Source organism: Dendropsophus ebraccatus, chromosome 9 (assembly GCF_027789765.1).
Source record: "Dendropsophus ebraccatus isolate aDenEbr1 chromosome 9, aDenEbr1.pat, whole genome shotgun sequence".
NCBI lineage: Eukaryota > Metazoa > Chordata > Amphibia > Anura > Hylidae > Dendropsophus > Dendropsophus ebraccatus.
This window is the reverse complement of record NC_091462.1, coordinates 80,346,303-80,898,772: the sequence shown is the minus strand read 5'-3', so window position 1 is coordinate 80,898,772 and position 552,470 is coordinate 80,346,303. Positions and strand designations below refer to the sequence as shown.

Below are 552,470 nucleotides of genomic sequence, written 5' to 3'. Positions count from 1 at the left end.
CGGCTGGAGCGTATACTTTGGGTATGCGCTCCGGCCAGGATTTCATTCAAATACAATGTATGTTTAGCATAAATCACGACCGTTGTTGCAAATTGAAGCCCCATTCCAAGTTGGTATTACATCAGTAACCCCATTCACACTAGGCAGGGGCACGTTGCCATGGCTGAAATTGCTAACACACAAATACACAGAGAAATGCAACAGCTTACCGCAATGGCAAGATACATACCCAACATAGACACGAAAATCACCAAAAGAAGCCCCCCAACTGCCATAAAATATCTCCATAAAAACAATGAGGCTCCTGGCCACCACCTGCACAGTACTTTAGCCTCTCCATGGCATATAATAGGCCTATGCTCTGGGCATGCAGAATCCATCTAATACTGGCAAAAATAATAGCAACCTGGGTGGGATGGGTGGAGTGCACGACCAAGTAGAGGCAGCCACTCCTCCCATCTGGAACACAGAAAAAAGACAAATTTAGTCAGCTCTCCTAGAACACCATTCATACTAGGCAGGAGCATGTTGCGTTGGCTAAAGTACAGTGTAGGTCCATCCCGGCATGGGGCCACCTTGTTGTTGGTGGGATGGTTTGCACTGTTTACAGGTGGTGGCCAGGACCGTCATTGCTTTTATGGAGCTTATTTTGGCAGTTGGGAAGCTGCTGTTGGTGATTTTCATGTCTGTGTTGGGTCTGTGCTTTGCCATTGCGGTGAGCTGTTGCATTTCTCTGTGTTTTGGGGTATTACTTCTATGGTTTCTCTGAAACGCTGCAGGGATATAGAGTGAATCATTACTGTACAGACGGAACCTGCCAATGTTTCTTGTTGCCCAAACCAGGGGCAGCATGAAACAATGACAGGTTCCCTCTGATAACAGGTTCCCTTTAAGGCACATATGTGTTGTATAACATAGATAAAAATATGATATTTGTGTATAAATGTTTGAAAAATAAAAACCTGTATATTCAGTGTTTCGGACCACTTGCCTCTTTTTGCTTGGTGTTGCGGTCCAACAACTGTTTATTCTCTTAGGGCGTAATTGTGAAATGTTCAGCTTGCAGCCCAGTGGAATTCAGAAATCAATGCATGGTATGTTCATTGGAATTCCTGCTCTGATTAACACGTCTATACTTCATTGACTAGCAGGTTCTACTTACAGGATTTAGTTGGATGCACCTTAGCGATGCTTGGCAAAATCAAATGGTATCCCTACCATCTGCTGCAAAACAATCCCATCTGTTTCCCAGAAAATTGCTATTGAACACTATGTGAAAGTTAGATAAATATAGTATTATATGTGAATTTCCAGTAAAACTATGCTTTATAGACAGCTAATGTGCCGAGTGAAGTTTTCTTATGTAGAGTGCATCTTACAGTGATGCCTACTTGTTTTTCCTCTACCTTCCCTAATCTCAGGCTGCATGTTTCTGCAGAACCTATTAGCTCTCCGGACATGTCTGTTCTCAGAAATACTTATAATCCCCAATGAAATAAATTTGAAGCATCATTTCTTATAACCCTGCTTTGTGCAATTCCCTGTTATTCTTTATGGATATGTATGAATTAGGCCAGGCCTTCACAGCGACTGCGGCCTTCACTGCACTGCCTGCATCTCAGCTAATAAAAGTGAGTGTTGTTTTATTGTCGCACATAAGTTGTCTCAGTGCCACAGTGTCTATACATCCATCCAGGATGGATTCCTGGTCGAGGATGCAGCACCTTGCCTGTCACAACTTGACAATATTCACTTTCATACCCCTTAATGCAGACACACAACACTGTAAAGTTAAAGAGTCACTGTCGTTAATTTTTTTTTTGCAGAAATCAATAGTCCAGGCGATTTTAAGAAACTTTGTAATTAGGTTTATTAGACAAATAGGCCATTATCTGCATGTAAAAAGCCTTTTCCCAGGTCCCCCCCCCTCCTCTCCTTTCTGTCATCCACTGCTCATTATCAGGAAATCTTGACTGTTTTTTCATCAGTCGGATCTGTCTGTTCTATGAAGAGGGGGAAGGAGCGAGATTAGGGGGCAGCAGAGAGCCGAGAACAAAGGATTGCTCGGGGGGGGGAGCTATTCAGAGCCCTATTCAGAGGTCAGAGAGGTCAGTGGTGACTGCAGAGGAGAGAACCTGTGATGTGAATGTAAATTACCTCTTTGTTGTCCTGTTTTGCTGCCTTTACTTTCTCTCTCCATAGGAAAACCATAAAGACAGGGGGAGAGCTTCAAACTGCTTTTTCATGATAAAAATTCATTATATGGCTAATAAACCCAATTACAAAGTTTCTTAAGCCTTTCCCGCACGAGGACGTAACTGTACGTCCTCGCGTGGGTGCGGGCGTTCAGAGCGGGGCCGCGCGGCGACCCCGCTCTGAACCGCGCCGGTCCCGGGTGCCGCTTTTAGCCTGGGACCGCCGGTATCGGACCGTGCCCACTAATACAGTAATCAGATGCAGCTGTCAAACATGACAGCTGCATCCGATTACAGGCTGCAGCACTTCCCTGGTGTCTAGTGGTGGAGATCGCTCCTCCGGGACGTTGTCCTGGAGGAGCAATCTCCCTGTCTGATGCCGGCCGGGGACTTTTCCAAGATGGCGCCGTCCCCGGCTCGGCACTTGTTTGTATTCGGCTGCAGCAGCCGAAAGCAAACAAGTGCCGATCTCATTGATCTTTGCTGTATATCTATACAGCAAAGATCTCAATGAGAGATCAAAGTATATATACTAGAAGTCCCCCAGGGGGGCCTCTAGTATATGTGTAAAAAAAAAAAAAGTATTGTTATTAGTAAAAAGCCCCCTCCACTAATAAAAGTCTGAAATACCCCCCTTTTCCCAGGTTATAAATAAAAGTAAACAAATAAATAAATAAACATGTTTGCTATCGCCGCGTGCGTAATCGCCCGAACTATTAATTTATCACATTCCTGATCTCGCACGGTAAACGGCGTCAGCGCAAAAAAATTCCAAAGTGCAAAATTGCGCATTTTTGGTCGCATCAAATCCAGAAAAAATGTAATAAAAAGCGATTAAAAATTCGTATATGTGCAATCAAGGTATCGATAGAAAGTAAACATCATGGCGCAAAAAATGACACCTGACACAGCCCCATAGACCAAAGGATAAAAGTGCTATAAGCCTGGGAATAGAGCGATTTTAAGGAACGTATATTTGTTAACAATGGTTTGAATTTTTTACAGGCCATCAGATACAAGAAAAGTTATACATGTTATATATCCTTTTAATCGTAACGACTTGAGGAACATGCATAACAAGTCAGTTTTACCCCAGGGCGAATGGCGTAAAAACACATTCCCCCCAAATAAAAGAAATGCATTTTTTTTTCAATTTCACCACACTTTGAATTTTTTCTGGTTTTGTAGTATACTTTATGCAAAATTTCAGCCTGTCATTGGAAAGTACAATTAGTGACGCAAAAAATAAGGGCTCATGTGGGTCTGTAGATGTAAAAATGCAAGTGCTATGGCCTTTTAAGCACAAGGAGGAAAAAACGAAAACGCAAAAACAAAAATTAGCCTGGTCCCGAAGGGGTTAAAATTGCCTGTACTATTGATTTCTGCAATAAAAATTATGGTGGAGCACTTGGCACAATAGTCATTTTTTTAATACATCAGTTTTAAATAAGTCACCAGATGTTTCCTAACGTCCGTCCTCCCCGCCCCCTGATGCACGTAAGTGTGTGTAAGTATTGTTTTTCAATAGCGTCTGTCTCCAGCACAAGATTTAGCTCCATGTAATTATATGTTGCTGGGTCCCACACTGGAGACCGAGCTGGAACCTACATCCCCTAAAGTATAGTTACGGGCAATGGGGAGGATAGGCGCTCAGAAACATTTTCTGGCACCAAATTTAAACAATTAAAAAAAAAATAAGAGAGCAAACTTTACATCGGATGAAATCATAAATAAGCATAATTAAAGAGGGGGGCACAGATGTTCCTCATAGAGGCTCAGGAGGGGAGTTTTGGAACACTCCTCTCCACCTCCAGGTTCTCGTTCAGAAAGATCTCAGCAGGCATCCATATAAGTCTCTGATTCCTGTAACTACCTTTCAGAATCTGGAGAGAAGCACTTTGCTTCTCCCCCTCATGACCTCAAACTGAAAACATTTTACAATCAAAAAACACAATGATAAAAAGTTATAAATATGTAAAAACAATAAAAAATCTCTATTCTTATCAATGTGGTTACACTCTTTCCAACATTTCATTTAAACCATTTGGTGTTAGTGTGATTAACCTGAAAATCCAATAACCCTCTCGTTTTCATAACTTTCCAACTCTATGTTCAAACAATGTTTTTTCAGCTTCGTTTAAAATGAAATCCGTTATTTGGAGTCTAAAATAACGGACGTTATTTAGCAGCCTGGCCTCCCCTTAGTGCAATGGTGTTTGTACATTATTTTAGTTTGTGATTACTCATTGAACTTTGGGTCTTAATTGAAAAGTCCATTAAATTTAATAGTAAAGACAGAGAAAGAACGATGAGAAAAGAAAAACTGTGTGTGAACAACTAACAAAAAACGTCCGCTGTTTTTAAAAGACGTCCGAAAATAATGATTATGTTCATTGTTTTGACGTTTGCGGCAAAAACGTCCGTTATTTAATACACTGTGTGCATTGAACATCCGTCATTGACTTCAATGCATTGCCATTGTAGTCAGTTAAATCGTGGCAAAAACAGACGTTTTTTTTTTAAATGAAAATTGTCCGCCTTTTTAATATTTTTAAAGTTGCGTGAACATAGCCATACACTATGCTTGGCAAATTTGTGTACTATGTTAAATCTGTGAGTATTTACTTGCTTCCTCAGAGTCTGACAAGTTCTTCCTACGTACTGGAGGCCAAAAGGGCACTCCAGCACGTATATAACAAAGTCACTGCTACATGACAAGAACTGTGAAATTGCTACTTCCTCTCGACACCTTACTTTTTTAAAAAATTTTATTTGTTTGCAATAATCAGACAGGTTTTGCACACTGTTTTTCCACATTTGTAGATCCCTGATTTTTTTTTTTTTTTTAACTCCCATTTCTAGCTTTTTGGGGTTTTGAATTGGGATAAGATGGGGCTATCAATTGTCCTAAAGTTTGAGAGAGGAAAAAAAAATCACTAAATAAAATTTTCCATTTTTTTTTCAGAATTTTTCTAATACTTCTATGATTACTATGATAAATTACTTCTTTTTCATATATCTCTCTTGCAGTTTCTTTTTCCTGCTTTTTCCTTCCTGTATTTATTATCTGTAGCTTTCTATCCAAACCTTCTGCTCTTTTCTTTGCTCCTTTAATCATTTTTTTAGGATCGTTTTTTGTTTGAATCTTTCTTCCGGTACTTTGGTTTGTTCCTCAAATACTTCCTTTTCTGCGCAGTTGCGCTTTATCCTTCACATATGACCGAACGGAATATTAGTTTTCCAGTCCTGTTCCCTGGGGGACTTCTAGTATATATACTTTGATCTCTCATTGAGATCTTTGCTGTATAGTTATACAGTAAAGATCAATGAGATCGGTACTCGTTTGCTTTCGGCTGCTGCAGCCGTTTGACAGCTGCATCTGATTACTGTATTAGCGGGCACGGCGATTGGACCGTGCCCGCTAATACCCGCGGTCCCGGGCTACAAGGGGCACCCAGAACCACAGCGGTTCAGAGCGGGGTCGCCGCGAACACCTCTTACGGGCGCATGACGTACGGGTGCGTCATGCATCCTTAAAGGGAACCAATCACACTAAAATTGGGCATAAAGCTAAGGAAACGTGCTGGTACATCAGCCAGCACGCTTCCTTACCATCCCCCTGTCCCCTCCGTCCCATGAACATTCAGCCCGCAAAGTTAGTTTAATCGTGTCCCGCGCTCTATACAAATTACCATACAAGTAGTCACGGTGGGCAGGACGGCTGTTCGAGTAGTCACGGTGGGCGGGGTCTTCGTCAAGTAGTCACTGGGTCCTGGGCCGGCTCCTGCGCTGTAATCACGCCGACGTCTTTACTAAGCTGCGCATGTGCAGTGCAGCCTGAGAAGACGCCGCTGTACTGCGCTTGCGCGGCGTAGTACAGCAGCGGCTTCACCCACTGTACTGCGCATGCGCAGTTTAGTAAAGACGTCGGCATGGCCGACGTGCAATGCCGCCCCCCGAGTGACGTCACCAGGCGCCGCTTTACAACACGCCCGGAGGGGCGTGATTACAGCGCAGGAGCCAGCCCAGGACCCAGTGACTACTTGACGAAGACCCCGCCCACCGTGACTACTTGAATGGTAAATTGCATAGAGCGCGGGACACGATTAAACTAACTTTGCGGGCTGAATGTTCATGGGACGGGGGGACTGGGGGATGGTTAGGAAGCGTGCTGGCTGATGTACCAGCACGTTTCCTTACCTTTATGCCCAATTTTTGTGTGATTGGTTCCCTTTAAGAGGTTAAAGCAACTCTTTCTTTCCTATTTAAATTAGACTCTTTCATTCTTTCTTTCTTACTTTCCAATGTTTGGTTTGAACACTACAAATGTCTAAGATCTGCTAGCACCATCTCATAAAAGAATTCTATATAGTGACCTTTACTCTGAATGAGATAAAAGGTAGACTTCTTTTTGAAACCTGAGGCAATAGGGGTATTTAACAAAAAATCTGCAGTTTGTTCTGGATTCCCATTCTCTACAATGCTTTATGCCTTATTCTGTGCAAAGATCGGGACTTTTTCCTTTTTTCTATTCATTGCAAAAAATCTCTTAAGCGGTAATTTTTTTCACAAAACCATTTAGATCAATAAAAACTTCAAATAAATCCAAATTAGTGGATGGACAGAATGAAGGTCCTTTCTTTAACACTTCCAACTCATCCTAACTGACCTGATGGGAAGAAAAATTAAAAACTCCTCGTCTCCTTAGATCACTTACTTCTGGGAAGACCTCCTCTCTTCTTTTCTCTTTTGCTTTGTGGACTCGCTTACCTCCTTTTTTCCTTTTTCTTCTTCTCCTTCTTCTAATTCCGGTTCCAATCTCTTCCTCTTCCTTAAGCTTCCCACTGGGGTAGTTTCTTTGGGCTCCCCCCAAAAAACTGCATTTTTGTCCTTCTTTTACATTACTTTAACGGTAGGCATATCATTCGTTATTTCTTCCTTTCCTGCTGGCACTTATAAATCTCCTTCTTCTTTTTTTTTTTTTTTTTTTTATAAATTCTTTATTTAGCAAAACCACATTTTCTGTGAACATCAACTGGATATGGGAACCCACCCCCAGTCTTGTAGAATAACAACAGGGTATATCAGGTGAGTAAACACAGGCACAGATAGCCATCATAGAGAACTGAAAGAACATCAGTGCGATTGAAAAATGGCAGAACAAATACATATAATAAAATCTCCTTCTAAGATATCTTTCCTTATCTCTTTTGTTTTAATAGGTACTTCCATTACACTACTTTCAGTTTGTGGGGAATGGGTTAAAACTCTGATTTTCTATTCTGAGAGGGTTAAAGTCAGCCCTAAAAAAGATAATGAAGAAGTATTATGGAATGATGTTTATGATAGTTCTCCTGGGGAGGTGGTGATTACCTTTATTTCTTGAGATTCAGTGGGGCTATTATCTCCATTTTCTCTTCATCCCTTAGTTGATTTTAGAATGTTGCCACCTCTCACTGTATTGTGTATTATAGAAAGTTCTTGAATAAATTGCATTAGCATAGCATAATTTCTATACCTAAATTTTCTGATGGTCTGAACAGGGCGCTTATAAGCAATGCAGTTTTCTTGGGAGTGTCCTTATTTTTCCATTCCCTTCAATTTTAATATTCCTTAAACTTTCTAACGTCTCTTTCCTTTTACTTTTATTGCTCTTTCCTATTTACTTCTTTGTACTTCTGTCTTCCATCCAAAATTCCTACTAATTTTATTCATCTTTTTATCAATACATTTCCTTTCTATATTCTTAATTTTCGCTTTTCCTTCATTACTAAGGGAGACCGCTATTCTCATTTTAATAATTTCTAAAAGCAGATTATTACATAATGCTAACCTTTTTGCCAATAATAAACACATGGGATTCTCAGATGAAAACCTAAACTGGGTGTGCCACTAATAGGAGAAAAAAAGCATCATTTTCAAAGCTTGGTTTCACATTAAACTGCAATCCTTTCCGGACTTTGTTATGGGTTACATAAAATTCTAAATAACAAACATCAATTTTATGTCGGAAATAATCTTACTAGAGATGGCCCGAACCTTCCGAGGTTCGGGTTCGTAAGAACCTGAACTCTCGGCAATGATTCCCACTGTCTGCCGGCTTCTCCGTGGAGAGGGTGGATACAGCGGGAGGACCGCCTGGAAAACTGGGATACAGCCATAGCCATAGGCTGTATCCCAGTTTTCTAGGCGGTCCCCCCGCTGTATCCACTCGCTGCACGGAGCGGCCAGACAGCGGGAATCTGATGCCGAGCGTTCGGGTTCATACGAACCCGAACCTCGGCAGGTTCGGACCATCCTTAAATCTTCCATATTTCATCCCTTTCTACTAGTATACATGTATTTTTCATTTGTCCACACACAGCATCCTTAATCCTTTTGGTTGTGCTGTGTCTTCACAATCAGTTCTTTCCCTTCCTTGTGCTGTTAGTACAAAATGATTTCTCACATTTAATAATTTCTGTAAAGTTTCCATATTTCTTTTAAATCTACAGTCTTAGGAACAAAACTGCTTCAACCAGGTAATCCAACAATTCAAATGAATTTGCAAATGGTAATAAAAATAGAAAAGAAAGAAAAAAACTTTGGGATTAGTAACGCCTTCTGTGGGAACTAGTCCTTAGAAATGGTAAACTTTCACTTGGTGAGTGGTGAAGATTTTACCACTCCTAAATGCAACACGCCCAACATGCATGGCTTGCTGCGATCCTCTGGTCTCTGAAACACCAAACAATAAAAAAAAATAGGAGAGTGAACTTTACATCAGATGAATCCATAAAGAAGTATCATTAAAGAAGGGAGCACTGATGTTATACCCAGGGGAGTTTTGGAACGCTCCCCTCCACCTCCAGGTTCTCAATCAGAAAGATCTCAGTAGCGCAGCGAGCCGTGCATAATTATCTTTGGGCATGTTGCATTTAGGAGTGGTGAAATCCTCACCACTCACCAAGTGTAAGTTTACCATTTCCAAGGAGTAGTTCACACAGAAGACGTTACCGCTCCCCCCAAATTTTTTTTCCTATTTCTGGCACCGAATTCGAAACTGATGTATATTAGAAAAATTGTTATTGTAAATAATAAAAAACGGACCCACGACTGGAGGTACTCCATACTTCACAAAACCTGCACTGTGGACACAGTCACCATTAAACCCTTGTCGAAATTGACAACAGGGTGTTACATTTCCCGATTCCAGCGTTTCCTCTTATAGGCCAAAGATGTGCATCATTGTGTCATTAAAGAATTAAAGAGCTTGTCCAGCTATAGACAACTTTTAATATACTGATGCTGTATAAAAAACAAAAGAGTCTCTGCACTTTCCCAGTGTCCTCCTAGGGGTCTCCCGTGTCCCCCGCTGATCGCAACCACCTTCTGAGGTTGGTTTTGGAAATGTGAGGAGCCTTAGATATTTGGCAGATTCCGCAGAGACTGAAGTTATGGCTAGAAGAAGTTATCATAGTGTTCTCGGCCAGATGGAGATAAAGGGAAATTGAAAGACTCCAATTAAAAGAGACACCCCCTGTGAGTCACTGGATGTAACTACTGTAATCACTTTTACTGCCTGCAGAGTCTAAGCAGAGCTGGTTTCTACTGCTTCATGATCCGTGTATAATGTTTTTTAGTCCGTAACAGTATGGCAGTATTATTCAGTCACTCTTTGTGGTAATATGTGGTTGTGTTATGGAAGCATTTTTGTCAGGTTTTTAGTGGCATTATTGGTGTTCTGGGATTTGTTCGGTAACACTATTATATGTGTCTTCATGGCAATATTGTTTGGTAACTGGTTGACTATTACCTCTTAGGTCTTTTATACCCCTGTGCTTAACCCCTAGCTTAAAGTGAATGTACCACTGCACATTGCTTTTCGTTTTTACCATGAATAGAACGGCTCCGACACTGGGATGAATCAATGAAGCTGCATCAAAGAGGGGGTTTCCTCTAACTGGGGGCGGGCCGGCCAACCTCCAGTGCTTCAGGTTGGGCCTTGGTAACAGACTGTGTGCGGGAACCACGCTGCTCTTGAAAAAAAGGGATGCGGCGCAGGTCTATCATGGTAAAAACAGAAAGCGATGTACAGCTGGTACATTTGCTTTAACCCCTTATAGTAATGATTATAAGGGGCTCTGTAATTATTCAGCAAACAGCATGCAGTATATTTATATGGTTTCTTTTGTTAAGGGGTATACCCGTCTCATAACATATGTCATCACTATGATCAGTGGAGATCTGCCCTCTAAGATTCCCTTAGATCAAAAGATAGAATCTACTGCAGCACTTATTCATTCAGCGGTCCCATGGTCATTCCATGTACAACTGTGCAGGGGAACGGCACCATTCAATGTATAGGGCCCACTGCAGCTCCCTGCCCAGCTGTACGCCAACAACGCTGCACTGTAGGGAAATCAGTAGAGGCCCAAATGGTCAGACAGCCACTTATCCTAGCAAAATGCCATCATTTTTATGAGAGGGGAATACTCCTCTAAGTGTAACGCAATAAACCACACCTAACCACTCACACAAGGCTGAAAACACAGGATGAAGAATAATAAAACAAATGACAGTGACTAAGCAGTTAGCAACTTTGCATATTAATTAAAACAAAATTATGCAAAGGCTGAGAGCTATTTAAAGTTTTAAAGTAAGCTTCACTCAAATCTCCATTGGGTTAACTTAACATACAATTAAACTTGTAAATCTGAATTCCTTCCCCGACTAATCAGTTTTCTACTGAGGCGTGATTGGAGTGCTTTGTTGTTAGGAAGACACCGCTGCTCAGTAATTTAATTTTTGCTCTCAATGGCATCTCCCTTGCAGTATGGATTTTTACTTACTTCACAATGATTCCTGCTTTAACACCATTCTGTAAAGTCTCTCAGCTATTGTCATTTATGTGCACTTTAAGTGTGGCGCCGAATTCCGCACAACAAATTTAGAAACTTTTACGACCCATCTAGAGCTGCACTGATAGAAGATGCAAACCATTAGGTTCCTTCAAGCTGCTGGTATCACATGAATGATGTGCTCAGCCAACATGGCAGTCACATGATGTAGGCTCCACATGAGCGTATTTATACGTGGGTGTAATATGATCAGCAGTGCCTTTGTATTATAGATCATATTGCGGCCAATAATATTGCACAATGACGGACGTTATTATTAAAGACGACCGTCATTTTTACATAGTGTGAACTCTAGGTCTAGCATAGGCTGTATCTATGTTTTTCTGGCAGCCCTAGGGTGGCATCCAACTCATGCAGCTACCGAAATCTCCATATTAAGTAAGCCTATTGTCATTATATTGACTAATAGGGACCCTAATATGGTGGTTTCCCTACAGGAGCCACCCCTTGGCTGTGCCTTTCCCGGAGGGATATCTAGCTAATCCTGTGTTTCAAGACTACGGGTTCTTTTTTTTTGTGTGTATTCATGTTTCCCAGGGGTCAATGCACTATGGATTTCACTGCATTGAGCGCTTTAGCCAGCAGCCGACAGTGTTATCTTTGGCTGCTCTCCCTGAGATCAGTGATCTGTTTCCCTTTTTGGATGAACGTCTTTTTGTTACCAAAACTCAGCCATTTTATGCAAGGCATCAAAATGATGGCCTTCAAAAAACAGCCACAAAATGGGCAATAAAGACTTTTGTGGGAGCATAGCCTTTGGGTGGAATTTGTTGTTGGAACCCACTAATATCAGTAATTTTCCTCCATTGACATTTCATTGTGGATCTGTTGCAAGTTTGTTCAATAGGAAAAATCTACAATAACTCCACTAGGTGACATGCTGTGGATTCTTTGTTTCTGACCTCTAGATTTTTTTCCTGGAAGAGTTCTACAAATCCAGTCCACTTTGCTGCTACTGTAATAGACTGCAAGTCTGCAGCAGAACAACAGCGGTGTATCCGCCCCATGTGAACATATCCTTATATATCCTTATAATACATGTAAAGCAGATCAGACTAATCATATGCCTGTTCCTACAGCATTATGCAGCCCCAGCAGCTATACTCATAAATCTCGGCTATCTGTGAGTGAGGGGCCCAGTAACATGCAGCTAACGTGGATTTCCTAGAAAGCAGTAAATTACTGGACAGCTCATGCTTGTCACCAGCTCTATATAAGCTGAGATTTGTCTTGTATATTCAGGTTTTCTTCTCCTTTTACAGAGTTGATTGATAGGATTTGTACTGTACTTCTCAATGGTGTAACCTGCATGCAGTATCATCCTCTTATACAGACAATATGAGCCGGGGGGGTTAGTATTTATTATTTGTGTAAGTAGAATCATATGTGTATTGTATATTTGATTAATCTAAAAATCTAAATCTCTTTTGTACAATGCATTTCAGTGTTGTTCTGACAGATAAAAGGGCTGCATCTCAAAGCATATTACACAGAGAATTAAAGGGGTTTTTACATGATCACAACATACAGCCTATCCTTAGGAGATAGCCAAGCACTGCACTTGGCTATGTCTCAGTCCTATAGGCTTATAATGGAGTGACAGGGTGCATAATTGACTTCCACTCCATTTTTTATATCAGTGAACAGGGCCAGCGTCAGCATCCGGCTCACTCAGCCAAGTGTCGGGGCCCCGTTTTCATTGTTCACTCAGCAATGATCCATTATAGATCCTTGCTGAGTGAGGACCGAGGGGGGCCACCGTCTAGGCCCATCTCGGGAATCCGGGACACGCTTGTGAGTAATTTTTTTTTTTTATCTGGTTTGCACATAAGGGTCATCGGTAAGAGGGACTACACAGAGGGGGCCATCAATAAAGGGGTAAACACATAGGAGGCCCATCTATAAGGACCTATACAAACCTGGAGCCGGCCCTGTCACTGAAGGTTCCAGTGCATGGACCAGAGTGGGTCCAAAAGAATATCTTAGTTTTTTCATCATAGTTTTTGTTGGTTTCACTCCTGGGTTTGGCTAAGAATACTGACCAAAATGACAACCAAATATTAACCATAAAACTAAGTTAATACTAAGTGTAAACCCAGCCTAATACAATATTGCAGAGCATAATTGAAGGATTCCATGGTCCAGTGCCTAAACAATGCACTAGGTGGTTTATTCTTTCCCGTATAAAAAATTTTTGTAGTAAAATCACCATACATAATTGGTAAGGCTATGTTTACACAACGTCAAAAATATTAAAAAGGCGGCCTATTTTCATATTTAAAATACCATCCGTTTTTGCCGAGATTTAACTGACTGCAATGCAATACACTGAAGTCAATGAGAAGACTGACGTCCAATGCGCACAGCGTATTAAATAACAGACATTTTTTCCACGGGCATCAAAATAATGAACATGATCATTATTTTCGGACGTCTTTTGCAAACAACTGACTTTTTTTTCTATTTGTAGTTCACACACAGTTTTCCTGTGTGGACTTTTTAATTAAGCTACATCCAAAGTCCAATTAGTAACCCCAAACTAGAATAATGTACAAACACCCGTCATTGCACTAAGGGGAGGCCAGGCTGCTAAATAACGTCCGTTATGTTAGACTCAAAATGACGGACGTCATTGTAAACGGAGATGAATAAACGTTGTGTGAACATAGCCAAACACTGCAACCATGTTCTTATTATACAACAGTACTAAAACAAAAAGCTAATTACATTTGGTATCACTGTAGCCCACTACCAGTGAGTTAACCCATTATTTATACCATACAGTGAGCACCCTAGAAACACAATAGAAAGTTTTAGTTAATTTTTTTAACCAACCCCCCCCCCCCCACACACACACACACACACAGAAAAAAAAAAGTTTCAGTGCATGAGCATATGGCTACATCAACAACATAAAAACAGCTATTATCTTCAGAAAGTGCGGGGAAAAATGCTTATTTAAGGCCCAAACTATGCTGGTAACTTTTTAAATGTTTTTATATGAAAGGATGAGACAGGGTCCTTTTACACTGTCAGACAGCAGCCCAATATGAGTGATGATCATTGGAAAGGGTATATGAATGAGTCTGAGGGGTGGGAATCAGGTTTGGGGGGGGGGGGGGATTTATAAAACTCTAAAAGGGGTTATCCAGCATTAGAAAAATATGTCCACTTTCGTTTAGAGACAGCACCACTCTTGTTTCCAGTTAGTTTGGGTGTAGGTTTTGCAACTCAGTTCCATTGAAGTGAATGGAGCCTTATTGCAAACCACACCTGAACTGAAGACAAGAGTCGTGTTATCTCTGGAAGAAAGTGGTCATTCTAACGCCTTTAAACCTAGCATTCACATCCCGTTTTGAAATAAATTTCCTGCCCAAAGGTCCTCTTTAAGGGTCAACAAGGGGATTTTTGTGTTAGAGTGCAGGGGAGGCTGAAAGAAATAATATGCCCTCACCTCCCCGACTCCAGCGCTGAGGCCGTGTACTGCCGCTCTGGTCCCCAGCCGCTCCCTGATTAGAGAGGGGACGCGGGTCGTGACATGTCAGGGACGCTAAGCCAGTCAACATCCTATTCGAGACTGTGTTACCCTGGCTGGTTGGCCCTGGCATGTCACGACCCGTGTCCACCACTCATCAAGGAAGCGTCCGGGGACCAGAGCGGCGGTACGTAGCATCAGCGCTGGAGTCAGGGAGGTGGGAGCACGTTATTTCTTTCAGACTCCAATTGCCCGGCACTTAGACAAAAAAATCGCCCTGTCCGGAGTTGTCCTTTAAGATAGGAAGATAGCTTTATGGCCAAAGAGGTACAAAGACGTTCTATCAGCTGCTTCTTTAATAAAAGTGTCTCCAAAGATGAAGCCTCATTCTGTAGCTGAGGTTGTGAGCTCCCCTTTCTGCCTGCTAAGCTCCACATTGCAGTAATGTATCTTAGTTTCTCAGTATCAGGTTGTTTACTGTAAAGAACAAACTTCACAGCTAGAAAGCTGGCAGCGCTGATGTGTCAACAAGGATTTTTTCCCGAGTTTGTATGAGCCGTGGTCAAAGTGTTAGCAGAAAATGTCTAAATTCTTATTCTATGGAAATGAGGCAAAGAACAGACCTTGTATCTCAGCTGGCGCAGCTGCTGCTCTTTAGTGGGTTTTATCATCGCCTTCATTGCATTTCATTTCTGCAAAATATATAACCCTATCTTTGTTCAGTATTACTTTCTGCCTTGTCACATTGTTAAGTAGTTCAGCAACATTGTCTCTATGGTTTATTATTAGAGGGGATCAACAATGTCAGGTGGAATTGCTGAAAAATTCTATTACAATGAATGGGATGGATTTTTCTTTCTTTAAATGTCCCTATTAGACTTTTACATAAAATTTAGGGTTAAGAAGTAAATTAGAAAAGGTAATATAAGATGGGTATATTTCAGACCATTAGCATTTGATTTAGGCGATTATATAAATCTAACTAATAGCCAATTGGGCTTATTCTGCCAGGCTCTAGGCCCACTCTGCTGTATTGTGTCATGCCATGTATTGTTAGGTACTTTCCACACATATTAATCAATAATTTTCAAGAAAAGAGGTATTGTACACTAAAGTGACGATGGCAGGTGGAGAGAACTGAATCACTTTTCAAGCATGAGGCTATGTTCACACAACGTAAATTTTCTATTAATCACAGCTGTTGTTGCCGATTTGCAACCATGGCCATGATTAATAGAAAAGTTATGTTGCACTGCAGTCAGTGGAATCCTGGCCATGCAGTCAGTGGAATCCTGGCCAGAGTGTATACACATAGTATAAACTCCAGCTGGGATTTCGGAGCGGCCGCACGAAAAACTGACATGTCAGTTTTTTGCTGCGCTATTCATTGAATAGTGGCCGCACAACCCTGACAGCTTACACAATGTAAAGTGCGGCTCCGATCGCACTTTCCATTGTGTGCCTTGTTGAATCCAGCACAATTGTGCACAAATGAAGTTCATCCGGCAGGTACTGCAGTACCGTCTGTGATGATCTTCACTGACACTGGCTGTTCTGTGACACGGCCAGATCACAGAATGGCCAGTGTCTTAGGGCCCTATTACACGGGACGATTATTGGGTGAAAAATCGTTATATTGTTCAAATTTGAATGATAATTTTTCTGTGTAATTGCAGGCAACGATCGAAAAATAGTTCGTATGTCATTGATCGTTGATTTATATTTGAACCTAAAGTCATCGTTAATCATTCGCTAATCGTTCTCTGTAATTCCACATTGGTTCGCTCAAGTTCCGCATTTTTTCACTAATCGTTCAGTGTAATTGCACATGGTTCATTGTTTTGCTGGGATCAGAAGGAATAAACGATCATTGGAACTATTGCAATAACGATTGAAGTAATGATCGTAACTAATGACCATCGTTCTGTGTAAGGGCCCTTTTACACAGAAAGATTATCTGCCAAAGATTTGAAGCCAAAACCAGGAACAGACTATAAACAGAGATCAGGTCATACAGGAAAGCCTGAGATTTCTCCTCTTTTCAAATCCAGTCCTGGCCTTGGCTTCAAATCTTTGGCTGATAATCCCCGCCTAAAGGTGTATTCCCATCTTTACCAACATAGTTAAACTTGTAGGATTCGTCAAGTTAAATATTTTTGCAAATACATTTATTTAGCAAACTTGTCTCCTGATATACAACACTTTCCCTCCCATTGATGACAGCTCGTTGTCTAAGGGCCCTTTTACACAGAAAGATTATCTGCCAAAGATTTGAAGCCAAAGCCAGGAATGGATTTGAAAAGAGGAGAAATCCCAGGCTTTCCTATATGACCTGATCTCTGTTTATAGTCTGTTTCTGGCTTTGGCTTCAAATCTTTGGCAGATAATCTGTCAGATAATCTTTCTGTGTAAAAGGGCCCTTAGTTACAGAACACCTCTCTGCTCTAAAATCAGGGGTCTGGCTGACATATATATATTATACATATATATATATATATATATATATATATATACATATATATACATATATATATATATATACACACACACACATATACAGTATACATGTTTATAGAAATTATACAATATATATACACTATTTCTATCTCTATACATCTAAATTAGAGCCATATATACACCAGCCAGACCACTGCTTTTAGAGCAAAGAGGTGGTCTGTAACCCAGAGAACAAGCTGTAATCAATGGGAGGGAAAGGGCTGTATATCAGGAGAGGGAGGTAGTCTACTGAATAAATGTATTTGCAAGAATATTTAACTTGACAAATCCTACAAGTTTAACTATATTACATCTTTAAAGCCGTAGGCCTCTTTCACATGGTCTGTAGGCTGTCCACAATTGCAGACAACACTACAGGGCCGTTAGTATCAATGGTCCCATTCACATGTCAAAAAAACCGGACCCAACATACAGCTACTATATGTCAAAAGATTTGATTGGTCAGAGTCTCTCTCTCTCTCTCTCTCTCTCTCCTCTCTCTCTCTCTCTATATATATATATCCAGGAGAAGTGAGCTTCACTCCACAACTTATTTCATCTCATTGCAGAAGACGACTCCATTATAAGTCTAGGGAAGCCTTCAGCTGCAATGAGGTGGAAGGAATCAGGGAGTGAAGCTCACTTCTTCTGGCTATATATATATATATATATATATATATATATATATATATATATATATAAAGAATTGTTTGGATTCGTTACGAACTTTGCAAAAAGTTCGGTTCGGTACTGAACCGAACTTTGAGAAAGTTCGTAACGAATCAAATAAAAATGGGTAAGAACAAAAATTGAGATGTAGCCTGTCCGATATGGATAAATGTTTGTGGACAGTATGAATGGATGAAATACACACTAATTAAGTGTAAACGATAATTGAATATTACCGGTAGTTCAGTGTGGAAGTAATTCATAAGATTACATTCAGCGGAGCACACACTGAAGCAGCGAGGTGATCTTCTTATGTACCCGATGTTAGCCCTGCTTCAGTGAGTGCTGCGCTGCACTTAAAGGACAACTCCCGCGGGACCCCCCCCCAAAAAAAAAAAACACAGACACCATACTCACCATCCCTCCGGTGACGATCGCCACTCCATTCGCCCGCCGTCCGCCTCACCGTCACCTGCGTCCACCTTCCAGCGATGTCTCTTACTTCCGGGTCCATGGGAGAGAAAAGGCTGCCAGTGCGCCAATCAGGGCTGAGCAAGCTGGAAGCCATGTGATGCGCTTTTCCAATGAAAAGGCTGCTGGTGCGCATGTGCACCAGCAGCCTTTTCTCTCCCATTCATTTTCAATGAAGACGCCGAGGGAGAAGAAGACCCGGACCCAGGGGCGGTCTTGGCATTTCTGGGGCCCCAAGCGAAGTTATGTCTGGCCCCCCCCCCCCCCTCGACACGTGTTCCAAAACAATAGACCGCTGTGTGTTGCCCCCAGTAGTATATACCCCTTGTGCGGTACCGCCAGTAATATATACTCCTTGTGTGCTGCCCCCAGTAGTATATACCCCTTGTTTGCTTCCCCCAGTAGTATATAGACCCCTGTGTGTTCCCCCAGTTATATATAGCCCCCCATGTGCTCCTCCAGAAGTATATAGACCTCCTGTGTGCTGCCCCAGTTGTATATAGACGCCCTGTGTGCTGCCCCCAGTTGTATATACCCCCTGTGTGCTCCCCCACAAGTATATAGGCCCCCTGTGTGCTCCCTCAGGGGTATTTACCCCCCCCCCCTGTGTGCTCCCCCACTTATATATAGACCTCTCGTGTGCTCCCCCACTTGGATATAGACCCCTGAGAGAGATAAACTGATTAACTCTTTTAGCACTAATAATTTAAGTAATGCAGAAAATGAGTAAACTTGGTAACACACTTACTTTTAAGAAGTTGTATTTTACACCACAGACTTCAGCACACAGGGATAAATGGCCATTGATCCTGTGTACAGTTCACCTTTAAGCTTTCAGTCACTATATGTACAGTATACATGATTGATTTGTACATTGAAGAATTACTACCAGAGTGTCTTTGTACTTGGATTAAACGCTTCTTCCTGCCGATCTGCTGTTGATATATGAGACTGTTCCCGGTGACACCTGTATTTTTACTTCTGTTACATTCCCATCATTCATGTCACAATCAGGAGAGAAGGCTTTCTTATTTTTTATATCTTATCTGACAAAGCCTTTTTCTTTCTGATATGAAATTGGGGGGGCTATCCTTGTCAGGATTATCATCTATTAAGCGGAGCAGGGTGCTACTAAAAAGACTGGTTTGGGCTCTAGAGCATACAGCATGTCTGCGCATTAAACAGTCATCCATTGTAATACTTAATGTCATGTGTGGTCATGTCCCCCACCGTCACCCCCCAGCTCAGCAGCTTGTCCCTATTCATCAGATTATCCTTCTTAGGCAAGTCTCTCACACTAGTGTAAGGTTACGGCTAAATGGCAACTTTGGTGGCACCACACAAGGATCGTGTGTCAGCACACCTAATGTCAGTGAATGGGGTCACATTGCGACTGCAACACAGCAAGACTGGGACATGGCAGTCACGAGATCCATCTTGGATGGATTATTGGTCACACATTGCATGTCAGACACGACTTTGCTATTATAGACCTCAGTCTCATCTGTAATACCACAAAACAGACAGTGTCACTAAGTATATTGGTTGTACGGCTTGGACTTGCTGTCACACAACCTTCAGGTCATGCTGAAAGAGAACACAATGTCGGCTGATCGCTGTCTTTCAGCAAATTGAATGAGAACGACAAGAATAGCGATAGCAGTGGTCTGCTGGTCATTGCTCCTTGTAATAGGAGTGGCTGTGGCTACAGACCACCACTATCTACTATGGGCCACCCAGACAATCTTAAGATTGTGTGGACAGCCTCTCCCACAGCTACCCATGCCCCCCCCTACTTGCTTAAAGGAATAATACCGTTTTCCCTAATGGGAGTTGCGCAAATAGTCTTACTCGCCCACTTTGGCTGTTTTTACTTCCCAACCACCTCTAGCAACTGCAAGCAGGCCATAGGGACCAGGAAGCCATTGGGGGAGATGAGAATACCCCTATAAGGGTATATTCACATCAGCAGATGTTTGCTGTGTTTCTGCCACTGTCTGATTGATCTGATTGGGGCTTGCAGAAATCCGTTTACTTCCAGCTAAAATAACACTATTCAAATAAATGGAACACATTTTCAATCAATATTAACAAAATATCAGAATTTCTGCAATAGAACTGCCTCATGTGACTATACCCTTATTCTTCCAAATTTTATTTCGTATTATACAGTAAATCCTTTAATAAAAGTAAATCTGTCAGCCCACCTGCATGCTATGAGCTGACACATGGGCTGATTCAATAACATGAATGTTACCTTGTTGTAAGCTGAGGGGCATTGCAAAAGGTTTTTTTTTTTTATTTCAGGCTTAAAGGGGTTGTTTACCAATTTTTGTATCTTTCAAATCAACTGGTGCCAGAAATTACTTCTATTTAAAAATCTCAAGTCTTCCAGTACCTATCAGCTGCTGTATGTCCTGCAGGAAGTTTTATTCTTTACAGTCTGGAGAGCAGAAGAGGTTTTCTATGGGGATTTGCTACTGCTCTGGACAGTTCCTGACATGGACAGAGGTGGCAACAGAGAGCAATGTGTCAGACTGGAGAGAATATACCACTTCCTGCAAGACATACAGCAACTTAAAAGTACTGGAAGACTTGAGATTTTTCAATAGAATTTAATTATTACAAATCTCCATCACTTTCTGGCACCAGTTGATTTGAAAGGCAAAAAAACCTTTGGTGAGCAATCCCTTTATTCCAGGCTAAAGGAGGCTTAAGACTGACAGTAAAGACCGTACATATGGAGGTAAGGTCAAGCTACTGAAATGCTGTAGCATTTCAGCCCCACCTCCCTGACACTTTAGCCTGGATCAAAACCTTATTTTTTTCCTTTTCAATTTTTCTCTTTATTTGAATGTGTGTACATAAATACATGAATGATAAAAACAATGAAGATCGCATGATACATCGCATTTACAGACTGAAGCTTTAATCTTATTAACATTAAGATCAAATTAAAATCCTCATCCTAAAGGGGTATTCCAGCGAAAAGTTTTTTTCCCAGTAATTGAAACACATTACAAAGTTATATAACTTTGTAATATGCTTCAATCACCTATCTGCCCCCTTCCCTATCTTTTCCCCCCTCAACCCCCCCACCAGGAAGTGAAGTAAACTCCTTCTTACCTAATGACTGTTGGCCCCAGGCTGCTCTGTGGCAGCCATTTTGTGACAATGACATCATCAAGGGGGAGGCGGGTCTAAGCCCTGTTAGGCCAGCCTCCCTTTGTCAGATACTGTAGAAATCTGTAGAAGACGGCACTTCCGTGGCGGTGGTGCTCGAGGTGAGAAAAATGTTCAGATATTAGGAAGAGCCCGGCACTCACCAAGTAGATTATGCTTCTTTATTTTAGTGTAGCAAACATATGGTACAAGGACGCGTTTTGGCAAAATTGTGCATTTTTGGTCGCATCAAATCCAGAAAAAATGTAATAAAAAGCGATCAAAAAGTTGCATATGCGCAATCAAGGTACCAATAGAAAGAACACATCATGGCGCAAAAAATTACACCTCATACAGCCCCATAGACCAAAGGATAAAAGCGCTATAAGCCTGGGAATGGAGCAATTTTAAGGAACGTATATTTTACAGGCCATCAGATACAATATAAATTATACATGTTATATATCGTTTTAATCGTAACGACTTGAGGAACATGCATAACAAGTCAGTTTTACCCCAGGGCGAATGGCATAAAAACACAGTTCCCCCAAATAAAAGAAATGCGTTTTTTTCAATTTTACCACACATTGAATTTTTTTCTGGTTTCGTAGTATACTTTATGCAAAAATTCAGCCTGTCATTGCAAAGTACAATTAGTGACGCAAAAAATAAGGGCTCATGTGGGTTTCTAGGTGGAAAAATGCAAGTGCATGGGCCCCATCCTTAAAGGGTTAAGTGTCAAAAGGGCAAGGTCAAGCTACTAAAATGCTGCAGCATTAGCACTCAGCCCCGCCTCCTTGACCCCTCAGCCTGGAATAAAATTTTCAGCGTATGACTTCTACAAGGCCCTCAGCATAAGACAAGGTAACATTCATTGTATTGAACCATTATATGTCATCCATTGTGTGAAGACAGGCTAACATATTCACTTCAGATATTTTTTTTTTACACTGTAACTTAAGATTCTTGTAGATTATATTATGTCTTTGCAAGTAACATAACGGGTTTTAAACCTCTTATCCAGTTCACTTATGCAGCAATTCACCTGTAATATCCAGCTTCATAATGTCATGGTGTTCTTCAAACTTCATTCAGCAGTGAGAAAAGGTGACATTTCATCGTGTTTATAACTGGTTAGCAAAGAAAACCTATAACCAGGCTATTTCTAGGGTCTGAGACGTTGTTTACTCAAATGGCCCTTAATAGAAATAGTTTCAGTGGATCATGTCGCTTCTTTAGTGCTGCTATGCCTGTTATTTCACTTTCAGGTGTGCAGTTAAAGAGATTTTCAAAAAATCCAATTGACCAAGTTAGCTGAAAACTGTTTGTTATAGGACATGCTGCAAAAACTATAGCATTATCCTAGGAATGTCACCATGGAAAAAGAGGACGGGGCTCATACAGTGTCCAGTGGCAGGGCCTGTGATTGGGTTTAGTAGGTTATATACGTATATGTGCCGTGTATGATACTTATGAAGTTTGTAAATTGATTTGTGCTATGATTATATAGTGTTTCAGGTTGGTCATATTGTAGGTGTTTAATATCAGGAGAGGCTGACAGCACTAAAGAATAGGCCAAACACACCACTATCAACCTTCAAAGGGTCACTGTCGTGAAATTTTCTTTTGCAGAAATCAATAGTCCAGGCGATTTTAAGAAACTTTGTAATTGGTTTTATTAGCCGAAAAATGCATTTTTATCATGAAAAAGCAGTTTGAATCTCTCCCCCTGTCTTCATTGTTCTCCTATGGAGAGAGCTAAATAAAAGACCAAAACAGGACAACAAAGAGTTAATCTACAAAGACTTCACCCTTTATCTCCTTTGACAGTCACCACTGACCTCTCTGAGCCCTGATTACAGTGTTCACCCAGCTCAGTGCCTGTAATCCTCTGTTATCTGCTTTCTGCTGTCAGCTAACTCCCTCCTTCCTCCTCCCCCCTCCCCTCTCCCTAGAACAGACAGGGTTGTGTCTGATGCAACAAGTCACAATTTCCAGATTTTTTGCAGTGGATGGAAAAGAGGAGGGAGGGGGGGGGGGGCCTGGAAAAAGGCTTTTTTTTAAATGCAGATAATGGCATATTTGGCTAATAAACCCAATTACAACGTTTCTTAAAATGGACTTTCGATTTCTGCAAAAAAAAAACAAAACGACAGTGACTCACTAAGGAAGAAGGGAGGAGAGAATGGAGGCAGTCTTTAGAGAGAAGTCAAATAAGGGCCTCATATTCACATACTAGGACTAAAGTGGGCTTCCAGTCAGGCCGAGTTTAGTATGTCTTCCAAGTCACAAACCTTGAGGATCTGCACTCATTAAATTACTAAGACAAGTAAGGCAGGAGGGTGTGGTGTCTCCCCTCTGAGTCCTGCCGTGGTCAAATACCTATTAAAGAAACGAGACTGGAGGATAGGTCATAAAGAATTGATTCTTAAATTGAAGAATTGCTTTTTGCTCTGGATTGCTAAACACTTTCATCAGACAAATAAGAAATCACATGTGATAATGACAAAGTGAACACAGAATGGTAGAAATTGTCGCAAATTTCTTGGAAATGAAAAATGAATAAATTGCATTGACATAAGTATTTTTATGCTACGTTTACACGGAACGATAATTCGCCCGATTGTACGATTAACAATGTCGGAGTAACGCTTTTTTTCATAACGATCAGCGTTTAGACGGTACGATATATCGTACAGAAAATAAGTTATGCGTTCGTTTTGCAATCGTTTAAGCCCATCTCACACATTGGTTAAATCGGTGAACGACTGTTCACACGGAACGTTCTGCGAATTTTTTGCAAACAAGCAACGACGATTTGAGAAGTTGTTGAAAGATCAAAATGAACAATTTCTCGCTCGCCATTTGATCGTTCGCTGCATTTACACGTACGATTATCTTTTGAATTCGATCGTTATCGTGCGAATTCGCATAATAATCGTTCCGAGTAAACACAGCATAACCCTTTCCTCTTTGCTTAGTTGAAGCCCCTTTGGATTCCAGCCTCTAGTCCTCTTGGTTATGAGTAGTGTTGTTCGAGAAAAGTTAAGTGCGAGTCGAACGTCTCGATTTTCTCAAACTCGAACCGAGTTTAAGTTCAAGTGCCTTTTTGCCAGCCAATCAGTGCAGAGCACATAGAAGTGTCAGAGACGTCATTGCTGAGGTGTAGGGGTCTCATTGGCTGCTAAAATCACATGACCATCTCATATATATGTGATGTGTTCCGGGCGCCAATTTCTGCTCACTCACTGTGCTGTACAAACTGCTCTCTCTCTCTGTCTGTCTGTCTGTCTATCTGCTTGCATGCTGCTATTTAGCTTAGTTAGTTAGTGGGGTATTTAGCAAGCTTAGGGACTAATGCTGCGTTTACACAGAGCGATTATCGTGCGAATTTGCACGATAACGATCGAATTTGAATGATAATCATACGTGTGAACGATCGAACGACGAGAGAGAAATTATTCATTTTGATCTTTGAACATGTTCTTAAATAGTCATTCGCCATTCGCAAAAAAATCGCAGATCGTTCCGTGTAAACAGTCGTTCACCTATTCTACCTATGTGCGAGATAGGCTTAAGTAATCGCAAAACAAATTTTCCGTACGATATATCGTTCAGTCTAAACGCTGATCGTTATTAAAAAAAAAATCGTTACTTCGAAGTCGTTAATCGTACGATCGGGCAAATTATTGTTCTGTGTAAACGTAGCATTAGGGAGAAGCGTAGAATTTGTTAGATAGCATTTCCCTCTCCATAGACAGCAATACTTAGGTTTGGTAAAGCTGGGTGACCTCCATTATTTTTTTTTTCACACTCAGTGCCCAAAAGTCCATTTTTGTCAGTTTTTAGGGGTGAAATACCATTCAAATATACCGTGTGGTATTGCCATATAGATATATATACTGTGTATTATTGTGATATAGATAGATAGATGTATATGTATATACACCTTGTGTTTTTGTCATACAGATATATATATATATATATATATATATATATATATATATATATATCCAGGAAATAGAGTTCTCTCTGTTGCTAAATCTTTCTCAATGGCAAAAAGTGTCATTTTCACAGGGGTACCCCCCCCCCCAAATCATTTTTTGCATTAATCAATAGCCCACCCATAGCTTTCCATCTTTCCAATATCAAAGCTGGGTGACCTCCCTTATACTGACTACTATACAAGATGCTAGGAAAGCTGGGTGACCACCATTATACTGCATACTATATAAGATGCTAGGAAAGCTGGGTGACCACCATTATTTTCTTACTCACACTCAGTGCCCAAAAGTCCACTTTTGTCGGTTTTTATTGCTGTATAATATTATAAAAAAGTTTTTCCCATCTGTCATATGCATCAATCAATCATACATAGGAGATGTTTAGTTAAAAGTTCATTTTTGTCAGTTTTGGGGGTGAAATACCGTTTAAATATGTTGTGTGTTATTGCCACACAGATATATACACGTCCAAAATTAGGGTATCGGCACTCCAGATAAAGAATAAGTGTTTTATTTCAGCTCACAGGAACAAACTAGCTAGTTTGTTCCTGTGAGCTGAAATAAAACACTTAGGGGGGCATTTATTAAGTCCGGCGTTTTTTACGCCGGACTTAAAAATGCCCCCGCAGCTCCGGCGCTACGGAGATTTATGTAGAGGCGGACTGCCTCTACATAAATCCCGTGCGCGCCGGTGCGCACCGCCGAAAACCTACGCCAGCTGAGGACTGGAGTAGGTTTTCGGCGTATATTTGAGCGGAACGGATGGTAAATCACGCGGACTCTGAGTCCGCACCCTCCGTTCCGCCCACTACACGCCCCCTTTCCGCCCCCCTGGTGTACTCGGCGGAAAGTGCCGATTTGCGAATATTTTATTCGCAAATCGGCCATTTGCGTATAAAAAAATACGCAAATCGGCACTTTCCGCCGAAAATCATCCGTTCGCAGGATGATACATGTGGCCCTTATTCTTTATCTGGAGTGCCGGTACCCTAATTTTGGACGTGTATATTCTGCACTTAAGGATCCACAGTGCAGGGGTGGCACCCACTCTCCTTATTTACTGCCCGGGTGCCGTGGACTTTTGTTGTTTGTATATATATATATATATATATATATATATATATATATATATATATATATATATATATATATATATGTAGTTGAGATGAGCAGCACTCCCAAGAGTTCTTGTTAGGTGCCTGCAGACGGGTCCCAGACCAAGGAGCAGTTCACATAGAGTAAGAAACTCTGCAGCACACTGATGGTGTAAAAAAAACGTGCAATACGTGGATTTATTCCATAAGGGTATAAACCCACACACCGTATAAGCAGCGTATTTACTGCTGCGATACGCAGCAAATACGCAGCAAACACGCAGCAAATTAGATCTAAATAACTGAACACAGCATCAAATCTGTACCAACAAATCTGCTGCGTATCTGCTGCGTATTTGTTGCGTATCTGCTGTGAATACGGTGTGTGGGTTTGTACCCTAAAGCTATAAACAGCAACAACACAAGTGGTACACGACGTTTCGGCGTCTCCTACGCCATTTTCAAGTGCAAGTACAACAGCAATTTCACTCAGGTTAAATGCATCATAGTTAATTATTACAAAACAGTGATTGGTGCAACAAAATTTAGACATTAAAGTGTTAACGGACAGTTACTCCGCCCCACCAAGGTCCATTGGTGTAATGAAGTGTCTCTCAAACTTTTACGAGCCCCCAGGCAGTTCCGTGTATATTCCCAACACAGGTTCATTCATATTGTTAAGTGTCCTTAAATATAGTCCACACACTCCCAGTGTCAGAGTGCACAATATAGTGAAAAAAAAAAAAAAACTTGAATCGGCGTAATTCGAACACATTATATGTGCATAAAGATCTTCACAACAAGGCATCCCCACCGTATATGGTTTGATTCAAGTCCGATGCTGATCTCGGTGGTTCCGTATTTGTGAGTAAACAGGTGCATAGTGCGTCATCCCATTGAACGACAGGAACACCCACTGGAGCCGCCGGCGATCCTCCTCCCTCCGGACGAGTAATCACCAGCAGGAGCCCGACAGATCCACGGAATGCGGAGCTGCCCCCATGGATATCGTGATCCATCCCCTGGGGTTACCTCTCCAGGTACGACTAAATCGCATAGAAGACGCTGCATCTGAACATGTACCAGGATACGATCACATAGTATATTGTAATTCATGCATCGGCTTGTTTTGTAATCTTTCGGTGGAGTTGCCGTCTGTGTCGCAATCACAATCTTTATATAGATCTGCAAGAAAAAATTGTATCATTAGTAAAAGTATATACCCGTATATTAATTATGTTTATACCAATATTTATATCTAATATGCGTGAGTTGTTCTTGTTCACATGTGAACAGAGACAGCTTACTAAAATCCAAACAGATGGTGAACAAAAGTGAACGCATACCGTTTGTCAGTACGTACTCACATGTGTCTAAAAAAATTAATCAGATTATCATGAAACACTGGTATATTGTGCAACAACAACATGCCAATATACCTGAGTTTCAAGTACCTCCACTTTTTTCCTACAGGAGAACGGGAAACATTCGGGATAAAATTGTTTCTACTGATGTGAACAAGACAGAAGGATATAGACAGCGTACACTGGCCCCAGGTGGTAAGGGCTCTTACCCCTGTAGGGTATGTGTAAACTGTAAATACATGATTAAAACTAGTACATTTATACATCCAACAACACAAAAAGAATACACAATTCCACAATACTTTACGTGCAATACGGACTGGGTTATCTATGTACTGAAATGCCCATGTGATAAGCTTTATATGGGAGAAACTACATTAGACGTAAAAACACGGATTACCCAACACAGGTATAGCATTAGAAAGTGTAAGATGGACCTACCTGTGTCAAAGCATTTTGTTGAGGCTGGACATGGGGAGAGAGATCTGAAGTTCTTTGTGTTGGATCGAGTTACTGTACCTAAGAGAGGTGGAAATAGAAAAATGTTATTATTACGTAAAGAATTATTTTGGATCCATGAGCTACAGTCCCTGGCCCCACAGGGCTGAATGTGGAATATAAAGTGAATAATCTTATGTTTAAGTAGTTTCTCACAACTAGAATGTATCAGAGCCTCTTGTTTGGAAAGACAGAAGTGTCAGTGTGAACAAAAACAACTCACGCATATTGGATATAAATATTGGTATAAACATAATTAATATACGGGTATATACTTTTACTAATGATACAATTTTTTCTTGCAGATCTATATAAAGATTGTGATTGTGACACAGAAGGCAACTCCACCGAAAGATTACAAAACAAGCCGATGCATGAATTACAATATACTATGTGATCGTATCCTGGTACATGTTCAGATGTAGCGTCTTCTATGCGATTTAGTCGTACCTGGAGAGGTAACCCCGGGGGGTGGATCCCGATATCCATGGGGGCAGCTCCGCATTCCGTGGATCTGTCGTTCAATGGGATGACGCACTATGCACCTGTTTACTCACAAATACGGAACCACCGAGATCAGCATCGGACTTGAATCAAACCATATACGGTGGGGATGCCTTGTTGTGAAGATCTTTATGCACATATAATGTGTTCGAATTACGCCGATTCAAGTTTTTTTATTTTTTCACTATATTGTGCACTCTGACACTGGGAGTGTGTGGACTATATTTAAGGACACTTAACAATATGAATGAACCTGTGTTGGGAATATACACGGAACTGCCTGGGGGCTCGTAAAAGTTTGAGAGACACTTCATTACACCAATGGACCTTGGTGGGGCGGAGTAACTGTCTGTTAACACTTTAATGTCTAAATTTTGTTGCACCAATCACTGTTTTGTAATAATTAACTATGATGCATTTAACCTGAGTGAGTTTGCTGTTGTACTTGCACTTGAAAATGGCGTAGGAGACGCCGAAACGTCGTGTACCACTTGTGTTGTTGCTGTTTATAGCTTTATGGAATAAATCCACGTATTGCACGTTTTTTTTACACTATCAGTGTGCTGCAGAGTTTCTTACTATATATATATATATATATATATATATACTGTGTATTATTGTCACATAGAAATATATATATATATATATATATATACACAAGATGTTAGGAAAGCTGGGTGACCGCCATTATACTGCATACTATACAAGATGCTAGGAAAGCTGGGTGACTGCCATTATAAAAGATGCTAGGAAAGCTGGGTGATTGCCATTATACTGACTACTATACAAGATGCTAGGAAAGCTGGGTGACTGCCATTATGCTGACTAATATACAAGATGTTGGGAAAGCTGGGTGACCTCCATTATACAAGATGCTGGGAAAGCTGAGAGACCTCCATTATACTGCCTACTTTACAAGATGCTAGGAAAGCTGGGTGACCTCCATTATACTGACTACTATACAAGAGGCTAGCAAAGCTGGGTGACCGCCATTATACAAGATGCTAGGAAAGTTGGGTGACACCCACTATACTGACTAATATACAAGATGCTAGGAAAGCTTGGTGACCTTCATTATACTGACTACTATACAAGATGTTGGGAAAGCTGGGTGACCTCCATTATACAAGATGTTGGGAAAGCTGAGAGACTTCCATTATACTGACTACTATACAAGATACTAGGAAAGCTGGGAGACCGCCAATATACTTACTACTATACAACATGCTAGGAAAGCTGAGTGACCTACAACTGGCGTCACTGCTGCCTCAACTCTGCTACACCACTGCCCCCTTAACTCTGCTACGTCACTGCCGACTCAACTCTGCTACATCACTAGCTTACTACCTCAACTCTGCTATGTCACTCTCTCAACTCTGCTACTTCAGTTATCTATTGAAAGGAATGAAGTATTTTACCCTCTTAATTTTTTTCTGTCATTCTTAGAGCCAAATTTTCTGCACTAACTTGTTCCATGTATCCAGTTTACTCTTCTGGATTGTAATTCCAGCTTTTCCTCACCTGTATAGGTAAAAAAAAGGAACCCGAACATCTCCCATTGACTTTAATAGGGTTTGAGTTCGAACCGAACACCACTACTGTTCAAAGTTCGACTCAACCATTTTACTGGTCAATCATCACTAGTGTTGGAGTGCTGGCCATTTTGGTCTAAAGTTCTTTTTAGTCACAGTGCCCATGTAGGATTTTCTACCATTCTTCACTGCAGATCCTCTCAAGTAGAGTTTGCATTGGGCTCAGGTCAGGGCTGTGGCTGGTCATCTCAAGGACATTTACAAAGCTATTTCTGTGGTGGCTCGACTGTGTGTTTAGGGTCGTTGTCTTGTTGGAAGCTAAAGCTTCACCCCGGGTCCAGAAAATTGATGGCTATAATTTTGTCTTGTCAGTGTATTCTGCTATTTGGTGCAGTTTGTAGTAGACCATATAATAAATAATTTGGCCACTGTCATAGAATTCAAGTTATCTGCAAAAGAACACTGTTATTCTCGCTTACAGTTTATTGGGGTTTGCTGAAAGGTAAAGAACATTCTCACAGTTAAGTTGCGCCAAAGGCAGCTTCTTATTGTATCATTACAATTTGGCTGCCATAAAAAGGAAACTTCAAAGATGAACAGAGTACAAGCAGAATTCACTTTGATAAACCTTGGGATGATAATTTCTCTTTCAGTGTCTTTGGGAATCTAGACCAAGGTCTGTCTGCATAGAGAGTGGCCTGACCTACAGGAGTGTGGAATATAATAAGAGGACTTTTGATGTTGGCATCAAGTAAGTCCTAAAATAAGAATCATGATAAATGTAGTTTCCCGGCCTACTGTGTGTAAGAAAACAGCAGATAAATATTTATTCGTATGACTGTGGCCTTAAAAGGGAGCTCAGCTTTGAAGCCACTTTTATGTGAATGTTAAAAGACTTGATAAAATAGAAGTTCCCTGATATAATGTTACACTAGTGGTACTAAAGGCTCTTTGATTTTTAGGGATTTTACAGTTTTGTGCATGTTTTAGTAAAAAAAATAATGTCATCCAAATTTCTCCTATGGAATTAAAAAAAAGAAAGTAAAAGAAGTACAATACAGTAACACAGATGTAACCTTAAATACATGGTAAAAAAAAAAAAATAGTGCATTTGTTTTACAATAAGTAAAATTTTACCAAGGTGCAAAACATTTTTTAGAGTATTGTGATTTTTTTTATCCCTGCTTTTAAAAAAACATAACCTTTCTTTATTTTTCTATCTACAGTTGTATGTATGGGGGCTTGTTTTTTGTGGGCACAGTTGTACATACGGTATACAACAATTATACATATATTGTATAATTTATTGTACCATATAATGTATTATATTGTGTGTTTTTACAGAGTTTATCATGTATTATAAAGTTCACAATAGCTTCTAGCCATTTATAGTTCTGCTCTTTTATAAAAGCAAAACAACAACAACAAAAGACCATATCCATTGCACAATAGACTCCAGCTATGCCTGACAGACCTCATTCACTTTAATAGCAGCTGTCGGGTTTCCTCTCACGGTTTTTCTGCATTTCACCTGCATCTAACATTCAAAACTGTATTGGACAGTGTGAGACACAGAGCTTGAAAGTCAAAAGTTCAAAACATTGTTACCCTTTTCCTTGTCAGTGGAAATAGTCACTAAACTTTTAATAAACTTTCTACCATGAGGACTGACACTTTTCTGACCACTATAACTTATAAAACATGAAATTTAAATATTTTTTTTTTAGCCCCTCTGCCGGCTCCATCAGTAATCAATCAGTTATCCCTGAGTGTGTATGCAGACTAGCTTCTAGGATTTCTCTCATGGAAAACCACCTGTTTGCAATATCTCAATAATACACCCACAGAAGTAGCAACAGTAAAATCCAGCACTGGGGTCAGATAGAACACCTACTAGGGTCTCTCTCTCTTCCCCCTTTCTTTCCATTTCCTTGTCTCACTCTGCACTCGCCCTTCAATCACTTTTTGATCAAGACCCCCGTGACTGTGAGGGTCCTGATTGTTTTCCATGTCTGACGAAGGTCTACTACTTACCTCCATGCAGTCAGCCTCAGGCAGACTCTATAAGAAGATCACAAATAAAACTTGTCAATGTTATGCAATGGAATGGCATTGACCAGTGTTAGCAATCTAATGGTTGCATGTAATGGTCCCTTAGGGGGACGTAAAAAATGTTTTGAAAAATATATTTTTTTTAGATATCACATGGCCTCTTCCTCTATAAAAGTTTAAATCACACCCTTTCCCAATTTACAAACAAAACATGAAAAAATTAATAAACACATATGTAGTTGCGTGTCCGATTTATTAAGAACAGTGTAAAAGAAAATAGAAAACAAGTACCAGGATTGTGGATTTTTTGTCACATTATCTATAAAAATATATATATTACATATTAATAAAAATATTAGCAATGATATCATATTAATTAGAGATTGTGTCCTTAAAAAAATTACACCCCCAACAAGCCCTGTAGGAAAAATAAAAGGTGAGGAGAAAAAAAAAAAGCAGAAATTAAAAATAGCCTGGACATTAAGGGCAGCATTTAACTTGACCCCTCAGTGATGAAGCCATATTTTACCAGTTTTTTTTCCCCTTCAGAGTGAATGATGAGTTAGTGGCAGATTGAGCAGAAAAGTTGAAAATGAGATGTTGTGAGGTGTAGTGTAAAGTTTCTTATGTGTGCTTGTACTATTGACTTGCAATGTTTACTGAAAGGTTAGTGACCTGTCAAATTACCATGGGGAAGGAATAACATGAACTTTTGTTCAATTGTCGGTCAGCCCACTTGCTTTTATTTTTCCAGAAAAATACTAAGAGCATGAGAGGTGAGTTGTTGCTGATTTGTTTTCCCTCCTCGTCTAATTAATCCACAACATGGATGTTTATCAGCATCTAGATCTTGCTGTGAAATTAGTTGCCCTATGCATACAACACACACAACCAGGAAGGTTTATTCATTTTACAATATCCCTGTCGTGTCTACATTTAACCCTTAGACGATTTTCACACATATGGGGACATTTACTAAGGAGTCTATGTGACTATCCTAATGGAGGTTGGTGTTTATTTTGTTCCAATATAAAAGCAAAAAGTTGCAAAAAAAAAAAACAAAAAAACAAACACCAAGCACCTATTTTTGCAACTTTTTAAAAAGACGCAAATGATAAATCCCGGATTATTGTTGGTTTTGTGGGTGAATACTCAAAACAGGCCGATTAAAAAAAAGTTGTGCCTGCTGCACTCCGTTTCATAAATAAAACTTAGACAAAAAATGAGTAAAAAAAACAAGCAAGCTAGAAAAAAACTAGCTAACAACCTGGAATTAGAATGGATTTTTTTTAAGTCAGTTAGAGACACCCTTTACATTAGTTACAGCTGTAAGTCACTTTGGATAAGTCTCTATGAGCTTGCCACATCTTGCCACATGGATTCACGCTCATTGCTCAAGACAAAACTGCTTCAGCTCCTTCATGTTAGATGGTTTTCAGCAATCTTCAAGTCTGATCACAGGTTCTCTATTGGTTTAAGGTTTGGGCTTTGACTAGGCCATTCCACGTTTCCCCTTACTCCACTAGACTGTTGCCTTGGGTCATTGTCCTCTGTCCCAGTCACAAATCACCGACAGTGAGTTGGGTTTGAGCCAAACATAGCGTTTTTCTTGGTGATGGAAAAGTTATATTTTGGTCTCATCTGACCAGAGCCCCCTGCTCCATACATTTGAGGAGTCTCCCACAGGCCTTTTGGCAAACTTAAAATTTCTGACTCTTCCATAAGGTCCAGTTCTTTGGAGTGTACAAGTTATTGTGGTTTTATGGACAGATATTCCAGTCTCTGCTTGGAACTCTGCAGCTCCTTCAGGGTTACCATTGGTCTCTGTGCTGCCTGTTTGATTAATGCCCTCCTTGCCTGGTCTGAAATTTTTCGTGGGTGACCCTCTCTTGGCAGGTTTGTTATAGTACCATGTTCTTCCTATTTGATAATAATGGGTTTGATGGTGCTCCAGGGACTTGGTTAGTGGTGCCTCTTGCTTAATGGTCTTGGAGCCTCTGTGGCCTTTCAGGAAAGGTGTGTATATACTGACAGATCATGTGACACTTAGATTGCACACAGGGGGACTTGATTTCACTCATGAAGCATGTGACTTCTGAAGTAAATTGGTTGCACGAGACTCTTTTAAGGGCTTCATACTAAAGGGGTGAATACATACAGGATGCACAAGCCAATTTTCAGTTTATTTTATTTCCTATTTTTTTCTCTTTTCACCTTACCAACGTAGACTATTTTGTGCATATGCATCACACACAATTCAGATAGAAAAAAAAAAAAAGGAAACACAGGGTGAAAGGGTACTATTCCAGAAAGCGATTTTTCAACAATTAACGATAAACGATCTCAAACGACCGCTATGGCGAACGACCTGAAATCGCTCACCCAATTACACCAAACGATGATCGTTACTTATGATCGTTCTTGCAGTCGTCCTGTTGTCACTACTTTGTTCATCGCTACTGCGAACGACTAAACAATCTCTTATAACATGTGAACGATTTGCAAACGATTAACAATAAAAATAGGTCCAAATTCTATCAAACAACCAACGATTTCTCGATAGTCGTTTAATAGTTGTCTGCTATTACACTAAACGATAATCGCTCAAATCCAAACGATCTAACAATTTTTTGAATAATAATCGTCCCAAGTACCACCCTAATGTAACAAAATAATTAAAAGCTAAGGTAGAGGGGATGAGCATACTTTTGCAAGCCACTGTATGTATGATTTATCTGCATCCTTCTCGGTTTCTGCTTGGTTCAGATTTACATAAATTTTCTATTAACAATTGCACTATGACATAAAATTACATGAAGGTGTCTGTATATACAATAGGCATATAGTCAATATGCCATGTGTATACTTTTAGAAAAATATTTGTATGAGGGCTTGGTATAAATTTTTGACTTTACAATTTAGGTTTTGTTTAAACTACTTTTCACACGCCTATCATAAAGAGTTAGGACCATATTAGACAGCCCGATATTTCAGAGCAAGCAAGCGCCTAGCTGTCAGGTCAGCACTCGCTTACTCCTCGTTCCCCGCCCACTGTTGAAGCTATAACAGGCAGCGACATCCAGCGGGAAGGGGGAGGCCACGGGGAGTAGCGAGAGGAGCTGTCCGGATGACAGCTGCCGGTTTGCTGTCACCGTTCCTTTTACGTGGAGCAACGGCCAGAAGACCTCCACTATTGTTATCAGGATTTTAGGTCATGCTTTAAATCAACGATCAGCCGACATCATGCATTACACAAAACGATTATCAGCTCAAATGGAATGGCCGGTAGTGGCCACATATAGTTGGTAATCGTTTTGTGTAATGGTACCCTGAGATGGGCTAAGATGACCTCACCTCCTTCTGCAAAGCTCCACCACTTTTTAGAAAAGTGCTGTGAGTAGTGCAAAATTGAAAATATTCACAAGTTGCAAAGCAGACCGGCACTTAACTGTGACTTTTTTGTCCATCAGAAAACTGGCGCAGAGACCTTAATAAATTCTCGTTTTTCTCCCTATGCCATACCAGTTCTCATATAAAGATTCAGTCTTCAGATATCCAGTAGAATGCACAGCAATATTTCAATTAGAATGAGTGTGATTACCCCACAGTCTGAATATAGATGCATTTTCTAATTAGTCGAGGCATTATCCCTTATGGACACAACGTCTCATGTTGCTTATATGTGTCAAACAAGAAAGATCATACTGGGCCAGATTATTAAATAATGCCCCCCTAGGTGAAATTCAATCATTACTTAGGAAAATGTGCCTTTGATGTTATGACAATGTATCTGCTCTATCCCACAGAGAGGAGAATGTGTGCACATTCTGGAGGATTGCTGCTCAGAGCTGGGGCTTCCCCTTTCATTTTGTATAAAAGCAATAATAAAATAAAAATATACTATTGGTTATTAGTAGAGATGAGCGAACCTCGAGCATGCTCGAGTCCATCCGAACCTGAACTTTCGGCAATTGATTAGCGGTGGCTGCTGAAGTTGGATAAAGCCCTAAGGCTATGTGGAAATCATGGATATAGTCATTGGCTGTATCCATGTTTTCCAGACAACCTTAGAGCTTTATCCAAGTTCTGCAGCCCCCCGCTAATCAAATACCGAATGTTCGGGTTCGGATGGACTCGAACCCAAACCCAGTTCGCTCATCTCTAGTTATTAGTATTACATAAAGTAGTGAGTAACCTGGTGCTGGTTTGCTGACGCAATACACAGGTGCTGTTGTTTTATTCATAAAGACAATATGAAGTCAGTCATGTTTGGTTAAAATGAGAGATGAGCGAACCTCGAGCATGCTCGAGTCCATCCGAACCCGATCGTTGTACCATAAAGCTCTAAGGTTGTCTGGAAAACATGGATACAGCCAATGACTATATCCATGATTTCCACATAGCCTTAGGTCTTTATGCAACTTCAGCAGCCACCGCTAATCAAATCCCGATCGGGTTCGGATGGACTCAAGCATGCTCGAGGTTTGCTCATCTCTAGTTAAAATAGGTCCTCTAGTCTACTAGTTCCATTTACCTCAGTACCTTGACTAGTGACCTGAATGGACAGATAGAGAGCGCTACTTCTTCAGCCCCCAGTATTGAAATGCCAAATGATTGGACTCGAGCATGCTTGCATTGTGCTAACCTCTAGTAGCTATCCTTTTTATGAATATTAGGAAAGAATAGAGATGAGCAAACCTCGAACATGCTCGAGTAGCTCCGTACCCGGGCGTTCGGCATTTAATTAGCGGTGGCTGCTGAACTTGGATAAAGCCCTAAGGCTATGTGTAAAACATGGATATAGTCATTGGCTGTATCCATGTTTTCCAGACAACCTTAGAGCTTTATCCAACTTCAGCAGCCCCCGCTAATCAAATGCGAACGTTCGGGTTCAGATGGACTCGAACCCGAACCCGGTTCGCTCATCTCTAGTCTTAACCCAAACGCTTGCCATTTGACTCCGAATGCTCGGGGTACAGAGGAACTCGAGCATGTTCGAGGTTCTCTCATCTCTAGTAAAGACCACAAAATAATTTCCAGTGAGGTTATGGGGCCCCTATTTCATTGGTTTGTGCCACCTCTTCTTGGGAAAAGAGGACCCTATGTTTGTTTGACCTAACCCCTGGTCATTCACTCATACACACACGTAAACATTCACTTACATACATACAGTACATGCACATACTATACATACATATACACAAAAACACATCCATACATACATGCGCGCACACACACACGTACACATACACTTACATACATACACATACTGTACATATACATGCTCATATATGTATGAATACATACATACACAAACTCTTGTTTGACTTTATGTGGAATGTAGTAATTTGTGAGCATGGGATGGAACACCAGCATATTTCCTGCTGTGGAAAATCCCCATCATATTCATAATCCAAAATGCAGACTTTGATGTCACTGCTGATTTTGAAATGCATTGTGTAAATTAAACAGCAAAATGGACTGATTGATTGATGTTGGGTAAAATCGATAATTGATTGATGGGTAAAATCGATAATAAATCTGTAGCACTTGCCCAATGTAGGTAACTTGTAATGGATTTATTATCTATACCACAGGTAAGTTTCTATATGGAGTCTATGCAAATGTTTTGTTAAATTGCATTCCCCTTTTTTGCTACTGCAACATGCTGCAGGTTATTTTCACACAAATCCACTAAGAATAATCTGCAGCATATCTACCCAGTGTAATAATAACTGGGTGCCATCACGTGGTGGTAAACAAAATGTCAATGGGTTATGGGATATTCAGTCACTATAGGTGTTGTATACAGTATACTTCAAATATGGGAGTTAAGTTACAGAACTAAACTAACCTGACTAACTAACTAACCTAACTTACTAAAATCTATGTAGGGATTTCCACCCAAGAGGGGGATCCGCATGATTTTAGTTAAGTGTTGTCCAGCGAAAATCTTTTTTTTTTCAATTCAACTGATATCAGAAAGTTATAAAGATTTGTAATTTACTTCTATTAAAAAAATCTCAAGCCTTCCCAAACTTATTAGCTACTATATATCCTGCAGGAAATGTTGTTTTATTTTCAGTCTGACACAGTGCTCTCTGCTGACATCTCTGGCCGAGACAGGAACTCTGTTCTCCGTTTTGTATGAATCTCCATAGAAAGCCTCTCTTGCTCTGGACAGTTCCTGTCTCGGCCAGAGATGTCAGCAGAGAGCACTGTGTCAGACTGAAAATAAAACAACATTTCCTGCATGACATTTAGGAGCTTATAAGTATGGGAAGACTTGAGATTTTTTAATAGAAGTAAATTACGAATCTATATAACTTACTGACACCAGTTGATTTAAAAGAAAAACATTTTCGCTGGACAACCCCTTTAAATATTTGTGCAAGTAGACATGGGGGGGGGCACTACTTGTGCCTTTAATATTTGGAGGTGTGCATCTAAGAATCTGCTTGGGTCAGACTTGTAGGGTGGCTTAACAAAGAGCTTTTGTATGTACAGCCAAGTATGTATAGAATATCACAAAATGCCATTGACTCACAGCTAACATCTGGCCACAGGCATTTTTATTGGTGTTACATGGTGGGTTTTTTTAAGGTTTTATTTGGGCAATTTTGCTAAAATTTAAGATTGTGTGAAACCAGCCATAGATACAAAAATACATCTATATACAATTTTCTTTACAATTTTACTTTAAAATAAAATTAAATGTAGATGCCCTCGAGTAGATACCCAAACAAGAAGAGATCCATCAATTAAGGCTGGTGGGGCAGGAAGAAGCCGCCAGGGGCTGACCTAATGACTTGTGGTTCAGGCAGCATGGAAGTGATGTCAGGTTCCCTCTAAAAACTCTTTAATCGCTCTAATAATTTTTTGTCACTCTGACTAATATGTTTTTATTGTAAACTTGGTAGAGTAACTACTTAGTCTTTGCCAAATATTTTGTTGGCCTGGCACACCTCGGGGGCACAGATGTCACATGAATATTAACCTAAGGTCCACATTAACAAATAGTCCATCAGAAATGTCAGCCTGACCCTCACCATTCTTCAAGTATCATTCTGCTCCTGAACCAGCAGCTGATTCTGACTGCCGTGACCCGAGCTCCATTAATGAAATCATATAATGAAAGCCTTTTACAGTGAATGAATTAGCTTGGTCCCAGACTGGTGCTGGCTGCAAGACAATAAGATATGTATTCAGAAAAAAAAATACTAATATAGCAAACTTATCAGGAAACAAGTGAAGATTTTACATTTGTTTATTTGTTAGTGTAACAATTAAATTGGATCTAAGTAAAGGGTTAAAAGTATGTGCTATCTGACTGAATCAAATCCCTAATACGGAAAAATAATTCATGGAAGGAAACAGGAAACTTGTTATAATTTTATTTAAAAAATTCTATTTACAGAATATCACTTTGTCATTTATTGTTTGTATTTTTGTTCAGAGTCAAAAAAGTGTGGTGTGGAATTTTTTCTCGGACTCTATTTCATCTGTACTTGTTTTTCCTATGCAATAGTAGAACTTTTTTGAAATATATAGGAGGGTTTATAAGACTTGTGAATATAGCATATATATTTTTGTTTGTTTGTTTTTGCACAACCACAACGGTGCAGGGCTTTAAAAAAAAATTTTTAAAAAAAATATACATATAAAATGGTTTGATTATATTATACGAAGAGTCAAAGAGACTTTCCTGAGCTCATGAAGGGTAGCAAGCTGTACCAACTCCTCCCTCCCCCTCCTATACCTGACCCTGCTAGGGACTCAGCTTCCAGGTGTCAATCAAGCAGGGAGGGATGAGAAAGGAGGCATTCCAGCTTGCAGCAATTCAGGAGCTCAGGAAGCTTTTTAAATCCTAAATAACCCCTTTAAAAATATTTAACAGGATTTCCCATCCCAGAAAGTTTTGATCTATAAGGTCCAAATGCTGCAATCCCCACCAATCCTAAAAATGAAGGGGCCCCAGTGTTGGTTTACTACATTAAGCTCCCTAAAAAATGTTCCCTGAAAATGGTGCTTCATGGGCTGGCAGGGGTCCTAGTAGTTGATATATCCTGGGGAAATCTATTTCCTATTAGGGAATGCCTAATTTATTTTTATTTATTTTTTTACACATTAAGGCTGGGTTCACACTACGTATATTTCAGTCAGTATTGTGGTCCTCATATTGCAACCAAAACCAGGAGTGGATTAAAAACACAGAAAGGCTATGTCCACACAATGGTGTGCAAAAGAGGAGTCCGTGGAGCCTCATTGAAGAGTCTCAAAACACAGGACTAGCCAGATATCCCTCCGGGAAGGACCCAGCCAAGTGGTCCACACAAGGATCCACACAATGGTGAAATTGAGTGGATGGCCGCCATATAACAGTAAATAACTGCCATTATTTCAATATAACAGCCGTTGTTTTAAAATAACAGCAAATATTTGCCATTATATGGCGGCCATCCACTCAACTTCTACATTGTGTGAACAGATCCTTTATGTGTTTTTAATCCACTCCTGGTTTTGGTTGCAATATGAGGACCAAAATACTGACTGAAATATACGTAGTGTGAACCCAGCCTTAGGGTACATGCACACTACGGAATTGCGACGGAAAACACACCTCGAATTCCGCAGCTCGCAACCGCTCGCGGACTCATTCTTTAGATGAACGGCAGAATCCGCCCGTGCATAGGCTGGAGTCTATGACACGGGCGGTCAGGGCCGGATTAAGGTTGGTGGAGGCCCCGGGCAACAATCCCCCCCCCCCCCCAAAAAAAAAAAGAAAAAAAAAAACTATACTGCGATCTATACAGATGGCTGCTTAGTGTAGGTGACTTAGCACAGACCCCTTCTCGCTCCTGGCTTTATGGCTCAGCATCCTCCTCTGTAATGCATGTGGTCACTAGAGGCTGCAGCGCAGGTGAAGATGCCAGGCCGTAGAGACAGGTGCGGGGACTAAATATCAGAGTGTATTCCCACATTGTGTTTGTGTTAATAATGAAATGTGAGAACACAGCACTTTGTGTGCGCTGTTGCCCACTGTCTTAGGGCCCTATTACATGGCCTGATATCCTAAGTAAGCAGCACTGTTCTGCTAGGGTTCGGGCTGGTGGGGGCCCTTAAGTAGTGGAGGCCCCGGGGCATGTGCCCCGGGTGCCCTCCCTTTAATCTGGCCTTGCGGGCGGTGATGAGCCACATACTGAAAGATTTTTTTTTTTCTAATTTGTTTCTATTTTCTTTTTTACACACTTTATGTCAATGTCATCTTTAGTCTTGTCTATAGTTTAATGCAATGCATCCTCCGCCTTATCATCCCAGACAGAACAGGTTTCCGCTTAGTTTTCTAGCTTATCAGCAAGAATGAAAAGTGCGGCATGCTGGGGTCCTACTATAAGGAACCACAGGCTCTACAATAAGGGAGGTCTCTGAGTGCTCATTGTAAATAGAACTGACACACAGCAGAATGGTATCTCTGTTGGTCCCATACTAGTATGTGGTAGAAGTGGTTTTTCAGTCATTTCTCTTGAAGTCTCAGAGCTACTGTATGCTGATGTATATGTTCTTTTAGAGTATACAGTGACTTTTGTCACACTATGGCATAGATGATGCAATACTACTGCAAAGGAAAAGTGGGATAGGTGCTATTGGCAGCTTCCTAATTTTCATTTGTAAAAGGTCAGCTGAATAACAATGGATTGTGATGTATGGTTTGTACTGCTCTACTCAGGGGCGCCGCAATCATGAGGCGACTTGAATCGTCTGCCTCAGGCGGCGCCACCAGCTGTCTTCGTGGGGGCGGCATTCAGTGGCAGATTATAATATGGGCGGTTCGGGCGGCCGCCCACATTATAATCCGCCACTGACTGTACCATGTACCGGAGCCCCCCCGCCCCCCGGCAGTATCTGTAATGAGATGCTGTGAGCGGCAGAGACTGTATTCAGAAGCGCCGCCCTGTAATGAATCAGCCGCGCGGTGCTGTTACTACAGCGCGGCGCTTATGAATACAGTCCCCCCGCTCACAGCATCTCATTACAGATACTGCCCGGGGGCGGGGGGGCTCCAGTACATGCATTCCACGTCCGTGATCCGTCAGGATCACGGAACGTGGGAATGCAGCCTTAGTCCCCCGGCTGATGTGCGGCTGCCCGGGGTGTCCCGTCCTGTCCCCGGCAGCGCGCGCATCAGAGAGCTCCCCGTGCGCCGGAAGTCACAGGCACAGGCGCACGGGGAGCTCTGTGATGCGCGCGCTGCCGGGGACAGGACGGGACACCCCGGGCAGCCGCACATCAGCCGGGACCAGACCAGAGAGGCTCGACGGGGGAACGGAGGGCAGGTGAGTTGTGTGCTGTTTTTTGTTTTATCTGCTGTGCAGGGGGGGGGGGGGGGACCATCTATAAGGGAGGGGGGAAAGAGGGGGACCATCTATAAGGGAGGGACCATCTATAAGGGAGGGGGGAGAGGGGGACCATCTATAAGGGAGGGGGGAAGAGGGGGACCATCTATAAGGGAGGGGGGGGGGGAAGGGGACCATCTATAAGGGAGGGGGGAAAGAGGGGGACCATCTATAAGGGAGGGGGGAAAGAGGGGGACCATCTATAAGGGGGGGGCCATCTATAAGGGAGGGGGGAGAGGGGGACCATCTATAAGGGAGGGGGGAAGAGGGGGACCATCTCCTAAAAGATCAGCACCCTCCTCTCCTGACATCCTCTGTGCTGCTGTGACCTCTCCTAAAAGATCAGCACCCTCCTCTCCTGACATCCTCTGTGCTGCTGGGACTTCTCCTATAGGATTAGCACCCTCCTCTCCTGACATCCTCTGTGCTGCTGGGACCTCTCCTATAGGATTAGCACCCTCCTCTCCTGACATCCTCTGTGCTGCTGGGACCTCTCCTATAGGATTAGCACCCTCATCTCCTGACATCCTCTGTGCTGCTGGGACCTCTCCTATAGGATTAGCACCCTCCTCTCCTGACATCCTCTGTGCTGCTGGGACCTCTCCTATAGGATTAGCACCCTCCTCTCCTGACATCCTCTGTGCTGCTGGGACCTCTCCTATAGGATTAGCCCCCTCCTCTCCTGACATCCTCTGTGCTGCTGGGACCTCTCCTATAGGATTAGCCCCCTCCTCTCCTGACATCCTCTGTGCTGCTGGGACCTCTCCTATAGGATTAGCCCCCTCCTCTCCTGACATCCTCTGTGCTGCTGGGACCTCTCCTATAGGATTAGCACCCTCCTCTCCTGACATCCTCTGTGCTGCTGGGACCTCTCCTATAGGATTAGCCCCCTCCTCTCCTGACATCCTCTGTGCTGCTGGGACCTCTCCTATAGGATTAGCACCCTCATCTCCTGACATCCTCTGTGCTGCTGGGACCTCTCCTATAGGATTAGCCCCCTCCTCTCCTGACATCCTCTGTGCTGCTGGGACCTCTCCTATAAAGTCAGCCCCCTCCTCTCCTGACATCCTCTGTGCAGCAAGGGACCAAACATTATGTTTATTGGGGACAGCAGTGGGGGGGGGGGGGGCAGTAGTGGATTATAATGTGGGCGGATTGACGGGGGGGGGGGGGGGGGCGTCATTCTATAGTTCGCCTCGGGCAGCAGAGAGGCTAGAATCACCCCTGGCTCTACTTCTGCTTTGCAGTTATGTATATAGGAGTGTACTAGGTGTATAGGCTTTCTAGAGGTACACATTAGTGTAGTGTGAACAGCGTCTATGCCTAGAGTGCCTTATACTTAACATTGTTTTTCCAACTTAGAGAAAGACGAAACAATGTTTTGCTCAGAATAAAATATTTTCTACCCTGCAGAAATAAATGAGCAGCAATGGGATTTTAAAGCAACATAATCCCAAGCAGCCTTTACCATGTAGTATTCTTAGAAATTGGCATTGAACAAAGTCAAATCACATGATCTATGTTAACAAACTGTCCTGCTGACTTTACTGCTGTGTAAAACAATGTCCTCAGCATATGTGCTGGACTTGTATTATTCTGTGCTCTAAGGGACCACAGGAATATTAGAGACCCAATAACCTGAGACCCAGTGACCAGGAAATGTGCTAACTAATGTATCCTGGTACAATCCATTCTCCAGCACTGCTGAATAGGAACAACCTGCAGGCATGAAGTTTTATGCTGCACCAGCCATATTCCTAGTTTACTTTTCCGTCTTTCTCATCAGTATATATATAGTAATTCAGACCTTAGTGTTTTGAGAGGGAAAATAACTTCCATTTGTATATCATATAGTAACCCTTTGGCTATGTGCACACAACGTCAAAATTAATGAAAAGGCGGCCAATTTTCATATTTAAAATAACGGCCGTTTTTGCCGCGATTTAAAAGACTGCAATGGCAATGCATTGAAGTCAATGGGAAGACAGACGTCCAATACACACACAGTGTATTGAATAGCGGATGTTTTTGCCGTGGACATCAAAATAATGAACATGATCATTATTTTCGGACGTTTTTATTAGTTGTTCACACACAGTTTTCCTTTTTTCCACGGTTCTTTCTCTGTCTTTACTATTAAATTCAATGGACTTTTCAATTAAGCCACACCCAAAGGCCAATTAGTAACCCCAAACTAGAATAATGTACAAACACCAGTCGTTGCACTAAGGGGAGGCCAGAATGCTAAATAACGTTCGTTATTTTAGCCTCAAAATAACGAACGTCATTTTAAACTGAGCTGAAAAATGACCCAAAATATACGTAAAGGACAACTCCGGCGGGACCCCCCCCCCCAAAAAAAAAAACACAGACACACACAGACACCATACTCACCATCCCTCCGGTGACGATCGCCACTCCATTCGCCCGCCGTCCGCCTCACCGTCACCTGCCTCCGCCGTCCAGCGATGTCTCTTGCTTCCGGGTCCATGAGAGAGAAAAGGCTGCCAGTGCGCTTGCGCACCAGCAGCCTTTTCATTGGCTGGAGCGCATCACATGGCTTCCAGCAAGCTCAGCCAATCAGGGCTGAGCAAGCTGGAAGCCATGTGATGCGCTCCAGCCAATGAAAAGGCTGCTGGTGCGCATGTGCACCAGCAGCCTTTTCTCTCCCATTCACTCTCAATGAAGACGCCGAGGAGGAAGAAGACCCGGACCGCCCCCAGCTCTGACGTCACCCGACACCAGAGAAGAGGACCGTGACGACCGTAATAGGTAATGTATACATTCTTTAACTTCCGGGGTGGGGGGTCGGGGGTCGGAAAGTGGGGGAAGAGGGCCAGACCGGGTATTTAACCACATTACAAAGTTATATAACTTTGTAATGTGTGTTAAATAAGCCAGTACTTATTCGCTGCTGTATGTCTTGCAGAAAGTGGAGTTTTCTTTCCAGGCTGACATAGTGCTCTCTGCTGCCACCTCTGTCCATGTCGGGAGCTGTCCAGGACTGTAGCAAATCCCCATAGAAGACTTCTCCTGCTCTGGACAGTTCCTGTCATAGACAAAGGTGGCAGCAGAGAGCACTGTGTCAGACTGGAAAGTATACACCACTTTCTGCAGGACATACAGCAACTGATAAGTACTGGAAGACTTGAGATTTTTGAATAGAAGTAAATTATAAATCTATATAACTTTCTGGCACCAGTTAATTTAAAAGATTTTAACAGCGTAGCCCTTTAAAGTGTTGTGAATTTTTTTTATATCATACAGTAATTGAAAAAGCTGATCAGTCAGGGTCTCAGTGCTAAGACTCCACATGCCCAATCTCCTCATCTGTTAGAGGGGGAGTAGAGAGGCCCCAATTTAAATAGTCGGTTTTCAGTGATCATTAACTGCAATACCAGATGGTATGACACCTGCTTATAGTTCCCCTTTAAAATCTTTAAGATACAATGTACCCCAAAAATCTTATTGCCCTGACTTAAAATAATCTGTCAATGATGACATTCAATCCTCAATTGCAAAATATATATAATCCTTTCATGTGAACCTCTTAAGAAAGGTTAAATAGCTCTTCTACCTTGCAGTGCTCTTCAGGTTTGCCACTCCCTGCATTTACCATTTATTCCTATCGGCAGCTAATGCGGCAGAAATCGGATGTAAAAGGCATTTAATATATGTGTTCGGGCTAATAAAATTTCAATTACAGCTTCCACTTTAACAGCGTTCAATCATGCCTGGAGGATTCCCGTAAAGCTCTGCTCATATGAATTCTACCTGGAGCTGTTTTTTAACACTTACACACAGATCAGTTATTAACCTTTACGAAAATATGCAAACGTTAATTACATAATGAAGCGCTGGCGTTCAGCCCCATTACATCTTTTATTGAGTTATCCTTATGCCAATGGCCTGATCATATTTATTTGCTCTCTCATCCTCATTTCTTAAGCGATATTCATCTCACACGCTTGTGTTTGTTTTATTATGGCACCCTATAATATTTATTTTTATGTTTATATCAAGCGTTCCTGCTATTGTGTCGTGACGGACATCTTGTGTTATGATCTTCATGGATGAAAATGACACATACAGTAATTCTTTTACAAAGTCCCACCGCCTTTTTGAGGATGGAAGATTATCATGGGAGTAGGTGTGTTTCTCATAATATGATAGATCAAAGGGAGAAAGGGAATGGAAATGGTTAAAACTACTACATGACGTAAATCATTTGTAACCCTGACGTGGATTGTCCTCTGATATTTTATTCTGCACTTTATAGAAAGAGCAGCACTCAGGGCTTCAATCAAGTCTGAGAGGCTGGGGGGCGGATGGGGACGGCACGGCTACAGGCCTCTGCGGCTCCACCACTGTGCTTATTAGGGGCCTCTGGGGCCACTGATAAAGAGTGTCATTAAAGGGAAATTATAGGTACTGGGAAGGGCTTATAGGGGTCATGGAGACTTTACAGGTTTCTAAAGAAAAGGATAAGGAAACTTCAGATTGTTAGTACTCATTTAAACTATTAAAAGCATAGTCAAGTAGTTTAACCCACTGCATTAAAATTCAAATGCCTCTTTGTTCGCCCCTCACGTCTACCACTCTTGCTTCCCTCTTGCAGGTTACCACCAGCTCAATCGTCCTTTTCTTAAGCAGGAATATTTTTGCCCTCTTTTATTCTCATTGAATCCGCAGCCTCGAAGCGACCTCCGTCTCTCCTTGTTCCTACTTGTCCTTTTTCTTTTCTTTCGCTCCTTTCTTTCCTTGGCCCTCTGTCTGTCCTGTATTGATTGCACTATGTTCTTGCCATAGTATTATTATGTAAATGTATGGCACAGATAATTCTTGGTCACTGTTACCTGATTCTTTTTAATCACAATATTATTTTAGATGGTTACTGTCAAACATGGCCCTTTTGGGCTACTACATCTGTCAGTCTCACCCTCTAAATGAGGCCTCTCATATCCATGTGTATTCTGTTTTTGCTTTGCCTTTATTCTGTCTGTACTTTCTACATGGAATTGTTCTCTCTTTTAGAATCCAATAAAACATTAATTGGGGGGAAAAAATCCAAAAGTCCCTTTAATTGAAGCAGTTTATTCATGAATAATACTAATATTTTATGTCCTTGAAAAAGCATGACACATCAAAAAAGTGCAAGGAACCAACTAATCGAAAAATTCTCAGGCAAGGAATGTGAGGGTATTGGCATCTGGACTAATAAGGTTGAGGCCAGTAAGTACAACACATGACTACGGAGGCCATTGATTGGCTGTACATCATTAATGACACCCGATAAATAACACAACAGAGTACATGTGTGCTAAGTGGGACTGAACAGGTACTGTGTTGTTGTTGTTGTTGTTATTTTATTATCATTTGCTGGTCCCTTTTCTTTCAAACTCTTTAATGGTTTGATGAATACTTTGTAGAAAACACACTTCTGAAAAACGTTTTTCTTCTCAGGTCAATGGGGAATTATCTGTAACAAAACCCCCTTCAATACCCCATTGATAAAATGTGCTTTTATGAAACATCTGCTAAGCTTACTGTCTTCCTTTGTAACATTTTGAGGCTCTGCTATCAGATGTGTAATGTCTGCTGGGGGAAGGCTTTTAATTCTTTCGGTAGGAGAGCAGCAAAGTGATAGTTCATGGAGAACATTAAAGTAATTAGCCTATGATCAAAGCCGAGTCAGAGGGAAGCTTTCCTCTCTCCCCCACCGAGCCACAAATGGTCCCACAGTATGAAGCCGCTGACATTTAGCTGGGTAATACAACCTAGAGAAAGGCCCAAATCTCATTTGCACCTTCCTTGCTTACTTGAAGCGCCTCTACAGTATAAAGCATTTGACAATAACTATCCTACTGATTCAGGTTCTTGAACTTTATTATGTGTCTATCCCCTTCAGACAGACTTACATTTTGCTCTCTGAAGAATGATACAGATCTTGACATGGCAATCACTGGCTTTGCCACTTCAGGATGCTGCTCTGATTGTAGGATTAGCATAGGAGAAGTGATTATAGGAGCTGTGGACGTGCCATTCCCCGCTTGTCCTCATAACACTGCTGTGTGCTTGTAAGAGTTTACAGTAAAATGCTGGAAAACCATAATACGCTGCATAAATTCATTAATAATTCATGAAAAAAATCAATATACAATATATAGAAACTATACATTTATATTCTGCTTCAAGAAATGCACTTAGGGGAGGAACTGGTGCTTACATCGGTGATGGAGAGGACATGGGCCGTGCAGTCCAGCATGACACATTGAAAAAACACAGTTCTTCACTTTTCATGCAAAATCAGCTTAAAGGGAACCTGTCACCAAGGCAATGCTATCTAATCTATCGCCATCATGTTATAGAGCAGGAAGAACTGAGCAGATTGATATATAACTTTGTAGGAAAAGATTCAGTATAACTTGTTACATGTTGATTGAAATCCCTGCTCATTCTGAGATAAGGAGTCCAGTGGGCGGTTTCACTCTATAGACTGGACTCTTTAGCATGGAAACATCAGAGATTTCAATCAATAAGTTACAAGTTATACCGACTCTTTTCCCACAAAGTTATATATCAATCTGCTCAGTTCTTCCTTCTCTATAACATGATGCTGATAACTTAAGTAGCATTTTTATGGTGACAGTTCCCTTTAAGCACTGATGTACAATCAGTGGCCTCCAACTTTGTCCATCTGGAAGCTAAATACTGATAGGCTTTAGAACGCACACTGTAGCTATAAATATAAAAGACTGTATAGGTGGCCAGATGCTTGCCAGAATAAAATTACTTGCCAGTCCAGCTAAGTTCCTTATATAGAAGTGCCAGGCTCAGTTATACATAATGTTCTCCCTGAAGTGATATTACAAAGATTTCATATTGGCTTTGTGCCGCCATTGTTATATCATAACTGAGTAGAGATGAGCAAGTACCAAAAGGCATTGAATCGCAATACATTGCGCAGTCCTGATGTTCTCTGATTATGTGCTTCTTATAAAGTAGAATGTTTTTTATTTTTGTCGAAACCTTAAATAAAAACAGTTGGGGTCTCTTTTTCACATTAAACTATGGGGATACTAACATAAAAATTCTAGATTTAGAGTTTATACACATACAGTCTAATAGTATTAGTACTCTGACTTAAATCCATTAAATGTGAACACACACTAAACAGTGATTTTATCACTTAGGCTGACAATTTACATGAACATTTTCACTATAAAGGATACCCTGAAAAAATACTAAAGCAAGCTTTAAATAATAAAAATAAAATACTATTAATATTTTAAACATTATGCAAATTAACAGTAACAAAAGTATTACAGAAAAACAAAGTGGCCCAAATTATAAAAATAAAACGACTAGTAAATAGTTATTAGTCATAATAAATATGGCTTTAATTTATTTACAGAATATGACTGCAGAGCCAAGGATATAAAGATCTTACAGAAACATTGGCCAATTATTCTGAGCAATGTGTTGTTAAAAATAATTGTCCCAGAAAGATCTCTGTTCTGCCCATTCATATATTTGTACATTGTGATCAGATTTCCAATAAGACATTTTTTTTCTAAACTAAATAACCCCAAGCTTGATAATTTGTCTTGGTCCTGTAAACCACCCATTCCCTTTATGACCTTTGTCGCCTTCCTCTGCACCCACTCTAGTTCAACTGTGTCCTTCTTACATACTGGTGTCCAGAACTGTACACAGTATTCCATATGTGGTCTGACCAGTGATTTATAAAGAGGCAAAACTATGTTCTCATCTTTAGCCTCTACACTCACCGGCCACTTTATTAGGTACACCATGCTAGTAACAGGTTGGACCCCCTTTTGCCTTCAGAACTGCCTCAATTCTTCGTGGCAAAGATACAACAAGGTGCTGGAAGCATTCCTCAGAGATTTTGGTCCATATTGACATGATGGCATCACACAGTTGCCGCAGATTTGTCGGCTGCACATCCATGATGCGAATCTCCCGTTTCACCACATCCCTAAGATGCTCTATTGGATTGAGATCTGGTGACTGTGGAGGCCATTTGAGTACAGTGAACTCATTGTCATGTTCAAGAAACCAGTCTGAGATGATTCTAGCTTTATGACATGGCGCATTATTCTGCTGAAAGTAGCCATCAGATGTTGGGTATATTGTGGTCATAAAGGGATGGACATGGTCAGCAACAATACTCAGGTAGGCTGTGGCGTTGCAACGATGCTCAATTGGTACCAAGGGGCCCAAAGAGTGCCAAGAAAATATTCCCCACACTATGACACCACCACCACCAGCCTGAACCGTTGATACAAGGCAGGATGGATCCATGCTTTCATGTTGTTGACGCCAAATTCTGACCCTACCATCCGAAAGTCGCAGCAGAAATCGAGACTCATCAGACCAGGCAACGTTTTTCCAATCTTCTACTGTCCAATTTCGATGAGCTTGTGCAAATTGTAGCCTCAGTTTCCTGTTCTTAGCTGAAAGGAGTGGCACCCGGTGTGGTCTTCTGCTGCTGTAGCCCATCTGCCTCAAAGTTCGACGTACTGTGCGTTCAGAGGTGCTCTTCTGCCTACCTTGGTTGTAACGGTTGGCTATTTGAGTCACTGTTGCCTTTCTATCAGCTCGAACCAGTCTGCCCATTCTCCTCTGACCTCTGGCATCAACAAGGCATTTCCGCCCACAGAACTGCCTCTCACTGGATGTTTTTTCTTTTTCGGACCATTCTCTGTAAACCCTAGAGATGGTTGTGCGTGAAAATCCCAGTAGATCAGCAGTTTCTGAAATACTCAGACCAGCCCTTCTGGCACCAACAACCATGCCACGTTCAAAGGCACTCAAATCACCTTTCTTTCCCATACTGATGCTCGGTTTGAACTGCAGGAGATTGTCTTGACCATGTCTACATGCCTAAATGCACTGAGTTGCCGCCATGTGATTGGCTGATTAGAAATTAAGTGGTAACGTGCAGTTGGACAGGTGTACCTAATAAAGTGGCCGGTGAGTGTATGTCTCTATTGATATAACATTGGCATCTGCTGCCTGGAACTGATCACTAGAGTTGAGTTCCCTGTCCACTAGTACCTCAAGGTCCTTTTCAGAAGCAGTTTTACCCAGCATTTTATTATTTAGCACATAACTGTACTTATTATTTCTATGGCCCAAGTACATAACTTTACATTTATCTACATTAAACTTTTTTTGCCATTTCTCTGCTCAAGCCTCCAGCTTCTCCAAATCCCTTTGTAATATTATATTATGCTCCTCTATGGGGATTACTTTAACCAGTTTAGTGTCATTTGCAAATAGAGAAATTCTACTCTATAGCCCCTTTACAAGGTTATTAATAAACACATTAAAAAGAGGTGGACCCATTACAGACCCCTGCGGTCAGGCCCGCTTCTGCCATGAGGCGGAATGAGCCTTCTGCCTCAGGCGGCAGATTTTGCGGTCCGGCAGGGGGCGGCATTATGTCCCCCCTGCTGTCATTTTTGTTAAGTATCACTTAACAAAAATGACACCGGCCGCTCACCTGTCCCGTCGCCTGCGCTCTCCACATCCCTTCAGGTCCCGCGATGTCACCCTGCAGCTGTCACGGACCTCCAGGCTGTGGTGAGTGCCCGGGGTCGGTGGGGGACGCGCTGGGGTGATCGGGTCGCACGGGGCCGCCCTGCGCGACCCGATCACCCCACTCACTCACCACAGCCTGGAGGTCCGTGACAGCTGCAGGGTGACATCGCGGGACCTGACGGGATGTGGAGACAGCGGAGAGCGCGGGCCGGCTGCGGCGTGGGACAGGTGAGCGGCTGGCTGCGGGGGGGATGCCGGACATCACTCGGGGCGGCCGCCTGAGGTTTGCCTCAGGCGGCAGAAACCCCAGAATCGGCCCTACCTGCGGTACCCCACTAGTAACTGTGACCCATCAGTGACCACCCTCTGTTCCCTATCACTCAGCCAGTTACTTAACCATTTACATATGTTTTCCCATAGTCCCAGCATCCTCATTTTATAAACCAACCTTTGATGCGGCACAAATAAATTTGAAAAGTTCAGATACACAACGGCCTCCCCCAGATCCAACCTATAACTGACCTCCTCATAAAGGCTGATCAAACCGATCCCACATAAACCCATGCTGGTGTTGTGTTAGAAGATTATTATGAGTTGACAGCCCAGGGCACATTTAATCCGCCACTGACTCAGCTGAGAATTGACAGGCTTAACACCTCCCCCCCCCCCCGTGAAATCAGCGGTGCCATAAGACAGCACCCCTTTTCCTAGCATTTGCCAACAGTATGTGCATGGGGGAGGGACCAGGACAGGTTTTTGCCATGATTCCCCATGGATCTTAGCTAGAGATGAGCAAACTGCTCGGACTTTTGGTCCGAAAGCAGTTCGCTCTCTCATCATGCCTTTGATCCCGGCCGCATACTTGCGCTCACGGGAATATGCGGCCAGGATATTCCAGGGAATCCCTGTTGAATTCCCTGGAATATCCTGGCTGCATATTCACGGGAGCGCAAGTATGTGGCCGGGATCAAAGGCATGATGAGAGAGCGCCGATGCTGTCAGACCAAAAGTCCGACGGTCCGCTCATCTCTAATCTTAGCTATGACCCCGAGTGGTGGAAAAATGTCTCTAAAGTGTCTAAAGCACATAACAAATGTGGAGAAAAGACTTTTCTTTTTGGACAGTGTACAGGGGCAGACACATAAGTTCATCTGGCCCATTGTTTTTAAAGAAGAAGTCCAGCGTTTGCTAAAAGCCGGCAGCCTGAAGGGAGAGGGGGAAATAGATTTCAAGTACGCACTTACCTCTCCCTGTGCCAGGGGTCCCGCGGCTGTTCTCGCTGCTCACCGCAGGTCCAAATAGAGGTAAGTTGTTACTTGAAATCAATTTCCCCCCTCCCCCTGCAGGCTGCCGACTTTTAGCAAATGCTGGACTTCTCTTTTAATATAGTTACTAAATGCTATGTCTGAGGTGTTATTTCTAAAACGAGTAAATTGCTAGGCCCTATTTACATTGTGGACTGATTTTATTTGTATGAATAAAAAAAAAGAAAAGGATTTTTTGTGGAGAGACACTTTAGTTCTGGATTTCCCTATTTCTTTTATTCAGCTCCACTGAGGTTAATCCAAATCCAAAACGATCTGTGCTAACAATAAGAAAAAAATGTGGCTGACAGCCAAAGCTACCGTCAGAATTCCTAGATGGAAGGTTTTTGGTTTGATTAACTCATAGATAAGTTCTCTCTGAGAACCCCGGGTCAAGTATTATATCTACTGTGTATAATATCTGGTACCACAGGACTAGGCAGGAAAAAGACAATTCAGGGAAAAGGTGCACAGTGTTGTGTCGCAAGTAGCTGTACAGTACTTGCTGGTGTCAGACAGGTTTGCATTACCAGCTACTTGTACATTGTAAGTGCAGTATGTTCAATTATTCAAAACTTTCAGTATTTTCTTCACGCTAAATTAAATTTATCAAATGATGAATCTATGGAAACAAACAGGTGATGCAATAGGCCATGATCCCTGTTGGAACCTTTATATAAAAATGCTGTTAACCAGAAATTTTGAACTGGGGCAACTATTATTAATAGGTGACTATGAGAAATAACTACTGTACTTGTAGGCTGGTCAAGGCCTGCAGATGCCAAACTGGTCTGGATATGTGATATATCCATCCAGTTCAGCCCAGTTTTTCCTATTTAGTATGTAATCCCAGTGTCAGGATATATAGGACCAACAAGACAAAGGACAGGTGCAGTCCTAACACTGGCACCCGCCCCGCTGTCCCTGACTACTTGTCACAGCAGTCCTAGTGACAGCGGACAATTTGTCAACAGTCCCTACCCATATAGTGTGAACACAAAACAACACACAAGACAAACACAACACAATAGAGAAAGATCAGAGGCCCAAGTCAGCAACAGGAGGGCAGCGCAGTACAAAATGTAGTCCAGAAGAATAGTCAAGTCCAAAAGCCAAATGTCAGATAACCGAATACACAATGCCGGGAAGATTGCTAGGTCAAGAAACGCAGGCAAGGTACATGACACAAGTGAGGATACTTATGGAGCCTGGAGTTCCAGCCCCCAGGCGTGATTGGGGCTGAGGCACCAGGTCCTGCCCAGATACCAACAGCTGAGTGGTGAGTCAGCTGTCATTCAACAATCAATGAACTCGCTACACCTATGTTGATAAGCCAGGGAGTGAAACTGGCAACTGCTACTACCAGGAATAGCAGAGCAGAGCAAAACCTAAGAAACAGTCTGGCTGCTATGGACGCCAAGCTGAACGCATGGCCCGAGTCCTAACACCCAGCAAAGATTTTTCCTCCCTATATGTACAGCTGTATTGTATGTTTATTAGTGTTAAACCTCATCTACCACGTCTCAGCTCAGGTCTCCAACCAATAGACTTGATCGAACAGTGGAAAAAGCTAGGTTCGATCAAACTCAAACCTAGCCGGACTTTCCGCAATTAATTGCTGATGCCTTCCGGGTCCGTGCGGAAGGAGGTGACAGCCCGGGGACCGCCTGGAATTCCGGGATACAGCCTATTACCTAGGCTGATTCCCGGAATTCCAGGTGGTCCCGGGATGTCTCCTCCTTCCGCACGGACCGGGAAGGCATCAGGAATCAAATTCGGAAGGTCCAGCTAGGCGCGAGTTCGATAGAACCTAGCTTTTTCAGCTGTTTGATCAAGTCTACCAACCAATCCAGATCCAAACGTAAGCTGTGTTAGGTTCTCTCATTTAGTTTAATAATCTGAAAAAGAATTACGCTTGACTTTGTAATAAATCATTAATATATATTAAAAAGAATAGGGCCCAAAACTGACCCCTTGTAACAGTGATCCCTCCTATACTGCCCTTTGTCGCACCCCACCAGTAACAGTAATCCCTCTAAAACTGGCCTCTGTGTTACCCCACTAGTAATAGTTACCCCTCCAATACTGACCCTTGTAGCACCCCACTTTGAAATTTAACAGCTGATCGGCGGGGGTGCTGGTAGTTGGCACCCTACCAGTTACTGATGACCTATCCTCAGGATACTTAATCAGTCTAGAAAAAAACCTTTAAATGACTGCTTAATATGTTTGATTTCCTTTAATCATAAACTCTGATTGTTTTTGGAATTAAACAGCCGCGCTATGCAATGGTTACATTATGCTCATACTTACACTATGGTTTTGTGATAAAGTGTTGGATTGATCAAGCCTTTAATGGATTGACTGATTCTATTTTTGTACTTACTGGAACTTGTGACAGCCTTTAAATTTCTCTTTACAAACACAAAAATGTTTTTCTGATAACACCAAAGGGAAAAAAAACACACAGAACACAAAATAAATGGCATAGACCTAAAACCCAAGTATTACAGCATAAAAGAGAAATAATTTGAAAAACCAAAAAAAGTGTAGGTTTTAAAAGCAAATAAACAAAGCTGCCCAGTATTTAGGGTAAAATGACCTGGTCTTTGCCTAACGTAGGGGTGACTTTGCAACAGAGAAATGGGCTGTTTCATCACAGAGCATTACTATGATTGTGCGGGCACCACTAGAGGGAGCTCAGGAACAAATTTAGTACTGTTTGTATATTGAGCTCAGTAATTAAACTTTATGCACAAAACTGCCAGAAGAAGCCAGAATTCTAACACCATCCTCTATACAGAGTATTTCCAGCTCAGTAGTAAATCAAAAAGGCTTTAACTACTGGTAAGTTTTATTACACAGTTTATGGGTGGGTATATAGGACTATCCATTCTCAGTTCCTCTGCATTCCTAGAATCTTTGTCCCAAGGTATGTATCCACCAGCCAGACCACCGCTTTTAGAGCAGAGAGGTGGTTGGTAATTTAGACAATGAGATGTTCACAATGTGAGAGAAAGAGCAGCATATGTTATTTGTAGTCCTACCACTAGTCACCCCTTCCCCTTATCTAGCCTTAGGGTCAATTTACACAGAAAGATTATCTGACAGATTATCTGCCAAAGATTTGAAGCCAAAGCCAGGAACGGACTTTAAACAGAGATCAGGTCATAAAGGTAAGAATGAGATTTCTCCTCTTTTCAAATCCATTCCTGGCTTTGGCTTCAAATCTTTGGCAGATAATCTGTCACATAATTTTTCTGTGTAAATGGACCCTGACTCTCTCTCTACTCTATTTCTTCCTTGTTTTAACACCTCCATACTGTAGCAAGATGCAATCCCTAAACTTTGGCTTTCCACATAAATAACCAATATACAATATTGGATAACCAAAATTTACCAAATATACCATTTGGAGGAAATTTAACACTGGGTTTCTCATCCTAAAGGATCTTGTGGCGGCTGTGGAGATTTGACTAATAAAAAACGGCCCCTTTCAGACCCTTGATACTGTCTTTTATTTATGATATTTTCTCATATCTACTATTATAACACAACTTTTGCTTACTGATGTCTGCTATTATATATATTTTTCATATACTTCCCTTTGTACCTGACAAGGAAGTTATCTTTCTTTTGAATGTAACCTCAGAATGTATCATCTATATGTTACATCTCTCACGTTAGTATTTCCTTGTATTTCTACATCGGGCTCTGTTCTGGTGACCCCATGTTTCTCTTTGTTCTAACTTTATTAAATCATCAATATGAAAAAAAAAGAGAATAAATAAATGGGCACAGAACCCTGGACCTAAACCGAGAATAGGTTTCTGCAGTGAATATAGGTATTAAGGCACACACATTTATTATTAGATATAGAGTAGATGTACCAGTGAGGTTTTGTATTCCCTAAACTGGTTGTCTCTATGTTTCTGAAAGCATAAACCCATGACATGACTTCTAGCAGAATCCTCTTATCCCTTTCTTCTATTTGTCTCTCTCTCTTTCTCTCTGTAACCAGCTAAAAAAAATAAAGGTGACCCCTGTCTTTGTATTGGTTGAATTTATAAAAGGGTGTAGACCTCTTGGTTTTTCTCACTGGGACTGGGGATCAGGGGTCTTATGCATTTTCTTCCTAAATCAGCATGTGTCTTAATAATGTTGTAGTCGTTTACCCTGCAGCCTGTTCATATCTGCGATTCTTTGAATCTAGGACAATTACAACCTACAGTAAAATTGCTGAAGGTTTAACCTTCAAAATGGAATAAGCACAAAAAGACCTTTTGAAATTAAAGTATTACCATTCATACAGGCTGGATCTCCCTATCACAATTACTTTCATTGTACGCAATGTAATGTAAGCAAAAGTATAATGATAGGAGCATCTGAAAAAAAAAGTTTGGATAACAGCTTATTAAAAAGTTAGAGGTAGAAAACATATATAGATTAACAAAGTGCTGAAAACCATTGGAAGCAGTCATATGTATCATTTCATTTAGATATACTTTGGAGATAGACTTGGGTATACTTCACAGCTTCTTGCTGGTGGATAAAGTCTTGGCTTTAGCGACAGTGAGCTACTGTATTTGAGGGAAGGGGACCTATCCAGACCCTTTGGTTCTTAACTAGAGAGGCTCTGACCACCTTGTTTGTGTGGTGATGATAACAGTACCTGCATCCATGAGTATGACCTTCTGCCTTCTGTTGTCTGTGGGGACTGAGTGACACAAGCTCAGGAACACAGGCCCCACTTCTGGGTAAGCTAGCCATTGGGGAGACCCCTTAGGAATGCTAGCACTTGCAGAAGAGTTCTTTGCTATATCTGCACTTATCTGACTGCTGACTACTTCCTGCACCCTTCTGGCAGGGTTTTAAAGACAACAAACAGATAGCCCCTCAGTGTTGAATAGGTGTCCCCTATCTCATCGTAGCCTTACTAAGTGTTTCCTAGCCAGACATGGCTGGATCTGGTACTATTTACATGTAATAACTAGCTATCTCACTTTCTGGAAGCTGGCTAGCCTACGTTCTAGTGGCTAGCTTGCTGGTTTTACCTCACTACTTAGTGAGCTCTGTGATTGAAGGAAACACACCCTGTGACACAAAATAAGGCCTCCACAAAATAAGGCTGGGAGCTGGAGTAGGGTTTTGCATGAGGTACCCTTGACAGGGGTTGGTCTCAGCTTACAACCTATGATTGGATAAAACAAACAGTCTATCAAAGAAACACAAAATATAAGTAAAGAGATTCAGCTCACCTAGGCGTTTTCCTTTTTGTGCAGTAACTTATAGGGTGGAGAGTGCACTGGAGTCCGGTGCTGGCCAGGCAGTGATCACATAGGAGTCAAAGTAGAAAAGAGGAAGTGGATCCTGGCACCTCAGACGTGGAAGTAAAACTTAACTTTTAATAAATATACATTAAAACATGGTATCCAAAAAATGTTTTTTGGATACGATGTTTTAATGTATATTTATTAAAAGTTAAGTTTTACTTCCACGTCTGAGGTGCCAGGATCCAATTCCTCTTTTCTACTTTGAATCAAAGAAACCGTTAACCCTTTGTAAAGAATCTCCTACTGTATATGCCATACAGTACATAAGATATAGTGAGACATCTACTGGTGGGAGTGCAGAATACACCTTTACAATCTACAGAACACTTAAATAACAAATACCTCTGTACCGTACTACATATAACAGAACAGCAATGGCACAACTGTTCTGGGACATTGCACAAGTTACTCTATCCTCATACAGAGGATGTGCAGAAATGTTAACCCTCGGCACTGCACATTCACTTCAGTGTATACAAGTATTAGAAATGTATTTTAGGGCAGTAAAAAAAAAAAATGAGCAGTAACTTATAGTATCCAAATAGAGTTATACAACCACCCAACAATTCTTCATCACATGGCTGGTGCTGTGGCTCTGGAACCCTCATTTTCTTATATTGTAATGTAATAAGAGCATAGGAGAGATGTGGTTTAGAACATCATCAATAATCTAGAATATTTGTGACACGTATTTACAGTAAGGACGCAAAATGACTGAATACCACTAAATAATATTTTTTTTTCATACATTTTCACTAAATGCTGGAGTGCTCATTAGTCCGTGTGTACACAGAATTCTATGCCAGACATGAAGGTGTTAAAACTGAATGTCAGGGCCTGTAACACTCAAAGCTAAAAATTGCAAGTTTGCTGGAGGGAAACATATTCCTCGAGATACATTAACTGGTACAGTGTTATTTTTATGGTCTAATTACTTTATTGAAGGTACTTGCACTAGACAGTAACTCACAAAGTCATTGCTGAACTGTAATAAAGATAATTTTTCTCCCTTTTGTTAATATTCATCCATCAGTGCAAAATGAATCCATCATTTTCTTACAGAATTATCCATACTAAATGCAAGCACATGAATATTTGATAATGTACAGTATATATATATACCATGAATACATACACCTGTCTTATGTCCTCCTTGTGCCACCGAAACAGCTTTGACCTATTAAGGCATGGACTCCTCAAGACTTCTGGTGATCTGTGGTATCTGGCAGCAAGGTCCTTTAAGTCCTGTAAGTCATGGGGTGCGGTGTCCATGGATCAGACTTTTTTCCAGCTTGGTAAGGGTCAATTTCTGGGGTATTTGGAGGTCAACTTCATGTTCCTCAAACCATCCATGAACAATTTTTGTAGTAAGGCTGGGGTATTATCCTGATGAACGGGGAATATATAGGGAATATATTGGCATAAGCAACATAAATTGATGAAACTTTCCTCTCAGGTGCAGCAGTTTACGTTGGTGGCATGATTGGTAAGAATGTTTTATTGGGTCCTCAGATACCTTTGGATGGATGTTTGGACAGTGGGGCTTCCCTAAGAATTGTGGCCAGTGCTTTACCCTACGGCAGAAGGACACTCACAGCAGGACACAAAGGTTGTACTTTCACAGTCCCCACATTTTGTCCTATGGTGCATCTTCGGGATAAAGAATGAGTTGTTTTGATGATATTGGCACCTCTATATAATGTGTGGAAATTACAAAAAGTTATCCTGTCTACGTGGGCCAGAACAATTTCAACACCTAGTGATATATATGCCATGAAGAATTTCTCCATTCCTTAAGGTCAAACAAGTTTTCACACTACTAGATGGGGAAGGGGGGGCTCCAATAAAGTGGCCATTCAGTGTATATTTTGCTATATGCCAGTTCTGCATAGAACGTGTGGGCAAATGGTACAGGACACTATTTAATTATACAGCATATCATTCTGTGTCAGAGATCTACCAGTTCTTTCAGCATGAGCCCCGGGCTTGACCAACTGGGCTTAGAGCCCCCTACATGGGACCTGGCTCGAGGCCAGGCCCTGGAACAAACATCTGCAGGAACAATTTTTTTTATATTCTTTCTCACGGAAAACTGAATCTCTCCCCTCTCCCACCTAAGGACCTTAATGAAGCATTAAAGGAGTGGACAAGACTTGTCTGCGATGCCCTGACCCGTGAGGGCCCCTCCACAGTGCAGGTGTTACTAGCAGGCAGGAAGCGGGGCAGCTGCAGGGTATAGAGTTGTCACGGTACTGGCACGAGGGTGGCACAGCTGTAGTCCGGTCTGCGGTTCTATGCAGGATACTGGGCATGCGATTCTTCGCTGTACCTAGTCGGGGCACCAGATAAGGGACACCAATGCCAGGGTTCAGTAACAGCGGTGGTTACAAGTTTATTGTAACTGAGGTAACTGGTAGCAACAGTCTCTTCCGGATGCAACCGGGTATATAGCAGGTTTAAACAGACAGAGCAAAGGTGGGGCTGCATAGGCTGAGGTGAAGTGTGCCGGATGATGGGAGTAGTAGTGATAGAGGAATAGAGATGCTGGGTTTATTAGAGTACTTGCGGTGAATATCTTGAGTTGATGAGGAGATAGAGAGCAGGAACTAAACCCAGATGAGAGGATACTCCAGACACTTGAGCAGGCGGACAGCCAGGAACTGTTACAGCAAAGCACCAAGTCCACTCTTCTGAAAGTGAAGAGGGACACACACACACGACCTCCTTGCTTGGGAGGAGGGGCCGGAACTGAACAGCAAAGGGAAGTCACATGGTACCCCTGGCCAAGGCTAGATGGCCATTGGAGGAATCATGGTTAGGGGGCACGGTCACGTGATCACCAGCCTTTGCATACCACTGCACATAGTTATGCACACAAGATACACATGAACCTGATAGTAATAGGGACTACACAGTAAACAGTTGCAGTGCATATAGTTTCCAGGACAGGCATGGCTATAGTAATAAAAGTAAACTTAAAGTGAGAAACAGACAGCCTGTTCTGGGACACTGCATGTCTCCCATTGATGGGAAAGCTTATGGAACAAACTAAACCTGAGTGTGTGATACCCTGAGGTTGTAGAGCTATGTGGTACCCAGCTCTTTGATTGGTGAAACAGTGAACAGAAATAAGTGCATAGTTAACACTTCTAATACCATTAGCTGTGCAAGATACATAGAAACAGTGAGAGACCTAGTGATAGAAAAGTAAAGGGCAAACTTTCAGTGCAGAGCATAGGAACACATTTAAAATACCTGACAACAGGTTGTACTAGGAATTAGTGGCACACCAGCTCTAGGACACTACACTACTATCTGTATAATGTAATTTTGTGACAGTTTAATTTAATTTTGCTTGTAAAAAGTTACAGATCTGTACTATATGCAATAAATTGATCATAACATTAAAACAACTGAAAGGTGAAGTGATAATATTAACACATGACATAACACCTGACATGGAGTGGAATATATAAGGCAGCAAATGAATGACTGAATGACCTAGTTTATCCATAAGATGCCAATTCCGATCCCTGCTGAATTCCAATATGACTAGCTGAATTATACAGTGATTGCTTTGCGGACAGGAAGTCACTTTATCTATATCAGTGCTTCTCAATTCCAGTCCTCAGGTCTCACCAACAGGTCATGTTTTGAGGATATCCCATACAAAGGTCACCTGTGATAATACCTGGTGGACTAATTATAATTATATCACCTGTGAAATACTAAGCAAAAAACTCAAAACATGACCTGTTGGTGAGGCCCAAGGACTGGAATTGAGAAGCACTGATCTATATAACTCATGTTGACCATCTTATAAAGTTGAATAAAGAAAGGGACTTCAAGTTTACACAGAATCGGCGAATCACACTGGACTGTGAACTGGATGAGAACTGGCATCTTATAAAGGAAGAGAGGGAAGCAGGCAGATGTCTCGTCTCACAATAGTAATGCCAAGGAATGAAAAGGGTTGTCTCCAGAGTGTCCCTTTAAAATCTAAAACAAGAGACTGAACATGGCTAATATGCCTAGCAATGATTACACCACCCAAAATCTCATATGGCTCTTACTGACTATACATGTAGATCTCATCTGTTGGTAGATAAATATACCACTTGCACAGAGAATTCCATTGCATTACCGAATCTAAGGTCCAGAGTCAGAACCATTTTACAGCCACTTGACATTGTTGCATTGAAGGTGGGTCAGGAACATACACACCAAAAAATTTTAAAATTCCCTACATTTTTCTAGTTAATGTAATACATAACACTGAATTCAGAATTTAACTAATAATAATAATAATAATAATAATAATATGTATAGCGCATCAACAGATTTCACAGCACTTGACCTAAGCAAAGGACAGTCATTCTGCAGTGCAGAAAGCAAATTATGGTTTGAAATTGGCCACTTACTATTCCTACAGGTGTCTCAAATTTTGGGGAATACTCTAAAGCTCTCTGATTCTATAAAACAAAGCTATAGCTTTGACTGCCCAGGAGTAGTTTTGCAACTGATGGAGGGCTGAAGGAACCCCATCTCTGCTATAAAACCAGCGTTGGAACAGGCAACATTATACCACCTTTTTGGGCACTATTTAGATGGTTTTGCTCTTCAGGACAAAAAACATCACTATCATACCAGGAAGAAAAAGCTATTTACCAAAGACACAGACAATTATAACACTTAGAGGTGTAGGTCTATTAGTACAGTTCTCTATAGAATTGAAAAGCACTTGGAAGCTGAATGAAACTCTGACAGGAAGAGGTCTGGGAGGCCAAAAGGCCAATACAAAATCAAAAGAAAAGTTTTGGAGAGTCAATAGTTTGCCCAAATGGCGTCTCACATCACAAAAACTTCAAGTGCAGCTTTGAAATAAATAACTTTTCATTTCAATATTTTTTGTTTTAGGCCGAATATGAGTAAGTAAGCCACTGCTAAGAATGCAACATAAAAAGACTTGCCTAGGCCAAGCAGCCCATCCAGGTACTAAGGAAGGCCCCATTCCCACTGAGCAAAACTAGCGGAATTCTGTGGCGGAATTGTCCGCCGCGGAATGCCGTTAGCCTCCTGCTCATAATGGGAGTCTATGGGAGGCGAGCGCTCCTGCCCTGTCCGCGCTGAAGAATGAACATGTTCATTCTTCAGCGCGGACAGGGCAGGAGCGCGCACCTCCCATAGAATCCCATTATTAACGGGAGGCTAACGGCATTCCGCGGCTGACAATTCCGCCGTGGAATTCCGCTAGTTTTGCTCAGTGGGAACGGGGACGAAGATTGGAAAAAGATCTTATGGACTGATAAATCAAAATTTTACATCTTTGGTACATCATGCAGGTTTTTTTTTATACACCATCAAGTAGGTGAAAGGATGGTTCCTCAGTGGGTGGAAATAACATGGACGAGGAAGTGATGATCTGAGGCTTTTTTGCCAGATCCGGTGTGTGCAACTTGCTCAGGGTGATTGGCACCACTGGACGAAAAGGGCGACCACAGCATTTTGATGTGCCATGCAATACCCTCTGGTGTACTGTACATGTAGTTGGTTAGGGATTCATTTTACCACAAGAAAAGGATCCAAAACATAATTCTAAGTTACATCAGCACTACCTAAAAAGACCAGAGGCTGGTAGGCATCAAAGTATGGAATTGCCTGCACAGTCTCCAGGCCTAAGCACCACTGAGCTTGAAATGAACTACATAGAAGGGTGAAGGCAAAGCAACCTACTAGTGCAGCTTATTTGTGCAAACATCAGTAACAATGTTGGTAGGAAATTTGTGAACAATATCTGAATGTAACAATATATAGAAATAAAGCTAGCCCGTTATTCTTATTTATCTTAACTTGCTTACTTCTTCCTTTGATTTGTGTTAAACTGTCTAATTATCATAATAACAGAAACTGAGGTGTTCTAGAATGTTTGAATTAGTGTAACAGGGACCTGGTACTCTATCAGCTCATCAACTTGCATTACATTAGAACAGGTTGAGGACCTTTGGTGTAAAATACTTGTAGCCACTGTCCATGGTCCTGAAACTCAGCAAATGTGAAAAGAAAATTTAGAGCAACAATGTAATTAGAGTTACAGGGAATGTGTCCTCAGAAAATGACCCATTGTTTAAATCATGTTTTTTGTTTGGTAAAAATATTGTTAGCAAATTTTTTTTCTAATTTTCCATTTTAAAATACTCTTGAAATCTTTTCATTATGGTCAATATGCCTTATAATAAGCTAAAAAGAGAGCATGTGGAGCCTCATTTAAGAGTCTCGAAACACAGGACTAGCCAGATATCCCTCCGGGAAGGACCCAGCCAAGGGGTGGCTCCTGTAGGGAAAACACTAAAACCACCATAATAAGTGGCCCTATAAGTCAATGTAATGACAAGGCAAAAACCAAGGCCAGGTATCCATCCACAGACAGCTGTTTCGGGGTGTTGCCCCTCATCAGTGTAGAGCAGGATTCTGTAAAGCAATAGTAGAGCCTAGTAGAGCCATAATGTACCATATGGAAACTCTGTCAGAACCAGAACAGAGGTAACAATCTCCTCCTTGTGGATGGCGCAGGTGAACCAAAATAGAGTTATAAAAAACACACTAAAATACATGCAATAGCTTGCAGAGAGAATGATGTAATGATGTAATGATGTCACATGTAATGATTCCATAAATTTAATTGTGGCAACGTGTTTCTACCCTCTAATCCTGGAGGGCCTTTCTCAAGCCAAGAAGGTGAGTACCCGTGGACATCCAGTCTTGGGGATTACTCCACCTATCCACTTCTACTTGAAGTTATTGCACCAGGAAGCGCCCTTCTTTCTTTTTCTTAGACCCATAAGAGAAACAGATCTCTAATGTCAGGGAGACCAGCCAGGGATAACACTGTCAGCTGCTGGTTAAAGCGTTCAATGCAGTGAAATCCTAGGTGCATTGCTCCTTGGGAAACATGACTATGCAAAAAAGAGCCTGTAAAGCCTAATTTAAGAGTCTTAAAACACAGGACTAGCCAGATAACCCTCCGGGAAGGACCCAGCCAAGTGGGGGCTACTGCAGGGAAAACACCAAAACTACCATATTAAATGGCCCTATAAGTCAATGTAATGACAAGGGAAAACACTAGGCCATGTAACCATCCACTGATAGCTGACACTTCCTGTTATGTAAAAATCAGTTTCCAGCAGTGTCCTCCTTATCATCGCAGACAGGATTACAATGAAAGGTGACGACAATATATAGATAACACAGAATCACAGGGCCAGTCACATTCAGAGCTCCTCCCCTGAACAATGCCCTCAAAACACAGGTTACAGAACATGCCTAGACTCTCCAATAGAAATCAATGGGTCAGCTCCTCAGTGTTTCAGTTTCCAATACCCATGGAATTGCTGTAAAGCAGAGATGTGAACAGGGAGCCTGAATAGATGTGCAAACAATTGGTGCAACTCCACAGTCCAGAGTCAGTGTGGCACAATGTAGACGGCCATCTTTTGACGCTTAAATGATAGCCGCCCAGAAAGAGAGGGGTCATTTTCCCATCATAGGAACAAAGACTTAAAATACTAAAAAAAAAAACTGGACCAATTTATCAAATTAAAACAATGTAGATAACTGAATTATGTTTGCACGATTATAAAACATTAACAATGTTAAAAACTTGATAAATTGCTTAACAATCCATCAGCTACATAACACAGAGGCTGAAAAAAGATCATGTACCCTACAGATCAATGTAAACATGCAGCTCATCACTTACTGCTGCCAACCACACATTGTGCGTATAGACAATGTCCTATTGTAGCAGAGGTGCATTGACGCTGATCATACTGACGTACTGAATGATCACTTTTGCATTTGGTTTATAAAAGGCAATTTCCTTGAGGAAATTTCCAAGAGGAAGTGTCTAGGTTCTAGCTTGTCTCCCTTAACCCACCACTGACCGGTGAATACTTTACTGGTCCATGCGTTCGCTTGCTTCTGGGGCTCCCCACTCCCTGACGTCCCACTCAGCCGATCACTGGCCACGGCAGAACAGTGCACTGATTGGCTGAGCGGGACGTCAGGGAGCCCCAAAAGCAAGCCGGAGTGCAGAAGGGTGTGTGTGTGTGGGGGGGGGGGGGGGGGGGGTCCTGGAGGTTTATACCCATCCCACTGGCCTTGATTGACATTCCACTGTCCCATGTCTCATCTCCCTGAGATCTATCAAAGCTGTGAGATCAGGCTGTAGATATCAGGGACCTCCCAGATGACTCTTGGTCAGACAGCGTGAAAGTGATGACAGGTTCCCTTTAAGGGAGTAGGACTGAACTTCAGTACTAGGTGCAGCCACAAGCAAATGCATGGAGAGGTTATATTTTATCAGTATCTCCTTAGCAATTCCTAGGACTTTTTGCTTTGTAAGCTTTGTTGCTATATAGTGGATAAATTAAAACTCAGGGCAGCAGAAGTTCTTCACTTTGGAAAGTTGTGTACCTTTATTTTCCTGTGTATCCTACCATGTGCTTCTACCAATGATATTCATGACCCTCTAATTTTTGAGCCTTATGTTTCACAGTTAAATGGACTTCTAACCCAATTTGCGTTAGTGTAGTGAGTGCGCAGCAGCCGTGTGTTCATCTGACTTTTCTGCTTTTGTCAAGTAAATCAGCCTGAAAATTAGGTCAAAGAACAGGAAAGATTTCAATTTGTGTAAAAATTATTTGAAATGAGTCCTTGGTTGGTAAATCCTTCTCATCATCTCTTCCTGCCATCAATTTTCTGCATCTGCGCTGACATTAAGATGATGAAGTACAATACACATTGAAGACTCTCTGCTAGATCAATTGCAGGTCTCATTTACATATGTTATATAAGAAAGCAGAAAAACGGCTTTTTCCATGTAATGCAGAGCTGTGAAGAACAACAGCTCCAGTCACTGTGTGAAGAGCGAGATCTAACCATTATGACTGAGTGTGAACCCGGAATCTTCGCTAGCTGACATATACAGGGGCTTCTAAATAGCTAGACCCATCAGAATGCAGAACCTTGGAAGTGTTTATTGCGCCACTCCAGAAGGCCACAGGGATGACACAACATTCCTTCTTCCCATTACTTTTTCTCCTGATCAGTCTCCTGGTGCATGGATGTAGATCATGTAAACTATAGACTTATACAACATCATATACAACATAATATAATAACATAACATAATAAGACTACAATATTAACTGCCATTAATAGTTCTATGAAATAGGATATTCCCACTGTTCACACAAGGATTTACACTTTTTTCCAGTTTTCTACACAAAATTCTAGTTCAAACTTTAGGCCATCTTCACACATGCACACAGTACATTAAAACAGTAAATTACAACAGTAAAACAGGTATAAAACATGGCCTTATGTTGAATCTAGTATTGTAGCACGTTAAAATCTATGGAAAAACAATGTCTGTCGTAATTTGCATAAATTGGACGCAAAAACAATGGACGCAAAATGGCTAAAAAAGACATTGTGTGAACATAGCCTGATACTGGAGTCTGTCTACAAGAACATCCCTTAATTCATTTCTTAGGCTATGTCCCAGCAATGTAATTTTTTGGCCGTATTATGCATATTATGACTGTAATTTGCATAAGCCGGTCACATTTTGGCACCAAAATAAGGCAGTCAAAAAAAAGGGCACAAGACAGCTAAAAACAAAAAAAGACGTTTGATCAAAGCCTCGTAATGCAGCGTAGTCATATGAGTTATTCTATCCTGATTATGAAATTGCGTCCGACGTATATTTGGTATACTCAGTAAGGCCAGGTTCATACACAGTATGACAGTGGCCATTCTGTGAGTTGGCCGTGCCACAGAATGACCGGTGTCAGTGAAATTTATCCCAGCCAGTACTATGCCAGCCAGCACATAATGGAAAGTGGGGCCAGAGCCGGACTTTTCATTGTGTGAACTGACAGTGTTTTTTTGAAATGTCAGTTTTTCTCGCAGCCGCTAGGGATCCTGTTCGGAGTGCATACTATGGGGGACATTTATTAAGTCCAACCGTTTTCTGCGCCGGACTAAAAAATGTCCCCACAGCTCCAACACTATGGAGATTTATGTCAAGGCGTACTGCCTCTACATAAATCCTGTGTGCACCAGTGCGCACACCAGGAAACCTATGACAGCTCAGAGCTGGAGTAGGTTTCCTGACTATTTTAGTGCGAAAAAAATTATGAATTGAGCGGACTCTGAGTCCCCGCACCCCCCATTCCGCCCCCCCTGGCGTACCGGGTGAAAAATGGCCAGATGCGAATATTTATTTGCAAAACGGCCATTTGCAAATAAATTTATTGCAAATCGCAACAAACGGCCATGATTAATTCAAAATACATGTTGTGTGAACGTGGCCTAAACAAGTAAGTTTGCCTTAAGGATGTAAGCTTAGCCCCCTGCACAAATTGTAGATACACATTAGGTATAGTCCAATGATTAACTCAGGATGAGTACAAGAAAAGTAATGATATGTATATTATGTTAGAAAAAAAAAATAAGACTTGATTCACCTACCATTGTAACAGTACTTTGCCAGTATATCCCACACTTGTCAAAAAGGTATGATAATGTATTCTGACTGGCACCAATTTAGTTATTGGGTTAATGCAGTCAAATAGTAACTATATTTGGTCCATTTCTCGCTCCTTTACATACATTGTTTGGGACTCTATAGTACAGTACACTGTGCCTAATTCTCACCAACTAAATGTATAGGTACAAGAACTAGGCCGAATGTAGCTACTAGTTGACTATGGCGCATTAAATTCAATAAGCTGTCAGTGTGCCGCACTATACACCGGCATACCAATTTAGACAGGTTTCTGATATACACTAACAGCATACTGTTGTAATGTGATTGCAGATTTTTAATGGACATAAATCAGATCATTAATATGGTGAAAATATTTAATAAATGTCATAACTTCCTAATGGTCTCTTACAAAAAAAAACAAAACAAAAAACTTTTTGACATCAAAAACGTTGATAGGTTGGGGTTCGGGTGTTCAGACAACATTCAGACAACCATCAGTCATTGGATAGAGTCGGGAGCAGCACCTCATTGTCTGTTCTGTTTTGCTACAGGAGACATTATAGGTCTATGGTGCCCATCCACTGCAGTGAAACAGAGATTGCAGTTATCCAGGTAGTGAAGTGCTCAGCTGCCCTCTTATGCCAGTAGTATCTAATGGTTGGTAGTAATCTAAACACCTAGACTTCGATTGGTTAAAACTATTGACATGTCTGTATGACATGCCCCAAGGGCACAATAGTCTGGAGGAGACCCTATTCCCCCCCCCACCCCCGCGCACACACACATACTAACCCAGTCCGCCGCAGTCCCCCAGTGTTACTTTGTTCTCTCTGCTCCCCAGGGCACAATTGAGGATGCAGGTGTCGCCGTCCTGGGGTGGAGGTTGCTTGCTGTCAGTGCCGTAGCTAGTACCATGGAGGCAGACCACGCTTTGCTGAGGTGGCCCCCATCTAAACATACATGTTTATGATAAAAACATGATTTAGACAATTTTTTAATGCTACTTTCTCTAAAAGAACCTTCATTCTGCATCTGCCATGGGACTCACTAGTGTACCTAAAGTGACTGTACCACCAGGCCCAGGCTGAAGCACTTAGTGGGAAGAAACTCCAGCCCCTCCATGACGTGACTTCATTAGAATCAATGGAACCCTATCATAGAGGGGCTAGGGTTTCCTCCCACTAAGGGTGGTTCAGCCTGCCTCCAGTGCTTCAGCCTGGGCCTGGTGGTACAGTCACTTTAAATTTAGTATTTTGCATTTTTAGTAGCACTCTATAAATTTGCACAGAATAGGATATGCATAGTAACATACTTCTCTGTATACCAATATATCTATTTATTTCTAGATATATTTGTATATATACACAGGCATCCATTGTGAAATTTGTAGCCCGGCTCTTCGAAGACCTTCATAGGAGACAAAACATAAATTCACTTGACCTGTTTCGGCAAATACTGATTTTTTAAATGTCCCCCGGGGTATGCAAATCACTTCCAGCCAAGAGGGATGTTTCACTGCAGTCGTGAGACCCCGGCACATCAGTCATTCAGGTCGCTTTTTTTCTCTTTCTTACCTATTAACCTTTTCTAACCCTATTCAGGGCTGGATGCTTCAGACTGTTAGCCCTTGAGGGATTTATTGTATTGCTGTCATTAATGCATCCTGGGATCAGATCCTTGCATGCTTTTAAAAACCACTTAAGTCTGCAAAGTTATTCCTTAAGAAGGTAAATTCTAGGAACTTCACCTCATTTAGCATAATGAGTGATGCAGTGCTTGAATAGGAACTGAGAAGATGGATATTTCTGGCAGTTTTATGGTCATATCATGGACATTTTACATGACACATGACCAAAATACTGTGTGTGACCATTGCATTAGGCTGCAGACTGGTGACTCAATGTGAATAAATTAGAGTTTGTGTGTGACTTTTTGCTGGCTACACCCGGCATGCAGCATGGTAAATCCTGCCAGTGTCCTCCATATATTGTTGTCATTGCACAATACTCATTTTGAAACTTCTTGCTGTCTGTGTCGCTCATGCCAGGGGGCTGGAGTGGTCGGCATGGCTGCATGTAGAGGTGCCATGGCCTTTGCTTACATAGTTATCACAATTTACACCTGCTTGCAGCTGGCAAAGATTTTCGCTCTACTGAAATCTATGTAGAGATGTATGAATCCAAACTGCCCTTGTGCCGGTCAGGGAATATTTAAAGTGGTTATCCAGCCTTCATTCATGTCGGATGATCGTTGCCTTCTAATACATGGAATAATTATCGGCCATAACAGCTGATAATCGTTCCGTGTAATAGGGCCTTTAGGGACAGCCATGTTTTTCTAAGGCTGGATAACCACTTTAAATGCAGTCGTTTGTCTTTCAACATGTTGAAAGACAAACGACTCATACAGCAACGACCTGCTGCCATCGATCTGTGGACCAGGAGTGGTGGCAGCAGACCCCCGCTATATGCTATGGGCTGCCTGGACAATCTAGTGATCACCCGGGCAGCCCCCTTGCAGCCCCCCCTGTACTCACCCACTCGCTGCCACCACTTTTACACGAGGGGCAGGGATCACGGGGCTTAGGTACAGGGGTGGTGCTGTTTTTGCAAGAAAATAGCTGTGCTTTTTGTAATACTGGGTAACCCCCTTTTTTTTTTTTTCTTTTACAATTACCATTCGCTTCATCGTAAAGTACGGCCACCACTGCACATTACATTGTGTGAACAGCTATTATTTCTGGACGCTGTTCAGGGGATGTACATTAGCACGGACGTTAAAATAACTATGTGTGCATACAGCGCACGGCATTGCACTGACTTCAATGCAATCCCGCCCCTGCAGTAAAAAATGGACACTGATTCCATTGCAATCAGCGTCCATTCTTCACTGAAATATGACCACATGTGAACAAAGCCTAACTCAGAATTGATGACTTGGAACTATGGGTCTTCTCAAGAACACCTAATTCTTTTGGCAGGTACAGAGAGGGAAGAGAAGAGCTATGTACCTCTGATGACTTCTCCCTCATCCCAGATGCTTACTTTAGTCCTTGTGGTAAGATAGATCTTCGGCAGGTGCAATAGCATTTCCTTTCAGTCTGGTTTCAAAAATTTTTTAAGTGGCTTGAAATAACTTATGGGGTAGTCAGTTACAGAGACAGTTGTTTCTTTCTGGAGACAACTATTTTGCAGACAAGTTGGGTTGACAGTAGTAAAATGAAATCCTTTGTTAATCCTCTGTCGTTATTTTTATTTCTTTAATTTGCTACTGAACCTGCCTCTATGTAGAATAGATAACTGAGGAAAGTGTTCCTATTTCCTGCCTAAATCCAAAGGCAATGACATGCTTAGATTCTCTGCATTCGGCAGAAGCCTCGGAGCAGAGGCTCCTAAGCAGTTTCTAAGTTTTAGATGACATAGTAATGAGATGAGAATAAACGCTGCTGCAGTAAGAGCCAATTACTGCGGAGATGCAGAAAATAAATGTGAATGTGGCTCTAAAAAACCAAGGATTCAATATTTAGGAACACAAATGTAAATGGCGCTAGTGTTTATTGTCCACTATAACATGGTTAATATTCATATCATCCTGACACCGAGAAGAGTGACATCATAAGGGACGGACAGGAGACACTTGGTTTGCTGAGGACTTTTCCATGTTCTCCAAATCACTGTCTTGCTGACTTGATTAAAGGGGTGATCCAGCGCTACAAAAACATGGTCACTTTCTTCCAGAGACAGCCCCACTCTTGTCTCCAGCTTGGGCGGGGTTTAGCTGCTCAGTTCCATTGAAGTGAATATTGAAGTGAATGGAGCTTAATTGCAAACCGCACCTGATCTGGAGACAAGAGTCTTGTTGTCTCTGAAAGAAACTGGCCATGTTTTTGTAGCACTGGATAACCCCGACTCTGTACCCACAATCTGACCCCCACAAACCACTTGCACCTTCGGATAGCTGCTTTTAATCGAAAATCTGTCCTGCGGTCCGTTCGGCAGGTGATGCAGTTATTGTCCTAAAAAAAAATACTTTTAAACTTGAAGCCTGTGCCAAACAGGAGTATCTGTGCCCTAACTTTGCACAATCCCTCCGTCCCTCCTCCCCACCCTCCTCATCATTAGGAATGCTCCAGGTAGATTGCCTCCTATTCCCCACTTGTTGCAGCCCGGCACATGGGCTGGATTGTTAAGGACCTGTGCAATGTTCAGCATGGAGAAAATGTTTCAGTGGCATTCCTAATGATGAAGAGGGTGGGGAGGAGGGACGAAGGGGTGGTGCAAAGTTAGGGCACAGATACTCCCGTTTGGCACGGGCTGCAAGTTTAAAAGTATTTTTTTTAGGACAATAACTGCATCACCTGCCGAACAGACCCCAGGACAGATCTTGGATTAGAAGCAGCTATCTGAAGGTACAAGTGGTTTCGGGGGGTCAGATTGTGGGTACAGAGTCTCTTTACGAAAGGAATATACAACGAATATACTTTACTGTGGTCCAAGAGGTAAGGCACCCGAGACAGCCTGTATGCAGTGCGCAAGGGCTATGGGATTCGAGACTAGGGAGCCATCTTCTGTACTCTGCCATACAGATTTGTCCATGAGACTTTTCTTTAGGTTTACTTAGCCCAAATCTAACCACAAATTTGGGTTGTTATTGTCGATCTATTGAACCAAACAGATGTTCTACTACACTTACATCTCCATACAACTCTTTGATGTGAAACCACCCAAAAGCCATGTGGGCTTTGGGGTCCAAGCTAATCTATCTTTTTTATAAAGGGCCTAGCTGATCTAACTACAAATACTCTGTGCTGCTGTGGTGGAGTATAAAAAGCTGCTGGTTCATCACCATTAACCCCTGTGAGAGGATGTGAACTTGTGTGGCAGGTTTCTACCCTAAGGAAGCTCATCACTGGCAGCTCCTGATGTAGATATAGTGCAGTACAGACGGATGCAGCAGGCCATAGCTGTTAAGGCGCTGTCTCTGGAAGAAAGCAGCTTGTTTTTTTTTTTCCCTCTCCTCTGGATAACCCCTTTACATCTACAAGGGCATGCATGCCAAGACCCATCTACAGAGCAGGAGCAGCAGGAAGCCCATCACTGCCCAGAGAGCAAAGAGGCTGGTCAGTGTGTGGAATGAGGGAGAGGTTAGGAAGCCATGCAGCCAACAGGAACCAGCAAACCTTTATAAACTATTACAGATTGGGGTAGATTTTTTGGGAGAATCTGTATTTCGGTGTTTACAAGAACTTTACTCACTTTAGGAAAGAAAATGTTAATGCGATCCATATGATAATTTGAGAGGGTAAGGCGGAACAACTACAGACCTAGCCGTCTCCTTGCTGCCATCTCTCCGCAGGACTTTTCTGCAGTTTCCTTCATTATGTCACAATTAGCGATACATCAGCCTTGCCTAATGACAGTAATAGCCTCCAATGCCTCACTCCTCTACCTCTGTGAATAGGAGAGCCCTCGAAGCTAATTGCACAGGGCTCCTGTTACCAGCAGAGCAGACACAAGAACCCAGTCACATGAACCTTCCCAGCTTTGCATCTTGTTAGATATTTTCTTCCTTGTCAATGTCTTAAAGGATAAATATTTTATATGCAAGTACAAAAGTTTCTCCAGCGGCAAAGATGGGGAAACATAATTATGTATATCACATGGCGGAGGACGGCAGCCAAATGGAGTCTGAAGTGAAATTAGCAATGGCCTCCAGATGCTGCTGAGGAGTCACTTTACATTTTTTGCTATTAAGAACAAGGCTTAAGTGTTGTATTTAACTACCGTAGTCATGAACAATCAGCAATTATTTCAGCAAGGAGCAAAGGAATGACGCTTAGGATGTCGGCATACTAAACCTTAGAAAACACATGAGTAAATCAGATACCAAGTGTAGGTTATACGCTTCCCACAGACATCTGATCAGTGGGCATAGATGAACGCCGCTATAATGTGACTCCATGTACGCACCGGACACACAATAATTTGCTTCTGCATTCCTGCTGGGTAGGGTTAGCGCTGCCAAACTTAAGTGCATAAGCCATTGGCAAGAGGTCCTAATGTTGCGTCTGAACATTTACCTACACTAATTTACCCCCTTTACCTCAACAATTAATCATAGTTGCCATATAGACAAAGAGCGGGGGCTCCTTTGTTCCTGACACTGAACCCTGGCATTGCAATTGGCAGAGTCCACCTTCCGTAGCAGCTTTCCAGGCTTTGTAGAGTTGCCTCGGCTACTGGACTCCTGGCTGCCTCTACCGCTGTCTGGCAGGAGACGTGGTCAGCAGGATAACTGGCCGCATCTTTGAAAAGATTAAATATGATGGGAACAGGCCATGTCATTAAACCGTGCCAGTATCCTCCTTCCTTGACCCCAAGGAAATGCTAAAAAACAAACAAACCAAAAAAAAAAAAAGAATTCATACAGTGATTTACAACCCCTGGCAAAAAAAGATTCTCCCGACAATTACACAATTGCATCTCTCAAAACAATGTACTGTATGGTTAATAGAGGAACATTGTGACCTAATGAAATATAGCTCAAACCAATGAAAGGAAACGCTTAGTCAGTTACTAAATATGTTTTCCAGATCAAGTAGAAGAAAAGACTATGGTATCATAAGCAAACCAAATAAATCCCAGTTTTGTTCCTTCTCTGTTTGATCCATTTATGACTGGCTTTGTTGTGTGGCGCAATGCCTTATCCTTAAAAAACTATCATCAAAACCTATTTTCTATGAACAGAATGAGTAAACACTATAGGGGACATTTACTAAGGGGTCTAATCTGTGTGACTAGTCTAATGAGGATTGGCGTATATTTTGTTCCAGGATCTTGTGACTGATTCATTCAAATATAGAACTTCCATAGTGAATGTATCTAACTAAAAAGTTGCAGAAAAAGTCACAAAATTGCACAAGCATATTGAACTGGTACAGACCAGATGTAGGCCTGCACCTGTTTGTGTGACTTTTTAAAGTTGCAAATGATAAATTGGGCGCTAATCCTGGTTTATGCAAACTTTTGGGTGAATACTCAACACAGGCAGATTAAATAAAAGTCGCACTGAATATTCAAATATTTTTAGGTGCGACTTTTTAAAATCTGCCTGTTTTGAGTATTTACCCAAAATTTCGGATAATCTGGGATCAGTGCCCAATTTATCATTTGCAACTTTTTAAAAAGTCGCACAAACAGGTGCAAGCTTACGCCTGGTCAGTACCAGGTGAATATGCTTGCACAATTTTTGCATTTTTTGCGCCTTTTTCTGCGGCTTTTTAGTTAGATACATTCACTAAGGCAGGGTTAAATTTTAATAAATCAGTCACAAAATATTGGACCAAAATATACACCAATCCTCATTAGAATTAGGGATGTACTCCCCGAGCACTGAGATTTCCATCACAACATTAGAGTCTAGAACTAGTCAGGTTTGGATTGGTTGGGGGTGACCCTTGAGAGCTAGGGGGGGTCTCTGATCCTGATCCAAGCCCCTGAAGCGAGCTCGTCGATCTGAGGGTTTGGTCTCACCTGAGAGGGGTAACTAAAAGAGAGATTATTAGACGAATAAGAAGGAATTAGTAGTTTAACATGAGAAAGTGCGAAATACAAAAGACGACTGTTTCTCCTGGATGGATGGATGCTGGGGTGAGACAGCGAAAATATGGTATATGGATGCTGTAGTTTCTAGTCTACCCCAGGAAAATGTTCTTGGATTGCATAATAAATGTGGCCCAGAGCATTAGAGTGAATGAGGAAGAATCTGCAAGAGGGAGGGAGGCCTGTAAATGGTCTGACTCGCTCAATGGATTCAGTATGCTAAAAATCTGCAGTCTCCTAGAAACTTTATACATAATGTTATTGGTAATTGTAAGGGTGTAATGGTAAAGATTTCCTTTCCAGGTGAGTACTGACTCTAGGTGATCATGAGTATTGGTCTGGGGACGGGCGTGAATGGATTGGTGGGGCCGACACCGTGGGTCTACCAGGGCCCTCTATTCCAATCCAATTGAAGGATGGTTATTAGTGTAAGAAATGACAAATATAGAACAGGGGGTAAAAGATAGAAGTACACAGTCTAGAGCTGGGTGGAGATACATCCCATGGATAGTAAAGTACTGTAAAATGCAATATTGATGGAAATAAGTGAATTAAGCTATACCTAATTTAAGTAACCTTGGAGGGGTTGGGCATCACAAGCCTCTATCTAATAATTTTATGTGGATTTTTGTATGTATAAGCAATTTATTAATAAATAGTAGTAAAAAAAAATCTGGGATTAGCGCCCAATTTATCATTTGCAACTTTTAAAAAAGTCGCACAAACAGGTGCAAGCTTACGCCTGGTCAGTACCAGTTGAATATGCTTGCACAATTTTTGCATTTTTTGCGCCTTTTTCTGTGGCTTTTTACTTAGATACATTCACTAAGGCAGGGCTACATTTTAATAAATCAGTCACAAAATATTGGACCAAAATATACACCAATCCTCATTAGAATAGTTGAACACATTAGACTCGTTACTAAATGTCCCCCAATGTCCGTGCTGTGCTGCTCCGCTACCTGCCACTCCTCCCAGGATGTCGGGAAAAGCTGGATCCAATCCTGGGAATCTTCTCCCAGTTTGCCAGCATTGGACCCAGCTTTTCCCTGGCACTCGGGTTGGAGTGACAGGTGGAGCGATCAAATGAAGCACTTCGCTCATCTTTACTCCCTACCTGTTTAAGTAATGGATTCCATTTTCCTTGGTCTTATACTTGTATGTATGTTACTATTAAATGGAGGGGGATACACAGTTGTCTTTTATTGACTACCCTTGGTTTTTATTAAGTAACACTGGGGTAACCTGTCATACATACTAAAATAAGGTGACCCACATATGGTCACTAATGAAGAAGTATTCATAACTGTGGTAAATGATAAATATAAACCCAAGGCTTTACCCACAGGAAAGCGTTAGTCTTAGGGATGGTCCAAACCGAGTTTGGTTCGGGTTTGTACGAACCCGAACTCTCGGTAATGATTCCCGCTGTCTGGCCGCTCCGTGGAGAGGGTGGATACAGCGGGAGGACCCCCTTGAAAACTGGGATACAGCCATAGCCATAGGCTGTATCCCAGTTTTCCAGGCGGTCCTCCCGCTGTATCCACCCGCTCCACGGAGCGGCCAGACAGCGGGAATCTGATGCCGAGCATTCGGGTTCATACATACCCAAACCTCAGCAGTTTCGGACCATCCCTAGATAGTCTCACTCATTATATACAGTGCATCTTGAGTGGATTTTTTTGTTTATAACACTTTCTGCTGAATTCATGTATTTTTTTTCTCTTACAGTTCTCTAATTCCCGGGCACAGACAAAGGTAAATGATCACATTCTGGAGGCCTGCAGCTACCTCTAGGGGGAGCTTTGGAGCTTACTTAATATTTCTCAGTGTATTGTATTGTAAAGTATTTTCAATGTATAAATAGAACAAAATATGCTTATTGGACTGCAGGAGGTCAGCAATTTATCCAGTAAAGTGTATTCCAGCTCTGAAAACAATTTTTAAAAGGCAATCAGGATGCATTAAAAAGTAACAAATAAACTCACCTGCTGCATTCTCCCACCATTGCCAGTCTGATGGAACCCAGTCCCTGCTATGCCCTGCTGCATTCCCCCACCATTGCCAGTCTGATGGAACCCAGTCCCTGCTATGCCCTGCTGCATTCCCCCACCACTGCTGGTCTGATGGAACCCAGTCTCTGCTATGCCCTGCTGCATTCCTCCACCACTGCCGGTCTGATGGAACCCAGTCCCTGCTATGCCCTGCTGCATTCCCCCACCACTGCCGGTCTGATGGAACCCAGTCTCTGCTATGCCCTGCTGCATTCCTCCACCACTGCCGGTCTGATGAAACCCAGTCCCTGCTTTGCCCTGTTGCATTCCTTCACCATTGCCGGTCTGATGAAACCCAGTCCCTGCTTTGCCCTGCTGCATTCCCCCACCACTGCCGGTCTGATGGAACCCAGTCCCTGCTTTGCCCTGCTGCATTCCCCCACCACTGCCGGTCTGATGGAACTCAGTCTCTGCTATGCCCTGCTGCATTCCCCCCACCACTGCCGGTCTGATGGAACCCAGTCTCTGCTATGCCCTGCTGCATTCCTCCACCACTGCCGGTCTGATGAAACCCAGTCCCTGCTTTGCCCTGTTGCATTCCTCCACCATTGCCAGTCTGATGGAACCCAGTCCCTGCTATGCCCTGCTGCATTCCCCCATCATTGCCAGTCTGATGGAACCCAGTCCCTGCTTTGCCCTGTTGCATTCCTCCACCATTGCCAGTCTGATGGAACCCAGTCCCTGCTATGCCCTGCTGCTTTCTCTGCTGTGTTGACCCTACAGGGAGCACCCACTCTGTTTAAACAGAAGATCTGGTGTTGTCTCTCAGAAAACGAAAGCCCTGACGGCTATAAAGAATTCATCAGCACAGAAAACTGGGCCTATTTAGATTCATAAAAGAAGGAAATGTTTCTACCCGACAATTGTGAACAGAGCCTAAATCTTTTGTAGTGATTATCACACAAGAATTTGCCAGTCTCTGTCGTCAATGTAATTGTCACTGACAGATGACATTACAAAGCAAAACTCTCCATCACAGTCCTTCACGAACTATAACAAAAAAGTAGCTGTGACAAAGAAATCCACTACAGCATAACACAATTAACTCCCTCCAATATTTTATGCCGCATGCAAAATTAAACATTTTATAAGTGAAGGAAAAGAATCATGAATAATACATCATGGCAGCTACTTTATGTTGTAGATAAGTTAAAATAAAGCATCTTTTATAGCACGAGATAAAACTAAAAAATGTCTGCTATCTGTATCTCCCTCTGGTGAATTTAGGTCTGTATTAAATATTCATGCTCTTACCCAAATCTGACTGTATTTTTGGCCTGTGCAAAGCGCATTTTGGATGATTATATTCTCAGAAATGTAAAGGGCAAAGATTGTTGCTTGTTATATTCCCATTTTTTCCACTATAGCAAAATGACCTAGATTGAAATGTGAGCGGCATATTATGAAGCAAACTAGTCTGGATACATTAGTGACGCTGACATTCTTCGAAGGATTTCTGCCACTGCCTCATACCAGGCCTGATGAAACTGAATATAATAGACATATAGTTCCACCTGATACTAAATGTATAGATTTCTATAAAATAATGTTCTTCATGAACAATATTGTAATGGGTTTGTTGTTTTAGAGACCACTAAAGGGAACACAACACAATCCCCCATATCAAACTCTACACTTTGTTTATAGATTCTGCATGGTTCACATCTGATCCTTTCGACTAGCTCACCCACTGTATGGGAAAGTACTATGTACTGAGCTTTCCTATACAACAGGGCCTATACGTTCACCAACAGGTATCCCCCCCCCCACCGCAACCCCCCCACCCCCCTGCGGTTTGGGTGGAGGTACTGGGTTAGATATAGGTGATGGATTCCCAGGATAAAATTAAGCAGGAGTTTTATAAGACACAATGGGAAAAGATGCAGTTGCTGTGGGCAAGGACAAAAGAAAAACACATTACGGTTTTTGCAGCCATCATTGTCTGCGACCGTCAAAAAGACGTCCGATATTTGCCATGGATGGCAGTCTATAACGATCATGATTAGAGATGTGCGAAATCGCTTCGGGGAACTGGGAGAAGTTTCCCAGGATTGGATCCAGCTCTTCCCGGCATCCTAGGAGGAGTGGTGGGGAGCGAAGCTGCTGAAAGGGAGTCAGCTTGATGAGCGGAGCGCTGATCAAACAAAGCGCTTTGCTTCGTTAAGGTGAGCGATTTACTCATCTCTAATCACGATCATTACAGAAGACCATATCCAGCAAATACCGGACGTCCTTTTGAGGGCCACCAGCAATGAGGGCCGCAAAATCCTGTTGTGTGAACATAGCCTAAATATGTAAAGGAGGGTAGGACAGTGTTTGGTTACAGGGTCTGTATGCAGAATTATTGAAAGGTATGTGTGATCTCAGAAGAGCAAAGGATTGGCTAACACAGATCAGACAAAACTAGGACCAGGGAGAAGACATGGGTAATACTAACATGGTGGAGAATAAGTGAGTACCATCAGGCGAGGAAGGGTTTAGATACAGGATATCATGCAGAATGGAAGAGACCAGGTAAAGAACAGGATGTGCCTCATTATTAAGCGCAGTCTAGCTTAGTGAAAATAGGAATGCAATTTACTGTTTTCTTCCCCATCCGCCCACTGCTATCTCAAACAATTTTTGTAGAAATGTCAAAGATTCTTTTTAGCAGAACTTAACTATGTTGACAACTGAATTAATGATCATTTCCATATATCATTGTATTTGTGTCTCAATAGTTTAGTTTTGCTCATTGCACATTTCAGTTCGAGTCTCAGTAATGCATCTAAAAGCTGATGTGAATATTAAAAGTCAAGTTAGCTTGTGTCACAGTTACATTTGCCTGAATAGAGATGAACTGCAATACCAGACATGAACTATGGACAAGAGTGGTGCTGTTTCTTGAATAAATTTTTTTTTAAAAAAAGAATCATTTTTACTAATCCTGCACAACCCCTTTAATGAATACCTCAGACCTGTAAGACCGAACAGCATTAAAAGAACTGGTTAAATTATACTTCATATTCTAAGCCCCTAAACAGCACCATAAGCCAGTTGTAACAGTGGGCATGTATTATTCATAAAAATGTGATATTCAAAGGATTCCAAAGAGCAGAACCCTTATAACTGTAAAATGTCACATAACAAGTAGGTGGATTAAATTTTATATTCAACCAGCAGAATTAGTCGACTTCACACAGGTCTATGTCGTTTAACTGTTCTTTGTGTGTGGTCAAAACGTTTGTTTGCAACATCCAACATCCAATACAGTAACTGTTTTACTACACAAACCTGGCCTCTAGTCTGCCAGGGAGTTTCAGCAGCTCACTGAAGGCTTTAAAGCGTTTAGTTGGCAAGCCACAAGCTGACGGCCTCCAGAAGTTAGTTCTTGGTTGGAAACCGGGTACGTCACGCAACCGCCTCTTCCTGCTGCAAAATCACAGCCTGGCTGAGCAATTAACTGGGCCGGCATCCCACCCCACCCCAGTCCGACCCACAGCAGCAGGTGACTGTTAACGGGACCTGAGAGCGGTGCTACAGGGCACAAGGATGGGTGAAGTTTGGTTGTTTATTTTCGCACCCCCCCCCCCTGGCTTTCTGAATTTGTTTAAATTAGGTGGGGGCTTCTCGGTTAAAATTTAAAAAAATGCTCAAATTCCCTAAAGGTAAAGCCTAGGTAAGGAAAAGTGCAAAAGTACGCTGGTTGACCTCAGGGAGATCAACCAAAACACCCCAGAGACACCATCACATGTCTTGACGTCAGTGAACTAGCCAGACCTTCCTCCGGGAAGGAACAACCAAGCCAAGGAATGTCTCCAATCAAGGAAACCACCCAAGCAAGGTATCCATCCACAGACAGCTGTTTCGGGGTATTTGCCCCTCATCAGTGTGGAGTAGGTTTCTGGCTAGTGGAAGCAATGACTAGTAAGTGCATGCAAAAGGATGCTGGTTGACCTCAGGGAGATAAACCAAAACACCACAGGGACACCATCACGTGTCTCAATGTCAGTGTATTCTAGAACATTGCCCCCTGAGAAATCAAATATGCAAAAGAACACTGCAGAGACACCATCACATGTCTCAACGTCAGTGAACTAGCCAGACCTTTCCACCGGGAAGGAACAACCAAACCAAGAAATGTCTCCAATCAAGGAATTGGAGACATTCCTTGGCTTGGTTGTTCCTTCCCGGAGGAAAGTCTGGCTAGTTAACTGACGTTGAGTTAACTGACACTGTGATGGTGTCTCTGCAGTGTTCTTTTGCATATTGGGTAAATAAAAGTGGCTGGCTGGGCGGTTATGTGCAGAAATTTAACACCTCGCCAGTGGCAGCTGAAAAATTTTTAATTTGCTTTTGTATTGTTAGTTTTTTCCCCAAATATCTTATGAATGCTTGACCCCCACCAATCTGATATGGATGGCCTAATGTGAGGACAGGCCATCAACAGAAAAGTCATGAATAATCCATAATAATAATGTTAAGTCATTAGAGATAAGCGAACCTCGAGCATGCCAGAGTCCATCCGAACCCGAACTTTCGGCATTTGATTAGCGGTGGCTGCTGAACTTGGATAAAGCCCTAAGGCTATGTGGAAAACATGGATATAGTCATTGGCTGTATCCATGTTTTCCAGACAACCTTAGAGCTTTATCCAACTTCAGCAGCCACCGCTAATCATATGCCGAACGATTGGGTTAGGATGGACTCGAGCATGATCGAGGTTCGCTCATCTCTAATAGTCATGGATAAAGACTAATACTTACACAGGAAATGCAGGAGGAAGGTGGAAACATGGTGGACATGGTGAACATGTGGACTTTCTGTTATTCATGCTCTTCGGGAAACTGAATGACACCTCCATGACCTCTGTAATGTCTTAACATCCTCACTTACAGTAGACAACTTACAGACTTTAAGTAGGTTACTTCTGGATTTCAGAAGACAGAATACTTGCTAGTCACTAACAAAGTGTTAGGCTACAACACAATAGTATATTTTTAAATGTGCATAAACGCTTATTTATTACAATAGGTTTCCAATAATAGCTGGAACTCTAATCTTTCTATAAAACGCATTAGATCCTGCTGCCATTAAAGAGAATGCTGCATCTGTTTCATCATGTCAGCGATTTACCCAGATTAGAACTTCTCTGTATTCACATGTAAATGAGACCATTTCTGTTAAGGCTGTGAATGCAGTATATTCCAGTAAGGGCCAACGGAAGACAATGACTCCCTGATATTCTAACTTTACAAAATGGGGCATATTACTAAGTAACTGAACAGATTATCTACAGAAAGTGAATATATAACACAGAGGAGTTACTGCTTTATCCTCTGAGGTGTGTTTTTTCATTTAGCCTTTGCATTGGTTGCTGTACTTTCTTTTAGTGGGCACATATGAGTGTTTAGGTTGATTTTTTTAAATACTTTTATTAATATGTTTTGATTTTAATCCCAGTGGGGATATCTGGTCTTTATTTCTGTTAGAATATAACAGCATACATCCTTATGTCACTAAATTAGCTTATATTGGCCTTCAGGTAAGTAGCCTGGCAAGTATAGACTGCTTGTTGTCTGGAAACTGACAGCACAAATATATACATGTCTGTGCTGTCAGTTTCCCTGGCTGCAAGAACAATACAAGGATCGCTCATGCAGCCCAGGTCCCTCAATTTATCATGCAGTTTTTCCGTTCCTCAGCCTGCCTCTAGAAGATGATAGCGCTGTCTGAAATGTACAGTGCACTGGATCCCTTCCTACTCCACCATTATCCACCACATTTAGCTGATCAGACTCCCAGACTATGAGGGGCTTCTGTAGTAAAATGCATCATGTACAATCCTGTAATATAATCTTATACATGTTAGAATTGGCAACGCATTGCTTCTTTATATAGGAGCATTCCCTTTCCTGAATAAATCATCAGTCAGTGAATATTTTTTTCAAATTCCATGTATTTCTGACATTAGTAAATAATAGGCACATTAAACATTACATCAGTGTTATTTGTACAAGCACCTACATCCTTTACAGATGCACTTTTGTCAATGTATATGCTTTTATATTTCATTACACATTATATATATACAGGTTCCAACCTCCACTGAATTCATTAACGTCATCTCTGCAGCTCAGACTGCATTACATTGGATATGTGATGACTTTTGGGACAACTAAAAGTACAATAATACTGAAGGATGTGAGACTGTACATAGGACATTATTGCTAATGCTGAATCCATTCAAAGGAACGGGTTGTGTTAGAACAGAGGTCCTTTCTTCTATGCAGATTGCACATGGTGTTTATATGATTGACCTTTAACCCAGGCAGGACTGTGAGTGGCTTACCAGTGGCTTACAGCTTTACTCTGCCCCACGCAGAACAATACCAGGTAAGTAGTAGGACTCTGCACATGGCCACTTTCATTATTTATTCATTGTAACAATAAAAAACAATTGTTGCAATAGTCGACGTAGACTTTAAATCTCCTATTCCGGTCAGAAATGAAAAGGTTAAAAAACATTTCATTACGGACAAGTACGCCTGGCCTTATACACGAGCCTCTCTGTATTTGTAAACCGGTGTACTGAACTAGAGTAGACCATGGATATTTTACCAGGGTATGTTATATCTAGCAAGCAGTGATCTGATTGGACTACTGCTCCATTTTTTTGCCAGAACACTATAATGTCACCATTTACTAAAACAGAGAGGCCAAGAAGGCTGTCAGCTCCTCTTCAAGTGAAGGGTCCAGAGTGCACCACAGCCCTTTCTGTCTTTTCAAAGAGGGTCTTAGAAGTGGGACCTCTACTGATAGTACATTCATGCCCTAATATAAGCATAAGCCCATCTACTGAAAAATTCAGACTTAGGCTATGTCCAGACCTCGTAAGAGACCGACCAACTGCAGTACCGGCCGGATGATCTTTAACGCCGCAGAGTTCTGATCTGTGTGTGCCCGCATCAGAACTCCCCACAGCACACAATGGACAGTGTGCACAGACAGGGTTTTCTGCGGCCGCTATTCAATGAATAGCGGCCGCAGAAAACTGACATGTCAGTTGCTTGTGGCGCCGCAAGAGGTCCCGGCCGGAGCGTATACAATGTGTATACGCTCCGTCCGGGATTCTATAGACGGCAAGGTAACATATATTTTCGGAATAATCACAGCCATTGTTGCAATCTGCAACAACGGCCGTACTTTCACAAAAATATACGTAGTGTGAACATGGCCTTAAGCTCGAAAGTAATTTAAAGTCACCTGTCCCTATGCTTCATTCCACACAAGCTCTATTAATAAGGAAAGGGATTTTGCGGTGAACTTGCTGGATCTGGAACTTTTCCAGGACCACCTGGTCTTCTGGCATCTGCATACCAGACTGTGGTACCATTAAAAAACATTAACATTTTTCCAGCGCATTTACGATCGTTGGCCTATTTACAGGACAGGCCATTAATGTCTGATTGGCATGGTGGCAATATCTTGTGCCCCTTCAAATCAGCCATTTAACAGAGTCTTGGCTCTAGCGCATACACAATGAATGGTTGGAAGCAGTTGACTACATTCATTGTATAGTGGTGGCACCGAGTTACTGCAGCTTGACTTCCATTGACGTGTTAAAGGGCTATCCTGAAAGAAGAAAAGGCCATACCTCTTCTCCTCGCCAGTGCTCCACTTCTTCCTTCTGACTTTCTCTGCTGATCACTTCCGCAAATGGGAGGGGGATGGGAGCATGTACGGACAATAATCGTTAACTGCCTGTAATAGCGACATTGGGCAGCAACATGCTCCCGCCTGTCTCTCTGCAGAAGTTATCAGTAGAGATGGTCAGAGGAAAGAAGTGGAGGACTGGAGAGGAGAAGAGACAGGACCTTTAATGCTCTCCAGATAACCTCTTTAAAGGCCTAGAAAATTGCCTTAGTGTGTCTGACCTAAGACCGATGCCAGAAGTAATGTAAAAAAAAAATCACCATTTAAAACTCAATTACAATAAATTAATTTTTTATGCAAACAGCCGAGTGTTTTAGGACTTTGTTTGCTACATACTAAATGCTTACTAGCCCTGCGATGAGAGCGACACTTCTTAATCAAACTGTAATAGGTGGGATCACAGCTTTATGTATCTGGATTCATGTGTGAAAATCCTGTTAAAGCGTACGGTGAAGGAAATTTAGAACTTTTTTTTTTTTTTTTTAATTAGTGAAGAAGAAGAAGAAGTTTACCTTCAAAATGTTGCAAAACTCTTAGTTTACCATTAATGGAGATACTGGAAGAATAAGTATAAAGATGCTACATCTAAACAACCAAAAAGGCACATTTCATAGAAATTATGGACTATACCATCTTAATAATAGAATGTTCTAAGCAGACAATTATACCTTGAGGCTGAGAGGCAGTGTATCCAATAACTAGGTAAAATACAGGTGGATAGCTATAACCTTATGGACTGAGAACAGATGTACACAGTTGCTGTATGAGGTGGCCGTAAATGAGCACCGATCAGAGAGAACAGCAGTGCTTGTTTGCAGTGCCTTTACACAGCACGACAAATCGAAGGGCCCAGGCTGCGTGAACGATTCTTGTATCACTAGCAGCAATCTATACTTACATCTGCGCCTGCTGTATGTTCAGCCCCACCTCCTCTGGCAGTAAAGCATTCTGGAGGAGGTGGGGCCTGAAGATTCAGCCAAAGGCCAGACTGGAGGAGACATGCCGAATCACAAGCAGCGCGGATGTAAGTATAGACCCTTGTTTACACAGGGTGATGTGTGCCTGACAATGGTACATTTAAAAGCCTTCTCTGAAGACATAATCAGCTGAGGATCGGGCATTTCCCGGCCTCAGCTGATCGTGTCACTTTTACATGGGCCGATTATCGTCAAAAGGAGTGTTTCTAGTATCACTCTTTGGTAATAATCAGACCCTGTGAAGGCCCTTTAGATAGCTGTTAGGGTAAGGAGACACTGTACCTTTCCTAAATCCAGCTGTGCTTCCATGACATAGAAACAGCAAAGAGGCTTTCCTGAGCTTCCAGTGAGAAGCCCTGCTTCCAAAGTTCCTGAACTGTGCATTCAAATCGTCTGTGGGTGCGAGATTTGGAAAAACAGGAGAACAAGGAGGCGTTACAGCCTTCAGCTCCACAGAGGCTTGGAAAGGCCTACTTCACACTTTGTAGCATTTTTCCTATGTTATGGAAGCACAGACAGATATATGAAAGGTGCGACATGGAGAGAAGGGAGCTACTGCACATCACACCTATGGCTGATACTGCCGTTCGGCTAATTTTAAAAACCAACGCCAGGATGTTGGTATATAATTTGATCAAACCATACTGCCCCGTGTACCACGTGCAGGTCTCCTGGTTCACACGGGTCCCTACGCTAACTCCACACTGTGTCGGTCAGCGAATGCCAACCCCGCAAAGCATGCACATGCATATTCATACTTGTGTTGTTCGGGGGCAGCCTTCTCCGCCGGTGGTGCCAGCTGGGTATTGGTGGGGCATTTTGGGTTTGGTCCTGTGACATTGGGGTTGCAGGGCCACTCCATGGCCTCCCTTCCCTGCATGTGCACGCTTTGCGGGGTTGGCAGTCGATGATCTACACAGTGTGGAATTAGCGTAGGGAACTGTGTGAACCAGGAGACCTGCACGTGGTACACGGGGCAGTATGGTTTGATCAAATTATATACCAACATCCTGGCATTGGTTTTTAAAATTGGCCGAGCGGCATTAGTATCAGCCATAGGTGTGATGTGCAGTAGCTCCCTTCTCTCCATGTCGCATTTTATGTTTTTCTCCCTTTTCTGAGCGGCTGGCACTCCATTTCATAAGACCCATGTGACCCAAATTAGCAGGATATACCTGTGCTCACATGTCAGTACCTCCATGTTTTTCCCATTCTGTCTGCAGAAGTGGTGGTGAGTGTAATACCATATTCATAATTGTGTTGTTTGGGGGCAGCCTTCTCCGCCGGTGGTGCCGGCTGGGTATTGATGGGGCACTTTGGGTTTGGTCCTGTGACATTGGGGTTGCAGGACCATTCCATGACCTCCCTTTCCTGCATGTGCACGCTTTTCGGGGTTGGCAGTCTCTGACCGACACAGTGTGGAGTTAGCGTAGGGACCTTTGTGAACCAGGAGACCTGCACGTGGTACACGGGGCAAATTCCTAAAAAAACGGCTACTGATGTTTAATAAATATAATTCTCTTTATTGTCACAAAAATATATATCAATAAAATCACAACATGAAGTAAAAATCATGCACACAAGAGGTACCGTCTAAGCAAAATGATACAAATAGACACAACAATGTGTCACTAGGTATAAAGGTATCCACTACTGTGTGGATCCTGCCAACAACATGGTATAAGCTCTGATGCTCAATGTTGCACTATTGCTATTGCACTAAACCCAGGTGAAAGAGAGTATGAACACAGTAATGAGAAAGTTCTCCCACAATAAACACACTAACTGGGACAAATAGACAGTACCTGATGTAATTGTGTGCTACCACCTCCTTTGGAGGTGGTAGCACACAATTACATCAGGTACTGTCTATTTGTCCCAGTTAGTGTGTTTATTGTGGGAGAACTTTCTCATTACTGTGTTCATACTCTCTTTCACCTGGGTTTAGTGCAATAGCAATAGTGCAACATTGAGCATCAGAGCTTATACCATGTTGTTGGCAGGATCCACACAGTAGTGGATACCTTTATACCTAGTGACACATTGTTGTGTCTATTTGTATCATTTTGCTTAGACGGTACCTCTTGTGTGCATGATTTTTACTTCATGTTGTGATTTTATTGATATATATTTTTGTGACAATAAAGAGAATTATATTTATTAAACATCAGTAGCCGTTTTTTTAGGAATTTGTTTATAGAGACCCGGGCAGGTCTGGTGGTCGTTGTAGGATATAGTGGTACACGGGGCAGTATGGTTTGATCAAATTATATACCGACATTTTGGCGTTGTTTTTTAAAATAAGCGGAGCGGCATTAGTATCAGCCATAGGTGTGATGTGCAGTAGCTCCCTTCTCTCCATGTCGCAAGATATATGAAAGGTACCATGTATCTCCTTGACCTTGAGAGCTATTTAACAGTTTTTGTATGCCTAAAAATTTTTTTTGCTTTTCTGTTTCTCCATTAAGTTACGTAAAATGATTCCACTGTAATGTGGGTGCCCTGCCAGATGGCAACAGTTCACATACTGTATGCCAACAGTGAAAAAGCAAGAAGAATAACAATGCAACCAATGTGGCCCGAAAAGATTTCATTACACTATATAGAAAAGATCCAGAGATTAAAGGGGTTCTCTGGAACATTTGATTGGTTCTCAGTGTTTGATTGGTGGGGTCTGGATGAGCTGCTTCACCAATGTAAACAATAAGGAGTATAACTGCGCTGATCAGAGGGGTCCTAGAATTTGGAACTCAGAAGACCAAACATAGATTTCCTATTTTTAAGATATTTTTTTTTAAGTATTTTGAATTTGTGAATTCCCTTTAAGATAGAAGTAATGATTGCGTTTGTTATGTATGAAGTCCTTTGCTATCGTACTGAGACAACTGACATTACATATGTGGCATCATATGACCTATGTCTACCGGACCCCAGTGGCCACATGTCAGTGGTGTCTGTACAGGGAGACATAATGCTCATATGGCTGATATCAATGCAATTGTGATATTTTACCTTTATAAACCAGCAACTCCAAAATGTTCCTGCTTCATGGCTTAGAGAACCAAAAATCATCTACAAGATCCACACGTGCTTTTTTCTCCTTTTATATGTGTTTGCTCACGGTGAGCTATAGAAAACCATTATCTTACTATAGTAACAATGCTATCAGTGATTTTACCCAGTAAAAGGCAGAATCATGAAACATGGCAGTTATCATAAGACTTGCATGTCTGTTCATAGGATGGTATAATCATCAAAATAATTTACTAATACCTATCAGGCTAAAAGAATGCTTAACACTGGCCCTTTAGTACAGACCATTCGTCGTCGGTGTGTCCATCATGATGTAAAGACCTTAAAAAAAGAAACTGATTATACTTAGCATGCTCCAGGAGACCCTGTGACATTAGTCTGTAATGTGCAAGATAAAGAGGAACCTAGAAGTAATGGTCATTGTATGCGTAACAGAAAGAATCTGATGATTTGTTCCTTTAAGAGGTGCAGCTCCTCTTCTAGAAGGTTCCGGACGTGATGACATGACCTATTTCGAGTCAGGAGCTGATTTAGTTTAGTTCTTATTTGCCCATTTATTGTTAGGACTGAGCAAGGAACATCGCGGTCAGAGGTCTCCACTCTGCGGTTCAGGGTTCCTTGACTCTCTCTGATGACTTCGAGATAATTTCGGAAATCGAGAAGCCACTTTGGATCTACTGCCTTTGCCACCTTGTTCTCCACCACTGCCTTGAATATCCCTGAAAAATAGAATAAGGTAGATAAATAGATAATAGCTACAAATTACCCATAAAATGACAGCGGGAAAACATAAGCACAGATTCCACTATGAACATTATTAACCTTGGAGAACGCTATTCACAGCAATTACCTTAACAATGTATCTGTCAGCAGAGTGTGCATGTAAACACCATATACGTGGAAGATATGAAGGCTCAACATTTACAGCACTGCCTGATACAATACATAAATATCACTTACTATTCTGAAGTATACCTTCATGTGCACTTTCGTTCTCCTTCTTGAAAACAATAGGTGAAAGAGTGAACCCCCTGCTCGACCCCCAAACTATTACTAGTTCTCAGCAGTGGTGTAGCGGAGACACACACCAATACTGAACCAATAGGGAAGCTCAGTGGCGTAGCTACCATAGAGGCAGGGTAGGCAGTTGCTATGGGGCCCGTGTAGGAGGGGGGGGCCTGGAGGAAAAGGTAAGAGCATGTGTCCTTCTGCTTAACCCCTTATGTACTGCAGTGTGTAAGTGGCCCAATGTTTACTTACATGCTGCAACACAAAAAAGGGTTAACAAGCAGAAGACAGAGATCTTTGCTTCACTGCACTGATAACTTCTGACCTCACTTCTCCAGCTGGCAATCAAGTGGGAAATGAAAATGTGCAGAGCTCCTTGCAGAGGTCAAGGGTTATTAGTGCACCAGCAGTAAAGCATATTATATATATATATATATATATATATATATATATACACACACACTCACCGGCCACTTTATTCGGTACACCTGTCCAACTGCAGGTTACCACTTAATTTCTAATCAGCCAATCACATGGCGGCAACTCCATTTAGGCATGTAGACATGGTCAAGACAATCTCCTGCAGTTCAAACCGAGCATCAGTATGGGGAAGAAAGGTGATTTGAGTGCCTTTAAACGTGGCATGGTTGTTGGTGCCAGAAGGGCTGGTCTGAGTATTTCAGAAACTGCTGATCTACTGGGATTTTAACGCACAACCATCTCTAGGGTTTACAGAGAATGGTCCGAAAAAGAAAAAACATCCAGTGAGCGTCAGTTCTGTGGGCGGAAATGCCTTGTTGATGCCAGAGGTCAGAGGAGAATGGGCAGACTAATTCGAGCTGATAGAAAGGCAACAGTGACTCAAATAGCCAACCGTTACAACCAAGGTAGGCAGAAGAGCATCTGTGAACGCACAGTACGTCCAACTTTGAGGCAGATGGGCTACAGCAGCAGAAGACCACACCGGGTGCCACTCCTTTCAGCTAAGAACAGGAAACTGAGGCTACAATTTGCACAAGCTCATCGAAATTGGACAGTAGAAGATTGGAAAAACGTTGCCTGATTATTCTCGATTTCTGCTGCGACTTTCGGATGGTAGGGTCAGAATTTGGCGTCAACAACATGAATCCATCCTGCTTTGTATCAACGGTTCAGGCTGGTGGTGGTGGTGTCATGGTGTGGGGAATATTTTCTTGGCACTCTTTGGGCCCCTTGGTACTAATTGAGCATCGTTGCAATGCCACAGCCTACCTGAGTATTGTTGCTGACCATGTCCATCCCTTTATGACCACAATGTACCCAACATCTGATGGCTACTTTCAGCAGGATAATGCGCCATGTCATAAAGCTAGAATCATCTCAGACTGGTTTCTTGAACATGACAATGAGTTCACTGTAATCTTTGGGATGTGGTGGAACGGGAGATTCGCATCATGGATGTGCAGCCGACAAATCTGCGGCAACTGTGTGATGCCATCATGTCAATATGGACCAAAATCTCTGAGGAATGCTTCCAGCACCTTGTTGTATCTATGCCACGAAGAATTGAGGCAGTTCTGAAGGCAAAAGAGGGTCCAACCCGTTACTAGCATGGTGTACCTAATAAAGTGGCCGGTGATATATATATATGCGCAGTGCTTTGTGTTGTGCGTAGGCAAGGGAGGCCCCTTAAAAAAAATTTCTATGGGGCCCTGTGAATCCTAGCTACGCCCCTGGGGAAGCTTCATGCAGCCAGCAGAGTGGGGTAACATGGTAGCCATTTGTGTGAATAGTGAATAGAGACTCAAGTGAGCGTCACTTCTCATGGACCCAAATATTTTCTAGAAAGGAGCTGTTGGGATCCAACAAACACTACCTGTTCCATTGTCATATAATAACACTATAAGGTTAGGGACACTACAATAAAGTTAAAGGTCAAGGTTAGACATAAAACTATATTTACCGTAATATCCTGAGAACAAACTAATACTGAAATATGCAATCCAAGGAAGAAGAGCGTGGATCCAGCACATCCAAAAAAATCAAAAATCTGTTAAAATGTTAGACTTTATTCCCTATTCTAGTTAAAAACGTGAGCTCCTATGGCAGGAGAGTGATGGCTAGATGACGCATTTCACGCATGCGCGCTTAATCATGTCTAAAGCCGTCATTGTGGGTGTTGATTAAAAGACCAATCATGGCCATGTAAAGTTGCTCCATGTAAAGCCCCTATTACACGGGGCGATATTAAGGAGCAAACGAGCGCTGTCCACGCTCACTTGCTTCTCATTCCCTGTTCCCTGCCGGCGCTATTAGTAGGTGTTGGCAGCGAACAGGTGAGTACAGCGGGGGCCATGGGTAGCTCCCTGGGTGATTGCTAGATCGTCCGGGCAGCCCATAGCAGATAGCAGCGACTGCAGCAGATCGTTGCTGTATTAGTCATTTGTCGTTCAACTTGATGAAAGACAAACTACAGCAATGATCAGCCGACATCGTACATGTTCCTCCTCCTCGCTTGCAGTCAGCATGTGTAACAGTGAGAGGGAACGTGGAGCAAGCGAGCACTGACATGTTGGCCCTCGCTTGCTCCTCCAGACCGGGCCCTGTAATACGGCCTTAACAGGTGACTAACTCAAACTGTGAAATGGTCACCAACATCAGCATTATGGTAGACTATAATTATAATTAGATTTAATGCAAGCGTAAAAGAAGACTACATATTATTGGGGTTGTATGTAAATTCTTTATCCAGGCACCCCTCTATACAATGCATAGCTGTTAACGCATTGGCGGCATCTACACCTGGTGAGTGTCTTCTTACTGTATTTAGTCCCGTAACATATGGGCTTCTTCCCAGGCCCTGTCCACTCCTGTACCTTCATTCAAAGAAATGCAACATTCAACATGGCAGAAGCAAGCCAAAGAAAGGAAAAGAGCTGGTGGTGTATGCCATGGGTTATTTAGACTGCTCACCCAGCATAGAGAGAATGGATTAGCAAATATTATGTCATGTCACCTACTAGCAAGATCAGTACTGGAGCCTTGCTCTACTAAAACAACATCTTAGATATACATGTTAGGGATAAATGTAAAAAAAAAAAATATATATATATATATATATATATGCATTTGAGTTAATATTGTCTTTTACTATTAATCTGAAGGAGTTCCAACCCTGTTGCTTTATACGAGTAGGGTTAAATAACCCCGTCTGATGTAGCTTCCAGCAATAGCCTACAAAACAAAGTGAAATCCATGCTGGGGATTTGTATGAGGAGCGCAGAGAGAGGGAGCGGCAATGATGCTCTACTTAGCTGTCTCCTAATTAAGGAGGTTTCATTAAATGATGAAGTACATTAGCGATCCATCCCTGCTGGGCACTTTTAGCTTGTTCTGACTCTGATCCTACATGAATGATTTTGTATATATCTGCTAGAAAACAAGATCATCATTCACTGTGCAAAAAAAAATGTTCTCTTTTATTATAGAAGTGTAGAGGGAGGATCTAGGAAATGACAGGGTGGGGAGGGCAGATACAGTAAGTAGCCTGCAACAGCTAGCTCTACCATAACCCCCGCCGTAGCCTGCACAATCCTGAATTAATGGGTCATCCATACAATACATCAACCACAGTGGATATATAATGTCAGCCATTAGCTGCAGTGCAGACACCAGGGGGTGCTGATAAGTCCTCCGCTTTGCTATCTTCATTATTATTTTTTTTTTACACTAAGAGACAAAAAGCACAATAGAATAATTTGGTGCACACCACTATTTATAAACCTAAGAAAGGAATAAGTCTAACAAAAGGCATCACACATTATGGAAAAACACCTACAATTGCTGAGAAACATAAGTGAGCCAAGCAAAGGAAGCCCTGCAATAAGGGCAACCCCCAGGGATCAAAAACTAGAAAAATATTACCGCTCTAAGCTATCACATAAAGCGAAAAAAAATCCTGTATAACACAATGCAACCCTATGCTGAATACAGAAGTGCCAAAGCTATACGAGAATACGAGAGACTATATACATACGTACTGAAGTGAAGGGGAGGTGATACATGAACCACTACAAATAAAAGCAAATACAAGATATTCAATCCAAATAGATTCCACTACAAATGGAAGCAAATGAAACATGTAAATAACCTGAATAGAGCAAAGCATTTTGTCCCGGAGTTACTCTTTTTTTTAAACTTTTGCTGGAATAATAAGCACTGCTTTTTCATAAAATTTGTCTATGGTTGCAGATGAACTTTCTTCTGGCAGTGGTGAGGCCTCTGTGTCTGAAAGATTTTGGCCAAAGGAATTTATAGTCATGTAACGCAAACATTAGGCAAAAATTGGTCTTATACTCCACAGTGAAAAATTGGGCTGTTAAATTTACAAAAGCAGCCAATTCAACACCAATGATTGAGACTGTTCCTGAAGTGGTGGCAACTGTTGCAAAAAGCATAAAAGCCATACATAGCATGATTTTGTAAAAATGAGCAAAATTCAGCTTTGAACATTTCCAGAGGAAGAGCTCCTGAAGGTCCATTAATCTGGACATGAGTAAGGTGTCAAGCAAGTGGATCACAGAATGTTTGTCAGAACTTTGTCACACAGTGGCCATCACCCAGGACAAACTGTCTGACCTGACCTCTGAGGAGCTGAATCATCTTCCTTATTCACCTGATCTGGCACCCTTGGGCTAATCTATTTTCTAATTTAAGAAACACTTCAATAGAACCAAATTTGACTAGTTTTCTGGCGCAATTACAGTGTCTGGCTCCAGAGTTGCCATCTAACCAAAGGAATTCTATCTGGATGGGATAATGGTATATGTGGCCACAGCCAAGGTCTTATAAGCACTTACTTGTATAAAACCAACTAAAGTGCATGTATACAGAATGTCACCCATATTGCACGTACAGTATAAGATTAAAAACACTGCGTGTACAGTGGACCAACAAGTTACCTTTCCTGGACCACTGTAACTTGGCACCACACTGTATTTATCCTACAATGCTATAAACCATTACATTCTGTACCTGTGGAATATGTGAATGGCTAGACGATCCATTTATTGCCATTAAACTAGTGCAGTGCTTCTCAAACTTTTCTACTGGAGCCTCACCCAACAGACCAATGCAATGCCTGGGCCTCACCAGACTGACCAAGAGGGTGCCTGGGCCTGTGGTTAAAGTCTATTTAAAATCGGAGAATAATGCTAGGACTACCTTTCAGCCGTCTCCCAAGCTCTATATACTAATGAATTAAGTACAAAATAAACTATTAATAATGGCTAAAATGGAGATTTTTGCCAACAGCAAAAGGACTGTGCAAATTATAGTTACTTTGTGAAAACCGGCTCCCCAGCTGGGCCTCACCAACAACTAGGGGGCGCCTCAAAGTTTGAGAAGCACTGCACTAGTGGGTGTCTAGTAGCGCCTCTCTACAGTATGGTAAGTGTACCACATGTTTAAGGCCATGTTCACACACAGTTTTTTAGCATTAAATAACAGCTGTTGTTTAATGACAGCATTTGATTGCATTACAGAGTATGGAACAACGGCCATAGTGTATGCACACTGTATACAGCAGTTGCTCTCTGCAGACACACAAAATAACTGACAGGTCTATTTTGTACGTCCGCTATTCAGTAAACAGTGGCCGTACAAAACACCCTGTGCTCACAGTGTAAAGTACGGCTCCTGGCGGTCTGAGGCAAACGGGAGTGCGGGCACACCCAAATGTACCTGCATTTCAATTAAAATAAAGTGATGTTCATCAGGCCAAAACTGCAGTATCTGCTGGGTGAATATCTCAAACATGGCCGATGTTCACACATTGTGTGAACATGGCCTAATACTGCTTATTACTTTCACCAGAATAAGCTTCTCCTTTGGACACCAGGTGAGGGCGGCTCCATTTTGTATGTTTTCTGATATGCTATATATTTTATACAGGACCTTGAAGAAGCTTTTACCCTCTATATAAAGAGAGTGTAGCTTCCGGCAGCAGATTTGAAAAAAAAAATGTTATGAATTAGTTTTCTCTTCTTTTGGGTTGACATTTTGGGGCCGTCTAACAAGTGACTAGTTTTCCATAACAATTGCTATGACAATAGTCTTCCTAGAACCAATTCATATGGTAATTTGTAGGGCCACTGTATAGAAATAGACTAAACTGCATATATCGTAACATTGGCCACAGGGATGAGCTAGCAGTTCCTGCCTATATGAAACATCATAGGAACCAGGAAGAACAAGACAGCAACAGGGATTTAGACACTTCAGAGCGGTGGCGATGAGGAAGCAGAGGAGATGAGCATAGCTTTATTAAATAATATTTCAACCTGAATAATCCCTTTGGTTAAAAACACTCCCAAGCTGTGTATCTTCTCCGAATATGCAGATGTATGCCCCATTAGCTTTCCTTAAATTTAAGAAAGAATTCCTTACTTGCCTCGCGGTACAAATTCAATACAATAATACAATATGCAAGCAAAACTCTCAACAGGCTGCAACACACATCACAACCAGTGGGTGGCGACACCATGACACATATGTATAGCATAACCATCTCCTAACACAGTACCTCAATATTATGTCTTTTTTCTAAGCTAGTCATGTGACACACATAACATACATAAATCTATGAGGAAAGGTAAGGACCGATACATCTAGCTACATTGCTATTGGGAAGTAGCTCAATAACTCTACATGGAAAGATCATCCTCCAAGTCTTTAGGCCTCAGTTTTATAAATAATAATAACTGGACTGGAGCTTACACCTTCAGCTGTAAATATATACTACTTATAAATGAATCGCAACCATGTTCAGTAGTTGAGACTGATAGTGGTAATGTTTATGTAAGAGTGCCTTCTTGAGTACACTTAAAGGAGTATTCTCATCTACAAATGCTTTTAATTAAGTTACTTGTTTAATTGTTTACTTTTGCATTTGTGTCCTTTACCCTACCCTATTGTATACTGCTTATTGCTTAAAGGAGAAGTCTGGCAAGGGAGAATTTGATATGGAGTATGAACTTGCCTCTCCCTGTGCCAGCGGTGAGCCGTGGGACCGACCTTGGGACTTTCACCAAAGGTATCATCACAACTCAGGGGAAAATGCCTGTTTCAGCTGATGGACTGACCGCTTAGCCAATCGGTGCCTCGAGCGCCGTCCCGCCCCAGTCACTGACTGGCTGACTAGCCAGTCCATAAGCCAGGTCGTGACGTGTGCAGCGCCGGAGATCCCAGAGCCAGGCGGGGGTCCCGAGGCCCATCCGGCCACTCACTGCAGGCACTGGGAGAGGTAAGTTCGTACTTGTCATCAAATTCCCCCCTGTCCCTCCCGGCTGCTGGATTTTAAAAATGGCTGGACTTCTCCTTTAAGTTACCGACCACTGCTCTGAGTGCTGGCTGGGCTGTGATATCCTCCGTGGCCGGGACCTGGGGGAGCATGCTTCGGCTGGTTAGTAGACTCAGCCAGCTTTTGTGTCGTCCACTCAGATCAAAGAGAGCTCCAGTGCTTGTGGTTTGTCCCTGGATCCAACTGTGATCTCAGTGGAAGATGCAAAGAGCTTGTCCTCAAGTCCCACCCTCAATGCACACATGTACTTCTCTACATATATGTATGTGATATACATCTTGACCAGTTTTACCTAATAGCACAATCCCTTTAAGTTTTTGTTTTCCTGCATGTTTACATCACGTATCCATCTGCAAATGATGCCCACCCCATTCCAAGCCTGTCCATTCCCTGTGCTTTACATATACGTACAACATGAGATTCTATATATAGTGCTGTAAGGGAAGAGGTAAATACTCTGCACTTGCCATCAGGCACATGTGTCATTTTCTTGAATATTGATTAGAATTAAGATATCTATATTCCACTTGAAGGCTGAGAGAGCTTGCACTGTGTCACTGCAGATACTTACCTATGTACAATGCCTTGCTCCTCCAGCTGCATATACTGTACACTAATAATACTGCACCACTTGAACTAGATGATTAACCTCTGTCTCTTCTTTTTCCTGACATGAAAGAGGCCTTTAACCAGCTCTACTGGGCTTCCTGCACATGTCGGGAAAATGCGGAGTCCATGCTGTGAGATGGCCTGTTCTTAGAGTAATTGTTATTTTGATTTCCAAGAATTTCTGTCCGGATGTACAATTCTGAATACAAATTCATGTAAATTGATTTTCCCATAATGTGTGTTTTTTGTAGTTAATCTTTAGAATACAATTTCACTCCCTTTCACTGTTGACTTCCCCAACTGGCGTTTTGTGTACTTTTAAGGCTGAGCCTGTATAATTACCTCTATAATTGCAGACATTAGACTTTTTTTCTATCATGTCTCTGCAGACAGTGCTCATTTTATACAATCTTATGGATGTTAGAAATACTCTGCTGGTAAATAAAGACTCAATAACTAAAAAAGCGAGGGCTGTGTATTGTAAAGATACAAGGGAAAAGGGGAATAGAACCGCTTTAAGACCATGTTTTACAATGTAAGAACTGTCAAGGATACACCGTAGGTGGTTTCTATTCTAATTGCTTAAAGGGGTTCCACAAGAGAGCAAATATACATCTCAATTAACGGACCACAAAGTGCCCTTATTTCCTAATATATTCACTATTTTAATTTGGCCCCAAACGCTTCATCTGAGAGGGCCCAGTTATTGGCCTTAAGGGAGAAGGGAATTTTATATATTAAAAGTAATACAGTTCAGACTTAAACCATAGCTAAGCCTAAATTGCTTTGCCCTCAAGATATACTTAGGTAAGAAATCATAAATGTCATGTTCTTTCACATATGCTTTAAGTCAGTATGCTGTGCTTTAGATTTAGGACTGTGTATTGTTAATTATTTATAGTTATGCTATTATGGGCAGCGGTTGTAATGTTTATATACCACATATGTGTTTGCAATCTTGTCCTGCATACACTCACACACATATACATATATTAGAGATGAGCGCAACTTGAGCATGCTTAAGTCCAATCTTGCGGCATTTGAATACCAGTGGCTGAACAGGTTGGATGCAGCCTTAGAGAGTACTGGAAAACATGGATACAGACATAAGCTAGTGAGAGATTATGATATACACATTTTGAGATGCCTAAACCAGACATTTAGATTATTTGTGTCTACACCAGCGATGGGGAACCTTTGGCCCTCCAGCTGTTGCAAAACTACAATTCCCATCATTCCTGGTCAAGGAATTGTAGTTCTGAAACAAGTGGAGGGCCAAAGGTTCCCTATCCCTGTTCTAGATAATCCTCTGATGTTCTCCTGTGGTGTCCTTGGGTCCCCACTAACTGCAGCTGCTGCCACTTCTGTAGACTAACTCATCTCGGTAGTTACTGCCTGCTCAAGCACTCCCTGACTGAGACAGGACAGCGCAGTGGCCAGTGGTTGGCTGAGAGGGCTGTCACTGCCGAAACGAGTTTGTCTGCAGAAGTTGTGGCAGCTGCAGTCACTGGGGCAGTGGGGGACCCATAGACACTGCAGGAGAACACCGGAGGAGTGTGTAGAGGTAAGGATATAGGGGGAGATTTATCAAACATGGTGTAAAGTGAAACTGGCTCAGTTGCCCCTAGCAACCAGATTCCACCTTTCATTTTCCAAAGAGTCTGTGAGGAATGAAAGTGGAATCTGATTGGTTGCTAGGGGCAACTGAGCCAGTTTCACTTTACACCATGTTTGATGAATCTCCCCCATAATGTTTATTAGGGCAGCAACACATATAAAGTCTTCACATGTCTGATAATTTAATCCACCACTATATGGTCCCCTATAGAGCACTTGGCAGAGACATGAAAAGTTGTGTGCTCCGTACTTTTTACGGATATATACTATATCATAGATGGGCACCTGAAGCAGAACTATAGTAACCAATTTTCTTTATTGCTAAAAATCTAGTAAATATAATACATTTCTGAGCTGCATTTTCCTCTGAGCTTGCAAATATGAGAGTTGTGAAAGCCAATTGTACGAAAGCACAGAGCAGCCAATGATCCATGTCACACTCACTGGGAGTCACTGCTGTCCACAGATTGGTAGGAGAATGTGTTTTCCCATCAGCATCTGTCAGCACAGGAATACCTAAGGGGGTACACGGCGTATCGAAAGCCAGGAATGAAGGTTACCTGCTAACAGGGTTATATTACAGCACTAGCAGCAATCTATCCACCATATACTATATCATCCTTTCCTGTGGCCCCCTAAATTATACGTTGGCAAATCTACAAAAATATAATATAATATAATAGAAGACTGCATAAGTGGTGGTTCCCTAACACAGCGTTATATAGCAGAAGAAATTTTGTGACCTAGGGCCGCACAGGTCATGTAACATAGATATTGTACACAAAGAGACTGCACTGCAAGGAGAATGACTGCAGTCATGTCACAGTCCAGAGATAGTGACCGCAGTTATGTCACAGTACAGAGATAGTGACGGCAGTGATGTCACAGTACAGAGATAGTGACCACAGTGATGTCACAGTACAGAGATAGTGACTGCAGTGATGTCACAGTACAGAGATAGTGACGGCAGTGATGTCACAGTACAGAGATAGTGACCGCAGTCATGTCACAGTACAGAGATAGTGACTGCAGTCATGTCACAGTACAGAGATAGTGACCGCAGTGATGTCACAGTACAGAGATAGTGACCGCAGTGATGTCACAGTACAGAGATAGTGACCGCAGTCAAGTCACAGTACAGAGATAGTGACTGCAGTCATGTCACAGTACAGAGATAGTGACTGCAGTCATGTCACAGTACAGAGATAGTGACCACAGTGATGTCACTGTATAGAGATAGTGACCGCAGTGATGCTACAGTACAGAGATAATGATGGCAGTGATGTCACAGTACAGAGATAATGGTGGCAGTGATGTCACAGTACAGAGATAATGGTGGCAGTGATGTCACAGTACAGAGATAATGATGGCAGTGATGTCACAGTACAGAGGTAATGATGGCAGTGATGTCACAGTACAGAGATAATGATGGCAGTGATGACCACAGTGATGTCACAGTATTGGAAACATCTGCACAGTAATGTCACAGAACAAAAAATACACATCAGTTCTGATATTAATATGTTCAAGTATCACAGTGACATCATAGCACGGAGATAGCAAAAAGGGTATCACTAGAATAGAGTGGTTGACAACCCAGACACAACTGCAATATCAACACCCCACCATGTTATGCCCTCAGGTCAAAGGAAGATGACAAATGACAGATAATGTATTTCCTGACAGACGCACGGGCATTTGGTTTCCATGTCATTGCTCTCTCCATACTGATCTGTCTTTTTTTTTCTGGCTCTGATAACTTTAAGGCTATGTTCCCAACAACATCATGATCATTCATTCTGACTGTTGTTTTACAGCAACAGCCGTCGTTTGTGATCTTTAGTACATTATGGGAACATACTGTAGCCCACTATAGAAGATATATACCCTGAAAAACAACAAACTGCCATGTGTCATATCATATACTATTCATGTTCTGCCATAATCTATGCGAATATTCCTTCTATACGGGCAGAGCCCCCATGTTTTCCCATTGTTTTCTCATTCCACAGGTTGGGACAGACTTGGTAAAGGATCATTAATGTTTATCAATCCAGTAGGATGTATGCCTCTTCTGGAAGACACCAGTAAACCCAGTATTCAGCACTGGAACATCCACTAAGCTATTTCAAGAATATGAAGGATTAGTAAGGGATCATGGCACAAACAAGCGTTTGTCTTAGACAAAAACCCTTTAGAAACTGCAAGTGACAATAATTGCACTGAGCTAAATTACAGCCTGGAAGACGGAGGATCGGAAGCTAATTGCCAAACACAGGCTGTAATCACCTTTAATAAATTGGTCTGGCCAGAAATAAAGAGTGTGACTTGGCAAAGTTGTGAAGATCAAGTCTGTGAATTAACGAATCCTGTCGATAAAATGATGGGGTAGTAAGTTAGTACCGAGAACACCTGACATAATACCGTAGTGACAACTGTGAAACACCTGCACAAACATGGAAGAACTTAAGTCCATGCTGCTTCGGCACTGAATTAACAAGATGTGTGTTCTTCCATACGGAGATCAGGGAGAGAGGGTTATTTTCATCCCCCCCCAAACCACTTGTACCTTCTGATAGCTGCTTTTATTCCAAGATCTGTCCTGGGGTCCATTTGGCACGTGATGCAGTTATTGTCCTAAAAAACAAACTTGCAGTCCCGTGCCCAAAGGCCGGGGCTTAGTGTATCTGTGCCCTAACTTTGCACCACCCCTCCGTCCCCTCTCCCCACCCTCTTCATCATTAGGAATGCCACTGAAACATTTTCTCCTGTGCGAACATTGCACAGGTGCCTTAACGATCCAGGAACAGGAGGCAATCTGCCTGGAGCATTCCTAATGATGAGGATGGCGGGGAGGAGGGAAAGAGAGGTTGTGCCAGCCTAATGCATACACAATCTAGGCCACGGCCGTTGGGCATGGGGCTGCCAGGTTAAAAGTTGTTTTTTAGGACAATAACTGCATCACCTGCCAAAAGGACCGCAGGACAGATCTTGGATTAAAGTAGTCAAAGAAGGTACAAGTGGTTTGGGGGGGGGGGTCAGATTGTGGGTACAGAGTCGCTTTAAGTGTTCTGTCCTGCCTGTGCAACCTTTTCAAGACAGAGAATGCAGGCACTGTCAAAAAACAGTCTGCTTTATCATATTTAAAGAGACTCTGTCAGTAGGTTTATGCTGTCCTCCTGAATAACATGGACAATAAGTAGTCCTCTCCATTATGTGCATGAGCCCAGTAGTCCTCATTATTCATGAGAAGCAGAAAACTCCACCCACGAGCTGCTGATTGACAGTTATCTATCCATGCTGTGTATAATCAACTGTCAATCAGCAGGTAGAGGGGGGGGATTAGGGTGGCAAGAATCCTATTCTTTTGCACATTAGGAGAATGGTAGAACAAAATGATGTAAGAAATACACCAATCTGTTCAGTGTTTCTGTCACTAATTTATGCTGGTCTCATTTAAGGCAGTATAAACCTAGGTAACAGATTCCCCCCTTTAATACTTTAATATGCATTCCTAAAAATACATAAAAGAGGAAGCTGCATTAAGGGTGCACCGTGAAGGCATCATAAATTGCAGTACTGACCACACCACTAACTTACCTTCAATACTATCATTCTTCAAAGAAAAAATATATAACTGCCAAGTGAGTGTAAAAACAGAATTGCTTCCTTCTGTACTCACAAGGCTGCCCGCTATCTGTTCAAGACTATGGAAAAGCAATCAACAGCAGAGTAAGCACAGGATCACAGGATAACACTTCCTATACAGGTCTATAGAGGAAGGTGGAAAGCTTGGGGGGGGGGGGGGGGTGGAAGTGCTGGGAAGTAAACAGAGGATGCAGGGCTACTGAAAATCAGACTGTTTTTTGCTTATCTGGGAATTCCTCAGAGCTGTGGAGTTGGAGTTAGTTTTGGCTGGAGTCCCATAGTTGCCAACAGTCCAGGGAAGCCTTGCCCCCTTCCAGCGCGAGTGGTGTCACTCATGTAGAGCAGGGAGAAGAGTCCCTGGGGGACATGAGGAACCAAACTGGTGAGGTAAGTATAGCTTTTTTTGTTTTAAATTCAGATGAAGAGACAAGAGGATGCTAAAGGGGGGTACTGGTATGATGATGAATGGACAGGAGGAGGATGAAGGGGGAAGTAGTATGATAATGGAAGGGCAGGAGGATGAGAGGGGTAGTACTATGATGATGGAAGGGCAGGAGGATGAAGGGGGAAGTAGTATGATAATGAGGGGCAGGAGGATGAGAGGGGTAGTACTATGATGATGGAAGGGCAGGAGGATGAAGGGGGTAGTAGTATGATGATGGAGGAGGATTAGAGGGGTAGTTCTATGATAATGGAAGGGCAGGAGGATGAAGGGGGTAGCAGTATGATGATGGAGAGGGCAGGAGGATGATGAAGGGGTAGTAATATGATGATGGAAGGGCAGGAGGATGAAGGGGGTAGTAGTATGATAATATAAGGTGCAGCTGCATCATATGGGTACAAACTACCAGTATGTACAGCATTCTACTGACTGACTATCTCTGAGTCTCAGCCTGCTCTGAGTGGGGTGTGTAATATACTGGGGACCTAATACTGGGGTGTGTAATATACTGGGGACCTAATACTGGGGTGTGTAATGCTCCTTTTGTGCTGTTCTAAATGTAAATTTTAACTGGAAAAGTTTGAACCCACACCCATGATAGGCCACACCCCTTTTTAATGCTAAAGTGTCCCTGGAAAATATGTTCAAATGTTGGCAACTATGGAGTCAGAGTCTGAAAAAATGTACAGACTCAGACTCCAGCTTGAAAAAAAAATCTTTTATGTGGCAGAGTGCTGACAGGTGTTAATTATGAGAGCAGTCTCTAGGTATCATAGTAAGGGTATACAGCCTGCATAGTATTAGAAGACTAACAAGATGGTGATGGCTCAAGAGAGAGTGCAAAGTGTAAACAGAAGAAGAACCTTTAGCAGTGGCAGAGTACAGCCATCTCTGAATAGGTAGGGGACCCATCAATTGGATCACTACCATTCTGTGATGTCAGGCATGCCCCATCAACATTTTTTTATAAGCCATTTGTTGTGAGCGATGTTGGACTATGTATCTGAGAACTCTGCTTTACCCTGACCTGCAATGTTAACTAAATGTGTGGCATGGACCCAGTGGGAGCATTAGCCCTTATACATCTGGCCACATAGACCCTTCAGCTACCTTATTCTGTACACTGACCAGTATTTACATGCTGGCTATGTCTGGGTATTGCAAACAGTATAAACACTGAATCCTTGTCACATTAGATGAGATGCACAGCAAGCAAGATTCACATTGTGTATCTACTATGACATGACATGAGTATATTCTGCTTGCTTTACAGAGAGATAGTTACCCTGCAGCAGCAATACATACAAAGGCTACAGAAGGACACAGTGGCGTTTCATTGACTTAAAAAAAAAAAAGTAATTCTACGATTAACAATTTCACCAGAAACGTATCCTCCCATGGTTGACATACATTGACTATAAAAACTGCAGTCTGTCTGCTTCTGTGTCTCTCCAGCTACTCTCTCCCATCTATTGGCAGCATGTAACTCTGATAGTCCATTTTCAAAGTAGCAACAGAAGATTTTTACCAATCATTAGGTGAATGTCATCCAAATCCATGAGCCCATAAGGAAGAGTAATAACTAAAACATGTAAAAGCAGCAACAGGTTTGATGTATAAATAGAGTGCAATATGGGACATTGTGCAATGGATATGTAAAAAAAAACATTAAAAGAAATCATAAAAGTGCTATAAATGTACTTGTGGACATTGCGGAAAAATTGTAAAATTGGCTCCAAAATAACGAAGACTTTAATTTACAGGGGTCCAATGTACAGTGCAGTATATGAATATATGTATATGGGACTTTTTTCTTAAAAATAAGTGAGGATTTGATCTAAATTTTTAATGTTAATTAATTAAATTATATATATATATATATATATATATATATATATATATAAACCTTTACAGTTTTCAACTGTAATGAAAGGTGAGGCGGCTCCACTTTTAATGTACAGATTGGCTTCTTTGTCTCAGAGTTCTTAAGGAATCTCTTATTAGTCGCCATCATATGGGCCATCAGTCACAAATTATACGGCCGTATTCATCAGAGCTGAGTGCAGCCACTACTGGAGCAGTAATATGGGCCATTTTCCCAATACATTACTGGATTATGTGTATATGTGGCATACAAGGTTAAAAGATCAGACTGTAATGCTTTCTCTTACAACTTTGGTGAAACTAACATTCACAGGTTTCAGTCTAAAACAATTATATTAACAAGCCCATTGGGTTTCCTTGTGCGGCAGTGTTGTGATTGTAATTGGCTGCCTGCAGGTAAATGCCTCTAGTTTTGTTAAGGAAAACTGACTGCTGCCAAGAAGAATTTTGTGAAGCCTTTGTACAGGGAAAAGAAGCAGATGTCCTTTTTACCAAACAGTTAAGAAATGTAAAAGATAAGGAGAAAAAAAAAACAATAAAAATAATGCCCAGGTTGTGAACCGCATCCATCATACATCCAGTGCCTAACAGCTCTAAATAAAAGACAGCGTCACACCATCCAGGCTCCTTAACAGATATCTAGTTATATAGAAAGATACTGAAGCAGGTAATGTTCACATAGAGTGAGACAGAGATTCTACTTGTTATCTGCAAGGGTCATGGCCCATAGAGACAATATGTTTCTCTATGATAAAAAGTTTTTATCTTTGTATTTTACATTGTAATCAGTCTATTGAACAAAGGTGCCAGAGAGAAGCAAAGTTACAGTAAGTTCTGTATTTGACTCCCGGTGACTGGAGAAGATGGATGAAGCCTAAGAACTGCCTGGAAGACATGTTTTGTATTCATATCTTCCAGGCAACCCTAGGGCTGCATTCATCATCTACAGACACCAGGAGTAAAAATTTAGGGGGAGATTTATCAAACTGGTGCAAAGTAGAATTGTCCCCTTTTCATTCCTCACAGACTCTCTGGAAAATGAAAGGTGGAATTTGATTGGTTGCTAGGGGCAACTGAGCAAGTTTCACTTTACACCATGTTTGATAACTCTCCCCCTTAGGCTACGTGCACACAGAGCAAAAGTGGCGGAATTCTGCGGCGGAGAATGCCGCCAGCCTCCCTGTCATAATGACAGTCTATGGGAGGCTTGCACGTCTCCTCTCTTCACGCTGAAGTATGAACATGTTCATTCTTCAGTGTGGAGAGAGAAGGTGTGCGAGCCTCCCATAGACTGTCATTATGACAGGGAGGCTGGCGGCATTCTCTGCCGCAGAATTCCGCCACTTTTGCTCTGTGTGCACATAACCTTACTGTAAGTTCACCCATCTCTAGTTCCCAACAATCAAAACGTTATGGCATATCCCAGCATTTGTAACATAAGAATACCCGGTAACCATCAATATGTCTTTGTGTAAGATCCTGATGTGTACAGCTAGGCCTACATGTAGCATGTGTCTGGTGCAGTAGGTGACAGCAAATGGAAAGCTATGCTACTGAATAACAATATATGACATTTTATAGCTATCATCTACACAAAAGGGGCAGATTCATCAACTGCACCTTTTCCGGGCTGCTCATCTTATGGGTGGGCAGGGGGACACGGCAAGGCAGGGAGGAGTACTGTCCTCCCATGCCTGATTCACCAGGTGTAAATCCGAATACTTCACGTGTAAACATGATGGTTATGGACCAATCTTCTTGTTTGGGACAACTGATTTTTTTAGCGTCTACTATTTGTGTTGTCCCACAGTCCCTTCAAGCAGTTGTTTGCCAGGGGTTGGTGTCTGCCCCCCCCTCTGCCCCCACCTATCTAATATCGATAGCCTATCCTAAGGAAAGGCTGGATAACCTGATCATTGACTAGGATAAAAGACTGCAAACTAATATAAGACAAGCTGACTTTTAAAGCTAATAGACCCCAATGCACAGTAATATAAATTTTTGGTCATGAGCGGTAATAATGACTTCAGCGGAGTGAAAAATAAAAAAGGGACCCACTTTATTAAGACCGTCAAATGAAGATAAAAGGGTTCAGATTGAGAAGAGACCAAGCGGGACAGATTATTAAGGCATGTCTTCTAGAAGTAATGGGACACAAAGAGCGGGGAGACGCCAACTAGAACAACTTCATTAAAAATGTGTTAAATGTTAATTTTTTGTAAATGAGCAGTAATAATGAGTTGGGCACAGTGAAGAATAAGAAGGCTTTGTTTAGTGAACAGGTGTATGGTGACTTTTAGGCTCACGAATGTAGAATAATAAGAGATCTCAGACTTCAATAACTCATAGGTGCCGCAGCTCTAATTGTAATGGGAAATAGAGGGCATTATTAGCCAGTCACACAGCAAAGAAAAATTCTCATTCAATGTGAACATCCCTGAAAAGTGTAATATACACTTGGGTCAAAGACTTTACAGAGATAGAAACTTAATGACTGGTTGTAATAGAAAAAGACACCCCACATGTATGAGCAGACGTAAGCTAGAACATGTACTTTTCTATACATCTCACTTAGTAAAGGACTCAATAATTTAGACGTCTAAGCTCCTAACAGTATGTATATTACACTTTGTGCCTACCCATTCTGTGCTAATTCATTTGCCAAAGAGTTCATTTCTCCCTTAGGTTATTATCTTAGCCATAGCCAAATCTTTACATCTCAACTGTACAGATTTTCATATTTACATGTCCAAAAATATGTGGTCATTAGAGATGAGCACAACTCGAGCATGCCAATTGTCTGGCATTTAAATACTGGTGGCCAAAGAAGTTGGATGCAGCCCTTGGGAGTCTTGTATCCATGTTTTCCCAGACTCCCTAGGCCTGTATCCAACTTTTTCAGACACCGGTATTCAAATACAGAATGATCGGTCTCTAGCATGCTTAAGTTGCGCTCATCTCTGGTGGTCATTTAAAGTGTACCTGTCGTTATAACTTTCAAAATCTAAACCAAAAGTAGATGATATGTAAAGCAAGTTTGCAATTTACATTCTTTTTTTTTAAGTTATCATGGAAAACACAGCACTTCCTGTTTTCTGACTCCTTTTTTCTAAAAGAGTCAGAAAACAGGAAGTCCTGTGTATCCCAGGCCATCTAGAGAGTTACAAGACCTGCAGCTTTGACTGTCCAGACATGGTTGGAACTTGTAGTTTTTCACCAGTAGGAATGCATCCAAGCAATCGGGCTTAGGGCCCTATTCCACCGGAAGATTATCGTTCAGATTATTGTTAAATCGTTCGCATCAAATAAGACGTCGTTCGGTCGTTCGCAGTAGATACGAACGCAATAGCAGAGAAATAGCGAAGAAATACGATCGTAAGTAACGATTATCGTTCCATGGAAATGAGTGAACGTTTTCAGGTATTTCGCAATAGCGGTCGTTTGAGATCGTTAATCGTTAACGATTATGCGAACGATAATCGTCCGATGGAATAGGGCCCTTAGCTTTTATTTCTCATATTACTCTGGCTGGTTACTATTGCAATAAAGAGAATGTTACTATAAAACACCTATGCCACTAATGCTTAGGAGATATATATATATATATATATATATATATATATACACACTGTATATCAGCAATATATATATATATATATATATATACACTGTATATCAGCAATTCAACAATGTCTACAGTATTGCCAAGCATACCTGCAAAATATATTCTAGAAGAAATAAAATCCAGTCTTCCCAAAGGGCCACATAAAAGAGAAAACAATACAATGTATTTTTATGTACTGTATTAAAGTACAGAAATTCAACAAACAGACAAACAATATTCCCCCTATGATGACATACCCTATAACCCTGAGAAGACCTTGCTGCAGGTACACATAAACCAGAGGGGAGACATTGGCAGTTACGGCTATAGCCGTAGAGCATGATGGTTTTTACAGCAGCTGAACATCCGACACTTTGCTGTTGTCTCATTATTGAAAGATAAAGGCTGCTCTTTACTTCTCGGCTTGATATCGCACCTTTTCTTTAAGGCAATAAAAAAAGATTGAGGCTGCAAAGGTAATTCAAGTGATCAGACTCCTGCTGGAGGAAGGAATGAATGACCGGCCAAGATTTCTATATAAGACTGCAGATTGCATGTCAGCTTTCCATTGCAAGGATGTAATGACCTAAAACTCGGCACGATTAGAGTGGGGAACACATTTCAACTTTGTATCATTTTACTATTTTCTCCAAAGGAAATAAAAACATGCTGTAAGCTTCCACATCTCCCTGGCTGAAGAGATTTTTCATTAAAGCAAAGTACGGTGATTAAATAATATAAAACTGAAGAATCCGGGATAAGGAGGAAGAAAACAGATTATATGAATATCAATGTAAAAACATCAAAGTGAGTTGCTTTTATTGTTACTCATATCATAAAATAATAATATTGCGCATAAGACAAAACTAATCAATGCGGGCTATTCTATTGTGTTATACTCTCAATTTATCCCCATTTATTGCACTTCCTGTAAAGCGGGCCTATTGGCGATGACAATCTAGCGGTAATGGGGATTTATAAAGGACTCTGTAAATCTGTAAATGTATGAATGTATTCCCATCAAATATCGCTTCTGCGTCATTGCTCTAATGCTCCTAGAGATATTATTCTAAATAATAAGATTCAGAAATGTAAAAATGGGGCAGAGGTTGCACAGGGAACGGGAATATATCTGCATAGATCCTATTTATATGGATATTTATTGCTGCACAGATGATTGGGTTAGGTGAGCTGGTTCTGTTCAGACTGTCACATACACCCATACAGTAGAGCATACAGTATCTGAACACAGACAAATAAGGTACAATTACTGTGTGCAACAACCAATGGATCTGGAATTGGTGAAGTAAATCGCTGTAATGATTTTTAAAGCAGGTATAAATTGTGCCCCTTAGGCCTCAGAAGCGTAGCAGAGACTCATGTAAGAAGAGGCTGCACCGCCATGGTCCCTGTGCCTAGTATGTCCACCATGCAGTGCGATATTACAGGGTATTCTCCACAAGGAGCAATTCTTCTAAAGGGGTTGTCCAGCGAAAATCTTTTTCTTTCAAATCAACTGGTGTCGGAAAGTTATATAGATTTGTAATTTACTTCTATTAAAAAATCTCAGGTCTTTCCATACTTATTAACTACTATATATCCTGCAGGAAGTGTTTGTTGTATTTTCAGTCTGACACAGTGCTCTCTGCTGACACCTCTGGCCGAGATAGGAACTGTCCAGAGCAGGAGAGGTTTTCTATGGAGATCCATAGAAAACCGAGACAGAGTTCCTGTCTTGGACAGAGATGTCAGCAGAGAGCACTGTGTCAGACTGAATATAAAACAATATTTCCTGCATGACATATAGTAGCTTATAAGTACTGGAAGACTTGAGATTTTTTAATAGAAGTAAATTACAAATCTATATAACTTTATGCTTTCAGTTAATATGAAGGAAAAAGATTTTCGCTGGACAACCCCTTTAAACCTTCAAAGCTCCATATCACTTTGGAGGCTGTACAGAAGCATACTATGTTTGCATAAACAGGTGTTATGTCATTAAACAGTACTGTATAATAAATATTTATAGTGTTTATAAAATACTTTCTATTGATAAGTGCTTCTAAATATATGAGGACTGGCTACAAAGGTGTAAATTACCTACAGTACCAAGGTAGATATAGACGTGACTGTGGAATGAGGAAGACTGTGTAGGATTAGATGTAAGCACTTTGCATGTCTATCAATATACAGACATGACATGAGGCAGACATGTACACATAAATAAATCAGTTTCTGCAGCAGGAACAGTACATTGAGTTCATAAAAATCTATGTAGATGCACATCATCCAAACTGAAAAAGACTAACACGTAGAGGTCTGCTAAGAGTCTTAGGGCCCTATTCCACAGTAACGATAATCGACCGGATCGGCCCCATTTGGCCTGATTCGGCCGATCATCGTTCGGTGAAATAGAGAGAACGATCAGCCGATGAATGGCCGGTCAGCTGACGGAGCACTCACCCAATCACAGGCTGTTAGCTGACCGGCCATTCTGAAGATAGAGCACGCGGGACCCGGGGGAGAAGACAGCGCGGAGAAGAAGCCTGGACAGGTAATGTATGATGCTGCAAGGGCTGCAAGGACATCGGTAACAATGTCCTTGCAGCCCTCGCTCAACGGGCCGAGGAATAGGCCCAGTAAACGAGCGGCGATCGTTTGACGGGGTTCTCAGTACCTGGACCCAGAAATATACAAACCTCTGACATGATGACATGATGGGTAAATGATAGGTGGTCTTCAAGTTGTAAGTCTGATTCCCAATAAGAACATAGGTGTTGCAGTTGAATAATTGAAGGGGTAATCCCGCAAATGTAAGAACTTTATATGTTGCTGCAGGCGGCTGACAAAAAAACAAAAACAAAAAACATACTCACCTACTTCTGGGTTTCTGCTGTGAGGTCATCCGGTCCCCCACAGCTTAGGATACTTGATACTGAGACAAGGTCTTGACATGTCTCAGAAGTAGGCATAGCTGTACAGGAGTGGGTGACATCACAGCAGGAGCCCTGGGGGACTGAGGGAAATGAGTATGTTTTTTCCCCTCTGCATAATACCTTTAACTGAACAGAATTGAACTATGGTTAAGTGGTTCTTACATTGGTCCAGGGACCTTGCTAACAGTCCTACTAAAATGGGTTGCAACAAAGAGGATGTCAACTCTCAGTTCATTCTACTGTGCTGTTTTTGGTCTTTAAGGGACTGTTCTCTACCATAAACAGTTTTATGCAACCTGCTGGTTATCACCAGACTCTTAGGGCCCTATTCCACCAGACGATTATCGTTCAGATTATCGTTAAATCGTTCGAATCTAAACGATAATCGTTCGGTTGAAATGCAGTTAACGATTAACGACCGAAAGAGAAATCGTTGATCGCTTTATAAGACCTGGACCTATTTTTATCGTTGCTCGTTCGCAAATCGTTCGCATTGATTAAGACATCGATCGGTCGTTAGCAATAGATACGAACGCAATAGCGAATAAATAGCAAAGAAAAAACGATCGCAATTACGATCATAAGTAACGATTATCGTTCCATGGAAATGACTGAACGTTTTCAGGTCTTTCACAATAGCGGTCGTTTGAGATCGTTAATTGTTAACGATTATGCAAACGAAAATCGTCCGGTGGAATAGGGCCCTTAGTATGGGACATTGTCTGCCTTCTGTGGGTCCTCATGGTTGCTACATTACTACCTAGGATAGTGTCAAAGAGGAGTGACCTAGGGTGCCCTGTGCCCTAGGACTACAGCGCCTTTATACTTTGTATCCCCCTCCTCAGCCCACCCCCAGCATAATGAGCTACATACGGCGTTCTAAATATTTTGCAGATCACATATCCTGTGCCAGCGCTGTATTGGGCACTGGGGACACAGGTTCACTGAGCTCATAATAAGGCGGCATGCATGTGATATACAGTTTGCATGCCAACTGTTTACCACGGACTGCCCTCTTGAAATCTTATGGAAACAGCTAAAGTTCTATGCTGCTGAACTGACACTGTTTTGGAACTCACTGGATCATAATAAATTATGATTATGATGCAAAGAGTTCCATAAGAGGTCAAGAGTGCAGTCTGTGGTGTACAGTGGGCATGTGGACCGGATATCACAGACATGTGCATGCCGCCTTAACTCTCTGCTGTCATTCTTGGGCAGCAGGTGGTGTAAGTTTATGGACTGAGGCCACAGTCTCAGTAATTGTGCCTGCACTGCTAGAGGGTTCATACGTTATCAAAGTTACATTTATCTCACCCTGATGAGACTTCATAAGTTGGGTAATTACCCCTCTATTGAATGTAATAGGTATAGGTCAGAGGTGTAACTACCACTGTAGCAGCCATAGCGGTTGCTATGGGGCCCAACACACCAGGGGGCCCATGGCCTGCTTCTGCAATACACTGGGCCCCCTGATCCGTCACCATTTGCAGCACCAAGTGGCCAAGCAGGCCTCCTGGGATCTGCAAATGTCCCTTTAACTTAAGGCACTTCTGACAAGCACTTGCAGTTATGTAGTTATGACTACACTTGATGACTTAGTGGTCAGTCGGGAAGGGGAGGGGCCCAATCAAAAATTTGCTATGGGGCCCAGCCATTTTTAGTCACGCCCCTGGTATAGGTTTCATAAATCCAATTTTTTGCTCATGATACAGTCATGTTCTGCTGAGAAGAGATTATTGCTCCATGAGCCGAGCACAAGGGTGATCTATACATCTAAAATATGAATGTTTTGTGTTTTGGACAATGAGGCCTGGACTACTAAAAAAAAGTAGAAAAATGAAATGTTAAACGTGTACAGATCACTGTAGAGTAATAACACCATATATCACCTTCACCAAAAAAACTTGTTCTTTCCTTAATAAACTAAATTCTTACAGTCTAAGAAAACAGAAGGAATATTCACCATCTCCACTACTACAGAAGATACACTTCCATCACTCCCAGCTCAGCCACTTTCTTTATCATTAATGTACTTTATTATCCAATGAAGCCCAAGCAAGGAAATCCTGGCATCATTTATACTGCAAATTACAAGCACGGACAATGATGCTATCTCATTATCCACCGCCCCAGGCTCTTGGAAGTGTTTCTGGACTGAAGCGCGCAGTGGGAAAGGAAGCAGCCTTCCTCGGACATGAGCAGGCAGACTGCAGGGAGCTAGGAGGGTTTCACAGACCCAGAGTGCGGCATGGGCTGGAACAGGAGAATTTGGCACCGACTTAATGATGACTATAAATACTAAGCGAAAGCTTCTCACTGCCCTAATCAGTCTCTACATTGACCACTTTATGGCGTCATTAGCAGCCAGGGATTCAGGTCAAGGAATAAATCTATTCCATCCAATAAGTTCTTTTATATACAAGCAAAGAGACGTTTTAATTTTATTTTATTTTTTCCATTTTAATACATTTAATTCTACAGAATCAATATGTATTTTTTTAAATCTAGCTATTTTTATTTTTAAATTATTACTGAAACACGCATCCTTCTGTAGTGTCTGGTATTTGCAGAGTGCAAAGAACTAATGGTGCGTTTACACAGGCAGATTTATCTGACAGATTTTGGAAGCCAAAGCCAGGAATGAATTTGAAAAGAGAAGAAACCTCAGTCTTTCCTTCATGACCCATTACCTGTTTATGGTCCTTTCCTGGCTTTGGCTTCAAAAATCTGTCAGATAAATCTGCCTGTGTAAACGCACCATAAGCTTGTTTTATTATGGAAAAAAAAAAAACCTTAAAATAATAATAATAATAATAATAATAAAAAAAAAAAAGAACTAAGCTTGGACCCACCACATACTTACTAGGGAGGAGAGAATTTACAGTAGGAACAAAGTGAAGCGCTTCGTTCCTATCTGTATTTCACTCATTAGGCTGCTGGGCTTTGAAGTCTGCTCCGCTCCCTGCTGCTTCTCCCCAGGTGCTGGAAAAAGATGGATGCAGTCCTGAGAAACTTTTCCCAGCACCTGGAGAGGAGCGGTACAGAGCAAAGCACATTACAAAGCATGCAGCTCGATGAGCAGAATGTGGGTAGGAATAAGAGCTTTGCTTCATTTCTACTGTAAATTCATCTCTAATACTTACCAATGATATCATATGACTCCTTATCATGCAAAATCATACAACATCATGCTATCTAGGCTTTATACAGAGAAGTAGGAGAGATGACTTTGTCATTTACCACAACTTAGACTATGTTCACCCTATGTTTATGTACTCTGTTTACAGGGGTTGTTCAGGAAAAATGATGCATACTTAGCCTTGCTGCTAGGGCTGTGGAAATGTCAGTAATGTATACTTACCTGCCCCACTCTGCAGCAGCTGCCAGTTTCCGGGCCGCTCACTCTGCGCCACTGTCAGCTTTTTGAAAACATCTGATGACATCCCATTTCCATATGAAATGAACAGTCACCATAGACCACATCCAACCACTTGTACCTTCGGATAGCTGTTTTTAATTCAAGATCTGTCCTGGGGTTCATTCGGTAGGTGATGCAGTTATTGTCCTAAAAACAACTTTTAACACTGCACGGGTACCTTAACGATCCAGCCCATGTGCAGTGTTCAGACAAGTGATTAGAAGAAATCCTGCCAGGGGCATTCCTAATGATGAAGAGGGTGGGGAGGAGGCATGGAGGGGTGGTTCAAACCTAGGGCACAGACACTCTAGGCCATGCCAAACTGACACAGGGCTGCAAGTTTAAAAGTTGTTTTTTAGGACAATAACTGCATCCCCTGCCAAACGGACCGCAGGACAGATCTTGGATTAAAAGCAGCTATCCGAAGGTACAAGTGGTTTAGGGGGGGACAGATTGTGGGTAGAGAGTCACTTTCAAATCTATCCAATAACACATGCACCAGTTTTTGAGGCAAATGTCACCAACATTCTGGTGCATATACTTTTGGTAATCAATATGTCATTGTATATTGACTCCTGGGCCTTCCACTGAACAAGTGTGCTCCATCCCTACTATTCCTGTCTGTAGCAGGGAGGTAAGTGTGCTTTATTATTTTTACACAATCCACCCCTGGGCATATCCAAAATAAATAAATAAAAGTCCATTGCCTGGAGTATCCCTTTAACATTTACAGACTTAAAGGGATATGGTAAAAACCATGACATGTAAGCAAAATTCCCTCTGAAAAATATATTAGTCCACATTCACCAGAGGTTACCCTATTCTTTAAACTATATTCTCTAGAATTTTCTAGCCATGTATTTCATACAGTGATTGCTTAATTGTCCACTAAAGTGTAATTTCCGATATAAGCTATAAATCTCTTCAGAGCTGACGGCACAGAGGTGAGGATGTCAGAGCCGTTACTGAAAATTCCGTCTGCTATGAGGTGGGAATGAGAGTCTAAGACAATCTAATGAGCAGCGGATGGGTCCTTAGAGAACAATTGGAAGAAGAGTATTGGAGATGATTGAATGTGCATGGCCTTCAATGCTATAAGTGGAAAGTAAATGGAAACATTTATGATGCAGTGGCACATGAGGAAGATACTTACTTTTATAACATTTTACAAAAAATAAAATCCCTGTCAGTGAGAGAACATGGTCCCAATTCAGTCTTCCCTAATCCCCTTTAAAGTTGCAATGATTACTCCTCTAACTCAACATTTCCAATCACCTATACTCATCTATAAAGTGTCACATATTAGAAAACTACATATTAGCTCATGTGACCAAATACCGACAGTTTTCCCTAAAATAAGCCAGGATCTTCTATTATTTTTTGCGCTGAAAGATGGGTTAAGGCTTAGGCTAGGTTCACACTACGTTTTTGCCATCCGTTTTTTTTCATCCATTTTTTGTAAAAAACGGATGCATTTGTGTTTTTCCATTGACTTCCATTGTAACAAAAAAAGGGATCAAAATGGATCCTTTTTTTAACGTACACAAACACGTAGTCGACCTCATTTTTTCAGTCTGTTAAAAAAAAAGAGATCTGTTTTGATCCTTACTTTTATAAAGTCAATGAAAAATGGATCAAAACGGATGTGGAAACACGTTGTGCACAAGACTGAAAAGAAGTGATTTTAGACTATAGTCATTTAAGAGTTAACAGAATGTTTGTGAAAGCTTCTAGCAGTGGTTGGGACGCGTTCTCGCTACCCTGTTTCTCTATGGCTAGGAAGAATTAGCAGAATAATTAGGACTTCCGAATGACTGTAATTAGGACTTCATTCTATTGAAATGCCAATAAATATTGCGTACTATTAAGTGTCTTCGGACGTCAATAGCAGAACATGTAGATCAATAGAGACTTCATTAATTGAGCACAGGGCGCTAATGGAAAAGTACAAATGAAAACTAATAGGCATGTTTGTGAGAAATAGTACATTTTAGGACAAAACCCAAAAAGCTGACAAAAAAAGGACTAAATACATTGCTGAAAGATCCGCGCGGCATTTTCTTGTCTGGCTGAGACTTCTGACGGACAGAGGAATCAAACTAGCGTGTCCATGCAGGGTTGTGAATATAAATAGGACAATATGACAACCCTATTCTATGTGTCTCTATAGGGCATCCAGATGTAATATTAGGAAGGCAGACAACAACATATATGGACAAAGAGGGGCGCTAATATAGTGTAGCATGGACAATATCAGTGGGAAAATTACTTGAAAGTGGACCCAACTAACCTAGTGATGTTGTGCAAACCTTAGAAGTAGTGCAAAACACTAGAAGGTGTTTTTGTTAAATCAGTCAATGTCAACTCATCTTACACAAATATTTTGGCACCGCAAGGCCTCTGTGACATGGTATAATGGCTAAAAAAAAAGGCCCCAAAATTCACTAGGTCTCTGTCATGTCTGCGGCCTGTGGTTGAGTCAGGTGACGCACTGCGGCCACATATGGGGGATTTTTAGATACATTGGAATAAGGGGAATAAATAGTGAGTGGAATTTCACAGTTAGTATTTGATATGTTCACACTGAGCAAGAATGTCGGAAAGGCCGCCGTGCTCAGTGTCCTGCTTTGAGTAAATGAAAGGGCGCATGCGCGTCCGCTTTCCCCCCTCTCCGCTTAAAGAAATGACATGTCACTTCTTAGAGGGGAAAGCGGTGGCAGCGGAGGAGCGCACACCCTTTCATTCACTCAAAGCAGGGCACTGAGCACGGTGGCATTCCGCGGCGGAGAGCTCCACAGCGGAATTCCGCCGTTCTTGCTCAGTGTGAACGGGGCCTTAGAGGAAAAAATTGATTAAAATAGAATACCTGCCCAAAAAATGAAAATTTTAAATTTCCCCTCAATGTTGCTTAAATTTCTGCGAAAGAGTTAATAAACTTATGAAATGTTACTTTGAATACTTTGAGGGGTGCAGTTATTACAATGTAGGGATTTATGGGGATAACTAACATACAGGCCCCATAAATCCACTTCAGAACTGAACTGGTCCCTAATAAAATCAGAATTTGACATTTTCATGAAAATTTGATAAATTGCTGCAAAATTTCGAAGCCCTCTAACATCCTAACAAGTAAAAGAAAGTTCACCAAATGACGTCACCATAAAGAAGACATGTTGTAGATGTTGCAGTAATAGTTTATTATCTTTCTGAGGAAAAGAGAATTTTGAATATAAAGAAATGGAAATTTTTTTAATTTTAGTTTTTTACGAAAAACTATAGAGTGTATCAACGAAAGTATATCACAAATATAAAGAGGAATATGTCACGAAAAAACAATCTCAGAATAAACGCGATAGTTAAAAGCACTGCAGTGTTATCACTACATAAAGAGAGACAGGTCAGATTAGAAAAACAGGCTAGACAGGTTAACGTGTCGCTGTCGTTATAACTTTCAAAATCTAAATTAACAGCAGATGTGATATAAAGCAAGTATGCAATTTACAATCATCATTTTTAGTTATCATGGAAAACACGGCACTTCCTGTTTTCTGACTTTTTTTCGCAAAAAAAACAGGAAACCGTCAGAAAACAGGAAGTCTTGTGTATCCCAGGCCATCTGAGCGCTCACAGAGAGAAGGCAGTCATGTGATTGATGGAAACATTGAGCCGTGACTCTCTGTGCTGGCCGGAATTCCTGTGTTTAGTCTGTTTTTTACAACCAGCACAAGTCAGAAAATCTGCCTTCAGGAAACTGGACCTGGATTTCTGGTAAGTACAGCTTTTTTTTTTTTTACAGCATGATAACGAAAAAAGAATGTATATTGCAGACTTGCTTTATATCACATCTACTGTTGTTTTAGATTTTGAAAGTTATAACAACAGGTACACTTTAATATGTTTAGTGCCAGCTGTACCCTCACCTGAAGCCTAATTTGCTTTCTTTTGCACTTTTTGTATACTCCCCCTTTTTTTTATTGCTTTAAAGAATTCCAGATTCAAAGGAGTAAAGGGCTGACAAAGGTATGCACCCCTCCCCCATCCAGTATCTACTACTGTAACTTATTATACATAACTGGTCCTGATCCTTCAACAAAAATGTAACGCTCGACAAATTGAATCTGAGCAAACACATACTGTACCACGCTATTTTCTGAATTGCTGAACCTGAATATCATTGTTCTGCCATCCTATTTTGCATTTGTCACCATATACATATCATAAACCCTCTTAAACATGTGTCTATTACTACCACCCCAGCTCCACACACAGCAGTCCCATTATTCCACAAGCAATGAAGCAGAATGTCTACTGTACAGGGGGATCTAGGGACCGGCACGCAATTTGGTTTCAATCAATAAGACGCTACCTGACAACCAGCTGCTAGTGGAACACTTTAAGAACTATCAGTTTTCTCACACATGAAGACAAATGTCATTTTAAGTCGAAGTCATCATGAATTCTCATTTTCAGCCTGAAAGAAAACCAGAACAGTAACGTTGTTGAACTTTAACCAATCTTTGTGTTGGGTGAAGGAAGGAGGATGATTATTAGTCATCTTAAGCAGGGAATCTTTTTTTTTTTCCCAATGCGATAACAAAAAAACAAAAACAAAAAAAAGACGGCAATTTCTTTGAAGCTGCGGTAATCACACACAGACAAGGCCTTCAGAATATCAGCTGAATAGATTTACCACCCGCTGGGCACACACATTCCTTTTAAACACAAATAGCTATTTTTTGTGTGTTGATGTAATGACTATAAAACCCCATGGAATTCATCGTTCTCTGCACTCCCCTATGTGGACGTCAGCTTCGCAGCCTTCTCGTGCCAACTCCGTCTGTGGCATTCTGTAATGATGTATTTACTTGAATAGCAATGTGTTTGATGGTATACATAATGAATGGTACTGTCTATAGGAACATCATAGTGATCTAGCTGTTTATTATATTTTATCATGCAGAACAGTAGGGAGCACAAAACACAGAAATCAATATATAATGATTCACTTTTCAATGGGCAGAATACATAGCAAAAGCATTTGAAGCCATAGCAGAGTTTTTTTTTGTTTAATCCCATTGTGATAATTTAAAGGTGTACTCTGGCCATGGAAACTATTTTTATATTGCTATTGTTCCATAAGACATAATAAAAAAACAAACAAACTATTCATACCTCACCATGCTCCCCTGCAGTGTCTTCAGGTCTCTCTCTGAACAATCCCATTGCAACTTCCAAGACGGACTCATCTCGGCCGTAGCAGCCCGCTCAGCCAATCACGGCAGCGGCAGTAGCAGCCTGCTCAGCCAATCACGGCAGCGGCAGTAGCAGCCTGCTCAGCCAATCACGGCAGCGGCAGTAGCAGCCTGCTCAGCCAATCACGGCAGCGGCAGTAGCAGCCCGCTCAGATCATTGATTGAGATAGGACAGAGTCACAGCCAATCACTGTCTCGACGAGTCTGTTTTGGGAGTAGTGGTGGTGGGGGTATTCTGCAGGAGGACCCCAGGGGAGCATGGTAATAACATCACCATTTTTATGTTCTATGTAAGGGCAGTAGTATATAAAAAGTGTGCACAAGCCAAAAAGACAGAAATGGCTGCACATCGCACCCATGGCTGACACGAAAGCTTATTCAGCTACATTTAAAACCAACATCAGAAGTTAGTATAAAATTTGGCCAAACCATATTGCCTCATGTACCACGTGCAGGTCTTCTGATACACATGAGTCCCTAACCAAAAAACATCACTGTGCCGGTCAGCGACCACAATCCCCGCAAAGCGTGCGCAAGCAGAGAAGGGGGGCCACGGAATGGCCCTGCAACCCCATTGTCACAGAACCAGACCCAAAAGGGCCCCCCCGAACCCCGCAGGCGCCACGGCGGAAAAAGTGGACGCCAAGCAACACAAGTGTGAACAAGCTCTTACCTCTCTCCATTCCTCTGCAGGTATAATGGGAGAATACTAGGAGATCCTCCCCTTATGTACACAGGTGCTTCCTGCTAATTTGGATCACATGGGTCTTACACAGCACGAGTGCTAGCCACAATGAAAAAAGGGACAGAATACATAAAATATGCACAAGCCAAAAAGACAGAAATGGCTGCACATCGCACCCATGGCTGACACGAAAGCTTATTCAGCTACATTTAAAACCAACATCAGAAGTTAGTATAAAATTTGGCCAAACCATATTGCCTCATGTACCACGTGCAGGTCTTCTGATACACATGAGTCCCTAACCAAAAAACATCACTGTGCCGGTCAGCGACCACAATCCCCGCAAAGCGTGCGCAAGCAGAGAAGGGGGGCCACGGAATGGCCCTGCAACCCCATTGTCACAGAACCAGACCCAAAAGGGCCCCCCCGAACCCCGCAGGCGCCACCGGCGGAAAAAGTGGACGCCAAGCAACACAAGTGTGAACAAGCTCTTACCTCTCTCCATTCCTCTGCAGGTAGAATGGGAGAATACTAGGAGATCCTCCCCTTATGTACACAGGTGCTTCCTGCTAATTTGGATCACATGGGTCTTACACAGCACGAGTGCTAGCCACAATGAAAAAAGGGACAGAATACATAAAATATGCACAAGCCAAAAAGACAGAAATGGCTGCACATCGCACCCATGGCTGACACGAAAGCTTATTCAGCTACATTTAAAACCAACATCAGAATTTAGTATAAAATTTGGCCAAACCATATTGCCTCATGTACCAGAGTACTCCTTTAGGATATGTTCACGCAGTGTATTTTTTTAATTTTTTTTTCATAACGCTCATCGTTGCCAATTATAACAACGGCTGTTCTTGTAAAAAAAAAAGAACTGAAAAGAGCGGCCCTTGTTAATGAAATAATATGTTGTGTGAACATAGCCTTAAGCAGTTTGTCAGCACACTAAGGTGATAATATATTTGGTGATAATATTCTTCCTTGTATACTGATATTATTAGTAATAAGTACAGTATGGCCGTAATATGTTTAGTGATCATTTCAGTCCCTACATTGGCTTGCATTGCAGTGATTTCACATTCTAGGTCTAATCTCATGGTGGGCTTTATTGCTCAGGTTAAAGGGGCACTCTGGAAGAAAAAAAAATATTCAGATCAACTGGTGTCAGAAAGTTATACAGATTTGTAAATTACTTCTATTTAAAAATTTCCAGTCCTCCAGTACTTAGCAGCTGCTGCATGCCCTGCAGGAAGTGGTGTATACTTTTCAGCCTGACACAGTGCTTTCATGTCATGTCATCTTGCAGTTGGCCGGTTGATACGGAGAAGACCTTTAGCTGCTGTGAGAAGTGATCTGTATTCACAGTCTATGAATCATTCCCTACATATGAAGCTCCTATCTAGGGATGGTCCAAACCTGCCGAGGTTCGGGTTCGTACAAACCTGAACTCTCGGCAATGATTCCCGCTGTCTGCTCGCTCCATGGAGAGGGTGGATACATCCGGAGGACCGCATGGAAAACTGGGATACAGCCTATGGTTATGGCTGTATCCCAGTTTTCCAGGCAGTCCTCCGGCTGTATCCACCCTCTCCATGGAGCGAGCAGACAGCGGGAATCATTACCGAGAGTTCAGGTTCGTACAAACCCGAACCTCGGCAGGTTCGGACCATCCCTACTCCCATCCACAAAGCCCAGGTGGCTGCGCTGTACATATATGACATGTGTCCCCAAAGGGTAAAATGGGTAAAAAAAAAATGTATGTTAGACAGATGTTATAGATTCTGCTATATCTGTTTTCCATTGAATTAAATTACAGAGATTAACAGAATGCAACCTATATCCCATATGTTACCATGAGATGTCAGGGTGTCAGGACTCCAGAGATAATGGACTCCACCATCAGGCCTCATTTATGAAAGCTTTTATATTGGGAATCCTGCTGCCTGTAGCAACCAATCATAGTGCAGCCAGAGCGGGGATTGGTTGCTATGGTAACCAGTATTTCTGACAGTTTGGATAAATTACACCATCAACATACAACATCTTTGGTCCATTACATCCATAGACAATGGAGGCAAAAAAATTGTCTCAGTTGCCCATAGCAACCAATGACAGCTCAGCTTTTATTTTTCTATAGCGCTATTGGAAAATGATGTTGTCATTGGTTTGTATGGGCAACTAAGACAATTCTTTATTACAGTGAAAAGTCTCAGAGGGACTTTTATTGTGACAAAGTTGCGTTTACTATGACATCACAATACAGTGATGTCATCAGTGTTCTATGACATACACACAGCTATAAAAATCCACTGCGCAGCCATTTTGGTGTCATTTCTTTAGTGGAGGTTTTACCAAAGCTAGTCCTGACTACCAGAGAAGCCAATTTATTTTGCTTATCTGGTTTTTTGTGCGAGAAAGATGAGTGGTCGTCAGCGGGATGACCGCAATGCAGGAGGTGGTAGAAGGAGACAGTCTGCTACTAGAGGTAAGTGGTATCTTACAGCTGTCACCGTGGGGTGGGGGGGATCTGTACTGAATTTATTATAACATTTCATATATTGTTACAGCAACTACTGATGGAAGGAGGAGGAGGAGGCGCAGCCGGGGGACATCGGGGAGGAGCCGCTCACCACATCAGAGCAGGCAGAGGAGCCGGTCACCATCACAACAAAGGGCTCGCCGTATAACATCGAGGCAGAGGAGAAGCCGGTCCCCCCAAAGGCAGAGGAGCCAGCCGCCATCACGCCGCCGGAGACCAAGGCGTAGGAGGAGGGAAATCATCAGGGCCCAGCTGATACAGAATCTTCCATCTAGGGTTATAGAACAAGAGGAGAATCTGTCCTGTACCATCTGCATTACAGATTTAGAGGCTGGAGAGCAGGTGACCGTCCTCCCATGCAGCCATGTATACCACCCAGCCTGTATATCCCACTGGCTCCAGCATAATACAGAGTGCCCCATCTGCCGTGCCAACAGCTTCTCATAGCCGCTCCTCTGCTTCCTCCTGGGCGTGAGCATAAACATCGCTCAACAACAAAAAATCAGCATAACATCTTCCCTGATTTACTGTAGAGGCCACAATTTCCATCTAACCCATCCCAGTATTTACTGCCATCTCTGCATGCTGGGATTTGTAGTGCGCCTCACAGTCTAACTACAATAGCTGATTACAACAAACCCATTCAACATCAAAAGACTAAAGCAAAAATCTAATGTGGTCACATGATTTGCTCCTGAGACTTTACCAATAAAGTGATTTTTACTGTCAAAATAAGTGTTGTGTATTTAGTTACTGGGAGAGGGATATTTATTTCCCATTGTGCCTAGTAGTAATATTGCAGCATTTGGGAGATTGCAGGTTTGACAACTGTGGGATAGACCTCAAAATGCATTGGGTGGGGGTGGGAGTCAAACCATGAGACCCCTACTGATCAGCAGAATAGTCTCACTATTCTCTGCTGCTACTTCCCCTTTAACCCCTTAAGGATGGAAACAATTTTTATTTTTTGTGCTTTCTTTTTTGTTCCTCGTCTTTAAAAGGCCATAGGGCTTGTATTTTTTCAGCTACAGACCCACATGAGCCCTTATTTTTTGTGCCACTCATTGTACTTTGCAATGGCAGATTAATTCTTCTCTAAAATATGCTGCGAAACTAGAAAAAAATTATAAACGCAATTAAATAAAATGTGATTTGTTTTTTTATTTTGGGGGGGGCTTTGTGTTTACACCGTTCAACCTATGGTAAAATGGACATGTTATCTATGTTCCTCGTCAGTAAAATTACAATGATAGGCAACTTACATGACTTTTTTTTTTTATTTCACAGCTTTTAAAAAATTAAAACCTTTTAAAAAAAATAAATGTTCCTTAACCCCTTCAAGACAGAGCCCTTTGATGCACAAAAGTCTGGGTCAAATTAATGTATGTTCCTCCCCGCCTTCTAAGAGCCATAGTGCTTTTATTTTTTCACCTACAGGGCTGGTCGGGGTGTCATTTTTTGCGCCATCTCTAGTTTTTATTAATATCATATTGGTGTAACAGAAAATTTTTGATTGCTTTTTATTATTTTTTGTGATATATAATTTAATAAAATCAGCAATCCTGGTGCGTTTTTTTTTTATTTCTGTTTACACTGTTCCCCGTGCGGGAACAATGTTATATTTTAATAGATTGAACAATTCCACATGCTACCATATGTAATATATTTATTTTTATAATGGGCAAGCGGGTCTTTTAAACTTTTATTTTGGGGGGGGGGTTTATAAGGTATCTTTTATACTGAGAGCAGACTCTATACATGGATCGCCGAACCGACAGGACGGAGGTAAGGAGCTGCGGGGGTCCCGATCACTCAGTGACAGATGCTTAATTCTGTAGATTACGGTGTTTAAGAGGGTAATGAGACGCAGCTGTGGGATCGCAGCTGCCTCTTATAACCTCTGGCCCCAGACACTGATGTAAGCGGTATCGCTCTCACCGCAGCGCTCCCGCTCACATCAGTAACCCTGTCAGTACAGGCATGTATATATACATTCCTACTGCACAGGGTATGTGCAGTAGGAACATTGATATACATGTTACTGACCGGAAGGGGTTAAAATTGCTCTATTACAATCCTTATACTGCTTTTAATTTTTGGTCTATGGGGCTGTGTGAGGTGTCATTTTTGCGCCATGATCTTTACTTTCTATCGATACCTTGGTTGCATATATGCAACTTTTTGATAACTTTTTATCAGCAATTTTGCGCTTTGGCATTTTTTTTGTACTTCACCGTGCGAGATCAGGAATGTGATAATTTAAAAGTTCAGGCACTCGGCCATACCAAATATGTTTGTTTATTCATTTATTTTTATTTATAAATGGCAAAAGGGGAGACATTCAAACTTTTATTAGGGGAAGGGTCATCTTAAACAAAAAAAAAAAAAAAAATTCTTCACATACATTAATTAGAAGTCAACCTGGGGACTTCTAATACAACTACACTGATCTCTCATGGAGATCACTGCAGTATACATTAGACAGCACTGATCAATTAGATCAGTGCAGTATTGCTCTGGGCTACAGCAGCCCAGATCTATGGATTGCAGTTCATTCTTTGGATGGATGAAGAAATGCTCCCGTGCATAGAATGGAGCCTATGACATAGGCGGAGACGCGTGCGCCCGCATCAGTCCACTGGCGTGTGTGAGCTGCGTAATAAGTGACAGGTTTCCTATCACCATTCCGTAGTGTGCACGCACCCTAACAGGTTTATTTTTACTGTTTGTAATTACCAAACTTGAACCCGTGATGGTAATTACTGTAAAAGAATGTGCACTACCCTTATGTTCTGCAGAGACTCCCACCGATCGGACATTTGTGGCACTTCCTTGTCTTAGGCTTTTTGAGCACAAGTTTTGTTTTTTTCTTCCAAAAAGCTGTGTTGTGCTTGGTTTTTATGGGCAATAAAGACAATTCTCTACATATCATAGAGAAATGTCTCAGAGGGATATTTTTTGAATTTTTCTCTACATGCCCCACCATTACCCTTTATGCCTTACCTAGTGAGGATAAATCGATGTGCATCCATAGCTGTCACAAATGGAAAAAAATTTTGGGTCATTTTACATCCCCCAAAAAGTAAATAAAAGAAAAACAAAAAAAAAACTTGTGTGGACATAACCTAAGACAAGCAAGTGCCACAAATGTCAGATTGGTGGAAGTCAGACTCAGCAGAACATAGAGGCATGGCTGCTAGAAAAGTAATGCATCCCTTTGGCACATAAATTTACGGTAATTGCCGTAATGGGTTTAGGTTACAGTAATTACAAATAGTAAAAATAAAGCTGTAAATCTGTTTTCCGGACAATTTTTAGATATCAATCATCCGAGGTTCTGGATTTGGAGTTATACAGTACATCATGCAGTTGAGGTTGGGTCAGATCACAGAACAAATGACAGCGACGTGGTCATAACCACCTGTTGCAGATGACTAGCAATACTGTAAGAGCTGCTTCTTGGAGGGGGAAACAGAGGTACAACCAGCCAGGCAGCTGGCCCTTTAAAAGTGGAGGAGGAACAATAGCTTCCTAAGAGTGAACCAATTGTGGTGGGTGTGGACGACCATTTATTGTCTATGGGGGATCCAGACTGTCGCTCTGATGGCAAATATCAGGGGAGAGAATGGTTGGGTGTGTTGTATTTTAAGAAGTAACTATCTTCCTTCTCCCCATTTAGAAATCATGCACACTTGGGAAGTTCACCCATGCACAGTGATTGATACAAAGATGTGTGCTTCAACTCATACCAGTGGCGTAACTAGAAATGCTTGACCCCATAGTAAACTTTTGAATGCCACCCCCCCCCCCCCCCCCTCCCCTAAATGTCCAACTCTTGCCAGGGGAAGGCTTAGCGTAAAATCACAGCAGAAATCTTCACCTGTTCCTGAGCACCAAGCGCAGGGTCGGTAGTTTTATTGAGTCGTCCGTCTCCTAGTAAATCGGTCTGGGAAACTGGGAGCGGGGCTTTACATAAAACTGGCGAACTTGTATGCCAATTTTTGATGACCCCCTTTCTGTCCAGACCCTAATTAAGTGAAGGAGTGGGTAAAAGATGCATGCTGCTGCACCCTCCGCTGGCTGTATCTCGGGATCAGCTCTTAGCAGTGAGATGATCAGTGTAATCACCACGTGCTCCTGCCCTGACGCATGTTCGCTTTCTGCCTTTATCAAACCCTTGACAAAGGCAAATGACGAAATGTGCATCAGGGCAGTATGTGGCGATCCAGGACATACTGGCATATATCACTGTTTGAGACATCATCCATCTTTCTGTGTATTTTTTCAGAAACTCAATGGTTTGCATAGTGCACTGGTCACTTTATACATACTTGGGATTTACATGTAAATACATTCTACACGGTATTACACAATTATTTAATTAAAGATTAAAACCTAGCATCAATAGCAGCTGCTACAGTACATCTTTAGATGTAACATGAAGGGACAATATGGTGCTTTCAATCCCAGCTCTGGCTGCACTATGATTGGTTGCTACAGGCAGCAGGATTTCTTTCTTTGTTTCCATCGGCCAACTGCAAGATTTTGTCGGTAACAGCATGACATGAAACCACTGTGTCAGGGCCTGTTCACACAGAGAAAGAGAGGTGAACGCTGCTTGAAATGACGCCTTTCCTATTGATTTATTGGATGTCTTGCACGCCTCCGCTCTGCCATCAAAGAATTGACATGAACTGACATGACATGTCATACTGAAAAGAATACACAACTTCCTACAGCACATACAGCAACTGATAAGTACTGGAAGACTGGAGATTTTTAAAAAGAAGTAATTAGCAAATCTGCATAACCAGATGATTAGAAAATCCTTTTTTTCCTCTGGAGTACCACTGTTTGCCGCTAACTACAGCGGCTGTAGTCATCTATGGCCGCTTTATTACAGTGTGTGAACATAGCCTACTACTGAGACCAATAATACCAGTATACAAGCATATTACCATACATATTAATGCCATACTGTTACTGACCAAATCTGCACATGTCAAATCTGCAGCCCCTCAATTGTTACAAAATTCCCACCAAATTTCTACCAGGTCTTCATTGTCTGCTATAATATGAGATGGGGGGCTTTCTATTGGTGCTTCCCCTGAGTGGTCTCCTCTGCACATGTTCTCTGCTGCTGGCGGCTGTGGAAGCGTCTGCTCAGTGCTTGGGCCCAGTGTTGGTTGTTCCAGAACAGGCTCGGACTGGGATACTGCTGTAGATCTCCCTTCAGCAGCATTGTACAGTGGGTCCTTGCCGTCTTGTAAAGCAGCTTTTTGGTGTTTTCACCGGTTGCTGTGATGGTGACTGGTTCCTCTACCTACGCCTTGGTGGTGCCTCTCCCTGATGACTCTCTGCTGTGCCTCCTCCTTCTATCAACAGTATATGTAACAATATATGAAGAGAGGTTTTGCTCAGTATGCTGAGAAACTGGAGCTACAAATTACAGATTATTATTATTATTATTAGATATGTATAAAGCGCCCTTTATTCCAGAGCACTATGCAATAGATAGGGGTAACAAACAGGAACATTACAATATCAGGACACATTACATGAAGGCAAATGGCACATGGGGGAAGAGGACCCTGCCCGCGAGGGATTACAATATTTAAAATAATGCCAAATATGTTCCATTCACCCTATGTAGAACCACAAACCACATGGTGGTACTTGATATGTGTTCGGCCATAATGTGGGAAAAACAGCACAAATAGCAATACCATAGCATCTTGTTCTTCAATCAGTTGTTCCTTGGCAAGGAGAGACCTTCCCTTATCCGCACCAGTGCATGGTTCTTTAAGACGCCGCCTGGTTCCTGCTCTGTGCAGTGGCCTGCTCTATGCACTGGAGGCAGGCCCGGCGCTCCCGGCGTAATGATATCCCCTTCCCTCTGTGACATGCCTCCATTAGAATCAAGCCTGGACGCTTTACCGAGGGGAAGGGATCTTACAGTCAAGCTTGATTCTAGTGGAGGTGCGGAGGGAGGGGCGCCGGATCCGCCTACACTGCATAGAATGGGCCGATGCACAGGAAGAATACCGGTGTGGGAACCGGGCGGCGTTTTGAAAAATGTTCTGCACCACCAGGATCCCTATGTCAGCGTAGACAAGGGAGTGGAAAAAAAAAAAATCAGTTAGCAAATGTTACATTGGCTTTAAGGAGCACCCATTACTTGGGAGCATTTAGGCAGGTATGCAGTCTATCCAATCAATGTTCAGATATATATATATAAAAAAAGAGGCACTGCAATGGTAGGAAACCATGATAAGTATTTCCTCATTATTTTCATCTACTGGTTGCTGTCTTTTTACATGAATGATGAAGGTAAAGCTATTGGCCTAGTCTAATATTTGACTGTATACATGGTAATGTTTCTAGGTATAAGATAACCTACCCCCCCCCCCCCCCCCCAGTTTATGACTGTTCCCTAGTCAGTTGATCTGGATTGGAGAACCTCTGTAAACTCCATCTGAACAGGCGGTCCATTACTTGAATGTGCCTCCTGCAACTTGTATAAATTACATCACTTTATCTTCCAGGATGCAATCTGTTTAAGCAGTTTAATGTTATACCATGCCGAGATGTATCCAAGGGCAAGGAAGATAACACAGATGTGCGGTGCACTCAGTACTGCATGCATCTGCACATACAAAGCACTTTTGGGTGATCCCCTGGAGCAACACAACTAACAAATCACTCCACGTACATGCATGCATCAATGTACATATATACGAGATGCTAAAATAGTGTGTTCAGCCAAAGTTGCAGGACAGTGTACATAAGACTTCTTGCCTTATTAATATCCTATCTGTAATCCTAGCTTTGCCATATGAAAATATGATGATGCTGCATAGATTAATGATTCCCCTTTGATGTTCAATAGCCATCATACATAAAATATACTGTATAATTCCTCCTGAAGTTCACAGCTTCCCCTTTGAATATTATTTATACACAGTAAATGTTGCCTGTTTTCTAAAATATGATCCCTAATGTAGCCCATCACATTACAGTGACCCAGTACAACTATCCATATACACAGTGCTATGTAAGGGTCCAGGCTGCATACATCATGTAGTAGAACTTGTGCAATTCACACAAACCTTTAAGGTAATGAATGGCCTAGAGTTTCCTATTACTGACTAGAGACAGATACTGGAACGTGTTCTTTTTTTCTAATCTGTTTCTATATTCCGACTGTATTTTTTAACTATATTTTTTGTATATTGTTTTGAAGGGCTGCCCTCTTGCCTGAGCTGTTTTTAAAGCGACTCGGTACCCACAATGTGTCCCCCCAAACCGCTTGTACCGTCAGATTGCTGCTTTTAATCCAAAATCTGTCCTGGGGTCGGTTCGGCAGGTGATGCAGTTATAGTCCTAAAAAACTACACTTAAACTTGCAGCCCTGTGTCAAACTGCCGTGGCCTAGGGTATCTGTGCCCTTTCACCAGCCCTCCGTCCCTCCTCCCCACCCTCTTCATCATTAGGAATGCCACTGCCAGGATTTTTTCTATTCCTCTGCACAGGTGCAGTGTTCACACAGCTGATGAATAGGAGAATACCTGCCTGGAGCATTCCTAATGATGAAGAGGGTGGGGAGGAGGGACAGAGAGCTTGTGCCAGCCTAATGCACAGACATTCTAGGCCACGCCAGTTTGACACAGGGCTGCAAGTTTAAAAGTTGTTTTTTATGACAATAACTGCATCACCTGCCGAACGGACCCCAGGATAGATCTTGGATTAAAAGCAGCTATCTGAAGGTACAAGCGGTTTGGGGGGGGTCAGATTGTGGTTACAGAGTCGCTTTAAAAGCATTTAGCGACATGCTTTACAGCAAGCCTCATGAAAAGGGGCGTAGCTAAAGGCTGATGGGCCCTGGTGCAAAATGTTAGCTTGGGGCCCCCCATCTCACCCGATCAGGCAAAGTCATATCTAACGTTATATCCAATTACTCTAATGTGCCACCATGTTCTAATGCACTGTCACTGCCTCCACCTCATGTACTGCATTACTGCCCCCTATAATTAATGGACTGCACTGTATCATTGTCTATTCATTGTATTCCAATCTTTGACTCTCCAGGGGGAAAACTACAACTCTCATCATAAACTGCCAGTTGGAAATGATGGGGGTTGTAGTGCTGCAACCTGAAGAGCCACATGCTGCAAAACTACAACTCCCATAATAAACTGTCAGCAGGGCACGATGAAGTTTGAACTTCTGCAACCTGGAGAAGTCACCTGATGTCACCTGCAGTCCTATGTAACACCACAGATAACACAGCGGTATCTCTGAGTACAGATAATGTAGATGTCACCTGCAGTCCTATGTAACAGCACAGATAACACAGTGGTATCTCTGAGTACAGATAATGTAGATGTCACCTGCAGTCCACTTCTCCTCTCCTCCGTGGTGTAAGCGGCTCCCGCAGGGTTGAGGCCCCTCCCCCACTGGATCACAACATTGCTGTACTCTCTGATGTTACTTGCCAGCTGTACAGTGATGTCATCTCACCTGGGGGAGGGGCCTCAACGCTGAGGAGAGATGGATTGCAGCACAAGCTGGAGCTCAACGCGGTAAAGGTACGGCCATAGGACACAGCTTGGGCCGCCAATGCAGATGTCTGGAGGAGGGGGTGCTGGTACTTGCTGTCATCTGATTAGGTAAGAGGCCCAATCAGATGACAGCATGTGCCAGCGGGCGCAGCGGGACAGATTAGTGCAGAGCTTCCCAACCTTTTCCACCTCGGGGCACCCCTTGGAAAAAAAAATTAGCTCGGGGCACCCCTACTAAATAATGTTCTACAAAATAAGAATACTGTCACACAGTGACTCACAGGTGACGTCTTCTTTGATCTGAGGCGTCACTTTCCTTTTTCCTCTCCATCCAGTCCAGTCCTCCATGATGATTCCTTCCAGATACGTTTCATCTCTTCAGAACCTGCGAGACAAACAATTTAGGCTCCGCACATTTCTAGCAACTTCCTTTCCTTTCTCCTTCCTGTAGGCTCCCAAAGTAATTGTGCTGTTTGGTGCAGGAAAGCGAGTAGGAATGTGGGATGCCCTCTGTATATAGAATCCCCTGCTGTGCCCCCATGAACTAATGCCCCCAGAGCTGTCCCCATGAGCTAATAATGCCCCCAGAGGTGGCCACCATGAGCTAATAATGCCCCCAGAGGTGCCCCCATGAGCTAATAATGCCCCCAGAGGTTCCCTTATGAACTAATAATGCCCCCAGAGGTTCCCCCATGAACTAATAATGCCCCCAGAGGTTCCCCCATGAACTAATAATGCCCCCAGAGGTGCCCCCATGAACTAATAATGCCCCAAGAGGTACCCCCTATGAACTAATAATGCCCCCAGAGGTGCCCCTAAAAAAACAAACATCATACTCACCTAATCCACGCTGTGCAGGCAGCAGCTCTTTTCCTCTTCTGGCTCCATCTTGCGAGCCACAGGGACGGGACCTCCGGCAGGTGTGAGGTCACATTCCGGCGTCACGTAGGCTGCAGGTATGAAGTGCCGGCAGCCTATGGGAGGGAATGCAGGAGGAGGATGCTGACAGGTCCTGCTCCTGCATTCTGTGCATCCTGAGAAGCTGCGCGGCCGCAGCTTCTCGGGATGCTTAAAGAGTCAAGTGGCAAGGGAGGGCCGTGCGGGCCCCCCTAGCGTAGGGGCCCGGTCACCATGGCGACCGCTGCGACCTTTATAGCTACGCCACTGCTCATGAACATAGAAGACAACACAATGTGACATTTGAAGAGGTCATTCCACAGGGAGTTGCTATTGTCTTGTACTGGTGCTATCTAATGCAAGGCTATGTTCACAAACAGTAAAATAATTCCAAAGTACAGCCATAATTTTCAGTGAAAATAAAACATGTGTGAACAGGTGGAAAAAGTAATTTTTTTTGCAAACAACAGTCGTAAATGATAAGCATGTTCATTATTTTTACATCCCTACTCATTTCAGCAGTTTTTATCTACTGTGATAATATATATATATATATATATACATACACACACCATTCCTTTACCATTCCCTTCCACTTTTTAAGCCAATTTGCACAAAAAAATGACCTGTTTTTGGATCCTGTACATTATCACTGCTCAAAATCATGAAATAGTAATGCTATAGTCATATCAATTATTCTGAATACATGCTTTAGAGATCCAGCTCTTAAACGTATATTTTAGTCAGTACTATAGGTAATGCTGACCTACATGTGTACAGTGCAGTCAGTCCATACACCGCCCCCTCCTTCCTCTCTTTCTTTTACTCTGTGTAATGTATTGTACAGCATTACGCTCCATAAAGAGTTTCCCTGACACAGTAGCATCCTTATGTGTCAATACATTACACAGCCACAGCAGGACAACATTTCTATACAACATAAATCAGCTTATAAATTCAATCAGAAGAGTGATAAGGGTTGGAGACTAAGCCCTCAGACGCAGACTGACACATTGTACAGGACACTGCAGGAGGGTGTAGAAGAGAATCTAGGCACTATTTTTTAATGAAGACCTATGGAGAAACTGTAGAAGAGAAGAATAAAAATGCATTGCAAAAAGTGTCCATGCCTTTTAACTTGTTGAACATACAACGGACAATTGCTCTTGCAAAAAATAAGCCCTGATATGATTCTGTACATAGAAAAATAAAATAGTTATGGCTTTTCAAAGATAAAGAACAGAAAACAAAATCCCAACAAACTGTCTATATCCTTAAGGGGTTAAACAGTGTATTCTCACAACACCTCAAAGACAAAGGGCTTATTCACCTGTTCCGTGAAACACGGACAGCGTGGGCGCATGGCTGTGTCATTGCGGCGACGTGGATATTCCAACTCCTGGCATGATACTGATACATCATGCTGGGTGAGGAAAGAACCCACTGCAGGGCTTACACGTCCATGCCGTCAGTGTTTCACGGGATGTATGAATAAGCCCATATGTGTAGTATATACCTCCTATTATTTACTCCAGTGTTGACTGCATGGTTGCTTTTTCAATATCTTTCCATTAGTACACAGCTGAGATCATTGTCTGTTGCTTAGACCTCTTTCACACATTCAGCGGTTTTTTTCTGGCCCGCTAAAACTCCCGCTATTTTTTCTCTGTGACCTGTGGAAAATCATCCATATTTACATCCGTAATTCCATCCATTTACATATCCATAAAATGTGAACAGTACTAGTTTGCTTAGATTTGATCCATGTTTTTATTTTTTACAGACGTCACATACGTTACAATCGGTGAAAAAAAAACACGGATCCATAGACTTCTATTGGTAATCCATACCACAATCACAATCCGCACTTGGACATGTCTTTTTTTTTCTTTTTAGAAGTTTCATCATTTTTACTTATACTTAGGTTGATTTATAAAACAAAATAAAATCTGAAGGTCCAGTTATATTCTTGGCTTATTAGCCATTCACATTATTATCACCTATCTCTGTGTTAGGAGAGGTCTGAATAAGATGATGGATAAAGTGCCAGGTAGGGCTAATGCTAATGTCTGTGCATTAATCTTGTCATGGCAGAAGTACATTTGGTCACATCCCTGTGGTGAGCCCCTTTTTGGAGTCACTTTTTCTTTTTCTAACACAGCAGCAGCTGACACGGTTACTTTGTAAAGGTGAGAATAGAAAACTTCTGAGAGAAGATAAACGTGCGGGATGTTCTTTGGAGTGATAACGGCTAGAGTATTAAGGGTGCTTTCACACAGCATGGCTCCACTGGAAATCTGCTGCATAAGGGTATGACCTGGTCTTACAGTAGGTCTTGTTGGTTCATTAATAACAGTATAACCTGAATTAACCCCTTCCTGACTTCCAAGTTTTTGGCCTAACTTTTCTTCCTTCTTACCATCCAAGACCAAATTTTTTCTTTATTTTTCCACTGACGCTTGTTATTTTTTGCAGGACAAAATGTACTTTTTATTCGTTTCAACATATAATCAGTTAACTGATTTGCCGAGTTTATTCTACAAGTCAGCCTGAATCCAATGATACAGAGTTTATTATACTAACTTATTTTTAGAAAACAAATCTGTGCAATGGCATGTTTTGACTCCTATACCTTTTTTCAGTTTCCCCCCTATGGAGCACTGCTCATTTTTTATGCCATGATCTGTAGTTTTTATCATTACCAATTGGTGTAGATGTGCTTTTTTTGTTCACTTTCTACTTATTCAATTTTCTCTGACGTGACCAAAAATCCCATCTAATTGGTGCTCTGTTGGTACAGCCTACAAGCAACTGGTCTCCCCCTCCCCCATATATATATATATATATATATATATATATATATATATATATATATATATATATATATATATATATATATACACACACTCTACCGTTCAAAAGTTTGGGGTCACATTGAGATGTCCTTATTTTTGAAGGAAAAGCACTGTACTTTTCAATGAAGATAACTTTAAACTAGTCCTAACCTTAAACAAATACACTCTATACATTGCTAATGTGGTAAATGACTATTCTTTCTAGCTGCAAATGTCTGGTTTTTGGTGCAATATCTACATAGGTGTATAGAGGCCCATTTCCAGCAACTATCACTCCAGTGTTCTAATGGTACAATGTGTTTGCTCATTGGCTCAGAAGGCTATTTGATGATTAGAAAACCCTTGTGCAATCATGTTCACACATCTGAAAACAGTCTAGCTCGTTACAGAAGCTACAAAACTGACCTTCCTTTGAGCAGATTGAGTTTCTGGAGCATCACATTTGTGGGGTCAATTAAATGCTCAAAATGGCCAGAAAAAGAGAACTTTCATCTGAAACTCGACAGGCTATTCTTGTTCTTAGAAATGAAGGCTATTCCATGCGAGAAATTGCTAAGAAATTGAAGATTTCCTACAACGGTGTGTACTACTCCCTTCAGAGGACAGCACAAACAGGCTCTAACCAGAGTAGAAAAAGAAGTGGGAGGCCGTGTTGCACAACTAAGCAAGAAGATAAGCACATTAGAGTCTCTAGTTTGAGAAACAGACGCCTCACAGGTCCCCAACTGGCATCTTCATTAAATAGTACCTGCAAAACACCAGTGTCAACATCTACAGTGAAAAAGGCGGCTGCGGGATTTTGGGCTTCAGGGCAGAGTGGCAAAGAAAAAGCCATACCTGAGACTGGCCAATAAAAGAAAAAGATTAAGATGGGCAAAAGAACACAGACATTGGACAGAGGAAGACTGGAAAAAAGTGTTGTGGACGGATGAATCCAAGTTTGAGGTGTTTGGATCACAAAGAAGAACGTTTGTGAGACGCAGAACAAATGAAAAGATGCTGGAAGAATGCCTGACACCATCTGTTAAGCATGGTGGAGGTAATGTGATGGTCTGGGGTTGCTTTGGTGCTGGTAAGGTGGGAGATTTGTACAGGGTAAAAGGGATTCTGAATAAGGAAGGCTATCACTTAATTTTGCAACGCCATGCCATACCCAGTGGACAGCGCTTGATTGGAGCCAATTTCATCCTACAACAGGACAATGACCCTAAACACACCTCCAAATTGTGCAAGAACTATTTACAGCAGAAGCAGCAGCTGGTATTCTATCGGTAATGGAGTGGCCAGCGCAGTCACCAGATCTGAACCCCATTGAGCTGTTGTGGGAGCAGCTTGACCGTATGGTACGCCAGAAGTGCCCATCCAACCAATCCAACTTGTGGGAGCTGCTTCTAGAAGCGTGGGGTGCAATTTCTCCAGCTTACCTCAACAGATTAATAGCTAGAATGGCAAAGGTGTGCAATGCTGTAATTGCTGCAAAAGGAGGATTCTTTGACGAAAGCAAAGTTTGATGTAAAAACAATGTTATTTCAAATATAAATCATTATTTCTAATCTTGTCAATGTCTTGACTCTATTTTCTATTCATTTCACAACGTATGGTGGTGAATAAGTGTGACTTTTCATGGAAAACACAAAATTGTTCGGGTGACCCCAAACTTATGAACGGTAGTGTATATATATATATATATATATATATATATATATTATTTTTTTTTTAACACACACTTTTCTAAAAGGGGGGGGGGATATCTATCTATCTATCTATCTATCTATCTGTCTATCTATATATCTATATCTTTCTTGCTCCTCCACAGTCCCAAGCCCTGATGTAGCTCCAATATCCTGGACAGCCTAGACAACCTACATCAGGGCTGGTGAAGGCAATGAATATGAAAGAGGGGGCATCCCAGAAGCAGCTGCTAGAAGGACATTACATTGCACTCAGGGACTACGGTAATTAGAATTTTTTTGTTTTTAGTGGATTTTTCATTACTGTTAAATGTTATATTTAAATTCCTTTACTTATATAGTACCAACCTATTGGTACTATAGTTTCAAAGCTCTGTATTTCCTAAAGACGTGATGAATGTTATACTGGTGCCTACATCATCAAAGCATCTACTGCTTGCAGTGGTGTAAGGTGGCACAGGTCAGAATGAAAGTAATTAAACTGAAATGGAATTTGTAGCATACTAACTTTTACAGATATTACTTGTCATCTAGCACAGTAAGGCTACATGACATGGGATAGCAAGGCAAGAGAAAGCAATGACACCTACTTATTAGCTTTGTAGCACTGTAACTGTGATTATAACATAGCATATGGTTTATTGTTATTTTTTAATGTTAATATAATTAACAAGGGTAATAAAAAGGCAGGTTACATACATCAGGCAGTAAGAGGGCTAGTATCAACAAACTTAAGAAACAAGATGGACTATTTAGTAAAGTTTCTATACTAACAGGTAGTATAATTGATACGGCGCTTAGTTCTATGGCTAAATGTAGCTCGCAGCTAGCGGATACGGTCTGGAGAAGGACCCGTTCTCTCCAGGTAGTAGAGTTTGTAAATAGTTAAACATACTGTATGTACCCAGCGCCACTACTCTCACTCTGGTATCCAAATGACAAATAAGAGCAATACGGTAAATGAAACTTACTCAGTCCCGATGTAGAAGCTAGTACGGTATCCTCTGTGTGATTATCCTCAGTTGGCTTGTTTTAGTAGCAATTGTGGCAGATGCGTGTAGCGATTCAGTCTATGGAAAGGGACCATCCAACGTTTCAGCGTGACTTACGCCTTCATGAAGGCGTAAGTCACGCTGAAACGTTGGATGGTCCCTTTGAGACTCCGTAGTGAGTTATTGTGACGTCACACTCTACACACACGGAACGCTGAAGCCGGTTGAGATTGCGCTACCGGCCGGAGCGCGCTCCCGGCATAGAATCCATAGATTGAATCGCTACATGCATCTGCCACAATTGCTACTAAAACAAGCCAACTGAGGATAATCACACAGAGGATACCGTACTAGCTTCTACATCGGGACTGAGTAAGTTTCATTTACCGTATTGCTCTTATTTGTCATTTGGATACCAGAGTGAGAGTAGTGGCGCTGGGTACATACGTTTAACTATTTACAAAATGGACTATTTGTTCAGTGAAGGATCAAGTTACACATTGATCATAGATGTCTATAGAGAGGGGGGAAGGATAAACTGCTGGAGAAAGAGAGAGAGACTTAGGGTCCCATTACACGGAGTGATTTTTAACGATTAACAACTAACGATAAACAATCGCAAACTATATTGTTTATCGGTAACCTGAAATCGTTCACCATATTACACAGAACGATGGTCGTTAGATGCAATCGTTATTGCGATCGTTACTGTGATCATTTATTCCTTTTGATCCCAACAAAACAATGGACATTGTGCAATTACACTGAACGATTAGTGAAAAAAGTTTACTGTTAGATATCTGGACATATTCTAGTTGTTGTAAAATATAATTGTTATGCAGTCGACCTGTATACGTTTTATGAAAAAAAAAAAAACGATGCAATTGTATGCCATCCATTCGAATCGATTTTTTTCGTTGAATTCCATTATAAAAAAAAAGAATCGAAACGGATGTGTTTTTATTAACGTACACAAATATAGGGTTGACTAAATTTTTTTGTCCGTTAAAAGTAACCAAATAAAAACGGATACATTAAACGTATAGGAAAAACATAGTGTGAACCTAGCCTAAGTTATTGGGTCTTGAGAATTTAAACAAATTTATTACTTCGATAACACTAAACTATTCTTTGTCCTCTTAAAATCACCCATCAGTGTGCAATGTTTCAATCCCACAATGGGATCTTTCCCAAGCTCCCACTGTGGGATTGAAACGTTGCACACTGATAGGTGAATAAAGAAGAACCTTGTATTTTATTTCCGAGGGCCACCTGTTCACTTTTTGCATAATGTCATTGGGAAACTTGGACTTGGGCTCCTTGGAGCTGTGCACCCAACTTGGGCTACAAGCCATTTTCCAGTGTCATTCTGCTTTCATGCTATTTGGTCTTCTATTACTGACATAGGGACATCTGCATTGAATGGTCATTTTCATGGACTATATTATTTCCGAGTTACTACCATTCCTTAAATAAGATTGACGAAGAAATGAAATACCCGGCCAATGTGAGCCGCAATAATAATAATAATAATAATAATAATAATAATAATAATAATAATCATACAGTACATACATCTGAAGGCAATAACATCACACAGAGGCTCTGATCTATATAGATTACCTTCTTAGTAATTCAATACTTTTTATGGGCGAGAGAAGCAGTAATTTCTAGTAATATTAGACTCATTTAAAAAAAAATAGTACATACGCTCCACTCGGCCTCAGCAGCCATTGATTTCTGCACAGTGCACTTAAATAACCCATGTTTCATCATGTCGATAGTGGAATCACTCAGTGTTTTGCTAGTTAAACTATATTCCCATAAACTGAAAGCAGAACCGGTGGAACTGTTAATCATTTATCTAGTAACCAGACTGAAGATTTATAATTAAAATGTTTACAAGGAAAGGTCACAAGGCCACAATAATCAATAGACAATACACTGGCCTTTATGTATCAATGCGTCCTTACTAGAAAATTGCCACGCAAGGGCCTTGAGAACTGTAATAGGAGGTCACAATGTGATTGAAGTGCACTGGACACATGTATAGCCTTTATATGTATGTTCTGTATTTGAATAGCAGCTGTTTTTGACAATATTTGTTAGAAAACGATATGCTAACTATAGCTTGCAATGGCCCATGGCAGACTGATCTACTAAATATAATGTCATATTAGATTTTTTTTTGCCTGTGACTGTCCAAAACTACATTTTTGTAGTTAATCTGACTTTAGTCGATCATTTGCCACTTTGTGTCAGCTGAAAATTTATGCCAGTTTAGTCTCATTAATATTCGGATCATTTAGAAGAAGGATCCCACAGACAATGTTTCAGCCACATTCTGCCTAATGTTAATTTTGTGTATAGCCACCATGGCACAAGCTATATAAAACATCTATATTTTTAACCGCCAGCCATCTAACACCAGGTCACACACAAAGCTGCAATGCTTACTATATCTAAGCAGAAAAGGCATAAGTATCTCTCTTTCTGTGCACTGATCCATCCCTTGTTCCTTCAAGCAGCTTTTGTGACTGTTGGATCCTTCTATGCACCCAAGCATAGCAGTTTTATTCACTTGAAATTTCTCTACGCTAAGCTTTTTCCAATAGGAAATATTGGATCATGCTGCTTTGTTCTATCCTATAAAAAAGGAATAGAAATGGGGGAAAACAACAGAGCATCTGTCAGGCTGCTCCATCTATCCATTATGGATCCAACTAAGACGCTAAATGGGATACTTACGGACACTTTCACATGTTTTTTGATGTCCTCCTATAGGACACTGTTAAAATAAAGAGTTAGGCTAGGTTCATATGTCTTTTTAACACACACACATATATATATATATATATATATATATATATATATATATATATATATATATATATACATATATGCCTCTAACAACTGCACGTTGCCTCTAACCACCGCACGTTGCCTCTAACCACCGCACGTTGCCTCTAACAAACACAAATTACCAATGACACCCTCCAGATTGCCCGTAACCGAGCCAGATTACAGGTACCCACCTCAGACTACCTATAAGGACTTCAGTATATCCGTAACCACCCCAGATTGTCCGTAACCACCCCACATTGCCCGTAACCACCCCATGTTTCCCGTAACCACAGCAGGTTGCCTGTAACCACCCTAGATTGTCTGTAACCACAGCTGGTTGCCCGTAACCACCCCACGTTGCCTATAACCACCCCAGGTTGCCGTAACCAAAGCAGGTTGCCCATGACCACCCCAGATTATCCGTAACCACCCCTGGTTGTCCGTATACACTCCAGATTACCCGTCACCACCCCAGATTGTCGGTATCCACCCCAGATTACCCGTAACCACCCCAGGTTGCCCGTAACCACCTCCAGATTACCCGGAACCACCCCAGACTGTCCGTAACCACCCCGCATTACCTGTAATCTCATTTTTTTATTGTATTTTAGTAACTGTGCTATTCTAATAACTATTACTAGCTGCGGTTTTGCTCCAGCAAATAGGCGCTCCTTCCCTTCTGAGCCCCGTTGTGTGCCCAAGCAGTGGTTTACGCCCACATATCGGGTACCGTTGTACTCAAGAGAACCTATGTTACAAATTATGGGGTGCTTTTTCTCTCATGTTCCTTTTGAAAATGAGAAACTTTAATCTAAATGTACACTCACCGGCCACTTTATTAGGTACATGCTAGTAACGGGTTGGACCCCCTTTTGCCTTCAGAACTGCCTCAATTCTTCATGGCATAGATTCAACAAGGTGCTGGAAGCATTCCTCAGAGATTTTGGTCCATATTGACATGATGGCATCACACAGTTGCCGCAGATTTGTCGGCTGCACATCCATGATGCGAATCTCCTGTTCCACCACATCCCAAAGATGCTCTATTGGATCGAGATCTGGTGACTGTGGAGGCCATTTGAGTACAGTAAACTCATTGTCATGTTCAAGCAGAAATCGAGACTCATCAGACCAGGCAACGTTTTTCCAATCTTCTACTGTCCAATTTCGCTGAACTTGTGCAAATTGTAGCCTCAGTTTCCTGTTCTTAGCTGAAATTAGTGGCACCCGGTGTGGTCTTCTGCTGATGTAGCCCATCTGCCTCAAAGTTCGACGTACTATGTGTTCAGAGATGCTCTTCTGCCTACCTTGGTTGTAACGGTTGGCTATTTGAGTCACTGTTGCCTTTCTATCAGCTCGAACTAGTCTGCCCATTCTCCTCTGACCTCTGGCATCAACAAGGCATGTCCGCCCACAGAACTGCCGCTCACTGGATGTTTTTTCTTTTTCGGACCATTCTCTGTAAACCCTAGAGATGGTTGTGCGTGAAAATCCCAGTAGATCAGCAGTTTCTGAAATACTCAGACCATCCCTTCTGGCACCAACAACCATGCCACGAAGGCACTCAAATCACCTTTCTTCCCCATACTGATGCTCGGTTTGAACTGCAGGAGATTGTCTTGACCATGTCTACATGCCTAAATGCACTGAGTTGCCGCCATGTGATTGGCTGATTAGAAATTAAGTGGTAACGTGCAGTTGGACAGGTGTACCTAATAAAGTGGCCGGTGAGTGTATATATTATTGGAAAATTTTAATTTTCCATTTTTTATGGCCTAATGGCGAATACTTTCCTCCAGCCCCTGTAGGGTTAAAATGCTCATTATACCCCTAGATTTATTCTTTAAGGTGTCTAGTTTTCAAAATGGGGTCACTTATGGGGGTTTCCAGTATGCAAGCCTCCTAAATCAACTTAAAAAAGAACTGGTCCCTTTTAGAAACTGTCACGAAAATGTGATAATTTGCTGATAAATTTCTAAGCCCCGAAACACCCTAAAAAAGTCAAATATGTTTATGAAATAAAGCCAGAATAAAGAGGACATATTGATAATGTGACTTAGTAACTAATTAATGTGATACGACTTTCTTTTTTAGAAGCAGAGAATTTGAAAGTTCATAAAATGCTAATTTTTTTAATTTTTCATGTTATTTTGATCTTTTTCACAAAAAACACACAAAGTAGTGACCAAATTTTGCCACTAATATAAAGTGCCATATATGATGAAAAAACAATCTCAGAATCGCTAGCATACGTTAAAGCATCACTGAGCTATAAGCGCATAAAGTGATACAGGTCAGATTTTGAAAAATGAGCCTGGTCATTAAGGCCCAACAGGCTTAGTCTTGAAGGGGTTAATTGGGATGCGGGCGCATTCGGGTGTGCCTGCATTCCAATTAACCATAGCCGACCATTTGAAGTGCGTCTGGAGCCACACTTTATATGGTGTGCTCTGTCAGTCTTGTGCGGCTGTTATTCAAGGAACAGCGGCCACAAAAAACTGACATGTCATTTGCATGTCATCTGCAAGGAATCCCGGCTAAAGTGTATACAGAGTGTATGTACACAGTTTTTTTTGTTTTTTTTTACACAATTGACAGCCATTGGTGTGGTGTAATAAAACATCTTTTTCTCCTACGTAAAGACACTGCTGCAGCTGCTGCTGGTATGCTCGGTGAGCTGCACAGTAGATCTATACTGTGCTGCCGGGAACCATATCATACCACAATCATGCAGACTGGTTCCCTTTAAAATTTCTGGACATTTTGTGTTAAGGACAATTAAAGCAACTCTGTACCCACAATCTGACCCCCCTAAACAGCTTGTACCATCAGATAGCTGCTTTTGATCCAAGATCTGTTCTGGGGTCCATTCGGCAGGTGATGCAGTTATTGTCCTAAAAAACTACTTCTAAACTTGCAACCCCATGCCTAACGGCCGGGGCTTAGATTTTGTATGCATTACCCCTCCGCACCACCCTCTTCATTTTTAGGAATACCACTGGAACATTTTCTCCATGCTGAACATTGCACAGGTGCCTTAACGATCCAGCCTATGTTTAGTATTCACACAGCTGATGAATAGGAGGCAATCTGCCTGGAGAGGTTGTGCCAGCCTAATGCATAGACATTCTAGGCCACAGCTGTTGGGCACAGGGCTGCCAGTTTAAAGAGGATGTACCACCTCTCGCCACCGGCTTCCCCGTGCCGGCGCTGTTCGATCAGTGGGTTTAGGTTAAAGAGGATGTACCAGGTGGTACATCCTCTTTAAAAGTTGTTTTTTAGAACAATAACTGCATCACCTACCGAACGGACACCAGGACAGATCTTGGATTAAAAGCAGCTATCCAAAGGTACAAGTGGTTTGGGGGGATAGATTGTGAGTACAGAGTCGCTTTAAACGGTGATACCATAAAACTCTTTTAACCTATACATTTTTATTATTTTTTTTTTTTCCAAAGCATAACATACATGATCCAAATACAAAATATAAAAAAGAAGAAACAACACCATTTCAATATAACCGTAAAGTATTACATTTTCTTTATCCCCAAAATCCATCCTCCCTACCCCCCCCCCCTATCTATAAACCACCCACCTAACCCCCGAGAAAGCGGAGACCTAGAGCAGATAAGATCAGCAAGAAAAAACAAAAAAAAAAACGAAAGTACAATTAACTTAATCATCCAACTAACCAATTAACCATCCTATTATAGGTTATTCACTCCTCCATTCACCATTCCACACACCCCACAACCTCTCATCTCTTTCCCTTCCCTTGGCATCATTAGTCATGCCAATAAGCTCACACTTGCTGACCTTTCCGACTATACTCTCCCATGCTCTTATATGTGGTGTTTCTGAGGATAACCATGATCTTAACCCTTTAAGGACATGGCCCATTTTCGTTTTTACGTTTTCGTTTTTTTCTCCTTGTGTTTAAAAGGTCATAGCACTTGCATTTTTCCACCTAGAAACCCACATGACCCCTTATTTTTTGCGTCACTAATTGTACTTTGCAATTACAGGCTGAATTTTTGCATAAAGTACACTGCGAAACCAGAAAAAAATTCAAAGTGTGGTGAAATTGAAAAAAAAAACGCATTTCTTTTATTTGGGGGAAATGTGTTTTTACGCCATTCGCCCTGGGGTAAAACTGACTTGTTATGCATGTTCCTCAAGTCGTTACGATTAAAACGATATATAACATGTATAACTTATATTGTATCTGATGGCCTGTAAAAAATTCAAACCGTTGTTAACCAATATACGTTCCTTAAAATCGCTCCATTCCCAGGCTTATAGCGCTTTTATCCTTTGGTCTATGGGGCTGTGCGAGGTGTCATTTTTTTGCGCCATGATGTGATCTTTCTATCGGTACCTTGATTGCGCATATACGACTTTTTGATCGCTTTATATTACATTTTTTCTGGATTTGATGCGACCAAAAATGCGCAATTTTGCACTTTGGGATTTTTTTGCGCTGACGCCGTTTACCGTACGAGATCAGGAATGTGATTAATTAATAGTTCGGGCGATTACGCACGCGGCGATAGCAAACATGTTTATTTATTTATTTATTTGTTTACTTTTATTTAAAACCTGGGAAAAGGGGGGTGATTCAGACTTTTATTAGGGGAGGGGGCTTTTTACTATTAACAACACTTTTTTTTTACACATATACTAGAAGCCCCCCTGGGGGACTTCTAGTATATACACTTGGATCTCTCATTGAGATCTCTGCAGCATAGATATGCTGCAGAGATCCATGAGATCGGCACTCGTTTGCTTTCGGCTGCTGCAGCCGAAAACGAACGAGTGCCGAGCCGAGGACGGCGCCATCTTGGACGCGTCCCCGGCCGGCATCAGTAACGGAGATCGCTCCTCCGGGACAAGGTCCCGGAGGAGCGATCTCCCCCACTAGACCCCAGGGAAACGTTGCCTCCGGTAATCGGAGGCAGCTATCAACTTTGACAGCTACCTCCGATTAGCTAATTAGCGGGCACGGCGATCAGACCGTGCCCGCTAATAGCAGCGGTCCCGGGCTACTCGCGGCACCCGGGATCGCGGCACTTCAAAGCGGGGCCGCCGCGCGGCCCCGCTTTGAAGTGCAAGTGAGGACATATGACGTACGCATACGTCCTATGTCCTTAAGAGGTTAATATTAGAACTTTAGCAAGCATGATCAGCTTAAGCGAGATCTTAAAATGATTATCTATACCCGATGTCAATCCCAAAATCACCACCTTTGGATCCCTTAGAACTCTATTACTTAGCTTACTTTCTATTTTATTTAATACCTCTTCCCAGAATTCCCGAACATTGGGGCAACTCCATAGTAGATGCCAGCTAGTTACCTCTTCACATTTACATTTGGGGCACTCCGAATGCAGCCTAATTCCCATTCTTTGTAATCTATACACTTTAAGATATGAAGTTTATTAGAATTCTATAAGTGAAAAGACACATGTCATTTTGAAGATCTATATCTAGCTTCTCACACTGACCATCAGTGACGTAAAGATTTATCATCAATCAATGACATATCATTAAACTATCGTTAAGCTATCATTTGATTCATGAATGTTTACTGACATATCATGGACACATTACCAAACCCGTTCTGGACCATTTGGTTTGTTGATGAAGCAAATATAACATTATAATATATATATATATATATATATATATATATATATATATATATATATATATATATAGTATTTCTATGACCACTAACTGACTTTAGCTTTGTAGTAAAAGTCATCTGTTGCTACTTTCTGTACATTAGGTATTTATGAATTACTAATATGTTCTTTGATCTAGACTCATTGCAGCGAGGATATAGCAATAGGGAAACACAGGGGAAGGCAAGGCTTGGCTTCCCATATGCAACTTTCTCACAAGAACGAGACACCCAAGAAAAAAACATACATCCTATGGCCGGGGAGGTAGATGGGGGTAATGACGTCCCCTTACCTCCCCGGTTCAGCGCAGTGTACCGGATTGCTCCGCTCCCAGTCCTGGTCTCTGCAGGGGCTTGAGACGTGACGTTTCAAGTCCGCTCAGCCCATCCCGCCTCTGCCACTGACTGGCTGAGCAGACTTGAAACGTCACGTCTAAAGCCCCTGCAGAGACCAGGATCGGGAGCGGCGCGATCCGGGACACGGCGCTGGAACCGGGGATGTAAGAGGACGTCATTGCCTTCATACACCTCCTCCCCGGCCCTAGGCAAAAAGCCCCCCAGCCCGGAGTACCCCTTTAAGTGCTGCAGGGATTCAAACAGGTTCCCTGCTCCTAGCATGATATTAATTCATCATGACGGGCAGGGAAACTCTCCACTACAGGGCTTTCCCGTCCGTTAAATACAGCACATGCGAATAAGCCCTAAGTGCCCCTACTAAAAATACTCTCTGAAGTCCGTAACCGTCCGATGCTGAACACATACCACAAAACCTAGGTTCTTAGATATCTCTCTCCTTAAGACTTAGGAAATGCATCGGAGGGTGATGTGGAAGGGCATTTTATTCATAGGGATGCATGGCTCCTGTGTCTTTGTGTTTAGAGTTATGCTCATTTAGGTACAAGAAGTGAGAATTTAGCCATCCATTTGGGCCAATACATTTGCATTGACCTTTATTCATGCTTTACACTTGCCCTTTAACCCTTTAAGGCTGGGTTCACACTATGTATATTTGAGGCTGTATTTGTGAGGCTGTATAGCAACCAAAACCAGGAGTGGATTGAAAACACAGAAAGGCTCTGTTCACATAATGTTGTAATTGAGTGGATGGCCGCCATTTAATGGCAAATATTTGCTGTTATTTTAAAACAACGGCTGTGGTATTGAAATAATGGCCGTTATTTACTGTTATATGGCGGCCATCCACTCAATTTCAACATTGTGTGAACAGATCCTTTCTGTGTTTTCAATCCACTCCTGGTTTTGGTTGCTATGAGGACCTGACATGAGGACCAAATACAGCCTCAAATATACATAGTGTGAACCCAGCCTAAGGATGGATCCAGTTTACATTTTTGTGCTTTCATTTTTTTCCTCCTTTAAAAGGCCACTGCGTTTGCATATTTCCCCCTACAGACCCACATGAGCCCTAATTTTTGGCGACACCAATTATACTTTGCAAATACAAAGTTAATTTTTCTACAAAATATGCTGAAAAAAATGAAAAATTATATGTGCAGTGAAATTTTAAAAAGGTGCAATTCCTTTTATTTCGAGGGTTTTTGTATAACCCTTTCGCCCTATGGTAAAACTGACATGTTATCTATGTTCCTCAAGTCAGTACGATTACATCGATATGTGACTTGTATAACTTTCATATTATTTGATGGCTTTTAAAAAATGTAAACCTTTTAAGAAAAACTAAATGTGTTTAAAATCACTTTTTGATCACTTTTTATAACATTTTTTTCAGGATTTAATGTAAACAAAAATGCACAATTTTGCACTTTGGTGGGGTTTTGCGCTTACGCAGTTTACCGTGCGAGATCAGGAATGTAATCATTTAATAGTTTGGGCGATTACGCACGCGGCGATACCAAATATATTTATTTATTTATATATTTTTATTTATAAAATGGGAAAAGGGGGGTGTTTCAAACTTTTATTAGGGAACAGGTATTTTTTTTTTAATTAATAAAAACACTTTATTTTTTTTCACTGACAGTATTTAGAAGCCCCCTGGGGGACTTCTATATACACAGCACTGATGTCCCATTGAGATCAATCCTGTGTATATAATAAAGCAATGATCCATTAGATCGGTGCTCTATTATAATGGTCTGCTGCAGACCATCTACATGGATTGCCGAGCCGGGATCAGCGTCATTCCGACGCTGAGCCCTGGCTGGCTCATTACAATGGATCTTACAACAGATCCCCCACTAGAAACCAGGGACAGGTGGCACAGTCACTATTCAAATGCATTTGAATAGTTAATTAGCTGGCCGCGGCGGCTAATACCTGCGGTCCCTGGCTACACATAGCAACCGGGGACAGCGGGCTGCAGAGAGGGCTCACGCCCTACATGTTTAGTCCCACATTGTAGCAATATTGGGTTCCTTCCCCTCCACCTTGTTTTTAAGTGTCTTTTGTGTACATGTTTTACAGAATAATTTGGGAATTTGTGACATTCAATAAAATTTAGTTTTAGGGTCATTTATAGTTGTCATTTGAGAAACAAAAGGGTTATATTTCGTATTTTGCGTAAAACTTTTAGTTAAAATTGTAATACTAAATATCTAGCTCCTAGTTTCCACTTATACTGTAGTTATAAAACAGTCCCTAATGCAGCGTAGCCTTTACAACATGCTTTCTGGAAAAGTTTACAGAGAGGGAGAGATAAACAGGAGCCTATCTAAAATACAAGGAGATCTTCTTTTTCTTGTTCAAATGGAAATTTCAAAAGTAATAAGGACATTGCCGCTTTTTTTTTGTTCTTCAGACTCTCTCTTGTAAACCAAAGGGACTGCGAACTTCCAAGAGAATTCAATGAAGGTAACAAATGGATTTACTCCCGAGTCAGTTTGTTCAGTGGAAAAAAATGCGAATAATTCTGTCTGACCCGCATGAAAGCAAAAGATGAGCTGCTAAACCTACGCCATTAATGTTATTTTTAACCGGTTCACCTTGACGATAAAATATTGATTTATGTTTCAATAAAATCTTTGACTTGAACTTTTTATTCGATTTAATTAAAGTTAAGAGTAATCCCGGCAGGCCTGCACCCCCCTATGCCGAGCCCTCTAATGTATTTTCCTACAGACAAAACTAGGCGTCTTTGATTCATGCTTACACATCTGACACAAGATAGCAAAGTTACATTAATATTCATTACTAATTATCCGGCTTCCTCTTTTCAAAGAGCAAGGATCTGCCTCTGCCCTTTGCTGCTTCACTGCTATCCACTGACAAAGGTTTTCTTCTTGGAAACTTTAGAAAAGTTTCTCAAACTCATACGGCATATGGCTAGGTGAGAGGGATAGGGAATGTATACAGCATGTACTATATGCCTCAGGTTTCAAATATTCAAAAGTTACTAAATATTTAAGGAAAGCATTCATTGCACAGTCATTTGCTGCGTACGATTTCGAAGTAACGTGTTTTTTTTAATAACGATCAGTGTTTAGACGGAACGATATATCGTGTGGAAAAATCGTTTTACGATCGCTTAAGCCTATCTCGCACATAGGTTTAATCGGTGAACGACTGTTTACACGGAACTATCTGCGAATTTTTTGCAAACGACCAACGACGAATTAAGAACATGGTATAACATCAAAATGAACAATTTCTCGCTTGTCGTTTGATTGCTCACTGTGTTTACACGTACGATGTTCGAATTTGATCGTTATCGTGCAAACTCGAGCGATAATCGTTCCGTGTAAACGCGGCAATTGCCTCACCAATTACAGATATGTGGTCAATAAATGGAAGCATTGGCAAAGTCTGACAACCAAAAGCAAATCCATCAGTGCTTAGCAGTGTTCGCTCTGTATTGTTTTAGCGTCTAGATGTAAATGTTTCTATCGCTAATAGTCTATATTGAAAAAAATATTATAAGTTGTATTTGGAAAATGCTAACAGGTTTTTTTTTTTAAAGCTTTTATAATGTTCTGGATGTGCTGGGGAGCTTAAAGAGCAGGTTACTGGTAGGGTAAGGATAGCATAAACTAGTGACAGAGAAGCTGAACAGAATGGTGTATCACTTACATTGTTTTGTGCAGCTCATTCAGAGAAATCAGTGTGTGCTCAGTAGGCCTGGATATTCATGTGCGCCAGCACCCTCTGCCAGTTGGCGACTGTCTATCTTTACTGTGTATATATACTGTGGATATTCAAACTGTCAATTAGCAAATCAGCAGTGTGTGTGTGTGTGTGTGTGTGTGTGTGTGTTGTGTTAGTGGTGCAGCCTAAAGTTCTTTGTTCTGCAGATTTGGAGAAAGGCTGAAGGGAATGATGTAAGTAATAAATTGTTTTGTTCAACATAATATTTTGCAAAAGAGGTATTATATGGTCACCATTCATTTGAATTGTCACCACATTATAATACATTTCAACCAATGGAACCTTTCTCAGATGTATAACTCGTTTGTCAGTGGTTTCAGGAGCTACAATATAAAGAATTGCTTAATTTATCCAATGTCATACAGTTTTTAGGCTATGTTTTCACTGTGTAATAATATCAGCGGAACACGGCCATCTTTCCCAGACATAGCCATAATGTATAATTTATAGCCAGTTTTATCTTAAAGTTTGCCCCTGATTCCCCCCCCCCCAATACACACACACACACACACACACACACACACACACACACACACACCCTGTGACCAAAATAGATGTTGCAATATGAATTGGAAGAGTTTATACAGGTAAAGTTTTACTTTTAATCCCTATGAGGAAAATTTTCCAGATTTTTGGCACAAAAGTTTGGACCATACCTGGACATAAAATGCAAAACAAACAAATAATGCCACTCATTTGCCTTCTCCTATTGCGGCGTGTTAATTGACTGCTCAAGACTGTGCAGTGAGCAGTAATAGTAGCATTGATCTCTGTGTGAAAGACCATGCAGAAAACCCTGCTCCAAATGACTTCAATGGGAGGACAGGAAGTGCCTGAAAAAGTAGTGACATATCAGTTCTTTTCCATGACCTTACACTGGCAAGCCCCCCAGTGCTGAACACCGCTTGGAGAAAGTCATAGTGCTTCACAGGGGCATTGATCTTTGTAAAGACATTTAAAACAATTATTTATGTATTTTTCATTTTTGATTTTGATCGATCGGTTAAATTAAAAGGAAAAAAAAAATTTTTTTGTTTAGGTTTTTTTGTCTATAATATTTTGTTTATATATTATACACAAACAAAATGTAAAAAAAAAAAAGACCAGACAAAGCATACAGCATCCAATATATTGGACTACAGTTTTTCCCAACCACTATGACCAACATGGTAAAATAAGGTGAGGTTGATGGGATACGACTGTTCGTATCTTACAGAAAGTAATTAGAACTTGTGCCTTATCAACTGTGTCCAATAACCACTCTGGAAATTAGAGAGCTGACATTTCAGGGCACTACTTAATGTTCTGATCGCCTGCCAAACATATCGACAATCCTGTCAATGTAAAACGAGCAGAGACAGCTGACCCTGTCAACCTTCATTCTGTCACAGGCAACCTTTCATCAAGTGATAGTAATCAATTACTGAACCTCATTAGCTATGGAATGTAATCGGGGGTCCGGGGGATCATTGTTATATGGCGACATTATATAATATACTATGTGGTCACATTTTAACAGCATAGTAATATCTAAACTATCTTGGACAGCTTTTACGACTATAATTTCCTGAGCTGTAGAAGGATCCGATCTGATCAGCACTATGGTGGATTTAACAACTTCACTTCAAATTATAACAGCATGTGTAGATAGCAACATGAGCACATCCTACAGGGACGTGTAATATAACAGCTGCACTGTAAAAAAAATATTCTCAATGCACATTGATTCTTACATTTCTATAGTTCTTCTGGTAGTAAGGCTCATCACACAGACATTATATGGCTCAGTATGAGTGCCATATAAAGTGCCATATAATTAGTGCCAGGGAAGAGTTTTTGTTCAGAAAGGTTTAAAAAGATGCAAATAAACAGCATTTGCACAACGCCCAACAGATAGAAGAAGACCCAAACAATCCCCACCACATATATATATAGCCAATTTTTGAGGCGGACTTGCACATAGGCATGTACAGAATGGATGGTCAACATAATTGAAAAGACTTTGATTGTCATCCAGGATTATTAAAGCAGAGATGCTCTTTTCCAAAAATAGCGCCACACGTTGTGTGTGGTATTCCAGGTTGGCTCCATTCACTTTAATGGAACTGAGCAGCATTACCATACAAAAAAACACAAGAGGTGACCCTTTTTTAAAAAAATCAGGGCATGTGTTTTCAATCCTAGATAACCCCTTTAATGTTAATGCCCCCCATTAGGTATTTAGCTGTGAAATATTTTCATGATAAACGTGTACAGGACAGATCAGTTTTTCAGCCTTGATTATTGATAACATAGGGTATATATGCATCCACCAAGTTCAATTCAGGCTGAATGCAGGTAGTGTTGAATAGTGCTCTATACATCTATATACAATGAGGTTAGTGGTAGCTCTATGCTTTTTAATTCAGCTAAACATACAATAACATACAATAGCCAAACATGGACACTCTTAGCAAATGGTTGGCTATTACTGTTGAAAGTATGTTGGCTGAAAGTACACCACAAGTGATGTTAAAGGGGTTTTTCAAGAAAAATTGATTCATGGTCTATCAAGACATCAATGGCAGTGTGAAAACTCTTGGCACCTCTGCCAATCAGCAGCTCAGGCAAACTATGGCACCCAAATGGTGTACAGTGCTGGAATCATTTACTTCCAGCATCCTGATCAGCCATTGATGGTCTATCCTAATGGTGCCTTTACACAGAGAGATTTATCTGACAGATTTTTGAAGCCAAAGCCAAGAACAGACTATAAACAGAGAACAGGTCATAAAGGAAAGACTGAGATTTCTCCTGTTTTTAAATCCATTCCTGGCTCTGGCTTCCAAAATCTGTCAAATAAATGTCTCTGTGTAAACACCATCAGGATAGGTCATCAATAGAGATGAGCGAACCGCGTTCAGGTTCGAGTCCATCCGAACCCGAACTATTGGCATTTGATTAGCGGGGGCTGCTGAAGTCGGATAAAGCTTTAAGGTTGTCTGGAGAACATGGATACAGCCAATAACTATATCCATGTTTTCCACGTAGCCTTAGGGCTTTATCTAAGTTCAGCAGCCACCGCTAATCAAATGCCGAACGTTTGGGTTCGGATGGACTCGAGCATGATCGAGGTTCGCTCATCTCTAATCATCAATATATATATATATTTTTTTGTATTTAAACAGTTGTGAATTTTTACTGAGGGTAATGACCATGACCACCTAACAATAAAGAGTTTAACATTCGTTTTCACATTTATTGCTGAGCAAACGTGACTATGACTGGTTACAGCTTGCACCAAAACAAGTATACAGGATCAGAAACCCACTGTGCACATGAGCATAAGCACGTCTTACAAAGTCTCCACACTCACTTTACATACTGTAGAAGCACAAGTTTAAGGCAATTAAAAAACAGAAGCAGCTTACGTAAAAAAGGGCATTCGCTGTATTAGGCTCTCCTTATTAGGTTTGGCAGCAAACTCTGGCACGGTCTGTATGACTTTGTTCATGACATTTCTTAAGTAAATTTGGAGCTGCTTCCGTCGTTCTTCAACAAACTTTGCATCCTGGAGAAATGTAAAAGACGATAAAAATATGGATATTAAAAGAATTTCAAAGACAAAACCGAGTCATATGCAGCCAAGGAGACATACATCAAATGACCTCTGACTAAATGCAATGCACATTCTCAGCCCTTGCGGACTGAGAGCAGAGAGACGGCTGATCACCAGGAGGAAGGTGACTATTTCAACAATGTCAGGGTAAAAAAAAAAAAAAAGGAGATAAATGCTTGTAATATTCCACCTGTTACCAGTGTCCAGGATAGCTGTCTGTAGTGTGTCGGACATTTTCATGGTAGGTTCACAAGCAGCATTGTTACAAAAGGGTAAAATCACAGTAATAGTACCAGCATAGGAAACCTGCATTTTCAAACTAATCAATCATTTTGGACTATTCCTTTGGCATAAATTATCAGTATTCTTAAAAAAAAAAAATAACTTTTCAGGCTAAAGGTTTCCATAAACTTTTCACAACTGATTGCTGAGAGATCAGTCAGTTATCTCTCCTGCCCACCGCCTGTCCTCCCCATACACAAGAACCTTCAACACAGCCAAGTGTTCCTGTATTTTTTTATGAGGAGGGGAGGGATAAGCTGCAGCGAAATACAAAGGGGTCACCCGTGATGTTCCAGCACACCCTACCCCTGTCTCCACCCACATCCTCTGTCTGTGGCTGTTCGGGTGAGCCCCATACACCTTAGATTGACGTCCAAATCTGTTGCGAGTAGAGAATTCAGCCATCTAAAGTGTAAGGTGTATGGGAACCTTAAAGGGGTATTCTGGGAAAAATGAACTTTTCCCCTATCCACAGGATAAGGGAAAAGTAGGAGATTGTCGCAGGGTTGTCACCCCAGAACCCCCAGCGATCTCGGTATTGGACCCCGCGGCTCTATTTATTCCTATGGTGCAACGGAAAGAGCTGAGTCGCATGCTGACCCAGGGCCCTATTCATAATAGAGCTGTTGCGCTCCAATACGGAGATTGCAGGGGGTTTAGGGGTCGGACCCCTCCGCTATCTCCAAATTTTCTCCTATCCTTTGGATAGGGGAAAAGTTAATTTTGTCCAGAATACCCCTTTAAGTTGGTGTGTGTACACTGAGGAGCAGTACTATTCCTGCCATATGGCAGTTTTCTCCTATGCATGCTTCATCTCTAATTCTCAGTCCCTAAGCAAGTGGAAGGACACTGCAAGCTACTATTTAACAAATAAGCTTTTATTTTTCACATACTAGTTACCAAGATGGCGCTCCATACTGGTTAAATATTATGGGTCACATTGATATCGCTATTATCTGTCGTTTACTTTAGTCTTAGATATGAACTGTGTTAAACAAAGCATTCACTGCAGACATTGGTGGTCAACTTTCTAAAACAGGGAAGACAAATGACCACAATAATGAAGCGCAGTATACATATACATAACTAATATATTTCACACCTCTGCCATCAACCATTCAGTCCTAACCATAACAGTCCTAAGTGCTGTTCTATTAGACAGCTGCCATTTGTATGACCAACAGAAAATACGTCTCTAGCACCAGGCATCGTCACCGGCATCGACAATACAAGACTGTGATGTACTGTCAATGAGTCTATGAGATTTATACATCCAACACTCTGTATCTATGGAAAGATCGATACCAGGATGGTTCTAATCATGTAGCATCATTAAATTTACTACTTGCCAATGCTTGTAAGAAGGGATATTGAAAAAGCCATAAAAACACAACACTACAACAAACAGAACATTGAGTTACTGGCCAGAGAAAAATCCAGTGCTCAGTGTGAAAGTGGTGTAAACTGTGTATTATGTGGGTGTCTGGAGAAAAGGGAAAAAAACACTCCTGCTTGCAGGGGATCTGGCTGACTTTAGTATGTTTAGTAATTACGTTGTCATCAATTAATTAGTGACATGGGATCAATCCAATGACAGCTGGTAGGACAAACAGTCGCTTCCCGATCCAGCCGAAACAACGTACCAAGCAATAAATTGGTAAATTTGCCCTCCCACAATAACTGATCTTTTGTAGCTTTAAGCAATGATGAACAATCACACACTTTATAATCTGCTTTATTAATCCTCTTCCAACCTTATTGAGCTTAACTTGCCTAGGTACATTCTGGCTACCAGAATGTAATACATCCAGTACAGTCAATGTAAGGGAGTTCAAGGGGTAATGCACCACAGTTCTGGGGTACCTATACTACTGTTTCACAGAATAGATGCAACACTTTACATGGACTAGAAATTTAATGAACATGTCTATGATATGTTTACTGCACTCTTCCTTTTCTTTTAGGAGAATGATAACGAATAGGTGGCAAAGACGTTTTCGCAATTAAACAATTCCCATCCCTGTCTGGACCTATAGAATTCATATAGGGGGTTTCTATACTTAGGATATTCCAAAGGCACTAACCAAGAGCATGTTTGACCACTGAGATAAAATACTACATTTCCTCTGCACCGGCTACTGTATGTACTGTATAGCCAGACACAGCTTGTGGCATTTGTGATCTAAAGGGTTACTTCATACTGTCATAGTGACGTCAGACGTTTTCGTTGGTGGGAGGTCCAGGTACTGAGACCCCCACAGTTCTCTAAAACAGGCAAGAACACTCAGCTCAGTGATATGCCTGTTTCTTTCTTTCTACACTGCTTGTCTACAGGTGCCAGACACTTCATTTTAAAAACTATTGATGTCACTAGCTGATTATGTTCGCGCCATAGAAGTAAATGCGGTCCATGCCTGGTATGGGCACGGACATCTCAGCACCAGATATGACAGGGCACTGGCATATCTGTGCCTCATAAAGCAAAATCATAATGTGAACCCTACCCAAACCTGCTGTATACCGATAATACCAAGTGGACATTACTATAATATTTGAAAACATTACCACCTTACTGTAAAAGAGCATGGAAATGTTGTTGCTGAAAGAGGACCTGTCACCCCCGGTGCCGAGGTGACAGGCTCCCGACCCCCGATAGAGCTTCTCATACTTACTTCTTCGGCCAGTACCAGGACGGAGATATCCCCGCGGGAAGCCTGCCGCACGCGCCGCTGAGATGAGTCCGACACTCAAAGAGAGCCTGTCACACCAGCACCAGGGGTGACAGGACCTCTTGAAAACTGGTAAATTAGAGTAATTTTATATCCGTATATTCAGTATATGGCTAAGTTCACATAATGTAAATTTTCAAAAAGCAACGACCGTTGCAACAACTGCTGCTACTTTTTGAAAATTAAAATAAAATTGTGTCCTTTGGAATCCCGACCAGAGTGTATACACTCTCTATACTATCCGTCCGGGATTGAATGCGGCCGTATAGAAAATTGACATGTCAGTTTTGTGCCGCCACTATTCATTGAATAGCGACTGCACAAAACTGACAGTGCAGACAATTCAAGTGTGGCTGTGGCTGCACTTTACATTGTCTGCTATGGTAATTTGGAATGTGGGCACATCCGAATGCGCCTGCATTCCAAATCAAAAGAAGTGAAGTTCATCCGGTCGCTGTCTTACACTGTGTGAACCTGGCCTATAGCTGTAAAAAGGAATCAATTTAATTGATGGGGCTCTGGCATCCTAGTGTGAAATGGCATTAAAGGGGTGTTCACACAAAAAAATTCTTTCAAGTCAACAGATGCCAGAGATTTGTAATTTACTTTCATTAATAAATTGTAAGTCTTCCAGTACTTATCAACTGCGGTATGTCCTGCAAGCATGTTTTCTATGGGGTTTTGCTACTGCTCTGGACAGTTCCTGACATGGACAGAGGAGGCAGCAGAGAGCTCTGTGTCAGGACACACAGCAGCTGATAAGTACTAGAAGACAAGTTTTTTTAATAGAAGTACATTTTTTAATTCAGCAGGTTTGGACACTTAGATTGAGTAAAACCAACTTCGAATTTAAGTAAGGAGATGTTATTATCAAAAATGTGAAATCAGATCTAATCTATCCATCTATCAATGTTGATGAGTAGTATAGAAGTGTACTCAAAGCCACCGAGGAAATAACTCAAAGAAAATAAAAGATATGAGGTTTCTGTATGTATACATGTATAACAAGTCACCAAAGGAACTCCCCGGTACTGATATGCACTTTGATCCTTCTTGAGTACATTGCCATGAGAATTAGTGCTGCACTATAGACCTGTACTGGTGATCATCTTCATTTTCTTTTCATCTTTATCAAAACCAGGATCTGTCATCAATCTTTCCCATGACCACGAGCCTCATCACAAGGAAAGACCAAAGGAAAAGCATATATGAAACCATAAGCAGCCATAAACACATCTAGTATGAGAATATAGATAGAAGTGGGGGAACTGTCACAGAAAGAGATAGAACGCCTGGTTTACTGCTGAAAAGGCTAAGCTGCACCCAGAAACACTACAGCCACTGACTATCCGAAAAGATAAATGTACACAGACATAAATTAGGCTTTGGAAAAAATTAAGCTTTAAAAGGTGAAGGCGATTTAAAAAAAATTGTCAGCTGGCAGGAGCAGCAGGGAGGAACATAATAAAGAATCATTGCTTACCTCTCCCTGTGCCAGCGAAGCACTGCATCACAGGCTCGGGGACCCCGCCAGAAGTCATTTTCCCTGAGTTCCAATGACGTCATGAGTAAAATGTCTGCCAATAGAGATTATCGAACATCGCTGATGTTCCGGATCGTACGAACCCGAACCATTGGCATTTGACTCCTGCTGCCTTCCCGTTCCGTGGGGAAGGTGGAGACAGCCCAAGTACCGCCTGGAAAACAGGGATACAGCCACGGAGTGGGAAGGCAGCGGGAGTCAAATACCGATGGTTCGGGTTCGTACGAACCTGAACCTCGGCCCTGTTCGATCATCTCTATTCACCAACAGGGTCGTGTAGTTGGCTGTGAAGGAAATTCAGGAGCCTGGCAGGGGTTCCAGCACTGCACAGGGACAGGTGAGCAGAGATTGTTTATTATGTCCCCCCAGCTCATGCTGTTTAATTATTTCTTCAAATTGCCGGACTTCTCCTTTAGGCTGGGTTCACACTACGTATATTTCAGTCAGTATTGTGGTCCTCATATTGCAACCAAAACCAGGAGTGGATTAAAAACACAGAAAGGATCTGTTCACACAATGTTGAAATTGAGTGGATGGCCGCTATTTAATGGCAAATATTTGCTGTTATTTTAGAACAACGGCTGTTATATTGAAATAATGGCAGTTATTTACTGTTATATGGCGGCCATCCACTCAATTTCAAAATTGTGTGAACAGATCCTTTCTGTGTTTTTAACCCACTCCTGGTTTTGGTTGCAATATGAGGACCACAATACTGACTGAAATATACGTAGTGTGAACCCAGCCTTAAAGCGTAACTGTCATTTAAATGTAATTTTTCAGAAATCAATACATATCAATAGTACAAGCGATTTTAAGAAACCCTGAAATAGGTTTTATTAAGCAAAAGAGTTTTCTTTGGTACTCAGAAAGCTATTTTACTACCTTCCCCCCTTCACTTCAGAAAAAGTATCCATTATGCTCTATTGAGAAGGGAGGGGTCGAGGAGTAGAAAAGGCAGCCCTACACAGCATAACATCCTGCCATCTTATCTCACCAAGATCCTAAACTAGCAGTGACCTATCTGAACTGTAAATCCAGCGTTTTATGTTCCCAAACTTTCTCCAAACTGCTGGGCTGCTTCTCTGCTCTCCCTGCTCACTTATCCCTCTGACCCCTCCCCCTCCATAAGTTTTAATGGACTCAAGAAACCTGTAAGAAGTGTGTGTGGGGGGGGGGGCTGCAAAACAGCTTTTTAAGTACAGAAAGAGGCTTTTTTGCCTAATAAAACCTATTACATAGATTATTAAAATGGATTGATTGTACTATTGATTTCTGCAAAAAAAATTAGATGTCAGTTACACTTTAAGATAGTTCAAAGGAAGCTGGTTGCTTATATGAGGGCGGCATACTGTATACTATCGATAGAGAACATAACCCTCCTGTGATCTCAATAACAGGGTCCAGAGTCTCCCATCATGTGGCCGTTCATGTGCGCTGCCATCCCAGTTATTGCCTATGGGAACTGCTGAAGACAGTCGAGTACAATGTTTGGCTATATCAGGCAGATCAGTGGTTGGACATGTCGTCTCAGCTGGAGGCTCTGGACCTCAGAAGACATTGTGTAGACTTCACAGCACTCTTATCACCCACTATGATACTTTTTTATCCCCTAATCAGTGGATAAGCAAAAAATTATAATGGTGGGACAACCCCTGTAAGGCTTGGCTAAGTACGCCTGCATGTGCTACCACAGTATTTTCCTATGTATGCCGTACGAATCTGTGCAATGCTGTGTTCCTATGAACATTCAGGTTTGACAGCATGGGATTGTTCTATGGAAGATATGAAGAGATCCGGAAAGACTGTTGCTAGGTGGCAAGCTTCACAAGCAAATGAACAATTAGCAATGGATTTAATAGAACCTGATGCAAGGAAAACGCATGCTATCAGCTCATCTAAGACGTCTTAATGCAGAGAGAACGGAGTAAGTCTGATTAGTCATTGTTGTCACAGAATTTCCCACAGACGCTCTTGTGCATGATGTGAGGCTGCGTGACAGTCATTACTGTTAGGAAAATAAGGCTTCTACAGAGGAGAATGTTTTGGCACACAATATTCTTTTTCATATACAATAATTCTCATAACTTCCCACATAAATGGAAAGTAATCTCTTTTTTAATGGATGAAGCCCTCAGGCATTGCAGCTTTAGTGAAACTGATTTGCCTTTAAATACATGAATTTTAGCTTACGCCAGGGCAATTTCACCTCTTAAAACCTACACCTTAAAGTTGCCAGTTTACTGCTCGCACATTAAGGGAACGTGAAAAGATGGGATTAGGACATGAAGGTTTAAGGAGAGCACAGCAGCAGAATATATTATTAATATTTGATTGTTCAACAGTAAAGAATCATTGTTAATATGACACAGGTGGTGACAGCAATAGCAGTGAGTTAAAACTTAAAGGGGTAGTCCGGCGGGGGGGGGGGGCATATTTTCCTGACACCGGGGAGTAGGTGGTTGAGGGAAACGACGTCCACTCACCTCCCCAGTTCCAGCGGCAGGTCCCGCACCGCGGCGCTCTGATCCCCTCAGCCAATCAGTGACGGAGGCGGGATCTGTTTCAAGTCCACTCAGATCCCGCCTCTGTCACTGACTGGCTGAGCGGACCCGAGACGTGTCGTCTCGGGCACGCGTCAGACACCAAGAAGCGCCTGGGAACCGGAGCGCCGCGATGCGGGACCCGCCGCTGGAACCGGGGAGGTGAGTGGACGTCGTTTCCCTCAGCCCCCTCCTCCCCGGTGTCAGGAAAAAAATGCCCCCTGCCGAAATACCCCTTTAAAGGGGTAGTGCGGCGGTAAACAATTATTCACAGAATAACACACATTACAAAGTTATACAACTTTGTAATGTATGTTATGTCTGTGAATGGCCCCCTTCCCCGTGTCCCACCACCCCCACCTGTGTACCCGGAAGTGTGGTGCGCTATACATACCTGTCACGTGCCAACTCGTCTCCGATCTTCAGTCTGCGATGTCGTCTTCGGACGGCCAGGCCGAATCCCTCCGAGCGTCCTGAGTGCCGGCCGCCCTCTGAGCGGCCGCGTCATCGGCTGCCCAGTCGCTATTGGCTGAGCACAGTTATGCTCAGCCAATCGCGGCTGAGCAGCCGATGACGCGGCAGAGGGCGGCCGGCACTCAGGACGGACGGAGGGATTCGGCCGAAGACGACATCGCTGACTGAAGATCGGAGAGGAGTCAGCACGTGACAGGTATGTATAGCGCACCACACTTCCGGGTACGCGGGTGGGGGTGGTGGGAAGGGGTCATTCACAGACATAACATACATTACAAAGTTGTATAACTTTGTAATGTGTGTTATTCTGTGAATAATTGTTTACCGCCGCACTACCCCTTTAATAAGACAACAAGGACTTTCCATTTATGGTGCGTTTACACACAGATTTATCTGACAGATTTCTGAAGCCAAAGCCAGGAATGGTTTGGAAAAGAGGAGAAATCTTAGTCTTTCCTTTATGACTTGTTCCCTGTTTATAGTCTGTTCCTGGCCTTGGCTTCAAAAATCTGTCAGATAAATCTGTCTGTGTAAATGCACCATAACTCTCCGATATGGCCTTTATCAATGAGGTTGTTAAGGGCTGAATCCAAACCGGCCAGTCTAAATTTATACACAGTACTTTACTCTGATCAAGTTTTACAAAATGTTTACTTATTGTTCTAACTGCTGTTGGAGAGGTTGTGGGAATGTTGGAAACTTAATACATACACCATGGTCCTGCCCTTGCATATCTCCTTTCTGGAATGATATATTTCAATTACTATTGGAAATAGACAACCTCCCAGGTAGTCCTCTTGATGATAGACTTGTCGCTAGTCCTAATAGTCGACCCCCCCCCAACTGAACACAGTGAACTAAGCAATGTAGGACTGGTGTCACACATAGCATTTTTTAAGCCAGAGGTGAATCAGGCAAGAAGAAGTAAGAAGTTCTTGAGCCAAAACCAGAAGTGGATCCAAATTGGATGGAAAATATAAAGGGATGACTTCTCTGTCCTGTTGGATCCACAAAATGGCACAAAATGCCATTTATGAAACCCACATTAGGGTGAGTTTTCACTACATTTTTGCAATCTGTATTTTCATCTGTTTTTGCAAAAAACAAATGCATTTGTGTGCATCCGCTTTGATTGTTTTTCATTGACTATCATTATAAAAAAAAAATTAAACATACACATTTTTTTTTAAACATACACAATAATGTAATCAACTTAATTTTTGTGTCCCTTAAAAAAATGATCCATTTTGATCCCTTTTTTTATAATGGAAGTCAATGGAAAAAAACGGATCAAAATGGATGCACACAAATTTATCTTTTTTTTCATCCAACGAATGAAAAAAAAAAAAAAAAAAAAACGGATTACAAAAACGTAGTGCGAACCCAGCCTTACACAGTTTGATAAATCTAAGCCAGTGTCTGTCAGTACCCACTTCCACCCTGAGAACAGATACAAAAAATAAATTTAAGATTGTAAAACTATGGTGGTAGTTTATCACTTTATCACCATCTGACTGCCGACATTTCACTGAATGTAGCCTATATTTATTTCCTGAGAATGGAATCATACATAAAGAGAAGGAGAAATACAACTGCCAAGACCCCCACTGATCCAAAGAATGGGGCGGACCCCAAGTGATGGAAAAAAACACTTTAAGGAAAACTAGATTGGAGGTTAAATCTTCAATTGGTTAAACATTTTGCTGTACTTTATAAATTATCTTTCATACTGGGAAACTTTTATATTTAAAATAAATTTAAATTACATGTTCTGTTTTGTTAGAGAACAATCATTTTAATATTCCAATATGCAAGAACAGTGAAATACATTTTTGTCAGGAAGGTGGTAACTGCACCGCATGCACCGCTCGGGGTAGTAAATAATGGATTTAAACATGCAGTCCCTGATGAGTTGATGGATTTCTCAAAAATGTGGTCTGTACAGATATATAAATAAATTATTGGGGGTTCTCTGTCATCTGCCACTGTGTCACAGCGACATAAGAAGCCTCTGGCTACTGCACTGCTTGTTAATGTACTTTCTGTGTATTTCCACACAATACAAAGTGGCTCCAATAAAATCTGAGATTTTTTCATGTGTTTCATGCAGGCGCTCTGTTCTTGACACAGCACAATTAAAGCAAGTATAGGACGACACCTTTACAGTTGTTCGCATTTGTCACGAGGTCCAGGACACGCAGAATCCAGAAAAGCTGACTTCTGATTCGTGCTTGCATCGTATTGTTTTTTTCTTGCTTTAGGGTAAATTTTTTTGGTCAGATCAAATAAGTTAATTGTGTTATGCTTCTATATAATCCATGATGATACAACCCAACTAGACAGCTGGTGCCGCCAACATTTATCTTGAAATAATTCACCATAGTATCCACCAGTCCAAGAAGTCTCCTGGGAAGGTCACGGTTACTAGACAGATACACAGTCAACGCCTGCTTTGGAGAGGACTTGTTACCCATCAGTTACCTCTGACTAATTTGTTTACAAAAGCCATGAAGATGAAGCATTCACAATCCACGCTTAAAATGAACATAACCAAACCCAATTTATGTGACTTCATGGTTCAGTTTTCACTAAATTGAGTTGGACCGTCTTACCCATATCTTTGTACAAACGTAGTCACCCAAATAAGCACAGTGCTTCTCTGTGCGAGTAACAGAATGCTAAGCAAGCGTAACTTATTTGGAAGTCTTTAGCTCCGCTCTCAGGGCCCCTCAAACACAGAATGAGAAGTTACAAGTCTGGATCGGATCCCGGTCTGTAGAAGCTGCCAAAACTGCTTTGCTACTCACTTAATGAGATCCAACAGCTTGTGATACCACTGTTTCTCAGCTACAGCATCCCACCGCACCACAGTTGCCATAAATGTATGAAACAAAGAATATACTAAGAGATATTTCCCTGTTAAAAAGAACATTCAGGTTTATTGGATGGATGAGCTTGATGTTAAACGTACATAAAAAATGAATGTTCTACCAGCGTAACAGAACTGTACGTCCATCTTCCGAAAGTCTTGTGTGTTTATAAGGTTTGCGGATGCTGAGTATAGATGCAACTATTTCACAACATTTTTTGAATACTTAACTGAACATATCAAAGATCAATCTGAACATCAAAGTTAAAGGCTGAGTCCACACGGAGTCAAACTGGCGGAATCCCGCCAGCCTCTATGTCATAATAAATGTCTATGGGAGGCTCATGCGCCTCCTCTCTCTGCGCCTCTCCGCTTAGAAGAATGGACATGTCCATTTTTCCGAGCCTCCCATAGACTGCCAGTATGACACGGAGGCTGGCAGGATTCCGCGGCGGAGAATTCCACCAGTTTTACTCCGTGTGAACTGGCCCAAATATTAACTTAGCAATTCTATATACAGCTTAAAACAGAAACCAGATCATGTTTCCAATATCATATAAGCCACCAGAAATTAGAATTACAAACATCCATTTTCTTAAATTTAAGCCTGACAATCACATAGTACAGTTATCATGACTCTATTGTACCAAGCCCTTGACCTGTGTGATCATTTTGTGACTAGGGCAGATTCATATCCTTTGAAAATGAAAAGGTTTCTATTAAGTTACAATAATCAGGGATTAAAATTAGAGATGAGCAAATTTACAGTAATAATGAAGGAAATCTCCGGCAATCCGCTCATCAGCCGCCTGCCTTTTAAATCACTACTGCATCTATATTTAAAATGAAACAGCTTCCTCAATAACATGCAATGTACCAATACCCTACCATTTAGCTGCTGCTAAGAGAGAGATAAGTCTGTCAGATAGACAGTGATACCAGCCGGAAAGGGAAAAGCATAGCGCACAGCAACTCAAAGTATGGACAGGGCGGAGAGCATACATGGAGGGTAAGCTCACGTAGGATACAGATAAGGCGCAAAGGACACAAAAGGTAGTTTCCTGGGAACATTCACATCGGTTGTGTAAAGCGCAGAAAGAAAGCGAACACACACCTCTAAAAATATAGCCACCCTTCTTTTTACCAGTCATAAGCCTTCCATCCTTGGAGTCTGTCAGTTTCTTAATCTGTTGACTCTGTCAACCAACCAGTTCTCAATAGGGTTTAGGTCAGGGGAAGAAGGGAGCCATGTGATTATTCTTTCATCTTGAAGCCTTTACTGGCTAGCCATGCAGTGATGTATTTTGATGCTTGCAATGGAGCATTGTCCTGCATAAGGGCCCTTGCACACCGATTTAAAGAGGCGGAATTTACCGGCAGCTTCCGTTTGTCATTCTGCCTGTTCTATTGCTTCAATGGAATTTCTTGTGCGCCTCTGCTCTCTGCTCAAAGAATGAACATGTTCCCCGCTAAAAGAATGAAGGTCAGCGCCATATTGTAATGACGTCATTAAATATACAAAATATATATATATACATATTTTTATTTTGCCGTTAAAGGGGTAGTGCGGCGGAAAAGAATTATTCACAGAATAACATACATTACAAAGTTATACAACTTTGTAATGTATGTTATGTCTGTGAATGGCCCCCTTCCCCGTGTCCCACCACCCCCACCCGTGTACCCGGAAGTGTGGTGCGCTATACTCGCCCGTCACGTGCCGACACCCGTCTCCGATCTTCATTCAGTGACGTCTTCTTCGGCCGGCCGGCGAACAGCTCCGTCTGTTTCGAATGCCGGCCGCCCTTTGCAGCTTCATGCGATGCTCAGCTGCCCCGTCATCAGTCGCTCAGCCGCGATTGGCTGAGCATAACTGAGTTGTGACGCGGCGGAGGGGGGACGGGCGGCAGCAACTCGGCCGTCCGTCCGAAGATGACGTTTGGCACAAAATGGCGGACGGCCCTCGACACGGATCAGGTAATGTATAATGCACCACACACTTCCGGGTACACGGGTGGGGGTGGTGGGACACGGGGAAGGGGGCTATTCACAGACATAACATATATTACAAAGTTGTATAACTTTGTAATGTGTGTTATTCTGTGAATAATTTTTTAGCGCCGCACTACCCCTTTAAATGGTGGTTGTTCAAAAAAAAAAAAAAACACAGCCAACATTATGACAGTGTGTGAACACAGCCTCAAATTCTTTTATTCTGCATTAAGATTACAGTGGACCAAAATAGGCCATTTTTTCACATAAATAGAGATGAGCGAACCGGGTTCGGGTTCGAGTCGATCCGAACCCGATCATTTGGTATTTGATTAGCGGTGGCTGCTGAACTTGGATAAAGCTCTAAGGTTGTCTGGAAAACATGGATACAGCCAATGACTATATCCATGATTTCCACATAGCCTTAGGGCTTTATCCAAGTTCAACAGCCACCGCTAATCAAATGCCGAAAGTTCGGGTTCGGATCGACTCGAGCATGCTCCAGGTTCACCCATCTCTAATCATTAACCATGCAGGGCCAAAAATTTTATTACTAAATATTTCGGACAATATTGCACATGAAGATACCAAACATATATATGGTATAAATGAAAAATGGGAAAAGAGGGGGGATTTGCCTCCCGCAACCATAGCAACTGATCAGCACACTGCGATTACATTGCAGAGGACCCAGAAGGTTGACAAATTAGTAAGGCATTTAAATGCTGTGATCCCTATTGATCATTAAATTTAAATGGTTAAATGACTGATATGGTATGATCACCATTGTCAGTCCTATTCTGCTGAAAGCAACCAGTGCTCAACGGCTCACCGACGCAAATTTAGCTCTTGAGCTTTATACCACTCCCTTATTCCTGCACCGTACAGTTAAGGGCATTAAGGGGTTAAAGTCACTTATATCTCATCAGCCCATAAAACCTTTGGAAATCTTCAGATATTTCTTGGCCCAGCCGTGACATTTGAACTGATGTATCTAGTTTTGTGATGGTTGTGTTTTAGGCTTCCTTACCCCGGCTATGTCTCTGAACACCTGTTACTTCTGGGAACTCCAAGGAGGGTGTAGTTGTAGAATATGACAGCATAGAACAGCTTACTTGTCATTTCAGGTTGGATTCTTCTCAAATCTTTAGTAGCTAATTTGAATCTTGGCGATTTCAGGAGTGCTCTATTCCTTTCAAAGACTAAAAGCTCATTTTTTCACCCATTATGCCCAAGCAATATAAGCTTCCTAATAATCATGCACACCTTGATAAAAGTATATATACAAAATTAGTGGGCACCGCTATAATTAAGGAGTGCTAAACCAATGCATATAAATAACACATGTCCCCCCAATAAGACAAAAGCATATGCACAAAAAGGTAGCACATCACAAAAATACTTTATTATAACATTATCGAAAATACAAATGCAGTGTCCCAGAACAGCCCTTCTTATGCTCACACTTTCATTATAAACAGTTCTGTTCTGGAAAGCTATGGTCCATTGCAAACTGCGTGTATTGTGTCACCCCTGCAGTATTCAGGTCTGTCATTTCAGTCATTTATTGCATGTATATTCAGGTATCAGTGTCTAAAGGTATTATGTCGCCTCCTAGTGTTCAAGGATGGTACTTCTCATGTATATTCCTCTGTGTATGCCTAATGGTGTGATGATGCAATGGCTGGATGTCACGTGACTGTGCCCTGCTTCCATGGTAACACCAATGGTCATCGAGCTTTTGGCTGGGTTACCATGTGACTTCCTGTGCTACCTCAGTCTATTCCCTACCATCAAGGGGATAGGTTGTGTTAGTCCTCTCTCTCCCTGCAAAAGAGAGAGGCCTCTGTGTGCTCTGCTGCTCCAGTCCACTGGCTGTGTTCCTGTCTCAAGTCTCAAGATTCTCATCTGGGTGTCGATTCTTCAGTCATTCTTCAGTTCCTCTCATCATCATCTTCTCAATTCATCAACAGCAAGTATTCAATTCAAGTCTCATTCCACCCAGCATCTCTGCTTCAGTATCACTACTACTCCCATTATTCAGCACGCTAATCTCACAGCCTATTGCAGCATCACCCATTATTCTGCTTTATTCAAGTCTGCCTTATTCCCGGTTGCATCCGGAGAGACTGTTACTACTAGTTACCACCGTTTTTTTTTATACATAAAGAACCATATTGAGGCTAGTTTAACAATCTAAAACCACATACTTTATTATAAAATTACAACATACAAAAAAACAGTTTGCAATAAATAGAAAAGACCAGCAGATGGCAGTATACAAGCGCACAAATAAATATATAAATTTTTATAATTTTTTATAGTCTATAGGTTGGTGCAAAATGTACTTCCTTACTCCCTATATGCAGGCTAGTATGTATACTCTCACCGTCGTCCACACTGGGACAAATCGTACCGGCTAACTAACCCCACAATAAATTGCATACATATGTTCCTAAGCACTTACCCATTACTGCCGCTATGTATCTGCCAACCGTGTACCCCTCAGTTACCACCGTTACAATAAATATACAACTACCGTTGTTTCTGAACCTTGGCATTGGTGTGATCATTGGTGCCCTGACTAAGGACAACGAAGAATCGCATGCCCAGTATTCCCGCATGGTCAGGAGCCTGGTTTCCAGCTGTAGCCCCTCGTGCCTACACCGTGACAATATTCTCCTACAGCTGCCCCGATTCCTGCACCCCTCACAACATCTGTATTGCAGAGTGGCCCCTAGGGGCCAGGGCATCGCACAAAGAATGCAAAAAATGCCATCCAATAAATTATGCAGGAGTAAAGCAATAAGGGAGACAAACCCCAAACACTACCCTACATTAAAAACACTTAAAATGTCAACATGAGACCTTCCGGTGTTCCAGCAAGGTCTAATCCACCACACTGACCCTGGATTGTATGAACAATGTTAAAGTCTAGCAAAACTGCCTAAGCAGGATCCCTATGACATATGACATCACCATAATGGTATATACATGAAATGAGAAAATGAAAACGATCAACATGTACAGTCCTAAAAGATATGGAAAGTAGGTCAGATAGGCAAGATTCACCCCACAAGCTTCCTAATAATCATGCACACCTTGATAAAAGGTCTTGGGCCAACTCATTCTTCATTACACAAACATACAAAGGCTATGTTCACACAACGTTAAAAATATAGAGAATTTGATATTTGTCTGAATTTGATATTTTAAAAAACGCTGTGATTTAACTGACTGCAATGGCAATGCACTTAAGTCAATGGGAAGACGGACGTCCAATGCACATAATGCATTGAATAACGGATGTTTTTACCTCGGACATCAAAATAATGAATATGATTATTATTTTCAGACGATTTTTGCAGACAGCGGGCGCTTTTATTAGTTGATCACACACAGCTTCTCTTTTCTTAATGTTCTTTCTCCATTTTTACTATTAAATTCAATGGACTTTTCAATTAAGCCACACCCAAAGTCCAATTAGTAACCCCAAACTAGAATAATGTGCCAACAGCCGTCATTGCACTAAGGGGAGGCCAGACAGCTAAATGACATCCGTTATTTTAGACTCAAAATAACGGACGTAATTTTAAACGGAGATGAAAAAACGTTGTGTGAACATAGCCATAATGTGATATACTCCAATCCTATAAGCATTTAAGGTTATACAGTTTGGATGTGATCAAAATCCTAATAATTGTACACACAGTGTAGAAGGAATAAAAAGTGGGTATTGTCCATTGGTTTTGGCTGACAAGAGGTCATTGTATGCTCCGATCTATAGAGATTCAGTAGACACAGTCTTAGCCTGTTATTTCTCCTAGCTCTCTGACTACATTTTCAGTTTATCATTTGATGTCTGTACTTTTACTCTCTCTCGCTCTCTCAGTAAGGTTTCCCAAGGTTCAGAGTTTGGCCCCCTCCTCATTTCTCTCTGCACAATCCTAGTTACGTGAACTATCAGATTTGTTTTTCAGTATTACATTTATGCTGATGACACCCAACTATACATATCCTCCAGGGTAATCTTTCTGCTTTCCTAAACAACACTGTCAATCTGACAAATCCTGCCGTCTTTACCTTAAAAAAAATTATAATTGTATATTCGTCTCCACCTCTTCACTAGGCTAAAAGACTGCAAGGCCTATTTGTCACCTCAGCTACTTTACCTTCTTACTAACTCACGTTCCAGTTACCCAGCTTAGCTTTGGCCCAGGTATACTCACACAGTCTTAATACCAAAAAATGTATGTCTTTTAAGTTAATAAAATGGATATGCTAATATACATACTATATTTTCCGGCATATAACCCTGTAAAATCTTCTTAGAAGTCAGGGGTTGTCTTATACGACGGGTATGGTCGCCCCATACGGTGGGGGAGTTCAAAAATGGCCCCATCCCCACTGTATGTGGCAACCACTACAAAAAATACAAACAGTTAACTCACATGGGGCAAGTTCCCGGCGCTTGCGCGCCTCGTGCCAGAGATCCCTGAAGCTCTCCAGAGCAGCCGAGCATCTCATTGGAGAAGCTCGGAGACGCTCGGCTGCCGGGAGAGCTTCGGAAGAATTACAGAGGCTCCGGAAGTACCCAAAGCCTTTGTCATTCTTCCGAAGCTCTCCTGGCAGCTGAGCATCTCATCAGGGAAGCTTGGAGATGCTCGGGAGAGCTTCGGGGATCCCCGGCGCAGTCAGTGTACGTCACTCTGCCTGCACCGGGAGCGGGACAGGAGGCGCCCGAAGGCAGGGCATGGGCCCCAGATGAGTTAACTGTTTTTTTTTTTTTTATTAAGCTGCAGTTAACCCCTGCCTGACTGCAGGGCTGCGGCCAGGCAGGGGTTAACATTTTCTGGCATATAAGGCGAACCCCTGACAATCTTCTTGAAAGTCCGGGGCCATCTTATACGCCGGTAAATAAGGTATATCTATTACCTCTAATATATGTCTATTTATTGGAAATTCATAGCTGATCAATTTCACTTGTACTGTTCATCAAGATGAAAGAGTAACATTTAATTTCTCTATTTGTCGCCAGACTTATGTATAATTGCTAACTGCAAACTGAAAATTGGCTCTCTTTATTGTCAATTTAATGCTGTCAAAGGAAGTATCAACATGAAATGAAAAGCTAGTCACTTTTGTGCAATCTAAAGGCTTCAAAACATTACTAAACAGTTAAAATCATACATGTCTATAACCTAAACTTGTGTACAGAGAAGTGAAGTGTTCAGATTGTATCTCTATCTATACGCGATTAAATCACATTAATTGAGATAGAAATTGATCCTCGTAAAGAAGCTGCACTTTCAAAGCCACAAAACTTTGATCATAATTTCTTAGCAATCTCTCTTCTTTGGCTGTAAATCTGAGAAACTGTGATTATCTTTTGTGAGATGTACCGTATTGGTGAATACATTACTGGAGACATCAAGGAGACAATTTGTCTATATAATAACCCGAGCAATAAAAACTCTCATATATATCAATAGCAAACAGCCTAAAAAGTTGTGTGCAGGAAAAAAAAAATCACATTCGTTGACCGATTCATGGATTTCTTCAGTCCTTATGATGATTATATACAGTACGTACATATAAGTTGATCGTCGTTGTAGTAGATTCACCACTATCAAAAACCCACATGTGGTGAAAAAAAAAGGAGTCAAAACTCTATAGCAATGCAAAAAGTACTCTGCACGTTGAACAAAAAATGTGAAATTTAATGTACTGGTACTAGTTTACTAAGATACTGTAGGCAAGGAGCAACCCTCACCACCACTGCCTGTAACTCTCTCTGCTTCTTATTACTGCTGCAATCACAGTCTAAAAAAGGTTCTTTCGTGACCAAAACATCACGTGTGTGATCACAAAAAACTTCACATTTTTCATTCAACATAAACTAAATGCAGGGTACTTCTTCTGTATAAGTTGACCATTGTGTTACTGGTGTAGTAATATGGCCACTGTTGGCAATTAGTATTTAAAGGGTTTTTTTAGGGAATTTGATATTGATGGTCCACCCTTAAAGGGAACCTGGCTGCCGAGGCAGAGCCCGCCCAATCCCCCGGTGGAGCTCCGCGTACTTTATCCATCCAGGAAGTCCCGCTCCTTGACCTGGTTTCGGGGCGGAGAATCGCTGCCCGAAGCTATGTGCGCGCTATATGCAAATCAATAGAGATGAGTCTGACATCCATAGAAAATGACTGGAGTGTTGCTAGTTTCCCAGGCTAAAGGATTGCCCTTGTCCTAACAGGGTCTTTCTCTGACAGACTTAACACATTCACATATTACCCTGTTGCCCATTTATCTGAATGGGCACCATGTAGCACTACATTATTCCCCTGCTGCTGATGTAGGGGAATAAGTGGAGTTTCCCTAACAGCCAAATGCAGGGGGTTGGAGAAGAGAAGATTCAGTCTGTGCATGAATTATACAGATAAGACAACTCTATTAAATGCCTGGTCCTAGTATGATATAACACCAACTTAACATTGGTGAGGACACAGATCAGGATCATGTGGCATTAGCAAGTATAGTTTTGACCTTAGTTACAAAACCTCAGACACACAGCAAGAGAGTTATGGGTCAAAAAAGGAATCAAAACTATGTTGCATCCAATATAAAATCTTACTGTAGAATCCAGGGATTTCAGCTGAGATCTAACAGACATTGACAGTATATAGCAACGTCAATCTCAACATCAATGCAATGACTGTCTAACACCTACTGCAGTGACTTCTTTGTCCCTTAAAGGAATACGACTGTTTATCACGGTTCAGTTTTTTGTGCTTTGACATCACTATTTCACCTGCACAGTGTCATCACTATGTTTATTATATCTGATGAAATTGCTGTGGTAACTTTTCCTTTTATTGCGTACTCACAGTACTATAGTATAAATTGGATGCAAGGTCATAGTGATAAATGTGTGTAGGGGGGTCGACAGGCAGGAATCTCTGTTAGTCACACAGTAATGAATGGAGCGGTGCCCACGCTCCTCTTTATTCACAAGAGGCACTTGGGCATTCGTTCTCAAGATCGTTTGGGGTCCCAGTGATCACACATTAATCACCAACCTGTGGATAGGTGAAAATGCTATTAGTAGAAAACCCCTTTAAGGACTGTTAGAGTTATGTTTTTCTATAAGTGATAACTATAACACCCAACACAGAGATGGGATAGTGGAGTAGACTAAAAACTAAAAAAAAAACAAAAAAAAAAAACACTGAATCAGTAATGTTACAGATGAAGCAACACAAAATAATTTGCACATTTACAGATACCTGGAGCTTTTTGAAATGGTTCTCTGATGAATAAAAATCATAAGGGGATTTTAATAGTCTATAGTTATTTCTAAAATGCTTTACTATGTTTTTTAACTATGCTATTAAAAGTATGGCCCTTCTGTGACCCAGCTGCATTTCTAAAAGGCCATTTCCATCTTCCTGCCCTCTCAGAAATAAATTGCTTCATCTAAAACAGAAAAGCACACTTTACAACATTGGATAACCTTGCGTTGTTTTGGAAGAAATATAAGTGCTGTACAACATGTTCTGATGAGTACAAACAGGGAGACTTTCCTGGATCAATTCAGAAGGACAGTGATCATTAAAGGGGTTGTCTGACTTTTCTTAAAAGGGTCACCCAATGATAAGCTGATTTGCTACTGCTGAGACCCCCAGTGATTAAAGGGGTAGTGCGGCGCTAAAAAAGTATTCACAGAATAACACACATTACAAAGTTATACAACTTTGTAATGTATGTTATGTCTGTGAATCGCCCCCTTCCCTGTGTCCCACCACCCCCACCCGTGTACCCGGAAGTGTGTGGTGCATTATACATTACCTGATCCGTGTCGAGGCCGTCCGCCATCTTGTGCCAAACATCATCTTCGGACGCACGGCCGAATTGCTGCCGCCGCCCCCCCTCCGCCGCGTCATCAGCTGCTCAGCCGCGATTGGCTGAGCATAACTGTGCTCAGCCAATCGCAGCTGTGCACAGTTACGACGAGGCGGAGGGGGGACGGCGGCAGCAATTCGGCCGTGCGTCCGAAGATGACGTTTGGCACAAGATGGCGGACGGCCTCGACACAGATCAGGTAATGTATAATGCACCACACACTTCCGGGTACACGGGCGGGGGGGGGGGGGGTGGAACACGGGGAAGGGGGCGATTCACAGACATAACATACATTACAAAGTTGTATAACTTTGTAATGTGTGTTATTCTGTGAATAATTTTTTAGCACTACCCCTTTAACTAAGCATTATATCGCCTGCCTCCCCCCCATTGAAATCCGCTATATGTCCAAGGGATGCACATATAAGCTGGATCCTCTAGAGAAGACGACACTCAATCTAATTGCTCTCAGGTTTATTGATCCCAAGGTCCCAAATTCTACAATTGTAACATCTGGAGTCATGGATCCGCTGTACCACCACTAGCGATGACGTAAGCCACGCCAGGAAGCTGAGCCTAAGGGTCCTATTCCACGGGCCGAGCAGGGCTCGATCAACGATGTGCGATCTGCTAGATCGCCGCTCGTTTACTGGGCCTATTCCACGGCCGGATGATCGTTGAGCGAGGGCTGCAAGGACATCGTTACCGATGTCCTTGCAGCATCATACATTACCTGTCCAGGCTTCCTCTCTGAGCATGCTATCTTCATCCCCGGGTCCCGCGCTCTATCTTCAGAATGGCCGGTCAGCTGACAGGCCACACTCAGCCAACCACAGGCCGCGGCGGTCCCGGACTGTGATTGGCTGAGCATTGCGTCAGCTGAGCGGCCATTCTGAAGATAGAGCGCGCGGGACCCGGGGATGAAGACAGCGTGGAGAAGAAGCCTGGACAGGTAATGTATGATGCTGCTGCTTGTCAAATCGTCGGTCGCCCGCCGTGCACCGCTATTCAACCGTAGCGATGCGTGGTGGGGGAACGATGATTTTAGGTCTGGCCCTAAATGAACGATCATCGGCTGATCGTTCTCTCTATTTCACCTAACGATAATCGGCCGAATTGGGCCAAATGGGGCCGATCTGGCCGATTATCATTACTGTGGAATAGGGCCATAGGTGACTGCTGGTCTTCACCAAGACTCGCCGCAAGGCCAGACGGACTTGCTGCGGCAGGCGACCCCCAGGCCGCTACCCCTGGCTTGGGCAAGGAGGAGCAGTAGGGGGACAGGTAGGCTGGAGCTCAGCAGAATTCTCGGCTAGAACCAGGACAACAGACAGATAGCTGGAACCAGGAATGTCTAGGACCAAAGAGCAGGATACACAGGCAGGAAACATGGTGAGCTGTGACCACACAGTATGGGAAGCATGTAGAGGGTTCAACAGGGAATGTGAGGACAGGTGCAGCTTTATAAGGAGGTGATTAGGTGCACAACCAATTAGGGACGCACTGTCCCTTTAAGTTTAAGCAGACCATGCAGGAGGAAGAGAAGACTGGGGACGTCCGGGACCATGTGCAGCTGGGGGAACGAGCCCTGCGGCCGCAAGATGAGGTACATACCGTGGCTGTTACAACAATGGCCTAAAAGGGTGCTTGAAAGTTTTTTAAACTCGAAAATCCCTTTAAATTCTTTTCTGGTTTGCACCTCGACTGAATGGGGCTTTTAGAAAAAAAATATGATGTGGTTTGTAATGACAATATTACTGGTGTAGTACATGAGTGACCTGAACAACAGTCTAGACCTGAAATACTTAAAAAAAAGGAGGGTGGAATACATGTGAGAGAGCATTTTATCGATTTGGTGGTGGGATTTCATTAAACTTGTTTTCAGCACAAAAAGTATGTCTAGACATCCGGAGAGATTTAGAGTTATCTATCTGGTGCTCAAAGGCGGAAAGCTCAAAAGTGCCACTTCCAAATGATTCTATACATACTTCAGAGTAACCACTGAGGACTCTCGGTAATGTGAACACAAGTGATAGAGAAAGTCCACAAATGACTAAAACTTTGCAACAAAATAAATCTAGGAGAAATATATTTAATAAATCAATAATTAATATTATTTCTATTAAATAGCATAGTGATATTACAGTTTCACCAAATAGATGGTATTATTTAACGCCTAATCTAAACTGTTCACCGTTTTTAAGATCTCTGTTTCAAGTCACTGAATGGGAGCGTTTTTAAACTAGTCATATGGTCATATAAGACACAAAAAGATGCAGAATTGATAATAAAGCAGAAATGATCATAAGAGAGGGCTAATTTCTGCACAATCCCTTAAACTGGTTATCCAGGCTTAGAAAAATATGTCCATTTGCTTCCAGAAACAGCACCTCTCTTGTCCTTAGTTCCTGTGGTTTTGCAGCTCAGTTCCATTGAAGTGAATAGAGCTTAAAGGACAACTCCAGCCAAAAGTATTTTTTAATATGTTATTACTTATGGAAAGTTAGACAAATTCCTAATGTACATTAATTATGAAAAATGCACATATAGGGCTATTTCCCTTAAAGGGGTTATTCAGCGCTATAAAAACATGGCCACTTTTCCCCCTACTCTTGTCTCCAGTTCAGGTGCGGTTTGCAATTAAGCTCTATTTACTTCAATGGAATTTCAAAACCCCACCCAAACTGCAGACAAGAGAGGGGGAAAATTGGCCATGTTTTTGTAGCGCTGGATAATTCCTTTAATTTAGTAGATCATGAAGGCTTCAAATTCTATCACAAACCATAACATCACAAACCAGGGTGTAACTCCTATGGAGTGTCCAGCAGGGGGCGCAGTATATGTAGAAGCCTATGGACTGTATAGAAGTCTATGTCATGTGTCACCCCACACACCGGCCGCACAGCCGCCGCCGGTAACCTCCCAGCTCCCAACCCCCCCTATCACCAACCCTGCAATCCTGGACTGCCAGATCACTGCCGCACCCGCGTCCTGCCGACTCTGTCCCTGATGAGGAGAGCTGCTGGGGGTGGCTGGGGGCCAAATGTGTAAGGTAACCGGCAGCTGTAAGGCGGGGGTGTGGGGTGGCTGTGAACTTACTGGCGGCGGCAGCTGTGCAGCAGTTGTGGGGTCAGTGGTGAGGGCTTGGTGCTGGGGATCTCCCTGGTACTACTCCTCCCATCATCTGTGATGGGAGGAGTAGTAGCGTCTATCTGTCCCACTACACCAAGCAGAGAGGGAGGGAGGAGGTAAATGCACCGGCTCCTCTATCCCTTACTGCTCAGTGCCCTCCCTTTGGGGAGCAAGTGTCCTTGCTTCCCAAATTATTCCATAAACATAGTCTACCAATAAAGTGTAGTTTACATTACATTGCACATTACATCTCCCATAGACTTCAATACAGTCCAAAGGCTTCTACATATACTGCGCCCCCTGCTGGACACTCCATAGGAATTACACCCTGATTCGTGACGTCACGGTTTTTGATAGAATTTGAAGTCTCCATGATTTACTAAATTAAGGGTAATAGTCCTATATGTGCATTTCCCATAATTAATGTACATTAGGAATTTGTCTAACTTTCCAGAAGAAATAACATATTAAAAAAATACTTTTGGCCGAACTTCTCCTTTAATTGTAATACAACACACAACCTGAAGAGAGGTTTACAAGAAAGTGGCTGTGCTTTTCCTTATCCTGGATAACTACTTTAATATCAGGTGATCTTTTGACATCTAAAATTCTAATATTATGTATCATGCAGAGCCGCTTCTGCCAAGAGGTGAAATGAGTTTTAATGCTCAGGGCGGCAGCTATGCAGAGCCTCTGAAGGGCAGCAGATTTTATGGAGTGGTCATAAATTATATTGCCTGCTACATACCACTGACTTCACAGACCCTATGACCTGCAGATGATAGCTGGTATTGTTATATGCTTCACACATCACTACACCACAAGTGATCACTGCCCCTTTATATGTAGCACAAGGGGTAATGGTAGTATGGTCATGCATAAGACCACCATAAGTAGTCACAAAGCATTGACTCTTGTATATGTCAGGTGCTTTTATTCTTGAAGAAGCAATAAAGATTGAAAAATTGGTTACACACTGGTGGAATTGGTAACTTAAAAACCTTTTCTGTCTTGTTCTCACCAAAGATGAAAGGTAGTGCTGGGACAGAGTGATTTATGGTGGAGCTGAATTGTGTGTATACATGTATTATTATAAGCTGCAGGTTTTCTGCACACACGCCTTTCAATAGGCTTGGGGATGGGGGGGATGGGGCAGTGTGGGCACAGGAAGAAATGCATAGAGGATCCTTTTTTTTTTTTTTTTTTTTTTTTCCTACAAACTTGTGAGATGACCCAGCTAATATTTAGGGTTGAAATGAATTCATCTGAGATAATTATTAATATCCTGAACGATTCCTCTATAAGGGCCCTTTCACACTAGCAGAGGCACAAAGCTTACCATTGAAAGACATAGCAGGCGTGATTTGGCGCAGGGTCTACGGGCAGGGGTTCCGATCAGAATCTCTGCCCCGATTCCATAGTATGAATGGGCCCTAAGGAATCAGGAATCTGCAGCAACTACTCTGAAGTCATTCCAATATTTTTTTTAAATCAATAGTCTTTTAACACCAGGTAATTTTTAAATCGACTCTGTACCCACAATCTGTCCCCCCCAAACCACTTGTACCTTCAGATAGCTGCTTTTAATCAAAGATCTATCCTGGGGTCCGTTCAGCAGGGGATGCAGTTATTGTAATAAAAACAACTTTTAATCCTCCAGCGCTATGTCTAACGGCCGGGGCTTACATTTGTATATGCATTAGGCTGGCACAACCTCTCTGTCCTTCCTTCCAACCCTCCTCAACATTTACTGCTGTTTGAGCTTTGCACAGGTGTATTATCGATCCAGCCCATGTTCATTATACAGGTGGGGAATAGGGAGCAATCTGCCTGGAGCATTCCTAATGCTGAGGGGGGTGGGGAGGAAGGACGGAGAGGGTGTGCCAGCCTAATGCATATACAAATGTAAGCCCCGGCCGTTAGACACAGCGCTGCTGGATTAAAAGTCATTTTTATGACAATAACTGCATCACCTGCCGAACGGACCCCAGGACAGATCTTGGATTAAAAGCAGCTATCCGAAGGTACAAGTGGTTTGGAGGGGTCAGATTGTGGGTACAGAGTCGCTTTAAACTCTAAATTCTGGTTGGATAGCTTGTTCACATGGATAAAAAAACATTTGGATACTGATGCATAAAACATAAAATTCACAAAAAAACATGGTTTTCAAAAACTGAACTGCACGTTTTCCACATGAAAAAATAAGTGACATGACACTTTTCTGCAGTTTTTCTCTAATGGTCCTGTTAAAATTAAATGTAAGCTTTAAATTGGCACTGTCATCATAAAAAAATAAGGAGAAATAATGGAAGAAGTCTGCACGTTCTCTCCCAGTTCTGTGTCATGTGACCTAGGTGGACTACTCAATATAAGTCTTTTCTCCTTGCTCATTCTACTGATCAGTCAGGGTCTGAACCCCAATTAAAACTTCAGACATATCCAAAGCACACATGTTAAGTTCTAAAGGTACACTAAAGGTTTTCTATACCCACCCTCTAGACGGAATTTAGCACCTTGATGCATACGACTTATTATGAGGTTCAAAGCATAAGTAGTATGCAGTAGGCTCCCCCTAGTGGTGGAAGGAAAAATGGAACTTCAGCCACTATAAGGACATATTAAAGGGATTCTCTGAGAGCTTAAAGAATTAAACCAACACTTGGATATAATAATATCTAGAGGCAATGTCATGACGTACACATGTGACTACCACAACAAACTAAGACATGCAGGGACCACTGGAGCAACAGAATGGGAATATCAGGGGATTCAACATTTTCAAACATGCCCTTTAAGAAAAAAAAGGCACAATATTAGACCAATGTAGATAAAAAATGGTGGGTACTCACTATGATGTTTAAAGAATGTAAAAACTTTAATGTATAAGAATTATTTCACAGCAGTCTGACATTCTCATTATCTCACTGTCATTGTAGAGTTCTCTCCATATGACAAAAATACTGATTATTTGAATTTCTGGACAGACAGTAAAATTACTGGCAAACTTCATCACGGCAAGGCTTTTCTGCTAGCTGACATGCTGGAGTTCAAGCACATCTACATAGTAGTCCTTAAAAAAGCATTTAACTTCACGGCTATCACCGGCTGAAACAAGAGGAGTTGTATTATATATATAAGAAGTTTTAGCTGAAACAAAGTTGGCCCACATTTATCAAAGGGTGTAAACTGCCCACAGCAACCAATCACAGCTCAGCTCTCAGGACTGCTAAGATAAACACTGTGCTGTGATTGGTTGTTATAGGCAGATTTCACCAGTTTCTAATCTGATAATTCTGAATATGTCTGAAAGGGTTTAAAATGTTCAACATTTTCAAACATGCCCTTTAAGAAAAAAAAGGCACAATATTAGACCAATGTAGATAAAAAATGGTGGGTACTCACTATGATGTTTAAAGAATGTAAAAACTTTAATGTATAAGAATTATTTCACAGCAGTCTGACATTCTCATTATCTCACTGTCATTGTAGAGTTCTCTCCATATGACAAAAATACTGATTATTTGAATTTCTGGACAGACAGTAAAATTACTGGCAAACTTCATCACGGCAAGGCTTTTCTGCTAGCTGACATGCTGGAGTTCAAGCACATCTACATAGTAGTCCTTAAAAAAGCATTTAACTTCACGGCTATCACCGGCTGAAACAAGAGGAGTTGTATTATATATATAAGAAGTTTTAGCTGAAACAAAGTTGGCCCACATTTATCAAAGGGTGTAAACTGCCCACAGCAACCAATCACAGCTCAGCTCTCAGGACTGCTAAGATAAACACTGTGCTGTGATTGGTTGTTATAGGCAGATTTCACCAGTTTCTAATCTGATAATTCTGAATATGTCTGAAAGGGTTTAAAATGTTATGTTGGTATATAATTATCTATATGAATTTAAAGGGGGTTTTCCATCCTAAAAGTGGTCAATCAAAATGCATTAAATTTTGTTTATTTAAATTTTTTTTATTGTTTCCCCCTATACTTCTGGCATTATTAAAGCAAATGTACCATTAGGAGTAGTGAAATTGTTTTCACTACCTTGTCAGTGATGGCGTGGGGATCCTGAAGGCACGGTCCTTTTTTTAAAAAGCCACCTGGTTCCCATGCTGGTTTCTTCATGTGCACCAGCCTGCTCTATGCACTGGTGGCAGGCCTGGTGCCCCCGGCGTAACAATATCCACTACCCTCTGTGATGCGGCCCTGCTTGGTTCTAATGTAAGCATATCACCAAGGGAAGGAGATATTGTTACACTAGGGATGCTAGGCCTATTTTCAGTGCATAGAGCGGGTTGGTGCACAGGAAAAAAACAGTGACCATCACAGGAACCAGACAGCATTTTCAGAAAAGGACTGCGCCATCGGGATCCCTGTGCCAGCGTCAAAAAGGTGTAAAAAAAAAAAAAAAAAAAAAACTACTCCTAATGGTACATTTGCTTTAAGTCCAACATAAATTTACATAAAAAAAGAAAATAATTAAATAATAAAAAAAAATTGCTGTCTGTCCCTATATCATAGTTAATGGACATGAGCTACATAAATATCTTTTGCTCTAAGGAAACCTTACAGTCTTTTGTACTACTAGAGTTATAGCGCTATGAAGGTCTTTATTAAGTAGCACACAGTGAAATACAGAGATTACATATCGTGTACTGATGACAGCTAAGCATAAAGTAAAAAGCTGTGTACAAGTTGTCTCTGTGTTGCAGTTTTGCAGAAGGATGGGGGAAATTTAATAGCTAGACAGTCTACCAATGCACCCAATTTATACAATTCATGGTCACTTAGGCTGTTCGCTAAATCTTTTTAGACTTTAAGACTTTTTAGTCTAATGATTCTTTTTACATGGAGCGATTATCGATGATTGATTCAAAATCGTTAAACCATCGATTGAGAGATTTTTCGCTCAGTGTAAAAGGACCATGAGTTTGCAATGTCTAGACCAGGGGCGTCAAACTCAGGCCTCCAGCTGTTGTAAAACTACAAGTCTTAACATGCCTGGAGATCCAAAGCTTTAGCTGTCCAGGCATGATAGGAATTGTAATTTTGTAACAGCTGGAGGCCTGAGTTTGAGGCCGGTGGTCCCGAATAAGTTTAAATTAACTATTCGTTTACTTACTACTAAAAATGTGGACCAAAATGCTGGTGCCTGGTGTCACATTGTAGGCCAAATTCCTTTCTGGCCAAGCCAAACCGATTTCCAATTAGCCTTCTCACACGCGGTGCATTTTCCTATTCTTTCTGGTGCACTAAATCATAATTGTTTTGAGATTGCGCTGTCCCATAATTGTGGTGCATTTGTAGTCAAAGTTGTGGAACAGCAGCAATAGTAAATCTTGGCCACTGTGACCACCTACTGTATTATGTTTTATTTATATATAATGTTATAAGTATATTATATTAAAATCTTCAATTGTGATGATGGCCTAACAAGTATATAAAGTAAAACATGTAAGGTAGTCACAATAGAGAGAGACATTTCTTTCTGAAATATTTTCAGTCTTTCTTCTAGTTAATTGAAATCGTTCTAGTAGCATATTACTTTGGAGAGCAATTACCAGGAATTTACATCTATATGTATTCTTAGCGACCTTGCAGTGCACTTGTGGAGCAGCCAATCTAAAAAGGACACCTGCAGTGTAAAATATGAACAAAGCCTGCGCTCTGGGGAAAACGGCAAGATTGTAGACTTCAAGAAACTTCAAATATGTATGGGGTTTTCTGATGCTGGTACTATAGCTCAGCTTGGTATGTTTCCCCTACCATATATGTGGAGTCTCCTTTATTGTTCCCACAGATTTCTTTTTACATGGGCATAAACCTTGTTAAAAAAAAAACCTTCCATTTGTTTCCATGGTGAATGTTTATTAAGGAGAAAAAAAAACATTTTAGTGTGGTTCTGTGATGAAGCTCCTGTTGAAATTAATGGAAGCTGTAAAGGGGTCATCCACCTATGAGCTAAAAAATTAAATGCTCCCAAACCTAGTTGGTCTTACTCAACAAGCCCCCCCTGTGTATTTTGAGCCATCTTCTGTCTTTATAGCTGCCGCCATTCCTGGGTTACAGGTTTTTCTAAAAGCCGGTCTGTATCCAAGAGGGCACTGGCCAGGAAACTACATTTCCCATCATGCATCTCCCCGATTGCTCCATTTGCTTACCCCACCCCTTAGCTTTCTTTCCTAAAGACTACTGTCATTACTATTGCATAGTAAACCCTTTAAATAGACCACATAAACCCCCCCATAGCACATTCCACTCTGAGTTTGAGACTGTCCCCCCAAAGACACTCCACCCCACCTCAAGTGGGGTTTGCCCTTGTAAACATACACTTTTCCTCTGCTGATCATTGTGAGCCTCAGTGGTAGTCAAATTCTTGGCTTATGGCAAATTCATGGCTTATAAAAGATATAAAGATGCTCCAAACCAATTACATGGCTACATAGCTATGTAAGCAGTGGAACTATCTATACCTTTACTGTAGTTCTGTGAGGCTGTAATCAACCAAAAAAAGGTGTTTTAGAGGCGTGGCCAGGAAAATTAAGTGCATTGAAGTGCCCTAGCCGTGCCTCTATGATACTTTAGGGCAGAAATAAAAAAGACTTTACTTTAGAAGACTGCAGCTTTGGTCAACTAAATTAAAAGTATGGCTAGTCTTACTGCTTCCATAACTTTATAGCCATGTACAGAGATTGGGATGTCTTTTCTGCTGTAGCTGACAGTTTCCCTGCAATCAACCTTCTAGTAGTGAGAAAGAATTTTTATTACATTTGGGAAACAGTGAGCTTGCAATATGAGGCTGGGTTCACACTACGTATATTTCAGTCAGTATTGTGGTCCTCATATTGCAACCAAAACCAGGAGTGGATTAAAAACACAGAAAGGATCTGTTCACACAATGTTGAAATTGAGTGGATGGCCGTCATTTAGGGTATAAACCCACACACCGTATATGCAGCAGATATGCAACAAATACGCAGCAGATTTGTTGGTACAGATTTGATGCTGTGTTCAGTTATTTAGATCTAATCTGCTGCGATTTTGCTGCGAGTTTGCTGCGAGTTTGCTGCGTATCGCAGCAGTAAATACGCTGCATATACGGTGTGTGGGTTTATACCCTTAATGGCAAATATTTGCTGTTATTTTAAAACAACGACTGTGATATTGAAATAATGGCAGTTATTTACTGTTATATGGCGGCCATCCATTCAATTTCAACATTGTGTGGACAGAGCCTTTCTGTGTTTTCAATCCACTCCTGGTTTTGGTTGCAATATGAGGAACACAATACTGACTGAAATATATGTAGTGTGAACCCAGCCTTAAACTGCGCGTTACTTAATAAAAATAAAAAAAACGTAGTTACCTGTCACACGGTACATCACAAATGTTTCGTGTTTAGACACCTACCAATTGCTAGATACAGTCAGAAGAAGTGCCGGCTAGGCTCTTAACTTCCTGGGTTACTATAATGTAGATGGTCTCAAGGCAGCGAGTGCAGTGACAGGGCCAATTTAAGCTTCCACATTCCACATCTGAGGCCTGGCGATTATTTTGGTGCACACAATTAAATAAAGGCTACATTCCCACATATGCCTTTACAAATGCAGAAAAAAACACCTCCTTATTGTGTCACCAATAGCAGTGCCATGTCGCTGGGATTATCGGCAAGATCGCACATTGGTGACCGTATGAGGTTACAGTTTTGGCCGCATTTGTGATCGTAAATGACAACTTGCAAACTAAGGAAAGGGAGCCAAGTGATTATCATATACCTCCAGCACACTTAACCCTTTAAGGAAGGGGCCAATTTTCGTTTTTGCGTTTTCGGTTTTTCCTCCTTGTGTTTAAAAGGCCATAGCACTTGCATTTTTCCACCTAGAAACCCACATGAGCCCTTATTTTTTGCGTCAGTAATTGTACTTTGCAATGACAGGCTGAATTTTTGCATAAAGTACACTGCGAAACCAGAAAAAAATTCAAGGTGTGGTGAAATTGAAAAAAAAAACAAAAAAACCTCATTTATTTTATTTGGGGGGAATGTGTTTTTACGCCATTCACCCAGGGGTAAAACTGACTTGTTATGCATGTTCCTTAAGTTGTAACGATTAAAATGATATATAACATGTATAGCTTTTCTTTTATCTGATGGCCGGTAAAAAATTCAAACCATTGTTAACAAATATACGTTCCTTAAAATCGCTCCATTCCCAGGCTTATAGCGCTTTTATCCTTTGGTCTATGGGGCTGTGTGAGGTGTCATTTTTTGCGCCATGATGTTTACTTTCTATCAGTACTTTGATTTTGCATATACGACTTTTTGATTGCTTTTTATTACATTTTTTCTGGATTTGATGCGACCAAAAATGCGCAATTTTGCACTTTGGAATTTTTTGGCGCTGACGCCGTTTACCGTGCGAGATCAGGAATGTGATTAATTAATAGTTCGGGCGATTACGCACGCGGCGATACCAAACATGTTTATTTATTTATTTACTTTTATTTAAAACCTGGGAAAAGGTTTTTTTGTTTTTTTTTACACATATACTAGAAGCCCCCCTGGAGGATTTCTAGTATATACATTTTGATCTCTCATTGAGATATTTGCTGTATAGTTATACAGCAAAGATCAATGAGATCGGCACTCGTTTGCTTTCGGCTGCTGCAGCTGAAAGCAAACGAGTGCCGAGACGGGGACGGCGCCATCTTGGAGAGGTCCCCGGCCGGCAGCAGTAATGGAGATCGCTCCTCCGGGACAACGTCCCGGAGGAGCAATCTTCTCCACTAGACACCAGGGATAAGCTGCGTCCGGTAATCGGATGCAGCTGTCACGGGCTACAAGGGGCACCCGGAACCACGGCGGTTCAGAGCGGGGTCGCCGCGCGGCCCCGCTCTGAACACCTCTTACGGGCGCATGATGTACAGGTACGTCATGCGTCCTTAAGAGGTTAAAGTGTACCTGTCGGTTTACTTTTTTTGCAGAAATCAATAGTACAGGCGATTTTAAGAAACTTTGTATTTGGGTTTATTAGGCAAATATGCCATTATCTGCATTCAAAAAGACTTTCCCCAGGTCCCCCCCCCCCCCTAACTCTCCTTCACTGCTCATAATCAGGAAATGTCGACTTGTTTACATCAGTCGAGCTCTGTGTAACCTATGGAGAGGGGAGGAGGGAGATTAGTCGGCAGCAGAGAGCAGAGAACAAAGGATTACACAGTGGAAGCTGTGTGAACGCCAATATTTAGAGGTCAGAGAGTTCAGTGCTGACTTCAGAGGAAATAGCCTGGCAAAATGGAGTTGTAAATGAACTCTTTGTTTTCCTGTTTTGGTGCCTCATCTTCCTACACCCTTCCTCTCTCCATAGACAACCATGAAGACAGGGGGGAGAGCTTCAAACTGCTTTTTCATGATAAAAATGCTTTTTTCTGCTAATAAACCCAATTAAAACGTTTCTTTAAATCGCCTGTACTATTGATTTCAGAAGAAAAAAAAATGAAACAAAAAGTACACTTTAATTCATATATAGATAATAATGCGATCCAGCGTTTTTATTTTTAGTTAGTTTTTTGTAGTATGTAACCATAATTTCCTCCATTATCTATATTGAAATAATAAAAAAAGGTTTGCAGCTCTACTTTATTAGGGCCCATTCCCACTGAGCAAAAGAGGCTGAATTTACGAGCGAACGTCGGATTCCGCTTAGGATTCTGCCGGTCCTATTGCTTCAATGGGATTTCTCGTGCACCTCTGCTCTCCGCTCAAAGAATGAACCCTTAAATTGAATAGGATTAACCCCAATACCAGAATCAACCCATGTCTCAAAGTGGTGCTGTCCATGGAAGAAAAAAGCCAAGTATTTCTAATTATGTGCAACCCCTTTTAATAGCCCATAAAGGGCTTTAAAGGTAGAAAAATAAGGTTGTTGAGCATATTTATACACATTTATTATTTGTAGATACTTCAGCTGACCCCGGGAGTCCTGCCTTTTAACACACTAAATGGAATTCTATGTTAAACCAATGGCTGATATATTCTTGAATATGAAAATCACAAGAAGGGATTATACTGTACATACAAAGATAGAAAGAGAGTAGAGAGATTACACTATGTACATGAATGATGTTATGCATGACAAGAAAGGTAAGTACAATAGGTTTCATGTTTGTGCTCCAACTATGATGAATACATTAACCAGAGACCCGGCATCATGCCCTCACTAACCACACCGACGGCTCCTGAGAGTGTGTGCCGGCATACAGTACAGTAATGTCAGGCAGCCAGGTACTTTGATTTCCCATATAATTAAGCAGGCATTGTAATGACAGGTCTTTTCCACTCTGTGGGAGGCTGCAAAATGTTTAGTGCACAAGTAAAACATTGATTCCTTTAATAATGTAAAAGACACGCGCTGAAGGTACAAGTAACTCATACTGCTGTTCTGCAGGTTAAGTGACAAATCAGTCTAATATGATTTCCTGAATACGGCAAATACATATATCGGCCATTACTATCTCTACCAATGGAAGTAATCATTTCCCTGTACTTTAGTACATATATTCACCCTGTCTTCCACATTTAGCTGTGAACTTCACATCCATTTCCAATGTGACAATAATAATTTCTCATCACAGACAATATGAGATGTGCCACAGGGATATACTGATCATCACTGCCCCAGATCCAACAGTCCCCAGAAAATGTTGTCTTAAAGGCAGTCGGGACTCAAGCCTTTCACAGGAGTCCCTGCTCCTGTACATACTGTGCATATGCAATGATAGGGCATTTCTAATTTCAAAACCAATCAGACTTTGATATATGCTCCTCTCTGGTAGGATAGCATAAACCCTAAACCCCAAACTGGATGCTACACCCCCTGTATACTGGAAACAGGCTAGGTTCACATGAAGTATTTTGGTCAGTATTTGGTCCTTATTTTGCTTAATATTGCTACTTTTTCTGTGTTTTGCACCCACGCATGATTTTAGCTAAAAAATAGTGACCAAAATAAGCTTCACGATGAGGACTAAATACTGACCAAAATACTATGTGAACCCAGGCTTAGATCTCATCTGATTCTTTCTCCATATTGAGGTACATTCCTCTGTACATTATGCTAAATAATACCTTACTTTTACATAATCAGATGCAGAAATTAGTAGTACAAGCAATTTTTTTTAAAACCCTCTGTAATAGGTTTTATTAGGCGAATTAGTTTCTTTCTGTACTCAAAAAGCTTTTTTTCTAACCCCTTCCTCCTCATTTTTTATCTGTGCATTATCAGGCAGAGTTACCTACATTACGATGAAGAGTCCACTATAACCTATAGAGGAGGGAGGGGCAGAGGGGGATGAGTGAGCAGGAAGAGGAGAGGACCAGCCCTGCAAATTGGAGATTGGGGCACAAAAAATGCTGGATTCACAGGTCAGACTGCTCAGTGCTGGTCTGGGAACTTAGTGAGGTAAGATTGCAGGATGCGGTTCTGTGCAGGGCTGCCTTTTCTCCTCTCTGTGCTTACTCATTCCCCTCAGGACCTCCCCCCTCCATAGACCATAATGGACACAGAAAACCTGTCTTTACTTTTCTTGAGCCGCAGGAGGATGGAAAACTGCTTTTTGAGTAAAGAAATAATAAAACCTATTACAGAGTTTCTTAAAATCGCATGTACTATTGATTTCAGCAAAGCTGTTTCTAAATTACAGTTCCACATTAAAGAGGCATTACAAAAGTCCACATCATCATTCTTCTAGATAGGGATGTTCACTGTGACTGTGATCACTGGCTATTCTACAATGGGCTGAAATGGTGATGTGATGTGACCTCAGTACCAGGAGGACCAGTGTCAGGGGAGGCAGCAAGGTTCAGATTTTTGTCCCCAACATTTAGCACATTAAAATGGTTCAACAAATCTTATTACATGAATATGAAGTTATAAAGCAAAGCAAAACATGCTATGCAAGACCAGCAATTTATGAACCATGATTGAAGACGAAATGATATGGTTTTTGCAATTATGAGAAAGAAATACCTTGTTCCCAATTGCTTTCTTTGGTGGAAAGTGGAAGGACCTCACATGCGGATATTTGCTTTGCAGTTCATGATGTAAACTCCGAAACTCAGCATATCTTCTATAAATGTTCCATTCATCATCCTTAATTCTGACATAAACCTTTATAGAAACAATAATACGGTTAACTATTTTGTTCTACAGAGAGGACTTTACTAAAAAAAAGGATGTAACGCTTAAAAAAAATGTTAACGGTTAACAAAGGATACAAAGGCAAAATTGCACTTTTCAAACTCTAAAACAAATTAACTTATACATCTAGTATTTAAAGGGGTTGTCCACTTTATAGTAAAATTGTTCAGTGTACAGTATTTATAAGTGTATTCACATTACTTAATGACAGCAGCTCCCTGTGTACCTCATAGAGCTAAAATCAGTCTCCTCCAGGCTGCGCTGTCCTGCTCTGTGGTGACTCTGTTCATAAGATGGCTGACATGGAGGAGCATGTGACCATGCCCCGCCCCCCAATATCCACCATTGAGCCTTTATATGTCTATGGAGGACACTGAACAATTTTACTATTAAGTGGTCAACCCCTTTAATAATGCAAATGGAGGCACACTCATTTTGGTGCAGGAATTCATATACAGATAGAAGTATCATGTCACTGTGTTATGTAGCCAGGGTGTGAATTAGCCAGTGAAAGGGCCTGAACCGAATTTAGTATGCCTTGGATCTCTCCAGTAGATGCACAAATTATTTTTTTCAGAAGAAAAATCTACTATATGACTATGTCCTTAATATTAATTCCACTAGATCTCATAGTGAATAATGCTTCCCATTTGGCCCATAAATAACTATGTACATGCTAAGCTCCTATGCTTCCCCTAGAGTAACTATTAACAGCCAGAACTTATCATAAAAACGTACCAGAAAAACTAGACTCTGACCCCTGCAAATCTACATTATGAAATTAATGAAAACAAAATTTTGCATGAAAAAAATGGAGTTATGCCAAAGGGAGAATATTCCTGTTAATGCTTCATTATGTAAATATATGGCATTACTGTAAACAGCGAAAGTCAATGAGTAAAATGTGAAAATAATTTCAACTTCATTACAATGTGCTTGATATGTATAAATTATCCGACACAGCATTCTACAGCATCTGCATTCAGCATAGCCTAGTCAATCAGAAAGCAGGGCAATGCAGCAAACATTATACAGGATAATGGCTGCTAAGGCCACTACAAGGGTAATGTAAAGGATAATGAGCATCTCAAAGCAGTTGAGACCTTGAATGAAGCACCACATGGGACGTAAGTTTCCAACCTTTTTTTGTTAAAATTAACAGAAGTAGGTAATATGTCCATAAAATTTGACTATTGATATATTGTCTTTAATGGTAAATAGAGAGAGCATAATTATTGTATAAAGATATAAAGGTGTATTTCCATATGCATATCCATGCATTACTGATTACTGTAAGTCATAGGCTTCCATATGGATTCTTCACACTCCATACTGCCTAGTGCATACTGCACAGTGAAATAGGGGCTACACTAGGGATTATGTTACTTGTAGTTCATGTAGGTGTTGTGGCTGGTGGTATTTCAGGGTGCACTTGATGGTCACGTATAATAACTCAGTAACTTGTAGCATGTTTTGTTTGCTTTTTAACAAACATCCGCAAGACCATCCAATAACTGAAGGTACATGTTAGGAACTTACCTCACCTCGATCCAGTGGCGTCTGCCTCCAGCTCGGCTCTGGGCTCCTGGTCCAGTATATAGTAAAGTGTTAGCCAGTGTAATATCGCTGGCTATTAGGTAACCCCTGGTCCCAGCTCTCCCCAGTCTATTCCTGCGTTTCCCGTCCTAATTCCCTTCTGCTTACTCGTGTTCCTGACCTCCCGCCTGACCTGTGACTATTCTTTGTGTGCCGATTTTGTGCCGCGTTGCCCGTGTGGTTTGACCTAGCTTTGTTCTCTACTCTCTATTGTGTTTGTCTGTCTGTCGTGTTTTGTGTCCGACGTACTCAGTGCAGGGAACGTCTTCGTGGTTGTCCGCGACCGCCTAGGGTCGACTGAGGCAATGAGGCAGGGACAGTGGGTGGGTTTAGATCAGGACCCACTGTCTGGTTGTGTTTGTCTGTCCCTGACAGTACAGTTCATGAGTATCAAGGTTAGGCAGGCTTTAGGTGTAAGCAGGGTAACCCAAGGTGCTAGTGTCTCTAGGGTCCATGAAGTTCCTCTTGATGCTAACCCTTTTAGTCACTAGTTCTATGTCTCTTTTGCTGGATTAGGGGCTGGAGAAAAATGATCCACTTGTTTCTGTGATGCTGTACTTTGCAACAACAGGGTGTGAATCGGAAAACTCCTCATTTCTTTACAGCCCACTTAGAGATCAGGACTAGATAGAAAGATACCTTTGAGGAAAATGTTAGCAGGAACAAGTTTCGACCATAAGCTAACTTAAACAGGATTCTTAGAAGGTGCTGGAATCATCCAAGCTGTCCTTAGCTATTCTCCTACAACAACAGAGCGACTGTTCAATACTTCCTCTCACTACATTGGATAATTCTCACAAGGAGAGACTACACTAAATTCCATTTCTCCTCTCTCACTACAGAGGCCGGATCAGAATAAGCCCCTGCCCCCCCCCCATCCCCCGTTATGGACGCACCTGAAGAGTGCTGTCATAGTGACTGTCTGCTCCAAATTACAAGTTATAAGTTTATAGTGCGCACTGAGAATCAAACACCCTGACGCATTGATGGTTAAGGTGGATCTCCTTTATTCAAAGATGGCAGCCAGTTTATGTACCCTGGGGGAGGGTGTTCTGCTGCTAAGGCTCGTGTTAGTACTGCATTGGCTGAGGTACAGAAGAAGTTAGTTACATAGCACTAGTGTTAACTAACGTAAACTGTAAGGAATACAAAAATCTCTACTTGTTTAGAAGGTCAGCGCCATATTGTAATGGCTTTTTAAAATATCCCATCCTTAACACCCTTGAAGGGACAGTGTTACAACAGTATAATGGGTGCTATAGTGATTGCCAGCTTCTCCCCCCCCCCCTCCCCCCCAGGTGGGGATAACTTCTGTTCTTTGGGCACCGAAGCTTATGAGCAGCAGTTTCCTAGGAAAAGGCTGTATTTTCCAAAATCTGCAAACCTTAGGTTCAGCATAAGCTAATCCCACATTATACAACACCTATATTAGTGATGAGGCCCAAAACAAATCTTCAGGCTGTATTAACACATTGCAATACTGGGTCAAGGTACCACCATGCTTTTGCTGGGAATAAGTGTGACATGTTTTTTTTTTACAGTGACTGTGCAAATCGTGGTAAAAACAAACAAACAAAACCATCCTGCTTTAATCAGCATTTTGGAAAATTATGGCAAAAAAGGCAACGTTATTGTGACATAGTAACAGGGCTTGTAAACACAGCCTTAGAGCCCGTTCACACTATGGAATTGGTGCAGAGATTCCACTCAGAACCCCCTCGCCCGCGGACATGTCAATTCTTTGAGTGGAGAGGATCGGAGAGCGGAGGCGCGCAAGACCTCCCATTGAAAGACATAGCAGGTGGGATTCGGCACAGACTTCGCGGGCATGGGTTCCTGAGTGGAATCTCCATGCCGATTCGGTAGTGTGAACGTGCCCTTATACAGCAACCTTGATCCAGGCATGGGAAATTACTGACTTCCCTTCCAAGATCACAGTACAGCGATGCACCTACTTTGCTTTCTTGTGTACTTGGCGCTAAATTAATAGCTGGAAAGTTTGCAATCAACATATAGTAAGGATGTTAAATGAACCGGTAACTGCAAAACTGCAAATTTTATACATCTACTTCATCAATGTTAAGGTAATTTAAAACATGTTTGGCTAGGTAAGAGACAAAACTTGCAACCAAGTCAAATAAAATTTCAAGAGAACTCATCATTAAATATCATATTGAACCTTGTGATAACGCGAGCACCTAGCACAGTCAATGTGAACTGATCAATATAGTGAATTCACATTATATTATCTGCTGATTGATACTGGTTATTGCACACTAACCAATGTTTGCTAGTGACAGGGTTTTGCATAGAACGGGACAGGTTATGTTTTTACTAATATGCGGTACATTTTATGCCCATTAAATTCTATAATTTGCCTTACGATCACAGCAATAACGTTGGAGGTTTTTAGTTTCAGCGCTCATTCTTTACAATGACTGAAGACTGAAATCAATATTTTCCAAAACTATCCTAAAATGGAGCTTTCAAAGAAAAAAGGAGATATTTAGTAGAAGGAATACATAAAACTCCTTCATGTAGAGATTTGCAACTGAATAAAAAGTGGAATTCAGCAGCAGAAATCTGATTATGCAAAACCCATATGCCGGGAAAAGTTTAAGTGTTTTGCTTTATCAGAAGTCAGTATAGGAAACAGTATAGGAAAAAGATTAACAGTGTGGTTCATATAGAGTTTTTCAGAAAAAAAAATACTATTCTACTATATCTAGTACTGTTTTTCATGGTATTTAACTGTAGTAAAATATGTAACATACTAAAGAAAAAAAGCTGTTGTTTTTCTCCCTTTGTGTCAGTTTGATGTGTGATGTTTTTTTCTTCCCTACAAGAATAAAAAAAAAAATGCAATTTAAAGCAAACATAGCACCTTATGGCCAGCAATAAGATTTACATACCACCCTGTTGGCACCGCTGTGGTCAATCAACTGACGTGGAGTTTTCTTGAGCTTGCCACCTGGTTACTGTCATATATGCCTGTAATCCGATATGCCAATGAGGACTGTTGTGCACTGGAGGTCGGTTCGGCAATTCAAAGTAGCTCCCCCGCCCCCCACATGTGGCTCCGCTTATCATTTAGATATGCCTCCAGTCTCTCTGAAAGGCCAACCTGTCATTGTGCCGGGATCTCGAGCACTGTCATCAGAGCAGGGATACCCGCTCTGATGGTGGCACTGGAAATCTGATCACAAATTACAGCGGTAACCCAATGGACCGGACAGGAGGCGGGGCTGTGGGGCAGACTGGAGGCATACCTGAATAAGAAGAAGAGGTGCCCATCACTGGTGGTGGGGGACGTTGGTGGAGATATTCTTGAAGTGGTCACTTCAGGCCAACCTCCAGTGCGCTCATTAGCATATTGGATTAAAGCGCCACGCCAGCTGACTGACCAAGAGAGTCAGTTAGCCCCGGGACCTAACAGCTGCTGGACATAGCTTTTCAATGCCGCACCCCAGCTGCTTTACACAATACCACTCTGTTAGAATATAACAGGGTGATAACTTTACCAAAAGAAGGGATTCTCAAGGTTCATGTCCCAGATATATACTACCCATCCACACAGTAACCATGCTAAACAACCATTTATGCTCACAAATTCTGCCATTGCTCATAGGAGTAGATTTATTAATCCAAGCGCCATGTACACTGTTGTGATACTTTCAGGAAGCCAAGTTGTTCCAAAAAAAAAAAAAAGCCATCAATGAGCAATAATTCTGGCAAACTCGTAAATCTCGTGGGATAATGACAACCATGTGAAAGGAGCCTAAGATTATAGAGGCTTTACTCCATGCTAGGGCTATTTTACAATACCTTCTGATGAGGCAATTGACAATGAATCACTGTCAGTGTTATAGCTGGCAGGTTGTGCGTCTGCACCTGTTAATAAATAAACGTAATACCTAAAAGCCAAAGTCAGTGACTTTAACTCCGCTTTGGAGAAAGGCTAGCAGGATTTTGTTTATTCCAAAAGAGCTTCACTTTCAGAGTACAACTAATTGATCATATTACATCCACCCACTCTCTGCACTGTGGTTACACCTGCAAAGCAGCAATGACAATTTCATGGACAAAAGGGCAGAGTCTGACAAAAGACTTTTTTTTACAATTTACTCTGGCATTTGAGGAGAACATCCTCGGCCAAACAAAATGGGAAAACATGTTAAAAGTTAGAATACACGCTATAATCACTGTGAACTGCACATAGAACATTTATACAAGGTAATCCTTTGGAATATTGTACACACATAAGATATATATATATATATATGGATATATATATATATATATATATATATACATACATACATACATATATATATCACACAATAATGCATCAATGTAAAAAATTAGAGCATAGTTGGGACTTGAGCACCTGACTAAACTTCCTATTGTGGCACAGGGACCCCTTTCAGCATAGTTACAGGGATTCTATTGTACTATATGTGTTGTAGTACACTGACCTTTCATGCTGCCAACAAATACCAAAGCAACATCTGAATTCAGGCACAAAATAATGGAGGTCATAATCATAACAACCTGCATCAACATCTTTTTTGCATGACTTGAACCACATTTTCAATGTGTTTTGGACACTTCTGCTACATGTTTGGCAAGGGGGCGTACTTTACCGGAAAGATGACCTACCTTCACTAAAAAAAGAAGTATGGCTTTAATGTAACAAATAATGAGCTACTTTTGGGGGCAAATTTTAGCAGTAGAAGTTAGCCAGCTAACAGATGGAGAAAACTAAAGACCATTTCACATGAGCCAATTATTGTTTCTAGGAACGCTTCCTCACCTGACAATCAGCCTGTGTACATAAGCCAGCAATCAGTCTAAGATACAGTACCGTTCAAATGTTTGGGGTCACATTGAAATGAAGATAACTTTAAACTAGTCCTAACTTTAAACAAATACACTCTATACATTGCTAATGTGGTAAATGACTATTCTAGCTGAAATGAATGTTTTTTGGTGCAATATCTACATACAGTAGGTGTATAGAGGCCTATTTCCAGCAACTATCACTCCAGTGTTCTAATGGTACAATGTGTTTGCTCATTGGCTTAGAAGGCTAATTGATGATTAGAAAACCCTTGTGCAATCATGTTCACACATCTGAAAACAGTCTGGCTCGTTACAGAAGCTACAAAACTGACCTTCCTTTGAGCAGATTGTGTTTCTGGAGCATCACATTTGTGGGGTCAAGTAAAAGCTCAAAATGGCCAGAAAAAGAGAACTTTCACCTGAAACTCGACAGTCTATTCTTGTTCTTAGAAATGAAGGCTATTCCATGCGAGAAATTGCTAAGAAATTGAAGATTTCCTACAACGGTGTGTACTACTCCCTTCAGAGGACAGCACAAACAGGCTCTAACCAGAGTAGAAAAAGAAGTGGGAGGCCGCGTTGCACAACTAAGCAAGAAGATAAGCACATTAAAGTCTCTAGTTTGAGAAACAGATGCCTCACAGGTCCCTAACTGGCATCTTCATTAAATAGTACCCGCAAAACACCAGTGTCAACATGATGAGGCGGCTGCGGGATTTTGGCCTTCAGGGCAGAGTGGCAAAGAAAAAGCCATATCTGAGACTGGCCAATGAAAGAAAAAGATTAAGCAAAAGAACACAGACATTGGACAGAGGAAGACAAAAAGTATTGTGGACGGATGAATCCAAGTTTGAGGTGTTTGGATCACAAAGAAGAACGTTTGTGAGATGCAGAACAAATAAAAAGATGCTGGAAGAATGCATGACGCCATCTGTTAAATATGGTGGAGGTAATGTGATGGTCTGGGGTTGCTTTGGTGCTGGTAAGGTGGGAGATTTGTACAGGGTAAAAGGGATTCTGAATAAGAAAGGCTATCACTCAATTTTGCAACGCCATGCCATACCCAGTGGACAGCGCTTGATTGGAGCCAATTTCATCCTACAACAGGACAATGACCCTAAACACACCTCCAAATTGTGCAAGAACTATTTACAGCAGAAGCAGCAGCTGGTATTCTATCGGTAATGGAGTGGCCAGCGCAGTCACCAGATCACCACCCCATTGAGCTGTTGTGGGAGCAGCTTGACCGTATGGTACGCCAGAAGTGCCAATCCAACCAATACAACTTGTGGGAGCTGCTTCTTGAAGCGTGGGGTGCAATTTCTCCAGCTTACCTCAACAGATTAACAGCTAGAATGCCAAAGGTGTGCAATGCTGTAATTGCTGCAAAAGGTGGATTCTTTGACGAAAGCAAAGTTTGATGTAAAAACAATGTTATTTCAAATATAAATCATTATTTCTAACCTTGTCAATGTCTTGACTATTTTCTATTCATTTCACAACGTATGGTGGTGAATAAGTGTGACTTTTCATGGAAAACACAAAATTGTTTGGGTGACCCCAAACTTTTGAACAGTAGTGTATATAACTTACTAATATATTTATATCACCAATAGTACTGGCTTCAGTGTGATTTTGCATAATTCACCCGAAAGGAAGTTGAAAATAGAAGAACTTTAAAATGGAGGGCTTCTCCCTCTCTCTGTAGACAACGCATAATTCTCTCATGTTATGGGATGCTTGGTTGGATCTGATCTCTGGACCCACCACCACCACCTACCCAGTGATGACACCATTTCTGACCAGTCTCTCCAGCCTACATCACCATCTCCATGTCATATACTGTACATATATATTTATTGATTTGGGAGATTGGGGTGTGTTTACAGCCAGTTAGTGCATGACTGGGGTAGGACACCACTGCAGTCACTGACTGGTTGAGTGGGTACTTCCCACCGGGGTTCTTACAATGCAGGAAGCTGGAAGAAACTGTAGACCAGAGGCTAGAAACAGAGAGTTGGTGATGCTGTTCTATGGGCTCCATAGCCCCCATAGCCTCCACAGTAAACATAGTGCCATCCTCTAATGCAGATCCACACGACAAATGTTTTAAGCTATGAAGGAACAGAGTTTTAACCTTATAAGTGGCAGTCCCTACTCTGTGGTATTATTTTTGGATACCTACTAAAGCTGTCATTCATACAGAGATGTCTCTAATCTCTTTACAGCCCTGGGCTTTCCATGCAATGCACCGTCGGTCCCTGCGGCAGAATAGGAGATAACTTATTTCCGAGAGCACCCAATTTGACTTTCTAAGTGTTCTCCATATCAACTGATGAAGCACAATTCACTGCTCTAAAGGAGGCTTTGCATAAACATGTGATGCTCCTCTATCATTAATACAGGGTCCAGTGTCAATTCCAAATACACAATGAGGAGGAATTTAAACGGTATATTACGTGTCAGTTACCATCTGAAATGTTCTCATGCAGTAAACAGATCAGAACAGTAATGTGCACAGAGCCAGCGCTCCACAATCACATCACTGTCTCTATTTTCAGACATGCCCTAGTATGTCGTTGTTTATTTCAGTATTACTTCTATGCACCATGGTTAAATTCTCTATATTAAAGGATTGTCCTTGTAGGACAACCTCTTTCAACATGCCTGGATAAGGTATAACCTAGTAAGATATATGATTGTAAGAGTATAATCTAATAAGGTATATGAATGGAAGAACTTTGTTCAGAAGGACCTCTCAATAAACTACTGCAAACAGCTGCTTCCAATCTGGAGGACTGAATTTGACCATGTTTTCACAGTTCCCCATTTAATTAAATGGTCGTCTTGTAATGCTACATAATAAAAGGCTTTTAGATTATTTTTACCTGTCACTAAAATATTTCAAATCCATGCAAATTTCGCATTACTGGTGGTACAGACAAGGCCGGGGCTTTGGTGCCCTAGGCAGATGAGGCAAATAACACCTAGACGCACCTCCCACAAGTAAAAAAAAAACTGAAAGAAAAAGAAAAACTCTTGTCTGTCTTTCAAGCTTTCATGCAGGGTTGGCTCCAGGTTTCAGGGCCCATGGGTGACAGAGCCTTAATAGGTCCCTTTACAGTAAAACTCACTGGTAGTAGAAAAGAAAAAAAACACAGACACCTATTGCAAGCCTTTGCACCTTTGCAAAAGGTTAAAAGAAATGGGTAAAGAGCAACTGCCATTGGGGGTTATAGTATTGCAGGGATGCTCACTTTGTCCTGTGGGTTTTAGTTGCAGTATGTGGATGAACTTTGTAAAACTTTAAAAGCTTCACTGTCACTTCAGAAAACTTTTGACATGTAAGACCTGTACCAGACCTGTACCAGACCTGTACCGATCGGGAGATAAGAGCCAGGAGAAGACGCACTGCAGCTCGTACCGGTTCTAAGTCACGTGATCAGTCAGACTGATCAGTCAAGCTCCATAGAACTTCATTGTAAGTTCGACTGATCATGTCACTCAGAGTGACTCTATCTTCGGGTGTGAACACTCAGACTCGGACCAATCAAAACTTTTGACCTGTCTCTATGACATGTCAAAAGTTCCTGAAGTGACAGTGACGCTTTAACCATTGCGCTGTACTATGCTACTTAGATTACAGGAGGTTAGCTGCTTGCAAATTTAGTACACCAAGACCAGTATTCTCAATAATACAAGTATAAAAGCCACAAATAATACCTCCATACCATGACCACTGCCATGACAACCATACTGTTATTGAATAAAATCATATACTATAGTAAGACCCGCATACCCATAAAGTCGCCATATACTGGTAGATACTAGCTCTATAGAGGCTTTGCAGACTGCACAAATAATGACTCAAAGGTGATTGGAGTTTACTTTTCTTTTTCTTTCCCATTAGGTCCCTCTGTGCCCCATATAGTAGTTAGGTCCCCCTCAGTGTATCCATATAGTAGTTATCCCTTCTGAAGATAACCCCCTCCCAATTGTTAGACCGTCCAATAGGTAGTATCTTCCATGTACACATCCCCCTGTAGGTAGTCCCTCTAGTAGTTAGTCCCCTGCTGTATATATCCTCCATGCAGGTAAACCCCTGTAGGAAATTACCATGGTAATAAGCTCCTCCATGTAGGCATTCCCGCTCTACTTTGTAATACAAAAACAGAAAAGACACCAAAACTCTCTCTGCAAGTGACGGTTGAGTGACATCACTCGGGTGCCAAGGCACTAGGGGGAAAAAGGGCATTTTGTGACGCCACTGCAGGCCTAATGCAGCTAAAAGCCACAAGAGTCATTTGCTTTGTCAAGCAAAGTACCACATTTAACTATGAGTGTTCATCAGAAGGAGGCGGTCCCGGTACCTGTAAGTCAAACACTTTGGCTGGAGTCTTGGTTCCCCTTCCCTTTTAAATTCCTAGATACAGCTGGCAGAAGCTCAGGGCTGTGCGCTTCACTCCCCTCCTCTCTGCTCGATCCATCTTGTTGCAGAAAACAACTTCAAAGAATTACAAGGAATCTCCTACAATAAGCTGGTTCAAGCAGCGAGTAAGAAAGTGAAGCACACAGTGATTGTCCCAACTATATCTAACAATCAATAGGGGTCTCAATGCCAAAACTCTGATCAATTAAAGTGTTTGCTATATCTGTGTGTCACGTCAAAAGATTTTTCAAGTGACAGCAGCAGATACAGACATATCAAAAGTCTGAACTCGACCAGTGAGGAGAATGAGTCTGTGCTTGGCGTGTCCTGTCTTAGCCAGAGTCGGCCACCTAATGTTAACCTGTGGTGCCATCTTGCCCACACAGTCACAAAGTGAAGAAAGAGGCATAAAAATCTCTCCCCGCTTGTTCTCCTGATCAGTCATGGTCTAAACACTAAGATTCCGACAGATAACAACTTTTCTCATGTGTATGTGACATAAACAGAAAAGTGTAACAGCAACCTGCAAGTGCCAGGATTCAATATATATATATATATATATATATATATATATATATATATATATATATATATATATTCTCACCATAGTAGTTTCTATTGCGCATAATATGACATGACCCCTCAGAATAGACATTTCACCTTGTCAACTTTATTTTTTAAATGAATTATATGAGATAGATAAAACTTTCTGGACTCTTGACAGTTTTACGATGAAATGAACAAAACTGAGCTAACAGTAATGCATGGTGATAAAGCTTTATATAGAAAATTAATGGTGATGTTCTGTAATATGCCATAGACCATTAAATGTAAAATTGCTGTCATAGGTAGCTGTTCCCAATATAGCTCATGTTACTTAGTAATACTTCAATTTGCAATGCCAGAGCAAGTGACAGCAGAGCTCTGTGCACATAAATGCCATGTGCTTTATACCCCTATATCAGTACATCAACTACTAATGAGTGGGAAGCTAAAGCTGTTTCTGATCTTAAACAGGTTAAAAATATAACATTTGTGAACCTTTACAAAATGCTTACATATGGTGTTGCACTGGGCACAATGATAGCGACCTCTATGCTGTATGAAAGTCTATATAACATCACAGCTCTGTCATAACATGCACTGATCAAAGTACACCGGTCATCGCCATGCAAAGCAGTATGTGGACACAAAGTAATGGTGTGTTCACACACAGGGTTTGGGGCATTTTCGGAGCCATTTACAGCTCATAAACATCCCGAAAAATGTTCCTTTTTGTGCATGAAGAATGGCCATATAGTATTTTGAGCTGACGTCTGGCATCAGTGATCAGTCTAAGGCCACATTTACAATTTTGTAGAGCTGTCTGCAGCTGTTTACCCACAGCCACGGACAGCATTAGCACAGACTAATTTATTCAAAATAGGGGGTCTGTGGCAGTAGTTTGTGCACCGCAAACACCTAACACATATGGATGTATGTATAAGGCCATAGAAATGCATGGGTCCTGTTCTCATTCATGGTTCTGCAAAACAGAAGAGGAGGATGTGTGAAAGGGGCCTAATGCAGTACAGTTAATGGCTTAGATGTTGTGATAGCTATTGACTGCAGCATCTATACAGTTATATTATATGTTAATCCGCATGGTGCTGATTGGTTGTCATAGCAGACAGACACCTTTGCAAGGCCTTCATGGCTGCTGTGACATATCTGGTAAAAAAAAAAAGAAAAAATCCCTATAAGAAAATTTTTAATTGTCCACTTTTCCTATTCTTAAAAAAAATAAATTATAATCTCCAAAGATACTAACTAATAATATTATTGATACCGTAAATAAATAAATAAATAAATAAATAAATAAATAAATAAGCCAGGTTGGGAAAAGACTAAAACATATAGAACTCAAACTGGTTTTCCAGCTTCATATACCTGAAAAGTTATCAAGTTTCTAACATACTTTGTGTCCTCTTCATTTTCAAATTACCAGTAATAGTTTGCTGTCCTTGAATGTGAACATGTTTTACAAATATAGTCTTTATGTCTGTTATAAGATTTAGCAGTCGCACATAACTGTCCTGTGGAGAAAGAAAGCAACCACCAATTGTGGGCAGTATCCTAGATATTGGTAACATCAGTTTTGTTGCTTAACATGCTAATTATGGTCTAGACTTTACATGGGCACTACAAGTCCGTTATCAACCTGAACAGCAGTACATTTTCCACTCCAGTGACAAGTGAACAGTGGTGGCACTGCTGCAGTCTATGGACCGCCCATGAAGGGCTCTATTATAGGCAGTGATTATTTGCCCAATCAGGACGATTCAGGCCTGTGTAATTAAGACAACAATCAGCCAAGGAGCCATGCATTGGTTGATCATAGTTTTTTGAACATGTTTTAAAATCATCTGCCGCTGACAGCGCGTTGCTCCATGTTATAGGACAGTGATGGCTAACCTTGACACTCCAGCTGTTGCAAAACTACAATTCCCATCATGCCTGGGCAGCCAAAGATATGGCTTTGGCTGTCCAGGTATGATGGGAATTGTAGTTGTGCAACAGCTGGAGTGTCAAGGTTAGCCATCACTGTTATAGGAAGTGCACAGTCCGTGGCTGATGAAAGTGTATAGAAAATAATAAAGTTATATACTTACCTCTTAACACTCCCTGATGTTCTCCTGTCTGTAATCAGTCATTGGAGCCACTGCTGACACTTCCTAACCCATCTGTGCAGTGACAGGCTGCACAGCCAATCACTGGCCATGGTGCTGTCCCGTCTCAGCCAGTGATTAGCTGAGCGGCCTGTCACTCCAGAGAATACTTGGAACATGCAAGAGGACACCAGAGGAACCTAGAGAGGTAAGTATAACATTTATTATTTTAATTATACACTTTCATCAGCTAGGTCATGTCATGACACTTGGCTGGCCCGTTAAACATTTTAGTAAAATAAAGATTTGGACACTAATTACAAAGGTATGGAATGTATAATTTATTATGAATAGTGCCCCAGTTCATTGGAGAATTTGTGTATGACAAATACGCTTTAACCAGGAATAGAAAAAAAGGCTTTCTTTTTTTTTTTTGTACAACTTTTCATAGGTTATGAAAGGCCACATTTACGCATCCAACAATAGCCATAGGCTACCAACTGCAGACATGACTACAGATGTGCACCAGTAGCCATCCGCAACCTGTCCTCGACACCACAGACCCCTTTACTCAGAAGGGGGAGCCGTGCTGCGATTGCAGGCGGTTTAATGGCTCGCCAGCGTTTTTTGTGGCACAGATCTTGGTCCCAACACTAATCCGTAACATGTGTGAATATGGGGCCATAGAAATTAATGGGTCATTATTCTGTTCATAAACACAAACAGAATAAGCTCATATGTGAAAGGGGCCTAAACCTCCTACACCTTGTGCCTTATTCCTCAAAAATGTTGAAAGATACCTAAAGAATATGACGCATACTATGGAATGATCTTCTGTGAGTAACAAAAGAAAGAGGCAGGCCACGACATGAAGGATTGCCTAACTACAGGCATAACATACAGGGCAAAGACAGCAACAGACCAATCCCCTGTACACACATAAGCCTGTCCCACATGGTATTCACTACAATTGTTCAAACCCTACCTACAGGGCAAGAGAGGATTAAGAACGATCACATGCAGCTATCCACAAGGTATAAACAATGCAAATATACAAATTTAAAGGAATATATATATATATATATATATATACATACACACATACTGTATATATACACACACGCACACACACACACACACCCCCCTGGAGACTTCAGGCATACTGCTTCTTTAACACCAATAAATTTCACAAACAAATATCTTCATGGGAGATTAATGAAAACCTGATGCAATTCAGCAGCTTATTTGCACATTGTAAAATTTGCAAAAGTAAAGTGTAAATGATGTGTTATTGCTTTTTTCTTTTATTCACAAAATAACCGGAACAGGACATTAAAATATTCAGCAATGAATGTGGAAAAAGTCCAGTGTTATGTAGATGGAAGCGATACTGTTCTGTGAATATACAACTCCCCCTTCAAAGCTGCATTAGGCCATGTTCTTCTGGAAGACTGCCCACAAGCACTTTCTGAATTAGAGTTCAGATCATTGTAATGATACAGTTGCAGCTGGATTCTTGAGAGTAACTGCACATTTCACTGTCAGTCAGCTTCTCAACTAGCTGGAAATGAACCATGAATGGAAAGATGTTCTCAAAATAAACTGTAATGATGGACGCTAATCGGTAATTGTAATTGGCCACCAGTCCTTATTCATTTGGCTCAGTTATGTCAGTGCTTCATGTGCCTGGACCTAAAATGAACAACTTATATATGGAGCAAGAAAGATCACTGAGTCGGACAGATTCAATTATACAGTGACAGAACTGGATAATAAAAAAATTAAAAAAAATCTGAGTTCACAGAAAATCAGTATAAGGCTAGGTTCACATACAGTAAAATAAAAGCAAAATGTGCAAACAGGTGGGGGAAAAAAACACTCCATTTTTTTTTTTTGCAAAAACAGGTGGTTAATAATAAGCATGTTTTTTTTTAATGGTCGTAATTAATTTCGGCCAGTATTCTATACAGTGTGTACACCGCTGGCCAATTTTCCATTGATTTCAATGAGCACACTATTAGGCCATGTTCACATGGCATAAGACACCGGTTGTTTAGTGACCCAGCTGGGTTATGGAACGGCCAGTGTCAGGGAAGATCAGTACTGGCCGGATGATCTTCACTGCTGCTGAATTCAGATGTGGGCGTGCACTGAATTCCCCGCCGCACGCTCCATTGTGTGAACTGACAGGTTCTCTGCGGCCGCTATTCAATGAATAGCGGCCGCAGAAAACTGACATGTCAATTTTTTGTGGCACCGCTAGCGATCTAGGCCAGAGTGTATACTATGTGTATACACTTCAGCCGGGATTCGATAGAGGGCAGCACAAAGTAAGTGTCAAATTAAACTGTTGTAAATGGGCAACAACGGCCATGATTAATATGACACATTGTGTGAACAAAGCCTTACACTCAGAATACAGCTGTATTTTTACCTCAAAAGAACAGTCAGATTTTTTTTTTTATTTTTTTTTAACTGTGTGTGAACATAGACTAAAACTAAAAAATGTACATATATATATATAAAATAATGCTATGAATACAATGTCCTATGCAAAGGTGCCCCCAAATGAGCTAATAGGGTAGCAGATACCAGCTTACATTTTCTCTAACTCTATGCTAGAAGCATCATCATGGAATTCTACCTAATAACAAGTTAATCCGCTACTAACAGCTATATTGGAAATGTAAAATATCGATATATTTTGCCATATAAAGCAGGTGAGAGGTGTGCACCACCTAATCCACTCTTGGCCACCAATGAAGTACGTTGTTGATGGAAGCCAGACTGATGGACAATCAACACGGTCCCTAGGTTTTCACCTTTAAAGGGGTACTCCAGCGTGGGGGCACTTTTGCGGTGGGATCGGGGATGAGGTGGCCGAGGGAAAAGACATCCCTGGTCCCAGCCCAAAAGTGTCCCCACGCTGGAGTACCCCTTTAACCCCCATAAGGATGCGTGGATGTTTCCACAAGCAAATACGCAGGTCACAGTTCCCTGAATAGTGGCTTATATTCGCCATTGGCCACAAATAAAAATAAAGTATGTTCTTATGTTTTTGTTACTAATGTTTAAGGCAACTATTATACTTATTATTTACACTTGATAAGGCAAAAATATACATAAAAATGTATGGTAAAAAGAATGCTTCTGTATGCCATAAATCAAAACTATACGTTTTGTAACAGAAACAATGAAAGGGAGACAAAAAGGTGGTGTATACCCAGCCTTAGAAAGAATAGCCTGTTATTCTGTATCATACAGTTAAAAAAAAAAAAAAGAAGCAGACACATATCCCAACACCTAAAAAGATACTCTTTTGGTCAATTTAAGGTGAATGAGAGCTAATGGCGTATGTGCCAAGAAATCTTCTAGTGCATAAGTTGAACAGTACAACTAAAAGCAGTGTGAACACAGCCTCAGCCTAGTAAATGCAAGGAGGAGTATAAGAGGAGGAAAAAAAAAAATCTGTGTACTCCCATAGTGTGTTTTATCCTTATCCAATGCTATATAATACATCTTATCATTAGATTAATGCTTGGCTTTTGCTTCCATAACAGTAGAGAACAAATAAGAGCGTAACTATATTGAGCTGAACAAGGGACGCTGGCTGCGCTGAGCACTTAATAAGCTGACTGACAGCGTGTAAGGATATCCTCAGCAATGACCCGTATGTTAATGGCCTTGCTGCATCAGTCACAGCTCTTTAGTTCGTTGTTTAAAATTGCCAAATATCACTTTTTTTTCTAGTAATAATCCCAAGGAAATGAAACCGAAACACAGGCATAAAAATATGCAGCTCTAATATAATTAGGTTTAACGGTCTCTGTTCAGCAGAGGTACCATAACAATTATAGGGGACAGTCTGGTAACAGAGAACAAAGCTCATATTAACGTTTGCTGAGACCATAAATATAGAAATGGTCGCCTTGTATTTATGAAATCAAATTACAAAGGACTGCACGAGCTATTAAACATTCAGGATATGTCTGGGGGGAAAAGTCACACTAGAAAGGGTTTATTCTTACTGTTATGCTTTTAAAACAACGGACATGGGTAGAGTAATATCCATTGGCCCACATTTACTAAGACTGTCCATGTGCAAAATTAAGACTAGACAATCTTTAAATTTGCCAGATTTATCAGGCTGCTTGATAAATCTGTAGCACTTGACTTGCAGTGGGCCAGAATTTTCAGCCAGATTCAGGAGCATTTTTGCACCCCATTTTGCATAACCCCAGCTCCTTTTTAGAACAGGCAGAAAAGTGTCTGAAAATGTTGAAAAAGTGTCTGAAATGCATAATAAATGCGGAGAAAAGTCCTTATGCTACTTTTTCAGCCAAAATTCTGGTGGAGACACATTAGTAAATCTGGACCAATGTGTTTTCCTGTAACTAACAATGGCCTACAGTACTCAGATACCTCCAGGACTTATGATAGAACAAAATGGGATGGCCAGCAAGGAATTGCAACAAGTCATACAAGCACATATCAATATTCAAGGTAACAAGAACAAACTTGCAATGAAATTTAAGATGATGGAAAAAATGATTATTCCATTAGATAACTTATGTCAGCTAGGAATGGAACAGAACAAGACAAAACTTAAAGGACTTAAAGTGTTTGTCCAGGCAAAACTAAGTTGTCCTCATCCACAGAAAGGGGGACAAGTAAGACATTTCCGACCGCTGTACCCAGAATCTTTGTATTGGCCTCTGACTGCTTTGTCATGAATACAGTCTCAGATACAGAACGTGACCTGCGGCTCTATTCATTCCTATGGAGCTGCAGGAAAAAGTTTTGCCTGGCCTACCTCTTTAAGTAATGTAAGTTTCTCTATCTTTCAAGATGAAAACTAAGTTAGCTCTCCCTGCAGTTAGCTAAACAAAACTATGCAAAAAAACATTTTTTTAAAATAGATAGATAAAAATTTGACCCATAAAAATGCCATTGAGGCAAAACAATGAAAACTGCCAGAAATAAAACATTAAAGTGAAGTTCAATAACTTTCAAATAACTAAGTTAGGATTATATGAACAGAGAATAACAAATACGCAAAGAACTCAAGACAGGAACATGGAATAATAGAGAAGAACCAACCCCTGGACAGGTTGAGGTAAGTACTGTATGTGGCGAGTGCTAGGCCCTGATTCCTGTTAACAGGCTAACAAAAATAATTACATCCAAATATTCAGACCTGAGCAATAAGGCTGCATTCACACGTTTCAGGAAGTTGTCCGTGCTCACGGATCCGTGCGCAAAGACAATTTTACAGCCTATTGCTTTCTATTGGGCTATTCAGACGTTCCGTGATTTCAAGGATCCTTGATCTGTTGCTTTTAAAAATAGGACATGTCAATACTCGGAACAGAAGCACGGAACGGATTCCCGATAAAAATCTATGAGATCCGTGATTTTCACGGATGTACACGGATGTGACATCCGTGTTCATCCGTGAAAAACACGGATGTGATGTAATCAAGATAGTTTAAAATGCTTTAAAACAGATCCGTGAAAAAAACAGACACCGGATGCAAAACAGACTGTTTTGCACAAATCACGGAGGTAGCTACCGGACCACAATCCCGGACCGGGAAAATGACTGAACGTGTGAATGCAGCCTTAAGATACCGGATCCATTACTCTGGAATTAAGACTATTGCCTAGCAACTGCCTTAGGGTTTAGAACCCAGGAGAAAAAGGAATGGCAGGAGGATTTCTGCTATACAACACAGTAATGTAAAGTATATAACACAGTAATCCATTTATCATTCTGCCTCAAATGGCTTATATACAATCTAACAAATTTAGGCTTCGCCACATCTTTGGTTAAAATAGATGAACAGCTGTCTTTTTTTCAACCGTATTAACTATGTAACAAAGTATAAGTTTTGTATCTTAAAGGGACTCTTTCCCAGTATATTAACTGGCATGTCAGTAATACATATCATAATGGGATATGTGGGAGTTCAGCACCTGGGGCCATCCTTCTGTAGGAAATTTTCCACTAAAATAAGGAGTAAAATAGAAACCTATCTTTTTACTCCTATTGATTTCAGTAGTGACAGATAACACAATGGTGGCCCCAACTACCTGTCTGTTTATTGATGTGCCTTATATATGTGTCTTAGTATATGCAATGCTCACTGGTTGGAGCATTTTTATTTTTTTTTATTTGAAGACTAATCTTTAAAGCGTTACTTTCAAATAAGTTTCAAATAAGTTTTGATCAACTGGGGTCTCACATAGAGATGAACGGAACTTTCTGACTTTCGGTCCGAAAGCCGCTTACTCCAGTTCGGTGCCTGCGATCCTGGGTGCGTAGTTGCGCTCCCGGGAATCTGCGGGCAGGATCTTCCAGGGAATTCAAGATACATTCCCTGGAAATCCAGGGAATGTATCTTGAATTCCCTGGAAGATCCTGCCCGCAGATTCCCGGGAGCACAACTACGCACCCGGGATCGCAGGCATCGCAGGCATTGTTATAGAGCGAAGATGCCGTCGGACCAAAAGTTCGACTGTTCGCTCATCTCTAGTCTCACACAGCTTTGTGCTTCACCCCCAGGTTATTTGTTTGCTCTGAATCATTGCCCAACACCCAATAAGGATGCCACTATTATTATTCATTTGTTTAGAAATCAACAGAAAAAGGCCTCCATATGAAATCATACAAAATCATAAAAAAGTACAAATGAGGCCTTATGCAACCCTTTGACAAAACAAAAAAAAATTGTTGACAAGAGCCCTAAGATCACAAGAACTGTTTAGGTTCGGCAACGTTCTTTGAACCAGATCACTTGGCATTGGACTCCCGACGGCTCGAGAAGTTGGATGCCGCCCTAGGGAGTCTTGGAAAACACGTATACACGTATCCATGTTTTCTGGACAGCCCCTTGCTGTGCCTTACCAACAAATAGGGGGCACCTTACTGGTCTCTTTATGCTAAAACTAGTTCTTAATGACAATGGCTGTATGTTTTGGTTGCTGCAGCCCTAAACTTGCAAGGAACCGCCACCATGCTTCAATGTTGCCTGCAGACATTCACTACTGTGCAGCTCCTGAGCCCTTTGGTGAACAAACTGCTGTCTGTCACACCCAAATATTTGGCAGAGCACTTGCTATTTTTTTGCATCAAGTTGATTTGCTTACGATTTGCAACTTACGATTTCACTGGAGAACAAATTTTTTTTAAAGTTTAGTTTCCTTGAGAATTTGATGTGATTATGATAAGAGGTTAGCGGAAATATAATTTCGGTTAGTCTGTATTCCGTAAAAATTTTGAGAAACATAAAAGTTTTACTGATTAAAAACGTTTTAAATGTTACCCACGCAGCATTTGTTTGATTGAAACAAAAGTTTTTTGCTTCTGATTTTTAATTGTACTAAACGTTGGGTGCATCCCGTATTAGTGTCCAGCAATAGTAATCTATAGGTAGAATATCATGAACAGATTACACTCTGCACAGGCCGTATAGGTGCAGTAACTTTAATGGGTCCAATAATATTGATGACTGGACTATGGACTGCGCATAGGGTAATCTGTTCATGATACTGTACCTACTGCTTGACCTCACTATTGATTGGTGCATAGTATCGACCCTGGAGCTGCAGCGTTCACAGTATATAGTGAACATATGCAATTAGGCTGGTTGTGGCTATACACAACCAGGCCAGGTGAGTTTTGATTCTTTTAATTCCTTCTTCTTGTTTTCTATCGTAGCAATAGTAAGCTTACATTGATAGATTCCAGGGAGGAATTCCAAATGTGAATGCAGAAAATGAATTTTCAATGACATGTTGCTCTTTATCAATTTGTATGCTTCAAGAAGGTTGTCAACCAATCAATGTAGTTTGGTGCTCAATAGTTGCAAATTCTCACAAGCATCCTGGAATGATTTCTAAGCAATTTTCTCTGGCCCCAGTTGTCAACCTGTTCATAATTACTGTGTTAAGTAAACTTGGTGGCTTTGAAAGATAGAAACTTTTGTACCTGGTGACAGCAGATGCCATTTAAGCCAGTTACTATGCATCTGTTTTTGCCAAACGGAAGTCCTGGACGAAGATCAAGTTCTGGCTGTGTTATAAGATGAGGCTCACCAGACATACATGGCTTAAGGTCTGAATCAGTCTCTTTTCCCATGGACTGCAACATCTTCACTGGCTGCCTCTTCTAGGCTCCATTTCTCTGGTGGCTTTGGTACTTGAACAGTGTCATCATGTGAAACTGGTCTCATAGCTGAAGGCAGGGTCTGCAGGCGGTGTTCAGACATGTCTAGGTGTGCCTAGTCTGTAACTATTTCACTAAAATTTTGCAACTTCAATGAAATGCAAAGAACTCATGCCTTTGCTTACCTGTTATGTATAAATCACATAACAGCGCATATACTGTGGACAATATATTGACAATCTAAAAATATGAAACAAAAACATTAAAACTGAAGGTTTCAGAAAATTAGTATGTGGAAAATGTCAAGGTGATTTTGGCGAACAGCAGTTTCTGGAAAAGTTTTCGCTGTCCAGTGTTTCTTAGGGAAGTGAACATGATGTATCTTTGATCTGCTACACTGAATTATCTTGGCCAACTACTGCATTTATGGTCTTTAAAAGAGCAGCATATTCTGAAGCCCCAGTCTGCTTTGAAATCTTTGCCTGGGAGACACATTGCAGATGCAACATAATTACCCAGTGTCTTGCTGCTGTGTTCAGTTTTGTCATGGTTTATTACCTGAACGTGAAATGGTCATTCAAAACCCCACCTCTGGAGTATGGCTGTTCCTTGCCTGCCTATTTTTAAGCCTGCTCCACAGTTGTTTCTGTTTCTGTTAATAACTTAATTTTCACGTGAAAATAACGACCATTATCACGTATATGGTATATTTAGTTGATCGTATATCCAACTGTGCAAGTGCACCTAGAAGAGATGATAATGTTTTAAAGGCAAGTCTGTCTGAGATTACATGAAGACATGGAACGATTTGGGCAAGCCAACATACACACAAGATCTGTGGGTAGTTCCCCAAGATATCTGACACAACGTCCATTCCAAGTTCTTTTATACACTGTGTGCAAGTGTATCTAAAGGAATTGATGCAGCGCTCAAATATTGATGGTAGTTGATAAAAAGAAACTATTAACACCTCTATTTTTGAAAGCATCGATCAGAAACACACATGTACTATGCATGAAGTAGGACTTCCAAACCAGTCCTGTAATAAGGAAAATCATTGACTGCATTCTTGATAATTGACTGTTAAAGATTAAACCTGAGAATCCAATGACTATATAGGTGCTATCAGAGCGCTTGAGGGTAAATGTCTCAGAATGGCTGTTAGTGGCTTAACAATGTAGCTCTCGTCTTACAGTACACAGCACGGTAAGTCTTTCTTCTGCCTAATGACTAAGGTAGGAGAAGCAATCAATATTGTTCTGCCTCCATTTTGCTGCCTGTCTGTGGCTGAGAAAAGGCAGTCTAATTCTTTTTACTTTCATAGATTCGGCATTGAAGTGGGAAATTGATTTATTGATGTGCTCATCTGCAATGAGCGAAAATGTATAGAGCTTTTCTCTACCGGCAAGAGGCATTTGTGGCAACCACAAGCATTGTCACCACATTCAGCTGTAAGTTAATGCTGTCACATACAATTTGGTTTAATGTGATGTGACTGTGGAATTAAGAAAATCTGCCAAGAGATTGGAGCCATACACACTATAGAATAGTTGAGATTTAAAGAGGAAAAAGACAATACTTTCATATAAGAAAAAAGTTGCTTGTGGATCAGTTTGCATGATCTAAACTGGAAATGTGCCTCAAATTATTGTTAGCCAAGCACTTGTCCATCCCACTTGTTCAGTGATATTTCTTCAGAATCAACTGTAAACAGGCAAATTTAGCTAAGCGTGCATGTTTATGTCAATAGAAAGGGGATAATAAGCCTGTCTATGATCAAAACAAAGGGTCAGGGGCACATTAAAATTTTTGTCACCCTTGATCTACTGTCGAGGAAGATTTGGATGTCTCCAACACACAACAACTAGTATGGTCCCAAAGAAATAAGGTTTGGCAGCGTTCTGTACCTTCACCATTTACGGTACTAAGTTGTTAGGAAAATGTAGCTGAAATGAACTCAAGACCCTTATAAACCTTATTAATAGCAAGCACGTTAACCCAGGCTGTGCCCCCATAACCACATCCTTTGCAGCAATAGGGCAAATGGTTATTATGCTAGATGGAGCTGTCATGTCATGTTATTTAAGCTCTGTCTGCAGGGTAATTTTTTGCTGATTTGATACCAACTTGTATTGGTTTCTTGTGTGACTGCTGATTGGTGCTACAATTTTGCACTACTAAATCCTGGTAGTATCTCAGTACTGGTAGCTATTGTTAGGACCCAGGAAAGGAGACTACTGAAGGTGAAACCTGGTCCTTTATCAGTATTATTACAATATGTCAAGTTATCTATAATTATGCGGATTATATTATTCTACTCACATGTTCTTAAAGGGGTTGGCCACTTTATAGTAAAATATTTCAGTATAAATTATTAGTAACTGCACCATTATCTATTTTATGTACTTTAAAGTATATAATTGGACAAGACATATCTAAATACATTCATACAGTATTGAAGGACAGGGCCATTGTGGTTGGTTTTTTTTAGGTAAGCAACATCACCTCCTCTGCTATAGCATGCCCTGTTATCTGACAACAACTAACCACGGCTAAATAGCCATGCTCTGCATCTGTCTGTTTACATTAATATATAAATAGGTCAAGTGTATATTTATATTTTTTTGTCCATTAGGCATGAGAGACCTTTCCTGGGAAATGGGCACAGGTCCTCCTTGTTAGGTCTATATTATGGTAAAATGAGATTTGGGTGGGCAGAGGCTATGCGATACAGGCACAGACAGTGTCACAGGTTCACCTCTGTCGGCCCAGTGATAAAGATTGTTTTTCAGGAACAGGCCGGTTTAAAGAGTGGGAAGTAAAGTATGCACTGCTCGTGTGATCAGCAATGGGAAACTGGCAGCACAGATAGATGCATATGCGTGTTGTCAGTTTTCCTTTAAATCAACCTTCAATCTTCCACTGGAGAAGATATTGGTAACACCAGCAGTAGTGCATTATTCTTTTTTCATTGTGCTATCGTGACTGGTTCTGCTGGGCATTGAGGATTTTCACGGCAAAACAGCCTTCTCCACTCCAACACTACTCTAAATATATGGGTGACGGACACATTTTCAATTTCAGAAGGGGAGATCCAATCCCTATTAAGGGGAATTTACCAGGTAAGAATCCCGGTTTACCAGCAGTAATACACAAGGTACCACTCTGTATTTTTTCTCTCCTTTCTATTCCATTTAAGTAGTGTACTTGTGATGCTCATCTATGATCTACAATACACTCAGAGTACACTATTGATCTGTACTGTACAGTATCTATCCAGTGCTGATAAAAGTTGTTCCCCACCTGACTACCTTTGCAAAAAAAGAATTTAGGATAGGATCCTCATAGGATAGTACCGTTGCCCATTTCAGAAAGCAAATAAGACTAGATTTGCATTTCCAGGGAAACACATAGTGCTTGAAAAGAGCGCCCCTTTACCAGTGACTTCCTTTTAACTTTAATCCTGGGTGCCCTCCCTTTAAGAGCGACTTGGGTCCCATCCCTTTAAGAGCAACTTTGCTCCCGTCACTTTAAGAGCGACATGGGTCCCTTTAGTAGTGACCTGGGTTGCTTTAAGAGCGACGTGGGTCCCTTCGCTCTTAAAGATACCCAGGTCGCTCTTAAAGAGACCCAGGGATATTTCGCTCTTAAAGAGCCCCAGGTCGCTCTTAAAGGGCCCCAGGTCGCTTTTAAAGGGACCCATTTCACTCTTAAAGGGACCTATTTAGCTCTTAAAGGGACCCAGGTCGCACATAAAGGGACCCATTTCGCTCTTAAAGGGACCCATTTATACTTGCTCTTAAAGGGACCCATTTCGCTCTTAAAGGGACCCATTTCACTCTTACAGGGACCCAGGTTGCTCCTAAAGGGACCCATTTTGTTCTTAAAGGGACCCAGGTCGCTATTAAAGAAACCAATTTCACTCTTAAAGGGACCTATTTCGCTCTTAAAGGGACCCAGGTTGCTCTTAAAGGGACCCAGGTCGCTCTTAAAAGGACCCATTTTGCTCTTAAATGGACCAATTTCACGCTAAAAGGGACACAGGTCGCTCTTAAATGGACCCAGTTCGCTCTTAAAGGGACCCAGGATGCTTTTAAAGGGACCCAGGTCGCTTTTAAAGGGACCGATTTTGCTCTTAAATGGACCCATTTTGCTCTTAAAGGGACATATTTCGCTCTTAAAGGGACATATTTCGCTCTTAAAGAGACCCAGGTTGCTCTTAAAGGGACCCATTTCGCTCTTAAAGGGACCCATTTCACTCTTAAAGGGACACAGGCCGCTCTTAAAGGGACCAATTTCACGCTTAAAGGGACCCATTTCGCTCTTAAAGGGACCCAGGTCGCTCTTAAAAGGACCCATTTTGCTCTTAAAGGGACACATTTCGCTCTTAAAGGGACCCAGGTCGCTATTAAAGAGACCAATTTCACTCTTAAAGGGACCTATTTTGCTCTTAAAGGGACCCAGGTTGCTCTTAAAGGGACCCAGGTCGCTCTTAAAGGGACCCATTTTGCTCTTAAATGGACCAATTTCACGCTAAAACCCAGGTCACTCTTACAGGGACCAATTTCACTCTTAAAGGGACCAATTTCGCTCTTAAAGGGACCCATTTCGCTCTTAAAGGGACCCAGGTCGCTCTTAAAGGGACCCAGATCGCTCTTAAAAAGACCCAGGATGCTTTTAAAGGGACCCAGGTCGCTTTTAAAGGGACCGATTTTTCTCTTAAAGGGACCCATTTTGCTCTTAAAGGGACATATTTCGCTCTTAAAGGGACCCAGGTTGCTCTTAAAGGGACCCATTTCGCTCTTAAAGGGACCAATTTCACGCTTAAAGGGACCCATTTCGCTCTTAAAGGGACCCATTTCGCTCTTAAAGGGACCCAGGTCGCTCTTAAAAGGACCCATTTTGCTCTTAAAGGGACACATTTCGCTCTTAAAGGGACCAATTTCACTCTTAAAGGGACGAATTTCACACTTAAAAGAACCCATTTCGCTCTTAAAGGGACCCAGGTCGCTCTTAAAGGGACCCAGGTCGCTCTTAAAAGGACCCAGGTCGCTCTTAAAGGGACCCAGGTCGCTCTTAAAGGGACCCAGGTTGCTCTTAAAGGGACCAATTTCACGCTTAAAAGGACCCATTTCTCTCTTAAAGGGACCCAGGTCGCTCTTAAAAGGACCCATTTTGCTCTTAAAGGGACCAATTTCACGCTCAAAGGGACCCATTTTACTCTTTAAAGGACCCAGATCGCTCTTAAAGGGACCCAGGTCGCTCTTAAAGGGACCCAGGTTGCTCTTAAAGGGACCCATTTCGCTCTTAAAGGGACCCATTTCGCTCTTAAAGGGACCCATTTCGCTCTTAAAGGGACCCAGGTCGCTCTTAAAGGGACCAATTTCATGCTTAAAAAGGGACCCATTTCGCTCTTAAAGGGACTCAGATCGCTCTTAAAGGAACCCAGATCGCTCTTAAAGGGACCCAGGTCGCTCTTAAAGGGACCTAGGTCGCTCTTATAGGGACCAATTTCACTCTTAAAGGGACCCATTTCTCTCTTAAAGGGACCCAGGTCGCTCTTAAAAGGACCCATTTTTCTCTTAAACGAACATATTTTGCTCTTAAAGGGACCCAGGTCGCTCTTAAAGGGACCCAGGTCGCTCTTAAAGGGACATATTTCGCTCTTAAAAGGACCCAGGTCGCTCTTAAAAGGACCCGGGTCGCTCTTAAAAGGACCCGGGTCGCTCTTAAAGGGACATATTTCGCTCATAAAGGGACCCAGGTCGCTCTTAAAAGGACCCGGGTCGCTCTTAAAAGGACCCGGGTCGCTCTTAAAAGGACCCGGGTCGCTCTTAAAAGGACCCGGGTCGCTCTTAAAAGGACCCGGGTCGCTCTAGCGACATTCGTCTCTTTAAGAGCAACATGCTTTCCGTCTGTTTAAGAGCAACTTGGGTCCCGTCACTTTAAGAGTGACTTTGATCCCTTTAAGAGCTACATGGGACCCTTTAAGAGCAACTTGGGTCCTGTCCCTTTAAGAGCGAATCGGGTCCCATCCCTTTAAGAGCGACTTGGGTCCCTTTAAGAATAACTTGGGTCCCTTTTAAAAACGACTTGGGTCCCTTTAACAGCGACATGGCTCCCGTCCCTTTAAGAGCGACTTGGGTCCCTTTAAGAGCGACTTGCGTTCCTTTAAGGGCGACCTGGGTCCCTTTAAGAGCGATCTGGGTACTTATAATGGTAAAGATCATTGCTCGGTTACCATGACAATCTTACTCATGTCAGTGAGACAAAATCATTAAGGACCTTCCATATATTACATCTTCTATTGGCCAATAGTGGACATGTGACTGTGGATGGTGTGATACATGCCTGACAAGACCTTAGAATTCCTATTGGCTGCTATATCTCAGCTATTTGCATATGTGCTGTGATTGGCTGTTAGCGGTTAGAGTGTGGCCATTATTTGCAATGGGCCATTATTTTCTATGGGAAATTTGGGGTCTTTAAACGTAAATTTCTTAAAAACAACAAATCTGATCGAAACGAAAAATAGATAGCACACCACACACCGGCGAGGGCTTTGAAACGCAGTTTGAACGGAGTCTGTGTGTAAAGCGGTTCGGGCTGTATTACGCGCAGAAAAATAGCTGGAAGAAGAAGAAGAAGAAGAAACGGAAGAAGAAGAAGAAGAAGAATACGGATTACAATATAGTGCTTTTCAAGCACTATAAATATGCCTAACCAGTAATTAATAGGCTTTTCCAAGTACAGGCAATGCAATTCTATATGACAATATGCTTCTACAGTTCAGTGGGATGTACAAGAAAGAACCTATGTTTTACTACATTTCAGGCATGCAAAAAGGTGAACGTCTCAAGAGTAGAGATGAGCGAACCTGGAGCATGCTCGAGTCCATCCGAACCCAAACTTTCACCATTTGATTAGTGGTGGCTGCTGAAGTTGGATAAAGCCCTAAGGCTATGTGGAAATCATGGATATAGTCATTGGCTGTATCCATGTTTTCCAGACAACCTTAGAGCTTTATCCAACTTCAGCAGCCCCAGATAATCAAATGCCGACCGTTCGGGTTCGGATGGACTCAAACCCGAACCCAATTCGCTCATCTCTACTCAAGAGCAGTGAAACGTTTTATAATTAAAAATGGTACATTTTTTAATGCATTTTGGGTTTTTTTGGTACAGAAAGTATATAGTCCTTCTGATACTGCATCTTGAAACTATGTACCTTAAAGGCATGAACTTCAGGAGAACTCTTACTTACGTAGCATCCAATATGATGTTCAATATACTGAAGGTTTGCGATTGCACTCCTATATACATGTATACATATCTATTGCTCTACAATCAATGGAGTGTATTTCTGTAAAATAATACTGGATGCCGATTGTTCCTTAGATCTTTAAATTGCACAATCTCCCTTTTGGAGGAGAAGCCAGTTTGGCTAGTATGAAATAATTGATTTCCTTCTGAAGGAGAGCAAATTTGCATACTTTTTTTCCATGGAGCACTGCAATAAATCAATAAGGGTCAGTGCCTTCCTGACCTTTTATCAGCTAGCGAACCACCAAGAGTGCAGATACAAGTGGACCTACCATGGCATGTTTTAATTATAGCACTTGGAACAATGAAAGCACCTTGTTGTCTGAGCAACATTGCACTAATGTTGATTGTAGATGCTGTTCATGCATATGTCCAGATGTGCACAAACACAAAAGCTTCAAGAAGCAACAAATCTCGTCTTTTGAAAACTTTCCTGCTAAGTGCATAATGGGAATTGGGGAGAATCAATGTGTAGGTACTATATAGGCGAAACAACATAATACTTTGTAGATTAAGCACTTAATGATTTCAAGTGTAAAGAATTGTATACCATCTAACAATCAGCTATTCCCTGCCGTGTGACGCTTTCCACACCCAGTAACTGCAATCTTCTCTTTATATGCAGCGCAATGCCTGCCTGGGTATTCAGGATAGATTTTGTTTGCTTAGAATCGCTGGCCTTTCTTTGCTCCTCCATTATTGATGTACAGTATGCACTGTTTGCCGAGTAGATATGGATTATCTAATACATCCTACAGCACATTTCATGATTAGAATCTTAAATGCACTTAACCTTATGTTTGCTAGGAAGGACCATATTATTTAAAAGGGGTGCTGGTCTTCTGATCTTGCAAATCTGAAGTGGATTATGTAAGCGCATATTTTTACCTCGCTGATGGTCAACAACAGATTCAGACTTATACTGCTGGGTCCTAAATACAATTCTAACCGCATGAAGGTAGCCAATAAATGTATTTGTTAAACTAATTTAAAGAGGACCTGTCACCCCCCGTGCCGGGGTGACAGGCTCCCGACCCCCCGTTAGATCCCCCTATACTCACCTCATCGCGCCGGGTCCTGCTTCCTGATCCGGTCGGGTCATGGAGATATGAGCACCCGAAGCCCGGCGCGCGCTCACAGGAGAGTCCGATGCCCATAGAGAATCACGGAGCATCGGACTCCCCATTCATTCTCTATGAGCGTCGGACTCTCCTGTGAGCGCGCGCCTGGCTTCGGGCACTCATATCTCTGTGACCCGACCGGATCAGGAAGCGGGACCCGGCGGGATCAGGTGAGTATAGGGGTTTGTAACGGGGGCTTGGGAGCCTGTCACTCCGGCACGGGGGGTGACAGGTCTCCTTTAAAGCTAGTACATCTGCATGTCACTTAATACTGCAGAAACTCCTGCGTGTGCCATCATTGATCCTGGGTTGTGACACTGTATGGAGTCTATGAAGATTCCATATGGGGGGTAATTAATAAAAAAAAATGAAGGTGTTTTTCACTCACACTAAATTTTTGACATGTTGCTGTCCTTGGGGAGAACATAACAAACAGGCAAGTCTTACTTTTCCACGCTTTCCAGGTGTCCTCTCATCCCACCTCCACTTCCAAGATGGACTCATCTTGGCAGTGAAAGCCCACTGAGCCAATCACGGACCGAGACAGGACAGCCAGTATTTGGCTGAGCGGGCTGTCTCTTCTGAGACAAGTCCGTCTTAGAAGTGGAGGCGGGATCGTTCAGCCAGGACCTGAAGATGACATCGACAGGAAAGTGAGGAAAGGTACGAATGGGTTGTTTATTATGTTCTCCCCAGAGGCAGCATTATAGCAGAGGTTTAGATTGAATGGAATACCCCTTTAAAGCCTTGTTCAAACTTCTCCAAATAATTTCTCGCATACTGTAAAAAATAATTTTAGTGTAATAGTGGTGAGCCCACTAGATAATTTGTTGTGAAGTTTCTCATTGATCAGCCAACCTTTAAATATCTATGCTTGTGCAGTAGTAGGCGGATTATACTGTAAGAGCTGTGCATACTCTGACCAAGTTGCTGTAGCAAATTTTAGGTGCTGTTATGATTTTGATTCTATTCTCCCTTACTTTTGTCTCTGGGTCCTTGTGCCTGCTTTAATTTCCTAGCACAAAGAGTCCAGGGTTTTCATAGGGATACTTAAGAGCAGGGACAGTGAGGCTTAGTGGTGCTTGGTGTTAAAATTCAGGTAAAAATTAGGGACAGTAATTTGTATTTGCTATTATTCATCTTCTGCTCCATTCCTAACTGCCACTATCGTCATTCTTTCATACATTCCACTATCTCTAGTTCCTGCTGTTGACTTATGAAATATTATTCCCATTCTTCCTACTTGCCAGTATTGATAGATGAACTGGGTGTTTTTTTTTTACTTATGACCATCTGCTTGTCATACTATTTACCCCTATGGCAAGTCCTGGGGGTATTTGAGTATTGCGAGCATTAGTAAACACCTCGAAACTGTGACTGCTACAGTTAAAATCTAGTTCTGTTGTCGAGTGACCAGCCAGCATAGTTACAAATCAATACACCATTATGTGTGATTATACCAGGAGATAAGCATTTCTTGACATTCTCAGACAACTCTGTCTGGCCCCAATAATCACTTTATGGTCAAAGTCATTCAGAATACATTTCTTTTCTTATATTAACAAAACTGAAAACGTTGACTGCATGTAAATGTAGTTCTGCACTGAGCTGCTGCCACATGTTTTTCTGATCACATGTATGTGATACCAAGCTATCATCCAGGAATATGTCCCCTGGGAACATATGTATACATTTAGTGCTGACTAGAGAGAAGCAAATTTCAAGCATACTTGGGATCGTCTAAACCCTCTGCATTTGATTACCGGTGACTAAAGAAGGTGGATGCAGCTCTGGGGAGAGTCTTGGATATCGTGGATATGTTTCCACGATATCTATGTTTCCTAGGCAACCTTTGGCTACAATCACACGTCAGTAGTTTTTATCCGTTTCCACGGATCTGGAAATACTGAATCTGTCACAACCTATTAATTTTAATGGGTCTATACATGCATCCAGTAAATTTGCGGATCCGCAATGCGTGCCGTAAAAAAAAAAAATAGGGCATGTTGTAATAAGGTCTGTGATTACGGATTGGACATCCCCATAGAAGTCTATGGAGAGTGCAAAATTTGAGGAAAGTAAATTTTAATCCGCAAAACCATCCGCATCACGGATCCGTTTTTTATGACATCACCAACTCCTCCTGCCAGAAACATCCTGCCTGATAGAAATGACTGTAAAATGGCCCCCAGACGACCATGTGACCTTTATGGGCGGTTGGGACAGCCTAATGACATCATTTTTGCCATCTCCCTTTTTTTTTTTTCTTCACTACACCTTTATTTGCGGATCTGTAAAAAAACGGATTACAATGTGGATGACACAACAGAGGCAATACGTAAGATTTTTTGCAGATTGTGGATAAAAATGAGAAGATCCAGATTTTCATCCTTGAAACCAAACCGATGTGTGAATGTAGCCTTAGGGCTACCGGTAATGAAATGCAGGAGTTTTGGAGGATGCCAAGTGTGCTTGAGATTCACTTGTCTCTTGTGCTAATAACCCACAGCCTGTTTTCCAGTAGGGTGCGTTCACACCAACAGGATCTGTAGCAGATCTGCAGCAGATTTGATACTGTGTTCAGTTATTTAAATGAAATCTGCTGCAGAAAATCGGCTGCAGATCCTGTAGGTGTGAACGCACCATAAGACAAAACTTTAGTGAGGTACAGAAAGTGTAAATGGTTTGCCAACTCTATTGGTCTTGTGACATATAACACAATTGGGAGAGAAAGCTAGCTTATGTTTCACAAAGTCTCCTCTACATGGCTATGGGTTGATTTCATACACAAAGAAAAATGCTTAGATGATCCCTTTAAATAATAGGATGACCAGTTTTCCTTGGCTTGGCAAGCTCCTTCAAGACATCTACACCAGCATTTGCTGCACGTAAATATCAGTACACCTCCAAACTTAAAGACTGTACAAGTTTATAGAGTGGAGTCATCAGCATTTAATGAAACATGACAGAAGAACTTTCACTAAAGAGAGGGAATGGGACAAGGTGCCAAAGTCTCAGTATACACTTCAGCAAGCACAAAACATATCTCACATCCTGAAATGGCAGGCGGAAGACTCGCTCATAGCTGTCAACGTTGCTTACTATTTCAGTGGATCATTTCAGGGGGAAAAAAAAGCATTACATTTATGTAATTTTCTAGCCATTCCCAGGAATAAAAAAAAGACTCTTAATATAGCAAATTGGCCTGTAATGCAGTTATTCTACAAGTAAATCACCTATGTAATGCTTTGCTCAACAAGATTACCAATGTAGATTTTTAACTTGTAAGTATGAAGAGGAATGGAATAAAGTCGTACAACAGATAATGTCTAGAATATTCTACGAGTATCTTGGGGAACCTGCAAATTAATGTATCTTATACAACAATGAACGGTGTTCAATTCAATGTTAATCAGTGTGGAGTAACAAAGATAGTGCTTTACACCAGACAGTACAAAGCAGATAAATAGCCAACGACTTCCGCTCTTTTACAAATCTATAAGAGTTCTATATTAAAAATAGAAAATGAAATAATAAAAATAATTAGGATAGATGACCATAAAGATTATTCTTTTTTTTTTTTTAATATATATATACCTGCTCGTTTTTGGTTAACGTATATTTAAAAAAAGGCCACTGTTAAATTACTACAGACATAACCCATCCTAACACACTGCAGGATGGGTTTGAGAATGACGTAGGCCATCCTCGCAGCTCTGTCTGTTCTAATCCCAAGGACATTAATTTAATATTAGCTCAAATATTGTGAGAAAAAAAATACATTGCCGGATACTACCTATAACTATCCCAATATCATACTATATAAGCGCCGAAATTGTGTCTCTGTGACGTCTGTGTGCCTCCAGGCTGAGCAGGAACAGAGTTACGGAAATACTTCATGCGGCACATGCGGTTTGTGGACAGCCCCGGAGGCACATTTTCCTGCAGAATCCTGCTGAGGGCTTTCTGCCACATATAGGGGATGCTCACTCTTATGGTCTGTAAATGGCTGGGTGGGTATTTAGAGATGTAAGCAGTAAGAGTTCAGTGCCAGGGCCCAGCATTGCTTCAACGCCTGGAACATTTCTAGGCATTGACACCTTGTGTAGTTCCTACACCAGTTATGTAAATTTAGTGGGGGTTTTTTTTTATAGCTTTCTCTCCGATACCCCCTACCCTGGATCCCCCTGCCTAGGGGATTATTTAAAATGTCACATGACTAGAGATGAGACGCATGCTTGGGCAACTTCTTCATCCCCCATAATTCAAATGTTAAATGAGCTTGCTCGAGTTGTGCTCATCTCTAGACATGACCAACAATACTAAGTCTTGGCATAGATAGACAAGAGCGGACGGGAAAAGCGGGAAGGTGCCAAAGGGGTTAGTGTCCTTCTCCGCAATCCAGATTATGAATAGCAGCCTCAGATGTGCTGGGTTTATTAAGAAGATTGTGCCTCTCAATGAATCTAATGCATTAGAGGGGTGGGGATTCAGTTAAGACCAGCGTAAAGATACAACGGTCATAAACAAAACCCCTCCCCCCCATGGTCATTTTTACTGCAGGTTTTTCGGACACAGGAAATCAGAGAATGGTATATTGGTGCCAATTATAAATATTTTATATACATGTTTGGTATGGGTGCATTGGGGAAAATATGAGTGGAAACCTGGGGGGTAGATAATTCTTTTACGGAATTATTATGAAACATTATGACAAAGTGTGAATGTGCCCTTATGGTGCATTTACACAGACAGATTTTTAAAGCCAAAACCATGAACAGACTATAAACAGGGAACAGACCCTAAAGGAAAGATTGAGTTTTCTCCTCTTTTCAAATCCATTCCTGGCTTAGGCTTCAGAAATCTGTCAGATAAATCTCTGTTTATACACACCATTAGACAGTTTGGGTATGAATGTAATGAGCCAGCCTCAGGTCACCTGACTAGAAGGAGGAGTGGAAGTAGGTGTGGCTCAGACTGTTAAAAAAATAGGTATGATGAATCGACAATAGTCAGTCTTTGGGGGAACCATACTACACTTGGAAGGGCGGCCCATATTTCTCTACCATACCCCACAGCCAGGATATCACTTCTGTTCACTGCTAAGGCTTATTAAGTTTTTTTTTTAATTTATATTAACTGTACGCATTGCATGTATGTCACTTTTTTTATTGTTTTATCTGACAATGACTTTTTGTATTGTACTGCACTATTGTGTATAAAATGTAAAAATGAATCAGTTGCTTCCCTGTAGTCTTATAGAACTTATACTTCCGAAGAGAGAAAACATTACCATTGTGTATTGTGAGATTAGTTAGAGTGTTTGGATATAGTAAGATACCCACAATAGGCCTCTATTGCTTGATAGCTGGTGACAGCGTATAGTTGAATAAGAAAATTGGGTGTGGGAAACCTATGTGAGTAATGTAGCATAATTCTACGATCCATAGGGGACTCTATATGAGTTTCTGTGGTAGATGAGCATCTTAGTTATGAGGAGAGATTAAAAGAATTAAACTTGTTAAGTCTTGAGAAGAGACGTTTAAGGGGAGATATGATTAATTTATTTAAATATATAAATGGCCCCTACAAGAGATATGGGGAAAAGATGTTCCAGGTAAAACCCCCTCAAAGGACAAGGGGGCACTGCCTCCGCCTGGAGAAAAAAAGGTTCAATCTCCGGAGGCGACAAGCCTTCTTTACCATGAGAACTGTGAATCTGTGGAACAGTCTACCACAGGATCTGGTCACAGCAAAAACAGTAGAGGGCTTCAAAACCGGCCTAGACAAGTTCTTAGACCAAAATAATATAAATGCATATGTATAGAGCCTATCACCCCTCCCCCTTCCCTGTATCCATCCCCTCCTTGGTTGAACTTGATGGACATGTGTCTTTTTTCAACCGTATTAACTATGTAACTATATGTAAGATTTATAGGCTCAACAGTGTAAGTCACCGCAGTGACGTCACCTGAGAGTAGCGTTCACCACAAATGAATTTTTAAAAATTAAAATAAACGTAAATGTTTGCAATAGAAAGGTAAAAATATGGTTAACACGGGTGGGATAATTTGGGTTATCAATTCACCTAAAACTTAGTGTAAAAAAATTAGACTGACCTAGACCAGCTTGAACACAGACTAAGGCGACATGGGTGCCCTGGGCAACACTAGGCTTAAATGATTATGCTTAGTACTTATAATCTTATCATCCAAGGCCTGCACTCGCAGCAAGAGATGTGTTTTCAGCGTAACTTATGCTCCTGACCTATAGCCTGGAATCTTTGTAAAGACATTACCTGGTCTAAGAAACTCAGAGAGAACGCCCCGAGCCTGATTTGTACATCATTTCTTTTTATTTTCGCATTGTTAAAGCAAAGACTTGCCAGTGAATTTCGGATTAACAAGACTGAAGATTTCCACCGACAAATGATGCATGAAAGACAATTTTATCTTAAAGACATTTCACTGATTTCCCCACAATGACTGCCTTTTTTAACTACATATTTAGTATATGTCATGCTACATTATTTACTTTATGTTCTAACAAAAGCATAGATTTAATTTTAATGAATCTTCAAGGGAGGTCAGATGGTTCATTACCATAAGTATTTGATTCTTTGAGAAGTCAGTGAAATGTGAAATATAAATTCACTTGTCTCTTATAGTCGGGTTCAGGTCTTGAATAAAAATGATGTCTTTAATTTTCAATGGAATAGTATTAATATGTAAAATACAATATATATAATTATAACAAATTACTGTAAAAGACCACATGCAAAATTAAACGTTATGTAGATATTATGTTAATGTCTTCCATTGTCCAAAAGCGATACACTTTTGTCTGACTGTAATTCAGGCACAAGAGAATCAAGTAGCCAAGTAACTGTGCAAAAATGATAAAGACTATAACTATTTCCCTCATAATAAATATGGATGAAATGTATGTCAGAGCTTCATGTTGTAAATTGTAAATGTAATGGAATTTGGCCAACGGGTGACAGAAATAAATTGCATACAACGCTGACTTAAAAATGACTTAATGCTTAAATTAAGTTTTTATGTTAAATATATGTTGTAAGAATTTTTGGTGATTTTTTTTTTGTTTTCTATTATAATATCTATATTATAAAATACTCATGAAATCTTGAAACTAAGATGAGACTTCCTGTTCTGTCTGGTCATAAGAGGAGGCTGCTGTGAAATGATCTCTACAGCATTACAGGGACATGTGACATCGATAGAGGAGATAGCAGCTCCCTGTGGGGAATGTCTATTGTAGTCTATGTCCATGAGGTTTGTACAATGTACAAAAAGTGAAATAAAAAAAAAGTTAGTCAGAAAATAGAAACAGATTAGAGAAAAAGAAAAAGAGCAAAGTTTTAGTATCTGACTAATCAGTAAAAGAAAATGTAGATGACACATGCCCTTTAATAAAAAAGCACTGTACCTAGTACTATCACCAATTTTATCTATGCCTTCCATTTAAAAAATTGCAAACTGCCCAAAGTTTAAACTTCACAGTTCAGCTTTCTATTTACCAGAGTTGTGCTGTTGGCTATGGTCAGTGTACACCTGTTTCTACTTTACAACCTTTGATAATAAAAAAAAGGGGCAAATGTGTTAAAATTAATGTTAGTATAACTATGCATATACCGGGCTGATATAAAATATTCCTCATATTTGTCAGTGCCTTATTGCCCTAGATGTTTTTATGTCTGAACCAATCTTAATCTTAATTTGAGAGCATTCGAGATATATATTTAGGATACAACTAATATATATATATATATATATATATATATATATATATATATATATATATATACACACACACACATACATGTATATAAAACAAATATATATACACACACACTATATGTACAATAACTATATATTAGGACTCCTCCCCAACACAGTAAGTGATGGTAATAACTGTAATGAAATAAGTCTTCTAGCAAGTTATCAATAGGATAGTATACACCTAGTGTAACCTTACATAACATTCTTCATATAGCTTCTGCAAATATTCCGCAATCTTTAAGCAGAAAGCAGTTGCCTATGAGGAAAATAAAGAGAAAAAAAACACCAGAGCAATGCTGCCTATACATATAGTGGCACTTTTCTTTCCAGTATCATCTCACTTGTATCTGGTCTTTTATGAACAAACTAAACTCTCTCTATAACAGCTTTCCTTCATAACTAGCAGGATTGTATGATGTACATTCATTGGAAATTCAAAGCAGAACCACCGTATGCACATGAGTCACTCAGCACGTTCCCCCCAAATATAACTCCACAAACCATCTCCCACTCTGCAGTCATTTATGTTTTTGGAAAGTGGCTCTTAATAGCGATATTTTTAGAAGTAACAGTTGCTGCTGGCAAAGAACACATTATGATAAGATAAATCATACTGAGCTTAAAAGCAACAAGCACTTCGTTACCTGAAATGATAGATGATTTTTAAGGACAAATACGTTAAATCAATATTACTTGCCTGTGAGGAGAACCAGATGAATATTGAATGGGTTCTGCTCATTTACTGCAGTCACTATTTACACTAAGGATTAAATGAATTGAGAAATATGTATTCACACACATATATATATATATATATATATATATATATATATATATATATATTAACTCAAAAAGAAATGTCATAGTAATCACTTGTGCCCATAAGAGTAAAAGAAATAAAAGGCTTTAGAGCCTGATAAATTACAACAATGCAGGTGAATTGGTACAATGTCTGTAAATACAGTAGTAACAAGTGTCTCGTTCATTGGGGTTTAATGTTGTGTAATGGGATTGGGCCACCTTCTGGCCAACCCTCTGAGTTAAAAAATAAATAAATAAAAAATCTAAGACTGTGTGGACTGGGATTTCTAAGTCCAAAGAACCACCCTGCCATCTGTATAAGGAAGTCCATTACTCACTACTCCTTATTTCTGCAAACCAGAGATAAAGAGCGTAACTTTAACATAATCTCCTCTGGCAGAGAGAGGAATATGTTCAATTTTATTGAGGAAGTAAAACAATATATCCATAATAAGCCACATATTAAGCCATCTATGCTGTTCAGTTTCTATTCTTTAAGGGGTCGCACAAGCGATACAAAGATCGTTTGTAAGGCCCAGCGTCTCAATTACTGTGGCATGTAACAGCACTGCAGACAAGCTCCAGTCTCTTTGACCAGTGCTCATTTGCTGCCACGTGCATCTTAGAATCTGAGTAGGCACTTTTTTGGCTTCATCTTCGTTTACATTTGTGTCAGTTTGTTCTGTGTGTGTGAATTTGTCTGAAATAACCAGCAGACCCCCCCCCCCCCCCTCTCTCTCTCTTACTCTCTCTCTCTGACCTTAGTCACACTCTGCTACCTGGCAGCCAACACTCAGCTTCATGCTTTCTCCTGATTCCTCTTCTCTGGTGCTCATTGGGTTTAGCTTTCAGGTGTTGCTATCTGGCTCCTAAGGCTTGATCTACTCAGAGCACAGAGGAGGGCTCCCTGGCTGCTATTGGTCTCTAGCTCTGCTGTCGCACTCCTTGTCCCTATCAGGGGCTTGGGTGGGAGTTCTGGCAGCAATTAGTCTGGTCAGTTACACCCAGTAGTTATCAGTGTATGTTTGGTCTCCAGCTACACTGCTTGTGATTCGACTCTGCTATGCTTGATCTTGGACGGGACTCTGTTGACCCTTTGCTTGCAGATTTAGATTTGACTTCCTGCTTCGTGCTGCCGACTCGGACTGTCCCACCTGATTTGTTGTTGTATACCTGTCTGTGTATGTTTTGATTTCAGCCCCACATCCCTAGTTAGGCTAAAGAACAGTCATCAAATTATCTCCCTAGGAGATTGCCTAGGGTAGCAAGTTGGCAGGGACAGGGGTTGCAGGTTGAAAAAAGGGACTGCCATCTTCCCATACCTAAGGACTCCCTGACAATTTGTCTCTTTAATAAATAGCAGGTTGGTTAGTTTTTTTTTCTCTGTAATGAACTGTGGCCATAACGAATGAGGCTAAAATAAGCACAGTACAAAAACAAAACATAATACAATAAATCACTGAGGTCATATGCATTCATCAACACATGGCACAATGATGCCAACACATGGAGCAATGTGCCACAACAAATTAGCAAATTAATGAATATTTTTAATATAACAATATAGTAATAAAAAGTAAAGAAAGCACAGAAGAGGTTTAAGGAAGGAGTTTGTGAACATTATAAATGACCCAGGAAAAAGAGTTGGTAGAGGGGGCTGGGACGATAAAATAAATGGAGGATTGTGGTGACCACTTAGTGGACATACAGACACCATAGCTGATTTATTGTGGAGTTCAGAACATATGATGCTACATTGAAGATTGCATCAACTTCCAATGCCATATGGCAAGATTATTTTATTTACAAGGAGAAAATATTCCAGCAAAAAAAAAAATTCAACAGTGTGTGAACATAACCTTTCCATTCCACTCCTGGTTTTGGTTGCAAAATACTGACCAAAATACTGTGTGGGAACATAGCCTAAAGGATAATTCTAGGCAGGGACATTTTTTTTAAAAACTGCCAGGAAGGGAGTGAAAAAAAAACAACATGCAGTCACCAGTCCTCTGCTCTGGTTCCTGGTCCCCGACCACTTTTAGGTCTGAATGGGGACATGGGATGGGACATAGCAGGCCCCCTCAGCAACTCATGGAACATCATTTCCCAAAACCCCTCTCTAGACCAGGAAGTGGAAGGATGCGGGAGACCGGAGAGGAATACAGCGGACACCAGTACTGAAGCCGTAGCTACAGACAGCCCTATTGATGTGTATCCGTAGCTGTCGGCAATGCACTGACCCATGTATTAGTGAATCACGGCCCCATAAACCATACTGGCGTGTGAATTAATGGGTCCTTAGTCTTTCCACAATGTAACCAGGGTTGCCCAGGATCATCACGCTAAGTACTGACAGATAAACAACTAATTAAACTTAAAAGCTGTGAGGATCCAAAATTTTTTAAAACTTAACTTTTAATATTACTATTGTAAAATAGTGCAAACAAAAGTGAGTTTAAAATAAGGTGTAGGGAACCAGTATGAGGCCCGGAAGTTAATTAAATCGTTATTATTACAATATAAGGAGATTACCCCTTTAGCAGAGATCACTAAATGATACACTAGCCAAGTTTGCGATATTTGTGTACGCAGTATGCAGTAAAGGTTTCTGATCACCCCCTGAGTGGCAACAGAGATCAAGATGCAAGTTCACACTGAGCGGTAAACACCCAAATAACACTAGTTTTTAGCAAGCTCTGTGTCTATACCTCAGTGGTGAATGGCTAATATGTCAGTATGGACCTGTGGCAGCTGAATTAGCCTTGGTGTACAACCGACAAGTATTCAGCGAACTTGGAGTATATACAATATTGTCTTACTTTGTAGCCAGTAGTTGATGAACGGTGCAACTGCCTTGTAACAGGTGCCACTGGGTACATCTGTATGGCGTATCTGTTTACAAGTACAGCAAGTTCACTGGCCAGTATTCACGTAGCTCTGCACGAGGTATACACTGTCTAACTCCTATGTAGTTATACTCATGGTAGTAGCAAGAGCGGCGGTATCCTGCTCAGCAGAGCCGCCAACTGCCGAGCTACCGCTTAGTAAGACAACCGGACCACGATGAGTATTATTGTAATCTGTTCCCTAAGTAAACACCTCAATCAGTTGAAATACACCAACATCCCACCACCCCTCATTTTAAACTCACTTTTGTTCACACTAATAGTAATATTAAAAGTTACGTTTAAAAAAATATTGGATGCTCACAGCATTTAAGTTTATTTAGTCGTTTATTAGTCTGTCCACAATGGCGGACAGATTGTACAGACAAGTGAATGCAGTCTGAATATAATAATGAATATAAACTAAATACATCAGACATTCTCTATGAAGCCAAACTCAGTAACAGACCATTATCAATGTATAACATACTATTTACTATTTCTTAAGAGACTGCACAGAACATCTGCAGGTATTCTAGATGAATCAGACAGACACGATAAACGCTACGCTTTATTTACTTTAAAACTGACAACTTTGAAATGACGGCCCAGTTCAGTCAATATTCCCAGCATCCTGTATGCTGAAGGCAGATAAAGAAGTATACAAGGCAGCAGCAGTATCACTGCTATGTGTGCGCCTGACTTCTATACTCGTATACTGTTATCGAGAGGAAAGATTTCAGCTTGTTTTTCTGAGATTGCAAATAATAACAAAAACAGAAATACAAAGCGATCATCAAAGCCGTCCTACAAAGAAAGTTAATTAAATTATTAATTTTTCTAAAAAGAAATCAAGAACTCCTTTGATATTCCACATTGGGTAATATTCTCCCATTCAGGACTAATCACCTTTGATTTTAAATAAATTCCTATTTTTTTAATGAGCCCATTGACATCAAACACACACTTTTTCTTGAAAAATCCCTAAATAAATAAATAATAAGTGCCAGCTTGATGTGCCAGTAAATAGAAACCATTCCCATAGGTCTCCTGGAAGTTTGTGAGCCAAAGCAGTTTCACAGAATGTGTTATTATAGCAACTGCCATGTTTTAGCACACCAGATAGAGAGCACATATTCTGAGAAATGTCAAATGTATATTTAAATCCCCAACAAAGAATTCGTGAGCAGAAGGCAGGGGAGCGGATTAAGAAGTTTGACACTAACTTTTCATAAATCCTGTGCAGGTGTGGTATGGTCTGTATACAGCCCAATATTGTGTGGAGAATGCAGGCTACCCAGAGGCTACAACATTGGATATGGCAAGCTATTTAATAAGGCTGGGTTAACATTGGTGTTGGAGGCTCCATTAGGTGCCTCAATAGCGGGTCCCATCAAAAATACCGGGCACCATACACTACGCTCTAGCTTTATATTTGTCATAATGGATTCCCCAATGTATCTCTAGCCATCCACTAAATCCTTACTGCTCTTCTCACCATAACCTCATTTTCTACTTGCATCAATAGGCCATTTCACATGGTGGAAGACACCGGCCGTTCCGGTGTGGAGTACTGGCTGGTTGATCTTAACTTCTACTGAATTTGGAAGTGGGCGCACACATCCGAATTCCTGATCTGCACCTTCCTAGCCCAGGGATCAAGTTGCAAGCAAGGCAAGTCTATGTAGAGGGAAGGGGTGGGGGATTCCATGCTGATGATGCTTTTTACACTATAAAAAAGCCTACCAGCTCTAGGAGAACTTCACAGATTTTGTTTTCAAAGCAGAAATCTGCAGAAAAATGCCATATATATGATGTTCAAATATAGTAATAATCCTTATCTACACACAAGAAAGCTTATCCTGAAAAGCCAGGAGGCCATACTATTAAAGGTACGCTTTCAACAGTATGGCTGCATGTCATAGGTGGTTCAGAGTTCAGATTGGTTACTAAAGGCCTTGGGGCCTACTCATACAGTCCTCCTATGGCAATGGCAGTGCACTGAATTCACTAAGCAATTGTATAATTCCTTATTGAAGTACTCTGGGGATGTAAAAAGTATATAATAAAATAGTATAAAATAATATAAAATAAAACACACATATTTAGTATTGCCATGTGTTGAAATGTTCAAAATATTAAAATTTTAACATTTATTAAGCCCCACAGTGAACAGTGAGCATATAAAAATGTACCCAGTGGCAGAATTCTTGGTGTTTTTGATCACATCACAATAAAACATGACAGTAACTATACAAATTGAGCATCACTGTAATCATACCAACCTATGGAATACAGACAACATACTAATTTTATTACACACTGAATGGCATAAAAACAAACCTTCCAAATCAGCAAATGTGCACTTTTTTATTTCCCCCATACTAATAATTTTGCTTCTTCTTTTGTAGCACATCTGGAGACTAACAAACTTTATTTCCTGCTAGGGACAGGCCGACAGATTAAAAAACACATACTCACCTGCCTCAGTCCCCTAAAGCTCCAACTACTTTGAACTTCTAAGATGAGCTCTTCACTGCAGGGACAGCCCACCCAAACAATCTATAAGTGAGGAAGGTTACTGCTGAAGACAGTGATCATATGAGAGGGCCATCATTGCAGTGAAGAGCTCATCTTGGACAAGCAGACAGAGCTGCAGAGGATAAGATGATGTCATACTGAGAGCCCTGATGAACTAAGGTAGGTGAGTAAGTGTTTATTTTTAAGCCTATCCTCAACAACATTTAAAGTTTATTTTAATCCCTTTAACTGTATTTGTGAAAGATAACTCTATAAGTAATATGTTATACAAAAAATTTCAAAACTTCATACGGTCTCTTGTATCATAACTGCCACAGGTTCTTAAATATGTTGACTATAAAAAGTTCAAGTAAGGACATGATATTCAGAACCATTTTTATAAGATGGATTGTTATGCTTCAAAGAAACAACATTTTGGCAGTAAGTTTCACTATCCCATGAAGACAACCTTTGCATATATTCCATTTTAGGGCACATGTGCATTAATGTCATAGAGTTAATACCACCCTCAAGACTGCCCTTGATGAACGAGAGACCTGCTCTGGTGTCTTGAGTTTGGTGTCTGTGTAATACATGGAAAGCCCCTCATCAGTCTGATAAGACTATGCCTTTAATTTAAAGTGTCACTGTCGCTATATAATATAAATTTTACTTAAACTAAAAGACCTTATACATCTCACAATAAGATCAATAAAAAAGAAGGCAAAATGGTATGAACTGACCTCAGAGCACAGAATATGAGACCAATTTTTTTTTTTTTAACTTATTATTCTTGGTTATTTTAAATGGAACAATAGTATTAGTAAGTAAACTAATTACACAGACATATTCATATTGTCAGAATTGAAAATATTTCCAAAAATATTAATAATAACAGTCTATTAATATTCAATCGAGGAAGGAAAGAAACAATTACAGGGCTAAAATTTCTTGTAATAATATTCTGGCTTGCAGCCATTCATCATCTGCTTTAGGAAAACAGCTTGTAGGTAATTGTATACTATTGAGAAGTCCATGGAAAATGGACTTAATGGTAATATGGATATTTTTGTGCTCTATTTCCAAATGCTTGTTCTCTAAGGCCACATTTATACGTTCAGTGATTTTGCAGGTCTGCATATAGGTCCGATATTTTTACTCTGTGATCAGTGAAAAATGGTCCGTATTTGCATCTGTAGTGTATCTGCACCGCTAAAAATTGTAGTTTTAGTTAATAAAGTTGAACTGGTAAAACCAAAAATTTAACAGGATTGCCCATATTTGATTCACGTTTTGCATGGATGTCAGGGATGTGACATCTGCTCATGTCGCAAAAACAAGGATCCCATAAACTTCTTTTGGCTAATCCAGACCGCAATCACAATCCACACTAGGACATGTCCTATTTTTTCAAGGAACAGATTGCCTATCCGTGTATAAGAACGAAAAAAATTAACAGGCACTAAGTGGATCCGTAATTGCAGATCTGCAATCACGGACAACTTTGAGGGACGTGTGAATCAGGCCTAAAGATATTGAGCACAAAATACCCCCTTGCTCCATAAGAAAAGCAATGCGGTTTTAAAAAAAAAACATTTTCACATGTAATACCCTTTTGTGGGAGGGTGGGGAGGAGGCATGGCCTTCTACCATGCTAGCAGGTGTAAATCATGATGAAAATTGATGTTGGCTCCGGAGCAGGCATCCCTTTTGCATATGTAAATCCAGCGCAGTGCATGAGGGTAGGGATTTATGCTAGACTGGTGTACTCATGCATATTCCCCCCACCCCCTACTATCCCCAGTGCTTTTTTGAACATCTCTCATAGATATCAATAGAAGCTGAAATCTGTCTTTTATAGGGCATTTTAACAGGTTCTTCTGCCAGTGTGAACATACTCTATTTTACTATTGGTGATACATGGTAACAAACTATTAGTACAAGGCTAGATATTTGTTGGAATTGTATATTTTATTGGTTCCATAGGTAGGAGGCTTTATCCAGATATGTAATTACTACCCACTCATTAAAAGGGTACTCCAGCAGGGGGGCACTTTTGTGCTGGGATCGGGGAGGAGGTGGCCTAAGGAAAAGATGTCCACTCACCGCCCCAGTACCAGCGGCGGGTCCCGCATGGCGGCACTTCGGTGCCCGGTTCCCGGCCGCTTCTGGGTGTCTGACGCGGGCCCGAGACGTGACGTCTCAGGTCCGCTCAGCCACTCAGTGAAGGAGGCGGGATCTGAACAGACTTGAAACGGATCCCGCCTCCTTCACTGAGTGGCCGAGCGGACCTGAGACGTCATGTCTTGGGCCCAAGTAAGACACCCGGAAGGGGCCGGGAACCGGGCACCGGAGCGCCGCGATGCGGGACCCGCCGCTGGGATCGGGGAAAGGGGGGGGGGGGTGAGTGGACGTCTTTTCCCTAGGCCACCTCCTCCCCGGTCCCAGCACAAAAGTGCCTCCCCACTGGAGTACCCCTTTAAAGCTTGTGTGACCTAGTCTTTCTGACATTGCTTGCTGCTCAGCAGATACTGATGACATTCTGACACAAGGAAGTGCCCACATAGCCTAATGATTGGCCACCACATTGACCCACCTATGCCGGTGATTGGCTGAGCAGGCACTTCTTTGTTTTAAGAGAAGATCAAGAATTGGTGAACAGTGGGGACTGGGCAATGTTAAAAACAGCAGAAAAAGAAGAAGGTGACAGAGGGTACAGCATTTTTTTTTTACCAGCCTGGCCACTATTTAAAGAAGCAGTTCACTTTTTATTTTTTTCGCCCCCCCGGGTAGCCGCTGTCATGTATACTTACAGAAGATGATCGGTGTCCGGTTCCCGTCGGTCAGTTCCGTCCCGCGGTGCCGTTCACATCGGGCGCGCGCTCACTTCCGCCGGCTGCTGCGAGTCCTCTTCTCTGCCCAGTGATTATACGCCGGAAGTCACTCGCTTCCATGCATTCTCTATGAAAGCGCGTGACTTCCGACGTTCAAATGACAAGGGAGAGAAGAGGAGTCACAGCGCCGGCGGAAGTGAGCACGCGCCCGATGTGAACAGCACCGCGGGACGGAACTGACCGACGGGAACGGGACACCGATCATCTTCTGTAAGTATACTTGACAGCGGCTACCCGGGGGGGAGAAAAAAATAAAAAGTGAACTGCTTCTTTAAGAATAGCACCATTAAGCCTTCACTGCCATGGCTCGTCTTTAGATCTAAAGCACTGAAGCAAAATCACAACTGCTACAGAAGCTCAGTAATAGAAAATGCTAAATAGACCTAGTTAAGATCTAGTACTCATCACAATGTTAATATTCTTTTGCAAGATGCAACTATATGAATAACATCAAACACGCACATTACACAATATACTACAACAACAGAAACACATAAAACATCAAATGCTTCTACAGCAAGGAAAGACATTAATAATATATTGGATCCCTCAAGCTATTTAGCAGCTTCAAATATAAAAGTTGATCAGCTGTCTATTCGCACAACCAAAACCCACACATATAACAAATACTTTCACTGGCATCAAACAAAACTTCTCGCCCATGTAGAATATACAACATTCATTAATTTTCTTTGAAACTTTGAATTAAAACTGTGCTGTGCATTAGAAAAGCACTTCAGCAATTTTTTTTTGGACGTGCTAATTTACAGACAATGTAACTTGCTTCATTCCGGCTCAGTTGCAGCCATACATTTGAGTCTTTCCATTACTGCAGGTGGGTTAAGTGATTCCAGTCTGACCACCAGATAAGTAAATGCCTAACTGTGATCAGTGCTCCCTGTGTGTGGTCTATTTCCTGAGAACTATGGGATTACATTACCATCCACAAAGTTCTCTTGGCAGCTGTATATGTTTATCTGTATTCCCCTCCATGCATGGTTCATTTCTACCATATCCAAGAAACTAGAAGTGCAATGAAATAGTAAATACCTTCCTACAATAATTAGATCCCCTTCACATGTCCCTGTCAGTTTTTACTGTCAGGAAATCCTCATCAGGAAACCTTCATAATGCTTCGGGAAACCATCAGGATTTCCTGACAGTAATCAGTAGTTACATTCAGTAACCATCAGGATTTCCTAATCAGGGGAAAACATGTACTGTAGCATTTATAATTTTGGATGTGCATCAGGAAAGCGTCCTGAATTCAGGAAGCTCCCATAGACTTCTAAGGGGGAATCTGTGAAGGAATTTCAGACATAGGACAGGTTCTCTAATTACCTAAACTATTTTCCGGAACGGACACCTTTCAGGAAACATCCTGAAGGGTGTCCATGCCCAATTGAACCCTATAGGTCATGAAATCCAAAAGAACTTTTCTGACATGTGAAGGGGGGGGGGGGTCTAAAACTGCCCGTTCTTAAATAAAGACCCTACCGCTTTTTGGTGTCCAGATTTAGTAAGGGGCACAAGCCTTTTAGTAAACCCGGTTGGCACTGTGCCAGCAGGTTTAGATTTGTATCATGATTTATGCCTACGAGTCTGGGAGGTGGCCATGCCTACTCTCTCCACCTTGGCGCAACCCTCCTGCCTGCCTATCCGGCAAACAGGAGATATGGCAGTTGTACGCCAGGAAGAAGGGGTGAATCTCCGCCTTCTCCCTGGCATACACCTTGTCCTCAACCTTCATAAATGTCTCCCCTTAGTCTTCATTCACAGGTTCAGTAGTTCTTTAGGAATGTATTTGATGTTGCCAGCAATGGACGTTTCTTCCTTAAGTAATTGTCAGTAATTTTTGCAACAGCAATTCGTGCGGATTACAGATCTGTAAAACTATAGACAGTGTGAACAGCCCAACTGAAATCATTGGGCCCATAATTAAGCCCATAATGTGGATTCGCAATTATGGACAAAACTACAGAACATGTGAATACCCCATAATAACATACAAGTAATTTAATTTAAAAAAAATAAAAGCAATTAGAAAAAATGAGAATGTTTTAGTACCTCGCGCTAATTGGTAAGAGCCTTTCACAAGAAAACAGACTGGAGATGCATCTCATAGTGTACACTCTATAATGTGATATAGAATGTACTCTTATGAGCTCTGCCTGGTTAGTCTCTAAACAGCCTGAGGCATCATGGGAAATGTAGGCTGTATTAGGTGTGGCATATCAAAGGGGAAAAAGGAATCATGGTAGCAAACACCTCATAAAAGGCACACCAACTACAAAAAAAAATATGCACAAGGCATACACAAGAGCATTGACGCTATTCTCGTATAATTTACAATGCTGCACTACCGTACGGAATGCCAAAAACCACTAGCAAGGTGAAACCGATGAATACACAACATGGGGGGAACTTGGAGGAACACCAAAGATCACATCCAAATAATATTACATTTATTTATTAAATAATATTAAATTTATTTAAAATATTTAAATTCAGGAGCTATAAGAGAGAAATTTATCCATGGTACCTGTATTGATATAACTGTAATAAACCTACCCCAAGGGCACACAGCAGTAATGCAACGGGTTAGTTACACATCATTTTCATGCACAGTGTAATATATTTTTTAGTGTTATTTTTATGGCTTTTATAGCTATACGGTGACATTTATCATAACACTGATCTTTTACCATTTATGTATTATTATTCATGGGAGGTTTTTTTTGAATACATAAAGAAAAATGGAAATATTTTTTTTCTGAAGTATATTTCCCATATTTATGTGCTCTATGAGATTTCTGTGTATTATGCTCTATAGAAGTCTATGGGGCATTGACCATCATTGCACACACAGTGGAAAAATAGTGTAAAAATAAAGAACATGCCATTTTTTGTGAACTGTTTTTGCACTTTTTTTTCACCTGTTTACACATTGCTTTTATTTTACTGTATGTGAACATAGCCTGAGGCAACCTTATTTGGACATTGTATGGCGGTAATACTTTAAATACCTTTACATTAAATACCTTTAGTATACCTTTACATTAAACAGTGGGATTATTTTGATTTTGAGCAGAAGAAAGACGTTAAATGGATAGTTCACAAAAAAAAAAATTTTCAAATCAACTGGTGCCAGAGATTTGTAATTTAATTCTATAAAAAAAAAAATCTCAAGTCTTCTAGTACTTATCAGCTGCTGTATTTTCTGCAGGAAGTGGTGTACTATTTCCAGTCTGGAGAGAAAAGGTTGGATATGGGGATCTGCTAACGCTCTGGACAGTTCCTGACATGGACAGAGGTGGCAGCAGAGAGACCTGTGTCAGACCGGAAATAATACACTCGAGTGCTCGAGTCGATTCGAACCCGAACTTTCGGCATTTGATTAGCGCTAGCTGCTGAACTTGGAAAAAGCCCTAAGGCTATGTGGAAATCCTGGATATAGTCATTGGCTGTATCCATGCTTTCCAGACAACCTTAGAGCTTTATCCAAGTTCAGCAGCCCCAGCTAATCAAATAACGAAAGTTTCGGTTCCGATCGACTCGAACCTGAACCCGGTTCGCTCATCTCTATAATACACCACTTCCTGCAGGACATACCACAGCTGATAAGAACTGAAAATTTAAGATTTTTTAATAAAAATAAATTACAAATTTCTGCCACTTTCTGAAATGAGATGATTTAAAAGAAAACATTTTTTTTTTTTGTGAACTAACCCTTTAAATAATAAAGGTTAACAGGTATCTGACACCAGTAAAGGGCATTGTTGTAACCTGGAATTCTGAGCAGACATAGTGTGGTGATGCCAAGAACAGCCTGGTGGCCTAAAATTCAGAGCTAATGGTACAAGCGCTAAGGTCTACAAGTATATTGTGGTCTGCTTTTTGGCCACCACTGGCCTAACCACTATACCTTTTCAAATTGAGTAGCTAGACATTGTGCCCCTAAGTCACCAGCTTGTCCTAGAATTGGCAGAGGGCTGCGTTTAATAAAGCTTGTTAGGCAATTTTCTATCACATATGTTCACCTTTGGGGAACCTACACAAACTATTATGGTCCACCATAAAGAGTCATTACCTAAATCCCTACATTTAGCTTTAGATATTTTCTGATGAAAAGTACAGCAGTAACATTCCAAGTGTAATGGCAAGGAATTTAAGATCCTGCATGAGATTACAGGATTGTTACTGCTTCTGTTCGAGACTGAGAACACAATAGGGTTTTTTTTTTTTTGTATGCAATTTCCTAAAATATTTGAGCAATTTCACACCGGGTAGATATACAATAATAAGCCAACTGTATGCATTCAGTAACCTGCAAAAATCCAACAATTTTACTGATGGGTAAAAAATAGCATTAAAAGGTATAGGTATAAAACAATGAGAATGAGAAAAATAGCAGACAGATGGCAGAGGCTTTAAAACAAGTGGCTGTTAGAATGTAATGTTTAACCTGCTATACAGCCACCAAAAGAAAAGTGCTGAAATCTGCCTGAACTCGCAGCGTTCCTATTTGAGAACATGATCCCTTGTCCTGGGCTCACAATTTAAAATGTTCACAGGGAGAAAAATTCACATTACAGATTGTACTAAAAGCACGGAAGAGGGATTGTGTTATTTCTATAGCGCTGGGATCTGCTCAAACAGAATATATTTCTTTATAAGCTGAAAACATAGCAGGTAGGAAAAACAAGAAAAAAAACGACATTACACAGGCAGAAGACAAAAAAAAAAATGAAGACTTTAACTGATGTATTACAAAGCTTTACAAATGGCCACTCAGTATAGTGCTGTCTAATCTTAGCAGCCATCAGCGGATGTTGTCGAAACGATGACCATGGCGGAGAGTAGCAGCTTTAGCGGAGCGGGACAGGTAAGTATACCGCACTGTTGTGTCCCATGCAGACCCGCCAGTATCGTAGATTTTCAGTTTATGCCCCTAAAAATTTAATTGTCGTTATAACTTTCAAAATCTAAATCAACAGTAGATGTAATATGAAGGAAGTTTGCAATATACATTTATTATTTTTTGTTGTTGTTATGCTGTAGAACAAAGCTATACTTACCAGAAATCCAGGTCCAGTCTCCTGGAGGCAGATTTTCTGACTTGTGCTGGTTGAAAACAGACTAAACCCAGTACAGAGTGTCACAGCTCAATATGTCTGTTAGTCAAAAGACTGCCTTTTCTCTGTGAGTGCTCAGATGGCCTGGGATACACAGGACTTCCTGTTTTCTGACTGCTGTTTTTTTGTTTTTTTTTAAATTAGAAAAAAAGTCAGAAAACAGGAAGTGTCATGTTTTCCATAACTAAAAAAAAATAAAAAATGTAAATTGCAAACTTGCTTTATAACACATCTACTGTTGATTTAGATTTTGAAAGTTATAACGACATTGACACTTTAAGTTTTAAAACCGACTCTGTACCCACAATCTGACCCCCCCAAACCACTTGTACCTGCGGATAGCTGCTTTTAATCCAAGATCTGACCTGGAGTCCGTTCGGCAGGTGATGCAGTTATTGTCCTAATAAAACAACTTTTAAACTTGCAGCCCCGTGCCCAACGGCCGGGGCTTAGAATGTCTATGCATTAGGCTGGCACACCCTCTCTGTCCCTCCTCCCAGCTCTCCTCATCATTAGGAATGTTTCAGGCAGATTGTCTCCTATTCTCCACCTGTGTCAGCACGGCACACGGGCTGGATCGTTAAGGCACCTGTGCAATGTTCAGACAGGAGAAAAAGTTCTAGTGGCATTCCTAATGATGAAGAGGGTGGGGAGGAGGGACAGAGGGGTGGTGCAAAGTTAGGGCACAGATACTGTAAGCCACGGCCGTTTGACACAGGGCTACAAGTGTAAAAGCTGTTTTTTAGGACAATAACTGCATCACCTGCCAAACGAACCCCAGGACAGATCTTGGATTAAAAGCGCTATCCGAAGGTACAAGTGGTTTGGGGGGTCAGATAGTAGGTACAGAGTCGCTTTAACCCCTTAGTGACCGCCATGCTGCCTTTTCACGGCGGCCACTAATGGGCTTTATTCCGATGCGTACGCCTTTTAACGGCGGGCGCATCGGAATAAATTACCGCCCGCCGGCGGCTGCAGGACGGGTGATCAGCGGTCAGTGTGACCGCTGACACCCTCCTGTAACTGCCCGGAGCGGAGGATTCTCCGCTCCGGGCAGTTTAACCCGTTAAATGCCGCTGTCAAACCATGACAGCGGCATCTAACGGGTCCCGGTGGATCCCGGACGGCGCCGTGGTTCACTTACATGATCGCGATGTCCCGTGGCGCCGTCCGGGGTCCCGATGTCTCCATGGTGATTCCGGGGTCCTAATGAAGGTCCCCGGGGTCACCATGGAGATGCCTCATGATGACAGGGGTGGCCGCGGCTATTGCCTGTCAGCATGAGGCATGATACAATGGTACATCAGGTACTGCAGTGTATTGTATCAGTGATCTAAGTATTTTACACTAGTGTACAGTAATGTACACTAGTGTAAAAGTAAAAAAAAGTGAAAAAAAGTGTGCACCAAACACAACACAGCCCCCCCCAGCCCCCCCCAATAATAAAGATGCATTACATTCCCCATACACTATAAAACATTACATAAAAGTGATCAAAAACACAAATCCTATACATATTTGGTATCGTTACGTCCGTAACAACCCAATCTATAAAACTATATCAATAATTATATCGCACGACACACGCTGTAAAAAAATAATAAAAAAAACAGTACTAGAATAGCTGTATTTTATCAATCCACTTTAGAAAATACGTCATAAAAGAGATCAAAAAGTCATATACATATAAAACTTGGTATCAATAGAAACTACAGATCTTCCCGCAAAAAATAAGCCCAAAACCAGCTCTGTCGCGCAAAAGATGAGAACGCTATGGATCTTGCAATGCAGGGACAGTTTTTGTGGGTTTTGGCTAGGAAGATAGTTTCTATTGCGCCAAAGCGGTAATAGTTAAAAAAAACTATACAAATGTGGTATCGCCGTAACCGTAGCGACCCAGAGAATACATGTATTATGTTATTAGTGACCGCCGATACGGATTTTTACGGCGATCACTAATGGGGTCTATTCTGCTGCCATCAGCTCTTTATGGCGATGGTGCAGAATAGTGCAGCGGCGCCGGTAATGCCCGCAGCCTCCTCCTCTCAGCTATCGGAGGTAGCTGAAGGGTTGGGGGAGAGTGTGGGGTCAGTCCCGGCCAGTCCCCTCACCGGTGATCGCCGTTATTATCAGTATAAAGGCGGCTACCGGTAACGGGCATTGCCAGCGCAGCTGAACGCTTTCATCTCTTCTCACCGTGAATCCACAGTGAGAGGAGATGAAAACATGTCCCCCCATCCCCAGAATTAACCCTAGTGACCTGGCCACTGACCCTCCCCTCCCAGGGCGGCCATCTGATCCAAGATGGCCGCCGTCATCACTGTGAACAGACTCTGTTCACAGTGATGGATTCCTAAAAATGATCCAAGCTTCATTCTCTCCACCACCGGAGGTGGCGGAGAGCATGGGGCAATGATCGGTGACCACCCGGTGTGGTCCTAGTACAAGTGATCAGCGGTATATACTATATACCACTGATCGCTTGTTCCAAATGGTGCCGGCACTTTTTTACGCCTGTCACCAAAGTCAAGTGCCCTGGATTACCCGTAACCACCCTAGATTACTTGTAACCACCCCAGATTACCTGTAACCACCCCAAATTACCCATCACCACCCCAGATTACCCGTAACCACCCCAGATTACCCGTAACCACCCCAGATTACCCGTAACCACCCCAGATTACCCGTAACCACCCCAGATTACCCGTAACCACCCCAGATTGCCCGTAACCACCCTAGATTGCCTGTAACCTCCTCAGATTGTCTGTAACCTCCCCAGATTGTCCGTATCCACCCCAGACAGCCCATAACCATCCCAGACAGCCCATAACCATCCCAGACAGCCCATAACCATCCCAGACAGCCCATAACCATCCCAGACAGCCCATAACCACCCCAGACTGCCTGTCACCACCCCAGAATGCCCGTAATCTCCCCAGATTGCCCGTAATCTCCCCAGATTGCCCGTATCCCCCCCATAGCCCATAACCATTCCAGACAGCCCGTAACCACCCCAGATTGCCACAGACTGCCTGTAACTACCCCAAATTGCCTGTAACCACCACAGATTGCTCGCAACCACCCCAGATTTCCCGTCACCACCCCAGATTTTCCGTCACCACCCCAGATTGCCCGTTGCATCCCCAGATAGTCAGTGAACACCCCCAGATTGCCCGTCACCTCCCCAGATAGCCAGTAACCACCCCTAGATAGCCAGTAAACACCCCAAGATTGCCCATAACCACCCCATACAGCCAGTAACCACCCCAGATTGCCCGTAACCACCCCAGATTGCCTGTGACCACCCCAGATTGCCTGTGACCACCCCAGATTGCCTGTGACCACCCCAGATTGACCGTAACCACCCCAGATTGACCGTAACCACCCCAGATTGACCGTAACCACCCCAGATTGACCGTAACCACCCCAGATTGGCACAGACTGCTCGTAACCACCCCAGATTGCCCATAACCCCAACAGATTGCCTGCTGCCACCTCAGATAGCCAGTAAACACCCTGAGATTGTCTATTACCACCCCAGATAACCAGTAAACACCCACATATTGCCTGTAACTAAAATGACACTCCTTCTCTTCTGAGCCCTGCTGTGTGCCCATACAGTGGTTTATGCCCACATATGGGGTACCATTGTACTCAGGAGAACCTCCGTTACAAGTTTTGGGGTGCTTTTTCTCCCTTGTTCCTAGTGAAATTGAGAAATTTCTAACTAAACAAACATGTTATTGAAAAAATTCAATTTTTTTCATTTTTACGGTCTAGTTTTGAATACTTTCCTCCAATACCTGTGGGGTCAAAATGGTCACCACACCCCAAGATAAATTCCTTGAGGGGTGTACTTTCCAAAATGGGGTGATTTTGGGGGGGAGGGTTCTATTCTGTAGACATTACAGGGGCACTGCAAACGCACCTGGCGCTCAGAAACTTCTTCAGGAAAATCATGCACTGAAAATGCTTGGCGCTCCCTCCCTACTGAGCCCTGCTGTGTGCCCACACAGTGGTTTATGCCCACATATGGGGTACCGTTGTACTCAGGAGAACCTGCTTAACATATATTGGGGTGAGTTTTCTCCCCTGTTTCTCGTGAAATTGAGAAATTTCAAACTAAACAAACATGTTATTGGAAAAATTCTATTTTTTCATTTTTACTGTCTTCTTTTGAATACTTTCCTCTAATACCTGTGGGGTCAAAATGGTCACCACACCCCAAGATGTATTCTTTGATGGGTGTACTTTCCAAAATGGGGTGACTTTTGGGGGGGTTCTATTCTGCTGACACTACAGGGGCTCTGCAAACGCACCTGGCGCTCAGAAATTTCTTCAGCAAAATCTGAACTGGAAATGCTAATTGGCGCTCCTTCCCTTCTGAGCCCCGCTGTGTGCCCACACAGTGGTTTATGCCCACATATGGGGTATCGTTCTACTCAGGAGTACCTGCCTTACATATATTGGGGTGAGTTTTCTCCCCTGTTCCTCGTGAAATTGAGAAATTTCAAACTAAACAAACATATTATTGGAAAAATTCTATTTTTTCATTTTTACTGTCTTCTTTTAAATACTTTCCTCTAATACCTGTGGGGTCAAAATGGTCACCAAACCCCAAGATGTATTCTTTGATGGGTGTACTTTCCAAAATGGGGTGACTTTTGGGGGGGTTCTATTCTGCTGACACTACAGGGGCTCTGCAAACGCACCTGGCGCTCAGAAATTTCTTCAGCAAAATCTGAACTGGAAATGCTAATAGGTGCTCCCTTCCTTCTGAGGCCTGCTGTGTGCCCATACAGTGGTTTACGCCCACATATGGGGTACCGTTCTACTCAGGAGAACCTGCATTACAAAATTTGGGGTGCATTTTCTCTCATGTTTATTATGAAAATGAGATACTTTAATCTTAACAAATATATTATTGGAAAATTTCTATTTTCCATTTTTTTCCGGCCTAATTGTGAATACTTTCCTCCAGCCCCTGTAGGGTTAAAATGCTCATTATACCCCTAGATTAATTCTTTAAGGTGTCTAGTTTCCAAAATGGGGTCACTTATGGGGGTTTCCAGTATACAAGCCTCCTAAATCAACTTAAAAAAAGAACTGGTCCCTAAAAAAATCAGTTTTGGAAATTTCATGAAAATTTGATAATTTGCTGATACATTTCTAAGCCCCGTAACACCCTAAAAAAGTGAAATATGTTTACGAAATGAAGCCAGAATAAAGAAGACATATTGGTAATGTGACTTACTAACTCATTTTTGTCATGTGCCTTTTTTTTTTAGAAGCAAAGAATTTCAAAGTTCGTAAAGTGCAAAATTTTCAAATTTTTCATTATATTTTGATGTTTTTCACAAAAAACACACAAGACAGTGACCAAATTTTGCCACTAACATAAAGTACCATATGTTACGAAAAAACAATCTCAGAATCGCTAGCATACGTTAAAGCATCACTGAGCTATAAGCGCATAAAGTGAGACAGGTCAGATTTGAAAAATGAGCCTGGTCATTAAGGCCCAAACAGGCTTGGTCCCTAAGGGGTTAAATTAAAGAGCAATTACAGAAAAAAGTCAATCATTTATACTTTTTCTTTCTTTAGGATCTACTCCTTTTTGGTTTAGGACTTTTCCATAGCTTTTTCTCTACATATTTCTATGTAGAGGTATGAACAGCCATTAATATTCTCACCTACCTGAAAACCGACTGTAAAAATGTGATATAAAAAAACCTTCAGCCTAAAGTAAACAATTCTGAAGTAACCCAAATAAATTTCAGAGCGATTTCCATCAATTTCTGGGACTCGGATAGATAAAATGGCTTTATTCCTGCCTGGAGAAAATGCCATATATACTACCAGGGACTTGTAAAGCTTCCTGATGCAACATCCGTGTGTGCCAAGATAAACTGCACAAATAAGTATTTTTCTTAAATGTGTTTTATCATGGCAGGACACAAGTCACAGCTGGATGCCATTCAACAGCTCAGTCCCCAGGTCCAGCGGTTAAACAAATATGCAGCTGGCTTTACACAACTGCAAAGTTAAGAGCAGCAGAGCAAGCATTTGATGGTATATAAAGTGGGCACAGCTTCCTCAAAGAATGGTTTTATCAGGATTTTATTCCTAATTCTTTCACACTGCCAGCTTTTACTTGAATTTATCAACAGAATATATTTACATTTATTTCACTGGCATAGTAGTGGCACAACACATCCTCCTCCTTTTCATTTCTAGAACCCAGCTTTCAGGTGATAGTACTAGTCAGTGCTATGCAAAGTGCTGGGATAATTATTCTGCACTTTAAAAGGGTATGTGTTGTCACATGCAAGTCCGTCTCAGACAATTGAATACTAACAAGTAGCTCATTGTAGTGCAGGAATGGGGAATCCTCTGTCCTCCAGCTGTTGCAAAAGTACAACTCCCATTATGCCTGAACAGCAAAACAATGAGAACTGCAGTTTTGCAAAATCTGGAGGACCAAAGGTTCCCCAACTCTGTTCTAGTGTGTCAATTTTTCTTGGCTGCCCGACATATAGCAGGAATTCCTCTATCGTTTGTGTACAATCTGGGCAGTTGGGCTGAGCTACTGAGCATGTGCGTCCATCAGCATAAGTGGTCGTTTTACAAGAGGATGAAATAATTCCACCCCTGTATGACTGCACATAAGTACTCTGCACAGTTATTGGTACCAATGTACAAGAAAGATAATGGAGCTGGAGTGAATACAAAGACGAGACCCCAGAGTAATAAATGGAATGGAAGGACTACAAAAAGATTATTGAAAAATAATAATGTATAAATGTATCTAGGATTATACTCGAGACTGTAATAAGGAGGCACCCTCTACACCTAGAGGGGGGGGGGGGAAGAGCAATGTGACTATGGAACTCTCTGTGGAAGTGGTCATGGTAAACTTGCTGGAAAGAGTGGAGTGTAACTCCGGAATGGAACTTTTCTCCCTAAAATGAGTCTTTTTGGCTTCTACATCATGGGAGTGTTTTGCCTTTTTTTGGATCTATTCTGTTTTGGCTGAACAGGATAGAACTCATATCGAGTATTGATCTATAGATGTTTTTACAAACTATGTTACACTGGTACAGGTGCCTTAACAGTCCAGTCCATGTGCAGTGTTCACACAGGTGAGGAATAGAAGAAATTGTTCTTGGGGTGTTCCTAATGATGAAGAGGGTGTGGAGGAGGCCACAGGGGCGTTGCAAGCCTAGGGCACGGGTATTTTAGGCTACGGCAATTTGACACAGGGCTGGAAGTTTAAAAGTTGTTTTTTAGGACAATAACTGCATCACCTGCCGACCGGACCCCAGGACAGATCTTGGATTAAAAGCAGCTATCAAAAGGTACAACAAAGGTTTGAGGGGGGGGGGGGGGGTCAGATTGTGGGTGGATGGTCGCTTTATCAAAACCTAAAAGCAATCTATGGAAAGCAACAGAAAGAATGAAAATGTGTCCAGTATGGATGAGCGAATCTCGAACCTGAACGTGCGGCATTTGATTACCAGTAACTGCAAAGGACAGAATATCAGACGGGGAGGAGGCTTTTAAAGCACATACCTGGACACAACAAACTTGGTTACAAGAGAAGCCCTGCTATGCTGGCAGAGTGTAAAGTGGTGGCAAGGAGATGGGCAGAGGAATGAGTCACCTTTAAAATGAGGAAGCCATTAAAATAACTCCTCTTATTATCTGTAATATTTCCAATAATAACCATATGTTATATAGGTAGGGTGGGCACATAAATTATGCATAAAGGGTAGATATGACCAATTATGAGTCATGCCCACAAGGTATGGTACAATGCAGTTAATACTAAAATAAATTAGTACCAGTTAGGAAAATTGTCTTCACCTTCTTCAATCCAGTTGATATGGACTATTAAATTCCTAATAAAGTACATGATCATTTTTGTTGAAAACATTTGAGAAAAAAAAACATATCCCAGTATTATTCCATCTATTTACTAGACTGCAGATGGAAGCTTTAGCCTTTCCTTACAGATGACCTTATACTGTATCCCCTGCACAACTTCTTACCTGATAGACGTGAAAGGCATGGGTAGATTTACCTCGTAGGAAAACAGAGGGGATCCAAACATTTACAAGGGCACGGTGTGATCTGTAACAGAGACGAGGAGGTCAGACTCGCTGACATTTACAGAAATGGAAAAGGAGTGAACCTGATATTTTGTCCACAGGAGCAATAAAAATGGGACGATCATAAACTAGAAATATTGTGCAGATATGAGGCAAGAAAGAGTTACAAGGAGTTACAGAAAAAACAGAAAATGACAACAAGCCCTTCCTGTGTCACTTAATATAAGCAGTCTATGACGAGGGGCCTCTTCTAATGTGAAGTGCTCTTTTCTCAGCCAAACTGAGGTTTTTACACCAGAAAAGAACTTCATGTTTGATAATCAAGTGAAAAATACTTGAAGCACAATCTGCCGGTAAAGGGCGGTCTACCCTCCCCATTTCCTGCACTAGTAAAAAACACTCAAGTGTGTGCAAGTGCCAGGTGGAAGAAAATGAAATTCTCAGCTGACAATTATAACACCACATTTCCCACAATACTTTGTTCATATATACTATCTAGACCTACAGCCAACCTGCAGATCAGTCTGATTTCAACCATTGTCCTTCATTACTTTGATGACCTGACAACTGCTTGGACGTGTTTGTGATGTTGAGTACACGGTTCTCCCTAAGGGTACCCATCAATCCCTGACCCTTGCAGGTGCTTCCTGGCTTGGAGAATTAGGGAAGGTTTGTTGGGTTGTGATAGATGGCATCCTTTGGCACGTTTTATGTGGTGCACCACATACTATACCTCAATGACAGATATTACATACTAAGCTTAAAAAATCATGACTAAATGAATAAAGGTAGAAACATGGCTTTTCACAATTCATCTAGTGATCTGTATATCAGTTATTGTCTTGTTATCCTAGATACACTTAAAAGATGTTTGAATGTTCTTTTGGTGAATTTATGCTTGTATACTAGGAAAATGTATAATGAGTGTTAAGCGGGGAGGCCGAACTGATCCTCTTCTGAGAATGTTGCGCAAACCTGAACAATTCAGCCTCACCGCTCAACACTACTCATAATCAAAAATTTGCTAAAGTGCTTCTATTGGCTGAATCAGACTCTTTACAGGTGGGGGCAATATGGGCAATATGAGAATAGAGAAACTGAAAATAACAATGGAGATTCTGGATATTGCCACAATGGCACCAGATGAAATCTGATCTTATACAAGCTGCTTCTCTTTGTTATCCAAATTGGTATCCTAAAGGAAACTTTTTTGGTGTATGAGGTTGTATGGGGTCCCTGAAATGCATAGACTGAAGGCCTAGACCTGTCAGTGGTGCCTGCATTCCACAGTAGTTTATAGGGGTTACACAGTCACTCTCCAGTATAGTGTATGGGAGATATGGAAATACTTGACTGGTTACATAGTTCTCTTTTCCTACCTAACTTTCGGAACAAATAAGGAACTTATTCGTTCATATGCAGTTTAGAGGTTTTCCACTGAAATTCTATCACTGATCTTTGCACATATAAAGTAATTGTTATAGTATGAGATACATACTAGTCCTGTTGTGCCTTCTTTTCAGCAGAAAACATAAAATGAAAGTTGGTATTTAGACATCCTCTGAGGCAAGAGCTGCATTGCATGCACATTAAGGTACCAATGAAGTCAATGAGAAAATTTAGGTAATAGACTTATCAGAAAACAAAGCTATTATAGCTGCCAGTAAGGATCCTGAGGCACAGAAACCCTACAATGACAATGTCATTGTACGGTCGATTGTTCCTTTATTCTCTATGGGGAAAGAAGGAGTAAGCCACAGCGAGAGTGCTGTTGCTGCAGTTCATCTCTCCCGAAACTAAGTGGTTGGTCGTGATTTTCCATTACGGTTGACCATCATCTGTTGGTGGTTGTTCGGGTTGGCCCCATACACTTCAGATTACAGTGGCGGCCTTGGCAATCTAAGGTCTAATATGTATGAGGCCCTTTAGAGACCATTTAGTCAGACATAACAGAGTCTGGACTGGAACTGTGCTGATAAAGGAGAAATGAGAGAGAAGCTCAGCAGAAGTAAAGCCCTGCAAGGTTACATATTATTAAAAAGATTTGAGTACTTTAATTTGTATGCAAGATGTAACTTTGTCTTTGTGTTTATAACTTCACTTTGTGTTGTAAACGCTTTCATGTGTACCTGTCACATATATAATGACGGATACATAGTATACTTGATTTATGAGCTAATTCTCAGAAAATTTAGAAATGTGCAGGCTTTTGGTGGCTTCATAGGAGTTTTTAAACTTACATTTCAAAGTCTGACAAACTCTGGTCTTCAGATGTTTGACTCAAATCTCCAGGGACCTAGAATGACAAAACTGAATACATTATAATGCGCATTAGATAACATTTCTTTGAAGTCAATTGTCTAGAACAAAAATCTGTTTTTATGAATATAAGCACAATAATGAAAATCCCTATTAAACATTGGTTCCATAAAACTCAGGGGTTGTTAGTTCAACGTGGAGAGATTACAGATAGTTGTTGTGGTAAAACTTGGTAAAACCATGCTGATCAGCTCGCCACAGGGAGTGCTACATAACGAAAGGTTAAAAAAAAAATGGTTAACTATTTGGTGTATTAATTTTTAATCATGGCCTGGCTAGACTAGAAAACAAAAGGAGATGTGCTTTATTCTTCCTCCATTACTAATGTTTTGACAGCAGTCCCTGCTGCTCACTACAAGAAAGTGCCTGTACCCGCAGTTTACTGTGTTGTTTTACTGCCGTGGCCACTGATTGGCAGATTAAACACTTCCTTGCGTCGTGCAGAAACCCAGCAGCATCAAGGGATCAGGGCAGGTGAGTACACCTTTTTTTTTTTTTTTTTTTTTTTTTTTTTTTACTTTTTTTTTTAGCCCAGCTGGGCTACTTCTAAGGCTACTTCTAAAAATCATGAATGCTGCTTTAGATGAAGGCTGGATGGGAAAGGGCGATTGTATTATTTTTTTTTTGGTAATGTACCCATCTGGTACAGTTCTAATAAAGCATCTCCAAAATGCCAACACTTACACTAAGTAAAACCTGCTTCTGCTGAACAAAGACAGTAAATTCTCTGTCACATTTCTATAAGAGCTAATGAAGTTTTCACACCAATGTAACCACAGCCTTAAACTGTTTATTGAAGGGTTTCATTCAGGTAAATATGATTGATGGCCTATCATCGCAGGTTATCAATCATAATTGCCTGGAAAACCCCTTTAACTTATAGTGGTATTAGATTTGGTTTCAGGTAACAATCTATCTGTGATTGACATTGGCTAAATTGTTTTTCAAATAGTAATGAAATCTAATATATTTGCTATATGCCTTCATTAGATATTTGAGGTTTCTGTGCAAGTTAAGTAAAGAGGTTGATGATAGAAACATGCAGTATTTAATCAGCAGTATGCAGACTACCCTCCCACGGATATGTTGTGCGTTCCACTGTGGACCACACGTCATATCCTGCGTTGGCCTCATATTGTGGGCAGGTACGCAGATTGGTGTGCGTTCCATGGCGGAGCACATCTAACTCTACATCGGGAATCATGTGAGGGCTCAATGTGCGCTCCAGGCTCGAGCATACGCTATCTGGAACTTGTGGCAGTTGTGTTCCATCTTGGTGCGCATTCTCCCTTTTTCCCTCGGTGACTGATTTGAGATTGGGTTTCAGCTGAAGCACATGCGTTCTTCTGGCAAAGAACTAGAACGTTCATTGCAAACTTAACCTTCTCATCCAACACTAGGAGATCAGGTTATAGGCTATCCTTTACCCTGTGATGTGAGCGGACACCGCCCCCTTTGGGTATTTGAGCATGGTGCTTTCTTACTCACTCCCAAACCACACTTGTAGCATCTGACACAAGCCGGGGACTTAAGCTATGGGGGTAAGTTTTCCTCTGGTCCTGGGGCCATAATACGCAGCAGGGGTGAGTTAAATACAATCTTACATGACATACTGCATCGCACTGATATACTTTTATCTAACATTTAGATCTTCACCAACCTGTGGACGTCCTCACATATATTCTACAATTTTGGCACTATGTGATTTGTATTTACAGGTATTTATCTGATGCATACAGTTGTGTCTTTATACATATGTTTCTGTCCATGTCTCCTCCTTTTGCATTCTTACGAGTAGAGTGATATACCTTAGTGTGTTATATATGAAAATCCCAAGGTAGCCCTTTTCCGGTTATATACAATTCAGAAGTCAATTATGAGCTTGGCCTTCTAAAATTTATAAGAGGTTAATGATGGAAAAATATGGTATAATTCTTCCGGGGTATAGACATAAATGGGAAAGTGATTGTGGCTTTTCTCTAGAGGATTTATGGGAAGAAATAGTGGGTAACATTAGGAAAGTATCCTACAATGCTGAACATCGGTTGATACAGTTTAAAATTCTGCATAGAATCTATTATACACCACAATTTCTGTATAAGATTGGGGCAAAAGACAATTCTACCTGTAATTATTGTAAACAGGAAGAGGCCGATTTGGTTCATCTTCTTTGGTTTTGCCCTCGGAGTAGAAAGTACTGGGATGGAATTTTATTAAACTTTCTGGAAGGGATTTAGTGAGCATTATTAGAAATTAGGTAATAATTTTTCCGTGTTTTTTTTTTGCTTCCTCGCAGTCTGGACCGGGGGGGGGGGGGGGGGGGGGGGGTCTCGGTGGTAAAGTTAATGGAATGATTTGTATGTGAAAAAGATTGTATTCCCGCAATTTATATGTATCTCCTCTGTGGAGATCGTGGTTAATTAATGTATTGTTTTTTCTTAAAAGAAATAAAGAAATAAAAAAAAAAAAATTATGAGCTTGGCTACTAGCCACAAATGTATTAAATATTGCTGACAATATAACTGCAATTATTTCTTGACTACAATCATGTAAATCTCATGTATGTACACCATTGCAACATGCGACGTGAATGTCGTCACTAGTATACATAGGTTTTATATTCACCATGTTATATGTGTGTTACTGTGTACATGACACGAATTATGTCAATAACACTTGATTCTATGTTTGTTTGTCATTTAGAGCCATGATTAAGAGCAAACATGCCTGAAACATGTTGGTCTTTTAAATTAATTTCTAATAAAGTAGAAATCAGCTGCTGTATTTCCTGTAGGAAGTAGTGTATTATTTCCGGTCTGACAAAGTGCTCTCTGCTGCCACCTCTGTCTGTGACAGGAACTGTCCAGAGCAGTAGAGGTTTTCCATGGGGATTTGCTGCTGATCTTGGAAGTTCTAGAGCAGAGAGTACCAAAGTGAGCTTAACAGACAATGAATGGGGCTGTGGTACAAGTGCTGACCTACTGATCAATTCGAAACTATTTGGCCCTAAAAGGTCCTGGATATTGCTGGGGCCTGCACAGAGCCTTGACTGTGACTGCAATAAATATATTGGGATAAACTAGAACGTTCATTGCAAACTTGACCTTCTCATCCAACATTAGGCTGTATAGCATTAGCCGCTTAATGTGTGATGACTGGCTGTTCTGTTTTGGACAAAACATATATATATATATATATATATATACACATCTGAGAATGTTCAGTAAAACAACTTTACATAAGAAAACATCTATTTTTGAGTTTCACAAGAGAAACACTCCTGACTACGAACCTGTTTTAAGAAATCTAGAAACTTATTCCCTTTATGAATTCCAATGGCACAATTTCCTGGAGCTCTATCCTCACCTCAAGCAGCCGCCTCTGCTGTTTTGTCTCCTCGTTTTCCTCACCGCACATTTAAAAATGTAAAACAGCTATGTGTTTGTCGCTGAGACACAGTAAAAACTGCAGTCTACCCAGGAGGATGACGGATAATGCTCTTACTGAAGGAGTAAGCAAGCAATAACAGAGCTCCGCCAGGAAAACGATGTCAGAAAACTCCAAATAACAATCACATGCTACCAATCCACTTGGATTTATTTGTGATCTACAGAGAACACATTCAACTTTTACGACACAAATTGCTGAATATTTAAATGCCGCATTATACATCTGGCAAAGGAAAGTGGGGTTTCAGCAACAGAAAAAAAAAATAATAAAAATAAACGTTTGACATTGAATATGCAAAGCCTGGCTCAGGCATCTCATTTAGCTTGATTCACTATTCACACTAAGGTTCATACAGGGAAATCTTGCCTATAAGCAATAAACTAGCTGCCTTGCTAAGTATTATATTATCTATACAGGAATATGGCATAATATATATGCTAAAAATATACAATATCTCCCGAGACCCCCCCCCCCTTCCCAAAAACATGCACACTTGGCTTAGTGATGTGCATGCATGTTTATTATAGAAAGGGGGATTCGCACTAGAGAGGGGGACTGGCCACTTGAATGCTAATAACCATCTGATCTTGTCTCCCATTATATTACCTGGGATTTTTATTCCTGATCACAGCTATTAGTCTGAGGATGTGGCTATCAATAATACCCACTATTTATTGTAGCATTCGTGTACCTCCCAACAATGATATACATGCATGTTAAAGGGGTACTCCGGCAAAGAAGACCAAATAAACTGGTGTCAGAAAGTTATACAAATTTGTAAACTACTTTTATTTAAAAATTTCAAGTCTTCCATTACCTATCAGTAGGGATGAGCGAATTTACAGTAGGAAGCAATTAATTCTTATCTGTATTCCATCCTTCAGCATGTGGGGCTTTGAAGTGTTCTCCGCTCCGTGCGGCTCCTCCCTAGGTGCTCGGAAAAAGATGAATCCAGTCCTGGGAAACTGGGAAAAGTTTCCCAGGACAGGGACCATCTTTTCACAGCACCTGGGGAGGAGCGGCACAGAGCGGAGCAGACTTCAAAGCCTCGCAGACTGATGAGCAGAATGTCAGTAGGAACAAAGCACTTCGCTCCTACTGTAAATTCATTTATCTCTACTTATCAGTTGCTGTATGTCCTGCAGGAAGTAGTGTTTTCTTCCCACTCTGACACAGTGCTCTCTGCTGCCACCTCTGTCCATGTCAGGAACTGTCCAAAGCAGTAGAGCTTTTCTATGGGGATTTGCTACTGCTCTGGACAGTTCCTGTCATTGGAAGAGGTGGCAGCAGACAGCACTACTAGAAACAAATATGCCACTTCCTGCAAGACATACAGCAACTGTTAAGTACTGTAAGACAGTACTTAAATTTTAAACAGAAGAATATGACAAATCTATATAACTTTCTGTTACTAGTTGATTTTAAACCAAACCATCTTCGCCGGAGTACCCCTTTAAATTAATGAAAGAGGTTCCTAAGCAGTTTTTTCAGTAAAAATATTTGTTTTATATAGCCAAGCTGCCTCAATAATTTATAAGTTACAACTACCAGCACCTTATTATCTATATATACCAAACACTACTAAATATCTAGTACCTTACAGGTTAGTGTGGCTTCTAACAGACATTGTGCTATTTTGTAGGTTTTTGAGAACATATAATGTCTTTATTGCTGCCCATCCAATTAATCTTCAGCTGCAAGTGTAAAATGAGAAGGCAATAAAGAAAGCTTACCGGCCCTCTGAGATCAATAAGTTCTTGCCTCATTTGTGACACCAGCGCTTCTTTTGCAATGAGAGTACGGTGGAGCCTTTCGTTAAATTCAATCAACTCTCCGTGCATTTCAGCAACCTAGAAAGTGGGGGAGACAGTGTGAGACCCATTAATCTGCAAACAGGAGTGAATATTTATTGCTATAATGATTCCAGAAATTGAAACGAGAATATGACATGTGAAAGAGCGACAGTCCTGCATGGCTTTGTGTAGAAAAAGTATCAGAATAATAGCGGCAAGTCGGACCAATTTCTGCCAGCATAGCGACTATGCCGTGACTGTGAGAAATATGTTTGCATCAATGAGCTTTTAAGTGACAACTGTTTCTTGAAATGAACATCAGTTCCAAAAGAGGAGATAAATTACAGGAAGCAATACCGCGGCCCTTGAAACATTAGTGTGTTTATATCAAAGCGCGCCGCTCTGACAGATTTCAGCTCAAATCACTTTTAATGAATTTGCCTTTGTTGTGGCTCGAGAGGAAATAATTCCTATATTTTTCTTAAGATTTTTTTCAAGCATTGCAGGAGTGCGAGGGTTTCCTGCACAAATAAAATAAAGGATATTTTGTTCTTTTCTAATCCGGAAATAGCGCCACTCTTATCCGTGAGGTGTCCCCGGTATAACAGTTCAGTCCTTTTTGATCCAAGACAATCTTTATTAATTGGGTCACTGGAAAAGGTCTACTGTACATGTATGCAATATGGATAGAGCTAGAGATTAGCAAACTTTCAGTAAGTTTGGTTCGCAAACTTACCGAACGCTGCTTGGAGAATATGGATGCAGCCCTAAGGCTGCCTGGAAAAAATGGATACAGTCCATGGTCTCCATCTTCTCCAGGCATCAGGATTCAAATGGCACACGTTTGGTAAGTTTGCAGCTTCACTAGCATAACAGCCGCGTCTGCAGGGGTGTCTTTACATCGAAGAAAAGGGTGTTTTATGGCGGCGCGCGAGGCCGGGAAAGAGGCGGCAACTAGTCAACTGGCAATGTCAATCATCCCCGCAGAGCACACTAACAGGCAGAGAGCCATGACTAGTCAAGAACGGCTCTCCGCTGAGATGACTAGTTGTCGCCCCTCTCCCGGGCCTCACACACCGCAATAAAACACCTTTTTCACTGACTGTGCTGACTGGTTCTCTTTAAAATAGCAAATATCTAATACAATTTAATAGAACACATAAGATATGTTATCCTAAGCAGACACCAACACCAATCCTCATCTACTTTGCCATGGCTCTTTTATTTGCTTTGGCATTTTCACCTAGCTAAGGGAATAAGATGCGCTTGGGGACAGCTGCTCTTTGACATTGTAGTATTGCAATACTTGCTCTACAATAAAGAACAAAATGGCAATACACAGTATATAGTGAAAAAATAAAACTTTTTTTTTATTTATAAACGGTTTACACAATAAAAAAGTATTAAAGTGTCACTGTCGTTTGCAACTTTCAAAATCTAAATCAAAAGTAGATGTGATATGAAGCAAGTTTGCAATATACATTTTTTTTTTTTTTTTTTAGTTATCATGGAAAACACTGCATATCCTGTTTTCTGACTCTTTCTCTCAAAATAAAGGAAACAGTCAGAAAACAGGAAGTCCTGTGTATCCCAGGCCATCTGAGCGCTCACAGAGAGAAGGCAGTCATGTGATTGACGGACATATAGAGCCGTGACTCTCTGTACTGGCCGGAATTCCTGGGTTTAGTCTTTTTTTAAAACCAGCAGAAGTCAGCTTTGTTTTAAAGCATGATAACAACAAAAAATAAACAATGTACAGTATATTGCAAACTAGTTTTATATCACATCTACTGCTGATTTAGATTTTGAAAGTTATAATGACAGGTACACTTTAAGTAAACCAGATTCTGTTTGTGTACAATCAAAAAGCCACTTTAAAAATCCCCAAAACAAAAACTCTCCAATGCATTTTACATACAGGTGCAGTTTTGACAATAGAAACAGACAGCAATTGTAAATAACAGTAACTTTTTTTTGAGCAATGGGAATTACAAGTGTCTGTGAATTTGCCTCAATGTTACATCAAAGGAACTTAAATTATTTTTAATGCAAATTAGTTTTAACCACAACGTACAGCAAAGAAAACCCTACAGGGTAGTAATATAACAGTATTTGAAAGTAGTAAATGCTCCATAGAAAATTTGTTGACCTTTCTTTTGATTTAATTATAGGGATGAGACTAAAATTGGACCAAAGCTGGATTTTTATTGGCTAGTACAGCTTCTAGGCTGGCAGCCCACCATCTCTAATGAGATATAAATGTTGGTCAACAATAGGAACAAAATGTGTTTATGTTACGGGGGAATGCATAAAGCTGAGGTCACCATTGTTCCCAGTGTTCTGTTGTCTTCTAGTAAACAGGAATAATGAATGGAAAACTGTGCAAAAACAAAAAAAGCAATATATGAACCGCCTTTATCTGTCTTTTTAAAGGAGAACTCCGGTAAAAATGTTTATTGCATTTCCCCCCCAAAAGGTATACAAATCACCAATATACACTTATTACAGGAAATGCACATAAAGTGTTTTTTCCTGCACTTACTACTGCATCAAGGCTTCACTTCCTGAATAAAATGGTGATGTCACGACCCGACTCCCAGAGCTGTGCGGGCTGTGGCTGCTGGAGAGGATGATGGCAGAGAGACACTGAGGGACACAGGGCACTGGAGGGACACTGAGCATCCCTCTGCCATCATCCTCTCCAGCAGCCACAGCCCGCACAGCTCTGGGAGTCGGGTCGTGACATCACCATGTTATCCAGGAAGTGACATCACAATGTTATCCAGGAAGTGAAGCCTTGATGCAGTAGTAAGTGCAGGGAAAAAAGCACTTTATAAGCATTTCCCGTAATAAGTGTATATTGGTGATTTGTATAACTTTTGGGGGGCAATACAATATAAAAACTTCTCCTTTAACAATGTGAGTAAAGTGACGTGTTATGATAAACATGTCCATCATACATATAAAAACAAGTCTCTCTTCCTTCATACCCAAGCATGGCTCCACATCCTATCCCAGGTCCCCAGTAAGGCTCCTCTCCCCAATGCAGCATTACATGATTTGCACTCTCCCTTATAATGCCTGCTGGTGTGGGAAAGTTCCTCTTGCTTGGTGGACACAAACCAGAATAGCTTTCCTGAGGAAAGATAATTTCAGGCAGTTCTCCAATAAAAGCTTATAGAGAAGTTAGTGAAAATTGGACCTAATCTCTGGATAGTTCAGTGAATTTGTGGTTGACGGAAAGATATATATGAGAGGGTCATTGTTAATGGTGTATATTCTGAGCAAGGACTGGTTACAAGTGGTGGCCACAAGGGTCTGTTCTGGGTCCTGTTCTTTTATACATGTTTTCAAATAAAATAGAAGACGGTTTGGTAGGTAAAGTTTGTCTAATGACATGAACGTTTGCAATAGGGTTGATATTCCAGGAGGTGTAAGTAGTATGGAAGAGGATTTAGATTTACTGTATAAGTGGTCAAAATAATAGAAAATGCAGTTCAATGTTTCCAAACATAAAATAATGCACTTGGGAAGAAGGAATCCTCTTTCTTAGTATCATATAGCAGTTCTCTGTTGGCAAAGACTGCAGAGGAGAAGGATTTAGAGGTAGTGATTTCTGCCTTAAAGTCACCAGTGCAACCAGGTTATAGGAAAAGCTAATCATATGCTGGGCTGTATATATAATTGTATGTCGGGCTGTATAGCTAGAGGTATAACCAGTAGGAAGAGGGAGATTGTGATTCTGCTGTAGAGAGCTCTGGTGAGACCACATCTGGAACACTGTGTACATTTCTAGAGACCTCACCTGCAAAAGGATATTGATAAAATAGAAGGGGTCCAAAGTCGGGCTACAAAAATGGTGGAGGGTGTCAGACAAAATATATCAGGAAAGACTTAAAGGTCTAAAGGAAAAAAAAGAAAGGGGGAACATGATCGTAACCTTTAACTATGTTAAATGACTAAATAAGGTTCAAGAAGGGAGTGTTTTTAATACTACATAATTTCTTCCTCAATGTCCCTTGTATATCTGCCCCTACTTTTTGCTTGTTTTGTGATGTAGCATAGTGCAATCCCCTTCGGGATGATTAACAGCATATGGCTATGTTCACACTACGTAAAACTACGGCCGTTGTTGCCTTAGTTTCAATGGGATCCCGGCCACAGCGTATACACATTGTATACACTCCGGCCGGGATCCCATGTCAGTTTTCTGCGGCCGCAATTCAATGAATTGCAGCCGTAGGAAACCCTGTCAGTTTACACTATGAAGCGAGCGGCTCCGGCCGCTCGCTCCATAGTGTGCAGGGGGAAGCTCTGATGCGGGCGCGCATCAGAGCTCTTTGGCCGGACAGATCATCCGGCTGGTACTTAAGTACAGGCCGCGGTGATCCGGGCAGAGACCGTCCGGGGTCACGGAATGGCTGGTTGTTCACGGTGTGTGAACATAGCCTATATGTGTATTAAGTACAAGGTGCATTCTTTTCCAGCTAAAATATTCTTCAAAAGTGTGGCCTTTGGTTGCATAAGAGAGTGGTCTGCTTAAAGAAGGCAGAATATAATGGGGAAAAATCGGTCACAAAAAAGGAAGGGATCTTCTCAAAAGGGTGATTTTTTCAGTAGGTTTCACTGCTTTTTCTTGTGTATCAGAGGGGCCTTTGGACCATTCAAGCAATGTCTGAGGCTGTATTCCCACGTTCCATGTTCCTCACTGAACATGGACGTGGAATGACTGTAACGGATTCTCCCCCACCTGGGCAGCATCTGTAATTAGATTCTGAGAGCGGAGGAACTGTACAGATATGTGCCGCGCTGTAATGAGTTAGCCGTGCGGCGCTGTCATTACAGCACAGCGCATATCTGTACAGTTCCCCCGCTCCCAGCATCTAATTACAGATGCTCTCCGGGCGGGGGAGAGTCCATTACAGGCATTCCACATCCGTGTTCCGTGCGGAACATGGAACGTGTGAATGCAGCCTGAGTATGACTACTAGTTTTGTTCCCCTAATAGCTACACCATTGATACAATATATGACAGTATGTAGTATGCCTCTGAGTAGGGATGATTATTTACACACACAGATGCCTTCCAAAATAACGGCATTTATAACTGTATCAATCATAGGATTAGCTTCTACGTCTGAAATCCTTAAAGAAACCATAGAGACAATACCATCTGCTGTCGAACAAATTTCACTTAAGATACTCCTCTAGGATCATAAACATGCTTAGGATCACTGACCTGCTAAAGAATGAGGCTGGTACCTGTCAGATTCCTTCCTGAAGTTACCAAGTGATGGGTAACTTCTAATAGTACTTTTCCAATATTAGATACTTTAATGATCCTAGCCAATTCATCAAATTAATTCACAGGAACATTGCTAAAAAAAACTCCACCATGCTTCATTGGTAGAGAGTTATGGTATGCCCAGAAGAACAAGGTTAATTGCATGTGTTTTACTACGGCCATGGTGACTGATCGATAATTTGGCTTATGCTGATCTATAAAATTCTATATGCCTACAGAAATAATATGCACACTGCCTTTACAAGACTGCTTGGCTGATGGCTGTTGTCCGACACAATACAGCCATATGAAGTGTGCCCCCAATCCTCTGCACGTCCTGCTCTAACGTGGAAGAAGTTTTAGGATGATTGCCAAAGGACCACAGAAGTAAATCCTTCCACACCAATCTAGTTGTATCAGTGAACCTATCAATCATTGCCTTCTGACTTCATTAACTCTACACAGCAGCACTTTCTTATTTGCTGTTATTGGAGTCTATGCATTCATTTTCTATAATGTATCTCACACTAGTGTCATTTACCATGCCTTCCCATGCATTTTCTAAATACAGGAAATCAGCCATTAACAGGATCCTACTAATTTAAGTTGATGCTATTTTATTCCACTTTGCATTTATTAATCCCCCATACAACACATAAAATGATCCATTACAAATGCTAAAAAAACACACAGTATATACAGTATAGCAAATTTCTGACTAACTACAGTTAGTGAAAAAAGATGACAACACCTATGAGCAGCTGTGTATGGTCCCTGATTATATTACTGTTATAGCGGCACATAAATAGCTTGGGATACAGGGGCCACACGGTTCTGAGAATGTAACACTTTAGCACAATACAATTGCTCTGCTGCAATTTAGTGACATTAAAATCATTTGCAACAATGGGGGGGGGGGGGGGAGGGGGCACACAAATTTCCCTGCCTTCTGCACTCGAGCTCTATGCAGAAAGATGACCTGTAATCTGAAGAAAACATTTAGAATAAAATTTAAGATAAAAGCATAAAACATCAATCATATAAGAAAGCCAGTTTATTCTGAAAATGATAAGATACAGAGCAGCTGGTTATGGTGTTCACAAAGCCTATTAAAACTTACAATAACACTAGCCTATCAACACAATTTTCAGGATAAATGCTCAAAATACAGTATATTAACTGTATTTTTCACCAATTCTTTTCCTTTGCAGTTTTAGTTGTCCCTGTGCACACACAGACAGTAAAGAAGATCCTGCTCTTGCATAGCTCTACAACTTTCAGAAGCGGCAGCAACATGGAGGGCATTTTAGAGCAGGACAGAGCAATGTAAGTTGTATATCTAACACTAGGATAAGATCTAGCACTTAATAGATCATTTAATGACTTCTCTGTGCGTCTGTCTCTACTTCTTTCTTACTCTGCATCAAGGAAAAGAAGTGTGTGTAGTGTAGTGTCGAACTGTCTTCAACCAATTAGAAGCGGCAGCAACATGGAGGGCATTTTAGAGCAGGACAGAGCAATGTAAGTTGTATATCTAACACTAGGATAAGATCTAGCACTTACTAGATCATTTAATGACTTCTCTGTGCGTCTGTCTCTACTTCTTTCTTACTCTGCATCAAGGAAAAGAAGTGTGTGTAGTGTAGTGTCGAACTGTCTTCAACCAATTATAAACAACATTAAAGGGGAACTCCAGGTAGAGGTTAAAAAAATGAAACTTCTGCAGAAGCATAACGCATTACTTACCTATCTATCTCAGTTTTGAAACTACCAAAAATCCATTTGTTTTTGTTTTGTTTTTTTTGTTTTTTTTTTGGGGGGGGGGGGGTTGCTCTGTTTTGGGTTTCTGTTCTTCCTGGTTTGGCATTTCCCAGAATGCAATGCTTTCCCTCATGTGATCATCACAGCCCCCACCCATTACAATCAGTAAAATTAGTGCAGCAGCTGCTTCTGTTCGGTCAGAGATGGTGAATCAGTAAGGTGTCTCGCAATGTGAGACAGAGGCATGGAAGATTTGTCTCCTAGGGGGGATAGCAGCAGGAGCAGGAGACAAGGTGAGTTGGCACATAGGCCATTTTTTTTTTACTTTCTGGATTTCTATTAGCTACCAGTGTGGCAGAACCGTACAGATACAATAATACATTGTATAGACACATCTTTACAACTTTTTATGTTCTTTTAATAGAAAACAAGTCTTTCTTATCCGGAGTTCCCCTTTAAAGAGACTCTGTCAGTATGTTTATGCTGCCCTAAGGATAGCATAAACTAGTGACAGAGAAGCTGGAGAGAATGATGTATCACTCTGCATAACAGATATCTTCTACACTTTCCATAAATGTAGTCAAAGTGGGGATAATTTTGATAGTGCTGTATAAAAAAGAATGCGACAACCAGAAATTACATACTATTAAGGTTCACAGAACATAAGTTCATTAGAAATCATAAAACGCATACAAGCCTCCAGTGACAAATTATAAAGTGTAGATGCAGGCTAGTAAAAAGACTCCAACTGAAACCCCAAAACCCCAATAACAAAAGGTAACAGGAATAGTCACACCAAAATGTCTTCCATTTGGGTGGTGAACAAAAGCAGTTAGCAGCTTCACAATGGAGGAGAAGTTGCAACTCTCTCTCTATAAAACACTATTAGGAAAATGTGTTTTCCTACATGGTCTTACGGGGACCAGAGGGGTACTCGTATTTAGATGGCTGAGAACCCTGCCCAAAGCTACCTATTTGTGTGACCCTATGGTACCAATATTAATGAGGGTGGGTAAATAATGGCACAGGATAGATATTAGGAAATAGTTAAGAAGTATTATGCCCAAAAAATAGGGGCAACATTTTCAATATGGCAACAGAAAAGAGGTTCTAAGTCAAGGTAGAGTTTATACATGCACATGTATACAGTAGCTTCTATCTTATGCTGCTCCTACAGTGGGGAATAAATAAACTAAAAAAAACTCCATAGGGCTCATTAACTTTACTAAATGTAAGGAGTATTCGAAAATCAGGCCTTTATGGATGACTTACCACAAAGCCGCCACAACTGGGAAGCAGCAACAAAATGGAAATTGCTTGGGCCAAGAAAAACAAGCAACAGACAGTAGTGGAAATCTATATTTTGGTCTAATGAGCCACCTTTTTAGATTTCTTGTATCACAATGTGAAACACAGGAAAGGTGAGTGGATAATTTCTACATGTGTGAAAAGGTGTGGAAGATGTGGTGCGGAAAAGGCAGATGTGGGGAAATTGTATAAATATTTGGATGTTATTATAAGATTTTTCAGAGGATGATTATGAGTGCAATATTGGGAGTGATCGCGGATCAACACTTATAAAACAGGAAGAAGGGTGTAGTATATAGGTTATTCTTGGTAGATCGATTAGTGTAAGGGTGGGTTCACACTACCGAATCAGCGTGGATAAGTCCCAGCGGATTCCAACGTCCGTACCCGCTCGCAGTGGCGTGCATCTCCGCCTGTGCCATAGAAACCATTCTACGGCCAGGCGGATTCCGCCTTCCGCCAAAAGAACTGACATGTCAATTCTTTCGCCGGACGGCAGAATCGGCCTGCCCATAGAATGGCATCTATGGTGGAGACGCAAGTGGGTACGAGCGCCGGAACCTATCCGCGTGGATTCCACAGTCTGAACCCACCCTTAGTGAGGAACAGGATCGCAGTGAAGGCTCCATCAGAGTGCTCCTGGCCGAAGATTACACCAACTAAACCCGCGGGATTGGCACAGAGGAGAAATGTAAGACACATACCTCCCTCCTCAGCATCCCCGGTTACTGTAGGGTGCGATTATATTATATTATATTCATCTGACCTGCTGATAGTTCCCCTTTACAATGAATGTATAATGTACAAAATAGAAGAATAGAAAAACACAGAATGAAAAAGGTGAGACCAAACTTTTGATAACAGTGGTTTGAATTTTTTGGACTTTATGCTTTGCAATAAAGATGTGCATAACATTATTTTACATTTTTATTATTTTATTAGCAATAAGAAAAACAGTGCACCACAATCATGCTGAAATATACATCGTACACAAACTGCATATAGCACTGTGAAAAAGAATTGGCCCCTTTCCATATGTCCCTTGTTACATATTCGTCGTCATGAGTGGTTTCTAGAAACAAAATCTAATATTAGACATGGGTAAACAAAGTAAACACAGTTAATAAAATATTACTGAAGTTATTTAAAGTATATCTGTCGTGAGGCTCTAGACAATTATTCACAAAGAAAAGGAGTGGTGATACTGCAGCCCAACTTTCTCAAACTATGTGTGAAGCTGGCAACACACGCTAGCCATATGTCACAGCTTAAAGGGGTTGTCCAGCAAAGGACTTGAGATTTTTAATAGAAGAAAATTACAAATCTATATAGGCATCAGTCCACCCACGATCAGAAGCTTATGCCATATCTTGATATGGCAGTTAGTGGGCCCAAATCAAATGTAAGGGTGCCTTCACACCTACCGTATCGCAGTAGAAAATCCGCTGCGGATCCGCAGCAGATCCGCAGCAGATTTAACTAAATGAATGAACACAGCATCAAATCCGCACTTACAAATCTGCTGCGCATCCGCAGCAGATTTGACAGTGCGTATTTAATGCTGTGTTCATTGAGATAGTTAAATTTGCTGCGGATCTGCAGCGGATTTTCTACTGCGATACGGTAGGTGTGAAGGCACCCTAAAATAGACTCAGTACGTATTCTGGGCAGGGAAGGCCAGGCTCTGGGCAAGAGGGCTACTAAGATGTCAGGAAGTTCTGATGCTACAGATAGAGATATTTATTTTCTGATACCGTTTTCTGATACAGCTTCAGATTTCAGAGTGTGTCGGAGTGATAGGTCACTAAATGATTGTATGGTCTGTGTAAGCAGTACATGAATACCTGGATGGGTGGAAGGCCGCTTTATCAAAGCAGCAGGTCACAAGATAAGTGAGTGCAAAGGGAAAGACCCTTCAGGTTAGGTTAGGTTCACACTGCGTTTTCAGCATCCGTTTAACGGATCCGTTTTTTTAACAGTCAAAAAAGTAGTGTCAACAGTACTTTATTGTGCGTCATAAAAACCACATCCGTTTGGACCTGGTTTTTTTTTTATTTTTTTTTATAATGGAAGTCAATGGAAAAACAGATCAAAAACGGATGCACACAAATGCATCCGTTTTTTGCAAAAAACGGATCCCTTAACCGGATGCTGAAAACGCAGTGTGAACCTAGCCTTAGAGCTTCATCATCAGCTGTTACAAGCAGCCACGCCCCCAACATGCCTTTCTGCATCTCCCCCCCACACGCATAGTTAGGCAAGAGAGATGCCCGCCAAAGAAAAAGCACATACTTTTGCCCAAACAGAGCATTTTATGCCTTTTCCGTGGTGTATGCCAAGGCGCTTATTGATATATGTCTTTTCATCTAGAGGATGCCCCCTTGTCATGGTTACAGACCTAGATGTAAAAAGATCACTAATCTCTGTACTGTCCATTCATATATTTGTACATTATGATCAGATCGCCCCTAAGACATCTTTTTTATAAACTAAATAGCCCCAAGCTTGATAACCTGTCTTGTACTTTAACCCACCCATTCCCTTTATGCACCCTCTCTAGTTCAGCTATGTCCTTCTCATGTACTGGTGCCCAAACCTGTACACAGTATTCCATATGTGGTCTGACCAGTGATTTATAAAGAGGCAAAACTATGTTCTCATCATTAGCATCTATGCCTCTTTTGATGCATCCCATGATTTTATTAGCCTTAGCCTTAGCAGCCACTGCCTGGCACTTATTACTTAAGTTAAGTCCACCAATACTCCCAGGTCCTTTTGGGAATCAGTTTTACCCAGTGTTTTATTATTTAGGGCATAGCTTCACTTAATATTACTACGGCTCAAGCACATAACTTTACATTTGTACACATTAAACTCCATTTGCCATTTCTCTGCCCAAGCCTCCAGCTTCTCCAAGTCCATCTGTAATCATATATTCTCCACCTCTGTGGTGATTACTTTAACCAGTTCAGAGTCATCTGCAAATATAGAAATTCTACTCTAAAGCCCCTCTACAAGGTCATAAATAAACATATTAAAAAGAAGTGGACCAAACACCTCCTTTTATCCTCATTTTATGCACCAAACTTTCATACGGCAGAGTATTAAACGCCTTTGAAAAGTCCAGATACACAACGTCCACAGCCTCCCCCAGGTCCAGTCTATAGCTGACCTCCTCATAAAAGCTGATCAGATTACCTTGGAAGATTTGTAGGTTATAACAAGTTCATTAAAAAAGTAGACCTTTCCTATCTTATCAAGATGCAGTTAACAGAGGATGTAAGTATCTATGGGAAATATTTTATCTAGAACAAAGAGAATCTGTCAGCTGCAATTCATGTTCCAATGTTCTAAGCTCCTGATCTTCTGAGATCTGTAACAGCTCCTTCCCTCTTATCCCTTACCCTGTCTGGAGATCAGCGCACAGCTGGCTTTCAACCAAGCAGGGTCAGGAATGGGAGTGACAGTCAGGAGGTATTCTAGCTTGTAGCACATCAGCAGCTTGGGAATCCTCTCAGACACTTTTCACTGGATAGATAAAAAAAAAAAACATTTTTCTACGTTTTGGAAGAACAAACTGATAAATAAAAGGTACCATGTGTCACCTCGATCTAACAGTTTCAGCAGTTTAGAACTCAAATTTTATCTAACAGATTTCCTTATAGATGCCATTGAATATTTTTGCTATAATCCTATGTCTCTTAAGGGTGCGTTCACACCTACAGGATCTGCAGCAGATCTGCAGCAGATTTGATGCTGTGTTCAGTTATTTAAATGAAATCTGCTGCAGAAAATCAGCTGCAGATCCTGTAGGTGTGAACGCACCATAAAGCTTTCCAACCCAATTATGGCTGGCTACATCGAGGTTTCCAATGGAGTACGAGCCTTTGTTTTAATTGAATACTTAGGGATCTCTATGTTATAAATTATGTTATATAAACTGCTGTACTTCTTAATAAAACCAATGAAAACAGAATCTAGTGATGCCTGGTTCCCATGTGCATGCCATTCTTTAATAATTTCAATAATTATTTTAGCAAATACATCCCATGACAGGCCACAAATGGCTGCTGAGTCTAATCACTGTAACCTCTGCACTGGAGGTCTGGATCAGCATCTGCGTCCTTTAGTATGAGATGGTTTAGATTAGGGCTGGCTTGTGGTGGGTATCCGTGGGAACCATACTAAGATGTGGCTACCTATGTGCCCCACTTCTGTAAACTGGTCAATCCCTTGACTTTTACTTTTATGTAATTAAAAAAAATTCATAATTTTTCTTGACAGTAGCAGAGCAACCTTTTACTGCTACAGAGCTCCAAATCCCTGTAGGATAGAGACAGAGTTAAAGGGATTGTTCAGGAAGGAGTAAAGGTCCTACTTGTTCTGCTCCCCAGTGTCCACTTTTGCATGTTTCAGAATTATACCTTTAGAGATGAGAGTGGGCATGTTGTTTTTGCCAGATTTTGTTCAAGCAAAGAAATATGCTTTAGGGTACAAACACAAAGGCCGGATCTGCAGTGGATTTCTCGCTGTGAATTCGCAGCCAAAAATCCGCTGCGGATCCCTTCCTGTTAGCTTCTATGGGAAGACATGTAACTGACACCCCCGTTAACCCTCCGCCAGTCGGAGCATACATTACCTGCATCATGCTCCGGCTTGCTACGGGGGCTCCCACTGTCTGGACATCCCGCTCAGCCAATCAGTGCGCTGTCCCACTGCAACCACTGATTGGCTGACCAGGACGTGCAACTGGGAACCCCCGAAGCAAGCTGGAGTGTGACGCAGGTACAGTATGCTACAGCCGGCAGAGGAATAATGGGGCTGTCAGTTACATACTCGCAGCGGGATGTCAATCCCATAGAAAATAACAGGAAAAGATCTGCAGCGGATTTCGCTATGAATTTGCAGCGAGAAATCTGCTGCGGATCCGGCCTGTGTGTTTGTACCCTAATTGTTTAATGATAAAATGAATAGAGAGGTTTCTTCCTTTTTCCCTTTTCCATCGCCACTCAGTAGATTAAGAGATGGTGTAGCGATCACACGGTATGTTGTGTGAACACATCTCACAATACACTGCTGCTGATATATTACAGACCCTGAAAAAGAGAACTTAGTGGATGATAAATTTTGCTTTGATGAAAAGTTTTCTCTGAGGTACTCAAGTCATTCTTCTTTATTTAGAAAGGTAAACGACCGATCTTGACCAGTGAAGCCTGGTCTGCCTCAGATGACAGACATAAATGTTCTATATCTAGCATTAATCATGGCCAACACAGTGATGTTTTTTTAGAACGCAGTGTACCCCAGACAGTTTTTACACTGTAAAAAAAGAACATCAGACTTTGACTTTATTAATGTCCCGAGATACAAATCTTTGGTTTAGAATAGGGACGGCTACGTGCTGAAGAATATTACTTGACAAAAGTTGTTATTAGTTCATAAGTTTCATCTCAGGTTATATATATAAGATGACCCAGAAGACGATACCTCATAAATATCACTTTGACTCAGCATTAGAAGAATTGAAGCTACTTATCTGATGTGGGGTGAACACTGATAACTCCTTGTAGTCTCTTTTTTGTTCAAAGTACATTAAAAATACAGAGATTACCTGCTATAAATACACCAAATATATTGCTTTAAAACTATTGTTTTATGTTTCCATCTTGACTACATAGTAATATTACAAAGAAACAACAGCACATGAATTAGAAAAATATGGACCACACCTCACAAAAATTTTTTGAAAAAGTTATCAAACCATTTTATTAACATTAATGGAATGGACACAGCTAAAATCACTTAAAAACAACAACATATATCCTATCACTATCCTATATCACTATCCTATAACTTTTTCAAAATAGTTTTGTGAGGTGCAGTCCACATTTTTCCAACCCATGTGCTGTTGTTTCTTTGTGTTTAGTGTGGGGGTTGTAAGGCCTGGCACTCTTGGAATATTGGTCGGTGGTGCCAGCCCACTACAATAGACTACATAGAAATATTAGTCATGGTCTGTGAGTTAACTGCCCCCCCATACCTTTCTTTCATAGCTTAGGGTACAAGAGGCAACATTTTTAGCGCCATCAAAATACTGAACCCTCAATACAAATATAATGGGGTCTAACAGGGGCTAATTTAATGGTGTGAGTCTCCAAACAGACCTAACATTGCTGTCACTGCTCTAGTTTATGGTAAGGCAGAAGACGGCACTCTGTCCAGTGAGTGGTGCTCGTGGTAGGAGGAATTCCAGGCAGAATAAAATAAATCCCGACACTCACAGAGTAAGGGTACTACACCAACAAATCTGACGACAGATTATCTGCCAAAGATTTGAAGCCAAACCCAGGAGTGGATTTGAAAAGAGGAGAAATCCAGTCTTTCCTTTATGACCTGTTCTCTGTTTATAGTCTGTTCCTGGGTTTGGCTTCAAATCTTTGGCAGATAATCTTTCGTCAGATCTGTTGGTGTAATAGTACCCTTAGTTATGCTTCTTTTATTAAAGTGATTCAAGCAGGTTCAAGAAGGAAAACGCGTTTAGGATGGAGCTGATAAAGGCCATAGCACGAAACGTGTCCTCCTGCATGAACCTGCTAGAATCACTTTAATAAAAGAAGCATAACTTACTCTGTGAGTGCCAGGATTTATCTATTGTACTGCTCCCGTTTAAACTGAAGCCATAAGGCTAGTATGAATATGGACTAAAAATACAATATACTTTAAAAAAAAAAAACCTTCTACTTGTTTAATGTATTCTGCAATTCCTAACAACTGTGCATAAAAAGAAAAAAGGTCAGAAGTCAATAAGTGGGAGAAATATACAACAAAAAGAGCACTAAAAAATGGTAAATACTTGTTCATATAATGCCTCTCTGTACAGAAGCGATTTCAATATGGGCTGTAAGTAGAAAGAATGTGTTATTTAATGCAGTATGTCACTGTAGAGCTCCATGTAACTTCAGAAGAGACAACAAAGATGTTACCATACATCTTCTTAGTTCTGGTATTTCTTAGTTTACCTTCTGCGGGTTCATCTAAAAGAGCCAAAATCTTTTCATTTCAGGGCATTTTGACACAGTACTAGAATCTGCCTGCCTGGCTACATTTGTCAGATTCGTGCTGCTTACATTTTGGATACTCAGACCTGGGAATAAAACAACTAAGGCACAGTACTGGGAGTGAAGAGAATATATTACGAGATTTGCAAGTCTGATAACTTAGGTGTTCCTAAAGTCAGAATTTACCAGTAGTCAGACAGAAAAGGGGCAAATTCTACTCCACTCCACTGAATATACAGTATTTTCAATTAAACTGTAACACCAAGGAAACAAACAGCCGTCAATTGCATAAAATTGCAGCGTTTTGCACCAAAATGACAGCCATCCAAAAATACAACAGCGGAAGAGGTTGTGTGAACATACAGTAGTCATATAATGCAACTACAACAAGGCTCTCTTTTCCATGACTACAGTAAAAATAACTATATAACTATAAATATTGTCCTATCCCAATGTTGCCCCCACAGCAATAGCATAGTCTACGTTGGAATCTCAGCTGTGACTGATTGCTATAGATCCAAAAATACTGTGATCCTACAGTAATTATGATACATAAGGGAAGGTATCAGCAGCCAACAATGTTCATGTCTAGAAGTGGGCCAACCACCCTTTCCATAGGCTATATCCATGTTTTTCCAGGACTCCCTAGGGCTGCATCCAACTTCCCCAGCCAACAGTAATCAAATGCAGAACATTCACATTTGAATGAAGCCGAGCATGGTCTAGGTTCCCCCACCTCTATTTATGTCCTTTTGTCACTATGTACAGTATATAAACACCAGGAGGTGTGTTTAGCGCTGAGTCATGCATTATTTAAAGTGTAATTAACATTTTTAAAAACTTCTGAGATGTCATAGCAACATGTCAGAAGTGCTGATCGGTCAGGGTCCGGCTGCTGAGAACCCCGCCAATCACTAAAACGAAGGGTGCTGCACACGCTCTGACCCTTCATTCTCTGCTGCAGGGAGGCGAATTTTGTAGACTGCTAATATGAGCAGTCTATGGACTTCACCTCCTGCAGCAGAGGTGAAGGGCAGAGTGCGCGCTCTCGCAGGCGGGGTTCTCAGCAGCCAGACAACGACCGATCAGCACTTCGCTATGACATGTCAGAAATTTTTAAAAATGATAGTTACACTATAAATCCTAGCACTAACATCTTAAACTACAAATAACAAATAAGGTAAATTATTTTAGATCTATTAAACAATGACATAACCTAAAAATTCTAGACTGGATCATTAATGCTGTGGCTGTGCTTCCATTGCAGCATATACTCAAATAGAACTCGAACTGTAGTAAAAAATTACGTTTGTACAGGTTCCTATTCAGTAAAGACATACGAAGATCTAGGAGAAGTCAAGAATGTTCTATAACTTGCAATAACTACATTTACAATAAAGTAAAAGAAAAATCATTCTATACAGAACAATGACAATTGCAGAATGCAGAATCGATGCAGTAATAATTTTGTTTTCTAAAAAATCAGTTATTGCAATGGATTATTGACTAAAAGTGTTAATATGTTAAATGATATGTAACATTTTAACTAAATCAATAGTACAAGCAACCATAAGAAACTTTGTTAGATATCTTAAAGGAAAATAGATGGCTATTTCTTTGACCGGGCTCCTTTCCGATTCCCTACGCCCTGCTAAACTCTTCATTCACAATAATTGCTTAGTTCACACTGGAGACAATCCTCACTAAAAGGATTAAGACTAAAGCCCCTATTACACGGGGTGACTGAGAGGAGAAAAGGAGCGCTGTTAGTGCTCGTTTGCTCCTTGTTCCCCACTCACCGCCGCCACTATTACACACAGTGGCAGCGAGCAGGTGATTACAGGTGGGGCTGCGGGGGGGGGGGGGGGCTGCACGGGTGATCGCTCGATCGTCCAGGCAGCCCAAAGCAGTTAGCAGCGGTCTACTGCCGCTGCTCCTATTCCGCGAAGCGACACCAGCAGATTTTTGCTAGATCAGTCGTTTGTCTTTCAACATGTTGAAAGACAAACGACTGCAATGATCAGCCGACATCATTCATGTTGGCTGATCGTTGCTTTCTATTACACAAGACGATTATTGTCCGTAACAGCCGATAATCATTTCGTCTAATAGGGCCTTTAAAGGAACAGAGCAGGTATAGCAGGCATAAATAATGGTATATCTGACATAAAAGGAGGCTACGTCTCTTAACCTGCCTTGCCATGCTCCCTCTCACCCCTGCCACCCATCAAGCAAAGAGGGTACACGGCTGGCATACGCCAGGGATAAGGGGCAAATTTGCACCTTCTACCTGGCATAGGCCAGGGGGGCGGCATTCGTAAGTGTCCCCCTAAATGAGGAGTGTCCTCATTTTTCATTTGCTACAATGGGACGAGCAGCTATACCAGGTACAGCTGCTACCCGATGTATTGAGTGATCACTGGTATGAGGTGAAGAAGCTGCAGCACACACAAGCTCAGCAATGCCTTCAATCTGCTCTTTGAATAAGCCTACAATAAAGGAAAAAAAGCCCTTTAAATAGCTATGTACTGCACTCTCAGAGATACTATCTTTTTCAATTATATGAACCTGCTCAGACTAAACCTCCTTTGGGATCTAGAGATTCTGTCTTCCTATATATTTACACATAAGTTGTAAGCCGTAGGTTAAGGGTTATGTGTGGAGAGATTGAAGGCCATGTACACTTCTTACCTCTTCTCCCATTGCAGGCTGATTCTGATAAAGAGGCACTGTGGATGGCTATTTATTGTGAACACCAAGGTGGGGGCATTATGGTGGGTGCTGTAATGAAGGTAAACGGCAGGCCACATATTATCCTGTCTAAAGAAGCTGCAAATTTGTGTTTAGACTCACATTAATAATGGGGCAGGTTTCCATTTACTCCTACAGATTTCAAGGATAAATTAAAGGGAACCTGTCATCGCTTTCATGTGCCCTGATAACACATGGTTTAGGCCACATGAAAGAGATGGCATGTTCACTTTAAAGCATAAACAGCTACTTACAAAAGCAAATATTCCTATTTTACCTCAAAATATTTATCAACCTGTTAGGACTTTGAAACCAATGTACAATTAGGTACATTTGCTTTAGGTGTTGCATATGAATAGAACGGCGCCGGTGCCGCTGTCCTTTTTCCGAAGCCCGGCACAGTTTTCGTGCACGGCAACGGTCTATTACCGAGCACCAACCCGGGCTGAAGCACTGGAGGTAGGTCTGCCCACCCCCCAGTGGGAGGAAACCCTATCCCCTCTATGACGCGGCTCCATTAGGTTTAAAGAAATTATTTACTCCGCACAAGAAAACTGCAGTTAAGGTAGTTTCAAATCAATGGAGCTGCATCATAAATGTATCATAGAAGGCTGAGGCTGTAATGGTTGACTATTTAAACAAGTTCAAGAGGGGCCTGGAACAACATGAAACTAGAGGTCTGGAGATAGGATGTTATCCAAGTAATGTATTCTGAATGCCATATTTAAAATTGGGAAGAAATGTGTCCTTTTAGCATGGGCCAACTTCTGCCTCATAAGAAATTTTTGCCTTCCTTTTTCCTTCGACATTGGCAATTGAGGGATTTATTAGTAGTTTTTTCTTCTTTTTTTATAGTTTGGGTGCTTACAAGCAATATATTTTTTTTTTTGGGTGGGGGGAGGAATTGAGCATGTGATTGCTCATATAAAGCAGCAATAACTTATGAAGTGTCATGAATTTTGCCTGCCTGTTACGCCTCTGACACAACCTAGGAGGAGTACCAAAATGGCACACCTGGGGATTATCCTTAGGTCAGTAGCTGTAACTGGCACCCTAAAATTGTTTTGCTGGGGTAGTGAGGAGCAAATAGAGGAAATCCCCTTCTACTGAAACCACTTAGATCATTCATATTCTCTGAAAAAAGGACAAGAAAGCAAACATTCTGCACAACTGTAGTTTATTATTATAGATATAAAATAAAGAACTATAGAAGTGGCATGGGACACTGGACAGCTGGCAATGGGGCTGACTTGCAAATAGATGTACTGGTGAACAAATAGCCTGGAGATCTAAGGGACAAAGATATCTGGCAAAAAGGAGATCTGGAGGAGTGGCCTGGCACAAAGATGATTTTGGAAAGGAGAATCCTTGCAAAAAAATTAAAAACAAACAAATTTGGGGAAGGAGTGCTCAAAACAAAGATATAGAAGCTGTAAGGAGCAGTTAGACATGTTTTAATCCCAAGACACTAGCAATAAATTTGTGACTGTTGCAAGAGCAGGTCGAAGATGGGAAGACAGTCTGCTTGGACTCCATACATTCCTGCACAAGTACACCTTTAAAAAAAAATCAACCTAATTTCTCAAAATGAGAAACCGTGCAACTATTTACTAAAGTAACATACTCCGAAAAAGTCAACAAAAAATATTTCGCTATGGGAATCCTACCAAACTAGGTCACTGTAGAAATTTCATTACATTACTAGTAGAGGACTCGGTTCATTCTCTCGGGTGAAATAAAGCAGAATCCGGCACAGATTACTTTTGGGATGCCTGCCAAATTTACATGGGATATAAAGTGCACAGTGTAGAGGAAAGAAGAGCAATGACAACATATTTAAGGTGCTATTAATGCATGGCACATCATCAACAGGGAAAGATGCATAATAAACAAAGAAGTGGTTATTAATTGTTTATGCAGTGTTTGGCTTTTTTTCATTCCTACTGAAATCTATGCTTAGTAATTCATTTCTAATCCATCCATCACCAGTAACATTCATAGCTTCTTTACAAAGAGTATAATTATGTAACAATGTAATCTACAAGTCATTTACTCTGTTATTCACACCAAACACACAGATGTCAAAAAATATGAAAATATTTCAAATTTTTATTTTTTAACCAGAGCATTATTATGAGTCTAAACCAGCCAGTCACGCTTTAATTGCATTCTAGACCCTCTGGCAACTTACTGCCTCAATTATAGTATACTGTACTTCTATTATTCTATTAGAATTATGGAGACAACACAATGATTTTGCCATTTGTTTAAAAACTATAGCTAAGGAAAATGTTACATAGAAAGTCATTAACACGCTGAATGTCAACTAAAATTATTTAGTAGAATAAGAAAACTATTGTTATCATCAATAAAGCCCCCCCCCCCCTCACATTACACCTAGTCACCTTATAGTACAGTTACACCATCAATAGGGTGGGCTAACCTATGCATATAAAATGATCAAAAACAAGAGGAAAGCATATGAATAGAACAGGTTGCACATCAAGAAAGAAAATATCTTTATTGAAAATCACCTATACAATGAATCTAAAAGGAGCAAGCCTGCTTCACTGACCATCAACATTAACCCCTTCACGCCAGCAATCCATATATATACATTCCTACTGCACATACCCCATGCATTAGGAATGTACATATACATTCCTGACTGTGAGGGGGTTTGATGTGTGCGGGACCACTGCAGTGAGAGCGGCCACGCACACATTAGTGTCCCGGGAGCTGAGGATAACAAGAGGCAGCTGCAATCCCACAGCTGCCTCTCATTAACCCCTTAAATGCCACCATGCATAGCAATCGCAGCGTTTAAGGTACTTAGTGACAGGACAAGCTCCTGTCACTGAGTGATCGGGACCCCCGCAGCTATGCAGCAGGGGTCCCGATTACTTGTACCGACAGTCATGGGTAATCTACTTACCTCCGTCCTGTCTAATCAGTGTTCTATTCATAGAGTCTGCTCTCAGGCAGGCTGTATGCACAGATCGCTGACAACACTGATCTATGCTATGCTATGGCATAGCAGAGATCAGTATATGCAATCTAAACATTGTATGTTAAACTGTTAAACTGTAAAATAAGTGTAAGTGTAAAAAAGTGTAATGAAAAAAGTTTTTAAAAGTATTTTTAAAAAACCCTTATAACCCCCCCATAAAAGTTTAATACACCCCCTTCCTCATTATAAAAATATAAATAAATAAAAACATATATATCGTAATGTGTGGAATTGTTCTTAGAAGGCTGGGAGGAACAATGCATTAATTTGACCTGGAGATCCGTGCATCACTGGGCTCGGTCTTGAATGGGGTTAAAAACATCTAGAACATAATGAGCTGTATCCTGCTTGTGTCCAAGTAAGGATGCCCCATAAAAACCCTGACCCTATTACACAACAAGTTAACTGTAGTAAGAAAATAAGTAAGCAAGAGGTAACCAATATTGTGGTATACATACCAAAAAATAAAGAATAGTAAAGAAGGTATATCACCATGTGTGGAATAAAAAAATATGAGGTCAGGTGAGAAAAGCACCCAACGCACCCCACCTGGAGTTAAGGAAAAGGCAGCCCCATTCTTGGGATCAGTGAGGGACCTAAAAGTCAGATCTGTAGCTAACATTCATGAATTTGCATAGACTTTAGTATATGTTGTGAATTTTGAAGTTCACAGCATGCCCTACCATCTACTGATGTTATCATTTACTGATTTTCCAGACCGGACAAACATTTCATTCCTCGCTATGCAATTCACACCCGTAGCCACATTTAAATGTATGTCAAAAAGCACATGAATATATAGCCTACCACTGTCTTCTGTAACTAGAGAGAAGACAAAGGGAGAAAATAGAGAAGAAACCAAAATCTTTGAAAGTATAGACTCTCACTCACTCTCACTCTCACTATTAATCTTGACACATGAACTCTTCTGGAGAGCTGTATTGTGCTAAAAAGCACTAGTCCCGCCCTATAGCCATGCATTAGTTATCTGTTCTCTGTTTAACCTTGTCTTGAAACATTTAAAGGACAACGAAAGAGATGTGGGTACTGTGGACTGCACATAATAAGAATTGTACATGAAAGGTAATCAGACCTACTGCAAGGATAACATTGTTGTCCAAAAGACTTTGGAGTCTCACTTTACAACATGTCTATCTGTATAAAATTCATTCCTTATAAAGACACCTCAATGCTTCATGGCTTATGAAGGGCAGAGGACATCTGTCTAGAAGAGCAGAAGACACTTGCCTAGAAGAGAAGAGAGTACTTACCTAGAAGAGCAGAGGGCACCTGTCTAGAAGGGCAGAGGGCACCTGTCTAGAAGGGCAGAGGGCACCTGTCTAGAAGGGCAGAGGGCACCTGTCTAGAAGAGCAGAGGGCACCTGTCTAGAAGAGCAGAGGGCACCTGTCTAGAAGAGCAGAGGGCACCTGTCTAGAAGAGCAGAGGGCACCTGTCTAGAAGAGCAGAGGGCACCTGTCTAGAAGAGCAGAGGGCACCTGTCTAGAAGAGCAGAGTACACCTGTCTAGAAGGGCAGAGGGCACCAGTCTAGAAGAGCAGAGGACACCTGTCTAGAAGAGCAGATGATACCTTTCTAGTAGAGCAGAGGGCAGCTCCAACTAACAGCTTATGTCCTGGAGGATGCACCATAACTAGTGTTGAGCAGATATGTCAAAATGTTTGGGTTCAGCAACATTATCTGAACATGAAGACTGTGTGTTTGATTCCCCACGACTGCAGAAGTTGGATGCAGCCCTAGGGCTGCCAGGGAAACACAGATACAGCCTATGGCTGTATCCATGCTTTCCAGTACTCCCCTAGGGTGTCATTCAACTTCTGCAGCTTCCAGGAATCAAACTCCAAACGTTCAGGTTCAAATAAAGTTGAAGAACACAAACACTTGGACAGATTAAATGAACCCTAAGCACAGACAGACAGACTGCCCAATGGTTTAAATGAGAACTATGTAATGCTTACATTTCTCCTGAGGTGGTGCTGCAGAGATGTTGAACACTTGCTGCCAGATCCTTTTGCAGATTACAGCAGATGGCTGGTGGTGCCAGTACTGGGACATGCTGTAAAAGGGGGCTCTAACAAAAGAGCATTGTCCAACATGGAACACCAATTTACAAATGTCTTATTTATAGAAAATTGTCAGTTGCCATCAAAACTCCTAAAAAATATGAATTCCTTTTAGCCTTCCTTACTCTACTGGCATATCTGCTCAACAAGATGGTGTAAATGTGTCAACTTGTTTTTGTTTTGTTTTTGTTGTTGTTTTTTTGACTGATAAGAGCCAGATCCTGAATCATTTGTTTTCTAATCTGTTTCTAATTTCTTATTGTAATTTTTTATTTCAGTTTTAACATCATTTAGAGATATACCTTATAGCAAGTCCCAAGGACCTAGACACAATGAAGGTGTTTTTTTAGGAATGCTGTGTGACCTGTAAAGAGGAAATTATCTATCTACTGGTATCACCTTTATCTGTCTATGACCATAAAGAGGAGACTGGAAGCTGGAAAGTCATATGTATCGAATAAGCCTGAAGGCCAGAATTAAAACTGAAAAATGTCAACATTATTTAATAATATAGATAGAAAAATGGGAAAAATTTATATTTTACATACAGACTTCGATGATACAATAAGTACATAATTGCATGCTTAATAATAGCAATTAACAATGCATGCACATATCCATACATCCTTATTTATCTAAATGGCAACATAATCTCAAGGAAACACATTTTGAGTTAAAAGATACTGTTATGAGGATTTTTGTTGCCTGCCCTTAAAATAAACTCTCATCAGTTCAAACTAGGTGCAAGAAAGTGTTATTCTGAATCATTTCGTGAGCTAAAAATAGCCCCCTCCACAAATAAGAACTGGCAGCATTAAATCATAATTAGGCAATTTCCTGCAAATTAAGAAGCCAAATTGATTCTCAAATTATCACCCGAGCAGTTTGCCCCAGATGCTATTTTCTAGCTTTCTTTTATTAAAAATTCATAAGGTAATCAAACATTCTGAAACATAAGAGTGGCACAGTGTTAAGCATACATTTATCCTGTTTGTTCTTCTACATCAAAACAACACTATGAATGCGTGTGTTTCAGTTTGAAAAATATTGGAACCTTTTAACATTTTTTTAACCCCTTTACACCAGCCATATGGCTATATGCATTCATACTTCCTACGATGTCCTGTGCAGTAGGAATGTATATATGGATTCCTGGCGTGAAGGGGATTTAATGTGTGCAGGGCTGCTTCAGTGTGAGCAGCCTCGTACACTTTAATGTGCCAGGAGCCGGAGATCACGCTGTGGTCTGTCAATACCCCTTTAACGCCGCAACCTGTAGCGACTGCGGAGTTTAACCCTTAGGGGACACAGCTAGTTTTGGTATTTATGACACGGCCACATTTTTCAAATATGATGTGTCATTTTATATATTAATAACTCTGGAATGCTTTTACCGATCCTTGTGGTTCCAAGACTGTTTTATTCGAGACATGTTCCACTTTATGTTAGTGGTACATTTGGGCCGATACCTTTAACTTTTTTTTGTGAAAAACTCCAAAATGTGAAAAAAAATTAAAAAAATTGCATTTCTCCTAATTTGAAAGTCTCTGCCAATAAGGAAGATAGTTCTACCACAAAGGTTATTGATTACTTCATATCTATAACCTGTGTACTTTATGTTGGCAGCATTTGGTGAACATGCTTTAACTTTTTTTTTTAGGATTTTAGAAGCCGTAATTCTTTAGTAGCAATTTTCAAAATTTTTGTGAAAATTTTTTAGGGACCAGTTCAGTTTTGAAGCATATTCCAGAGGTCTGTATACTAGAAACCCCCATATTCCCCCCCATTTTGAACTCTTCACCCTTTGAAGTATTTAAATTGACATTTAAAACAGTTTTTAACCCTTTAGGCATTTCGCAGGTATAATTGCAAAATAAGTGTGAAAAGTAAAAATTTCCATTTTCTTTGCAGACATTCCAATTCAATCCTATTTTTTTTTATACCAAACCAGCTATAAAAAGTGAAATGTAATAAAACATTTATTCCCCTGAATCTGCAGTTTTTACAATTACCCCATTTGTGGACATAAAGTGTTGTGCAGGCGCACAACATGGCTCAGAAGAGAAGGAGCACCCTTTAGATTTTGGAGTGTGGATTTGGTTGGAATAAATATAGGAGACCATGTTACATTTACAGAGCCCCCCTAGTGCCGAGACAGTGGAACCCCCCCCCCCCCACAAGTGACCCCATTTTGAAAACTACACCCCTTAAGGAATGTAACAAGGATTACAGTGAGTATTTGGACCCTACAGGTTTTTCACAGTTTTTTGCAAAAGTTGGCCATGAAAAAGAAAAATCTCATTTTTCACACTTATACATTGGTGAAACCCCAAATTTTTCAAATTTCAAAATGCTTGGAGGAGAAAAAGCCCCCAATATTTGTAAAGCAATTTCTCCTGAGCTCAGAACACAACAAAGCTCAGAAGAGAAGGAGCACCTATGTCTGTGTGTGCACTACTGCTCTAGCAGTAAATGCACAGACATTTACTGACACTAACGGAAACTGACTGACGCTTACTCACACTTACTAACGGACACTGACTGTCGCTTACTCACACTTACTAATGGATGCTGACTGATGATAACTAATGGACACTGACTGACGCTTACTAATGGACGCTAACTGACGCTTACTTACGGATGCTGACTGACTATTACTAACGGACGCTGATTGATGCTCAGTAATGGACACTGACCGACTCTTACTAACGGATGCTGACTGATGCTGGCTGACACTTACTTATAGAAGGTGACTGACGCTTGCTGACACCTGCTAATGGACGCTGACTGACTCTTACTAACGGACACTGACTGACACTGACGCTTACTAACGGACTTTGGCGGACACTGACGGACACTTACTGACGATTACTAATGGACGCTGACTGGCGGACACTAAGATCTCCCTTATTACTGGGAGATCACAGGGGTACTTTTTATTATGTGTGTGTGTGTTTTACAGTATATGGATGCAGGCTCTGATTTCCTCACAAAGTGAGGGATCAGAGCCTGCATCCACGATCAGATACTGTGATTAGCAGCTCTGATCACACAGCTGCCAATTACAGTACATAGCAGCATGTACCAGCGTCATTACACAGATGCTGGTACATGCTGCTGCAGCAGGAAGGGGTCACAGCAGAGATCACTCCTTCCCCCTAATCCTCGCAGCACTGGCTCTCCGGTCCCGGAACTCATTCTGAGCTCCGGGACCCGGCGAGCCAATGCTGCTGCCAGGAGGAGGGGGAAGGAGAGACCTCGGCTGTGGCCCTCCGGTGAGACGAAGGCGGCTGCGGCGATCGGGAGTGGGGGTGGCGAGGGGATGCCACAGAGGATCCACTGATGCCGGTGATCGCCTATGCTGGACCCCTTCAGGGGCCAGCTATCAGCTGACAGTTTAGTTGCGGCTCCCGGTCACTGTTTATGTAAACAGTGAGCACCGGAAGCCGGTCAGTTAAAGTACGTCCTGGTGCCGCTAGTAACCTCCTGCCAGGACGTACTATAACTGCCTGGTGCGGCTAGGGGTTAAGGGAGTCAGTGACAACAGCGGTACCTGTCACTGACTGCAGGAGTCCTGTTCCATTAGTCTGACAAAAGGGACAGACAGAAGAATAATCCTTACCTCCATCTTGACGGATTGGCCCTCTGTATTTAGAGTTTGCCTCTACATGCAGACCGTCAATAACACTGATTAATGGCAGTGACATAGCATTAATTAGTATAAGCAATCTAATGATTGCTTGTAACAGTCCCCTAGGGGGATTTAAAAGGTTTTTTTTTTTTTAAAGTTTCTAAAAAAAAAAAAAAATAACAAAAAACACTGAAAAAATAAGTGTTATGGCTCTTAGAAGGCAAGGAGGAACACTGATTCAAAGTGACTTGGACATCCGTGCATTAATTGCCTTTGCTCATGAGGGGTTAACTTTATATTAAATCCCCCATCCCATCACAAAAACACTAACAGCAAACACTAACTCAGAATCACTCTCTTAAGTTACTACTGGCTTCATCATTTCACCACCAAGCCACAATGTAATGAACCAGAACATGATGACTTGGAGCAGAAATAAATGAGCGATGTGAGCAATGGAATGATTATACTTGGCATCACTTTATACTACTTTGCTGACCCCAAACGCTATGAAAGTATGACCTGTACCCTACACCCTAGTAGTAGTATACTAAGTATCATTAGAGAACAATGACATTATTTCTCCCTGACTCCCCACTGATCCAAGGCACTCAGTGTGCGGAGACATGGAGCAGGAAGCCGGCACCATGCACCTATCGAATAGTAGCAGCAAGGGATCAGACAGGTGAGCATATCTTATTTCTATGCCTGCCTGAGCCTTTTGAGAATATTTTTCTAGTTCCATAAACTCCTTTAAGAATTATTACTATCTGCACTTTTGCAGATTTATTCTCAACAATTTATTCATTGAAGTGGAAGCGGTGAAAAAGAGGCTGTTTGGCAAAAAGAGAAAAATATATTTTTTTCTTACTTAGCTTCAAATGACCCACACAGCCCTTTTCCTGTATAACTGTAACACTGACACTATAGCAATGCAACAACAGATAACATTTTATTTGTATTTTCTTTCACCATTGTACGTCCTTTGCTGTCAAATTAGAAGACAAAAAAAACTGTCAAGTAGATGAAATCAAAATTAGTGGCTCAAACCCTGTTGGCCAGAATGCTTCACTTGCCATTATGTCATTATCAGCAGAAGAATATCAAAGAGTCCTCAGCATTAAACTGCAAAAAAATATCTTTAATTTTAACCTCGGGGCATCTATGTGTACAAGAAAGTGATATGAATTCAGCCACTTTCTACTTTAGCAGTGACTCGGGTCATAAAGATTTCGGAGACGGTATTTAGAATTCATCATTTTCCTCTTGCATGCTGAATTATTTAGGACTGCATATTTTAACTGCTCTTTCTTATTATGCTTGAGAAAATAAACCTTTAAAGCAGATTTATTTTTCTTTTGCAGACTAGTGAGAAAGTTATAAAACCAAAGTTTGCAATTATTTCCGCAAATGGTTTTTATTGCAATTGCTCTGTAGCTACATATTGCACGTTTCAGGACTGCTGAACAGAGACCAAAGAGACGTGGAGGATTTTCCAGATGTTATTTTAACACCGAATATTTCCGCCCCATGTGCGATCAATGGAAAGGTCCAGCCACTCAACCCGTGTATTACTAAAGTGAAGGCAGTGACTGGCACCACACAGTACAATACTAAATGTCCTATAGTATATGCACAAGCCAAAAAGACAGAAATGGCTGCACATCGCACCCATGGCTGACACGAAAGCTTATTCAGCTACATTTAAAAACAACATCAGAAGTTAGTATATAATTTGGCCAAACCATATTGCCTCATGTACCACGTGCAGGTCTTCTGATACACATGAGTCCCTAACCAAAAAACATCACTGTGCTGGTCAGCGACCACAATCCCCGCAAAACGTGCGCAAGCAGAGAAGGGGGGACACGGAATGGCCCTGCAACCCCATTGTCACAGGACTAGACCCTGGAGGGCCCCCCCAAACCCCGCAGGCACCGCCGGCGGAAAAAGTGGACGCCAAGCAACACAAGTGTGAACAAGCTCTTACCTCTCTCTCCATTCCTCTGCAGGTAGAATGGGAGAATGCCAGGAGATCCTCCCCTTATGTACACAGGTGCTTCCTGCTAATTTGGATCACATGGGTCTTACACAGCACGAGTGCTAGCCAAAATGAAACAAGGGACAGAATACATAAAATATGCACAAGCCAAAAAGACAGAAATGGCTGCACATCGCACCCATGGCTGACACGAAAGCTTATTCAGCTACATTTAAAACCAACATCAGAAGTTAGTATATAATTTGGCCAAACCATATTGCCTCATGTACCACGTGCAGGTCTTCTGATACACATGAGTCCCTAACCAAAAAACATCACTGTGCCGGTCAGCGACCACAATCCCCGCAAAGCGTGCGCAAGCAGAGAAGGGGGGCCACGGAATTGCCCTGCAACCCCATTGTCACAGGACCAGACCCTGGAGGGCCCCCCGTAGGCACCGCCGGCGGAAAAAGTGGACGCCAAGCAAGACAAGTGTGAACAAGCTCTTACCTCTCTCTCCGTTCCTCTGCAGGTAGAATGGGAGAATGCCAGGAGATCCTCCCCTTATGTACACAGGTGCTTCCTGCTAATTTGTATCACATGGGCCTTACACAGCACGAGTGCTAGCCAAAATGAAACAAGGGACAGAATACATGTGATCCAAATTAGCAGGAAGCACCTGTGTACATAAGGGGAGGATCTCCTAGTATTCTCCCATTCTACCTGCAGAGGAATGGAGAGAGAGGTAAAAGCTTGTTCACACTTGTGTTGCTTGGCGTCCACTTTTTCCGACGGTGGCGCCTGTGGGGGCCCTTTAGGGTCTGGTCCTGTGACAATGGGGTAGCAGGGCCATTCCGTGGCCCCCCTTCTCTGCTTGCGCTCGTTTTGCGGTGATTGTGGTCGCTGACCGGCACAGTGATGTTTTTTGGTTAGGGACTCATGTGTATCAGAAGACCTGCACGTGGTACATGAGGCAATATGGTTTGGCCAAATTATATACTAACTTCTGATGTTGGTTTTAAATGTAGCTGAATAAGCTTTCGTGTCAGCCATGGGTGCGATGTGCAGCCATTTCTGTCTTTTTGGCTTGTGCATATTTTATGTATTCTGTCCCTTTTTTCATTGTGGCTAGCACTCGTGCTTTGTAAGACCCATGTGATCCAAATTAGCAGGAAGCACCTGTGTACATAAGGGGAGGATCTCCTAGTATTCTCCCATTCTACCTGCAGAGGAATGGAGAGAGAGGTAAGAGCTTGTTCACACTTGTCTTGCTTGGCGTCCACTTTTTCCGACGGTGGCGCCTGTGGGGTCTGGGGGGGCCCTTTAGGGTCTTGTCCTGTGACAATGGGGTAGCAGGGCCATTCTGTGGACCCCTTTCTCTGCTTGCGCTCGTTTTGCGGGGATTGTGGTCGCTGACTGGCACAGTGACGTTTTTTGGTTAGGGACTCATGTGTATCAGAAGACCTGCACGTGGTACATGAGGCAATATGGTTTGGCCAAATTATAAACTAACTTCTGGTGTTGGTTTTAAATGTAGCTGAATAAGCTTTCGTGTCAGCCATGGGTGCGATGTGCAGCCATTTCTGTCTTTTTGGCTTGTGCATACTAAATGTCCTATAGTGCTGTGTGCTGCTGCTGGGGGAAGCTCCAATACATTGAGCGACTCCCCTTCCCCCCGTTTTCCCCCCATGCAGCTACAAGGTCATGCCTAACTTAGAAGGAGGTTGGTCTCCCATCTGCTGTTCACAATCTATATCTCTTCCTCTGATTAGTCACACAATATAAGAAATTAGTCAATTAACTTCCCTTTGGCTATGAGATGTCTTATAAAGACAATCACCTTGATGACTACTTGCTTACCATGAGTCGACCTTCCACAACCCTTGGCGACCAGCTGTTCTTGCCAGTGAAAGGTTTCTTTACCCATATACACTGGCTATCAAAATTAGAGTACAGTGTATGAACACTGAATTTTTTCAGAAATAATGAAATAATGTAATCTACACTGATCAACATTTGAAGGATTTTTTGTAAGAGGTACACCATGTCACTAAACCAGTAAAATAACCAAAGTAAATCAACAAAAAAAAAAAATGTGATGATCATAATAAGAGAACAGCAATGACTGTAGCACAAGGAAAAATTACTACATTTTCTGAAGGTTACAACAGTCACCGGTCAGGAAGACACGTACAGGCCTTTACTGTGAATGACTTTGGCACATCTGCCGCCACAGGAATTCACTAGGCTATCAGACTGCTCTGCTGGGATTTTGGTCCACTATTCTTCCAGTTTCATACACAGTTCTGTGACTGTTGTGGGTTTTTTTGCCATAACTTTGTCACCAGGGATTTTCCAGAGGTTTTCTATTGGGTTTAGATCGGGACTCTGGGCTGGCCATTTCAATGTTTCAAGTTAAGGAATTGCTTTACCCGTAATGCCAGGTGACAGGGGGCATTGTCCTGCATGAAAATTACTGTCTGATTGAGTGATGAGTGCAAAAAAGGAAAAAGGTGTTGTCGAAGAAGGTTCTAATTCACACTTGTATTCACTCTGCCATGTAGCTGTATGAGAGGTCCTACTCCTGCTGCAGAAAATGTTCCCCAAACCATAACCCTTACTCCGCCATATTTTACTATTTTAGACACTTTGGGTTCCGTCTTTCCCCAGTTTGTAGACAAACATAATGTTTCCCATAAGGCCCACATAAACTAGCTCTCATCACTAAAAAACTATGAAGCACTTATCCTCTGTCCACACAGCATGCTCCTCAGCAGAGAGTCTAGCCTAAAGAGTGGTCCCTGCAGAGTGGACTTTCGATCCAAATGCTGTTAAACAGATCCTAACCCTGACAGATCCTAACCCTGTTCAATGCTGAACTTGAAAGCTATTTCAGCTGCAGTAATGAAACAATCACCCATGGAGATTCTCCGCATTACCCTGTCCTCTTTTGCATTTGTCCTTTGTAGGTGACCAGCTTTCTTGAATGAATTTGTGATGTTGTAAAGATGTAATAGTCTAGAAATCACAGACTTGGAACAACCAACGTCTCTTGCTATTGCTTTTAGGGTCAGCCCTTTAGCTTTCCTCTGGACAACCTGCTGCCAGAGGGTTTCAGTCACTTTGGAACAGCACACTATTTTTGCAAAGTCAGTGAGAACTAGAAAGTTAGGGTGCAATTACACAGTTAGATTTATCTGACAGATTTTTGAAGCCAAAGCCCTGAATGGTTTTAAAAAGAGGAGAAATCTCAGCCTTTCCTTTATGACCTGTTCCCTGTTTATACTCTGTTCCTGGCTTTGGCTTCAAAGATCTGTCAGATAAATCTCTGTGTAAACGCACCCTTAGGGCCCTATTCCACCGAACGATTATCGTTCAGATTATTGTTAAATCGTTCGAATGTAAACGATAGACGTTCGGTTAAAATGCAGTTAACGATTAACGACCAAAGGAGAAATCGTTGATCGCTTTATAATACCAGGACCTATTTTTACTGTTGCTCGTTCGCAAAACGTTCGCAATGAATAAGACGTCGTTTGGTCATTCGCAGTAGATACGAATGCAATAGCGAAGAAAAAACTATCGCAAATACTATCATAAGTAACGATTATCGTTCCATGGAAATGAGTGAACGTTTTCAGATCTTTCGCAATAGCGGTCGTTTGAGATTGTTAATCGTTAACGATTATGCAAACAATTATCGTCCGGTGGAATAGGGCTTAGGCTGCATTCTGACGGATCCTGACGGATCACGGACGTGGAATGCCAGTACCGGAGTCCCCCCGCGCCCGGACAGCATCTGTAATTAGATGCTGGGAGCGGGGGAGACTGTATTCATAAGCGCCGCGCTGTAATGAATCAGCCGCGCGGTGCTGTTACTACAGCGCGGCGCTTATGAATACAGTCTCCCCCACTCCCAGCATCTAATTACAGATGCTGTCCGGGCGCGGGGGGACTCCGGTACATGCATTCCACGTTCATGATCCGTCAGGATCACGGAATGTGGGAATGCAGCCTTAGTCTGCCAGTTACATAGGGTGTGTCAGACTTAGCACTAGTCGCCAGATTAACACCAATAACTTGCAGGTAACTGAAAGTGTTCTCTAATTTTGATCACTGTTCTTTTTCAAATATCTAATTTACATTTTTATTCTGTGCTATAGAATATAAATAAATTTATTAAATAAGTTTTAAATACTGCTATTTTACTCATGTTAGGTTATATTCACATAGGACTATGTTCACATAGGACCTTGACATTTAGGAAATTGTGTGTTGTTCTCTAATCTTGATCACCACTGTATTTCCCCTGCAGATAATGGAAATCTCTAAATATATGGTATTACCTTCTGGCCATTAAAATGAATAACTGGGTATGTAATGCCTGGACAAATTAAATCTAAGTCTATGTAGGAGCTCCAAATTTTATGACCATATTCCCTAATAGGACATTTTGACAGGGACTGTTAAAGGGGTTATCCAGCACTACAAAAACATAGCCACTTTCCCCCTACTGTTGTCTCCAGTTTGGGTGGGGTTTTGAAACTCGGTTCCATTTAAGTAAATTGAGCTTAATTGCAAACCGCAGCTGAACTGGAAACAACAGTAGGGGGAAAAGTGGCCATGTTTTTGTAGTGCTGGATAACCCCTTTAAGGAGACCACTCCTTTAACTATAGAGTCTTATAATAACTGCTATAAGCGAATAACAACCTTGTTGGTAAATTGGGGCCACAATACATAATTACTCTAATTAGCTGTCAGGGCATCTACATGGTATACAAAAGTTATTTGCAAAAGTTAAGAACAAAAATAGGTGATAAGAGAAACAGATCACTGATCTCAGGGAGACCAGCCAAACAACAACACTGCCGGCTGCTAGTGAAAGCGCTCAATGCAGTGAAGTCCTAGGTGCATTGCCACGAACATGCAAAAGAAGAGCCCGTGGAGCCTCATCAAAGAGTCTCGAAACATAGGGTTAGCCAGATATCCTTCCAGGAGGGACCCAGCTAAGGGGTGGCTTCTGTTAGGAAACCACCATATTAAGCGGCCCTATAAGTCAATGTAATGACAAGGGAAAAAACAAGGCCAGGTATCCATCCACATACAGCTGTTTCGGGGTTTTGCCCCTCATCAGTGTGGAGCAAGATTCTGGCTAGGTGGGAGCAATGCCTAGTAGAGCCATAAGAGAAACAGATCGCTGATCTCAAGGAGACCAGCCAAACAACAACACTGCCGGCTGCTAGTGAAAGCGCGTCCAAGAGGGATATCTGGCTAGTCCTGTGTTTCAAGACTCTTTGATGAAGCTCCACGGGCTTTTTTTTTGCAAAAAAAACCAACACTTCTAGTGATAAAAGCAACAGGAGTTTGCAGCTTAAACTGGTGGAAATCAACGAATCAGGTAGGTGGTGCTCAGTCCAACCAGTTACAATAAACCTTCTCATAGTGTATAGATGAAAAGACGTAACTCACCCAGGATCCTAGGTTTTGATGTTTTATTACGGTCAATCAGCAGGCCTAAAACTGCTTTACAAAACAGCAAACAACAGCTTCAGAAGATGCGCTAAGGCATGAAACTGCCGTCGCTTGCTGTTCTGTAACATGGTTTTAGCCCTGCTGATTGCCCTTAGTAAAGCATCAAATCCTAGGATCCAGGGTGAGTGCGGTCTTTTCATCTCTACACTGTGAAGAAGTTATTTACAACCTATCCTAACACTACAATGTGACCAGAATAGTATATTTATATAAACCTATATATACACCTCGTATAATATGATAAATTTGTTATTTCCTCATCCACCTTAAAGGGCTTTCACAGAAATAAAAAAGGATCAATTACTGATTGGCAAAGTCCAGTCGTTGTAGGTTTTATAACAGTATCCATGTTTTCTAGGCAGTCTTAGGGCTGCATCAGTCTCCAAAAATGGGAATATCCAGATATCCCTCCTGGGAAGGAAACCTGTTGCTAAAAGGTGCCTCTCAATGGGGAGATCACCAAACCACCCTGATATGTAGCCCCTTAAGTCCAACTTTATAGCAAGTATTAGGACAATAATACCAGAAATATCAGGGTAGCCTCTTTTGCGTCAAAGTCTAACTCACTTCGGAGTATAGTGATATGTCAATGGAAATACCAAAGCCAGGCATCCATATCCACAGGGCTGAATCTAAATTTTTCAGCCACCGGTAAACAAATGCAGAGAGTTCGGGTTCAACAAGCCGAAATGTACTTGAAGTTCGTTCATCTCTAGTAACCAGGCATGGCCACTATACAATAAAGGAAGCCAACTGCCTCTGGCCCCATTCACCAAGTAGACCCTGCTAACCAACTGTGTTGGCACTCTACCTATCACAGATTGATGGCTTTATCTTGAGGATATGCTAGCAACCATTTCTGCACAGAACCCACTTTTAATTTAGTAACATAGTTAACCTCTTAGGGACATATGCCGTACCCGTACGTCATATGTCCCCAAGAGGTGTTCAGAGGGGGGCCACACGGCGACCCCGCTCTGAACTGCCGCAATCCTGACTGCTATGTGCAGCACGGGACCGCAGCTATTAGTGGGAGCGATTCGATCGCCGCTCCCACTAATTAACACCGTCGGTTGCAGCTCTCAAACATGACAGCTGCATCTAACAGTGTTAAATGCAGCCCATCCCTGGTGTCTAGTTGTGAATCCCCCCCATGCGATGCGATCGCGGAGGGGGAATCCCTTCATCTTACCTGGCCGGGCCTCAGCGACGTAATGACGCTGATCCCGGCTCGGTATTCTTTTGTATTGGCCTGAAGCAGGCCAAAGCAATAGAGCACCGATCTCATGGATCGGGGCTGTGTTATACAGCTACACTGATCTCTATGAGAGATCAGTGTAGCTGTATTAGAAGTCCCCCAGGGGGACTTCAAATTAAAGTGAAATTGAAAGAAAAAAAGAGTTTCCATTAATAAAAAGACCCCTCCCCTAATAAACGTTTGAATCACCCCCCTTTTCCCATTTTATTAATAAAAATAAATTAATAAATAAATCAAACATGTTTGGTATCATCGCGTGCGCACAACCTATTCATTTATCACATTCTTGATCTCGCACGGCATACGGCGCAAGAGCAAAGACCCGGGAAAATTGTGCATTTTTGGTCACATCAAATCAAGACACATTGTAATGAAAAGCGATCAAAAAGTCGCATATACGCAATCAAGGTACCAATAGAAAGAACACATCATGGCGCAAAAAATTACACCTCACACAGCCCCATAGACCAAAGGATAAAAGCACTATAAGCATGGGAATAGAGCAATTTTAGGGAATGTTTTTTTGCTGTCGAAAGTTTTTTTTTTTTTTTAAAAGCCATCAAGTAATATAAAAGTTATGCAAGTTGCATAACATTTTAATCGTACAGACTTGAGGAACATGTATAACATGTCAGTTTCTCCATAGGACAAACGGCGTAAAAACTAAAAAAAAAAAAAAAAAAAACTAAAAAAAAAAATTGCATTTATTTTTCAATTTCACCACACACATAATTTTTTTCTGGTTTCGCAGCATATTCTATGCAAAAATTAAGTCTGCCATTGCAAAGTACATTTAGTGACGCAAAAAATAAGGGCTCATGTGGGTTTCTAGGTGCTATGGCCTTTTAAACACAAGGAGGAAAAAGCGAAAACGCTAAAAGGAAAATTGGCTCCGTCCTTAAGAGGTTAAAGGAGAAATCTGGCAAAATTTTTTATTAAAGTATTATATTTCTCCCCAAAAGTTATACAAATCACCAATATACACTTATTACGGGAAATGCACATAAAGTGTTTTTTTCCCTGCACTTACTACTGCATCAAGGCTTCACTTCCTGGATAAAATGGTGATGTCACGACCCGACTCCCAGAGCTGTGCGGGCTGTGGCTGCTGGAAAGGATGATGGCAGAGGGATGCTCAGTGTCCCTGCAGTGCCCTGTGTCCCTCAGTGTCCCTCTGTCATCATCCTCTTCCAACAGCCACAGCCCGCAAAGCTCTGGGAGTCGGGTCGTGACATCACCATTTTATCCAGGAAGTGAAGCCTTGATGCAGTAGTAAGTTCAGGGAAAATAGCACTTTAAAAACATTTCCCGTAATAAGTGTATATTGGTTATTTGTATAACTTTTGGGGGCAATATTTTACTTTAATAAAATTTTTCACCGGACTTCTTTAATAAGGTTAAAAGAAGACAAGAGTCCATCAGGTTCAACCTAAGCAAACCCTACTGGGTTGATCAAGAGCAAGGCAGATACCAATTGCCCCATCACAGGGAGAAAATTCCTTCCCGACGCCAATGGCAATCAGGATAATCTCTGGATCAACGTATCATCAAAAATCTAATGCCCATAACCTGTATTATTATATTTTTCAAGAAAAGCATCCAGGCCTCCCTTGAACTTATTTAATGGATCAGCCAAGTCAACATCATGCGGCAGAGAGTTCCATAGTCTCACTGCTCTTACAGTAATAAATCTGCATCTGTGCCGATGGTGAAACCTTCTTTCCTCTAGATATAGAGGATGCCCCCATGTCATGGTAACAGACCTAGGAGCAAAAATATCACTATAAAGATCTCTTAACTGTCCATTCATATATTTGTACACTGTGCTCAGATTGCCTCTAAGACGTCTTTTTTTTTTTTTTTTTTTTTTTTTAGCGTTAATAGCCCCAAGCTTGATAACCTGTCTTGGTCCTATAATCCACCCATTCCCTTAAAGGGGTTATCCAGCGGTACATAAACATGGCCACTTTCCCCCTACTGTTGTCTCCAGATTGGGTGGGGTTTTGAAACTCAGTTCCATTTAAGTAAATGGAGCTTAATTGCAAACCACACCTGAACTGGAGACAACAGTAGGGGGAAAAGTGGCCATGTTTTTGTAACGCTGGATAACCCCTTTAATGACCTTGGTTGCCCTCCTCTGTACCCACTAGAGGAGAAAAGGTCAAACCCTTATTAGAATGAACTGGTGAAAGCAGCAAGATAGGTGAGCATCGCAACTTTATATTTATGTACGATAAAGCAAGAGCAACAAAAACATTAGAGCGGAGACACTAAAAGAAACCCAATTAGGAAATGTACTTTATTCATTTGCCAGCTCAATTATGTTTAATTTTCCACAACCTATTAAAATGTAAGCTTGATAAATCTTATACTTTTAAACTCAAACATGAGAAACAGCATTGTACCTGAAGTTCAAGCAAGCCTGGAAATTTCATCCAAGTATAATATTTGATCAAGGATAAGTATTCTGGAGCTGAATAGGCGACATTTATAAGAGCACTTTAGTATACGATAAGAATGTGAAAATCTTTTTGAATAACCCAACTAAAGCACTACTGAAAAACGGAGCTGATTTCTGTCAGATGCGGTGTTGTTACTGACACTTACTGGAACTCAAAATTATCTACTTGCTGCTATTAGATGCATTTAGGCTATAAATATCTTGTGTATGTGGCAATAAGGATGCATCTGGTGACCTGAATCCACACAAGGTCCCCATGACTACACTGCTGCTGACAAGCCGGAATAGGAAAAGCTGCCATCACAGTCTCTAAGTAGCCTGGTTTTAGACTTGGAGTGTATAATTTCAAGGAAATCAACAGCTCTACCAAGAATCCTTGAACTGTAGGGATTCTGTAAACTTATTGAGATACATGATCATTGACCATATACCAGGAAAAAACACAGATGGGCCATAGGTTAAAAATTCTTTAATATTGATTTTAATGTAAAAACTTTTTTATAGGTCTTACCCAATTAGGGTCCCCTGCTTTCATCCTTATAAAAGGTACCATTAATAGGAAGGTAATTGTATGTATATATATATATATATATATATATATATATATATATATATCTTGTTTTGTTTTTTAATAGACTAGGACAAGTACCAGCAACTCACCAAGAACAGCACTGAATATCTATAGTTGAATGATATTGACTACAATAGAGGATAGGAAATCACAAATCTGCCTTAATAGATGGCACATATTTTACAATGCTAGTTTTGGCAGCAGCTGTAATCTGTCACTTGTCATTATAATGATATGTAACATACATGGATGTGTTATGTGTATAATATACCTGTGTACAGTTATATAATGTACTGATGATGTCATCACTTAATTGCACCAGTTTATGAATTGGTCTATATTTATCGGATTATTACACACTGTTTCTTAAGAATGATCCCATTGTGGGATTGAAATATTGTATTATCTGTACCTGAAGGTTGAATGAACCACAGTGGAGCTAGTTCCCTATTCTGTTTATAGAATTTCAAGTACACATATCTGAGAATTGAATATATTAAAGGTTTCCTAATTCGAATTGACACCATAATGCTTAAAGTTTACTTGTCACTTTGAGGCTGGGTTCACACTACGTATATTTCAGTCAGTATTGTGGTCCTCATATTGCAATCAAAACCAGGAGTGGATTAAAAACAAAGAAAGGCTCTGTTCACACAATGTTGAAATTGAGTGGATGGCCGCCATATAACAGTAAATAACTGCCATTATTTCAATATAACAGCCGTTGTTTTAAGATAACAGCAAATATTTGCCATTAAATGGCGGCCATCCACTCAATTTCTGAAGTAGTGGTGGAGACGGCACTGCTGTGGTGGTGGTGCTCGTGGTAGGATGGCGTCCCAGACGTAATGTAGAAGAAAGTCCCGGCACTTCACCAATTCAAATATATGCTTATTTATTATGTGCAAAGCATCACACAGTACAGGAGGACGCGTTTTGGCATATTGCCTTCATCAGCTGACTTTCTTCTACATCCACTCAATTTCAACATTGTGTGAACAGATCCTTTCTGTGTTTTTAATCCACTCCTGGTTTTGGTTGCAATATGAGGACCACAATGCTGACTGAAATATACGTAGTATGAACCTAGCCTAAAAGTGATTTTTTTTGCCAGTAATAGACATATATATGATTTCATACTCTTACTTATCTGGCCAGTTACAGCACTGCACATACTTCTCTCTGCTATTCTACAGCTTAGTGCTGGCTTAAATGAGTGAAAGATCTTGATTAACTTTTTATTTTTTTTAAGTGTGGATCATCCTAACGGACAGTTCACATGGAATAAAACTGGGAGATTCCTCAACCGCGGAATTCCGCCAGCCTCCGTGTCATACTGCCAGTCTATGGGAGGCTCGCACATGTCTCCTCTCGCCACGCGGAAGAATGGACATGTCTATTCTTCTGAGCGGAGCGGAGAGGCGCGAAGACGGGAGGCGAGCAAGCCAGTATAGCACGGAGGCTGGCGGAGAATTCCGCCAGTTTTACTCCGTGTGAACTCAGCCTAAGCGGACAGACTGGCTTAGCTTTCAAGTACACAGCCCTGGCTCTCTCCCTCTTTCACAGCACAGCATGTTAAAGTGACTCTGTACCCACAATCTGCCCCCCACAAACCGCTTGTACCTTCTTATAGCTGCTTTTAATCTAAGATCTGTCCTGGAGTCCGTTCAGCAGGTGATGCAGTTTTTGTACTAAAAAACAACTTTTAAACTTGCCGACCTGTGTCAAATTGGCATGGCCTAGAGTGTCTGTGCATTAGGCTGGCACAACCTCTCTGTCCCTCCTCCCCGCCCTCTTAATCATTAGGAATGCCCCAGGCAGGTATTCTCTTATTCATCAGCTGTGAGAACACTGCACATGTGTTGGATCGTTAAGGCAGCTGTGCAGTTTTCAGAAAAGTGATAAATAGAAAAAAACCTGCCCTGGGGCATTCCTAATTGTGAAGAGGGTGGGGAGGAGGGACTGAGAGGCGGTGCAAGCCTGGGCACAGACACTCTAGGCCGCGCCAATTTGACACAGGGCTGCAAGTTTGAAAGTATTTTTTTAGGACAATAACTGCATCACCTGCCGAACGGACCCCAGGACAGATCTTGGAATAAAAGCAGGTACAAGTGGTACAAGGTACAAGTGGTCAGGAGGGGGCAGATTGTGGGTACAGAGTCAGTTTAAGCCCTATCCCACTTCCTGTGTTCTGTCCCAATCTTGCTGCTACCAGAGACAGAATTTCACTACAGGCAATAAAACAGCAGACCACAAGGTAGGGAGAAACCTAGTGGCTAAGCTCAATTTTTGTTAAATGAAGTGATTTATAAATACTTAATATTTATGTTACTGATCCACAGCAATAGTCTGGGAAAATAAAATAGTATTTTACAAGTGGCCTACAAAGCCAAGGTTTTCATAGTTAAAACAAAAAAATAAATAAAAAATATATATATATATATTATTTATGGGGGTGCATCCAGCCAGATTGTGGATCTGTGATGTTTATTTCCAGAATACAGCAAACATAGAAATCTACAGATCGCTAATGGCTGCCCGTACACAACAGTGTCCTGTTCAAAGCATCATAAAGCAGCGTCTACCCTTGTGCATGAGGCATTAGGGTCACCCATTTATACTAATTACTATGGTGGTTATTTCAAGTGATAAATGATATCAGGATCAAAAGCTGTTCACCTCTCACCACAGCTTAATACTGAACAGTGCTCTTGCATCGTACACTATAATCCACTGACCTCATCTTTTTGCTTACAGGGAATAAATAGAAGAAAAGTGGATGTACTTTTTTTCCTGTTATTACTTTTTACCACAACTGACACCAAATTTGCTTCAAAGGTTGCAGAGAAATTAAATGCTAAGAAGTCTTCTTTATGAGTATTTTTCACTGCAAAACACCTGTACAAACACTCGCCTGAAGGAACTAAAGTAATGAGTTGTGAAAGAAACAAAAAGATAATAAGCAAAAAATTACAGACAAAAAAAAATTCACTTATTGATATAGAACTTATTCCACAGTAACAATCAACTATAAAACTTCATAACCCAATAAAGATCTTTAGATTTATTGTAATAATGTAAATATAAACAAATAATGTAAATATAAACAAATGTAAATCTCCCACTAGGAGGTTAAATTGTATATAAATAAAATACATAAATAATAACTAGGGCCATCTGTTTAGTTGTCCCCTGAAAAAGCACTGCCAGCGAGCGCCAATCTTGCTCATTGGCACTTGAAGATTGTATAATGTAAAAGGACCCCAAGATACAAAGTCAAGTGACTTGAATATCAGGAGTTTGTTATTTAAACTGCTACTTTAACCCATTAAGGACCGAGCCCATTTTTGTTTGCACAATTTCGTTTTTTCCTCTTCATTTAAAAGGCTGTATAAACTTTCGTTTTTTTCACCCACAGACCCATATGAGCTCTTATTATTGCTCTATTACCAAACTTATAACACTGTTATTTTTTGGTCTATGCAAAAGAGGAGCCCGTGGAGCCTCATTGAAGAGTCTCAAAACACAGGACTAGCCAGATATCCCTCCGGGAAGGACCCAGCCAAGGGGCAGCTCCTGTTAGGAGACCACCAAAACCACCATATTAAGTGGCCTTATAAGTCAATGTAATGACAAGGGATAAAACAAGGCTAGGTTACCATCCACATACAGCTGTTTCGGGGTGTTGCCCCTCATCAGTGTTGAGCAGGATTCTGGCTAGGTGGGAGCAGTGCCTAGTAGAGCCATAAGAGAAACAGATTGCTGAACTCAGGGAGACCAGCCAAACGACAACACTGCTGGCTGCTAGTGAAAGCGCTCAATGCAGTGAAGTCCTAGGTGCATTGCCCCCTGGGAAACATGAATATGCAAAAGAGGAGCCCGTGGAGCCTCATTGAAGAGTCTCAAAACACAGGACTAGCCAGATATCCCTCCGGGAAGGACCCAGCCAAGGGGCAGCTCCTGTTAGTAAACCACCAAAACCACCATATTAAGTGGCCCTATAAGTCAATGTAATGACAAGGGATAAACCAAGGCTAGGTTACCATCCACATACAGCTGTTTTGGGCTGTATAAACTTGCGTTTTTTCACCCACAGACCCATATGAGCTCTTATTTTTGTGCCACTAATTGTACTTTGCAATTGCAGACTTAATTTTTGCATAAAATATGCTGCAAAACCAGATAAAGATTATTTGTGTGGTGAAAGTGAAAATAAAATGCTTTTTTTTTTTTAATTTGGGGGGTGGTTGTGTTTATGCCGTTTGCTCTATGGTAAAACTGACATGTTATCTATGTACCTCAAGTCGGTACAATTACAATGATATGCAACTTGTATAACCTTTATTTTATTTGATGGCTTTTAAAAAATTAAAACCTTTTAAAAAAAAATAAATGTTCCTTAAAATTGCTCTATTACCAAGCTTATAACACTGTTATTTTTTGGTCTATGGGGCTCTGTGAAGTGTTATTTTTGGCGCCATGATCTGTACTTTCTATCGGTACCTTGTTTGCGTACTGTATATGCAACTTTTTGATCACTTTTTACTACAATTTTTCTGGATTTGATGTGACGAAAAATTGGCAATTTTGCACTTTTGATTTTTTTGTGCTTACGTTGTTTACTCTGCAAGAACAAGAATGTGTCCTTAAGGGGTTAAAGTGTAACTGTCATTTACATTTCAATTGCAGAAATCAATAGTACAAGCGATTTTAAGAAAATATCTGTGCATTATCAGGGAAAGCCGTCTTAATTGCAGAGAAGCAAGTGAAGATGGGTTTCCTAAGTCCCATTATAACCTATGGAGGGGTGAGGGGTTGAGGGGGATGAGTGAGCAGGGAAAGTAGGCAAGTAGCTGTACAGTTTGGAGATTGTCTGGGCACATAAAACGCTGGATTCACAGGTTAGAAAGGTCAGTGCTTATCTGGGAGCTTGGTGAGAGAAAATTGCAGAATGTAGTGTTTTGCAGGGCTGTTTGTTTCCTTTCCATGCTCATTCACCACCCTCGTCCCCACCCCCTCCATAGAGCATAATGGACACAAAAATCCTACTTCTTCTGAAGTGAGGGGGGGTAGTAGTAAAATAGCTTTTTAAGTACAGAAGGAAACTCTTTTGCTTAATAAAACCTCAAACAGGGTTTCTTAAAATCGCTTGTACTATTGATATTTATTGATTTCTGAAAAATTACATTTAAATGACAGTTTCGCTTCAACTTTTGGCACAAAGATCTTCGTGATGAGAGTGCTCCTGCTCAGTGATATTAATATAAATTGTATTTCAAATTTCTGAAAAGCTTTTCCAAATTTATATATTTTTTTTAACAGAGCTATATTGAAATCAATTGTCTCAATACACAGGATACTGCAGCAAATACCCAATCATTCTATTACTGGCTAATCAAACATTTACTCTGTGTCAAATGAGCAGGTACAGTAGCTAACTTTTCTTTTAACCCAGTTAAACCCATTTTAAAAAGGTTTTATTTTTCATTCATACAACAAATAAATGAATGAATTACAAATAGAGATGAGCGAACCGGGTTTGGGTTTGAGTCCATCCGAACGTTTGGCATTTGATTAGCTGGGGCTGCTGAACTTGGATAAAGCTCTAAGGTTGTCTGGAAAACATGGATACAGCCAATGACTATATCCATGATTTCCACATAGCCTTAGGGCTTTATCCAAGTTCAGCAGCCACCGCTAATCAAATGCCGAAAGTTCGGGTTCGGATGGACTCGAGCATGCTCCAGGTTCGCTCATCTCTAATTACAAAGAATCCTTGTACAAGTAATTTACCTCTATGAGTTTGCGTTCATATGAAATGGCTAACTCATCCTGATCCACTGCTGGCTTTACTTCAGGAAGTATTTCTCCATCAATATTTCGAAGATTTGGATATGCTAGAAACAAGTGAGATAAAGTCATCAATATGACATGTAACCACATATATGATTGCACAGTATTGGATCTTTAAAGATTTCAAAAAGCAAATACATTCAAGCATCTAAGTAATAAATGATAAATCAATCTGTTCTCCATCAGATCCCTACCTCTACATCACTATAGCCATTAAAGTGTGCTCATATCCGTATAGCAAACATTGAGAGACCAGAAAAAATCATCGGGTGTCAGGCATTTATCGCTACGTGTAATAGCGCAGCAGACGGCTATATAAAATATAGCTAGTATAAAATAAAAGTATTTACCTAGTTTACCATGTTCTACTCGGTGTCTTTGGACCTTCCACGGTCTCTGCAGCTGCAGCTCTGCCTTCTGTTCCCGTCTCTGCACTGACAGGCCGCTTAGCCCAGAGATAGCACCATGGCTAGTGATTGGCTGAGCGGCCAGTCAGTGCAGATACGGGAACAGATGGCAGAGCTGCAGCTGCCGACACCAGGGAAGACCAAGGACACCAAAGAAGGCCAGAGAACACTGGGTATTCGTTGTAAGGTAAGTGAATACTTTATTATTTTACACTAAAGGCAAGGGCTGCACTTAATGATCGAGCCGTGTAATAGGACCATTCCTCTTCAGGAGAGCAGCATTGCTTCAGGAGAGTGGCACATGCTTCATTAAAACTACCTTTTTGTTAATTCATCAACAATTATATAAGGATGTGATTATAAATCCTATTTCCTTACAATATAAAGTGTTTTATAGGAGCGGAAAATGTAATAGGATCTCTTTAAATTATCTCCCCATTACCCTACAGACAGCTAAGGCTCCTTGCACACCATGTCTGGGAGATCTACTCTTCTGTAGAAGATCCAAAAAGTAATTAAAAAAACAACAACTCAAAAGTGGATACTTAGGAAAGGTTTCCCTCTTCGTTATGTTGAGACCGGATTAATTTTTTGAAGGTAACGAAAACGTGTATGCCCCGTAGTTGTATCTGAAGTACGCGGACTGCCGAGAGCCCAAAACTAAAACACTACTTTAGGTCAGAATCCTATTGATACAAAAAAAGTAATCAAAGCTTAAAGGGAACCAATCACGCAGAAAATCCATCTTAAGATAAGGAAACGTGCTGGCACATCACCCAGCACATTTCCCAAACATCCCCCTGTAACCTCCGTGCCCCCCTCCATCAGTTAGTAATCTTACTTTGAAGAAGTCCCGCGCTGTATGTAAATTTCGGGCAAGTAGTCACGGTGAACGGATTTAGTCATGGTGGGCAGAATCAGTCACAGGTCCTGGGCGTCTGTAATCACACCCAGAGGGGCGTGATTGAGAGGTCTGCCTTCCATCCACGTGACCCAGCAGCTTGTGTTTCACGTCGTCGGCGCGCTGACGTCATCTGCACGCAGCGTCGACGTCTTCCGGAGTCCGTGCATGCGCAGTACCGTGGGAGATGCCGCCGACGTACTGCGCATGCGCGGACTCCGGAAGATGCTGGGTCACGCGGATGGAAGGCAGACCTCTCAATCACGCCCCTCTGGGCATGATTACAGCCATTACAGACGCCCAGGACCTGTGACTGATTCTGCCCACCATGACTAAATCCACCCACGGTGACTACTTGCCGGAAATGTACATACAGCGCGGGACTTCTTCAAAGTAAGATAATTGACTGATGGAGGGGGGCACGGAGGTTACAGGGGGATGTTTGCTGGGTGATGTGCCAGCACATTACCTTATCTTAAGATGGATTTTCCGCGTGGTTGGTTCCCTTTAATGTCATGATGTCCCAACACTGTCTTATGGTAACATTCCACCACCCTGAAAAGTTACCGGTACAATAAGGTTATATCCAAGAGACTTTCAGAAATACAAAGTTATAAATTATTTAAGTTCAGCAAAGCCTAGTCTTTGATATCAATTAATTTCAACAATGGCTCTTTAATTTGGATATAAAGGCTATTCTTATTATTACAGATAGAATTACTCTGTACAGGATGTCTCTAATTGCAATCAAGTTCCATCGCTGTTTACACTAGATTAAAATGTTAAATGGGGTGAACACTTACCCTTAGGCTCAGTTCACACAAAGCAAAACTGGCGGAATTCTGAGACAGAGAGTCCCGCCAGCCTCCATGTCATAATGACAGTCTATGGGAGGCTCGCACACCTCCTCTCTCCGCGCTGAAGAATGGACATGTCTATTCTTCAGCACGGAGAGACGCAGTGAGAGGAGGCACGCAAGCCCCCCATAGACTGTCATTATGACATGGAGGCTGGCGGGATTCTCTATTGCAGAATTCCGCCAGTTTTGCTACGAAGCCTTAAGGAGCCCATTTTAGTTTAACACCAGCCATCCCTGTCATGTTTGGTTTGACTAGCCAACCATCTAATGATCTAATGCAGGGTTGGGGAACCTTTGTGCCCTCCAGTTGTGGCAAAACTAGAAAGTCCATTATGCATGGACAACCAAAACCATGGCTTTTGCTGTCAGAATTGATGGGAATTGTAACCTTGCAACAGCTGGAGGGCTCAGGGTTTACAGTCCCTAAACTAGTGTGTATCAGGGTGTCCTGACTTTCCTCCATGGCAAATGTCAGAGGAAAGAAGGATCAGCAGTGTTGAATTTAAACATGTCCATCCTTTGTTCTCATAGGAGAGGATGTAGGGCAGTGGCTGATCTCCCACATTTAGAACACATTCACACTGGGCAAATGCATAGTATAAGGCAATGGGGAAGGAGGATAACAGCTATCCAAGGTTCACAGCCACCTTTAGGATGAGCCATCAGTGTTTAATCAGAACTTTTGGCGCTCACGGTTTACTAGTGGTTGCACCACACTTGTTAAAGGGGTTGGTCACTTAATAGTAAAAAAAAGTTCAGTGTACTGTATTAGTAACTGTACCCACTGTATATACTGACAGCAGCTCCCTGTGTACCTCATAGAGCTAATATCAGACTCCCCTTCTCCAGGCTGTGCTGCCCTTCTCTGTTTTGTTTCTGTCCATAAAATGGCCAACATAGCGGAGCATGTTACAGTGCCCCCCCCCCCCAGTGTCCACCACTGAGCCTGTATATGTCTATGGAGGACACAGGGGACAGGGCATGGTCACATGCTCCTCCATGTCGGCTATTTTATGGACAGAAACAAAAACAGAGCAGGGCAGCCCAGCCTGGAGGAAGGGAATCTGATATTAGCTCTATGAGGTACACAGGGAGCTTCTGTCAGTATATACATTGAGTACATTCACTAATACTATACACTGACTTATTTTACTATAAAGTGGCCAACCCCTTTAAGTATCGATGGTCTCTGCTGAAGAAAGGTCAACAATGTTTTAGGACAGAAAAAAAAACAATTACTATTCTCAATAAGAAATCTATACTAAAGCCCATGAGACAATTAATCTATTACTGCAGATTATCCAATACTCCATATTTTCGGCACATCCCTATCATCATTACTTACAGACACCATCTGAGCCTAGTAGAGAATTCCAGGGAAAAATCTTCCTACACAATCAAGGGAGCTCATAGGGTAGCTGAACTACAGGCTTGTACATGGCTCGAGGCTACATTATATTTTTGCTATACAGCTGTTTCAATTAATGTGCTGCTTAAGGGTAAGAAACTCATGGAATTTTATGTCATCAATTAAAATCCCCACTGTAAGGCAAGACACGTGGATGAGCACATGAGAATACTATTATGTCTCTTTGGAATGTGACACCTTAATGAAGACACTGGAGCTGGAAAAGAAAACGTGAGTATTTATACGTTCAGCTGTCTTACAAACTGGCAGTCTCCTTGATATATAATGACACCCATCATTTAGATTCCTTCCGAATGATCCTCTATGCTGGAGTGAAACAATTATGTTAAGAGAAATTCCAGATTTCTGTAGGTTTCCGTAGTCCAAAGCCAACTGGCACGCATGGATCGCGGCTCACGGTTGTCACATTATATACCGAGGTCTTTATTCCTAATGTGCCTTTGTGCCCAGCCAAGGGAAGAAAAAACAACACACCTCTGTATAGGCAAGAACGTGTGGGGGTGAGCAGCTAACTGGTGTTAATCCATTACCTAGGGTTTTCCAAGCCTGCCAGCAAACAATCTACAGAACAGCGGTAGCATTTTTTTCTATTATAGTTTTTGTTTCCCAATGCTATTAATATGGTAAAAGAGTATATAAAAGGATTCTATACTTACCTCTACAGAATTTTAAGTCTTCTTGTGTAATTTTTGGTAACATGGCTGTGCACTAATAAGAAGCATAGTTAAATAAGGGTATTCCCAACTCAACTAACATAGTTAAAAATCAAGTTAAAGGGGTTATCCAGCACAACAAAAACATGGCCACTCTCTTCCAGAGACAGCTCTTGTCTCCAGCTTGGGCGGGGTTTTGATGCTCAGTTTTATTGAAGTAAATGGAGCCTAATTGCAAACCACACCTGAACTGGAGACAAGAGTCGTGTTGTCCCTGAAAGAAAGTGGCCATGTTTTTGTAGCACTGGATAACCCCTTTAGGCTATGTTCACACTACGTATATTTGAGGCTGTATATTTGAGGCTGTATAGCAACCAAAACAAGGAGTGGATTGAAAACACAGAAAGGATCTGTTCACATAATGTTGTAATTGAGTGGATGGCCGTCATTTAATGGCAAATATGTCCTGTTATTTTAAAACAACGGCTGTTATATTGAAATAATGGCAGTTATTTACTGTTATATGGCGGCCATCCACTCAATTACAACATTATGTGAACAGAGCCTTTCTGTGTTTTCAATCCACTCCTGGTTTTGGTTGCTATGAGGACCTGACATGAGGACCAAATACAGCCTCAAATATACATAGTGTGAACCCAGCCTTAAAGCGATTCTGTACCCACAATCTGACCTCTTAAAACCGCTTGTACCTTCAGATAGCTGCTTTTAATCCAGGATCTGTCCTGGGGTCCGTTTGGCAGGTGATGCAGTTATTGTCATAAAAAACAACTTTTAAACTGACAGCTCCATGCCCACCGGCCGTGGCTTAGTTTGTGTATGCATTAGGCTGGCACAACCTCTCCGTCCCTATTCCTCCGCAGAGAAAACTACACAGCCCATGTGCCGAGCTCACACATCTGATGAATAGGAGGCAATCTGCCTGGAGCATTCCGAATGAAGAGGAGGGTGGGGAGGAGGGACAGAGAGGTTGTGCCAGCCTAATGCATACAATGTAAGCCACGGCCAAAGGGCACGGGGCTGCCAGTTTAAAAGTTGTTTTTTTTATGACAATACCTGCATCAACTGCTGAACAGACCTCAGGACAGATCTTGGATTAAAAGCAGCTATCTGAAGGTACAAGCGGTTTGGGGAGGTCAGATTGTGGGTACAGAGTCACTTTAAAGGGAACCCTGCAGCACTGTATAAAGCTCCTGTGCAGCATGTACCAGCCAAGGCTACAGCAGCAGGAGCAGGAGAGGGGCAGCAGCTAGTCGTCTGGGTGGCTCCCCGTCCATGTCTAGTCACTGCTCTCTGCCTGTTATCGTGCTTGGTGTGGATGATTTACAGGGAGAGGCGCCAGTAACGGGTCTCTCTGCCTGTCACTCATCCCCGCTGAGCGTGCTGACAGGAAGAGAGCAGTGACTAGACACAGGCGGGGAGCCGCCGAGATGACTACCTGTGACCCCCCTCCCTGCTGCACGCCAGGAGATTAAATTTTATTTTCTCTGGAATAAAGATGCTGCTGCAGCCGAGGCTGGTGCATGCTGTGAGCTGCACAGGAGCGTTATACAATGCTGCAGTAAACCAAGTCAGCCCAATTGAGATGAATGGTTCCCTTTAAATATATTTGTTAGGGTCCCTTTACACACACAGATTATCTGACAGGTATCTGCCAGCTTTTTGCAGCCAAAGCCTGGAACAGACAATAAACAGAAAACAGGTCATAAAGGAAAGACTGAGATTTCTCTTCTTTTCAAATCCATTCCTGACTTTGGCTGCAAAAATCTGCCAGATAATCTGTGTGTGTGTGTGTGTAAAGGGACCCTAAACCCTAGCTCATTAGTTTGATAAGGTCATTTATACAATGAACCTTCTTATGTCTCTAATGTGTCTTATGTCTCTAAACATTTAATAGGATTTAATAGGAATCAGGAAGAATACAAAGTTATGGTATTAGGCTATGTTCACACAGAGCAAAAGGGGTGGATTACGAGAGGAAATATTTCCGCCTGAAATCAACTGACACTGAATTCCGAGCAGAATGTAAGCAGAATGTAAGCGGAATCCCTGTGTATTCCGTTAGGAAAGTGTTCAGCTCGTAATCCGAATGCTTGAGGAATCCGCGCTGATTCCGCATGCATTCAGCGCTTAATCAACGCTGAAATTCAGTGAGTATTCGGTGAGTAATAGAGGGAGGTGCCAACAACAATTTTGCAGACTTTGGAGACTAGACTATATGGTACCTGAATTTTCTAGAACAGATCACCTCAGAGCTGGCAAAGGAGAAGGAGCTGAGCTGAGCAGAGAGAAGCTGACCAGAAATGGCAAAACATCACCGCTTTGCAATTGATGGAGATGCACTAATTTCAGAGGTATGTATGTATGTATGTTTTTTTGGGAAACTTTTGCTGTGGTCATATGCTGTGTGCATGCTGACATTGTCATTTCTTTCTTGTGGGCCCCTAGTATCACCTCCTTTGGGTTGTCTTGGGATTTCCCCCCCCCCCCCCCCCCCCCCTTTGCCTTCCCCCCTTTTAGCTGCTTTTGCTGTGTGAACGAGCCCTAAAGGGACATTCTTCTTTTTCCTGTCTATGTAACACAAACCTGTACAGAGTACCATAAGAAGACACACAGGCTCGATATACAAAGTCTTACTGTGTGCAAAAGGCCTTATGTTGTGTCATAGTTATATGAAATGTGACATGACTAGCTGAAAGTAGCTTTGCCCAAAACTATGTCCGAAAGGAGATGTAGTCAGAATTATGGCTGAAAGGAATAATCACTAAAATTATGATAGAACGTGTGTACCTAAAAAGATTCAATGAGTGGGGGTAATAAAATGAACAAAAGAACATACTTAAGTATAGTAAAAGTTTCCCCCTTTGGTTTTATAGACTCTTTAAATAGAAATATAATAAGGAAGGTATAGCAGTATGGTGCCAGGGTGACAGCAATACACTATTCTAGAAAAGTTAATTGTTGTACATTTCACGCTCTCTGTGTATAAGAAGGTGATCACTCAGGCCTGTAAAAAAGACTGCATAAAGAATGTAAAGGTCACAAAGAAAGTAATGAAACAGTTCCATGTAACCATTAATTCTAAAGTCACACGTCACATTCATCACAGGGTAAAAAAACTTTTAGAAGTGGAACAGAGAACAGTTCAGTAGAGATGGCTTTAGGAAAGAAACACAAAATATTACATATAGGATGCATCACATGATTTCTATATAATGAACTGCTGATTTTACCTACATGAATAGCTTTTTTTTTTACAATGGAATTACTGCTTCATATTCATATTGCATATAGTGTTGCTACTCATGTACACATACAGGACAGCTTACTTGAAATGAAGGGTAGGCTTTAATATGGTATGGCACCACCAGGTGTTCACATTATATTTTTTTGAGCTGAATGTAATTCAGGTAAGGACAAGAGCCTCTGTAATAGCCCTGGGGCTGGCTCTGTCACCAATACCAGACCCTCACTCCAGTCTCAGCCCACTGTCAATGTATGCCAACAGGTGGCTCCTGTCAGCATGATGCTCGTTCTGCTGGCCTCCACTCCCCACCACTGTCATGCTCCTTCTAGTGGACTTTCAGTCTTAACCTATATGGGCAGCTCACTGCCTCATTTACTTTATTAGGGTCAGAGCACACCTATAGATTTTCCCCCACATCAGAGTGTATTACCCAGCATCCTGTGCTCCAATGTTGTTGGTTCTTAGTGTTCTTAGCAAGGGTATGCTATTCTAATGCTAACATTCTATGTCTTCTGAATTGTACCTGTACCTTGGTTTCTGATTCTGCCTAGCCCTTTCTGTACCGTACTGACTCTCCCGTTGCTACCCTGGATTGCTGACCCGAACCTGTGATCATCAGCTTGTATTGGACTATGTCTCTGTCTTATGCCTTGGTCCAATTCTGACTCTCCTTTGTATGACTAGGACAGCTGGCCTGAACCTGTGTTGCTGGCCTCAACCATCAGCTTTTATTGGACTATGTCTCTCCCTTATGCCTGGGTACCATTCTGACACTTCTGTGTTTAACTTGGACTTTTGACTATGCTTACCTACCTGACCTACTGGTGAAACTCACCGGCACCATGTGGTCCACTGGACCAGCTGCTACCCATACCACGACAATGATTGTGGAGTGATCTATTACCATATAGCAGCAATAGTCCAGAAGCACAAGTGAGCATCAGAAGCATGAGGAACGCCTCAAAGCAAACTATGGTGAAAAATACATAAAAAACCTTTTACATCTTTTCATCTGAAAAAGATTCATAGGATAGCACCTTCAATTACTTGGTAGATTGATTTTCTTTTTAATGTTATCTGTTCACATACAGAAAGTGACAAATCTACAATTGTATTCACACAGAAAAATGCTTATCAACCGGAGGTCAGGAAAGACTTTTAGAAGGTTGCTTTGAAGACTTTGTACACTGCAGCAATACAGACATAAAAAGTGATATACTCTAGGCTTTAACCCGAATAATTTATAATAAAGGGTACTTCGAAAGGACTGGCCTTAGAAATGAGGTAAGGTCACAAGGTTGCTGTTGAGGAACCAGCTATGACAGGGTTATCGAACAAGGCTGGAAAAAAAATTTTTTTTAACATCTTAAAGACTATAATAAGAATTCTACAGTAAATGTTTTCTAAAATCTAACCTTCTAATTAACGTAGAAGGTGCCCAGGTCTTTTCTTGTGCAGAAACAGGAATGCATATGGATAGGTTCACACCAGGAAAATGTTATACCCCTCAAATATGCATTGGAACATCAGCATGCCCAGAGTGATAACTAGACCAAACAGTCTATTTGTAGCTGGTTACATTTGATCTACTTTGCCATACTCTAAGGGGCACAGCGCCTATTTGTGTGCACCTCCAATTTAAAATTTCCCAGCAACCCCTAAGCCACCAATCCCACCCCCCATGAAAAAAATGTACACCAGCTTGGAGCTGGTGTTTATTCTTATGCTGTTTTTGGCTTATTCAAAGTGAAAAATGTGTTAACTAAGTAAATTATTTTGTGTGGACATACGCAAAGCCGTGCACCCTACCTGCCTATATGGGACACATGTCGCAAACTTGAAAAATAGTGCCCAGTGTTTCGTATGGGTTCTTGCAAAAAAAAAAATTGAATTTTTTTTTTCAGGTTTACACTAGGCACAGACCTTGATAAATGTGCTCCTAAATCTAATTTGTGCTCACAAGGTAGACCAGGCTATTCTGTTTTACAAATGAAACATGTACTGTACGTGCATTGCCAACTTCCCTTATAAAAATTATTGGGAAAATTTGCAACTTATCTGTTGCATTTCATCACTCGTGGACGTAAATGTATGCCATGGATATCTGTGTCTTAACAACCCATGGCATACAGGGGCTCTATGAAGCGAGCTCAGATCCTGTAAGTTTTGGCTGCTATTAAGTGTAAGTAGCAGGAACCGCTCCTGTCACTTAGCGAATTACCAAAATGCCAGAGGTATACTGCTCACCTCCATGCAGTCTGATCTTTGGCCTTCTGGTACAGTCTGCTTCAGGCTCTATTAGAAAATAGCAGATAACACTGATCAATGCTATACAATGGTATAGCATTAACCAGAGTATGCAATCTAATTATAATTATTATTATTATTATTATTATAGTCTCCTAGGGGGATTTAAAAAGACTACAAAAGATCAATTCACCCCTTTTCCCATTTTACAAATGAAACAAATAAAACTAAATAATCAGATTATAAATTCTAGTGTGCGCAATTCTGATCTATTAAGATATAATAATGTTGTATAGTGAACAGCGTAAACAAAAAGAGGAAAATATGACAGGAATGAGGATTTTTGTTACATTATATAATCAGAAAAAAAATTATAAAAAGTGATCAAAAATCCCAGCTAAACAAATATGGTACTAAGAAAAACTAGAGATCATGGTGCAAAAAATGATGCCTCAAACAGCCCTGTAGGTTGAAGATAAAACCGAGTAAAGGCCCTATTACACTCAAGGATTATCATCCGTATTTGGCATTGAACAATGTCGGCTGATCGTTGCAGTCGTTTGTCTTTCAACATGTTGCAAGAAAAATGGCCAGGATAGCAGCGATCTGCTTCCATGGAAAAGGAGCAGCGGCAGCAGACCACCGCTATCCTCTATGGGCTGCCCACACGATCTAGCAATCACCCAGGCAGCTCCATTCCCCCCCCCCCCTCTGCGTGTAATAGCACCGTCAGCGAGCGGGGAACGCCCCGTGTAATAGGGGCTTAACACTAGGGCAATTATTTGCAATAGAAAGGTTTTGCTGTTAAAAAAACTGTTAAATGTTAGAAAAACCAACATCTAAACACGCAAATCGTTGTATTCAGACTGACCTACAGAAGATATCTAGTCAGTTTTACCATTAAGTGCATTGAGTTATCACGGAAATCCCCCTAAGGGTTAAGAAATTGCATTTTTTTCCAATTTCCTCATAAATAATATTTTGGGGGTTCTATCATGCATTTTATGGTGGATTAAAAGGAACCATTACAAAGTACACCTGTTCCTGAAAAAAAAGCCCTCACATGGCCCTGTAGATGGAAAAATCAAAGTGTTAGAGCTTCTAGAATTTTCCCATATTGGGCTGTACCATTAAGGGGTAAAAGTAGTCAGTTAACGCTCAGGAGCTGTAGGTAATTCTTGTATGGATCCATGGAGAGAAAAAAATCAGAATGAGGCTATGTTCCCACAGTGTAAAAATAAGTGGAAAACAACGGGCGTTATTAATGATCATGATTTGTACCTTTTTCACGTTGTGGGAATATAGCCTAAGAATCCTGTAATGTATATATAAATGTCAATAAGCCTTACAAATGCTTCCCCTTTATTAGGAGGACAAGTCTAGTGAAATAGACATGTTCTGACTGTGCTCTACAGGTATCTGCAATACACAAAAGTCTAATCTTTAGTGATCTTACTAATGGTGCGTTTACACAGACAGATTTATCTGCCAGATTTTGGATGCCAAACCCAGGAATGGATTTGAAAAGAGGAGAAAATTCAGTCTTTCCTTTATGACCTGTTCCCTGTTTATAGTCTGCTCCTGGCTTTGGCTTCATAAATCTGTCAGATAAATCTCTCTGTGTAAAAGCACTCTTAGTCAATGGAGAGGCAAGAGATATGCCAATACAGAACAATACATAAATAGCAGCTGTTCAATGCTCACTTAAGAATGAGTAATAAAGGAAGCCCTAGAATACACAAAAAAAGAAAAGTAATTAAGGAAAAAGGCAGTAAAGCTGTAAATCAGACAGATTTAACGTAAATGTACCATCAGAGGAGTACATCAAGTTTATTACCATTACCAACGAGCAGGTCTCGTTTATACTTTGTATTTTTTATTTATTCTAATTTAACTGTGTATTATCAGTACCTCTGTACTGTATGCATAGAAAAAGTTCTGTGGAATCTGTTGGCCCTATACAAATAAAATTATTATTATTATTATTGTTATTACCTGTTCTCTGCCACCGTGATTCGAATGGTGCCCCTCGTTGTGAAAATCGCCACCTTGTTCCAGAGATATCTATGTTTTTGTAAATATGGTAATTAACTAGTTTGGTACAATGGAGACTGGTCTCAGAGTGCCCCCCTTGCAATGATTTCCTCTGTGACTGATGATGGGCCTAATTACTAATCATCTAGCTTAATCTTGGTCCGTCATAAATGAGAGGGGAAACCAGTGCATGGGGGGGCCATCTCCAAAGCACCACACTAGCTGATTAGAATATCAACAAAAACAGATATCTTGAGAAGCGAGTGGTGATTTGCACAATGAGAGATAATCCAATCTCACTTCTTGTCTTTGTAAACTTGTTGTATTTTTGAATTTAAAAAAAAACTTCTTTAGGTCTAGTCCCAAGTCTGTGTGCAGGATTGAAGTCAAGTTTAGCCTGTGGGTGTAAGGTGTACTTGGACACCTTAGTTTAGGATGGGACTCAAGTAGGCCTAGTAAATCATGACTATCATGTCCTGAACGTTACAGAGTTGTAGCTCTCTGTTGGGAACTGCAGTATCGGGGAGATTATAAATGAGTGCCCCTGTCCCTTAGATGCATTGTGAGAAAAACTGATTAATTTTCCTGCCTCTGAGCTACACCAGCCTTAGACAGCAATTTCGAGGGTCATAAATAACTCTCTGACAATCTAAAAGTTTACTTTAAAAATAGTATCCGCAATCCTATACTTTTGCAGGAATGGGTAATGGGAGGGTAAATTTCAAAATAAACAAAAAAAACAAAACAAAACACATACATACATATACATCCCACACTTATCCCTCCACACACTCCTGGTTTCCATAGCACAGAATCCAGTGATTGCCTGTAGCAGTCCCATGCAGAGTGTACAGGACATTATCAGGGGATTTCCACTGGGGACTATGTAGCACAGCCAGGGCTGTATTAACAGTTGCTGCTGCCCTAGGCACTAAACCTGAAGACGCCCCATCTTCATGCACCTATTGGCGATACCAGACCTGACCAATACCACCATACCCCCCCTGGAAAAGGCACCAGATTTACTGGCAAGTCTGAACGGGAGGAGGGAAACTAAAAAAATAAAAACAAAAAAAATTGTTTTTTCTGTCCCCCTGCTCCCTGCTGCTGACCCCCTGCAAGGTTCTGCCCTAGGCACCGGACCACGGGTGCCTAGTGGTAAATACGGCCCTGAGCACAGCAGTACACCCTACTATTCCCCCTCTCATTGGGCAAATAAGGAAAAGCCAAAAAATCCCCCTTTAAAGGACATGTCTAGTTGACAAAACAGATCTTTATTTAGACTGATAATTCAATCTGAGGTAATTAAGGGGTTTCTCATCCCTTAGGGCCCTATTCCACCGGACGATTATCGTTCAGATTATCGTTAAATCGTTCGAATCTAAACGATAATCGTTCAGTTGAAATGCAGTTAACGATTGACGACCGAACGAGAAATGGTTGATTGCTTTATAAGACCTGGACCTATTTTTATCGTTGCTCGTTCGCAAAACGTTCGCAAATGGTTCACATTGAATAAGACGTCATTCGGTCTTTCACAGTAGATACAAACGCAATAGCGAAGAAATAGCGAAGAAAAAATGATCACAAATACGATCATAAGTAACGATTATAGTTTCATGGAAATGAGTGAACATTTTCAGGTCTTTCGCAATAGAGGTCGTTTGAGATCGTTAATCGTTAACGATTATGCAAAAAATAATCGTCCGGTGGAATAGGGCCCTTACCCTGAGTGGAGAGTGGTTACACAGAGTGTCTTTCTCTCTCTCCCTCTGAAGGGCCTGTCCTGCATTATATGGTTAACCTACTCATTTAAGGGCTTCAGTGGGAGATGGTAAACTCTGAAAAAACTTGACATCACTTATTTATCTGCTATTACTTCTTGAAAGCTTCTAATGAAATCAATGGGAGTTAGGATATGCGCTTACAGCAGCTTGGAGACATATGCCAGCCAGTATCTCCACTCGCCTGATGTAAACAAGGAAAAAATCTACACTTGCTCTGAACAGGTATAGATTCTTGTACAATGTGCACAAGCCAAAAAGACAGAAATTTCTGTCTTTTTTGCTTGTGCATAGATTCTTGTACAATGCCTGAGCCCAATGCAGGGCTGGCGACTGTACTAAGAGGCATGCGACTCTCAAAAAATCTGGCGGGGTAAAGGGGGCAGGGATTTATATATGACTAGAGTAAGAGTATGCCAGTGTTGATAAATGTCCCCCAAAAGGTTCTTAAACAATAGCTAACCAGAGATATACGGTATCCCTATTATATCACTAGATAACAGTGTAAGAGTAAATAATTGGTGGTGTGGTTTTATGCCATAATGAGGTTATCAGATGGGCCAAATAATAGGATGCTCACCAAAGGAGCAAACATTGCTGGCGATTGATAGGTAGGTCACCTCTGTGCAGCATCAGTATCCCTGGCGTGCATTTCCGTGACATCTCCACATCTCGGGTATGTGCACTGGAGCTGAGCTGCCGACGCGGATGTGATGTCCCCTTAACTTCCGGCACTGTGCACCGAGGATCCAGAAGAGAAGGATGCAATGGAGTCACAGAGTGACTATAAAAGATAGAGGATATGTGTATATAGTAGTAGTTCCCTGAGGAAGCGCATTGGGACATCCAGTGTGTGTGTGCCACCATCTTACAATGAGTAAGTGCAGGAGAGCATGACAACTATGTGATAGTTACAGGTAATCTGGGTCAGATACAATAAGATATAGGATTAACGTTTACTACCACATAATAAAAGCGAGAGTCTGCAAAAGTATAATACCCTGTAACAAAAATTGTTGGTCACTACTTGTACTGTGTAAGGACATTTTGTTGTTCTGACATATGGAAGAAGGTTTTTTTTTTTATTGTATCTGTTTTTACTTAATCCTGAATAAATAGTATCTTTTTATGGAAATCATGCCCATGGTTTGCTTAGAAGTAGGGATTGTCCAAAGCAGAGAATGAAAAAGAAATTCTATGCTTACTATCATAAAAATTCATGGATCATTAAATAGACACTGCGAGTATGCGTCTGAGGAATGCATGATGCTGAAAGCGTACCTTAACGGTAAGGGTTAAACAATCCATGTCATCTTAGAATAACAACATATTTTTGGACATATTTATTTCACTTAATCAAATGATTGCAATTATTTAAATGTTTGACAAAAAGTGACAGTAAATGAATGCAGGAATCCTCAGACGTGAGCTGCATGACAGTGCCCACTACGTGCCTCCCATCTACATCTCTGCTCTTGCTGCTGGAAAAGCAGCAAACTCAGGAGCGCTGCCTGCGGACTCAATACGCAGTGTGATGGAGTTCTCCAGAGACAAGAAAACATTCTCTGCAATGCCGAAATCTTTCAGTACAACTCATCACTTTGATAATCTGTTGTAAACAACCTGTTCACATAGCGAAAAAACGCCATCATACGAGAGTCCAATGATATTTATACACAGCAACCATTAGAAGAAGGATAAGATGCACAAAGAGGCTTACAAAGGGAACTCGCTACCAGAACAGGATCCTTAAAGGGGATATCAAGGATTAGAAAAACATGGCTGATTCTTCCAAAAAGCAGCACCAACCCTGTTTTGACTGTGTGCAGTATCAAAACACAGCTTAATTTGTATGGCGGGGGTAGTACGCATATTATGTCTTAAGACACTTAAGGGGAGATTTATGAAAGGGTGTAAATATACACCTGGTGTAAACTGCCCACAGCAACCAATCACAGCTCAGCTTACAGCTCTGGTAGAATAAAAGAGGAGCTGTAGTTGGTTGACTGTTGCCTGTGGGCAGTTTACACCAGGTGTATATTTACACTCTTTCATAAATCTCCCCCTTAGGGTATATCCACACTGAGTAAATGTGGCGGAATTCCGCCTGCCTCAGCGTGCCACAGCCTATGATGGGGCTTGCGCGCCTCTACACCAGCCGCTCTCCGCACAAAGAATTAACATGTCAACTCTTTGCGCGGATAGTGGCGGGAGCAAAGACGCACGAGCCCTCTCAAAGTCTATGGCACATATTCCACACGTACTTAATGTGCAAACACTTTGGAATTCCATGACGTGGATTAGTTCCATCCAATGGGGCAAGTTGGCATTCAAAACTGCAACAAAATATGCCATCAAATAAGTGAAAATATGTGGCAGTCATTCAAGATGTACAGCCATTTCTGTGTTCTCCAGGATTGAGTCATTGAAGTCTCCCAACAGAAATTCTAAGCGGACAAATACACCATGTACTCATACCCTATTACGCTATGTTCCCACACAGGAGGGAGGTGGGACACTAAATATAACAACATGCAACTACCCTCCCTAGCGGTGGGGTCTGCTGTCCACCGGTCTGGTTACCGGGGTCCCCCAGGTGCTTCCTGGTCTGAGCAGGGAACTGGGTTATTATGTGTCGCCTAGGCCGCTGACTGGCTGAGCAGGCCTGACACGTCACAACCTGCGTCCCCGCTAAGACAAGGAAGTGGCCGGGGGACTGGGAAAGGGAGTGGAGGACAGCGGACCCCAGCACTGGAGCCAGGGAGGTAGTTTCATGTTGTTATGTTCAACCACCTCCTGGCTCTTTTGAAAAAGTCCAACCCCAGACTTTTTTTTACAGTCTATGGAAAAAGATATTTTAATTTCAATATGTGCACAGACCGACATTTTATCATAGACGTTAATGTAGCTTATTATTGGATTCAAAATACGCCTGCGTTTTATTTCTGTTTTACTATTGTATTTTGCCTTTATTTTACTGTGTGTAAACATACACCTCAAGTCAAGAAATCTAGTTGTCTAGGAAAGGGGGGTGGTGAAGCTTGAGCAATCTGGCTTATAAACATTGAGGGCCACAGTTTTGGTGCAGAGGCTCCCCTTAGTGGTGGCTACATACAGCTAGAATACCTTGGCTATAAGAAGGGAATCGAGTTAGAGCTTGTGTCAGACCACCAGCGCTACCACTTGGTCTGCACAGTATTGTTAGACCATATGGTTCAAAAATAAAATTATAAGTTTTCCGATTTAATTGAAGTACTCAGCTCTCTCTGGCGGCTCCATACAGAATAAACGGAGCTGCGGGTCACACACCAACCGACAGCTGTGTTCATAACAAAAGAGCCAGGGTGCCGATCTAAAGATTCCCAGGGGGCACAGAGAGAGGTCTGACCCCCCTCCCATGATCACATACTTGTCCTCAGGTTAGGGGACAAGTAAGTTTAAATTGGAAAACCCCTTTAAGGTCTGAATTCTGACAGTATTTTGTAAAATACTATAAGCAAAATAAATCAAGACTAGATTATATTACCTAAAGTATAAGCATCAAAATTAGACTGTCTGGCTGTAGCAAACTACAACTCTCAACATGCCTGGACAGCCAAAGCTTTATGGGAATTGTAATTTTGCAACAGCTGGCGAGTCGCAAGATTGACACCAATAAGTTAAAAAAGTACAAGCACAAGGTGGGCAGTAATGGCACTCTACTGCCATAGTAGACAAGTCACAACTTAGACCAGCGAGAAGGACTGGTAGTTGCTGAAGTATGTCTGTGGCATACTTGCTTCCTGTCAAATTTGATGAGCCTGTACATGACATGATGCCCACACTAATCACATCATGTGAGAATTTCACTACAAAAATGGATCTTGGGGGTGAAGGTGTTAAGTGGAAGCAGTATCCAAGCAGACCAGACAGTCCTTGCAAACTGCACAGAGCCGGGAGCTCTTCCAAAGTTGCCAACGCAACTGCCTGTGCTGCCAAGGTGCCAGATGCTCTTCTAAGAAAAATCTTGTTTCACAATTCTTAAGCTGAGAACCTAGGGCTAGTTTTTATTTACTCTGAAGTAACTGCATTACAACAGCCAGAGTGGGACACGTCTATATATGCTGATACCTAAGCAAAAATTCACACATTTACAATATATTTCTCGTGTTTAGCAAGCTAAGAAATGCCAAGCTGTAACTCTTTATTTAAAGGGGTTGGCCACCTTGTAGTAAAATAGTTTTGTGTGTAGTATAAGTAGGTGTATTTACATTACTTACTGACAGCAGCTCCCGGTGTACCTCATAGAGCTAGTATCAGACTCCCCTCCTCCAGGCTGGGCTGTACTGCTCTGTGGTGAGTCTGTCCATAAGATGGCTGACATGGAGGAACATGTGACCATGCCCCACCCCCATTTTGTCCAACAATGAGCCTGTATATGCCTATGGTGGACACTGGAGGAGGGACATGGTCACATTCTTCTCTATGTTAGCAATCGTATGGACAAACTCACTAAAGAGCAGGACAGCACAGCCTGGAGGAGGGGAATCTGATTGAGGTATACAGAAAGCTGGGTCAGTAAGTGCACTGAGTACACTTACTAATACTGTACACTGAACTATTTTACTAGAAAGTGGCCAACCCTTTTAAAGGGCTTTTAATTTTAGCTTAATAGAGCATAATCATTGAGTAAATGGAAATTTCCAAACTTTCTAGCATAATCTGGGGGAGGGGGATTATTAACTCAGGTTTCATACGCTAGTCTTAAACTTTAGTAAGTTGGAAAAGCAAATGGGACTAAATAAAATTGGTGCATCATAGACTGTCACAGAAAGAGAAAATAGCAGTTGCGGATGTGGAGATAACTCCTAAAGAAAGAACGGTGTAACAGTGAGGGTTCCCTGGTACTAGCTACCCCACTGCAAAACAAGAGATCATAGACAGACAGTGGAAATAAAAAAATATTGGGGGAGATTTATCAACAAGGGATTTTTCTAGGTGTGGTCTATTTCTGCTTTGGCAAGAATAGACTGGTCTAATTAAAGTGCAATTTACTATCAGGGATAAGCCTGGTCTATTTTCTGTGGTGCTGATTTGTTTGGTTCAGCATTGTCTCTAAATCATCTCAATGGCCCTGGCTTGCCTCCTAGGTAATGAGCATTTTCTTTTCCTTTTCTTTTTCAGATACCAGTATGCAGAGGATTACGTCGGATTCGTTTGGACTACGTCGATGACTGGCGGACTGGTGCAATAAAAAGGTCAACGAGGGATGTGGGGGTGTTTTTATTTGAATAAAAAATTTTTTTTAGGTGTGTTATGTTTTCTTTCATTACTTTACAGGCTTAGTAGTGGAAGTTGTCTGATAGATGGAATCCATTACTAAGTCGGGGCTTAGTGTTAGCCGGTATAAAATGGCTAACACTACCCCCCCCCCCATTATTACCCCAGTACCCAATGCCACCAGGGGACTGGGAAGAGTCAGGTGCCAGTGGTCCCGGAGCGTCAAAATTGGCGCTCCTGGACTGGGCTGCAGCAGGCTGGTAATGTTTAGGCTGGGGAGCGCCTAAACCAATGGCCCTTCCCACCCTGGTGTTACTAGGCTGCCGCTGCTTGGTTTTTAACTTGGCTGGTTATGGAAAGGGGGGGATCCTATGCAGTTTTTTTTTTTTTTTTATAAATAATTTAAAAAAACTGCATAGGATCCCCCCCCCCCCCCTTTCCATAACCAGCAGAGTTAAAAACCAAGAAACAGCAGTCTGGTAACACCAGGGTGGGAAAGATCAGTCTAAGTCAGTGACATGTCGCAAAATTTTGCGCAGCTACGCAGGTGCGCAAAATTTTGCGACATTTTTATTCCAAAAAAGAGGCATACAATGTTGATAAATCTCCCCCCATTATCTTTATTGGCTCAAGGAACAACATGTTTCAGCGAACACCACCTCCCTTCCTCAGGTCAAGCACAACACCATAAGATGGGTGTGCATGGCATGCGCTTACTGATAAAATCTTACCAGGGTAACGGCACAAGATCTGCGCCCTGCAGTTTGTTCTTTTTTAACAACTTTTTTGCTACAAACAGAAAATAAAGTTTGGGAATTTATCATTTTTGCGCCTGGCGCACATCAGAAAAGTGTTCAAAATCTTTGCACTAACCTGCTAGATTTCTGAGAGTGCTGCATGCACATCTGGTAGGGGACAGGATGCAGGGATTAAAGGGGAACTATTAGCAGGTTAGACCTATATAATCATCCAGATATGCCCCTTTTGCACAGAAAGGGCGGGTTCACACTACGGAATTCTCGCGGACAATGTCCGCGGAATTCCGTCAGCTGTCCGCCCGCACATCTGGGAGCCTTTCCGCCGGCCCCATAGACACCATTCTATGGGCCGGCGTATTCCGCTATCCGCTGAAAGAAGTGTCATGTCACTTCTTTTAGCGGATCGCAGAATACGCCGGCCCATAGAATGGTGTCTATGGAGCCGGCGGAAAAGCGCGTGCCCATGCGGGCGGACAGCCGACGGAATTTCGCGGACATTGTCCGCGAGAATTCCGTAGTGTGAACCCGCCCAAAGCACAGAGGAGGAAAGTAAGTCTCTTACTTTCATCCTCAGCACTGTTTCTGTGCACTTAGTCGTTTACTTACTCTTTCACCTACCCTGTCCTGACCCTGCAGTTTACCATTAAAAGGGTTGTATTAGATAAGAGAAAATGGATACTGTATTTCAAAAACAGCACCACACCTGTTTAGGGGTTGTTTGGGGTGAATGGTGTTGGCACTAGGTTGGTAAGAAAGCAACCAAGTTTTTTTACCAAATCATACAGAAAAAAGGTAAAATAAATATAACCACATTTAAGTTTCCATTACAGCACAGCAAAAAAAATTACCCATTTTTCCATTACTGCCTTAAGACAGTATCTTAATGAGATCTGAAAAGGTTGAAACCTAAAGAAAGCTGACTTGTCCACAAAAAGAACATTTACAGAGTAAATCAGCAATCTGTCGGTGATCGTTTGACAGCTTAAACAGAAATGCAAACCCATCCCCCATTTAAAAAAAGACAAATCGGAGAATCAAGCTGTATCTGACTTACTTCACTGCAGATCACAATAGAATATCATCAAACAAAAACATTTTCTTCATTCAACCAATATTGCAAAAATCTCAGGCTGGTATTTATTTTATTTTTTTACAATTTGAGGCAACAAGGAAGAGGCATAGTAAGGGAAAATTTTTGACACAAAACATGACATGCCATTTGGAGCAAATGCAAAACCAGGAGGTAGGAGTGATAGATGGGAACAGAAGAGGAAGAAAAGTGCTGAGAAAACCCAAGGTAGATTGTGGATAATGAAAAAACAAAACAAAAACAAACGCAAGATAAGGAAACAGAAGGGAAAGACAGTTTCCACGCAAAGACAGAGACAAAGAGCAATACATTGGCAATATAATATGACGAACCAAGAGGATAAGCAACAAACACAGCTTTACATGTCATCAGCACTTATGGCTTTGGGGAGTTAAAAGTTTAAATGATATTTGAAAACCAATAAACAAAAACCTTCCTTGCTCATCCCAGAATCCCAACTTACCACCTATAAACAGGATATGGGACTCTCACTGACCCGTTTGAATGAAGTGGCAGTTAAACATGTGGACTACAACTAAACTCAAACGGTGTGGGGCTGGGCATGGGGGTTAATACATGAAAATACATGGAATGTGATGGGTTCCCTTTAAAGCGACTCTGTACCCACAATCCGACCCCCAAACCTCTTATACCATCAGATAGCTGCTTTTAATCCAAGATCTGTCCTGGGGTCCGTTTGGCAGGTGATGCAGTTATTGTCCTAAAAAACAACTTTTAAACTTACAGCCCCGTGCCCTACAGGCATGGCTTAGAATATCTGTGCCCTAACTTTGCACCACCCCTCCATCCCTCCTCTCCAACCTCTTAATCATTAGGAATGCCACTGGAACATTTTCTCCATGCTGAACATTTCCACAGGTGTCTTAACGATCCAGCCCATGTGCCGGGCTGACACAGCTGACGATTAGTAGGCAATCTGCCTGGAGCATTCCTAGTGATGAGGAGGGCAGGGAGGAGGGACAGAGAGGTTGTGCCAGCCTAATGCATACACAATCTAGGCCACTCCCGTAGGGCATGGGGCTGCCAGTTTAAAAGTTGTTTTTTAGGACAATACCAGTATCACCTGCCGAACGAACCCCAGGACAGATCTTGGATTAAAAGCAGCTATCCGAAGGTACAAGTGGTTTGGGGAGGGTCAGATTGTGGGTACAGAGTCGCTTTAAAATAAAGATGTATTTAAACAGGTAATTTTCAGACCAAACATTTTCTTCAAGAGTGTAGGGCTTTGAGATGCAACCACAACCATAACAGGTAAAGAGCAGTTGTATTTATCAGCTACATTTTGTATTTTGATCAATTTTGTTTTGTGTTCTTTTTTTTTGTATTCAAGGGAACACGTAAGCACTCTGAAGAACAAACTGCTTAAAGATTCATTTTTGTTTAAGATTTAATTGTGACTCTACTGAATTACTCCCCAGTCTTGTAAGTTCATGCCAAACCTAATGGAAGCAACTCAGTATTCAACCCCTGATCCTCTACCCACACAACACACAATTCTTTCTAATGGTGGCAATTGACTGAGCCAGTTGGAAACCATAAGTTATTGTGTGCCATGTGGACTGAGGTTTGAATAAGAAGCACAGGTGCAATGGGTATTGTCTAATTCTAAGTCAATGAAACCCTGTCCATCTGTCAAAAACCATATCGACATTTCTGTAACTATCTTCTGTGCATTATTTAATCTACCTGGAGGAACAGCTACAGAGTATGCATGAGGAAATAAATCATTTTTAAAGAGACAAGACAATATAAAAGTGACAGATCACTTATAATTGAATTCTACTAAGCAGATGTTGCCATTTAGAACAGTTTACAATGAAAATGGACATTTATTTAGCCCAAGGCCATATTAAAGGGGCTGTCCACAGACATGCAATATTTTATACATGGCTGGTGTGTTAAACTTAAAAATTGAGTGGCCCTTAAAGTGATACTGTCAAAAATACCCCCCCCCCCCCTTGGGACTTTGCATGTTTCACACCCAAATGTAGTTCATACTGAATTGTATTGAAAAATACCACTTACATTGGTCTCCAGTCTCTTCTCAAAAAAACATACTTAATCATTGGTGGACAGTGTCATGCATGCAGAACATATTGGCCAGTATGCCCTCTTTCCTGTATCGGTGCTGTAAACCCGTCTCCTGAGGGGAACACTTCATAACTACATCATAGTGGAGGAACATATAGAGACCCAGAAATTTCAGTAAAAGTACAAAAAAAGGGCCAATGTGTATTTTTCTCTGCAATGGATGACTTAGGACACACAGAAACGGCTACACATATAAGAATTTCACATTATCTGCAACATGGAACAGGGAGATCAAGCATGACGAGAACAGACATATGTAATATCAAATATCCCTTAAATCCAAGGAAAATGTCATAGAGCAATAAAGATAGATATATATATATATATATATATATATATATATATGAAGTTTAAGGATCTGGGCTCTAGCTAAGCTTAATGCAATGTTCAATAACTTCATTATTCACCCCCGAGTGCTGACAATCAACATCCTATTGCTTTGACAGATGAAATTCACAACCAGTGCAATGCATAAGCTACAGGGGGCAGCATTTATACTGTATTCCCATGTAAGCTCTGATTACTGAGCAGTAAAGTAATAAGCAATCTACTGTAAGAACACATGGAATCCAATACAGATGATCACAATTATGTAGATCAGGCGCTCTACTCTACAACTTTGTTTCCAGCTGAGATAAAAGAGGTTTTAAAGCATTATGTACAAGGGAGTATAATAGTCAAGCATATTTAGTGAAAATCTTTATGTCATTGGTTACCCTCTCTCATATTTATTCATTAAAGGCTACATCCATTTTTGCAATTTTTTTATTGTGAAATTAAAATAAAAACAAGGCAAGTAGGGATGGTCCGAACCTGGTTCGGACGGGGTTCGGACGAACCCCAACCATCCGTAATGATTCCCGCTGTCTGCCCGCTCCGTGCAGCGGGCGGATCCAGCAGGAGGAACGCCTGGAAAACTGGGATACAGCCATAGCCATAGGCTGTATCCCAGTTTTCCAGGCGTTCATCCCGCTGGATCAGCCGGCTGCACGGAGCGTGCAGACAGCGGGAATCCGATGCAGAGCGTTCAGGTTCAGCCGAACCCAAACCTCGGCGGGTTCGGACCATCCCTAAAGGCAAGTATTATTGGTCAAAACAATCTGTTTATTTTGTGTCGACAAGTCGAATGCTTTACTATGGTAACAGACTACACACTCCTTGTAGTCTGATCCTGCTGTCCTATGCAACAGAAAATATTAATCAACCCTGATTATTAAAAGGGTAAAGTGTATTAAAACATCTTACCCCCTTGAAATGAGTTTTATCTTGGTCTTAAAGGGGTTATCCAGCGCTACAAAAACATGGCCACTTTCTTTCAGAGACAACACGACTCTTGTCTCCAGTTCAGGTGCAGTTTGCAATTAAAAGGACAACTCTGGCGTTTTTCTTTTTTAGCTTATTTAACATGTCTGATATGGATGCACCTCAACAGTGCTCTCATATTGACTGTCTGTTAGGTGTTGAAACATCTCAGCTCGTATAACTATTCTGGCTAACCCCCTTCTCATAAACATGCTAGCTTTGCTCAACAAAACATGCATGTGTTCTCTACAAGGAGAATAGGCCACAGCCAGAATCCTGGCAGTATTTTATCTCTTGTAGGAATACACGTTAATGCTTTTTTTTAAAAGACCTCTAAAATGTAAAAGCTAGAACTTGATTGGTTCCTATAGGCAACTTCTACTGCTTTGTTAAATTTCCCCCCACCCCCCACCCATATCCCACGCGCACACACAGGATATAAACACAGCACCGGAATTACCTGTTTATATAAGGAATCTCTTAAGCAAGGGCAAACATATAAGTTACTCATCCATACGCATGCATGGCACATTTTTTTCTGTAACTAATGCCAAGCTGTCAGCCATTTTTGGAGAATAATACAGTAAAGTGACATAATCCACTGGAGAAACTGTTGCTGAATTAGCATGTAACATTTCCAGATCTACCTTCAGCCCCACACATCTCCAAATGTGGATTATTCACAGATTTAACATTAATCATCTTGAAGCCTGAGTCAAGCAGCAGAACAAGATACACGAGATGGAACAATCCTCATTACAAGCACAGGGGCCCATCCTAAGGCTGTGGGCAGATAGACTGGTAAGGATCGAGGCACTCTTTATTAAATTGGATTGACATTTTTTTGTGCTTGACATTTTTTTGAGGGAGACTTCTGAGCCTGACATGTTTCAACCTACATCTCCCCAAGTTGTATGCTACAGATCAGTGCCTCGGAGAATGCCGGAGATGGATTAGGAACTATGCATGAGATTAGGAAAATATGAATGATATTCTGGAACACTGGAACAAGTCTACAATGTAACATCTTTTTCTCAGTCGCTAAGAGAAAACACATTCAGCGAGCTGACACTTGGTAAACGTGCTGCGTTACTTCATCTTATTCTAATAACTAGGGACATGATTTCAACACAACAGAAAAGCCTTGTGCGTACATAGATTCACACTTTTATGGGAGGAAAATTGGAAGTTTTAATATTTGTTGCAGAGTCATTTAGTTCCTTCAATGAGATTGCAAATCATAACACTTTATAGGATGTTTACCAATTTGGGTTATGATGAAATTTTTTTGTGAAAAAAAAAATGTAGCAGAAAAAATTTGATATGCTACTCTATTCATAAGGTTGAAACTTTAGTTTTCAAATGAGGGGAAGAAATTATACAGTTACTGCAAATCAATGCAAGTTCTATCTATAGTGGAGCTAAAGTGGAGACTTTGGAGCCTGTAATGTTTCAATATATATCTCCCCAAGTTATATCCTACACATTATTGTTTAAAGCAAGTGTACCATCAGGTACATTCACTTTAAGTATTACCAATGTATAGAGCGGCCCGCCACCAGTGGGAGGAAACCCCTGCCGCTCTATGACGCGGCTCCATTAGAATCAATGGAGTTGAATCATAAAGGGGTGGGGGTTTCCTCCCACTGGGGGCGGGCCGGCCCGCTTCCAGTGCTTCATCCTCAGCCCGGTACCCGTGAATAGAACTGCACCATACACGGGAACTAGGCCACTGTTCAATAAAAGGACCACGGCACCGGCTTTCCCACACCGGCACCATTCTATACATGGGTAATGCTTAAAGCAAACGTACCTCATGGTACATTCGCTTTAAAGTTTTATCAACCCCCCAACCAAATTCATAGAACCCCTGGCTTACAACATTGTGATGTACTTTTCCATAGAAAAAGTGCACCTTATCTTTAACCCCTTCAGGACCGGGCCTGAAATGGCCAATTGTCACTTTTGCATTTTCGTTTCTAAGACCCATAACTCTTTTATTTTTCCATTTACAGAGCCATGTAAGGGCTTGTTTTTTTCAGGAGCAGGTGTAATGGCATCTTTAAATCTGCCATAAAATGAATGACGGAACCCCCAAAATATAATTTATGTAGTGAATTTGGGTAAAAAAATTCGATTCCGCAAATTTTTTCTGGGGTTCCATGTTTACGTAATGCACTTTACGGTAAAACTGACATTTTTTCTTTATTCTATAGGTCAGTTTGAATTCAGCGATATGCATGGTAACTAGGTTTTCTAATGTTTTACTATTTTTATTAGCAGTAAAACTTTTTTTTTTTTTTTTAAATAGGTATATTTAAAATAGGCCTATTGTGACACTTATAGCGCTTTTATTTTTTCACCTATGGGGTCGTATGGGGCATCATTTTTTGCCATGATCTCTAGTTTTTATTAGTAACATTTGTTCTAGATCAGACGTATTGATCATCTATTCTCTGCATTTTTTACTGCTTTTTGTTCATGTCATTTACCGTGCAGAAATAATATTGTTTGATTTTAATACATTGGGCCATTACGCACGCTACGGTATATTATTTGTTAATAAACTTTATTAGTTTGATGTGTTTTATGTATAAAATGGGAAAAGGGGTGATTTTCGCTTTTATTGGGGGAGAGTCTATGGGGCATTTTTTGAAACTTTTATTGGGTTTTATTTTTTAATCCTTAAAGGACCGGGCCAATTTAAATTTTTGCGTTTTGGCTTTTTCCTCCTTGTGCTTAAAAGGCCATAGCAGTTGCATTTTTTCACCTAGAAACCCACATGAGCCCTTATTTTCTGCACCACTAATTGTACTTGTGCATTTCTTTTATTTGAAGGGTATTTTTTTTTTTACACCGTTCGCCCTGGGGTAAACTGATATATATGTTCCTCAAGTTGTTACGATTACAACGATATGTAACATGTATAACTTTTATATTATGTGATGGCTAGTAAAAAATTCAAACCATTGTTAACAAATATATGTTCCTTAAAATCGCTCTATTCCCAGGCTTATAACGCTTTTATCCTTTGGTCTATGGGGCTGTGTTAGGTGTAATTTTTTGCGCCATGATGTGTTCTTTCTATCGGTACCTTGATTGCGCATATACGACTTTTTGATCGTTTTTTATTACAATTTTTCTGGATTTGATGCGACCAAAAATGCGCAATTGTGCACTTTGGGATTTTTTCGCGCTGACGCCGTTTACTGTGCAAGATCAGGAATGTAATTAATTAATAATTTGGGCGATTCCACGCGCAGCGATGCAAAACATGTTTCATGTTTATTTATTTATTTTTATTTATAACATGGGAAAAGGGGGGTGATTCAAACTTTTATTAGGGGCGGGGGTTTTTAGTAATAACACTTTTTTTTTTTACACTTCTACTAGAAGCCCCCCTGGGGGACTTCTAGTATAAGCACACTGATCTCTCATTGAGATCTTTGCTGTATAGTTATACAGCATAGATCAATGAGATAGGCACAGCCGGAAACAATAGAGTGCCAAGTCGGGATCAGCGCCATTACGGCGCAGACCCCGGCCTGACCCGGACGTGTGCATTGCTCCTCCGGGACAACTTCCCGGAGGAGCGATCCACCCCACTAGACACCAGGGAAGGGCTGCATAAGGTAATCGGATGCAGATGTCCCCGCTCTGAACACCCGTAGGCGGCCCTGGACATACCTGTACGTCCAGGGTCGTCTAGGGGTTAAACTTTTTAAGTCCCTTTAGGGGAATTTTACATTATTACATTAGATTTCATACACTGATCACTGCTATGTGGCAGACTATCAGAAGATCAGACTGCACGCAGGTAAGGAGTATACCACCTCGGGAAGTCAAGCCATACAATTGGGATCCCGATTGGGGTCCCGATCGGTGTGCTCCTGTCGCTTACACTTAAACACTGCTTTTGTGGCATCATTAACAGTGGGGGCTGCAGCCGATTCCTACCTGCTAGGAAGCAAGCTCCTGAGCTCGCCCCTCAGCACAGCCCCCCGGTAGGGCGTACATTTACGCCCTTTTGTGTTAAGTCCCAGCCTGTGGTGGTGTAAATGTACGCCCCTAGTCATTAAGGGGTTAAAGACTGTGCTATTAGGTTTCTTAGGAAGACTATGAAAAGGGCCTGTTGGTAACGCTGCACATGCCTCCTCATTTATGAGGAATGCATTATACATGTATACCAGGTCCAGTCTAAGAGCAGAAAATGCACAAAATAAAGTATAAAGCAAGTGTTATATAAAAAGAATAAGGGGAGATTTTCATCACTTGCGCATGATTTTTAAGCTGTGCAAAAATCTTCAGACTATGCATACAATTTATCTTTAGGAGCATGGTCCTTAATCAACCTTTTTCAATTTTTTTGCTTTTTTTTGCCAACAGCTTGGCTAAAAAAACTATGTCAGGGCCTATGCACATGATAAATCTGGCAAAAAACATAGCCAACTTAAAGCCCCACCAAACCCCCTCCGAGTAAATTATTTAAAAAATGGTGCAGCCAGGGTAAACATAAATGATGCAGACCTTCATTTAAATGTCCCTCACAGTTATGTGCTTGTAACTCCAGTGGAGACCTATGTGGAGATCATGGTAACAGAATTCAAACCAACGCTGTGTACCTTGTTCCTGAAGTCATATTTTGTTTTCTATGTTTCTCTACTTCTTGCTAACATACAGTACATTTGCTAGGTTACAACAACAGGAGGATAAACAAAAGAAAGTATTGCTACAAAAGTAGACAATACATGGCTTATTTGTAGTCTATTACCATGGAGACAAAAGGCTGGTATAGGAGACAGCTTTAAGAAGGGAAAAAAAACCTATATATATACACACACACACACACACACACACATAAATATCGGATACTTGTACACTGAATGACTACCACCTACCACCACTTTGGCTTTCAGACCTGCAGCAATTCAATATGGCATAGATCCCACTAGGCGTGAAAATCTTTCTGCAGGAATATTGGGCCATGTGTACAGGATAGCTTCCTTCACATGAGATGGAGGTACTGACATTCTCAAAACAGCCTGTTCCTTCTCATCCCAAGATGTTCTACAGGAATCAGGTCTAAGGACTACGAACGATACAGGGAAAAAAGATGCCAGAATGTTCCTGGAACCAATTCATGACCCTTGGAACATGGTGAAATGTCCTGTTTTATTGTGTCCTCCTGCCATAGGGAAACAGCTGCCACAAATTGATGGACTCAGTTGGCCACAATGCATAGATAGGCCCTACTGTCGAAACGTCCATCCACAGGATCCAGTGTGTGTCAAAAAAATTCATTTGGCTCTTTTGCCCCTTAGGGTCTTGTCTTTCTGTTTCCGTCAGACAGCAATGGGACTGAGCTATTTGTCTGCTTTTATAGCCTGAAGGCATTCTTCTCTTGCCTATAGTATTCAATGTGTATTAAACAATCTTTTGAATGTGTCTGTCCGCAAAATACTGAAATGGCATGGTCATTAAAGGGTTTATCTTATCTCACTTTTCTGAACGTCATACCAGGGCCTGTAGAAGCATGGGACCAGAGCAAAGAGACTGCACACGAGCAATGACTTTCAGGCTACGTACACACAACATACTTTTTGATGAAATTATGGATGTACTTTGACCATTACAACCATAAATAATGATCATGCTCTTTACTTATCTCTTTACTTACTTTATTTATCAAAATACAGCTGTAGTTTCGCCTCAAAAAGCATTGTGTGAACATAGCCTAAATCTGGAGGATCTAGCATGTCCAGGTTTTACACGGAGGGCTATTGCAATGCTTTGTTTTCCAGAAGGTGGCCACAGCAGAGATAAGTTGCCAGGAGCTGGACTCTCTGCAGTCGTGTTAAGGAGAAAAACCAAGGCCCAGATTTAATAATACTGAAAGTGTAAATATAGACAGTTTACTAATGTACTTATCAGAGAGGTACATGCTGCTTGATAAATCTAGTGCTTTTTAAGATTGTCCAGTCTAAGTTAGTATAAACTTTTAGTTGGGTTACTGTAACACCAAAATTATGCGCCAAATTTAAAGCTATGCCCTCAGTGGGCGAAGCCTCTTTTCCGTAAAGCAACACATCTTTTTCAAGCAAGGTGTATTTTTTATTCTTTTTGGCGAACTATGCATAATAAAATCTGCTGCGATTACTGTACCGTTAAAGCTAAAGTTTAGGTGCAACGGCCAAAAATTTTAACCTGTGGGGTGTACAAAAAAGTAATGAAGGAACTAATAAATATTTTATGGTGCATTATAAATTAATCTTGTTACTACAAAAATAACAATCCAATATATTTAAACTACAGGAAATGGTGAAAAAAAATACAATGCACCATTATCAATTTCCACATTTTCTAAGAACGTGCGTATATTTAAAACAACAGAAATATTGCCAGTTTCCTTGTTTTTTTCTTTTTTTTTCATCCTCACTCCCACCACTCGCATAAATCTGACCCTCCTACTCATTTCTATTCTTAACCGGGCTTAATTTGTGTAGTTTAACTGCTGCTGAATATAGCTAACCCAGGAATATTTTCTTTATATATAATTATACTCATCACAGACAACTGTCAGCAGATAATGAAAAATAATTTCTGCTATTATAAGAAGTGGAAAGGATCATTTTCATGAATAATTCTTACACAAAATGTGAAAAAATAAATTAAAATAAAAAAAAAGTAAAACCAACAACATGTATATTAGGCATCGCCCTTTTACATTCAATTCAACTTAAATTTAGGGGGGGGGGGGATACCCCAGAGTACAATAGGAATAGTAAGGAATAGCCTAACATGAAGAATAATGACCAATAGCACAAAGAAAGATCTGTAAAAAAAATATATATTTATAAATAATAATAATAATAATAATAATAATAAATTATTATTATTATTATTATTATTATTATTCTAATTATTTAAAATATTCTAACAAATAATGGGCAAAATATTATTCAATTATTTAAAATATTCTAAAAACTGATGAGCAATATAATATATTGCTGTGTTATTTTGGGGGGAAAATTTGATTATTACATAGTTATTAAATATAATCTACAGAAATAATATTGGCCACAAAAAAAGACAATAAGGAGAGATCTTTCTATTAGGTGTTCCTTTATGTTTCCACAACCAGAGCTGTGCCTGTGTAAAATTAATCTAATTGTAACTGGCACCTTAGCTAATATGTGATGTGGCTTGCTTTGGGATCTATTAATATAAGCTGGCACAAGAGACTTTTTTGTTTATTTTGTTCCTCTGTATTATTAACGGTTATCACAGCTATGGAACATACAGTTTTATTAAATTAAAAAATTAACTACTTTAAAGTGTCACTGTCGTTCTAACTTTCAAAACTTAAATTAACAGTAGATGTGATATAAAGCAAGTTTACAATTTATAGCCATTTTTTTTTTATCATGCTGTAAACAAAAGCTATACTTACCAGAAATACAGGCCCAGGCTCCTGAAGGCAGATTATTACACTTGTGCTGGTTTAAAAAATGACACCAAATGACACCAAATGCCGTGTTTTCCATGATAACTAATAAAAAATAATGAATGTAAATTGCAAACTTGCTTTATATCTACTGTTGACTTAGATTATTACAGTTACAGGACATTTTAAAGGGGAACTCCAGGTAGAGGTTAAAAAAATGAAATTTCTGCAGAAGCATATAGCATTACTTACCTGTCTATTCCAGCTTTGAAACTACCAAAAATCCATTTGTTGGGGGGGGGGGGTATTGTGTTTCTGTCCTTCCTGATTGAGCAGTTCCCAGAATGCAATGTTTTCCCTCAGCTGATCAACACAGTCCCCCACCCATTAGTAAAATTAGTGCATCTCTGACCGGTCAGAAGCAGGTGGTGGATCACTCAGGGGATTAGGGGATCCAGCCAAGCCTCCTGTGACATCACGCCCTGCCCCCTGTCTGCATCATCAGCTTGTCCTCAGCAAACACACACAATGTGAGACAGAGGCATAGAATATTTGTATCCTAATGGGGGATAGCAGAAGGAGCAGGAGACAATGTGAATTGGCACAGGGGCAATTTTTTTTTCACTTCCTGGAATTCTATCAGCTACCAGTGTGTCAGAACAGTACAGATATGGTAATACATTGTATAGACACATCTATATAACTTTTAATGTACTTTTAATAGAAAACAAGTTTTTCTTATCCGGAGTTCCCTTTTAAGAGCACTGCTGATGCATTTGTATTCCCCATTAACTACCATTTCAGAAATACCTCTTTTTGCACTACAGACTGTGTCATTCCTCTATAAACATATGGATACATTGACAACTGGGTGTTACCAGTTGCAGGCGTGTCCCTGCACAGACTGACACTGCCCAATGAGTTCATTTATTCATAAAAAGGTAATAGGAAAACACGGTAAAAAAATTATAAATTATAGGAAGACAAAATATTAAATTCCCCTTAGGCAAAATCAGAATGGAAACAAGGAAGTACATACCATGGAGGCACATAATGTGGCTAATATATACAGTAGCCCTTAAAAAAAGAGCTCTTGCTGAATGCATCTCATTAGACTAGGGACGGAGAACCTAACCAAAACTACAATTCCCATCATGCCTGAGGGCCAAAAGGTTCTACGTTCCTGCTTTAAATGGTCTAAACTTACCCATACCATTTCTTTCGCAAATAAGTGAATGGGAGTTTTCCCATCATCACAGAAAGGGTGTGAAGTAAAACTTAAGAAATGGAGGCCCTCTCTCTAAACTGCCCTCATACCAGACCACATTTACTGATAAATTTATATTAATTTTCTCATACACACCGTGGATAGTTGGGGGGGGGGGTTCATTATACATGTATTTGGTATCCAGGGCCATACTTACCTCTAGGCACCCGTGCTTCGGGGAGCATGAGGGAAGGAAACAACTTTTTTTTGTTTTTATGTTTTTAGTCTCCCACCTCCTGTTCAGACTTGCCAGTAAATCTGGTGTCTTTTGCAGGGGGTAGGGGGTATGGTGGTATTGGTCAGGTCTGGTATGGCGGTGGTAAATGTGACACCTGGAGTTATTACCTACGAATCCACCAATCCTGTGGTGAGAATTCCTTCAGACAATATGCAGACGGCTATAATCATTGATTCAACGCGGAATTTGTTTATGTTCTAAGCAGTTAAAAACCATGAAAAACGTGATTCAGACAATGTTTCTACATGTAGAGAAATGCATGTGGCGGAAACCACGCTCCCTAAGATGGGGCGTCTACAGGTTTAGTGCCTAGAGCAGCAGTAGCTGTTAATACGGCCCTGTTGGCATCACAAATATATCATGATCTAAATTTAATTCCTATATTACAAGCTAAGAAACGAAAAAGAATATTATGTGACCACCACCATGTTATCATATAATCATTAGTTTCTAATCTATTTTTTATATTCCGTTCAACTGGTTGTTTCACACAAGTGGGAATTCAATGTATCCTTGCACTTAAAATGCAATTGATGGAAATTAGCAACGGAAGCTTATACAGTAGTAAAGAGATGCTCAAAGCGCTGGCAGGACTGTAAGCAACATAATGAACCAAGACTCGATCCACTTGTCCAGCTGAACAGTGCGGAGACCTTATCAAGCAGTTATGAGCCAGTGATTAACTTGGTGTTCACGGGCGGTCAGAAGACAAAGCTCTTCATTCCAGATGAAACAATGCTACAATTAAGTGCTGAATGCTACAGTATTTACACTATTACCTTAAAGAGACACATTTATCTAATATCTATAGGTCACAAAGTTGACCTTGTATTGATATCTATAGCAAGTAAACACAAAGATTGGAAGTAATATATTATTATAGATGACATATTTCTAGTACATTGTTTGCAATATAGAGGTCAATACATGTGAAACGTAAAGCCAGCCTGTAGGACATTCCAAGTTGTTCTCTGACAAGTGTAATTCAAACTTAGATGAAATATTTCATCTAATACGACCACTTGACTTTTTAAAGGGAAACTATCAGCAGGTTAGATGAATCTAACCTGCTGCTGGCCCCCTATAGTGCCAGGGACGCTGAGGAGGAAGGTATGAGTGGAACAGACTATAAACAGGGAACAGGTCATAAAGGAAAAACAGAGTTTTTCCTCTTTTCAAATTTATTCCTGGCTTTAGCTTTGGCTTCAAAAGGCCAGATAAATCTCTCTGTGTAAAGGCACCCTTACTTCCTCCTCTGTGCTGCTCCCGCGCTGTTAGTCTGGGTAAACTCCACTGCGGTGCACTGTAGGGAGCACTGCTGCGTCATCCGGCCCACCTCTTCTAATGATAATCAATGGAGTGAGCAGGCCAGCTGATGCAGCAGTGCTCCAAACGGTGCTCCGGAGCAGACTTTACCCTGATTAAGAGCGCAGGACCAGCACCAGGGAGGAAGGTACATACCTACCTACCTCCTCAGAGTCCTGGGTGCTACAGGTGGCTAATAGCAGATTAAATTCATCTAACTTGCTGATCGTTCCCCTTTACATGTTTTTTTTAATTTTTGTTATTTTATATATGTTCTAATAAATCTCTACGTTTTACTGGAGCTGTGGATTCCACATTCCTTTATATGATTGGCTGCACCTGGTAACGGCCCGAGTATTTCCCACGTGCTCCATCCTGAGATTCCAATGGTATGTGTAGGACAAGCACTCAGAGGGTGACCTGACTGACACACTTCTCATGTATTTATTTTTCAGTGCAAAAATGGATCCTGCGGTCAGTACCACTTTGGACTATCATCATTCTTGGATTTTATTAATTTAATTATTTTTATACGGCTGGGCCCAAACGGATCGAAAAACGGATCAAAAAGCATCCCTTTTTTTTTTTGGTGTACACAAAAATGGGGTCGACCACATTTTTGTGTACACTAAAAATAAAACGGATGTGTTTTGATCCGTTTTTCTTTTATAATGGAACAGATAAAAGAAAAACTGATTGCAAAAACGCAGTGTAAACCTGGCCAGCATCCTTTTCAGAAACTTCCACAATTCTTTATAATTTATCATTACATTTTGCAGCAAGCTGCTAAATTCTCAAATCTCAATACAATGTAATGCAAATGTTTTGGGCAAACTTGAACCATAATAACCAGCAACAAGAACTGATATACAAAGAAGAACAAGTCATGCAGGTACAGTATTGTGATCACAGCCTTCTAACCCATGAAGGTTAAAAATTTGTCACAGTTCTATGTCAATATTCATACTCACTGGCGTACCATTCTGCTGGGTTAGTCATCCTCCAAAAGTTATGCCAGCTTCTCAGTGAATGTAAATCCAGTGCTCACTCCTAAGGCTATTAGTTTGAGGGTTTTTTTTAATACTGTGAAAACCAGTTTGGAGATTTAGATTTGAGGACAATAAAAGATACTTATTTTAAAGACCTTTCAACAGATTTTTGCTGACTAAAGTAAAGGCAGTATACAATAGGACCTCTCACCCTGAATCAGGAGATATTACTTTTATTTTGATCTGTTGTGCCAGTACTGAGATATAAACTTTAGAAGCTTCAACATAGCATTCCCCTGTCTGTAAAGGCCCAGCACAGTCCACTGAGGGGGGGGCCTACATACAGGCACAGGGGTGTTAGTTAGGAGAAAAGGGGCTAAATTTTGCTGGGCTTCCCAGCGCTGAAGCAATGGCTTGAAATTTAGGTTGGATCTCCAGATTCATGGTACATAGCCCTATTGTACACTACGTTTACTTCAAAAACAGTAAAAAGCTACAGAATGGCCCACTTTAGGTTTTTATTAGAGATGACAACCTGTGTATGAAGGTAATGGAACCATTTCTCAGATTAGAAAAAAATATATATTAGTCATCAGCAAAGTTGCCAAATGGAATTTAAACTTTGAATAAAGAAGCTGCCCATTCTGCGTGAAGCGTGGCTAAAAATATGTCTACAATTCTGGAGGACCTAGCAAGTCATGTATAATATGGAGAGACAAGACAACTGACTTCAACTTTAATTGTGCATTGCTTAATTTCTCATGTGGTGGCACTGAACATTTGCTGTCAGGTCCCCCCCATAGATTGCAGAGGAGCACTGATGATTTCCGCAGTGCGGCAACCTGTGATCTGTTATTTTTTTAGACCTTAATTACAATATGAGTCAAAGTAGACAATCACTTTAAAAGGGTACTCCAGTTAGGAAAGAGTTAACCCTGTTCAATTCTCACCCATAATCTAAGCTTGTTTGTCATAGGTTGCGATTTCATATATTGGGATGTTTGCTGTATCACATGCCTGTCTCCACTTCCTTCTGAGACAGAAGACATGTGATCGCTGCCTCCTCTGTGGTCCAGGCAAGCTGTAACTCACCTTCTGTATCTGACTCACACCTATCAGTGATCATCACTAGAGATAAGCGAACCTCAAGCATGCTCGAGTCCATCCGATCGTTCGGCATTTGATTAGCTGGGGCTGCTGAAGTTGAATAAAGTTCTAAGGTTGTCTGGAAAACATGGATACAGCCAATGACTACAGGTATATCCATGTTTTCTAGGGCTTTATCCAACTTCAGCAGCCACCGCTAATCAAATGCCGAACGATCGGGTTCGGATGGACTCGAGCATGCTCGAGGTTCGCTCCTCTCTAATCATCACGCCAGTGGTGGGTGGATACCAAGCAGTTGGCTCCTATGTACAATGCATGTTGGGAGATTTTGTTTCCCAGTGGTGTGCCATGATGTAAAACTGGGATCATTGGAAAAAGTTTGAATCTGGGACAAAGAGCAGTGTAGACAAGCTCTAAACTGCTGCTACAGGAATCCCGGACAATATATTTAGAAGCAGGGAAACATTTGACATCCAAAGCCAAAAATCTAAAATGATGGAAAGCTGCTGAAAGGACAAACTTCCTAAAAACTGCACAGTCTGCATTTTCACCTTTTGCCTTTCGTCTTAAATCAATGCATAAAGGTAGCGGAAAGATCTTCCCAAGGCACTGCTGTGGTAGAAAATAAATCGAGCAGTGTCCTGCTGATTCGAAAGCTTTGTGTGAATGGTTTCATCTCAGCAGATGATGTCACTAGAGCCAAGGTCAAAAATGTGTTATATTGCAAAACTACACTTATCACATTAAACTTAACGCTTAAGATAGAAAAAAAAGGAATAGAAAGACTGTTTGGCATCTTATGCGAGCACTGACATCTCTGGGAAAATTTAGAAGTGTTATTCATTACATTGAGGTCTACTGGGAATAGGAATAGGTTTAGATGGAGAATATAAGTCCTATTTTTAGTTTAAAGAATCCTTGACATGGAAGAGCAGTAAGGATCTGGTTGAGAAGAGAGGATCAGTATGATTGATGTTATATTTATATCAGCTGCTTATCAGCGCATTTTAGACTGAAAAGCATTAAAAAAAAAAACTTGAGTGATGGCATGTTCCTGAACAAGCACAGTGACGGTAGATAAAAACATCAACTTGATAGAGTTATCCTGAATGGAGAGAAATTGACTGGTTCCACCCCATATGCCCTTTCACTGCACAGATCTAAATGCAATTCAGATAACTAAAAAGATTTTTGTATTTATTATAATACCAGCCACAGCAAAATGTGTAGGTCCAGTGATGCCAAATCTTCTCTGACCCATCGGGCATCAACTCCACCAGGAGGTGTAACTTCATGAAAAACTATCTTGGTACAGAGGAAGATAATTCAACAACAGTGTTTGACCTTTTTGTTTTAGTTTTATATTTCTCTTAAATGGGTACTCCAAAATTTTTTATTTAAATCAATCTACCCTCCCAAGATATATAACCGACTAATATAGTGTTATCATAAATTGCACATGTTTCAGCATGCTTTTGCTTGATTTATCCCTGACAGGAAGTTGTGTAGTTGTTTTCATTTGATAAGGTGGTATTGTATCCAGCTCCCTGGCTCCTCCCTCTCTCCTGAGATATTTTCTGCTGTCCCAGATGGCTTGGCTGGATCTTGTCTCTGAGCTGAAGCCCTGTCCTCAATGATTCCAGCCCCTACAGCCTACATCGCCACCTCTATGTCATGTAAATTCTCTATTAGGATGAATAGGTGTGTTTACAGCATGCTACCTTGTGTGCACAGTGAACAATACCTCTGCCAGAGAACTTACAACAGAATGAATGCAGCAGGTGTTGTACATTGGGCTGTAATGGGGAGCATTTTTTTAAATTTTTAACCTAATGTTGGAGTATCCCTTACGGTTGCTTAAACAAACAGAGAAGTGTAACAGCAAATATAAGCTGATTGCCCCAGTTACTGAATACAGACACTAAAAATTTACTATCAAACCTGTATTTGAAACAGTCATAGGCCCGTCATTGGCAGTGCAAGGGGTCAGATTGGCTCCCCATGGAAAAACCGAAGGAATAGATCCATTGGTATGGCTGAGCAGTTTATCTCGAATGGTAATTACAAAGTTACTTATCATGGCCAGCACCAGCGCAGTCTATATCGATCAATATATGAGGATAAAAGGCATGTTCACACATACTCCAACCCACACAAACAGATCTGCAGCAGATTTCATCAATATAAACACATAACCAAAATATGCCGCATGAAATCCACAGTAGTAGATCCGTCATGTACTTGTGAACCCTATAGGGGTATTCCATCTCATTAATTCTAGGTAGATAACACACAAAATGCCAAAACATTACACTTACTAATCAGCAAAAATGTCATATTCTCGGAATATTCTGCTGCCTCCTCTTTGTTGTTATTGCCTGCTGCCTATGGGTACAGTACAGCCAGCACAGGCTAGCAGTGATGGCCAACTGCAGGACCCAGCCACCTCCCTGCAGCCCCATAGCAGAGATTTAAAGCACATGTACCATCAGGTACATTTGCTTTCAGTGTTTTACATGGATCGAATGGCGCCGGCGCGAGGAAGCCTCTTTTTGAATCACGTCCCGATTCCAGAGTATGGCGCCGTTCTATTCGCGGGCACCTCCTCGGGCTGAAGCACTGGAGGAGGGATGGCCCGCCCCCAGCGGAAGGAAATCCCCACCCTTCTATGATGAGGCTCCATTAGAATCAATGAAGCCGCATCATAGAGGGGTGGAGGTTTCCTTCCACTGGGGCCTTCAGTGCTTCAGCCCCAGCCGATACCAAGTAATAGAATGGTGCTGTATGCGGGAACCGGTTTTTAAAAAAAATTACCGCGGCAACAGCACCGTTCTATCCTTCTGAAACACTTAAAATGAATGAACCTGATGGTACTTTCACTTTAAGGCATGCACAATAGCGCTGAAGCTACCACACAGAGCAAGAGAGTGTGTGTGTGTGTGCTCCAGTCTTGGCTTGTGTATCTGTATATGCAAATGTGTAGATAACAGTACAAACCTCAGGAAGGGCACACATTTCATGGTGATCTACAACATGAGTACACGTGTGATGTCACCAGAGCCCCACCTACCTGAACTGTCAAGATGCAACACGCATCCTGCCCCAAATGCAGCCACATGAATGGAGAGTAGCATGGGGGACCAAAGTGAATGGGGCAGATAGCAAATAACAAAAATACATTGGGATTCCTCTTCCCTAATTTGAATGCTTGGTATAACTGCTGACAAGTCCCTGTGCACTGAAAAGCGGAACAACCCTATGCACGTGAATGGGTCTGTGCCGCAATACCAGGCAGAGCAGAGTTTTATATCTGAAGAGGTCATTGTCCTCCACAGAACATTGCAGCCCCTTCATTTTAGAAATCCGTGGAGGTCCAAGCAGAATGATGACCAAATCATGACACTTGAGACCAATATCCCATTATTTACTGAGGTGAGAGGTGGAATATATATCCAGCACCATGGGTGTTACCTACAGAAATAGACAGGGCTTTATCTGCTGGCAGCTGAATGGCTCTATATAACTCGGCTATTGACTCACACTTGGTGCTGAACTCTCCTGCTGTGTTATAAGAGAGGAGGGAGCTGCTCACATAGAAGCTGGTTATATGGATACTGCAGTAATTCTACATACAGTATATACAACTATGAAGCGGTCTAAAGGCTGCTATACACATGAATAGCCATTGACTTAAAATGCATTTATATTCCACCGAGAAGAAAGGAATAAACTGCTGCGATACCCTAATATACATTAGAATTAGACTGGTTTCATCCACTCCACCATATACATAACAGAATGTCTGCAGGCTACATTGTCTTATTAGTAATCTCTGGGCAAAAAAATTCACATGGATATTACAACCACTGGCTGTCACATTAATATCTGTGGTTGCAATACGATATGTAAAGAAAGCTCAGCTTAACATAGAAAACCCATTGTATCGGCAGGGAATTCCTATCGCCAACATTTAATTTTACCACCAGGAACTGTAATTATACAATACTTTATGTTACTGCTGGAGGTTAGTAATACATTTGCTGAATAGAATCTTTATATCTTGCATAGGGTTTTTCTAAAACGACTTTATAACAAGTAAACCCAAACCTAAACAACACTTACATTTCTATTCTAAGCCATATTCTATATCATAGATTCAGCCCGCAGTGAGCACTTCTAGATCCCTGCGCTAGACGCCTGAGTACGACGACTGATGTTTGTTCGCCGCTCACTGTGGTATGACATCATTTTATTAAAGGCATCAAAAAAATATGTATTCACCAAGAAACAGGATCACTCAAGCCAAGCATATGATTATGAATCATACACATTAAATATTAAAATGGTTATCAAAATGTTTGATATTTGGAGCAGATGTTCAAGTAAAAAACAGACTGCTCTGAAGAATATATGACATTTTGTGAGTAATCAAACACTAAAATAAAAGCATTTATGTAATTCCTTTCTACAAATCGCCACGTCCACATCTAAAGGGTAAAAACAAAAGAAAAAGTAAAATTATACAGAAGGGATGGTGCAACATAGTAAAAAAAAGACCATCTCTGTTCATCCAAAACTCCCCTGGCTAGAATCCATTGTTATACCATGAAAACATGTTCTTGCCTACTGCTGATTCTGGTAACCAGGGTCTATTAATTTCCCAGTTGGCTGGTAAGACTACGCCGATAGTTAGCGTTTACACTGGCAAAATCTCTCCCAGCTGGGAGTCAATAGGGAAAAATTAACCGCAGTACCCAAATGATTTTTTTATTTTGCTATGGTGCCACAAAAATTTTTCCCCAAAGACACAAAAAGGTGAAAAATCTGCTGGCAGTTTTAGGGCATTATTTGTGACCTTTTTTCACCACCCAACTCTAGCCAAATGTAAAAAAAAAAAAAAAAAAAAAAAAAAAAAAAAAAAGGGCGTTCAGGGTGTGGTGGGAAGATAAATAATTGATACTTACCTTTCCCGATGCCTCCGCGGCACCACATCACTGCTCACGGTCACCCAACGATCTACTGTTGCTCCCTCCTGTGAGGTCACGACATGGCTAAAAAAGCAAGACACCTCTGCGGACAAGTGTGGTTCAGCAACTAGTTCCTGCTGTATTGTGATGACCCAGAAACTGGGAGAAAACAGGAGACCAGAGGCCGACAGTAAGCAGCGGCTCTATGGCTGCAGGGGCACTGGGACAGGTATCACTGGTTTATTAAAGATCTAAGCAATATTGCCCCAAAGCAGAGTTTCTTCTTGCTAAGAAATCTTTCTAACCAAACTTTTTTTATGAGATGCCATGTTTAATTAACCCTTTCGTCTTCTGAAAGACTTCCTCACGTCAAACACAAAAAGCTAAAACAAGTAAGAAGATTGTAGCTTTAACAGACTTGATAACCCTATTACTAATGCATAGCCTCTCAGACAGTTACATGGCGGCCCAGGAAAATCCTGAGATATCTTCTGCCACCTAATTCCCCGCTCTTGAGTCTGCTACTTGAGCACGATAAGAGTTTAAATTTTAATAAGGGTTAAACTTTAATTATGCTTTATTAGCTCAGTCAATTTCCTTTTTCAAGGCACATTTAACTCAGCGGAGGTTCAATGGACTCTTTTCAGGCTGCCAAATATAGAAAATTCCAGCTATACATAGGTGGCACTTTTCATAAATGATGAGTGTAAAACCATCACAAGTTTTTTCCAGAGGGGTCTTATAAGCCTGAGCTCAACAAGCCTCTGTGCTTCTGCATTAACCACATAACGTACTCATCAGCTGTAAGATTTGTAGATGACATATTATCTGCACTGCCAACTTCTGTGACTGTTCTATACTTCTTTTTATAAAAATGTATGTACAGGCTACAGAAAGGACCCCAGGACTGAACCCACAAGACTGTCAAATGTGCACACAGGTCTCTGACAGATGATGTCAGGAGAGAGAACATCAGGCATGTTAGATTTAAAGCGAATGTACCATCAGTACATTTGCTTTAAGTTTTGCACTTGAAAAGAATAGGGGCGGCGCGGAGAAGCCAATGCCACAGTCCTTTTTTTTTTAACCATGGCCCGGATCATGCACACAACACTGGTCTATTACAGAGCACCAGCACGGGCTGAAGCACTGGAAGCGGGCCAGCCTGCTCCTCTATGAAGCAGCTCCATTGATTCTAATTAAAAAGTGTCATAGAGGGGTGAGGGTTTTCTTGCACTGGGGGCTCAGGCCTACCTCAAGTGCTTCATCAAAGGCCAGTGCTCAGTAATAGTCTGGCACTGTACGCGGGAATCGAGCCATGGTTGAATAAAAAATAAAAATAAGACTGTGGCACCGGCGCCGTTCTATTCAAGTGCAAAAGTTAAAGCGAATGTAAAATCTAACATGCCTGGTCTTCTCTCTCCTGACATCCATCTGTCAAAAACCTGTGTGCATATTTAATAGTCGGTTCTCATTGAAATAACAGATCTAATTTTTTCAGAAGCCCCTGCCAGAGGAGTCTGGCAGGGGCTCACCCCTTCTCTCTCTATTTAGAAGGACTAAACACTTTGCCAAACATTCATGTATATGAGAAGATTAGGAGAGACAGCTGTCGGCCAAACCAAGGTTCAGCTGACAGCTATGGCATATGTATGGCCCACTTTAATGAGGAGATCCAAAAATTATAACTTATGGTGTGTTTACATAGACAGATTTACCTGACATATTTTAAGCTAAAGCCAGGAACAGACTATAAACAGAAAACAGGTCATAAAGAAAAGACTGAGATTTCTCCTCTTCTCAAATCCATTCCTGGCTTTGGCTTCAAAACTCTGTCAGATAAATCTCTCCGTGTAATGGCACCCTAAATATGTGATAAGATACCTAAATGGCAAAGTTTCAATGACTGGGTCACTTGTCCCTAGATTATTGGAGATTAAGCATGCTCACACTATGTTAATGCCAGCCTGAGCCAAAAAATATGTGGGACCAGAAAATCCCTTTAAGTATTTTCTATTAAAAGAGAAACCCCTAATAAATTTATTAATAATGTTATTATGTTTATCCAACTCTGCAAGTCATCACTGATTCTAGAAGAAACGCAATATTACAATCATGAGTAATCAATATCTCAACCTCTATACAGGTTACTGAAAGAACTAAATATATATTTATTTTTTCAGTTATTCTAAGTATTTAAAGTGACATAGGAAACTATTTATTTTTTTACATGTGCTATAGATTCAGACTCGGACAGCTGTCTGGGTTTCTATTTTTTCTTTGACATGCGCGCAACAAAAACGTGCCAAGACATAGCATTGAATAGCGCTCTGATTGTGCAATGCAAAGCTCACCACCTGCTATCCTAGTTTAACTGAACATCTGACTGCAATGTACACAAGAACTCCAACTAAAAATAAGTCTTCGGCTAGGATTTATTAATGAGCTCGGTTAAACTAGGAGAAAAAATATAGAATAATGTTAAAGCAGCAGCGCCCCTAAGAGTCCATTTTATGTAGCACAAGTAAGACGGTGTATAAGTGTTGTCAAATAGTAACATAAGTAGTAATGCATAGAAGAATTCTCTATGGGACACAACCCAGAAGACGACCCATTCAGCTACATTAGAACACGGAATTTATTTATGGTTTAATGACTAAACTGCACAGTGTCAAAGAAGCCAAAGGGCCACACAAATCAGGTTACACCAACATCAGCAGGCTCCTGACACTCAAGGCTAAAAGATATTGCTATTGATCTAAAGAAGGAGCTTCTGATTTTATTCTAATTGTCACTGCACATTGAACACATTTTCAATAAATCAATAGAACAAGAGCATATAAGAAAATGTGCAATAAATCTTATTGAAGAAAAATGTGTTTTTTTTCCCCCCCTCCACTTAACAGGCCTCTTTTCCCCTCTCCATCCCATCCTAAACTCATCAGTCACTCTTAAACACTGCTAACATCAGGCTCCATGCTGCCCATAGAAGTCTATGGAGGGAGGAGGGGAGAGTCGTAGAGTAAGGCTACGTTCACACGGCCACAGACCTGTAGCTAGACATCACTATGACCCACTATGATCCATGCCATAACTATGGTCTGTACTAGGCTCCACCAGTATTTTTTATGGCATGGGTGTGTGAATTCTGCCCATTCAAATGAATGTTTCCGTAGTCTGTCCGCAATTGTTGACAGATATTACAGAAGAGTGAATGTAGCCTTAGAGGCAGAGAGAAACAAAATCGATGCAAAGGGTTCTAGAAAGTGTTGTATCTCACCCTGCTGCTTGAATAAATGGTCTAAATTGTCCTCCATGCTGCTATTATTTTTTTCAAACCAACTGGCACCAAAAAGTAGACGCTCGGCTGCCAGGAGAGCTTCAGAAGAATGACAGAGGCTTCGGGTACTTCTGGTGCCTTTCTAATTCTTCCGAAGCTCTCCCGTCAGCCAAGCGTCTTCGAGCTTCTCCGATGAGATGCTCGGCTGCTCGGGAGAGCTTCGGGGATCCCCGGCGCAGTCAGTGTACGTCACACTGCCTGCGCCGGGACAGGAGGCACGCAGAGGCCAGAAACAGGCACCAGGTGAGTTAACTGTTTGTTTTTTTTGTAATGGTCGCCCCATGGGGATGGGGCCATTTTTGCACTCCCGCACCGTATGGAGCAACCATACCCGGTGTATAAGACAACCCCCCACTTCTAAGAAGATTTTTCGGGGTTAAAAAGTCGTCTTATACGCCGGAAAATACAGTACAGTGGTACCTTGGTTTAAGAGTAACTTGGATTAAAAGCGTTTTGCAAGAAGAGCTCACAGTTTTTCAAAATTGTGACTTGGTTTAAGAGCATTGCTTTGGTTTAAGAGCTCCCTGTACTGGGTGGGAGGCGGAGCGGGGGAGGGGCATGGTCTGCACAGTGGGGTCTACAGCCTTGTACTCTGACACAGGAAGTCTCTCTCACCTTCCAAATCATAGCAGATCCACTTCAGGCTTACATCAGGGGACAGGACTGTGGAGGTAATGTCTTCATAGCTGTAACCCAGCCCCCTCTCCCCCCGGACAGAGAGAGAGATGCATGTGTGCCCACATATGCCCTGCTCATTCCTTCATATTCCCTACAGTCTCTGTCAGCCCTTGTGTTTCCCATCCTCGCCATTATGAGGATCTGCAGTTCTATCCTTTATCTACAAATTGCTGCTGTGTTATCAGGCTTATGCACTTACTGTACATTATATTCCACATGCCGATTGCTTTACTGTACAGTAACTTAGAATATGACATTCAGCTATTTCTAAATCTTTGTTTTATTAGTTTTACATGTCATTCAGAATTTAAAAAATCATTATTTTTGGGGTGTGGAACCAATTGTCTGCATTTCAGTGATTTCTTATGGGAAGTTTTGCTTTGGTTTAAGAGTGGATTTGGATTACAAGCTCATTCCCGGAACCAATTATGCTCGTAATCCAAGGCACCACTGTAATTGGTTTTTGAGGCTCTGGCCTCTGTTATAATCACCTATCTTGTAACATATACTCTTATCGAACTTGTATTTGCTTTAACAATGTCTGATTGTTTATGATCTCAAAAATGTCTGATTGTTTATGATCTCAAAAATAAAGAATTGTTAAAAAAAAATCTCTTCAGAACTTCCAGTCTTCCAGAACTTATCAGCTACTGAAAGTGGTGTATTCTCTGCTGCCACCTCTTTCTGTGACAGGAACTGTTCCAAAGAAGATGCAGTTTTCTATGGGGATTTGCTGCTGCTTTGGACAGTTCATGCATGGACAGAGGTGGCAGCAGAGAGCACTGTGTCAGACTGGAAAGAATACACCACTTCCTGCAGGACATACAGCAGCTGATAAGTACTGGAAGACTGGACATATTTAAATAGAAGTCATTTAATAATCTATATAACTTTCTGGTACCAGTTGATTTGAAAAAATATATATTTTTCACCTCTAACTCGTGGTTGCAATATTTACAAAAAGCCACAAACAGCTACAGGGTAGCAAAGTTTTTGACTTAATTAGCAAATCAATTTATATGCCCAATGTTTCAATAAATCTTTAACATCCCCTTTAAACCCTTGCCTCTGCAGCCTGTTTTGGCCTTAATGACCAGGGCCTATTTTTCAAATCTGACCTGTGTCTCTTTATGTAGTGATAATTTTGTGATGCTTTTAATTATCTCGGTTATTCTGAGATAGTTTTTTCGTGACATATTCCTCTTTATGTTAGTGGTATACTTTGGTTGATACACTCAGTTTTTTGTAAACAGCACAACATTTGCGCAAAAATTAGAAAAATGTGCAATCCTTTATATTTCTTTATATATGTACAATCCTTTATATATCCTCTTTTCCTAAGAAAGATAGTCATGCCACATAAACTAATTATTACGGCAACATCTATTACATGTCTACTTTATGGTGACGTCATTTGGTGAACGTCCTTTTACTTGTTAGGATGTTAGAGGGCTTCGAAATTTTGCTGCGATTTTTCACATTTTCAGGAAAATTTCAAATTCTGATTTTTGTAGGCACCAGTTCAGTTATGAAGTGGATTTGTGGGGCCTGTATGTTAGTTACCCCCATAAATCCCTCCATTGTAAAAACTGCACCCGTCAAAGTATTCAAAGTAGCATTTCATAAGTTTATTAACCCTTTAGGTGTTTCACAGAAATTTAAGCAAGTTGGATGGCTGCTGGGGGGCAGGCGGGCACTGGAGCGAGCGTATACTGTACCTGATCCCGGCTCCGGCTTGCTGAAGACTCCAGGAACCGCCGAAGCAAGCCGGAGCCGGGATCAGGTAAAGTATATGCTCCGGCAGCCGGGGGGTTAACGGGGCGGGCTGGGGACAAACTCGCAGCAGGGATGTATATCCCTGCTGCGATTTTGTCTAACATTGAAACAATAGGGCCGGGATCCGCAGCGAGTCTCGCTGCGGATCCGGCAAGTGTGTTTGTCCCCTAACACAGCAAATACTAAGAAATGGAACTCAATATTTATTCCTCTTATTCCAATGTTTCTAGAAATCCCCCATAAGTGGCCGCAATGCGTCACCTGACTCAACCACAGGCCGCAGACATGACAGAGACCTGGTGAATTTTGGAGCCGATACCAAATATGTGTATTTTATTTATAGGGGATCATTTATAAAGGGGGGATGGTGAATGTGTATATTTATTTATTTATTTTAATTTTTTATGTATTTATTTATTTAATAAATTTTTAATTAATTGATTAATAAATTTATTTGTGTGTGTGTGTTTTTTTCTTCTTCTACTTTTGCAGCATGGGGTCAAAGAGGGAGGGAGAAAGGCAGGGGGAGGACATCAGCAGTGGCGGCAGGAGGAGGCAATGTCGGTAGCCTCCTCCTGCCGCCCCGATCAGCCAGAGGCATCAGATCTCCCCATATACGCAGCGGTCGCAACGACCGTGGTGTCTATGGGGTTAACTGCCCGGAGGGATAGGGACAGTGGGGGGAGACAGAGAAGGCATGATGCCCGATCTCAGATAGAGACAGTGGGGGAGACAGGAACGTCATGATGTGTTCTGGCACTGCTTTTCATGACGTCCCTGGACGTCATATTGGGGGAAGGGGTTAAGGGGGCATTAAAGCTTACCTGAAAGCTAACTGCATCATATAAATACCTCTTCCAGTCCAGTGTTGATGTTCTGCTCCCTCTATTCTAAGGGCATGTTCACACTGAGTAAAACAGGTGGAATTCCGCGGCAAAACAGGCGGAATTACGCGGCGCAACAGGCAGAGGCCCGCGGAATCCTGCCTGCCTCAGTGTGTCAATGGGATGCCTAGCACGTCTCCGCTCTTCGCCTCTCACCGCTTAAAGAAATCTTTGAGCGGAGAGCAGCGGTGCGTGAGACATCCCATTGGCACAATGAGGCAGGCGGTATTCGGAGCGGAGCCCGCGGCGGGGGCTCTGCCACAGAAAATTGTTTTACTCAGTGTGAACGTACCCTAATAGGATACTCTTCCTGCAGTGGGATTGGAATGTCATCATAAGGGTAAGTAAAAAAGGGGAGCAACACAGACTAGAGCACCAGCGCTGGTGTCCCCTTTCCACAGATGAGATTGCGGGGGGGGGGGGGGGTCTGACCTCTGTGTGCCCGGGGGATCTATCTATAAGTGACTAGGCTGCTTTTTTTTTTAATCAAACTGTGGGTCAGCACGTGACTTATTGCTCTACTCATTTTCTATGGAGCCCCTGGAGAGAGCTGAGTACAGCCAAAATACCCCTGTAAAATAAATTTCCCAAGAAGCAGAAGATGGCTGAAGACTACTGCTCCCTGGCACTCATCTCCTCTAAATCTGCAACATCTGTGACATTGTCCAGCTACTTGAAATATAGCCCTTTTATGTCTCTAGCTTACTTCCAAGGCGTGGATTGACAAGAAGTGAGTGAGCACCAGAGTCCTCTGATCCCCAGACAACACCTTTAAAGAATTTTTTACTAGCCTTTCTGAATCTTCTATTCTAATCAATAAAACTGAAAGAAAAGGACTACCGTATTTCTTGAGACTCCAGCTCTGTAGAAGGTAAGACATTTATCACATAGAGCTAAAAAATGACTTGTGTTTCACATATCACATTTAAACTGGAAATATGATCAGCTGGAAGGTCATTTCAGCTGCTAATGCTGCAAAATAAAATAAGATTACTTATGGTAATGTTCTTGTTCTCGCTTTTTTCATATGCACAAATGAGACAAAATGAAAAGTTCGGACAACTAGGGTAATCTGTTTAAATTACCCTTAAAAGGTGGCTGAAGTACTCCGTCTTTTTGTTTGTTTAACAAATAATGTTTTCAATCTTTCCATTTAATGGGCAGATTACGGTACCATGAGGAACAAGGGGAAAATGAAAAATTAAAGCCAAATTGCTGACTTTAGTTGGACAAGGTCTTATTTATAACAGTTTCCAATTACCAAGAGGAAAAAACAGCTCCTGGACTTGTAGCCATGAATAATTGAGACCACTATCTCACTATTACCATTTTTCAAGATAAGACGACACAGCACCACAATGTAATTAATGGAACGGCAGCCGAGGAACACTATTTATTTACAACCTAAGATGCTTTAACCATGTGTTAATGCCTCTGATAGAGCCGACCTTGGCCTGCACACACTTCTCACCATTTATTGTTAGAAATGGGAGCTGAAAGACCTTCCTCTACCGATAACCCCCTCCACACATGCAAAACAATAATTCCCAGGTATTTCTACATTTAACTCTTACATTTACATTGAATTATTACTTACAATGTATTTGGGTGTGTATAAATTTATTCACTATAACCCTCATCTACAGCATGTAGGATAATTACAACATAAGGAACCGTAATACACTAGCTCTACCATAGTTATCTTTGTGCATTTTCTACCAGGAGTTCAATATATATATATATATATATATATATATATATATATATATATATATATATATATATATATATATATATATATATACACACACACACACACACACACATATATATATATACACATACACATATATATATATATATATATATATATATAGGTAATTATTACTGTTGGTTTATTCTTAGAGGATTTATACTGAAGTGAGAAAATATGCCACCACCCTTGTTTTTTGTTTTTTTTTAAAGGGAATGTATTGTCTAATCTTTTTACTAGTTAGGACCATGCATATTCTGTTCTACTTATAAGTTTTTAGTTTCTGATTGTCAACTGTTAATTCAATCTTTAAAAAAAAAATGAATATGGGGCTGGCCATCTTTCCCGAGCTGCATTTAGCAGAATTAAAGGGGTTAGCCAGGATTACAAAAACATGGTAGATTTCTTCCACCACTCTAGTCTCCAGTTTGGACGTGGTTTTGCAATAAAGCTCTATTCACTTCAATGGAACGGCATTGCAAAACCTGCACCCAAATGCTGTTTATGTAAGAAATCAGCCATGTTTTTCGAATCCTGGATAACCCCTGAAATGTTTTACAGCAATGACATGGACCTGGAACTTCGAATCTGGACATATAATGCTGGCTTCTATGGGAGAGTTTTGCAGGCTTTGCTTTGTGACTAGAGACGAGCGAACCTGGAGCATGGTCGAGTCGATCCGAACCTGAACTTTCACCATTTGATTAGCGGTGGCTGCTGAGCTTGGATAAAGCCCTAAGGCTATGTGGAAATCATGGATATAGTCATTGGCTGTATCCATGTTTTCCAGACAACCTTAGAGCTTTATCCAAGTTCAGCAGCCCCCGCTAATCAAATACCGAACGTTCAGGATCGGATAGACTCGAACCCGAACCCGGTTCGCTCATCTCTATTTGTGACCTATGCAGGAAGGGGAGGAACTGAGTTATGACCCTCACTTATTGTCAATGGTGGGTTCAGTGTCATGCATACATATGTTTTAACTTTTATTGTAATCCTGCCTATAATAATGCTAATAATAAAACTGCTGAAAAGCTCTCTTTACAGTAGATATTTAAAGGAGAAGTCCGGCCAAAATTAATTTTTGATATGTTGTTACTTATGAAAAGTTATACAAATTTCTAATGTACATTAATTATGGGAAATGCACATATAGAGCTATTTCCCTTAATTTAGTAGATCAGGAAGTGTTAGAAATATCTCTGAAGAAGTGACGTCACGACCCAGGGTGTAATTCCTATGGAGTCTCCAGCAGGGGGCGCTCTCTATATAGAAGTCTATGGGACTTTATTGTTTCTATGGGTTTCTATGTAATGTAATGTAGTGTAATGTAGTGTACAGTGCTTTATTGAATGAATACATCTATGGAATACTTTGGGGAGCAAGTGTCCTTGCTCCCCAAAGTATTGCATAAATGTATTCATTCAATACACAGTAAGCCCGCCGATCCGCCGCATTTCCGCCGAATTTCCGCCGCATTCCCGCCGATCCGCCACACGCTGATCCGCCGCATTCCCGCCGATCCGGACCATATACATTGAACTACAGCTCCCATCATCTGCTTCTAGTATGAACAGGTGATGGGAGCTGTAGCTGGGTAATGGATATGACATGCCGCCGGGCGCAGGGGGAGTCGCTCAGTACACAGGAGCGCTCCCCCCTCCTCCTCCTCCTTCCGGGATAACTTCCGCCTATAGCACTGCTGAGTCCCTGCCTGGCCGCCGCTCTCCACTCTCCCCCCATACATACCGGCTCCCGATGCATCCTGGTGTCCGCGCTGATGCCGGGAGCCGGTATATGAGAGCGGAGAGCGGCGGCCAGGCAGGGACTCAGCAGTGCTATAGGCGGAAGTTATCCCGGAAGGAGGAGGAGGGGGGGGGGAGCGCTCCTGTGTACTGAGCGGCTCCCCCCTGCGCCCGGCGGCATGTCATATCCATTACCCAGCTACAGCTCCCATCACCTGTTCATACTAGAAGCAGATGATGGGAGCTGTAGTTCAATGTATATGGTCCGGATCGGCGGGAATGCGGCGGATCAGCGTGTGGCGGATCGGCGGAAATGCGGCGGATCGGCGGGCTTACTGTGTATTGAATGTATTGAATGAATACATTTATGCAATACTTTGGGGAGCAAGGACACTTGCTCCCCAAAGTATTCCATAGATGTATTCATTCAATAAAGCACTGTACACTACATTACATTACATTACATAGAAACCCATAGAAACAATAAAGTCCCATAGACTTCTATGTGTCTGCTGGACACTCCATAGGAATTACACCCTGGGTCGTGACGTCACTTCTTCAGAGATATTTCTAACACTTCCTGATCTACTAAATTAAGGGAAATAGCAGTATATGTGCATTTCCCATAATTAATGTACATTAGAAATTTGTATAACTTTTCATAAGTAACAACATATCAAAAATTAATTTTGGCCGGACTTCTCCTTTAAGGGTAAGTCTTAGTTTTCTGCAATGGATTTCATAATGGATTTTTCAGATGGAAATATAAGTTGTGTGAACATTGCCATAGAATTACAATGGTTAGGGAGCACACCTGCTAATAACTAAGTATGCTAATTTCCCACTTCATAATGGTGGTCCATAATTTTATAGTAAAAGCTCAAAAAATATGCTCATAGAGGTAACACATATTCTGTCCCAATCTTCACAACAACATTGCCCAGGAAGCTTATATAGACAGTTTTATGAAACATATTAGGGATGGTCCGAACCTGCCGAGGTTCAGGTTCGTACGAACCTGAACTCTGGGCGATGATTCCCGCTGTCTTCCACCTCTGTGGAGAGGGTGGATACAGCGGGAGGACCGCCTGGAAAACTGGGATACAGCCATAGCCATAGGCTGTATCCCAGTTTACCAGGCGGTCCTCCCGCTGTATCCACCCGCTGCACGGAGCGGCCAGACAGCGGGAATCTGATGCCGAGCGTTCGGGTTCATACGAACCCGAACCTCGGCAGGTTCGGACCATCCTTAACCCTTTGAGGACCAGGCCCAAAATGACCCAGTGGACCGCGCAAATTTTGATCTTAGTGTTTCCGTTTTTCCCTCCTCCCCTTCTAAGAGCTCTAGCACTCTCAGTTTTCTATCTACAAGCCATGTAAGTGCTTGTTTTTTACAGGAATAGTTGTACTTTGTAATGGCGTCATTCATTTTACCATAACATGTATGATGGAACCCAATTATATTATTTATGAAGATATAAATTGGTGAAATCGCAAAAAACAATGCAATATGGTAACGTTTGGGGGGTTCCTGTGTCTACGTAATGCACTATATGGTAACAGCGACATGATACTATTATTCTATAGGTCAGTCTGAACACAACCATATGCAGGTTACACAGATTCTCTAATGTTATATATATATTTTTTTATGGAATCCTTTTTTTTGGCAATTAAATATTAATAAAATGGGCCTATTGTGACGCTTATAACGGTTTTATTTTTTCACCTATGGGGCTGTATGGGGTGTCATTTTTTCCGCCATGATCTCTAGTTTTTATTAATACCATATTTGTGAAGATCGGACGTTTTGATCACTTTTTATTGATTTTTTTTAATATATAATGTAACATAAAATCGGTAATCTGCGCACTTTTTCCCCTCTTTTCGTGTACGCCGTTTACCGGTCGCAATGACGCTTGTTATATTTTAATAGATCGGACAATTACGCACGCTACGGTATATTATATGTTTATCTATTTATTCATTTTTATATGTTTTATTTATATAATGGGAAAGGGGGGTGATTTAGACTTTTATTGGGGGAGGGGTTTTGGGGTAGTGTAATAGTGTTTTAAACTTTTTTTTTTAACACTTTTGAAGTCCCTTTGGGGGACTTGTACATACACTACTTTGATTTATACACTGATGAATGCTATGCCATAGACATAGCATTGATCAGTGTTATCGGTAATCTGCTCATTGAGCCTGCCTGTGCAGGCTCAGTGTAGCAGATCGCCGATCGGACCGCATGGAGGCAGGTAAGAGACCTCCAGCAGTCCGTTTCAACGATCGGGACCCCCGCAGTCACACTGCGGGGGTCCCGATCGGTAAGTGACAGGGGACTCCCCCTGTCACTTACACTTAAACGCTGCGGTCGCGCCGCGTTTAAGGGGTTAATGACACGCGGCAGCGCGATCGCTGCAGCGTGTCATTACCGGTGAGGTCCCGGCTGCTCACTGCAGCCGGCCCCCACCTCCTATGAAGCGCGCTCCGCTCCGGAGCGCGCTTCATAGCGGGAATAACACCCATGACGTAAGGTTACGTCATGGGTCGTCTGGGGACAGACTTCCATGACGTAACCCTACGTCCAGGGTCGTCTAGGGGTTAATACATATGTATCCTAAAAATAAAAACAAACTAAATTATATATAATTATATATAATTTAAATATGGTAATTTTCTGATTATAGATTCTGTGCCACTGTCATTATAACTTTCAAAATGTAGTTTGCCATTTATATTTATTATTATTTTTTGTTGTTGTTATCATGCTGTAAAACAAAGCTATACTTAATGGAAATGAAGTCCCAGCCAGTACAGCGTGTCACTGCTCAATGTGTCCGTCAATCACATAACTGCCTTCTCTATGAGCGCTCAGATGACCTGGGAAACACAGCACTTCCTGGGAATTTACTCTTTAAAAAAAAAAGTCTAAAGACAAGAAGGTCCGTGTTTTCCATGATAACTAAAAAAAATAAATAATGAATGTAAATTGCAAACTTGCTTTATATGACATCTACTGTTGATTAAAGTTTTGAAAGTTATAACGACATTGAGACTTTAAGAAAGAACAAAGACATTCTATATGGGGGTAGCTTTTATAGGGGGTAAACAACAACAACCAGACCATAAAGCTATCATAATGGAAAGTTAACATAATTCACAGTGTACTGTAGCATGGAGCATTTCTTTCTTTTTAATTCATTGCAGGTATATGATAAACCAGGGTTTAACTTACAGTCATTATGGCCTTCCTTCTTCAGCATCTGTACTGCGCCAACATACTTCTTCAGCTGAACCTTCAATACCTCATTTTCCCTGTGCAAACATAAGAACACAATGCATCACCCAGTCATAGTAGAGGATTTATTGCAGGACAATGGTAAGACAAAGATTTCTGAAGTGACAGATGATTCTGTAGTGTAAACTGAACCAATTATCTCTAAACAAGGAGGTAGCCACATTTAACAGGACAATGGCCACCGCCACCACTCATAACAGCAAAGCCTATAAATCATCACATTCTCAGAATTCCTTCTTGCTATCAAGTAATTGATAAGCTGCTTTTTTATTAATAAGCTTTAGGAGAGGAAGGCTTCATAAAAGGTGTCCCACTTTAAAGTGGAGTCTATGATCTAAATCTACATATTACAATAAAAGATGGAACTACTAAAGAGAATCAGCTGCAATGCCCAATTTGCTGAGTTCATAGTTGTATATAGGTCCGTGATCACATTTCAATACAAAAGCTGGCAAAACATCTGCAGACAGAGGCTGCTGTGATCAAAAGTCAAAGCTTGCTGTGTAGAATAGTGCAGCACATGATCTAATTGTATTAAAAAAAACCCCACAAAACTACCGTCCTGCAAATTACTGCAGAGGTCAATGTGAAAAGAGACTGATGTGCACTTCATGAGATGATAACTACAGCAAAGTTCAACAATTTTATTGACACCAGGAAATGTTAAAGTGTTTTTAGTGATGTAATAACCACAAACCATGGACACTGGAGGGATGGAAACGCGTGATGAGTAAATATTCACTGTTTTTCCCACTTGCGTTTGTGTGTATGTCTGGAGAACACTAGATGAAGACTAAACTGCGCTCATCTATCTCCGGCAGTTCCATAGAGAATGAATGGAGTGGTGGTGCACATGTTCGTTCAACTTCTCAATTTAGCAGGTTGTGTTAGATCTACAGTTTGGATATGAGGAGGAGTTTCAGTGGTTGCTCCACCTGCGATCAGACACTTATCCCCATGGCTCTGGCAAACTTTTGAACGGCACAAAGCTTTCTGGCTGTCAGCACCCGGGACATTGACAACCTATCCTGAGTACAGTAATACATCTAACCTGGAAAATAGCCTTCTCTTGTAATCCAGGGCATCCTCCATACAGTAGATGAGGTTAACAGTAATTGTTATTTCAACAAACATAAATGTATAATAAATCTTTAGTATCATTTATTAGAGGGCACTCCCACTTTCTCTATCAATCAGGCTCATTTCTTCCTCCCCTTTTCTCCAAAATTCAACACTGACTACTGACCTACTAAAAAGTCAATTTTGAGAGAGGAGATTGACTATAAGCTAAGTGAATGGAGAGACAGAGGCAAAGACCCATATACACATGGGGAAGCTGCAGCAGCTTGTATTAAGTGTTATATCAAATTTAGTGCTCTATTCGTAGCTTAAACCCACTCTGTAATGTCCCCATGCTGTTTGTGGTTCCAAAGATGAGCAATAAAGGAGAGCAGGATGCCCTCTTCTGTGTGTTCAGTATCTGGGTGACACCCACTAGCTCAGGGACAATTGTACAGTGGACAATAAACCTGCACAGTAATGTAAAGTATCATATACAAATTAGTTAATGGCCGGAAACAGTACTACTCCTTATGTACACAGATGATAGCTTATCCTGAAAGGTTACCTTAATGCAGGTGCACTAGCTCAGGGACAACTGTAGAGTGGACAATAAACCTGCACAGTAATGTAAAGTATCATATACAAATTAGATAATACATACAAATTAGATAATGGCCAGAAACAGTACTACTCCCCATGTACACACATGATAAAGGTAACCTTTCAGGATAAGCTAAGTGCCGGTAGACTTTAAGAGGAATATAGGTTTCTAGAGGAATACAGGGTACTAATTTCAATATATAGATGTGGTTATGTATATCCAGTTGCCTTTCTTGAAAGTGTGCTTTCCTTTGGTTCCATAGATGTTGACAAGTAAAAGAGGATAAAACAAGAGACGGGTTCTAATTCAGCTGTGTGTTATATAAAATTCATTTTGATGAGACAGGTTTGATTTAAGGCAAGTTTTCAGTGTTTCTCTGGCTCTAATTAAGCTTTTCCTAAGGGCGTACTGCTCTGTTATCTATACATTGCTATAGATTTTCCTCTGCAGTTACCTGTGTGGGATAGAGATACTCTACTGCTTGCCATTCTTCTTCGGGCATAATATTTTTGTATGCGCTGCCTGCAGAGCAGTGGGGTTTGGTCTGACTTTCATTTCTTTTTCTTTTTTTTTTGTTTTCAGTGGTTTATTTAGATTTTTCCTGTTCCTCCTTGTATTTCCCCGGAGCTCATCTTTGTCTTTATATAAGCGGATGAGAAGCATCGGGGTAGTCACAATGTAATAAGACAGGAACCTACCTACACTGCTGGCGTAAAGTAATTAGCTCTGGCCTGTATGGAACCATCAATCTAGTGTGTGTGTTTATTCTGTGCAACCACAAGGCTGATGAAAATCACAAAACAGCAAAGGTCACTTTCTGTTATTATTTTACAAACAATATCTGGATGTGCCGTTCATGCCAACTTGCCACTTAACAATCCATTTTGCACTGGTACAGCTAGGAAGAAAGTTGTTTTACCAAAAGTTTATTGAAATAATGTTCTTTTTTTTCCCAATGCACCTGAACATCTTAAAGTCACTCTGACACTAACGAAAAGATTTCCATTATGAAGCTTTCACTAAAAGCATTTCACCACCTGATCCCAGAGCAGGTTCCATATGGAGGATCCTTTTAGTATCTTAATAAATTATCAACGCTGAGAACTGTTCCACTGTTTCATACATAGCTACTAACGGAAAATAAATCTAAAAGAACTGGTACAATATTCCTGCAGCGTTGTTTTCCTGTCAGTTAAATTAAAAACACAAAGACAGTAAAAAGCATAAATAAAATGATAAGTATAAAATAAATTTATCATAGATAGATAGATAGATAGAACTGACTGGCCATAAAAGTGAAGTGAATAACACTCACACAATCTCATTATAATCTATCAAATGGGCTATTTTAGGCCACAAGTAAACAGCCATAGCTAGACAACTGGGTCAAAGAAGCTCCAAAATGGCAGGTCTTATGGGGTGTCCTTTATATGAGTGGTTAGTAACTGTAAAATTTGGACTAAGAAAGGACAACCAATAAAATGGTGACTGGATCAAGGTGCCAGGGGTCCCTGATACAAGCAGAGCAATTTGGTCCAATCCAATATAAGAGTACAGATATGTCAAGCTTGATAAATTCCTACCAGAGTGCCCATGCTGAGCCCGGTCTACCAGCTAAAGTAAATAAAACAGACGTAGAGCAATAAAAAAAAAAAAAAAAGAGAAAAAAAAAGGAGGTCTGGTCTGATGAACCCCATGGTGGAGGCAGAGTTATGCTGTCGGCAATGTTCTGCGGACAAACTTGGTTTCTGGCATTCATCTGGATGTTGCTCCACGCACCACCTACCTAAATCATTACACATAAGCACAACCTGAGCCGATCGTTTGACGTTTGAATACCGGTGGCTGAAGAAGTTGAATGCAGTCTTAGGGAATCCTGAAAAACATGGATACAGCCATAGGTGTAGACTTCCTATGGCTACATCCAACTTCTTCGGTCACAGGCATTTAAATGCTGAACGTTCGGACTTAAACATGCTCAAGTTGTTCTAATTTCTGCTAATCATTGTTGCAAGTTTAAAAGGATGACATGCTAACCTGGACTATTCTATGGTGGGTGAGAAACGTTATTTCTCACGGTAAACTTTTCTTTTAATTTTCTTAAAGGGGTCATCTGGAAAAAAATCATCTTCTCTCAAATCAACTGGTTTCAGAAATTTATATTGATTTGTTAATTAACTTCTATTTAAAAATCTCAACTCTTCCCATACTTATGAGCTGCCATATGTCCTGCAGGAAGTGGTGTATTCTTTTCAGTCTGGCACAATGTTCTCTGCTGACATCTCTGTCCGAGATAGGAACTGTCCAGAGCAGGAGAGGCTTTCTAAGGGAATTTGCTGCTGCTCTGGACAGTTCCTGTCTTGTCCTGTCCTGTCAGAGATGTCAGCAGAGAGCACTGTGTCAGACTGGAAAGAAAACTACACTTCCTGCAGGGCATACAGCAGCTCATAAGTATGGGAAGACTTGAGATTTTTAAATAGAAGTAAATTACAAATCTATAAAACTTTTTGAAACCAGTTGATTTGGAGTAGTTCTTTAGGTACCTTGTATAAGTTTTTCTGCACTAAATTGTAATGTTTTGGCAACATGATGGAGCCCTACATATAGATTAGATTATACAGATAGATAGCTATAGAAATACAATAACATAATTCTTGGTCTCAATCACTGTATCGCATTCATGTGCTTTTAGGCCCTGGGAGATGTCTTTTGCTATAAATTGTACCCAGTGACATCAATACTGTCAATCTTGCCGACAGGAACACCTGTTATATTGCTTCTGAAAAACAAAAGCTTGGAAAATTGGTGTCTTGCAATAAATGTCATCTCAGACAGCATCATTTAGCGGTTCTAACCAGAAAGATCTCTCGCAAAAAAAAAAAGTCCACAGTCTTGTCATATCTTTAGACTTTTGTCACAGAAGGAGGACATGATTGACGACAGAAAAAAGGCATGTTTTAGGACTGAATTCCCCAATGAATCTGTCTCTTAACTAGTGCCGAGCACTAATGTGCAAGCTATAAAATACAAAGTACCGCTATGAAAGCTCGCTCATCCTGGCAATATGGTGACTAGGTTGGAAGAAAAAAAAAAGTACAAGTTTCTCTTTAAAAAGTTCTAATTTTCAGGGATAAAGAATGAAAACAAACCCATCGGCCTATGAGAAGATTTGAAAAATACATCAATACAGATCTTTAAGGGGTTAGTTGGAAAGTGACATTGTTCTCCAGGCCTTGGGAAAGGCCAATCAATAAATGACCTGCAGACTCTAAATACAAAGGGGAGCTGCGACGATCAATGGTTTAACTAAAGGCACATGGTCTCTGCTGGAGAATTCCACTACGCCCCCCTGCTCTGAAGAAATGAGAAATTTTATCACAAGAATATCACAGAGAGACGTCGACGGGCAACCATCGAGAAATGGATAAACAAACATTTTAAATGGCTGAAAAGATGTACAGGTCACAACAGTTTCAGTATGTAAATAAAAAAATATTAACAAGCCACTGAAACTGCCTCTGTACTAATAAGTCTTTGTAGGCTATTATATTCTAATATCTACATCTTGCTAATTACAAGGCAATAGACATTGATATAAAATCTGTACCTGTCCCAAAAGGAGGAAATAATCCATCTGGTGCTCACATCAGAAGCCATGTGGCCATATACAGTATAGTCGCTAACACTTTGTTTAAAAAATGCACTAAAAAGTTTTTATTCTCTCCATTTTACAAGGGTTGAGCTGTTTGCCAGTAATAAGCACACAGGCACTTCCTCCCTAGCCAACACGACACCCAGTCTTAACTGCTCTGCCATGACATAGTTCAAATTTGTACCTGTAATTTTCCTTTTCTCGAGTCGAAGGCAGCACAGAAGGGATATTCCATCCTATGGTCCCCTTCCCAGGACCTCCCACCTAGAACACTCAATGAATAGCAATTAGCAATTAATGCAGTATGTATAAGTATCCCTCAAGAACCATCCCACACTGTGTAATGAATAAACAAAATTGATGCAAGTTAACATTTATTGGGTGGGTAAGTGTGCTGCCTTCGACTCGAGGAAAGGAAAATTACAGGTACAAATTTGAACTTTCCTCCTCGTCTCAGGCAGCACAGAAGGAATTTACATAGAAATCATCAACATATACAAAAAAAGGGGGGGGGGGGTAACATTAATCTTGCACAGCTGCACTCAATACCCCTGTACCGAAGGCTGGATTCTGTGCGTGTACATCAAGACAGTAATGTCTGGAGAACGTGGAACTGGAAGACCAGGATGCGGCATTACAAATCTCCTGTAACAGTACTTGTGCCCTTTCAGCCCATGTGGCGGCCGTGGATTGCGTAGAATGTGCCCTTATTCCTACTGGCGGAGATTTTCCTTCTATATTGTAGCTTTCCAGGATTAGCATTCTTATCAATCTGGCCAATGTGTCTTTTGAGGCCTTTTTACCTTTATTTTGGCCAGCAAACTGCAGGAACAGATTTTCATCCAGACGAAATGCAGATACTCTAGAGATGTAGAGGAGAAGTGCCCTTTTAACATCCAAGGTGTGTAGTTGTTGTTCTTCTTCATTTCTTGGCTCTGGGTGAAAAACAGGAAGAAAAGTCTCTCTATTTATGTTGGAGTCTGAAGCAATCTTTGGTAAGAATGAAGGAACTGTCCTTAGACTGACTCCGTCAGGAACAAACTTTAAAAAGGGCTCTAGGGAAGAGAGGGCTTATAACTCCCATAGTCTTTTAGCTGACGTGATGGCAACTAGAAACAGGACCTTATATGACAGCCATTTCAGATCCGCATCTTGTAGGGGCTCAAAAGGGGCAGACATAAGAGCCTTGAGAACGAGAGATAAATCCCAAGTAGCCACAGGAGTTCTTCTTGTAGGTCTTAGTTTTCCAAGGGCCTTAAAAAATCTTGTAATTAGAGGATGGTTTACAAAAGTTCCCTCTGTAAATGCGTTGATGGCAGTCATATGGCAGCGTAAAGTGTTGGTTTTAAGGCCCTTCTCAAATCCATTCTGGAGGAATTGCAGCACTGTGGAGACATTAATTGTTTGATCCTGCTGGAGCTTCAACCACTCAGAGAAGACCTTCCACAACTTACAATACTTAGCATTAGTCGATGGTTTCCTTGCTGCCATCAGAGTTTTGATAACAGTCTCTGAAATGCCTTGATCTTTTAGCCTGCTAGATTCAGGTGCCATACCATCAGATGTAATTTGTACAGTTGTAGATGATAAAACCTTTTCTGCAGTAACAAGTCTTGGTGAGGGGGGAGCTTCCAATAGTCGCCTTTTGACATCTCCAGAAGCACTGGTAGCCAGGCCCTCCGAGGCCAGAAAGGAGTTATTAGGATTGCTCTCGGTCTGTCTTTCCTGAGTTTGGCTATGACCCTGGGGATGAGAGGCACAGGAGGAAACAGATACACAAACTTCCGCTTCCACGGAAGGGAGAAGGCATCTAGACAGTCTGGATTGTCTCTCTTGATCAATGAACAGAACTTCCGGACTTGACGGTTCTCTTTTGTGGCCATCAGATCCCATTCTGGGAGGCCCCATCTCTCTGATATTTGTCTGTATGTTGGATTGAGAGACCACTCGCTGGGTTTTTAACTGTGACCGACTGAGGAAGTCGGCTTTGATGTTGTCCTTGCCTCTGATGTGTACAGCTGTTAATGATACTACCGTCGATTCGGCCCAAGACATAATCTTGTTGCATACTCTCTGTAGGAGAGGGCTTCTGGTTCCCCCTTGTCTGTTGACATAAGAGACTGACACCAGATTGTCTGTCTGAATCAGGACAGGCTTCCCCCTGAGATAGTCTTCGAAATGGCGCAGGGCTAACATGATGGTTGTTAATTCTCTGAGATTGGAAGACTTTGTCTTGAGGTCTGCAGACCAAGAACCCTGGACCCATTTCTCCTTCAGGTGTGCTCCCCAACCTGATAGAGATGCATCCGTGACTAAGACGACTGGTTCCTGGTAGAAAAAAGTTTTCCCTTGAAGATTTCTGTTCAGTAACCACAAATAGAGAGTTCTGCGAGTATAAGGTGATATCTTCAGAGGGTAAGAGAGGGTGCTTAAGTCCTTGTTCCAGATGGACAAAATGTTCGACTGGAGAGTCCTGATGTGGGCTTTGGCCCAAGGTACGGCTTCTATGGCTGCTGTTAGGTATCCCAGTACTCTCATGCAGGGGCGCCGCAATCATGAGGCGACCTGAGTCGTCTGCCTCAGGCGGCGCCACCAGCTGTCTTCATGGGGGCGGCATTCCAGGGCCGCTTTAACCAGAGGGCACATGGTGCACGTGCACCGGGCCCGCTGGTTAAAGGGGCCCCCCCGAGCAGGCCGGCCGTTGCTATGTGCGACCAATGCGGTCGCACAGGGCTCCGGCCACCAGCCTGTCAGGGGGGAGCGCCATGGATGGGTAATCTACTTACCCCTCCATGGCGCCCCCTGCAGGGCCCCCCCCGTCCGCCGCTGCCCCCGTCCGCTGCTGCTGCGGCGCGTCAGCGCTGCAGCAGCAGCGACACTGACAGAGAGAGAGCCATTGGCTCCCTCCCTGTCAGTCACTCACTCTTGTGGCCGCACTTCCTGCGGTCACAAGAGGCCGCGCTCTCCCTCTAGCGCCCGACGTCACTGGAGCGTCGGCGCGAGGGTAAGGGGAGTGCAGCCTCTTGTGACCGGAGGAAGTGCGGCCACAGGAGGGAAGAGAAGAGGAACGCGTGGACCCAGGTGAGTAACAGTGTTTGTTTTTTTCAATGTTATATGGGAGGGGGAGCTATATACTATTGGGGAGCACAGGGGGCTATATACTATGGGGGAGCACAGGGGGCTATATACTATGGGAGAGAACAGGGGTCTATATACTATGGGGGAGCACAGGGGAGCTATATACTATTGGGGAGCACAGGGGGCTATATACTATGGGGAGCACAGGGGGCTATATACTACTGGGGAGCACAGGGGAGCTATATACTATGGGGGAGCATAGGGGACTATATACTATGGGGGAGAACAGGGGTCTATATACTATGGGGGAGCATAGGGGACTATATACTACTGGGGAGCACAGGGGTCTATATACTATGGGGAGCACAGGGAAGCTATATACTATGGGGGAGCACAGGGGAGCTATATACTATGGGGGAGAACAGGGGTCTATATACTATGGGGGAGCATAGGGGACTATATACTACTGGGGAGCACAGGGGTCTATATACTATGGGGAGCACAGGGAAGCTATATACTATGGGGGAGCACAGGGGAGCTATATACTACTGGGGAGCACAGGGGAGCTATATACTACTGGGGAGCACAGGGGGCTATATACTACTGGGGAGCACAGGGGGCTATATACTATGGGGGAGCACAGGGGGCTATATACTATGGGGGAGCACAGGGGAGCTATATACTACGGGGGAGCACAGGGGACTATATACTACTGGGGAGCACAGGGGTCTATATACTATGGGGAGCACAGGGAAGCTATATACTACGGGGGAGCACAGGGGAGCTATATACTACTGGGGAGCACAGGGGAGCTATATACTACTGGGGAGCACAGGGGGCTATATACTACTGGGGAGCACAGGGGTCTATATACTATGGGGAGCACAGGGAAGCTATATACTATGGGGGAGCACAGGGGGCTATATACTATGGGGGAGCACAGGGGGCTATATACTATGGGGGAGAACAGGGGTCTATATACTATGGGGGAGCATAGGGGACTATATACTACTGGGGAGCACAGGGGTCTATATACTATGGGGAGCACAGGGAAGCTATATACTATGGGGGAGCACAGGGGAGCTATATACTACTGGGGAGCATAGGGGGCTATATACTACTGGGGAGCACAGGGGTCTATATACTATGGGGAGCACAGGGAAGCTATATACTATGGGGGAGCACAGGGGGCTATATACTATGGGGGAGCACAGGGGGCTATATACTATGGGGGAGCACAGGGGAGCTATATACTACTGGGGAGCACAGGGGAGCTATATACTATGGGGGAGGACAGGGGGCTATATACTATGGGGGAGCACAGGGGAGCTATATACTATGGGGGAGCACAGGGGGCTATATACTATGGGGGAGGACAGGGGGCTATATACTATTGGGGAGCACAGGGGAGCTATATACTATGGGGGAGCACAGGGGACTATATACTACTGGGGAGCACAGGGGTCTATATACTATGGGGAGCACAGGGGGTCTATATACTATGGGGAGCACAGGGGAGCTATATACTATGGGGGAGCACAGGGGAGCTATATACTACTTGGGAGCACAGGGGACTATATACTACTGGGGAGCACAGGGGTCTATATACTATGGGGAGCACAGGGAAGCTATATACTATGGGGGAGCACAGGGGAGCTATATACTACTGGGGAGCACAGGGGAGCGTTATACTACTGGGGAGCACAGGGGGCTATATACTACTGGGGAGCACAGGGGGCTATATACTATGGGGGAGCACAGGGGGCTATATACTATGGGGGAGCACAGGGGAGCTATATACTATGGGGGAGCACAGGGGACTATATACTACTGGGGAGCACAGGGGTCTATATACTATGGGGAGCACAGGGAAGCTATATACTATGGGGGAGCACAGGGGAGCTATATACTACTGGGGAGCACAGGGGAGCGTTATACTACTGGGGAGCACAGGGGGCTATATACTACTGGGGAGCACAGGGGGCTATATACTATGGGGGAGCACAGGGGGCTATATACTATGGGGGAGCACAGGGGAGCTATATACTATGGGGGAGCACAGGGGACTATATACTACTGGGGAGCACAGGGGTCTATATACTATGGGGAGCACAGGGAAGCTATATACTATGGGGGAGCACAGGGGAGCTATATATTACTGGGGAGCACAGGGGAGCTATATACTACTGGGGAGCACAGGGGGCTATATACTACTGGGGAGCACAGGGGAGCTATATACTATGGGGGAGCACAGGGGGCTATATACTATGGGGGAGCACAGGGGGCTATATACTATGGGGGAGCACAGGGGGCTATATACTATGGGGGAGCACAGGGGAGCTATATACTATTGTGGGAGAGCACAGGGGGGGCTATATACTACTGGGGAGAGTGCACAGGGGGGCTATATACTAATGGGGGAGCGCACAGGAGGGCTGTATATAACTGGAGGAGCACATGAGGGGCTATATACTACAGGGACACCTTAAAACTATGGAGGCACAGAGGGGTGTAACTACTGTATAGAGGTACAAGGGACCTAACTACTGTATGTGTTGGAGCCTAAAATATTTGTCTGGCAGATTCTGGAGAGAAGATTCACAGCCAGGAGAAGACTTCAAGGTGGCCCAGGCTGGATGGAGAGTAAAAGAAAAGGTGACAGACTCTGATTGGAGAAGACGCCCCCGGTGAGTCACTGGATGTAACTGCACTCTGTTATAGGATTGTAGTGTTAGGGGTCATGATGTGGCGGTATTATGTAATGGTATCATTGGTGATATCTTTCTGTTTTGTTTAGTGCAGTTTTTATGTAATATATAATCACTGTATGGTGGAAATAGTGTTATAAGGTAACTACTGTATGTATTGGGGCTCTTGATACAGTGTGGGGGCAAATTCAGTACATTATACAATGTGCCGAAAGGGAAGGGGGGGCCCACTCTTGAGGGCTGTGCACTGGGCCCACCAATGTATTAAAACGGCCCTGCGGCATTCAGTGGCAGACTATAATATGAGCGGTTCGGGCGGCCGCCCACATTATAATCCGCCACTGATTGTACCATGTACCGGAGTCCCCCTGCGCCCGGGCAGTATCTGTAATGAGATGCTGTGAGCGGGGGAGACTGTATTCATAAGCGCCGCGCTGTAATGAATCAGCCGCGCGGTGCTGTTACTACAGCGCGGCGCTTATGAACACAGTCTCCCCCGCTCACAGCATCTCATTACAGATGCTGTCCGGGCGCGGGGGGACTCCGGTAAATGCATTCCACGTCCGTGATCCGTCAGGATCACGGAACGTGGGAATGCAGCCTTAGTCCCCCGGCTGATGTGCGGCTGCCGGAGGTGTCCCATCCTGTCCCCGGCAGCGCGCGCATCAGAGAGATCCCCGTGCGCCGGAAGTCACAGGCACAGGCACACGGGGAGCTCTCTGATGCGCGCGCTGCCGGGGACAGGACGGGACACCCCGGGCAGCCGCACATCAGCCGGGACCAGACCAGAGAGGCTCGACGGGGGAACGGAGGGCAGGTGAGTTGTGTGCTGTTTTTTGTTTTTGTTTTATCTGCTGTGCAGGGGGGGGGGAGAGGGGGACCATATATAAGGTAGGGGGGGAAGAGGGGGACCATCTATAAGGTAGGGGGGGAAGAGGGGGACCATCTATAAGGTAGGGGGGGAAGAGGGGGACCATCTATAAGGGAGGGGGGAAAGAGGGGGACCATCTATAAGGTAGGGGGGGAAGAGGGGGACGATCTATAAGGGGGGACCATCTATAAGGGAGGGGGAGAGGGAAGAGGGGGACCATCTATAGGGGGGGGAAGGGGACCATCTATAAGGGAGGGGGGAAAGAGGGGGACCATCTATAAGGGGGGGACCATCTATAAGGGGGGGGAAAGAGGGGGGCCATCTATAAGGGAGGGGCGGGAGGGGGACTGTCTATAAGGGGGGGGGGGAGAGGGGGACCATCTATAGGGGGGGGAAGGGGACCATCTATAAGGGAGGGGGGAAAGAGGGGGACCATCTATAAGGGGGGGCCATCTATAAGGGAGGGGGGAAAGAGGGGGACCATCTATAAGGGGGGGACCATCTATAAGGGAGGGGCGGGAGGGGGACTGTCTATAAGGGGGGGGGGAGAGGGGGACCATCTATAAGGGGGGGGGGAAGAGGGGGACCATCTATAAGGGGGCATCTATAAGGGAGGGGGGAGAGGGGGACCATGTATAAGGGGGGGAGGGGGACCATCTTTAAGGGAGAGGGGACCATCTATAAGGGAGGGGGAGAGGGGGACCATCTATAAGGGAGAGGGGACCATCTATAAGGGGGGGGAAGAGGGGGACCATCTATAAGGGGGGGGGAGAGGGGGACCATCTATAAGGGGGGGAGAGAGGGAAGAGGGGGACCATCTATAAGGGGGGGGGAGAGGGGGACCATCTATAAGGGGGGGGGAGAGAGGGAAGAGGGGGACCATCTATAAGGGGGGGGGAAGAGGGGGACCATCTATAAGGGAGGGGAAAGAGGGGGACCATCTATAAGGGGGAAAGAGGGGAGAGGGGGACCATCTATAAGGGGAAAGAGGGGGGAGGGGGACCATCTATAAGGGAGGGGAAAGAGGGGGACCATCTATAAGGGAGGGGAAAGAGGGGGACCATCTATAAGGGAGGGGGGAGAGGGGGACCATCTATAAGGGAGGGGGGAGAGGGGGACCATCTATAAGGGAGGGGGGAGAGGGGGACCATCTATAAGGGAGGGGGGAGAGGGGGACCATCTATAAGGGAGGGGGGAGAGGGGGACCATCTATAAGGGAGGGGGGAGAGGGGGACTATCTATAAGGGGGGGGGGGAGAGGGGGACCATCTATAAGGGGGGGGGGGGGGACCATCTATAAGGGGGGGAAGAAGGGGACCATCTATAAGGGGGGAGGAGGGGGACCATCTCCTAAAAGATCAGCACCCTCCTCTCCTGACATCCTCTGTGCTGCTGGGACTTCTCCTATAGGATTAGCACCCTCCTCTCCTGACATCCTCTGTGCTGCTGGGACCTCTCCTATAGGATTAGCACCCTCATCTCCTGACATCCTCTGTGCTGCTGGGACCTCTCCTATAGGATTAGCCCCCTCCTCTCCTGACATCCTCTGTGCTGCTGGGACCTCTCCTATAGGATTAGCCCCCTCCTCTCCTGACATCCTCTGTGCAGAAAGGGACCAAACATTATGTTTATTGGGGACAGCAGTGGGGGGGGGGGGGCAGTAGTGGATTATAATGTGGGCGGATTGACGGGGGGGGGGGGGGGGGGGGGGGCGTCATTCTATAGTTCGCCTCGGGCAGCAGAGAGGCTAGAATCACCCCTGCTCTCATGGCTGTACGAATTGTGAGCAGCGGGGTCTGAATAATGTGACGGACTTCGTTCTGTATTCTCAGGATCTTGTTGTCCGGAAGAAATAGTCTCATTCTGGATGAGTCGACAATAAACCCCAGGAACTGAATCCTTGTGGTTGGAGAGAGGTCTGACTTCTGCAGGTTTATGATGAAGCCTACTTTGACATGTAGGTCCATGGTCATCTGGAGGTGGCACTGTAACATTTCTGGTGACTCTGCTATCAACAGCCAGTCGTCTAGATAGGCTACTAGACGTATTCCTTGAAGTCTTAGTACTGCCACAAGTACGACAGCAATTTTGGTGAAAATGCGAGAGGCTGGTGACAGGCCAAAAGGTAGAGCTCTGAACTGCATGTGATGAGATCTTCCTTGAACCTTGTATGCAACTCTTAGATACTTCTGAGAATTCGCATGAATTGAGACATGCAAAATATGCGCCCTTTAAGTCCAGGGACGCCATCACATCTCCTTGCCGTACGAGACCCACAACAGTTCCATCACAGTACCCATCTTGAACCTGTCTTTTTGCAGAAACTCATTTAAGTAGCGGAGATCTATAATTAATCGCCATTTTTTGTCCGGTTTTGGTACTGGAAATAGTCTTGAATATATACCCTGGCCCCTCTCGTCCGGGGGTACAGGCTCTAATGCACCTTTTTGAAGGAATTCTTTGACCAGACTTTTTACTCTGTAGTCTTCGGAATGGTTTATTACAAATCTGTCTCGAGCAGGTTTTGCAAATTGTAGCGCGTAGCCGTTGGTGATAATGGAGAAAACCCAGCTGTCTGTTGTCACTTCCTCCCACTCTGACAGAAATTCCGTTAGTCTTGCCCCCACTGGAAGAGAAGTCCTGGCGTCAGAATTCTGACTTAGAGGACTCACCCTGCCTCTTTTTGCTTCTATCCTGATATCTGGTTTTGTAGCCCTTATTTGATCTGTCTTGTCCCCATCGAGAGCGAAAACTTCCTCTTCCTCTTTGGGAACGAAAATTTTTGAAGGTTCTTCCTGCATAAGACTGAGGCATGGAAATTGACTTCCCTTTCTTATTTTCTTCAATTGCTTTATCTAGTTCGGAACCTATGAGCCTCACGGGCTCAAATGAAGTAGAGCAGAAGTTAACCTTTGAAGCTGTATCGCCCTTCCACGGCCTCAGCCATATAGCTCTTCTTGTTAAATTATTAACAGCCATGTTTTTAGAGGCTATTTTTACCACATCAACTGGAAACTCACATACAAAATCAGCAGCCATTTTGATAGTTGACATCTGCTCCAGTAACTCCTCACGGTGTACCCCATCTTGAATATCTGCACTCAATTGGCTCAGCCAGAGTCTTAGAGCTCTAGCAATAGGAACTGTGGACAGAGCAGCTTTATTAAGGGAAGATAGGTTAGAGTAAGACCTTTTAAGCAGAGTGTCTGCCCTCTTGTCCATTGGGTCTTTAAGCAGGACGGTTTCATCGCCAGGATAGAAAGTCTTTCTAGCTAGTTTGGCAAAAGCATGATCTACCTTGGCAGGCGCTTCCCACTTTTCGGACCCAGATGGACCGAGTTTGTATACTGTTTGGAACCTTGACCCCATATCTAAGCGCTTGTCCGGTCTTTTCCATTCTTTTTCCATTATGGAAGTCAATACTTGATGGACAGGTAAGACGCAGGACTTCTTTTGGGGAAAGTAGAACAAGCTTGTTTTATCCTGAACGACTGAATCCTCTTTTTTAGACTCCACACATTTCTTGACAAGACTAATTAATTTGTTTATATTCTCTTTATTAAAGAGGTAATAGTCTTCAGAAACCTCACTGTCCGAGTCAGATTCACTACATTCACCGGATTCAGAAGAGGAAGAAATATTATGCTTATCGTGGTGATGTTTAGCCTTCTTAGCAGGAGGGTTAGATACAGATGCTTGAGAGCGTAGTAGAGATATTAGAGATTTTAATTCACCCACTAAGGTCTAAGACTCTTCTTGTGGTGTACATTGGTCACACATATTAGACTCATGCCCAGCTGGAAGTCTCTGAAGGCAGGATATACACAAATTGGATCTGTGTTCATGATTGCGTGCTGATGCTGATCTCCTCAACTGCTCCATACATGTATCACATCACCTGACTGCTCGTCAGGAAGGGGCTGCTCACATCCAGAGCACATTCAGTGACAGGATTTTTCCCTGCGCTGGCTGGAGTGAATTGACATCTAAAAAAGAATAAAATGAAATAAGCTGTATAAAAAATGTGCACCAACCTTAAACAGTTCTCTCCCAGCTCATAGTCACCTTAGACACGCAAGAATCCGGCTGCCCAGGCACAACAAAGGCGCCGAATCCCGGAAATCACGGGATTAAATGCTGAAAAGCACGCCAGCCTGGGCGTACGCAATGCGGCGCTGGAGCGTACGCTATGCAGTGCGAACGCCGAAGCGTACGCTACGCTGCGGACGGCCGCCGAGCGTACGCAATGCGGCGCCGGAGCGTACGCTAAGCAGTGCGAACACCAAAGCATACGCTACGCCGGACGCAGACCACGTCACACGCAACCAGAAGTGAGACCTGCTAGATGGTGGAACGCAAGCTGGCCACACCATGTTAGGTAATACAGAAAGTCTCCGGTTAACAGTGGCATCTGAGCAGGTACCCGGCAAAAGGGGAGAATTTTCAGCACATAATATAAAGATACTTATATACCCAGCGGAACTTACCCGGGGAATATCCTGACTTAGAGCAGGAACGTCTGTATGACGATAACCATCCCGGACAGTCTGGCCAGGGAACCAACACTGACACTTTCAACTGCAACACCGCATAGGCAAGCGTTGCAGCCAAGACCCCGCAAGGCCGTCCTCGGTAATCCCTAGGTGGGCAAGCAGGTGGAACTCACACCTGCTAGAAGGAAAGGACAGAAAAAACCCCAGTGTGGGATGGTTCTTGAGGGATACTTATACATACTGCCTTAATTGCTAATTGCTATTCATTGAGTGTTCTAGGTGGGCGGTCCTGGGAAGGGGACCATAGGATGGAATATCCCTTCTGTGCTGCCTGTGACGAGGAGGAAAATGCTGATGAAAGTGCACCGATCAGGCTAAGGGTGCTATTACATGGAAACGATAATTGTCCGAATCGGCCCTATCCGGCCGATTATCGCTCCTTTTAATAAACACAGCGATTAGCCGATGATCCTCGTCATCGGCTGATCATTGATATAGGTTCTGACCTATAATTGTCAGCCACCGAAATACATCACCTATTCATGGTCCAGGGCTTCTCCTGCTCCTCTTCCCCCCAGGTACTGCGCGCTGCAGCTCTAGAGCAGCCAGTTCTTAGCTGACAGGCTGCTCAGCCAATCACAGGCTGGGACCGCTGCAGCCAGTGATTGGCTGAGTGGCATGTCAGCTATGACAGGCCGCTCTGAAGCTGCAGCGCGCGGGACCTGGGGAGTAGAGGAGCAGGAGGAGCCCTGGACCCGGGATAGGTAATGTACACCAGTTTAGCAAGGGCTGCAAGAACATCGGTAACAATGTCCCTGCAGCCCTTGTTAAACGATTATTGGGCCGTGTAACAGGCCCTGTAAACGAGCGCCGATCTAGCAGATCAGCGCTCGTTTACATTATCGGGCCCCTATCGGCCCGTCTAATAGTACCCTAACTCTGTGCTGGCAGACGATTTACATAGAACAGTACTACAGATGGCCTGTGGAAGAGAGAAGGTGTTAATGATATATTAGGTTTGCAAGATGCTGTATGTGTGGGAAAAAGCAGCAGCAATAAGAGGTTTATGCTAGCTGCTGCTGAAAAGCTAAAGGAAGGAGAAGTGTTCAGAGAGGAGAGGGAAGCCTTGATTTACCTTTGTTGATACATGTTTTCTTGAGCTATTTCCCTGCACTCTTACATGTAGCAAGTGGCTAAAATGTTCGAACTAGTTTAACAAGTGGTAGTATTGAGCAGACTTGCCAAACTGTCTGGGTTTGGCAACGCTCTCCAAACCCAAACACTCAGCATCTGATTTTCAGAGACGAGCGAAGATGGATGCAGTCCTAGGGAGTCCTGGAAAACATGGATACAGCCATAGGCTGTGTCCATGTTTTTCTGGCAGCCATAGGGTCAAATGCCGAGCTGGGAGTCACATGCAGGGCGTGTAGTGAATGCTTTCAAACCTGAACAGTTCAGCAAGGTCGCTGAACACTATTAAGTAGTCATTTTTGGTAAATCAAGAGATTTACAAATATGTTAGGAATTACACTGAACATTAAATGAAAAGAAGTTGTTCCAAACTAAAGTGCATATTTGAAGAAGCACTTTCAGATTTTTTACCCTTTATAATGCACCCTCACCATGACCATTCCTGCAATATCAAAAGAATGATGGTTGACCTCAGGGAGAATAACCAAAACAATGCAGAGATACAATCACATGTTTCAGTGAACTTGAACACTGTGACTCTAAGAACATTTCCCTCTGGGAAGACAAATATGTAAGAGTACTAAGGAAACACCATCATGTGTTTCTCAATGTCAGTGAGCTAGCCGCTCCTTCTACCGGGAAGGAACAACCAAGCTAAGGGGGATCTTCAGTTAACAAAACCACCTTCCAACAAGCCACAGTCAAAAAATTACATGACTTGGGAAATACCCAGGCAATGTATCCACCCACAGACAGCTGTTTTAGGGTATTTGCCCCTCAACAGACTTCTATTTGTATTCCCAAAAAGCAATCTTCCTAGAATCACTGATATTGAGAAACACGTGGTGGCGTCTTTGCTGTGTTTTTACCTTTCTCCCAGCAACCATGATTCTTTTGAATGCACTTACTAGATTTTGTCCTACTAGTCAGAATCCTGTGCAACACTGATGAAGGCCAAATAGCCCAAAACAGCTGTCAGTGGTTGGATACATTGCTTGGCTATTTCCTAAGTCTTGTAATTTTTGACGGTGTCCCCTCAGTATTTTTGCACATTCCTGCAATGTCACGTTTCATCACAACCTTCCTGCAGGAATACATTTTATTACTGTATCTGGGCGATGTGATCAGCCACTATCTTGCCTTTCAGATTTCACTCTGTATTCTCTGACATTCAAATTTGCCATCAATCCAAGGATGCATCTGCACAGCGTTAAATTAACAGATTATGCCTTTACCATCTCTGCCCCTACTGGGAGGACTATAAAAGAATCCTCCTCCCTTCATATCTCAAAATAAGCTAAGAGACAGTAACAGCCCCCCCTTTCCCGAAACAGTCAATGCAACTTTATCATACAGGAAGTTATGGTAGCTGAGATGCTACCCTCTTGATAGTACAATAACACTTGTAATTTCCAGGGGGTCACCATCAGATTGCATGACCCAACTAAAGCAACAGATTCCTGGAATTTTTAGATAGAAAGGACAACTAAATAAGGTAATACTAGTAAATTTATATACAATGGTTGACTATCTGCGCAATAAATAATGACAACAATTTAGAAGTGCTTCTTAAAGAACTAAGATAAAAAATTACAATATCAATAAGTTCTCTACTTTCTTCCCAAAACTTTTAAAGGGGTTGTCTAAGCTTAGAAAAACATGGCTACTTTATTCCAGAAAAAACATCCCTCCTGTCATCAGTTTGGGTGTAGGGTTTTGCAGCTCTCCTCCAGTGAATTGAAAGGAACTGAACTGCAATACCACACACAACCTGGGGACAGGTGTGGTGCTGTTTATGCAAGAAAGAAAGGAAGATCTTTATGAGGCAGCACATATCATTAATAAGTTCAGATAGAATCTAGTGGCCAAGGCAATGCCCTCTGTTGGACCTTTGGGGCATATTACACCAAAAATGCTTGGTAATCTGGGTGGTCAGTTCGATTTTCAGGGGTGGAAAAAGGAAAGAAAATTATTGTAAACTTGCAACCCAGCTGGAGCCCACCAATCCCATATGTTACTTAGTGTAATTATGCAGGTAGTTTGGTCACACATAAAATGTGATAAATATGGTTGAACAAAAAGAGTGCAAGAGCTTTCCTCTACGCTAACTATTAAAGGGCAGCCAGCCATATATTTCCCCTGAAGCGACAATGGTAGAAATAAAGTATTACAGATGAATGGCTATTCATGTAACACACTGACAGCTCAAGTCTGCTAGAAGGGAAAAGGGGGCTCATAGATGCTTTCTGTTGTAGCTCATTGGGGGGGAAGCTTAGACGGTTATAAAAGAACTGAAGATGCAGTATGCTATAAAATAGCCCTAAATACCTATGCATACTCATACCGAATGAATCAGAAGGTAGAACTTTGCCACATCAGAGTCTCCACCTAGGACCACTATAATAAATAATATATCATACTTTAGGAAGGGTTTTTTACAGCAGAGAATCAGAACACTATGAACAGGCTGCAAAAACACACTTCAATGACTTAGACATAAACGCCCCACTAAAATAGCAGAGTGAGCTCAAGAGCTTGTACAGAAGCAGATGCCGGCCAACAGCAGGTGCACCCCAGAAATTGTGACAACTAACTTTCCTTGAAATTAAACTGGAAATTGAGTTGGTTTACGCCTGCCATATGGGTAACACAAACTACAGCAGAGAAGAAAACTCACAATGGCAAGTTAAAGAAACCCTGGTAGGAAATGCACAATTAACCCTTTAGGATGCAGCTGTTTAGGGACACCAAAACTTTTTGTTTGTTTCATCGCTTTCTGACATGTCCTTTTTGTTTTTTTTCATTGATGTGGCTGTATATGGCTTGGCTTTCACAGAATGAGTTAAATGTTTATAAAAAAAACATTTGGGGTTGTGTGTTATGAATTGGAAAAAAATATATATACTTTTTTTGGTGGCTGGTGTGGAAAATCTTTTTTTCATAGCTTTTACTGCAGCATGAATATGGTAACACCAAATTAATGCAGATTTTTACTTTTTTTTTTTTATTATTCTTTTCGTGTGACCATAGAGTGTTTATGTTTTTGTGAGGCATAGTCTTCACTGGCTTCATTTTGTGGTAACTCTTTATTCCATTTATTTGGAAGACAGAAAAAGAAAACAAAAGCTGCAAGAAAGCTGCATTTTTTCCCCCTGGCATTCTTGCAGGATATAAATAAAAAAAATTTGCCGCAGGGCACTGGCAGAGTTGTGCCAATACTAAATACATGTCTTGTTTATTGTTTAAAAGAGAAATTGTTTAATCCATGTGCACCAATCTGCCCCTTCTAATGTATAGTCATCCAACAGGAGTGACATCCCTATAGAGCACCGCCCCTAATATTCATCAGGAGTGGACTAGACGGGCAGATCTGTGCACAGAGGGCGGTAGTCCCGCCCCAAGTACATCAATCCATCTCATTAGCATATGCAAAAGTACACAAAAACTGTGCTGCGGATGAAGGTAAGAAACTTACCTTCATCCTCAGAGTCCTGTGCTCTATATGGACATATCAACAGGTTGGATGCTTTTGGCCACTGTTGACCTCAGCATAAAAGGGGTTTAACAGCTGGCATAATTTTTCTACGATCTCTTTTAGCAGCTGTAATATATTACAAACACCCACTGCCAATAGACTTATATACGTGCTGTGCAGACAGTGCCTACTGTTTGATGGTGGTGTCATGTATGTACAGGGGATACTACTGAGATAAAAAAAAAAACTTTTTTTAAGAATTGTATAAATTCAGAATTATAAAAAAAAGTTATTTGTCTATCTAAATGTATAAGAAAAAAATGTACTGGTGGTGGAAAACAAAAAAAAAAGAGACAATGTTTAAAGTGACAAAAAAGCTGTTGTTTTGTACCTATCATTTCTGATAATAGAATCACCATAAAAATGTATCCATCTGTATATCTACATTTTCATAATCACTGATTTCAGTCCAGAGACAGTAACTTTCTATTTGCAGAGGCATCAGGAAATAGGCTCAGGATTCATTAAAAGAAGATCCGTTGCGGTAAGTGCAGGTTTCGTGTCAGCTAGGCAAGCAATGTTTTTCAATGAGCAGTCTATCTCAATGGCATGGTCAGGTTGAAGGAAAACAATTACAGTGCCGGGGAGATTAGCAATGAACCGTGTTTACCTTAGTCTGTGTAAAATTAAGATTACTTTATTGACATCCTAGAAACTCTTTTACATATAAAAAGTACTGAAATGAGCAATAACTGAATGGAATAATTCCAGAACAAGACTACTGTGCTATGTCAGCATATAATGAAATAGAAGAACAACAATATGTTATATACCGATATGTGAACCAAATAGTCATGGACATAAACTGATGTTTGGCCCCAAGTACACTCATTAATTATATTTTATACCCATTCACAGGAACTCTACACTTACAGAAGAAAACAGATCTGTATGTGAACACTTTCATAAAATATGATACTGCTTACAGACTCACTTGTAAATTGAGGTTTCTCTTTTTTTTACAATGTGTATGGCAAAAGCAGGGGTCTTTTTTGTACAACTGATGACAAATTACAGTATATTAAAAGGGGTTCTCCAGTGGAGAAAGGGTTAAGGCATTTTATTTCCCATGGATGTGAGTAATATGCATGTATTACATATTTTGCCCCTCTGCCTGTTGTGAACCTTCACTCAAACAAATATACAAAATATCACATCCTTAACAACCCAGAATGCAGAAGTTTAAAGGAGAAGTCCGTGGAAAATTTTTATTAAAGTATTGTATTGCCCCCCAAAAGTTATACAAATCACAATAATACACTTATTATGGGAAATGCTTAAAAAATGCCCTTTCCCTGCACTAACTACTGCATCAAGGCTTCACTTCCTGGATAAAATGGGGATGTCAGAACCCGACTCCAAGAGCTGTGCAGCTGTGTCTGTTGGAGAGGATGATGGCAGAGGGATGCTCAGTGCCCCTCCAGTGCCCTGTGTCCCTCAGTGTCCCTCTGCCATCATCCTCTCCAGCAGCCACAGCCCGCACAGCTCTGGGAGTCGGGTCGTGACATCACCATTTTATCCAGGAAGTGAAGCTTTGATGCAGTAGTAAGTGCAGGGAAAGGGCACTTTATAAGCATTTTCCATAATAAGTGTATATTGGTGATTTGCATAACTTTTGGGGCACAACACAATACTTTAATAAAAATTTTCGCCGGACTTCTCCTTTAACTTGCTTCCTAAGTGTAGTCATAGTGTGAGTGGTGGCTGGACAAGGCTGAACCAGTGTGTGACACCAGTGAGATCAGACAAGAGAGTATTTAACAATCCAGGTCAAGCACTGGAGAAATGATATCTTACCCACTAAAATGGTGAATGGAACCGCAGAGCAAGCAGCAGCTGCCAGAATTGAGCAGGACCTGGCAGTGAAGTAAGAAATAGATGCTGGTGGGAGAAAGTGTACAAAGCTGATCTTACTATGGAGCTGGACTGTTATTACATAGGCAGACCATCAGCAGATCTAGCAGAAAAAGTGATGGCAGGAAACCCAAAAAACTAAAATAAATTTTATAGGTCTATTTTTACATTTGTATCATGGTTTCCATTTAAATTCCAGCCATAACCACTGTCATGTTAAAACATACATGCACAGTTTGAACAAACACTAATGGGATTCAGTGGCATTATGGCATTTTAGATGGCATAAATAATGCTGCAGACTACATTACACTTCACAAAAATATCAGAAATCTTAAAGGGGTTATCCGGAGAGCATAAAAGGTCCTACCATTTCTGCACCTCAGCATCATGTTGCGCTTTATGTCCAATGCTGCAGCAACATCAGGCAGCTACTAGACATTGAATGTGGGCATGGTTTCGCCTGCGCACAATGCTTGCAACATGCACCCATTTTCATCCGAGATGACCAAATGTCCTTCCTAGTAGGACTTTTTCTACTCTCTGAATAAACCTTGAAGCTGTAGTGTGAACAAAGGATGAGAGAAAATCTACCGTAAAAACTACAAGTGTGAACACATCTAAACTTCCTTACACATGTTCCTCAGATGGAACAATTACAAGTAAACCATGTACAGGTATATTTTCTCAAAAAGAGTGTGTACTGACAGTTGTCACAATCATAACCCCCATCACCACACTTACTAGGAATGGTCCCATCACAAACTAATGCGCAGTCTGTAGCTTACGTAGCCCCTACTGTCCCATTGTAACCGTTATTACCTTAAAGTGTACCTGTCGTTATACCTTTCAAAATCTAAATCAACAGATGTGATATAAAGCAAGTTTGAAATTTACATTCATTTTTTTTTTTTAGTTATCATGTAAAACACGGCACTTCCTGTTTTTTCCCCCCAAAGAATCAGAAAACAGGTCCAGTGTTTCCCAGGCCATCTGAATGCTCACAGGTAAGCCAGTCATGTGACTGATGGACACATTGAGCCGTGACTCTCTGTACTGGCCAAAATTCCTGTGTTTAGTCTATTTTTTTATTTTTTTTTTAAACCTGAACAAGTCAGAAAATCTGCCTTCAGGAGACTGGACCTGGATTTCTGGTATGTTCAGCTTTGCTTTACAGCATGATAACAAAAAATAAATAAATAATGAATGTATATTGCAAACTTGCTTTATATCACATCTACTGTTGATTTAGATTTTGAAAGTTATAACGACAGCGACACTTTAAAATTAAATGGTGTGGAAGCAGCAATTGGCATGAATTGAATACCACCTTTACATGATGCAGACTATGCAGGGTTAAAAGCAGACTCACTATTTATCATCCGTGCTTAGTAGAGAACAACTAGTAGAAGACGATGATGTGAAAACACTAACCTTTCCTTTCCAGCAGCTGAATTGTGGTTTAATGTTTACGCTGAAAATATCCCTTTGTGGCTCTTTGCTCCGTTTTGTAACATTTACACTTAAAGATCATGACTTTTATACGGATATAACATCACTGCCAATTGAATACAGCCGCTAAAGTAACACTTAACCTTCACAATAAAAGTGTTCAGCTAATTCAAGGAGCAGTACCAAGTCCTAATTGTTTAAATGGACCATGTCTCTAAAAATAAAATAAAGACATTCAAATCTTGGTCATTAAAGCCTCCAAGTTTTTCTCTATGATTTAGCAGTTTTGTCTTTTAAAGGGGTTGTCAAGGATTAGACAACTATTGCTGGTTTCTTCAAAAAGCAGCTCCACAGCTCTACACAGGTTGGGTCTGGTACTGCAGCTTAGACCTATTAACTTTAATATTGCTGAGCTGCAATACCAGACACAACAATATACAAGAGTGGTGCTGTATCTGGAAAAAAAAAACTGATATTCATCAACGACAACTAATGATAACCAATAAAGTGCCCATGCGAGCTGTCACTCTGCTGTCTAGAGCTTCTGAATGGCATAAAAATCTACACCAATACAGAAATGAAATCTTGATAACAATATATACAATATTCATAGTCTGTGAAAATCTGAGAGACAGACCCTGTGCAAAATGTATGACTTAAATATCATGCTAAAATAAATATTAGGAAATCTTATACAGAAATCACAAGTTAATTTTTTGTAATCTAGATTTATTTATTTTTTTAATTATAGCTGGCATATTCAACATATCTATGCGAATGACCCCAGCACTTTAACCCCTCAAATGCCAAACCATTTTAGCCCTTAATAACAAAGTTGAGTCATAGCGTTTAATGGGTATATCCTCAGCTGCATGTTTTGGATGCTATACTTCAGGGGTGTCAAAAACAAATACACAGTGGGCCAAAATTAAAAAATTGGACTAAGTCGCGGGCCAACCTCATATTTAATGAAGATTGCATGCAACGTTCCTGGAACTACCTATCCTAAAGTAATTGTCCCCACATGGTAGTTACCCATTATATCCCTCAAGCAGTAGGTAATCACATAATTGTGCCCCATGAAGTATCCCCCACCCCCCATAGTGCCCCACATACTAGCAAGGCCTACTATTAGAGCCCCACATAGTAGCCAGCCCTTCCAATAGTGGCCAATATAGTAGCCAGCCCTCCAAATATTGTCTTATATAGAAGTCAGTCTCTAAAATAGTCTCATATAGTAGCCAGTCCTCCCCAATAATCTCTTATATAGAAGTCTTAACCTCTTCGGGACCAGGCTAATTTTCGTTTTTGCGTTTTCGTTTTTTCCTCCTTGTGCTTAAAAGGCCATAGCAGTTGCATTTTTACACCTACAGACCCACATGAGCCCTTATTTTTTTGTGTCACTAATTGTACTTTGCAATGACAGGCTGAATTTTTGCATAAAGTATACTACGAAACCAGAAAAAAATTCAAAGTGTGGTGAAATTGAAAAAAAAAAAACACATTTCTTTTATTTGGGGGGAATGTGTTTTAACGCCATTCGCCCTGGGGTAAAACTGACTTGTTATGCATGTTCCCCAAGTCGTTACGATTAAAACGATATATAACATGTATAACTTATATTGTATCTGATGGCCTGTAAAAAATTCAAACCATTGTTAACAAATATACGTTTCTTAAAATCGCTCCATTCCCAGGCTTATAGCGCTTTTATCCTTTGGTCTATGGGGCTGTGTGAGGTGTCATTTTTTGAGCCATGATGTTTACTTTCTATCGATACCTTGATTGCGCATATACGACTTTTTGATCGCTTTTTTATACTTTTTTTTTTGGATTTGATGTGACCAAAAATGCGCAATTTTGCACTTTGGGATTTTTTTTGCGCTGACGCCGTTTACCGTGCGAGATCAGGAATGTGATTAATTAATAGTTCGGGCGATTACGCACGCGGCGATAGCAAACATGTTTATTTATTTATTTGTTTACTTTTATTTATAACCTGGGAAAAGGGGGGTGATTGAGACTTTTATTGGGGGAGGGGGCTTTTTACTAATGACAACACTTTTTTTTTTTTTTTTTTACCCATATACTAGAGGCCCCCCTGGGGGACTTCTAGTATATACACTGTGATCTCTCATTGAGATCTTTGCTGTATAGATATACAGCAAAGATCAATGAGATCGGCACTAATTTGCTTTCGGCTGCTGCAGCCGAATACAAACGAGTGCCGAGTCGGGGACGGCGCCATCTTGGACGAGTCCCCGGCCGGCATAAGACAGGGAGATTGCTCCTCTGGGACAACGTCCCGAAGGAGCGATCTCCGCCACTAGACACCAGGGAAATGCTGTATCCGGTAATCGGATGCAGCTGTCATGTTTGACAGCTGCATCTGATTACTGTATTAGCGGGCACGGCGATCGGACAGTGCCCGCTAATACCGGCGGTCCCGGGCAACAAGCAGCACCCAGGACCGTCGCGCGGCCCCGCACTGAACGCCCGCACCCGCGCGAGGACGTACAGTTACATCCTCGCGCGGGAAAGGGTTAAATAGTCTCTTATACAATACCACCCCTCCCCCACAGTTTTATATTATAGCCAGCTCTCTCCAATAGTCTTAGAAAGTAGTCAGATCTCCCCAATAGTGTCTTATATAGTAGCCAGCTCTCCAAATAGTCTCTTATATAGTAGCCAGTCTGAGCAGCTGTCTGGACCACCCATATTATAATCTGCTGCAACGTCAGGTGGGCCAGATTTAATACAGCAATGGAAAAGCTCAGCTGGCCAAAAATAATTGCACTGCGGGCCAGAGTTTAACATGACTGCTTTACTTTGTCTTTACGAATTTGAAGAACAAAAATAAGCAGGTGTAAACCCAAAAACATGTGTATCAAACATGGTGAGAATACTAAACGTGTGAATATACACTTAGGCATTCAGAACATTTGGTTTACATTATTTTTTGTAAATTTGTATGGCAGAAATACTTTATTTTTCTGTCTTTTAGAGGGGATTATTACTGTCTGGGTACAGATGAGTGTGGATAAACTGTTAAGGGAGCAAGCGGAGCCCTTTTACTTTGTTTGCGCCATAATCAGAATTTATCAAAATAATTGAGTGGTTTGTGTTTCCCATCCTCTCCATTACTGTCCAGTAACTTAAAATATCACATATTCTGCTGTTTCTGAATTTTTGTTTTATCTGTTTTACATGTTATTCAGAATAATAACCAATTGTCTGCATTTCTATGATTTCTTATGGGAAAATTTGCTTTGGTTTAAGAGTGGATTTGGATTACAAGCACAGTCCGGAACAAATTATGCTCGTTATCCAAGGCACCACTGTGTATGTATGTATATATATATATATATATATATATATATATATATATATATATATACACACACACACACCAGCTGTATCTTCAGGCCCCTCCTCCTCTGGCTGTCAAGCAGTCCGGAGGAGGCGACAACCTTAAGTTGCAGCAGTGGCTGAAGGACCAGAGAACCAGATAGCTAGAGACCTGGAAACTGAAAGCACGGATATATACAACTGTGCTGTCAGTTTCCCTTTATCTTTCTCAGACACACAAACCTCTGTTTACACAGGAGGATTTGTAGCATTTGCCTGGTCTTCAGCTGATCGTGGTCACTTTTGCACAGGTTAATTATCAGCCACAGGAGGGTTTCTAGCAATGCTCCTTGCCGATAAGTGTCCCGTGTATAAGGCCCTTAAACTGATGAACAAATATTGCTTTAAGCTAAGTATTAAAACTGCTAAGACCTTTGCTGAGTACAGCCATGTGTTAATCTTTCTGCAATTAGGTGGTAAAAACTGTCCTGAGCAGATCAGTCATTAACTCCGGGGCCTGAAACCCTTTTGATATGTGCTGGAATCGTTCCCTGGCTGAAGCCTCCTACCTTGCCAAAGCTTGGATTTTCGCTGCATGGCGCTCCTCCTGTTCTGCCACTTTCTTCCTCAGGTTGTCAATTTCCAGCCTGAGTGCTGAAGAATGTTCCATCTCTGAATCAAGCAGGTTTCTCAGTGATCTGGAAAAAGAGAAAACCATCTGCCACATCTTGCAAAGGCTGCATTTCCTCCAAAATGTTTGAACGAGAGAGGAAAAAGTAGTTATAAAGAAGTTAAGATCCAAAGCAAAGTATATGCTAGCAACCATTTCTTTATCTTTTCCTTACTTTTTCTTGGTAGAAAATATATTTTTAATTTTGGTACTAAAAAGCAGGTATGTAAACTTCTGTCCCATTTTCCTTGTTTTCAATCCAAACAAAAATAAGCAACTTTGCAAATAAAGTATCCTACCAATTTGTGTATACAGCTACTATGCAGAATTTTGTATCTCCGCAGTTACAGACATCTAATAAACCCATCATATAATAGATATAGATTATGCAGCCATATATCACTCAAATCATTTTCTTGACAGCCTCAAGACAGGAGGCACATAGAAAGCAGTAAGGGCCCTATTACACCAACAGATTATCTGAGAGATTTTTTAAGCCAAAGCCAGGAATGGATTTGAAAAGAGGAGAAATCTCAGTCTTTCCTTTACGACCTGTTCTGTTTATAGTCCATTCCTGGCTTTGGCAGATAATCTGTTGGTGTAATAGGACACAAAACCAAAAGATTACACTTATCAAAAGACTTTGTAGTCAGTAACACTGGAGACACAAAGGTCTAAATAAGAACTGTAGACATAATCAGAAATTTTAATCAAGACTATTCTCAAAGAGGTAATTTTATTTAGATCCACTAAAAAAAAAACATTTGACCAAAAATGGATTATATAAATGTATTACAGTGCATAGAACAATTTCTCAATAGGTCAATAGCTTCTCTCCAGCTGGTGTAAAGATTCCCCCCGAACTTTGCTCTCTCTTTTCCACCCTAAACTTTTGTGTAAGGGTGTTATTACACGGGCCGATAAAGGGCCGATAATAACAGTAAACAAGCGCCGATCTGCTGGATCGGCGCTTGTTTACTGGGCCTATTACACGGCCCGATTATCGTTTAACAAGGGCTGCAGGGACATCGATACCGATGTCCTTGCAGCCCTTGCTTAACTTTATACATTACCTATCCAGGCCGCAGGGCTCCTCTTGCGATCTTCTTCTCCCCGGGTCCCGCGCACGCCAGCTTCAGAGCGGCCTGTCTCAGCTGACAGGCAGCTCAGCCAATCACTGGCTGCAGCGGTCCCATGCAGTGATTGGCTGAGTGGAGCGCACGGGACTCGGGGAGAACACCGCAAGAGGAGCCCTGCAGCCTGGATAGGTAATGTAAATAGTAAGCTGTCGGCCGCGCACCGCTATTACATGTAACGATGCGGGGCGGTGCCCGAAAAATATAGGTTCAAACCTATATCAACTGCCACTTCCTACTGTTATCTCTAAAAGGTGTCAAACATTACTATTTTTTGGGGGTCCCACCTGTGGGGTGGAGATGGAAGGGGTAGGTCTACAACTGGCCATATAACAGTGACATCATTTGGAAGTGCCAAGAAGGGTGGATGATGTTTAGGGGAGGTCTTAGAATTGGCGTCTGACGTGTTATCATGTGATTGATCACTGGTTATCAATATGGCCACTTTACCCATTAACAGCCACTTTGGAGGATGAGTGTCGCTACTTGATGAGGTCAATGGGGCGTACTATAAATAAGACCCCTGGTGGGGTGCCGCCTTCACATAAGCCCTCCTCCTGATGAAGCCCATGTCTGGGTGAAACTAGTCGAGGGGCTATGCGGCTTTATTTTTAATTTCATTGCACCAATAGCTTAGCCAGACAGTAAATGAAACAAATTAGATAGTCAGTAGACTGCAGTTACGTATGACTATACTAAATATAAAACAATACTGAAGTTGATATGGCTCTAGGAGCAGTGTGGTTTTAATGAGCACAAGTTATATATACCACTTCTTAGTTGAAAGCCATTAAAAGTTACGTTTTATCTAGTGGAAGGTCCTACTGCATGTGATTTGGGCTTCTGGCCCTTCTGTTTGTGTAAATTTTTCCCACCTTTAGGGGCACAGATTACGTTGGGGAGAGAAGACTTGGACATGTGTGATTTCAGGTGACTGACCAAGACACATTTATTTTTTTTTTTTAGAAATAAGCTGCCACCAGAGAAGTATAGCAGAGGCTTAACATCCCTCCCTCCACGAGGAGCAAATTTACGCTCTGCCAAGCTGGTGTATGGCCACCTTATGGCTACATTCACGCTGCATTTTGTATTTATGTTTCACTGCTCCATTTCAATATGTTCAGTTTTGCTGTATACAAAAGTAAAGTGTAGTTATCAAAGTTGTTGTACATGGCAAAACAAAACACTGAACAATTTGTTTAATGTTGGTAAAATGTAAACCTTGAACAGGATAGATACCTATATGCATTATATGCATATAAAACCTATACATTTAATGTAAACACAAAAGGAGTGTGAATGTAGCCTAACAGACAGGGCAGAAAGCCTGGATGAACTTATTTTTCTTTAGAAGCTAAATGGACTGCTATTTTGAAAGTTTTTGCTATTTTGCATTTAGGAAACCAATGAACAGTTAAAAAAAAGCTCCAAAAAGAAAATGTAGGTATGATTTTCTTTCCTTGTCTAAAGATCTCATCATGGGTAACATCTGTATGGATAAGGTATGTTATCTAATGTGTTTTCTCCAAGTTCATTTATATCCTTCTGCAAAAACATAAGCGAACAATTTGACTTATGGTCCACTTACACATACAGATAAATCAATAAAGCGCATATTTAGCGAATGACAAACAATGATTTTTTTTGTTCTTTTAAACGATAGGCATTTAGACAAGAAGAGAAAACCCTATAAAAAGTTGTTAATTTGATAGTAATTGTGTTCACATATATTCTGTGAATATTTGTAATTGCATTTGTATCTATATACTGTAAACAATGAGTGTTTATACTGAATGACTTGAGAACTATTGGCAGGTTAGACAAATCTAACCTGCTCATATGTCCCAATTGCACAGGAGATGCTGAGGAGGAAGGTATGGCTCTTACCTTCCTCCTCTGCGTTGTTCCGATGCAGTTAGTTGTGTTGCTTATGGTCCAGTGATACTGTTAGGAGCACTAGGAGGGGCATTAGGCGCACTGCCTGCCCCCATAGTGCCGATCTGGTCCATCCCCGGCCAACCCGCTCTATTCATTATAATTAGAAAGGAGCAGGTAATGTATCCTGTGGGCGGCGGGGGGTTAAAGGGGCCAGGTTACATACTCGCAGTGGAATAACGCGGCCCCTTTAACCCTTCGCCACCCGCAGACCACAGCATACATTACCTGCTCGGCACTGATTGGCTGAGTGGGACCAACGGGAGCTGGGAGCCTCACATGCAGCCGCGGCGCTGAGCAGGTAGTGTATGCTGCGGGCTGCAGAGGGTTAAAGGGGCTGCGTTACATACTCGCAGCAGAAGGAAATTTCCACTGCGGGTATGTAACCCCATTGACAATCACACTACCAGGATTCGCAGCGGATTTCGCTGTGTGAAATCCGCTGTGAATCCGGTACGTGTGAAGCTACCCTAACAATGGTTTTGAGGTCAGCTCAAAAGATGCCAACAACAACATACAAATGAATTTTCAAACGTAGCTTGATCGTTGCATCGTTTACACCAGAACATCGGTGCACAATAATCGGCCTGTTTAAAAGGCCTTTAAGGGGGCATTCACACGTACAGGATCTGCAGCCGATTTGATGGTGCACATTCTAAGTTGCAGATTCAAAGCTTATCGGCGGCATCAAATCTGCTGCAGATCCTGTGTGAACACAAACTAGGCTATGTTCACACTACGTATGGAGACTGGCCGTTCCGTGACTGCAGTACCGGCCGGATGATGTTTCGGCCGCAGGGTTCTGATGCGGGCGCATCAGCGCGCGCCTGCATCAGAACCTCCCATAGCACACAGTGAAGCAAGCGTCCGGAGCCTCTAGCTTCAGTGTGTGAACTGACAGGGTTTCCTACGGCCGCAATTCATTGAATTGCGGCTGCAGCAAACTGACATGTCAGTTATTTGCGGCCCCGTGCAGGATCCCGGCCAGAGCGCATACAATGTGTATACGCTCCGGCTGGGATCCCATAAAACAATAGGCATTGTTCACCCATACACAGTACAGCCGTTGTTGCCGATGGCAACAACGGCCGTACTTTTACGTAGTGTGAACATAGTCTCACTGTTTATTTGGCACCAATATTTATATGTAAGATAGGGAAATTACATTATATGCCTCATTTGAGGAAAAAGACTGAATAGTGGAAATCTCTGTGCAGTGCAGCAGAATTTGCAAGCAACAGGAATAAAGTATGTAGCTCTGACTACCATTGATTTCTTTGGCTCTAAACAGAGTACATAGACATAGCTGCACAGTAGTGTTTTACCCCAACTAAAATCAATAGGAAAAACTACATAAAAGCCTCCAAAGACAGATATTTCAGTAATTTAAGAAGGAATTTCTTAAGAGCATATAAACGCACAGCGCACTACTGCACTGGGTAATGGGAATTCATAAATTTTTATTCACTCCCATGTACCTCCTTGTTGGTGTGTTATCTTATACTTATAATGAAAGAGCAGGCAAACACGGCACTAATGCTCTGCATGACTGATCTAGGGGTCAGCAGATACAATGGTTGACGACACTGACATTTTATCATGGACGTAGAAGACGTTACTGAAAAGGAAATTAACCAAGATAATTAAAACCTACGTGTTCTGCTCTTCAAGTTCATCTTTCCTGTTCATCATGAGCACAACAGCTTGGCGGAGTTCACCTAAAGAAATACAACAAAATCCATTTACTATTATTGTACAAGGAGACGTTTCAAATAGACAAAGGGACATTTTGTTACTTGGAAAGAAAGGAATGAAATAAAGAGAAACTTTAGAGTAGGCAACACACTTCCGGCTTGTGTGCGGCTAATGAATTCATTCTGTGTTCATATGTAAACCAGGCAACCGCGTCACTGAATAATCCTAATTCCAATTATAGGATTCATTTCTAATATCCTATGCCATATCATGAAAATCCTATTCCTGGCTTCGATTTCACTGAAAAGTTAAAAATAATCGGTTCACATGGCACTCATTTCTTGACTCCCTGCCAGCCTGTGCTATGTGTAGTTATGCTAAAACAAACCTGTTTCTTCTTTACTTGCCTGTCATCGAACTCTCAAAATGGAACACTGTGCTCATCTGTATAAGAAAAGAACAGGATGCCGCCTTCCCAAACGTGGCTATTTACAGAGATGTAACTTTATTTATTGCACCGCCTCTGATAGATTTAATACTAGAAATATCAGATAGAAGTGGGTAAATGAAATGACTTTGTCCAGATATGGTGATTTCTAGATGGCTGGTAATTCTCAGTTATTATGGGCACTAGTTTAGCATCTGTGGCTTGGTGCAGGAGCTAGGAAACATAAACATGCAGCATTTGCATTACGTCAGGTCCCAGCCATATGTGGCTTATTTATTGCAGGACGAGATCTACCCACTAATAACATCCAGTGTACTATATTAATACTCTGCAACCAAAAATAATTACTTGTGGGGCAGAAATTAAAAAAGAAAGTACAAAAAAAAAACTGCATTAAAAAAATATATTTTGGCCCACAATGAGACTTAAAAACTAGTGTTGATCTCTTGTACTATGCATTGCAGTGTAGTACAACTGTATTGCTTTCTGCATGCCTTTGACAGGGTATACTATGTGGAATGTAGCGTTCTTTTGTGACCCCCTGATATGTCATCAATGTAATGAAGGTAAACCACTAAGTTATATATATATATATATATATATATATATATATATATATATATATATATATAATTTATTTATTTATTTATTTATTTATTTTTAACACACATTGGCTTTGTAACCCTTTTTGGGCCTGTAGACTTCCTTTGACATCTTCATAGAAATCCTTTTAAAATGGTTTTCACATAGGGTCTGGTAGGGTTTAACACCATTTTTTCACCCATGAAATTCACATAAAAACAAAAAACAGAAGGGATTGGAAATGGGGAAAATATCCACAATACAAGTAAGGGTGCCTTTATACAGAGAAATTTATCTGACAGATTTTTAAAGCTAAAGCCAGGAACAGACTACAAACAGGGAACAGGTCATAAAGAAAAGACTGAGATTTCTCCTCTTTTCAAAGCCATTGCTAGTTTTGGCTTAAAGCGTAACTGTCATATTTTTTTTTTATTGCAGAAATCAGTAGTATAAGCGATTTTAAGAAACTCTGTCATAGGTTTTATCAGCCAAAAAAAGCCTCCTTCTGTACTCAAGAAGCAATCTCCCAGCCTCCCCCCCTGACTTCTTATCTGTGCATTATCAGGCAAACACGTCTTCATTACAGAGAAGCCAGTGAAGACGGGCTCTGCTCTCTCCATTCTATCCTTATGGAGGGGGGAGCAGGAAGAGGTGACATGAAGGTCAGCTGTTTGTAGACTGTCTGGGCACCTAAACCGCAGGATTCTGGGGTCAGAAAGGTCAGTGTTTATCTATGAACTTACTGAGAGAAGATTGCAGGGTGTTGTGCTTTGCAAGACTGCTCTGTGTTCAGTCACTCCTAACAGCCCCTCACCTCTCCATAGCCACATAATGGAGACAGAAATCCTGCTGCTTCTGAAGTCAGGGGGGAGGCTGGGAGATTGCTTTTTCAGTACAGAAGGAAACTCTTTTGGTTTATAAAACCTATTACAAAGTTTTTAATTTCTTTTAGAAAATTTATAATTACACTTATTTCCTAGGACGGCTTTGATGATCGCTTTGTATTTCTGTTTTTGTTATTATTTGAAGAGGATAGAGGTCAGGCGCACACATAGCAATGATACTGCTGCTGCCTTGTATACTTCTTTATCTGCCTTCAGCAAAAAGGATGCTGGGAATATTGACTCAATGGAGCCGTAATTTCAAAGTTATCCGTTTTATAGTAAATAAAGTGTAGCATTTACCTATCTATCTGATTCCTCTAGAATACCTGTAGTTGCTCTTTGTAGTCTATAGTATGTTATACTCCAATAATAGTCTGTTATTGAGTTTGTTTTTTCAGAATTTCTTTTAATAATTACATTAAAGTTTAGAAAACAAATACCAGTCCAGATTTTGTGACAAAAATGCTTTGCCTGTAGCAACAATCACAGCTCAGCTTGAATTTGCATGACACAAGGCAGACATGGCACAAAAAGTCTACATGCAAAATATGCCAAGATTAAACATTTAAAAAGCAAAAAATGCCTATCCCTGCTACAGTAGGAGCAAGGCACCCTATATACCAACCTGACCACATGGTACAGTTCAGATGAATAACATAACAAAAAGTCAAACACAAAAAAAAGGTCAGGTCCTACCACAGGTGGTAAGAGATAAGGGGTCAGTGGGGACATAGCACCCCATGCAGTCCGCTGGCCACCCAGCTCTCTCAGGAGTGAAGAATATAATGACAGGTGTGAAGTTACTTATATTTAGGGGGAATTAATCTTTATCTAAAAAAAAGGAGCTCCCTTTTCAAGACCTGTAATGTCTTGCAGAAGTTCTTAGAATTACATAAAATGTGCCGTACTAATACAAAAGACATAAATAAAAACAAATCTAATCTATAGACAGATGTTGATAAGTTACAATGGTATTCAAAGTATTTGTGAGCCAGGTGTAAACGTACAGACACATTTTTCTTTGTCTAGTGGTGGACCTTGAGTGGAGCTCTGTATCAGAAAAAACTCAGCTCTTACCACTAATATCAGTCTCCCTCACCTCTACCTGTACTACGTTGCGGGCCATCTTTCTAGAGTACTGTATTGGCACAGACTCTACTAAATTCTGGATCACTCTGGAATGACCCCTCTCCCCAACCCCCTCACAGCAGCTCCCTGGATGCTCTCCTCCTGTTTTGCAGGGTCACATCCCACCATCACACCCACCCAAAAAAATTGCAATAAAAACCTCTCCTCAGAATTTGTAGTTGCTCATCCTTCTCAATTATTCCTCATCCTCCTCAACCCAGCCTTTCCTTGAGGGGGGTGTTGAGGATCCCTTCTTTCGTAAATGTTTTAAGAAAGCAACTTCAGGGCTAGGACCTTCCTTTAAGCCTCCTGGCTACGAGTTACTGTAAAACCCCTCCCTCTTAATTTATCTCTCTTTTTCCCCCTCCCCCCCCCCCCCCCCAACAATTTTTTATTTTTTTTAGTTTTCACACTATCTCAGGGTGCGTTCACACTATGAAATCAGGGCAGATGACCCGCCATGGATTCAATTGCTTGTGCCCATGCGCATCTCCACATGTCAATTCTTTGGGTGGACGGCAGGATGCTACCGACCATAGAATGGAGTCTATGGCATGGGTGGAGATTCAGGCGAGCAGCGGAATCCGGTGAGTTATCCGTCCAGATTCCGTAGTGTGAACACACCTTTACTTTTGAAAATATAAAACACCTGCTCAGATACTACTAGACAATGGGCCAGATTTTTGTTGACCTATTGTTGCAAATTTAGATGGCAAGACTGCAAATAGCCCAAATTTATCAATCAGTCTGATACACTGTGATAAATCTGGCAGATTGTCTAGCGATATCTGAGCAGGTATTTAACATTTTCAGAATTAGGATATTAAACAGAAAAGGATAAAAAAAAAACAGTGTAAGGGGGGTGAAAAGTGAGGAGAATTACATTATCTAGTGGTCCAGACTTAGAGGTCCTGAGAAGCTGAATATTGATTATTCACCAATAATGCATGCCTTTCCCATAATAAATGGTTTCATTGACAAGAGAGAAGAACTCAGCAGCGTCATAGAAAAGCAGCTCTTCCAAAAGTCATGTGCAACTGTAAATCTGAGCAAATAATGATTCTGCGTCTTGTAGAGCAGCTGCTAAAGTTAGCAATGCTATTGATACTTTTGTACTTTCCGGTTGTTGACTACTGGCTACTTAATTGGAATGAATTATACATATAAAACGTGTGCATCTTCTCTACTGTAGATGAGTCCATTCTTGCTGCTGCTTAATTCATGGAAATCCTAGTACACCAATGTTGCCCTATACACATTTGCAGCTTGTACTCAACAATGGTGCCTCTTTCCATACAAATGTAGGTTTAATCTAACGGCATATGTATCACAATTACTTACCCTATTAATTACTGTAACAGGGTAACAATCTGTACTAATTCACTGAAATTCAATATACATGGAGAAAGATATAAAATATCATTCTAGGCTATGAGATCACAGAGCTTCAGATTCAGAACAACGTGCAGAATATAAATGTAGGTGCAAACTCATCAGTTCTACCTGTAACTTCTCAGACATTTCAACTTTTAATTTATGAATGCCGGGATCTTGGCACGGGACTAAGGCCAGACATCGAGAGCGCTGCTAAGGGCAGGAATCATTCTCTTGCTATACTCACCAGTAATGTGTTTATTCTTAATCCTATTAATAATGTACATAGGACTGAATGTTATGCTGAGCTGAACTTTCTATCTAGGAAAGCTGGCCCCTGCTCTTATTCACATTACATTGATATCTATTATTCATATATGTACTCCAGCTCCATTGGCTCAATGCAACCCTCCCAATCCTTATAGACTCCCTAAAAGCCTCAAAGGCCACATGGGAGGTTTTGTTCTTTTGGACTTATATTAAATATTAAAGAAGAAGGTAATAAAATAAAACTATAAGACATTGTATAAAAACAGTTATGGCAGAAAATCATCAGCTGTCTTTTTAAGACATTGTCTCTCATTTTTACTATTGGATTTGACACCTTCTGCCCTCCTGTTTACTTTTGATCTAGACTCCATTAAGTCATCTGGATTTGTCATTGCTGGTTGATCTTTCCGTTCTGTCTGAATACTCCCCAGCTCCATATTGATGCCAGCTAAACCCTACTTGAAGGCAGTGACCGCTCTTATATGTGTTGTAGTAGACAGGTCTTTTTGTAACTCTACAAGGATTATCATCTGTTTTAAAAATGGCTAGAGAGAAAAGAAATCTTCTGCACTCACAGCCTCCCTTACTCTTACATACATTCCAAACAAGGAATTCATTTTAATTCTACATTCTGGAGAGCCTTATGTAAATTTCAAATGTGAAAATTAGAAGAAATCCCTAAGAGACATTTAGAGGTCAAAGATTCCCCCTTAAAACTTTCCTCCCTTTTCAAGACCTGTAATGTCTTGCAGAAGTTCTTAAGATTACATAAAAGGTGCTGTACTAACTAATACAAAAGCAGATAAAAATAATAATAATAATTCATAGATGGATGTTGACAAATGACAATGGTATTCCCCACAGGAATTTATGAGCCAGTACATATATATTTTTCTTTTTCTAGTGGTGGATCTCGAGTGGAGCTCTGTATCAGAAAAAAAATTCCGCTCTGGCCACTAAAAAGGTATATTTAAAAAGCATTCAATAGTATTGGTCTCCCCCTCCTCTACCTGTACTACGTTGCAGTCCATCTCTCTAGAGTGCTGGATTGGAACGGATTCCATTAAACCCTGGGTGGCTCTGGAATGTGCCATTTCCCCAACCACCTCACAGCGGCTCCCTGGATGCTCTTCTCCTTCCATTTTGCAGGATCATATCCCACAAACACCCTAAAAATTTGCAATAAACCCCTCTCTCCTCAGGGACCTATTTCCTCATCCTCCTCAACCCGGCCTTTCCACCAGGAGTTGAGGATCCCTTCTTCTGTAAATTTTTTAAGTTGGGCAACTTCAGGGTTCAGCAACCTCCAAGCTTCCTCCTGGTTGCCGATATCAGCTCTCTCAGAGCCTCTCGCTTTGGGGTTCTGGAGAGCTGCACAGCTTCACCACTTTCTACTCTGTCCCATCTCCTCCTTATTTTGCTCGCTCCTTTACAATTTTTTTAAACTCCCTGTATGGGCTCTGGTCCCCTTTTCCACTCCTTTTCCGTTCTCTATGCCATATTGGGCTGCCCACTGTGGCAGCCTAGCCCTTCATATTTGTCAGCTTGGGAAAATGAACTGGGTCTCTCTCTATCAGCAGCACAGGTGTTGGGCGTGCTCACAGTCACTCACTCCTCGTCAGTAGCGTAATTTGATGGGGGCAGAGGGGGCGGACACTCCCGGGCCCACACAGGCAGGGGGCCCACTGAAGATTTTGCCAGTTAATGCTGTCCGCAAAAGCTATTGCTTTTGCAGACAGACTAAACAAATGTCTATTGGCTGTAGGTGGCCCCTGGCCAGCAACCAGTGCTCCTGGGGGGCCCACCCTGCTACCAAATGTTGTGTCTGACCATTTAGCTGTATGCACTTGTATGTGAGGAGAACATACAGTTGAATGCAGCAGGGTGAGACAAGGCACAGCAGGTGCCTTAGTTATAGAGAAGGAGACCTATGTGGGTGGGGCTAACTCCTGGGAAGGATGTTATCTATGGGGGTTGGGGTATGGGATGTGCTAACTGAAAAGGGGGTACCTAATTTTGAGGTACAGTCAACTCACAGTCGTGGTGGGGGTGTCTAACCACCAGGAAGATTACTGCTGGGGAAGGGGGTGGCTGCATGGGGAATACATACCAGGGGGATTACCTACATGAGATGGTGCTGGAGGGGACACCTACATAAAGGATACTACCTTTTTTTTTAGGGGGGGGGGGCTAATGCCTGCACAGAGAGGGCTAAATGCTAGATAGATGCCCAGAGAGGAGTCTAATTTCTATATGAGGGCACAGAGGTCCTTAACTTCTACTACATGGAAACAGGGAAATAATTACTACTACTACTACTACTACTACTACTACTAGGCACAGAAGGCCTAACCACTGTATGGAAGAATTTCAATATGAAGGTACAGAGGGGCCTGACTACTATATGGGGGTGCACAGGGTGGGTCTATCTTCCATATGGAGGAACAAGGGGGGATAATCTACTATGTTAGGGTATAGATGGTGGCCTTTTTACTATATGAGAACATAGAGGGACCCTGCAACTATATGAGGGCTAAAATTGGGTCTAAATACTACAAGGAGGCATAAATTGGCTGCTCCCATATACCCTGTACACCATTATTATTGGGGCTGATTTCTCCTACATTTTCATTGTATTGTCATGTAATTTTTCTATGCATTAATAAAGTAATTATTTCATTTAGATATATTCCATTTAGTTTAGTTATGTTGCAGTAGTCTGGCTTTTTTGTATATAGGTTATTTAGTACAGTTGCCTTAACTGCATGGGACTATTTATTGTTATTACCCAGCATTTGTACTATACATTTACTCTACTGGTCCTGCTGGTTTCCCCTTCGGGTGTTCCTAATTTGGTTATTGACCATCAGCTATGGTGTAGTCCTCATGCTGCCCAATAGATATTAGACAGATAGATATGAGATAAAGAGATAGAAGAATGGATGGATGGCTAATTAGAAAACAGAAACAGCGCCATAGCTTCCTCTATGTTGTTTGTGGTATTACAACTTGGTTTCATTCTCTTTTAGTAGAACTGAGCTGCACTACCACATCCAAGCTTTGGAGGAGAGTGGCGCTGTTTTTGGAAAAAGACAGCTATGTATTTGCAATTATGGATAACCCCTTTAATTTTTATATGGTTATATATGTGAACTGTAAAAAAGTCTTTTTTACAGTTCTCAGTCCATGTTCACTATGAGTAATGTAGTAGAAAATACCACGTATTATTCTGAAAGCATTGTTATCTACTGAGGTTCCCTATAAGTAACATAATCGGTTAGGGGCCCACTGAGACTCACTCACCCCCCCCCCCCCCCCCCCCCCTAGGCTGAACCCCTAGCTACACCCCTGCTCCTCACCCATCTATTCTCCCTTACAAGAGGCAGAATATAAGCTGCATTCTAAGTGGTACCCTGTTCCTACACAAATCCACAGAATCTTCCTGGATGCGTTGCCGATATGTTGGAGAAACTGGAGAGGAAAGCGCTCTACTTCTACTTTTTTGAAAGGAGATCTAGAGTTTAGTCTACACCTTCAAAGATTATCAGATCCCCGTCTTCCTGGCTTTTTTACTCCTGCGCATGTCTGACATGCTAATCAAATTGAAAATATAGCGTCTTTCTCAGTCATTTGGTCAACGTCGCTAGAGCTTGCATACTGGCCATGTGGCGGTGTCCAGACCCTCTTCCAATTTGGTTGTGGTTGTGCAGTTCAATTGTACGACCAAAGCTCTTGTTTCTTCCAAACAAGTACTACTGGGACCGATTCATGGAAACTGATGAATTCAAGACCCTCCCTGCTCAATGAGGTGATTTTCATTCTATTTTTTTCTCTCTTCTTTTCCTCTTTGTCATTTTCTATTTTCCTCTATTTGATAAGGTGTTTTAGTGTTTGGGCTCCCTAGCCTTCTGCTGATCTATATTGTATACCGACTAGGTCTTTCATGCCCTCTCTGTTTTTTATTGTCATACTATATATGTTGTTGATATCGCTCTAATTGCCGCGGGTTATTTCCTTAATTGAAAAATGTAATAAAACCAGAATTAAACTTCTGGCCTTACCAGCAGCATGATATGGACTTTCAGTGTAAGGCTCCATTAACAGGTACAGGATTTGCTATCAATGTAACTAAATGATGGAGCACATCAAATCTGCAACAGATCCAACACATGTGAATACATCCTAAAGGGGTTTAAAAATGGAAAGGATTAAAATGTATAAACTATCCAGATATTCAGATGTAGCTGAATTGAGTCTCTATGACATATGAGTAAGGAGTTTTTATTCTGAAACGCGTTGGAGTGTGTTTTAATGAATGCTGGATGTTCTTAATATGCAGAAATAAAGATTGAAATGTTATTATATTGGAGCTGGAGACATCTTCATTTTCTATGGGGTAACCCCTTTAAGGAACATGTTTTGTTTCTAATGAAGGTCAATGTCAGTGATATATCTGAAGCAGTGCCATACCAATAGCAGTGCTAGCATTCCCTACAACCCAGGTACAATGTTATTGCACCTGGGTGGGCTCCCTTAACCTTTGGGTCCTAAAGCATCTGCTATGACTGCTACAACTATTGTAACGCTTATGCATGGAAGGACCACTGGTGTTAATGAGCCATATGCTGGGGCTGCCTATAGACACATCAGTGAATGTAATTAATAGCTATTTATGAAATCCACCATCTGTTTAGAGACACTTTGAGATGGGTCATAACCTGTGGCTAGTACAGAACAAGTGGCTATAATGCATACGATGTACTGCCGGGCTGTTGTGGGACTACAATTCCCAGCATATAGGATGGGTAGAAGGCTGCATGCGAGTCTGCTGTAGATCAGCTCCGTGAACCCCACACAAGCAGCGTCTCATAGCAGATTAACAATTCACTGCAGTAAGCACAAACACGCTGCATGCGAGCCGCGCAGATCCGAGCTGTCATTTCTATAGTACACTAGAGAAAATAAAAGCCAAGCTTCTAGTTACAGAACATTTTATTCAATACGTCCCCATAATCATCTATTACGGTGAGGCGTCACATGGCTTTATGACACTGCGGGGGATTTAATTATTTACTACTAATACAAGGACTTCAATGCAAACAGCACCCCCCCACCTCTCCATAATCTTCTCTATTCAATAAAAATGACCTATTTCGGAGGCATGCCGTTAATAAAGGAACACATGATAGCACTTTCCTTCATGTATCTCCCCTTTATGTCTGCTGTGAACACAGAAAGAATGGCCGGCGCACACTTCACTTCTCCGATGCCTTTGTTATTGTGCAATCCTATTCCATATTTTATACCTGCCATCCATTTAGTCTTTGGTTGCTACGCAACAAGCCCGAAGCCTCTCTGTTATTTAGAATCTACACTAATGGCAGAGGGATAGCCATTTTACACACAAGATTTCCCGGCAAACAGGAAGATGAAATAAAATAAGACGGACATGGTGGGGTCACCGGTGTAACTCTGCCGCCTCCTAATCACTCTTTACAGGAGAGATTATATAATATAGTGTATTTCCCAGGGATTGCTCTATTTTATGGAATTATTATTTGTTATTTTATACATTCAACAGTTACCATGGACAGCGCTCCACTTACACATATTGTTTTTTTTTTTTAACCTCTCTTGGGAATCTACAAATGAAACATAGTAAGTGGATGCAGGATTTCAGCTAGATACATGTTAAGTAAGAAACAACAAATGCAGCTAAATGGTAGGAAAGATCACTTTCTCCCCCTGGTGGCTGCACTTGAGAATTACACGTTACAGATGTTTTTTTTAAGCACACCAATGGAAAATTACAAATATCCCGAGCTGAAGAAGCTCTGCTACATCTGTATGTGTAGTTAAGAGAGGGGGGATAAGAAAGTAATCTTTTAGTATAAGCTGGGATATACTGTATAAAATCATGAAAACTTTCAAAGATTTCTCTTCTGAAAGGGAATCGGGCAGAAGATTTTGCTGCATAAACTTAGAGCACTAAATGGGTTTGGGGAATGCAGCATCCCCATACTGCATCCCCCTTCTCCCAATTGACCATATGCTGATATAGTATAAGGGTGAATCTGTCATGTGATTAATGGTGCCCTATATGAGCACAGGATACAGAGGCAGCTCTAGAAAGGGTCACGGCTGGGAATTCATGGCGACTTTGGTCCGCACATTTATTATTAGGTAGAGACTTTTTAGGCAGTAGTCAAAGTTGCATGTGGCAAGGATTTATTTATGGCAACTGTCACATGACAGTCGTGCTATGTTGTATGTCACACATGCAAAACATCATTCACTAACATTACTGTGTAGCCCCAGACATACCACTAGGATTGTTGACTATTATTCTTATATTAATTCTTGATGTAAAATGGAATAAAGCCAAGACTGTCTCACATGTTGCTTACCGTGTGTGGCACGGTTTCGGAAAGGTCGCGTTTTGGTTGCATTTTTACAGCAATTGACTTAAATCAAAATAAAAGCACAGTTTGCATAACTGCAGTAAAGCTGTGCGATTTTTGCAGCAATTTCTGAAAATCACGTAATTCTGCCTTTTATGTCCCCTCTGAATCTATTGCTCGAGGGTCTGAGTATAGCCTCAGGATCCGTGGACAATAAGTTATGAAGACTTTATTCCAGTTGTGGTTATAACAACAGCTGGGGCAAAGTGTATACTTCCAAGTGTTGAAGAGTGGTATATATGTTCCATATAAACAGTCAAGACTGAAGTGCCTCTGAGCAAGAGTCTCCAAGTTTGCAAGCAAAGAGTTCATTGACCCACCACTGCAGGGCAGTCGGCATCCTATACATATTGGTTAAAGGGAACCTGTCAATGTAAAGTGTTATCTAATGTGCAGGCAGTGTGTTACAGAGCAGAAGGAGCTGAGCAGACTGCTCTATGGTTTTTTTGGCGGTAAGTTCCAGGATGTTCAACTTGTCATTTGTTCATCCTGGGCAAAGTGGTCAAGTGGGTGGTCTTACTCAGTGACTGAAAGTGACTGAAATTGGCAGGACCGCCTACTTGACTACCTATCTGGAACTTTATCCCCCAAAACTAAATATCAACCTGCTCAGCTCCTCCTGATCTATAACATGATGCCTGCAGATTGAACTGCATTTTCCCTTTAACTACAAGGCCACCACTAACATCTTGACTAATACCGATGCTCTATTTAATATAATGACACGGCAGCCGTTGTTTCATGGCTCGTCCTACTTAAAAGTAACTCCACTTGGAATTGCTCTCACGTTAAATCCCTTAATCGTGGGTGTGCATAGAACATTGTGCTAGTTTCAAAGAGAAAGCAATGTTTAATATATTGATCTCGGCTGTGTACACCTTCTGACTGTTAAATATCCCCATATTATACAAATACTCCATCTGATTAAGAAAAATGGCAATTCTTCACAACTTCTATTCAGGTTAATGAGGGTTAGGACTTTTATCATTTTACATTTACACACAGGGCCTTGTGGAATAATGACATGCAGAAAAGCAGGACCGCATCCAAAGTATGCATGCAGATACTTGTCACTCTAAAAATAGTTCTGCCATAGCAATTATAATGGTAATTGGCTTTGTCTTTTTTTCAGGCGATCTTACACTTATACATTTTGAAACATGAAAAACAACATTTATAGGTCATTTATCAGGATGAAACCCACATACATAAACCTTAAATGCACACATATACAGAGTTCTGGTTTATATGGTCAAATAAATAACTAGTACAAGTCAATATAAGAAATGTTATGTCATATATACCTATCTAAATCAGAGAAAAATAAATATTGCTCCACCTACTGGGCTCTTTCTGTTCTCCCCTCCTGCTTAACCTCATTATTTTATATTCAAAGACTGCTAAAATATGGCAGGAAACACTGGAGTGTTAGGTTACAGCTGCCCACACAAGTCAGTGGGGTGGCTGGAGACAGGCAGAGACTGCAGACAGAGTGCACAGACTGGTAGTTAGTATTAAAGATCATCCAGGGGGGGAGACTATAGGGGGTGCATAGGGTGTGAATGCACACGGGCCCAGGAGCATAAGAGCACCCATAAAATCTTTCTTCCCCGTATGAGGAGGCCAGTATTATAAATGAAGCATTATAGTTGCAAGGCGCTGTTATAGATTTTGCCCTTTGACTTCAAGTTATGCCTATGCTCATCCCAGTGCTGGATTCACAGCTTACACTGGTCAGTACTGCTCTACAATGTCCCCAATTCTACAGCTTCTTAGGGAATACTATAGAGATATAAGGGAACAGGATCACCTCCCCTCTGTGTATGCAATGTATGTTAGCTATCACAGTAACTAGTCAGTAATACCTGTCAGCTCAAAAATAAATGGAAATTAGAAGTGAAGCCTGCAGAGAATATATCTTCCATACATAAATGGCATATATACGTAACACGATGGCTAGAAACAGAGCTAGTGCTCATGTACACACTGTTAACTGAAAAAAAATCTTTCAGCAACCCCTGCTGGTTTAGTGTCTGCCCACAGTTGGTTAACATTCTGAAAAAGATTCATCTTTATCTGGCACCATCTAGTAATACATCCAGGTAGGTAAACCTAACAGGAGCTCAGCATAGCTGTCTGGTATGAGTCAGTCCTCATGATGGTCTACTGTATAAAACCACAGCAAACAGAAGACTTTACAGTATACAGTATCTAAAATGTGGTTAGTGATTATACTGGAAGTGTTTCGGTATTCCCAGGTTATATGGAGGTTAATCAGCTAACCCGTTTCTCCAGAAATGTAATTGTTCTAGTGCATGGACTGGCAGGGCTGGCTTCCCAGCAGATAGTAACTCCTGCAGAAAGTGTTTCCAGTACACAGAGATACGACCTCTAACCTTTATTTCATCTTGAAATAAGGTTTAAACCCACATCTCAGCTTACACATTTCCAGCTTAATACAACTCTCAATAATGGCACAAAACAAAGGGAAAACCCGTCCTTTATAACAGGTGGGGCCAGCAGTAAATAGGAAGAGGAAGAGAGAGAAGGGGGGAGGTATGCCATTTCTGCAATGTACCAGAGGACACATATCAAAATATCAGTTTCCAGTTAACAGGATCAATTGTGGTTCCCTGCAAAGTGGGTGGCCAGGAGCCCCCCTAGCAGGAAAATGCAATGTAAAGGCAACAAAGCAGAATCAGTGCTGCACCTCCTTCATTCACAGGATCAGTGGGGGTTGAAAGTGATGGCATACCATGGCAATATGCTATCGCTATATGAGATAGGAATGTCCTTTAGCGTGTGATTGATGAATGACTGACTACTGCTGCCACCACAGATTAAAGAGGGCAGTAGGCTTCCTCTGAGAGGAGCCAAGCTGCAGTACCAGGCGCAGCCACAGAGGAGCCACTGAGGCTTGAACAACACTAAATGGGCCCACAGTGATGACTGTAGAGTCAAGACCCCTTCATTTTGCTGATCATGGGAGACCTGGAGGGTTAAACTACTATGGATGTTAATGGTGTATTCTTATGACAGGCCATCAATTCATACTCCTGCACAACCTCTGTAACAATCAGAAATAAAGGTCAGATACTAATCCACTATTCTAAGCCTCTGTAAGCCCATATTTCATAGCAGGAATACTCAGGCTTTCGAAGCTGTCAATCCTTTAGGAGCAGCGCCGGGATGGATCCCACACTCAGAGTGGCCCTCTGGACTTGCCAGGAGGCGATTTACTTATAGTGCACATAATGTTCAATGCCAGATTCAGGGCAGTAAAAATTATATAATTTTTCCCATAACTATTATTTCACGTATTCAGTTTATAAACTATTTCTACATGACAGATTCTGCTATAGGATTTTCACCTAAAGGTCTCTGTCCATTGCAATTTTCAGCGTATGTTGCAGGATAGGTTATCAATAACAAAGTGGCACCATAAGCAGGAAAACACTATAACCAATATAGTTGCAATTCAGTTATTAACCCTTAGAGGACCGGGCCAATTTCAATTTTTGCGTTTTCCTGCGTTTTTCCTCCTTGTGCTTAAAAGGCCATAGCACTTGCATTTTTTTCACCTAGAGACCCAGATGAGCCCTTATTTATTGCACCACTAATTGTACAATGATTTTTTTTCATAAAGTACACTGCAAAACCAGAAAAAAATACAATGTGTGGTAAAACTGAAAAAAAAAAACGCATTTCTTTTATTTGGAGGGTTTTTCTTTTTACGCCGCTCGCCCTGGGGTAAAATTGACTTGTTATATAATGTATGTTCCTCAAATTGTTACAATTACAACGATATGTAACATGCGCATATGCAACTTTTTGATTGCTTTTTATTACAATTTTTCTGCATTTGATGCGACCAAAAATGCACAATTTTGCACTTTGAGATTTTTTTGCGCTTACACAGTTTACCGTGCGAGATCAGGAATGTGATTAATTAATAGTTCAGGCGATTACGCACGTGGCGATAACAAACATGTTTATTTATTTATTTATTTTTTTATTTATAACATGGGGAAAGGGGGGTGATTCAAACTTTTATTAGGGGAGGGGTTTTTTTTGTTTTGTTTTGTTTTTAATAACACTTTTTTTTCCTTTTACACTTATACTAGAAGCCCCCCTGAAGGACTTCTAGTATAAGCACACTGATCTCGGAAGCAATAGAGTGCCGAGCCGGGATCAGCGCCATTACGGCGCAGACCACGGCCCGAGCCGGATGTGTGGATCGCTCCTCCGGGACAACGGGGGGGGGGAGCGATCCACCCCACTGGACACCAGGGATGGGCTGCAGTAAGTAATCGACAGCTGCGACTTTGAAGTCAAAGCCAAAGATTTTAAGCCAAAGCCAGGATTGGATTTGAAAAGAGGAGAAATCTCAGGCTTTCCTATATCTCTAGATCTCTGTTTACAGTCTGTTTCTGGCTTTGGCTTCAAATCTTTGGCAGATAATCTGTCAGATAATCTTTCTGTGTAAATGGACCCTTAGGTGATCTAATAGGACAAGCAGGCTGTTATGTTGGTGCGCTTCACCGTTTTTGAGTAACTTAGTTTAATATGTAAATGAGGGTGTCTGGGACACACGGGGCAGTGCTTTAGCCTTCACTGCACTGATCGGCCTGTAGGCTCCCGTACAACGTTACTGATAAGTATTCAGCGGTGCATTTACGTCACTATTAGGTTGCTGTTCACTGCAGAACACCAGATGAGTGTTCATCAGTAAAGGTTCTACAGGAGCTAGCAGGTGGGCAAATCGGTGCGCTGTAGGCTAAAGGAAAGTCCTCAATGCACCACACCCATTTCCTACAGCATCAAAACAGAAAAGTGTGACTACTACGGTAGGTAGAAAACAATGACCAATAGCATTAAGTATATATGCATGCAGTATAACCTCTGGTTTACCAATATAAAGCTATTTTTTATGTTGGGTAGGAATCATTTAAAAGGAATGGAAAGGGTGAATTCACAATAGTAATTTAAACTCTTAAAGGGGTACTGCGGGCAAATTACATAATTTAACACTGCACTTACAAAGGAAAGTTATATATCATTGCCATTTACACTCATTAGGACAGCTGTAATGTTACCCGTTTTTCAAAGAATCAAAGTCCCACAGGAAGTTCTGTAGTTCAGGAAGAAGGAAACACATCCCGTCTCAGTGCTGTTCCACAGGTGCCATATTGAGACGGGATGTATTTCCTCTCTGTCACAGGGAAACCTGCCCCTCAACACATCCTCTGCCCGCCCCACTCCTCCTCTGCCCGCCCCACTCCTCCTCTGCCCGCCCAGTTTTACAATACATACTATATTATCTGTCGGGCTCCCTCCTTTGCATGATCTCTATATGTTATAGCTGAATCTCATGTCCGAGGTCTCCTCTGCTTCTGAGCTACTGGAGCTACTGTACAACCCCAAGCACCATGCCATGCTGATACTTGATAATGGTGGTTCTGTTTATGCAAACTGGATTTCAACAGCTTGCATAAGCACAATCACCATCATTAAGTATCAGCTTGGCATGATGGTGGGGGTTGTATGTGTGCAAGCTGGAGTTGCACAGCTTTCAGAACTACTACCACCATCATTGTCTCTTGGACAAGATGCTGGTAGTAATTTTTCAAGCTGTACAACTCCAGGTTGCACAACCACAAACCTCAGCATCATGCCATATTAAAAGTAGACAATGGTGGCTGCAGTTTTTATTCACTGGACACCCAAATAAGGGGGTGGGTTGTCAGTATTTACCATTACTGCTTGTGTAGGGGACTAAGCTGTGCAGTGGGAGGGGAATAGATGGAGGGAGGCGGGGAATAGTGGAGCTAGGGATGGGGGGCAGGGTTGTGGGCATGTTTGTGGGTGGGAGGAGGAGGTGGGAGGTTTATAGAGGCAGGTCAGGGAAACAAGGCATTGTGGGGACGGTAGGAATATGCAGCACACAGGCACTGGTCCAAACAGGAAGCTGGAGATGTAATCAGCAGCAACAGAGAACAGTGCAGGGGGCAGCTAGAGCAGCCGGAGTGAGAAGAAATGTGACAGAGAGGAAGCCAGTAACCATTCCCCAGTGTGTGAGGAGTTTAGATTTTACAGGGGGTGCCTGGAGTACTCCTTTAAAGTCTAGTAACAGGATTTCATACTAGCACAAAAATTTTAAATAGGGTCACTAATATTGGTTTCTCTGACTGTATTTTCCAGTTGGGACCTGTGTGTTCCTATTTGAATAATGATTTAATTTTGTATGACCTTTCTTAATAAAATATGTTTGAAGGAAAAAAAATACATGGTAAAATCTGCCTATGTACACTTCATACATACATTGTAAGCCTTTATCTACATTCACAAACCCTTAGAAAGCCACCATAAATGAAAAAACTGTTGAACACTGTTGAAAACTTTAAACAGTAAACTCTAAAATGCAGGCATTATATACAATGAAAAATAAACAGACCCTTAAACCATATTGTATATATATATATATATATATATATATATATATATATATATATATATATATATATACACACACACACACACACACACACTAGAAAATGTACCCGGCGCTGCCCGGGTATAAAGTGTCAGTGTGTTAATTAGATTTGTTCTAAGGTGCCCAGGAGGCAAAGCTAAAGGTATTGTTTTATCTAAGTTAATCAGTGGAATTAGTGTATACCTGTAGTGCATAGTTGGAGGGGTTCTGTATACCCACAATGTATAGTTTTTAGGGGTCTCGCATATCTGTAGTGCATAGTTGGGGGGTCTGTATACCTATAGTGTATAGTTGGGAGGTCCTGTATACCTGTAGTGTGTAGTTGGGGGGGGCTGTATACCTGTAGTGTATAGTTGAAGGAGGTCCTGTATACCTGCAGTGTACAGTTGGTGAAGGTCCTGTATACCTGTACTGTATAGTTCGGGGGTCCTGTATACCTGTAGTATATAGTTGGTGCTGTATACCTGTAATGTATAGTTGGTGGAGGTCTTGTATACCTGTAGTTTATAGTTTATGGGTCCTAGATACCTGTAGTGTATAATTGGTGGAGGTCTTGTATACCTGTAGTATAGTTCGGAGGTCCTGTATACAGTACCTGTAGTGCATAGTTTGAGGGTCCTGTATAACTGTAGTATAGAGTTTGTGGAGGTCCTGTATACCTGTAGTGTATAGTTTGGGGTCCTATATACCTGTAGTATATAGTTGGTGGAGTTCCTGTATACCTGTAGTATATAGCTTTGGGGTCCTGTATACCTGTAGTGTATAGTTTGGCGTCCTGTATACCTGTAGTATATAGTTGGTGGAGTTCCTGTATACCTGTAGTATAGTAAAGAGTTGGTGAAGGTGCTGTATACCTGTAGTATAGAGTTGGTGTAGGTCCTGTATACCTGTAGTGTATAGTTTGGGGTCCTATATACCTGTAGTATATAGTTGGTGGTGTTCCTGTATACCTGTAGTGTACAGTTTTGGGGTCCTGTATAGCTGTAGTGTATAGTTTGGGGTCCTGTTTACCTGTAGTATTTAGTTGGTGGAGGTCCTGTATACCTGTAGTGTATAGTTTTGGGGTCCTGTATACCTGTTGTGTAAAGTTTGGGGTCCTGTATACCTGTAGTATATAGTTGATGGAGGTCCCGTGCACTTGTAGTGTATAGTTTTGGGGTCCTGTATACCTGTAGTGTCCTGTATACCTGCAGGGTCGTATTTACCATTAGGCACCCATGGTCTGGTGCGTAGGGTAGCACCTTGCAGAGGGGCAGTACCCTCCCGTTCAGACTTGACAGAAAATCTTTGGTCAGGTCTTGTATAGCGGTGTTATCCAGTCACAGTATGGCGGTATTGGTCAGGTCTGGTATGGCAGTGTTATTCAGTCAGTGTGTCGGTATTGCTCATGTCTGGTATGGCGGTGTTATCCAGTCACAGTATGGCGGTATTGGTCAGGTCTGGTATGGCAGTGTTATTCAGTCACAATGTGTCGGTATTGGTCAGGTCTGGTGTGGCGGTGTTCTCCAGTCAGTGTGGTGGTATTGGTCAGGTCTGGTATAGTGGTGTTATCCAGTCACAGCATGGCGGTATTGGTCAGGTGTGGTATGGCAGTGTTATCCAGTCACAGTATAGCAGTATTGGTCAGGTCTGGTGTGGCAGTGTTATCCAGTCACAGTATAGCGGTATTGGTCAGGTCTGGTATAGTGGTGTTATCCAGTCACAGTATGGCGGTATTGGTAAGGTCTGGTGTGGCGGTGTTACCCAGTCACAGTTTGGTGGTATTGGTCAGGTCTGGTATGGCAGTGTTATCCAGTCACAGTATAGCGGTATTGGTCAGGTCTGGTGTGGCAGTGTTATCCAGTCACAGTATAGCGGTATTGGTCAGGTGTGGTATGGCAGTGTTATCCAGTCACAGTATAGCAGTATTGGTCAGGTCTGGTATGAAAGTGTTATCCAGCACAGTATGGCGGTATTGGTCAGGTCTGGTGTGGCAGTGTTACCCAGTCACAGTTTTGTATACCTGTAGTGGCCTGTATATAAATGTACTGTATAGATGGAGTAGGGGGCCCTGTATATATATGTACTGTATAGATGGAGTAGGGGGTCCTGTATACATATACTGTATAGATGGAGTAGGGGGTCCTGTATACATGTACTGTATAGATGGAGTAGAGGTCTACCAGTTATTACTGTGGATGTTGTGAGGCGGCTTCCCTAGCAACCATTGCTCCCTGTGAAAATGAAAGCAGTAATCCTATTGGTTGCTAAGGCTCCAACTGCCGTGTCTGCTGCAGCTAATTATATCACCTGTGTTTGCAGTGAGATTTTCCCATTCATCTCTATGGGGCGCCGCTCTTTCCCCTCCCCCTCCTCTCCTGTACATCTGGCGGGGACAGGACCTTCGGAATAACCTTCCCGGGCACCCAATGTATCTGTGTGCCAAATTTGGGGTCAAACGGTTCAGGTGTTTGGAAGTCTATTTGGGACGGACAGAAAGACAGACTTTGATTTTTATTATATAGATTAATATATATATATATTATATTACTGTCCATATATATATTATATTTATTACTGTCCATATTAATGTAGTGGTAAAACACTGGGTCCAGTATCTCTGGAAATATATATATATATATATATATATATATATATATATATATAGTGATGACAGTTAGGTTGACCTTCAAGTGACTATGTCACGAACTGGAATTATTTCCAGAGATACTGGACCCAGTGTTTTACCACTACATTAATATGGACAGTTACAGTACCCAGTATGATGGGGTATGTACAGTCACAATCATGCAGTATTATGTGTATGTGTCTATAGGTAATGAGTAAAAGTATTTGTTTTACTGTGTTGTTACTGAATAGAAGTTCAATATAAAAAGTGAATTCTGCTTTATTATCTGTATTGAACTACATTGATCTTACACAGAGTTTTTTTGTAGTGTAATATAGTTCTAGTTATATTTTATTACACTGTGTCCTGAATCATGGAGAACACACAGGACACCAAAGGCAGTATAATGGGAAACACTAATAAGAACATAGCCAAAGTATGGCAATATGGTCAATGGGCTTCAAAGTGGATTAGCATAGAAACAGACTACTCTGCACATTGGCTTGTAAAGGCTCTAAAGTGTAAAATGTTACAGATAATAAAAAAAAATATCATGAGCAACTTATAACCAGTAACTTTGAAGCGGTGCGCTGATCATATTCTTAAAATACTGTGTTTCATTGTGCGGAGACCTCCAAGTGATTTACAAGAAAAGTTACTTTATTCCTTAGCTTGGAGCTCAATTAGTTGCAGAAGAGAGGCTCCAAAGACTTATAATAAAACCCATCTCCTGCAATGAGTTGGAGCAAGTGACGAGCCAAGAAGTGAAGTGCCCTGTCATGTGCTCCGCCTTGCTATATCTAGAGATCAGTGGGGCCTCAGCACTCAGATCCAGACCAATGTCTGCATGACTTGTCTAAAGAATACCTATCACTGTAAAAGCAGCTGTAGTATGTAATAGATGCAGCCACTAATGTTGAGTATTTTCTGCATATTAGGGCATTCTCTCTCTCTAGTTTTTGGTTGATGTTTATTTTTATACTCTATAACTGTGCTGAGTGGGCGGTTCTTCCTGATGTGCAGCAGTAGAGTAGTGCCATATGCTATGACCAATCAGATGCCCCAGCCGTTTCCCAACACTATTTTCTAGTTTTATATCCCTCCTCCCCCTTTGGTTTTCATACGACTGAAGAAGAATAACCTCATTGGCACCAAGGAGGTTTGTGAACATTTACATATTCCAAAAGTGGCTAGAAAGACAATACTACATGCTAAAGATAGATAGATAGATAGATAGATAGATAGATAGATAGATAGATAGATAGATAAAGTTCTCACCCTCAACATATAATAAATGATTAATCAACAGGTAGCTACTTACTTATTGTCATAGAGTCTGGCCCCTGTTCTGCAGGCAGTACATTGCTCATCACTGTCACAGGTTCTGGTGGACTGGCTTCCATGCTATATAGGAGAAAAAAAAAAAAATCCTAATAAATAAAGGCATTGTTAACTATTGACAATGATCCTCGCATGAAATTATAAATTCTCTGTTCCAGTATTTGAAGTACCACCTGTGCTGGGAGCCTGGCTTCTATTACTGTATTATTTTCTGATTTTATGGCACAAATTTAGGAATAATCTACTTTAATGTGAACAAAAAAATGGACCTGTGTTCTTAACAAAAACTCTGTATGTGAAATAAAAGAAATGGCATTTTGTTGATTGCGATCTGTAAATTGACTCCCTCTCCTGGTTGCAGGGTCTTTTTTTTCTTTACTTTGACTTTAGTGGAAATGAGAGATCACTGACGACAAGTATGAAAATCAAAATGACAGATGTAGCAGCACTGGGATTGCTGTGTGGAACAATTAAACATTCTGACACTTATGTATTGTTATATGGATTCAAAAAAGTATAAAGTAAGAATGGACAAAGGTATCTCCAACCCATAATTATGATCACATAGGGGGGGATTTATCAAGACCGGCTACCCGTACGCCGGTGTTAAAGGGGTAGTGCGGCGCTAAAAAAATATTCACAGAATAACACACATTACAAAGTTATACAACTTTGTAATGTATGTTATGTCTGTGAATCGCCCCCTTCCCGTGTCCCACCACCCCCGCCCGTGTACCCGGAAGTGTGTGGTGCATTATACATTATCTGATCCGTGTCCAGGGCTGTCCGCCATTTTGTGCCAAACGTCATCTTCGGCCGGCCGGCCGAATCCCCTCCGCCGCCCCCCCCCCCCCCCTCCGCCGCGTCACAACTGTGCTCAGCCGCGCCATCAGCCGCCATTGGCTGAGCATAACTGTGCTCAGCCAATCGCGGCTGAGCACAGTTGTGACGCGGCGGAGGGGGGGGGGGTCGGCGGCAGGGATTCAGCTGTCCGTCCGAAGATGACGTTTGGCACAAAATGGCGGACGGCCCTCGACACGGATCAGGTAATGTATAATGCACCACACACTTCCGGGTACACGGGCGGGGGTGGTGGGACACGGGGAAGGGGGCGATTCACAGACATAACATACATTACAGAGTTATATAACTTTGTAATGTGTGTTATTCTGTGAATAATTTTTTAGCGCCGCACTACCCCTTTAAATGTGCCCACCTTCTTTTCCCTGGCTGAAGAGGCGCACGCCTTTTTAGTTTATCCAGCCGGCCATGTGCCCGACCCTGCGCAACAAATCCACAGCTGTACACTTGAATCATGATTTAGGTCTCCCCTCCGCCTTAAAAAACACCCCCACCCCGAGCCCCCCCCTGCCTGTCCATCCTGGCGAACACCTCTGCTGTAAGTTTCATAAATGTCCCCCATAATGTTAGGCTGGGTTTACATATATAAGTTTGCATCCGTTGCAGTTTTTGTCTAAAAACTGACCACAACTGATGTCACAACTGATGCCAAAAATGCATCAGTTGTCACCAGTTTTTCTATCCTTCTTTTTATTAAAAACCATCAGTTGCCATCAGTTGTCACAAGTGGCTCTCATCAATTGACATTTTTTCCCCCTGTATGTTTTCCTGTAATTTTCAATGGGATTTGCGGGGGAGTGCACAGGGGGGTTATATATTCACAGGCGGCTATATACTACAGGGGGAGAGCACACAGGGGGGCTAATTGGAAAGGGGAGAGCGCACATTGGGGGCTATATACTACTGGGGAGAGCACACAGCGGTGCTATATACTACTGGGGGAGAGCGCACAGGGGCTATATACTAATTGGGGGAGAGCGCACAGGGGGGCTTTATACTAATTAGGGGAGCTCACAGGGGGCTATATACTACAAGGGGGCTAATTGGGAGGGGAGAGCGCACAGGGGGTCTATATACTACTGGGGGAGAGCACACAGGGGGGCTATATACTACTGGAGGAGCAACGGGGGGGGGCTATATACTACTGGAGGAGCAAGGGGGGGCTATATACTACTGGGGGGGCTATAGGGGAGGGGGAGAGCACACGGGGGGAGAGATATGTTTATTTCTGTATACTGTGCTGCTCTTTGGCTGAACGCCGGAGCTGAACGGCATGCATCCTGCCCAGCGAGGCATCCGGCGCTCTATTTGTTTGAATGAGTGTGGCGCCACATCGCCGGAGCGGCGGTGCGTTAGATATGTCATGACGCACCGACGGTCCGGCGATGCGGCGGACACTACTTTACCGCCGCATATATTGAACTGTCCCATTCAAAAGAATGAGTTCAGTTAAGTGATGCGTTTCCCTCCGCCGCTTTTCTCCTGCACCAGAGGGAAACGCCGCTGCACCGACGCAGATATGTAAACCCGGCCTTAATGGTCTCTGCCTAAAATAAATGTGTCACCTAGATTCTTTTTTTAAAAGATTAGTAATGTTCTAATTGGTTTCTATTTTCTAATTGTAATTTTTTAAACGTTTTTGTATATTATAATGGAGGCAGCCAGCTGGCCTAAGAACACCACTTACAGATATGCTTTTTAGCAAGCTCCATGAAATAATAGACAAGAGCTGCCCATTGACATGAATGGGAAAGGTGCTGGGCATGCTCTTAGATGTAGTGGTATAGGGAGCTATACTGCACAGACATAGGCCAAAAAGACACCTTGGGTATTGGAGCTTCTTTAATACTTTGCTTTCCCAGCGTACATGCTAGCAGACATTGCAAAATGAGATGTGAACACAGCCTAAGGGACATTTACTGTGATTAAGTGTTTTTTTATTTTTTTATTTATTCCTTTACTGCAATTGTTATATGACCACATAGCTACATTTTATTATTCACTGCATTTTACCTGAACTGGATGTTTGATCCTCTCTGAGCCAACTCTACAGCAAGGGCAGCACTGACATTTTCATCTCCATAGGGTAAATTATTCATGGTGGAATCTGCAATGAAAAGAATAACAACAAAAAATGATAACACTTCTATATAGGATAACTCAAGATTCAGGTCTGTAAAATTCACACCAAAAATGGACCAGATTTATCAGCCCGCCTAAAGCCACACTGTCTGGTTTTATGCCACAGCAACCAATCACAGCTCAGTTTTCATTTTAACAGAGCTTGTTGGGATATATAACCTGAACTGTGATTGGCTGCTGCGGGAAAAACCAGACAGACAATGTGAGCAGAATATACAGCACAAAGTCTTTGCACTGACTTAGTTATCACATCTTTGCCTCACTTTTCATTTTCCTTAAAGGGATATTTTGTTCAAATATAATTTTTCATATGTTGCTGCCCATAGTTTGACTATACTAACAATTCAGTCTCCTTCCCCCAGCTCTGAGCTGCAGCTTTCTGCTGAAGACACAAAAAACTGTGTGTGAGTTTTTTTTCCTCCATCATCCCCTTTTCCCCCCTCCCTTCCAAAACAGTAGAGGTAAACAAATCATTGGCAGGCTTTATCTGCAACTTTGCAGCTTTTATGTAATGCTTAGAGGATTAATCTGAGGTCAAGTTGCTGATGAACCAACTGTGACTATCCCTACTGCCATTATAAAGCTGCTACAAAGTTGCAGAAAGGGCTTGTTTACATCAGAAGGGAAGGGAGAGGAGGAAAAGACGGCGAGAAAAGCGCACACACAGATTATTGTGTCTTTAGCAGAAAGCAGCAGCTCAGAACTGGGGAAAGGAGACTGAATAGATAATAACAAGTATGGAAGGAATTGTTAGTCTCACCATGAGCAGCAACTTATGTAAAGCTATGTTTGAGCCCAATACACCTTTGATATTAAAGTGATAAAGCTTTCATTACTTATTTTATATCACACCTCATGGTGCTTGTTCTGGTAAAAAGTTGTTTTTATCACCTGTGGATTGGTATATGTGGGCAAGGCCTCGCAGCTTATGTGCCACATCGCCCCGCCCCTAGTGCCACTTAGCCCCACCCCCATCCGTGACATCATCACCACATAAGGCCATTGGTGTGGGATAATCTAGGGGGTAGGGCCTAGAGCTTTAGGCTGACCCTTCCAATGGCTGCTGAGGGGGCAGGGCCTATGCAGTGATGACGTCACGGATGGGGGTCAAGGCCAAGTGGCGCTAGGGGTGAAGCAATGTGGCACATAAGCCGCTAGGCCCCGCCCACCTATACCAATCCACAGGGGATAAAAATGACTTTTTACCAGAACAAGCACCATGAGGTGTGATATAAAATAAGTAATGAAAGCTGTAACATTTACCCTTTACACCTGTGGAGAGCAGCCAAAATGCAAATAGGGGGTGACAGTGTCACTTTAAGTCTAGTGTTCTAACTCCCCTTATACATCAGAATATAAATGCAAAGTGTACATAAGCCTCTCTTGTACACAACAAGTAGGTTATGCTGCTCACTGCCTGTGGAACACCTTTTAAATCCTATGCCTGAACATAAGGCCAGTTGGGACGCAGTAGTACATGGAAATGATCTGCTGTTGCCCCTATGTCTTAAAGTGATATTGTCACCCACACCACCCACAAGCTTAGATGCCGCACATTCTAAATATACTTGTCTGTGTCTTCTTTCTGTTCTAAAATCACTTCATTTATCAGTGGACAGTGTCACCTAGGCACCATGGGTCGTTGGGCCCCCTCTCCTATATGGACAATGTCATCCAGGTTTCACAGCAGCTGGGACCTCTTCCCACCAGGGACATGGTGACTAACTGCCATAAAGCCTTGCCTGGCTGACACAGTCCATATAGGAGAGGAGGCCCTACTGTCGTGGTACCAAGGTCCCGCTGTCCACTGATAACATAAAGTGATTTTAGAGCAGAAAGAGGACACAGACAAGTGTCCTACAGTTAAAGTGACACTGTCACCCCCTTAGTGCATTCTGACATCTCTACACAGGTGTAAAGGGTAAATTTAGTGTTTTTCATATCTTATTTCATATCATACGTCATGGTGCTTGTTCAAGTAAAAAGTGTCCTTTTATCAACTGCAGATTGTATTAAGTGGGCGTGGCCTCGCGGTACTAGCGCCACATAACCCCGCCCACAACGGCACGGTTGGCCCCGCCCCCTTGACGCCCATTGGTTGTCCAACGTAAAGGGGGTGGAGTCTAGACCTTTCGGCCAGCCTGTTCCAATGGCCGGCGAGGGGGCGGGGCCAATTGTGTCGTTGTGGGCGGGGTTATGTGGCGCTAGTGCCGCGAGGCCACGCCCACTTAATACAATCTGCAGATGATAAAAGGACACTTTTTACTTGAACAAGCACCATGACATATGATATGAAATAAGGTATGAAAAACACTAAATTTACCCTTTACACCTGTGTAGAGATGTCAAAATGAACAAAGGGGGTGACAGTGTCACTTTAAATATAGAATGTGCACCATCTAAGCTTGGGGATGGTGTGGAGAACCGCACATAGAGTAAGTGGGTGGCAACTTTACTTTAAGACATAGGGGCAACAGCAGATCATTTCCATGTACTGCTGCCTCCCAGCTATATTCTCAACCATTTTCTCTAGACAAGTTGCTTTACCCCAAGTGCTGCCTCTGACATAACTACACAAGTGATCGTATTACTGTTTATCCCATAATATAAGACTTCTCTGTACAGGAGCCACCCCTTTGCTAGGTCCTTCCCTGGAGGGATACCTGGCTAGTCCCTTCTTTTGTGACTCTTAACTGGGGCTCTGCGAACCTTTTTGCATATAGATGTTTCCCAGGGGGCAATGCACCTAGTATTTCCCTGTATTGAGTGTTTTAACCAGCAGCTGACAGTGTTTTCTTTGGCTCATCTCCCTGCGATCACTGATCTGTTTGCCATATTGATATCATTTTAGTAGACAGAAATTACAATGGTTTTGCTTGGACACAAAAGGTGAGGTATTATAGTCACTGTAATATATTCCTGAGAACTTCAGAGTAGAGTTTTTCTCGAGGCTTTTATATTTAGCATATGATGACTATGTGCAGGGAAGCAGTATGGATGTAATATGTCACTATTAGGATGTGCGAGTGCCCTTTTATGCAACTATTAATTATACAGGAAAGGTTACACCATCAATCTGAATTAAAAGCCAACATGCATACTAAAATAAGCTACCTGGTACATGCACTGCACAGAGAAAAACAGGATTTATTGCAGCATCAAGCAGTCAATATTGGAGACTTTATTAGTGAACTTCAGCAGCCATCTATTGCTGCTCAGATAGTACTGGACAGTCACAGATCATTCAAAGGGATATTTCTGCATATCACTTTGGCCTCTTCTGTACAGCCGTATTACATATTACATATCCATGGCCATATGGATCCATTCTGTACCTCTAGGCGCTACCAACACAGTTTACATTCTGAATTCATGTCAATGATATCATGCTAGTAATAACAAGATGTAAAGACAAAAAACTTTTTTTTTAACAGAAACAATAGTTCAGTGGGGCTCCGGACACTGGGTGCTATAAGACTATGATCACACCATGTTTGGGCTGAACATCTGAGGTATATGTTGGCATATAGGCAAAAAAGGTATTGTGACATATACCAATCATGTCAAAGGGGTTGTCCGGCGATAAAAAATTATTCACAGAATAACACACATTACAAAGTTATACAACTTTGTAATGTATGTTATGTCTGTGAATGGCCCCCTTCCCCGTGTCCCACCACCCCAACCCGTGTACCCGGAAGTGTGGTGCGCTATACATTACCTGTCACGTGCCGACCACGGTCTCCGATCCTCAGCAGTGACGTCTTCTTCGGGAGGCCAGCGGATCTTCCCGAGTGCCGGCCGCCCTCTGCAGCGTCATCCGAAGCTCAGCCACGATTGGCTGAGCATAACTGTGCTCAGCCAATCGCGGCTGAGCAGCTGATGACGTGGCCGCGTCATCAGCCGCTCAGCCGCGATTGGCTGAGCACAGTTATGCTCAGCCAATCGCGGCTGAGCTTCGGATGACGCTGCAGAGGGCGGCCGGCACTCGGGAAGATCCGCCGGCCTCCCGAAGAAGACGTCACTGCTGACGATCGGAGACCGTGGACGACACGAGATGCGGTGAGTATAATGCACCACACTTCCGGGTCTAGCGTGGGTGGGGGGAAACACGGGGAAGGGGGCCATTCACAGACATAACATACATTACAAAGTTGTATAACTTTGTAATGTGTGTTATTCTGTGAATAATTTTTTATCGCCGGACAACCCCTTTAATGGACCAGACATAATACACTCATTTTGTTTCCCAAACGTACTGGACCCATATTACAATAATACGTTAGTTATGCAGAATCAATGCTTTATTTTGGATATATATTAAAAAAGAGTGACTATACATAGGCCTCCCTGCAGCAATGTATCTGACACTGTAGACCACCGAGATAACAATCATGAAGAAGGATTGGTCATATCTGACAATATGTCCCATCTGTAGTTCTCTGGGATAAGTTGTGGCCAGAGCTGTCTGGTTGTAACTTATCCAGTCCATATTGAAAGCGAGACTGGCTGCTGTGAGCACGTACGTTATAGGGGTCAAAAGTGACCAGAAGACAGCTTTACTATATGGATCTGTGAAATGAAAGGGGGGGGGGGGGGTAAGCCAGGCAGCACTGCTTGAACAGAGTTCAACGGACTAAAGTCATAACAACTACTAGACATTAGAGCAGGGGTCCTCAACTGGTGGACCGCGGTCCGAACCCGGACCGCGGAGGCCAGCTGTCCGGACCCCTGGTCAGACCTCCTAACCGCCCCGGATCCGGTCCGTCCCGGGGTGGTAAGGAGGTCTCGCTCCCCCACTGCCTCCCGCCCCATAGGCGTACTGTCCTTAGGTTGCAGTACGCCTGTGGGGCTGGGGGCAGTGTCGGTCCGGCCCTCGGCTGATACGCGCTCTCTGGGGACGTCCCGGGGATTCCCCAGCAGAGCGCGCACCACAGACCTCAGTGTACGCCGCCGGCCTGAACTTCCGGGAAGTACAGGCCAGCAGCGTACACTGAGGTCACTGGTGCGCGCTCTGCTGGGGAATCCCCGGGACGTCCCCAAAGAGCGCATATCAGCCGGGGGCTGGACCGACAGGAGAAGAAGACAGCCGCAGCGGGGAACGAGGTGCTAGGTGAGTTGTTTTTTGTTTGTTTTTTTGGGAGAGCGCACAGGTGGGCTATATACTACAGGGGGGACCTTACAGGGGGCTATATACTACTGAGGGGGCTATATACCACTGGGGGGAGCGCACAGGGGGCTATATAGTACAGGGGAGACCTCACAGGGGGCTATATACTACTGAGAAGGGTATATACTACTGGGGGGAGCGCACAGGGGGCTATATACTACTGGGGGGACCTCACAGGGGGCTATATACTACAGGGGGAGAGCACAGGGGGGCTATATACTACTGGGGGAGAGTACGGGGGCTATATACTACAGGGGGAGAGCACGGGGGGCTATATACTACAGGGGGAGAGCACGGGGGGCTATATACTACTGGGGGGAGCTCACAGGGAGCTATATACAACTGGGGGGAGCTCACAGGGGCTATATACTACAAGGGGAGAGCACACTGGGCTATATACTACAGGGGGAGAGCACACTGGGCTATATACTACTGGGGGGAGCTCACAGGGGGCTATATACTACAGGGGGAGAGCACAGGGGGGCTATATATTACTGGGGAGAGCGCACAGGGGGGCTAAATATTACTGGGGAGAGCGCACAGGGGGGGGCTATATACTACAGGGGGAGAGCACAGGGGGGCTATATACTCGGAAAAGAAACGAGTCCAGCTCCCGGCAAGGTGGAATCAAGTGCGTTGTTTATTGTATCTCCGTCACCGTACACACGTGCGGCATGCCCCCAACTGAAGCCTACGCGTTTCGGCTGCTACACCGCAGCCTTAATCATGGCCATGATTAAGGCTGCGGTGTAGCAGCCGAAACGCGTAGGCTTCAGTTGGGGGCATGCCGCACGTGTGTACGGTGACGGAGATACAATAAACAACGCACTTGATTCCACCTTGCCGGGAGCTGGACTCGTTTCTTTTCCGCATCTACTCAGGATACCTGTTGGAGTGTGAGCCCGTGCTGTGAAGCTCGGTGGATGGGGTAAGCTGGCTTTTTTCCGTTTATGACGGGGGCTATATACTACAGGGGAAGAGCGCACGGGGGGGCTATATACTACTGGGGGAGAGCACACGGGGGGCTATATACTACAGGGGAGAGAACACAGGGGGGCTATATACTACTGGGGGGAGTTCACAGGGGGCTTTATACTACTGGGGGACAGCGCACAGGGGGGGCTATATACTACTGGGGGACAGCGCACAGAAGGCTATATACTACTGGGGGAGAGCGCACAGGGGGGCTATACAATACTGGGGGAGCAACAGGGGGGCTATATACTACCAGGGCAGTCACCCCCTTTGTACCTAATATCAAAGGCCTGGTGAGAGAGAAAAAATGCCAGTTTTCCCGCTAATAAGCAGCAATTCTGTATGTAAATAGTTGAACGTTTGTGACAAAAGTAACAAAACACGTTTCCTACTGATGTTCAGCTCGGACCTTCACCTGACAATAGACCCCGGTAAGTGGACCTTCACTAAAAGTTGTTGAGTACCCCTGCATTAGAGGATTAGAGGAATTTAGTTAGAAAGAAAAAAAAATGTGAAGACATTGTAACCACTTACCTGAGTGGGTATAGGAATTGGCTGCGTTAACAGGAAATAAGACGTCCGAGTTGTCATCTAAAACTTGTAATTGTGTCCAGCGGCAAACTTGAGGGTTTTCTGAGCTTCCTACAGGAGTCCTGAAATTAACAGAAATCCCATATGAGAACACTCCTCCAACAATCCAGCTACCCATCTTAAAAACCTGAAGCTGAGATACACTGTACATTGAATTGTGCAATGGAGTTCATAGAAGACACCCCACACAGTGACCCTTGACTAACACCACTTGTACACCTTAATGGATCATCTATGAATGTGGTGAAGACCATAGAAGTCTATAGATACACCCCAACATAAGTGCACCAGGAAAGCATTACAAAGTAAGAGTCTAGTGCTGTGTTATGTTAGATATAATGTATAATGTATAGCTTTGCAGAGAACCCGCATGAAGTCATTAAGTTACTTTTCATGGGTAACGCTGCATGCAGGGACGATTGACGATTGGATTATGCGAGTATTCACAGTATCCGCAACCATGCAGATGTTTTATTGACTGTATAATTGAAAACTGGATCAGAATACCATAACTTTAAGTCATACATTCAGGTTATATGGTGATCAAACTACCCATTCAGCGCCACAGCAGCTTATACAAACCTGGAGGCTCTTTCCTTCACACTGTGCTCATTACATTACCACATTTCTTATACTACTTTGCAAATGCGGCTAAATGACTATAAAACTAATGTTTATCTACAAGCAGTTTATTGTACCTGTTGACTTGCCTTTATTGCTTTTCTTAGCAACAATGATGAGTCAGCCGAAAAAGTCACAAAAAGGTATTACAAACAAATGTGAACTATAGAAAATTTAAAGGGAATGTGTCATCAAGCATAAAGCGCCTGTCATGATGTACACTGACTCAATCAGCATGCCGTCCATTCTGCTGCTGGAAGTCTGGGTATCCATGGATAAAACCACGACAGGTCAGTTCCATGCAAGAGTCCCATTCTGTGCCAATAGGACTCGTGCATGGATCGTATCAAAAATAAGAACTTAGAGTAGAAAAAAAAAAGAACATGTTCTTAACTGGTTCTACGTGAACCCTTGTTCTTAGCTACATGGGGATCCCAGAGGTCAGATTCTCACAATTTACTTTTATAAACCTATCTGATTGATGGGTTATAAAAGTACAAAAATTGGTCATGAATATTGTGCACTTTTAATAAATGTTTTAACTTTTTTTTTCTACCTCCAATTGGTGGAGTCATTTGGGCAGCACTAATATTTATGGATTAGCCACACACCAATTTTTGTACTTAAACTAAAAATTGGTCATGGGTAGAGAGGAGCGAACCTCGAGCGAACCTCGAGTCCATCCGAACCTGATCGTTCGGTATTTGATTAGCGGGGGCTGCTGAAGTTGGATAAAGCTTTAAGGGTGTCTGGAAAACATGGATAGAGCCAATGACTATATCCATGTTTTCCACATAGCCTTAGGGCTTTATCCAACTTCAGCAGCCACCGCTAATATAATGCCGATCGTTCGGGTTCAGATGGACTTGAGCATGCTTGAGGTTCGCTCATCTCTTGTCATGGGACTAATTCTTTCTCCTACAATTGAGGTTTCAAAGCTAGAATACAATACAGCAGTACATAACTGACTGTATCCTGCCAATGGTCTAGTGAAAAAACTAGAGTCCAATACATCCAAAAAGAGATTGTGATAACAGAACTGTAAGAGAAAAGACTTCATATGTTACATTAGCTTATTATAAAGCTAAAAGGGGTTATTCCAAGAGAACTACCGAGCTTGCAAACATTGTCGAGTGCTGAACTCTACTACGTCTGAAAGTCCTATAGACTGAATGGAGTAGTGACCACACTTGAACATCGCCTCCTCCAGTCAATTGGGGGACATTTGACCTCCATTCATGCGACTGATCGACATCCCCTATCATGGCATCACCCCTAATCGTGCATATAGGTTATAATTGCAATTCTTAAAGGGGTTGGTCACTTTATGGTAAAATTGACCAGTATTAGTTAGTATTGAACAGTATTAGTAAGTGTACTCACTGCACTTACTGACAGCATCTCCCTGTGTATCCCATAGAGCTAAAATCAGACTCCCCTCTTCCAAGCTGTGTTGCCCTGCTCTGTGGTGAGTCTGTCCATAAGATGGCCGACATGGAAAAGCATATGATCATGCTCCCCCTGTGTCCACCCCTGAACCTTTATATGCCTATGGAGGACACTTGGGGGCGGGGCATGGTCACATACTCCTCCATGTCAGCCATCTTATAGACAGACTCAACACAGAACAGGGCAGTACAGCCTGGAAGAGGGGGGTCCAATGTTAGCTTTATGAGGCACATAGGGAGCTGCTGTCAGTATATACAGTAAGTACGCCTACTGATACTACACACAAAACAATTTTACTATAAAGTGGCTAACCCCTTTAAACACAAAGCTATACATGGAGTCTCACTCTTTTCTTTATACATGTCCTCTTTTGTGTTCCTGGTTTTGTATTCAGTAACTGCAATTAAAAACCTGAACGTGAGACAGCCTTAAAGAAGTCCGGCAACAATTTTTATCAAAGTATTTTATTGCCCCCCAAAAGTTAAACAAATCACCAATATACACTTATTACAGGAAATGCACATAAAGTGCTTTTTTCCCTGCACTTACTACTGCATCAAGACTTCACTTCCTGGATAAAATGGTGATGTCGTCACGGCCCGACTCCCAGAGCTGTGCGGGTTGTGGCTGCTGGAGAGGATGATGGCAGAGGGGATGCTCAGTGTCCCTCCAGTGCTCTGTGTCCCTCAGTGTCCCCCAGCCATCATCCTCTCCAGCAGCCACAGCCCGCACAGCTCTGGGAGTCAGGTCGTGACATCACCATGTTATCCAGGAAGTGAAGCCTTGATGCAGTACTAAGTGCAGGGAAAAACACTTTATGTGCATTTCCTGTAATAAGAGTATATTGGTGATTTGTATAACTTTTGGGGGGAAATACATTACTTTAATAAAAATTTTCACTGCACTTCTCCTTTAAGTCCAGTGTGCTGGCCTACTGAATGATTGAGAGCTCTCTCCGTATCCACCTTTATGTGGTAAAGGCTGTCTATCAATGAATTCAATGAGTCGCTCCACTTGCCAGATTCATACGAGTACAGCGAGCAGGGATTTCAATAAACTAACGACAAGTTATACAGACTCTTCTACAATGAAACTATAAATAAATCTTCTCATGTTCTACACTGTACGCCATCTGCAAGTGAGACAGCATGTTTAGTATGACAGGTCTGCTTCAAACATGAATGGGACAACATATAGAATCTATAGTGGATTCTAACTAAAGCTGGGCATAAATGTGCAATGAGTGAGGCTGCTTATAATGTATTCACTATGAAACCTACAGAGGGTGAAATACACTGCCTGTAGTATACAGTGCCAAGAGCACCAGAAAAGTCTTTGGTGTCTTCTCTGTCAGCAATGCTTCTGTTTTACGTCCCCTGACAGATCAGAAGAATTTTGTGGATTTCAGTAGGGGTCTTTCATTGTAAGAAGGGTTTATTTACAGTTAAACAATCCCCAACAAGTATTATCATCATCATCATCATCAAGTACCATGAGTTATGACAGGGCCCTACAGACACCGAACCCAGAAAAACATGTACAAAGTGACGATTATGAAAAACTTACTGTTCAGCAGAAACACTCTCAGTTCTAACATCTGACTTGCTGACAGGTTGTGCTTCATACGTGTCATAGTCATCCAAGTCTTCATCGTCTATGCTCTTCACGTCCAGTTTTCTATAGCCGAAAACCCCATTAACACATGGAGATTCGTTTCTCCAGGAACTGTCTGTGTTTTCTTTGTCATTCAAGTTCATTTCAAACTGTGCTTCAAAGTTAGAGAGAGCAGCGGAGGACCTGTCAGAATGCTCCTCTGAACTCTCCATGCCACTCACTGGAGTCTTTGAAACCCCCACCAGATGGGGATCTTCCATATCCCCATCATCATCAAATGAAATGATATTTGACACTTTCTTCTTCTTTTTCCGATCCTTTTTAGCTTTACCATCTACAGGAAAACACAACAGAATTTTTCATTCTCTCCTAGAATTTTAGGAAAGTACTATTAACAAGAAAGATAAGCTTCTTTGTTGGAAACTATAGCAGTGGTATTTAAAGGAACTGCAACTTCTAAGGACAAGAGGAATACTTCTAACACACTCCCCTTATCTTCCATTCAAAAGGCAACAAAAAAAACTGAAATGAAAGTCACAAAACATGCAACTTACCATAGGAAAACAAAATAAGATCACTAACAATCACCATGCCTAGCTGAATAACCAAATCCTTCCTATGTTAGACATTAGGATCTGCTCACATTGGTTCATTCTCTACATTATTTTCTTTGGATGTTTGCAGAAAACAAAGCTAAGTATTTCTGTTAAAAATCTGTTAAATTATTCCAGACTGCTGTCTTGCTCACCTTAGCTTCCTAAGAAGCCTCCTATAGGGTGCCCTCCTCTATGTTGCCTCAATAACTTGAACTTATGAATGCTATTGGAGCTCAGCTTGGCTCCTTTCATCAGTCACAGTCTTCCTCTAAGCTGGAGGTCTTCTTGCTGTCCTACGTTAAGCTAGGTTCACATCACATACGTTCAGCATATACAACAGCAACCTCACAAAAAGGGATGCCGACATAGAACATTCTCACAGCGGGCTACTCAGTAACTACATTCAGTCTATTTTTCAAACATATATGTTCATTTTACAGAACTGAGAAGGATGGACTGATCAGTCCAACAAAATGAAGATATGGCTAGTCAGGTCTGGCTAGTTCACTGACGTCGAGACATGTGATGGTGTCTCTGCAGTGTTTTTTTGCATACACTACATTCGGCTCTTTAAAGGGTATCTATCAAATGCAATTCAGGTGCTGAATGTCTGACACTACACTAAAGAAAAAAAGCATCTCTTTCTCTTTTCTTCTTTATGTAACAAAGTGTCAAACAGGTATTCACAGTTTCCAGTAGACCGTCAACTAAACAGGATCAGGGATAGAAATAGAAGAAAAAGAAAGGAGGCGATACAGCTCTCCGGACTTCAGGGTCTTGTGAATACCTGTTTGACACTTTTCACTGGAGGGGGGAAAAAAAATATTTTATTTTTTTTTTGGAAGCACAGACCCATACATGAAAGGTAACATGTGTCGCCTTGACCTAACAGCTAACACCTTCAGCAGTCTGGAACATAACTTGCAGTTTCAGAAAGTTAAAATGCACTAGTTTCAGAAAGGTTTATAGACTTGTCATTTACTTTTATTTAAAAATTAAATAGTATTCCAGTACTTATGAGCTGCTGTACGTCCTGAAGAAAGTAGTGTTTTCTTTTCAGTCTATAACTGCTGTTACCCCTATCCGTGACAAGAACTGTCCAGAGCAGTACAGTTTTTCTATGCGGATTTGCTACTGCTCTGGACAGTTCCGGTCTCAGACAGGAATAGAAAACACCACTTCCTGCAAAACATACAGCAGCTAAGTATGAGAAGACTTGAGATTTTTCAATAGAAGTAAATTACAAACCTATATAACTTTAATGAAACCAATTGATTTTAAAGAAAGAGATTTTTGCTGGAGTACCCCTTTAAAGTTGATGAGTCTGCGGTCAGTCCACCACTGTATACATCAACATTCCTTTTTAACAGGTTGACACGAGATATACCTGTACAGGATAGGGGACAAGTTCATTTTGCCTGGACAACCTATTTAAGGCTACATATGTAATAATCACAGAGGAGATGACATGACAATACTGGTAATGTCAGAATGCACACGGAGGAGCTTTGCAGACCACTAGAGCCATTGTGAAGAATAGGCTGACATTCTAACACACAGAGCTACTCTTGAGATATGACATTATAGAGGGTCCGGAATTTCGGTGGGATTTCTTTCTAACCTCTGTGGAGTCACAAATCCTACCTGATGTGAGACTTCTGGAAAGCACTGGGAGAGGGTCAGAGTCCTGCTCTGGTTTGAGTAAAATAGAGACAGCAGAGGATGATGTGATCTCTCGAAGAAGACTGCTGACGCCTTGCGTGGATTCCTTGAGTAAAGAGGTGACATTCTGGGTGGACTCCTTCAAAAGGTGAGAGACTGTAGGAACGGTTTTGGCTTGTCCATTCAGATCCTTGTTATCAATGTTGATAGCAAACAGGATGGAGTTCAGCCCTTAGGATTTTACAAATACAATCTTATCAAAGAAGGGAAAAGCAAACACAAATGCATCAAACAATTATCTATCTATCTACATCCAAAAAGGCAGCAGCACTCCAAAAGTGTGTTCAAAAAGTAAAAAACGTTCTTCTATCTATCTATCTATATGTCAAGCAGGAGACATTTAATGACAAAGATTACGTCCATCGATTTATATAGTATAAGCTGACAATTTTAAACTGTCTCTGCCAACTGGAAAAAACCTTTGACGTCATAGAGATGTCAAAAGTTTTGATCGATTGGGCCTGAGTGATCAGACCCCCGCGCTCATTAGAATCTCGGTCTTGCTGCAGGAGACAGGCTCCACTAAAGACAGCGAGTTGGCGAGTGAAGTGCTCAATCGTGTAAAGATCTGTATGGATTTGAATACAGTTTTTACCAATGACAGGACACTGAATGGCATGAAACATTTTAATGTTTCCTATAAGGGCTCTTGTTTCACTTTGAATCTATGACTTTATCCCTATGAAAAGTGGTTTTAGAGGTAGAAACCTCCTCTCCCTCTACAGAAATTGGGGCAGAGGGTGGTGGGACAACAAACTGTGTAAAGCCTAGAAATCACATACACCAAGAATGGCACCCTTTATATTACATCAAAGGAAATGAGGATTGAGATTCTCTTGTGTTCCAATTGTTGTATCATTCTCATGTATCATGGGTAATGGTTAGTGATGGGGAGTGCTCTAAATACATCTTTACTTAGACCACCTTTAACCATCTATAGATGTGGAACGTGGATCTGTCCTTTTGATCTGTCTCCCTGTAGATTGTGAGCAGTATTGTTTGCAAATCTTATTGTACCTGAACACAAAATTCCCTTACTGGAAATCACTGACACAGGCTTACGTACAGGTTTGGTTATGTTGCATTAAACTTACCAGCTGCCATAGTAGGAAGCATACTGGAACGCTCCTCATCTAAAACAAATGACCAGTCTTCATAGAAGAAACTAAAAATTAATCATATGAAAAGGGAAAATTGTTAATTTATTAAAGCTTCAAAATAATTTTAACATTAATGACATATATTATGCTAAACACAATAGGATCAGGTATGTTGGATTAGAATATGGTTGAGCCATTGTTCCCAGAAGTAATCATCCTAACGTCCTGAGGCTGGGTTCACACTACGTATATTTCAGTCAGTATTGTGGTCCTCATATAGCAACCAAAACCAGGAGTGGATTGAAAACACAGAAAGGATCTGTTCATACAATGTTGAAATTGAGTGGATGGCCGCCATATAACAGTAAATAACGGCCATTATTTCAATACAGCAGCCGTTGTTTTAAAATACCAGCAAATATTTGCCATTAAATGACGGCCATCCACTTAATTTCAACATTGTGTGATCAGAGCCTTTCTGTGTATCTAATCCACTCCTGGTTTTGGTTGCAATATGAGGACCACAATACTGACTGAAATATACGTAGTGTGAACCCAGCCTAAGCGTGTATATTTATGGGGATGGGAGTCAATAGACCACCAGAAAACTTATAAAGTAATATTCTTGAGGGGCATTTGCATAATAGGACAAGAAAAGAGGACATTATATCATATAGGGTAAAAGCAATGTTTAATAGGTCATTGCTGCTATGTCCCTGAGGGTGCTATGTAACCAAGTATACCTATGCCTTTATTTTATTTTTTTAGATTTTAATAATTCTATATTCATTTTCCACATATTTATATAAATATAAAAAGTATTACATACATTATTACATTATTACCTCTCAATCCCCGATTGGGGTTTGGTTTTGCAGCTTAGTTCCGGTGAAGTTAAAGATGCTGAATTGTAAAAGCACACAAACAGGTGTGGTGCCATTTTTGCAAGAAAGTAGCAGTGCTTTTTCTATTGCTGGATAACCCCTTTAAAATTATTCTGGAGGGACTTTGATTCCAGACTCCTCATTCACCACAACTGGGTAAATGTAGCACAATATGGCTTAAAAAAATTTAAAACTATTCACACAGTCCATTCTGTTGCGGATCTGCAGTACCACAAAAAATAGGACATCATTTTTGGTGATGCAGATGCAGATACGGATACGGATACGGATACACTACAGATGCAATTACGGGCCATATTTCAGGGATCACAAAATAGTGGATTTTTTAGGCAGACCTGAAAAATCACTGAACATGTGAATGAGGCCTAAGGATACAGCTGTGATATTCAATAAAGAATTGATTTTATGGGGCTGAGAAGGTTTCTTCTTTGTTGGTGTATCTAATTCTTTTATAGAGTATACAGTGTTTTAACAGTGACACAGTTTAAAAATCTGGAGCTTACACCTATGGATAGGCCATTCATGTAAAAAGCCTTGAAAACCCCTAGCTGATAGAAGGTAGCAATGACCATTGGTGGGCTAATTGCAGACCAATCCTAATAGAACATGTATGGGTCCATTTACACAGAAAGATTATCTGACAGATTATCTGCCAAAGATTTGAAGCCAAAGCCAGGAACAGACTATAAACAGAGATCCTGAGATTTCTTCTCTTTTCAAATCCATTCCTGGCTTTGGCTTCAAATCTTTGGCAGATAATCTGTCGGATAATCTTTCTGTGTAAATGCAACCTAAGACACTAATGGTCCGTTTACATGAAGCGATAATGTAATCAATCGAATAACGATTTTGAACTATTTGGTTTTTATAACAATCAGCGCTGAGACGAATAGATAAATCGGCAGAATAAAATCATTTTTGTGATCGTTTTAAAATCACTTAAGCCCATCTTACACGTATAGTGAATCTGTAAAAGACTGTTTAGACGAAGCAATCTGCGAATTTTCAGTGAACGACCAACGATGGTTTGAGAACATGTTAAAAGATCATAAGGAACGATTTTTCGCTCGTCGCCTGATCGTTCGCTATGTTTACACGAGCCGATTATCGCTAAAATGCAATCATTATCACGTAAATTCCAATGATAATCTCTCCATGTAAACGGACCATTATGATTTGTAATAGCTTACTCTGATCACACTGACCTGACTAACATAAATGATTTGATCAACATTGTCCACAACAATCACCTTTTTCTCAGGGCCCTTTTACAGAGGAAAATGATCAGTAATAAGCGTTCCTAGGAATGCTCATTTCCTGGATAATCGGCCTGTGTAAAAGGGACGGCTGATCTGATCTTCTGTAAAATCATTATTATCTGTCTTACACCTCTTCAAATAGGGGATGTGCAGGCCATAACATTGCATTTAAATGGCTGCTTGAACAATACAGCGATCATTTGTGTGGCCCAGGCACATAATCGCAAAGGCACTGCTAACTGGCGCAAATCTTGATGATTGGCAATGCCTTGTGGCCGCCCATTGGGTCAAGGTAAAAGGACCCTTACAATAATTGGCCGATCTGACCGTTACCTAAGCCTGCTTGGATCCGCAAGCAGCATATGCACATAACGCTCCAAGGAATGTTCATTTAAAGCACATCGCAGCCAGGCGCGGCCCCTTCCTATATCAGTAGTTATGTTCTTTAAAGAGTAGAATCTCTGAAGTTCATGCTTGTTAAGAATTTCTTTCACGTACACCCAAAATACTGGTTCTGAAGAAAAAAGAAAAAAAACAAACAAACAGTAATGTTTCTACTTTCTCTCTAAGGTCAAAAGGTCAAGAAGACGATTTTTAAACAGATTTGTCAAAAAGCGAATTTTGCTAACTGGACAGGCAGCCGCTTCCCTTTCCTGGAGCAGTGCGGAGGCATCTTTAATAGGCAATCTGTCATACAGACAAGCTTGTGTCTATTAGAGCTATGCTCAACTCCAGAAAGCACACCTTGCATGTCTCTACGGTGCTTCAAAAAACTTACCCTCACCACAGTTACCAGTCAATATGGGTTCTTAGGTTATATATGTTCTTATTAACATTTTTGTATTTAAAACACAACAATAAACAGCGACAAAAAAAGTTTACATAATATGAATAAAGGTATGATCTGTATAATGAGTCCATGTGCATAGTCCTTCATGCTGATTGCACAGAGGTTTATAATAAGATCCTGTTGAACCAAGCACATCAGTCTGCACATTTATTAGGCAAAGATGCAATTAGCTCTCGGATTACTAATTAGAAAATTATGGAATGGAAAAAAATATAAAATCATCATGTAATTTTTATTATAAAAACACCAACACACGTCTAAAAATGCAAACTATTCCGCAGTTAAAATGGAAAATGCTGGGAGACCTTACCAGGCTGTGAACTTAGCTAATAAAAGTAAACATGTTTTAAGTAATACAATGGAAAGGATTTAAAACTGACAAAAAGATGTTAGTTGTTCCCATTTAGCTGTAACATTCAAGTATAAACACAAAAAAAGGAAGGTCTAAAAAGGAAAAGATAAGTAAACCATGGAAGACGGCAAAGCACCAGGATAGTAGATGCAAAGAGATAATAAAGCATATAAACATGACTGTGTGAGGAACATTTACCTATCATGTACAGTATGATACTGGGGGGGGGGCACTGAACAGATGCAATAGTAATGAAACTTCTGCAGTACTAAACTGAGCAACAGGATGCAAGTGTAACATGCGATACACAGTGATACCTATAGTAATATTCTTTTCTAGGAGGAGATCATGAGGCAAGTTTCAAGAATAGTACCTTTAAAAGGAGCAAGAGAAGAGCAAGTCCAAATCCCTGACGAAGGCGTAAGGGTACGTTGAAACGCATCGGTTGGAATTTAGGTCCTTTCGAGACTCCATAGTGCAACTCTATGACGACACTCAACACGCTCACAAAACCAAATTGGTTGAAGCTGTGCCGCCGCCGGTTGGGGCTCGCTCCCAACACATACCTCAGACAACTTCCTTTTGGATTACAAACTCAAAAACTGGACCTTGATGGAGGAATTCACCGCAGATCAGTAAGTTCTTGTTAACTTTCTAAACACTGGAGTATAGGTAGAGGCGCTTGATGCATAGAATTTTTATAGCTGTTGTCTAAATATGCGTATGTGTTTGTTTATAGGTAACCCAATGCTGTATTTATCTTGAGCCTGAAGGTATGATGCTTATACATGCAGCATTGCCTTTTTCAGTGTAAATCACTTAACCTAAGGTTATATAAGCATGGGCTATGACAGATAAACTGAGATTATGTAACCAACATAAAATTCCAAAGAGTTTTATTTTTAAACTGAGGCATACAGTCCATACATTTGCAATATGAGGCCTAGCAATATGTGCCCTGAGGCATAAAGAATTCTAGATAGGCCCCTGAACAGACATAAACCAATCTGCCCTATAAAAGAATGAAAAACTTCACTAGTGATACCAAGAGACTAAATCCATTCAGGACAAGAATGGTCTACATTTATATAGGCATTAAAGAGTATTATAAGCATTCAAAATGAACTCCTCCCCATGTACAGGAAAGGGGAAAATTAAGAGATTACGGGGGTTCCGACCTCCGTCAATCTTACAACAGAGTAAGCCAGAAGGGCGCTGCACTCGGCTCTCTCTGGGACCTCTATAGGAATGAAAAGAGCCACGGGTCACGTGCCATACTTGCCGCTCTATTAACAACCAAAAAGCCGGAGGCCGACAAGGAAATTAAGGGGGGGGGGGGGGTAGGGAGATTGGATGCCCTACAATTTCTTACTATTTTCCTATCCTGTTAATAGAAGGAAAGCTAAGTTTTTCCCAGAAAACCTCTTTAATTTTATTTTGTTGTAAGCTTTTATTTAAACCTCTTTTTGAAGCCCCCACCACAGTTTTATCTGTGACTACCTCCTGAAATACAGTAGACTGTTCCACAGATTCACAAGTTTGTCGCTTCTGGAGACTGAACTTTGTTTTCTCCAGGAAGAAGGAAGAAAGACCCCTCGTCTTTTAAGGGGGGTATTAGCTGGAATACATTTTCTTTTGCCATATTTCTTGTACGGACCATTTGTGTACTTGTATGTATACAGGTTGGTAACACATCCTCAACTGTTGCCGACATCCCCAGTAGTGTAATGACCATGAACACTGGAGATTACATTGATGCTGGTCATTTAACAGTTTAGATGTAGCAATCAATAACGGGATCAATGATTAAAGATCTCAAACGATTGCTTTGGTGAACGACCTGAAATCGTTCACCCAATTACACGGAGCGATGATCGTTACTTATGATCATTCTTGCGGTCGTTTTGTCGGCGCTATTGCGTTCGTCGCTACTGTTATCAACGATAAAATAGGTTCAAATTCTATCAAACGACCAACAACTTCTTGTTGGTCGTTTAATCGTTGTCTGCTATTACACTAAACGATTATCCTTCAAATCCAAATGATCTAACGATTTTTCGAACGATAATCATCCCGTGTAATAGGGCCCTGAAACTGCATGGTGCCAACCACTTGTCATGCCAGTCTGAGACCTTCGCTAAGCCTATGTGGCTAATATCACAGATCTACAGATAAAGTGAGATAAATGAAATGCAACAAAGTCATCTAGGGAGACTAAAAGAAAAAAAAAAAAAAAGTGTAAAAAAAAAAAAAAAAAAAAAAATCTTGTTAAAAATCCTACTTACCCCTTTACCATCTCTTAAAAAAATATAAATATAATAATAATAATAATAATAATAATAATAATAATAATAATATATATTAGATATAGATATATACACATATACATATACACACACACAACATGGAGAGAAAGGAGCTGTTGCACATCACACCTATGGCTGACACTAATGCCACTCGTCTATATTTAAAAACCGACGCCAGGATGTTGGTATATAATTTGATCAAACCATATTGCCCCATGTACCACGTGCCGGTCTCCTGGTTCACATGGGTCCCTACACGAACAACATCCTGGCTTTGGTTTTTAAATATAGTCGATAGGCGTTGGTGTCAGCAATAGCTGTGATGTGCAACAGCTCCTTTCTCTCCATGTCGTGTGTGTGTATATATATATATATATATATATATAAATTATAATATATATATATATATATATATATATATATATATATATATAGTGCATAGATGTCTTTGCTTTCTTAGCTACATCTTGATCCTGCTTGGTCGACCATGTAAACAAAAAAGAAGGACCACTGAAATTGCATCACACAAAATTGGTGCAAATATGGTGCTGATAAAAAAACTACAGATCACAGCATAAAAAAATAAGACTAAACAGAGTCCTCAAGGGTAACAATAAAAAGTAACTAAACCCCAAAAAATGAAATTCTGGGGGTTAGAAAGAGTAGTGTACCTGTCACACAGCATCCTATCAGATCAGTGGCGATTTCCTCTGTTAATCTGGAAGTTTGGGTCTCCATAAATATGGAGAAGCAATGAGACCTTAAAGGGGTTATCCAGCGCTACAAAAACATGGCTACTTTTCCCCCTACTGTTGTCTCCAGGTCAGATGTGGTTTGCAATTAAGTTCCAAACCTCACCCAATCTGGAGACAAGAGTGGGGGAAAAGTGACCATGTTTTTGTATCGCTGGATAACCCCTTTAATGTGTGCAAACCCTACTGGATCCATGCAGACCCGAACTTCCAAGAGGAACTCACCACTCATCCTGATGCAAGCCATCATGACCTGTACACTGTAATTTTTTCTTCTCAAAACAAAATGTATCTAAATGTTTATGAGTTTAGTTGCTCATCTCTGTACCCTGCCCAGCTCCATAGCATCCTTACTATGAACTAGTGCTTGGAACTGAACAACTGATAGCTGCTCTGAATAGGGAGGGTGATGTCGATGTCTACCATGGTATTTTCAGAAATAGATATCTCCATTTGACCTATTATTTTATTATAAATAATTATTACCAAAGTTACCTTAAAGAGACTCTGTCAGTAGGTTTATGCTGTCCTATCTAAGGGTAGCATAAACTTGTAACAGAAACTGAACAGAATGATGGATCATTTACATTGATCTGTGCAGCTGATCCAGAGATATCCTCCTGAATAACATGGACAAGAAGTAGTCCTCTTTATTACGTGCATTACGAGTCCAGTTGTCATGAGAAGCAGACAACTCCGCCCACCAGCTGCTAATTGGCAGTTATCTATCCAGCTGTGTATAGGCAGTCAGCTGTCAATCATCAACTGGAGGGCCAGGGGCGGGATGTTGCAAGAATCCTATTCTCCTGCATATTAGGAGAACGGCAGAACAGAATGATGTAATACACTGATCTGTTAAGCATTTCTGTCATTAGTTTATGCTGCCCTCCATTAAGGTGGCATAAACCTAGTGACAGATTCCCTTTAATGACTAGTGGACCCTTTGCAGTGAATAAGATGTATGTCTCAGTGGCCGAGTATCTGAGCTGCTACTGCCTTCTGTGAACAGTTCTGTACCTCCCACTGTATGGATCTGCAGTGCAGCGTATACCAGGCCACTGCTGTGTACATCATACAAAGGGATAGTCGTCCCAGAAGTGAATATGTGGAAATAGAAAATGTTTGGAATACACTTTAAACTATTTAAATTCTTCTGCTGTGTCCTTTCTGTAAAAGTAACCAAAATGGAGAAATATAATTGCAAGAAGCAATGTCATGATGAGCATTAAAAGGATTATTAGATCAGGAAGAGACAGGGTCGGGACAAAGAGTAGGCAGGAGTAGGCAATGGCCTAGGGCGCCAAACAGCAGGGGGTGCCACCAGGCCGAACCCGGAAGCAGCATACAGGAGGTGATTACATCAGCCCCCTGCCGGGAGATACACAGGCCTGTCGAGTCCTCTGCTGCTACTGTACATAGGAGGTGGGAGGGGCGGCTCCCTGCCCGGACACTGCTCTGGCTGAGCTTCCACAGCCAGGAGGCGTCTGACCTGCTCCAGGACACCAGCATGGGGGACTGTGCAGCATTACTCACATCCCCTGCTGCACATCCTCCAGGCTCTGGGAGCTGCTCAGCTGTCGGGCCAGGGAGGAGGAGGAGGTGAGGAATGGCAGCCTGCAGAGACCACACAGGGGGACCAGGAAGTGTGTGCCCCTGCCTCTCCTGTCAGCTGCTCATCACTACTGCATCATTATCTTCAGTAGCAGCAGCAGACTCCTCCATGACAGTCCCAGGATGGTGAGGACAGAAAGTGCAAGCAACCTAGCTGAGAGGTAACTGTTTTGTGTCTGTGTGTGTACATAAGTGTGTGTGTGTGTGTATGTATACATAAGAGTGTGAATGTGTGTGTATGTATACATAGGAGTGTGAATGTGTGTGTGTGTGTGTATGTATGTATACATAAGTGTGTGTGTGTGTGTGTGTGTATGTATACATAAGAGTGTGAGTGTGTGTGTATGTATACATAAGAGTGTGTGTGTGTGTGTGTGTGTATACATAAGAGTGTGAGTGTGTATACATAAGAGAGAGAGAGTGTGTGTGTGTGTGTGTATACATAAGAGTGTGTGTATGTATACATAAGAGTGTGAGTGTGTGTGTGTGTGTATGTATACATAAGAGTGTGAATGTGTGTATGTATACATAAGAGTGTGAGTGTGTATACATAAGAGAGAGAGAGTGTGTGAGTGTGTGTGTGTATACATGAGTGTAAGTGTGTGTGTGTGGGTATGTATACATAAGAGTGTGAGTGTGTATACATAAGAGAGAGAGAGTGTGTGTGTGTGTGTGTGTGTGTGTATACATAAGTGTGAGTGTGTGTGTATACATAAGAGTGTGAGTGTGGTGTGTATAAATAAGAGTGTGTGTGTGTATGTATACATAAGAGTGTGTGTGTGTGTATGTATACATAAGAGTGTGTGTGTATACATAAGAGTGTGTGTGTGTGTGTGTGTGTGTGTGAGTGTGTATACATAAGAGAGAGTGTGTGTGTGTATACATAAGAGTGTGAGTGTGTGTGTGTATACATAAGAGTGTGTGTGTTTGTATACATAAGAGTGTGAGTGTGTATACATAAGAGTGTGTGTGGTGTGTGTACATAAGAGTGTGTGTGTATACATAAGAGAAAGAGAGAGTGTGTGTATACAGAGAGAGAGAGAGTGTGTGTGTATACATAAGAGTGTGAGTGTGTGAGTGTGTGTGTCTGTGTGTGTACAAAAGAGTGAGTGTGTATACAAAAGAGAGTGTGTGTGTGTGTATACATAAGAGTGTGAGTGTGGTGTGTATACATAAGAGTGTGTTTGTATACATAAGAGTGTGAGTGTGTATACATAAGAGTGTGAGTGTGGTATATATATATATATATATATATATATATATATATATATATATATATACATATAAGTCTGTGCCTGTGTGTGTACTGTACATAAATGTGTGTGCCTCTGTGTGTGTGTATACGTAAATGTGTGTCTGTGTGTATACTGTACATAAATGTGTGTGCCTCTGTGTGTGTATACGTGTGTGTCTGAGTGTATACTGTACATAAATGTGTGTATATACATAAGTACAGTATGTGCCTGTATATATACACAAAAATATATACAACTGGGGGCAGCACACAGGGGATATATACACAATTGGGGGCAGCACACAGGGGGTCTATATACTACTGGGGGCAGCACACAGGGGGTCTATATACTACTGGAAGCAGCACACGGGTTTATATACTACTGGGGGCAGCACACAGGGGGTCTATATACTACTGGGGCAGCACACGGGGTCTATATACTACTGGGGGCAGCACACGGGATATATATACACAACTGGGGGCAGCACACAGGGGGTCTATATACTACTGGGGGCAGACAATGGGTAGGAAGGCGGCACTCCAAAATTAGTGAAAAAACAGTGGTTTTATTCACCCATAATGTGCAATACACATTGTATTGCACATTATGGGTGAATAAAACCACTGTTTTTTCACTAATTTTGGAGTGCCGCCTTCCTACCCATTGTCTGGATTTCCAAGGAGTTTGGGTCTAACTCCTGAGGGCCGTGCACCCACTGGAGCTATTTGCCACACAGTGCCGTCTACACCTTTTCCATTTTTCTACTACTGGGGGCAGCACACAGGGGTCTATATACTACTGGAGGCAGCACACAGGGGGTCTATATACTACTGGGGGCAGCACACAGGGGGTCTATATACTACTGGGGGCAGCACACAGGGTCTATATACTACTAGGGGCAGCACACAGGGGTCTATATACTACTAGAGGCAGCACACAGGGGGTCTATATACTACTGGGGCAGCACACGGGGTCTATATACTACTGGGGGCAGCATACAGGGGGTCTATATACTGTACTACTGGAGGCAGCATACAGGGGTCTATATATAACTGGGGGCAGCACACAGGGGGTCTATATACTACTGGGGGCAGCACACAGGGAGTCTATATACTACTGTGGGCAGCACACAGGGAGTCTATATACTACTGGGGGCAGCACACAGGGGGTCTATATATAACTGGGGCAGCACACAGGGGGTCTATATATAACTGGGGCAGCACACAGGGGGTCTATATATAACTGAGGCAGCACACAGGGGGTCTATATACTACTGGAGGCAGCACACAGGGGTTTATATACTACTGGAGGCAGCACACAGGGGTCTATATACTACTGGGGGCAGCACACAGGGGATATATATACAACTGGGAGAGCACACTGGATATGTATATACACAACTGGGGGAGCGCACAGGGGATATATATACAACTGGGGGAGCACAGAGGGGATATATATACACACACAAAACTGGTGGAGCCCACAGGGGATATATAAACAACTGGGGGAAGCACACAGTGGCTCTATATACTACTGGGTCAGCACACAGGGGTCTATAACACATTGGGACTGCACAGAGGGACCTTACTAATATACTGGGGCACAGAGCATACCTAATTATTAAGTGGGGGCACAGGGACACCCTAAAATTATGGGGGCACAGAGGGGTGTAACTACTATATAGGGGTACAGAGGGGTGTAACTACTATATAGGGGTACAAGGGACCTAACTACTGTATGTGCTGGAGCCTAAAATGTTTCTCTGGCAGAGAGGATTCACAGCCAGGAGAAGACTTCAAGGTGGCCCAGGCTGAATGGAGAGAAAATGAAAATGTGAAAGACTGATCAGAGAAGACGTCACCTGTGAGTAACTGGATGTAACTGCACTCTGTTATCTGGGTTGTAGCGATAGTGGTCGTGGTGTGGCGGTATTATTCAATGGTATCATTAGTGATATATTTTGATTTTCAAAAGGCAATATGTAATCACTGTATGGTGGTAAGAATGTTATAAGATAACTACCGAATGTACTGGGGCTCATAATACAGTGTGGGGGCACTTTCTGGGCTTTACACTGTCTGTGCCGCACCAATTCTGATAACAGTGGCTTGTCCCGGCCCTGGGAAGAGAGGCAGTGTTTTTCCTTTAGGAGGTAGAAGGCTATGTAAGCCAAATCTCTGCTTCCTCAGATGGTTGTTTTGGTGTTCTTGTCCTTCATTAGTACATAGCAGGGTGCAGGTAGGCTACAGAGATGGCTCTGGCACAGCTTGAGGGTACTGTTTCTTATTGAAGAGTGTAGTAGAAATAGTGAAGATTGCTAAACAGTTAAGCATAATTCACTTGGGCTTGGTACATTAGCCAAATGACTAAATAAAAAACTGCAGCAACAAGCCATGCAAAGTGCACACCGAGGAACTGTCAAAACATAATTAGGCAGCGTGGCGATAATAGTGGGTTACCTGTCTCTGTTTTACTGGAGAATCCTGCTGCCTGTTTGATTGCTGCTGCTGTTAATGCTAATCCTCTGCTTCTTTTCAAGCCATGCTGAAGCACAGCCTCAAACTGAGCGCACAGACAAATAACTCTGCAACAAAACAAATGCATAATTAGAGCCGCTCACAGAAGGAAGTGAGACATGTCTTCTCCGCAGATGAAAAGGTGGAGGGGGCAGGAGTGCCTCAGCGTGGTGGCACGAAACTGCTTACAAATCACAAGCATTAGATCTTCACTTTGGCTTTGACTATCATTTTCCTATTTCTGCACGAATTGACTAGATATTATAATCACATTATGATCTGTCCCTCTATTATTTGAATTTTGATTCAAGCTGCGATGCTCACTTTAATACAAAGACAATGGTCGAGGCAAATCGCCAAATTACGGCAAAGACCTCCTAATGTGTAAGGTTTGGTTATCACAGTGTAAAATATTAAAAAAAAAATATAAAAAACATAAATAATGGCTGTAAAATAGGTGTAAAAAGTGGTTTTTAATCTAATAATGTGTACTGATAAAGTTTATGGAAAAAGCGTCTGTCAGTGCACACACACAAAAAATTCCCTATTATTCACGGGGGTCGGAAAAGTATCTCTACAATGTAACTTTTATTGGTACAACACCAACCTGTTTAACTGTCTTTTTGGACAGCTGTCATTTTAAGACTAAAATACATCAGTCTCAAAAAGGCGGCTAAGACAGTGTGTGAACACAGCTTGAGGCTGGGTTCACACCACGTATATTTCAGTCAGTATTGAGGTCCTCATATTGCAACCAAAACCAGGAGTTGATTAAAAACACAGAAAGGATCTGTTCACACAATGTTGAAATTGAGTGGATGGCCGTCATATAACAGTAAATAACTGCCATTATTTCAATATAACGGCCGTTGTTTTAAAATAACAGCAAATGTTTGCCATTAAATGGCGGCCATCCACTCAATTTCAACATTGTGTGAACAGAGCCTTTCTGTGTTTTTAATCAACTCCTGGTTTTGGTTGCAATATGAGGACCTCAATACTGACTGAAATATACTGTGTGTGAACCCAGCCTAGAGGTGTTTCAAGGTAAGACCCTGGACATCAATAAAATCCAATAACCTGACTGATGTTTAAGATCCCGTTGTTATATTCGTGCTTGTTGCATGAAAGACAATAAATCCCCTCCCGTATTCTGAGTGTATACTTTATTTCTCCAAGGAGTTTTTATAGGAGATATATATATATATATATATATATATATATATATATATATATATATATATATATATATATATAAAATGTATAGCGACTGGGTACAGCTTTTTTTTTAACAATGCGTGCTTTGATCAATAGTTTTCCATAGATTTTAATAGAACAAATTATAAGATTTTTTTTTTTTTTTAAAAGAAACTTTTTAAACGTCAAAGGTTTAAAAATGTTCAACAGAACCAGCCTGAAAGTCCCCGGGCACAGATAAGGTGTTTCAGGCTCCATCTGAAGTGCATTTTTGTCATGACTACTTAGGTTAAGAAAAATAAAATTACAGGATGTACTCGATAGTTCCAAAATATCAACGTGTCGCTGAGGCTTTGTAACAATTTGTGCATGACTGCAGATGCTCCAATTAACTTCCGAAACAGGGGACACAACATTGTAGAAGAAGTTAGGGACGTGTTACACTGTGTGTCTGAGCTAGCTATCGGGGGCAATGATGCGTGATGCACACTGCAGCCAACACTGTCATCAGCCGCACATCATCAACACCTAGTTTTCTGATGGAAAATGTACAGCAGGCTCAAGGTAGCCGCCAGGAAATTTCTCCCTGGAAATGTTCTGTTTCAGTAAGAAAACAAGGGAATTTTATAAATGACATTGAATGTCTTCTAGATGACCAGAAAAGAACACTATCATAATGATGGAACCTCAGCGGAAGTCAATAAGGGCTACGATACTTATTGCAATGCAATAACAAAGTTACATAGCAATCTGCATAGAATATATCAGTATAAAAAATTGGTAAAAAATTGTGAACACTCTTCTCCTTCAGTGTTGGAGTCAGAGGAATGATCATGTTTGGCTGTTTCCAATAAATCCCTATGGAGATGATCAGTGTATACTAGTCTTACTCTCTAAAAATTTCTATATTGACCAATACCAGCCTGTCCCTGGGAAGCGTGGTGGGATCCATGGCAACGCGGCGTGACGTCACGCGTAGGTCCGTCCATGTGACGGGTCACGTGGTGCCGCTGCGTCGCCGCGCTGGATTGCGATCACGTGACCGGCGTCGAGGAAGCGTCAGAGGGGCTGGACTCCGGTTATAACACACATATAAAAGGGCCGCTAGCAGGGGCTTCCACACCTCCTGGAAAAAGCTCAGTGCGAAACGTGCGTTGGAGGGGGACGTGCACACTTCCATACCACAGGTAACACCAGCAATATCTTATCTTCACCTCCAGTTTGGCCACTATTGAGGAGTTGGGCATTATGCAATTACTGTTGTCACTTTATAGGCCTGGGGGTGTTGCAATGTGTCTCTTGGATAATAGTCCACTGGGTATCATTTAACTTAGACCCATTGTTTACATCCTATATTATACTGCCTTCTCACTTATACATTTACTCATCCTGTGGGTGGTTGTTTTTTGCGTGTGCAGCCATTGGCTCTTTTTACCAGTTTATCTAGTATGTATTTTATGAATTTTGGAATAAAGTTGTTTACATGGATTAATACATAGTGTTGCCCGTTTTTGTAGGATTTGTAGTCTTACTCTCAAGAAGAACTTAAACACCCTAGTCCTTGACAGTTGGGGGACAGAAAACTTTTAGACCCCCCAAACAAGGCGAAAAAAGGGTTGTCATGGATGATCACGCAAAAAACTGCAAAAACATGTATTTCTATATTGTCCTTTTATAGAGCCACCATTGCTGTATACTGGGAAACACTGGAAATAGATGATCAGTTTATTGTGTTGTGCTGTTAACAATGAAAGACAACAAAGCATGTATTCTAGTTCCCTTTTTGTAATAAAAATAAAACTTCAAAGTAAACTAAAACCTATTATGCAAGACATTGGGGGGAAAAGTTCTTGGGAAAGCAGAAGCTAGAATGTTTAAACAAGTATTATCCCTTCTATGCACATTATAAAGGCACCAGAATGAAGACAAGCAAGGCTGGGTTCACACTACGTTTTTGCTATCGATTTTTTTCATCCGTTTTTTGCAAAAAAAAACAGATGAAAAAAAAACGTATGCCTTTGTGTGCATCCGTTTTGATGGGTTTTTTTTTTATAATGGAAGTCAATGGAAAAATGGATCAAAACGGATACGTTTTTTTAGCGGACACGAAAACTACGTTTACTACGTTTTTGTGTACATTCAAAAAAAACAGATCAGTTTTGATCCATTTTTTTTTATAATGGAAGTCAATGGAAAAACAGATCAAAAAGGATGCACACAACGGCATCCGTTTTTTGCAAAAAGGATGAAAAAAAAATGGATGAAAGAAACGTAGTGTGGACCCAGCCTAAGGCTGCATTCACACATTCAGTGTTTTTCCTGGTCCGTGATTGTGGTCTGCTAGCTACGTCCGTGATCCGTACAAAACAGTCCGTTTTGCATCGTGTCGTTTTTTTTCACGGATCTGTTTTAAAGTATTTTAAATTACAATGATTACATCACATCCGTGTTTTTCACATACAAACACGGATGTAACATCCGTGAAAAACACGGATCTCATTGATTTCTATATGGAATCCTTTCCAAGTAATGACCTATTTTTTAACGACACCGATCACGGATCCGTGAAATGACGGAACGTCTGAATAGCCCAATAGAAAGCAATTGGCCGTAAAATTGTCCGTACGAACGGATCCGGGAGTACGGACAACTTCACGGAATGTGTGAATGCAGCCTAAGGGTGCATTTACACAGAAAGATTACCTGACAGATTATCTGCCAAAGATTTGAAGCCAAAGCCAGGAATGGATTTGAGAAGAGGAGAAATCTCAGGCTTTCCTTTATTATCTGTTCTCTGTTTATAGTCTGTTCCTGGCTTTGGCTTCAAATCTTTGGCAGATAATAATCCGTCAGATAATCTTTCTGTGTAACTAGACCCAAACCCCCCTCCACACCCACACCTGACAACAATAGACATACCGGCTATCGGAATCCGAAGCAATCTCCTTCCGTCCTCCAAATCGAATCTGACACTGTAAAGCAAAGTGAGGAAAAAGGTTTCGAAAAATTATTTCACACTTTACTTGTATTCTGACAATCCGTTAATGTGTATCACAAGGTTTTCCTATGAGTGCCTGGTCTCTAGAGGATTACTCCCACTTAACTTTAACCAGTTAAGCAGCATCTATATTCCTGAGATTGAAGGGGAAGCGGTCATGTCCTTGGTGGTGTGTGAACCAGCCCAACTACCTTATAGCTGCTGCACACAGTTCTTGCCCACTGTGGCTTGGTATGTGCAACTGTAGTCAGCTAGGCCCCCTGCAGTCAGATATGTCCCCTGTAGCTAGAGCCCCTTGTAGCCAGGTATATCCACTATAGTAAGATATGCCCCTAACAGCCAGGTATGTCCCCTCTAGCCAAATATGCCCCTTATAGTCAAGTATGCCCCCTTGCATCCAGATATGCCCTTTGTAGCCAAGTATGCCCCCCCCCCCCTCATTGTGCCCTGCAGCCAGATTCGCCCCTTGTAGTCAGTAGCCAGATATTTCCCTTGTAGCAAAGTATACCCCCTGCAGCCAAATAAGCCCCTAGTATTCAGACAGCGCTGAGTGGCAGAGCAGCTTGCCACATCACTAATCCCAATACTTAGCACCTCTTCCAGCAGCTGTACTCAGCTGACACTAGCTGTGCGTGTAGGACAGGGGTGGTTTTAGAAAAGGACAGCTGTTGGACGAGGAGGTTGGACGAAATATGGTGTATTGAGAAAGCGGTCAGCACCAGCTGTGCCCGGGGCAGATGCCCTCCTCCTTAGCCATGTCCCTGTCCTGGGGGAAGGAGGGTGGGTGTTCTCAGGAGCGGGGGTTGATTGGTGCTGCAGAACACTGCTAAATGCTATTAACGCCAGCATTCAGCAATGTCCCGGCTCTAAAAGCAAATTAGTTTTTTTTTTTTTTCCATATGTCTCACACGTAACCCCTAACCCGCGCCACGTACCCCCTGAGGTACGCATACCGAGGCTGAGAAACACTGTCCTAACGGCACTGCCCTTAGCAATGGTGTCAGTATGTACAGTATGTGATTTCTCAGGGAAAGACTTTCTCCGCTTTCAGAAATCTCACATTTCCTCCAGCTCTATGAAGTTTACATAAGAAAATGCCAACTATAGACAATTGGCAAAATAAAACATTGTAAAGTCCTAAAAAAGCACAGCCAATCATTGATGCTATTTTTTAACTACACACGTTTCAGTTTAACACCTTTTCCAGATAATTCACACTTGCTTTGGTCGGTGAATAACTATACATATATATTTAAAAGGTGTTGTCTGAGAGATAAATAAAACTACACTAGCTGCTGGAAAGGTTATATAAAAAAAAAAAATTAACTTAAAGGGAAATTAACAAGAACATTCTAATCTCCTGTTACGCTCCCATAGCGCAAGCAATGCTGAAAAAGAATGCGTCTTCATCTGGTGCTTTGATAAGCGGTGTCATGGCATCATTGCAGAGCATCGCTTCTATATTCATGGGGAGGGCGTGCGTGGCAGTTCAGTATATCGAGGGTGGTAGTTCCGCCCCACGTGCACCAAACTGCCTAGATGGTGACAGTATCGGGCACTATGGAAACACTACAGCTGGTAAGTTTCTCTAAAAAGAGAACTTGAAGCCAACCCCACAAAAAAAGGTGTTACTAAATAGTTTAAGATGCCACGATCACACACATTTTTACAGGTTTTTTATATGTCCTCCTGTTACTAAGATATGTGGGTTTATAGTTTGACAATAAAGTTAGTAGTCAGATGGGTGTAAGAACCTTTGCTGTTCTGAGTGTCATGTTATCGAGCTGCAAAAGAAATGAAGGGAAAAAAAAAACTACTGTATACTGTTAGCTGCCAGAGGTGGAAGGAGGCTGATTTTGCCAATAGCACACCCCAAAGAGCACAGATTAGCAGTAGCACCAAGGAAAAAGACATGAAAGCAAACAAGATGAGAAGAAGTGGAAAAGTATTTAAAGCAGCTATTAAAAGTTTTCCAGATGATAAACAGGGGCGTGGCTAGCATTCACGGGGCCCCATAGCAGACATTTTTAAGGAAACCCCCTCCCCTACCCACAACACAAAGCACTGCGTATATTATATATATAGTGGAAGCAAGTGGAGGACAGCATCATCTTCCAATTAAAAAGACTTTATTGTGCCAGTCTGCATAACAGTGCAAAGTTTCAGCTCGTAAACCAGAGCCTTTCTCAAACATGCTTTAGAAAGGCTCGGGTTTACGAGCTGAAACGTTGCACTCCGCAGCTCCTGCCTTGGTTTCTTTGATTTTATATATATATAAAAAAAAAAAAAAAAAAAAAAAATTTATATTTATATATATATATATTTATATATATATATATATATATATATATATATATATATATGCGCTACTGGTAACCCCTGACCTCTGCAAGGAGCTCTGCACATTTTCCTACTTGATTGCACAGCTGGAGAACAGAGGTCAGAGGTTATCAGTGCAGTGAAGCAGAGATCTCAGTCTTCTGCTTGTTAACCCTTTTTTTTTGTGTTGCAGCATGTAAACATTGGGTCACTTTCACACTGCAGTACATAAGGGGTTAAGCAGAAGGACACATGCTCTTACCTTCTCCCCCAGGCCCCCCTCCTGCACAGACCCCATAGCAACTGCCTACCATGCCTCTATGGTAGCTATGCCACTGATGTTTAGTATGAAAGTAATAACACTGTAAAGGTTGTATACCAAGTTATTATAAAAGATTACCTATTACCAGAATACAAAGTACACTGTACCTGCTTTACAGCATCCAGGAGCCGCTCCATGAGATACTGTCTTTTGAAATCATTGTTCTGTAACCCTGCAAAGGAATAAACCATTTAAATCAGTGAAGCGAAAGGATTGTGTATAGAGGAATACTAAACAGAAAATACTTCACCTCCTTCATGTCTCATTTTAACCAGCCATTATTGAGAACATATTACACTGTTTGTTGTTGAGGCAGTGTGTCTGGAATCTAAACGGAGCATTTTAGATTGACCTTACATTCTTTTGGTAACCATTGCTACTACTATAAAACTGTAAGAAGTTTTCATACTTAAAACTTTCTAAGGGTGCGTTCACACCTACCGCATCCGCAGCTTATTTTTCCGCGGAAATCCGCAGGTCTGGTAGTGCAGATTTCAACCTGCGAGAAATCCGCGTATGCGTGCGTTTTGCGGTTTTTCTGCAGCAAGTTTATCGCAACTGAAATGTCTCTCATTCTAAACGGACATTTCATTTGCGATAAACTTGCTGCAGAAAAACCGCAAAACGCACGCATACGCGGATTTCTCGCAGGTTGAAATCTGCACTACCAGACCTGCGGATTTCCGCGGAAAAATAAGCTGCGGATGCGGTAGGTGTGAACGCACCCTAAGCAAACAAGTCTGTCACTATACACTATAAGTGAAATATGGTGGGGACATTTATCATGACTGGCGTACTTAGATAAGTCTTAGATAAAGCCCCACTCCCTTTTTTTCCAGCCAGATTTACTAAGAGGTGCACGCCAGCTGGTCTGCACCTGACACAGGCACTGCGCGAAGTCTACACCTCCCCCATCTACAACTCCCCCGCCTTGCAGATTATGGTAGGCGGACTTCTGCGCCTTCTACGTGGCGACGCCCAGGCCGCAACAATAATAAGTCTCCGCCATGGTTTCTCTGGAGTAAAGATGGAAGACATATGTTTGACACCAGCATCAATCGATATTACAGAGGTGGGGTTAATTCCTGTCTGACACCTACATGTTGCACACAATATTGGCACATTGCTGTAGATGTTTACAGTGATAGCTTGGATGAAAGAGTCGTCAAGCATGTTTTTCTCTACAATAGTTGTACTATAGATATGTTTGGTGTATACACTAGACTGAGATCGCTCTTTTACTAAACCCCTCTATCCTTCTCTATCTTTACAATGTAGACATGGGAGTAAGCCACTACCAGACACATCGGGCGACATACCCCATTCTTCTTTCCTCAATATTACTTCGTAATAGAACTTTATTTAACTTTTTATTTACATTGACACTTCTGTCAGCCTCTGCACAGCGAGTGGTGTCTGCTGCATACAGAAAATTGGTCGGGAAGCCTCCACCCTGGATATTGCATATAATAATATACAGTACACAGGGTATTAAGATCCTGCTCTGTAGATCATTGCTCAGCAAAGGTGAAATAAAGCAGGGGATAAGTAACTGCAAGGCTTAGGTAGCCCTGCAGTCCCTGACACCAACATCGGTGACAGCAGAAAGGTCACACTTTTCTGCTGCCAGTCACCAGAAGTGTAAATATAAATAAAAAAAAAAATCAATACAGTAATATACAGTACATAGTAATAAAACTTTATTAAAGCAATGTAATGAAAATGTATGTTTAGTGTCCGGAGCACCCTTTAAGATAGACGACTGGTCCTGCTGGCAGGTTTAAATGACTTTTCTCTAGTGTGTACAGGGCCTTAAAGGGGTATTCCACCCAAAATAGACTGCAATCTACGCACCGACACTGACCAGGTCAAAAATAATGATAATAATTTAGGACAGGAAGTGGTACATTTGCTTTAGAACATATGCCCATTGGTAAACTATGTTTCTTTATTCTCAGTTCTGGAAGCCTCCAATTATACATTTCCAAAACTTTACATTTAAAATCATCACAACTTGCTCTGTAAGGAACCATGACTCCCCCCCCCCCCCCCCCCCACACACACACACACAGACACAATTATGATATGAGTGATTGGGTTTATTAAACTAGACATTTTTACATACTGTATTAGGGATTTCTGAGTTTATAGAGAGGTAGAGTGGTTAAGAGTGTCTCTCTCCGGCTGGAGGATTAACATTACACACATAACCAGTTAGTGTGAATGAGCTCTGTCTGTGGTTTCCCTAGGTACCCCTCCGATTACATATGATTACTCTGGGGTCCCAGAAGGGAGACACTTACTAATCACGTCATGGGACAAGGGCTACTCTGGTGAAGTTTTAAAAAATTTTTTTTTAAATCAACTGGTTTCAAAAAGTTTGACAGATTTGTAAATTATCACTGTTCAAATCCTGAGGGCGCCCACATGACCTCTTCGCCGAATGGCCTGCAGGTAGGGAGTCTAGAAGTCAGAGTCTCCAATGCATCTCTATGAGAGCACTCTTATGGAGATGAATTGGAGTCTCCGACTTCCAGTTTTCAAAAGCCCTGGAGAAGAGGGATCAGAAGAGCCATGACATCACCACCTGCAGGATTTGAACAGCGTCGCAGGACCCGTATGAAGCCACACCACAGGGCACCACGGGTACATTGAGCATCAACAATAGCATCAAACTCCCATCATCTCCAGGGCCGTATTTGTCACTAGGCACCCGTGGTCCGGTGCCTAGGGCGGCGCCCTGGGGGGGGCGGCACCCGCAGGGAACACTTTTTTTATTATTAAAAAAAAAAAAAAAAAACGTCCGTAGGCACCGGCCCACGGGTGCCTAGTCCGCGCCGGGGGGGGGGGGGGGGGGGGGAGGTGTGACGGAGCGGCCGGGAGCAGGCTGGTGGGCAGGCTGGTTCCCTCCCCCCATGCAGCGCCGAGGTCCGGGGTGCGATGCAGGGGGTGAGCTTCCGGCACACACAGTCTGACAGAGGCCGGAAGCTCCCAGCTGCAGCCCCGCGGTCCCGGATCTTCTCTCCTGCTCGGCGGCACTCACGTGATGTGACGTCATCGCCTAGCAGGAGAGAAGATCCAGGAACGCGGGGCTGCAGCTGGGAGCTTCCGGCCACTGTCAGACTGTGTGTGCCGGAAGCTCAACACCTGCCTCGTACCCCGGACCCCGGACCCCGGCGCTGCATGGGGGGAGGGAACCAGCCTGCCTGCCCATTCTGTTTCCGGCCGCTCCGTCTCCCCCCAGCCCCACAGCGTCTGCCCGCCCCCTCGGCCCCCTTGCATCCTCAGCTGCCCCCCTGCTGGCGGGCAGCCTCTCCCCTGCCCCCCCAGCCTCTCACCTGCCCCCCCAGCCTCTCACCTGCCCCTCAGCCTCTCCCCTGCCCCCCAGCCTCTCCCCTGCCCCCCCCAGCCTCTCACCTGCCCCTCAGCCTCTCCCCTGCCCCCCAGCCTCTCCCCTGCCCCCCAGCCTCTCCCCTGCTCCCCCCAGCCTCTCCACCTAACCATCAGCCTCTCCCCCCAAACCTCAGCCTCTCCCCCCAAACCTCAGCCTCTCCCACTGCCCCCCAGCCTCTCCCCCTAACCCTCAGCCTCTCCCCTGGTCCCCAGCCTCTCCCCCCTGCATTCTCAGCCTCTCCCCTGCCCCCCCAGCCTCTCACCTGCCCCCCCAGCCTCTCACCTGCCCCTCAGCCTCTCACCTGCCCCTCAGCCTCTCACCTGCCCCCCAGCCTCTCACCTGCCCCTCAGCCTCTCCCCTGCCCCCCAGCCTCTCCCCTGCTCCCCCCAGCCTCTCCACCTAACCATCAGCCTCTCCCCCCAAACCTCAGCCTCTCCCACTGCCCCCCAGCCTCTCCCCCTAACCCTCAGCCTCTCCCCTGCCCCCCAGCCTCTCCCCTGCCCCCCCCCCCAGCCTCTCCACCTAACCCCTTAGCCTCTCCACCTAACCCTCAGCCTCTCCTTGCCCCCCAGCCTCTCCCCTGCCTCCCCCAGCCTATCCCCTGCCCCCCAGCCTTTCCCCTGCCCCCCCCCCCCCAGACTCTCCCCCTAACCCTCAGCCTCTACCCTGGTCCCCAGCCTCTCCCCTTGTCCCCAACCTCTCCCCCCTGCATTCTCAGCCTCTCCCCTGCCCCCAGCCTCTCTCCCCTGCATTCTCAGCTGCTCCCCAGCCTCCCAGCCCCTCCCCCTGACCCACAGCTTCTCCCTCTGACCCCCAGCCTCTCCCCCTGAATCCCAGCTTCTTCCCTGCCCCCCTACCGCTCCCCCTGACCCCCAGCCTCTCCCCCTGAGCCCCAGCCTCCCCTGCCACCCTAGCTGCCCCTCCCTGCTGGTCCCCTGCCCCCCAGCTGCTCTTCCTTTCCCCCAGCTGCTCTCCCTTTCCCCCAGCTGCTCTCCCTTTCCCCCAGCTGCCTCCCTTCCCCAGTCACCCCCAGTTGCCTCCCTTCCTCAGTCAACCCCAGTTGCCTCCCTTCCTCAGTCAACCCCCAGCTGCCTCCCTTGCCCTGTCACCCCTAGCTGCCTCCCTTCCCCTGTCACCCCCAGCTGCCTCCCTTCCCCAGTCCCCCTGTCGCCCCAGCTGACTCCCTTTCCCAGTCACCCCCAGCTGCCTCCCTTTCCCAGCCCCCCCCAGCTGCCTCCCTTCCCCAGTCACCCCCAGCTGCCTCCCTTTCCCAGCCCCCCCCAGCTGCCTCCCTTCCCCAGTCACCCCCAGCTGCCCCTGCAGACAAGTTGTGGTCGGAGAAGTCTTCATGATGCTGCGCCAGATGGAGAAGAAAGCAAAAAGTTAGCGACGGCAATCGGAGAAGACGTCACCTGTGAGTCATTAGTAACTGCACTGTAATTACTTCTATAGTGTGCCGAGCCTGTGTACCATTGGGGTCTATAAGGGTCAGTTTATTGTTTGCGGTAGTGTACTGACACAGCCCTGCGGTCACTACAGTACACTAGTGCAAACTTTTTAACTAGGACCCAACTACAAGAGCTGCAGGCACTACAACTCCCAGCATATCCTGAGGACTGCAGACTGTCAGTACTTGCTGGGAGTTGTAGTGCCTACAGCTGTTGTAGTTGGGTCCTAGGTGCATTATACACTGTATTCTTTGTGGCATATAAGAATACATAGATCTGTGGGGGCTCAGTGTAGGGAAGTGACCGCAGAACATCACTAATAGGGGATAGAACAAAACCATCTCCCCCTATCCCTATTAGTGATGTTCTGGGGTCACTTCCCTACACTGAGCCCCCACAGATCTATGTATTCTTTTTTTTTTAAATTGTATATTTATTGAAGATTTTTGTTATTTTTTTTGTTACAATTGCCAGGGGTAACAAACAAGATAAGCATTAACAGGTCAAATGCAGGGTGTCATCATTCCTACCGCAAATAAACCAAAAAACAAAGCCAAAACTAACTGAACAGTGCTCCATAACAGGTTATGAGACTTACAGGAGCCAATCTATGAAGTCACAGCAATAGTAAGACAACTGGAACGAACCTAATAAATCAGATGAACAGACAGAGACAATACATGACAAGGGGAAGAACAAAAAGGGAAGGAGGGGGTAGGTCAGGGGGGAGAGGGGGAACGCTGGTATACTAAGGGTGGCGAAGGTCATTATACTGAGTCGACACCCGTACAGTAGGTATCCCAGGAGGCCCAAACAGAGTCAAACAAAGGCATTGTATTATTCAACGAGGCCGTCAGTTTTTCCAGTGCTCTGATATCTTTAATTCTGGCGAGCAACTCGTCCAGAGAGGGGGGAGAGGTCTGCTTCCAGGAACGGGGGATCAGGGATTTAGCTGCCGTCAGGATATGGAGCAAAAGCTTAGTAGGCCTTTTCCCCAGAGCCTTAGGGGTAACATTAAACAGGTATGTCAGGGGGTCTAGAGCCACATGAATCCCAAGGACTGAGTATATCAGTGCCGCCACCTGGCTCCAGAATGTTTTAATGCCTAAACAGTCCCAGAAGATATGAAGCAGGGAGCCCGTAGCTCTGTTGCACCTCCAACATAGCTGAGAGATGCTGGCATTAAATTTATGCAGTAATTCGGGGGTGTGGTACCAACGCATCATGAATTTATAGTGCGTTTCTTTATAGTTAGTACAGATAGAGGAGGTCGCTGCCCTGCTCCATATGATCCGCCACAGCTCCGGCGTAATAGACCGGGCCAGAGCCCCCTCCCAGTGATCCATATATTTATGGCGAGCTGGCGAGTCTCCCACCGGCGAGTTCAGGATAGAATAGATGGCTGAGATAAGGCCTCGTGTGGAGGAGCCCATCCTGGCTAACATTTCGAAGGGAGTAGGCTTGGAAACCGCCAGAGCCCCGAATGCCGTCTGCATAAAATGTCGGATGCTCAAATAGGTAAGATATTCAGAATTGGGGAGTGAGTGTTTTTCACTCAGCTTGGCAAAGGGGAGCAGCTCCCGAGTCACCGGATCTACTATATCCGCAAATTGGAATAGACCCCTACTAGACCACAGTCGGGCCACCGCCGGATCCAAGCCCACCTCCAAGGACGAAGTGAAGAGAAATGAGGTTAAAGGAGAATGGCGAGAAGAAAGGTTGAATTTAGTGGCACAAACAGACCATATATGTTTAGTGAATTGTATCGGGCCAAGCAGGGGGAGAGAAGGAGAAGTAGAAGGGGGAGGGGCCCATAAGTATGAGTTCGGGTGGATAGGCGTTAACCAAAGCTTTTCTATCATCGCCCATCTTTTATAAGTTTGGAGCGAAGCCCAGCCAAATACATGGCGGAGATGGGTGGCCCAGTAATAAAGTTGGATATTGGGGACCGACAGCCCGCCTTGGGTCTTGTTGTTCATCAGTACAGAGTTAGGTATGCGGTGGCGTTTATGTGCCCAGATAAAATGAAAGATTGCCGATTGCAACGTTTTCAATTCTCGCATTGGGATTTTAATCGGTAAGGTCTCGAAAAAGTAAAGGAGTTTTGGTAATACCGTCATTTTCACGGAGGCTATGCGACCCAGGAGGGAGATATGTTGAATATTCCACTTGTTCAGTAGGGCCTTGAGATCTTTGAACAATTGCGGATAATTAGCAGCATAAAGGGAACCATAAGTTGGAGTGAGTCGGACTCCCAAGTACTTAATGGAAGAATCGCTCCATCTATATGGGTATGCCGACTTCAATTGGGAGAGCAGACCAGTGGGTAAATTAAGGGGTAGTGCCTCCGTCTTTGTGGTATTGATTTTATAGCCAGACAAAGTGCCAAAAAAGGTGAGGAGATCATGAAGCACAGGCAGGGAAAGAAGAGGGTTAGTAAGGGAGAGGAGAATATCGTCTGCAAATAGCATAATTTTGAATTCTTTGTCCTTCACATGGACCCCTCGGATGTCTGAATTGTTTCTAATCGCCGCGGCCAGGGGCTCTATACAGAGAACGAATAGCAAGGGCGACAAGGGACAGCCCTGGCGAGTGCCATTCCGAAGGTGGAAGGTGGTGGAAATCTGATGTGGAAGTTTAATAGATGCAGTAGGGGAGGAGTAAAGGCCATGAATGGCAGACAGAAAGGGTCCCGAGAACCCATAGACTTTTAAAGTTTCGAAAAGAAACGGCCAGCTTAAGCGATCAAACGCTTTTTCTGCATCCAAGCTGAGCATCAGGGCCCTCTCCGCCTGCTTGTTTACTATATCTATAATATCAATCGCTCGTCGGGTGTTATCAGCCCCTTGGCGACAAGGGACGAAGCCTACCTGGTCCTTATCGATCAGGGAGGGGAGCCAGAACCCAAGGCGATTAGCCAGCAATTTAGTATATAGTTTGAGGTCGGAATTCAAAAGGGCTATCGGCCTATAACTGGAACAATCAAGTGGGTCCTTACCGGGTTTCGGGATAAGGGTAATATATGAGTGAAGAAGAGAAGAGGGAGGGTTGCGACCCTGTAGGAAGGAGTTATAGAGGGGTAGGAGTTTAGGAAGGAGTTCCGTAGAGAAGGTTTTGTAATAGAGGTACGTGAAGCCATCAGGGCCCGGTGCTTTCCCAGACGGCAAAGATTTCAGAACTTCTTGCAATTCCTCTAGAGTAAAGGGGGAATTCAGTTCCTCTAATGCCGCCTGGGGAAGGGTAGGCAGATTACAATCTTCCAAAAAGGACCTGAGGTGTTGGCTGCGAGCAGAGGGGTCTGAGGGAAGAGAGGAAGGGAGAGAGTAGAGTTTAGAGAAGTAGTTCACGAAGACGGAGGCAACGTCCCTGGGGTGTGTTTGCAATGTGCCCTGAGGGTCCCTAAGTGCTTGGGGAGACTGCGCAGCCGAGCGGTCATTGAGTAGTCTTGCCAACAAGGTATGTGCCTTGTTACCCTTTTCATAAAATCTCTGCTTAGTGTATAATAACAAACGTTCAACCTTGTGCATCTGCAAGTCTTTAAGGCGTGCTCTGGCCGCTATCAGCTTGCGCAATGTCCCCGTGGAGGGGTGGGTGGTCAATGTCGTCTCAAGAGAGGTAATCGTCTGTTTAGTTTCTAGAATGCTAGCCATGGCATCCCTCTTCCGCCTAGAGCTCAGGGCTATGCAATGTCCGCGGATTACCGCTTTGTGGGCTTCCCATAGCACTGAGAGGGAGTTAACGGTACCTTCGTTTTCTGCAAAGTACGAGGTTATACACGACTGGATGGAGTCTTTAGTGTCCTGGCTTTTAAGCAGAGAGTCGTTAAGCCTCCAGTGACACTGCCGTGTTGGGGAGAGTAGGGAGGCCAGAGTCACAACTACAGGGCCATGGTCAGACCAAGACATTGGTCCAATCGTGGTCTCTCTCAGAAGTCGAACTGTGGGAATGTTGCCAAAAAAGTAATCTATCCTCGTGTGTAACTGATGGGGGTGAGAATAAAAGGAGAAAGTTCGCTCCCCAGGGTGGTCCATACGCCAGAGGTCGTATAACTGATGGGAACGAATCAGTTTACGGAACTGGGTAGAGAGCCTAAGTTGTTCCACAGGGGGGGGCCTGTTAGTCAGGGAATATCTATCTAAGGTGCCTGAAAACGTAAGGTTAAAATCACCCCCTATCACCCTAGGGGAAGGGGGGTAGGAGGCAACACGTTTTAGTACTTTGCGAAGGAATGAAATCTGCGCCCTGTTTGGGGCATAGATGTTGCAGAATAGGATTGGCTTGCCCTGGAGGACACCCTCCACTATAATATATCTCCCTCCTGGGTCCGGATATGTTGAGACTACTTGCACTGGGCAGTGCTGAGAGAACAGTATGGCCACTCCAGATTTTTTACTTCCCGAGGAAGCCGAACAGACCAAAGGGTAGGTGTGTCGGGCAAATCTAAAGTTAGCATTGGAATCAAAGTGGGTCTCCTGTAGGAAAGCCACGTCAGCCCGGAGGTCTTTGAGCTCCTTGAGCGCTAGTCTCCTTTTGACATTAGAGTTTAAACCCTTAACATTCAATGAAATACAGGTAATCATGTTGGGGGATAAAGAAAAGGAAATCGCCAATGTAGAGACTCACCAGCCCTCCGGAAAGGGATATAGGTAGAAGGAACTCCTCCATTCAGGATAAAGTAGCAGGTACGCGCCATCCATGCCCAGCTAACCGGGGAGGGTAACCAAACTAGGAAAAGAGGGGGAAGGGAGTGGGGGGTACGACACAGACAAGACAAACGGACAAAAATGCAATGAAAACATATAAACATCTTGGAAAAAGCACTTAGCAAAGAAACCATACCAATACGGTAAGGGAAAGGGGTTAGTAGTGGCCTACTATACACTAAGGAAATACATCCAAGGTTAGAGCAGGCAAGACCCCAGAGGGGGAGGAGAAGAGCGGACAGAAGAAAAGGTAGTAGAAAGTACGGGAAGTGCATAAGGAAAGATCAGAGTGGTATGTCCACACAGTATTGTAGAATGAGCAAAGAAGAAGAAAGGCCCAATAGTTATCAGGAGATAAGTAAGGTGTCAATCAAACATTTCAAAAAGCAATGCGAGACATCTCAAGAAGGAGTCCCAGGGGGGGACTGCCGGTCAGTAGCCGAGTCCCTGGATTTCTGCCGCCGGCGTTTATGACTCGCCGGTTGCCAAACCGAAGGGAGGGGTGACGGTGGTGGGGCCAGAGTCCAGCTGGCGATCTGGGGTTCCCGGATGCCCAGAGTGTCACAGAAGCTAGGTAGGTCAGATATGTCCTGTAAGGTAGCTGTGCGACCATTCTTGCGAGCCACTAAGGCAAAAGGAAAGTTCCAACGGTAAAGGATATCATTGTCCCTTAGAATTGTCAGGAGTGGGCGAAGAAAGCGTCTCTTCTGGAGGGTGATCCAGGACAAATCTGGATACAGCTGGACCGGTGCTCCATCAAAGTCGAAGTTGCGTAGCGTTCGTGCTTTGGCCATGATACGATCCTTCAAAGTGAAATCATGGACACAACAAATGACATCTCTGGGAACCCCTGAGGAAGACTTCGGCCGCAGGGCCCTGTGAGCTCTATCCAGCTTTATTTTGTGAGAAGATGGCTCCCCCAGGATAGTGTTAAATATAGCTTCAAGAGTGGCAGGCAAGTCCTCATCCTGAGTGGCCTCAGGGAGGCCCCTAATCCTGATGTTATTTCGGCGCCCCCTATTGTCCAAATCCTCCACATGCCTTTGCATCTCATTAAGGCTAGCTGATTGAGAGGCAACTGTAGTGTGTAGCTGCGCAATATAGCCTCTTGTAGCATCATGCTCAGTCTCCAATGCATCCACCCTAGCCCCCACAGCCTGGATGTCTTTGCGTACTGCTGAGATCTCCTCACGACAGGCAGATTTTACTTCAGATAGGAGTGAGTGAAAGTCATTCTTGGAGGGTAGCTGAGCCATTAGTTGTTGAACCACAGCCTGTGAGCAATCCCCTAGGGAGAGAGAGTCCGTGTCAGAGTCCGCTTGGAGCGGCCATATGCCAGAACGTGGAGTGTCTCTGCCTGAGGGTCCAGGGCCCTTGCCAGGAGGGGTGACGGTCCCCGAAGCGTGGGGGAGCGGGGGTTGCGTTTTTAGTCGCGATTTGTCCCCCTTCTGTGCTTTATTATTGCCCGACATGGCGGGGTGAGAGTCCCCACAGTAAGGCAGGACCAAGCTGCGGCGGGATGGGAGGGGTGACCCCTTTATTAGGCCTGTGAGGGTGAGTGACGGCACTGTGCCTCGTTCCTTTGCTGTGGGAGAGAGCACCGCTTCAGGGCTCAGAGAGGGGGAGCAGACAGATGAGCCGGGAGATGTACTCACTGCAGCCGTGCTCCCGGTAGTGAGGAGGGAGCGCGAGTGAAGCTGGCAGGGGTCCCACTGTACCTGCGTCACGAGGCAAGATGGCGCCGGCGGGAGCAGGAAGGAGCTGACTGCCGGCTGGCGCGCGTCTGCCGCAGGCCGGACGGGACCGGAGGAAGTCGTCAGCCGGTTAGTGGTCGTCTCGGGAGGCTGGCTAGCCGATCGGGTGGCAGTCCGGTGTGTTCTCCGCGGCCGCAGCAGGTCCGGTACGGGCAGGCCGGGTGTCGCCGCTCCCGGTCTGAGGAAATACCGCTCGAGGGTGGCGGTCCCCGGTCCGGGGGTGGCTGGGGCTGTTGAGGAGGATCTCCTGGTCCTGGTCCCCATAGAACAGGGGAAAAAACGGGTGTAGGAGCGGTGTGGGCCTTCTTAATGAACTGTGTGGAGCAGGAGCTCAGAGCTACACGTCTGCCTCCATCGGCTGCTGGCTCCGCCCCCCAGATCTATGTATTCTGATCTCCCACGACGCCTCCAGGACCCAACTACAACAGCTGTAGGCACTACAACTCCCAGAACAGTCTGCAGCCCTCAGGATATGCTGGGAGTTGTAGTGCCTGCAGCTGCTGTAGTTGGGTCCTAGGTGCATCATACACTGGATGCTTTGTGGCATATCAGAATACATAGATCTGTGGGGGCTCAGTGTAGGGAAGTGACCCCAGAACATCACTAATAAGATATTGGGGGAGATGTTTTTGTTCTATCCCCTATTAGTGCTGTTCTGGGGTCACTTCCCTGCACTGAGCCCCCACAGATCTATGTATTCTTATATGCCACAAAGCATTCAGTGTATAGGACCCAACTACAACAGCTGCAGGCACTACAACTCCCAGCATGTACTGACAGTCTGCAGCCCTCAGGATATGCTGGGAGTTGTAGTACAGTAGTACAATCCTATGATAACTGCCGCTGTAGACAGATGTATTACTGGACCTTCAGGGCTGATGGTTGTCACCCACAGATTGCAGCCACCAGGAGCCTCTGCACACAGTGATTTATTACAGGGTTGTCCTCTCAGAGACTACAACTCCCAGCATTCCCTGAGAGCTGTATAAATGGAGGGTGTTCTGAGATTTGTCACAGATACAGATGAATTCAGGAAAGGAGCGGGGTCAGCATGTCAAGTCTCACTGGTTGTATATTGGTGGCTCCAGGTACCCCAGTCCAACACTGGACAGAACCAGTCCCCCGGCCTCCTTCCTTCCTCCATCACGTCTGTTTGATGAGAACAGCGGGCATCAAGCAGAGCGGCACCCAAGTGCCAGGGTATATACCATGCATGTACAGTAACGGCGCGGCGGGGGGGGGGGGTGGTGAGGGGGGGCGCCTCTGCGTGCAAAGTGCCTAGGGCAGCATGAACTCTAAATACAGGCCTGATCATCTCCCATTGGCATCCTTTGGCAGAACAGCCATCACCATTACATATTTTGAGTATGCATTTCTACCTACAAAAGGTAAGAGTCCAATCACTATATTGATATTTGTATGGTAGTAATTCACATTGTGCCAAAAGCATTACAAAAGGCACCGTCCGTCCACCAGTGCTTTTCTGTTGTTTTTGTTAGATGGATCCCCTAAAAATAAGCTTACCACAAGTGATAACAGTAGTCAGCTGTAATCTGTGGAGGTACAGAGCAATAAGTTCCCCTGCAGCACCCCCACAGGACAAATGAAGCATTACATGTTGCACATGAACTAATGGTACCCCTCCAACTCACTTAAAGAGCCCATAAGGGGTATTTCAAGATGAACACTCTAAACTAGATAACACCATTTATATAACATGTGTAAGTCTCTGATGAGCAATCTACAATTATGGATGTGAAATACCAATTTCCTAAAAATAGAACAGAACATTAGAAATAAGTATTCCAGTGACAGTGGCATTAGTCATATTGTGTGCTGAATCAAACCCAATAAACAACCTAATATAGCTGCTCCTATAATGTACAGACCACCCGATGCCGCTGCATGTATATTATAGGCAGACAGTAATTTTGTATGCTGGGGGGGCTTGGTTTGTATAATAGTTATTTTATATGAACATAGGCATTGGTTTTAAGCTGTTAATCTGTGAACAATCGTTGTAAATTCTACAGAATGCAAATTTTCCCCAGTCAATGAAGGGCAGGTTCCAAAACTCAAAGGCTAAAGACGTGTGAAGGGTTTAAAGGGACGGGATAATGAATTCTGCATAGCTCTGCTGAAACATTATGAAGGGGATTATTACTGAATCTTAGCACTTGATTATCTAAAACAGCAAACTCAAAAGGCCAAGCCAATAGGTCGACCTGTGTTTGCTTCATTTTATCCATCTCTACATATAAATGACATACAGCCTGTCAGCACATTTTCAGACTATTAAATGGGTAACCATTATCCCAATATAAAAAAATTATCACCTATACAAGGAAGTGGGGGTCCAACTACTGAGCTGCCAATCCATTCACACAGGGTACAACTGACCTCCATTGTTGTGATGGGTAAAGGTCCAATTGCCGAGGCCCCCCCCCCCCCCCACTGGTCAGCTAGCTATTCCCTATCCTGTGTATAAGAGATAATGTTTATTCCTCAAATAACCTCTTTAAGTCCTAAGAAATCCACGTAAAGGACCTCTCCATGTAAAGGACCATGCAACACATTAATAAATGTTCCGCCCGAGGCGTGCACCAGGGAGAAGGTGCAGGTTCGCCTGTTCTCCCTGTCGTAAGCCTGCCGTATGCCGCGCTCGCCTGATGGGCGGGCGGGGGGAGCTTGGGGCGGCGTGACAAGGCTCCTACCACGCCTCATTTATCATAATTTATGCCTGCTCACAGGTGTAAATCATAATCCAAATCTATACCTGCTTCCAGGCACAGGTTCGGGGGTCCGGCCGGCCGTATTCACCAAGAGGAATCCTGCCAGGGAAAAGGGGGCGGAGCCTAATATAAGACCGGCATACTTGTACACCGGTCTTCATAAATCCCCCCCAAAGAATTCAAAGGCTTGTCACAGTATCCACCATAGTAATATAGAGTTGTATAATGTGTGTGACGCCACCATAGGGCCAAAAAAGTGCAAATGATATAAGCATGGTAGCATGGCTGAATTATAAATAACCTGAAACATTTACCTTGAAATTCAAATTACTATGGAAACTACTACTATAGGCACTGGGAATAAATTCCAGTTCAATAATTTTAATCTATAATCAGCCAAGCAGAACACTTAGAGCTTCCATATACTTCTGAGGTGTCCTGTGCTAGGGAGAAGAAGAAGCAACTGTATTTAAGAGGGTTGTCGAGGCATTAAAAAAGAGCTTGGTACTTGGTACAGGGCGGCATAAACATAAAAAACTAGGTATACTCACCTCTACAGAGCCCCCGCATATGGGGGGGAGGGGGTCGGAAATTTATAATTTATTTTTATATATATATATATATATATATATATATATATATATATATATATAAATGTGTTCCATTCCAACCCAAAAAGCAATACAATACAATATACACTACCGTTCAAAAGTTTGGGGTCACATTGAAATGTCCTTATTTTTGAAGGAGAAGCACTGTACTTTTCAATAAAGATAATTTTAAACTAGTCCTAACTTTAAACAAATACACTCTATATATTGCTAATGTGGTAAATGACTATTCTAGCTGCAAATGTCTGTTTTTTGGTGCAATATCTACATAGGTGTATAGAGGCCCATTTCCAGCAACTATCACTCCAGTGTTCTAATGGTACAATGTGTTTGCTCACTGGCTCAGAAGGCTAATTGATGATTAGAAAACCCTTGCGCAATCATGTTCACACATCTGAAAACAGTCTAGCTCGTTACAGAAGCTACAAAACTGACCTTCCTTTGAGCAGATTGTGATTCTGGAGCATCACATTTGTGGGGTCAATTAAACGCTCAAAATGGCCAGAAAAAGAGAACTTTCATCTGAAACTCGACAGTCTATAGAAATTGAAGATTTCCTACAACGGTGTGTACTACTCCCTTCAGAGGATAGCACAAACAGGCTCTAACCAGAGTAGAAAAAGAAGTGGGAGGCGCATTGCACAACTAAGCAAGAAGATAAGCACATTAGAGTCTAGTTTGAGAAACAGACGCCTCACAGGTCCCCAACTGGCATCTTCATTAAATAGTACCCGCAAAACACCAGTGTCAACATCTACAGGCGGCTGTGGGATTTTGGCCTTCAGGGCAGAGTGGCAAAGAAAAAGCCATATCTGAGACTGGCCAATAAAAGAAAAAGATTAAGATGGGCAAAAGAACACAGACATTGGACAGAGGAAGACTGGAAAAAAAGTGTTGTGGACGGATGAATCTAAGTTTGAGGTGTTTGGATCACAAAGAAGAACGTTTGTGAGACGCAGAACAAATGAAAAGATGCTGGAAGAATGCCTGACGCCATCTGTTAAGCATGGTGGAGGTAATGTGATGGTCTGGGGTTGCTTTGGTGCTGGTAAGGTGGGAGATTTGTACAGGGTAAAAGGGATTCTGAATAAGGAAGGCTATCACTCTGCAACGCCATGCCATACCCAGTGGACAGCGCTTGATTGGAGCCAATTTCATCCTACAACAGGACAATGACCCTAAACACACCTCCAAATTGTGCAAGAACTATTTACAGCAGAAGCAGGCAGCTGGTATTCTATCATAGGTAATGGAGTGGCCAGCGCAGTCACCAGATCTGAACCCCATTAAGCTGTTGTGGGAGCAGCTTGACCGTATGGTACGCCAGAAGTGCCCATCCAACCAATCCAACTTGTGGGAGCTGCTTCTAGAAGCGTGGGGTGCAATTTCTCCAGCTTACCTCAACAGATTAATAGCTAGAATGCCAAAGGTGTGCAATGCTGGAATTGCTGCAAAAGGAGGATTCTTTGACAAAAGCAAAGTTTGATGTAAAAACAATGTTATTTCAAATACAAATCATTATTTCTAACCTTGTCAATGTCTTGACTTGACGTATGGTGGTGAATAAGTGTGACTTTTCATGGAAAACACAAAATTGTTTGGGTGACCCCAAACTTTTGAACGGTAGTGTATGTAGGCTATAATGGTCCCTATATAAACTACAACTTGTGTAAGCCATGTGTAAGGAAAGAAAAAAAAAAGTTTTACCTGCTAAAAGTCAGAGGGAAATATACATTTTAACAATCTTTAGGGTGCCTTCACACACATTAGATCTGCAGCAGATTTCACATGTCAGTACATCCCTATGGTAATACACACTCTCAGTGGGATTGACATCCCGCTGCATGTATGTAAAATTACCACCCCCCTGGCGGCTGGAGCATATATCCCCTCCTCCCCGCTCCAGCTTGCTTCAGGGGTTCTCAGCAGGACGTCCCGCTCAGCCAATCATTGGCTGCGGCGAGGCAGTGCACTGATTGGCTGAGAGGGACGAGCAGACACCGGGAACCCCGAAGCAAGCCGAAACGGGGAGGAGGTGATGTATGCTACGGCTGGCAGGGGTTAACTTAAATACATGCAGCAAGATGTCAATCCCACTGCAAGTATGTATTCCCATAGTGATGTACTGACACTGGATCCGCAGCGGATTTCTCAGCGAATCCGCAGCGTAAAATCCACTGTGAATCCGGTGTGTGAAAGCACCCTAAGAGTGTAACTATCAATCCTTTCTGGTGGCAGGATACACTGTTAAAATCCTGCCGCTGGCATGTCTGTTCAGGCACTCGCCAAGGACGGAATTCATAAGGCAGCACCATTGACTGTATACACTTACAACAGCGCTGCCGGCTGAATTCCGTCCTCAGTGTGCGCCCGAACCTGCCAGCAGCAGGATCAGGCATAGAACATCACATCCCTGGTCCCCTCTCTAACCATGAAGTGGCTGAGGACCGGGGGAATGGAGCATTGGTAAGCGGGCACCAAAGCTGTAGCCAAGGAGGTAAGTGCATATTATTTTTTTCATCCACCCCTTCCCGATAAAAAAAAATCTGTCTGCCTGGAATTCTCCTTTAATAGAATTTTATTTGCACCAACTGTGGCCTACAACGTCAGTTCTTTTCATTCTGTATTCACCACAAAGAGAAAACCATCAGTGATTTCTCACACACAGCACAACCTTAACAGATGACGCCTTGCTAGTAAATGGCAAAACAGTACAACACAAATAATACTTTTTTTTTTTTTTTTTTTAAATTACTGACATTTTAGCTGGGGAGTAAATAATCACAGGGTGACTGGTAAATCATTTTTCTATTATGCAGAGCAGACTATAAAGATTTTACAAGCTCACCAATCACAGTTTTTTGAGAACACACTGCCATTCACTGGCCCCAGAGCGGCAATTTGAACTATGTGATAGACAATAGTAGACAGCTATTACTGATATTCTGTATATTGATGTCCCATACCCGTGGATTAGCAGGATTAATGGTCGATATACAGGCAGCACCATCAGTCACATCATTTTATGTTTTTTCATTTAGCCTCATTCACACTAAAGCATTCAAATACCCTTGAAATACTGACACAAGAGAAATATTTTCTGTATAATTATGTCTGTATTGTAAAGATTTGTTTGTTCCTTTTAGTTGCGTATTACATGAATTAAATATGATGGGGAAAAAAATCATGAAAACAATCCAGTGAGAGCTTGTCCACAAAGGCAAAAACAGTGTGGTTTTTGTCACTTTTTTGGCATGATTTCCTAAAGTAAGTGACAAATAGTTTATAATTAAAATCAATATAATTAGCGCGGCCAACGTGTCAAAAACCATGACATAAGGTTACATTCAGGCTGTGTGTCCGAGATACACGCCTGAATACTGGCATAATGGTATGATGACATATACCATGCCATGGTCACTTGGCCCATTAAGTAAGTATGACATTAAGTGTACTAGTATATTTCCATGTCACAGGACTCAAAAGTATGGGTTATTGCTATATAAAAGTATATTTTTTTTAAATAGACCAACAGTAGTCACTAATAGACTTTTAGGGGGGGGGGGGGATTTATGAAGACCGGCGCACAAGGCCTTATATTAGGCCCCGCCCCCTTTTCCCCGCCAGGATTCACTGAGAGGCACACACCTCTGAGTGAATCTGGCCAGGCGCCCAAATCTACGCCCGGCGTACTAAATCTACACCTGCTTCCAGCAGGTGTAGATTTGGATCATGATTTACATACTCAATTTTCCCTCTTTCTGGCCAGAAAGCACCTGCAAAGGTCCAGGACAGATGTCCTCTCTCAGTCGAAGCCAAGAGAAGACCAGAAACATCTACGGATCACACCCAGGCGTCAACCCAGGCGTTTACTGTTCGCAATTTTCAAAAAAAGGTGGTAACTCCCAAAGGAGAACCGGGGGTGCAGGGAGGCAAGGAACACAGATGGTCACAAATGCCTTCCCTAGACCTCCGGGTAGCCCCCAAAAGGGGACCGCAACCCGAAAAATCCTTGTGACAAAACAACGTGGAAAGTGTACACAGTGACCAAAAAAAAAAAAAAAAAAAAAAAGGATAAACAAATTAAATGTGCGCTGTGAAATACAGCCCGGATCTACAAAAATTCCTCACAACTCTCACATAGCAGGAAGCCGGAAAACTAGAGGTGTGTGCTCAAGGGGTGTGAATGTGAAGTGCGTGCATAGTTCCGTCTCTCAGTGGGATCCTATCCCCACTGAGTTTAGGCACCCTGGACCACTTCTGCACCTCGACTCTTAACACACTCGAAACCTTCAGCACAGATCCAGAGGGTCATGGCATCTTGCACCGATCGACTTAAAGGGGTAGTGCGGCGCTAAAAAATTATTCACAGAATAACACACATTACAAAGTTATACAACTTTGTAATGTATGTTATGTCTGTGGATCGCCCCCTTCCCGTGTCCCACCACCCCCGCCCGTCTACCCGGAAGTGTTGGTGCATTATACATTACCTGATCCGTGTCGCGCATGTCCTCCATCTTGTGCCAAACGTCATCTTCGGCCGGCCGAATCGCTGCCGCCGTCCTCCCTCCGCCTCGTCATAACTGTGCTCTGCCGCGATTGGCTGAGCATAACTGTGCTCAGCCAATTGCGGCAGAGCACAGTTATGACGCGGCGGAGGGAGGACGCCGGCAGCGATTCGGCCGGCTGGCCGAAGATGACGTTTGCCACAAGATGGAGGACATGCTCGACACGGATCAGGTAATGTATAATGCACCAACACTTCCGGGTACACGGGTGGGGGTGGTGAGAAACGGGAAGGGGGCGATCCACAGACATAACATACATTACAAAGTTGTATAACTTTGTAATGTGTGTTATTCTGTGAATAATTTTTTAGCGCCGCACTACCCCTTTAACGTGACAGCCACCTTTTCAACCCTTATTCCCTTCATGTGGTTCTCTGCTCCATAAAAACAGATACTACACTTGATCTTAGCCAAAAGGCCCAGAAGCATCTGCAGACAGTTGTTTCGGGTTTGGTGCCAGTCTGCAGTGCAGAGCAGGGTGTTGGCTGGCTAGTGAAAGGCCTATTGACGTGGGTCCAAGGGATACTAATTCTCCTTAAGGAGAGTCTGTCATAAAGAGAGCCATTTTGCATTTCCATTCTTCCCAGAACTCCCAGTGTAGCAGAAATGGCCTACACATCTTTATGACCGACTCTCCTTAAGAAGAATTAGTATCCCTTGAAATTACATATACCTCAAACAAAGTTCGAGCGTGGTGTGAACATACCCTAAAGGACGCAATGGAACATGCTGAGCATGTAAAACATGGCAAAGTTTATGCTCTGCAAACCATCAAGGTCTTTTGTGTCGCTCACAAACCACAAGAAATGAGTAATTCATGGCACAGAAAACTGTATGCAGCTTAATTCTTTTAAATCTTTTGGCCAGAAAGTGCCAAAGATTTCTAATTTACTTCAATTAAAAAATCTCAAGTCTCAGGATTTTCTCACTACATGTAACAGGCCTCTTGTCTCAGGAAAAATAAGACCGTAAGTTATAGTAGCCAGAATGTGGACTGGGATAAAGAGTTAGATGAGTATAGGACTATTGTTATTGCATTGGGGAAGATTTTAGTTTTAGCATATTTTGTGCAGCTGATAAAATAGCTACAGAGATTAGTCAAGGACAGGCAAGAAAAACTGAATTTTGGCCGGAACCACCTCCTAAAAGCAGAGCGCGGATAAGACGCTGAGTCAGCAGCTTGTTATCATAACACAAAGCATTGTTCACATTAATACGGATGTCAGCTGCAGACACAATGAAAGCTACCACAGGCCAATAAATCAGCCGTCCCTTCCAGCTCTACACATGCCGCCGTCTATACTAGAGAGGGAGCTATCATTTTCATTGATGTTACATTTAATTACTTTTTTTTTTCTTATGAAAGGACAATTAACCTCCTGCAGCGGTGGATGGAAGCAGACAGGCAGGGAAAGTTGGCACAATGCGGGTAAGTAGTTAACCCCTTGCTGCAAAATTCCATACATGTATGTCAAAGAATGCACTGAAAGGCATTGTGCTGTACGTGTGTGAAGGCATTGCACAGGCTCATAAGCTGTGTCCATACGATCACGGTGGAAGCCTGGTGATAGATGACCTGGCTTCTGCTCTATTGGCTGGAGAAACTCTGATTTGATATTTAGCAAGTGCCAACCTGTCAGGTCATTGCCGCTTGCTCCTCGTTCTCCGCTCGCTGTCGGTGCTATTACATGCACAGACATCGAGTGGGGGGGGGGGAGCTGCAGGGGGGCTGTCACTGCTCCTATTATGCTAAGCAATGGCCAGCAGACTGTAAACTCACCCATCTTCGTGCCTTCGATGCGCCACTCCTGGGTAGTGGTAACAGCGGCTGTCTTCAGCCAGAAACCGGTTACGTCACATACTCGGCACTCCTAGCGGCAACATCACAGCCCAGTTGAGCAATTGCCCAGTCAGCCAGTTAGTGACTGGGCAGTGTCCCTCCACAGTCACTGATTGGCTGAGCAGGCAATAACTCATCCGGGTATGTAACATTGCAGCTAGGAGAGCTGCAGGACACCGGCACCTGTGAAAGGGACCATGGAGCCGCGCTATGGGGCACAACGAGGGGCGAGTTTACTTGTACTTGTAGCACTAATAAAAAATAAACAAAATAAGTTAATTAAAAAAAGTTAAAGGGGTACTCATACACTGATTTAATAAAGTTATAACACTTTTGTAATATAACCATTTTAAAAATGTATTATTTTTTTAATTCACATTTGCACTTCTGTTTAATGGCAGCAGTAAGGGGTAAAGCTGTCCCCTCTGCTGCCACCAGGAACTGTCAAGAACTGAGCTCTAGGCCCTACAGTTCCTAATCCCGTAAAAATAAAAAAAAAACGGGAAGGGGGAGGCTGCCCGATATGATTGCTGTGTTAGGCAGCCTCTGCAGAGGGATTGTGACAGCTATCACCGCTTGCTCTGCTTCTAGTACAGCAGCCAGGCACAACAATACTGATGGGCAGCCTCCCCTCCAGGTACTGTATATAAGAATATAGGGTACTTACAAGGAACAAGACCCTGCTCTGTACAGCACTGCTCAGCAGCACTAGAACAAAGCAGGGAATTTGGAACTTCACAGCTTAGAGCTGAGCTGTGCCGTTCCCGTTTTTTTTTATAACGTCATATTATAAAGTAATATAACTTTATTAAATCAATGCAGCAAAAAATATGTTTTAGTTTCCACATTACCCCTTTAATAAGTTATATGCAGCCCAGGATAATGCCAATAACGAAAATACAACTCAAAACAAGACCTCAGCTACATGAATGGATAAGTAAGTTATGGCTCTCAGAATGTGACTAAAAAAAATAAAACTCTGCAGTTCTTAAAGGGGTATTCCCATCTCAACTAATATAGTTAAAAGCGTTATTGTTCCACCTCTTCCCTCTGCGGTAGCACGTTGCAGGCAGTGATCAAGAGCTGGCTGATTTTACCGATGTCTGGCGCACACACGCAATGCACACAGTGCCCATAACATGGTCTTGCTCCCCTCTTTTCTCTGGAAGTTATTTGCATGGACGGCTAGACGGAAGAAGTGGAGCACCGGAAAGCAGAAGAGATGGGACCTTTTCTGATCTCCGGCTATCCCTTTTCAACTTTTCAAGTTCTCCTTCTTCTGATATACACTCACCGGCCACTTTATTAGGTACACCTGTCCAACTGCACGTTACCACTTAATTTCTAATCAGCCAATCACATGGCGGCAACTCAGTGCATTTAGGCATGTAGACATGGTCAAGACAATCTCCTGCAGTTCAAACCGAGCATCAGTATGGGGAAGAAAGGTGATATGAGTGCCTTTGAACGTGGCATGGTTGTTGGTGCCAGAAGGGCTGGTCTGAGTATTTCAGAAACTGCTGATCTACTGGGATTTTCATGCACAACCATCTCCAGGGTTTACAGAGAATGGTCCGAAAAAGAAAAAACATCCAGTGAGCGGCAGTTCTGTGGGCGGAAATGCCTTGTTGATGCCAGAGGTCAGAGGAGAATGGGCAGACTGGTTCGAGCTGATAGAAAGGCAACAGTGACCCAAATAGCCAACCGTTAAAACCAAGGTAGGCAGAAGAGCATCTCTGATCGCACAGTACGTCGAACTTTGAGGCAGATGGGCTACAGCAGCAGAAGACCACACCGGGTGCCACTCCTTTCAGCTAAGAACAGGAAACTGAGGCTACAATTTGCACAAGCTCATCGAAATTGGACAGTAGAAGATTGGAAAAACGTTTCCTGGTCTGATGAGTCTCAATTTTTGCTGCGACATTCGGATGGTAGGGTCAGAATTTGGCGTCAACAACATGAAAGCATGGATCCATCCTGCCTTGTATCAACGGTTCAGGCTGGTGGTGGTGGTGTCATGGTGTGGGGAATATTTTCTTGGCACTCTTTGGGCCCCTTGGTACCAATTGAGCATCGTTGCAACGCCACAGCCTACCTGAGTATTGTTGCTGACCATGTCCATCCCTTTATGACCACAATGTACCCAACATCTGATGGCTACTTTCAGCAGGATAATGCGCCATGTCATAAAGCTAGAATCATCTCAGACTGGTTTCTTGAACATGACAATGAGTTCACTGTACTCCAATGGCCTCCACAGTCACCAGATCTCAATCCAATAGAGCATCTTTGGGATGTGGTGGAACGGGAGATTCGCATCATGGATGTGCAGCCGACAAATCTGCGGCAACTGTGTGATGCCATCATGTCAATATGGACCAAAATCTCTGAGGAATGCTTCCAGCACCTTGTTGTATCTATGCCACGAAGAATTGAGGCAGTTCTGAAGGCAAAAGGGGGTCCAACCCGTTACTAGCATGGTGTACCTAATAAAGTGGCCGGTGAGTGTACAGCTCTTTCCCTTCCATTGTTGTAAGCTTGTTGTCTAAAATTACCGACCACCTCTCTGCTCTAAATCTCTGCTTCGACCACATCTCTCTGTAATGTACATATTATACAGTATATAAACTATTTGTGAATCTACACACTATATCAGTCCAACAAGTGCTTTTAGAGCAGAGTGGTGGTTTGTAAGCTAAACAAGCTGCCAACAAGGAGAGTCCAACAAGTATAACTACTGTACTATAGCCAGTGTCCGAGTTAATGGCGTCTTCTCAGATCCACTTGCCATAGCTAGCGGAACAAGGTAGGGTTGCCCATTGGCACCCATGCTCTACATCACTGCTGTGGAGCCTGGCAATTGCACTGCACTTCTCACCAGACAGACGGCCCGCATGCCCTATAAACTGGCCCTATACGCAGATGATCTGTTATAATATACAGACAATCCCACAATTTCCTTTCCTGTCCTGCTCCAGGAATTTGAGCTTTGTGGCCAGGTCTGCAATTTTAAAGGGGTAGTGCAGCATTTAACTTTTATTCACCAAATAACACACATTACAAACTGTGGCCGGCCTCCCGAAGATGACGTCATCGACACAAGATGGCGGCCGGGGTCAACAGCGAATACGTCAGTATAATGCACCAACACTTCCAGTGTGGGGGGAACTTGGGGAAGGGGGCCATTCACTTAAATAACACACATTACAAAGTTGCATAACTTTGTAATGTGTGTTATTTAGTGAATAAAAGTTAAACGCCGCACTACCCCTTTATGGTCAACTATATAAAAATAAAGGTACTCAATATTACTCTTTTGCAGTCAGTAGTTGCCCATATTCAAAATACTCTTGCCTTTAGGATCCGTTCACACTACGGAATCAGTGTGGAATTTCAAGTGGACACATTGCTTTGCTTTCCTTACTTCTGGCCTGTTACCCTGGATACCAGGATAAGGCTAGCAAAGTGGCAAGCACTCAGTCTGCGTGGGAAACTTACAAATCTGGCTCACAGTTCCCGCAATAGCTACCGTGCATGTGAGTTCACTCTGCTTACTCGTGGCCACTCATATACTATTGAGCTGCTCTCCCCATCCTTTGCGCCTCTCCCCCCCCCCCTTTTTCCCTTTTCTCTCTTTTACTCTTGTTCCTTCTTTACTTAAACTGCTTAGCTAAACAGATTATTGTTATGTATCTGGTACTTTTGCTGCTGCCTTGAGAAATCTTGTTTATTGTAATAATTCTACCAATTAATGTTATTTAGCCAATGCATTAGTTACTTTGCTTTAGTGGGGTTTTCATTTTGCTGGACTGATCTGAGCCTATCAGTTCTCTCCCTTGTAGCCGATTTTTGATAGGGATTTTTCTTTCAGCTGTCAAACTCAAAGACACCAGGAATTGCATTGACTACTTAGTTCTACTTTATGTTGCAACTGTTTTGTCTACAGCACTGTACTCTGACCCAGGAAGTTCCCCTTACCTTCCAAATCATAGCAGATCCACTTCAGGCTGGGGCTTGCATTAGGGGACAGGACCGTGGAGGTAATCTCTCCATAGCTGTAACTCCTCTCTCCCCGGACAGAGAGTGCTGCATGTATGTGCCCACATCTGCAATGCTCATTCCTTCATGCTCCCTGCAGTCTGTCAACCCTTGTGTTTCCCATCCTCTCCATTCCTGCTATAATGTGTCTGCACTTACACTCAGCTATACATACTGCTGCTATAATGTGCCTGCACTTACACTCAGCCACTCACACTGCTGTATAGAAAAGTTTTTGCCACTGTCCACCTGCACAGCTCTGTGATTCTCACTTCATGATTGGTCCATGGTGAACACACGCCTCTTCCCAATTGGTGTCATGTGACCACACAGACCTCTGGCAGCAGCCCTGCTTCTAGCCTGTTGTACTACGCTACTGTATTATGGGGATCTACAGCTCCATCCTGTATCTACAAACTGTTGCTGTTTTTTCATTCTTATGCACTTACTATACATTATACGCCACATGCTGATTTTTATACTGTACACCAGTGCTTCTCAAACTTTTTCTACTGTAGCCTCACCCAACAGACCAAGGCAATCCCTTGGCCTCACCAGACTGACCAAGTGGGTGCCGGGGCCTCACTAACGGTGGTGAAAGTCCATTTAAAAGCTGATGATAATGCTAGGGCTACCTTTCACCTGTCTACCAAGCTCTATATACTAATAAAGCAAGTACAAAATAAATTAATAATGTTGCTAAAATGGAGATTTTTGTTAACAGCAAAAGGGCTGTGCAGATTATAGTTACTACTCTGAAAACTGGCTCCCCAGCTGGGCCTCACCAACCACTAGGGGGCGCCTCACTGGTGAGGCCCGCCTCACAGTTTGAGAAGCACTGCTGTACAGTAACCTATAATATGACATACCTAGCTTTCTAAATGTTTGTTTCATTTGTTTTACCTGTTATTCAAAATACAAAAAAGGGATTTAAAAAGTGATTTGTATTACAAGCGTGGTCCCAGAACGAATTATGCTTGTAATCCAAGGCACCACTGTAAAATAAATATATATATATATATATATATATATATATATTTCCAAAAAATAAACAGTGTAACTACTAGAGATTAGCGAACCTCGAGCATGCGGTGGCTGCTGAACTTGGATAAAGCCCTAAGGCTATGTAGAAAACATGGATATAGTCATTGGCTGTATCCATGTTTTCCAGACAACCTTAGAGCTTTTTCCAACTTTAGCAGCCCCCGTTAATCAAATGCCGAACGTTCGGGTTCAGATGGACTTGAACCCGAACCCGGTTCGCTCATCTCTAATAACTACTGTATAATGGATGAGATGGGAATATACCTCTAATGCTAAATCAGACTTGGTTCTTAAAAGGTTAATCACTGAACCGCATTACGGAGTTTGCTAAAACCCGCTATTACCGCTTCATTCAGGTACTTTCCGCTGTCATCTGGCCACCTTCTATATTAGGATAAATGCTGTAACACTCCTGGGGCTTTCCAAGCTATTTACAAGGAAGAACTTAAAAGAAATCAAACACAAACCTTAAAGGGATACTCCACCCATAGCAATTCATAGCATATTGCAAGGATATTCCACAGGAGGTCTGAAAGCTGAGATTCCAATAGATAGATAGAATGGGGAAGCTATAATACCCATCTGAAGTAGCTGTATAGTCATGGAAGCACTTCATAATGTAAAGTTCTCAAGACCTGTGCATGCAGCAATGAATGGAAACAATGAGTGAATGGCAACCATAATTTTCTGGTCCTGCTCATTCAACCAGCAGTCTGTTAGGCTCCGTTTTCACGGAGCAAAACTGGAGGAATTAATTCCGCCGTGGAATCCGGCCAGCCTCCGTGTCATAATGACAGTCTATAGGAGGCTTGCACGCCTCCTCTCTCCACGCTGAAGAATGGACATGTCCATTCTTTAGAGCGGAGAGAGGAGGTGAGGTGCGCGAGCCTCCTATAGACTGTCATTATGACATGGATGTGTCCGTAGGTAAGAGCTCTAACCGGGACGCCAGTCAGAACAGAAATATATATATATATATATATATGTTTAGAATTGGACTATCTACAGTCATGGCCAAAAGTTTTGAGAATTATACAAATAATAATTTTTGCAAAGTCTACTGCTTCAGTTTTTAAAATGGCAATTTGCATATACTCCAGAATGTTATAAAGAGTGATCAGCTTAACAGCAATTACTTGCAAAGTCAATATTTGCCTAGAAAATGAACTTTATCACCAAAAACACATTTCAACATCATTGCAGCCCTGCCTTAAAAGGACCAGCCAACATTGTTTCACTGATTGCTCCATTAACACAGGTGTGGCTGTTAATGAGGACAGGGCTGGAGATCAATCTGTCATGATTAACTAAGAATGACACCACTGGACACTTTAAAAGGAGGCTGGTGGTTGGCATCATTGTTTCTCTTCTGTTAACCATGGTTATCTCTAAAGAAACATGAGCAGTCATCATTGCACTGCACAAAAATGGCCTAACAGGGAAGAGTATCGCAGCTAGAAATATTGCCACCTCAGTCAACAATCTATCGCGTCATCAAGAACTTCAAGGAGAGAGGTTCCATTGTTGCCAAAAAGGCTCCAGGGCGCCCAAGAAAGACCAGCAAGCGCCAGGACCGTCTCTTAAAAGTGTTTCAGCTGCGGGCTCGGGCTACCAGCAGTGCAGAGCTTGCTCAGGAATGGCAGCAGGCAGGTGTGAGTGCATCTGCACGCACTGTGAGGCGGAGACTCTTGGAGCAAGGCCTGGTCTCAAGGAGGTCAGCAAAGAAGCCACTTCTCTCCAGAAAAAAAAATCAGGGACAGACTGATATTCTGCAAAAGGTACAGGGAGTGGACTGCTGAGGACTGGGGGAAAGTCATTTTCTCTAATGAATCCCCTTTCCGATTGTTTGGGACATCTGGAAAACAGCTGATTCGGAGAAGACGAGGTGAGCGCTACCACCAGTCTTGTCTCATGCCAACTGTAAAGCATCCTGAAACCATTCATGTGTGGGGTTGCTTCTCAGCCAAGGGAATCGTCTCTCTCACAGTCTTGCCTAAAAACACAGCCATGAATAAAGAATGGTAACAGAATGTCCTCCAAGAGCAACTTCTCCCAACCTTCCAAGAGCAGTTTGGCGATCAACAATGCCTTTTCCAGCATGATGGAGATAAAATGCAAGCATTGATTGTGCAAGAATGGACTGCTATCAGTCAGGATTTGGTCCAGAAGTTGATTGAGAGCATGCCAAGGAGAATTGCAGAGGTCATGAAGAAGAAGCGTCAACACTGCAAATATTGACTTGCTGCATTAACTCATTCTAACTGTCAATATAAGCTTTTGTTACTTATAATATGATTGCAATTATATTTTTGTATGTGATAAAAACATCTGACAAACACACAAAAACCAGAGGGCAACAGATTATGTGAAAATATAATATTTGTGTCATTCTCAAAACTTTTTGCCATGACTGTAGACTGATAAACTGTAACAAGTCCGTCAGCTGTGTGAGTGTGACTAGGCTTCCACAGGTTTTTAAGCATAATCCCCTTCACAAGAGAACAGTGTATGGGCTCCTTGTTTTGTAACAGTTCAGCAGAAAGGACCCCCCTGCATCTATCAATGCACCAGCAATTGTGAGCTATGATATTCCTGAACGCAGTCCCTTACATGCAACCAGGTAGAGAATATAAATGGTTTATGGTAAGAGTGGACGCCCTGTACACATATAGTACAGAACGTCCCCCCCCCCCCAATACAGAATAACACATTATATTTCACATAGGGGAGACCATAGTACCATAGTATCTGTCGTGTGGAGACAAAAGGGTACATAGTACAAAAGATAAGGACCTTGGGTTGTTGAGGCAATGTGTCACGACTATTAAACTATAACCGGACAGCCTCCAGCAAACTGCATGAAAGTGAAACAATACATAGAGGAAAGCCTTGGAAGTGGTGTACGAGTGACTTTAATAGAAGCAACTCCCATACATCAGAGGGATACAAGCGTGTCAGAGGGACTCTCTCAAAAGAGCTCCAGTGCCAACAGTACAAAGGATGACAAGAGGATGCAGTGCGTTTAAATATGGCGTACAAATAAGACTGTCTAGTGAACACTCATTCAGCTGGCAGCCAACTTCCAGATGCCCTCATTCAGAGGAATACCCAGGGAGGTGTTCATGTGTTCTGAATATAGAGAGGGGGAACAAGCCACTACCTGGTGGTGGCTTATTTCTCTGAGGACAAAATGATCAGGCAGTTGAAATTCAACATCCTGATCTTTTTAATGGGGGAGAGTGAGGAAGCCCCACCATTACACACCTGTCTAAGGGTGCGTTTACGCAGAGAGATTTATCTGACATATTTTTTAAGCCAAAGCCAGGAATGGATTTGAGAGGTGGAAAGTCTGACCTTGGCTTTGGCTTCAAAAATCTGTCAGATAAATCTCTCTGTGTAAACGCTCACCCTAATGTGTGGTCCTAAAATAGGTGTAGAAATCCCATTTCATATACCCAGTTGGGGAATTATGAGTAAATAGAGGAGATCCATATTTCAGGACTCTTATCAACATATCCTCATAGTGTGTCTATATGGCCGAAGATGAAAAGATGACCACAAACACAACTTGTATGTGTTTGACAATGAATTCTGCCTTCAACCCATCTACCCATTTCATATCATAGAGAACCTGTCACCTCTCCTGACCCCTCTGTTTTAGTAACCCCTTTATTCTGCATTAAATAGCAGTGCTGGAGAATCTTAGCTTAGAACTTTGGGGGGAATTTAGCAATGGGGTTGTGTCAGTTTTCCAGCATGAAATGGTTACTTTTTAGCAAGCCCTGTACTGCATAAGGGTGGGTTCACACTACGGAATCCGCACAGAAAAGTTCCGTCGGATTCCTTTGATTGTATCCCTTTGCGGTGGTGCGCATCTCCGCCCGTGCCACTAACACCATTCTATGGCTGGGCCAATCCCACTGCCCACCGAAAAAATTGGCATGTCTATTCTTTCGGCGGAAGATGGAATAAGCCTGCCCATAAAATGGTGTCTACGGCATGGACGGAGATGCGCACCGCCATGAGAGGATACAAGCAAAGGACTCCGATGGAACTTCTCTGCGCGGATTCCATAGTGTGAACCTACCCTAAAGTGTCCTCGTATTTACTTTTTCGTGCCATCCTCACCACTTTTGAGAAAGTGAGGGGGGTTACTGTAGTGAACCCAAAAAATGAGATGTGATCATCATTTACGCATTAGTAGAGGAATGGTGGTTTCCTTGGTACTATACCCTCTGTGGACCCTGTGCACAAACCTTGTATTTCACTAAAGGATCACTCGACATGGACTCCACATTTGTAGTAGGAAATTAGTTGAGCCAACACTTCATCAGGAGGAGGCTCGACTTCTCAAAATGCATCCAATTAAAGTAATTTCCTACTCCAAATGTGGAGTCCATGTCGGTGACCCTTTGGGGAAATACAAAGTTTGTGCACCAGGTCCAATGAGGGTAAGGCACCAAAAAAACCACCAATCGTCTACTTTTTTTCTCTACTGTATCTTAATCCGAGCTCTGCAGGAGATGTCAAGGGGTGGAAGGCTGCAGAACTGCAACTCTTAATACAGTGAACATACATGCCTATGAGTACAACCCAACCAAGTGAGCGTGCATTGCTATACACAATTGCATACTGCTAACCAGGCACAATTTTCCTGCACATGCAGCGCTGATAATTTTTTTTCCCACACACATACTAATATACTGCATATGATATATTTAAGCATTAGTGTCATACCAACTTTGGGTATGTTGTCAGAAGTTAAAGTGTCACTGTCGTGAATTTTTTTTTTGCAGAAATCAATAGTCCAGGCGATTTTAAGAAACTTTGTAATTGGGTTTATTATCCGAAAAATGCATTTTTATCATGAAAAAGCAGTTTGAAGCTCTCCCCCCTGTCTTCATTGTTCTCCTATGGAGAGAGCTAAACAAAAGACCAAAACAGGACAACAAAGAGTTAATCTACAAATCCCTCACGGGATATCTCCTGTGACAGTCACCAGTGACCTGTCTGAGCTCAGATTACAGCTGTCACCCAGCTCCGTGCCTGTAATCCTCTGTTATCTGCTTTCTGCTGCCGGCTAACTCCCTCCTTCCTCCTCCCCCCTCCCCTCTCCCTAGAGCAGACAGGGGACGTCTCCTGCAACAAGTCACAATTTTCAGATTTTTCAGAGTGGATGAAAAAGAGGAAGGAGGGGGGGACCTGGGAAAAGGCTTTTTACATGCAGATAATGGCAGATTTGGCTAATAAACCCAATTACAAAGTTTCTTAAAATCGCCTGGACTATTGATTTCTGCAAAAAAAAAATACGACAGTGACTCTTTAAAGATCACATTGGATCTCACTCCTGAGACCCACTGCAGTCCTATAGCTAGATGACGCATGCAGCAGCTCCGTCCACTCTCCAGCAGGTCATGAGATCTGACTCTTTCGCTCCATTGACTATGAATTGGCTTTGATTGACAGCATGTGCATGCTTCATCCAGCTATAGCTCGGGATCACGGTGGGTCTATGAAGTGAGACAATGCAAGCTTTATCCTCTAGCATCTGATGACATGTATAAAATTAGTGACAAGTAAACTAACGCATTATGTAGCTTAGGGTGAGGACTGGAGCAATATCACTGGACTCAGGAAGCATTTAACTGCTGAGTATAGTGGATTTTGTTATTTTCTCACCCTGACAAAGTGTCTTTTTTCTTCTGTAAGGGAGCGTTCACCCTTACAGGATCTGCAGCAGATTTGATGGCGCAGATTTAAAGTTGCATATTCAAAGCAAAGCAAATCTGGGCCATCAAATCTGCTGCAGATCCTGTATGTGTGAACGCAACCTAAATGTAAAAAAAACGGTTTGATGACGTAGACCCCCACTGATTCTTGACAGATAGCAGTTACAACTCAGCTCTTATTTCTCAGAATAAGCTGATTGGTTGCAATCTGAATGTAGCAGATCGATAAACCTGCGCCATTTCTACATGCAAAAGTTCGGAAATGTATGGCGGCAAATAAACTGTGCAAACTGAATGAATCACATGACTATAGCGTAGCCCTCTGTGAGGATGCATTGCCAATCCCGGACAAGCTGGCAGGCCTATGGCCTTCTCTGGTATTGTGCATTTAGGATTACTAAAGCTGAAAGACACCTATAATGGTGTTACCCAACCTGCGTCTCACCAGCTGTTGCAAAACTACAACTCCCATCATGCCCTGACAGACTGTTGTCACTGCATAATGGGGATTGTAACTTTGCAGCAGCTGACAGTACAGGCTGGGGGGACACTGACCGGGTACAGGCTGGGGGGACACTGACCGGGGACAGGCTGGGGGGGACACTGACCGGGGCCAGGCTGGGGGGACACTGACCGGGGACAGGCTGGGGGGACACTGACCGGGGACAGGCTGGGGGACACTGACCGGGGACAGGCTGGGGGGACACTGACCGGGGACAGGCTGGGGGGACACTGACCGGGGACAGGCTGGGGGGACACTGACCGGGTACAGGCTGGGGGGACACTGACCGGGTACAGGCTGGGGGGACACTGACCGGGTACAGGCTGGGGGGACACTGACCGGGTACAGGCTGGGGGGACACTGACCGGGTACAGGCTGGGGGGACACTGACCGGGTACAGGCTGGGGGGACACTGACCGGGTACAGGCTGGGGGGACACTGACCGGGGACAGGCTGGGGGGACACTGACCGGGGACAGGCGGGGGGGACACTGACCGGGGACAGGCTGGGGGGACACTGACCGGGTACAGGCTGGGGGGACACTGACCGGGTACAGGCTGGGGGGACACTGACCGGGTACAGGCTGGGGGGACACTGACCGGGTACAGGCTGGGGGGACACTGACCGGGGACAGGCTGGGGGGACACTGACCGGGGACAGGCTGGGGGGACACTGACAGGGGACAGGCTGGGGGGACACTGACAGGGGACAGGCTGGGGGGACACTGACAGGGGACAGGCTGGGGGGACACTGACAGGGGACAGGCTGGGGGGACACTGACAGGGGACAGGCTGGGGGGACACTGACAGGGGACAGGCTGGGGGGACACTGACAGGGGACAGGCTGGGGGGACACTGACAGGGGACAGGCTGGGGGGACACTGACAGGGGACAGGCTGGGGGGACACTGACAGGGGACAGGCTGGGGGGACACTGACCGGGGACAGGCTGGGGGGACACTGACAGGGGACAGGCTGGGGGGACACTGGCCGGGGACAGGCTGGGGGGGACACTGACAGGGGACAGGCTGGGGGGGACACTGACAGGGGACAGGCTGGGGGGGACACTGACAGGGGACAGGCTGGGGGGGACACTGACAGGGGACAGGCTGGGGGGGACACTGACAGGGGACAGGCTGGGGGGACACTGACAGGGGACAGGCTGGGGGGGACACTGACAGGGGACAGGCTGGGGGGGACACTGACAGGGGACAGGCTGGGGGGGACACTGACAGGGGACAGGCTGGGGGGACACTGACCGGGGACAGGCTGGGGGGACACTGACCGGGGACAGGCTGGGGGGACACTGACCGGGGACAGGCTGGGGGGACACTGACAGGGGACAGGCTGGGGGGACACTGACAGGGGACAGGCTGGGGGGACACTGACAGGGGACAGGCTGGGGGGACACTGACAGGGGACAGGCTGGGGGGACACTGACAGGGGACAGGCTGGGGGGACACTGACGGGGTACAGGCTGGGGGGACACTGACAGGGGACAGGCTGGGGGGGACACTGACGGGGTACAGGCTGGGGGGACACTGACAGGGGACTGTCACCAGGAGACAAGGAGCAGGGACACTGCTACACTCCAGCACTGGTGCCAATATACAACCTTACTGCCCCCCAAAATGTCATAGGGATCTGCTGGCAGCTGCCAGGTCTATATGTAGTATTCCCTGAACAACTACACAATTTAAAGGGGGCTTCCCTGGAGCACAGAGCAGCAATGCAGGAAGTAAACAGCAGCAGCATGGTGTGCCTGCCCATGTCTGCAGGGGGTGGTAGTCCCTGACATGGTGCACAGCACAGGGAGACACCACTGCCAGGAGCACCGGACTGATGGCACGTCCCTGCCCACAGACCCGCTGCCCCAGCTCACTCACCCCGGCACTCACCACTCATTGTGCCCGGCTTGTGGCACCCACAGGTAAATAAACACCAGTGACAGAAGACCGGAAAGTGCAGCTCCGCCCCGGATAGTAAATCCCATCTACAGGCACAGGAATACAGGACTGGCGGAACATTCCAACTATATAAAGGGGGTGTGCTGGACACGTTGACACACTATTATTGAAGCAAATACATTAAACACAGTAGGGACGTTTTTATAACGAAACAACTAAATAATAAAATGCAAACCATAACAAAGAAGGGGGATGACTAAAGAGATTTTCAGAACGTCAAGAAATTAAGATGGTTTAACCCCCCCCTTGACAAAATAGTATCTTCCAAGCAGGACGGACATCAGCTGGGGCGTGTCACGTGATACAAATGCCATGTGACAGAGCTGAGGGAAGCCCCTGGTTGTCCTGGCGACAGTTCAGCCAATCGTTTTTGAGGACAGGTGTGCGGGCTGTGGGTAGGCGGGGCAAGGAATCCCGCAGGTTACTTCATTCTTTTTTGTACAAGTTACTGTAATAAAGGGCCGGGAGGAAGTGAGACCGCCGGCCGCTCCGCTGCTGAGGGGCGGAGGGGGAGGCTAGTCCTGAAGCTGCCTCTGCACTGACCGCTTAAAGGGGCTTTCCACTTGCCTGTTTATGATATTAAATGGACTTGACAGGCAAATTGCTTCTCTCCTATAATGACACAGACCTGAGAGGTGTCCTGTGCAGCTCAAATGTTTTCTGCTTGTAAACCCCGCCCATCATTTAAAGCCACGCCCATAAGATGAGTGATAACGACCGTCATTGATGTTATGCTCTGGTAAAAGATGGGAACTCCACCTGCAGTGACTGCAATGCATTCTTACAGTGGAGCTATCATTTAAAAAAACTATTGGTGGGGGTCTGGGTGTGTGACCTCCACCGATCGCTAGAATGAAGCGGCAGACGCACTCAACAACGGACGTTCTGCCCCTTTATCTCTGCTGCAACTGCTTATACGAGCAGTCTACAAAATTATAATGGAGTCTATGGAACTTCTGGCAATTCTACATACCGCTGCCATTATAATTATTATTTATTTATAAAGCGCCCTTAAAGGGGTTGTCCGGCGATAAAAAATTATTCACAGAATAACACACATTACAAAGTTATACAACTTTGTAATGTATGTTATGTCTGTGAATGGCCCCCTTCCCCGTGTCCCACCACCCCCACCCGTGTACCCGGAAGTGTGGTGCGCTATACATTACCTCTCACGTGCCGACCACGGTCTCCGATCCTCAGCAGTGACGTCTTCTTCGTGAGTCCGGCGGATCTTCCCGAGTGCCAGCCGCCCTCTGCAGCGTCATCCGAAGCTCAGCCGCGATTGGCTGAGCATAACTGTGCTCAGCCAATCGCGGCTGAGCAGCTGATGACGTGGCCGCGTCATCAGCCGCTCAGCCGCGATTGGCTGAGCACAGTTATGCTCAGCCAATCGCGGCTGAGCTTCGGATGACGCTGCAGAGGGTTGCCGGCACTCGGGAAGATCCGCCGGACTCACGAAGAAGACGTCACTGCTGACGATCGGAGACCGTGGACGACACGACATGCGGTGAGTATAATGCACCACACTTCCGGGTCTAGCGTGGGTGGGGGGAAACACGGGGAAGGGGGCCATTCACAGACATAACATACATTACAAAGTTGTATAACTTTGTAATGTGTGTTATTCTGTGAATAATTTTTTATCGCCGGACAACCCCTTTAATTCCAGAGCACAATACAAGCGATAGGGGTGACAAACAGGAACAATACAAGATCAAACCACATTACATGAAGGTAAAAGACAGGCTGGTACATGGGGCAAGAGGACCCTGCCCGCGAGGGCTCACAATCTATAATATAAGGTACAGGGACGAAAACAGGAGGTAAAGTGCAGCCAGTCAAGTGTGATGCAGAATTATAGGTTGAAGCCTAGTCTGAAGAGATGGGTTTTCAGGTTACTTTTGAAGGACTTGATGGTGGATGAGAGACGGATGTGTCGGGGTAGTGAGTTCCAGAGTATGGGGGAGGCCCGGGCAAAGTCTTGGAGGCGGTTGTGCAAGGTACGAACAGGACTGCTTTTCGGCAAACAATACATGGAAAGATGAATGTCCAGCTCCAGACTTAGTTCACTTGCAATGTTTAATAGAAGTCCGGGCAAAATAAATTTTTTATATGTTATTACTTATGGAAAGTTGTACAATTTTCTAATGTACATTAATTATGGGAAATGCTCATATACTGCTATTTCCCTTAACCCCTAGACGACCCAGGGCGTATAGTTACGCCATGGAAGTCTGTCCCCAGACGACCTAGGGCGTAACTGTACGCCCTGGGTGTTTCTCCCGCTATGAAGCGTGCTCCGGAGCGGAGCGCGCTTCATAGCAGGTGGGGGCCGGCTGCAATCAGCAGCCGGGACCTCACCGGTAATGACACGCTGCAGCGATCGCGCTGCCGCGTGTCATTAACTCCTTAAACGCAAATATGGTATTAATAAAAACTAGAGATCATGGCGGAAAAAATGACACCCCATACAGCCCGTAGGTGAAAAAATAAAACTGTTAGAAGCGTCACAATAGGCCCATTTTATTGATAATTAATTGCCAAAAAAAAGGATTTCATTTAAAAAAAAATATATAACATTAGAGAATCTGTGTAACCTGCATATGGTTGTGTTCGGACTGACCTATAGAATAATTGTATCATGTCGCTTTTACCATATAGTGCATTACGTAGACACAGGAACCCCCCAAACGTTACCATATTGCATTCTTTTTTGCAATTTCACCAATTTATATCTTCATAAATAATATATTTGGAATTCCATCATACATGTTATGGTAAAATGTTATGTGCTGGGCACATATACAAAGTACTACTCCCCCATTATCTGCAGATAATGGGGGAGTAGTACCTGTGCTATCTATCACCGCCCGCGCCGCCGCCGCTCACACAAGTGCCACTCTTCATGCCCCCTCCACCGGTCCGACCTCCTCCTCCCGGCTTCAAACACTATAGCACAGTATTCTCCGCTGCCCACCCGCACCGCTGACTCCCACTATCCGGCCGACCGCCGCTCTCTACTCCTGCATGCTGGCCGCGTCAGCCCTCACCCACCCCCGGGGTGGGTGAGGGCTGACGCGGCCGGCCGGATTGTGTGAGGAGCGGCGGCCGGCCGGATAGTGGGAGTCAGCGGCGCGGGCGGGCAGCAGGGAGTCAGCGGCGGGTATATATGGAGGGGGTATATGCTACAGAGGGGGTATATATGGAGGGGGTATATGCTACAGAGGGGGTATATATGGAGGGGGTATATGCTACAGAGGGGGTATATATGGAGGGGGATGCTACACAGGGGATATATATGGAGGGGGATGCTACACAGGGGGTATATATGGAGGGGGATGCTACACGGGGTATATATGGAGGGGGTATATGCTACACAGGGGATATATATGGAGGGGGATGCTACACAGGGGGTATATATGGAGGGGATGCTGCACAGGGGGTATATATGGAGGGGGATGCTACACAGGGGGTATATATGGAGGGGGATGCTGCACAGGGGGTATATATGGAGGGGGATGCTACAGAGGGGGTATATATGGAGGGGATGCTGCACAGGGGGTATATATGGAGGGGGATGCTACACAGGGGGTATATATGGAGGGGGATGCTGCACAGGGGGTATATATGGAGGGGGATGCTACAGAGGGGGTATATATGGAGGGGGATGCTGCACAGGGGGTATATATGGAGGGGGATGCTACAGAGGGGGTATATATGGAGGGGTATGCTACAGAGGGGGTATATGGAGGGGGATGCTGCACAGGGGGTATATATGGAGGGGGATGCTACAGAGGGGGTATATATGGAGGGGGATGCTACAGAGGGGGTATATATGGAGGGGGATGCTACAGAGGGGGTATATATGGAGGGGGATGCTACAGAGGGGGTATATATGGAGGGGGATGCTACAGACGGGGTATATATGGAGGGGGATGCTACACAGGGGGTATATATATATATATGGGGGGATGCTACTGAGGGGGCTATATATAAATATATGGGGGGATGCTACTGAGGGGGCTATATATAAATATATGGGGGGATGCTACTGAGGGGGCTATATATAAATAAATGGGGGGATGCTACTGAGGGGGCTATATATGGGGGATGCTACTGAGGGGGCTATACATGGAGGGGATGCTACTGAGGGGGTATATATATGGGGGGATGCTACACAGAGGGGCTTATATGGGGCACAGTGGGAGCACGGTTACTGGGTGAAGCAGATGTGGACTTTGTATAGAGATGAGGATGATGCTGGAGTGAGGAGTCTTAAATGTCTGTCTGACAGATCCTGTGGGAACGAGTCATTGCCGGGGAAGTCTTCATGATGGCCGGAGCCAGATGGAGAGGAAAAGGAAAAAGGAACAACTTTGATTTAGCAAAACATCCCTCATGGAGAGAAGTCGCCTCCTGTAAGTCCTTGTCATTATCAGCTGAAGTGTCCCATAGACAGCAACAGCATCAGCAGCCTCCTGTATGGCGGAGGTTAGTGGGGTGGGGACAGGGCTAGAGGGGGCATGGTTAGCAGGGGGCCCACAATTTCTGAACCGCCCGGGGCCCATGGTATCCTTAATCCGCCCCTGGTCAGTGGCGTATCTGTATATGTTTTAATGGTGCCTCTGTGTGTGTATATGTGCGTCAATGTCTGTGTTTGGCAGGGGGGGTAGGGGAGCGTACAGGATTCATGGGGCACCGTACAGTTTTTTGCTATGGGGCCCTATAAATCCTAGCTACGCCCCTGTCTGCCTCCATTCCATATTTTGGAATTGTCTGATGGGACATATTGGGGACAATTTACTCAAGTGAAATCAAAAGTTTGTTTTTCTTTTCAGTTTGTGTGCCAGGTTCAATTTTGTCTTGTGTGCATTTTAATATTATGGTGTTGCGTTGAAGGTAATTGTGCTCCAAATGTTTTGTTTTTTTTTTTGTTTTTTTTTTAATAAACAGATTATTTCTGTTGTATCCCTAGGCTCTTTACCACATGGAAAACACATCTCTATTACATATGAACACAACGTGAGCACGCTTGAGTCCGATCGTTTTGCATTTGAATACCAGTAGCTGAAGAAGTCGGAGGCAGCCCTACGGAGTCCTGGAAAACAAAGATGCATTTATAGGTTGGGATACTGCCATAGACAGCCCAAGGCTGCATCCGACACACCAGGATGATTGTCACAACCATGATTTAGGATGATCTCAGACTCCTGAAACACTTTGGTTTCATGTTGTGAGTTAAAATAAAAAATTTAATTTTAAGGCGCTGGAGTTTTCTTTTGTTGTTCAGTAACATTTCTCTCACTTGCAATCAGAAGTCATTGGAGAGAATTTATTAATAGTGTGGGGTTTTCTGTATGAGGGTTTTTAAATCCTTCTGAGTATTATCCTTCTGATTTATTATTGTGGCGCACATTTCCTATTACTTGTGGCGGACTTAATTCAGGTGCAGTGCGACACCATAATAAAACCACTTCATACACTGAACATTCAGTCTGCGAGTTGTGTTTCCCTTGTGCTAAAGAGACCAGAGATTCAGCAGACAGCGCTGGCAGTAGCTTATCACTCTGAGGACAATAGGATTGGGCAGTTGAAATCCAACATGCCGCACTCTTCTCTCCCCCAACATCATCTGCTCTGGTAGAGCAGGGAAGCCCCGTGCACTATATTCATTTATCTGGTCTTGCTGAAGTTGTCAGACTTGGCTGACTTTTCTCTAAAGTACTTGGACATTTAGTTTGCACCATTAGTCGGCTTAGTATTACGGCACCAAAATTTGGCGCATGTAAGTCACAACCCCTTTACATCAAGGTAACAAACTAGAAGCAGCCCTAAAAATCTGGCCACTTTTTATTTGTGGCTAACAACAGGAAAGTTTGTGTTTGATTCTGGAGTTTTTCTCTAACTCCATTATAGTTTGATAAAAGTCCATTTATCCTTCACAGCATTAATGATAAAAGCGTCTCCAAGTGTTATAATCCCCTGCACAAGTGGTAAAAATCGATACAGAAGTGGTAAAAATCGATACAGAATAAAATGTTCTCAGCTTATTGTTTGTACACTGAGAAAAGACTGACAATACTGCATCATATACAGTATAGAGAGAAGACACTTACTTTAAAGGGGGTCTCCACTCTAGGCTAATATGATTTATAGTCTATGCTGTGGTTGTTGGCACCCCGCCAGTCAGTGGTGGATGACCTTACCTATGGACAGGCCATCAATTATATTAGCAAAACCTGGATTTCACGCTGCAAATTCACTGAGAAATCCCTCGCCTGTGATTTTCAATGAGAATACATACTCGCAGCGGGATTGTCATGTAAGTGGCAGCCCCCCTAACCCCCGGTGGATGGTACATACATTACCTGCTCCATGATCCGGCTTGCTTCGGGGCTCCCGACGTCTGGCTCCCGACCAATCAGTGTGCTGCAGCGGGGCAGCGCACTGATTGGCTGAGCAGGACATCCAGCCTGGAACGTCCAAAGCAAGCCAGAGGGTGGAGCAGGTAATGTATGCTCCGGCCAGTGTGTGTGTGGGGGGGGGGGGGTAAGGGGGCTGTCACTTACATACTAGCAGCAGGTTGTCAATCCCGCTGCAAGTATATATTCTCCTTGAAAATGACAGGCAAGGGATCCTCAACCGATTTTGCTGCAAATCAGCAGCGTGAAATTCACTGTGGAGCCGGTGTGTGTGTTTCTACCCTTAGGCCCAGATTTATCAAAGGGTGCAAAATGTAGACTAGTGTAAACTGCCCACAGCAAGCATTCACAGCCCCTCATTCATATTACCAGAGCTTAAAAAAGCAGTTCACAAATATTATTGGCCCGCCCAGAAGGCGCTGGAACATATACTCACCACAGCTTATCAGTGGCCCACAGCGCTGCTTCGTTCTGGTCCCGCGGCGACGTTCAAATCCGGCGCGCGCTCACATCTGCCTCTGCTGTGATTCATCTTCTCTGTCCTGTGATTATACGCCGGATCTCACATGCTTCAATGCATTCTCTAAGGAAGCGCGTGACTTCCGGCGTTCAATTACAAGGCAGAGAATAGGATTCACTGCAGAAGCTGAAGTGAGCATGCGCCTGATTTGAACAACACCATGGGACCAGAAAGAAGCCGCTCCGGCTCGCGCCTCCTCTCTCTGCGTGGAACAATTGACATGTCAATTCTCCTGAGCAGAGAGGCATGGAGAGAGGAGGTGCGTGAGCCCTCCCATAGACTGCCTGTGTGACATGGAGGCTGGCGGAATTCTGCCAGTTTTACTCCATGTGAACTGGCCCTAACATGATCACACACATCCATGTGTGGCTGATGGTAATAGCCTTCTGGGCACTACATCTTCTTAAAGAAAGGAATCCACATCTACTTCTAACACAAATTCTGGCATTTGGTATATTTTTTACTTTTGCACCATTTGCTATGCAGTTTCATTAAGACCATGTTTTAATAGTTTGGACATTTCTGCATGTGTCAATACCAGATATGTTTATTTTTATTCATAGAAAAAAGGGTAATTTGCAGTTTTATATTGAAGGGAAGTTTTCTATATTTTTATTAAGATGTTTATATTTTCTTTATACTTTTTAAGTTCCCTTAGGGGACTTAAATCATTCAATTGCTTGCTCTGTGCTTGAACACTGAATTGATTTACTGGCACTCTGCCGATACAGTCAGATACAGATTGTAGACGGATCAGTCACCTCAGCCACTGAGGCATTCAGAAGGCCTCTTAATGCCATAGGGAGCCAATCCAATTGGGAAACTAATCCAAACACTGAACTACCATTGATGTGCGGCTGTACTTTTTCTATGTGGCTGTCAGTGTTGATAGTGACATCCAAACAATTAAAAAAACAGCAACAGAGATCGCTTCATGCCTGCAGTTAGTGAAAGTATACTTGTCCTATACCAGTGTCTTCAACTAGTTAAAGGAGAAGTCCATCCTAAGCTAAATTAAAGTGTTTAATAGCAACATAAAAATTATACAAATTCTCAAAAGACACTTATTATGGGAAATGCACATATAGTTGGAGATTCATGAAAGGGTGTAAATATACACCTGGTGTAAACTGCCCACAGCAATTAATCACAGCTCAGCTTTCAGCTCTGGTAGAATATAAGAGGAGCTGTGATTGGTTGCGTTGGGCAGTTTACACCAGGTGTATATTTACACCCTTTCATAAGTTTCCCCCACAGTGTTTTTTCCTCCACTTACGACTGTATCAAGTCTTAAATTTCTTGATAAAACGGTGACGTCATGACTCACTGTGGCTGGGCTGTGAGGTGGTGGCTGCTTTGGTGTGTGCGATCACAGCAGCCTGCCTAACATCCTGATTTCTGGGGACCTTTCCCACTGTGACGTCAGCTGGATCCCCCTCTGGTGTTGGTCGGTAAAAGGAAACGTGTGTGGCAGCATAGTTCCCCCGTGTGTGTGCCGCTCTGCCTCTTCTCCTCCTCTCACCTGCTCGCTGGGACTGAAGTCTAGAGTGAGCCATGGCACTCTCACGCTGTGATAATAAGGCTGCTTGGTGATGTGGGGCTACTCTGGATGGCTCTGTCTCCTCACGCCGCTGCTGTGTGGTAGCAAACAGGATGACAGCTACAGCGTGAGGAGACAGAAGAAGACAGAGCCATCTAGAGCAGCCCCACACCACCTAGCAGCCTGATTACCGCAGCGGGAGGGTGCTGGGGCTCACTCTAGACTTCAGTCCCGGCAAGCAGGCGGGAGGAGGAGAGGAGGCAGAGCGGCACACACTCGCGGGACCGACTGATGGATCCAGCTGATGGCACAGTGCAGGTGGGACAGATCCCCAGAAATTGCAATGTTAGGAAGGCTGCTGTCATCGCACACAGCCCAACCCAGCCCGGACCCCAGGGGCTTATACAGTGTGTTGTGATGTCCCCATTTTATCAAGGAATTGACTTGATGCAAAAGTAAATGGAGGGAAAAATGCACATACTTTAATTTAGCTTTGGGCTGGACTTCACCTTTAATAAAAAGCAAAAACTTTTTAACTGTCCACTGTTCAGAATCGATAGATTCATCAATAGTTTGCAAATACAATATATATATATATATATATATATATATATATATATATATATATATATGCTCTAGCTTGTCTTCTGTCATTGTGTAACTGAGATACTGCCACCATGTGGTAAGATGATCGCATGACATGCTGAGACATTAAAGAGGATGTACTATCAGGTACATCCTCTTGAATCTGACCCGTGGATAGAACGGTGCCATCACAGACAAGCCGGTGCCGCGGTCCGTTTTCCGATCCACCATTGATTCTAACAGAGCCGCGTCATAGAGGGGAGGGAATTCCCTCCCACTGGGGGCGGGCAGTCTCCTGTGCTTCCTGTGCCTGATACCCATGCGTAGAAGGCCAAGTACACGGGAACCGGTCCGCGGATCGAAAAACGGACCAGGGTACCGGCTTGCCTGTGACGGCGCCGTTTATCCACGGGTCAGATTAAAGTGGATGTACCTGATGTGACTCTATGACGCGGCTCTGTTAGAATCAATAGAGCCGCGTCATACATCCTCTTTAAGATATGTTGGCCAATAGAGCGTGGCCTGACACCTAACTGTGTGGACAGTAGAGGGCACTGTGAGCCACACTCAGTAGCTGGGGTGGGGGTTGAAAGAGAATGATGCTGTGCCACCACTCGGCACTGCAGCAAAAAAAACGTGATTGCAACAGTCAGTCTGCACCCACATTGAAGATAGGCATACTTATAATGAGGATTGTGTCATCTGGCCCTTTACATTTTTTTTAATGGCTCAGACTGGTGCTTCTGTTCCTTTGGATATTTTTAACAAGTAGGAATTTTCTAAATGAAAGAAACTCATCAAAAATGGTGCCCCAACATCCGTCTGACCACAGCTGTATTTTGCAACTGTCATCTTGTGATGGGAGTTGTGGTCTTGTAACAGCTGGAGAGCTATGGTTGGACAGCAGTGCTCTACAGCTACAGCATTGTGGATGGCTATTAGTTACACAAGATTACAAAGTTTTCTCCAGTGAGTTTTCAGTATAGACAAAACTGGGTAAGGACAACCACTGAGAGCACATTATAAATGGGAAAAAAAAGTCATATTAATTAATCAAAAACACTTCTAATTTGCAAATATACAGTCATGGCCAAAAGTTTTGAGAATGACACAAATATTATATTTTCACATGATCTGCTTCCCTCTGGTTTTTATGTGTGTTTGTCAGACGTTTTTATCACATACAGAAATATAATTGCAATCATATTATAAGTAACAAAAGCTTATATTGACAGCTAGAATGAGTTAATGCAGCAAGTCAATATTTGCAGTGTTGACCCTTCTTCTTCAGGACCTCTGCAATTCTCCTTGGCATGCTCTCAATTAACTTCTGGACCAAATCCTGACTGATAGCAGTCCATTCTTGCACAATCAATGCTTGCATTTTGTCAGAATTTGTTGGTTTTTGTTTGTCCACCCGTCTCTTTATGATTGACCACAAGTTCTCAATGGGATTAAGATCTGGGGAGTTTCCAGGCCATGGAGACAAAATCTCTATGTTTTGTTCCCTGAGCCATTTAGTTATCATCTTTGCTTTACGGCAAGGTGCTCCATCATGCTGGAAAAGGCATTGTTGATCGCCAAACTGCTCTTGGACGGTTGGGAGACGTTGCTCTTGAAGGACATTCTGGTACCATTCTTTATTCATGTCTGTGTTTTTAGGCAAGACTGTGAGAGAGACGATTCCCTTGGCTGAGAAGCAACCCCACACATGAATGGTTTCAGGATGCTTTACAGTTGGCATGAGACAAGACTGGTGGTAGCGCTCACCTCATCTTCTCCGAATAAGCTATTTTCTAGATGTCCCAAACAATTATAAAGGGGATTCATCAGAGGAAATGACTTTACCCCAGTCCTCAGCAGTCCACTCCCTGTACCTTTTGCAGAATATCAGTCTGACCCTGATGTTTTTTCTGGAGAGAAGTGGCTTCTTTGCTGCCCTCCTTGAGACCAGGCCTTGCTCCAAGAGTCTCCGCCTCACAGTTTGTGCAGATGCACTCACACTTGCCTGCTGCCATTCCTGAGCAAGCTCTGCACTGCTGGTAGCCCGATCCTGCAGCTGAAACACTTTTAAGAGACGGTCCTGGCGCTTTCTGGTCTTTCTTGGGCGCCCTGGAGCCTTTTTGGCAACAATGGAACCTCTCTCCTTGAAGTTCTTGATGATGCGATAGATTGTTGACTTTGGTGCAATATTTCTAGCTGCGATACTCTTCCCTGTTAGGCTATTTTTGTGCAGTGCAATGATGACTGCACGTGTTTCTTTAGAGATAACCATGGTTAACAGAAGAGAAACAATGATGCCAAGCACCAGCCTCCTTTTAAAGTGTCCAGTGGTGTCATTCTTACTTAATCATGACAGATTGATCCACAGCCCTATCCTCATCAACACCCACACCTGTGTTAATGGAGCAATCACTAAAACGATGTTGGCTGGTCCTTTTAAGGCAGGGCTGCAATGATGTTGAAATGTGTTTTGGAGGATAAAGTTCATTTTCTAGGCAAATATTGACTTTGCAAGTAATTGCTGTTAAGCTGATCACTCTTTATAACATTCTGGAGTATATGCAAATTGCCATTTTAAAAACTGAAGCAGTAGACTTTGTAAAAATTAATATTTGTGTCATTCTCAAAACTTTTGGCCATGACTGTATTATTAAGAAATGTCATATAACACTATTAAAATAATAGTTTTCATAGTTCAATAGTTACATTGCCTAATATAAGATATTTGCATTATAAATCACACAAGAAAGACAGCAATCAGCATGTGAGATAAGCAGAGTAAGATGTCCTACATTAACCTGCACGGGTGCGTCATGAATTCACGGTAGTTGTTTTGTTAAAAGAAAAAGGAAAATAGAAAAGAAACACTGAGCAAAACCAAGAACTTGCTCAAGCAAAGAGATATGCAAAGCAGTAAGTGTAAAACCAGGCAAAAGCTGTGCAAGTTCCAGCATCACTTGAGCAGCAAGCATGTCGCCAATGGAAATTCCACGCTTTTACACACTTCTGCTGCACAATCTATGGGGACTTGTATCATTTATGTGCTTGCCACATTTTATTTCTTACAAGCTATAGGGGATAGATGAAATAAGAAACACATAGCACTACTCTTATCTATGGGATCACCCTAAATAGATCAGCTGACAACTATTCCATAAAACGTAACCTTTATTAGTGATATGTTAAAAAAGGTCCACTGGGCCATATACAAATATGTAGTCCGAAATGTGAGGTCATAAATTGTCAGGTAGATAACAATGTAAATAACAAAGGTAATGTGGGCCAGATAGATTATGGGGGAAATTTATCAAGATGTGCGGGGGGAAGGGGACAGCAAGGTGAGGAGGTGTTCATTCTTCAGCGCGGACAAAGCAGGAGCGCGCGCCTCCCATAGACTCCCACTATGAGAGGGAGGCTAACGGCATTCCGCGGCGGACAATTCTGCCGCTGAATTCCGCTAGTTTTGCTCAGTGGGAACGGGGCCTAAGGGGGGATTTATCAAACATATTGTAATGTGAAGCTGGCCCAGTTGCCCCTAGCAACCAATCAGATCCCACCTTTTATTCTTCAAAGCTTCTTTGAGAAATGAAAGGTGGAATCTGATTGGTTGCTAGGGGCAACTGAGCCATTTTCACTTTACACCATGTTTGATAAATCTTCCCTCAAATGATAACTATATGTTTTCCTCCTATTAGCTGACCCCCTTCCTCCTTTAACCCTCTCATTTCTATGTTATTCTTTTTCTTTTCTTACCCATCCGTAGATGGATACTCTGATGCCTCACTGTCAGGTTTTTAGACTGCATTCACTGACAATAATTTAGTTCAATATACTATTCCGTGCCTTCTGGGATTGGTGCAGCCAAGATGTATAACTGTAGAGATGACTGACACGGTGTGCATTATTACAATGATAGCTTTATTTGCAATATGGTTGTACATTTGAATCACTTGCAGTGGGAACTCTCCTGTTTGCTACACTTTTACCAGTGTCTTGTTTTCAGGATTGCCCCTTCTGTGACATGTAACCTGATTCCTATTTTCTTATATGCTTATATTCTTATTTTCTTTTCTAAAATTGTATTTTTGAAAATTATAATAAAAACAGATTTACAAAAAAAATAATAACTACAGTGCTGGGCAAAAGTGTTGGCACCCTTGCAATTCTGTCAGATAATACTCAATGTCTTCCAGAAAATGATTGCAATCACAAATGCTTTGGTATTAACCTATTCATTTAATTTGTCTTCAATGGAAAACCACAAAAAGAATTGTCAAAAAGCCAAATTGGATATAATTCCATGCCAAACATAAAAAAGGGGTAGACAAAAGTATTGGCACCCCTAGAAAAATCATGTGTTGCTTCTCTAATTTGTGTAATTAACAGCACCTGTTACTTACCTGTGCCACATAACAGGTGGTGGCAATAACTAAATCACACTTGCAGCCAGTTGAAATGGATTAAAGTTGACGCAACCTCTATCCTGTGTCCTTGTGAGTATCACATTGAGCATGGAGAAAAGAAAGAAGAACTGTCTTATGACTTGAGAAGCCAAATTGTGAGGAAGCATGAGCAATCTCAAGGCTACAAGTCCATCTCCAAAGACCTGAATGTTCCTGTGTCTACCGTGCGCAGTGTCATCGAGAAGTTTAAAGCTCATGGCACTGTGGCTAACCTCCCTAGATGTGGACGGAAAAGAAAAATTGGCGAGAGATTACAACGAAAGATTGTGCGGATAGTGGCTAAAGAACCTTGACTAACATCCAAACAAGTTCTAGCTGCCCTGCAGTCCGAGGGTACAACAGTGTCGACCTGTACTATCCGTCGGCATCTGAATGAAAAGGGATTCTATGGTAGGATACCCAGGAAGACACCACTTCTGACCCAGAAACTTACCTGAGAAAGCCAAAAACTTTTTGAAAGAATGTTCTCTGGTCAGATGAGACAAAAGTAGAGCTTTTTGGGAAAAGGCATCAACATAGAGTTTACAGGGGAAAAAAAGAGGCCCTCAAAGAAAAGAACACGGTCCCTACAGTCAAACATGGCGGAGGTTTCCTGATGTTTTGGGGTTGCTTTGCTGCCTCTGGCACTGGACTGCTTGACTGTGTACATGGCATTATGAAGTCTGAAGACTACAAACAAATTTTGCAGCATAATGTAGGGCCCAGTGTGAAAAAGCTGGGTCTCCCTCAGAGGTCATGGGTCTTCAAGCAGGACAATGACCCAAAACACGCTTCAAAAAGCACTAGAAAATGGTTTGAGAGAAAGCACTGGAGACTTCTAAAGTGGCCAGCAATGAGTCCAGATCTGAATCCCATAGAACACCTGTGGAGAGATCTCAAAATGGCAGTTTGGAGAAGGCACCCTTCAAATCTCAGGGACCTGGAGCAATTTGCCAAAGAAGAATGGTCTAAAATTCCAGCAGAGCATTGTAAAAACTCATTAATGGTTACCGGGAGCGGTAGTTCACAGTTATTTTGTCTAAAGGTTGTGCTACCAAGTATTAGGTTGAAGGTGCCAATCCTTTTTTCCTGACCATTTTTGGAGTTTTGTGTAAAATGATCAATGATTTGACTTTTTTTATTCTCTTTTGTGTTTTTTTCATTGCAAGCAAAAAAATGAAGATATTATTACTAAAGCATTTGTGATTGCAATTATTTTCTCGAAGAAATTGAGTATTATCTGACAGAATTGCAGGGGTGCCACTACTTTTGGGCAGCGCTGTATATGTCCAGAGAGAGCACTTATGTTCTTTGGAGCAGAGACCTGTCCAAAAAAAAAATAAAGAGGAAACCCCACTAATGCTAGTTTCCGAATGATCATACACCTGAGCCCTCTATAGACGCCCACAATGCTTCTCATATCATAGCATACAAGGTAGCCAACAAGACCATGAACAATGAAAAGACATGGTACTTGTCATGTTAGAAAAGAAAACATTTGGCATCACAGCGGGTTCATAATGGTAAACCTACTGTAAATGGAGGTCATATGGTACTGTAATACTATAATTCTGACATCTTTCCCCATTATGATAAATCACAGTATATCAGAGAGAATAAAGAAAGATTAAATAGTAGTCTGAAGCCTGGACCTGTAATAACACCCATTCACAGATTACCAATGTAATAAACACTAGTAGATGGCATATGGTAAATTACACAGTATACCCAGGTAACAGACAAGACCACATATAGGTAATAGGCACCATAATGACACTATAAGCAAGAAAGCAATATGTTATAAGACCCAGTGGACATATTTAGACAGATAAAACTAATAATGGTTAAGCTCGAAAGGAAGTCTATTTTTCTCAATTATTTTTTCCCTCTTCCACTGTTGTTACCTGCTAGGTTGATGGCCCATGGGCCCACATGATTTGTAAAGTCTATTCCAGAAATATTGGCTGGAATAAATCACTTATCGCATACACAAAAATCAGAATTATTCTGATAAGAATCTTTACAAATGTCAGGCGGGTGTAGCTCCCCATCCACATAACATCTCAGTTGTTCATGCTGCATTACTAGGTATATCAGCCACCAAACGTATGGACCTGTGCCAGACGGAATATGAAGCGCAGATCAATAGTGGTGTTGGGAATTAGACCCCCACTGATCAAATATTGTTTGTCTGTCCTAGGAATATACCATTGATAAAAAGTAAAAATAGAAATAATAGAAAACCCCTCTAGGCTGATCACAATGTGGCAGAGATCCCTAGCAATGATCTGTACTCTTTTTTCAATCAGAACATTTTTATTAACATTTTTTGGTAACAACAAAGACATAGTAGGACCACTGTACTCTGGAAGAGAATGAGGCAGCAGAGGCCCCTGCTGCAGCAGCAGCACAGGGAAAAAGAACATTACAAAGTTCTCATTCATTTTACAACACATCCATATATTGGAAAGATACTAGGTCCTCCAGTGTGAGGGATAAAGGTTCTGAATAACCACTTTTTACCTAGACTTTAGGGCTCGTTCACACAGAGCAAAAGCTGAATCAGCGCTAAAATTTCAGCCGTTAAAATAGGTGCAGAGCTAATTTCCATTGCGTTGAATGGAAATTCTGTTCTGCAGTTCACACGGTGGAATTTCCGCACTGAACTAATCCGCTTTCCGCCAGAAGAATGAACATGTTCATTCTTCCGCTAGCGGAAGCCTATACAAAGCAATGGGGCTCTGATTCTCTGTTTCAGTGCGGAATACGCGCGTATTCAGTGCGGAATACAAGCATAATACAAGCGGAAATTATGCGCTGAATCAGCGTGGAAATGGGGAAAAAAGGGGGGAGGAGGATTCTAGTATATATTCGAGTATAGTCTAGTTTACTCGCCAAATACTCGCTGAATTTCAGCGCTGAATGCATGCGGATTCAGCGCGGATTCCTCGAGTATTCCGCGCTGAATTTGTCAAGAGCTGATTACGAGCTGAACACTTTCCTAGTGGAATACGCAGGGATTCTGCTTACATTCTGCTTATATTCTGCTCGGAATTCAGCGTCAGTTGATTTCAGGCGGAAATATTTCCTCGCGTAATCTGCCCCTTTTGCTCTGTGTGAACGTAGCCTTACTTAGACTTCCCTAATGGTGTGTCCTAACTCAGCTGCTGTGCAATGGAACTGCCTCTGGGAGAATTAAACTAATAAAAAAGTACGTTAAAACTTGTACCTTTGGACAGCTGCTTTTAATCCAAGATCTGTCCTGGGGTCCGTTCAGCAGGTGATGCAGTTATTGTCCTAAAAACAACTTTTAATCCTACAACGATGTGTCTAACGGCCGGGGCTTGCATTTGTATATGCATGAGGCTGGCACAACCTCTCTGTCCTTCCTCCCCACCCTCCTCATCATTAGGAATGATCCAGGAACATTTACTGCTGTTTGAGCTTTGCACAGGTGTAATAACGATCCAGCCCATGTTCATTATGCACACAGGTGGGGAATAGGAAGCAATCTGCCTGGAGCATTCCTAATGATGCGGAGGGTGGGGAGGAAGGACAGAGAGGGTGTGCCAGCCTAATGCATATACCAATGTAAGCCCCGACCGTTAGACACAGCGCTGTAGGATTAAAAGTAAATTTTTAGCACAATAACTGCATCCCCTGCCGAACAGACCCAAGGACAGATCTTGGCTTAAAAGCTGCTATCTGAAGGTACAAGTGGTTTGGGGGGGGGGGGGGGGGGGGGGGTCAGATTGTGGGTACAGAGTCACTTTAAAAACACTACATTCATATTTATATTAAAAACTACACTGCAGTGCTTCCTGCTCTGAAGCCTGTTTCCAAATATTGCCCCTGTGCCATACATTTACACTGTGTGCAGCCATGACATTTGGAAACAGGGCTTGGTGCTGGAAGCCGAGTCCTGACTTCCAATCAAGTAGGAACAGGGTTGTAATATAGTAACATAGTTAATAAGGTTGAAAGAAGACAATAGTCCATCAGGTTCAACCTAGAGAAACGCTACTGTGTTGATCCAGAGTAAGGCAAAAACCCCTATAAGGCAGATACCAAAAAAATTCCTTCCCTACTCCAAAATGGCGATTGGAATAATCCCTGGATTAACGTACTGTATCAATGGGAGAGGGAGCGAGGAGGCTTTCCGACATGCGACACTTTAGGGGCTTGGGAACACCTCTATGACACTTAAAACTAAGAAAAAAAAGCCGTTTTCTACATTTTGGAGGCATGGTCAGATAGAAAGGTACCGTTTGTCTCCTTGTCCCAACATCTATCTAACAGTGTCAGCAGCTTGGGATAGCATTTTTTTTTAAATGGGGAATGGGGATCCCTTGTAGCACTGTGTGTGCCTGTATGTATATTTATGTAGCAGAGGTGTGTGTTTTGATGTAGCAGAGCTGGGTGTGTATTGTGTAGCAGTGCTGTGTGTGTTTTAATTTTGCAGAACTGGATGTGTATGATGCAGCAGAGTTGTGTGTGTATGATGCAGCAGCAGAGCTGTGTGTGTATGATGCTTCAGAGTTGTGTGTGTATGATGCAGCAGGGCTGTGTGTGTATGATGCAGCAGAGCTGGGTGTGTATGATGCAGCAGAGCTGGGTGTGTATGATGCAGCAGAGCTGGGTGTGTATGATGCTTCAGAGCTGTGTGTGTATGATGCAGCAGGGTTGTGTGTGTATGATGCAGCAGCAGAGCTGTGTGTGTATGATGCTTCAGAGTTGTGTGTGTATGATGCAGCAGGGCTGTATGATACAGCAGGGCTGTGTGTGTATGATGCAGCAGAGCTGGGTGTGTATGATGCAGCAGGGCTGGGTGTGTATGATGCAGCAGGGCTGTGTGTGTATGATGCAGCAGAGCTGGGTGTGTATGATGCAGCAGGGCTGGGTGTGTATGATGCAGCAGGGCAGTGTGTGTATGATGCTTCAGAGCTGTGTGTGTATGATGCAGCAGGGTTGTGTGTGTATGATGCAGCAGGGCTGTGTATGTGTGGGTATAATTGTACTGTCACAGAGAGTGTTAAAATGGACCTGTCAGTTCAATAAACTTTGAGCCCTTCACTGCACTAACCCCTTCATTGCCTTAGATCACCAGGGAGGTTTATTAGTATGATATTTTTGTCCTTCTTTTAGTTGTCTAAACCAGGGGTGCTTCTTATAGTCAGGTGTGTTTTTTAAAGCGGAAAATACCTTAGTTACATATTAAAGACATGGTAAAAAGTCTCCTTTTCAACATCTGATATGTGGTTTGACAAAGACATAGGTCTTTGACATTTGCCGATCCTTTCATTGTATTTTCATTTACATTTATTAGCATTTTATGTGGTGTCCAAACAGGGGGGGATTAACTTTACCATAGGCCCCAGGCTGTTCACCAAGCCTGGGCCCCCACCCCCACCCCACTGTAACTATACCAGCACTAGCCTGGCGTTCATAGTACAGGACAGATAATGTCATGATGTCCTGATTTGTGCAAAATTGCCATAAAAAAACTGTGATTTTTTTGCAAATCATGGCAGAAGTGTAGCCAGGAGACAGTACACCACTGAAAGTATAAGTCTTTTTGGGTGGTCATGGGCCCCCCAGGAGCTCAGGGCCCCGGGCTACCGCCCGAAACGCCCCTGTTATAATCCGCTACTGTGTCCAAATTATTTTGGATTTAGGGTTGTACATCTCAGTATCTCTTAACATATTTTAAGTGCACTTGGTTGTAGTACTGTATGTATGTTCGGAGTATATGTATAGTGTGCAGATAGTTCACACTTCTGCACATGTTCTGCAACTGCTTGGTCCATGCTATCATTGTCCTAACATTATGAGCTGCCAGGATTTCCTCAACGAAAATGGTGTGTATGTGTGTGTGTGTGTGTGTGTGTATGTGTGTGTGTATGTGTGTGTGTGTGTGTGGGGGGGGGTCTGGTGGGTAGCGTGTGTGTGTGTGTGGGGGGGGGGGTCAGGTGGGGTAGTTTGTGTGTGCATGGGGTCAGGTGGGGAAATGTGTAGGGGGGGTGTTTTAGGATCCTAGCCACAACCCTGTAATAACCAGAACTTGTGCTAGTCTTCATAAAAAGTTAAAATGACACATACTTTTTGAAGGTGTTGTCCCATCATAAGGACTTATATAACAGCATCATAACCTATGTTTGTCAGCTCCAATAGAGAATAAATTACAGTGGTGTCCATTCTGACTGGAGAATTAAGTCTTGATTCTCGAGATTGCGGAGAGTCCAGTAATCAGACGCCCTAAAATCAGGCAGGTATTTCCTATCCTATTAATGGGGGATATGTTGTTATGGTGAGATAAGCCTTTTTAAGCAGTGGTCATGGCTGTACTATTCAAATATATTGAATATTCTAAGTCTAAGGTAGGAAGAGAATGTAAAACTTTGCATACTCGTGCCTACTTTGTTAACAAGCTAAAAGTCCTGATTCTTAATCTGGAGTGGGTTGACACCTTCACATAAAACATAGCTCGACTTATGAAACATGGGTGTAGCAAGGTTAGCGGCATGGGCATGTGTTGCAGTTGTTGGGTAATAGGTGCCTATACGCCATTTTGCCAACCAGAGGGTGTTTGGATACAGGGATAGAGGCAGTGGATTGAACCAGATTAAAAAAAGCCTAGCTTATGCTCTGTATGAAGAACACTTGGCATGACTGACGTGCCGTTTTTGCCATATACATAGTATTAGGTAATATTATAAAATGGCATCCTAGTACAGGTGGTAACATGAAAGTCATAGTTGTAGTCTCCTTGCATGTAAAAACACATGAAACAGGAAAAGTGCTCCTGGTGTCGCTTGGTGTCTTCATCCAGAAAAGAACATTGAGATCTTATATTTCCACAAAAGCGTCGCCCCTCACACCTGGGCCAGGATTAAAACAAGCAGATGTTTTTGTGGTGACAAGAATAGCAGCTCCTTCCTCTACAGCCGGCAAAGGAAACAAATAATCAGACAGAGCATTGTCACACATATTGTAAGCCACGGGATTCTTCAAATCTTCACTCTCTGCAACTGGTTTCTTTATTTCATCACAGGGGACTTGTTCCAAATCTTCACCTTTTAAACTGGTCTTAGTTGTAATGTTGCTACAGGCCTCGGCAAAAGAACCTGAAAACACAACTGTACATGGTCAGTGTAAAGCAAAGCAAACCAAACCTGACGCGTCTTTAGAAAACAAATATCTAATCTTTAAAGGGAAACTAACAGCAGGATAGAAGAATCTAACTTGCTGTTATGTTTCCATAGTTGAAGGTGAAAAAACTTTTTTCTCTACATCTGTGGCCCTATGGAAGCGTAAAAGCAGATTAGATTCTTCTAACCTGCAGTTAGTTTCTTTTTACTATAGTATAGTATAGTAAAAAAATATATGTATAGTAAAAAAAAAAAAAAAAAAAAAAAAAAACAATAATGCAAAAATATACTCAGATTGGACCAGCTTTCCCTCAGCTCTCCATCATAGTCCACCCACCCTGCCTAATCCCCTCCCACAGCACTTCTCCCAAAGCAGATCTCATTCCACTGCAGACTATTTCACATTATTGAGGTTGCAGCACCAGCTGTATCCACCACATCTGCTTTTTCTGTAACATAATTAATCACAAGGCAGAATGCTGCAAACACATCTTATTCATCTAAATGTGTGTACATATATATATATATATATATATAGCTGACGGTGACATTACTCAGGAGGCAGAGCTAAATCTCAAAGTCAACATCCAGCAATGTCTCCACTGACATCAGAGGATGATGCGTTGTCTATAGAATCAATGGAGCCGTGTCACAATGCATAGTGCATAGAGTGCAGGACCGGGCGGCCGAGTGTGGGAACTGGGCGGCGTTTCAAAAAAAGGACTGCGCCACCAGGATCCCTGCACTGTAAGGGAAAAAAAACTTGTTCCTTTATGGCACTTTCGCTTTAAAATAAATTACTTCTGTAAGCAGAAAAGTAGTTGCAGGTGAGGTGGGTAGGTGGGGGCTCTGTTATATAATTCTGTCTAATGCTGCGTTTACACTGAACGATTATCGTGCAAAATCGTACGTGTAAACGCAGCGAGCGATCAAGCGATGAGCGAGAAATCGTTCAATTTGATCTTTCAACAACTTCTCAAATCGTCGTTGATCGTTTGCAAAAAATTCGCAGATCGTTCCGTGTGAACAGTCGTTCGCCGATTTAACCAATGTGTGAGATAGGCTTAAGCGACACGATCGCAAAACGAATTTTCCGTAAGATATATCATACCGTCTAAATGCTGTTCGTTATGAAAAAAAAATCGTTACTCCGACATCGTTAATCGTACAATCGGGCGAATTATCGTTCCGTGTAAATGTAGCATAAGGGTCCAGGATATATTTAAGATGTGTAATCTCATAAAATTGTATTAAAATGTATGTCACATGTAGATATAGCATGTAGTTGGTCTGTAAACTGATCTGAACTGTAAATAGGAATCTGATGGATTATTTGTCAAAGTTTCCCCACTGTAAAAGCAAAGTAATGCTTATGCAAATACTGACAGATATATCATCTGAGAATTCCCAGGGCTTTCGATCTGAGTTACCAAAAGCTGTGCTGCATGCTTTCAGAAGAGTATAGCTAATTCAGTAAATCTTTAGTCTCACAAGTGCACTGATGCTTATTGACCCTGAGGCATCTGTACACATTTAAGGCCCAGCTATTCCTTTACAAATGTAAAAGCTATAAAATTTGTCTTCTTCAGTAACTTCACTCTTCCCATCTCAATAGTAGTAAAGCCTAGACTTTCCTGCACTTGGGGATAAACACATATTCAAATCTCTACATATATATACAGTAGTATAGTGTAGTATAGTATACAGTAGTATGGGTACATTTTTCAAGACATTTTCTTAAAGACATTTATTGCCTCCATTACAATGATTGAAAATTGCATCAGCAGCAGACATAACTGTCTATGTAAGGACCCTATTACATGGAGCGATAATCTGGCGAATCAGGCCGATATCTCTCATCGTAATAAAGACAACAATCAGCTGAGGAGCTGATCATCGCCTGATCCTTCTCTTTTGGCAAGTTCAAAAATTGTTTGCTGGCAGCCACTACATGTAATAGGTAGCACAGCCTACAGCTAATGATAGTGTGTGTATAATACTAAAGTTATACTTACCTGCCCACGCTTCCTTGGTGTCCTGCTGCTTTGTTTTGTGATTCTCTGCTTACCACAGCCACCTACAGGACTTCCGAACCTGTCTCTGAACTGACAGGCCATTCAGCAAATCACTGGCCATCGCACTTCAGGGACAAGACCAAAAGTGTGAGCTGCAGCTGCGGTGACTGGGGAAGTCCTAGACAAAGCTTAGGGACATTGGAGGAACATGGGCAGATAAGTATATCTTTAATTTTTTGACAACAAAGCATGGGCTGCATGGACATCTTTAACGATGTCTGTGCAGCCCTTCCTGCATGATAATTGAGCTGTGTAATAGACTCTGTAACCGAGCACAAGTATAGAAGATTGCTGCTGTCCCGCCATCAGGGACTTTTGGAAGTCTGTCATTGACTTAGCTTCTACTATCAATGGTTTTAAACTTTAAGATGACACAGCTCTTTACTATTATGTTATGTGCACACTGAGGAATAGGCGAGGAATTGAAAAGAAATCCGCTCTTAATTTCCGCTTAATTCCTCCTGTAAAATATGAACAGAGCAATGTCCTATTGTGTTTAATGGAATTTCCGCTCTGTTGTTCACACTGCAGAATTTCTAAGCAGAATTTTCTGCCACAGATCTGCTTTCCGCCCAAAGAATTGACATTCCTATAGAAGTCAATGGGGGCTTAAATTCTGCTTGAATTCTGCTTGAATTCCGCTTAAATTCCCCTCGAATTCCACTCGACTTCCATCAAATTTTGCCAGAGCTGAGTAGGCGAGGAATTTCAAGCAGAAAACTTCCTGCAGGAAGCAGCAGGCACTGGGCACCATCAGCACAGCATCTGTGTGGGATTGGGGAAGGCTAGTATGCTTTCTTTTTTATTTTTAAAGCGCCAACTCTCCACTTAAGATTAAAATTCTGTCTGGAATACCCCATTCATTTTCCTGCATAAGCCGTTTTTTTTATTGACAGCATGTTTAACATTCAGCAAGAAATTATATTTCATGTGCTACAATTAGAGGTTTTCATGATAAACGTAAAGCATTTTACCTGCGTGCAGCTTCCGTTTTCTATGCAGCATAATTGTTACAATGAATATAACTGATATTACTACAACAAATAATGCCAACACCAGCCAAATCACGTAGTTATTGTCATTTCCAACCACAGGGCTATTGGGGTCTGAAAAGATAAATTATAATAAACATGTTACTATGAATGAATCCATCAGAGTACGGTTTTACATATAGATGGCATGTTTTGTAATGTATTCCATAGTTTATCCAGTGTGAAGTCTCCCAAGTTGCTGTTGGTGGCGTGCGCTGGACTAGTGGAGCCTAAAGAACCTTAAAGTGACACTGTCACCCCCTTAGTGCATTCTGACATCTCTACACAGGTGTAAAGGGTAAATTTAGTGTTTTTCATATCTTATTTCATATCATACGTCATGGTGCTTGTTCAAGTAAAAAGTGTCCTTTTATCAACTGCAGATTGTATTAAGTGGGCGTGGTCCCGCGGCACTAGCGCCACATAACCCCGCCCACAACGGCACGGTTGGCCCCGCCCCCTTGACGCCCATTGGTTGTCCAACGTAAAGGGGGTGGAGTCTAGACCTTTCGGCCAGCCTGTTCCAATGGCCGGCGAGGGGGCGGGGCCAATTGTGCCGTTGTGGGCGGGGTTATGTGGCGCTAGTGCCGCGAGGCCACGCCCACTTAATACAATCTGCAGATGATAAAAGGACACTTTTTACTTGAACAAGCACCATGACATATGATATGAAATAAGGTATGAAAAACACTAAATTTACCCTTTACACCTGTGTAGAGATGTCAAAATGAACAAAGGGGGTGACAGTGTCACTTTAAGCAAGTGAAATGTTTGTTGCACTTACAATTATTGATTTATTCCTTTATTACAATATAATGCACGATTGTCATTACTGTGTTACAAAGAGAAAGAAAAAGAACCACGAACTAAGCAAACTATATAATACAGTAGAAAGAATCTTTATTATAGCAAACCATATAAAAACACAGACCCATAGCAGAGTCTGTAAAGTGTGCTGAGTGTTTCTGCCACAATGCAAATATGATGCAAAATCAATAATGAGCCCTAAGTAAGTCAGAGGGGGTGACGTTCCAAATGAATAAAGCATACTATGCATATAACAAAATCAGATGTCAAGAGAAACTGATGCAGGAAAAACACCACCACATGTATTTCCTATACAGATAAGGGTATGTAGTGAAATGTTATACAACTTGCGAATGACCGTATAAGAGTGGAGGAATACAAGGTGGCCCAACGCATTACACTGCACAAGGCAACTTTGTCAAGAGCTATAGTTATTAGTATATAGTTATTACTGGACACAAAATATAAGCTGGATATTAGGGACCACGTTATTGACTCCTTGAAATGCTAAAAGCATACCTATCATTAAAGCTATGTCCACACCACATATATTTTGAAATAATCACAGCCATTGTTGCAAACTGCAACACTGGCTGTGATAAATTAAAAGTATACGTTGCATTAATTTCAATGGAATCCCAGCCGGAGTGTATATACATAGTATACACTTCGGCCAGGATTCCTAGCAGCCGCAGGAAAAATTGACATGTCAGTTTTTTGCGGCCGCTATTAATTGAATAGCAGCCGTTCAACACTTAGGGGGAGATTTATCAAACATGGTGTAAGGTACAACTGGCTCTGTTGCCCCTAGCAACCAATCAGATTCCACCTTTTATTCCTCACAGACTCTTTGGAAAATTAAAGATGAGATCTGATTGGTTGCTAGGGGCAACTGAGCCAGTTTCACTTTACATGTTTGATAAATCTCCCCCTTACAGTTCACACAATGGAAAATGCAGCTGCAGCCGCATTTTCCATTGTGTGCTCTGGTGAATTGGGATGCAGGCACGTTCGGGTGCCAGATCACAGAACGGCTGGTGTCATACAATGTGCGTAGAGACATGTCGAAAGTTTTCAAACGGGTTCTGAGTGTTCAGACTGCTCGCTATTGCCTCTCTTCACACTCGCTGTCCACACGACCAGTACAGTCCCATAGATTTACATTAGGAGTCTGTCTTGGTCATATGGCATGGCATGAGCTGGAAGGAAATGCACTTAACGTATGTCTCCTGGCTCCTTGTAGCAATTGGTCGGGTCTGAACACCCAAACTCCAATCAAAACCTTTGACATGTCTACACAATGGGGGAGATTTATCAAACTGGTGTAAAGTAAAATTGTCTTAATTGCCCCTAGCAACCAATCAGATTCCACTTTTCATTCCTCACAGATTCTTTGAAAAATGAAAGGTGGAATCTGATTGGTTGCTAGGGGCAACTGAGACAATTCTACTTTACACCAGTTTTATAAATCTACCCTAAGGCTATGTTCACATTACGTATCTTTCCGGCCGTAGTGCGAACTGCGAATATACGCACGTAGTTTTGAGGTTGATGCATTCGCTTGAAAGTATACTATATACGGCCGCACAATGCACACTACGTATGAGCTTACGGCCAGATCGTATACAGCACCGTGAAAAATGAACAAGACCATTGTTTGAGGACGGAAATGTTCCAACTCACGGCCGTGGATTTCCATGCGGTCCCGTACTGAGTACTTATTTCAGCCAAATTGAACATGATTTTTAGATCCAAAAGGTTCTGTGTGTTTTATTGGGCTGGGCGAAGATTTCCAAGTAAATGACCTGTTTCAGACCGCTTCGAAACAAGCTAAGGAAGCATAACTGTACTACGGGCGTATGTTCGTGGTTCGCCCGCATGTTTGCAATCCGGCCGCATGTCTATTTTTCCCACGGCCGTACTTTCAGCCGCACATGTACGGCTGCGTACGAACTACAGCCGGAAAGATATGTAGTGTGAACATAGCCTCATACTGTATGTCAATTGTTTTTTAAAGAGACATTGCCCATTTAATCTTTTCCATAAATCTATAGTGCATGCAGAGATAAACTCTTTATTACATCTTAAAGCCCTATTACACCAAGTGATTATGGGCCATATATGGCTGATTATCGGCTGTTACAACCGATAATGTCTTGGCGTAATAGCTCCTTTGTGTAATAGGGAAGACCGCTGCCATTTCCTATGGGCTAGTCTGGGGCTGGTCCAGAAATCTACGCCTGCTGCTGAACTAGTGTACATATTCACCATGTTCACCTGTGAGCATGCGTTAATCAGGATAATTGAGGAGCGGGGGATACTGCAGGTTTACGCCAGAGGGAAGGGGCGAATCTGCGCCTTCTCCCTTGCGTACTTCCTGGCCGTAACTTTGACAAGTGTCCCCCTCTGTGCTGAAAACTTGAAAGCATGAAAGTTATCAGAGATTTGTAAAAAACCATTGGGGAAAATCTATGATACTTTTAGTAATGGTCAGCATAATAGGATGGAGGGGACACTAGCATTAGTCTGTCTGTTTATAAATAGAATATGTGGCATATATAGTAGACCTTTTACTATAACCCCACATGCCTGTTCATAAGTAGGACTTTGTGTGTATATTAGACTAAAATCTCTAGTCAAAGACATTTTGGAAATATCCCAAAATGTTTTCAGCTTCCTAGTTACCTCTTGTTTTATATGTGATCGTGATCCCGGCTCTCGTGGGCGGGACCTCTTTGTACGTCGCTGGGGAATTTGTTGTCCCTATACAAAATAACAAAAATAACAAAGTGCAATTAGAAAAATGTAATGGACAATGGGGGCAATGATGCAATGATATGGAGATTTGCGGATATACGGCTAGGGCTACAAGAAAATTGTGGCCACAACACAGCTCATGCATCCTGACATAACAAGTAAGTGAATGGGGTCACATTGTGACCCCCAAGAGGCCACAATGGATTTCTCCCATCTGTCTCCCACTTTTGGGTCACAACACAAACCTACTCACTTACCATCACGTGGTGCTTTGTGACCAAAATCAGTGTGTAGCCCTAGCCTAAAGATCATTCCATAACCAGGGCTATATTTACCATTAGGCACCTGTGGTCCTAGGGCAGTACCTTGCAGGGGGAAGGAAACAATGAATTTTTTTTTTTACTCTCCCACTTCCCGTTCAGACTTGCCAGAAAATCTAGTGTCTTTCCGAGGGATGGGGGTATGGTGGTATTGGTAAGGTCTGGTGTGGTGGTATTGGTCAGGTCTGGTATGGTGGTGTTACCCAGTCACAGTATGATGGTATTGGTCTGGTCTGGTATGGTGGTGTTATCCAGTCACAGTACAATGGTATTGGTAAGGTCTGGTGTGGTGGTGTTACCCAAGCACAGTCACAGTGTGGCGGTATTGTTCAGGTCTGGAGCTATTACCAATCCTGTGGTGAGAATTCCTTCAGACAATATGCAGCTGCTCTAATTATTTATTCAATGTGGAAATTTGTTTGTTTTAAGCATTTAAAAAACATGAAAAACGCGATTCAGACAATATTTCTACATGTAGAGAAATGCATGTGGCCGAAACCAGGCTCCCATTTTTTCCCCAGTAGTAGTGTGCTGTTACCAGGATTATTGGCCATACGCCTATTGGTTAACACATGAGGGTCTGGTTTCGGCTACATGTGGTGACGTACAGTAAATGTGGGAATACGGCCTAAGACTGATCATATATCAATATGATGTTCAGGAACTAAAAAATCCTGATACTAATTGGTGAGTGAAAATGGGGCGTCTTCAGGTTTAGTGCCTAGGGCAGCAGCAGCTGGTAATATGGCTCCGTCCATAACCCTCATAGACTTCAAAGTACACAGTTATTAGTCTGTTGTACTTAGTGAAGCATGTTGGGAACCATTTGGATCCATATCTATTACATCTATCCTATATATATATATATATATGATAATTGAAGTTATGCAAATAGCACAGCCCCAAGAGCCACACTGTTTACAAGAGTTAGGTAACCAGTGAAGCTTTGTGAGCTACTATATTTGTGCTACTCCCAATAATGTCAATGGTAGTTATGCAAATTGTGTAACTCATGGCTTAGGGTGTTCTCTGCCTCCCAACCATGTCTAGCCATGTTTAAATGAGATGGGAACACCACTTTGAGATTTAAATATCCCTTTAAGAGTATTTGGAATTTTAAGATATAAAAGTCGCAGAACATAGTGCATTGTCGCTTACTGCTTATGGGATTGCATAGCCACATAATGGTCAGTTCGCCTAATGTTATGACTTATGATTGGTATACATGTGTTTTGGGGTAAAGAAATTAGCAGCCCATTTGGCTTCAATTATTTTTCCATGAATGCAAATCTTCCTAATGATGCAATGATATTAGGTGTGAGAATTTTGAAAATAGAGAGTGAAAAAGTACTAGACTAATATTACGTTTGTCACTTTAAGCGGTTACTAATATTTAAAAGGGAAAAGGTATCAACAAACTACAATAGTTTTTTGTCAAAAGTAGCACATTTTCGTACCAACCCTGTTTGTAGCAAAAAAAAGTGGAACATTTTACACTGTTTGCCAAGTTGATTGGGCTTAGTTTAAGGAGGAGTTTGTGCGAATGAGTGTGTCCTCCTGCAACCCCTAGATTTACCACAATTTATAACTAAAAAAAAGAAGTGAACTGTAGTTGAAATCTTCACCAGCTCCTAGGCACATGGGAAGCCATGGTACTGCCCTGCAGATTAGCAGCAGACCAGCGCCTGTCTTCAGTAAATAAAGTAAAGGACAAAATGTAATAGAAAATTGCTAGGAGGGGCGGGCCAGCTGGGGGGTAACAGTGCACTGAGGGTGGTAGCCCAGCCTCCAGTGCACCAAAACACCTCATTAACATAGTAAATTAACTGCTAATATCCCACAAACGGCACAGAGGATGAAGGCAAGAAAATTACCTTCATCCTTAGCGCCCCATGGGCTATTGGGACATATCAGCAGGTTAGATGCTTCTAACCTGTTCATAGTTTCGCTTTCATGTACATATGGTCAAAGATAAATGATATAAACAAAGCTCCAGAGCCTCATGGATTACACCCAAGAGTTCTCAGAGAACTACGTTCTGCCATTTCTTTACCATTGTATGAAAAATTTACAGATTCTTTGGTGACTGGCATTGTGCCAATGGACTGCTGTAGTGAAAATGTAGTGACAATCTTCAAGAAAGGTTTTAGGTATTCCCCAGGTAATTATAGACCTGTAAGCAGTGGCGTAGCTACCATGAAGGCAGGGAAGGCGACAGCTATGGGGCCCCTGCAGGAAGGGGGCCCAAGGAAGCCTGCCCTGCCTTCATGGTAGGTACTGACACTGACATCTGACCACTGTTCCCCGCTTCCCCAGGGATCCAGTGGACTGGACCCGCCACTGCACTGTTCAGGTCCTGCCAGGTCCTGCACGGCACAGGAGAGGGATGAAGGGCCTTTGGGTCACATGACCCAAAGGTCCTGAATACTTCCATGTGAAGATCAGCCCAGACTACAGGAGGAGGAGGGGGGAAGCCTGGGAGCTGTAAGTGCTGTGTATCTGTGTCAGTGAGTGTATATATGTATCTGTGGGTATATGTATATGTCAGTGTATGTATCTGTGTACATATGTATATGTCATTATGTGTATGTATCTGTGGCTATGTGTGTGTGTGTATGTCAGCAATGTCTATAGCACTGGTGTATATGTGTGTGTTTGTGTATGTCAGTAGTGTCTCAAGTGATTGACAGGTTTGCTCCCAAAGATGTTCTGCAGCAGCTTCTATTAATGCTGGGCTCTAATAAAACAACCCACCATTAATATCTGCTGCATTTTCTTTTATTTCTGGTTGAGTATTTCTTATTACACTGAGATGATTTCCCTGTGTACAGTCTACTCATGGTGTATACATCAGCACTAGTGTAATCACATTACAGCGTATATATGTGTGTATGTCAGTGGCGTATCTGTATATACGTTAATGGTGCCTCTGTGTGTGCAGGATTCATGGGGCCCCGTACAGTTTTTTGCTATGGGGCCCCATGAATCCTAGCTACGCCCCTGCCTGTAAGCCTAACGTCCATTGTTGGGAGACTATTTAAGGGGCTAATAAGGGGCTACATACAGGAATATGTAGGGGGTAATAGTATATTTATGAAGAGGTGAGCAAGACCTATGCACAAAAGAGGTGATACATATATGATTGATAGGGACCTGACTACTAAATGACCAAGTGAACAGGGGTCCTTACTCCCCCAAGCAAATGGAGTAGCAGCAAGTAGCAGATACTTTTTACCTGTCCTTCTGGTCTCATGATTGGTTATTGACCAGACTGATAAGATTCATAGTTGCCCAAAAACCTTTACGTAAAAAAAAAAATTAGCCTTCAAAAGATCAGAATTATTTCGCAGTATATGTTTCAATACATTAAAAATTGCCTTTTATACTCAACAGCAGCTTCCTTTTACCATCATCCTAGGGAAGACATGCTTAGTCACATGATCACTATGACCTCTGTGATCACTGCTCCTGATATCTATGCACATCACTCAATAGAGAAGCGGTTATTACAGTAGTTGTTCCGTATTTCCTTTTATTGTAGAAAAACGTTCAGTAGTTCATTAGATAATGTTCACCATACTGATCAGCTTGTTATTCATTGAGGCTGCTGTATTCCTTTGTATTTACAACAGGTTTCTATGCCCTGCAACAAGATTTTAGCTGTAGTTCACAGGTGTTTTCTCTTAATTAAGTTGCTCACCGTTGTCATATTATTGCTGCACAAAACTGACGGTCAAAGCAGAAGTGAAATTTAATTCACCTACAGTCAAAGGGCTTCCCTGCACGTGGGGAAATTCCTCTGACATCACTTCTGGGACATAACAGCCTATGTGGTGGTTATACAGGCATTACACTTGCTATGGTGTTTTAATTGTAATCAATAAAAACTAACCAGGACTAGAATTATAAAGAGGAGAAATGCCAGACTTTGCTTTATGATCTGTCCTCTATATAACCTGGTTCTGACCTTGGCATCAATGATTTTAACCTATAAGCCTGACTGTGTGAAGTCACCCTTATTATCATTGTTCCAGGATTTAAAACCATATTACACTTAAAGGTTACAATTAAAGCAACTTGGTCAGGCCCTTACCAGGTTCAGAGCTGCAGACACATCCAGATGGAAGATAGAGAGATGCCATTGTCTTTGCTCATGGTCATTTGCAGAGTTATAAAATTGCATTTTTACTTGGAAGCTGAAGTTCCACAGGAGTAATGATGAGCCACAGCATGCATGCCTCTGATCTTCCACACCCTCCATGTCTTGCCTACAGCCATGTACATCAATTAGTCAAGGCAGGGAGGATGTGGGAGGGAGGAGACATGCATGTTGTGGCTCAGCATCACTTCTGTGGCACTTAAGCTTCCAAGTAAAAATGCTATTTGATATCTCTGCAAAAGACCATGAGCAAAAACAATGGCATCTCTCTATTTTCCATCTGATATTAGAAAAAGCATAGCTGCTTTACACGGTGTTAACAATGTCATATATTGTATATTTAGTGAAGCCATTACAATATGGCACTGACCTTCTAAGCATGTATAGATGTTTACCTTCGTGAAAGCTTTTGTAAGTAAACACTAGTGCTATGCAAGTAACTCTTTTTTTACCTCAGCCAATTAAGTACTTACACAAGCCTTAGTAGAAGAACACCCCCCTCCAGTATGTATATACTGCCTGCCATCTTTGAATAAAGGGAATCCACCTTGACCATTAATGTGTTAGTGTGGTTACTCAGTGGGCACTATAAACTTTATAACTGTTAATTCAGAACAGACAGTCAATAAGGCAGCATTCTTAAGGTGCATCCATATCAATGGCACCACTCTTTGTCAATGGACCATGTCTATAATTGTAGTCCTTTCTACTTGGATAACATAACTAAGGGCCCTATTGCATGAGGTGATTATCAGCAGACAAGTGACAAGCAGATCCTCGTTCATCAGATGATCAGTTCTTTTGACTGTCAAAAAATCAAAAGGCAGAACAAATGATCCAGTGATTGTTAGTGCAGCCTTTCTAGTCAGTTGTGTGAACCTTGTAATAGTCTCAGTAAAGGAGAACCGATCTACTACATTGGGACTCATTTGTAGCAAGCATTTAATAGGGCCCTTATGTAATGATTATTTTCAGGGGATTTTTACTGTAGTATTTGTAGTAGGATTTGTACCATTAGTTTCTCACTTTGTTCTTGAACAAATGCTCTTACTTTGTTTTTCAACCATTTTGGAGATCAATTTGCTTGTTTTTTTTTAACCAAAACCAAGAGTTGGACAGAAACACAAGTTTTAAATCTTTCCATTATAGCCTTTCTCTGTTTGTTCCGTTTCATGTTCTAGATTCTACCGATGTTGGAGGAAGTCTCAACTTTATTTAGTTCCAGGGATGAGGTAAAACCATTGCCTTTGCATACTCCTACTCCTGTTAGGATTTGGTGCACACTCTCCTCATACAATTTTTACATCTTAGGTTTAAGGGTTTATGCTATCTCTGTCAGGCCCTGTACCTAATAGTGTGTGCTATTTTTTTATACGTTTGTAAGTGACATAGGAAAGGGTTTGGTCGTAAAGTTTGTGTATTTGCTGGACAGGAAAGCCTATGATAAAATTCATAGCAAAATTGCTGTGCCACAAAAGGCTCGTGACAGACACGGGCGGGGAAGTAGTCATCTGGGCGGCTCCCTGCCCTTGTCTTGTCAGAGCGCTCTGCCTGTCAGCATGCTCTGCAGGAATGATTGACAGGCAGAGAGGTCCATTACTGGCCTCTCTGCCTGTCAATCATCCCACCTAGCGCGCTGACAAGCAGAGCGCTGTGACTAGACACGGGCGGGGAACCACCCAGATGACTACTTCCCCGCCCGTGTCTGTCACGAGCCGGGGGAATAAAAGTCATTTTTCCCTGTGTAAGAGAGGCATGGTTTGGGAGCACAGATATCTGCCACTGAAGTGGTTAAACTGTGTCTGGTAAGCCCTGGGTGTGTCTCTGGTAACCAAGGGGTTAACCTAGACACAGGTAAAGCAGGATTGATAGCCTGGTTGTCTGTGTTGGCCATAGCTAACATAGACAGATTGTAAAAATACGTACTGGGACCTGCTTTTTCTGGAGTGAGTGAGGTTGGCAGTGGGACGCTCACTCCACCCGGGCTTCGGTCCTGGGCTTCCATAGCCCACAGCTGGGGGTCATGAGGGCCTTAAAAAGAAGCTCACTGCAGTGCTGAGTGTGGCCATACCTGGAGAGCTGTCTGCTGGAATACGGAAGGTATTGCATGGGCCACACCATATTTTGGTATTTATACCCGTGGGCTGGATAGCTGGTCCCACGTATAGTCAGGGAGCGGTTATGTATTAGTAAGTGCTCAGCCGAGCAGGGTTTATTTGTGTTTAAGCCTTTGTTAAGGTTTGCTTTGTGTTTTGAAGCTAAGTGTGAAATAAAAACACTTAAATTGGACGTTATCCTGTCTGTGTCCCTGCTTACTGCACTGCTACCTAAGATCGACCAGAGCTATTCCCCACATATGGTGGCTCGGAGCGGGCATGGTGCAGTGAAGCATACACTTGTTGCATGTCCTGGCTTTCAACAGCGCTCAAGCAAAAAGCCACAACCATGGAGGAGCTGATAAAGCAGCTGGTTCAGTCCAACTTACAGCAGCAAGAAACTAACAGACTGCTAGCACAGCAGATGACAGCACTAGCGGCTGCACAACAAAAGCTGGGTCCAGCGATGCCGGAGCATGACGCCAGGAGGGAAGTCCGGAAAGCCATGACAAAGATGACGTCCGAGGATGACGTAGAGGCATTCCTGATGGGCTTCGAAAGATTGGCTACCCGCGAAAGGCTGCCACAGCAATACTGGGCTGAAGTGTTGGCACCCTTCCTTATCGCAGAGCCACAGCAGGCATACTTTGACCTAAGCGAGCAGGAAGCCTGGGATTATGCCACGGTGAAAGCAGAGATCTTAGCCCGCTTAGGAGTTGATCTACACCTTCGGGCTCAAAGAGTCCATAGCTGGAGGTACCAAGAGGCGTTACCACCCAGGACCCAGATGCACCACCTCATCCACCTGGTCCGCAAGTGGCTTCAGCCGGAGACATCAACCCCGGCCCAGATGGTGGAGAAGGTTGTCTTGGACCGCTTTCTGAGGGCCTTGCCGGGGGAGATACAGCAGTGGGTGGGGCATGGGGACCCAACCGATGCAAATGCTCTGGTGGGGATGGTGGAGAGGTACTGGGCTACCCAAGCTCTGACGAAGAAGGCCTCTCAGTCCCCGGCCAACCCCAAGCCCCGAAGGCCCATGGTATCTGCTAGTTCCCGGGCAAGATCAAATCCCTATGTCCGGGAGATGCCCCAGGGGAGGAGGAGGGGGGAGGCTCCCATCTGTTGGTCCTGCCAGGAGCCTGGCCATATTGCAGCCAATTGCCCCCTGAGCCTATGGACTGCAGCTCTGCACGGAGGGTGTCCCTTTATGCAGCCCCGGTTTATACGGCTGCCATTCCAGGCTCTGTCGATGAGTGCCACCTATGCCAGGTGACGGTAGCAGGGCGCCAGGTCCTGGCCCTGCTGGACTCTGGAAGTCGGGTGACACTAATTAATGGATCCCATATCGACCCTGGGTCTGTAACGGGCCACACAGTAGGGGTCCTGTGTATTCATGGAGATGTAAAAGTCTATCCCACCGTGGCTGTTGCCATCCAGACCTCCTGTGGAGAGAGACAACATGAGGTAGGGGTTGTCATGAACTTGCCCCATGACCTTATTTTGGGACGGGACTTCCCCTTGTTCTGGACTCTGTGGCGGAGAAATCAAAGGTCGGGGAGCCCACCGCCTAGAGTACCCCCCAAACAGAAAGGACAAGACCTAGACCCTGAGCCCAATGACCCAGACTCTGGGGTACCTGCCGTAGGGGTGACCTGTGAAGAAAATAATGTTAATTCTGTATTTCCCCTAGAGGTAATGGCAGGTGAGACTGAGGAGTCAGTGACCGGGCCACAGTTGTCGGATTTGGAGGTATCCCGTGACAACTTTGGCACCGCCCAGCTCCAGGACCCCACACTAGTCCGGGCAAGGGAAAATGTTGTGGTAGTGAATGGGGTGCCACAGCACGCCAATGCTGATCAAATATTTCCCCACTTTATGGTTGACCAAGACCTACTATACCGAGTTGATAAGTTGCGGGGTGAGACCTGTGAGCAATTGCTGGTACCACAGCCTTATCGCCAAACGGTTCTGATGTTGGCTCATAAACATGTGCTTGGTGGACACCTAGGGACCACAAAAACGTTGGATCGCATCTTGCAGCGATTCTATTGGCCAGGGGTATACGGTGAGGTAAAACGTTACTGTGAGTCGTGCCCCGAATGTCAATTGCATGCACCCATGGGACATTTTCGAAATCCGCTGGTACCTCTACCCATCATCGAGGTCCCATTTGAAAGGATCGCCATGGACTTGGTAGGTCCATTGGTTAGGTCTGCTCGGGGGCACCAGCATATACTGGTAGTAATGGACTATGCTACCCGTTATCCTGAGGCCATCCCACTGCGGCACACATCGGCAAAGCTGATAGCCAAGGAGCTATTTGCCATGTTTTGCCGAGTGGGACTACCCAAGGAAATCCTTACGGATCAGGGTACCCCTTTCATGTCCAAAGTCACCAAGGAACTGTGTAAACTCTTCAACATAAAACAGCTACGCACGTCTGTATACCATCCTCAGACAGACGGACTAGTAGAAAGGTTTAATAAAACCTTGAAGAGCATGCTGAAAAAGGTGGTGGACAAGGATGGGAGGGACTGGGATGTAATGTTACCCTATTTAATGTTTGCCATTCGGGAGGTACCACAGGCCTCTACTGGGTTTTCTCCCTTTGAGTTGATCTATGGTAGACATCCCAGAGGCCTGTTGGATATTGCAAAGGAGACTTGGGAGCAGGAACCCATCCCCCACAAAAGTATTATAGACCACATTGCTGGTATGCAGGACAGAATGGCGGCCATTATGCCCATTGTTAAGGAGCACATGGAGGCTGCTCAAAGGGCTCAAAGCCTGGTCTACAACAGGTCCGCCACAGTAAGGACCTTTAACCCGGGCGACCGGGTTTTGGTTCTAATTCCCACAGTGGAAAGCAAATTTTTTGCCAAGTGGCAGGGACCCTATGAGATAATCGAGAAGGTGGGGGAAGTTAACTATAGGGTACGTCAGCCTGGTAGGAGGAAGCCTGAGCAGGTGTACCATGTCAATTTGCTGAAAGCTTGGAAGGACAGGGAGAGTCTGCTTACAGAAAGGTCTCCAGCTAATCTCCCTTCTGTACTACCCCCTAAGGCTACAGTTAAGCCTGCAGTGGCCGGTGCAGATGTGACAATTTCTGAAACCCTCACAAAAGGACAACGCCAAGAGGCTAGGGAATTTGTAGCCAGGAATACAGACGTGTTTTCGGAATTACCTGGGCACACGTCTGTAATCAAGCATGACATTGTCACAGAGCCAGGGGTAAAAATCCGTCTAAGACCATACCGAGTCCCTGAGGCACGTCGGCAGGCCATTGCAGAGGAGGTACGGAACATGCTACAGTTAGGCGTCATAGAAGAGTCCAAAAGTGAATGGGCCAGTCCCATTGTTCTGATTCCCAAACCAGATGGGACTCTTCGTTTTTGTAACGATTTTAGAAAGTTAAACGAAGTTTCAAAATTTGACGCCTATCCCATGCCGCGTGTAGACGAGCTTATTGAAAGACTGGGAAGCGCTCGGTATTTCACTACGCTCGATCTCACCAAGGGATACTGGCAAGTACCCCTGACGGAGAGCGCTAAAGAAAAGACAGCCTTCATCACCCCTGAGGGTCTTTTCCACTATGTCGTGTTACCGTTCGGACTTCACGGGGCCCCCGCGACGTTCCAACGCCTAATGGACATAGTGCTGAAGCCTCACAGGAGATACGCATCAGCATATCTGGATGATATTATCATCTTCAGCTATGGCTGGGAGAGTCACTTGGCCAAAGTACAAGCCGTAGTGGACTCTCTAAGGGCAGCTGGCCTTACTGCAAACCCCAAGAAGTGTGCTGTTGGGATGGAGGAGACACGCTACTTGGGGTATGTGATTGGACGAGGTGTAATTAAGCCCCAGGTCAACAAGGTCGATGCTATCCAGGGGTGGCCTCAACCTGTGAGCACCAAACAGGTCAGGGCATTCTTGGGCATTGTTGGGTATTACAGGCGGTTTATACCCAACTTCGCCACAGTGTCTGCTCCCCTGACCGACCTTTTGAAAGGAAAAGGGTCAGTCATGGTGCGGTGGAATGCAGAAGCAGAAAGCGCTTTTCAGGGCTTGAAGTTGGCGTTGTGTGGATCCCCCGTCCTCATTACGCCAAGCTTCAAGAGAGAATTTATTGTGCAGACGGATGCTTCAGAGGTAGGGCTGGGAGCTGTTCTGTCACAGGAGGTGAACGGAGAGGAGCATCCCGTTACCTACCTGAGCAGAAAACTCACACCAGCCGAGAAAAATTACAGCATCGTAGAAAGGGAATGTCTGGCGATAGACATTAGAGGCACTAAGATATTACTTGTTGGGGCGACGGTTCCGTCTGATAACTGACCACTCACCGCTCACTTGGATGAGTAAGTCAAAAGAGAGAAATGCCAGAGTCACAAGGTGGTTCTTGTCTCTGCAAAATTTTAGTTTTTCAGTGGAGCATCGAGCCAGGAGACTGCAAGGCAACGCGGATGCCTTGTCCCGGACCCATTGTTTGATGTCAGGAGTTTGCCCCAGTGGGTCTAAACTGAGGGGGAGGGAATGTAAGAGAGGCATGGTTTGGGAGCACAGATATCTGCCACTGAAGTGGTTAAACTGTGTCTGGTAAGCCCTGGGTGTGTCTCTGGTAACCAAGGGGTTAACCTAGACACAGGTAAAGCAGGATTGATAGCCTGGTTGTCTGTGTTGGCCATAGCTAACATAGACAGATTGTAAAAATACGTACTGGGACCTGCTTTTTCTGGAGTGAGTGAGGTTGGCAGTGGGACGCTCACTCCACCCGGGCTTCGGTCCTGGGCTTCCATAGCCCACAGCTGGGGGTCATGAGGGCCTTAAAAAGAAGCTCACTGCAGTGCTGAGTGTGGCCATACCTGGAGAGCTGTCTGCTGGAATACGGAAGGTATTGCATGGGCCACACCATATTTTGGTATTTATACCCGTGGGCTGGATAGCTGGTCCCACGTATAGTCAGGGAGCGGTTATGTATTAGTAAGTGCTCAGCCGAGCAGGGTTTATTTGTGTTTAAGCCTTTGTTAAGGTTTGCTTTGTGTTTTGAAGCTAAGTGTGAAATAAAAACACTTAAATTGGACGTTATCCTGTCTGTGTCCCTGCTTACTGCACTGCTACCTAAGATCGACCAGAGCTATTCCCCACACCTGGTATAAAGCTCCTGCTGTAGCCGCGATCGGTATGTGCCATGGCTACTGCAGGAGCTTTATACTGTACTCCAGGGAACCATATCAGCCCAATTGGGCTGATTGGTTCCCTTTAAATAATAAATCTATATAGTCTGGGGAAAGAAAGAGAAACATGACATGATCAAAACCTTTGGGGCTATGTTCACACTACGTACATTTCAGGCAGTATTTGGTCCGCAAGTCAGGTCCTCATAGCAACCAAAACCAGGAGTGAATTGAAAACACAGAAAGGATCTGTTCACATAATGTTGTAATTGAGTGGATGGCCGTCATATAATGATAACTAACTGCCATTATTTCAATATAACAGCCGTTGTTTTAAAATAACAGCAAATATTTGCTATTAAATGACGGCCATCCACTCAATTATGTGAACAACATTATGTGAACAGAGCCTTTCTGTGTTTTCAATCCACTCCTGGTTTTGGTTGCTATACAGCCTCAAAAATACAGCCTCAAATATACGTAGTGTGAACCCAGCCTCAATATGTAGAGCATATACAAGAGCATAAGGTTCAGGAGGGAAGTGTTTTAAATAAGAAACTGAACCCAAGAACAAGGGGACACAATCTGAGGTTTGTTGATGCAAAATCTGAAAGAGTAGTAGATGCTTGGAAAAAGCTTTCAGCAGATATTGTAGGTAAATCCACAGTATGTATATGTAAACATGCCTGGGAATGTACAGTAAGTGCAGAAGAGTCAGCAGTTATTGGATCCGGTAGAACAAGAGCACCCTGCATGATCAGACTATGATATGTGACAGACTGCAATCACTAGGTAGACCATAAGAGCCCCATTCAAGACTGCCAACTAATTCAAGTTGTGGACTGTTGTATCCATGCATTGAGCCCCTTCATGAGAACCCTAGTCTTGTGAGACATGTAAATATTAAACCTGCTAAGCTAGTTATATTTTAATAGTAAACTGAATGTTGATTTTTCACAAATTTCAGTGTGGCCTGTGTTGTCTTGCCGCACCATTTTCTCCTGCAGGGTGGTCACTGTCAGACCCCCTAGCCATATCCCAGGTTCACACCCCTTACCCCAGTTTGGTAGCTTTAGGCATTCTAAGAGGACATAAAAAGAACGCCAGAGGGATCTGTGGAGAGTATGTAACAACATTTACAGAGAAGTATTTTTTTTTAAAAAAGCTCCAATTCAGAAAATGTTATGTTCTGCATGATGTATCAAAGTAAGTTAATATTTAATAATGGGACAACCTCTTCAGTTTCATTCAACCTTGGCCAGCAACCATCTGGATGGAAGCGATGAAGAGTCAAGAACAGATGGCACATTACATCTTGCCGACAGAAAGTTATTATAAAGCTTGAAGCAAAACATAAAAAATGCATAAAAAAACTAGAAAGCAGGTTTTACCTTGCTGTGTAGTTAAGGATCTAAATTATTTGATGATAACTGGAGAGTAGCATTAGAAAAAAAATGTAAATACTACTTACGAGAGCATTGATTGTACTTGAGACAGTCAGGAGGAAGATTCTGACAGCGAAGCCCACAGGACTGACAGGATTGCAGTAACCCATCATAATAATAACTTGTTGGGCAGCGTTTACCCATTTGTAATCTCATTCAAAACCAGAAACCAAATGGTATGGATGTTCTGTGAGGAGCTTTTCAGATACTCGACATGCAAATAACTTAGATGGTTACGGCTGCCTTCTAGTTACTGTGAAGTTGTGGCACAAGTTTCATTGCAGGTGCCCAAAATTTACAGATACATTTGACTACGTTCTGCTGATGCATCCTTGGAAATACACAGGGGACTGATGACACCATCATTACTACCGTATCACTCTTCTTTGGGGGAAAAATGTAGTGAAGCCTGACAATACTTAAAAATATCATTTTTTAAGGCCAGTTTTATATGGCTGACTTTAACGGCTACATTTTAGCATCTATATTATGTACCCCCTGTACTGAATCTACATTACCACAGGGTATGGGCTGTTTCATTAGGATGATAAGGGGAGAGGGGATTACATTCAGGAAGTAGCATTGTTTGCATGGTAAGACCACAGGTATTTACACAAGGGATAGCTGGCCAGGACTTTATTGGTAGTCAGAGATAAGAGGGAAGCCTTGATTTACCCTTCAGGCACAATGTGGACTCTTTGGAGGAGACAAGCAGACTTACAGATTGCATGTATACAGCCAGGGCTTTCGTCCCCTCTTCTGTGCATAGTACAAGCTAAGCTCAACCCCCACTTCCTGTGTTCTGTCTTGGTCTTTCTGCTTCTAGAGATAAATTTTCTCCAACAACAGGCAGTGGACAACACTTTGCAAAGAAGCAAGACACCTAGTGGCCAAGTCTTTAAACTTTTAAACTTTTTCTTCTGTGGTATGGAGCCATTTTTAGTCAAATAAGGGATGTTAGGAATCACATTGACTATCAAACAATGAAAGTGACTATTTAAGTCTTATCAGAGTCTTCATTGCTGTAGGCCATGTTGACGTTAACTGCAGTGATATTTCACAGGGATGTAATGCAAGGAGCCCATAACACAAATGATAGAAAGCAATCTGATTCTCAGTGCACCCCAGTGTTACATACTGCCTTAGTCACACAAAATACCATGACATTTTATGACACTAGAAATATAAAAGAGACAAAAAAGGCCAGGAGGATGGCGCCTCGTGTAATTCTGTTATATAAGAGGTATATGAATAAATGAAAGTGCAGATGGACTCTCACCTTTTAGCCCCTTGGGCTTTGTGCATATCATCCTGCTGTGGGGTAGTTGGAAGTGTCCAATGATGGCTGCCTGCCAAAGGATCCAGGGAACAGAGATCTCCCAATGTCGGGGCCTGTAGGAACATAGTATGAGGGGAAAAAAGGATTCTTGGACGAATTCTTGGCGCTGCCAAAAAATCTTTCACAACGATGGTAAAAATGAAAAAAGCTGATTTATTGGTAAAAACCAGTATAAAATAATGCATAAAAACATCAATAACGCTGTTGTATATGTTATACAATCTGATGAAGGGAGTTATAACTTGCAAAACGCGTTATAGACGTTTTTATGCATGATTTTATACTGTTTTTTTACCAATAAATCATTTTTTATTTTTTTTTTACAATTGTGAAAGATTTTTCAGCAGCGCTGGGAATTCATCCAAGAATCCTTTTTTCCTCATACTATTGCATTTTATGACACTGGAATAACTTGAAAAATATTAAAATATTCTGAACTATTAACCATACTTAGTTTGTTCACATTATTTTAATACTTAAGATGGAACTTTCTAGAAGGTGCGAACATAGCTTAAATATGACCTCTCATAATACATGTACATAATACAATGTATGTAAGGGAGCAGATATAATATCCAGACTGGGTGAAGGCCCCAGTGATTTCATCAGAATTCAATATAATGACTGACTGAATGACTGCAATACTTCCTTGGCTATTAGCAAGGAAGAAATGCTAGTTCAGCCTGAGCAAAGGATGCATACTTTTAGAATATACTTTCTTTTTACACAGTGATATCTATATTTTGTCATGACACTACATATAATACTTAGCGGATGTATATTTTTTATTTCAATTGGTATGAGATTATAACAAAGGGTCTCTTGTACATGTCTGTGTCTGGTATTGTCGGTCAACCACAGTCATGTCATCTCCTACAACATGTTATAAATCTTTATGCGCACGACTCTTAGTAAAGCTGGCCGACCTGACACAGGCGCAAGAAATCTACACCCTCTTCCAACAGGTGTAGATTTGTATTTGTATCATGATTTACTCCTGCAAGCAGGCACAATCATGATAAATCAGGCACAGTAGGAGGCCACACCTCCTCCTCGCCTTTCCGCCCCCCACAGGTATATATATATATATATATATATATATATAGACAGAGCACTTTTTTATTTTATTATTTATTCAATAAAATGCAACTTCAAAGTCATTTTCAGGGAAGCGTCCCATATACATTTCCTAATTATGGTTGGCAAACACAATCATAATGATAGACTACAGGGTCTCAGGACACCCTTTTATTGCAGACATGAAAAAGAAAATAAATTACATATATGAATACCCCAGCAAGTAACGGGTGAGGGGAGGCCTATTCAGGCTATGTCTGAAATATGGCTTCCATCTTAAAGGCCACCATATTGGATCAAGGGTGAGTTTTTCCAATGGTAAGGTGCTCGTGTAGCATATCAACGAAGACCAGAATTGTCTGAGAAATCGATTGCTGCAGATCTGACTTGCAATATCTTGTGATTCATAGGTTACAGTATCAACACAGAAAGTTGCACCAACAGCTAGTAACATTCCTATGATGCACAGCTATTTGATGTGTGGTGAACTAAGGGTTGCCAGTTGTTGTTTAGCTGGGCAAGATGTTATGTACCACCAAGGCACTTGTCAGGGTGGTCAGGTGTGGTATGTGCCCACCACTGCGTATTCCAGCCCATTAACCCCTAGGCGACCTAGGACGTACCGGTACGTCCTGGAAGTCTGTCCCCAGACGACCCTGGACGTACCGGTACGCCCTGAGCTATGAAGCGCGCTCCCCCTCTGTGTTGATAACTTTTGGGCCACAGATGATATTGCAAATCTCATTGAAGCAATCGATTTTTTTAGATAATCTTGGTTTTCTTTGAAATGTCAAATGTCCTTCCCATTGGAAAAACTTGCTCTTTATCCAATATGGCAGCCATGTTCCAGTTATAGCCTAAAAGATCCATTACTTGCTGGAGTAATATGCCTTTTGTTTCTGAAATATAACAGCATCCTATCTTTACTACCATTTCTTTTTATCTCCTAATGATAACCACAGACTTACAGTAGTATTCTGGCTAGAGACATTAAAGACATATCCATAAGGACTGCCATATATTTCAAATAAGTGACTTCCCCATGCAAGTGGCTGCATGTAGGAGGAGAGCTGGCTGCACATATACACAATACTCTCTATTGAAGTGGACATGTGGCCACTGATAGCCAGTATGTATTCCTAAATGGGGATCAGGGGACCCTGTTTCCTCCGTAAGTGATTGTGGTCCATAGGCTACGGATAGACCATAAATGCCTCTCATAAAATATCCCTCAAAGGCAGCTGATAAATATATAAATGATCCTTTTAACTGTGCTGTTACTTTTAAGAGATATCAGTATCTAAATATTCTGACAAAAGGTGACCTCCTCAAAAACACACACAAAAAAAGAAACAAAAAAAGTTTTGGTTTATTGCCCTTACAGTACATTATATCTTGATGGTGCAGGGCAATAAAAAGTAATATTTTGGTACTTCAGGAGTTTGATGTTATAACCCTGAGGCAGTTAAAAAGAAATGACATTGAACAAAATATGTGTTAACAGAAGATTACAGTATTTTTGAGACCAGTTCCTTGTAAAGACTAAACATTGTGAAACTAAACAGATAAAGCACAGCTTAGCCTTCCTCATTGATATCTAATGAATCCACTTTATTCAGCCTCCATGACAGTCATCCTGCAGACCAGTGTACATCATTCACTCTTCCCTGATATATAGTATTAAGGAAAAAGAATCAATGGACAACCATAAGTACTTTACAGATGACTTGTTGGCTGCTGAGATTACCCCGCTGCTAAGCTAAATTGTTTTTGCAGCAGTTGGATGTTAAAGTTCTGATAAAATGTTTTTTTCCAGATGAGTGCAATTGGGAACTAAGTCATTGTGTGAGTTAAGCAAAGACATGAGGCTCATTCACAATTGCTCTGTCCTCTATCTTTACATTCATCCCACATAATTCATACACATAATGTTTAGGCCAATGACATAAAAAACAGCAAAATACCTAATTATTATAAAATAATAAAGAAGCTATTCTTACCTCACCACGCTGTGTCCTCCTGCCTGGCATTAAAACATCACTTTGTAAAACTCTGCCCACTGCCTCCAAACCTTTCTGGGATATTTGAATACAGGGATGCTACATCCAATTTTACTAAAAGATCTCTTTTTCCCAATTAATGAATTCTAAAAATAAGATAAGAGATGTCCAGAGTCTCCAGAGAATGATACAACATATCACTTCCTTCATACTCTCCTAGATGAGCTGTACGGGAGCCAACCCCTGCAACTATGGGCCTCCTTGGAGGTCATAATGGATCTTTTTGTAATTTTGGTAAGAAATAAAAGTAGGGTGTTGAAGGATTGATTTTTTCTGAAATAAGGTATAGTGGTGGCTTATTGGTCTTTCATTCACTCTTCTTTCATAAGATTGGCAGTTAAGGTCAGCAATCAAAGGACTTGGTAAAAAAACCCAAAAATGTGCTGTCTGATTCTATGATACCCCAGAGGGGGCCAGAGTCGGGAATTAGCAGTGCTGTCAGATTGGGCTCAGGAGCTACTGTGAATGCAGGAAGGGTTAACTATTAAATTCTGAAACCCTAAAAGAAAGGTAAACAAACCTCGGTCTCCAAAGCATGCATGTCAGGAGCCAGCCATCATGCTCGGCTCCTGGCACTGCTGAAGTGTGTGGCCAGCCCCCTGCCAACGCCGATGGCATCCCTAGCCAACGGCTGGCCAGGTTGCTAGGGGCACGGTAGCTCCTTCATTAGTTATGGCCGCGGTCATGGCTTCACCGCTCCGCCCCCCCCCCAGCCAATCAGCTCAGGTGCCTCACATAATTAATGTGCTGACTGCCAGCCGACACCGCCAGTCAACTTTTATGTTCTGGGAGTTGGCGTCTCAGCCCCAATTACATCCTGGGGCTAGGACTCCAGTCTCCTTAAATACATTCCCCTGTGTGCCCTTCCTTGCCTGCAATAGAGCCTGAGTTCCTGAGTTTCCCTTGACCTATTCTGATTGTTCATCGTAGATTCTGACTTTTGACTTTTCCCTTTTTACTCACAATTTTGTACTGCACAGACCGTTTGTTGCCGACCTTTGATTTCTGACCACGAGCTATTGTGCTGTCTGTCTTGTTCGTGTTCTGTGTAACACCTGTGCAGGCTAGAGACTGTTGTCCAGTTATCCGCTGCCGTTTAGGGCAGTTGCGGTAAGTAGGCAGGGTCAGGGGAGCGGGTGTCAGTGCTAGGGCATCACCTGTCTCGTGTCCCACAGTCCCCAAGTCCTGACAATGCATTTATAATGACCAGATTTAAGCAGCTGCCTAATATATCTGTCATTGCAGAAATAAAAGAAAAAAAATGGACAATTTTTAAAGACAATAATGTTACATTTGATAGAATTAACCTATACACTGTGATATATGATATGCATTGTCCTAAAATTAAAACCAATTATAAAGCTCGGGAAACTTAAGTTTTCATATTGATTTTAATTATTTGTGCAAAGATAAAGTTGTTCATGTTAATATAAATGTTCTTTGTGTCCTCATGCTTGTAAGTCATTGACAGATTCTCTGAATTAATAGCTGTATTAATGCTGTGTGACAGACTTCAAGTTCTGCAGGGGACAAGTATAGATAGAAAATTAGTTTAGTCTAAATGTTCAGTCTGATCCTATTTCAGGATTCACTGCGTGATAAAAATGATAAATACATTAACCCCTTCCCATATCAGGACGTACCGCACGTCCTAATGCAAATGGGGACGTTCAGAGTCTATGCCTTCCTGCTGTAATCCAATAGGTTCAAGCAGCACAAACTAAGTCATTTCTGTTTTAGAGATTGCTGTACCTCTTATAGTGAGGCCTACAGGAGTGTTTAACATGTGTCTGCTACTTTTGGGGTACGTATGGTAGCTGGCACTGGTAGCTAGCCCACAGCATTTGTCAGACACATATAGGGACTGGTGACTGCATCAGCATGAAACTGCTCTGTATGTAGAAGCTGTGACAGGCAATTTGTATTGTAAGCGTATATTTAGTATTTTATGTGGTGGGGTATTTTACTGAGGTGCTGTCATTGTCATTTATTATCTCCCTGAAGTTGGTGTTGGCTTATCGCCAGTAGATGGCTTGTACTGTATTTCTTAGCATTTCCTAGTTTTGCTCATGGTAATAATATAGAGGTGCTGGGAAGAAGTCTCCAGCAGACCCAATTATTAAAGAAGTAATTATATAGCAGCTTCAGAGGCACAAAAAACACAGGATCACTAAGGGCCGACTGGTTTCAGACTCACGTGCTAATATTCATGGCTGGAGTTGGTATATTACAATTATGTAAGTGGTCGCAGCTGATCATGATCAAGTGACAATTTCCTGCATCACATGATCTGCGTAACAACCTCATAAATTGCTAATTCATGCATTAACTCCAGCCATAATCATTAGTTCATGTTCAGGTCTTCAAATTAATGGTCTTCACTGTAATACATGGATGGCTTGAGTCTACCAGAAAATTATGGTTAACAGAAGATTGTCTATTGAAAAAAAAGTTTTCTTTGTGAGACAACCCCTTTATGGAAGGATTATGATGATATATTGTAAAGATTAGAGCAAACATAGAGTAGAGTAAAGCTAGAAAAAGTAAAAAGTAGTAAGTAAAGTGAACAGTAAGTATATAAAGGCTATGGTGGCTAATCGGGCCGATGAGGGCCCGATCAATAATGTAAACAAGCGCCAATCTGCTAGATCGGCGCTCGTTTACAGGTCCTATTAAATGGTCCGATAATTGTTTAGCAAGGGCTGCAGGGACATTGTTACTGATGTCTTGCAGCCCTTGCTAAACACTAGACATTACCTAACCATGTTGCTGGTCTTCTCCTGCGCTCCTTCTTCCTCCCGGTCCCGCGCGGCAGCAGCTTCTGTGTCTGAGCTAACAGACCGCTCAGCCAATCACTGGCCGTGGCAGTCCTGGGCAGTGATTGGCTGAGCAGTCTGTCAGCTAAGACAGGCCGCATCGAAGCTGCTGCTGCTGCTCGCGGGACAAGGAGGAAGAAGGAGCGAGGAGAAGACCTGCAACATGTGTAGGTAATGTATGGTGCTTGTGAAATCGCCAGTCGCCCGCCGCGCATTGCTATTCCACGCAATGATGCATGGTCGGTGCCCGATAATTTTAGGTTTGAACCTAAATAAACGATCAGCTGATGACACGATCATCGGCTGATCGTTGTCTCTATTCCACGGAGCGATAATCGGCCGAATCGGAATAGGAATAGGCCCCTAAGAGTCAAGTATTAAAGACTACTGTAAGCAAATATTATGTAGCTAAGGAACTGTAAGTAGAAAAGTAACAAACAACATGGTAAAGGTAAATAAAGCAGACAAGCAAAACAGTACAAAGAGACCTTAGACTGACAGCTAATGTAACTGTACTGGGAGCTTAAAAAATGAGCAAGAAATGAAACAATTGTACACACAGCAAAATAACTAAGAATACATGAAGTATAAAAAGTGCAGAGAAGTAAAAAGTAGAAGAACCATATACAGTGCAGAGAAGTAATGAGTAGAATAATAATATACACAGCAGAGTGTTGTTGTTATTATTATTATTATTATTATTATTACTATTATAATTTATTGCTAATGCACCTTGATTCCAGAGCCCTAGTACTGTACTATACGTACTGCCATATGATTTATACCCTTCAGGCTATGTTCCTACGATGTCTTTTCAGGTAAAATAATATCCGTTATTTTGAGAATAACAGATGTAATTGTAAATTTAAAGCCACAAATAATGTTTATGAACAATATTTGCGTCTTCATTTTCAAAAGATGGCTGTTTTTTTTTTTTTTATTATGTTGTGTGAACATAGACCTATTTTGGCTTTCCTTTCTTACATGTGATTTACGTTTCCTAAGCCCTGTATGTGCACATTATGCAACAATCATATTTGTGACTACAAGGAACTTACTTTTAGAAAGTTGTGCAAATTTACTTGACCAGCTATTTTTCGTGTTGTATCTTAAATGCAATTATGTAAAAAAAAGAAAAAAGAAAAAGAGGAACTGCAACTTACTTGTCTGACTTCTCAGGTCTCACCTCAAGGTACCTCATTCTAAAACTGAACAAACCACACATTTGTATTCATTATAACCTAGCATTATAACCTGTGTGGGCTTAGTAGCAGCTTAACTTGTAGTTAGAATTCTATAATTCATCTCCATTGTTCTCCATGTTGTGGTCTGATGTGACTGCTGCTCCCATGTTTTGTGATTCAATTATTCAGAGCTCTACGGTATCCTACCATCAAACCGCCTCCACTGCAAGACTAAAAAGACGTGTTACTGAGCCACATTACTGAGGTAGATTGTAGAGGAAATATTCCCTCTACCGGATCATGAGCAATTCAGCAAGGTAAGCATTCCTGGCAAAAGACTTTAGAGGGATTTTATGTAGTTAGCTTTTTATACCTATTCATACAAATAAGATCTACAAATAAATATATGAACATAAAAACGCTTGTACCCTCATAAAACTATTAATTTACAGTTATAACCTTCTGGATTTTACTTTGCAGCAGCAAGAATAGAACCTTAGAACTGCCAGTATCAGAAATGATTTATCTATTTATGGGAGAACTCTGGTGATTTCTGTGAGTGCTGGGAAGGGGGGAGGATGAAAGAAGTAACATGCTCTCACCTCCCCCACTCCAGCACTGATGCTGGTATCCTGCAGCTCCTGTTCCCGGCCACTTCCTGTAAGAGAGGGGACCTGGGACGTGACATGCTGAACCGGTCAGCGGCCATGGCAGGAACTGAAGCTGTGGGATTCCAGCATCAGTGCTGGAGCAGGGGACGTGAGAGCATGTTACTTCTTTCATCCTGCCCCACTGCCAAAAATTACCCCAGCCCTGTATTCTTTTTTAGGGTACAAGCACACTGGGCGAATCTGCAGTGGATTTCTCGCTGCGAATTCACTGCGAGACCCGCTTGCGGATGCCTGCCCTCTACATGGCAAACAAACTCCCCAGCCCTCCCCAGCCTAAATCTTACCAGCCTGCTGCCGCCCCAGTCCAGGAGCGCCAATTTTGACGCTTCGGGACCACTGGCACCCGACTCTTCCTAGTACCCCTGGTGGCATTGGGTACTGGGGTAATAATGGGGGGTTAGTGTTAGCCATTTTATACCGGCTAACACTAGGCCCCAACTTAGTAATGGATTCTGTCTATTAGACGGCTTCCACTACTAAGTCTATAAAGTAAAGAAATAAAGACAAGACACAAGTGGGAAAAATTTTTTATTCAAATAAAAACACCCCCACACCCCTCATTGACCATTTTATAAAAAAAAAAACACCAAACAACCGCTGGTTATCGTTATAGTCCACGGAATCCGACGTAATCCACAGGATACCGATATCTGAAAAACAAAAAGGGAGAAACACACAAAAAACACACAAACAGGAGCACAACACCCATCATTGTGAGCGGTGTTGTGCACCTTACAGTATGCAGCATCTTTACAGATCGCTGCTTACAGTCTGGCCCCCAAGGGGTTAAGGGAGGAAGTATTGCATCCCCCTTAACCCCTTGGGGGCCAGACTGATGTCAGACTGCAACCATCCCAGCAAGGAAGGGGTTAAGTGACCCCCCCTTCCTTACTGGGATGGGTGCAGTGCTGGGGAAGGGGTGGGGAGATCTGTATACTCACCCCGATGTTGTCTCTTCGCTGGTCGGCAGCACAATGAAGTCACTGTGCTGCGGACCGGCTCATTATATGTGCGCTCAGCCGATCAGCCAATCAACTGAGCGCACATATAATTCTAAATGTTTTTTCTAATAATGCTATTGTCACAACATAATTAGAAGAAACATTTGATGTTTTAATTAAAGTAAAGTGTTGATTAGTACAGAAAGCTCTATTACCGGGAATATGAATTAACGGCTTCATGGAGCTTCCTATACTAATTAATATTTAATTAATAAAACACATTTTTGTTGTAATAAAATTCTAACGAATCCATCATTGTGCAATTAAATATACTGTCAAAAAATAAATATATATATAAATATACATTTATTTATATATATATTTATTTTAACAGTATATTTGATTGCACAATGATGGATTCGTTAGAATAAAATTATTGAACAACGAAAGGGACTTTATTACAAAGAAAATGTGTTTTATTAATTTAATATATTAATTATTAGAGGCATCGGCATTCGGCAATATTGCCGGCTATTTTTGAAGTACTCCGTACGGACCGCCTGTCAATCCACGGCCGTGAATTTGCACAGTTCCAGCCGCAAACAATGGTCTTTTTTTTACGGGTCCGTTTACGATCGGGCCGTAGGCTCATACATAGTGTGCACTGTGCAGCCGTATATCGTATACTTTCCAGCGTACGCATGAACCGTAAAAATACGGCCGATGATTTACAGCCCGCAATACAGCCGCACAGATACATAGTGTGAACATAGCCTAACTGGATTCACACTACGTATATTTCAGGCAGTTCCCTTTAAATAATAAATCTATATAGTCTGGGGAAAGAAAGAGAAACATGACATGATCAAAACCTTTGGGGCTATGTTCACACTACGTACATTTCAGGCAGTATTTGGTCCGCAAGTCAGGTCCTCATAGCAACCAAAACCAGAAGTGGATTGAAAACACAGAAAGGATCTGTTCACACAATGTTGAAATTGAGTGGATGGCCGCCATATAACGGTAAATAACTGCCATTATTTCACTATAACAGCCGTTGTTTTAAAATAACAGCAAATATTTGCCATTAAATGAGGGCCATCCACTCAATTACAACATTATGTGATCATAGCCTTTCTGTGTTTTCAATCCACTCCTGGTTTTGGTTGCTATGAGGACCTAACATGAGGACCAAATACTGCCTGAAATATACGTAGTGTGAACATAGCCTTAAAGCGAATGTACCACTAGTACATCGCTTTGTGGTTTTTTACACCATCGCTTTTGTGTTTTTGCCGGCGTGGGGATGCCAGTGCCGTGGTCTCCAGTGCTTCATGCTGGGCTGTTGCTCAGGAATAATCCAGCGCCGTGCACGGGAACCAGGCCCACGGTTCCGAATAAAGGGCCAAAGTAATGTACTAGTGGTACATTTGCTTTAAGGTTCCTAGTGCTATTCACTCTTTTGTTTAGGGATGGTCATAAGCACCCCCTTCTTTGCACCCCCTTCTTTATTCAGGATAGTAACTGTGCTAACTACCCCCTCTCAGTTTTCTTTCTTATTTCACTTTCTATCTCATGCTATTATTTATCTCCTTTCTTTGTATGTGTTTTGTCTTAGACTCTCTAGCTAATATAGTAATTGTAGGTTTTCAATGAATTATAGTTATTTCACGTTTATTACACTTATGCTTGCTATTTTATCTTAATGGCATCATTTACCCTCATTTACCCCAAGCACTAGTGCTCAATTGTGCAATGACTCAACATAAAAACAATGAAACAACATAAACAATAAACAACAACATGTCATGAAACTAGAATTTACCCCCATGATGGTACACAGCTGGGAGTCCTGAAACTACAAACAAAACATCAAACTTGAAACAACATCAGAGAAAACATTTTTTATATTCATTCATATACAGTTACATGAGAAAACACTGACACGTGAGCAAGAACATGTTATGTATCTGTTACAGCATGAAATATATAACACAACATGGTTTTTTTTTCCTATAGCAATTTGGGGGATTTTTTTAACATAGTTCCCCTTTAACAGCAAAATTATCAGCAGGTTAGATTAATTTAACCTGCGGATAGCCCCCTATTGCACCCAGGACGCTGAGGAGGAAGGTATGTGTCTTGCGCCGGTCCTGCACTGTTAGTCGGGGTAAAGTCCGCTCTGGAGTGCTGCATCATCCGGCCAGCCCCCTCCATTGACTATTAGAAAGGGCAGGCCGGACGACGTGGCAAGGTGCTATAGGGGGCTATCAGCAGGTAAGAATCGACTGTGAACAAAGTATAATAATTTAGGCAGAAATTATCATGTTCCATTGGCTAAAAAATGTCCATGTGGAGCTATTTGCTTCACTGATTTAGGTGCTGTTTTTTTTAAGACCGTCCAATACCCAATATGTTACTGAGCGCTTAGCTAGGAAAGGTTGGGCACCACTAATCTCCCCACTGAGAACTGAGCATTAGTAACTGCCCTCTTGACTATCTAGGCCTTAAGTACCATATCAGAGCTGAGACTAATGGACTAATGGCACCACTAGCTAGGGAATAGGAAGGCCTAGAAAAAATCACCTGAACTTATGGAGCAGTGACCATGACAGAACAGGCCAAAGGGTTTCAGATACTGTGTCATAAGGCTCACAGAGGAAAGGGACAAGGGATTTTATGATTGCCATTTCAAAAGGTCATTTAATACCAGTTTATTAAGCTGCTTTTTATAGATGCTGTATTTCTTGATGGGTTTTTCTTTCAACTGTGGTATTTTACAATTCATAAAGGGAACATGACACATTAGGAATGTTATTAAGGGTTATAGAGCATAGCTGATCAGACTGATATATAGTTTTGTGGGACAAGTTCCAGGAAAACTAGTAATTAATTTATGAAAATGTCTATTTGTTCTTGGCTAAGTAGTCAAGTGGGTGGTCCTATTCTATATGCACACTTAAACACAGATAGATGCCAGTCACTGAGTAGGACTGCTGACTTGACTACTCAACCTAGAACTTTAAGGCTGGGTTCACACTACGTATATTTCAGTCAGTATTGTGGTCCTCATATTGCAACCAAAACCAGGAGTGGATTAAAAACACAGAAAGGCTCTGTTCACACAATGTTGAAATTGAGTGGATGGCCGCCATTTAATGGCAAATATTTGCTGTTATTTTAGAACAACGGCTGTTATATTGAAATAATGGCAGTTATTTACTGTTATATGGCAGCCATCCACTCAATTTCAACATTGTGTGAACAGAGCCTTTCTGTGTTTTTAATCCACTCCTGGTTTTGGTTGCAATATGAGGACCACAATACTGACTGAAATATACGTAGTGTGAACCCAGCCTAAATGTGACAAACTTTTTTTTAAATATGAATAGTCTTTTTTTTTTTTTTTTTTACACTTTTACCAGCAATCATTAGATTTCAAACACTGGTCAATGCTATGCCATTGCGTAGCATTGAACAATGGGGTAGATTTATCAAACTGGTGTAAAGTAGAATTGATTTAGTTGCCCCTAGCAAACAATCAGATTCCACTTTCCTAATTTCTCACAGATTCTTTGAAAAATGAAAGGTGGAATCTGATTGGTTGCTAGAGGCATTTAAGACAATTCTATTTTATACCAGTTGGATAAATCTCCCCAACAGATCGCCCGTCATTAATAGTAAGGACCCAGCCGATCCTCACCCACTATGATGCGAGCATAGCTGCTGAGCTTAATTCATACAGCCCCCTGATTCTAGCCCCCCCATGGGTCATTTTGGAACAGGGGGTTGTCTAGGGAGTTATTTTTTTTATATTTATTGTGAAGTTGTTATACATTTTGTTCAATTTAAGGCTGAGTTCATACTGCATTTTTGCCATTCAACGTATCTATTTTTAATTGGTTACTTTTAATGGACAGAAAAACGTAGTTAACACTACTTTTGTGTTTGTAAAAAAAAAACCACGTCTGTTTCGATTCATTTCTTTTAATATATATTATGGAAGTCAATGGAAAACGCATCGAAACAGATGACACACAATTGCATACGTTTTTTCCATAAAACGTATATGTTAAAGGGATTGCAAAAACGCAGTGTGAACCCAGCCTAACTTTTATTTACAGAAGAGGTTTTAAAAGAGTACAGCATATTCTGTGTGCATTCACTGATAGGGAGTGTACTAGAGAAGACACTGGGCAGGTAAGTGATACCTGAGTGTATTTAAAATTAATTTTTGCAAGAGACACAGAAATGACTGCCATTGCTATTAATAAAAGATGTTTTCAGGTTTCAGCAAATAAAGCTGCATAGGTCGTCTCGAGGGTTAATATTTTTTATATTTTTTGTGAAGTTGTTAAAAATAAATAGCAACAAGCAGTTGTTATGAAAAACATCAGAATTGAATAAATGAACCAAATGAACAAGCCTTATTTCCAAAATGTAAATTCTCCTTAGGCTACCTTTTTTTTTTTATTAAACTTTATTTAACATTTATCAAATACTACATAAATTACATTTACATATATATATATATATATATATATATATATATATATATATATATATATATATTTCCAAAATCTTTTTAACACACAATACATACTTTTCCCCATTAATAATCACCTGCACACTTGCCATGTATCATTTATAATATCCTGCATACCTCCTGGCACAAAGAGGGGATTTATCAAGACTGGCGCATGCCTGTTAGTGAATCTGGCCTGCCGTGTGCCCGACACTGGGCCTGGCGGAATAAATCTACATCTGCTGCCAGCAGGTGTAGGTTTCTGTCATGATTTACGCCTGTGAGCATCTTTTTGGACATTTCTCAGGTTCATTACAACTATGTTTCATTATATTATTTACTGTGAACATACAGCTTGCACATGTGACAACTTTCTCTGGAACAACCCTTAACTAAACTGTGAGTTTATATCTTACGATAACCATTACTTGTGTATGCATTTCTCTTATGTTTCTCTTTATCTAGATGCCAACATGTTGCAGAGGACAGCTTACCTTTAGAGGGGGAGTATGCAGTGTCCTGGTGTCTATTTCCAGCTACTGTATGAATAAGGTTGTTGTGTGGCTGAGTACAACTCTAATTTGCACTCTTAAGTATATTTGAATATTATATGTTCTGTGTATGGGCTGCTGTTTTGCATGTCACAATGCTGCAGGATACCTAACAGTATACACTGAAGGTCTTTGACAGTGCAAAGGTTAAACATTTCTGCTGTGTCATTGCCACACCGAGTCACATCTTAAAAAAAGTAAGATTATTTGGTCACATGATGTCTCTTAACCATTGAGGGCAGTCCCTAGTCCAGTCCCTGCTATCCTAGAAAGGGGTGGACCTAAACCAGTCTGAACCTGGCTATTTATCAATGTACATGTCTGCTAACTCAGTTCCTGCTAGTCAGACTATCTAGTCAGCTAATAAGCTATACCTTCAAGCAAAGATATTTTATGTCAATTCCAGCTTCTAAAGTTGCCTCTGAGCTCTACTTGATCGTCTTAAAAGTCCAAGGAGATTTTACCTTCTTCTAAAAGCAAGTCACTATTAGTCCACGCTGCAAGGATATTTTGTACCTTCTTCTACAACCTGTGTCTAGTCAAGTATTGAAGAAATTGCTCAATTGCCCCCTGGCATTGCCGTCTTCTATTAGGTGTGTCCTAGGTACTGCCTGTATTCACAAGACCTGGCTGGTAGAGCCCCTACCATATACTCTGAAAATCAGGCCTGTCAGGCGGCTCAGGCCTCTGCTCCTGTTAACACATCCCCACTTCAGTAACAGGTAGAAACTAAGGCTAAAACCTTTGACTTGTATACTAAGCCTTAAAGGAGTTGAAGGTTTTAAATACACCATCCTCTCATGAGTCTACCCTGTCCCCTAAACCTTGCTACAGTCACCTGTGATGGCCCTCTCGAAGAAGGACTTTCTGGGGTGAATGCCTCTATAGGTCCCAGTACTACCAGTTAAATGAGCAGCTCGAGGCAGGGGACCACCCCTTGGGAGAATCGGAAGATCTGTTTGTTGCTTCAGAGGCAGGCCTAGCACCCCCCCAGTCCACTGAATTCAGTATGTACTAGGGGTGTCTAGGGGTAACTGGCTCAGTTGCCCCTAGCAACCAATCAGATTCCACCTTTCATTCCTCACCGACTCTTTGGAAAATGAAAGGTGGAATCTGATTGGTTGCTAGGGGCAACTGAGCCAGTTTCACTTTTCACCATGTTTGATGAATATCCCCTATTCACTTTTTTGTTGGCGTATACCCACCACTGTCTTTTTTTTAATAAATTGTTTGAGATGAGAGAATCGCCATTGCATGCTTCTTCCTAAATGCCCTACTTTCATGATAAAATATTACTGGAGCGTGAATGTTTTCTGTTTTCCATAAATTTCTTCCACAAGCCAAATTTCCCTAACTTTTTGTGAAAATATATATACTTTCAATGTAACTGCTGCTTCCACACCGCCACAGGCGCTCATTAAATTTGTGATTGATTTCACTACTTCTTGTGTATAGGGGTGAGATCCACAGGGAATCTAGAACAATATCCACACATTACTCATGTGATTTTCTCTGTGTATTTGTGACAAATCTGCCCTAATGTCTTGTGACAAATTGCCCTAATAGGGTGTATTCAGTCCAAGTGCTTAGGGCAGCACCATGCACTGAACTTGTCGTATGATAATCCATGACTCTCTAGCAATACTAAGAGGTAATAGGAAGGGTAAATTAAAGAGACTCTGTCAGATGGTTTATGCTTTCCTATCTAAGGGTAGCATAAACTAGTGACAGAGAAGAATGATGTATCACTTACATAGTTCTGTGCAGCTGATCCAGAGATATCCTCCTGAATAATATGAACAATAAGTAGTCCTCTCCATTATGTGCGTGAGCCAGGTAGTCCTCATTATTCATGAGAAGCAGCTGGAGGGTGGGGGAAGACGGTGCAGCATGAAGCCGATTCTCCTGCATATTAGGAGAACTGCAGAACAGAATGATGTAAGTAATATACCGATTTGTTCAGCATTTCTGTCGCTAGTTTATGTTGCCCTCATTTAAGACAGCATAACCCTAATGACAGATTCCTTTTAAAATAATTAAAAAAGGTACAAAAGATTCCTATTAAATTCCTTGGATATAATGGATAAAACACAGACTATACAAATAACGAAGTGTATATCTATCCTTTAAGATATATATCTTTTTTATTAAAATACATAATAAAGCACAATTTCGCCATTTTTTTCTTCAGTACTAGCAAACAAAGTCATGAGTACGAAATGTCCCAAGATCATCATCATCATATACATCAAGGTTATTTTATATAACTTTCAATTTTCTTGAAGTGGCTACAAGAGTGCTACCAAATAGTCTTGCCGAACAGTAATTCTTGAAGGATGATTCTCTACCATTCCCAGCATGAATAGATTTAGGAAGGCAGAGCAGAACCTGTTTAGGTTACCATATTGAGATTTTTGCTTTGCACATAAATGTTAGGACAATTTAACCCTTCGATAATGTTTCTCCAAATATTAGGAATAGATATAGATAGAAAGACTGACATCTAGTGGGGAAAGTGAAAATAATAAGATCAGTTTTAGTGGCTAGATAAACTTGACACAGTAAAGAAGGTGTACTCTGGCTTCATAGTATATTGTTTGTGAAATACTTTTAAGTAGGAGTTAAAAAAAACTGGCAAAATGGATTAAAAAGAAAGAAAGACTGAAAAAAAGATAAAAGGTTGGGTTAATGAAAGCTAAGCGAGCCATATAATTTGGGGAATCTGTGGATGTGTTACAGTAGTCACTGTAAGTGGGCAGTTTGGATTGGTATGTTTTAGGTTTAGGAAAATGTATAACATTGTAGAGATATTTCTTGGATAATATTCAAATTTCTTAAATTTCTTGGCTATGAATGCTCTCTAAAGTAGACCTGAAGCCAACCCAAATAAATAGCCTAGGAAGCGACAGTTTTTTGATAATCCCTTCTGTTCCCAAGATATATGGGTTTATAACCTGTCCAAAATATAGTCAGATGGGTGTGTTGCGAATTGTGATAATGGGAGTGAATGTCTTGGGTGAGGTTATAAAGTCAGGGCATCTCCTTACTATATAATCACACCAATCACATGATATTGACTCCCATTAATAAAATTGAGTTCATGACTATCTGATTATCAGGCAAACTATAAACCCACATATTTCTATAATGGAAGGAGACTGTAAAAAGCTTTGTAGTCAGGCATCCCTAAGCTGCCTATGGGCCTGTTCACAATGAGTAAAACAGGCAGAAACTCCGACTGGAACCCCCTGCCGCGGAATCTGTTCGTAATCCCGCCTGCCTCAGTGTAATGTGTTGCGCGCCTTCGCTCATAGAACTGACATGTCAATTCTTTGAGCAGAGGGCGGCAGAGAGTGAAGGCGCGCCATTACACCGAGACACTGAGGCAGGCGAGATTCTGGAAGTCTGCGTCGGAGGTCTCCACTCGGAATTTCCCCCTGGTTTACTCAGCAAGAATGGACCTTTAGATGGTAAAATCTCATGTCTCTAATTTGAGGAGAGTGACTCTTTAAATCCCACTGATTCAATGTGCAACTTGTTGTCCAGGATGCTCTAATGAATGTGATGTAGAAATCATGTATAACATGCCGGTATTCTCATCTTCTCTGATTTAGTCCAGCACAACTGGTGGGGGGGGGGGAGGGGGTTGCCGAGGGAGCAAAGACAGGAAGCAGTGGTGCTGAGCAGAATCGACTGTGCATCACTGTGTCTTCCACTGAGATTACACACGCCTCCAGGCACAATCCACTAGCCCTGGATACGTGTTATCTCTAGGGATGGTCCGAACCGAGTTCGGATGGGGTTCGTACGAACCAGAACCATCGGTAATGATTCCCGCTGTCTGCCCACTCCGTGCAGCGGGCAGATCCAGCTGGAGGACCGCCTGGAAAACTGGGATACAGCCATAGCCATAGGCTGTATCCCATTTTTCCAGGCGGTCTTCCCGCTGGATCCGCCCGCTGCACGGAGCGGGCAGACAGCGGGAATCCGATGCTGAGGGTTCGGGTTCATCCGAACCTCGTCGGGTTCGGACCATCCCTAGTTATCTCAGAGGAAGGCATAGAAGGGGTTAAAAGGATAGTTATCAATCCCGAGGATCCTGACCACCAAGTGATGTCATAGCACAGCCACAGCTCACAGAGCAAAGAGCAGTGGTCAGCAAACTAGGCAGTGAGTTGCCAACTTTTAGGAAGAGAGAAAAGGGCCAAAATGCTAAACTAAATAAAATTACTTTTATTCTTAGAATTCCCGGCCCTAAGGGAGCATGTTAGTTTCCTTCTAAATGGATTATCCAGGGACCAGAAAGGGTTCCGCTTCCTGTTGCTCCACTTCCTGGCCATCTCAAAAGAGTAATACCTTTCAATTAGAAATGAGCAAACTTGTCAAAAGTTCGGTCCGTCAGGTTTGCTGAACTTGAAAGTGAAGTTGACGAAAAAGCTTTAATGATATGCTCATTATACTTACCTGTATCTATCTCCAGTCCAGTCCTGTCCCATTGTCTTCTCCGGTGAGGGTCCGCTCAGCCAATTACAGGGTGACTGGGATGGGACAGTCCGTTTGGCCAGTCACAGGCCAAGGTGCTGTTCTGTCCCAGTCAGTGATTGGCTAAGCGGGGTGTCACTCTTGTTTCAGGAGTGACAGCCCACTCAGCCAATCACATGCTGAGACAGGACAGTAGCGCTGCCTGTGATTGGCTGAGCAGGTTGTCACTCTAGAAACAAGAGTGATAGCCCGCTTAACCAATCAGCCCCTCACCAGAGAAGCCGACCGGATGAGATAAGAGAGCCACAAGAAGGCACTGGGGGAGCGCAGACAGGTAAGAATAACATTTTTTCTTGTGTTTTGAGAAAGTTCACAATTAATCTGGGTTTGGGCGGCTCAGGTCACTCATCTCTACTTACACAAGGAGGTGGCAGGTGAATTGTGTGTGGGTGAAACTATGCACGTACTTGCAGCAACATTAGGCAGCTATTGCACATGAGTGTGGTTTTACCCGCACACAGTGCTCCTGACATGCACCCACCCATCTCATCTCAGAAGGTATACTTTCCAGACGCCAAGAAGGAGGAAGTGGAGCACTGGATAGAAGATCATGTAGGACCTTCTCTGCTCCAACGAGCACCCCTTTAATAAAGCTGCCTATGTGGCAGCAGGCCAGATTTTAACTTTTTCAAAAGTGGCAGGTGTGGCGTAAATCAGCCAAAAAGCATTGTGCAAAAATTTGTAATTATTTTACTTCTCGCAAAAATCATTGATAAATTCCTCCCTAAAAATCAAACTGTGTCTATGGAACTGCCAATATAGCTAAGTTCAGCACTCAGCTATCTCTGGCAGCCCCCATACAAGTTAATGTGGCAGTGTGGACCATCTTTCCATTATAATGGAGGAGTCAGGATACCTGTTCTTCAGATCATGGTGGGTATAACTGGTCAAATTTTTTACAACCTAATACCTATGCTGTCAATAAGGGACGTGTTTTTGATGGGACAACCCTTTTAAGGATGCAGTGATATTTTTCATTATTTGAATGGGAATCTGTCAAATGCCATTCACACTTCAATCTGATGACAGGCTAGGTTGACATTTCTGCTGGGGCCATCAGGGAGTCATGAGGGAGAGTCATGAGACAGGAGGGAGCCGACGGTCCGTTCAATAACGTGCGGTAACTGATGCAGACAGATACCTGACTTCAATGGGATTCATCGGGGTTTTGTCTGGTGTTTTTTTTTTATTTTGCAGAATTCAAGCAGACAAAAAATTACTACTCAGATCCAACAAGATAAATGGACATGTGAACGAGGCCTAAGATAGCTGTTACGTCAAGGAGACACACAATACCTGTCATATATTCATCTGTGCTTCTATACCATAGAAAAATGCTTTCATTTTTTAAAGCACATAGTCAAAGAGGCTACCCCAGGCCCCTGTTTTGCTGCTGGCTGTAACGCCTCTTTGCTCCACCTTCCATCCTGAGCCTTCTTAATTATCAGTCAGGACTCCAGCTGAATGACAATCCAGCAGGGATATGGATGGAAGTGCCCTCAGCACTTTTACTGCAGGTACTCGGGAAAGCCTCTTTGACTCTTGCACTCTGTCATTACAGTGCCGCAATGATTCAAAAAGCTTCCCCGCGGCTGGCATTATATTTACACATCATGCCGGACGGGGAACAAATCCATTACATTCCTTCCCGTCCGTAACCCCTTACTGGGGTCCACTTAGTCCCTCCCCTGCTACATTATAGACAATAATCAAATCTGAGAAACTTTCTGATAGGGATCTTGTTGTCTTCTGATACACATAAAGGAACCTATCTCTGCAATGTAAGGAGCTGCCAAACCGGGGGGGAATGTATTGTGATTATTGTATACGGATAAAAACACACTCACTCAGTGACCAATGGCCGCAGGGTTTTGCGTCAAACTTTCCTTCAGCTTAACTAAATTTGTGACATCTGTGGCTGTCCCATGCCACTGACTGAACTCTACTTACAGTTAGGAGCCAGCGTTGGTTTCAGCTTCAGTTTGCAGGTATAAAGCTTTGTTAAATCTAGTAAGCATGGGAGGCCACATCCCTTTATGCTAAGCCCTGCCCAATTGCTTATAAGTGGAGAGGGCTGTGTAACAGGGGCTTGCACAAAATTGCTAACTTTTTTTTTTTTTTTTTTATAACTGTTTATTTTTGAAACATTTTCTCTTTTAAACAACAGATCAATAACAACACAATAGCCATGTGACAGGGCAAACAGTGAGTACAGCGATCGGGTACTTCCGGCGGGATAGCAATCACAGTCAGCTGTAAACTAGCTTCAGGGCGTAGCATGTAGATAAAAAAGTGGTACCTATTTGGCTTAGCCAACCCTGAACATTATGGATAAGTCCCGAAACCAGTGGCTCCAACATGGAACTGGGGTGGTAACAGTCACCTCAAATCATATCCAAAACAGGTAAATAACCTAAACCAGGTAGTAAAGAACACAAAGAAAACTACATAGAAGACACGTAAAAAGACACACATAAAGAGACAAGGGGTCACACACTAGGGAGGGGAGGTGGTCTCATAAACAGCATCCCACGGATCCCAGACCAGGTTGAATTTCTCAACCGTATTATTATTCAAGGCAGAGAGCTGTTCCATCCTCCTAACGTCCCTCAGTTTATTAGTCAGCGTCTGACGAGATGGGGGGGCAGTGTTCTTCCAGGCAGCAGAAATCGTACACTTAGCCGCCGTAAGAATATGGAGAAGAAGGCGTGCGGCATGTTTACGGAAACTCTTAGGAGGGATGTTTAACATATATGTCGCTGCATCTAGAGGAAGGTCAGTTCCTGTCACAGATTTGATTAGGATCTTCACCTCCCTCCAGAACAACCGCAGCCGGGCACAATCCCAGAAAATATGGAACAGTGTACCCCTTTGGGCATTACACCGCCAGCATATGTCTGAAACTTGAGGGAAAAGGGTGTGCAAGAGAGCAGGAGTGTGGTACCAATGCATCAAAATCTTGTATTGATTTTCCTTATAACTCATACATTTAGAGGATTTCGCTGCCTGGGACCACACTATCTGCCATACCTCAGGCGGCAATTCCCTGCCCAGGTATGTTTCCCACTTAGTCATATAAGGAAATTTAACGGGCTCACTGTCAGGCGACCGAGATAGAATATCATACATGGACGTGATTAAGCCCCTGGTGGAGTCACTAGTTTTACACAGCCATTCAAATGGGGAGGGTTTAGGGAATCTATCGGTTGGGCAAATCTCCGCCCGATAACGTACTATGGATTCATAGAAACCATAGGCACGAAGAGGAAGGTGGAATTTCTCCCGTAGTTTCTGAAAAGGTAGGAGAGACCTCTGGAGAGGATCCACCACATCTGCATAATGAAAGAGTTTAGCCTGCAGCCAAGGGCCTATCTCCTCCGCCTGCATGCTCATTGGTATAGAAGGATTATATAGGAAAGAGGAAAGAAGAGAGGAAGGAGATTTGAGAGAAAAAAGAGCCTCTGCATCCTCCCACACCCGCAATGTCAGCCTCATGGGTCCCAGGAGATCCTTTGCCACATATGGCATCGTAGGATTCCAGATTAGAGCATTAGAATGGGAGGGGGCGAGCCACAGCCGCTCCAGAAACATCCATTTAGTGAATGGGAGCAAGGAGGACCATGCCGGCAGTCCTCTGAGATGTACCGCCCAGTAATACCTTTGCAAATCAGGGACTCCCAATCCTCCCATGGTGGTTTTAGCCATCATGATCCTAAGCGGAATACGGTGACGCCTACCTCCCCAGATGAAGTTCATGAGGGATTTCTGAAAGTTCCTAATATACATCTTAGAGTTAGGGATCGGGAGCGTTTCCCATAGGTAAAGGAGCTTCGGCAAGATAGACATCTTTACCGCCGCCACGCGGCCTAGTAAAGAGAGAGGAAGAGTGGTCCATTTAGATAGAAGCGTCGTCACTTCCCTAAGGAGAGGTACAAAGTTATCCTGAAATAAGGAAGAGTAAGTAGAAGTGATATTCGTTCCCAAATATTTAATACTGCGGTCTTTCCACTTATAGGGGTAGGATGCTGTCAGGGTTTCCATCTATCTTAAGGAAATGTTTATGGGGAGGGCTTCTGTCTGAGTCGAATTAATCTTATAGCCGGACAAGTCCCCAAAGGTCGCCAGGAGGTCATGTAGGGAGGGTAGGGAAGTCAGAGGGTTACGTATTGTCAGGAGGATATCGTCTGCAAATAGAGACAACTTAAACTCCCTATCCCGCACAAGGATCCCCTGTATATTGGGGTGCAGCCTAATCTGAGCTGCCAGAGGCTCTACACATAAGACAAACAGGAGAGGGGGCAGCCCTGCCGAGTCCCATTCCGGATTTGTACACGTGGGGACAATGCATGCGGCAGACGGACCTCAGCAGAAGGGCAGGAGTATAAGGAGGAAATCGCTGTGCGGAACGGCCCCAAAATTGCTAACTTTTTAAAGCCCAAACACTTGAGGTTCCAATTAGAGATGAGCGAACCGGCCGAGGTTCAGGTTCGTATGAACCTGAACTATCGGCGTCTGATTCCCGCTGTCTGCCGGCTCCATACAGCGGGTGGATACAGCCTAAGGAACGCCTAGAAAACTGGGATACAGCCTATGCCAATGGCTGTATCCCAGTTTTCCAGGCGGTCCTTAGGCTGTATCCACCCGCTGCACGGAGCCGGCAGACAGCGGGAGTCAGATGCTGATAGTTTAGGTTCATACGAACCTGAACTTTGGGAAATCCGCTCATCTCTAGTCCCAATGTCACAATTAAAGAAACTTTTACTGTATCTGTTGTATTTAGAGTACATTCACATGTACTATATCATAGCAGATTTCATGCTGCAAGTTTTGCCCTGAAATCTGCTTCCAATCTGATTAGCATTCAGAAAGTGTACGTATCAGCACAAAACCTTTTCATACTCGTGGATTGGTGCCGCTGCATCGCTGATTCCAGTACTGCCATTTATTCTGAGATCCCCTTCCCTGTTCTTCTGCAGAGCTGGTCATTTACACATACCGCAAAACAGATGTATCAGTGTGGGGTATGAAAAGCATATATCAGCACATGTACTGATACAAAAGCTTTCCCCTACCTGGTCACGGCTCCTGGCCTGTAATCGCTCCCCTCTATGCTGTAATCCTGTCCTCTGGGCATCCTCTGAATGATGCGGCAGGATCCTGGCCTGGGACTCATGCCCAGAGAGGCAGGATTACAGCACGGAGGAGGAGTGATTAAAGGGGTTATCCAGCGCTACAAAAACATGGCCACTTTTCCCCCTACTGTTGTCTGCAGTTCAGGTGTGGTTTGCAATTAAGCTCCATTTACTTCAATGGAACTGAGTTTCAAAACCCACCCAATCTTGAGACAACAGTAGGGGGAAAGTGGCCATGTTTTTGTAGCGCTGGATAACCCCTTTAAAGCCCAGGTGCCGTGACTACAGGCAGGTGCAGTGACTAGTTAAAAGATAGACGCCGCCCACACAACTAGTTAGCGCTGATTTGCATATAACGCAGGAAAGACTATGGGGGGGATTTATCAAAGGGTGTAAATTTTATACTGGTGCAAACTACCCACAGCAACCAATCACAGCTCAGCTTTAGGGTGCGTTTACACGGAAAGATTTATCTGACAGATTTTGGAAGCCAAAGCCAGGAATGGATTTGAAAAGAGGATAGATCCCAGTCTATCCCAGTCTGACCTGATCCCTGTTTATAGTCTGTTCCTGGTTTTGGCTTCAAAGATCTGTCAAATAAATCTCTATGTGTAAACGCACCATTAGGCAGTGCTGAAAGGAAAGAGGAACTGTGATTGGTTGCTGTGGGCAGTTTGCACCAGTCTAAATTTTACACCCTTTGATAAATCTCCCCCTATAAGTACACTTTCGGGGAGATGAAAGCAACGGCAAACAAGCAGTTTATAAGGTAGGAAATGCTGCTGCGTGCTTTATAACATCATTTTTGTAACTTGGGACACTAAATTGTCATGATTGTTTCTCTTTAAAGTATTTAAAGGGGTTAACCAGGATTAGAAAAAGCACAGCTACTTTCTTGCAAAAACAGCCCCAAGCCCTGTCCCCAGGTTGTGTGTGGTATTACAGTTCAGCTCTATTCTTAATTAAACTGAGCTGCAAATCTGCACCCAAAGCAAGGGAAAAAATGATGCTTTATCTGGACCATGTTTTTTTAAATGTAAAGCTAAAGCTTTGGCTGTCCAGGCATGATGGGAATTGTAGTTTTGCAACAGCTGGAGGGACGAAGGTTCTCCATTTCCTGTCCTAACGAGAAGGAAGGGCACAGGAATACAAATTCATGAGGCTTTGAAAGAGATAAAATTGTACTGAAACTGTCTCAAAGATTTATGGCACACTATAACATCTAAGGGCCCTATTCCACAGTAATGATAATCGGCCGGATCGGCCCCATTTGGCCCGATTCGGCCGATTATCGTTCAGTAAAATAGAGAGAACGATCAGCCGATGATCGTGTCATCGGCTGATAGTTCATTTAGGGCCAGACCTAAAATCATTGTTCCCCCACCGCGCATCGCTACAGTTGAATAGCGGTGCGCGGCGGGCGACCGACGATTTGACAGCAGCATCATCATCATCATACATTACTTGTCCAGGCTTCTCCGCGCTGTCTTCATCCCCGGGTCCCGCGCGCTCTATGTTCTGAATGGCCGGTCAGCTGACGGAGCGCTCAGCCAATCATAGGCCGGGACCGCCGCGGCCTGTGATTGGCTGAGTGTGGCCTGTCAGCTGACCGGCCATTCAGAAAATAGAGAGCGCGGGACCCTGGGATGAAGACAGCGCGGAGAAGCCTGGACAGGTAATGTATTACTGCTGCTGCAAGGGCTGCAAGGACATCGGTAACGATGTCCTCGCAGCCCTCGCTCAACGATCATGCAGATCGCCGCTCGTTTACATCGTTGATCGGGCCGTGGAATAGGACCCTAAGGGGTCTGGTCCAGAGATACTTAAGGTGCATTTACACGAAATGATAAATGGCCCGATCGTACGATTAACGATGTCGGAGTAACGATTTTTTTTTCATAACGATCAGCGTTTAGACAGTACGATATACTGTACGGAAAATCATTTTGCGATCGTTTTGCGATCGCTTAAGTCTCACACATTGGTTAAATCGGCGAACGACTGTTCACACGGAACGATCTGCAAATTTTTTACGAACGACGATTTGATAACATGTTGAAAGATCAAAATGAACGATTTCTTGTTCGTCGTTTGATCGTTCGCTGCGTTTACATGTACGACTATCGTTCTAATTCAATCATTATCACGCAAATTTGCACGATAATCGTTACGTGTAAACGCACCTTAAGGGCATCAGGACACAGAGACCTATCATCAGTTTAGTGTTAAAGGATCTTGAAAGCTTGTAGTATGACACAATATTCCAATACTATATTAACAATAAAATATAAAATAGTTCCATTCCATTCATACCATATTGTCAGGCTTCTGTCAGATGTGTGC

General features: G+C 42.2%; 2 protein-coding genes, 1 long non-coding RNA gene and 1 other non-coding gene across 9 annotated transcripts; 1 reads left to right on the top strand and 3 right to left on the bottom strand.

Annotated features, from left to right (window-relative positions):
- Positions 1–90,067: 90,067 nt before the first annotated feature.
- Positions 90,068–484,786, bottom strand: SNX29 (sorting nexin 29). 5 transcript variants are annotated; one of them, XM_069983707.1, is made up of 21 exons: positions 484,694–484,786; positions 450,539–450,603; positions 447,712–447,764; positions 443,539–443,663; positions 434,307–434,487; positions 431,804–431,874; positions 430,632–430,880; positions 428,344–428,725; positions 424,651–424,769; positions 417,843–417,936; positions 414,949–415,031; positions 393,339–393,402; positions 388,513–388,641; positions 360,037–360,116; positions 305,143–305,246; positions 260,602–260,718; positions 255,340–255,395; positions 253,040–253,121; positions 192,656–192,796; positions 156,975–157,114; positions 90,068–91,645 (listed from the first exon to the last, which is right to left on the bottom strand). In XM_069983707.1, exons 1-21 carry the CDS (start codon positions 484,698–484,700, stop codon positions 91,513–91,515), a joined length of 2,475 nt encoding a protein of 824 aa, XP_069839808.1. In that variant the 5' UTR covers positions 484,701–484,786; the 3' UTR covers positions 90,068–91,512. The 5 variants fall into 5 exon arrangements, 4 of the variants coding, with proteins under 4 accessions (XP_069839808.1, XP_069839807.1, XP_069839809.1 ...); XM_069983706.1 differs by having other exon boundaries at positions 484,682–484,758; XM_069983708.1 differs by lacking the exons at positions 443,539–443,663; positions 447,712–447,764; positions 450,539–450,603; positions 484,694–484,786 and adding an exon at positions 438,821–438,906.
- On the bottom strand, positions 469,893–470,074 carry LOC138802268 (U2 spliceosomal RNA). The gene has a single exon (XR_011364727.1). It is a non-coding gene; the product is annotated as a U2 spliceosomal RNA (small nuclear RNA).
- A 291-nt stretch (positions 484,787–485,077) lies between the features above and the next one.
- LOC138801167 (uncharacterized) lies at positions 485,078–489,957 on the top strand. 2 transcript variants are annotated; one of them, XR_011364569.1, is made up of 3 exons: positions 485,078–485,142; positions 489,060–489,183; positions 489,741–489,957. It is a non-coding gene; the product is annotated as an uncharacterized lncRNA (long non-coding RNA). The 2 variants fall into 2 exon arrangements; XR_011364570.1 differs by having other exon boundaries at positions 485,119–485,182.
- Positions 489,958–505,047: 15,090 nt separating this feature from the next.
- TNFRSF17 (TNF receptor superfamily member 17) lies at positions 505,048–525,433 on the bottom strand. The gene is made up of 4 exons (XM_069985412.1): positions 525,316–525,433; positions 512,024–512,101; positions 508,475–508,606; positions 505,048–505,401 (listed from the first exon to the last, which is right to left on the bottom strand). Exons 1-4 carry the CDS (start codon positions 525,431–525,433, stop codon positions 505,124–505,126), a joined length of 606 nt encoding a protein of 201 aa, XP_069841513.1. The 3' UTR covers positions 505,048–505,123.
- Positions 525,434–552,470: the final 27,037 nt, after the last annotated feature.

What these genes read in the sequence shown, in the direction of transcription:
- SNX29 (XM_069983706.1), bottom strand. An exon ending in GCCAGACTCTATGACAATAA is followed by an intron (nt 393,403 to 414,948) that starts GTAAGTAGCTAC and finishes GTATTTCTTTAG; the next exon opens with GTGAACTCCGCCAAGCTGTT. An exon ending in AGAAAGCAATTGGGAACAAG is followed by an intron (nt 157,115 to 192,655) that starts GTATTTCTTTCT and finishes ACATTTCTCCAG; the next exon opens with GATGCAAAGTTTGTTGAAGA.
- TNFRSF17 (XM_069985412.1), bottom strand. Translation starts at nt 525,433, where the DNA reads ATGGGTAAACGCTGCCCAACAAGTTATTATTATGATGGGTTACTGCAA. An exon ending in CAAGTACAATCAATGCTCTC is followed by an intron (nt 512,102 to 525,315) that starts GTAAGTAGTATT and finishes TATTTTGTATAG; the next exon opens with GGACAACAAATTCCCCAGCG. An exon ending in GATCACATATAAAACAAGAG is followed by an intron (nt 508,607 to 512,023) that starts GTAACTAGGAAG and finishes TTATCTTTTCAG; the next exon opens with ACCCCAATAGCCCTGTGGTT.